The sequence below is a fragment of the Osmerus eperlanus genome, chromosome 11 (genome assembly GCF_963692335.1).
Source record: "Osmerus eperlanus chromosome 11, fOsmEpe2.1, whole genome shotgun sequence".
Taxonomy (NCBI): domain Eukaryota; kingdom Metazoa; phylum Chordata; class Actinopteri; order Osmeriformes; family Osmeridae; genus Osmerus; species Osmerus eperlanus.
The window spans coordinates 8,431,181-8,959,975 of NC_085028.1; the positions used below are offsets into that span (position 1 = coordinate 8,431,181).

The following is a 528,795-nucleotide window of genomic DNA, read 5'->3' on the forward strand; positions in this document are numbered from 1 at the left end:
AATCTGTGAGTCGACGGAAATTAGCTATGTCGGTGAATAGTAAACCTCACTAATCTAATTTGTTCAGTATGGTTGAATCTCGAGCCGGTGTGGGAAAATATTTCTTGGCCGACCTGAAGAGCCTACATACGGCCCCTCATTAAAATACGTTGTGTGCAATTTCACACATACCATGTGTGATTCGCAGACCAACTTTCATGAGAAGACGCCTCGTTTTAAAACAATCTGTTAAAGATTTAAGTAGGCTTTAATCTTCAGAAGGGCAGATCTATACCGTAATGCACAGGTTTGATAGGTTATCAGCGCCGGAGATATTGCCACTGATGAAGGTGAGCTCTCAGTGCACCGGCTCTGCGTCCTCGCTACATGAAGAAAACATGTTGCAATGTTTTAGCAAACATTGCAACAAAATTGCGACCAAATTATTTATTTTTTCAATTAGTAGCCTAGATATTTTATAACCTTCTACGTTTAATAAAAAGCATAGTGATGGTACGTTGTAACTACCATGGCTGTGTGTTTTAATTAGCCTTATAATGTTTAAGAAATTGATAAACACTCAATGTTTTTCTAGTCTTGTGTCGTTTGAATGTTATGGTATAGAGGCTTCACCTAAGCCTGTTCTCTGTCGTTATAGGTTTCTGTTTCTCCGTTGGGCTTGAGAGTCCGTCGAAAAGGAAAGAGGACGTGCGGCTCAAGAGTCAAGATCATCCCCTTCATGGCACTCTGCAAATTTTGTGAGTTGAATGATCGAAATATCAGAAATAAAAGCCTTCTTTTTAGTTATTTGTTTGTCTTTACCACGTATATATTGGATTTGTGTCAATATTTAGGCTGCATTTATTTAAAATATTGTCTAATTCTAGCTTGTATGTGTGCTAAGTAGCCTATGCCTATAGGCTACATATCCTAAATAGCCAATTTTCATTAATGTTTAATTGTATTGAAGCATCTAACTCTGCACGCTAGAGAAATTTTGTCTTGGCTACCTCTGTATGGCCTGTGATATGTAGCCTACCAGGTTGCTCGGAACGCTATCTTGATGGTATACTTTTTTTGTAATTTCCCCCTCATGCTGCTCCAAGATTGGAACGCAGAAGGCCGTTTGAATACATCCTTCCTGACTACTTGTAGGATTTGCACAAATATATATCAGGATTTTAATTAATTGATTGTGTCAATTAAGTCATTTAGCGACTGTTGGTCTAGGTGCCCATGTCTATTCTCACTTCTTGGTTGAACGTTTCATTAAAAAACGAGGTAGCTCATTCCACTACAGGTTTTCTATTTCATTGTATAGAATATTCCCATTAAACCCTCAAGTTCTTCTCAGTAGAATAAACAAGATCCGCATTTGTTGAATTTCTTGATATATTCTCTGGCAGAAAAGAAAGTGATACTTAAAGTTCTCCAGTCAATGTTGATCAAAACACATAGACCTGTTCAGTGTCAATTTTGATTTTAAAGTTGGTCATGAAATAATACTTGCTAATGTGTCTAATAATAATTGATTTGGTTATTTCTATTTCTTCTCTTTTCTGGTGCCTGTGCAGTTCCCGTGGCCATATTGGCTGTAATATGCCTAGTCTACACTGTGAGTGGATCCTTCCAGGACGATCTATTGTATTGTCTCCAGGACTCAGACTACGCAGAGCTGCTGGACATTGTGGAGAATGGGCTGCCCCCCACCAAGACACCTCATAATGTAGCCATTATTGGTGGGGGGATGTCTGGACTAACTGCTGCTAAGTTTCTGGAGGATGCAGGACACAAGGTACAGCAGACTAGATCTGTCCTCAGACGACCTGCATGACACACAACACAGTGATTACAATCCTGTTCTCTCTGATCTTCTGTGCTAGGAAATTGTTGCATTTACACATGTCTGCTGGATTTGTGATAATGTTGAATTTACAACAGTGACCAATTCTAACGCAATAGTTACATGTATAATATGTTTGGTTGTTAACCCACATCAGTGTTTTTGTGTGAACAGGTGACCATTATCGAGGCCAGTAATCGTATTGGTGGCCGGGTGCAGACCTTCAGGAACCAACGGGAAGGCTGGTATGCAGAGCTGGGAGCCATGAGAATCCCCAGCTTCCACAAGTCGGTTCCCTCTCCCTCACTCAATAAACCTGAATACGTATTAGATAATACCCATTTGCCGTGAAAGTACCAAGTCAATGAAGACAATAGTTAAGACAAGTTCAAGCCAAAATCGACGTATTTATTACATATGTAAGGTGCAGGTGTCTGATACACTCAAGTTGAGTATCTCAGAAGACTGGACAATGAATACAGGAAATGAAGGGAATTAATGGTATCACAATATGGGAGGATACAAGAATATTAGCATTTGCAGGCACAGAAAAAGAACACTGCATGATAGATAGCTTCTGTTTAGGTCTTTTGCTAGGGCTCCTAGAAATGGCCTTGTCGCTCCTTCTATTTTCCTCATTCAAAGTTGCATGGCATTATACACTTTGGCAATATTGTGACCTCTGACCTACATTAGTGACAAAGGCCTTTTCCTAGTCGCACCTTACAAAGAACTAACTTATGGCTTATGCAGGCATAAGAAAACAGCATCAAGACAGTTTATCAATGATACAAGAAACAATGAATAAATATGCATATTTCTCTCCTGGACATAACCAAGGGTTATGTGCTCATGAACTTAATATAGTAAGGTATAGATCAAACATTGTTTATTATATTCGGAACATTTCAAACTGTATAAAAGTAATAAAGTAATCATTATCTTTAATTATTGTTAACTGATCAGTGGTTTAAGGACAGACCTCTTCAAACCACACCTCTCTTTTTGACCCAAACCTAACCCACACACAGTTACAGCAGATACTTTCATCTGTAGATTTCGATTTGATAATTTTCATTTTATGTTATGTTTATGTTTACCCTCTCATAAATGAATCATCCCGTTTTAAATATCCATGAAAGTGTACCTTCCTATCGTCATTATCAACAACCTTGCGCTTCATTTTGAACAGGATCCTATTATCCTTTGCCGCTAAAATGGACATCAAACTGAACAAGTTCATCCAGGATGACATCAATACGTACTACTTTGTGAATGGCAAGCTGGCAAGGACCTACAAAGTAAAGGAACAGCCAGATGTGCTCGGTTACAACCTGGAAGGCAAGGAGAAGGGGAAATCTGCAGCTCAGCTTTTTGATGCCGCCCTGGATCAGGTTGGTTGGAGGAGGAGGAGGAGGAAGAAGACTGAGGAGACATGCTCTAGTACACTGTCACATGATTGAGAGGAGCTGGTTTTAAACATACTTTGCACATGTTTTATTTCAGTTGAAGGATTATCTGAAGAAGTTTGGATGTAAAGCCATGTTGGAAAAATATGACTCCTACTCTGTGAAGGTAAGATGAACCAAAACCCACCCTCTGCTGTGTAGTTATTCACATTATGCTTTTTCATAACAGTGGTATTTTCTGTCCTCTATTGAATATCATCCTGCTACAGGTGACCCACTGGTAAAATAAACAAGTATTGTATGAAGTTCATACTAAAGTCTTCATATGAATCTTAACATTGTAATGTAGGCCAGGGTTTCTCTGACAGGAATCGCTAATGAATATGACAGCACATCCTTGTCCACTCCCCCATAATCAGTGAGTAAAATGAAAGCCTGTGCCCCAGGTGTCTGAGCAACTGGTGTGTTTGCTGCAGGAGTACCTGGTGAAGGAGGCCAATGTGTCCAGAGGAGGCCTGAGGATGATCGGAGACATCCTGAACGAAAACAGCTTCTTCTACACATCACTCCTAGAGATGTTGTATATCCAGTCAGACATCAACGACGACACTACGTAAGAGCAGCTGAATGCATCATCATCATGTATTTGGTCATTACAGGAGACCGTTTTTATTCATGGTCAAAGGTATTTCTCATCACATGTGCAATAGCATTTTTCAAGGGGGCAGTTCCTTATCCTGAAAACATTTGAATGGAAAATCGCTTTTTTTTTGTTTTTTGTTTTTTTTGTTTGAGAACCATCCTGATGTGTGATCTGTGCTGTCCAGTTACTACGAGGTGACTGATGGGTTTGAACACCTGCCCCGGGCCTTCTTCAAGTATCTGAATGGCACCATACTGCTCAACTGCAAGGTGAAGCAGGTGTCCCAGACCAGCACCAACGTCACTGTGTCCTTCCAGGACTGGAGACACCCCAACACGCTGACCAACCTGACGGTTGACTACGTCTTGGTCACCGCCACGGCCAAGGCATCCCTCTTCATTGATTTCCAGCCGCCTCTCTCCACACGAAAAATGGAGGCCTTGCGCTCGGTGTGTAGCACAGAGATAAAAAAAATAGATGATTATTAAAGCTTAGGGCTGTAACAGGCCTTGTGTTACACATTCAGTCCTAGATTAGGAAAATATGAGATACCATATGAGAACTTGACTCCATAGAGGTCCAAGAGGTTATTTGACTTTTTAAAATCCTATGCAGCCTGAATTGAGAAGATTATGTTTTAAGAACAGTTGACTATTAAGCTAGAGTGTTGTATCAAAGATACCAAAGATGTCTTAGATGTCAGAGTTATGGTTCTGGTGGTAATTAGAATATTCACAACAGTGCAATATTCAATATGATTTTTGATTGGTTGATAATAATGAGTTTGTGTTCTAGGTGCACTATGCCAGCTCCACCAAGGTCATCCTCAGCTTTAGCCAGAGGTTCTGGGAGAATGACTTCATCAAAGGGGGCAAGAGCATCACAGACCTTCCCTCCCGCTTCATCTACTACCCAAGCCACAGCTTCCCCAACACGGAAGGCGGAGTGGTGCTGGCGTCGTACACCTGCTCAGATGACTCCACGCTGTTCCAGGGGGTGGACAACGAGACGCTGAAGGTGCTGGTTTTGGAAGACTTGGTGAAGATCCATGGGGAGTTCATCCGAAACCTGTGCACTGGGGGCGAGGTGAAGAAGTGGGGACTGGACCCCTACAGCCTTGGGGCCTTTGCCATCTACACCCCCTACCAGCAGACAGACTATGCCGCAGAGCTGTTTGCAAATGAGAATCGGGTCCACTTTGCTGGCGAGCACACTGCCACGCCCCACGCCTGGATAGAGACCGCCATGAAGTCAGCAATCAGGGCCGCCAAGAATATCAACAACCTCACTGACTAGTGGGGGCAGAATCTGCTGTGATGTTTTTCATCTGCTGGGGGAGGATGCTTGAGAGTGTGACTGGGTGTGAGACAGTGTGAAGTTTGGCTCTATGTGTATTGTGGTATGCAAGGTTAGTGACCAAATGGCTTTCTTGACCAGATGACAATCCCAATTTAGCCACATTAAATGCCAAACGAATACTCTGCAATACCCAGGCATGCATAGTCTTATTTAAGTAAGTGGTTAAGATCACAGAAAATAGATGTTTTGTAACATTTACTGACAAAAGTATTTCTGGTTTGTTTTTATGTATGTGGGATAACTTTTTATATAATTGTTTAATCATAGCCAGTTGGTACTCAGTTTGTAACATTGTAATGATCCTACTCAATGTACTATGAACAAGAATGGTTGAATACAATTTTTAATAAAAATGCATCTTTTTATTACCGCAATGACTGCAGACAGAAGTCAGTCATTTATACAGAAACCAGTCCACATATAAAATAAAACGACAGTATCCATCAGACTTTTTAAATCTTCTATATTAGTAAGAGATGTTGGGTATCGTGGATGTCATAGGCTTTTGCTCCAGTCTCAGTAAGTTGTGTGGCTTATTAGATAACGTTACTTCAAGTCCTTTCTTATCAGATGCTCATCAGTGTGCACCCTTTTGAACCATCTGCGTGAAGCGGTTGGTAATGGCCAGAGTCGTGTCAATGAAGCGTTCCACACAGCTCACTAGGCACGTCTCAGTCCGAGAGTCCAGTTTGGAGCTCGGGCTATCCATGCACTTGTCCCAGCAGACATCTGTGAAGTTGTGCACCTGGAAGAAATGGGGGGAACGTGGGTTGTTAAGCACTCTGAAAAAAGCAAACTGCATCCAATTCAAGAAATATGTTATATGCGCCCTTGCTATAAGGCAACTGACAATCCTCGAGACGAAGAGAGCAAGACTGTAGCAACCAAAGATAGCAACGCTAACCTGGGCCTGAAACTGTGCTTTCTGCTGTTCGATAGCAATCATCCTCTGAAGCTCAGATGCCTCTGCCTTTTCAGACGCATTCATATCAAATCCATCCATGGTGTCGGGTTTGCTAGCAAGCTTGTGTTAATCGTGCAGTAAAAGTACTAAATGACCTTCTCCTTCGGCACGCGTGTTTAGACAGGGAGAAATATCCACCAATGTGCCGCAGACCGCGGTGACATACACAATTTCAGTGATCTACAGATCACCTGTCTTGACAATTCCCAGTCTATGTTGTGAATGTTGCGCGTTTGAGTCTATCTGCGCAGTTGCCGCATATTTTGAGACATTTTACGTCACACACTGCTCCGCGTCAAGATTTTTCCACGCATACAAGTACACGACTGTAAAACTTACTGAAAATATAATTTGAATAGACTTTGCAAGGGCTGTATAATATATTGACAGTTTTGGTGTGTTTTACACGTGTGACAGGCAAGTGTAATATAACATAAACCATTCGAAAATCCGACGTAAAAGAAATCAGATTCAACCATCATGTTTGCATCTAAAATCTTGACACATTGGTCAGAGAGGAAGAACTATTTCCGGGTAAACGCTTCGTGACCTTGGTTAGTTGATCGTCATGGCGGCCATCGTCAGGATAAGTTCTGTCTGCCACAGAGGAGTCAAACGTAAGTGTCTTTCTCTGTAGCTAACACTGTTCCTTTTTCGATTGTGCCAATTATTCAGTTTGTTACAGTTGTCCGATTTAGCTCTATATGGAGTTCTTATTTTGGCTGCCTTAATGTCTTTCGGCACTGACTTCGAGTTCATAGCGTTGATTAATAATATGCTCATTAAAGTATGCTGGCTTGTAATGTTGCTGGCCAATCTTTCTATTACAAAAATAATTATCGCTTGCTATATCTGTTAAGCTGAATCAAAGCGTGCGTCTATTAGCTGTGCTTTGTACAGGCCGACTGATTCGACATCACCAAGCGGTGTGACTGTGAGAGGAGTCAATTGAGGTGGGACGTGACGTCACCGCTCGTGTACTTCTAACCCCTAATTAATGCTAGTCTAATGTAATCACAGACAATGACGATGCCAAGGCAAAATTATTTGACTCAACTAGCTCAGCCGTTGATGGACCATAGTTCCTTGGATTGTGTTTGGGGCAAGTAGTAAATTGACAGCTGGGACATCACTCTCATTGACCGAAAGCAACCAAGTGTAAACCACGTTATGACCCAACAAAAAAACGAACGCTGATTTTCACTGATACCACTGATGCTGTCGAGACAGATATACAAGTATTTTCTTTAAGTACCCAAGCATGCAAGCTATCCAGCGTAGAGATAACCTTACTTTATTGCATGTCCGTTGCTGTTGCAAAGCCCGAATACAAGTATTTTACATTCAGTGCAAAAGCTATCAGTATAATGTAGAAGTGATAATGAACTGACCAAAAGTCATTGTCGACGTAATATTATTTGCTAGCAAAGTCTGAACTGTTTACGCTGGAACTAAAACAGACCTAGCTGCGTTACCTTATATGACCTTGTTGGTCATCAAATGAGGCCACAAGGGATTGAAATTAGATACTCTCAACCAAACTCCTTTCATCAACCATCCGAAACTGTCATATAGTCAGATAAACAAGCACATTTTCTCATACTTGAGTAATGGATCGGACATGGCTTAGAGTGGACATGTCCACTCTACATGCTGCCCTGTTGTAGAATAAACGAAACTATCATTTGAATTCGAGTGGTTTTGTTCTCTCCTCAGCTCTGTTCTACCGGAGTTCTCTCCTCACCAGACCCCTGGTGTCTCAGAAGAAGGAGCATGAACATCAGCAGCCCCTGGTTCTCACAGCCAGGCTCCATGCCTCGCCCTCACTTTACGGTCTGTCTGTCTGTATACATTTTGTAGGGTCTCTTTTTGGCTTTATTCGATAGAGATAGTGACAGGAAAGGCATGGGGAGAGAGAGGGGGGAAGATATGTAGGAAAGGGGCCAGGCTGGATTCAAACACAAGCTCCTGTTGTGAGGCTATAGCCTACGTAGTAGCTGTGGCCCAGGGCAATGGTCCGTAAGACCCATAGGGGTAAGGTACTCAGGCCTGCAGAGATGGGTACACTTGTTTATTTACAGTTGGTCCACTGAACTGGGTCATGCCAGTATAGGTCATCAACCAAGTTATGTTGGCTGCTGGCCTTGCCCTGCTTTTAGCTGTAGTGATATGTTGACCCCACTGCTGCTCTGGCATGGCATGCTGTTTGGCCATTTGGGTTACAAATGGTGCCCCTAGTGGGGGGTGGGAAAGGATTCAGCCAGGTTTACTATCAGGCACAAGGCAATAATTTTGCCAGACTTGAAATGACAAATGCAACCTTTTAGACTTTATACAGTCTCATGACAATATGTAGAAGGGTCTCCATCAGTATAACCAGCCAGACACTGACACAGTGACTATGTCCACTTCCCTGGTGACGTAAATTGTGCTTGTTAATGTTCTAAGTTCTTTTTGGTAGTTAGTAATAATGTTTTTGAAGGTCTACTATGGTGTGTTTATGGTCTAATATGTTGTGTTTCTCTCCTCAGCAGGCTCTGGTTCCAAAGCGGCATCTCTTCACTGGACAGGTGAGCGTGTGGTGAGCATCCTATTGCTGGCCATGGGCCCCATGGCCTACTACTATCCTGTCCCCACCATAGACTACTCCCTGGCCGCCGCCCTCACCCTGCACGGACACTGGTGAGACTCACTCTGTACCATCTTCATCTTAATCACACGCTTTGACACAGTTTAAGGGGTGTCCTGGATGAGGCAATCGAGCTGACCTAGCCTGGAGAAATCTGCCCCTGACATCTAGGACACACAAACACACATGCATACACACACACCTCTCTTTTGGGGCTAGGATTGTGGTATGAGTGATTATTTTGATTGGTTAGCAGTAGGAAGAGGTGTCTGTTGATGGTGTAGACCTGCTGCTTCACCAGAAAACCTTGTGTTTGTGGTGAACTGAGGAGTTAAGATTGCTTCATTTAACATAACTGTGTTGGAGCCTGTTCAATTGGCTTCCTGGGTTCCAAGAGGCTCCAGATTGCCCCATGTGCTGGCTGAGTGGGCTGATGTGTTGCTGTGGTGGGGGCTGATGTGGGGGCTTAGTGTCTCGGTGGTGTGTGCTGCTGTCACTCTGTTCCGGTTGAGAAGCTGTGGCAGCGGCGAAGGACCCCGGTCATGTGGGGGTTAACACCCTGTCACTGGGGGGGAGGGCCAGGGCCCACATGGTCCTCTAAACCAGCCATGCCATCACCTGCACTCACCATCAGGGTGTCTGGAGCATGAGAGCGCTAGGGGACAGGAGGTGAAGGGAGGGGGTGGGAGGTGGACTGGGGCATGTGGTAGGGGGGGGGTTAGGGAAGGGGGGGTTGAAGGATTGTCCTCGGAAGGCTTTGACGACGTGGTCACACACCCCTGGTGTGATCTAAGTATCAGCTGAAACTGCTTAGGTTTCACCAAGGTCGGTTAAGCTGATCTGCTGGCTCTGGACTTTGGGGTGTTCAGTTGTGTTGAGTCTTGTACATGCCTCGTTCAGCCTCGTTCAGCCTCGTTCAGCCTCGTTCAGCCTCGCTCAGCCTCGCTCAGCCTCGCTCACCCTCGCTCAGCCTTTCACCTGCTCTGCTGTGTTCTCTCCTGTACAGGGGGATTGGCCAGGTGTTGACAGACTACGTCCACGGAGACACCAAGATCAAGCTTGCCAACACTGGGCTCTTTCTTCTGTCCACCGTCACCTTCGCTGGCCTCTGCTACTTCAACTACAACGACGTGGGCATCTGCAAAGCTATAGCTCTGCTGTGGAGCAAATGAGTACTGGGCTGAGGCTGGGGAGAAGGGAAGGAGCAGGGCTACCCTGACCACTGACAAGGGCAGGAGTCTTGTTTTTGATTGTAAACATTCAAGGGATTTTATGTAAATTCTATAAATATATCATTTTTGACAATATGACAGTGATTCACAAGCGTGTTAATTGTAATTCATGTTGATGGACGATTTGGATTTTGTTTTGAGAGATCCGATTTCTGGTGCTTCAGTTATGGATTGGAGAGTAGTCTGCTTCTTCTCTAAAATGTCACTCATCTTGTTCGTGGAGCTGGACTGTAGACCGAACACGAGTCGGCCAGACCATAACCGCGTTCAACTTTAACCCCCTCTGAGATGTCCCTGTATCTGCTCTGATTACTTCCTGCAGTCTATGTTTGCTATGATGCCAATTATAATGTTGATGATGACGACCTGTAGGAGTCTCCCTCTTCCTATTTAGCGTGACTCCTCCCATCTGCCTGCCTCAGATGTCCACACTTGAATTTAGTAGTCTAAACCTTAATTTATTACCCCAATGTTACCCATGTAGGAGAATCCTGTTGTCATGTGGTTGTGTTCACTTCAGTAACATGTAGATTGAATCCTCATGGTGGTTTGAGACATGATCACGAGTAACTCTCCACAAATCCTCCTGGTCAGATCCTGGTCGTCTGCACTATCCTCTGGTTTCGGTCCGTTGACGACTGACAGTGTTAGTCTGCTAGCACACTTGCTGTTGGGCTTTTTTTTGGCGTTTCCTAGAACATGTTCTTCTGAGCAGATGCTTCTGCTCAGAGACAGTAGAGCTGCTCAGGGTCATTCCTCCAACAGCCACTAGAGGGAGTTGAAAAGCAGGCTGGGGATTGGTCATCCTGATCTAGGCAGAAAGAAGTTCTAAAAATCCAACCTTCCCAACCCTCTCTATACGGAGTAATTGCTGATTAAAAAATTACAGTTGGGAACACCTGTGTACAGAAATGTCCTTCCCCACCCAGTCATGTTGGGTGAGAGCTGACCTGAGAGGAAGGGTTTTTGTTTTGGTTGTTTTCAACAGATCTGGTGGTCCTGGAGGCCCTGTCATGACCCTTTCCCAGACATGTCTTTCTGGTGATGCTCTTCAACTTCCTGTGAGATGACAGCAATATGCTGTACTGTACTGTACTGCACTAATGTCTGATGCCCGATGCTCTTGTGTATTTTTGCCGTTGAACTCTGTTGTTCAGTAACCAAGCTTTTAATCTGCATTTCAGTAATTGTTTCAAAAAGTACAATTGCCATAAATTATTTCCCTGAAACACAATCTACATGCAGGCAGATGTTCATAAGGGCACAGAGCTTTATTTTTGGAAGGAGTGCTTGTTCACAGAAACAAGCTAACTGGTGATCTCTGTTGAAAGTGCCAGAAAAGGGTAACCGGTGTTAGACTAGTGTGCTCGTATTGCTCCAATATATATAAATGTCTGAAAGATCAAACACAGACATCCAGCTCTGAGTCTCATCTGTTTGTTTTTTGTCTCAGTATCTTTGCAATCTTTTCTGAATCTGTTCCAACTGATATCTACGCACAAACAAGTGTTGGCAGAATACTGCACCTTAAAAGCCTACAGAATAAACAAATGATTATGGATTGTGTGATTTATTGTGACACAAGAGTACAATATTAATATGGATGCATAGTCTGACAAGGACGGATGTTTTCAGTATTTCTCCTGGGAGACACTGGCGCTGTAATAAGGTGAAATCTGAAATGTTGGGATTCTAATATGTAAATGCTAACTTAAATTTCGCTTTCAATACTTTGAAACAACATCCAAAAAAGTCTGAAATGTACTGATGTACAGCGGAGGGAGGACTGCAAAGATCCAGTTAGGCATTCACCCTCTCATCCACCCTCTCATTCACCCTCTCATCCACCTCGCGCTCCTTGCAGAAACAAGTTTGCCCCACTGAGGTCCTGCTGTTGCAGGAGTGGCCTGGAACAGATGAAAGCATGATCCAATGACAGACAGACGTGTGCCCAGACTACTCACAGCTAAAAGGGTTTCAGGGATGAAAATATGTCTTATGAGACAGCCTGCCAGTTTTCAACCCCAGCCACCAAGCCATAACGATGTCTCCCTGTAATTCCTCAGACAGGACAACTACATAAACCTGCCTCAAACCACCTCTGCTACACCTGTCCTGACAACTATGAAATCTTACAGTGTGATATAAGAAATGATGATGTGTGAACCTTGCCTTATTCATTATGTAACTTGACTCTGATAGTATAGTAGAACCTGGGAGGGCGGTATTGCATAGGACTAAATCAAATTACTATTTCAGTAATTAATCAGTATATTGTTGTCAATATACTGATTAAACTCCTAATGACCTGAAACAGCCTGCCCACCTATGCTGTATTATATACAATTTACACCTGACCATAATCAGAACACTCCCAACATTACTCCAATCAGAACACTTCACCTGCACATCCCCAATCAGAGCCATCCTTGACCTGCTTTTAACTACAAATCAGACCCTTCATACTTATCAATGTGGCTTGGAAAAACAGATCTTTGCTTCACTGACCACCGAAATACTGTAGAACTCTGCACCAACTCTGCACTTCTGATCTTTCAGAAGGAAGGGAGGTTGTGTGCTCTAGTTAACTCACACATTTTCTGTTGCTAAACCAAAACATTGTATAAATAGAGAAAAATAGAGAAACATTTGTTTTCAAGTGCAATGCATCAGATATTTAATTAGGTCATACATTTTCCCTGTTAATGAATCAGCAAGCACAGAAGGAGCTTTATTCTTTTTAGAGTAAAAATATCTGCTGTTTCATCCCTGTTGGAGCCAGCAAGCACACAAGGAGCTTTATTGTCAAACAAAAACGGCATTTCCTGTGGTGTGTTCTGATATGTGAAATGTTTCCCAAAAAAGGAAAACAAATGACCACGACAACCCTAATGAACCGATGCAAAACCCAAGGGGGTATGATGGCGTATGATGTTTTAAGTTCTGTAGGCTAACACGGCTAAAGTGCTGCACTAGGTGCAACCGCTGTGGGCTGGAAAAAACCTTGTGTGCCACCATTACGTCCTTGCTTTTGAGAGTAAAATCCAGTCAATAAGGTATTGGACAAACTGTTTATACATAAAGTGGGTTTAATAAGTTTAATTTATAGGGACCTCATTATACACTAGAAAAATACATATTTTCTTGGTCTCTAACCCTGTGGTGTCCTAGACATTATCTCATGGAGACAGGTCAGGTGATTTCTGCACTTTCAAACTCAAAGAAAAGTAGTTTCAGTATCAATTTAATTAAAGAATAAATGACAAACTATTATAAAGTAATATTTTTCTAGTCATTGAACTAAAAACCCTAAAACAAACAGGACTTAGACAACATAGAGCTTCTGGGGGATTGGAAACAACAGACTCTTAGTTTTTAGACATATTTGAAAGTATACTTTTATCCTGTGTAATCTTTTATATTGAAAACAACAAATTTGAGGCCATCCATTCTTTTCTTGAGTTTGCCTGTTATAGCACTTTTTCACAACTACGCTAAACTGAACCATTTTTGAACTCTTTTTTTTATTGGGCCTTATCTACTGAACTGACAGTGACCTGTTAACATGGAAACACAAGGTCTGGACTGTGTGATGCCACATGTGTGATTTGTGGCAATCTCTCTGGGTGTGGAAATGTTTACACCAATGGGGTCTGCAGCACACAGTAAATGTACAAATATTTTAAGTATATCTATATGAAGAATGAATGCTTTGTAGGTTTGCACAACAACAGCTTTTGGTGAAACAACTGGACAGAAACTGGACTCTATCAGCCTTTTCTCGATAACACTTCTCAAGCACTAGGTTGGTTGTCCAGCAAACTATGTCCATTACAAAGGTAACATTTTACTTTAATGATACAATAACTACCATATAACTACATTGGAATTGGTAATTAACTTATATTAAATCTGCAATAGGTAACATGATCAAATAAATTGAGAAACAGCACCCCCAATTTTTGTCTGAACTTCCATGCTTTGCACCAGCTCACGTGTGATTGACAATGGATTCACTAAATAAGCCAAGAAAGGAAGGCTCGCCTCGCCAAAGGCGATTGGCTGGAACAGGATGGCTGGAACTGTCACGGCTGTACTGAGGACCCAAACGCACGACACACAAGGTTTAGGACGTGCGCAGACTTTTATTGAGAGAAGGATGGGGAGGACGGTTGAGGGTAACTGGTGGATGGTGGAGCGGGGTACCGGTAGGACTGGAGGACTGGAAGCGGTGATGTGGGGGTCGGTGATTCAACAAACTGGCGAGTAGTGGGTGACAATCCGGGGTTTAAGAGCTGTGGTGGTGATGAGGGAATGAGCCGCAGGTGAGGTGAGTATCCGGGAGGGAGTGAAGAAGCGGGATGGATGACTGGACCTGGAAGAAACGGACTAACACCCGGTCTGGCCTAGGCCGGGGACATGACAGGAACAGAATTGACAGGAAAGAAATAGGTCGCTCAAAACAGGAAAATTGACATTATACAGGCACTGAGCTGTCTTTGTTGCTAAGAGGGCCTATTTAACTTATGCTTCGCTTCAATCTTCTTTTATGTACTGAAATGTTTTTACCTATTGTATCTTTAAGTGTTAGTGGTTTAGCCAGGTTATTATAAAAGTATAGGAAGGAACAGTCTGGTGGAGGGGTGGAGGGAGTAAGTGGATGTTGTAAAGGGCCAGTTTGGGTTATGCTGTTTTGGAGGACAGTCTTGGGGACACGGTTTGGGTTAGGAAGGTGTGAGCCCCCCACCAACATTTCCACAGAAAGGGTCATGTGTTTAAGGCTTCCCTTACCTCATTCACTGTCATGAACTCTTTTATCTCCCGATGGTTTATCTACCTTATCAGTCATGAACAGGTCACTGCCGCCCCATGAAAAGTCTGGCAACAGCAATATCTCAATTGAATGCAACATACAATATATGATAACAGAATGTTCAGGACTGACATGTTAATTTAAGTCTGGATAGTGGACTTAATCAGACAGTGAGAAGGAGGGATAGGTAGATGATAGACCTGCACGGTCTAGATGGGGAGGTACTGTTGCTTTTGTTGATGTTGTTGGGCAACAAGCCTTTCATCTGGGAGTTGCAGGCATCATCTGCTTTGCTTAACGAGATCACCAAAGGATCGGTGCCTGTCTTCAAATAAAAGCATCTTTCTGTTTTATCCTCTGCATGGTTCTACTTATCTTTTCTATTCAGACAGCAAGTGTCAGCAATAATTCCAGAACATGAAATTACTGTAAATGGAACATGAAAAACAGATCTTTGCTTCACTGACCACCGAAATACTGTAGAACTCTGCACCAACTCTGCACTTCTGATCTTTCAGAAGGAAGGGAGGTTGTGTGCTCTAGTTAACTCACAAATTTTCTGTTGCTAAACCAAAACATTGTATAAATAGAGAAAAATAGAGAAACATTTGTTTTCAAGTGCAATGCATCAGATATTTAATTAGGTCATACATTTTCCCTGTTAATGAATCAGCAAGCACAGAAGGAGCTTTATTCTTTTTAGAGTAAAAATATCTGCTGTTTCATCCCTGTTGGAGCCAGCAAGCACACAAGGAGCTTTATTGTCAAACAAAAACGGCATTTCCTGTGGTGTGTTCTGATATGTGAAATGTTTCCCAAAAAAGGAAAACAAATGACCACGACAACCCTAATGAACCGATGCAAAACCCAAGGGGGTATGATGGCGTATGATGTTTTAAGTTCTGTAGGCTAACACGGCTAAAGTGCTGCACTAGGTGCAACCGCTGTGGGCTGGAAAAAACCTTGTGTGCCACCATTACGTCCTTGCTTTTGAGAGTAAAATCCAGTCAATAAGGTATTGGACAAACTGTTTATACATAAAGTGGGTTTAATAAGTTTAATTTATAGGGACCTCATTATACACTAGAAAAATACATATTTTCTTGGTCTCTAACCCTGTGGTGTCCTAGACATTATCTCATGGAGACAGGTCAGGTGATTTCTGCACTTTCAAACTCAAAGAAAAGTAGTTTCAGTATCAATTTAATTAAAGAATAAATGACAAACTATTATAAAGTAATATTTTTCTAGTCATTGAACTAAAAACCCTAAAACAAACAGGACTTAGACAACATAGAGCTTCTGGGGGATTGGAAACAACAGACTCTTAGTTTTTAGACATATTTGAAAGTATACTTTTATCCTGTGTAATCTTTTATATTGAAAACAACAAATTTGAGGCCATCCATTCTTTTCTTGAGTTTGCCCGTTATAGCACTTTTTCACAACTACGCTAAACTGAACCATTTTTGAACTCTTTTTTTTATTGGGCCTTATCTACTGAACTGACAGTGACCTGTTAACATGGAAACACAAGGTCTGGACTGTGTGATGCCACATGTGTGATTTGTGGCAATCTCTCTGGGTGTGGAAATGTTTACACCAATGGGGTCTGCAGCACACAGTAAATGTACAAATATTTTAAGTATATCTATATGAAGAATGAATGCTTTGTAGGTTTGCACAACAACAGCTTTTGGTGAAACAACTGGACAGAAACTGGACTCTATCAGCCTTTTCTCGATAACACTTCTCAAGCACTAGGTTGGTTGTCCAGCAAACTATGTCCATTACAAAGGTAACATTTTACTTTAATGATACAATAACTACCATATAACTACATTGGAATTGGTAATTAACTTATATTAAATCTGCAATAGGTAACATGATCAAATAAATTGAGAAACAGCACCCCCAATTTTTGTCTGAACTTCCATGCTTTGCACCAGCTCACGTGTGATTGACAATGGATTCACTAAATAAGCCAAGAAAGGAAGGCTCGCCTCGCCAAAGGCGATTGGCTGGAACAGGATGGCTGGAACTGTCACGGCTGTACTGAGGACCCAAACGCACGACACACAAGGTTTAGGACGTGCGCAGACTTTTATTGAGAGAAGGATGGGGAGGACGGTTGAGGGTAACTGGTGGATGGTGGAGCGGGGTACCGGTAGGACTGGAGGACTGGAAGCGGTGATGTGGGGGTCGGTGATTCAACAAACTGGCGAGTAGTGGGTGACAATCCGGGGTTTAAGAGCTGTGGTGGTGATGAGGGAATGAGCCGCAGGTGAGGTGAGTATCCGGGAGGGAGTGAAGAAGCGGGATGGATGACTGGACCTGGAAGAAACGGACTAACACCCGGTCTGGCCTAGGCCGGGGACATGACAGGAACAGAATTGACAGGAAAGAAATAGGTCGCTCAAAACAGGAAAATTGACATTATACAGGCACTGAGCTGTCTTTGTTGCTAAGAGGGCCTATTTAACTTATGCTTCGCTTCAATCTTCTTTTATGTACTGAAATGTTTTTACCTATTGTATCTTTAAGTGTTAGTGGTTTAGCCAGGTTATTATAAAAGTATAGGAAGGAACAGTCTGGTGGAGGGGTGGAGGGAGTAAGTGGATGTTGTAAAGGGCCAGTTTGGGTTATGCTGTTTTGGAGGACAGTCTTGGGGACACGGTTTGGGTTAGGAAGGTGTGAGCCCCCCACCAACATTTCCACAGAAAGGGTCATGTGTTTAAGGCTTCCCTTACCTCATTCACTGTCATGAACTCTTTTATCTCCCGATGGTTTATCTACCTTATCAGTCATGAACAGGTCACTGCCGCCCCATGAAAAGTCTGGCAACAGCAATATCTCAATTGAATGCAACATACAATATATGATAACAGAATGTTCAGGACTGACATGTTAATTTAAGTCTGGATAGTGGACTTAATCAGACAGTGAGAAGGAGGGATAGGTAGATGATAGACCTGCACGGTCTAGATGGGGAGGTACTGTTGCTTTTGTTGATGTTGTTGGGCAACAAGCCTTTCATCTGGGAGTTGCAGGCATCATCTGCTTTGCTTAACGAGATCACCAAAGGATCGGTGCCTGTCTTCAAATAAAAGCATCTTTCTGTTTTATCCTCTGCATGGTTCTACTTATCTTTTCTATTCAGACAGCAAGTGTCAGCAATAATTCCAGAACATGAAATTACTGTAAATGGAACATGTGTACTGAACATGTATGTTTTAAACCTGTAGGCCTGTAGATATACAGATAGTCTGAGATAAACTGGATAAATCCCTCCCAAGCATTTGCCCTGTGAATCACCTGTATTAGAAGAGGTACAAGGCCAATCACTGCAAACACAAGTCAGAGGGGGGAACAGACAGGAGAAGATTCCTGTGGTACAGAGTGCGCCAGAATCCCAGGGTTAGGCTTAGGGACAGACCACTGTCAAGAGAGCATTGAAATGTTCCTACCAATAATATGTGGCAGAGTAGGGGTAGTGTCAGCACAGAGGTGATTGGTGATTGGAGAAATAATTGTAATATAATGTTAATAATAATGTTCAAATAAAGGCTAAGCCCTTGGTCATAACCGTTTGGACCTGTAGCAGACATCATATCCTTGATAGTTAATTTCAGTAGTCACAAAAACATTGATTATACCGTATTTTGGTTGTTTATTTCACATTTCAGAAAATAGATTATATAGATTATTATTCATCATTCATTTACCACAAAAATTACTACATCCAGTTCAGTTTACAACATACTGTTTGGACCTTGCAGCCACGTTGTGTGCAGAAGTCACTGTCATTTTATTAATATTTCCAAAAGTAAAGTACAGTCTGTCTGGGAGGCCTACTCAGAACCAGCCTCTCAGCCTACAGTCTGTCTGGGAGGCCTACTCAGAACCAGCCTCTCAGCCTACAGTCTGTCTGGGAGGCCTACTCAGAACCAGCCTCTCAGCCTACAGTCTGTCTGGGAGGCCTACATTCCCAGCAGGCCCAACCCTGGCCCTTTGCCCAAACCTTTGTACTATTCCTTTTTATGAGCCATCAGTACAAGTATGATGACTAACTGCTTTTATAGGAGGACCGACTAGGTCATCTACATTGGTATTATGCAATTGACAGACAGGTATGCTATCAGATTTCCTGACACGTATTAATAATATCTATATTGTCTATATAGGCCTTGGTGGGTAAGGATTCTTTGCTTGTGAGACATGAAAACTTGTCCTTTGGAATGAGAATAAACTCTTAGTCTGGGATTAACGAAAACATTTTGATTATTATTTGCATGAATACAGTGACAGTGCCTGTAAGACACGTGGTTGTAAATTACGTAACTTTTATCTCTCCAAACAACACATTTGCCATTTATTTTTTGAAAGATCACATTTATCCAATGGCATTGCAAGGCAAGACAATAGGACCCACTGGCTATGTAAATGTGGTCTTTCTGAAAAAAAGAGAGCTTTGGAGAGATAAAAGTGTTGTTGTAATTTTACAACCGGGTCTTACATTAATCTGTCTGTTTATTTTATGATGCTGTGTGCGTGTATGATGTGTAGGTCATGGTATAGTGGAGCAAGATACTGTATGCCCTGCAGATTACCTAAAAAGGTGCACCTGGCAGAAATACTTCCTCAGTAGATAAGTAAGGACGGATTGGTAAGGGTTGTAGAAGTGTCAAACTAGTGTTGGAGTGATAAAGCTGGTCACTAGGACTCGGGTTAGGGCTGTAGTGGTTAGGTGATTAGGCTGCACACTAAGGTTGGGGTAAGGGTTCAGAATGGTTAACGTTGTGGACATTAGGGTTGGAGTTGTAAAGTCAACCTCCCCTTCCATACAGGGGAATGAGGACTGTCCCTGCTCTGGAAACCCCTCATGATCCATAAACAGACTTTGTCCAAAGGCTGTTATGACCAAGTTGAGAACTGTGTCAAATGTCATAAATGGTTTGTTTGTTTGTTATGGAATTTCCTAGTCTTCTAACAAGCATATCACACTGCGATCATCTGCCTGACTCTGGAAAAACCAGACCTCTTTCTATCACACAATCATCCAGCGTGGCCCACCTGCTAGTGCCCTCCCTGTCCCTGTATGTTTATTGGCCCTGGCATGTGTCCAGCCCTGGAGTGCAGCCAACCCTGGGTGTCATCGGCTAATCAGGAGGCTGCTGTTCTGACTAGTCTCCTAGTTATACAAGCAGAGCAGGGGAGGGGCGAGGTGGTATAAAGCTTTGCTCCTGACCCCCAGTCAGACACAGATCCTCCTCAGAACGGGACCCAGCAGTAGGACGCAAGCACCTTCATCCTTTGACCCCAGGACACACACAGCTTCATTATGACCAGCACGGAGCCTCAGCAGAACACGTCACCAGGTAAGACACCAGGTGGGGGCTTGTGCACCATCTAAAATGCAAGTCTTTCTCTTTCATGTCCTCCCTTGTCCCCCCGTTCTTTGCAACTACTCTCTCTCTCTTTCCAATCTTCTGTTCTACTCGGTGCGGTGTAGATCCAAGCTACTGATTAACTCAGACCATCCTCCTCTCTCCCAGTGCTGAAGAAGACCAAACCGAAGGGGAAAAACCACCACTACACAGATGTGCATGGCTTGCCCTGCATCGAGAACCTGGTGCGCTCTGTGGAGGAGACCCCTGAGGCTATCAATACCAACATCACAGGAAGTGTGCCCACCTGGATCAATGGCAGCCTCCTCCGGAATGGACCTGGCAAATTTGAGATTGGGAACCAGAAGTGAGTAGCAGATTCTGGTGGGTTGTCTCCATTTGTGCAACTGAGCTCAATATCCACTTCATGGAGATAGCTGGTATAGTTTAGGTTGATATCAAAGTCTGGGTTCCGTAATACTGTGTGTAAGAGCATCTTTATTGATCAAGCCTGGTCTATTAAAAACACATTGTTATTTACAGTCTGAGTGTGGGTTTGACTGATTGATATCAACAAACAGCAAACCTCTCCTCCTCTACTCTCTAGGTTCAACCACTGGTTTGATGGTATGGCCCTTCTTCACAAGTTCAAGATCTCTGGAGGCCAGGTGACCTACAAGAGCCGTTTCCTAGGCAGCGACTGTTACCAGGCCAACAACGAGCACAGCCGTATCGTGGTGTCAGAGTTTGGCACTGTTGCCATGCCTGACCCCTGCAAGAACTTCTTCCAGCGTTTCCTGTCCCGTTTCGAGATGCCCAGTGAGTCCCGGCCTGGTCCCACCTCCTTCTTGCTGGGCATCAGATTCAGTTAGCCAGCCTCACAACAGAGGCCATTATGCAGAGATAGAATAGTGACTTGAACACAGGAAATAACTATATATGTACCATTTTTAAGACTAACATAGCCAGCCATACACTGTTAATCAGGTGTGCAGTAGCAAGCCTGGAACGAACAAACGTTGAAAAAATGTTTTTCCTGCAGAGCCGTCAGATAATGACAACGTGAGCTTCGTGACATATAAAGGCGACTACTACGTCAGCACAGAGACCAACTTCATGCACAGAATCGACCCAGAGACTCTTGAGGCTAAGGAGAAGGTAGGCCCGTGACACACACCTCAACAAAACAAGCACACCCAAGAAAACACACAAACGATCAATCACACACAACCACCAAAAACACACACATCCTAAAACAAACATCAACCGAACACACAGCTTATACAATGTCTGTCCTGATCAGGTGGACTGGAGCAAGTTCATCGCTGTGAATGGAGCCACTGCTCACCCTCACAACGACCCTGATGGCACCACTTACAACATGGGCAACTCCTACACTGGCAAAGGTATGTCAGCAAGATTCCCTTCGTCTTGTGTCATGTGACCTAACCCCAGCTGTCTGTCCAGAGACCCCTCCACCTCCATTTAACTCAAATCTTCTCTCAGGTGCCACCTACAACATCATCCGCGTTCCTCCCACCAAAAATAGCCCAGAGGACACTCTAGAAGGAGCTACAGTGTTGTGCTCCATCCCTTCTGTGGATAAGACCAAGCCGTCCTACTACCACAGCTTTGGTGAGTCGAGGCTGGCTGAAACTGGCAGTGCTTACCTCTACCCAGGCCTGTCTGGGTGATGCACAGAATGAGTGTCTCCAGTAGACTCGGACCTGATGTAGCTTCTGTGTTGTGTGGTTCCAGCCATGTCAGAGAACTACGTGGTGTTCATAGAGCAGCCGATCAAGATGGACCTGCTAAAGATTGTGACAGGCAAGATGAGGGGGAAGGGTATCAGTGACGGCGTCTACTGGGACCCAAAACGAGACACATTTTTCCACCTAATCAACAAACAGACTGGGAAGGTGAGCCTCCACACGTAGTGACCCTAGGACCAGTTTCCTAACAAACTATTCATATCACCTGTATAGCATCGTAATGCAAAAGGTTAGAACACATACATCGATTGCATAGGAAGTCATGCTTCGGTGAGGATGTACCTAACGTCTCTTTCTGTTTCTGTGTCCAGCTGAGCTCGGTCCACTACCATACCAAGGCCCTGTCCACCTTCCACCAGATCAACGCCTTTGAGCAGGACGGCATGCTGGTCATGGACATGTGTGCTTCGGACGATGGCCAAGCCATCAACAACTATATGGTGCAGAACCTGCGCCAGTCTGGAGAGGCTCTGGACGAGGTCAGTACACAGCACACAACTCTAACCCCGTGTGAGGTCAGACACTCTGGATGTGCTCAACCTGTGGCAAAAAAGCTCAGCTCATTAGAAATGATGTGTTTTTGTCCCCAGGTATATAACACCATGTCCAGAGTGTTCCCACGCCGCTTTGTACTGCCCCTCAATGTGGACCATAACACGCCAATAGGAAAGAACCTGAACACTCGGCCTGACAGCACTGCCACCGCTATCAGGATCAGCAAGGAAAAGGTATGAACCAATCAACACCCAGCAATACAGCTGCCAATAATCAACCAATGATGTTTGGAACAATGCCAATCTGGGCCATTTCAATACAAATACAAAATGTTTGTCCTTAAATAATGATGTGTCTGTCTCTCCTGGCAGGTGTTCTGTTCCTATGAGGAGCTTCATGATGAGGAGCTCCACAAATATGGAGGTCTGGAGTTCCCCCAGATCAACTATGCCAAGTACAACACGCATCCCTACCGATACTTCTACGGCTGTGGTTTCCGACACTTGGTGGGAGACACGCTCATCAAAATGGACCTGAAGGACAAATCAATGAAGGTAAGTTGCTATATTAAGTACGTAGGGATAGCATTACCTTGAGAGAGAAATGCTGGGCTTTTGATTTGTTGGCTGACTGTCATGCTGTCACTGTAGGTGTGGGAGCAGCCTGGTTTGTACCCGTCTGAGCCCATCTTTGTCCCTTCTCCCGACTCCACCGAGGAAGATGACGGTGTGATCCTGTCTGTGGTTATCACTCCAAATAAGGTCAGTCAGCTATCCTTCCGTCACTCACCCTGATTCATTAAAAGAGCTGCACTCCAAATGCTTGATGGATGTGAGATACTAACGTGAGTATTCTCTCCCGTCCTGGTCCCTAGGATAAGAGCACCTTCCTCTTGGTTCTGGATGCCAAATCTTTCCAAGAGTTGGCCAGAGCCGACGTCCCTGTCAACATCCCCTACGGCTTCCATGGGACATTCAACAACACAGCATAGATGGACCAAAAGCAAACAACTGGATGAGATTGTGTAAAGACGTGTAAAAGTGATGGAGAGAAGAGTGGTACTGACTCAGAAAGAACACATCACACAGAACCGAATATTCTACACCCTCTGTGTCCTCCTTTCTGTGTACCGTTTGGACAATATTGGAAAACCTATCCATGCACTACATAGTTTCAAGAACTTTGTGAACATTTGTCAAGATTGAATATGACTGATTTACAGATTCCTTATCAAATGCATTGCTTGTCATGTACTTAAATTATTATTTCATGTTTTGTGAATACTAAACTTGTTTAATCTTGTATATAAACAACATAAAAAAAAAACAGACTTGTTGAATATTTGTATTTTACATTTTGAGTAAATGAAATTGATACAGTACTCAAGTGGTGAGGAAAAAAAACTAACAATTTGACACTGCAACAGATACAAGTAAAAGTGTCAGTAACTGTCAGCAACAATTACATAAATAATAAATAAACTTTGTTTCCTCAACTTTTTAACAGTTCGGACATGAATATGTTGTAGTAGGTGAAGCCTATATACAGTGTCTAGCCCTGCAGTTTGTCAGAAATGAGAGCTAGCGTCCGTCTCAAATTGTCTTTTTTCTCCTTCAGATGAGCCTCCAGGCCCCTAGCCTCCATCAGAATGTCCTCCAGCTGTCTGACCTGTGAGGCATCCCCTGCTGCCCTCTCACTGCAGCATACAAACACAAGGCATGGACACTACTGTACAGACTGTTGAAATAGACTCATTGTCAATTAAAAACACTAGTGTGATTGTTTGTTACAAAAAAAGAGAAATGTAATGATCTCATTGTGTACTTTGAACTTTTGCCTGTGCTGTTCTCACCTTAAGGCTTGTGAGTACTGGGAAAACAGCACGTTCATCTCTTTATTGGCACCTGTCATTTAATTGTAACCAAAAAATGGTAAGGGGTTTGAATGAAGAGAAGGAATTGGAGATTATAAAAAGAAAATAGGACAAGAGATTTAAGGGCCCAGGATTGTACGTACTGGCAAGTGCTCCATCAAATAAACCAGAGGAATCTGACGTTGCTGTGTTACTACAAGGTGCTTTTTTCTTCTTAGCTGGAGAATTGTCATGATATGGTATGTGATCAATCTTCAACGTCAGATCAGGAAGGGAAAAAAAGAAAAGAATATTACATTAAGGAAGTGGTTTCTGTTTCTTGCTCAATCCATGCAGTCCACCGTTTCCCAGTGACCAAAATGTTGTCGAAATTATAGTACAGTAGCAGACATCACGTGGATATACTAGGTCATTTGATCTAACTAGCTAACCTTGGCTGGTTTCCTGCTGAGCTCTTGTGGCATGTTTTTCTTGAGACATTTGTTATCCATACTCCTCCCTGTTGGTGAAATCAAACTCCCTGTCATAGGGCTTTCTTTAACGGTAGCAAAGACCAAGCCAGTTAGATACAGCACATACATGCAACCAGAAGAATCAGTCTTAGTTGGTTAACCGTTACAGTAGTAGTAGTTGGCCGAACATACAGTACATGCTGACAGGCGTTAGCCGTTGGCTTTAGTGTACAGTACTGTATAACAACACTGTATTGCAACAAGACAGAGGTATTACATAACGGCTAGTTTGGAGCTAAGTGCTAACTGGTACGGTAGCTAAACCGTTTGGCTAGACTGTCTTCTGATGCTGTACTGTACTGTACAGTACCAGTAGACTAGCTCTAGCTGAATGGTCAGCTGACTATCTTCCGAAAATAAGACTTGTAGGCCAACGTTTTTAGCTAACCACTTACTAACAAATCAGCTGCAGTTACTGAATCACTTTCTAGCTTGCTAAATAGCGGGATGGTCTAGCTAACCTATCTAGCTACAATTAAAAGTTTCCTGGCTTCAATAACGAATTTCACCTGGAGTACTGCGCGAGCTGTAGCCATAGCAACCAGGTGTACCAAGAAGCATATCTACTTCTTCAAACTAACACTAGAACTAGGCTACAGCTACCTATGTAAAAAGCTGACATTATTTCTAGGTTTCTAGAAGATTTTTTATTTTACTTTTTACATAAAGCAATGAATGGACTGTTGGGATTCAAAATAATAATATCTTCAAATATTTTCATTTCCAATGAGTCTACATTAACGGAAACGTAGCTATTTATGTGACAGAAAACATACGCATAGGCTAAACAGTCATTGTCAAAGAAAACAGCTTGCGGCTGGCGATGGTGGCGATTGTGACTCCACAATCGCCCTCGAAACCGCCACTCGAAGGCGCTATTCTTCCAGATACCTAGAACCGAAAATATATACACAAACATGGCGACAAGACAGACAGTGAAGATGCTGTTCCATCTACGGAGGACAATATTCTTGTTATTTATCTTCGCTCCCCGTACAATTTCCTCAACTCTTCGTCTCCATCCAGACCAGCAGTTCATGCTTCCTCATCATAAGGGATTTTCTTTGATTAACGCAAAAGAGGTATTCCTGCAGGGAATAGGCGCGGAGGCTCAACGAAGAGCAGCCCGTAATGCGAAAGAAGACGGAGCGGCCGCTGGCGCTTATCAGCATCGCAGTCGGCGGAGTGCTGTAGAATCACCCGTGCCAAAGGTGTACGGACAGGTAAAATGATTAAACTCCAAAATAAGCATATCGCTGTTCTAAACCGTTGTTTAGATAATGTGCTTTAATAGACATTTCACTTGACTTGGCTAACCTGATACCTTGCGGAACGCATCTTGCAAGCCCAGTGGCTCCATTCTTGTTGAGGTGAGGTAACGAACACATGTCAGTAATGTTCCCAGCCCCCCACAATAGTGTGTGTATATCTATTAGGCCATTGGGACGTTTTTATAGTGGCTTAGGTAAATTGGTAAACGAGCACAATGACTGCATCTGTGGAGTGGAGCTGCATCAAGGGCTCCTTGACTGCCCCAGTTCAATGACGTCATTCTCCATCTTTTGTAAACAAACCCACCTATCTTGTTTTACAAAAACGATAATAAAATACAGCACTTTCCACTCTAACAGGAGCGTGCACACTTGACAGTCAAAGTGGAATATGTTGTAATCCACATTCTCTCTTCAGACCTTGAAATAACTGAGGCAGCAGCCAGCACTGTAGTATTAAATTGAATATTAAGAGAAAGTTAAACTACACGTTCTGAGAAGTTATGTTAATCTACTAAGGTATGAAGCAATAGCTGAAGAACAAGGCTTACTTCCGTAAAATGCGTGTGTTTATGTGGATTGTGAAATCTGGGCTGTGGAGTGTGAGTGGATTCTGTCTAGTCTAGTGCTTCTGCCAGTTGATATTCACACTGAAAACAAACAGGATGGAGGAGAGGGAAGTGAAGGGGAGGAGTGGAGTGGAGAGGGGAATAAGAAGACATGGGGTCTGTTAGCATAGAGATGTGGGGTTAACTGTTAATAGAAGAAAGTGTGACAACCTACTACCTTACACATGGGTCACATGACACACTGTGACTCTCCAGTGTTATGAGTCTTGTGACTGTGTATCTAGTGTCAACATGTTAACCACACACAACAGGATGTGGCTTTGTGCTTGTGAAGGTGTTGCAAGTTGCATGTTCGTGCGTGTAGATGTGCTGAATTTCCGATGCCTGTCTTCAAGGACAGGTGTAGGACGTTCTAAATCACTTGGAGCAGAAGAGTGTTTTTGCTGCACCACTAACCCTTTGAGATCAGCCATTCACACACAAACGCACACTTTCTCTCACACTCAGCAGCGCATAAAACCTAATTACTATATGCTCAATCACAGATCCTACAGCTAAGCACTGCTGATATCCAAACTGTGCGTGCCTCTTTATTTTATATATTGAACAGTCCAGGACAATTTTGTTCAGACAAAGACAGAAATCAGAACAAGAAATGTGCATACTGTATTGGAAGATTACTATTTTAGTCTGCTAAAAGATGGCTGCTTCCTGATATGAGCTATCTGGTCTGTCTTGGGGGACAGCGTGGGCCACTCCAACCCACTCATCATTCAACCTTGAAGAGGAGCTCTCAGTGTGTGAAGGGCTGTAAAGATAACAAAGAGCAGGCAGACGCAGCAGGGCGGTAATGATGAGCATCGCCCCTCCACAGCTGCTATACATCATTCCATCACAAGTTGGTTTTCTGTAGTTAACCATCTTTCCTGTTGTTAACCATCAGTTAATCATCACAGTAGTTAACCATCACATTATTACACTTTTAACCCTAACCCTAACACATTTATCATATATATTTTTCTGTAGATATTTTGTAGTTCTTGTTTGCCTTCTGTTTCCAGATGTGAGGGTTAGGTGGATATGAAAGTGTTAGGAGGGTTAGCATATGAAGGTTAGGGTAAGGAGTTGTATAGTGAGGGTGAGGTGTGGATGTGGAAGTGTGTTGCCGGGCAGTGTGCTGGTGTGGCATAATCAGCTGGTCAATGAGCCAAGTCGTAAAGTAGCCTCCCAGCCTGGCTGGCCTCACACAGTAACACAGGCTTATTGTGCTGCGGCTCCGCCAAAAATACTCTGGTGGCTGATAGGAAATGCAAATGAGTGTGCCGGGTGCCAGTCCTGCAGGGATGAGATCATGCTGTACTCTGCCCCACTGACTGGCTGGCTGACTGGTTGACTGACTGGCTGCCATGTTGACTTGCAGGCTTGTTAACTTGCTGACTGCTGGCTGAGTTGTTGACTGTCTGTTGACAACAAGCTATCGGGTTTGTTGACTGGCTGGTTGGCTGACTGGCTTGTTGACTGGCTGGCTGGTGGGCTTTCATGCTTCACTGCTTGGTTGATTGTCTGGCTGGTCCAGAAGGACCAAGTCTCATTCAGACTCTTGGCTTTGTGCTCTCTCTCTCCTATCTGTCCCTCCCCACTCCCCCCCCCATCCCCCCCTCTCCCCCCCTCTCTCTCTCCCCATCTCCCTCTCCCTCTCCCTCTCCCTCTCTCTCTCTCTCTCTCTCTCTCTCTCTCTCTCTCTCTCTCTCTCTCTCTCTCTGTCTCACACTGTTCCTTTCTGTGATCTGAAGATCTGAAGCTTCTCTGGCTTGGTGTTAAATCATTCCTGTGCTGCTGTCATATGCTATCACAGGTTGGATAAACACTCTAGTGAGAAGGAATGCATTGGGTGTGTGTATTGTGCTTGCATCTTGGTGTATGGGGTAGAGAGAGAAGTCCGTGCATGCCCCTGGTAGTGAAAATGGCTGCTGCTAGGATATAATCAGTCAATACCATCCTGGTGACCACATAAACTGTGTGTTTTCTCTCCCTCTGCCAGGTGTGTGTGTGTCTTTAACATTACTACAAAACTCATCATATCCTTAGACTCTGGAACATAGACCTTCACTCTGCTGTGTCTGTTGTTCTGCAGTTGTTTAACAGGAGTGTATGTGTGTATTTTGCAGGCCAACCTGAACGACTCCCACAACCAGATGGTAGTCCACTGGGCTGGAGAGAAGAGCAACGTGATCGTAGCCCTGGCGCGAGACAGTGCAGGAGCCACCGGGCCCAAAACCAGTTCAGTGAGTACCGACCAGAGACACTGTTCCAGAACAAGCACACACACAGCACAGTGAGTGTGTGTGAGTTTGTGTGTGTGTGTGGTCTTTCTGAGCTTCATGTTAATCCCTCAATCTGTTACTGAACCCAAAATCTCCCTCTCTTCTCACACACACACACACACACACACTCACACACACACACACTCACACACACAAAGCTTTTTCTGACAAAGACATTACCACCCCCAGGTATACGTGTCCTATGACTATGGGAGCAGCTTCACCCTGATCTCAGACCTCTTCCAGCTGGGCGCACCAGCCCAGAAGGACAGCAAGCAGGTCATCTCCCAGTTCTACCACAGCCCCGCGGACAATAAAAGGGTAAGTCTGCGGAGTGTGTGTGTGTGTCCGGAGCTAGTGCACCGCTGGATGCAATGCGGTGTTATGCAAAACAGCTGCAGGCGGGCAGCCAATGAGTCATCATGGCCTTGGTCCCGCCCCCTGGCTATCTGCCTAGGCCCCTCCGAGGTACAGCTCTGCATCATGGGAGATGTTGTTTTTGGGCCATGGACCTGTCTAAGGTGGGCTAGGTGTATGAAATAGGCTAGGAGAGACTCTTCCTCCATCTCACTCTCTTATCGTGCATTTCTCTCAGTCTCATAGATAGAATCATGAGGCAAGGACTATAGACTATATTAGAGTATAGTTTCGCAAATATGAGAGCATCCCAGTGATCACTGCTCTTCTTCTCTCAGAGGTTCTGTCCTTGTTCTGCATGGGGGGTGTTGGGGGAAGGGGGGTGCTCTGATGGGGGGGAGGCTGTTAAACTTTTTAGATCAAAGCAGAGAGGAAGAAAAGAGAGGATAAAAACTGGAGCCTTGCATAATCGGCCTGGTTAATTAGAACAGGGAATCCAAATCTCTGGTAAGACTTAATTGAACATTAATTCCGACTGATGTTACTGTTTCATTTGCTTTTTAAGACGTTTCTCTTTTAAACGCATATTTTATGATTGATCAAAAACTGGGAAACCGAGAACTCAGTTCAATCAAAAAAGGCTAGCTTCACACCGCAAGCCTTAGTGCTCAATTCAGATATATTGGTCAGATACGGTTGTTTTAAGCTTGCTCACATATTCATTTTCATGTAGCCGATATCAGATTCCAAAATTATAAAATCAAAGCTGTCACATGCAACGGCTTGCCATTTGTTTCCTTCTGCTTTCAAACACAGACCGGTACGACACGACCGATACAACCCCTCAAGTTTTTACAGAAACCCCAAATACCTCTGAGGTCTATCACCTCACTCCCCAGACACTGACCACCTCCGTGCAGCTGGCTTCCATGTTGGTTTTCACAGAGTGGCAGTAACTCCCACCAGAGCAGAATTGGACTGAATGTCTACCTACAGTGACGTAAAAGTCCCTTGAAATCTGATTAGACTGTCAGACTAAAGTCGCATTGCAAAAAAGTCCTCTTACCCGTAACTCTCCCTTCCACCACCCCTTTCTCGTTGCCTCCCCCTCCTCCTCCCCACCCCTGCAGTACCTGTTTGCAGACACCATCAACAACTACCTTTGGAGCACGTTTGACTTCTGCCGGAGGGTGCAGGGCTTCCCGGCTCCCTTCAAGCCCTCAGACCTGCTTCTGCACAGCCGGAAACCCAACCTGGTGCTGGGTTATGATGGATCCCACCCCAACAAGCAGGTACGGCCCAGCTGCCTCTCCTGCTGCTTCTCCTGCTGCCTCTCCTGCTGCCTCTCCTGCTGCCTCTCCTGCTGCCTCTCCTGCTGCCTCTCCTGCTGCCTCAGTAGAACCGTCACTCCCAACCACCCTTACTGACACCACCTCTCCATTCACCTCCTCTCTCCCTCTCTCCCCCTTCTCCTCCTCCTCTCTTCTTTCTCTCTCCCCGTCTTCTCCCGCTCCTCACCTGTTCTCTCTCTTCTGTTTTCTGCTCAGCTGTGGAAGTCTCAGGACTTTGGCCAGACATGGATTCTGATTCAGGAGCATGTGAAGGCCTACTTCTGGTAAGTCACCCAACTCAACCTCCACCCTTGGTCGTTGCACTCCAAAGTTTTTGAATCACGTATGTGGAGAAGCTAACATAGTAGCAGCCTGATTTAATCTACTGTTGACTGTTGACTTCCTGTTTGTGTCTCACTTCCTGTATGCAAGTTGGAACTGGCCAGAGATCCGGATATGAGCAGACTGATAACTGTAGTGTTAAGATAGATTACTACCCACTGGGTTATCCAGTAGTCTATGTCGAGCAGAAATTCATCCCCTTTTCCTCTGCATGTGACCCTACTCACTCCATCTCTCCCACCACTCTATCCTCCGCTCCCTTTGTCTCGCACTACATCTCTCTCCTGCGCCCTCCCCTAGGGGCGTGGAGCCGTACGACCCCCCCACCACAGTCCTGGTCCAGAGGCACGAGCCCCAGGGGGGGTCCTCCATCCTCAGCAGCACAGACTTCTTCCAGAGCGAGCAGAACCGACGGATCATCCTGGAGCAGGTGGACAGCTTCCAGCTCCGAGACAAGTACATGTTCGCCACCACCACTAGGGTAAGACAGGCTCACACACACGCACACACATAGACACGCATACAGATAACTTACTCATACACAGACACCAACACACACAGTTAAACAAACACAGACACCCAGCCATATAGTACACATGTACACATGACCTACTCATACACAAACAAACACAAACATACTTGTAGACACACTCAGACCCACGAAGTATCGTCCACCAGTCTTGAGTGTTTTTGCTGCAAAGTCACAGACAGACTGTCAGCAGATGGTGCTGGTTTGATACCCGGTCTTCCTTCTCGGCTGTGATCACACTAGCGCTGTGATGAGCTCCGATTCCTTGTGCTGTGAGAAGCAAGCTTTTAAAGGCCCAGTTAAGCAGGTTATTACGAGGCTACTCAATGTCGACTTCCTGGACTCAGCCCATCTTGGCCAGTAGACGACTGTGTGCGCGTAGCAGGGTGTCTGTTTGTGTGTTTGTGTGTGTGTTTGTGTGTGTGTTTGGGTGTGTGCTTGGGTGTGTGTTTGCGGGTGTGTTTGCGGGTGTGTTTGTGTGTGTGTTTGGGTGTGTGTTTGGGTGTGTGTTTGCGGGTGTGTTTGTGTGTGTGTTTGTCTTGAGCCCCTTTGTGGTTTCTGCCTGTGTAAACTCTGCCTGGCCCTGAATAACCCTATGGTGTCATACAACCACCGTGAACACACACACACACATACAAACACACACATACACAAACACACACAGATACACACGTTTAAATCGGATGTGTTCACCACTCACATATGCAGTTTACAAAGCACACACACATCCAGGCATGGCTTCTAGCCCAGGCACTGCTGACATACAGTACCACAGGGCTCCGGCCAGGGAGCGAGCAGGGAGGAACTGGAGAAGAAGGAGAGCAGTGGTTGGCTGAGTCGGACTGCCAGAATGCTAGAGAGCCAGCTACAGATCTGCTCTGAGACTGTACTGTAGCAAGGAACCAGTTAAGGAACTGTTCTGATTCTGTAGCTGGGAACCAGTTAATGATCTGGTCTTATTCTGTGGCTAGGAACCTGTTAACTGATGTGATTATGTAGCTAGAGAGTCAGCCAAAGATCAAGTCTGAGCAGGGCAGACATGTAAAACGGCTGGGTGTACTCGAGGGATAACTAGAGAACAACCGGCAGTGTGTTTGTAAGAGAGTGTGTGTGTGTGTGTCCGCCCTGTGAACCTCACTGTTACCCAGGCAACAAAAAGCTAGTCAGGCACCAGGGCGCATAGGGAATGGGGGAGGGAGGGAGAGAGGGAGGAAGAGAGAGAGATATAGAAAGAGAGAGCGATAGAGAGGGAGACGGGGGAGAGTAGTAGCAGGCTATTATTTCACTTAGACCATCTGTCTTTTATTCCTGCCTGTTATCATCATGTTATTAAACTGTATTCCAGACGATTATCATCATGTTATCATGTTATTAATCTGTGTTTCAGGAAGCTGCCTATGCCTCTTAACAGCTCCTCTAAGCCTCCATGTCCTGCTGCCTTGCTTGGCACTGTTATACTATTTATTATCTGATGAATGTTAACTAACTGTGTGTATGTGTGTTTACCAGACATTGTTTGGCAGTCATGAATCTTCGTCTGTCCAGCTGTGGGTCTCCTACAACCGCCAGCCAATGAAAGCTGCCCAGTTCATGACCCGTCATCCAATCACAGTAAGTCCTTTGATACTGCAGAGTTGAGATTGGTCTGTCTGCGTTAGTCGACATTGTGAAACCGGCGTGCCATCCCAATGCACCTGACAGTCGTCCTTCTCCTCTCCTGTAGGAGTACTACATAGCAGATGCGTCTGAGGACCAGGTGTTTGTGTGTGTGAACCACCAGAACAACGTGACCCACCTGTACATCTCCGACAGCCAAGGTCTGTCCTTCTCTCTGTCCCTGGAGAACGTTCTCTACTACAGCCCTGAGGGCTCTGGCAGCAACACACTCATCAGGTAACACCCACACCCATACACACGCACACACCGACACCCATACACACGCACGCACACACAGACGCAAAACAACGTCTAGATGCCCACCACAGTGTGTTGAGTGTTTGTTCGTGTGTGTGTGTGTGTGTCAGGTACTTTGCCAGTGAGCCGTTTGCAGACCTGCACCGTGTGGAGGGTCTGAGGGGTGTGTTCATCGCCACGCTGGTCAACGGCTCTCTAAGCGAGGACAACATGCGCTCGGTCATCACCTTCGACAAGGGGGGCACCTGGGAGCTGCTGCCCCCCCCCACCTCAGACAGCCTGGGGGGTACGGTGGACTGCAAGGTAACACACACTCCCACACTTACACGCACACACTCGCTCACACACAAAGACTCACACAGCATGGTCTTGTCCCCTCCAGCTGTCCCGGGGCTGTTCCCTCCACCTGGCCCAGAGGTGGAGTCAGCTGCTCAACCTGCAGCTGCGCCGCATGCCCATCCTCAGCAAGGACTCTGCCCCAGGACTCGTAATGGCCACAGGTACTGACCTCTGCACTCACCCCTGACTTCTGGGCCCAAATTCCTACCGCCTAGCCCTAGTCTCAAGCTAAGTGCAACATTTATGACAATGTGTGTGTGAGGAGGTTTTGAGGAAGATGGGTGTTAGTCTGTGTGTGTGCGTGGGTTTGGGTGTATGTGTGAGTGAGGAGGTTGTGTGGAAGACATATTTTGTCTGCTTTGTGTGTGGAAGGTGACTATTTCTCCTGCTCCCGCTCTCCCTCTGCTTATCTCTATCTCCCTCCCTCAGGCTCTGTGGGCAGTAACCTAGCCAACAAGGCTAATGTTTATGTGTCCAGCAGTGCTGGGGCCCGCTGGAGAGAGGTCAGTATAGCATTCTTTTGGGCCGCCACCCATTGGTATACACTGGTACTCATGTTGTTGTGGACCCAGCGCTTCAGCAGGTGTGTGTGACTGTCTCTTTACTCTGACTCCACCCCCCCCCCCCCCGCCCTCCACCCCCCCTCCAGGCTCTGGCTGGCCCCCACTTCTACACATGGGGCGACCACGGGGGGCTGCTCATGGCCATCGCTCAGGGGGGGTCCACCATGAACCTCAAGTGAGTCTCACCCCCCTACCACCCACCGGAAATCCCCCCCCCCCCCCCCACTCCTCCTCCAAACCTGCTCCAGGCAGAGCTCCTGTCTGCCACTATCTTGTGTGACCCTGGTCCCCCCCCCCCTCCAGGTTCAGCACCAACGAGGGGGAGACCTGGACAGACTTCCAGTTTTCCGACAGGGAGGTGTACGTCTACCAGCTGCTGACGGAGCCCGGCGAGAAGAGCACCATCTTCACCATCTTCGGCTCCTACGCTGACCAGCACCACAGCTGGCTCATCCTGCAGGTCAATGCCAGCGATGTGCTCGGTAAGGTCGCCATGGTAACACAGCGCCACGTAGAGGGTTTGGAGGCCGACAGCGCTGTTCTGTGCTATTTGTTACATTGAGTGTGTGTGTGTGTGTCAGGTGTGCCCTGTGCTGAGGGGGACTACAAGCTGTGGTCTCCGTCAGACGAGCGTGGGAACGACTGCCTGCTGGGGAAGGAGATGGTGTACAAGCGCCGCACGCCACACGCCACCTGCTTCAACGGAGAGGACTTCGACAGGCCCGTCACCGTGACAAACTGCTCCTGCACTCGGCAGGACTACGAGTGGTAAGACTCTCACACACACACACACACACACACACACACAGAGAGTTTATTTAATGAATATGTGCGACAGCTCATGCTGATGCTAACTTGCTGTGGAGACTAACAGTCTGTTTCCTCTCCCTCTCCCGCCTTCTCACCTCCCTCCCATCTTCCCTCTCCTCGGTCCTACACACCCTCTGCCTCCTCTCCTCTCTTTCTCTTCCTTCCCTCTCTCCTCTCCTCCTTCCCTCCACCCCTCCCTCCTCCCATCAGTGACTATGGCTTCAAGCTCAGTGAGGACCTGTCCCTACAGGTGTGTGTACCTGACCCCGAGTTCTCAGGGAACCTGTACGCCCCACCTGTGCCCTGTCCTGTGGGCACCACCTACCGCCGCAGCAAGGGGTAAGAGACACATAGCGTCACACAGGGCTGCTAGCTTGTTTCTGCTAGCATAGCGATGCTAGCGTGGTTCCGCTGATAGTGGGTAAAATAATAGCGTGAGCACAGTGCAGCTAGCTTGCTAGTTTTTCAGAGCTGTAGTGTGCCCAAAGTGTTAATTATGGGATGTGGTCATGTGAAAGAGCATGTGAGAGAGCTCACAAACACTGACAAGGAACTTGTCAGTGTTTTACAGTGAAATACTTCCTTTTTCATGAAAAATGCTTGACTGGTATACAATATAATGAGGATGTAACACTAGCCTTGACTTCAGTGTTTTGCTAAGTCACATGAGTTTTGCAAGTGTGTGTGTGCAAGTAGGTGTAAATCCGGATGAGGAATCAAAGCTGACAGCAGGCAGGTTATATTGGAGAGCAGTGCCACCTAGTGGTAGTGTTAAAGACACAGCGTGATGACCAGTGTGTGTGATCCCCAGGTACAGGAAGGTGCCTGGTGACAGCTGTAGTGGAGGAGATGTGGAGACCAGGCTGGATGGAGAGATGCTACCCTGTCCTGTGGGAGGTCAGTGGATGGCCCACAGACACAAACCGCTGCACTGTGTGTGCGCGTGTCTTTATCTAAGAGTGTGTGTGTCAATAGCGCTAACAGTGTGTGTGAGTGTGTGTGTGCAGTTCTAACAGAGTGTGTGTGTGTGTTCCCCTCCAGAGAGTACTGAGTTCATCCTGTATGCGGTGAGGAACTCCATCCACCGCTACGACCTGCTGACAGGCACCGACCAGCCTCTGCCCCTGACGGGGCTGCGTGAGGCCGTGGCGCTGGACTTTGACTACGACAGGAACTGCCTGTACTGGGCCGACATCTCCCTGGATACCATACAGGTCAGCACCCTGACCCCTGGTCCCTACCCTGACCCCTATAGGTGCCAGTGTATATAACCCCCATCTCTCTGGTCCCTACCCTGACCCCTATAGGTGCCAGTGTATATAACCCCCATCTCTCTGGTCCCTACCCTGACCCCTATAGGTGCCAGTGTATATAACCCCCATCTCTCTGGTCCCTACCCTGACCCCTATAGGTGCCAGTGTATATAACCCCCATCTCTCTGGTCCCTACCCTGACCCCTATAGGTGCCAGTGTATATAACCCCCATCTCTCTGGTCCCTACCCTGACCCCTATACAGTAGATGCCAGTGTATATAACCCCCATCTCTCTGGTCCCTACCCTGACCCTTATAGATGCCAGTGTATATAACCCCCATCTCTCTCCCCTCCCTCCAGCGTCTCTGTCTGAATGGCAGCACAGGACAGGAAGTGGTCATCAGAAAGGACCTGCAGAATGTGGAAGCATTGACCTTTGACCCCATCAGCAGGCTTCTGTACTGGGTGGACGCGGGGGCACAGAAGATCGAGGTACCCCCCCCACACACACACACCCACACACACACACACACACACACACACACACACACACACACACACACACACACACACACACACACACTTACCCAGGGCAACAGGTACATGCTGCTGAGCATTGTAACTCATCTTTCTCTCTCTCTCCCCTGTGTTGTCAGGTGTCCAACCCAGATGGGGACCTGCGCCACACTCTGCTCAACTCCTCTGTCCTGGAACACCCCCGAGCCCTGGTCCTGCTGCCTGGAGAGAGGTGAGAGGCGCACACACACACGCGCACACACACACACACAGACACCCACACACAGAGGAACACAAGTGCACGCACAAAAAGGTAGTCACACTTCCCCGCTCCCCAGTCTGATGTTCTGGACGGACTGGGGCGACCACGCAGCCGGCGTGTACCGCAGCTTCATGGACGGCTCCAACGTGAGCTGCATCGTGTCGGAGGGCGTGCGCTGGCCCAACGGCATCACGGCGGACGAGCGCTGGCTGTACTGGACGGAGGCGTACGGAGACCGCATCGAGCGGGCGGACTTCAGCGGCGGCCAGCGCAGTGTGGTCATGGAGGGGCTGCCGCACCCCTACGCCATCGCCGTCTTCAAGGTGTCCTCACACACACGCACACACACACACACATCCACACCCGTTTGGTCTACATGCACACGCACACCTTATCTATGCCTGCACGTTATATTCATACACACACAGCCTATGTAAACACACCTTGTGTCTCACACACCCAATCTACACCCTCCACCCCACTGCCAACACAAAACCTAGTCTATTAACGCACACAGACTCATACAACCAGAATTATTTAGTCTGTGTGTGTGTGTGTGTCCCAGAACGACCTGTACTGGGATGACTGGTCCAGGATGGGCATCTTCAAGGCTCCCAAGGCCGGCTCCCAGAGCAATGAGCTGATAGTGGGCCGTCTGACCGGGGTCATGGACCTGAAGATCTTCTACAAGGGCAAGGCCCGAGGTGAGAGGGAGGGGAGGGTGTCGGTGGGGGGGGGGGGGGGGGGTATGTTGAAGGTTGTCATTGACACTGGTTTGAGATAACCAGTGTTAATGATTCGAGTGATGACACGCGTCAATCCTTTTTGCTCCCTGCCCACCTGCTTCCCCGCCCCCCCCCTCAGGACATAATGCGTGTGTGGACCTGCCCTGCAGCCTCCTCTGCCTCCCCCAGCCTGGGCACCGCCACACCTGTGTCTGCCCCGACGGAGTCCCCTCCACCCCCCTGCCCAGCGGCCAGCTGCGGTGCCAGTGCCCCCCCAACTACCAGCTGGTCAACAACACCTGCGTCAAGACTGGTGAGAGACACACACACGTGGACACACACACAGATGTTGACAAACATACAGCACAAAGACACTTCTTGCTCCCGGCAAACTCACCTAGACTCACACTCCTGTGTCCGGTGCTTCCTGTTTGGTCTGCCCTCCCCGTTGTCCAATCAGAGCACAGCTGCCAGCCTAACCAATACCAGTGCTCCAACGGCCGCTGCATCAGCAGCATCTGGAAGTGTGACAGCGACAACGACTGCGGAGACATGAGCGACGAGCTGGAGTGTCGTGAGTACAATGTGCACCGTCGCCATGTCAACGTCCTTGACCTCCGTCCCAACAATCTTTCTATGGGTCTCTCTAACCCCCCCCCCCCCCCACTGTGACTGCCTTTCTCCAACCTCTCTCTCTCTCTCTCTCTCTCTCTCTCTCTCTCTCTCTCTCTCTCTCTCTCTCTCTCTCTCTCTCTCTCTGTCTCTCTCTCTCTCTGTCTCTCTCTCTCTGTCTCTCTCTCTCTCTGTCTCTCTCTCTCTCTCTCTCTGTCTCTCTCTCTCTGTCTCTCTCTCTCTCTGTCTCTCTCTCTGTCTCTGTCTCTCTCTCTCTCTCTCTCTCTCCCTCTGTTACCTCTGCCTCCTCCAGCCACCACCACCTGTGACCCGTCCATCCAGTTCCGCTGTGTGGCCTCGGGCTCCTGCATCCCCCTGGCATTCAAATGTGACCACGAGGACGACTGTGGTGACAACAGTGACGAGGAGCACTGTGGTGAGATGGCTGTGTGTGTGCATGTGTGCGTGCGTGTGCATATTCATGTTCTCAAATCAACTTGTGTGTGCATATGTCTCATGCGTGTGTGTGTATGTGTGTGTGTGTCAGATAGCCACCAGTGCGGCCCAGGAGAGTTCACGTGTGACCGGGGCGTCTGCATCCGGGAGGCTTGGCGTTGTGATGGAGACAACGACTGCAGGGACTGGTCAGATGAGGCCAACTGTACAGGTGAGCTGACTAACCGTGCCCACCTGCTCCCACAGGACCATCGTGTGAGTGTGTGTGTGTTCATGGCTCCCTGCCCTCTCCCCCCAGTGGGGCACCACACGTGCGAGGCCAGCAGCTTCCAGTGCCACACAGGTCACTGCATCCCTCAGCGCTGGGTGTGTGACGGAGATGACGACTGCCAGGACGGCTCCGACGAGGAGAGCGTGCACTGTGGTAGGAACCTACACACACACACACTTTCTCAGACACAATATCAAACCACGTCATCAAAAAAGAACCTGTGTCAGTATCCAATAACTAATTGTTCTCACAGGAAGTGTGTGTGTGTGTTGTGTTGATAGAGGGCAAACACTGTAATGGCTTCCTGTGCTCCAACGATACCTGTCTACCTGCCAGCGCCCACTGCAACGGCGTCCAGGACTGCCCAGGGGGCGCCGACGAGCAGCACTGTGGTGAGCAGCGGCCGGACGAGCAGGAAATCAGCAGTCTGTCATGCCGTGATGCTGTCCCCTGTGTAACAGTGTTGCCCCTTCCTCCACAGACCCCCTGTGCACTCGTTACATGGAGTTTGTGTGTCAGAACCGGGCCCAGTGTCTGTTCCAGTCCCTGGTGTGTGACGGGATCAGACACTGCGAGGACGGCTCAGACGAAGACCCGGGTTACGCCGGATGTGGTGGGTCACGCACACGCACTCTCACCCCCCACACACACACACTCAGTCACGCACACGCACTCTCACCCCCCACACACACACACTCAGTCACGCACACGCACTCTCACCCCCCACACACACACACTCAGTCACGCACACGCACTCTCACCCCCACACACTCAGTCACGCACACGCACTCTCACCCCCCACACACACACACTCAGTCACGCACATCCACGCAGCTCCTGATCAGTCTGTGTTCTTGTTTGCCAGCCGCGCCCTCCGAGTTTGGGAAGGTGTGTGACGCGTACATGTTCCAGTGCTCCAACGGAGTGTGTGTGAGTCTCCGCTGGAAGTGTGACGGCACGGACGACTGTGGAGACTACTCTGACGAAGCCAACTGTGGTGGGTTCCCAGAAACACGTACACACACAGACACACACATATACACGCCCACAGACACACACACACATAGACACCCACTGAGCTGTGTCCTGTGTGTGGCCCTGGGTTCCAGACTCCCCTACAGGGCTGCCGGGCTGCATGAGCTCTCAGTATGAGTGTGCTAACGGACGCTGTGTCCCCAACTGGTGGAAATGTGACGGGGAGAACGACTGTGGAGACTGGTCTGATGAAGCCCACTGCACAGGTAGGACTCCCTCTGCCTCTCTCTCTCTCTCTCTCTCTCTCTCTCTCTCTCTCTCTCTCTCTCTCTCTCTCTCTCTCTCTCTCTCTCTCTCTCTCTCTCTCTCTCTCTCTCTGCCTCTCTCTCTCTCTCTCTCTCTCTCTCTCCCTCTTTATCTCTTTACCTCTCTACCTGTCTCTCCTTTCTCAATTTCCGCCTATCACTCTCTCTTTCTTCTCTCTTTTGTCTTTATTGAGAGTCTCCTCCCTCACCCCCCAGGAGAGGAGATCCCCCAGACCCCCGACCCCCGCCCCTCCTCCTGCGCCCCCAACAGGTTCCACTGTGGCTCCGGCGCCTGCATCATCAACACGTGGGTGTGCGATGGCTACGCAGACTGCCCTGATGGCAGTGATGAGCTGGGCTGCCCTACAGGTGAGATAGTTAACTGCCCTACAGGTGAGATAGTTAACTGCCCAACAGGTGAGATAGTTAACTGCCCTACAGGTGAGATAGTTAACTGCCCTATAGGTGAGATAGTTAACTGCTCTACAGGTGAGATAGTTAACTGCCCTACAGGTGAGATAGTTAACTGCCCAACAGGTGAGATAGTTAACTGCCCTACAGGTGAGATAGTTAACTGCCCTACAGGTGAGATAGTTAACTGCCCTACAGGTGAGATAGTTAACTGCTCTACAGGTGAGATAGTTAACTGCTCTACAGGTGAGATAGTTAACTGCCCTACAGGTGAGATAGTTAACTGCCCTACAGGTGAGATAGTTAACTGCTCTACAGGTGAGATAGTTAACTGCCCTACAGGTGAGATAGTTAACTGCCCTACAGGTGAGATAGTTAACTGCCCTACAGGTGAGATAGTTAACTGCCCAACAGGTGAGATAGTTAACTGCCCAACAGGTGAGAGAGCTTCCCTACAGGCTTCCCTAGTGTGTGATGGCTGGGTAGCTCTGTATTATGAAATGTACTTCTTGTTTGTGTTTCCATGGCAGCAGCCAAGGGCACAGTGCCTGCAGCCTCCACCCAAGCCCCGCCCCAACCAGGGCGCTGCAGCCAGGGCCAGTTCCTCTGCCTCAGACCCCCCCACTGCATCCCCGACTGGCAGCGATGCGATGGACACCCCCACTGCCAGGACGGCTCAGACGAGGCCCACTGTCGTACGTCTCTTCTTCTTTGTATCTCTCGTCCTCTCTCTCTGTCTCTCCCTCTCTCTGTCTCTCTCTCTCTCTGCTTCATTCTCTTGTAGCTGGCTGTTGAACTGTGACCCCCTCCTGCTCATACCTGGATGTTGACCTTTTTAACCCCTCCTCCCGTATAGCGACGCGAGGGCCACTGTGGTGCGTGAACGGGACTCGCTGTGCGGACGGCGAGGCGTGTGTGCTGGAGAGCGAGCGCTGTGATGGCTTCATGGACTGCTCTGACCACAGTGACGAGGACAACTGCAGCGGTGAGTCTGCTGATCCAGAGATCTGAGCTGCTACGGACGTCACATGGGGTGCCCTTGGTTTTTACCCCTTGGCATACCTGTGGCGATGCACTTCCAGGTTTTGCTATTTCTAAACCAGCACAGAAATGAGGGCCACGGTGGGCTACTGTACTCCACTCGACAATTCTACAATGACACACTAGCGCAGTGTGGTAATTGTTCCATGCTCTGTTCCAGCCGACTCCCTGGTCTATAAGATTCAGAACCTGCAGTGGACGGCAGACTTCTCTGGTGACGTCACTCTGACCTGGTCACGCCCCAAAAACCTCCCGCCCGCCTCCTGCTACTTCCTCATCTACTTCAGGTGGGTCTGGAGTCTTCCATCTCCCCCGGCACCGAGGGGGACAAACTGAACTGGAGTTCATGGTTTGATACTCTGTTTGTGTGTGTCAGGCTGGTGGGGATCCAGCAGTGGACCATCATGGACACCCACAGCAACAAGAGCAGCGCCCGGCTCAGTCTCCTGAAGCCGGACAGCAGCTACCAGGTGAAGGTTCTGACCCAGTGCCTCAACAAGCTGCACAAGACCAACGAGGTGCTCACACTCAGGACGCCTGAGGGACGTGAGTACACACACACACACACACACACACACACGCACACTCAAGCACACACGTGCACAGAAACCCCAACCCTGATTGGCTGTTCTGTGGTTTGTGTTAGTGCCAGACCCGCCTAGAAACCTGCAGCTGTCATGTGACAGGGGGGAGGAGGGGAGTGTGCTGGTGTCCTGGAGCCCCCCAGACAAGACCCACGGACTGCTGAGGGAGTACATCGTATGTCTCTGACCCCCCCCCCCCCACACACACACACACACACACACACACCTATATACACGGTAGCTACACTTGCATGACCTGGTTCACTGACTGTGTGTGTGTGTCAGGTGGAGTACAGTGATAGGAGCAGTGTGGAGTGGTCATCTCTCAGAAGCACCACCGCCACTGTTGAAGTCAAGAACCTGCAGTCCAACACACTTTACAGCTTCAGGGTGAGACACACTGTGTGTGTGTGTGTTTGTGTGTGTGTGTGTGTGTGTGTGTGGTGTTTGTGTGGGTGGTGTTTGTGTATGTTTGTGTGTGCGTGTAGCCTACTATACTCTTAATTGTGTGCAGGTGTCAGCCGTGACCAGTCGAGGAGTAGGAAACTGGTCCGAGGTCAAGTCCATCACTCCTCAGAAAGGTAAAAACCACAACAAGGCCAACATTACCCAGCTAATAATGACTAACCGTACCCGCAGAGCTGGAGTGACCTTCTGTTAGTCATAGGAATGTACTGTTGTGTGTCGTCACTGGGCGTGTTGCAAATGCACTCTCTCTCTCCTTCTCTCCTTCTCTCTTTCTCTCCCTCTCCCTCTCTCTTTCTCTCCCTCTCCCTCTCTCTCTCTCTCTCTCTCTCTCTCTCTCTCTCTCTCTCTCTCTCTCTCTCTCTCTCTCTCTCAGCCCTCCCTCCTCCCTCTGTCATTGCTGACAGCATCACTAATGACTCCATGAGCTTCTCCTTCAGCTTCAACTCTGAGCACAAGGTTAGTACTGTAGGACCACAGACACTCCACACACACTCCACACACACACCACATATATCACTGAAACACCGCACACACACCGCACACTCCACACACACAATTACAATTCCTTAAGTCCTGCTTTATCCCTTGCAGTGTATTGTATGGTCCATGTTTGTGCTGTGTGTGTAACATGTTTGACATATGTGTAACATGTGCTCCATGTGTGCCAAGTGTATAACACGTGTTCCGTGTGTGTAACGTGTGGAACCCTTTTCCAGGTGAAGCAGTACATGGTGGTTCTCTCCTGGGAGTTCGACGCTCACGTGAAGGAGAGCAGGAACTTCACAGTGATCTCTGTACTGAGAGGTATGGAGAGGGGGGTGACAGGGGGGATGGTGGGAGAAAGGAGAGGTGGAGGGATGGAGGGAGAGAGGGAGGAGAGGGGAATGGGTAGGAGAGAAGTGTGGAGAGCGGCAAGGAGGGACAGCGAGAAGGGGAGAGGGATGCAGAGGGAGACAGGAGGGTTGAAGAGAGGAGTGAGAATGAGAGAGGGATGGGGAAGGGAAGAGGCAAGGAGAGAGGGGTGGGGGGGGGTCACGTGACTGTTCAGATCAGGACGATGACGACCATGCATAGAAGGACGCCAAGATGGCGATGTCATGCTAACCACAAGTGTCTCTGCCCAGCGGGGAGCCTGGCACCGGGGACCGTGTACGAGGTGGCAGTGTGGGCGCACACCAGCGTGGGCGACAGCCCCACAGCTCTGTCCATGCAGCAGACCCTGGGGCCCCGCCCGGAGCCCCCGCTCCTCAAGGCCCGCGCCCTCAACCAGACCTCTGCAGACTGCAGCTGGAGCACCACAGGCCCCCCTGCACAGGTACACACACACACACATACATGTAGGTACACACACACGCGTACGGTACACATCACAGACATGCTCAGACACACTCGTACACGCACGCACACACACAGGTACACACGCATACAGATACAGCACACACTCAGACACACTCGTATAACACTGCCCGTATCTGTGTCCAGGTGTATGGTGTGTTCTTTGCCACCTCCTTCCTGGACCTGTATCGGAGACCACATTGTGTGAACACGTCTGCCTCCAGCATCACCTTGACTGTGGGCGGCAACGAGCAGTACCTCTTCCTGGTAGGATCCTCCTTCATCATCCTCATCCCCATCACCATCCCCATCCTCATCCCCATCCTCATCCCCATCCTCATCCCCATCATCATCCCCATCCTCATCCCCATCATCATCCCCATCCTCATCCCCATCATCATCCCCATCCTCATCCCCATCATCATCCCCATCCTCATCCCCATCATCATCCCCATCCTCATCCCCATCATCATCCCCATCATCATCCCCATCATCATCCCCATCCTCATTCCCATCATCATCCCATCATCATCCTCATCCCCATCATCATCCCATCATCATCCTCATCCCCATCATCATCCCGATCATCATCCCCATCATCAGAGTCCTTCTCCTAACTCAAGAACCTTAACTGTCTGTGTATGTGTCTGCATGCATGCGTGCGTGTGTCCGTGTGTGGTTGTGTGTGTGTGTCTGTCGGGGTGTGTGTTTGTGTGTCAGGTGCGGGCTGTGGCCCCCTACCTGGGCCCCCCCTCAGACTCGGTGGTGGTGCGGATGATCCCCAGCGAGCGCCTGCCCCCCAGGAACCTCCACAGGGTCCATGTGGAGCAGACCCAGGCCCTGCTCAAATGGCAACCCCCCTACGACTCCCCTAGCACCCCTCTGGTACACTCTCTCTCTCTCTCTCTCTCTCTCTCTCTTTCTCTCTCTCTCTCTCTCTCTCTCTCTCTCTATCTCTCTCTCTTTCTCTCTCTCTCTCTCTCTCTCTCTCTCTATCTCTCTCTCTCTCTCTCTCACACACACACACACACACACACACATTGATGTTGGTACACACACATGACCCACTCACACTCTAGTTACTGTCTCTCACTGTGTGTGTGTGTGTGTGTGTGTAGACATATGCGATCAGTGTGAGGGACACCATCCGTAAGACAGAGCACAGCTACAAGCTGGAGACCAAGAATAACTCGGTGGAGTACAGGCTGGCAGGCCTGGAGCCTGGAGGACGCTACAGCGTCACCGTCAGGCTCAGGAACATGAGCAAGGAGGCCAGCTACACTCTCAACACAGGTACACACACTCTCAACACAGGTACACACACTCTCAACACAGGTACACACACTCTCAACACAGGTACACACACTCTCAACACAGGGTACACACACTCTCAACACAGGTACACACACAATCAACACTCTCAACACAGGTACACACACACTCAACACAGGTACAAACACAGACTCAACACACAAAGTATAGCCATATAAATAATAATAATTTTTAATTGACAATATTCTATGTGTGTCTAGTACCTCTGCCTCCCCCTGAGGCTCTGAAGATTCTGACAGAGAAGGACCACGCGTTCCTGTTCTGGAAGAGTCTGGCGGTCAGGGAGAAGGGCTTCAACGACAGCAGGGTGAGTCCCCTCTCAGCTGCCCCCACAGGCGTATCAAACACACCCAGGGTCAGCAGCACACATCAGGATATGATCAAATAGTCCAGCTGTCACCCATGCATGTGTTCAACAGTCTGCGTGTGTGTGTTGCACTGTAGTCTGTAGTCTGTAGCTGGGATGTGCTTACTCTAACAGACTGACTGGATGCTAGAGGGAGGGCTTGGCTCCAGGTAGGTCAAACCTTCTAGGAACTAAGGCCAGGTTTCCAGTTTCTGTCTGGCTTAACGAGCATCTTGAGTTGGATTCCTTCTTCCGAAGCCCACAGGCACAGTGACTTTGCACTGTGCCTGGTAAATACACACCATTCCTTGACTCTGACCACTGAAATATTGTTATGCCTATGCGCTTCTGATCCTGCTGTACTTTTGACATCCACAATTTGTTATGTTGCTTCGGATTAAAGCGTCTGCTAAATGAGCAAAATGGAAATGGAACGTGTGTGTCTCTGCAGGGCTATGAGGTGCACGTGTACGACAGTGTGACCAACTCCAACACGTGTCTGGGGAACACCACAGAGACATACTTCCGTATCGGCAGCCTGCAGGCGGGACACAACTACACCTTCTCCGTCCAGGCCCGCTGTCTGCTGGCTGGCCAGCTGTGTGGGGAGCCAGCCCTGCTCCTGTATGACCAGCTGGGCTCAGGTCAGCCAGACACACATGGATAGACATATATATACAATGGATATATACACACACAGGTGCACAAACACATATATATATGCTGTAACATTTTAAGTCGCTCTGGATAAGAGCGTCTGCTAAATGACTAAATGTGTAAATGTAAGTTAGACACCATAGGGGTGACACAGAACAGCATTGGATGTTCAGCCAGTCAGGATGCTGTGTTTGACCCCTCCCTTCCAGGTCCCAGCGAGGCGTCCCACAGCACGGCCAGGTCAGGTGACATGGCGGCGGTGGTGGTGCCCGTGCTGTTCCTGCTGCTGCTGGCGCTGTGCGGCGGCATGGTGGCGCTCTACCTGCGACACCGGCGCCTCACCAACAGCTTCACCGCCTTCGCCAACAGCCACTACAACTCACGCCTCGGGGCCGCCATCTTCTCCTCTGGGGACGAGCTGGGTGAGACACACACACACCTGGCTCACACACACACACACACCTGGCTCACTCACACACACACACACACCTGGCTCACTCACACACACCTGGCTCACACACACACACACACACACCTGGCTCACACACACACACCTGGCTCACACACGGAAACATGTACGTTGATCTGCATACTGTCGTCTGAAGCTTAACTCTCCATCTCTCTTCTCTCCCTCCTCTTCACTTCTTCTCACTTCCTCTTCCCTCCACTCCCTCCTTTCTTCCCTCTCTTCTCTCTCACCCCCTCTTCCTCTCCCAGGGGATGATGATGAAGATGCTCCGATGATCAGTGGCTTCTCAGATGACGTTCCCATGGTGATTGCATAGCGCTCCACCCCCCCATCCCTCCCACCTCCACCCCCCCACCCCCTACACACCTCCCTCCACCCTGACCAGAGTTAGAGGGCGCTCCTTGACTGTCAACCAAACGTGTGCGGGTTTCAGGAACACAGGACGACAAGTGAAAGAAGATGAAAATGAAAGAGATATTTTTTGAAAATACGATGCACTTTTTTTGGATGCGCAATAACTTATTTTTTTATATATAATATATCTATATATATATATATGGGTCAATATGGACTACGCTGGGAGGGGCGGAGTTCAAAGCAGGAAGTGATTCAGGCGTTAGGGGAGGAGCTTTGCCGTGTGTCCCGCCTGGCTGGGTCATCACTTCAAGCCAAAATAAGAACCTGCCAACTGGAACGTCACCTAGCAACTGGAGCATTCAACGGGGGGAAACATTATCTGTATCCATACACACAAAGTATGAGAACATTGTACACGGTGAAGTGATGATGTCATTTTCCACAAACTAAACAAACGCAGTTTAGTCCATTCAGTCAGGTCAGTCTGATAGTAAAAGTAGCTACCTGAACAGGTACAGCCTCTTGCAGAGAGAGAGGAGGGTGACGAGGGTTGTTGTCGTCGTCATGGTTTTCTGTTTGTCTGTCTGTGTATGTCTGCCTGTTTGTCTGCACGTATCAGATCACTCCAGCTATTGTTGAACACATTGTGATCCTTGTAACTGTTTAATTTTAAACTACTGGCACACCAGAGGGGTGGGTTCTTACTATAGGACCATGTAGGACCATGCAGTACTAGGTAGTACTATGCAGTACCATGTAGTAACATGCAGTACTAGGCAGTACTTGTTGTATGCAGTGCAAGGTAATACCATGCAGTGCTAGGTAGTACTATTCAGTACTATATGACATGCACTATGTCATGTTGAAACGTCATGTTGAGATTTTTCAAGAGCCATGTTTCTTTATGTAATTCATTGCTTTTATTTTTATTTAGATGAATGTATTTTCTATATCTGTGATTCTGAGGCTTTGATAATGTGGAAGCAGCCCAGACACCAGTGGTCTCTGAGCCCTGGGCCTGGACAGCCTCCCTTCTGGAGGCTTCAGCTCCAACCCTAATCTAGCACACCTGATTCTAATAATTACCCGGTTGACGTGTTGAATCATGTTGGGTACAACTGGGCTTGTAGTAAAGACGTACATGGCGGCAGCTGTCCGGGAGCAGGTTTAGAGAGCCTTGTCGCCGGCGTGCTGTTGTCCTAGCCGTGCTCCGGCCCAGCTGTGCCCCGGCGCATGCCGTCCTCAGTGGTGAAGTCCCGTCATTCTGTTTACCACATATGCCTTATTAAACCACTCTGGACCTTGCTGTAGGATGAAACACACGTGCATGCACAAACACTCTCACACACACACGAACACGCATGCATGCAATACAGGCACTACCAGATGTGCACACTCACACACACAACACAGTATACGTTACAAATACACTCACGGTACACAGTGTCCATACACATCATTGTAGACACTTAAGGAGAGAGAGAGAGAGAGAGAGGGAGAGAGAGGGGGGGTGATGGAGAGGAGGTGTGGGAAGAGATGCAGGGTGGAAGTGATAAACAGAGAAGAGAAGACATACTTCTATTTAGTGTAAAGTCCCTAATGCTGAACAGACCAGCTCTGTACAGCAGACACATGCCCACATGACTTTCTCCCTGTCAAGTTTTAACACTTGTCTTGTACAAAATATGATTACTGGGTATTGTGTGACGGTTTTTCCCCTGGTGTCTAATTGTCAATGAATTAATTTGTTGTAAGATAGTATGCTTAAAAATGTTTTTTTGCACAAATAATGTGTAAATGATGAAACTGTTACACATGGTCATACTTGGAGATATTCTTGCTTGCTGATGGAGGGTATGTTGGGTGTGACAGGTACTGAAGCTTGGTTTGAGGTGTTATGCTGAAATAAACTGTCTGAAAATGTGACACTGCCTCGAGTACTACCTGCCTTCAATCTCTCTTTCAGTTACTCTCCTGGTCCTGCCTCTCAGTCTCCTCTCCACTGCTCCTTCTCCCCTGCTCTGAATCTTTAATCAATGTAGTTCAGCTGGGCAGACTGGTAGCTGCTGATTCCTGCCACTAGGGGGACCCTGTGTTCCAGTCCAGCCAAACATCCCTTGTTTCCTAGAAGGTATTGATTTATTTATTTGAAATATAAACAGTGATGCTGATGTTATTCATATAAGTTTACTCATCCAAAGAGAGGAGAGGGAGGGAGAGCGGGAGGGTTGTCAGGAGGACTGACTGAGACGGCAATATGACAGTCCCAACCCCGGCCACCTTGAGGCACTACTGGCTCCTCCCAATGGAGGAGACTTCCTGCTGTTACACAGTGACCTCTGTGAGGTGGCATTTCACTTCCTGTTTACTGATCATGGCACTGGTGGAGACACTGTGGTGTCAGTGGGATGTGATCACACAAGGATCTGGAGCGTGCAGGTACAGCTGTCTTCTGTTTGGGCTCCGGTGTTCTTCTGTTCAGGTTCAATAACTGTGTTTCTGCTCAGGCCCCCAGAGGCCTCGTCCAGCTGAGAGAGGATGAACTGCTCTGTGCTGGCTTTCAGTAATTCCCTGGCTACCTGGATACAGTTACACACGTGTACAAACATCTCACACATTCACACAAATGATGCATACACACACCATGGATGGTCACACAAGACACACAAACACGGACACCAAATGTAGTCTTGCCTGCCATGTTAACTATATTAGATTGGCTATTACTGTCCTGCCAGTGTATGGCCTCTGATTGGACCAACAAGCAGATTCTCCTGGCCAATCGGTGCAATGTGTACTGCTGCACTCCTAGCAACAAGACTACCTGGCTGAACAGAAACTTTAGAAAACAGAAGTTTCTCTCTTGTAATAGATCCCACCAGTCATGTTGTCTGACATCAATACTACCTGGTTAGTTGGCCAAGTTTCAAGATGTGTCACTTTCCTATTTAACTTTCTCTTTCTTTCTTTCTCTCTCTTTTTCTCCATAAATATGTTTCCATTTCTCTATCTACATGTTCTCAGACATGCTTACAGCATTCTTAGTGGTTAATTCATAACCTGGACCATGACCAATAGATGCAGTGTGCATTGACTGGGAAGAGGTGATAGTTTTACTGACAGTAGAACTAAGTCGCATCAGGTTTCCAGTTAAACTGTTGAGAGTACCCAGGGAGGTCACTACCCATTCACAGGTCTGTGTGTGTCTGTGTGTGTGTTTGTGTGTCATGATGGACAGACACTGCGGATATTGTCACTTCCTCTGCCCCCCAGCTCATGACAAAAGCAGGGTTTGTTCTCTAGCCTGTTCCACAGTTCTCGGGCCATTGTTCTAGAACCTTCCGTTAAGATCCGTTACAAATCTGTTCACTGCCAGATTCAGGTTCCCAACAAGGAGCTGCTATTGTTTAGCAGGGAGACAGGGTGCGGAGTAGGAGACCGGTGGCAGGAGTAGGAGACAGGGCAGGAGTAGGAGACAGGTGGCAGGAGTAGGAGACAGGGGGCAGGAGTAGGAGACAGGGCAGGAGTAGGAGACAGGTGGCAGGAGTAGGAGACAGGTGGCAGGAGTAGGAGACAGGGCAGGAGTAGGAGACAGGTGGCAGGAGTAGGAGACAGGGGGCAGGAGTAGGAGACAGGGGGCAGGAGTAGGAGACAGGGGGCAGGAGTAGGAGACAGGTGGCAGGAGTAGGAGACAGGGGGCAGGAGTAGGAGACAGGTGGCAGGAGTAGGAGACAGGTGGCAGGAGTAGGAGACAGGGGGCAGGAGTAGGAGACAGGGGGCAGGAGTAGGAGACAGGGGGCAGGAGTAGGAGACAGGTGGCAGGAGTAGGAGACAGGGGGCAGGAGTAGGAGACAGGGGGCAGGAGTAGGAGACAGGTGGCAGGAGTAGGAGACAGGGGGCAGGAGTCAGGAGGACGGATACCAGACAGGAGACAGGGGGCAGGAGTCAGGAGGACGGATACCAGACAGGAGACAGGGGGCAGGAGTCCAGCAGGAGACAGAGGGCCGGGCTGGAGACAAGGTAGAAGACAGGCTGGAGAGAAGACAGGGGGCATGATAAGAGATTGGGGGGCAGGGTAGGAGACGGGGGGCAGGGTAGGAGATGGGGGGCAGGGTAGGAGACGGGGGGCAGGGTAGGAGATGGGCAGTGCATGAGATAAAGGGCGGGGCAGGAGGCGGGAAAAGATAGAGGGGGTGGGACAGGAGAGGGGGCTGGTCCTGACTCTCCTTCTGACAATACTCTCTCTTTCATTTTCTCTCTCTCACTGTCTCTCTCTCTCTCTCTCTCTCTCTCTCTCTCTCTCTCTACTTCTTAAAGAGATCAGGTTGTTCAAAGAGAAAAGCCAACCCCCCCCCCCACCCACCACCACCATTCTAGGAACTAGCTCCATTTAGTGGAATTCCCCTCCCTACACTTCTCCCCTCCTACCCTTCTTCCACTTCCCCACTTTCCTCCTCCCCTCCTCTCCTCACCTCTCCTCCTCCCTTTTCTTCCTCTTTTCTGGATGGTCAGCGTAGAAAGTCAGAGAGCTGAAGCCAAACAGCAGAGGGCCAGAACGAGAGCTCTCCTCACTCTTCCTCTCCTCTCTTCTCCTCCAGGTGTAGTTGTGTGATTCTCCATGTGTACAGCTCAGGGAGGACAATGGGAGCACTCAGGCTCGGGGGTAGGCTCGGGGTGGAGGAGGGGTGGGGTAGAAGGGGTGGAGATAATCTTACAGAGCAGCCTCTGTTTGTGCCAAAGCCTCCTCTAATACACAACAGATACTGTGTTCTCTTTCTCCACGCCCTGCTTTGTCCTCTCTCCTTCTCTCCCCTCTCCCTGTCTCCCCTCTCCCCATCACCCCTCTCCCTGTCTCCCCTCTCCCCATCTCCCCTCTCCCTGTCTCCCATCTCCCTTCCTCCTCTTCTCTCTCCACCCTCCTCTCCCTCTCTCCTCTCTCCCCCCTCCTCTCCCTCTCTCCTCTCTCCCCATCTCCCCTCTCCCTGTCTCCTCTCTCCCCATCTCCTCTTCTCTCTCCCCCCTCCTCTACCTCTCTCCTCTCTCCCCTGTCCCCTCTCCCTCCGCCCATCTCGCCCGGGGCTGCTGGAGCAGGTAGCGGTGGGGCGGAGATGAGCGATAGGGGAACAGAGCAGGCCATTCTGCTGCTTTCCTCTCTCACAGAGGATGCTGTTGCTGGACATGCAGACAGACACGATGGATGAGAGGATGGACGGATTGTCTATCTCCCTGTCTCTCACCCTCTTTCTGTTTCTCTCTCTCTATCTCTATCACAGGCGTGCGACCTGCCTTCTGGATAAAAACAGAGAAAGATAACACTGAGGTGATAATGAGGCTCCCGATGGAAAGGATGTTCCCTCAACTAGCATAGCATACACACACACACACAAACGTGCACACATACAATATATACGCATTTACACACACACGTAGAAAAAGGGTTCCAGCACCAGTGGTCTTCTCTCCAAAGTGATTCTGGGAGGCAGCAAAGTTCTAGGATTCTTCACTTCCTCAGGGGTTGTGGCGCGGCGCTAACGTGAGCTGACGGGGGATTAGCGGCAGACACCAGGAATGTTGGGTCTTTGTGCTGTGTGGAGCTCAGCCAGGACGGACCTGGGCACAGATACAAGATGGTCCTCCACCTGCCCTCTACCTCCACCTACCCTCAAGCTGCACTCTTCTTCCACCAGTCCTCCACCTCCACTTGATTCCATCTGCCCTCCATCTTCACCCATCCTCCACCGGCCCCCACCTGCCCTTCACCTCCACCTACCCCCATGCTCCCTCCACCTGCCCTCCACCTGCCCTCCACCTGCCCTCCACCTGCCCCCACCTTCCCCCCCGCCGTCCACTCTAGTTCCTGTAGAGTGTTTATATTGGTCAGCCAGTTCCGGAATTTACTCTCCCAATGCTAATTGGCTTCAGATGCCATCAGCTCACTGCACTCAGCAATGTCCCACACACACTGACTTCTTTCTCTCTCTCTCTCTCTCTCTCTCTCTCTCTCTCTCTCTCTCTCTCTCTCTCTCTCTCTCTCTCTCTCTCTCTCTCTCTCTCTCTCTCTCTCTCTCTCTCTCTCTCTCTCTCTCTCTCTCTCTCTTCTCTCTGTCTGTCCTGGCTGTGCTCAGTCTAATGTGAAGAATGTTAGAATGTGACACAAGTACAATTACAGACATATCAGTGTCCTGTGGGGTGGTGGAGCAGCTGTGTGGGGGGCATCTGGAGGGACAACGTCTTTCCTTTATCTACATCCAAGGAAATGTTTATGTTGTCGTTGCGTTCAATCATCACATGGAATAACCAGCTGTAATGAACGCACACTATACACACATCCGACATACAGGCCCGTGCGCACACACACACACACTGAGAGAGGGGAGAGGATGAGAGATCTTGATAGTTTCTGCAATTTCCTCTTTACTGCTGGTATCAGAGCATGGCTTACGTATTACCCTACACACACAAACACACACACACATGCACACTAAAAACCACAAACTCACACAAGCAGAGGGAAGCAGAGAAGAACAGAGTGAAACAGAAAGAAGTGAAGGAGAGCATAGTGAAGCAGAGGACTAGAGAGAATAAGAGAGGGGGAGAGAGGAGCAGAGAGGAGGAGAGGGGCAGAGAGGAGGAGAGGGGCAGAGAGGAGGAGAGAGGAGGAGAGGGGCAGAGAGGAGGAGAGAGGAGCAGAGAGGAGGAGAGGAGGAGAGAGGAGCAGAGAGGAGGAGAGGAGGAGAGAGGAGCAGAGAGGAGGAGAGAGGAGCAGAGAGGATGGAGAGAGGAGCAGAGAGGATGAGAGGGGCAGAGAGGAGGAGAGGGGAGGAGAGGAGGAGAGGGGAGCATGCTCTGGCATGCTGTCAGTCAGCTGTATAAAGACGGCGTAGCTGGCCTGTCTACTGACAGATTAAGACATCTTTTGATGTCTTCTGTACATCCCCAGAAACTCCCCATCACGGCTCAGACACTAATAAGATTAAATCTCCCATACCTTCTCCTCTGCCCCTGCTCCTAATCCCATGGCTTTGGTGCAGGAGCAGGGAGAACACAGGAGGAACACTGATACAATGAAAGTAACAATGTGAAGGAGAGTGCAGGAGAGGAAAGGAGAGAGGAGAGGTTCCTGAAAAATAACTGCTTTCTGGTCTCCATGGCAACACCAGACTACTATCCTGGACTGTCATTTCTCAGAGAAAGAGAGAGATAGGGAGAGAGAGAGCGAGAGAGAAGAGGGGTGGTCTTTTCTGTGCACACTACATGGTCTTAAGCCACACTCCATGTTACTGAACACAGCCTATTCTGGCTCATCATTCTACAGCAGAGGCGGTTGGCCCAGTAATGACCCCGCCCACTGCCACTGTCTCCATGGCAGCCTGCTCGGACTCTGTTGTCGCCAAGGTGCCAGTGATTACTCTGCAGGAAGCTGCCATTCCAATGTGAAATAGATATCTCTGTCTCCTCTTGCTAAATGGAAAATACCCACCCCCCGGTCTCTGTATCCTTTCGCTGCACACACACACACAACACATACACACACACTCACACACTCAACACATGCCCACACACTCAACACATCCACACACATATACAGTTTTTCTCAATTGCTAAAAATTGTATGTGTAAGCCATCCTCACAAAACCATTTTGCCAATTCCCACGTACCCCAGTCTTTAAACACAACTTACGGTAACACTTTATAATAAGTCAACGCTTTTTGGCATTTACAAAGTGTTAACTAATAGTTAGTTAATCCTTTATAAAACATTTTGGAACATTAACAATACATTATTAAATAGTTTATTATTAAACACTATGTTAATCATTAATAAACACTGTTAAAAATTATGTATTTGATTCATAATGCAATTCATAAGGTGTTTGATAACTGCATTACCATACCTTATAGAAAGCTTGTTAATATAGTTGCAAACCAGTAGTTTATAAGCTGGTACATGAGCTGGTATAGAAAGCATTAGCAAATGCTGAACAAACCATTTACATTACCTTTACAAAACACGAGTAAATAACTAACAACATATTTACTTATGTCTTTAATTAATGTACGCCAAGTCGAATACATGATGTACACTAATAGCAATACTAGCAGATATCTAAACAACTATTTTATAAACACTTACTAATGATGCAACTTGTGATTAGTAATGCAAGTTCTAAAGCATTTACTAACTGTTAGACTTTTCACAAGTTGCATCATTAGTAAGTGTTTATAAAATAGTTGTTAAGATATCTGCTAAGTATTAGTGTACATTATGTATTCGACTTGGCATATATTAATTAAAGACATAAGTAAATATGTTGTTAGTTATTTACTCATGTTTTGTAAAGGTAATCTAAATGGTTTGTTCACCATTTGCTAATGCTTTCTAAACCAGCTCATGTACCATCTTACAAACTACTGGTTTGCAACTATATTAACAAGCTGTCTATAAAGTATGGTAATGAAGTTATCAAACAACTTATGAATTGTATTATAAATCAAATACATCATTTTTAACAGTGTTTATTAATGATTAACATAGTGTTTAATAATAAGCTTATTAACTATTTAATAATGATGTTATAAAGGATTAATTAACTATTAGTTAACACTTTGTAAATGCCAAAAAGCGTTGACTTATTATAAAGTGTTACCCAATTGACCCTTCTTGACACATTACTCAGGTTCATTCACACTTCTTTGCAAAAGTCTAAACACACCTCTCACTTTAAGACACAATTGTCACCATTATGTCATTTAGAAAACACTGCCGTTTGATAAGTAAACTCAAACCAGCGCAATTCAAACACCCTTAACAACCAATTATACATGTATAAGCACTCACAAGCAAAAATACTCAACAAGCAGTCAGGGAATTTGGAATGAATACAAAGGTAAGCTCATCTGTACTTTGAAATCATAGATGCAAATATCAGAGAAAGAGGCAGAATTGTCAGAATGAGAGGAGGTGGACAAGGGAGAGGAAGAGGCAGAGGAAAAGTAAGAAGAACAACAATCTCAAATGAGATCCATGCCACACTATGACAGAAATCCCTATGACAGCACAACCTTCTCCAAGCCATGGAAGAAGCTTGTGGGGACATTGCTGTGGAGTCTTGTCAGGGATGGCTCAGGCATTCAAGGGCATTTTCCTTGCTGTTTGGCTTGAGAAAACATTGCCTGTGATGTTGAGGAAAATCTCTGGCCTGACCCTGGTCAGAGACAGGATGCTGACCCAGAATGAACAGTACTGTAGCGTACTCAAGCACTCTTACCCAGGTGAAAACGCTTTGTTTATTTCCTTGTTTTCTTAGCCTTTGTTCCCCAAATTACAATTTACAGTAATGAATTTGTGTTGTCGACTAACAGTACTACTATTTGTATACTGTGACCATTACAGTAAAAAGAGCTAAAAATGCAATTGCTGTATAATGAAAATAGAAAATAAACAGCCTGTAAGAAGGACAATTGCAGTATTTGTGAGTTTTATGATTTACATCATGTCAAACTCATGAGGTGGAACATATCTAAAATTCAGGGACACGTTATAGTCAATGGTTCATGAAAACCTTTTTATAATAGTGTTTTCAATTCCTCCCGGCAGTATGTAAAGGGTATTCAGAAGGTTGATTTTATTTGAGGGCTTTGTGTGAATTTTGAATGCAAAGTTTGTTTTATACGACAGATAATATGGTTTTGACGACAGTGTTTGATTTTGGGTCAAAAGTCAAGGGTTTGGCCAAAACAGTGTACGTATGAAGATGTGTGTTTAGAGTTTGGAGAAAACACAGTACACATTCAATAATGTGTACAGTACACATTTTCTTTCCATCTGCTACTGGCCTCTTCAACAAGGCCAAGGACTCCCATTGACATTCATTCACTTATTTAACTATTACAAGTCCATCTAATGGCAATTACAGTATGCACAAGCCACCTTACCTCAGTATCCGTTTGCACTATGTTGACCACTCTCGCTGCTCATTCTTATTCTTATTTTTATATATATTTTATTTTATATTTAAATTGTTGTATTCTTAGATTGTTTGGTTCTTAGAAATAGTTAAACTTTTGTACTTTTACTTAATTTAAGATTCGTATATGTTTAGTGTTTTGCACCTCCCTGCCACAGTAAATTCCGTGTTTGTATAACATACATGGCGAATAAACCGAATTCTGTTTCTGATTCTGATTCTGATAAATGTGTCTTAGCAATTGAGAAAAACTGTAATATCAACACACACAGACACATACCGTACAGCCATGCAGGGCTTGTTGAAAGGTATTTAAGAGGTGTCTCTGTCCAGAGATACGACTGCTCATCTGGGTCAGAGGATTTGCCGGGGCAGACAGACTGGCACACAGACTGGCTTGTAGTGTGTCTATTTTGAATGTGTGGTTGTGTTAGTTTCTGTGTTGGATTGCAAGGACTGTGTGTGTGTGTGTGTGTCTGTTTAAACATGATCAAGTACATGAGGCCAAGGCTGGATTTACTCATTCTAAAGCTTTTCTTTCTACTCCTCTCTCTGCATCTCTCTCTTTTTCATTCCCTCCACCCATACAGAGCAGGTCTCCCCACCAAAGCAGTGCAGCAGAAAGTAGGCCAAAAGCTATCTGAGGACAGGCAGGGGTGGAAAGAGAGGGAGAGGGAAGAGAAGAGAGGAGAGGGGCTAGGAGGCAAAAAAGGTAGAAGGAGAAAGAGAGGGGAGATGAAGAGAAATTAGATGGAGTGGGTGGGGTGGAGTAGAGTGGAGTGGAGAGGAGAGGAGAGGAAAGGAGAGGAAAGGAGGTACAAATCTAAACAGAAACACAGCCAGCAGGTCTGCTGAAATAGATAGTTGATAGTGTAGTCTGGGGCTGTCAGTTACATTTTCTCACAAACAGACAGACAGACAGACAGACAGACAGAGACAGGGAAACAGACGGATAGAGATACTGGCAGTCTACACACCATCCTCCATGTTACAGAGACGCTAAGTAGAACACATTTATTCTCCATTTTAGTCGACAATACACCCTGAGTTGACCTGCTGTTGTAGTTGAGGTGGACACATGTCCATACAGTACAATGGTTTGTGTGTGAGGGTGGTTGTGTGTTTGTGTGTGAGTATAACATGTGCTGTACCATGGCCAAGTGGCTGAGCCCCACGTGGACAGCGCAGCTCCAGAACCTTGAGAACATTCCAGTGCAGAGAGACGGAACACTGGGGTTCTGTCTGAGAGAGACAATGATAAAGCAGGCTTCTAGAACTACTGTTCTATATTACAGCACCCAATCTGAACACCACACCATAATCCGCATCAATGTTGTTTTATTGTTTGCAAATTAATGACCGGTGCAACTGAAAACTGAAAATGTATTTTATTATATATGTACATACTATCAGCGCATTTGAAAATGTTATATACATTTTACTACACATGAACAGTATTCACAGCCCTTCCATCAATACAATAGCCTGGGAATGATATATATCTAAACAGTTGACACTCCATCTTCCCTAAACCAGAGGCAGAATAACACACACACCCAGCCCCACGTTGACATACTGTGTCAAAATGTTTGATAGAAGTGTATCATTAAGGCAGCCTCTCATGAACCGTAAATTGATACAGATACTTAATAATAATAATGATCGTTATTGTTATTATTATAATTATAATACACGTAACCCCTTTTAGTTCATTCATGTATAACTATTCAGGTTTTAGGAAATCCATAGTAACATAATAATAGCTTTAGTGTCTTATTTGAAGATTATTTATAATAACAGAAGTGATGCCTGACCAACTTGAGTGAGAAGGGTTATTGTTCTGCGACTCAGTTAAATCAGATACACAACACAGTATAGATCAGGAACATTTGTAAACCACAGACATCCCAACCTGCAGAGACTCATTTCAGGGAGGTGGCTTCTCGCCCACCCCCCCCCCCCCCCCCCCCCCCGGGACACAATCCGGACGCATGATGTACCCCCTCAACCAGCACGTATCCCTCTAACCCCCCCCCTCCCCCACTCCCCCCCGGCCCCCCAACACGCAATCAAGACGTGCGCTATGCTCCTGTCTCTACCAGAAATGACCATTGGACAGTCTCTCGCTCGCTCTAAATAGCTCTGAATACAAAATCCCCGATTGGAGATTGTAGAGCATTTGCGGGTGTCAGGGAGCCGATATTGAAATACGGGAGACTCCCGGAACTTCCGTGAGACTTGGGATGTCTGAAACCAGTAGACAGGAAAGACACTTAGAGAAGCTAGAATTTTTCAGAAGGATCCAGAAAGGTTCCAGAGATTTTCCAGAAATGTCCATAGCTCTGGGTATCAACTTGAGCAGATGGTGAGAGAGTTTCAGACCTCAGCCCACCTCATCCAAGCAGGAAAAAGTCTCCAAGTCCACCTTAACTACAGGGTCCTCGTGTGAACCTGTAACCTATCCTCCTTCCCAATACAGCAACTCCCTCAGCAGACAGCTGCAACCCACAGAGGCGACCAGGGACAATAAAGGGGTCTAAGCCAACTCTAGACGGTAGAGCTGAGGGTGGAACAACAACATCATGTTCTGCTGAGAAACGACAACTCGACAACAGTACAAGTAAGTTAAAGGCTTGACGAGGACAAACACATGCGTACTGAGCTTTCATGTTCACGCTCTCCACAGTACTTTGTGTTGCTCTCAAGTTAGAAGGCAGGATGTGCAAACGGCCTTCGGGAGGCCCAGTCAGGGAGGAACCAAGGACGGAAACACAGGTTCAGTGAAGGCGTACTGGAGTACTAGATTTAGAGGTGGCAAAAACCAGACAGCATGTGTTCACCTCTTGTGAACATTAGTGTAGTCCAGGGTGGCTAATATGGACATATGAATAGTATAGCCCAGAGGGGCTAACATAGACACTAATATAGTATAGCCCAGAGGGGCTAACATAGACACTAGCATAGCATAGCATAGCCCAGGGTGATAAACTATGACACTTGCATAGCATAGCCCAGAGTGGCTAACAATGACCCTAGCATGGCATAGCCCAGGGTGGCTAACATGGACACTAGCATAATATAGCCCAGGGTGGCTAAGATGAACACTAGCATAGCTCAGCCCATGGGGGCTAACATGGACACTAGTATAGCAGAGACAGAGTGATTAACTATGACACTAGCATGGCACAACCCAAGAGTTGCTAGCTCCGACCCAATATTTTCCTCTGTAATGTCACACGACCGAGCGTCCGGCCATCTTCTAACCCTCCGACATTGCGTCCCGATAACCCCATTCTCTCACTCTCCCTCCTTCGCTCTCTCCCTCATTCTCTGTCTCTCCTCTCGCTCCTTTCATTTGATCTCTCTTCTCCTGTGCGGTGTTTAAGAGTGTAGGACTGGGACAGAGCGCCCCTCCCTGCTCCCGAGAGCCCAACCCGTGGACATGACAGCGTCACAAGTTAGGGTCTCAGGGACGGAGTGAGGCACAGAGTCTCTATGCTACGTCTGTCTCTCCTTTCTGTCTCTCTGGACATTTCTCGGAACAGCTCTCAGTCTATCTCCCTTCAGTCTTTCTCTAAATACCTGTAAGTTTCCATTTCCTGGCAACGGCGTTTGTGCGGCGAGTCCAGTGTCGAGTGAATCAAAGGGCCCTTCATCTAATCAAAGCTTAATCTCATTGTTGCTTCATAGATCTGAAACCCACTATTACCAAGCACATGAGGATATTGGGGATAACAGGCTCCCTGGGTGGTATGCATCCTCCTCCCTCTCCTCGTCCTCATCTTCCTCTTCTCCTCCTCCGCCTCATTGTCTTCCTCTCCGTCCACTGCTTTTCATCTCCCTTTGATCCTCCCTCAGATTCTCAGGCTTCGAGGGACACGATCGTGACCACAGGCAGGAAGACAGACACATACTTATGGACACAAAGACAGATGCATAGGCAGTAAGACAGGCTGACAGACGGGCAGACACAAGACAAAAAGGCCCGCAGGTAAGCAAACAGACAGACTGACGTACGGACAGTCAACTGGATGGATTCTGACTCCCATGAGGAATATCTTTCGTGTGCAGATACATGCAAGCACACATGTACACTCTTACATGGATGTGCACACACAGACATGACACACCAGTAACCGCGGGACATGGAGGGGACTGGAGCTCCACAGGCTGGTTGGCTGTTGTGCTTTAGGGAGGAAGAAGAGCTTCCATCATCATCATTATCATCATCTCCATCTACTCACCAGGGTCTGGGACACAGCTGAACCACTGGCATTGGCTCACACGCAGCCTGCAGAGAAGGCGGCGGCGGGGGGGGGGGGGCACAGACAGAGACGACGGGGGGGAGTGAGGGCGAGGGCGAGAGAGAAGCTGAGAGACAATCAGACAGAAAAAGAGAGTGACAAAGAGAACGATATAGAAAGAGAGGTAGAAGGAAGGGAAGAGGAAGATAGAGTGAAAGATATCGACAAATATGTATCATTTTGAAGTTTGACAAGAAGGAGATGTAAACATGGGAAAATGTGAGGCGGATAAGAGCCAGACGGACATGAGAGGGGTGGTGGCATGGGGTAGAGGGAACCATGTGCCCTCGCCACACACACACACACACCGACTCACACACCGACACACACATAGAGTCTGACAAGAGGAAAATCTAATCCTTTGGACCCTGAAACAAAGAGAACCATAGTTTACAAACATGTTAGAGGATGATGGATGGATGGATGGATGGGTGGATGGATGGAGTGATGGATGTAGAAAAATAGAAACCGTCCAGAATGGAGGAAAGGAGGGAGTCACTCTAGCCTCTAGCCGCACAAAACACATCGCCAAAGAAGCACACCAGTCTGCCTGACCAAGGAGAGGGACACACTCACATACACACACACGGCCATGCAGCACACACATGCACATGCCCCATACATGGACACACCCCCCACACACACACTCAGTCACTCACTGTGTCTCTGCGCTGTTAACCCATGCAATGACTCCATGTGTGTCAAACCCAGACTTTGCTCCAGTTTAGCCCCGGTGCTGAGGTGGAAAGGTAGAGAAGTGGAGAGGAGAGAAGGAAGGGTGGAGGGGTCGCCGGGTAAAAAGGTGGAAGGGTTGCCGGGCAGAAAGGTATAAATCCCCGTTAGGAAATGACAGAATGAGGCGATGCTCCTTGTTCTGCCGCTTCACTTTCATTTGTGTTCTTCCTCCCTTTCTCCTTCTCTCTGCCTTTCCCCGCTTCTTTCTCTGTCTACTCTCCTTCTCTCTCCCTCTTTTTCTCTGTACTGATCAAAAACATGCGACTGAATGTAGAACCTCCAGCCAGTCAGCCCTCTCCTGACTCTCTCTCTCTTTCTTTCTCGCTCTCTCCTTCTCTCCCTCTCGTTCAATCTCCCTCGTGCGCGCATGCTCCCTGCAGTCCTTTATGCATCCATGTTGATTGGAAGGAGAGAAGAAAAAAAAAAGTTGCCCGAAAAAATAAACCTGAAGAATCTCCTCCGTTAGTAAGCTGTGACACAGCTGTGATCACTTACAGCAAGAGGCCCAGTCTGTGCTGTATCAGCTGGAGATACTGAGAGAGGTGGGGAAGAAGAGGTGGAGAGAGGGAGAAGGAGGAGAGAGAGAGAGAGAGAGAGAGAGAGAGAGAGAGAGAGAGAGAGAGAGAGAGAGGGAGGGAGGGAGGGAGGGAGGGAGGGAGGGAGGGAGGGAGGGAGGGAGGGAGGGAGGGAGGGAGGGAGGGAGGGAGGGAGGGAAAGTCGCTGGTTTCTTTTCCACCTTGCTGGTATTTTATTTCCCCTGTTCTCTCTTTTGGGTGCTTGTCTTCCTCTCAACGTGGGCTGTCTCTCGTTTTCCCTCTCGCTCTCCTTCCCTCACTCCCTCCCTCCCTCTCTCCCTGACACATGCCCGACATCATTAACACTATACTTCAAAAAGAGAACGAACGAGAGAGAGACAGAGAGAGAGAGAGAGCGATTGATAAACAGAGACAGAAAGAGAAAGAAAGAGGGGGGAGAGAGAGAGCAGAGAAACATAGCTACATGATGTGCTTGGCTTATAGAGGCTACATCTAATCTCCTCTGGCTCCCCCAGGCTTTGGTAGGAGTGGGAGAGAGAGGAGGGAGAGAGGAGGGAGAGAGGAGGCAGGGAAGAGGGAGGGAGGAGGGATGAGGGGGGGAGGGTCAGAGGCAGTAGGGAGGGAGAGCGTGAGGTACAACACTCAGTAGACTTGAATCAACGACCAGCAGGATAAATCCCCAACACTACACTGCCCCCTTGCTTTCCCACTTATCACTCTCCGACTTCGCTCTCCCTGTCCCTCTCTCTTTCTATCTTAATTCAATTTAATCTCTTTTTCTCTCCCTCTGTCTCCTGTCCACCGTGCCTGCCTCGCCACATCTCCTGTCCTGTATGTCTGCTTCTGTCTGCAAATTCCTAGTGTCTTACTCCCCCCCCCCCCGACAGACCTGACGGTACCACTTTTATATCTTACCTCTTATTCAGTACACACGTACACACACACAAACACTCAGATCCAGCCAGTCACAAGGAGCTAATATTAGACTCTTTGAAAGAGCCGCCACTGCAAGCAGACACAGCAGTGAGTCTGTGACTCACTATCTCTCTTACACACACACACACTCCACAGCACATACTGTACATATGGTATACTTGTATATCCACACACATAAAGACACATGCTGGACTTAGTAAAGTAGTAAAGGAAGCAGTGCCAAACACCCAGAATGCAATAGTGTAAGACGGAGTGGGTGATGTGTGATTGATATGTGTCACATAAAATGACATGTCCAAAAGAACAGTCGTGTATGGGCTTGGAAACGTCAAAGGGGTATTGCTACAGTGACCAGGCCCTGGCACCACAGTCTACTCTCTTTTACCTCTATCGCATTGTGTTCCTCCTCTTTCCTCTATTTGTCTCTCTCTTGCCAACTCTCTCTCTCTACCTATACCTCTACCTATGTGTCTCTCTCCCTCTATTTCTCAGCCTCTGTCTCTGTGCGTTGGCTGCCTGGTCCCAGGGCAGGGCCACACAGACCCTTTCCTGTAGAAGCTAACTTGTGGCTGGAGGAAGCAGCACAGGTTTGGATCTACGGGTGGGAGTCTGTGAGCAGGAACTGTTGTCCAATCACAGGTGAGGGCAGGAGATACTAGCAAGCATTGAAGCAGGAAGATGGAGACAGACCGCTGTCTTTCCACACATTCTCTTTCTGAACAGTTGAAGGAAAGAATGAGCGATTAACTCAGTAGAAAAGCAAATAGTGTCTCTGAAACTCAAAGAGAGCAGTAAAACATCTGGAATCAACTCTACTGCATTGTACTGTACTGTACTGTACTGTACAGTAATCTACAGGTGAGTCAGCAGCTTAAGGACAAGACAGGGAATATAATAGTGGTAAAGAAGCCAGGATTTTCTTTTACTGACTTGCGCCAACACTCTCTCTTTGTGTGCAGTTGGGTGGGGTAGGTGCAGGGTTAGGTATGGAACAGGAATAGGGTTAGGTGGCTCCACAGCCAGCAAATCGGAGTACAGTAAAACACATTTTAAGTCAAACTGATCTCCATTGGAGTAAGAGTTGAGAGGGATCAGTAGGTCATGCTGTGGTTACTTGCTTCAGGTCACAACACTCACCCCTGACTCACCCTGTCATTCTCTCCGTCTGTCTCTTGTCCTTCTTCTACCTGGGCCTCACTCAGCTGTTTCTCTTTGCCCTCCTGTCTCTCCCTCATGCTCAGTTTCTCTCTTCCTCTGTCTCCCTCATTCTCCTTCTCTCTCCGTCTCTCTGATATTCGCCTCACGTTCAGATGCAGCAGTCCTCCACCAATCGCTGGCATCCATCCACACCTCAGACCCCCCAGGCTCCTCTCCCACAATGCACCTCAGCTCCAAAACTTTACCAGACACACACTGACTTTTCTTTCTTTCTTTTTCTTCATTAGAGGGGAGGAGCTGAATCGAGGGATGGTTTGGCAGCTTGGCATGAGAGACCATAGTGTGTGTGTGTGTGCATGTGTGACAGAGAGAGAGCGACAGAGAGAGAGAAAGAAAGAAAGAAAGAGAGAGAGAGAAAGAGAGAGAGAAAGAGAGATAGAAAGAGAGAGAGAAATAGAGAGAGAAAGAGAGTAGTCATCATGGTGTTAATAATGATGAAGCAGATGAAGCTCTTAGTTCCTGTCTGGGTAACCAGAGAACTACAGGTCCCAGATTGCACTTCTCTCTTGGGGTTGAGAGAACTATAATTTAACATAATATTATCTGGATGTGACCGGTACAGGGGGAAAGATAGATAGAGAGAGGGTTAGATTTAGTCTAGGTTTGAGGATTGTTTTGTCAGTCCATTTTGGGTTCCAACTATTATCCTTATTCTGACTGATTATTCTGTAAATTCAGCGTCATCTATTGTAATTTATTGAGTCAGTTTGTTGTGTCAATCATTTTTAATAACATCTCGTTTTTTTCACATTTTTTAAGGATAAACTGAAATGGAAAGTAAGAGTGGTTGAGGGAAGTTGTGAAAGAAGAGGGGGAAGAGAGAGAAAGGGAGAGATGGAGGGAGAGTGGAAAGAAAAAGCACACATTAAAGATATGCAAATGCAGCTGTCTGGTGTAAGCAGTTTTAACAAGCCCTGGTGGGCTGCTCGGCTCTATTTATAGTGTGTGTGTGTGTGTGTGCTGTGTGTGATGACTTCTTTAAGACGGTTATTCATGTTGTGCCAGAAAGACTGACATGGCAGCAGAAATATCTTCCTTAGCAGAAAAAATCATAGGACATAAATCTATGACATCCCCAGAACAGGGTAAGCTACAAACTGGTTAGCTACAAACTGGTTAGCTACAAACTGGTCAGCTACAAATAGCCCATCAGTAGTTGGACAGCAGATCAGAAAAAATTATACACGTGTGCGTGTATGTGTGGGTGTTAGTGTGTGTGTGCGTGTGTGTGTTGTATGCTACAAGAAGGGCAGATGGTCAGACAGGCAGCTGGTGTGTTTATAGATTGTTGACCATAGAACAGAAACAGCTGCAGCCCTCGATCCTCCCTTCAGCCCCTCTCTCTGTCCCTGCATCTCTCTGTCCCTGCATCTCTCTGTCCCTGCATCTCTCTGTCCCTCAGTCCCTTGGACAATCCCTCCATCCCTCCATCTCTCCTGCTCTGTTCTTTACTCTGAATGGACAGACAAATGGATGGACAGATGGTGTATACTGAGACAGGTCTAGTGATAAGTGCATTTTTGCTAGGTTGTGCAGAGTCATAATGCCCTGCAGTCGTATTCCCCTGCAGTCATAGTGTCCTGCAGTCATACTGCCCTGCAGTAGTACTGCCCTGCAGTCTTACTCCCCTGCAGTCATAGTGTTCTGCAGTCGTACTGCCTTGCAGTTGTACTGGCCTGCAGTCGTGGTGTCCTGCAGTCGTAGTGTCCTGCAGTCGTAGTGTCCTGCAGTCATAGTGTCCTGCAGTCGTACTTTTCTTACTATGCTCTATTTTCTTCTTCCCCATTTCAGTCATTTCAGGGAGACTGAGGCGTTTATATGGAGGTGTGGGGGATGTCATTGAGTTCAGCTTTCACTGAGTGTCCTCAAACAACCTAGTGTCCCACTTCCTCCTCCTTCTCTCCCTCCCTCCATCTTACTCTGCTTCCCTCTTTCTGACTCCCCCCTTATTCTCAGTCTCCTCCAAAATCCCTCCCCCCCTCCTGTTTTCTATTTCTCTCCATCTCTCTCTCTATCTTTCTGCGGCACCTTAATTCGCTCTGAACCTAATCGTTTCTCCTCCTCTACATTATTCCCATTTTTCGGTCCTGTCTATATTCTACTCCCATCGTTCCCATCTCCCTCATCTCTTCATCACGTCCTGCCCATCCTTTAGCCAAGCATCGCCTTCACCGCTCTCCTAAGCTCATGCACTATTTTGCCTTTCTTCCCTCTCCTCAATCTCTCCAGACCTCTCCTCTGTCTCCCACCTTGCCACACCACCCTTGCCATCTCAGATTCTCTCACTCGGCATCCTGCACCCTTTCATCCTCTAGATTTAAACTCTCACTCTCTTTTTATCCCCCCCCCCCCCACTCTCTCTCTCTCTCCCTCTATCTCTTCATTCTCTGTGATGGAAGGAGGGTGGAGTAATCCGTGCTGGTTGCCATGACACTAGACAGCTCTCGCTTGACGAAGGCACGTAGCTTCCTATCTGCTCTATTTCCCCCGAGTCCACGGTGTGTGTGTCAGAGACATACAGATGAAGTAAACGTGTGTTGTCTTGCTACAATAGTATGTGTAGTAGTCTGTGTTGGGTTTAGTGAATCGTGTGCTTGTGGAGTGTGTAGTGTGTGTTGGGTATGTAGTGAACAGTGTTTGTTGTGTTTCTAGTGTGCATGTATGTAGTGTGTAGTAGTGTGTGTAGTCGCGTGTGCAGCCATACAGACATTGCCCCCTGCTGTTGAGAAGGATCAAATGCACACCTCTCTGTCCTCCACTAATAGATGTATATGCAGAATGTGTAAATCCATTTCTTTATCCTTCTATCCATTCCTACAGTCCTCCATCTCTCTTCCCAAGACTCCAGCCCAGATAAATAATTTAAGAGTTTCCAACCATCTGCCGCTCTTTCTGCCTGGTCTCTCCTCCTCCTTCGCTCCTCCCATCCCCCTCCATTCCTGTCTTCGTTTTTCCCTCTTTCTGACATCTTTCTTTTCTCTCTTCCTCCTTTCCTCTTTTACCCTCCTACCTTCTTTTCCTTCCTCTCCTTCATTTCTCCATCATCTCCTTCCCTCACCCCTTCCTCTCTTTCATTCCTTTGTTCCCCCTTTCCTCCTTACACCTTTCAGTTAGTCAACAGGACTCACAGTCAAGGTTAACAGTCACTGCATTAGAACTGTCAATTTCATATTTCATATTTCGTATCTCTTTCAGGCTTCTGTTACCATCTCACAGTGAAATAGCAGATATATAAAAGCATCATCTCTTCGCCACTCCCAAAGCCTGCAGTACCTCCTAGCACCAATAGAAGCATTAACCTAAGATGTCGCCTGCAAACCCCTGCTCACCAGCACCACCACACTATGCACATACACAAGTACACAACACACACACACACACATACATAAACGAAAGGGAAAGGAGAGGATAGCAGAGGAGAGGAGAAGTGAAGAGGATAGAAGAGGAGAGAGGAGAGGGGTCTGGAGGGGAGGGTGTGAGGCAGGAGCACGGTGCGGCCATGCTGAACTGAGTGAACTGTAGCAGAGTGTTTGCTGAGGTCAGAGAGTCCAACATTCCAGCTCTGGTGTTTACACTGCCGGCAAAGAGGAGGGTGGTAGGGGGGGACAGGGGGGCCCACAATTACATACACTTATCATCTCCCAGCCTCTGATTGTGGCTTTATGTATGTATTATCCATATGAAATATCATAGTAGTAACAATGAAACTTTGTCTATCTAAATCATCCTCAGAGGCTAATTGCGGTATAATTATTGTAATATTTCCAGGCATTTGAGCAATTTCTGCATTCGATTATTTATATGACATTTTAAGTGTAGCCATAAAGTCGTCCCATGCTTTTCAAAAAAATACAATTCCAGTTTGTTTCAACCTATGTGATGTTAACATGAAGGTATGATGCTGGATTAAACTCATCACTATCGCATCACAGAGGTGTGACTCCAACAGCTCTTCTTCTCGAGAGCCTCTAGAAGGACATTGGACTCTCCTCTTGAACAAACATGTTTGCCTGCTCCCTCTGCTGGCTGAACAGGAAAACTACATCCTGTCAACAATATATATATATATATATATATATAGAGAGAGAGAGAGAGAGAGAGAGAGAGAGAGAGAGAGAGAGAGAGAGAGAGAGAGAGAGAGAGAGAGAGAGAGAGAGAGAGAGAGAGAGAGAGAGAGAGAGAGAGATGGGGTTCTGGTGTTTGAGCCAAGAGGTACAGCTCTGCTCAATACTTCTAAAGCTTTACTGATTCTGTATATATTATGTATAACCCTGTGTTGTTTTCTGGGAAATTGAAATGTGTTTCACTACAAGCTCTTCTCCTCTATTTTCCTCTTAGTTCCTAGTCCTAATGTGATCTGATCTGGTCCAAGTTCTGGGTTTGCATCTGGTCAGATCTGGTCTTGGTCTCGGTCCACCTTCATGGAGACAAAGTCTTTAGCAGGGTCATATCTACACTTAATTCCGATAAGGACATCTACTGGTAAAATCAGTGACATCTGGATCAATAGGTCCATGCTGTTATATTGATCATGCACTAAAAGCATCATTAACAACAAAAGTGATATTCCCTCCATCAATTTCAATGTGACAGCTATATGTCAATCGAAATAGTGCTTGAAGCTATTCTATCAGCTCCAGATTAAGGAATTGTTCATGGTTAAACTTATCTAGACACATGAAGCCTAAAGTGATCATTTGAGGTAGCGTATTCATAAAAAATTGCATTATTATTTTGACCAATTATTATCAGAGCCCAGAAGGAGCCCCTACACCGGAACCTTTATAGCTACTACTGAGTCATCAAGCATCAACAAATTGAACTATTCAATAAAACACGGGTCTGGGATAATGTCATCGCGTGGTCACTTTTTAGACTGTTACCCTAACCCTGGCCATTGCCTTGACTGATGGATACCCGCTAACCTCTGACCTTGGCACCATCTGCTTATATGTGCATCAACGAAAGAGTGTTTTATACGATTTATAAAATACGTATGAAACACGTTCTTTATAACCTATTCCTTACAGACCTAATTTCACCCGCACAAAATGCAGGCCTACGTGGATCAAATCAGTGGACTATATGATCAGGAATATACCCCGGCAGAGTCGCATTAATAGTATTACATATAGTTCACACATATTGTTTACAAAATGATTAGTTATAGAGACCTCGATGATATAGCATTAGGCTACTTACCGCGCACTCCATAATTTTTGCAGTTTCAAGTTCGGTCTAAAGTTACCGTCCGATTCAAGTTCTCCCCTTTGTCAGGCTGGGCAACTGGTTGGCACCAACTTGCTGCCTCCGGTTTGCCCGCTATCTCCCTGACTGGTCCAAATGTGTACCGAAAAGAAGGGATCCTCTGAAGTGCAGACTGCTCTTATATCCGGATTTTGGAGACAGCGCAACAGAGCCAATAGATTTTTAAGACGGACAAAAGCAGACGAATATTGATCTTACACTGAAAACAAATACAGTGTCATTGACGCCTCATTGTTGCTGCAGGGGGGAAAGTGATTCACATCCAAACAGCCAACATCAATTGCGTGCGGCATATAGAGGCGCTCCTGGCATTACGCACCACGAGGGGGGATAAATCCAATGGTCCTCGATCCATCAGTTGATTCAGGACTGATCCATATTTGGCCCATCGCAATCAACTTTTATTTTACATTTCATTCTGGATTTACTGTGAAGCAGACTCGTCACTGTGTTCCAAGTTGACACCCTGTGTGCTAGGGACACGGTACAGTTATTTTTATTATTGTAATCCTACTGTTCATGATGCTGTCGGTAAACCAGTGCTTTAATTGCAACTTCCCTCATTGGAGCAATGATTATTCAAACGTCTAGAAGACTATTGACTCCAATGAACAAGGAGCAGAGTCGACCGTTTGTAAGTTCTTGCTCCCGTCAAACCGGAAAAAGTAGGGGGTGGGGGGTAGGTGGGGAGTGTTCAGCTGTCTCGAGAGGCTCCGTCACCGATAATTAGCGATCAATCACGAATTACTTTAAAAGCTTGAAAAGAACACTGAGAGCACTATTAGAGGCTCTCCGATAATTACTTGTTTTTTTGTGGATCGGAAACTCCTATAAATCTGAGCCAGCGAGTCTGTTCCATGTCTGCCTGTGTGTGAGTCACAATTTTGTTATTTTCATTTCCAACTGCTTTACTTCTGACCCTGCTGCCACCATACTCCACCAGGTAAGCCTGAGTGGCTGTGACGTCACAGCCAGATTTCAGTATTCCTGTCCCCTGAAAATGGACAAGTCACAAGTGTTCTGAAATTAACACCCTACCATTGGAAAACCAGGGAACTGTTGGAAAAGTTAGATGTGTATATTTATTTAAATGTGGATGTCTGAAAATACACCGTTATCTTATTGCCATATTTCTGCAACATTAACTTATAGCAAGGAGGCTCAACATGAAAGTGAATAATATCATACAGCATAACCTACATCAATGCACAATAAATAAGACAGTAAAGCTCTTCAGTTGAATTGAAGTGGGTCATAGCCCAGAGACTGTCTGCTGGGGCTAAGCACACTCTCACACACACTCACACACTCTCACAAACACACACACTCTCACACACACTCACACACACTCACACACACATATCACCACTCTGAGTTAATAGCTTAAGCTAGCATGATGAGGCACTCAGACATTATCTGTCAAGCAGAACCCCTGAGGCAGTTTTGTCATCCACCAATCAGAATTTGAGGCAGCTTGGTTATCAACCAATCAGCACCTGAGGCAGCTTGGTTTTCAACCAATCAGCACCTGAGACAGCCATTTACATCCACCCACTATGCTACAAATAAATACATTAACTTTATGCTCTTGGCACCTGACCTTGACCTCCTCTAGGTGATCACCACCTCAGTAACGGCTGGCAGATGAGACATTAGGAGGAACAGCTCTTCAGTAGCAATGCAGACCTGCTCACAGTCCAGCTTGAGCCCTGACATAGTCCTGACACAGCCTGAATTAGTCCTCACATAGTCCTGACACAGGCCTGAATTAGTCCTCACATAGATCTGACACAGGCCTGATATGAAAATATCATAACCCTGACATAGTCCTGACATCGCCTGACATAAAAATGTCATAACCCTGACATAATCCTGGAGTAGCCCTGACATAATAACATACTTCTATATTTGCTGGATCCCCCCCAAAAACTCCTGTAACATTCATTTCATAAACTGCACATAGAAACACTGTTAGTTAAAGTCGTTTTAGGCCCTGGTGGCTTTTCAGCAATGTCTCATTCCTGCAGCAGTGCCTCCCTCCAGTCGAAGCTGTGGTTGGGTCCATGAGTGAGAGGTGGGATGGGCGGGGCCACCAACTGCCACACTCCTGTGTCTCCCTGCTCCTCACATGAACACAAGCCTAGGTACGGAACCTGGAGGAGAGGAACACCTGCTGAACGCCTTAGACAACAGCTCGGAATAGCTACAAGATGGAAAGAGGGCATCTGGAAAACTGACAGGCACAGAACAAGAGAGAAAAGAAAGAGGAAGTGACAGAAGAATAAAGAGAGGAAGTTGGGACAAGAGTGGAGAGGGCAGAGGAAAGGTGAGATACATAGGGGAGGGAGACGGCTATATGATGAGGGGGGTAGGGGAAAAGAGAGAAGGTCAGAGGGACAGAAAAGGGGGGAGATTGAGAGAGGGTGGAGGGAGATGGAGGTGTTGAGAAAGATGGAGTTGTCTCAGACACACCTTTCTGACCACTTGTATGAAGTCCTTGGCATTCTGTGGACTCCGCCCCCGCAGCTGGCGCGTACAGGCCTCCAGGGAGGACGCGTGAGCCACCAGCAGAACCCCTCTTCCTGTAGACACAACAAGACATCACCAGTCAGAACACATACATCTCAATCAGACCCAAACGCACACGTCTCAAAGAGACACAGACACACACAGACACACACACACCCACAGACACACACACACAGACACCTGCCTGTGTTCTTGCAGGCTGCCAGGATGTCCTTGGTGACCTGGTAGCTGCGGCTCACATAGCTGTCATAGGACTCAGACACACGGAGCTGGGAGGCTGGGAATAGAGGTCTGGAGACACAAGTTAACATGAGGTCTGGAGATCCACAGATGTGACTGTAAGGCTGTCTAGATCGAGCTGTAGGCTGTCTAGACTGACCTGTAGCCTGTGTCTACACAGTAGTGTGCTGTCAGGTCACTGGGGCTGATCCATTCAGGGAGAGCGCTCCCTGAAACCCACTTGGTCCATTCAAACAGGCCTGGCTCCACCCGGACCCTCAGCCTTCCTTCCTGCTGCAGTCCTGTAGGGGAGACAGAGGACAGGTTACCCAGGCCCAGGAACAAAACACTTCCTGTATTCACGTATGTTAATTTACAGGTACACACTGATGTAGGTATGCGTTTGTGTGTGTGTGTGTATGCATACATGCCTGTGTGTGTGTGAGTTGAACTCACCCTTAATGATGTTGTGAGCTGTCTGCACACAGCGCAGGGAGGGAGAACAGTACACATGGTCGATAACTGTGTTACTCTCCAACAATGCTGCTCCTGCAACACACATACACAAAACCGTTCACCTTTACCACTGGAACGCTGAACATGTTGGAAGCAATAACCTTTTTCAATAACCTGCTGGTATAAAAAAAAAGTGTATGTTGTAGATGGCTAATCCAGGATGGCGTTCTCAAGACTGACCACCAGAGGGCAGCAGCACCCACACTGTAAGGGAACGCGGCACAGCTGACATGCTGATGTTTTGTTTCACAAACCACACTTTGATGTACAGTAAACCTACTCAATAGATGATAACAAATTCAGATCGGAGCAGAAAGGTCCGTACCAACGACAGCCGCCTGTGTGGAACCGAGAACTGTGATGGGAGCATCCATGTTGTAGTCTCTCTGCTCCCCCCAGAGGGGCAGGCTGGGGGGCATATTCAGGTTGGAGCGCACATATCTACCTGTAGCACACATTACACACATGCATGCACACACACAACAGATACACAGATATATATGCCAATGAATAAATAAAGTACAAACAATGTTCCAATAAAGGGACAGTTCACCCCCAAATCTAAAATACATACATACTTAACCTGTTGTGCTATTTTTCCATCTAGAATGTTTTTGGTGCCGTAGAGATATCTGCCTTTAATATAATGGAACTAGATTGGGATAGTCTTGTGGTCTTGTGGCAAAAATGCAATGACTCTTTCCAGAAATCATAACCCGGTTACAAAAGATTATCTACAGACCTTGTTGTGAGAAGTTGTATGTAGGAACTATTTTCTTTCTACCAAACTCCGCCTTCCAACCATCACCACGCAAAGGAAGCGTGCTTCTACTCTTGAACGAGAGGCTTGAGCTTCCTGCTTATGATATGGTTGGCGGATGTAGTTCAGTAGGAACATTTTTTTTTTTAGAAAAGGCTGACATTTCTAAAGCAGATATCTCCAATCTACAAAATCTAGATGGATAAATAGCACTACTGGTGAGAGAATAAATGCATTTTAGATTTTGGGGTGAACCTTCCCTTTAAACACAAACACTTCAGTGTTACCACACACACACTAACACTGAGTGTGTGTGTATGGACCTGCACTGTCAGAGTAGAGAGTGTGTGTGTGGACCTGCACTGTCGGAGCAGAAAGAGAGTGTGTGTGTATGTGTAGACCTTTATTGTCAGAGCAGAGAGAGAGTGTGTGTGTGTGTGTCGCTCTGGATAAGAGTGTCTGCTAAATGACTAAATGTGTGTGTTTGTGTGTGTATGTGTAGACCTGTATTGTCAGAGCAGAGAGAAAGCCAGTGTTTTCCAAACACCACGTCCATCCTCTCGCCGTGGCGACAGACCAGCAGGGTCCTCTTGGCCTGGCGCGAGTGATTACTGCTAATACGCAGTGCCTGACAGAGAGATGGAGGAACAGATAAAAGAGAGAGAGAAGGGAAAGAGAGATGGAGGAAGAGAGAAATAGAGGATGAGAGATTGAGATTGAATAACAGGGATAGAGAGAGACATATGTAGAGCGATGGAGTTAGTAAGAAAGGTGACGACATGTCAGGTGATTACTTCAGGTCAAGTTACTAGGTCAAGTCAATTTACCTGCATGGGATGGCAGATGAGGCTCAGTGTGGGCATTTCCTCGGGGCTGCCATTGTCAAGGCGACGGGTGTCCAGCTGTCCATCAAACGATGCTCTGTCCCTGCTGACTCTGTCAGAGGAGGAGACCTCCCTATCGAAGAAGGAGTAGGACCTGTGGAGGACAAACATTCACTCCTCTCCTCTGCAGGCCTGCTGTCTCTCCCAAAGCTCTGCTGTCAGACACAATGCTGCCTCTCCAATCAGCTTCTACATCATTTGTGTTGCAGTTGCAATCACATTGAATTGTGTCCACTCCAATCCACTTCATTGTACTGCTACGGTGCTCTCACCCGTGTAGTGTCCAGGTGTCACTCTCATCTGCAGGGCTGACATAGTTTTCTGGCAGCAGGCCGGACAGCCCTGAGGCCAGAGAGGATCCCAGGACCCAGCCCTCACTGGCCCCACCCTGCTCCAGGGCAGACGTGAAGATGAAGTCGCCAGGAAGCAACTCCAGCTCATCCTCATTCTGGGGGACGTAGGGGTACATGACCCTCACCGTCTGGGGGGCAGGAGTGGAGAGGGAGTGAGAGGGGAGAGAGGAGAGGAGGGGGAAGAGGAGAGAAGAGAGGAGAGATGTGTTAGTGTAGGCTATAGGGGTAAGAGTACATGTGTGTCAGTGTAACATTCAGATGTTACCTCATGATTGGCAAATCGTATGTCCCGGGAGAGGAGGACAGCTAGCCAATCACAGCCCAACTTAACCTCGATGCCCTTGGCCAGTCTCTCCAGGACTGGAAGCTGATTGGCTGGGAAGTGGTATGCCAGCGTCACATGGAGCTGTTTCCTGTGTGGCTCCACTAGCACATCTAGGGAAGTAGAGAGAGATGGAGGGATGGACAGAGACACAGAGAGATGGAGGGAAAGAGAAAGGAAGGAAAGGAAGAGATGCAGGGATGGAGAACAAGAGAACAGGCGGGGTTTGGGGGGGTGGAAGATGGAGAGAGAAAAACAGAGAGTGTTTGAAGAAGAGGATGTTTCTGCAGTGGACTGTTTTACTGGAAGCGTGTTCTGGTTTTTTGTCAGATGTTAATCTGAATGTGGCGTTGTCAGAGAAACTGGAGAGCTACCAGGGCTTCCGACTACTCTAATCTACTGGGATTAAGCTCCAAACTGATCACTTAGTGTCCAGAAACCATTGCAATCAGACACACACCAGGCAGGCAGTCAGACAGACAACCAGACACACACCAGGCAGTCAGACAGACCACCCGACACACACCAGGCAGTCAGACAGACCACCAGACACACACCAGGCAGTCAGACAGACCACCAGACACGGTAGCTTCTTCTAGCTCTCCTCAACTGGACTCACCTGCCTTCCTGGCAGCCTCTGTAGAGAAGTCAGCGGCAAACTGCCTCATGACGTCAGCAACTGCCTCCTGGACGAAGAGGCCGATGAAGGAGGGGGAGGAGTAGAGTTCCAGGGGTAGGGGGGAGGGGAAACGCCCACGCCACTGGCCCACGGTGGCCTGGAGGGCCTGCCCCAGAGCCTCCACCCTCTGGTCAGCACACTGGAGTGGGTGAGAAGAGCGGAGGAGAGGAAGAAGGGAGGAGAGGAAGAAGGGAGGAGAGGAAAACGGGAAGGGAGGAGAGGGTGAGATGTCAGCACTGACATCCTGAACCCTGGTCAGTTCCTGGGGAGTGTATTTCCTCCTCACCATGAAGAACTGGCAGAGCGTGATGTGGGGGAAGATGTTGTGGGCCTTGTTCCTGCCGCAGGTGACCCGGCTCTGCTCCCAGAAGTGGGACAGCTGGTTCTGGAGCGGTCCGCTGGGCCGCAAGTACAGCACGTACTCCCTGGGAAGTGGCTCATCCAGGAACGGGTCATCCACATGGGAAAACAACCTGAGGGTGGTGGTGGAGGAAGAGCAAAGGGGCAGAGGGCCTTACTTCCTTCAGGAGGCAGTATATCACTACATGCTATAAGTGTGTCAATGCGTGAGTGGCTCTGTTAACTCACCAGTCACATGCTACCTGTACACTCCTGCCTCCTGTTGAAACAAGGGCTTTCAGTCTGTGGAGGAGAGAAGGGCACAAGATTGTTTTGACGTTTGGAGAGCTAGAGGAGGCATTTAGCAGCACCTTGCTGGGCTGTGACTCTACTTTGTTCTCTCCCACCCCCAACATCATTCCAACCTCCAACCTCCATCCCCCAGCCTCCCACCTCCAATCTTCATCCCCCATTCCACCAGCACCAGTCTCCCTCCCATAGCCTCTCAATGCCAGCTCCAGCCTCCCTCTTGGTCTAATAAACAAAACCAGAGATTCTGACAGACAGAAAAAGTAAGAGGTGTAATGTGACACCATGACAAAGAGTGACATGCTTAGCTGTTGGGTAACTGGACACCACCTCCCCCAAGTCTACTTCATGTCTGATACAGTACGACACACATTACAAGGAGACACATGCTGAGATGCTGGCTCACAGCACAGTTGTTTTGACCAGGATACCCTAACCCTGCCTCCCTGGCCCCTCCTCTTCCTCCTCTTTCACACACACACATTGTTTGACAACAGTTGTGCTCTAGTCTCGCCGGCCTGATCATACACACATACTCCAACACACACACACTCTGTCACACATGCTCTGGGAGCTGGGGGTGACTGACAGACAGACAGACAGACACCACAAGAGTATTGCCAAATGGGAATCAGGCTGTGGCCATACTGCTCTATTGTAGAGCCTACTCTGGCAATCTAGAAGCTAGCTGGGTGTAGCCTTAGCAGGACTATTGTAAAGCCTTCTCTGGCTAGCTACTTGCTAGCAGGGTGTAGTCATGGCAGTAACTAGCTACCTGGTTCTATTCCCGGAATCCTGTGTTTGTTCTGGCTGGTGCAGCTAAGGGACACACACACTTCCTGTCTCACTATTATAAGACTGATAAACCACTTCCTGTTCCACTGGACATTGTTTTTGAGCCTCCTTCTGTCTGGGACTGCGTACACACATACACAGGTTAGCATAGGGGAACATACACTAACACAATACGTACACAACAGGCTAGTGCACACAGTGAAACAGTAGGTTCTTTTTGGCTCCCTCAGTGTTCCTTCTAATCACCATCTCCTTCTAGGAGCTTCGAGCAGATTATTAACACTGTCAGACCTCTGGAAACGCTATATGAACAGAAGAGTCTATCCTCCGCTTCTCCAGATAGAGCCAAGGCACTGCTCATCCTCGGCTCTCCTTCTCACTCCTTCATCTATCTCCTCCTCCGCAGGAAACAGACCTCCCAAACGGCCAGATAACAGTTGTTGAGGTCAAATACAATTGTATGTAGCCTAAATACTAAAACATTCAAGGATGGACCCTCACCACAGAAAGGGAGAAAAGAAGGGAAGGGATAAAAGAGAGAAATACAAATATATATAAATAAAAAGAGAAAGAGACATAACAGCGCTGAAAGGACATACAGTAGCTCCTGGCTGGGAATCAGAATAATCTTGGCACAGGTAGCACACACAGATGGCCAGCCACATAAACACACACACGTAAACACACACACACGCAGAGGCACACACCAACAAAATAAAACTAAAAAAGAGTTGATTCATGTGTGTTTGTAGACAAGCTTGCACACAGACATAGATATACTCATGTCTAAAGGTAGAGAAGAGAGGACAGGGAGACAGCCTATGGAAGCCTATGGACGGAGTCAAACAGACTGTTGGAAGGAGGGAAGACAGCTGTCAGTCCCTGAAATATGCAGAGGGTGAGCTTCTTCATAGGCCTGGGAACAACTGTCCCACACACACACACTAGATCTGGACAGTGACCAGCAGAATATACTGCATGGAACCTGACTAGACCAGCCTGACATACTGGAGAGGACCCGAGTGTATCAGAAGCACTCAGGGTGTCTGACAAGGGTACTTTCCCTTTAAGTCAGTGAGGAAATTTAGTGGGTCAATAGTTGTAAGATGGAAGAAATAGAAGAATGAGAAGAGAGGAACAGGGGGTAGGAGAGAGGAAAGGGGAGGGGGGTTAAAACGAGATAGAAGGAGGGAGTTATAGACAGAGGTAGCAGGGGGTTTAGAGAGAGAGAGAGGGAGAGTGAGGTGGAAAGAACGAGAAACACAAGAGGAAGGGAAACAGACTTAGTAGGAGGGAAGGAAGAAGAGGCGATTGATAACTGGCTGTCAGAGCCAAGCAGACATGGTCTGTGAGCAGACAAGCTCGTGGCCTGCCTTAGGGCATCTAGTCTAGCTCTATTCCCCACCTCCTCAACACACACACGTCTCTCTCTTTATACTTCTCTCTCCATCTCCTGGCTGACAAACAGAGCCTGGGGTTGTATCGATGCATGTGTATGTTCGGTCAGTCACCCAGGACCCTGAGACTTTCATTGTCTCTTGGTAAATTCAATAGTTGTGAATTTCTTTTCACACCATTCAAAGAGAAACTGGCCACACAAGTCTACAGTCTTCTGGTAAACACACAAATTCAATGTTTATGGTTGTACAGTAAAAATAAATGTTCCTATATGTTGGCGGATTCACCTTGGTGCTGTTGGGCACACATTATTATGTGTGTGTTCATAGAGCCCCACATACTGAATGTCTAGCAGACAGGACAGTTGTGGCAACACGGCTGAAGAGTTCAGTTCGCACACCAGTCTATCCATTTAGGACACGAGACCGCGTGACCCCGATGACACACTTCTTCTTTCTCTGTCTCTTTTTCTCTATAGCGCTCTCTCTCACACATACACACACACACACACACTTCAGGTCATGTAATTTCAGTTCGCTCATGACTTCAATTTTTACATAATACACTTCGGAATTATTGCGTGACTGTCTATGCAGATCACTCTGCAAAGCTATACTAACATGACCACACCTTGAAGATGTGTAGCTTCGACCACACGGACTGTTATGTACAATTAGCCTACTGATAGTCTGACAAGAAACGCGCGCTGTTAAGAATCGAAGCACATCAGCAGCAGCGAGCTCGGAAGCCAGTCCTGACCGCGATACGAACTCGGCAACTATTTGCGGTGCGCGGGTGCGTAGAAGCGCATGATGATGAGAAACACTGTCAGATATAAAAACTACGTACCTAACTGTAACTTACGAGCATTAACTGTTATGCAAAAATGACTTGTGGTCAGATTCACTGTGTGCCATTTTTACTTGTAGTTTACCACCCTTCTACTTATTAGAAGTGTCTGGCAGGCAGGCTACTTACGCCCTGGCTTTGGGAAAGCCCATCGATAGTAGGACGTCCAAATTTGATCCACATTTCACAGTGCCCTGTCGATTCTGCCGAAGTCTCCGCGGGATAACTTTGGAGTAGAGATCGTCTTTTGCTGCCATTTCTCACGGTTCCATTCAGAATAACCTCTCAGCCGTGGTGCGGCGAGGTCGCGAATAGGTGTACGACTGTTTGGGCTAGATAACTATGTGTGACAACGGTCTCTGGCAGCTCCCCGCCCCCTGAAGAAGCGTTTAATTATGAGATCGAGTGTGAGTGTCTCCAGAGCAGTTTTCAGTAGTGAACCTAGGCTATAAATGAGGACCTCTTTAACGATACAGATTGATACATTGCAAATATATATGTATATATACATATATATATATTTGTTTTTTTACAGATTGTATAGCCTAATTTAAAAACATCACATATGGCAGTATATCTAGAATGCATGATCTTTTCTCCAACATCCGTCCTCACAATTCATTCCTACTCAATTACGGATCACACTGACCCAAATCAATAAAAAAAATATTGCTCTTATTTCATTATTTTACAGATTATACAGTTGATTGATTCAGTTACGAATATAATGCCTGCTCAATCCTGGCAGCTATGTAGGCTAGCAGATGGGTTGTAGGGGACAATGACACAGAACACACAGCCGGCCTCCTGGAACGCCTTCCTCATCTCCACCTGGTGGTCAGACATATACACTACAGTTAATATATTTAGTGCATACTATACTGTAAACACTCACCTCTAACCAGAGTCTGAATTTTAGTGAGGTCCAACCACAGAAAGCATCAGCCCTGGGTCATTTTTTTTAGATAGAATTGGGAATATTATTCTTTTAGAATACAAATTACAAAATGATTTTCTTTTTTTACCAAGGTCTGAACCTTGGGTACATCATATGTAATAGCCTGGCACACAAAGTTTATAAACACACACACACACTCACAAATACTTTACAACATTACACAAAAATTATAACATTATACGAAGCACTACAGTTAAAACACAATGAGAGTCTCATCATAAGAGAAGTAGGTCAATTTTCCGCCAGTTCAATATCCTCTTTTCCCTCAAAGAGTCCAATGTTCCTAGATCCTACCCATTCATAGATAACCCAGAATGATAGAGCCCTGCTGAAACACAGGCCAGCCTCACCAGATGGTCCTGGTCTGGGCACAGACCCACCACTGCTCCTCCACTTCCTGGAAGCTTCACTGCAGAGCCAAACTGTCAACACACACACGTGAAGAAGTCATATGGTGCAACACTGATTCTTGGCTAGATCGGTAGCAAGCAGTTTACCTGTCTAGCCAGCTGCACCATTTTCAGGTTTCCTGGTCCCAGACACTCTTCAGAGTACACTGACCTGTGGACCACACAGATGTACATGTATAATATGACACATATCATATGTTTATGTCTGATATTTGTATATTATATGCAGATGTCTGATATGATGTATACAGTTTTATGTATACTATGATCTGTTTATCTGTATACGTATGGTAGTTGTGGGTCAGCCTCAGGGGCTGGATGGCTGGCAGCCCTTCTTCACCTGCGCAGCTCAAAGTTCTGGTCCATCAGCTGAGCCAGTCGGCTCCAGTCCCTGCCCTGCAATGCTAGCCTGCAAGGAGAGGGAACCCAGTTGTTAGAACACTAGAACCATGAAGAACCCAGTCCTTAAAACACTAACACCATTGAGAACCTATAGCATTTAGAACAGTGGTACCATGGAGAATTCAGACCTTAGGGACAATAGAACTTAAGAATAGTAGAACCATGTTTTAAAACCCCAGAACCCTGTCAGTGTAGCCATGTGACCTGGCCTCGGACTCACCTGGCCTGGTCAGTCAGCTCCGCAAAACCCTTCATGGCCTCAACCACCAGGGGCTCTCCTGGAGAGACGGGGATGGGACACACGAGTTTGGTGCCTGGTCTGCTTGGACCAGGCACCTAAAGTTAAAGTTAAAGTTAATAAGCTACAAGTACAAGGGTAAGTAAACTTGAGGTACTGAGGTAGTAAGATATGTGTATCTGGGATTAGTGAACTAGAAGTACAGGGGTGGTAAGATACCAACACAGTGAGCATACCACTGAGCCAGCGTTGTCTGACGTTGCTATGGATACGGCCAGAGTCGCTGGGGTCACTCAGGTAAGCTAGCCAGAACAGCGGCAAACTGCTCATATCCATGGAAACGTAATCACCTGGGCACAGGAAACACACACACACGTATACACAAGTAGCATCACACTCAAGAGAAAGTCTTACGAGTCTATTTAATGTACCTACCATGGCCCTGATCATCCATTAGCTGTTTGCTGAAGTCCATGTAGACCAAACCTTCATAAACCTGTAATAAAACAGCCTTTGGATGTAACTTTTCAACTCTGTACTATAAATCTAGTCCAGATTACAGGTCTAGTCCAGACTCGATTAAGTGTAATTTGACCTCTGACCTGAACGACTCTATCCTGTAATCCAGCCGTGATGAACAGCTCGTCTGTCTCCACATTCAGGATGAAGTTTGCTCTGGTTGGCTTAGGAAGATCCTGATGAAGCACAGCCACAGCACCACAAACACAACGCACCAGTCATTTATCTCAGCGAGGACAGAGACATACACAGAGACATAATGGGCCCCAGACACGCTGTAGATGTGTGTGAGAACCTTCTTACCCGCTCTGTGATATTGTAGAAGCTCATCAGACACTTCAGGGTGGCAGACACAATGGCACTGCAGACACAACACACCAACGCAGACAAACGTGACAAAAAAGCATGCAGAGGAGTAGACAGTTAAGCGACAGAGAAAAACCATGTTCTGTGTCTTACCTACTGCCAGCCAAGCCCTGAGAGGAGGGGTGAGAGTGAGAGGTAGAAAGAGGAAAAGAAGGTGGGTAAAAGGGGGGGAAGCGAGGGAGCGAAAGCATAAGAGAGAGAATGTAGCATCACCAGCATGACTAAAAATGTTCCCACCTGGTTGGACATCAAACAATCACTCACCACCTGCCGGGGAATGTTGGTGTCGTATTTGAGTGTGAAATTCTGCTTGGTAAGGGCAATCCTGCCACACAGAGACAAAGACAGAGAGCAATGAAATGTGATTACAGCAAAGTGCATCGCGCTTGTCTGTCTCCTGTAAACCCAGACAGAAGGTTGGGCTCGGGTCAATAGACGTAGTCTAACTGTACTGCCTGCAGACTCACCCTTGTTTGGAGCAGAACTGGTAGAACTTCTTACAGGTGGCTTGAAGCAAACGCAGCCCTCCCAGGTAGCTGTGAAGCAACACAATATCACCTCGTTAGTCCACTTTGCCTCAGCCATCTACACACACATTAACCAGTATCATATCCAACATTTCACCCAGCAGTCAGAGTTGATGAGGTACTTGTCCTCCAGACTGACCCCTCCTTGCGGCTGATGCAGAACAGGTCCTGCAGGCTCCCAAACTCTGTGGGGTCGTTGAGGGGATGAGGCATGAGGACCTGAACAAAACACATGCTTAGGAAAGCACCAATAAACACCTGTGGTATGGTTAAGTTCACCCATACCATCCTATGTGCGTGTATGTATGTGCGTGTGGGTGTGTGTGCGCGAGTGTGTGTATGCATGCATTCTCTCACCAGAGTCTGACTCTCCACCAGTGTGACCTCAGCCCAGAAGTTGGAGATCGACATGGCGATTGTCTTCCCATGGAAACCATCAGAGGGGTTTCCTATCAGTCCAACTCTGTCAAACAACATGACACCTTTATATCCTTGGCAAGCCCCGCCCCCATGGGTGGAGTCTGGAGAGGAGGCAGACCTACCTGGCATAGGAGCGACAGATGATTGACTTGGCTGGAGAGTTCTGCTGTTTGGCAGAGTAGAGAGCCAGCCATTTGGTATAGTCTGATAGCCCCTGTTACAAGCACACACACACAGATTGTCACTCTATTATTTTTGTTCCAAAACCAAGTTAGTCGGTGTATATGGTGATGTCACTGACCACTTGGCCAATCAACTGGAAGCCTGTGGGAAGCTTCATCCCGAACACAGGAAGCTGCTCCTCGTTGATGAGCCACTCCTGAAACAGTTGCATCAAAACCTGCTCAGTGACAGTGCATGTACACACACACACACAAACAGGTCAGCTGACTGACCCAAAAGCACCCAAAGCTCCTGTTGGTGACGTGTGGCTGCAGGGACAGGAAGTTGGAGATGAAGGGCAGAGTGGCAGAGCGGAGGCAGTAAAACACCACACTGGCCAGACGGGACTCTGCTACTCCCTCCAGAGGCTTCTCCAGGAACCGAGTTACCCTGAAAACACACACGCGCACAGTAGCAGCATTGTTCCATTTGCTCCATGCAGGTTGACGTGTCTGTCGGGGCGGACGATGGCTCTACCTGTGTGTGTTGGGGCAGACCTCTACGATGCCCCGCGAGCTGCTCTTCTCTCCCTCCTCCAGTTCATAGTAGATGGCCAGCTCCCCTGGCTGAGACAGGCAGACATGCAGACAGACAGACATGCAGACAGACAGACAGACAGACAGACAGACAGACATGCAGAGCTGACTAACCAGCTCTCTATTAAGGGAATGAGTGTTGCAGGACCTCTTTAGACTAACAGTCCTACAGTCCCTGGATTACTGTCCTGTACTTTGACTACGATGCTGGGTTTACTGTACCGGCTTTGACTACGATGCTGGGTTTACTGTACTGTGCTTTGACTATGATGCTGGGTTCACTGTATTGTACTAGGCCTATAGTACCAGGCCTGTATCTAACCTTGGACTTGAAGAACCGGAGCACCTGGGCAATGTCAAAGTTCTGGTCGGCACACAGCATGTCACCTGCGATCTGCAAAAAGAGAAAACACCATGTTTTATTTCCAAGACAGGTGATCTTGCTGCTGATCATCTTCCTGTAACTACTGACCACTATGATTTCATAGTGGAGCTACGGATCACCATTATGTAATCATGGAGCCACTGACCACTATGATGTCATAGTGGAGCTATTTACAACCAGATGTCATAGTGGACCTACAGACCACCATAATGTCATAGTTGAGCTACAAACCACCAGTGTGTCATAGTGAAACGATTGACCACCATGATGCCATCGTGGAACTACTGACCACCATGATGTCATCATGTAGCTTGCGACTACGGATCACCAGCTCCAGGTCGGCCACGGCACCCAGTCGGCCCTCCAGCGTTGTGCTGCCGTCATTCACCACATTCTCCACCGGAAAGTCATTAGCTGTTGCCCAGCGCTCGTAGTGCTTATACCTGGAGAGGAAAGGACCGCAGAAGAGACGAAGGGGAGAGGAGAGGAATGCATCACAGGGTCAGTATCGGAAAATTATCCATGTGAGCCCTCCAAGTTTGAACTGTGTACTTACTTGTCTGCATTGGTAACCAAGAAGACTTCACTGAACAGCTGCCTCCTGAAAGGAGAACCAGGGTTAGAGTTAGGGTACCTTCTTCAGGGCTCCCTGAAGTGCTCGTGGCAAGTGTCTCGGGTTTCAGTGGAGGGGACATCATTCAACTTTGACAGGAAGTGACTCACGTGTTGACCGTCTCCCACCAGAAGTCCAGGATCTTCTTCCCTCCCACTCCAGGAAGCAGGGCCTTGGGAACCCCTGCCAGGTGGCTGTACAGCCCTGTCACATCCATCTGCAGGACACATATACCCTCTCTTCAACTAATGTGCATGAGAGGACACAAATCGGGAGGGTCCTTTCTGGGAGCCCTCGTACTGTACTACAAGCACCACCACCAGAAAGAGCTTGTGTATGTTAGCAAGTTAATCATGTCTACCTTTGCAAGGTTACACAAAGACTTGCCGGAGTATTTCACAGTCAGTCTATTGGACTATGTGTAATATGCATTCTTATACTTAAACTGTCCTAAAGTATTTCCAGAGACCTCTCCAAAATCCAGATGCCTCTATGCCTTTTGACATAGTTATTACACCCAGTAGGCCTATACAAAGTTCAGTTAGAACTTCTCAGAATGTTGTGCTTTAGATTAGAACATGTGTACTGCAAGCTTCAAATAGCTCCACTCTCTGGTAAGAAATACACTCTCAACAACCTCTGTGTTGCCGGGTAAACATTCTTTACAACTACAACGACTGACAGAAATGCAGAATGTAAACGAGCCTAGAGTCCGCCACAACAAGCTCGCGTGTTCCCCGTTAATCAGTTCACCGTCTTCCATAGCACTTTACCTTAATCTGCGTCTCCAAAAAAGTGCCGTGACCAGCTACTAACAGGATACATATCATTGTCACAGGTCTTGATTTTTGTATTTTACTAAAAATTATACCAGAAAAATAGCTTGGTTTTTGTATTCACGAATGCCAATACAACGGTCTGTCTGTGGTTCAGGTTGCCAGGTTTATGATAAACCCCTAGTTTGCAATGTTAGGATTTTTTTGTAATCTGAAGAAGCAGTACTGTGTGGTATGAGTGAAAATGCACACAACTTGATGTGAGGGTTTACTCACGGAACCTGGCAACCCTGCCTAAGATTCAGGTTTATGCCAAGGCAAACGCACTGAACAGGCAGACCTGTGTCTCAAGCTGTGTCCCAACACCCATTTACCTTATTTTCTTTTTTTTAAGCAGAAGAAACATTTATTGATGCACACACACATGTCCAACACACACACAGACACACACACTTGAGTGTGAGTGACTGAGTGAGTGAGTGTGTGGGTGGGTGGATGTTTTTAAACTCCTGGGCTTTCATGCACATCCACAACGTCAACACACACAGCTTTCCTCAGAGCAGCTACACTGTAATTTGCCCTGAGGGTCACACTGGGGACACTGTTTGTGTTGTCTGATCAAACAGAGCAGACAGGCTAAAGTGCAGTCCTAAAGACCTATAGACTACTTGAGTAACAGTATGGTGAAACTGGAAATACACCCACACACATACACACTGATAGTAAAAACTGAAACCTCTGCCTGAAGGTCTTCCTTTTCAAAACGTCATTGCTGACCCATAGGCCCGTACCTGTTATCTAAGCATTAGATACCATGTACCAGGTACTTACATCTATGCACTGCGGAGACACAGAGAAAGAAACTTAAAGATTGCACTGAAACTGTACTGAGCTTGTGTTTCCAACGGTGTATTTAAACCCTAGGATGACACTGATTGGTCATGATGTCAGTTCTAATCATATTCTAGTTCACTTCTGTAGGCTGTGAAGGAAGGAGATCGTCAAAAAGACTACTAAGAACCAATACATTTGACCAGAAGTGGTGGCAAATCCCCCTCTTCAGACCGTGACACTGATACAGCCCTAAAGATGGTCCTGAGGTGGAGCTGTGGAGAGGCAGAATGATCCAGTGAGCCTGAACTCCAGGAAGAAAAGCAGGGCTGCTGCTGACTCATGAATCACTTACAAATATATGTGAACATTGACTCACATTGACAACATTGAAATATAAAAAGTAAAAGAAAAAAACGAATGTATGTCAATATTGATTCTTTTACCCGCAGTATCAGAAACAAACATGCAGCCTTGGAATCTCTCTGTCCCCACTCTGCCGGAGCCAATCAGATGCAGCCCAGGAACCTAACGTATTGTATGCATGACACACAAAATCAAACACACACCCACACACCTACCAACACCCACACAGTAACATTACTGTCATTCAGTCACTCCAGTAGCAGGGGGTGAGGTTAGGGAGATGGGTGAGGGGGTTAGGCAGGTGAGTGCGTGAGAGGAGATGGGTGAGGGTAGGGAGATGAGAGAGTAATTTGAGGTTGAGGTGAGAGTGTGTGTGGTTCTCATTACTGACATTTTAGGTTATCAAGAAATTAAGATTATTGCCACGGTTTTGAAAAGCACTTCAAAGTAGTTTAGAAAATGCCACTTTACACTTCAGCTCTCTATTCACAGAACAAGTTCCTAATCCTACACATGACAGCAGCCTGTGAGCAGCAGTGGGATGTTGTTCTCCTAACATCAAAATGCACATTAAAGAGCTTTGATGCTCTGCATTGCAACTGTACAGGTTTATGGAGTGTGTTTACTAGGGCATCTATTGTGGTCTGTAGGCGTTGGGGACTGTGTTTGAATAAGTTGCCCTGTGCTCACGCCAAACATATTGTATTGTGATTGGTTGTCACAGCATCAACTGTGAGCGAGGTGTGAGAGCTGTAACATTTAGTGGGCTATTGTGTCTTTTCGAAGAGGACAAATCCGAAAAGTAAAACTCCAGTTTTGTCAGTGTCCCCATTATACACAACGCAGTACGAACCACGCTATCTGCACTGATCTCAGAGTACATTATAGTGGTCGATATGACAGTTCAGTTTGCTGCATGTTCCAGGTATTGACGCCAGGCTGTGAATGATTAATTAACAGCTCACATAAATATATGTGCTGGTTCCTTCAAGCTGAGTAGCAGTTGTGGCGTCTCACATGGCTGGTTCAGTTATGGATCTCATCAAGGTTGAAGTGTGGAGGTGGATGCTGCTAGCCTCTCTCCTCAGCATGTGTGTCAGCCAGGAAGCTCCAACGCCGTGAGTATCCCTTCTCTGTAATGCTCAGCATAACATAACCATTTGTCCTACATCTCCATATAGTATTCAACAAACAGAGAGTCATCTACAGTGTGTGTATGTGTGTGTCCTTGTAGGGCTTACATGGTGGCCATCCCTGCCATCCTCCCAGCAAGCTCTGAGGCTAAGCTGTGCACCAGTCTCCTGCAGCCCAATGAGACTCTGGTCATGACCATCTCCCTGCAGTCTCAGGGAGAGAACCTCAAGCTCTTCCAGGAGACTTCGGACAAGGAGTTCCACCGCTGCTTTCAGTTCCAGGTCAGTCCAGCGTGGGAGCATCAGCCCTGCTGCCCTCCCTGGAGCTCAGCCTCTCTGGATCATTCTGCTTCTACAGCTCCACCTCAGGGCCATGTTTAGTATCAGAATCACGGTCTGAAGAAGGCTGTTCCACAGCTCCTGGTGAAATGGAATGGTTCTGAGCAGTTCTCTGTCTTTCTTCTTCCTTCATAGGTTCCTCAAGTGCAGAAAGACATGGTTCAGAATATCAAAGTGGAGGTTCGAGGTGACACCTTTTCCTCAACAGAGCTACGCAAAGTCATGATTAGACCTTCCAGTTCCATGACATTTGTCCAGACGGATAAACCGATTTACAAGCCAGGACAGAAAGGTGATAAGATGTTATTGTGACTCTTACATTACATGTATATACAAAACCAGAAAATCTAACCTGATCTCACAACTAACATAGTAAAACATTGTTGTGTGGTTTCATTAATAAGTGTGATAGGCTGTTCATAGATTCAGTTCATTTAAAATTATTACATGTCATTTTTTCGTGCTTTGGAGTTGAGCACTAGTGGTAGTCTGAGGAGATTGATGAGTCCACAGAAAATGGCCCAGTAGCCAGTGACCCCTGTCCCACCCTTTTGTTGTAATGCTTTTCTTGAAGATGTCCTGTTTTCAAATTGTATCCCTAACCTGACAACTCTGTGTTCATGCTTTATGTATATATTGGTCACAATACCAATATTTCTCCCAAAGCACATGGACATGAAAAACATGCATACGATTTGTGAGGTCATACTACAGACTCAAATGTAAACACTTTGTTTATACACAATAGAATTTGTTCATTGCGGTTAAAGACGGTATGTATCTTTTGAAGATTCTGTGCTTCTCTGCAGTTCATTTCAGAGTTGTCAGCCTGGACACCAGCTTCAGACCTGCCAGCCAACTGGTAAGGATTTAAAAACTTTGACCCCTGTATTTGTATGACCTCTCAATTAGATTTCCTAATCTCTAGCCTAATCTCTAGCCTAGCCTGTCTGATATGTGATCAATATCAATCAGAGGACCCTGTAAGGACTATTGTCAAACACACCTAGTTAGACATTATGACACAGCTAAGACATATGAAGTACCTGCAGTGTCCCACATGCAGCCATGTAGATGTGGCCTCCCTCCATGGCTCCTCTGGATCTACAGAGCTGCCCTTTAGCCGACCTCCTCTGTTTGATCAGGCTACACAAACAATAGAGTTTAAGCTCTTAGTGTGACCCTCAGGGCTAGAGTACAGTGGATCTGCTCTATGGAAACCTGTGTGGGGCTGATGTTGTGAAGAAGCATCATGGACTCTAAGGAGTTTATCGCTCTGTTCTTGACCTTATGACCAGGTCACATGACCCCCTAGATAACCTCCTGAGCTCTTGTCATGTTCAGTGGACATTTAAAAAAATGAGTACTGGGCAGTCATAGAAATAGTCGAGTAGTCAACAGTTAAATATATGAAAATGTGTCAATTTTGATTCTATGGTGATTTAACAACACATGTTGTTTGTGTTTGTCTTTCACAGTATGACATTGTAGAGCTGCAGGTAAGACCTTCATCTGTTGGTCAATCGATATCTTCTTGCATTATAAATATTTTCCATGTATATTATCCATATATTAAATAAACAGAAGAAATGTTGTGTCAAAGTAATGGTTGGTTGTTGGTTAATTTAGAAAATTGTTTAAAAGGTTTAAATAGATTTTTGAAAATTCATATACAATATCCGTATCATCCATCATGTTTAGTAAGCATTGATTTACTCAACAATAGTCATAGTAAACAACATCCCTGTCCAAATAACAGATTGGTCATAACCGTTCTAGGAGCCGCATTTAAGTTCAAAAGTCAATGTTTGTGGGGAAGAAAGCTGACATTGAGTCTGAGTCTGACTCAATGGTTAAAACAATAGGAAATAGGGGTTCAAGGATAAAAAAAATTGCCACTACAACCATTATATATACATGGTTATACCATACACCATATAATAACATATTCACTTTTACTAACTGTTCCAACATTAACGGTTCAACACTCAAACAGGATGTGAACAGCAACAGGATTGGACAGTGGGTCAACACCACATCCAATGGCAAAATACTGCAGCTTTCTCACCCCTTGAGTTCTGAGGCGCCCAAAGGAAGTTACTCCATCGTTGTGTCTACTGGTGAAAATAAAGTCTATCATAGCTTCAAAGTAGAGCATTATGGTAAATAGCTTTTTTTCTAAACACTTGCTTCACTTTAATGCCGGTGCCTTCCTCAGCGGTTATTGATTCGGTTCCAGTACTAAGGTTTCCATAAGTTCTTAAACCAAAATGATGTGGTTGATGTGTGGGTTCAAATGTAGAAGACCCAGGTTTCCTCCCTTCCTGGTCATGTATTTATACCCATTTGTGTCTCTGTTCAGTTTTGCCAAAGTTCGACATTAAACTAACGATGGAAGAGGAGGTCAGCATTGTTCAAGAAGAATTCAAAGTTAAACTATGTGCCATGTAAGTCCTTCTACTTACCAAATATCAATTCTTCCATCAGGGACTGCATAACACACATTTAATTTAACAGTACCAGTGAAAAGAATAGTATTCTTCATGAACACAGTATTCTGATGTCCACCTTTTGGGCCTGGTTGACAAATGTTTTTAACCAGCTGCTGAATGATTTCACCTCAGATGTGTGCAAGTTTCAGTGCAGTGTTTTCTCCCATCAGGTACACCTATGGCCAGCCTGTTCCTGGCACAGCAGAGGTGGAGCTCTGTAGGCCGCTGGAACGACACCACGATACTCCAGACGATCCTGAAGGGGTTCCAGAGTTCACAGCCCCCTGCCACAAAGAGACCGCACAGGTGTGTATACCTTTACCATGTCAGCTGTACAGGTGTGTATACATTTACATTTAGTCATTTAGCAGACACTCTTATCCAGAGCAACTTACAGTAAGTACAGGGACATTCTCCCCGAGGCAAGTAGGGTGAAGTGCCTTGCCCAAGGACACAACATCATTTTGCACGTCCGGGAATCGAACCGGCAACCTTCAGATTAATAGCCGACTCCCTAAACGCTCAGCCATCTGACCCCCCCTGTATACCTGCACCATGTCAGCTGTACAGGTGTGTGTACCTGCACCATGTCAGCTGTACAGGTGTGTGTACCAGTACCAGAGTTGCTGTACAGGCGAATGTACCAGAGTATCTCTGTCGCAACAGAGCTCAAACATCTCAGACATGCTGCAGACACAAACTCTGTGTGTTGGGCTGTTTCCTCTAGTTTGACAAGACCGGCTGTGCCTCTTTGGTCTTCAATATGGCAATCTTTACCAAGGCAGGCGAGAAGCTAGTGGCTCAACACCTCCTGCTCAGCGTCAAGGCAGAGGAGGAGGGAACAGGTAAGAACTGACAACAGCACTGAATATGAAGGGAACATCCCCACCTTTTAAAATATGCAGAGAGCCAGTTGATTTGACTGTGAATGTTGTTTCTATTGTTATTCTACCTGACAGGTGTGTCACAATTCCAAAACAAACGCATAAACCTCTCCAATGTGATAGGAAGGTACTCGTTTATTGAAACACCAAAGATTTATGAGCATGGAACAATTGTGAAGGGGAAGGTAAATTCAAATATTATATTAATAGTGCACACATCCAAGTACATTTCTGGCCTCCCAACCTGAGGTAACATGGTACATTATGTTTCCCCTGCAGGTTAAAGTGGTCCACTTCAACAACACACCAATGGCTGACCAGGTCGTCTACCTTTATGAGGGCGAGGGTTGGTCACCACGACTCCTACACAACTTGACTACTGACAGAGATGGCATCGCCTCGTTCACACTCAACACTACTAACAGTCCCAAAGAGGATATTAGACTGATTGTAAGTGCAAGTCTTCCTAATTTAAAATGCAGCCTTACCTGAAGAGCAAGTACCGTATCAATAATGTTGTTTCTGTTTGACAGGCAAATGCCAAACTACAGGGTGAGTTCTATACATACAGGAGTCCCTATTTTGAGAAAGGACAGCACACATTGTCTGTTATCCGACCCATCCCTGCGGAGAGTAAAACAATCAGCTTTCTGGACATCCAGAAGAAAGACGATCCTCTGCCTTGTGGGGAAGAAGAGCAGATCAAAGTGCAGTACACCGTGGTTGGTGAGACGGTCGCAGGGGGCTCTTTGGATCTCATGTACCTCGTGAGTTTGAGCAGGAAACACATGGGGACCCTGTTAAAATGTCCCTGCCCTGACGTCCCCAACGAGAACTCTCCCTCCCCTTCACTTGAGTCTTCTTCGGGGTGTGTTTTCACAGCGTTTATTTCTCCCTGCTACAGGTTTTAGCCAGGGGGGCTATCGTCCAGCAGGGAGTCATGAAGGCAAAAGTGCAGAACGGTCCTGGTGAGTGAGTGGGAGGTGCAGAACAGTCCTGGTGAGGAGGAGGAATATCTAGTGTTGTGATTGTGATCTACTCTGATGTTGCAGTGTCTGATGGAGAGGTGACCTTCAAGATGGCCGTCTCTCCAGACATGGCTCCCTTGGTCCAGGTGCTAGTCTACGCTGTGCTGCCCAGCGAGTCCGTCATTGCTAACAGCATTGACTTTCCCACCCAGAAATGCTTCAATAACAAGGTGAAGTAGTGAACATACTATATATGTGCATATACATATATTCATACACACATACACATAAAGAGGATATATTGACAAATGTATAGAAGTTGACATAAAGACAAAGTGTATGTGTATGTGTCAGGTGTCGCTCCAGTTCTCTCCGTCCAGAGCAGTCCCAGGAGAGGAGAGCAGCCTTCAGCTGTCAGCCCAGCCAGGCTCCCTGTGTGGCCTCAGTGCTGTGGACCAGAGTGTCCTCATCATGGAGCCTGAAGGGAGGCTGAACGTTGACAAGGTAGAGCAGTAACACTGACAGCAATGAACACATAGGATACATCAACAGATAATATGGCAATTGCTGATCGACGGATTTTGATGAACATAAGCACAGAAATCCCTGATAACCATACAATCAACAACTGTCCAGGTGATGAGTTCCTGGTTGCTTGAGAGTACTTTCTCCTCTGTGCTCCTCACCAGATATTCCAGATGCTGCCTTTCACCAAGGCAGAGGCCGTTTCTTATGAGCTGGAGGACAAGACTGGCTGTCTGCATGTGCGACCCAAGAGATATGTTTACCCCGGCTATAGAGAAGAGGAAGAGGACGCTTATTCTGTGTTTCAGGTACTATGTTCCTTTGAGGTTGCTTCTTTTCAACTTGAAATCCTGCTTCTCTGAGCAACAATACTGGGCACCAGCTTCACTGACAACAAGAACAACAATATTTTCACTTCTAGAAATTGGGGTTGAAGATGGCAACTAATTTGATCATGAGAGTACCGCCCTGCCTTAAATTCAAAGGAAGGGATTATCATCGCGGTTATGGTGAGATTTATCTGTAGTCATTCTGGATTTATTTACATAGAAGTGGGAAATGTGACCGACAGGAATTCCGTGCATGTTCCTATGGACATGACAATGACAGTTGTTTTTTTGTTCCAGTAGTGTCCTACAGACACTCTTCAGACACTCTTCACCATGGCGTGGCTTTGGGAATGGCGGGACCAGGAATGGGTGCTGCTCCTCCCATTCAGACTGTACGCACCTTCTTCCCTGAGACGTGGATCTGGGACCTGGTGGAGGTGGGGTAAGTATCTCCAGGCCTCAACACTGCCCCCATCGCACACTGCAGAACCATGACCACTGGTGTTGTCACATGACAATGACACGGTCTGTCTGTGTTTGTCCAGGGCGTCTGGCTCAGAAGACATAGCCCTCACTGTCCCAGACACCATTACTACATGGGAGACAGAGGTGTTCTGCCTGTCCTCGGAGGGTTTGGGACTGGCTCCCCCGCTGGAGCTCAATGTCTTCCAGCCCTTCTTCCTGGAGCTCAGCCTGCCCTACTCTATCATCCGGGGAGAGCTGTTAGAGCTGACGGCCACTGTCTTCAACTACCTGCCCAGCTGCATCATGGTACTGTGCTGTGCCTTACTGTTCCAGGACGTGTTGTGATGCGATGTTCTACGCTGATGTCAAGCGGTTTAGCTGTTTCTCCAAATGCCCAGATTATTAGAGTCTCTCAGTAGTGTAGATCTGGATCATACAGTCACTGCTGTTTGAGAAGTTTCTTTCTCCACAGTTGAGCCAGTATCAGCTTCCTGTATCTTCCACGTATTGTAACCAGTGCTGTTCTCTGACAGGTCTCTGTGAACCCAGCTCCCTCCCTAGACTACACTCTGACCCCCATCCCTGGTGTCGAGTACTCCTCCTGTTTGTGTGCAAACGGACGCAATACCTTCAGATGGACTATGACCCCCTTAGTCCTGGGTGAGACATGAAGCTCCATCCAACTTCCAAACAGCTTATAAAATACACAACATACTTCTACACAACCTGTATGAATGTATGCTAACATTTGTGCATGCGTATGTGCAGGGGCTTTGAATGTGTCTGTGAGTGCGGAGGCTGTAGCGTCTCACGCTAGCTGCGACAATGAGATTGTGAGTGTACCGGAGAGAGGTCGCATCGATGTGGTGACTCGCAGCCTCCTGGTGAAGGTAGGTCAGAGGACTGTCGTCATTAGACCTCACGCAACGAATCACTGTTTTAACCGGGTAAGGATTAACGCACACTACTGCTCCCTCTGTCTCTTTCTCTCTGACCCCCCCCCCCCCCCCCCATCTGTCTCTCCTAGGCTGAAGGAACTGAGCAGACAAACACCTACAACTGGTTGCTGTGTCCAGCAGGTCAGTGTTGACTGTTGATCTCCATGTCCCTCAGCCCCCAGGTCAGATGTCTCCCACACTGATTCCTGCTGTCTCTTCCCTTCCAGGAGAATCTTTGAAAGAGGAGGTGGACATCAAGCTCCCCGAGGAGGTCATTGATGGATCTGCCAGAGCTTCCCTCTCAGTCTTGGGTAAGACCAGCAGTTGTCTGGAAGCCTCTTTATATTGCTGCCTGGTGGGAGGACCAGTTTACCAGTGACCTGGGCTTTTCCGTGCAGGAGACATTCTGGGCCGTGCCATGCAGAACCTGGATGGACTGCTGAGAATGCCCTATGGCTGTGGGGAGCAAAACATGGCTCTTCTGGCTCCCAACATCTACATCTTGGAGTACCTGAGGAACACCGAGCAGCTCACGACAGCCATCCTGGACAAGGCCAAGGGCTTCCTTACCAGCGGTCAGGACATAACCACTCTCTACCACCATCCCCCTGTCTGTCTACTGACCCTGTCTACTGTCTGCTGGCGTGCATTTTCTGTTGGAAGTGTTTGATAGTGACCTGTTTAGACTCTCCTTCACCTTTAACAGTAGGTCCAATACATCCCTGCATCCTTTTAAACGTCAATGTCTACGAGGCCACTCTGCATTTGTCCTGTACCATATTTTCCTGTACAGAACAGAAATCATCTCACTCTACTAAAGGTTGTGGATCCCCATGATAACTGTTAAGGTTTTTATCCCCACTGTCAGGTTACCAACGACAGCTGAACTACAAGCATTATGACGGAGCGTACAGCACATTTGGGCAAGGTGCTGGGAACACATGGTGAGTACTGCGTGATGCCAGGCCACGTTGAGGACAGTCTCAGTATTTCATCATGACAGAGCAGGTAGAGTGAAGACTGACTCAGTGTCCCTCTGTCTACAGGCTGACAGCTTTTGTCTTGAGAGCCTTTGGCAGGGCCAAGTCTTTCATCTATATTGATCCCCAAGTTATTGAGATATCGAAGCTGTGGTTGGAAAATCGTCAAGAACCCGACGGCAGTTTCATGCAGATGGGAAAACTTTTTAACAACAGAATGAAGGTATTCAGGCTATCCCATCATATGTGAAATCGAATTATATTAAATGTATGTACTGCCAATTATAAAAGTAGGACTTTGTACCAACTAATGAATCCATTGAAGTCAGTTATAATTACTATGTTTGACAGTTTACAAAATTAGAATGTGTCGTAACCATCCTGCTGTATCTACAGGGAGGAGTAAGTGATGAGGTCACTTTCACTGCCTACGTCACTGCTTCATTGCTGGAGCTCAACAACTCAGTGTCGGTGAGTGGGTATTCTAAAGAGCATCCTAAGCCTCCTGTGAATGCAGTGTGCAGTGTGTATTGTACTTGTGTCAGCAGCATCTCCTGATATCACGGCATTGCGATAAGTTCTCAAATGTTTCTGTGCCATGTGGTCCGGTAGGATCCTTTTGTGGCCAAGAGTCTGTCCTACCTGAGGAAGAGAAGCACGGATGTGAGCAACACCTACACTACTGGTCTGCTGGCCTACACCTTCAGTCTGGCTGGAGACATGGAGACAAGGAGTCGGCTTTTGCAGCACCTGGACAAGGTGGCTTCCCACCAAGGTAAGCCCTGCTCTGATGGCTAGCGCCTCGCCAAGCTGCTGCTTCACACTAACAACACTGTGTGTGTTCTTGGTTTCTTTAGGGGGCTTTCTCTACTGGTCCCAGTCCTCCTCCACCACCTCTGCCTCTCTGTCGGTGGAGATCAGCTCCTATGTACTGCTGGCCTCCCTCAGCTCCCCCTCTGTATCTACAGCAGACCTGGGCTATGCCTCACGCATTGTCAGGTGGTTGGTACGCCAGCAGAACCCCTATGGAGGCTTCGCTTCCACACAGGTACACTACATCCCTTTCCTCCACACAGGTACACTACATCCCTTTCCTCCACACAGGTACACTACATCCCTTTCCTCCACACAGGTACACTACATCCCTTTCCTCCACACAGGTACACTACATCCCTTTCCTCCACACAGGTACACTACATCCCTTTCCTCCACACAGGTACACTACATCCCTTTCCTCCACACAGGTACACTACATCCCTTTCCTCCACACAGGTACACCACCTTGCTGGGCTGGTGCCATGATATGATTGACATGTCAGCATATGTGTGTGTGTGTGTGTGTGTGTGTGTGTGTGTGTGTGTGTGTGTGTGTGTGTGTGTGTGTGTGTGTGTGTGTGTGTGTGTGTGTGTGTGTGGGTAGGACACAGTGGTGGCACTGCAGGCCCTGGCTCTCTACTCTACCAAGGTGTTCAGTCCAGAGGGCTCCAGCTCAGTGTCAGTGCAGTCTCCTGGAGGAGAGGTGCAGGTCTTTGACATCAACCAGAACAACAAGCTGCTCTACCAGGAGAAGGCGCTGCCGGCCCTGGCAGGACAGTACAGCATTGAGGTGAAGGGCACTGCTTGTGCTACGGTGCAGGTGAGCAAAGAAGAGCTTTTGGAGCCTTTCCTGGAACATCTCCAGCCTGTTTTCAAGAAGTTACTTGTTGATTCAATGTTTTCCTTCTCTTGCCTGTGACTGAGTACTTGATTGATGGACGGACTTCCGGTTTCCTTTTTCCCAGGTGGCTGTGCACTACAATGTCCCCACCCCCACTGACAACTCGACACTCAAAATCCAGGTGATCCCTGAAATAGACTGCAGCAGCAACGCTCTGAGGCCCCGACTCTCCCTGAAGCTCCAGTCCCTGTAAGCATCAACAGTAGTCTTGCTAGAGAACAGCAGCTTGGCTGTGCAGTATCCATTACTGTCTCTATGCAGTACCATTTATTCAGTACTGAGTGTATGCAGTCAAGTGTGTGCGTGTACTTATATTATAAAACTTCTGGTCTTTGCTTTCTCAGATATAGTGGCAAGGAGCAAACAACAAATATGGTCATAGTGGATCTCAAAATGCTCTCTGGTTTTGTCCCGGATCCACAGTCTTTGACCGAGGTGAATTCTTGTCCGAATGTTTCTTAGATTCCAAAGAAGGTTGTACGTTCATCAAATCTTTTCGGAAACCGCTCCTGTCGTTCTAACCTGAATAACCAGCTGTCTGCTTGTGTTCACAGCTGAAGACGGCTCTTCTGGTGGATCGTGTTGAGACCAAAGATGACCATGTCCTCATGTATCTCAGAGAGGTTCGAATATGTCCCTTTAGAACAGTGTTTAGGTTGCTGTCAATGGAATTAATACACCCAGCACAAATACTCATTCCTTCTTGTCTTGTCTCTCCACCAGTTGATTTCAGGAGCTCCCATTAACCACTCACTGGACATCATCCAGGAACTTCCAGTACAGAAGCTGAAACCAGCTGTGGTCCAGATCTACGATTATTATCAGCCAAGTAACTCTACCGCAACAACTCTCAGATATTACATGATTACTCTGAACTGGTCATCCTTCACTAACCCTAAGTAGTCTATCTACCCTGAACTAGTCTGATCATTTTTCACTAGTCTACTAACTCTCAACTAGCTTAGTAATCTCTGTCTGGTCTAATTCCATCCTCTAACTAACTGGTGTGTTTCTCCTAGGTGACCAGGCTGAGACAGAGTACATCTACCCCTGTGCAGCAGGTTAGTCTTTACATCTGCAACAGCTTCAAGTTGCAACTATAATTTGTCTCATAGAAAACACAGCTATGCTCTTCCTAGATGTAGGTGCTGTTGGTTAAATATGACTGTGTCTGCCTCTACAGATGTGTGAAGAGGAGATTTAGTAAGGACAGTGATCCTTCAGACATGTCTCAATCCCAGTTGGGCTCCAACTGGTACACGGAAGAATGTATTATACAAAAGATAATACTATTATTATATAAAAATATAATAATGTAATAATACCATGCAGTACAATAAATGTGTTATTCCACAGTTTCCAGTGTCTGCTTGCTTAATAGATTAGTAGCTGACACAGAGTTAATGTTATTCAGACAAATATTTTAGATATGGAGGAAGTGAACGGGTAAGTCGTACAATCAATAGTTTTGTGTGCTGCAGAGAGATGTATTTTTTATATATATTATTATTTAGAATTCAATTTACAAATATTCACTCATCACATTTCGTAAACATGAAAATGTAAACAAATAAAATAAAGATAAGTAACAAGTTGACCGGCTTACAAAATTCCTTAAAGATATTGACAGCAGGAGTTCTTAATCAAATCATTTTGAGTAGATATCAGTTATTAAAATACCTTTCTTATTTGTTACCAATTTAAGGGACTCAAAGTACATGTCAGTTTCAATTCGGAATTCAATGGGGTCGATTTGGAAAATGTTTCTTTGTGAATATGGAACTTACCTAATAAGATAAAGAGGTTTACAATATTACACAAATTGCTATCTGTACATTCCAAATAAGTAATAATATTTTTCCCTTCAAGTGAGATTGTATGCGTCGTTTTAGATACCCTATAATTTTAAAAACTTTTCCAGAATGTAATCCAAAATGAACAACCATAAAAAAGATGGGTTTACGATTATTGTTCTGTTTTACAAAAGCTTCAAAAATCATCAACAGGCATGAATATTGAATATATTATGCAATATTTTCAAATGTAATTTTCTAAATTTGTTCGTGATACAATATCTAAAAGGAATAAGAGATGTTTTATTTTTATTTTTTTATTATATTGCAAATATATTAGCAAGAGATGTCTTTAACATTTCCGTGTTTTGATTCGTGGCGTCACTTCCGGAATGCGAGGCCGCGATTTGACACTGACAGCTGGAGCAACAATAACAAGAAACACCAGTAAGCAAGTGAATGTTACTATAAATATATACCAGATTATTAAATTATACCAGAAAAATAGCTCAGTTTTTGTATTCTCGAATGGCAATACAACGGGCTGTGGCTCAGGTTGCCAGGTTTATAGTAAACCCCTAGTTTGCGTTTTTTTGTATTCTGAGGAAACAGTCCTGTACAGTCTGAGTGAATGCACACAACTTGATGTAAGGGTTTACTCAAGGAACTTGGCAACCCTGCCTAAGATTCAGGTTTATGCCAAGGCAAATGCACTGAACTGGCAGACCTGTGTCTCAAGCTGTGTCCCAACACCCATTTACCTTCTTTTGTTTTTAGAAAAAAAGCTTTCCTCAGAACAGCTACACTGAACTTTTGCCCTGAGGGTCACACTGGGGACACTGTGTTGTCTGATCAAACAGAGCAGACAGGCTAACGTGCAGGCTAACGTGCAGTCCTAAAGATTTTACCTATTGACTACTTGAGTAACAGTATGGTGAAACTGGTGATACATACAAACACATACACACTGATAGTAAAAACTAAAACCTCTGCCGGAAGGTCTTCCTCTGGGAGTGCTTACATACCAGGTTCCTACATCAATGCACTGCGGAGAGACAGAGAAAGAAACTTAAAGATGGCACTGAAACTGTACTGAGCTTGTGTTTCCAACGGTGGATTTAAACCCTAGGATGACACTGATTGGTCATGATGTCAGTTCTAATCATATTCTAGTTCACTTCTGTAGGCTGTGAAGGAAGGAGATCGTCAAAAAGACTACTAAGAACCAATACATTTGACCAGAAGTGGTGGCAAATCCCCCTCTTCAGACCGTGACACTGATACAGCCCTAAAGATGGTCCTGAGGTGGAGCTGTGGAGAGGCAGAATGATCCAGTGAGCCTGAACTCCAGGAAGAAAAGCAGGGCTGCTGCTGACTCATGAATCACTTACAAATATATGTGAACATTGACTCACATTGACAACATTGAAATATAAAAAGTAAAAGAAAAAAACGAATGTATGTCAATATTGATTCTTTTACCCGCAGTATCAGAAACAAACATGCAGCCTTGGAATCTCTCTGTCCCCACTCTGCCGGAGCCAATCAGATGCAGCCCAGGAACCTAACGTATTGTATGCATGACACACAAAATCAAACACACACCCACACACCTACCAACACCCACACAGTAACATTACTGTCATTCAGTCACTCCAGTAGCAGGGGGTGAGGTTAGGGAGATGGGTGAGGGGGTTAGGCAGGTGAGTGCGTGAGAGGAGATGGGTGAGGGTAGGGAGATGAGAGAGTAATTTGAGGTTGAGGTGAGAGTGTGTGTGGTTCTCATTACTGACATTTTAGGTTATCAAGAAATTAAGATTATCGCCACGGTTTTGAAAAGCACTTCAAAGTAGTTTAGAAAATGCCACTTTACACTTGAGCTCTCTATTCACAGAACAAGCTCCTAATCCTACACATGACAGCAGCCTGTGAGCAGCAGTGGGATGTTGTTCTCCTAACATCAAAATGCACATTAAAGAGCTTTGATGCTCTGCATTGCAACTGTACAGGTTTATGGAGTGTGTTTACTAGGGCATCTATTGTGGTCTGTAGGCGTTGGGGACTGTGTTTGAATAAGTTGCCCTGTGCTCACGCTAAACATATTGTATTGTCATTGGTTGTCACAGCATCAACTGTGAGCGAGGTGTGAGAGCTGTAACATTTAGTGGGCTATTGTGTCTTTTCGAAGAGGACAAATCCGAAAAGTAAAACTCCAGTTTTGTCAGTGTCCCCATTATACACAACGCAGTACGAACCACGCTATCTGCACTGATCTCAGAGTTCATGATAGTGGTCGATATGACAGTTCAGTTTGCTGCATGTTCCAGGTATTGACGCCAGGCTGTGAATGATTAATTAACAGCTCACATAAATATATGTGCTGGTTCCTTCAAGCTGAGTAGCAGTTGTGGCGTCTCACATGGCTGGTTCAGTTATGGATCTCATCAAGGTTGAAGTGTGGAGGTGGATGCTGCTAGCCTCTCTCCTCAGCATGTGTGTCAGCCAGGAAGCTCCAACGCCGTGAGTATCCCTTCTCTGTAATGCTCAGCATAACATAACCATTTGTCCTACATCTCCATATAGTATTCAACAAACAGTCTACAGTGTGTGTATGTATGTGTGTGTCCTTGTAGGGCTTACATGGTGGCCATCCCTGCCATCCTCCCAGCAGGCTCTGAGGCTAAGCTGTGCACCAGTCTCCTGCAGCCCAATGAGACTCTGGTCATGACCATCTCCCTGCAGTCTCAGGGAGAGAACCTCAAGCTCTTCCAGGAGACTTCGGACAAGGAGTTCCACCGCTGCTTTCAGTTCCAGGTCAGTCCAGCGTGGGAGCATCAGCCCTGCTGCCCTCCCTGGAGCTCAGCCTCTCTGGATCATTCTGCTTCTACAGCTCCACCTCAGGGCCATGTTTAGTATCAGAATCACGGTCTGAAGAAGGCTGTTCCACAGCTCCTGGTGAAATGGAATGGTTCTGAGCAGTTCTCTGTCTTTCTTCTTCCTTCATAGGTTCCTTAAGTGCAGAAAGACATGGTTCAGAATATCGAAGTGGAGGTTCGAGGTGACACCTTTTCCTCAACAGAGCTACGCAAAGTCATGATTAGACCTTCCAGTTCCATGACATTTGTCCAGACGGATAAACCGATTTACAAGCCAGGACAGAAAGGTGATAAGCTCTTATTGTGACTCTTACATCCATGTATAAACAAAACCAGAAAATCTAACCTGATCTCACAAATAACATAGTAAAACATTGTTGTGTGGTTTCATTAATAAAGTGTGATAGGCAGTTCATAGATTCAGTTCATGTAAAATGATTATGTAAAATGTACAAACATGTAATTTTTGAGTGCTTTGGAATTGAGCAATAGTGGTAGACTGGGGATATTCCACAGAAATGGCCCAGGAGCCAGTGACCCCTGTCCCACCCTTTTGTTGTAATGCTTTTCTTATAGATTTCCTATTTTCAAATGGTATCCCTAACCTGACAACTCTGCTTTCATGCTTAAAGTATTTATTGGTCACAATACCAATATTTCTCCCAAAGCACATGGACATGAAAAACATGCATACGATTTGTGAGGTCATACTACAGACTCAAATGTAAACACTTTGTTTATACACAATAGAATTTGTTCATTGCGGTTAAAGATGGTATGTATCTTTTGAAGATTCTGTGCTTCTCTGAAGTTCATTTCAGAGTTGTCAGCCTGGACACCAGCTTCAGACCTGCCAACCAACTGGTAAGGATTTAAAAACTTGACCCCTGTATTTGTATGACCTCTCAATTAGATTTCCTAATCTCTAGCCTAGCATGTCTGATACGTGATCAATATCAATCAGAGGACCCTGTAAGGACTATTGTCAATAGTCCACACCTAATTGGATTGGCAATACTACTTTTGAGTCTTTTATCTAATGCATACACCATATTGTCCCTGGCAAAAAAGTTTGTCCATACTGTTTACACTGGTGATGGCACCACTGCCTGCAGTGTCCCACATGCAGCCATGTAGATGTGGCCTCCCTCCATGGCATGACACAAACAATAGAGAGTTTAAGCTCTTAGTGTGACCCTCAGGGCTAGAGTACAGTGGATCTGCTCTATGGAAACCTGTGTGGGGCTGATGTTGTGAAGAAGCATCATGGACTCTAAGGAGTTTATCGCTCTGTTCTTGACCATATGACCAGGTCACATCACCCCCTAGATAACCTCCTGAGCTCTTGTCATGTTCAGTGGAAATTTAAAAAATGAGTGCAGGGCAGTCATAGAAATAGCTGAGTAGTCAACAGTTAAATATATGAAAATGTGTCCTTTTTGATTCTATGGTGATTAAAAAAAACATGTTGTTTGTGTTTGTCTTTCACAGTATGACATTGTAGAGCTGCAGGTAAGACCATCATCTGTTGTTCAATCGATATTTTCTTGCATTATAAATATTTTCCATGTATATTATCCATATATTAAATAAACAGAAGAAATGTGGTGTCAGGTAATTGTTTGTTGTTGTAATTTAGAAAATTGTTTTAAACAAAGTTTTTTTAAAATGTTTTATCATGTTTAGTAAGCATGTATTCACTCATCAATAGTCATAATAAAGGGCACCCAACATCCATGTCCAAACAACATGTCATTACCGTTGTAAGAGCCGCATTTAAGTTCAAAAGGAAGAAGGTTGACATTGAGTCTGAGTCTGACTCAATGGTTGAAACAATAGTAAATAGGGGTTCAAGGATAAAAAAAATTGCCACTACAACCATTATATAGACATGGTTATACCATTTAACATATCATAACCTATTCACTTTTACTAACTGTTCCAACATTAACTGTTCAACACTCAAACAGGATGTGAATAGCAACAGGATTGGACAGTGGGTCAACACCACATCCAATGGCAAAATACTGCAGCTTTCTCACCCCTTGAGCTCTGAGGCGCCCAAAGGAAGTTACTCCATCGTTGTGTCTACTGGTGAAAATAAAGTCTATCATAGCTTCAAAGTAGAGCATTATGGTAAATAGCTTTTTTTCTACACTTGCGTCACTTTAATGCCGGTGCCTTCCTAAGCGGTTGTTGATTCGGTTCCAGTACTAAGGTTTCCATAAGTTCTTAAACCAAAATGATATGAGGGAAAGTGGCTGATGTGTGGGTTCAAATGTAGAAGACCCAGGTTTCCTCCCTTCCTGGTCATGTATTTATACCCACTTGTGTCTCTGTTCAGTTTTGCCAAAGTTCGACATTAAACTAACGATGGAAGAGGAGGTCAGCATTGTTCAAGAAGAATTCAAAGTTAAACTATGTGCCATGTAAGTCCTTCGACTTACCATTTATCAATTATTCCATCAGGGACTGCATAACACACATTTAATTTAACAGTACCAGTGAATAGAATAGTATTCTTCATGAACACAGTATTCTGATGTCCACCTTTTGGGCCTGGTTGACAAATGTTTTTAACCAGCTGTTAGAATGATTTCACCTCAGATGTGTGCAAGTTTCAGTGCAGTGTTTTCTCCTGTCAGGTACACCTATGGCCAGCCTGTTCCTGGCACAGCAGAGGTGGAGCTCTGTAGGCCACTGGAACGACACCACTATGTCCCCAAGCTCATTACTCCAGACAACCCTGAAGGGGTTCCAGAGTTCACAGCTCCCTGCCACAAAGAGACCCTACAGGTGTGTATACCTGTACCATGTCAGCTGTACAGGTGTGTGTACCTGTACCATGTCAGCTGTACAAGTGTGTATACCTGTACCATGTCAGCTGTACAGGTGTGTGTACCTGTACCATGTCAGCTGTACAGGTGTGTGTACCTGTACCATGTCAGCTGTACAGGTGTGTTTACCAGTACCATGTCAGCTGTAGAGGTGTGTGTACCTGTACCATGTCAGCTGTACAGGTGTGTGTACCTGTATCATGTCAGCTGTACAGGTGTGTATGCCTGTACCATGTCAGCTGTACAGGCGAATGTACCAGAGTAGCTCTGTCGCAACACAGCTCAAACATCTCAGACATGCTGCAGACACAAACTCTGTGTGTTGGGCTGTTTCCTCTAGTTTGACAAGACCGGCTGTGCCTCTTTGGTCTTCAATATGGCAATCTTTACCAAGGCAGGCGAGAAGCTAGTGGCTCAACACCTCCTGCTCAGCGTCAAGGCAGAGGAGGAGGGAACAGGTAAGAACTGACAACAGCACTGAATATGAAGGGAACATCCCCACCTTTTAAAATATGCAGAGAGCCAGTTGATTTGACTGTAAATGTTGTTTCTATTATTCTGCTACCTGACAGGTGTGTCACAATTCCAAAACAAACGCATAAACCTCTCCAATGTGATAGGAAGGTACTCGTTTATTGAAACACCAAAGATTTATGAGCATGGAACAATTGTGAAGGGGAAGGTAAATTCAAATATTATATTAATAGTGCACACATCCAAGTACATTTCTGGCCTCCCAACCTGAAGTAACATGGTACATTATGTTTCCCCTGCAGGTTAAAGTGGTCCACTTCAACAACACACCAATGGCTGACCAGGCCGTCTACCTTTATGAGGGCCAGGGTTGGTCACCAAGACTCCTACACAACTTGACTACTGACAGAGATGGCATCGCGTTGTTCACACTCAACACTACTAACAGTCCCAAAGAGGATATTAGACTGATTGTAAGTGCAAGTCTTCCTAATTTAAAATGCAGCCTTACCTGAAGAGCAAGTACTGTATCAATAATGTTGTTTCTGTTTGACAGGCAAATGCCAAACCACAGGGTGAGTTCAATACATACAGGAGTCCTTATTTTGAGAACGGAGAGCACACATTGTCTGTTATCCGACCCATCCCTGCGGAGAGTAAAACAATCAGCTTTCTGGACATCCAGAAGAAAGACGATCCTCTGCCTTGTGGGGAAGAAGAGCAGATCAAAGTGCAGTACACCGTGGTTGGTGAGACGGTCGCAGGGGGCTCTTTGGATCTCATGTACCTCGTGAGTTTGAGCAGGAAACACATGGGGACCCTGTTAAAATGTCCCTGCCCTGACGTCCCCAACGAGAACTCTCCCTCCCCTTCACTTGAGTCTTCTTCGGGGTGTGTTTTCACAGCGTTTATTTCTCCCTGCTACAGGTTTTAGCAAGGGGGGCTATCATCCAGCAGGGAGTCATGAAGGCAAAAGTGCAGAACGGTCCTGGTGAGTGAGTGGGAGGTGCAGAACAGTCCTGGTGAGGAGGAGGAATATCTAGTGTTGTGATTGTGAGCTACTCTGATGCCGCAGTGTCTGATGGAGAGGTGACCTTCAAGATGGCCGTCTCTCCAGACATGGCTCCCTTGGTCCAGGTGCTAGTCTACGCTGTGCTGCCCAGCGAGTCCGTCATTGCTAACAGCATTGACTTTCCCACCCAGAAGTGCTTCAATAACAAGGTGAAGTAGTAAACATACTGTATATGTGCATGTATATATGCATACACACATACACATAAAGAGGATATATTGACAAATGTATAGAAGTTGACATAAAGACAAGGTGACAAGTTGTAAGGCAGAGTTTCTGGATACATGTACAGCTTGTGTCTCTGTAAGGTCAAGAGGTCATACAGCAAGGCTCCCTCTGAGCAGAATATAGCATGCAGTCCAGACAGTGGGGAGACAGTGAGGAAAATCATGTACAAATAAGGCTTATGTGATTAACGACCACTTCACCTGCTGAACGTTCTAGTGTATCAGTGTACTGACCACTGAAGACCCGTTAAGGAAGCGATTCTGTGCATTCTATGTTTGAACATGTCCAGATACTGTATTTAAGCACTCTTGTAAGAGAGAGTCTTCACTCATGCTAGCCACTCTGTTGTGGATTGGTGGCATGATCCGACGTCGAGCTAATAAAACCGAGTCAACCCTCTTTATAATTGTCGTGACTCCTTCCGGCCTGCCTTCTCCAGAATTTACATCTTATCACAAGTGTATGTGTATGTGTCAGGTGTCGCTCCAGTTCTCTCCGTCCAGAGCAGTCCCAGGAGAGGAGAGCAGCCTTCAGCTGTCAGCCCAGCCAGGCTCCCTGTGTGGCCTCAGTGCTGTGGACCAGAGTGTCCTCATCATGGAGCCTGAAGGGAGGCTGAACGTTGACAAGGTAGAGCAGTAACACTGACAGCAATGAACACATAGGATACATCAACAGATAATATGGCAATTGCTGATCGACGGATTTTGATGAACATAAGCACAGAAATCCCTGATAACCATACAATCAACAACTGTCCAGGTGATGAGTTCCTGGTTGCTTGAGAGTACTTTCTCCTCTGTGCTCCTCACCAGATATTCCAGATGCTGCCTTTCACCAAGGCAGAGGCCGTTTCTTATGAGCTGGAGGACCAGACTGGCTGTCTGCATGTGCGACCCAAGAGATATGTTTACCCCGGCTATAGAGAACGGGAGGAGGACGCTTATTCTGTGTTTCAGGTACTATGTTCCTTTGAGGTTGCTTCTTTTCAACTTGAAATCCTGCTTCTTTGAGCAACAATGCTGGGCACAAGCTTCACTGACAACAAGAATAACAATATTTTCACTTCTAGAAATTGGGGTTGAAGATGGCAACTAATTTGATCATGAGATTACCGCTCTGCCTTAAATTCAAAGGAAGGGATTATCATCGCGGTTATGGTGAGATTTATCTGTAGTCATTCTGGATTTATTTACGTGGAAGTGGGAAATGTGACCGACAGGAATTCCTTGCATGTTTTTCTATGGACATGACAACGACAGTTGTGTTTTTGTTCCAGTGGTGTCCTACAGACAAAACACTCATCTTCAGCGTGGCATGCCTATGGCAAGTCCAGGAAGAAGTGTAGTTGTTCCAATGGGTGCTGCTGCTACACCTCCTCCCATTCAGACTGTACGCACCTTCTTCCCTGAGACGTGGATCTGGGACCTGGTGGAGGTGGGGTAAGTATCTCCAGGCCTCAACACTGCCCCCATCGCACACTGCAGAACCATGACCACTGGTGTTGTCACATGACAATGACACGGTCTGTCTGTGTTTGTCCAGGGCGTCTGGCTCAGAAGACGTAGCCCTCACTGTCCCAGACACCATTACTACATGGGAGACAGAGGTGTTCTGCCTGTCCTCGGAGGGTTTAGGACTGGCTCCCCCGCTGGAGCTCAATGTCTTCCAGCCCTTCTTCCTGGAGCTCAGCCTGCCCTACTCTATCATCCGGGGAGAGCTGTTAGAGCTGACGGCCACTGTCTTCAACTACCTGCCCAGCTGCATCATGGTACTGTGCTGTGCCTTACTGTTCCAGGATGTGTTGTGATGCGATGTTCTACGCTGATGTCAAGCGGTTTAGCTGTTTCTCCAAATGCCCAGATTATTAGAGTCTCTCAGTAGCGTAGATCTGGATCACACAGTCACTGCTGTTTGAGAAGTTTCTTTCTCCACAGTTGAGCCAGTATCAGCTTCCTGTATCTTCCACGTATTGTAACCAGTGCTGTTCTCTGACAGGTCTCTGTGAACCCAGCTCCCTCCCTAGACTACACTCTGACCCCCATCACTGGTGTCGAGTACTCCTCCTGTTTGTGTGCAAACGGACGCAATACCTTCAGATGGACTATGACCCCCTTAGTCCTGGGTGAGACATGAAGCTCCATCCAACTTCCAAATAGCTTATAAAATACACAACATACTTCTACACAACCTGCATGAAGATATGCTAACATTTGTGCATGCGTATGAGCAGGGGCTTTGAACGTGTCTGTGAGTGCGGAGGCTGTAGCGTCTCACGCTAGCTGCGACAATGAGATTGTGAGTGTACCGGAGAGAGGTCGCATCGATGTGGTGACTCGCAGCCTCCTGGTGAAGGTAGGTCAGAGGACTGTCGTCATTAGACCTCACGCAACGAATCACTGTTTTAACCGGGAAAGGATTAACGCACACTACTGCTCCCTCTGTCTCTTTCTCTCTGACCCCCCCCCCCCCCATCTGTCTCTCCTAGGCTGAAGGAACTGAGCAGACAAACACCTACAACTGGTTGCTGTGTCCAGCAGGTCAGTGTTGACTGTTGATCTCCATGTCCCTCAGCCCCCAGGTCAGATGTCTCCCACACTGATTCCTGCTGTCTCTTCCCTTCCAGGAGAATCTTTGAAAGAGGAGGTGGACATCAAGCTCCCCGAGGAGGTCATTGATGGATCTGCCAGAGCTTCCCTCTCAGTCTTGGGTAAGACCATCAGTTGTCTGGAAGCCTCTTTATATTGCTGCCTGGTGGGAGGACCAGTTTACCAGTGACCTGGGCTTTTCCGTGCAGGAGACATTCTGGGCCGTGCCATGCAGAACCTGGATGGACTGCTGAGAATGCCCTATGGCTGTGGGGAGCAGAACATGGCTCTTCTGGCTCCCAACATCTACATCTTGGAGTACCTGAGGAACACCGAGCAGCTCACGACAGCCATCCTGGACAAGGCCAAGGGCTTCCTTACCAGCGGTCAGGACATAACCACTCTCTACCACCATCCCCCTGTCTGTCTACTGACCCTGTCTACTGTCTGCTGGCGTGCATTTTCTGTTGGAAGTGTTTGATAGTGACCTGTTTAGACTCTCCTTCACCTTTAACAGTAGGTCCAATACATCCCTGCATCCTTTTAAACGTCAATGTCTACGAGGCCACTCTGCATTTGTCCTGTACCATATTTTCCTGTACAGAACAGAAATCATCTCACTCTACTAAAGGTTGTGGATCCCCATGATAACTGTTAAGGTTTTTATCCCCACTGTCAGGTTACCAACGACAGCTGAACTACAAGCATTATGACGGAGCGTACAGCACATTTGGGCAAGGTGCTGGGAACACATGGTGAGTACTGCGTGATGCCAGGCCACGTTGAGGACAGTCTCAGTATTTCATCATGACAGAGCAGGTAGAGTGAAGACTGACTCAGTGTCCCTCTGTCTACAGGCTGACAGCTTTTGTCTTGAGAGCCTTTGGCAGGGCCAAGTCTTTCATCTATATTGATCCCCAAGTTATTGAGATATCGAAACTGTGGTTGGAAAATCGTCAAGAACCCGACGGCAGTTTCATGCGGATGGGAAAACTTTTTAACAACAGAATGAAGGTATTCAGGCTATCCCATCATATGTGAAATCGAATTATATTAAATGTATGTACTGCCAATTATAAAAGTAGGACTTTGTACCAACTAATGAATCCATTGAAGTCAGTTATAATTACTATGTTTGACAGTTTACAAAATTAGAATATTTTTTCCCATAGACTGATAATATAGTGGACCATCTTAGGCAGCTAAATAATCTTTGAGTCTATGCTAGGCCACTGCACATGTCGTAACCATCCTGCTGTATCTACAGGGAGGAGTAAGTGATGAGGTCACTTTCACTGCCTACGTCACTGCTTCATTGCTGGAGCTCAACAACTCAGTGTCGGTGAGTGGGTATTCTAAAGAGCATCCTAAGCCTCCTGTGAATGCAGTGTGCAGTGTGTATTGTACTTGTGTCAGCAGCATCTCCTGATATCACGGCATTGCGATAAGTTCTCAAATGTTTCTGTGCCATGTGGTCCGGTAGGATCCTTTTGTGGCCAAGAGTCTGTCCTACCTGAGGAAGAGAAGCACGGATGTGAGCAACACCTACACTACTGCTCTGCTGGCCTACACCTTCAGTCTGGCTGGAGACATGGAGACAAGGAGTCGGCTTTTGCAGCACCTGGACAAGGTGGCTTCCCACCAAGGTAAGCCCTGCTCTGATGGCTAGCGCCTCGCCAAGCTGCTGCTTCACACTAACAACACTGTGTGTGTTCTTGGTTTCTTTAGGGGGCTTTCTCTACTGGTCCCAGTCCTCCTCCACCACCTCTGCCTCTCTGTCGGTGGAGATCAGCTCCTATGTACTGCTGGCCTCCCTCAGCTCCCCCTCTGTATCTACAGCAGACCTGGGCTATGCCTCACGCATTGTCAGGTGGTTGGTACGCCAGCAGAACCCCTATGGAGGCTTCGCTTCCACACAGGTACACTACATCCCTTTCCTCCACACAGGTACACTACATCCCTTTCCTCCACACAGGTACACTACATCCCTTTCCTCCACACAGGTACACTACATCCCTTTCCTCCACACAGGTACACTACATCCCTTTCCTCCACACAGGTACACTACATCCCTTTCCTCCACACAGGTACACTACATCCCTTTCCTCCACACAGGTACACCACCTTGCTGGGCTGGTGCCATGATATGATTGACATGTCAGCATATGTGTGTGTGTGTGTGTGTGTGTGTGTGTGTGTGTGTGTGTGTGTGTGTGTGTGTGTGTGTGTGGGTAGGACACAGTGGTGGCACTGCAGGCCCTGGCTCTCTACTCTACCAAGGTGTTCAGTCCAGAGGGCTCCAGCTCAGTGTCAGTGCAGTCTCCTGGAGGAGAGGTGCAGGTCTTTGACATCAACCAGAACAACAAGCTGCTCTACCAGGAGAAGGCGCTGCCGGCCCTGGCAGGACAGTACAGCATTGAGGTGAAGGGCACTGCTTGTGCTACGGTGCAGGTGAGCAAAGAAGAGCTTTTGGAGCCTTTCCTGGAACATCTCCAGCCTGTTTTCAAGAAGTTACTTGTTGATTCAATGTTTTCCTTCTCTTGCCTGTGACTGAGTACTTGATTGATGGACGGACTTCCGGTTTCCTTTTTCCCAGGTGGCTGTGCACTACAATGTCCCCACCCCCACTGACAACTCGACACTCAAAATCCAGGTGATCCCTGAAATAGACTGCAGCAGCAACGCTCTGAGGCCCCGACTCTCCCTGAAGCTCCAGTCCCTGTAAGCATCAACAGTAGTCTTGCTAGAGAACAGCAGCTTGGCTGTGCAGTATCCATTACTGTCTCTATGCAGTACCATTTATTCAGTACTGAGTGTATGCAGTCAAGTGTGTGCGTGTACTTATATTATAAAACTTCTGGTCTTTGCTTTCTCAGATATAGTGGCAAGGAGCAAACAACAAATATGGTCATAGTGGATCTCAAAATGCTCTCTGGTTTTGTCCCGGATCCACAGTCTTTGACCGAGGTGAATTCTTGTCCGAATGTTTCTTAGATTCCAAAGAAGGTTGTACGTTCATCAAATCTTTTCGGAAACCGCTCCTGTCGTTCTAACCTGAATAACCAGCTGTCTGCTTGTGTTCACAGCTGAAGACGGCTCTTCTGGTGGATCGTGTTGAGACCAAAGATGACCATGTCCTCATGTATCTCAGAGAGGTTCGAATATGTCCCTTTAGAACAGTGTTTAGGTTGCTGTCAATGGAATTAATACACCCAGCACAAATACTCATTCCTTCTTGTCTTGTCTCTCCACCAGTTGATTTCAGGAGCTCCCATTAACCACTCACTGGACATCATCCAGGAACTTCCAGTACAGAAGCTGAAACCAGCTGTGGTCCAGATCTACGATTATTATCAGCCAAGTAACTCTACCGCAACAACTCTCAGATATTACATGATTACTCTGAACTGGTCATCCTTCACTAACCCTAAGTAGTCTATCTACCCTGAACTAGTCTGATCATTTTTCACTAGTCTACTAACTCTCAACTAGCTTAGTAATCTCTGTCTGGTCTAATTCCATCCTCTAACTAACTGGTGTGTTTCTCCTAGGTGACCAGGCTGAGACAGAGTACATCTACCCCTGTGCAGCAGGTTAGTCTTTACATCTGCAACAGCTTCAAGTTGCAACTATAATTTGTCTCATAGAAAACACAGCTATGCTCTTCCTAGATGTAGGTGCTGTTGGTTAAATATGACTGTGTCTGCCTCTACAGATGTGTGAAGAGGAGATTTAGTAAGGACAGTGATCCTTCAGACATGTCTCAATCCCAGTTGGGCTCCAACTGGTACACGGAAGAATGTATTATACAAAAGATAATACTATTATTATATAAAAATATAATAATGTAATAATACCATGCAGTACAATAAATGTGTTATTCCACAGTTTCCAGTGTCTGCTTGCTTAATAGATTAGTAGCTGACACAGAGTTAATGTTATTCAGACAAATATTTTAGATATGGAGGAAGTGAACGGGTAAGTCGTACAATCAATAGTTTTGTGTGCTGCAGAGAGATGTATTTTTTATATATATTATTATTTAGAATTCAATTTACAAATATTCACTCATCACATTTCGTAAACATGAAAATGTAAACAAATAAAATAAAGATAAGTAACAAGTTGACCGGCTTACAAAATTCCTTAAAGATATTGACAGCAGGAGTTCTTAATCAAATCATTTTGAGTAGATATCAGTTATTAAAATACCTTTCTTATTTGTTACCAATTTAAGGGACTCAAAGTACATGTCAGTTTCAATTCGGAATTCAATGGGGTCGATTTGGAAAATGTTTCTTTGTGAATATGGAACTTACCTAATAAGATAAAGAGGTTTACAATATTACACAAATTGCTATCTGTACATTCCAAATAAGTAATAATATTTTTCCCTTCAAGTGAGATTGTATGCGTCGTTTTAGATACCCTATAATTTTAAAAACTTTTCCAGAATGTAATCCAAAATGAACAACCATAAAAAAGATGGGTTTACGATTATTGTTCTGTTTTACAAAAGCTTCAAAAATCATCAACAGGCATGAATATTGAATATATTATGCAATATTTTCAAATGTAATTTTCTAAATTTGTTCGTGATACAATATCTAAAAGGAATAAGAGATGTTTTATTTTTATTTTTTTATTATATTGCAAATATATTAGCAAGAGATGTCTTTAACATTTCCGTGTTTTGATTCGTGGCGTCACTTCCGGAATGCGAGGCCGCGATTTGACACTGACAGCTGGAGCAACAATAACAAGAAACACCAGTAAGCAAGTGAATGTTACTATAAATATATACCAGATTATTAAATTATACCAGAAAAATAGCTCAGTTTTTGTATTCTCGAATGGCAATACAACGGGCTGTGGCTCAGGTTGCCAGGTTTATAGTAAACCCCTAGTTTGCGTTTTTTTGTATTCTGAGGAAACAGTCCTGTACAGTCTGAGTGAATGCACACAACTTGATGTAAGGGTTTACTCAAGGAACTTGGCAACCCTGCCTAAGATTCAGGTTTATGCCAAGGCAAATGCACTGAACTGGCAGACCTGTGTCTCAAGCTGTGTCCCAACACCCATTTACCTTCTTTTGTTTTTAGAAAAAAAGCTTTCCTCAGAACAGCTACACTGAACTTTTGCCCTGAGGGTCACACTGGGGACACTGTGTTGTCTGATCAAACAGAGCAGACAGGCTAACGTGCAGGCTAACGTGCAGTCCTAAAGATTTTACCTATTGACTACTTGAGTAACAGTATGGTGAAACTGGTGATACATACAAACACATACACACTGATAGTAAAAACTAAAACCTCTGCCGGAAGGTCTTCCTCTGGGAGTGCTTACATACCAGGTTCCTACATCAATGCACTGCGGAGAGACAGAGAAAGAAACTTAAAGATGGCACTGAAACTGTACTGAGCTTGTGTTTCCAACGGTGGATTTAAACCCTAGGATGACACTGATTGGTCATGATGTCAGTTCTAATCATATTCTAGTTCACTTCTGTAGGCTGTGAAGGAAGGAGATCGTCAAAAAGACTACTAAGAACCAATACATTTGACCAGAAGTGGTGGCAAATCCCCCTCTTCAGACCGTGACACTGATACAGCCCTAAAGATGGTCCTGAGGTGGAGCTGTGGAGAGGCAGAATGATCCAGTGAGCCTGAACTCCAGGAAGAAAAGCAGGGCTGCTGCTGACTCATGAATCACTTACAAATATATGTGAACATTGACTCACATTGACAACATTGAAATATAAAAAGTAAAAGAAAAAAACGAATGTATGTCAATATTGATTCTTTTACCCGCAGTATCAGAAACAAACATGCAGCCTTGGAATCTCTCTGTCCCCACTCTGCCGGAGCCAATCAGATGCAGCCCAGGAACCTAACGTATTGTATGCATGACACACAAAATCAAACACACACCCACACACCTACCAACACCCACACAGTAACATTACTGTCATTCAGTCACTCCAGTAGCAGGGGGTGAGGTTAGGGAGATGGGTGAGGGGGTTAGGCAGGTGAGTGCGTGAGAGGAGATGGGTGAGGGTAGGGAGATGAGAGAGTAATTTGAGGTTGAGGTGAGAGTGTGTGTGGTTCTCATTACTGACATTTTAGGTTATCAAGAAATTAAGATTATCGCCACGGTTTTGAAAAGCACTTCAAAGTAGTTTAGAAAATGCCACTTTACACTTGAGCTCTCTATTCACAGAACAAGCTCCTAATCCTACACATGACAGCAGCCTGTGAGCAGCAGTGGGATGTTGTTCTCCTAACATCAAAATGCACATTAAAGAGCTTTGATGCTCTGCATTGCAACTGTACAGGTTTATGGAGTGTGTTTACTAGGGCATCTATTGTGGTCTGTAGGCGTTGGGGACTGTGTTTGAATAAGTTGCCCTGTGCTCACGCTAAACATATTGTATTGTCATTGGTTGTCACAGCATCAACTGTGAGCGAGGTGTGAGAGCTGTAACATTTAGTGGGCTATTGTGTCTTTTCGAAGAGGACAAATCCGAAAAGTAAAACTCCAGTTTTGTCAGTGTCCCCATTATACACAACGCAGTACGAACCACGCTATCTGCACTGATCTCAGAGTTCATGATAGTGGTCGATATGACAGTTCAGTTTGCTGCATGTTCCAGGTATTGACGCCAGGCTGTGAATGATTAATTAACAGCTCACATAAATATATGTGCTGGTTCCTTCAAGCTGAGTAGCAGTTGTGGCGTCTCACATGGCTGGTTCAGTTATGGATCTCATCAAGGTTGAAGTGTGGAGGTGGATGCTGCTAGCCTCTCTCCTCAGCATGTGTGTCAGCCAGGAAGCTCCAACGCCGTGAGTATCCCTTCTCTGTAATGCTCAGCATAACATAACCATTTGTCCTACATCTCCATATAGTATTCAACAAACAGTCTACAGTGTGTGTATGTATGTGTGTGTCCTTGTAGGGCTTACATGGTGGCCATCCCTGCCATCCTCCCAGCAGGCTCTGAGGCTAAGCTGTGCACCAGTCTCCTGCAGCCCAATGAGACTCTGGTCATGACCATCTCCCTGCAGTCTCAGGGAGAGAACCTCAAGCTCTTCCAGGAGACTTCGGACAAGGAGTTCCACCGCTGCTTTCAGTTCCAGGTCAGTCCAGCGTGGGAGCATCAGCCCTGCTGCCCTCCCTGGAGCTCAGCCTCTCTGGATCATTCTGCTTCTACAGCTCCACCTCAGGGCCATGTTTAGTATCAGAATCACGGTCTGAAGAAGGCTGTTCCACAGCTCCTGGTGAAATGGAATGGTTCTGAGCAGTTCTCTGTCTTTCTTCTTCCTTCATAGGTTCCTCAAGTGCAGAAAGACATGGTTCAGAATATCAAAGTGGAGGTTCGAGGTGACACCTTTTCCTCAACAGAGCTACGCAAAGTCATGATTAGACCTTCCAGTTCCATGACATTTGTCCAGACGGATAAACCGATTTACAAGCCAGGACAGAAAGGTGATAAGCTCTTATTGTGACTCTTACATCCATGTATAAACAAAACCAGAAAATCTAACCTGATCTCACAAATAACATAGTAAAACATTGTTGTGTGGTTTCATTAATAAAGTGTGATAGGCAGTTCATAGATTCAGTTCATGTAAAATGATTATGTAAAATGTACAAACATGTAATTTTTGAGTGCTTTGGAATTGAGCAATAGTGGTAGACTGGGGATATTCCACAGAAATGGCCCAGGAGCCAGTGACCCCTGTCCCACCCTTTTGTTGTAATGCTTTTCTTATAGATTTCCTATTTTCAAATGGTATCCCTAACCTGACAACTCTGCTTTCATGCTTAAAGTATTTATTGGTCACAATACCAATATTTCTCCCAAAGCACATGGACATGAAAAACATGCATACGATTTGTGAGGTCATACTACAGACTCAAATGTAAACACTTTGTTTATACACAATAGAATTTGTTCATTGCGGTTAAAGATGGTATGTATCTTTTGAAGATTCTGTGCTTCTCTGAAGTTCATTTCAGAGTTGTCAGCCTGGACACCAGCTTCAGACCTGCCAACCAACTGGTAAGGATTTAAAAACTTGACCCCTGTATTTGTATGACCTCTCAATTAGATTTCCTAATCTCTAGCCTAGCATGTCTGATACGTGATCAATATCAATCAGAGGACCCTGTAAGGACTATTGTCAATAGTCCACACCTAATTGGATTGGCAATACTACTTTTGAGTCTTTTATCTAATGCATACACCATATTGTCCCTGGCAAAAAAGTTTGTCCATACTGTTTACACTGGTGATGGCACCACTGCCTGCAGTGTCCCACATGCAGCCATGTAGATGTGGCCTCCCTCCATGGCATGACACAAACAATAGAGAGTTTAAGCTCTTAGTGTGACCCTCAGGGCTAGAGTACAGTGGATCTGCTCTATGGAAACCTGTGTGGGGCTGATGTTGTGAAGAAGCATCATGGACTCTAAGGAGTTTATCGCTCTGTTCTTGACCATATGACCAGGTCACATCACCCCCTAGATAACCTCCTGAGCTCTTGTCATGTTCAGTGGAAATTTAAAAAATGAGTGCAGGGCAGTCATAGAAATAGCTGAGTAGTCAACAGTTAAATATATGAAAATGTGTCCTTTTTGATTCTATGGTGATTAAAAAAAACATGTTGTTTGTGTTTGTCTTTCACAGTATGACATTGTAGAGCTGCAGGTAAGACCATCATCTGTTGTTCAATCGATATTTTCTTGCATTATAAATATTTTCCATGTATATTATCCATATATTAAATAAACAGAAGAAATGTGGTGTCAGGTAATTGTTTGTTGTTGTAATTTAGAAAATTGTTTTAAACAAAGTTTTTTTTAAATGTTTTATCATGTTTAGTAAGCATGTATTCACTCATCAATAGTCATAATAAAGGGCACCCAACATCCATGTCCAAACAACATGTCATTACCGTTGTAAGAGCCGCATTTAAGTTCAAAAGGAAGAAGGTTGACATTGAGTCTGAGTCTGACTCAATGGTTGAAACAATAGTAAATAGGGGTTCAAGGATAAAAAAAATTGCCACTACAACCATTATATAGACATGGTTATACCATTTAACATATCATAACCTATTCACTTTTACTAACTGTTCCAACATTAACTGTTCAACACTCAAACAGGATGTGAATAGCAACAGGATTGGACAGTGGGTCAACACCACATCCAATGGCAAAATACTGCAGCTTTCTCACCCCTTGAGCTCTGAGGCGCCCAAAGGAAGTTACTCCATCGTTGTGTCTACTGGTGAAAATAAAGTCTATCATAGCTTCAAAGTAGAGCATTATGGTAAATAGCTTTTTTTCTACACTTGCGTCACTTTAATGCCGGTGCCTTCCTAAGCGGTTGTTGATTCGGTTCCAGTACTAAGGTTTCCATAAGTTCTTAAACCAAAATGATATGAGGGAAAGTGGCTGATGTGTGGGTTCAAATGTAGAAGACCCAGGTTTCCTCCCTTCCTGGTCATGTATTTATACCCACTTGTGTCTCTGTTCAGTTTTGCCAAAGTTCGACATTAAACTAACGATGGAAGAGGAGGTCAGCATTGTTCAAGAAGAATTCAAAGTTAAACTATGTGCCATGTAAGTCCTTCGACTTACCATTTATCAATTATTCCATCAGGGACTGCATAACACACATTTAATTTAACAGTACCAGTGAATAGAATAGTATTCTTCATGAACACAGTATTCTGATGTCCACCTTTTGGGCCTGGTTGACAAATGTTTTTAACCAGCTGTTAGAATGATTTCACCTCAGATGTGTGCAAGTTTCAGTGCAGTGTTTTCTCCTGTCAGGTACACCTATGGCCAGCCTGTTCCTGGCACAGCAGAGGTGGAGCTCTGTAGGCCACTGGAACGACACCACTATGTCCCCAAGCTCATTACTCCAGACAACCCTGAAGGGGTTCCAGAGTTCACAGCTCCCTGCCACAAAGAGACCCTACAGGTGTGTATACCTGTACCATGTCAGCTGTACAGGTGTGTGTACCTGTACCATGTCAGCTGTACAAGTGTGTATACCTGTACCATGTCAGCTGTACAGGTGTGTGTACCTGTACCATGTCAGCTGTACAGGTGTGTGTACCTGTACCATGTCAGCTGTACAGGTGTGTTTACCAGTACCATGTCAGCTGTAGAGGTGTGTGTACCTGTACCATGTCAGCTGTACAGGTGTGTGTACCTGTATCATGTCAGCTGTACAGGTGTGTATGCCTGTACCATGTCAGCTGTACAGGCGAATGTACCAGAGTAGCTCTGTCGCAACACAGCTCAAACATCTCAGACATGCTGCAGACACAAACTCTGTGTGTTGGGCTGTTTCCTCTAGTTTGACAAGACCGGCTGTGCCTCTTTGGTCTTCAATATGGCAATCTTTACCAAGGCAGGCGAGAAGCTAGTGGCTCAACACCTCCTGCTCAGCGTCAAGGCAGAGGAGGAGGGAACAGGTAAGAACTGACAACAGCACTGAATATGAAGGGAACATCCCCACCTTTTAAAATATGCAGAGAGCCAGTTGATTTGACTGTAAATGTTGTTTCTATTATTCTGCTACCTGACAGGTGTGTCACAATTCCAAAACAAACGCATAAACCTCTCCAATGTGATAGGAAGGTACTCGTTTATTGAAACACCAAAGATTTATGAGCATGGAACAATTGTGAAGGGGAAGGTAAATTCAAATATTATATTAATAGTGCACACATCCAAGTACATTTCTGGCCTCCCAACCTGAAGTAACATGGTACATTATGTTTCCCCTGCAGGTTAAAGTGGTCCACTTCAACAACACACCAATGGCTGACCAGGCCGTCTACCTTTATGAGGGCCAGGGTTGGTCACCAAGACTCCTACACAACTTGACTACTGACAGAGATGGCATCGCGTTGTTCACACTCAACACTACTAACAGTCCCAAAGAGGATATTAGACTGATTGTAAGTGCAAGTCTTCCTAATTTAAAATGCAGCCTTACCTGAAGAGCAAGTACTGTATCAATAATGTTGTTTCTGTTTGACAGGCAAATGCCAAACCACAGGGTGAGTTCAATACATACAGGAGTCCTTATTTTGAGAACGGAGAGCACACATTGTCTGTTATCCGACCCATCCCTGCGGAGAGTAAAACAATCAGCTTTCTGGACATCCAGAAGAAAGACGATCCTCTGCCTTGTGGGGAAGAAGAGCAGATCAAAGTGCAGTACACCGTGGTTGGTGAGACGGTCGCAGGGGGCTCTTTGGATCTCATGTACCTCGTGAGTTTGAGCAGGAAACACATGGGGACCCTGTTAAAATGTCCCTGCCCTGACGTCCCCAACGAGAACTCTCCCTCCCCTTCACTTGAGTCTTCTTCGGGGTGTGTTTTCACAGCGTTTATTTCTCCCTGCTACAGGTTTTAGCAAGGGGGGCTATCATCCAGCAGGGAGTCATGAAGGCAAAAGTGCAGAACGGTCCTGGTGAGTGAGTGGGAGGTGCAGAACAGTCCTGGTGAGGAGGAGGAATATCTAGTGTTGTGATTGTGAGCTACTCTGATGCCGCAGTGTCTGATGGAGAGGTGACCTTCAAGATGGCCGTCTCTCCAGACATGGCTCCCTTGGTCCAGGTGCTAGTCTACGCTGTGCTGCCCAGCGAGTCCGTCATTGCTAACAGCATTGACTTTCCCACCCAGAAGTGCTTCAATAACAAGGTGAAGTAGTAAACATACTGTATATGTGCATGTATATATGCATACACACATACACATAAAGAGGATATATTGACAAATGTATAGAAGTTGACATAAAGACAAGGTGACAAGTTGTAAGGCAGAGTTTCTGGATACATGTACAGCTTGTGTCTCTGTAAGGTCAAGAGGTCATACAGCAAGGCTCCCTCTGAGCAGAATATAGCATGCAGTCCAGACAGTGGGGAGACAGTGAGGAAAATCATGTACAAATAAGGCTTATGTGATTAACGACCACTTCACCTGCTGAACGTTCTAGTGTATCAGTGTACTGACCACTGAAGACCCGTTAAGGAAGCGATTCTGTGCATTCTATGTTTGAACATGTCCAGATACTGTATTTAAGCACTCTTGTAAGAGAGAGTCTTCACTCATGCTAGCCACTCTGTTGTGGATTGGTGGCATGATCCGACGTCGAGCTAATAAAACCGAGTCAACCCTCTTTATAATTGTCGTGACTCCTTCCGGCCTGCCTTCTCCAGAATTTACATCTTATCACAAGTGTATGTGTATGTGTCAGGTGTCGCTCCAGTTCTCTCCGTCCAGAGCAGTCCCAGGAGAGGAGAGCAGCCTTCAGCTGTCAGCCCAGCCAGGCTCCCTGTGTGGCCTCAGTGCTGTGGACCAGAGTGTCCTCATCATGGAGCCTGAAGGGAGGCTGAACGTTGACAAGGTAGAGCAGTAACACTGACAGCAATGAACACATAGGATACATCAACAGATAATATGGCAATTGCTGATCGACGGATTTTGATGAACATAAGCACAGAAATCCCTGATAACCATACAATCAACAACTGTCCAGGTGATGAGTTCCTGGTTGCTTGAGAGTACTTTCTCCTCTGTGCTCCTCACCAGATATTCCAGATGCTGCCTTTCACCAAGGCAGAGGCCGTTTCTTATGAGCTGGAGGACCAGACTGGCTGTCTGCATGTGCGACCCAAGAGATATGTTTACCCCGGCTATAGAGAACGGGAGGAGGACGCTTATTCTGTGTTTCAGGTACTATGTTCCTTTGAGGTTGCTTCTTTTCAACTTGAAATCCTGCTTCTTTGAGCAACAATGCTGGGCACAAGCTTCACTGACAACAAGAATAACAATATTTTCACTTCTAGAAATTGGGGTTGAAGATGGCAACTAATTTGATCATGAGATTACCGCTCTGCCTTAAATTCAAAGGAAGGGATTATCATCGCGGTTATGGTGAGATTTATCTGTAGTCATTCTGGATTTATTTACGTGGAAGTGGGAAATGTGACCGACAGGAATTCCTTGCATGTTTTTCTATGGACATGACAACGACAGTTGTGTTTTTGTTCCAGTGGTGTCCTACAGACAAAACACTCATCTTCAGCGTGGCATGCCTATGGCAAGTCCAGGAAGAAGTGTAGTTGTTCCAATGGGTGCTGCTGCTACACCTCCTCCCATTCAGACTGTACGCACCTTCTTCCCTGAGACGTGGATCTGGGACCTGGTGGAGGTGGGGTAAGTATCTCCAGGCCTCAACACTGCCCCCATCGCACACTGCAGAACCATGACCACTGGTGTTGTCACATGACAATGACACGGTCTGTCTGTGTTTGTCCAGGGCGTCTGGCTCAGAAGACATAGCCCTCACTGTCCCAGACACCATTACTACATGGGAGACAGAGGTGTTCTGCCTGTCCTCGGAGGGTTTGGGACTGGCTCCCCCGCTGGAGCTCAATGTCTTCCAGCCCTTCTTCCTGGAGCTCAGCCTGCCCTACTCTATCATCCGGGGAGAGCTGTTAGAGCTGACGGCCACTGTCTTCAACTACCTGCCCAGCTGCATCATGGTACTGTGCTGTGCCTTACTGTTCCAGGACGTGTTGTGATGCGATGTTCTACGCTGATGTCAAGCGGTTTAGCTGTTTCTCCAAATGCCCAGATTATTAGAGTCTCTCAGTAGTGTAGATCTGGATCATACAGTCACTGCTGTTTGAGAAGTTTCTTTCTCCACAGTTGAGCCAGTATCAGCTTCCTGTATCTTCCACGTATTGTAACCAGTGCTGTTCTCTGACAGGTCTCTGTGAACCCAGCTCCCTCCCTAGACTACACTCTGACCCCCATCCCTGGTGTCGAGTACTCCTCCTGTTTGTGTGCAAACGGACGCAATACCTTCAGATGGACTATGACCCCCTTAGTCCTGGGTGAGACATGAAGCTCCATCCAACTTCCAAACAGCTTATAAAATACACAACATACTTCTACACAACCTGTATGAATGTATGCTAACATTTGTGCATGCGTATGTGCAGGGGCTTTGAATGTGTCTGTGAGTGCGGAGGCTGTAGCGTCTCACGCTAGCTGCGACAATGAGATTGTGAGTGTACCGGAGAGAGGTCGCATCGATGTGGTGACTCGCAGCCTCCTGGTGAAGGTAGGTCAGAGGACTGTCGTCATTAGACCTCACGCAACGAATCACTGTTTTAACCGGGTAAGGATTAACGCACACTACTGCTCCCTCTGTCTCTTTCTCTCTGACCCCCCCCCCCCCCCCCCCCATCTGTCTCTCCTAGGCTGAAGGAACTGAGCAGACAAACACCTACAACTGGTTGCTGTGTCCAGCAGGTCAGTGTTGACTGTTGATCTCCATGTCCCTCAGCCCCCAGGTCAGATGTCTCCCACACTGATTCCTGCTGTCTCTTCCCTTCCAGGAGAATCTTTGAAAGAGGAGGTGGACATCAAGCTCCCCGAGGAGGTCATTGATGGATCTGCCAGAGCTTCCCTCTCAGTCTTGGGTAAGACCAGCAGTTGTCTGGAAGCCTCTTTATATTGCTGCCTGGTGGGAGGACCAGTTTACCAGTGACCTGGGCTTTTCCGTGCAGGAGACATTCTGGGCCGTGCCATGCAGAACCTGGATGGACTGCTGAGAATGCCCTATGGCTGTGGGGAGCAGAACATGGCTCTTCTGGCTCCCAACATCTACATCTTGGAGTACCTGAGGAACACCGAGCAGCTCACGACAGCCATCCTGGACAAGGCCAAGGGCTTCCTTACCAGCGGTCAGGACATAACCACTCTCTACCACCATCCCCCTGTCTGTCTACTGACCCTGTCTACTGTCTGCTGGCGTGCATTTTCTGTTGGAAGTGTTTGATAGTGACCTGTTTAGACTCTCCTTCACCTTTAACAGTAGGTCCAATACATCCCTGCATCCTTTTAAACGTCAATGTCTACGAGGCCACTCTGCATTTGTCCTGTACCATATTTTCCTGTACAGAACAGAAATCATCTCACTCTACTAAAGGTTGTGGATCCCCATGATAACTGTTAAGGTTTTTATCCCCACTGTCAGGTTACCAACGACAGCTGAACTACAAGCATTATGACGGAGCGTACAGCACATTTGGGCAAGGTGCTGGGAACACATGGTGAGTACTGCGTGATGCCAGGCCACGTTGAGGACAGTCTCAGTATTTCATCATGACAGAGCAGGTAGAGTGAAGACTGACTCAGTGTCCCTCTGTCTACAGGCTGACAGCTTTTGTCTTGAGAGCCTTTGGCAGGGCCAAGTCTTTCATCTATATTGATCCCCAAGTTATTGAGATATCGAAGCTGTGGTTGGAAAATCGTCAAGAACCCGACGGCAGTTTCATGCAGATGGGAAAACTTTTTAACAACAGAATGAAGGTATTCAGGCTATCCCATCATATGTGAAATCGAATTATATTAAATGTATGTACTGCCAATTATAAAAGTAGGACTGTGTACCAACTAATGAATCCATTGATGTCAGTTATAATTACTATGTTTGACAGTTTACAAAATTAGAATATTTTTTCCCATAGACTGATAATATAGTGGACCATCTTAGGCAGCTAAATAATCTTTGAGTCTATGCTAGGCCACTGCACATGTCGTAACCATCCTGCTGTATCTACAGGGAGGAGTAAGTGATGAGGTCACTTTCACTGCCTACGTCACTGCTTCATTGCTGGAGCTCAACAACTCAGTGTCGGTGAGTGGGTATTCTAAAGAGCATCCTAAGCCTCCTGTGAATGCAGTGTGCAGTGTGTATTGTACTTGTGTCAGCAGCATCTCCTGATATCTCGGCATAGCGATAAGTTCTCAAATGTTTCTGTGCCATGTGGTCCGGTAGGATCCTTTTGTGGCCAAGAGTCTGTCCTACCTGAGGAAGAGAAGCACGGATGTGAGCAACACCTACACTACTGCTCTGCTGGCCTACACCTTCAGTCTGGCTGGAGACATGGAGACAAGGAGTCGGCTTTTGCAGCACCTGGACAAGGTGGCTTCCCACCAAGGTAAGCCCTGCTCTGATGGCTAGCGCCTCGCCAAGCTGCTGCTTCACACTAACAACACTGTGTGTGTTCTTGGTTTCTTTAGGGGGCTTTCTCTACTGGTCCCAGTCCTCCTCCACCACCTCTGCCTCTCTGTCGGTGGAGATCAGCTCCTATGTACTGCTGGCCTCCCTCAGCTCCCCCTCTGTATCTACAGCAGACCTGGGCTATGCCTCACGCATTGTCAGGTGGTTGGTACGCCAGCAGAACCCCTATGGAGGCTTCGCTTCCACACAGGTACACTACATCCCTTTCCTCCACACAGGTACACTACATCCCTTTCCTCCACACAGGTACACTACATCCCTTTCCTCCACACAGGTACACTACATCCCTTTCCTCCACACAGGTACACTACATCCCTTTCCTCCACACAGGTACACTACATCCCTTTCCTCCACACAGGTACACCACCTTGCTGGGCTGGTGCCATGATATGATTGACATGTCAGCATATGTGTGTGTGTGTGTGTGGGTAGGACACAGTGGTGGCACTGCAGGCCCTGGCTCTCTACTCTACCAAGGTGTTCAGTCCAGAGGGCTCCAGCTCAGTGTCAGTGCAGTCTCCTGGAGGAGAGGTGCAGGTCTTTGACATCAACCAGAACAACAAGCTGCTCTACCAGGAGAAGGCGCTGCCGGCCCTGGCAGGACAGTACAGCATTGAGGTGAAGGGCACTGCTTGTGCTACGGTGCAGGTGAGCAAAGAAGAGCTTTTGGAGCCTTTCCTGGAACATCTCCAGCCTGTTTTCAAGAAGTTACTTGTTGATTCAATGTTTTCCTTCTCTTGCCTGTGACTGAGTACTTGATTGATGGACGGACTTCCGGTTTCCTTTTTCCCAGGTGGCTGTGCACTACAATGTCCCCACCCCCACTGACAACTCGACACTCAAAATCCAGGTGATCCCTGAAATAGACTGCAGCAGCAACGCTCTGAGGCCCCGACTCTCCCTGAAGCTCCAGTCCCTGTAAGCATTAACAGTAGTCTTGCTAGAGAACAGCAGGTTGTGTGTGTGTGTGTGTGTGTGGGGGGGGGGGGGGGGGGTAGTATCCATTACTGTTTCTATGCAGTACCATTTATTCAGTACTGAGTGTATGCAGTCAAGTGTGTGCGTGTACTTATATTATAAAACTTCTGGTCTTTGCTTTCTCAGATATAGTGGCAAGGAGCAAACAACAAATATGGTCATAGTGGATCTCAAAATGCTCTCTGGTTTTGTCCCGGATCCACAGTCTTTGACCGAGGTGAATTCTTGTCCGAATGTTTCTTAGATTCCAACGAAGGTTGTACGTTCATCAAATCTTTTCGGAAACCGCTCCTGTCATTCTAACCTGAATAACCAGCTGTCTGCTTGTGTTCACAGCTGAAGACGGCTCTTCTGGTGGATCGTGTTGAGACCAAAGATGACCATGTGCTCATGTATCTCAGAGAGGTTCGAAAATGTCCCTTTAGAACAGTGTTTAGGTTGCTGTCAATGGAATTAATACAGCCAGCACAAATACTCATTCCTTCTTGTCTCTCCACCAGTTGATTTCAGGAGCTCCCATTAACCACTCACTGGACATCATCCAGGAACTTCCAGTACAGAAGCTGAAACCAGCTGTGGTCCAGATCTATGATTATTATCAGCCAAGTAACTCTGCCACAACAACTCTCAGATATCACATGATTACTCTGAACTGGTCATCCTTCACTAACCCTAAGTAGTCTATCTACCCTGAACTAGTCTGATCATTTTTCACTAGTCTACTAACTCTCAACTAGCTTAGTAATCTCTGTCTGGTCTAATTCCATCCTCTAACTAACTGGTGTGTTTCTCCTAGGTGACCAGGCTGAGACAGAGTACATCTACCCCTGTGCAGCAGGTTAGTCTTTACATCTGCAACAGCTTCAAGTTGCAACTATAATTTGTCTCACAAAAATAGCTGTGTTTGAAAACACAGCTATGCTCTTCCTAGATGTAGGTGCTGTTGGTTAAATATGACCGTGTCTGCCTCTACAGATGTGTGAAGAGGAGATTTAGTAAGGACAGTGATCCTTCAGACATGTCTCAATCCCAGTTGGGCTCGAACTGGTACATGGAAGAATGTATTAAACAAAGGATACAATATTATATAACAAAATGATGTTGTAATAATACCATGCAGTACAATAAATGTGTTATTCTCCAGTTTCCAGTGTCTGCTTGCTTATTAGGTTAGTAGCTGACACATATTTAATTTAATTCAGACAAATATTTTAGATATGGAGGGAGTGAACGGGTAAGTCGTACAATCAATAGTTTTGTGTGCTGCAAAGAGATGACTTTAAAATTTCGGTGTTTTGATTCGTGGCGTCACTTCCTGAATGCGAGGCCGCGATTTGACACTGACAGCTGGAGCAACAATAACAAGGAACACCAGTAAGCAAGTGAATAAAGGTGAGAACATCCACAAATGCAGAACGTTTTTGGGAACCCCAATGTAGACGCATCGTCATTCATCAGATAATTTTCTTGACAGTGCTTTTTAGTGCATCCTTGTGCCATATAAATGAATGCTGGCTCCTGAACATTATCCGCTAAGGTTTGCGGTTCTGTCGTTGTGTCCTACTGTACCCAGCCTGTGTAGCTGTGTAACCATTTTATTAACGCAAATCATCCGCCGGAAGGGTGGTTGTTTTTTTTAATCAAATTCAATCAGGTTACTCGAATAAACGTTTCTCCGCATTCAGCGACCCAAGTAAACAATACATGTTGGAACGATGATCGAGTCCTAAAAATGATTTTATTTGCGCAAATTCTGCTAGCTGACTCACATCCCCAGATCACAGCATCATCAAACGAATTCAAGGCTTAAAATGGATGCACTATATTAGCAATACTGCCAATTTAGTAAATACACAAACAACTTGCAATAACACCAATAAACGCTTTTCCCAACTTCGGTGCGTGGAACAAGCGTGTGAAAACCACCCAATACACTAGTCTTACTGAGTTAAATACTAGTTTAAAAAAAATAGTTTTCTAGTAGGTCTCCCAGATCCATTGTGGCCTACAATTAAGAAACTTTTTCAATATGATTCTCCCATGCTCAATATGAATCTCAATGTAAGACTGAGTCTTAGAGTCTGGAACCAGCCTGAGCTGCAATATTTTCATCCTCATAAACTGCTTTTGCATCACTGGTTATCTAGGCAGTAATTTGTGCATTTGCTAGTGATTAGTGGTAGCAGTATTATTTCTTACAACTTGCTACTGCAACACGTTTTGAGTTACTTAAATTTAAGTTATGTTTTATTTTTTTGTGCATGTGTCCTGCAGTGACCTGCTGCCTTGGTCACTCTGAGAGACTACCCTTGCCTGCCCAGCCTCTGGCTCAGCCCCCTGCCCAAGTCTCTAACCCAGCATTATCACTTTCTGGCCCAGCCTCAAGCTCTCTGTCCCAGCTTTTGGCCCAGTCTCCTTGCCTAAGCCTCTATCCCATCTCCTAGCTCTCTAGCCCAGACCCCAGCTCTGACCCAGCCACCAGCCTAGCCTACAACTTTTTTCAAACTCAACCACATGCCCCCAACCTCTGTCCCACTCCTGATTCTTCTGGCCAAGCCCCCATCCAGTGGCTCAGCCCCTGGCCCACCCCCTAGCCTCAAGTCCTGTAGCCCAGCCCTCAGCCCTCTGATCTAGGCTTCCAGTCCCAGCCTACTTTGATCCGCCCCACCCCCTTTCTCCACCCAGCTCCAGAGGACAGCACACGGAGGAGGAGCCAGTTTCTCTGAAGGAGCTATCTGCTTACAGGGCAACTATGAAGTAAGAGACAACCTCTTATTTACAGTGTAACAAGTACCAGTACCAGTACAGGCGTGAAGTTGTAACCTGAGCTTTTGGATTCTGTGAGTGACAGGTCCTCCGTGCAGAAGCGGAAGCGTACAGTGAGCTGTGGAAGAGGCCTGCAGGTGGAGGAGGCCCCAGCTGCAGGTACGACCCAGCCTAGCCTAGAACTAAGAAACCTCTTTCATAGTAATCTCCATGTATATGTTTATAGTATGTGTGTAGCACGTCTCTCTAGGTTAATCTTTCCTAAATTAAAAAGTTAAAAGTTAATTTACAAGTTGGTACAAGTAGATTGGATATCTTGGTCCTGCTTGCCTCAAACATGTTGTACTGAAAATGTCCTATAAACAAATAAATCCCAATAGGAACTCAACTTTCTTATAAACTGTGAGGTTAGGGAGGCTGAGACCGAGGCACATGCAGGTCTGGCAGCATTTAACAGGCAACACAACAACCCAAAGGGTTGGGCAAAGATCAAAGTTGAGGGTTTAAACAGAATCACAACCTGGTAATCTACAACAGTAAACAGCTTGGTATTGACGGAGACAAAAGCAACTGAGCGTCAAAATACTACATGCAATATATACTAAGCCTACTATTGTTATTTAGGTATCATTTTAATGATAACAATGGCATTAATTGTACAGTGGATGTTCCTGTTCTCAACACTAGCTGTAGCCATGATGCCTGTTGTTTTAAAAACCCTGGGTAACATTGTTATTAGATGACTGTATTCTTTTGACAAACTCCCAGGGTTATTTACATGTAGATCTGTCTGTGTTAGAATGATAAGGTGTTCAAGACACCTCCCTCTGTCCCTCCCATGCCACTATCGCTGTCTGAGTCAGTGGCTCTGTCTATGGTACAACTGGAAGGCTAACTGGCTAAACAGTGGTAGGCTAAATTGCTAAGTGAAAAACTTCTGAGTCGTAGGCTGGCTACAGATTATATGTGGGTGTCGGTGGTACGCTAACTTGTGAACTTTTTATTTGGTTCAGGTTCAACATTAACAATGGCCTGATGGCCCGGAAATGAATGGGAACATGATAGCACATAAAGGACACTTCCAACCCTATTCACCAGTAACTAGTTCTGCATGACTATTGAGCAAATAATACTCACAACTCAACAACACCTTTTGTTTTGTCTGAATATGCACGGCAGCGGAGGACGAGGAGACGTGGAGCGGAGCTATGCAGCTCTCTGAAGAAGATGGCCGGACGTTCATGCAGGTGTTAAGTGAGAAGTACAGCCCAGAGAACTTCCCATACCGACGCGGTCCCGGCATGGGCGTGGTGGTTGTGCCGTCTGGGCTGGGCCCTCAGGGCTCTCCCATGAAAGGTCAGTGCTTCAGCTGCGACCCAGCCTCGGTACAGACTCACACAACATCACTTATATCACTCCCAGTTCTGAAACAGACCAGAGAAAGATATAGATTCCTTTCCGATCTCTTTCTCCACACCAGACCGCCTGAACCTGCCCAGTGTGCTGGTCCTCACTGGCTGTGGCATTACCAGGGCTGGGGAAAGGGCAGATATTGCTGCCTTCTGTGCCCACGTGGTGGAGCTAGACCTGTCCCATAACCAGCTGCAGACCTGGGAACAGGTGGGTCTCTAAGCTGTCTCAGGCTCAAGACCCATTATTATCAGTAAACTAATTTACCAATTTTACAACTTAATTTATAATATAACAAAGAAACTGTCCAGGAAGCATAATAAACCTTTTTATATACACGAGGAGAGATAAGGTGCTAGTTTTATGATTGTCATATGATTGCAACTGAATTATGTAGGTACTCAGTTCTGGATGTGTTCCTGCCTCCTGCCAGGTTAGTGAGATCATCTCCAACATCCCCAACCTGGACTTCCTGAACCTGAGCTCCAATCCCCTGGGAGAGGCGGGGCTAGAGCATCACTGTGCTGAGTCCTTCTCTCGTGTCACACGCCTCGTCCTCAACAACACACGTGTGCCATGGGACTCTGTGCACACACTGACTCGGGAGATGCCAGAGTAAGTGTGTGTGTGTCAGAGCCTTCCTTACCGCTCACTGTTTCAGACCTGTTCCTCTCCTCTGTCCTCTGTCCTGTCCAGGCTGGAGGAGCTGTTTCTTTGCCTTAACGAGTACACAAGTGTGTCGCCCTGCTCAGTGCCCTGTCCCAGTCTACGCTTGCTGCACATCACCGACAACCGGCTGCAGGACTGGGCTGAGGTCCGTAAACTGGGCCTCATGTTCCCAGGCCTGGATACCCTGGTCATGGCCAACAACAACCTGAACTCCATCCAGGACAACAGGGACATGCTGCCTCGCCTATTCCCAAACCTCCGCAGCGTCAACCTTCACAACTCAGGTAGCATTGCCTGTTTCTACCTGAAAGGGCTGTGACTGGGAACAAAGTGTCGGTGTGTTTGCCTCAGTTCCTCAGTATATTTGTGTGTGTGTGTTAGGTCTGGCCACATGGGATGACATAGAGAAGCTAAACTGTTTTCCCAAACTGGAGGAGATTCGTCTGCAGGGGATTCCCTTACTGCAGACCTACACCAATACAGAGCGTCGCAGCCTCATGATAGCACAGTAAGTCTTGCTCTCTTTGTCTCGCTCTCTCTCTATCCCTATCTATCTCCCTCCCTATCTCTCTCCCTATCTATCGTTCTATTTTTGTCTTTTCTCTCTTTTTCTCACATACACCTCACTGTTTTTGGTTGGTGTGTTGTGGGTTAGAGGTTGTTGATATGTGTCTTGTCCCATTCTAATGTATCATAGGTATCATCCGTCAAGTCAGGCCCTCTCCTTCTCTTATCCTTCCTCTTTCTCTTCCTCCTCTTCTCCTCCGGTAGGCTGCCGTCGGTCTCCAGTCTGAATGGCAGTGTGGTGACAGATGGTGAGAGGGAGGACGCTGAAAGGTTTTTTATCCGCTACCACCTGGACTACCCACAGGAAGAGCTGCCCGAGGGGTGACACACACACGCATCCAGTCACCTGTCATTCAGTCACCTGTCATTCAGTCACCTGACAGACTCATCTGGCTTCTCCTTCTCATTCCTCTCCTAACTTTCCCCCTCCTCCCTCTCCTCTTCATCCTCCTTATCCTCCCCCTCCACTTCCCTTTCCATCACCTCAAGGTATCACAGACTGGTCAGTAAGTACGGCCGCTTGGAGCCTCTGGCAGAGGTGGACCTGCGTCCTCGCTGCCAAGCCCAGGTGGAGGTCCAGTGTGAGGAGCGCGTGGAGCAGGTGAGCATCCGGCTGGACCAGACGGTTCTGGAGCTGAAGCGTCAGCTGAGGACGGTGGTGCAGATGTCCACCAACAGCATGAGGCTGTACTACGTGGATAAGGATGAGCACTGCCCTTTCGGGCCCGAGGAGATGAAGTACAGTAGCCGGGGGCTGCACTCATACAGCATCCAGGATGGGGACCAGATCCTGGTGGTGCCCAAGAACAAGTGACCTGCACACACGCAGGGCTGTCTGGCTAGCTTGATGCACCGCTAGCTAGCTGGATGGATAACTGGCTGGCAGACTTGCTGGCTGGTGGACTGGAGGAATGGCTGGCTGGCTGGTTGGTTGATGGAGTCCTGCTTGCTAAGTCCCCCCCCCCCTCCCTTCCGCAGCCAGACATGGGCACTCTTAGTTAGTTAGACATAATAGTGCTTCACGTCACAGCAGCATACTTCATCACACAGTAATGTAACACACTAAGTTAATGCTACCAATGTGTGTTGTATATAGCCCTCTACAGGCTGTACAAGTGTGTGATGGGTCTCTCTGTATTGATGTTTAACCTGGCCTGAGAGCATTCTGCCTATTTAGGAGTGACTGAAAGGGGAAGCCAGAGCAGGCACACACACACACGCACACACACAACTACCCAGACAGTAGGAAGGATGGAGCAGAGTGAACCAATACAGTGATTTGGCCTGGTGTTTTATACAATTGTCTTCGTTTCTGATGATCACCCAGGACCATAAAGTAATGTATGTTCTAGTTTGTCCTCATAATGTAATAATGGCATACTTGCTTGACCATGGGCTAACTGAAAGTATTATTAAGATGTTTAGTACATGTTCTTTACCTGCCCTCTACTTTTGATTTTGATCTACTACTTTGAACTTTTGATTTAAAGACTGCCCATTTTTGATCATATTGATTTGTGACTCTCAATCACACCACACCTGAAACAGAGCAGCATGTTGCCACCTGCTGGTGTGGTACAGGCATGGACACCATCAAACAGTATGATCGTAGTGAATCAACTTCAAGTTCAGTTCTCTTTGATTAATGGTGTGATTGATTTGCAGTCTGCATGTAAATTATTATTGTGTGTGATATCCTGGTGTGTAGTTGTACTGAAGAAAAACATAATGGAGCCTTTATCTTTTCATGATGCAGTGTTCAGGTAGAGTGTGTGTGCGTGTGCTTGCGCGTGTGTGTGCATCCTGAAACCAATAATAATCGTGTGCATTTAGACACTGCTCTAGAATGACCACATCCCTCGATGTTAATCACATTGCACTTTGACTTAATTTCCAATTTTTTATATTTAAATCAGAATTTGTATTTATTCATAGACATGACCCTGACTTTGTGCGTAAAGTTATCCTTAAGTTGTCCTGCTAGGATAATCAGGTTGTATCTGCCCCTTGATGTGGCATTGTCAGTCACAGTTGAATATTCTTCTTAGGCCTTTTCTGTCTGCACAGAGACTCTTGATTTATGTTACAGAAGGGTGAATTTGCTGGCATGAGCATCAGTGAGAGGTCTAGACCTTGGCAGCTAGTCCCTGGCCCCCTCAGCTGCCCTCCTGACCAGGCTGAAGCTGCTTCCTGCCTCCCTTGCTTTACAACTGTGCTATCCAGAAGTGTTGACCCGTTCCACTGCAGTACATGGAACGTGTATAAGGCAAATATATAGGTGTGGCATTGTTCATATGAGTGAAATGTATTAATAGTAGGTTCATGGTATGATATGTGTGGGTTTATATCACAGAATGCAATCCCAATGGCAGATAAAGTGTTCTGTCACGTCTATATTCAATTATATTCACTGGAAAGAGAAAATGTATCATGGAACCAAAAAAAGTAATTTCCTGCTCCTGCGCTACTAAAATTTGATGTGCAAAACGTATTTGTAAGCAGTGATAGTTTCAGATTCTCACATTCCAACAGCACTGCATTACACCACTAATACTGCACTGCTAAAATAAAACTCAACTTTATAGGCCTATTTTTTTCATATTTTAATCAACTGTAAAACATTCTTTGTTTTGTTTTATTTGTGTGTCCGTTCCATTTTCTTTCAATTGTGACAAAATACATTTTGATGCCTGATATAAAAAATACAATTAAAAAACGCCCGCAGTAATGAATAGAAAATGTGTGTGTGCCAGGCCACATGATCAGTTAGAAATACTTCTCCTTGTGTTCTTTAAACATATTTTAATTATGCAAAAATAAATTATTTTACGAAGTATGAACCAGATAGCAAAGGGGAATATATCATGGAAGCAGAGGTCGGAGTATGACATCTGACATTAAACAATACACATTTGAAAATCTTTTTCATTGCTTCGTTTTTTTAGGTTCGTAAAATTTGACATGCTTTTGATGTTATGAATAGCCTAGGCCTACAATGAACTTATCCTCGGATAATTAACATTGATGGATATCATACTTAAATCATTAAATGTGTAACAGCCTATGAACACAGACACATCTAATAGTAGCCAGCACCCAATGGGCGTAGGTTTGTTTTACGTGGGTGGGACGGATTTTTATAAAGATGCGGCATTTAGATATAATGTTCCTAACAAAATGTGGGAGGGACAAATTAGCCGTTTTCAAAAAGTGTGTAATTTCATGTGTGTGTATTCATGTTTAGAGAAACCTACTCCCACCTGTACAGTACACCCTGATCGAGTTGGTTTTAACTCTAACTGTCGTTAATCTTTTGTAGTTGTGGGCACAAACTGAGATCTAGTGAATTACACATCTTCATCCGGTAGCTCTTCTATGTTCTTATAACAATTTAAATACATTGCTGGGGGAAACAATAATGATTACACATGCTGCTGGAGATACATAATCAGCAGTAAATAATAGCTGATAAGTCTTTTAGCACGATTGATTGTCTTTAACCATTACTACAGTTTTTGCTAAAGGAACGTACTTTGGGATGTTTACGTCCGTCACCAAGGTGAACGTGTGGGAGGCGGTCCCCCTGATGACGTTAGAAAACGGATATGGACCAATCCGCTACTGCTTCAAGCTAGACGGACGTCACAGTTAAAGAGAAAGACCCGTTACTTCAGCTAAAAACTCTCGAAATGCAAGGTGCTGATGGATAGAAATCGCGGAATTATTCTTTTAAAATGATATCGATCTACAATGCCAATGGTCACACAAATAGTTTAAGTCACTATTACCAGTCAAAACAAGAGTTTTGAGACGCTCTGCTGAGACGGACTGAGCGCTTCTGGGATGAGCTGATCTGGCACTGAGGTGAGAGAATGCAGTTACACGGGACTACTGTAGTACTAGTAGGATCGTTACTGCAGAAAATCTTTGAGCTAGCTAGCTAGGCTAACGTTGCTAGTGACGCTAAAAGCTTTAGTTTTTCTAAATACATGATAAACTATGCATTTGCAAACTTTGAATGATATAATGCCCTCTTGTGTGACAACAAGTCTCACCTGCTTTTATTATTTCTCCGGGTTTTATATCTTGTCCGCCCCTTCGTTTAACACACCGACGCACACAACTAGTTCACTGTGTGTGCACAGACTCGTCGTTCCCCGCGCCACTGCCTGCAGGAACGTTAGATCAGGCAGCATCAGCTAGCTAACTTGTCTGCCGAGCCGGGCTGGGGTGTTATTAACATATTAACATCATTGGTTTGTGATAAGTTTTAAAACTTTACGTCAGGAATGTAAGAAATGTTAGACCCTATCTGTTAGATTAGCTTGACTTCTGAGAGCTTGTTAAATACCTGGTCATTCTGTTGGTGCTCAATCATTTTTGTTTGATGCCCAAATAGTAAGTGACAGGCCTAGTTAGCTTTATAACACTCACTCACTAAGCTTATGAAATGTCACACCATTTCTGTGATGTAGTCAAAAGAGATGAATTGCATATTAACCCATGGCTCTAGCATATGATATTGGTATTTGCATTTATAATAGAGACATTAAATAACTAGGTGTTTGTGTAGCCTAATTAATGCTGGTTTTTACCCCTTTAAATGTAATACCCTGTTACACATTATCAAAAACAACTCAGCCAATCAACCTTAATGTTGGCTGCTCACCACTCTTGGCCTATAAAAAGCCAGTCCTTTAAGAGCAAACTGGAATGCCACAGTGCTGAGCGACCTGTAGAGAGGTCAGAGGCAACTGCTATATTTACCGGCTGTGTAACCTGATCTCTGGCATTCTGGATGGCTGTGCTCATACAATCCCTTTGCTGCCGCTTGCTCATTCTGCGGCCACAGCCACCATAACAGCACCCTAGCCAGCCTGGACAGTCAATACTATCCTGGTGAGACGCCATACCATTCCACCCCATTTACTAACGGTAATGTTTACTTTGACTATTTTTACCTGTGTGAGTGTATGGTAGTAGCTCTCTCATCATCTGTCTTATGAGTGGTTAGCTGGATGGAAGCCCATTCCATTAGATGTAAACAATTCTAGAGACTTAGAAATCATCCTGGTTATTGTGGTTTCATTAAGGCTGGCTGTCCAGAGTCTGCCTGGGTGTGTTTGTGTCTGGTTAGTTGTTGTTGATCCAGGGGGTTAGGCTTGTGAAAGTGATTGAATATCAGTAAAGAGATGTGCTGGGTTATATAATTTTATACCAGCTAAATGCAGGTTATTATGAGGTCTTATATACTTAGTGTATATAAGAACTATTAAACATGACCAGATCTACTCATGTAAATGTCTCAGTGAACTGTCAGTGGACTCAAAATTACTGTGAACAGCTAGTCTCTTCTTGGGTGATGGAACCCCAGATTCTGATATGGGCCTAATGTCCAGGCCTACTGGCAGATCATAGATGTCAGACAGGCTTGCAAATCCTCCATCTATCTCTGCTCCATGTTGTGTTTCCAGGTGTGACATCAGTGACTGTCTGTGAGACTTTAGGGGTACAGAGGATGAACTGGCCCCACTCTATCGCTGTCTGCCCGCCCTGAGAGACACTGCTCCACAAATAGCAGGTAATCAGAACTTAGCACACATACCTACACACACTCTGTGTGAGCATCCAACTCACAAACAGTGTGATCCAATACTTTTCCCAGTTGATGGTTCTGAACACATGTTTCAAGAATGTGGCTCTGACACAACTCACATGGTTGAAAGGAGACACACCTCTAGTTGAGGTCCAAAGCAAAGCTGTCTGTTAGTGATACAGCACAGATTAATTACTGTTTGAAATAGCAATGATGTCAAACTGAGAAAATGATTAGATCAATATTTAAGGAATTAGTAGATTGTAGCAGCTCAAACACGTCCCTGCTGTCACTTAAAACTCTTCAGTAGAAGACACAATTCATTCTTGGGTTGTCCTAGACTAGCTCTCTGCTAACTCTTGGCAGTTATGACCTAATTGTTGTGATGTCATGTGTGATGTCATGTGTGATGTCATGTGTGCATGTGGGAGAGCTGGGAGGGAAGGTGTGTCTGGCGCTGACTGGACAGGTTGGGATTTGTTGTGATGGTCATACTTCTTGTTCATTACTAGGACAACAGAAAGAGTTGGAGGTGTCTCTATGGAAAGAGGAATACTTGGATGTGTGTGCCACTGGACAGAGGGGTGGTTGGATGTTTGTGCCACTGGACAGAGGGCTGTTTGGATCTTTGTACCACTGGACAGAGGGGTGGTTGGATGTTTGTGCCACTGGACAGAGGGCTGTTTGGATCTTTGTACCACTGGACAGAGGGGTGGTTGGATGTTTGTACCACTGGACAGAGGGGTGGTTGGATGTTTGTACCACTGGACAGAGGGGTGGTTGGATGTTTGTACCACTGGACAGAGGGGTGGTTGGATGTTTGTGCCAGCAGCAGGAGGCCAGGCTGGCGTCAATGCGTACTCATAGACACCAGTCTCTTATCTGCTCACATTTCAGGGTATATATAGCAGCTCCTAAGACCTGCTCCGCCCAGCCCAGTACCCAGGGACAGGGATGTCTAACGAGTCCTATCTACAGCTGGCACAGGACTGGCTGGCTCAGCTGTAGCCATGTGTCACACTTGCATGGTGTTGTTCTCCCACTCTCAAGTCCCTGACGCCATCTGCATTGTTCTGTGCGCCATGTGTTACGATCCAGTAACCAGGTAGAGAACTAGTTGTTCTCCTCGATAGTGACAGCCCATCAGGTAAACAGTGGCCTATTTAAAGTGCTCCTAAAGATAGGAGAACATGGCTGTCGACACAGCGTTCTGAAACATGACTCAAATCTGAACATCCCCACCTGACTCAGCTGCAGAACCCCGTTTACATTAGCACAGCAGTTCTCACCTCTCCAATTTAGAACACACACACACAATCTACATGCAGTGTCACCCCAGGGTAAAGATGCCGTGGCATCTTTACACAGGATCCATAGGCTGATGCTGTTTCTGCAGTGGGGTTCAAACAGGTTAGCTGATGTTGTGCTGTCTCTGTAGTGGGGCTAGAATAGGCTAGCTGATGTTGTTGTAATAGTGTTGTCATAGTGTTATTATGTCTTTATGCCCAACTGTGTTTTTGGCAAACAGTGCTGCTAGTTACCCTGTAGTTATGGTAATGTCCAGCCAGTAGGACTTGAGGAACAGATGCAGAGTAACCAGGAGTGCTGCGTTACCGTGGAGATGTCTGGATGAGTGTAGCGTCCCCTCTGATCCTTACCTCCACGTTCGCAGGATAGGCTGTTAAATAGCCTTGCCTAGCCTAGCTTTGGGCTCTGGGGACCAGCTTGAGCTGGCTCCTAGCCTAGCCTAGCATAGTGCTGAGAATCAAGTGTAGCTACCTAGCCCGCTTAGGTCTGCACAAAGCAGTGTGCCTTGGCACGCCTCCAGTGCTCCCAGTCTCTTACATACTCTGCCTGCCTGCTTGTCGGTCTGTCTGCCGGTTTGTTTGTCTGTCTGTCTGCCCACTTTAGATCCATATAGTGAATTATTAATATCCCTGTTGCCTTTCAAGAGAGAGAGAACGAGTGGGGGGGAGAAGGCATTAGAGAGAGGTCTTGAGTAAGAGAGGGACTAAGAGCAAGAGGGAGGGAGAGAGCAAGAAAGAGGGAGAGAGCTAGAGAGAGGGAGAGTGAGACAGATGAAAGAAATAGGAGCCTTCAACACTGAACCCTACACGGATCAGCCACACCACATAGTGTTATTAATTCAGACGCTACACTGGCAGGTGAACAGGAGCCGGTCTCTACGCAGGCCAGACCAGGCAAGGCAGGAACACACTGTTCTGCTACCTTACCTCCCTGCTGTGTACTGAGCTGTGGCTGCTACGGAAATCTCCCCTTTCACTCCTCTCTCTATCTCCTTCTCTCTCTCTCTCTCTCTCTCTCTCTCTCTCTCTCTCTCTCTCTCTCTCTCTCTCTCTCTCTCTCTCTCTCTCTCTCTCTCTCTCTCTCTCTCTCTCTCTCCTCGCTCTCCTTCTGATTCTATCTCTCTTTCTCTATATATAAAATATATATTTTGTCTACATGGACTGTACCATACAGTAGACAGTATAGCCATGGAGTGAACAGTAAATGTATCGACTGTTCTGATACTAATGTCCTGCTGTTTGTGTGTGTTCTTTCTGTTCCTCATAGTCAATGCGGTCTCCCACTGGGTCCTCTGAGACTGCCCCCCCAGGATGTCTCGCGTGTCGACCACCGCCAAGCGCTACACAGGCTCCTCCTACTCCAACCACTACAGCTCCTATGGCTCCTCCCTGACGCCAGGCCTGAGCTCGTATAAGCCCTCGTCCTCGTCCTCCTCCACGGGCTACTCCTCTTCCTCCTACCTGAGCAGCTCCAGCCGACCACGCAATTATAGCTCCTCCTCCGAGCCCGAGCATGATCGTGGCCGGCCAATCCCCCGCAGCGATCTTCTGGGCAGCAGCAGCAGCCGGCGCAGCGAGAGCCTGAGCAGAGCGCCCGTCAGAACCTATGGAGCGGGGCTGAGCGGGGGGGCGGGCTACTCCAGCTACAACTACTCCTCCACCTCCAGCCAGCCCAGCTACCTCTCCTCCTCGCCCGTCTCCTCCAGCTTCTCCCTCAGCCGACGCAAGTCTGTGTCCCAAAGCGACCTCAGCCGCGACTTGTCCTCCCTGGGCCTCACCTCCACCTCCGCCGCCTCCTCCTCTTCCTCCTCCTCCTCCTCAGCTCTGAGTCGTTACCGGAGCAGGACCAGTGATGTAACAGACTCATACATCCCGCGCTCGAGCTACTCAGGCTTGTCACGCAGTGCTACACAGGAGGTCCTGCCACGCAGCTCCGCCCAGGAGCTCGGCAACAGCAGCAGGGGCTTCACCAGCTCCTGGGAGAGGAACAGCAACGGACGCTCCAGCTCCCCCTCCAGGGACTCCTCCTCGGTAAGACACCCGAGGGAGAACGAGCGAAAGAATCCCCATCAAATCTCCAAACATTCACCATAAGAGAAACATCATAGTATGACATGGGTTCTCTGCAACCATGTGGGGGCACTGTTGGCCAAAACAGTCCTGACCTCAATCTGCTGTGTACACACAGCTCACCCTCCGTCACGTTTATTCCTTCTCACACACACACACACGCACCTCACACGATACACCTCACACACACACGTACCCACTACTTTACTCATTGTCAATTGTATCAGATAATGACAATCGTGTCCTAGTGTTTTGATCATTAGATTACTGAAGGCAGGTAGGGTTAAGGCCTTTGCACACTGAGTCCGAAATTCGTGTCCGAAATGTTCGCACGTTAAAAAACAAATACGACCTCACGTTATGTCAATCACGCTTACACACTGCCTCCAAAACTTTTGTCCGTCAAAAAAAAGTTTGGATCGGGTTCGATTTTTTGCTTTTTTCGCATCCATAGCCAGCATTTTGAGAGTTTTTTTTTTTACAATTCAGAGCCACCGAATTTTGAAGCTGACGATTACGAAAAAACACATAAGAAAATTTCGCACTCAGTGTGCAAGGGCCTTTAGGGTTAGTTAGTTTATTCTCAACAACGGTCTGATTTTTTCTCCTGCTGAGATTACAGGTACACATAACAGCATTAACACATTTTCACTGTTAGTATGCCTGGTGTTGTGTCTAGCCTGGTCAGGTCTGGCCCTGCTTGATATGACCTGTTCTGGCCAGATCTGTCTAGTTGTGGTTTGGCCTACTGTTGGCTGGTCTGGTGGTCTGTTCTGGTCAGACTAAAAGCGAGAAGCCTCCTTTCTTTCACTCTCCCTCCTTTGCTCTCTCTTTCTCTGACTGTCTCTCCCTCCCTTTCACTCTCTCTCCCTAGATGTCTAACATTCCTCTTTCTGAACTTGTGAGTGAAACCTAGTCGCTCACATGCTGTCCTTTCGATGTGCTGTGGCTGAGCTGCAGTGTGTGTTCATACCCAGCTCAGTGCTCCATTATGCCAACGCTGTCTGACGTTTGTACTTGACTAAGCTGGGAGGGGCGTGTCTACGATGCTGTGTAACAAATGGCGAAGCATTATTTCAGCACTTGATTCATCATGATCTCAGGCGCTCGGGACGTCGGCCACATTTACCGGGCCACAGGTCTTATTCCTCGCTGGTAATTCGTTGTGCCCGGCATATTTAGAAGAATGGATGTGTCTTGTCAGCCGCCTGTACGGTAAAACCGTAAAAATCAAGATTATATTTTTCCTTCAGACGTGTTCTTTTTCTTCTTTTAACAACAGTTATTTTAATAAGAATTGTTTTTGAGAGAGTTAGTATCAGTCCTCGTAACTCTGGATCCGTTCGTCCTTTAACACCACCGGTCGCATTCCGCGACAGTATGCCAAGCATGCGACAGTCATACTCCGTCACAGTACCAGAAGATCCTCCGGTCACTGCCTTCCCGTTCCTAAAACAAGAGATGCGGAGGAAAAGCTCAAGCGTGTCGGGGTCGGTACTAGTGTCAACCTTTTTCGGGCTTCTCATCAATCAAGCCAAGGTGAGAATGAACTAACGGATACCTCTCCAGTCGTGACTGCGTATGCGCCGTGGTGTTCTTCAGTAAAGGTTCCCTGGCTTCTTGTATTATTGCAGTGATCGACGTAGTTGCTGCTTTTTTCAGGATACAAATATCAGAGGAAATTTACCATAGCCATTGAGATGGATAGCCTACCGTGAACCCGGTATTGGTGGGTTACAACTAGCAACAGTCATGCCACCAGATAAACCCCTTTAAGCTCTTGTGAAGGATCAGCGTTCTGGCAGGTCATAAATTACATAATCGCACATTAATCTCACCAAGAAGCCGGTAGTTGCTCTTATATTTCGATTAGCCCTACGTAGTTCCGTTTTTAATAGCTGGTCAAATTGATGATAATGCTGTTTATTGCCGTTGTTCAAATATATCCCATTTAATGCTTACACAGCGCCTGGCTGGGGTATCTTCATGAACTAGGCTTAACTTGTCTTCATCTTCCGTCCACTTCCATGGCAGGATTTTACTAGTAATAGTCTAATAGATCTGCTGCGGGCAGGCCGGTTAGACTGACTCTGGGACTGATCTACGGAGAGGAGAGCTGGTCCCTCAGCGCTGTGGTCAGGGTCATCTTGTCAGGGATCTGGAGGGAGCACTGGAGTCAGATTGTGATGAGCATTAGCTTCTTTCAGTTTATTATCAATAGCCACATTTCAGGACACACGATGCTACTCTGACCTAACCCATGCAGTAACTGTTTTGGCCACAGGGGAAACATCGAACAGTTATGCTGTTAGCAGCAAATGTTATTCCTTACTGCTTCCTCATAACAAAGTAATAACGGAAAAAGCACCATGTGCTTGTGATTACAAAAATAGACTGTGGTCTTTCAGGTAAGACACAGTTTCAGGTTAGGGATGTATGGGATGTGCTCTGTCTTGCTCACTCTTGTGTGGTTTCCAAGTGAACTGGCTAAAAAGGCTGGTTAAACATGTGTCCCTCGTCCAATGGTATTATCCGTGGGTTCAGCTGTGATTTGTTGAAATAGCAAACCTTTGCAAAGTATGGATTTAAGTGCTGCTTGGTTTGAGAGGTGATTGGCCAATTGTTGATGGAGAGATCTAGGTTGTTGGCTGAAGAGGAAGTGAGGGAGAAACAAGAAGCAGCTTGTGAAGGAAGTCTGTCCTTCTGCGGGTGCTAATGAAGGGCTTGGTTTCATAGAGGAGGATTTACATAAGCTCCAGTTCAATACTGTTGGAACAGAGGCACAGATGGCAGAGCCTTTACATAACAGCTAAACGCCTTCAACAATTCTGACAACACACAAGAGACGCTAACCACAGCTGTGCATAGACTTGGTTATGTAGATGTGTGGTGTGGGACTGTGTATGATTCTGGTTAATCAAAAATAGTGAAGATGTTATTTGTTTATACAGCTGAGGTGGATTGTAAATGTTTTCCTGTGTGAGCTGTGCTCACTCAAGGCTGTTCACTAGAGGCCACAGTCATCCTCAGGCTTGCTCATGTTGGAGTCAGACTGAGAGTAGGTGTTCTATCACCCTTATAGTTTATGAAGTAAACTCATAAGACCATACTGATGTTCCATCTGCCAAGATGGCTCCTACCCACATTAGTGTATATGATGCATAACAGGTTTTTACATTGATTAGCCTACACAAGTAAAGTAAATGGAAAAGCTGAGAAAGGGATCCCACAGCTGTTAACTGTTCTGTTGTTTTATCCGCAACGCTGTTGTCTTGTGTTCTAGCAGGAAAGCTGTTCTCTCTTGTGTTTGAGCAGTACAGCTGTTACTTCACATGTTCTAACAGTAAAGCGGTTCTCTCATGTTCTAGCAGGAAAGTAGTCCTCTCTCGTGTTCTAGCCATAAAGTTGTTCATTTTGTTATGTTCTCTCCCAGAACTCCAAGAATGCCCAGGGCCTGGTGGGACTGAGGAACCTGGGGAACACAGTGAGTACACAGAACATTAATAAAACACTGGTCTTATCTGACTATGGCATGGTGCTTGTGTGTGTATGTGTTTATTTGCATTTAGAGAATTCAATACAGATTTGGGTAGAATTATATAATAAATACAAATATTCAAATATGTCCGAACCTTGTCTAATCCAGTGTGTGTGTGTCTGTGTGTGTGTGTGTGTCTGTGTGTATGCAGTGCTTCATGAACTCTATCCTCCAGTGTCTAAGCCACACTGACAGCCTGAGGGAGTACTGTCTCCACAACTCCCACCGCCGAGACCTCAGCAGCACCAGCCGTACCAACACCGCTCTCATGGAGGGTGAGACAACATCCCACCACACGTCACATGTCATATCCTCTCCTGGGATGAACCAGTGTATCTGATGTGCTTGAGGTGTGCACTTCGTTTGTTGTGTACAAGGCTCGCCAGCCAGAGCCTTGTAATGTTCCTTGCACAGCAGCCCGGGTGGGTCTGTACCCTGCTGTGCTCATAGAGCACCCAGTGCCCAGTGGTTGGACCACTGCTGTGTTTGTCAAGCTGTCTAGTATTTATCTTGTTGTTGTTGTTGTAGAGTTTGCCAAGCTTCTCCAGACCATGTGGTCATCGTGCAGCAGTGAGGCAGTCAGCCCGTCCGAGTTCAAGACCCAGATCCAGAGATTTGCTCCCCGCTTCGTAGGATACAAGTACGCCCCCAACCTCTCACCCTGACAGAACACTTCACTCCACAGTGCAGAATGTCTCCCTAACTGTGTGTGTGTGTGTGTCGTCTTTAGCCAACAGGACGCCCAGGAATTCCTGCGGTTCCTGCTAGACGGGCTACACAACGAGGTGAACCGGGTGACCGTACGACCTCGTGGCTCCACTGAAGACTTTGACCACCTGCCGTGAGTTCTAGGGCTCAGAGGTCAACTAGACCCACAGAGATCAGCTGGGCTATGTGCGTGTATCAGGTTTGTCAGTCTGTGTGACTTACAACCTATCCGCCTGTCATCCCCTCTGCAGTGATGAGGAAAAAGGCAAGAAGATGTGGAGTAAATACTTGGAGAGAGAGGACAGCAAGATCGTAGGTAAGTACATCTTGAGAGGAACAACAGTAGGATGGGTAGGAAGGTTTATGTAGAGAGAAAGACAGTTAGATTGTAGCTACCATTCAACTAGAGTGGCCAGTTAGATCAGCATAGCTGGTGTTGGGGGACTTCTGTCCAGGTTGTAAACGGCTGTTGTCCCTGATGTCCAGACCTGTTTGTGGGCCAGCTGAAGAGCTCTCTGACCTGCAGCCACTGTGGCTACTGTTCCACTGTCTTCGACCCCTTCTGGGACCTCTCTCTACCCATCGCCAAGGTTCGAACACCTCTCTCTCGCTTTCTGTTCATCTTTGTCTGTCTTGGTAAATGTATTAGTTGCATTTAGTGTGTAGTTATTCGGTGGCTAAACCTTGAACTCACTATCCTTCTGTTTGTGCATTTGTTTTTATATTGTTGTGTTGGAATGTTTGTTTGTGTATGTATGTGTGTGTGTACAATGTACATATGTCTGTATGTGTCTTTGTGTGTGTTTATGTTTGTCTACCTGTGTGTGTGTTTGGGCTCAGAAGGGCTACGGTGAGGTGAGTCTGATGGACTGCATGAGGCTTTTCACCAAAGAAGATGTGCTCGACGGAGATGAGAAACCTGTAAGTAACACTTCTAAGAAGGCGTGTGAATGTTCATACTATGTATGTATAGATGTGTGTGTACGTTCCTTCACACAGTTTGTTTCCTAAAGACATGCTGCAGGTGTAAAGCCAGGAGGAGATGCACTAAGAAGTTCACCATCCAGAAGTTTCCCAAGATCCTGGTTCTTCGTATCCTTCCTTATACTCCCAGACAGCAGATAAACCCGTCTTATCTGATCCAAATAGTAATAATATCTACTATAGTGTGTACTAGTTGAGCAGAGCTACTTTCCTTGATTCCTCTCCCTTGCCCAGATCTGAAACGTTTTTCGGAGGCTCGGGTTCGAACAAGCAAACTCTCCACATTTGTCAACTTCCCTATGAAGGACTTGGACCTGCGAGAATGCGCTTCTGGAAGCAGCAGTGAGTGTTTTCCCTAAGCTTATGGTGTTCGTAATGGCACATTCATCCTCCTGAAGGACATGTCTCTAATGTGTCTTATCTTAATAATTGTTTCTGTCTTTGTTCCAGTCAATGCGGTGTATAACCTGTATGCAGTGTCCAACCACTCAGGAACCACCATGGGAGGGCACTACACAGCCTACTGTCGCAACCCCACCTCAGGAGAGTGGTACACCTTCAACGACTCCAGGTCTGTCTATCCTTCTTGTTCTTCTTTAACTCTCATTGTCTTGTCCCTTTACAATCTTAACCCCTCTCCTCCTGTCTCTGTGTCACAGAGTAACGCCAATGTCGTCCAGCCAAGTGCGCAGCAGCGATGGCTACGTGCTCTTCTACGAGCTGGCCTCTTCCTCACGCATGTGAGCCTCAGCTGACCTGTAGAGGGGTGGAGGGAGTTCAGAGAGGGACGCCTAACCCAACCCCGACCCCACAGTCAAGCAGGAGAGAGGGAGAGAGCTGGACTTGGATCTGGCACACCAGGGACACTACTGATCCGCCCGCTCCTCATTTTTCCCTGCCTCTCTCTCTCTCCTCTCTGGTGGCTGGACGAGTGTGCGTCTGTGTGTGCGTCTGTGTGTGTGCGTGTCTGTGTGCGTGCGTGCGTGAATGAGACTAACACAGAGTAGCACCTTCAGGCAATACTACCAGCCACCCAGCATATTTGTGTCTATGCACACCAACCAAACTCTCATCCCGACTGCGCCTTCTTGTTCAAGATCGACTTAATATTAAAGGACTTGTTTCAATTTAGACTTTGGATTTTTCTTGTTGATTTGTATTTGTTTTCATGACATGACCCATCATGGCAGACTGCTGCCTAGAGCTTCATGAGAGGCTGCCCTCTGGTGGTGCATGATTACAGACTCCCTCACTCGTGGTGTCATGTGAAGCTGTCCCCAGTTCTACATGATGGCGGACTGCCCCCTAGCGGCTCATGCGAGGCCGCTCTCATACCCGTGTTACTCCCGTGTGGCTGCTACTGAAGTGCTATGAGTGAACAGACTGTCCAGTATGGAATGCTGATTATAATGATCAACAGTCCACTTCATTATGGTTCTTCTGTTTCATACCATTAAACAACATGGAAATAATGTTTTGAAAACACTATATCTGTATATTTTTATATTCTGATGCAATATAGAGAATGTACTATACAGTGGTGCTGAAAATGACTTGTTCCTGTTGTCAGTTTTATCAGGAGAATCGTCCTGTGTGAGGAAAGTCACACCTTTTCACGGGTGGCGGTTCAAACACGAGTATATATATACTACATATATATATATATAAATATTAATAAATCAGTGGTTTTACTTTTAACCTTGTGTTGCCTTTTATGTTGCCCTGCTCTCCATCTCCCATCATAATTCCTGTTACTGAACTAGAAGGACCAAGAGACAATCCTGGTTGCTGGACTCACCTTATCACCAGCCTGGTTGGAGTGGATGGCACTAATCAGAGTGTTTCTCCCTGTGGTGTCATTATCTGAAGAGGGCATGCAGATGATAATTCCAAACTAAAGAAACCCAGACTAAATGAATGGAAAGTAGATCCCACTGAAAGGACACAGAACACTGTTGTTAGGTTTGTCTGTTCTTGTAAGTTCCTGGTTGTGTATGTACAGTAGATAATGAGATAGGCAGTAATGTGAATGTGTACCTGCTGTATTCTCTGTACTGTATGTGTCCCTTTACCGATGGCTGTCTCTGATCAGACCAACAGCCTCCTCCACATTGTGGCAGGGTGTGGCTTCTCTGGAACTATCCCAGGGGACTTTGGAGCAGCACTTATGAGTTCTATATTGTGTTTATTGTGACAAGTACTTCCATCTACAGGGTTATTTTGATCCAGTATAGAGCAGCAGATCTGGACGACAGCTCTCAGCCCACAATCCCTTGGTAAGTAACGAGATGACACTGACCATTCTTCCTGTCTCTATACTAAATCATACAGATTAAATTATCCCAAGTGACATAGAGCGACGAACCTGTGACCTCTTGATCTACAGTCAAATGCTTTAGGACTGATGTATACTCATTCAATAAGCTTCATTTCAGTGGTAATGTAACACATGTATTTATTAAATATATTACTTGCTGTGTAGTATATATTATATAATCATATAGTATATCCTATGTGCACTATTCACTGTGTGCTTATGCTATATACTGTGCACGTGTGTGTGTGATGTTTCTGCTAGGCAGAGTGTCACAGCGGCAGCTGCTGCTGCTATAGGGGACAGGCGGAGCGGGAAGAGCTCAGTAGGAAATGTCATCCTGGGGCGTAGGGAGTTCCACACTGGCAGCCCCACCAGCCTCAGCACCAGACAGCAGGGCCATGTAGGGGGCAGAGAGGTGGTCGTGGACACTCCTGGCTGGCCTGGCCAAGGAGCTGCAGCGCGGCCTGGCTCTCTGTCACCCGGGCCCCCATGCCATCCTGCTGGTCATCCCCTCTCCTGCAGCCTTCAGCCTGGAAGCCTGGAGGGCCATGGAGAGTTACCTGAGGCTTCTGGAGGGCCCAATCTGGCCACAAGCCTTGGTCCTCTTCACTCACGCTGCTGAGCTGGGGGAACCCATGCTGGGGAAGGAGAACAGTCTGCTGTGGCTAGTGGAGAGGTGTGGGGGCAGGCACCATGTGGTAAACAGCCAGATAGCTGGGTGGAAAGCCCAGGTCTCACAGCTGTTGGAGAAGGTGGAGAGGATGGTGGAAGCCACCAGGCTTCCATAGAGATCTAAGGAAAGACAGAGAAGAAATTACTCCAGGCGTGAGGGTGAAGAGGCCAGTGATGGTGGAGCCCAGAGGTAGGTTTCCAGCTGGCAGACTATAGTTAGCCAGTCTGAGGCCTTTAGCTGAGGTTCACCTGCTGGACCAGTAACTGTTTCCATCATGCTTTAATGTTAGTTGGATCCCTTATGACTGGTCAGAAAGTTTAGGAAAAAAATAAAAATTTTAAAGAGGAGAGGAGAAAAGGAGAACATTATAAGGTTGCCATGACTACACTGAGGTTGTCTTGTTTTGGCAGGTAGGTCCTGTGTGAAGCCTGTGATTAGGCTTGTGTTGCTTGGAAGGCGGGTGTCTGGTAAGAGCTCGGCTGGAGAGATCATCCTGGACCAGAGGGGCTTCTTAAGCGGCAAGCAGACTAGGCACTGTTTGGTGGGCCAAGGGGAGGTGGCAGGCAGGGTCATGGTGGTGGTGGACACCCCTGGGCGGAGTGGTTTTGGTATGGCCCAGAAAGAGCAGGTCAGACTAGAGATAGCCCGCAGCCCCTCCCTCTGCCCACCTGGCAGCAAGCTGACATTCCTCCTGGCTGTGCCCGTGGACTCTTTTAGTGAGGGGGAGACATGCGGAGGGTGGACAAGTACCTGACTGTGCTGGGGGAGGAGGCGTGGGGGAGCATGGTGGTACTGTTCACCTACGGTTCAGAGCTGAAGAACAGGAGCACAGAGGATCGCACCCAGATCATAGAGCTTCTGGAGATGGTGGAGAAACTGCAGACCAGAGCAGCTGAGTCACATGGTTGGGACCTGTAACTGCTACTGTGAGGCTTGAGCTGTATATCAGGAGTCAATGTACAAAGCAAATATCAAATTACTCAATCTCACCATTCCCATGCTTATTAATTCTGTATATAATTTCCTTAATTACATCTTCCAAATTGTACTTTCATTTAAAATATGTTTCTGGCTGAAAAACCATGTATTTTCTGTGTATAAATGTGTACCGCAACAGTCTCTCGTGCATTAACTGGGTTCTTGCTATTTGTTTTCGAAATCATTTCTGGCAAGTGACAGCACTCTAGTGGTCTCCAAATGTGAGGCGCATGTCGATTATGAAACTAACTTCACCTCGGTAGGATCCAAAGTTATTTTTAATAGAGGAGATGATCTAGCGTAATAGAGCCTGCTGTTGTACAGGCTACAGTTTAGTAACTTCCTGGTCATGTTGATCATCTGGGCGTGCGCATGAGATGATATTGAAAAGCTATTTAGAGTACTCTTCCTACTTCTTACTCCAGTTGAGACAACACTGGAGACCGAGGTTAAACGATGTTGACTTCCATTGCCTGCGGAGCTGTGTTCTTCCCTGGACTCTATGCAATTTGTAGAAAATGGCTAAAATCAACTTTCAGTAAATGGAATGACGCCGACGTGGTCATTGTTAGTGAAAGGTAAGCAGTACCAAGCTACCCCCTTGTAAGTTTTCTCTCCAACATCTGGGGCCTGTTCCATGAAGCGAGTTTAACGAATAAGCAAGGCTTGTGTGAAAACAGGCCCCTAGTTATAACTAACCCGATTGTTTACCAATCAACAAATTATTAGAATCGGGTTAATGGATTGTGAGATGAAAATCAACAGCTCTTATATACTGACGCATACAGAGTAGCTTGTATCCTTGAATGAACTGTAGTTTGGTTGAACTCAGATATCCTGGTTATATAATGGGGGGTCAGGTGAGTTGAGGTCCAGTCCTGGTTGGTTGACTGGTACACAATGTAGTTCCGTAATCTCCTGCCTGCTCTTCCAGACTGCTTTCCTTGGTGCACGCGACAATTGCTTCCACCGCTGGAATTATCGTCGTTACGTCTTGTCATAACGTCATGACCGACAGGTATGGATAATGGCAAAGCTCTTTTATCAATATATTCAAGCTTATTAGAATGGAATACGCACACTAAACACTGACATGTACCTTTTTGTCCTGAAGGGAAGATTAGGGTGCTTTTAAGCATATCACTTTTTGTATTAAACTGCCAGTGATCTCATACTGTCTTTTCAGACATTGGCTGGCGAATGACTTTGTGTGTTTTGGGGCCCCTTACATGGCCTATGATCTGTATGCCATGTACTTGAGCCACTGGCACAGCCTGAGAGTAAGAGGTCAGGAGGTCAGGGGTCACTCACTACACACTGTCTGGAGCTTCCTCCTCAGGGACCGCCTCATGGTCCTTCATCACTTGGCACTGCTCTTCGTCTTCTTGCCCGTCACACTGGTGAGGAAGAGGCCGTCATGGAAGGATAAAGACATTAACACACATCCACACACACAAATGCTTACCCTCACTCTCACACACACTTGACTGGTCTTGGGGATCATGCTAATCTGCAACTATATCTGTGTGTGTGTGTGTTTTGTTTCCAGTTCCTCAGGAGAGGGCTAGGAGACTTCTTCGTTGGCTGTTTGTTAACCACAGAGTTGAGCACTCCTTTTGTGTCCCTGGGAAAGATCCTTATCCAGGTAGTCCAATGCCTCTGACATCACACATGTTACTCAGCCTACATGGCGTTCGGTTTATTTAGAAATGACTATGTATTTTTCCGGGTTCATTGGGCCTTTTGATACTACCGTAACTTCACAATCAGTGCTGTGCATGTGTGTTGAGATCTGCTCAGAGAATTTCTTTGTGCAGCTTGGTCTGCAGGATGGCCATCTCCACCAGGCCAATGGGATGTTGGTGTTGCTGAGCTTCCTGTGCTGCCGCATCTTGCTCTTCCCCTACATGTACCTGGCCTACGGCCGCCAGCACGGCCTGCCCCTGCTCTCCGTGCCCCTTCACCTGCCTCTGCACTGTAACATAGGCAACCTGGCCATCCTGGCGCCACAGATCTACTGGTTCTATCTGCTGTGTCGCAAAGCCCGGAGACTCTACCTGCGCCAGACCAAACCAAGCGATCCCAGTGATCTGACGCATAGGAGCACAACACAGTAGAGGCGATCCAAGAGGACACGTCAGCAGAAGCAGGGGTACTGCTGTGACCAATCACAGATGGGCAGGTGTACTGCTGTGACCAATCGCAGATGGCACTGAACCTTAGAGCATTGTCCTGTTCCTGGCAGTCTGACTCGGTGTGAGCATGGGTGTTAGCATTGTTAGTGCTGCTGGGTTGTATTATTCCACCATGTTAGCGGATGGGGTTGTAAGTCAGGATGGCAGTCTCTGCCCATTTATCCAAGAAACACAAATGCATCTCTATATAAAGAGCAGCTGTCTTTCCCTCACTGTAACTTGGGTTTCTCAGTCACAATTGGACCTCAGCTTTTGGTAAATGAGTGTAGCAGACGGAAGAGGAAAAAACTAAATAATGTGTATGATCTACTACTATGACTGCTAAGTTCACTTATGAAAGCTCTTGAACAGGAAGTTGTCTGCTAAATGACTACAGTTCATAATTGAATTGCTACCTCAGAGTTATAATTTCTAGTTAAGATTATAAACTGTAGCTACTAGGTAGCATGTGTTTGCACTGTGGACAAAGTCTCCTATCATGACTGTTCATTAAATTGAGTTGGCCAAAAGAATGTAATCTTTTAATGTATTTTGCCTGCATGAACATACAATAAATTATTACACTGAAAACATTTCATTAAATGCTTTATTCTAAGACAAAAAACAAGTCAAAATCCATGTTATATTCAAGGTCTCAGCATACAAAAATAAGTTTCTTTACTTTGCAAAAGTACAGGTCAATTAGAAATAAACAACAAACTTCTGCTAGGAGGACAAGACCTGGGAGATCTTCTGATGCAGGACACTCTTCATTTCCTTCTCCTGCAAGTTATCAGTGATGGTGGAGAGAAAGAGGAGGGTGTTGTCCCTCTCCAAGGGTGAGCTGCTGGTAGGGAATGCTGCCAAGACCGCCTCGTACTGGCTCAGGATCTCCAGGGCAACCAGGAACAGCGGCTCACTCGGCCCTTCAGCCGCCTCTGACATCATCACCTGGATGTGCTGGACGTGGCAGAACAACTGCGTCAGCACAAACAGCACCTCCTGGGGCCTGTCTCCTGGCTGGCTCTGGGCGGGGCATGGGGAAGTGGGCTGTACAGGGGAGGGGGGCAAGTCCTTTGGGGAGGTTGCAGGAGAGGAATCTGAGGGCGCAGCAACTTTGGGTGTAGCTGTATGAGTGGAGGTGGGCAGCAGGACCCTCAGCTCCTCAACCAGCTCCCTCATAGCAGACGCATACAGGCGGCCCACGTGGGCCCAACCGTGGGCCGGCAGCCAATCGGAGCAGCTGGATCCACAGAGAAGTTGCAGGACTCGCAGCAGCAGCACAGAGAGGCGCAGCTGACAGGAGAATGGACGCAAGTCCATCAGGGGAAGGAAGTCCACGTACTCCAGACTGTAGGGCACGTGCAGCCGGCCAGACACCAGCAGCTCCCTCAGAGCCCGCAACAGCCTCCTCCACTCCCCTGCTGTGCTCCAGGGAAGCATCTGCACCAGGCCCACCAGCATGCCCTTGCTGAACATGCTGACGTGGTGGGGCTGCTTCTGGTCTAGATCTAGACAAGCAAGCATGGTGTCCTGGAGCGAGTCAGAGAGGGCGCAGCACTCCAGCCAGGCCAGCAACCCAGTGCCCTGGCTGTACTGGGCCAGATCCAGCCCAGCCCAGTCCCTCTCCCCCAGCTCACACACAGCCAGCAGGGAGGACGGAACCTCCATCTTGAAGTGCTCACCCCACACAGGCTTCAGGTAGAGGCGCACAGTCCAGTCCAGGTTTTGAACCTTGTTGTAGAGCCAGGAGAGAGCTCTGGACCAAGTGGCTGGGACAGAGGCCACCTCCCTGCCCAACACTGGCCCCAGAACAACCAGCACACTGACCAGCAGCTCCTTGGCCTCCATGGAGATGCCTGCTGGCTCCTCCCAGCATTGCGTGGCCAGGTTGAGCTGCTGGGAGAGGATGAGGAGAAGGGGGAATGGTGAACAGCCCAGTAGCCAATGAGGAGAAGTGTCCTGGAGAGGCAAAGAGAGGGTGGAGAGGAGCAGACGCAGCCCCAACTCCAGACTGATAGGGCCGCACGAGGAAGAGGAGAGGTGTGGAAGAACAAAGGCACACACCACTTCCTGTGGAGACAGGAAGCTCTGCACGTTCTCGGGGCTCTGGGTCACGCACGGCGTCATCAGCGCAAGCAGGAAGTGGAGGAGCTGCTCCTCTTCCTGCGCCGAGGCCAGGCGACTCCCAACCGCCTTTTCCAGACAGCAGAGCAGCAGGCCCCGCCCACCGTCCCTAGCCCCGCCCTTCAGGCCTGGCAGCTGGCAGAGGATATTGGCGAGGAGGGTGTGGCCTCCACGGTGGCAGAGCGCCATGCGGCAGCAGCGCTCTAGAGTGGCCTCAGGGTTCTGGAACGCCACGCGGGCCACAGCCACCACCGCAGCGCTGACGTTGTCCTGCTCTGAGGCCACACCCCCCTGTGTGAGACAGTTGAAGGCCATGTTGAGCTCCTGGGGGAAGTCCTGGGACAGGGTGGGTGGCAGGACTCCGTGGAGCCCCCGGCTGGAACAGATCAGTATCTCAGCCAGCGCTGTGTTCTTATCAGCCAGGGGCAGCTGGGAGAAGATGTCCAGGATGAGGTTCTTTAATCTCCTGCTGTGGCCGGCATCACTGCTCCTCTGGCAGGTTGCCACCAGGGTGGAGACCAGCTTCATGACCAGCGCCGTCTGCTGGAACGCCATTTTGTTCCTCTCCAGACAGCTGATCCACTCCTCCTCCCCTGGACTCCAGCTCAGCTCTGCAGCCAACATGGCCGCAAGCTCCTCGTTACCCTCCAAACGATGCTCCAGCATCACCAGTGCCACCCTGGCCTGCTCTGCCAGGGTGCTCTCTGGTTTGGGGAGGGACAGGTTCTCCAACACTTCCGTCAACTGCTTCTGAAAGTCCTTCAAGGCCTGTGTGTCTGCCTGGGTCCTGGTGTCGGACTGTGACAGGGACTCCAGGGTCCTCATGAGGCTGGCCTGCAGCTTTAGGGCAGAGGGGCTGGGGCTGCTACTGTCCGTCTTCAGCAGGCTGTCCCATGTAAGCAGCAGCTCTGACACGGCCCCTAGCAGGCGGCCCAGCCCCAGGCCACACTCCTTGAATCGGGAGGGAGAGAAAGCAGCACGCATGTCTGTCTGGGCCTCACGAACCACCTGGACTAGCTCACAGCTCTCCGATCCATCCTGCATCTCTCTGAGGGCCACGGCCCTGGTCAGGTGCTGCAGCCAAATGGGGGCAGGGAGGGGTGCAGATTCCCTCAGGTAGCAGGTGGACAGAGAGTCCAGGAGGATTGACAAGCCAGAGAAACACAGGTCAGAGGTCAGGAAGTAATGTCTCATGTCCTCCATTGCCTGGAGAAGAATAGCCAGCACACTAGTGGCTGATGATGATTGTGCTGGTGGTGGTGGCTTTTCTGGGTCTAACTTGAATCTCTTGGCAGCCTGAGAGGGGAGGTCAGAGGGGGGATTGGGAAGGCGTGCACACTGCTCGGCAAACACTCTGTTCAGGTCATCTTCTGCCCCCTCCCCCCCAGCCCTCCAGAGCTCCCTCCAGACCTGCAGTAGCAGCCAGCCGTCCTCCGGGGTGGGGCAGCAGGTCACGTGTTGGACCAGCCTTTCCAGCTCCAGGGACTGTCGTTCAGGGGCCAGGCCCAGCAGCAGGCCGGCGTAGAGAGGAGCGGCCTTTAGGGCCTTGGTGATCTCCAGAAGCACCACAGAGTTCACCTCTGGAAGACTGCTCTGGACGGGGAACAAGGGGTTCTCTCTCCAGCCTCGCTCCACATCCTCCCCACTCTCACTGGCCAGCAGCTTACTCCAAACCACACACAGCAGCCTCTTCTTCCAGTGTACGGATTCCTGTTGACGACTGCCTCTCTGCTCCTGCCTGCACACCTCGCTGACAGCTTGCAGGATGGGCTGGCCCACCCTTCCCCAGTGCTGCTTCTCCAGGCTGCCCAGGCTGGCTGGCTCACACAGCTTGTTAGCCAGCAGAAAGCCTCCCTGTAGCTGTGCAGTTTTCTCACAGCTCAGCCACGACTCTGCACAAATAAACACACCACATGAGAATCAAGAGAAGGTATTCTATAAGCGAGCAGTAAAGACCGTCTATTGCTGAAAGCTCGCTTTGACTGGTCTTACTCATGAACATACAATTGATGAAAGTGTGCAACTATCTCACGGACCACTTCGAGCTTGTCATTCAAATTACCTTGATCCATTGTTGGGTTTCGATCCATGATTTTTTTTTTTCGGTCACCGGCTAATATCATGGTACGATTTATAACAAGCTAAACACATAATATATCTTAAACTTTTATGAACGTACAGGCTACTCTCCAACACTCATGTTCCGTGTCTTCTTCTTTCACTTTCGCAGATTGCAACCAACGTTCATGCGATGCATTACCGCCACCTACTGTTCGGCAGTGTGTTCTCAAAATAAACTCGAAAAATCTACACAATAAATAAATAATAGAACTGTTCCATGTGAACGAGAATTTTTTAGGAAATACGGATGGTCACACGTGTCTATTATCCAATAGTGTCACTGTCACCGTCTGGGTAACGTGCTTGTTAAGGTGTAGCCTACTTTATTTATTAGGCTACAAATCCACCAGTTATAAAATACACCGTTTTTACATAAAACCGGGAATCAAACCCGTCTCCTATTCATTCAGTCATTCGTAATGTTTTTTTTTACGGAAATTCTGATAGGAAGATAACGTCGTTTAATTGGCTACTTCTTAACTGGATGCAGTCAAACCGCCATGCGCACCTTCGAATGCTGTTACGATAGAAGTTGATACAAGTTCAGAGAAATGAAAGTGAAAGCGATCTGCTGCTTACTCCAAATGGTGCTTGAATGACAAGAAAATATTCTAATGTGTCGTTATGAGTTCAATCTTCAATCGTTTAATCTATTTGTTTATCTGTGCAGGTAGGCGAAATATTTATCTTCTTTCAGACTGGGTGTCAATCTTTCAACATAGCTTACTCATTCGCTGGCCGCTTCCTTTCCGATGATAATTATGACTCCTTAACGATGACTACTCAAAAATATTGTCAAGGAACTAGGCTATAGCTTATGTTTATTTAGACTATGCCATGAATACCAATGATCTATGACGAATAGACCTGTTCCTTCAGACCTCCAGAACCTAGGTTGTCCAGGATTGCACTGTAACATTTCCTTGACTTCTCTCCCCACTAGCGATCACAGTTGGGCGGTCTGGCAAGCAGGTGTTATGGTTGCCGTGTCAGTTGGTGGAGGAGTACGTTGCCTTGAGTAAGGATGGCCACAATGAAACTCACTTCCAGTACAGAGATGCTGGCCTGCAGTTTGGTCACGTTAATGACCCTCCCTTAAACCCCCAGGCCATCACCTTCTTAGTAACAGGTAACTGACTGACTTGACAGACACCTGTCATTCCTGAGGCCAACCCTCTGTTCTGTCCCAAACTGCTGCACCTTGTGTGTCCATGTTCTACCCAGTTCCAAACAGTTCTACCCTGTTTTGTTTTTGGTTGTTTTAAATGGTTCTTCCTTTGTCTGTCCAGGTTCTACTACCATATTATAAACTGTTGTACACTGGTCGGTTTTATTCTACCACCTTCTAAACAGTTTTACCCTGGTCTGTCCAGGTTCTAAGGTGGACCTACGAGTTCACGTGGAAGGGTCAAGTGACCAGGTGCAGTGTGAGCTCCGCAGGTTCATTCCTGAAGTGCCGCAGGTGTGGGCAGGACCAGGGGCCCGAAAGAATGACCTCTGGTTCACCTGCACCCTTCGCCATAACGACGGCCTCTTCACCCTCATCAGCCATCTTAGACACACACCTGTCACGCCCCCCTATTCTTCGACAGACCGCTGGTCACCCATAGGAGACAGAGATACACTCACCACTGCAGGTACCGCACACACACACACACAAACACACATCACTGTAAGTACTACACACACATCTATCTCCCTCCCTCACCCATTACTGTAATAGTCCTTTAAGGTGAAGGTCTACCGCTAACCCCCTCCTCTCTTTATCTGGGTGTGTGCGTGTGGGTGTGTATGCGTGTGTGTGTGTAGTGGCCCTGATGGTGCTGACCCGCTCCCCAGTAATGCATGTGGGTCTGCGTGCTGAGCGCCGGCTGCACTGCCAGTTCTCCGTGGACCACAGGGGGGCGCAGCTGAGCGTAGCCTGGATACTGCAGCGGCGTGGGGAACGCTCCACCCTGTTCAGCTACGCGAGCCAGTCAGGGCTCACACAGGGCAGTGGGGTGGGGATGAAAGACCTGGTGGTAGGGGACGCCTCCCTCTCCCTCCCACTCACCAAAGTGACCAGCGAGGGCACCTATCAGTGCTCTGTGTCTGTGGCCCCCCTGCACGCCAACCTGGACATCACCTTGACCATCAGGGGTGAGGCGGGGGGCTGGACTGGGATGTATAGTGTATATATACATATATATGTATACAAATGCTTTGAAACAGAGATTTCTTTTTTTTATCATATCGGAATTGGAAGGACATCATTTCAACTGTTTGGTTGTGGAATGTATGTCTCCTTTATTTAGGGAAGTGTTTTAAAGTGCATCCAGGAGGTCCTAGAGATGTCCTGTGATATAAACATGCAGGCTATGATCAATGTAACAGTACATAGTGAATATAAGATGCACTCTGGCTCCTAGAGCCCCCCCGCGTGTCCCTGAACCTGGACTCCACCATCTCGCTGGTGGAGGGTGAGGATGTGAAGGCTGTGTGTGAGGCGACGGGCTACTACCCCCTGGATGTGGACATGGAGTGGCTGAGGGAGTCCCAGGAGCAGGGCCTGATCCCTGAGAAGCTGCAGAATGTGCTGTACTCCAGCCACCGCCACCACCAGGAGGGAACGTACTCCCTCTCCGCCTTCTTCCTGCTTAAGGCCCGCCTCCAGGACTCAGGCAGCAAATACTTTTGCAGGGTGTCTCACAGCTCACTGCGCATGCCCGTCCGCAAGAGCTTCACTCTCACCGTTACCGGTGAGTTGGTGATTCACTTATGCATGCATGCACACACACCCACACGCATGAACATGCTGAAATAATAGTTTTACATTCATTTGATTTAAACGGATATATCCAAAACACAAACACACACATTTGCGCGGAAATTACCATTTACTACTTACTCTGACCTACACTTCCAGGTACTAACTTCACCAGTACCCTTTTAAGACCACAAGATGGCAGTTTAGACACAAGACCATTGCTGATGGTTCAGTGTCGTTGGATGATGTGTCATTAGTTGGTGTCGTGTGGTTAGCTGGTGCTTACATACTGTTGTGTATGTGATGGTAGTTTGCTGTTGTTTTTGTTGTGTATGTGATGGTAAGTTGTTGTTGTTACAGAGCCAAGCAGCTGGTGGCCGGTGCTGTGCCTGTGTTTCATCCTGCTAGCGGTGGCGCTGCTGTGTGTGCTGTTACCCCACCTGCAGCTATGTGAGTCACTGTCACTCTGCCTCACTGCACTCCTGCTCCTCTGGTTCGATGTGGTTTCTAACTGGAGTCTAATCTGTTTCTGTTCCAGCTAAAGAGAAACACACGAAGGTAAGACACGGAATGACAGGGCTCTGACACACCTGTATCTGACTTTCTGTGCTTTTCAATGTGTGTGTTTATGTCTGTGTGTAGAAACCCTACTGAGAAAACATGCCAGAGCTGGACCGGAGGAGCACCATGGAGAAGCTTTTCTCTCGCTTATTTGGACTCCTCCTCCTCTAACCCCCCACCTCACCTTCCTTCTACTGACCCCCGCCCCCGAACCGCCTTCCTCCTTGCAAGCCCCATATCCCCAGAGGCTGATATTGAATGTTAAGGGGAAAACACAACTAACAAGTCCAGATCTGTGAACATAAAAATATTTTTTAATTCAAAACTTTGTCTGCATGTTTTTTAATAATTAGTACAGATACAGTGGGGTGAATGACGTGCAGTATAGCTGTTTTTCAGTACTTTTACACTATGGCAAAGTGACAGAGACAAACCAGTAGTCCAGAGCTGAACCACCAGTTGGTGGTTAACTGACTTCTAGTTTTGACTAACTGCTCGTCAGTTCAGACAGACAGGAGCACATGGCTCACACACCCTCCCCCATTTTGCCTCAACACAGCGGGTGAAGTGATCCAGACACGGTTCTCAGGTACTCAGTCAGTCAGTGGTCTGTGTTTAGTGTGTGCGTGACTGTGGGCCGTGCATGCTTGTGTATGTACATGCGTGTGGAACCCCTGTACCCCACTGTGTATGAACTGGACTTGAGCGGATGAGGTCATGCTGAACCAAGGCCTACTTGTCAGAGATTCGGGGGGGCTAAGAGGGTCGGGAGGTTTGGATACCTCACAGAGTAGATTATGGTGTGTGTGTGTGCATGCGTGTGTGTGTCTGATGGATCTGACAGAGCAGAATTTTGGCATGAGAAGCAAAAATGACATCATTGCTGCAGACTTTCTTGGTAATCCATCAACTCTGAGGCCTCAGCTTGTGTGAAGCTGCACGTTTATAACTGACTTTGAGAGTGTTTACCTTTCTATGTTTCACAATCTTTCACAGACACTTTGCTGGCAACGTTTCTTATAACCACGTCAAGAGACATCCTGGAAGCTCCGATGAGTGTGTCTGGTGTTGACATAGCAACCCCCCCCCCCCCACCATGAGCCTCTTTACTGTTCCATTGTCTTTCTGACATCATTTCCTGTGTCTGAGCATATCTTGGAGGGTCTACACGTGCATGAGTATGTGTGTGTGAGAGAGAGAAAGAGAGAGAGAAAAGAGACAGCAGGAAATATGACTAAGCTGTGAGAGTGTGGGAACAGAGGGGGGAGACAGGAGGGAGGGAGACAGGCGTGGTGGGGGGCAGGGGAGAGGGGGAGGCAGTCGGGCTGTAATTATGCGGAGCCAGTGATCTCAGGAAGGTTGGCTGAGGTTTAGGGAATGTGCTTTCCCCCTCCCCCCTTTCCCCTCCTGCATTGGGGGTTTGATTAGTCAGGGGCACAGTGGTGTAAAACCCTACGCAAAGTTCACCTCTGCTAACACTGTTAGTGGGCGTGTCTACATGCACCTAAGAACTGTAATAATAAATAAAAAGCTTGACTCTCATGCCCCCATTTTTCGCTCTATCTTTCTATCAAACTCTCCTTCTTTTCCTCTCCCTTTATCTCTTGCTCATTCTTGGCTACATATGCTGTAAATTAAATTTTCTTTGAAGTGTCGATGACATCATAAATTTAATGTTTGGCTGCTGGGTTCCCATGGAAACGTTGATGTCAGAAAGCGGTGCGGGCCTGTTGGAGCAGCAGCAGTTGAGTGATGAAGGAGAGGCAGTGAGTGTGCGTCCATGCGGGTGTATGTCTGTCTGTGTGAGGGCATACAAGTGGTTAAATGCAAGTTTGAGCAGACATGTCAGTTTCCAGTTTAATAGCGTGGTGACGCAGTCGACTCTGTAGACTGGTGGAGTTTACAACCTCTACCCCCATACAGTGGGGGAGGACGGGGGGGAGGAGGTGGGGATTTAAATTACAGAGGCAGTGGAATGTGGTGGAGCAAGGCAACTTAGCTACAGATTAATCCTGTTGATACCATCAACCAATAACTATCATTACAGAAGCAATGAGTTGTTGCTATATATTTACAACATGATATTACACTTCAGATGCTTCTGTCCATTCTGCCAGATGTGCACAAGAACTCCACTGTGTGACCTGGTGTGAGGTGACAGCTATGGATCATCTCTTCTCTCTCATCTGCTGTTTGGTCGCTTTAATGTTCCTGCCTTGGATATTATTTCCAGCCAACCAGACCCCCTCCATCACCCCACCCTTTTCGCGACCTCTCCTCTTCACAATACAACTAGTATGTTGACCGATCATGTGTCATGTGTCCGTCTGTCCCTGCATGCTGGCACCATTGGCCTGGAAGGCATTGTGCCCCCAATACACACACACACACACCTCTATCTCTCATCTGGAATGTTTGTTCTGAGAGGGTCCTGTTACACAGGGGGGGGGGGGGGGGGGGGGGGTTATGGTTCTGGTCTGCAACAACATCACAGCACTCACAGCACCAAAGAATGGGGAGGGGTGAAGAGGGGGAGGGGAGATGGCAGGACGAGAACATAAAGAAGAAGAGTCCCATAACAGGACGACTGTCTGCCTCTCTCTGTCCCTTTATCCCTCCTTTTCCATCCCTCCATTCCTCCCTCTTCCTATCTCTCCACCTCCCTCTTTTGCACTGTTCACGCCCTCAGTGAGCGTGGGAGACGAGGCGGAGAGCTGTGTGCTGAGCAGAGCAGACACACACTCCTACACACAGCTGGCACATACAGAGGAAACTATTCCAGAGTTTGAGAGGTGAGTTGGGTTAACTTTACTGGGATATGGGTTTCTGCTATTGCACACATACACCATATGCAAACTAACAGAAAGACAGATGCACACAGACACACATTTACACCCAGTAAAGAAAGTTGAAGTGACTCACTGGCAGTTCTTTTGTTAGTTTTGAATATTTTTCTGTCTTCTACTTATGTACTCATTTCTCATGTTAAGAATCTGTCATGCTCAAATCTCATAATATGTTGTGTAGTTGTGTTTGAATTTGTGGATCTTAACCAAACTTGTGTTAAATTCATTTATATAAGTATTTAAATGTTTAAGGTTTCTATCAGATGTCAGAACAATGCTTTTGTCTGAAGAAGTTTTGTAGAAAAGTGATCCACTTCTAGTACATGTTTTGACTCTTCAGATCTGTGTCTTTAGGTCTTTCCTCTCAGATCTGCTTTGTGGAAATCTGGAGGTCAGACATCTGCTCACAGCCTGCCTCTCCCCAGTCCAGTGGGCACCCTAAATCTAAGGCCTACCCTCACCCCCACCCCAACCCAGACTGGGGAAGAGACAGAAGCCAGCAGGGAGCCTGGTGAAGGGAGACAGAGATTACTGCCAGAGGGATAGTTAACAGACCGTGACCCCTGACCCTCAACCCCCAGTCCCTTTACCTCCCTGTGTGCTATCCAGAGCAGGCATGGACAGCAATCAGCTGACAGACGAGGATGTGTCAGGAGAGGAAACAGTGTGTGCCGTGCTGGCCCGCTACGAGGGAACCCTGAGGGACGCTGTCAGGAAGATTCACATGGACGTTAGTACCTTCAAGCAGGGTGTGGAGCTGCGCTTAGAGGAGGCAGGGCTGGGGGGGGCGTTGGGCCAGGCGGTGGCCCAGCTGCAGCAGGAGAACCGGCAGCTCCGGGTTCAATTGGAGACTCTGACCCGACAGGTGGAGCTCCTCACTGGGAAGCTGTGGGATCGCAGTGCAGTGCTGAACAACCACAACCACTGGGATCTTCAGGACACACACGGCCAGAACAGGACCCAGACCCAGTCCCAGACCAAGCCCCAGGTAGCACAGTCAAACATCAGCCAGACAAGTCCCCCATCTCCCCCTTTTTCCCTCATTAGCTCTAGTAATCCCCCTGGTCCTGGTCTGGGAGCTCAAGTGTCCACCCCTTCTGGTCTAGACTCAAGCTGTCTTGGCCCAGTGTCCAGTCTTTTTGACTCAGTCTCCACCACCCCTGGCCCAGTTTCCAGCCCCACTGGCCCAGTCTCCAGCCCGACTGGCCCAGTCTCCAGCCCCACCACGGCCCGCTTCTCCAGCAAAGCCACCTTCACAGTGTCCAGCAAGACTAATGTGAGTAGCCTACAGAATAACACAAGTGTCCTGCAAAATAATCAACCTCCTCTGTGCCCTACTAGTTGCTTGTCATGCTGTCTCTGCTTGGGGTCTCTGTTAGGGGATGTTATCTTGAATTCAAGAGATAACCACCCACAGCATGATGGTTTTTCTTTAAAAGCTTCATGACAAGACTAAATTGTGTGTGTGGCATTATAACTGTGTCTAGTTAATGTGATATCTTTTGGTTACCGCAATATGCTCAGTAGTATTACTACTGTGTCACTGTGGTTAACTGATTTGATAACTGATGACAGGTTAGGCTCATATCATAACTGACTGGTGCAGATCATGAGACCACTTCTTTGCCTTGGTTTTCACTCAAAGCTGCTCTCTGAATAAGCAACAGTCTGCACACAGATGTGACTCTGATAAGCAGCCGTGTAGCCACAGCTAGAGAGCTGCCAGGGGAATGTGTGTAGACCTGCCATCAGCTTCGCAAGTTGTTACTGCACATCCACACCTGTCGAACTCATACACACCCGCACACACCCAGACACCTGACTTTTAGCACTGCTTCTTCGCTGCCATACCTAGTTAGAGTTAACGCCAAATTTAGGATGCGGCTGTCCAGCCTCACCATATGAATCTGGTCATTGACTGACTCCCAGCCAAAACACTGAAGGAGCCGAGCACAGAGTCTGGTGTGACTAACTCAACAGGTCATGTGACTAAGAGATAGATAAGAGGTGTGTGTGTTATCTGAGAGTTCTCTGTGGAAAATCCATCAGACCACACTAACCCTGTCACAGTGACAAAACCCAGACACAGGCATCACGCACATCCTGGAACTTACTCAGTTAAAGACAGTATATTTTCCAGGTTAATGTGTTTCTCCCCATCTCTGACATACAAGAGTATACAGCTCCCTCCTCCGCTCTCCACTCACACACTGTCACGCACACAGAGGGGAAAACACACACCCCGGTCACATTCCTCTGTGATGAGATATCTTAGACTCTATCTCTCACTATTTTGTATATGCTGTATGTCTGTATTTTTATGTGTGTACTGTCTCTTTAAAAGAGAGAGAGGGATGTAGAGTGAAAGAGAGAGCGAGAGAGAAGTTACTGAAAGTGCTTTTTGCCAGATTCTTGTGATATTAGACTGCCTGTTAATAGTGCAGTGTGATGGCATTTCTGTATGTGTGCTTTGCAGAGTATTGAACGTGAGGAACCAGCTCCTCCCTCCTCTGGGCTTGAGAATGGACACTCTATTGCCTCAGACAAACCATTTACAACTCCAGACAAACACTCTTCTCACCCAGGTAAAACTCCCACTCACCCAGGTTCCCCAACATTAACCTTTACCAGAAGAATGTACTCAACCTCAAAGGGGTGCGTCCTAAGAACTTAGAACAGCAGCATATATGTTATATTTGTTCTTGGTAAATGCATGTGCATTCGTTCTTTCAATCAGAACATTCAACCATGCTCTTTGGGAAGAGCCTGCAAGACACTGACGGCCCACACCAACATGCTGCATCTGTTGCCATACCGATGCCACACCTGCCCATAACTGCCACAACCAAGGTGTCTGAAGCCTCAGCAACCTCCCTCATGAACATCCCTGAGTCCTCCAGTAATCCTGTCAGTCCCTTGCATGTCTCAGAGCCCCTGCCCCTTAGTCAATCAACTGGTAACAACAAGCAGCCTCTACAAACCCCAGAGACCCTCTCACAGCCAGGTAAGAGAGAGATCAATCTAATTATTGCTTATCTACATCTTAGCAACCAAGTCCTTCACCTAAAACTGACTCACAAAGAGCTTTCAATTTCAATTGTTAACTGAGGCGAGGTGTGATGAAGGCCTCTTCTGTACACCTCCACATTCCACGTAACTCTCTGACTAATCCATTACTGTGACTCTTCTCCTTCTATTGTAGTTTCCTTAATGAAGACTTTGACTCCATCTCCCATCAGAGCGCTGGGTTCTCCACAACTTCAAGGTAAGAGTGTGAAGCAGCTTCTGTAAATTCACTAAATGCACCTCGAACTAGGAACAGGTATGCATCAAAAGGATTATCAAGAACTAGAACTAGACCTAATACCTTGTGTGGTGCAGTTTTCATCTCTATGGTCAACTCTGCTTGTGTGTCCTTTGCAGACAGGTCCGCAACCCGTCAGTCAGTCAGTTGTGGTCTGCACCAGCTTGATACAGAGAGGCAAGTTCAAATATTTAGTCCAGCTGACTGCATTCAAACAAGACTTTATTGCTGTTCTATCTGTCTGTCTGCCTGACTGTATCTGCATCTGATCTGTCTGTCTGTCTAACATATGTGTCTGTCTCAGGGTCATGGATGTGAGCAGAGGTGTGTCTCTGGGGAGGGGTGTGGAGAGAAGGCGGGAGCTAGTAAGGTCACAGACTCTGCCCCGAAACATCGGTGCGCAGGTGCGCCGACCACTCTTTGAGAAGCTTGATTCTGAAGCAGACAGGTAACTGCTGAATTAAACCTTCATCCGTGATCTCAGCATCTGGCTGGTGTCTGCTTGTTTTTCTGACCTGTCAGTCTCTTACTCTCTCCCTCCCCCTCTTAGTAGGCCTAAAACTGTGGACTCCAAGCCAAAGCTAAAACGTTCTCAGAGTTTTGGAGTTTCCAGTGCCAGCAGCATCAAACAGATCCTCCTGGAGTGGTGTCGCTCCAAAACCATAGGCTACCAGGTAAACATGCTTCAGTCTCAGGCGACCATGTGAACTTTTTATACCAGTGTTTAATTACTATTGTGTTTGCCTGGTAGTGAAGTATAATATTTATTGCTTTCAATGTTTTCACATATCTGGTTTGTTCTCATGTCTTGTTTACTTTGTACACGGACACATTCTTTTAACCTCACCTCACTTCCTCATATTCTACAGAATATCGACATCCAGAACTTTTCATCTACTTGGAGTGACGGCATGGCTTTTTGTGCACTGGTCCATTCCTTCTTCCCAACAGAGTTTGATTACAACCTCCTGACTCCTGCCAACCGCAAACACAACTTTGAGTTGGCCTTCCGTACCGCAGAGTAAGAAGCATATGTGGAAATTGTGTTTTCCCTGAACCGACAACAAATACAAAATGTAAAATGACACAATTACAGCACCAGCTTTATTTATTTAGAACAGAGCAGCTCTGGTTTACAAGAATAGAGCACCTCTGACTGATCATAATAGATAAACCAAATGAGCCTGGTGCCTTCAACTGTTTATCAAACACATGTGCTCTTTTAAAGCGTTTTCCATGGGTAACTTTAGAGGGGCAGAGTGTCCTGCACGCACAACCACAAATAGAAACAAGATTCATAGAATCACTTTCTGACTAGTCACAGTCCATGCTAATCATTAATAGCGCTCATGCATTAAAACACTTGGGATTACATTACAAAATTTCCGTTTGCATCTCTGTCTAGATTGTCTGTCTGGAAGTTCCCCACCCTCCATCCTCTTCTCCATGCCTTCCTTCTCTCTCCTCCCCTTTCCTCCTCTTCACTTCTGTCTTGTTCAGTTAGTTAAGGTCAGCCCCACTGACCAATATTGTTGTTCCAGGGAGAAGGCAAACTGCGACCGTCTGATCGAGGTGGAGGATATGATGGTGATGGGCAGAAAGCCAGACCCCATGTGTGTCTTTACCTACGTCCAGTCCCTCTACAACCACCTGAGGAAGTTTGAGTGATGACCCAGACCCAGTCCCACATCCACTACTACACCCTATCTGGGCCCACAACCATATCCACCACCACACCCATACCCTGGGCCCACAACCATATCCACCACCACACCCTACCCTGGGCCCACAACCATATCCACCACCACACCCTACCCTGGGCCCACAACCATATCCACCACCACACCCTACCCTGGGCTCAGTAACATATCCACTACACTGCAGGCCCAGTCCCATATCCAACACTACACCCTATACTCTGTTCCCAATCCAAGCCTACTCCCAGTCCCAAATTCCCGACTACAGCCTGGATGCTCTCCTTCCTTTGACCCATTCAGACCTGCTGAAGGACAACCCTTCCCTCTTCCATAACTGTCCCAACTCTCTCTCCTGGGGTTAGCAAGAGAGCTGCACAGTTGGACAGATTCTGGACAGACTACACTGACCCCTGATGGTAAAAACAGAACACTTCAGCAGCACTGCAGTCTCATCACCATGAGGTCTCACAAGACTAATAAGAGACACAGATACACCCTGGAGTTAAGCTATGGACAACTGCAAGCCCTGAGACAGTGCAAAACAATAAGCCCTGAAAACAGATACTTGACTATTTCTGTCAAGTATCTGACTGTTTCTCTGACTATGTGTGTGAGTATGTATGCCTCTCTGACTTTCTACAGCGTGTATGTATGAGGTTTTGATTATCTATTGACATAGCAGGAAAAAATTGGGAAATGAAAAATGTCCTCAGATTATTGCACTGGACAGCGCATGGCTTTTGGGATGAGACTGACAAATGCCATAGTATGTGACAACTGTAACAGTCACTTGATCATAGTTCTATTTTTATTCAGTTTCTCAACTGTCATCATTTGGTTCTGTGGGACAACATGAGTTATAAGACAAAGCTTGTCTAAAGGATGCATCTGTTGTTTTTTTTTTATTGTTTAGCCATAAGCCCCTCAACCAGGGCTTAGGCCACCTCACAGAGCTCTTAATGAGGAAGGAAGGACAACAAACACAGTATCAGAAACACAGGTAGACAGTGACCTTTCAATGTGCAGATATGCCATAAATCATACTTTTGTTTTTTACAACATGTAAAACGTATTTGCGCTATGGCAGTCTATACTGAAGTGTCATGGGGATTCACATGTACTCAAAATCCAGTACCATGTAACTGAGGGAACTACACAATGCCTTAACTGTCCCAAGGGTTACTGAAAAGATTGTATCATTTATTTTTTTATAGATCATAATTAACATTAATGAATGCGACACCACAAAGCGGAATTGTTCACTGATTGATCTCAACTACTGTGTAAACATTCGCAAGGTCTAAAATCTTCACAAACACTATATCAACCTATTCTACGTCTGACATGAATTACGCATGAAACGGTTTAGTCGGTCACTACCCTAGTGTCTTAACCGTTTAGATAATTATAGGCTACTTGGTTCCTTCCTACTACACAGGTTGCCTATTCACTTTTAAATCAAAAGAAAGCATAGGTTATATGAACAAATCTAAGAGTCAAAAGTAAATTTACAGACAACAGTTTTTCTAATGCTCTGCCCGGTAGGCCCGGGTTTGTTCAGACCCGACGATTCTACAGAACCTCTGGCCACCTAGTCCCTGGACGTCCTGCTCAGTCCGTGCGCCAAGCAGTCATCTCAACGGGGTTTCCACATGGATGGCCCATCGGACCATCATCTGACAAACAGATCCACGCGGAGTGTCAGAAATCAACAGCAGCGGAAACCGCAGCTTAATATCGTCGCCTTTCTGCCCGGGAAATAGCGATGAGGATTAAAGAGACGGACTCAATATTACAAGCCCCTAACACCTGAACCATGCGCAGATTGATTCGGGGTGAGCGACGGCGTGCGTGGGGTATAAAGGGATCTTCACAACCCAGCACCGGGTGCATATTTACCCATGACATCTGGCCAAGTTGATCATAGACAGAATATGGCTCTTTTTGCCCACCCAGACTTTCCTGAGCGTGCATACACTGACCACAGAGACTTTACTGCGCCTTTTGGAGACCAAGATGACGGTAAAGGTATGGTGGAAATGCTTTTTTAATCTAAAATCAAAAAGTTAGACTAACACTGTTTTCCGTAGTAATGACAACAAAGAACATTAATTAATATAGACCCACCTAAAGTAAAGAACATATTTGATAGAATTTACTATACATTTTCTCAAATCTCAAATGTCATTTTTTCTTATTGATACATGTTAATATCTGTCGAGTTTTATTGAGATGATGTATGATAATAAAAAATGATTCCTTCACCTGTATTTAAGGCTAAAACTTGTCGGCTTTATTTGTAGAGACAGGAAAGCAGGGAGAGAAGGAAGAGGCTAATGGTCCGTGAGGGAATCGAGTATGGGCCCCTGCGTTAAGTCTTTAGCCATTATGTGCTCTTATCCGGTGACCCACCAGGGCACCCCAATAAAACTGTTTCGGATTGAGCTATTGCTCAAACGGAAATTGAGTTTTAACCTCAAATGGGATTTTGTTTGTTACTATACTGAATCATTTGCCATGCAGACATGAGAAGTGATGGGTCTGCCGCTGTCCCGTCGCCTGAACGAGGCGGATATAGTGAAGGTCAGCGGAAACGCAAAAGAACCATCTTCAGCCGTGCGCAATTATCGGAACTTGAGCAAGCGTTCGCCATGACGCCATACCCAGATATTACCCTCCGTGAGCGCTTGGCAGCGCACACTCGTCTTCCCGAAAGCAAAATCCAGGTTGGTAACTAATTAATGACCTCTGATAAGGTCAGTTTGAAAGGCCGCTCTTGACACGGGCGATGGATTTACCCTGATCTTTATGCTTGTGTTATAGGTGTGGTTCCAAAACAGACGTGCCAGGAGCATCAAGAGTGGTAGACTCCTTAAGTCAACCAAGGTTGTTCATGGAGGATGTGCTCCTGCAGCCTGCCAACTCCGGGCCAGAGTTCGCTCTCCTGGGCCCTCCTCCTATTCCTCCACCCCTGCCATGGAGCTGTTCAGGCCGGACCAGAGCCAGTGTGAGGATGGACTGCAGCAGCTGTTCTGTTCTGACTGGCGCAACCTCTGCAACTACCCAACCTCCCGCCAGCCCCCGCCCGTCTCTCCCAACTTGTCAGAGTCTCTCCTCTGGGAGGACGACTGTCGCCTTCCCCTGGGAGCCTTGCCTGCCCCTGCAGCCATGCTCAGACATCCCCACACTTCCCATCCTTATCAGGCCTGTGCCGTGGCCTCAGGGTTCAGGAACTACACGTCCCAGAGTCTGGCTGGTGGTGCCACCAAGTATGGGGCTCACTGTTCAGTGGACCAGGTGGTGCCTTCCAACCCTCAGCAGATGTACTGGGACATGGGCCCTGCCCAGACACAGACCTCCATGGGCTACATTTCTGACCTCATCTACAACGCTGCCATCGTCACCAACTTTCTGGAGTTCTGAACCCTATCGCTCCTGACTGTGACTATGCCTCCCCTGATATCCACACCATAAATTAAAAACTCATTGCATTGTTATATATTGACCATTCTGAAACAGAACAATTACATCAAGACTGGAAATGGATGATGGGAGCATCCCTGCCTTCTCTTCCCCATCTAAAACTCCTTCATGACTCTCCTGTCCATCATGTGTATTTGTTTTTACAGTGACCAAACTGTGGTAACTAAGCAGCAATACTTTTTACATCAAGTAGTGTGTGTGTCGTTTGCCATCTTGTAAGTGTGATATCTAATTAGCAAAATTAAGAATTTAAACAGTTTCCCGTTCAGTTTACATTATGTTCAGTAGTCTGTGGTGTTTAGAAAGACTGTATTGGCTGTGTATGTTGTGACCTGAGAAGCTAGCTGATATGAAAAACATTAAGCCAGTTGTTTAGACAAACTTATCTGGTTGTAGAGACCCACTATCTGACCAGAGATTTGATCCTTGAAATGTTTAGCTCTTTGGGGAGTATTATCTTTCAAAATATCCAGATTAAAATGATTCCTTGTGGAAAGATACCACGACAGATATAATTATTCTCTGTAGATTTTTTTCCCTGTAAGTATGAGATGGACAGAGGGGAAAATGAATAATAAGAAATAAATTAGAACTGGAGCTCAGAATCTATCAGCTTAGCTTTAATTCTGGCTGGATTTAGGTTCTGCACTGAATTGTTATATGTGAGTCTACAGGACAAATATGACAGGAGACTGCTGGACACTGATCTCTGCATATCATAATAATCTTTAATACCAAATCATCTTTCAATAAACCCTTAATCCTGGTGTCAAATCTCAGATCTTAGATACTTTTTTGTATTCCAGATGTAGTTACATGGTTTAATCTTTCAGTTGAGATGAAAGGACAAATGCTTATTTACTGATCAGATATTGGTACAGTGGGGCAGGATCAGATCTTTAGATATAATATTAGAATTGTTTTGCATCCTGACAGATCTCTGTTGTTGTGGAGGATTTAGACTTTTCATACTCCGGCTCACAGAGGGACATTGTAATTGGTTGTTTTTGTTCCCTGGGCCATAGAAGGCCTCTTACCCCTGACAGATCAGCAGTCCAGTACACACCCACCCTCACCCTGTCCTGGACATAGCCTAACCTACGACTGATAGTACCTGCACATCTGACAACTGGTCAGAATTCTACATAGCAGCACAGACTCACAGATACTCGTTTAGCACCAGAACAGAACTCTTAACTATCAAGCTACAATGCATCTGGAAAGTAATCACAGCGCTTCACTTTCTCCACATTTATTCATTCCTTATTCCAAAATTGATACATTTTTCCCCTTTAAATTCTACACCCATAATGACCAGGTGAAAAAATTAAGAACTAAAATAATTCACAGCCTTTGCTCAATACCTTGTTGAAGCACCTTTGTCAGCAATTACAGCCTCAAGTCTTTTTGAGTATGATGCTATAGGCTTGGCACACCTATTGCCGTCATGGCAAAGGCAGTGAATACTTGAATAAGTATTGGTACCATACCAAACACAAAGATAGCAGGGGCAACTGAACACTTTATTAACTCATGGAACCGTTAACTTTCACCCCACATTGTGAGACAGAACAGGATTTTTAGACCACAAAAACAAATTAGGGCAAATAAATATGACAAACACAACAAATTATTTTAAAAACAGTAGTTAGGTACAGTGTACAATGTTGATTGAATCTGACCATTTAAGTGTAATATTTATAGTTTAGTCCATTTATCAGCCTAAACAGCTGGAATGTTAATCTGAACCATGGTTTGAAGGCTTCCAGACTCCTATGGTTGATAGGGTTTCCCTACTCCTTCCACAAATCCTAGGGTTCTCCAAGCTCCCCCTCCATTGTCCTCACTAGAACATAGAGTTCTGCTAGGCCAACCACAGAGGCAGCGATCACAGCAGCTATCACCCTCTGAAACACACAGACAGCAAATATTATTCTCAAGAACACACACAACCCCACATATAACAGATATATACACAAAATAATTTGCATACTGCTGCTGTCTCTGTGAACAGGTACTGGCTGCCCATGTAGGAACAGGCGAACGTAGCTGCTACTGTCACCAGGAAGTTGAAGACTGTTACAACAACTGCCTTGGCGGATCGCACTGAGGAGAGACAGAGATAAGATAATCACACAATAGATGGGGTGAGAGGGTTAGGTTCAGAGTGATAGAGGTTAGGGTTGGAGATATTTATAAGTCAGGTATGCTCAGTGTTGTATGGACACCAACCTTCCCTTCCAAAGTCTGCTAAAGTGCCATGGCGATTGATTTCCTGGAGTACACAAAATCATTCAAAACATCCTGTTATACTTTTATAACTATAACCCCCGCCCAAACGCAAAAATATAGCTGAATGTTTTTTTCTCTTGAAAATCTAAAACTGTATACACCATTTTTCCTCTCTGTGTTCAGTGCTCATAAGTTATTGGACCAGAGTTCCTATCTGGTACCAAATTTATTAGAACCACCACACAGGAGTTAGACTGCTAGGAAACGGTCAAGAGGAGCAGTATAAAGAATTCAAATGTACCTGTCCTTGTGCTTGTTACAAATGGCACATAACAGCGCTTGTATTTACCTGTGCATTGACGTTTCGTGTGATCCTATTGTACTCCTCATTAGCCAGCTTGGCTTTGATCTTCTCCAGACGAGCCACCAGCTCAGGGTTCTGTTTAATCACACAGAAACACTAACACATTTGTAGGCCCCATTGACTCCTGGAGCTATGCAAGTGGTTTGACACTTCCAGCCAGGAGGTCAGACAGACAAAGGAATATAAGAGGTGTAACTCACCCTGGGTGGCATCTCCACCTGTGGCAGGAACAAGATACTGTCCTCCAAGAGATCATGAAGGAAAACTGGATGACCTGGAAGTAAAGCTTATTTAGCCCCAATGGCATATACAGAACCGTATAGTATACAGAACACTACTACTGTTCAGTACCAAGGCAGAGCTAGTGTTGCTTCGGCACACTATAATTCCTGTTTTAACAAAAAGGTACCGACAAAACATATTGTACCACTTTTCTATACGAATGTGATTTATACCTCGAATGACCCAGAACACTGATATGTTTACTACTAGTACCATACTACTATTGCAGGGGCTCAGTAACATCAAACTGTACCGCCAACAGACTCACTACAAACCGTTCTCTTGAAGACACTTGTGAATTGTTCTTGCTGTTCGGAAGGTCAGGGTAGATGGTTCCTCCTTTTCGACGATGTTCCGAAGTTCCTCGCGAAGTTCGGGAGGAACAGCTAGGTTAGACTGTCCAAGTAAATCGTTCAATCTCTCGCGAAATTTGGTACCAATCACAAAAGACGATGCCATCGTTATATCTTAACAAATGGTGAGTTGTTTTAGAATTCGTAGCTCTAACTACCTGAGGTGGCTATAGCTGAGCTAAACGATGAAGTGCGGTTCTCTTCGCAAAATGGCAGATTAACTAGCGGGCATACACAATGAACAAAATTTACCCATGTACGAGATAAAAATTCTTCATATTCCTAATGAAATCATAAAACGAATAAGATTTTAGATGTAAAATCATCTGCCGAGGAAGTCTAAGAACGCAGCCATATTCAATCCATGTCATGTGACTGCTGTTATTTTTCTTTTTTTCTTCCTCCTTTCCGATTTCAGAAATATTGCCCCTGCAGGTTGGACTGGGTGTTGCTCAGCCAGGTCATATTTCCAATAATGCTTCTCCATTTTCCATCTCTTTGTCACTGAAATAGTAGTAGCCTATAATCAGCTTTGAAATAAATGACACTCTATGTCCTGTTTTAATGAGATCCTGTGTCCATTACTGTTTCATAGCATTCCACACTGCAGAGTAGCTAACCCACAAGCCAGTGTTGCACACTTACATTTGAACTAACATCAGCATGCTTATGACACACCTACAGTGCATGCGTATGCACACAAAAAGAAAGATGGCTGCCTGTGCGATACGACAAGGATTTCTGACGACTGTCAGTAAATATAACAAGAAAAATACACAAAGAATGTTGCGTATTATTTACAATAGTACTGGGAGCGAATTAAAAATACCCCGTTTACAGTGTTTAGCGTGCAGACTTCCGAACATTCAACAGACGAGGTTCATGTCGTCACGGTAAGCACTCTCAAGCTAGCCAGCTAGCCACACTACTAGTACTAGCTGTCCTTTTCTTAAGCAGGTTGCCTGGTGGTGCGTAATAACCTATTTGGCAGTCTTTGAGATTACACGGTGAAAAAAATCATGTGAATTTGGCATACATATCTACCCACGGTTCCTGTCATCCATCTAAGGAATTCATAATGAGGCGCACACATGTACAGCAGCCCAGAAAACTACTTGTCAAATGCAGCCTTGTGCTGCTGCTGCTACTAGCTAGCTAGCGAGCTACTGTAATCTCCTCGACGACTTTCTCCACTGCCTTCAGTGTGCACCATGAAGCTTATTAAGCATTAAAACTAATTGACAGTTTGAGTTGAAAGTATAAAAGGAACATATGGACACTACTTAAATACACACTGAGAAGTTTAAACCACAGGCTCATTCCAGATTGCCTGATGTAGGCTACACACAGGTACTAACACAAAATTGCTGCACTTGGGTTGACCTTCGTCAGAAGTATGATTCATACATATGATGTGCTACAATAGTCTGTAGAAAGCAATTAAAACCCAAGGCTAGGCCTAGATGAGGACAGCACTATTTACAATCTCACTGTGGAGCTGGCTCTGAACCATTGCTGAGAGAGCGTCGCATGGCAGTAAGATTGATTTTGTATCAAAAAACATGCTAACCTGTGGATTTCTCACAGATGGGTATACAGGATTTTCAATAGGTCACTGTTACTTGTTGACACTGTTAGGGAGTGTTATTGCTTAATGTAATGTCACAGCTGGTGTTACAGTGCTAATTAATTCTACAGGATTGTGATGAGGTGTTATATTTTTGCTGCAGGATAGGATTTCAGACCACTTTTACAACTGCAATGATATGTAGGCTAGTGTTAAAATTGTAGGATATCAATTGTATTACGTGTTTTTGCTATATTGTTATACTTCCAGTGTCATCATAGTGTAATGTAGGTCCAGTGGTATATGGATGGTGATAAAGAATTGTGATTTAGCTCCAATGTTGAAGAGATGGTGCTATAGGATTGCGATATAGCTCCAGTGTGTCACAGTCTGTGTTTGGTAGGAACAGGCCGGAGGGAAAAGTTCTGGAGACTGTGGGAGTGTTTGAGGCGCCAAAACAGCATGGCAAATATGAAACGGGACAGGTAACATTTTCCTTCTCTCCTTGCAAACATCACAACTTAATTCTCACAAAAACTGGTGGTTGGTTGATTCCATAAAATAACAGTCAGCAGTGATTGTAATGTTTTATGATAGTAGTATTACTGCACATAACCCTATGATAGTACACACTTATTTATTCCCATTGGATTGCATGTTAATTGGAGTGGAGTATCTCCTGACACTGGGACCAGCCCTGGCCTTTCAGTTTACCAGGTAGACCACGGGATGGACACCAGGAATCCCCCACCATTACTGGAGTAACCCAGGTCATGTCTCTTGTCTCCCTAGCTGTTCCTCCACAGTGTGTTTGGCTACAGAGGGATTGTGTTGTTCCCTTGGCACGCCAGGCTCTACGACAGAGATATTACCCCGCCCATGTCTGAAAGGTAGTCCCTCCTACATCAACATAACTCTGTCCGTTGGACATGTAGACTCACCCAAACCCATGGTCAGATTTCCTCACCTGTGTGATTGTTTGTTCCAGTAAGCCCGAGCCTCCTGGGCCACACGGCTCTAAGGAGGTGAAGGGGAAGACTCACACCTACTATCAGGTCCTCATCGACACCAGGGACTGCCCCCACATAGTAAGTACTGCAATGGTTGGATCCACTACCACCGTTAGCTGTGAGGCAATGTTTGTTTTAGCCCTGCTGGCCTCCAAACCGAAAGCCTCATACTGAACTGATCAATACGAATAGGTGTATTGTTAGACCCCTATTAATGATGGTTAAATACTGGTTCACTCCTCTTGCACTCTGCGTAGAAGTTATAATCATATTATATAATCATTAATATCATAATGCAATGCTTCAAGAGTGTCTGGCTTTTAACCTCCAACTCTTAGTCTTAGAACTGAGACCAAGCCTACAACCAACCTTTAGTCAAAGAGAGACTAGGCTCCTGTTAATCCTTTAAAAAAAAAAAAGGTTATTTCTTCCTGGGTTCATGTAGTGCTGCTGCCTACATCAGTCTTATTGTTGTTTCTTGTTGTGTTACCAGTCCCAGAGGTCCCAGACTGAAGCAGTTACATTCCTTGCCAATCATGACGACAGCAGAGCCCTCTACGCCATCCCAGGTAGCAACAGAAGAACAGGTGGAATCGGGACTAGAGGAAGACTTGTATTTTCATGTAGTGAGATGCTCTAACGCTCTCTCTGGCTCCCTCTCTTTTTGTCTCCTTTTCATAGGTCTGGATTATGTGAGCCATGAAGACATATTGCCATACAACTCTGCAGAGCAGGTCCCCATCCAGCACGAGCTGTTTGAGCGCTTCCTCATGTTCAACCCTGCCAAAAGTATTTCCTTCACATGATCTCTTACAACTATGGGATGGGAACAGGTTTAGTCACCAATAATGAATTGATGGCCAGCACTCATGTCATAATCTTGTTCTGATTATTTCAGAGGTCCAAAATTGGTAGATCTCACTCTTGAAAATAAAATAGCCATATCAGGATTCTGTGTGTGTGCTGGTTAGTCATGTGCTATTCATATACAATATACTGTGTGTCTATAGGTTAAATCACCCCAAAGTTCAGTGTGTGAAGAGTTTAAATTACTGTGTGAAAAATGCAGAAGAATGGTCATGCAGTACACCATGGCATATATATACGTAGGTATTTGATCGGGCATGTCAGCCATGTTTGATTAAATGGCTTTCCTGTACGGGTAACTAGCGCCACCATTTACTGAGCGGGACACCTTGAAGGCATGGCAGGAAAAGAACCACCCCTGGTTGGAGCTGTCGGACGTGCACCGTGAGACCACAGAGAACATCAGAGTCACTGTCATCCCCTTCTACATGGGCATGAGGGTACGGGATCCTATCCTTTTCTACAAGGGCATGAAGGTTTAAGGTTTCTATCCTTTTCTGTAAGGGTACCAATGGTATGAAAGACAAGTCCTTCCACATAGGAATATGTACAAAACATAATAATAAATAACCCTTGTTTCTTTCAGGAGGCACAGAACTCTCATGTGTACTGGGTAAGCAGCCATATTATTTTCCTGATTTAATGAGGGACCTTCCTAGCAAGACACACAATCACAATTCCCAGGTCACTGGTACTGAGTATGAACAGGATATGTGAACTTGCTGCTGGTGTGTATACACAGTGGCGGTACTGTATCCGTCTGGAGAACATGGGGGAGGAGGTGGTTCAGCTGAGAGAGAGACACTGGAGGATCTTCAGTCTGTCAGGAACCCTGGAGACCGTCAGAGGACGAGGAGTGGTGGGACGTGTGCGTAGCATCACATACTCTGTCCATCAGAAACACTCCCATTGTATTTTGAAAGTTCTTGAATTTGATGATTGAGGTATGCAACCTCACACCAACTGTGTTCTATGACCCCTGGTGTATGTTTGTGTTCCTCCAGGAGCCAGTGTTGTCCAAGGAGCAGCCAGCCTTTCAGTACAGCAGCCATGTGTCTTTGCAGGCACCCAGTGGACACATGTGGTGAGAAGCAGCCTTCATTGTTCACCCTTGATACACAATCAAAATTTAAAAAGTCTTCTTTTCTTTGTTCCTTCTTTCATTCCTTCCTTCCTGTGTGTAGGGGGACGTTCCGTATTGAGAGAACTGATGGCTCCCACTTTGATGTGCGTATTCCTCCATTCTCCCTGGAGAGCAACAAGGATGACAAGGCCCCCCCTGCTGGCTACACCTTTTAAATCCACCCTGGCGCTGCAACAAAGATGGGACAAGCCATGCTGAGGAACGGATCAAACATACCCATCCTCCTTACATACATTTTGTCGTGAGAGTTTTCAAAAAACATTGTAATTATGAGCATTTTTAGATATGCTCATTTATAAACAGGAATTAATGTTCACCCGACATTGCATCTGGTTGTACCAGCCTAACATTTCTAGAGGGGTCAGTATGAGGCAGCAAAGGAGTGAGCGCAGAGAGAAAGCGTGTGAGTTCAGATTTAGGGAGGTATTTCAAACAGTAAGGGTGTGCTATTGTTATTGGTGTTTTCCACTGTTGATATTAAAGCAATATCATCCACACCCTGAATGTAATGGGGAGACCATGTCTGCATCTTTTTTATCAGGCTGGATCCTGGTGTTGTGCCAGGCCCGAATTGCAACCTAACCCTTCTGGTCTGGCTGAAGCCTTGTTTAGGAGAGGAAGTGCATCTGTGCTGTGCCTTGCTCAGGACTAAGCAGTCTGTGTCTATCTCTGTGAGAAGGACTGATGTGGCTCTTGACAGTTTTTTGAAGAAACTACAGTTGTGGTAACTAGTTGGTCCTCTTACCCTGAGTAGATTTTGAGAAAGGATGAACGAGCTAACTGTGAGACTGTAAATAGAGTTGTAAAGTCCAAACTAATAAAGAAATGTACATTTTGACAATGGTTTGATTTCTTTTGTTTTGATATTGTCAAAGAGGCAGAACAGTTTCACAGGATGGTGCGATAACTTCATATTGTCTTGTCAGCTTTCAGCTCACCTGCTGTTTCAGACAAATGTCTACCTTCCTTGACGTGAAAGTGAATGCCTGGCCAACATGGTCACCACTAGGGGGATACACATCCGTTCAGTCTGCTCTGCCGATGAGGTGCCACCTTTGTGAGCAGCTGGATATTGGCCCCTAAAAATAGCGAGTCTTTGAAGTGTTCACTGTCATCATGTTACACCACTGGAAAGTCGAGCACAATAGAATATTTATGCATTCTTACGCTAAGCTTACGTGCAATGTGTAGGCAAAGTTTGTTCGTCCTTAGAAACCTAGTAGTATGTGGAATAGGCTATAGGAGGCTAATTTGTTTTGCTGGTCTTGGCATCTCTCACGAAGAAAATAGTTGGACGTTTTTTTCAAACCAGCCCCTCCCTGCCCTGTGCGCGGTGAAAGGGGCGCACACGCACTGCGCGCACTGGCGATAATTCAGTCTAGAATCTAGCCACCTTGAGCCAGTCTTCTTGGCGTGACCCAATAGATGTTTAGTTCAGAAGCGCTGGTTTCCGATAGTTTTTAAGTTGCGATAGTTTTTTACGGATATTCATTCGTGAGAATGCTGTAATGTTTTTGGAAAAAGAAAGGCAAAATCCTCCGTGAGACGTAGCCTACATCACATCATGTAGCCTACGAATTATTTGGAAAGCTCGGTCGACAGAGGAACGAACCATTGAGGATGTAAACAATACCATGCCCTGTCTCTATTTTTCTGCTTTTTGGCGTGTTTCTTGTTCTTACGTTTGACGAACGTTGTCTTGCTTGAGCTGCTCTAATTCTTGATTTAACAACAAGGAGTCCGGGAGACAACACCAGCGCGAAAAAATATAGAATTTAAAACACTTAATATTTCCCCGCTGTAATGGGCGGCAAATGCTATTTAGATCCAAGACGGTGTCCAATAGAAATGTGTGCTTAAGGACTTTGCTGAGGAAACGAGTGCGCACTCGTATGTGTTCGGCCATGCGACTTGCAGCATCATTGGAGATCTTCCCGACCTGACGGGATTTTTCTTGGTGTTAGTTCAGCATGAATTGGGGCTTAGGCTAGTAATGATTTAAATGACCGATTATGTGACTGGAATACAAGGCCGAGTGTCGCCATCAATGTCATTGTCAGATATTTAACATAGGCTACTGCAAATATTATTGGATTCATGTGAGGCAACAAATTGCACAACAAAAGTTATGGTCATTGATGGAGAGCCTTTTTTTGGTTAGACTTTCAATTTCGAGGGGCCAACACCACAGGCTCGTCACCAACTGTCCCATTACAAGACCAACTTCAAATAGGAATCTCTGTTGATGCTGTAATTCCAAAGTGGGGTTATGTCTCGCAGGCCAGACTAGTGGAAGTCTTGAACTCTTCACCTGGCATCAGGATGCCGGCTAGTTCTGAACTGAACTTGAACCAGTACTAAACCGGTATTAAAATATGTTTAGCACAACATAGAAGGTTCAAACTCATTTCCCCTCTTTATCAAGTCTTAACTGCAGTTCACATTGAAACCATCAAGAAGATGGGTGCCAGACAGACCAAAGGAGCAGGCCCAGATGCTGGACCTAGCCCACAACATGGCTGGAAACGGACACCAAGCAAAGAAAGAGGTGACATCTTTGCCTCATTCATGTTGAGGTCAGGTGATCGCCTGGGCCGTGGCGGGACGGCACCCCCCTACCAGCGGCGTATTTGCATGATCCAGGACATGCTGCTACTCGCCAGGCAGGGCCGACAGGATGAGGCCACAGAGATGCTGAAGACACTCCGACAGGTAGCTTTCTTCAGTCTCCATCTTTGTGGCACTGCTACATAACAACCCGGCTAGTTCTGAACTGCTACACACAGACCTCTCATTGCTGCCTAACAAAGCTGTTGACCACAGATCTCTCTCAAAATCTGAAATAAACATGGCTACCTAATTGGGGAAAGAGATATACTGTACAGCTTTGACAGATAGACCAGCTAAGGCTGTCAGTTGTTTTGTTGTATTTAACTTTCCCAGAGAAGTCATTCAAAAATAGAGATAGAGAATAGAGAATCATGGCAGAAGATAGAGAGATCCCAAACAAAATTCAAGTGAATGAGATGGAGATTGAGAAGAGGGAAGGCAAAGGAAATTAAATGGCAAGGAAAATAGGACATCATTTGTTTAAACTTGATGTGGTTGATTTGACAAGATAGGCTACACATACATACATTTTTGACTGGTCTCAGATGAGTGATGAGTTATCAGCTGTGTAAACAACTATGCATGATGGGAATATAGTGGATTGTGCTAAAGGTCAACCAATCCCAAGCCTCAAAGGATTGTCCCGCTGTTACGGATCTAAAGAGCAGTGATTAAAACAAGAGGTTGTGATTAGTTGAGGGGGAGGCGAGGAGTAGAAGTGGACAAGAGGTTGAGGGTGGGCCAGAAAGGGAGATGCTCTATAGCATTGAGAAAATCTGTCTCTGCTGTCCAGGTGCATTTTTTTCCGGAAACCGTGGCAATAGTCTGAGGTTTTGAACAAACAAGAGTTCATTAAATGAACAGGAACCTTGTTGAAAGCTAAAATGGCATGCACAGTTATTATCTCTGCCTCAGTTAACATTATCTTTCAGCATCGCTGTCTGAGTTAGCTTGTCCTTCTTAGTTAGCATCTCTGTACCTTCTCTGTTTCAATTAGCATTTCTCTGAGTAAGGATATTAGATTTATTTTACAGTGTCTTTGTTTCAATTAGGATCTACATATTCAAAATTGGTTACTGGGCAAACATAATAATTAATTGCTGCTTAAATACAATTCTTGTTCAGTAATGTGGAATATAAATTGTGAATGATCTATTGAAGTTTCATAGCTTCTCATTATAAAGGAAGAAATAGGTTATCTATGACCTCACACAAGCACAAACCCTTAACCCCCACCTGTGTGTGTGTGTGTAGGACTTGGGGATGGAGTCCACATCGCTGGATGATGTGCTGTACCGCTACGCCAGCTTCAGGAATCTGGTGGACCCCATCACTCACGACCTCATCATCAGCCTGGCCAGATATGTCCACTGCCCCAAGACGGTAGGGCACATCTATTATGTTTTCATATTGTGGTCAGTTACCTTATTTTGTAGAAGCAAGTGCTTGTGTACAACATAAACAGACATGCCGTAATATCAGATGCTATAAGAGTCACATCCTCCTGACTGTCTTGGTCTCACTATTAGATTAGAGACACTCCAACTGTGCATTTGCTGTGAGTATTGAACGATGTGTGTTTTCATTAAAGACATGGAAAGATGTGTGTGAAAGTAACAATCCATTAGGGACATGGAGAAGAGAGAGGAAGAGAGATAGAATGGGTGATATGTAAACCTTTTGTATCTGTGTCGATGATCTACAGAGCTTTTCCTTCTTTATCTGTCTCTCTCTGTGTGCTCTCTTGGTTGGTCCTCTCTCATTTCTAATTCAGCTCACATCCTGTGATTCTCTCGTGTTTCTCTTTGCTCTACACTCCTCTTAGCTCCTCACTTCTCCCTTCTGTCCCTATCTGCTTCTCTCGGTTCATTATGACCTCCTGTCAACAATGATTAACCTGTTTTGTCTGTCCTTCTGCCCTTCTCCCTGACTTTCAGGAGGGGGATTCTCTGGGCGCCATGGAGAAGGTGTGTCGCCAACTGACCTATCACCTGAGTCCTCACTCTCAGTGGAGACGCCGGGGCCTTCTAAAGAGGAAGCCTCAAGCATGGTGAGGATATGCATTGCTGTGTGCATGTGTGTTTATGTATAAAGTGTGTAGCTGTGTAGGCAGTGATCACCTTATTCTCTGTCCAAGCCTGAGTTGATTCAGAGCTTTTTGGCTACATCTTACAATAAGCACACTGTTCTGCCTTGCCTCATCTTATGCTGCATTCAACTTTAATTTAACTAAGTGCTCACCACCTCAACAACTCTCCCTCTATCTAACCACCCCGTCCCCCCACACACACACAGTCTTAAGGTGGTGCTGTCCACTCCTCCCCCCAGCGGAGCGCTGGACCTATCAGGGATTCCCCTTGTAGTGAGGGACATGGAGCGCCTGTGCTGCCACCTGCAGCGTCATGCGGCCACCCTGTGCAGCCTGGAGCTGGGCTTCACCGAGCTCACAGACGAGGCCTTCCTCCTGCTGCTGCCCACCCTGGCAGCTCTGCCACATCTGGAGACCCTGGCGCTGAACGGCAACCGTCTGACGCGTGCTGTGCTCAAGGAGCTGACGGACAGCCTGAAGGACTCGGACAGCTTCCCTAGTGTGACCTGGATCGACCTGGGCAACAACGTGGACATCTTCTCCCTGCCTCAGCCCTTCCTGCTCAGCCTGAGAAAGCGCTGTCCCAAGCAGGGGAACCTGCCTACCATCCTAGAGTTTGGAGAGAGCCAGGTCAGCGAGCCGGAAGGTAGAGGTGACGATGATGATGCTAACAGGACAGAGAGCATGGGGGAGCTGCGCTCTGAAGTGGAAGGGGAGATGGACGGAGAGACGGAGATAGAGGAGATGATGGAGGAGCTGCTGGACTTTGACAGAGAGGTTCAGGGAAAGGAGGACGAGCTGGAGGACAGCATGTGGACCATGGAGGAGAAGGGGAAGGAGAGGAAGAGGGAGGAGTCACAGGGGAGGGTGGTAAGGGCTGAGAGGGAGGAGGACGATACACACAGCAATTCCTCCAATCCGTCTTGCTCCAGCCCATCTCTGAACTCCTCAGGAGCCATCGAGCCAATGAGAGAGGAAGGTGGTGATTATGGGACTGACAAATCGGATCATCTGACTTGATGGAAGTCTGTTTTCTCTCTGCTTGTATTTCCCTTCCATGGCAAAGTATTGTCCAGAGGGAAAGAAGAGTATAAGAGGCGCAAAAAAGACTGAAAGGGTGTATAGAAAAGAAGAGAAGCAAATGTAGAGAAAGAAAAGAAGAGGAAGAAAGAGAGGAGAGATTGCTAGTCACTTCAGACACATTTAAGATAACCTCTGTTGAGATTAGCTTGCTAGACAGGAGTGCATCGTTATGAGAGAAGGTAATATTTGATTCATGTTTTTGGTCATCTTATTTTTCCTTTGGAGCACAGCATAGTAGAGATGTGTTTTCCGTCTTCCAGCATAGGAAACATTTGTATAATAGTTTAAGAACTGCTACATGAACACATGTAGGCTATTTGTTATTCATGTCAACTCTGACACATATTAGGGGGTTCAGATTGTCCTTGCTGAGCCTGTCCTGCGATTGTATATATGCCTATATGTGCCTGGCACTTTCTTCCAGTCTGTTTGTGTCAGACAGACTGGAATACTGACACACAGACAGACAGTGTAGAATGGGTTGAGTAAGACAGGCCTGTTCTCTTCTGTCTCTGTTCACAGTTCTGTTCTCTGATGCTTATTGTATGCCCGAATGAGTAGTCACTCATGTTATGAGTGAGTTATTGGACTGAGCTGCACTTTGGTTGTAAAAGTGTTTTGGACCTCATAGTAGTGAAGTATGCAATGGAGGAATATGCTGCTTTGAGGTGTTTGGTGAAAAAAATGCAATGGTCAACAGGGAATAGTAACTAAATTAGGATTAGGGATCCAAAGAATGTGTAGTTTCCAGCCACATTTTCATCTAACCTTTCTTAAATATAGCTTTTAAATGCTTACAGTGCTGTATTTATTCACTTGGCTAGAACATTATCATCATGCATGTAAACCAGTCTGCATACATTATTAGCATTACGCATGTAAACAAGTTTGCATACTTAACTATAGCCTACAGGTCTGTCCAGAAGTAGGACATCCCCTTAGGCAACACTGTAGCCTGTGTAGCTGTCCACTAGCTAGTGTTTTTCACCACTTGTGGGTCAGTCATCATAAATACATCATTATGCTAATGTGCTTGATATGATGTCAATTTTACCCTTTAAACTCAATGGCTCCTGAATATTCACGGTGATCATGGTTGCCAGCCATGCAGGGAAATGTTCTACATGGATGCAGTTAGCCAACATTCAATGCATTCAAAGCAGAATGAAACAATAACCTTATATATAGGCTCTAGAGCAATGTCACTCTCATGAGGCAGTCTACGTGAGGCACCCCTATACACTTTCTTATTTTTATTTGTTTCCTTGATTCTCAGGTCTTTGAAGACAAACTCTCCCTTCAGAGATAGTCCTATTGAACGGTTGTGTATGTTTTCTGTAACTTCTATGGTCTACTCTTGGTCTAGTGTACATACACAATTGTTCTATTTTCCTGTTAGTGGTAGTGAGTAAACTATGTCCTGGATCAGCGGCTTCACAGCCCATGGGCTTCCCTCACTTCCAGGATCGTCTACAAATCTTTTAGCAATGTGTCACGCTTACACCCTCTGTCTGTGTTTACTCTTGTCTAAATGCAGACATAGTGTTCAAGGAATACATTTTAGAATGAACCCTATATAAACATGACGTTTCAAACCTGATGACTTGATGCCTTGCCATGATTAAATAAAAATAAACAAATTCATTTTTATTGTGTTGTTAGTACAATACTGTATGTCTATGGGTTAAGTTTAAGGTTAGGTAACTATGATTGAGTATAACTACCGGTCTTTAGTCTCTGTGTTCTCTTTCTCCAAAATGTAGGAATGCTGCCCAGGACATCAGCTCCAAATTTCTTCCCAAGCATTTCCCCCCAAAATAACACATTTCCATATATGGGTATCCATCTTTGTTTTATCAATAACAAGAGCTCAGTCAGACTGACTGAGACAGGATGACTGTTGCTCTGAGACTTATTTGAATGATGGAACTGCCCAAACTCTGTCAAGCTGGACAGCAACTGTGACTACAGTCTAGGCAGGCTCTGAGTTGGCCAAGATGAATAGGGTAAAACATTTTCTCCGATTTTTCTACCGATAACACAATTTTATGATGTCAGGATGAACAAATGAATGAACAAAATAATTTTAGCTCAAGGTACAGATTTTTTTTTTACAACGATATGTTTACGCTTACGCTTATTTTTCTTTATGCTCCTGCCTATCCACCGAGGTCCATAGAGTCCTACCCTCGAGATACACTACTGGGACTACACTGACATCAGGTGGCCAGACACCTAACTTGCATGTGAAAAAAGTAGGCTCTTAACTGGAATGGTTGTCAACATTTGTATTTGAAATTCAACACAATACTAAGTAGGCTGTATCCTATGCTAAGGATAGCGTTAACAAAACGTATTATAGTGGGTTCGTTTTAATTACACATTATTTAAATAAAATGTAGGCGTAGGCTACATGTCATGGAGGGTGAAGCCCGCCAGCCAGGAATCAATTAAACTTTAAAAAACAGTCCTAGAAATGATAGAAAGGTACACAGATTACAAAGAAAATTGCACATCTGACGATAAATTACATTTATATATTATAAATTAATATTTCAAATCAATTGCTGTCAATATGGTTGGGTAAAAATATTGATGCAGAGAAAACCCGCTCTTGAGCCCCTCAACATGGATGTGGTATGGGAGTTATTTAACTACAGCCTCCACTGATATTGACTGTGGTATAGTGTATCATATCAAATAAAAAATTTAGTAAGTATATAATTTCATGGTACCGTGTGTGTGTCTCTCTGTGTATTTTACCTTATCATAATGGCGTGTCTTATCGTCCATGTAAAACCCACGTCACGTCCGGCCAAATGGGGTCAGTTTTCTTTTCCCCGGATCCGCCATTTCATTTTTAGAAGTTCCTTGTAACAAGTTAGCTACTGTATTATTCAAAATAGCATTTTCAAGCATTGTTTTGACTGTGATAATTACAATAGAATTTAAATTCAAAGAATTGTCGCGCGTGGTACGACGGTCCTTTTACGTAGTAATATAAATAAACGGGCCGGCGAGTTGCAAATGTCTCCTTTTTCCAAACGTGTTCTACGCGCTAAAGTTTTTGTATGAGTTGAACGTTGGTTGGGGATAAGAGGAGGCAAAGGAAAGGCCTGTGAAGCATCGGCGTAGGAGTGAGTCATGGCTGGACATTTTGATGCAGAGGACCGTGCAAGTTGGTACTGGGGAAGACTCAGTAGGCAGGAGGCTGTTTCTCTCTTGCAAGGACAGAGGCACGGGGTGTTTCTGGTCCGAGACTCGATCACTAGCCCCGGCGACTATGTGCTATCCGTTTCAGAAAATTCTAAAGTCTCGCATTACATAATCAACAGCATCAGCAACAACCGCCAGTCTGGTTCAGGTAAGAAAACATCTGGCATATCTGTGCTGTCGTGAAAATACTGGCCCATAGATTGTATGGGACGCTAGGCTAATACATGCCTTTATTGCTGCCAAGTCATTCAGGTTCCTTTGGAGCAGACGCCATGAACTGCCACCAATATCGCTATTTGAAAGTGATCACTTAACTTATTTTTCCATCAGCATACTCTCACACACAGAAGTAAGCTGAAATAATCAGCCACTCAACCTAATCAGAGTTGGATTAGTGTTATCATGAAGTTGTCAAAGCTGGTCCAGATGTCTCCCCCTCTACCCTTAACCTAACTACTACTAACCTTTACCACACACTGTGACCCTGTCCTCTCCAGGTTTGGCTGCTCCAAGGTTCCGTATTGGGGACCAGGAGTTTGAGGCCCTCCCCGCCCTGCTTGAGTTCTATAAGATCCATTACCTGGACACCACTACGCTGATTGAACCAATCATCAGGTCCAAACATCTCTCCCTGGTTAGCGGCCCTCCTCCTCGGCTAGAGGATGAGTTTGTCCGAGCGCTCTTTGACTTCCCCGGGAACGATGATGAGGACCTCCCTTTCCGGAAGGGTGAAGTGCTGCGTGTGCTGGAGAAGCCTGAGGAGCAGTGGTGGAATGCCCAAAACGGAGAGGGCCGAGCTGGCATGATCCCTGTACCCTACGTGGAGAAGTACCGGCCGGCCTCCCCCACCTCGACAGCAGGGGCATTAACAGGGGGCTCTAGTGTGGCAGGAGGGTCTATAGGAAACACAGACAACCCTGGTACCCCCCAGCCTGGCCTTCCATTGTTGGGGGACCCCAGCCAGTACGCCCAGCCCACATCCCTACCAAACCTTCAGAACGGCCCAGTCTACGCCAGGGCTATTCAGAAGAGAGTGCCCAATGCATATGACAAGACTGCCTTGGCCTTGGAGGTAACAAAACTTGATACAGAATCTAAGTAACCCTTCTCATTCTATAGGAATCTATGGATCTGTTTAAATACAAAAACACATAAAAACAAAGGAATGCCATGTTGATCTAAAAGTGTTATCAATATAATCAACAACAGCCATTTTATAATTGTCTTAGCAATTTCATCAATATTGGGTTTTCTAAAAAGACCTAGCACTGGTTGCAGTTGTAGACTTCATAGACAAGACAGAAATGTCAATGAATATCCTGCCTCCAGAGTCTGTATATGCAAGAACATGTTTACTTTACAGTCAGGCTACATGACTAAGCAGGATTCAGAGGGTTTAATGATTAGCCTGCATTTCCTGACCTCACACTGTCAATGGTGCGACTGGGAGAACAGGGCTGGGCGAGCGGAGATATATCTGACAGAGCAACTAGAACTAGAACTGCTGTCTGAATTGTGTCGTTTAAGACGTGTGTGTGTGTGTGTTCACAGGTGGGAGATATGGTTAAGGTAACCAAGATCAATGTAAACGGCCAGTGGGAGGGGGAGTGTAAAGGCAAGCGTGGTCACTTCCCCTTCACACATGTCAAGCTGCTGGACCAACACCACCCAGAAGAGGAGCTTAGCTGAGACTGACTCCTTTCCTCCCTCACCTCTCCAAGTTACACACCCTTACTCCACCTAGAGACACGCTCCTCCATCAATAAGACCCCTCCTTCTCATGACGTCGCAGCACCACACCTTTGGTTCCCATTTACCTTCTAAGAGCCTCATCATCATTAGCACTGTCACTCAATTCACATGTATTTACACAACTTTAGTTTCTTGGTTAGCTCCCTTAGAGAAGTACAAATACACACTGACAATAATCTGCTGCTTGTGATTGGCTGGTAGAAAACAGCTTTGACCAGAAGAGGAAACTGGTTTAAAGGGAGAGATGGGGGGGACAGGATTGTAATCAGAGATGTGCTAAGGTGAAGTTTACCTAAGGCGTGGGTCCAGGATCAGACCGTCTTCCTTAAATCCTAACCTGAGTGAAAAGTCATAGCTGCCTCCAGGTCAGCCGCTAGACACTGTTGTACTGTCAAGGAGAGGAGATACACTACATGGAAATAAACTCTTAAAACATATTCACTACAACCTGGACCAAGTACACATAGTCTTTTGTAAGAAATAGAACATGTTGTTATGAAATTATGTATTAATATGACTACCATAACATGCTAAAAGGTTTTTACTCTTTGTGGCACATTCTTGTTTTTTTATTTTTTTGTCTTTTGGGAAATGGCAGACAACCTCTACTAGGCTCCATCTCTTCACTGGTGCCTGGCCATGAATGTACCTCTACTGCAAATTGATCTCTGTGATCTTTCAGTATTTCATCTGTTTTCTGGAAGTACTTTACCTTTTAATAAGAATTGTAGGAAATGCATTGTGAAGTAAGATCTAGTCCAATCTGATTTGAATGGTTTCAAGTGGATGTAGTCATGATGACACGCACCTGCTTTTCAGTGCTTTGGTTGGGTCCTGACACATAACTACTACTATTCACTTTAGTCTTTTATTGGACATCTCTAAATATTTGTGTTTTGTTTATGTGCCAATTGCTCACAATGTCTCAACAAGTTTTCCTCATGTTGATTATTGTAAAGGATAGTATACTCCCTATGAAGCTGGGACAGACTCAGATCTGGCACCATGTTCAGATGAATCACGTATGTGTGAATAAGTAATTATAGGACTAACATGCTGTTTTTTACATTATTGACACAAGACAATCATCACCATGGAATAGCATTCCTGGAATTTCTGTTATGCCTTTCAGGACTCTGATTTGTGCTTCTGTCTATGTATCTTACTGCTTACATGAAGGAAAGGGTGACATTGGTAGGTCTTTGTAATCAGAATGCACTTAGTGATATTACTAATTGACACACTATGATGTTTTAAAATCAGTGACAGTTCTCAATATCCTATCAGTTTGTTGGTTTTGCTTTGTTTAGCTTGGTTGTTTCTGCCCCTCAAGTGTGGCTATTAATAGCAGTTTATTGTGGGTGTGTCCGAATGGCAGGATTGTTTTAACTAGTAACTTTGTGAGATCTTGTTAAATCACCCCAATATTCAGTTCTTCAAGTTTCTAGTTTCAGCCTTGATAAATCATGAGCCTTTGCACAGTCACTCAAGTGCTGTCTCCCTATGTAGTTCACCTAAGCTCTTATTGAGACCCACCACCTCAGTATTTCACTACACTTATCACTATATCCTCTTACATATGCCCTTTCAATTTATGTATGTTGATTAGTTTCGTAATGTCCATCATGTCTTTAGGTATCCAAAAGTATTGTATTTTTGTAACTGTAAACATTAATTACTTTAAAACGGGGAAGGTAGCCAACTGCCAATGGAAATCTTGTTAATATTAAAACGTGACATTGTATTATATCACTTCATTTGAAGTGAAGACAATTGAAATGACTTTGTATTTTCTGTAGCATGAAATGTGTTATACATAGTAAATAAAGTAAACCCTTGGCTACAGAATAAAAAGCAACCATGGGTGTCTGGACATTCCTTGTTGGGCACAGTACGACCATGTTAAAGTACGCTTGACCATTTGGCAAGAATGTTTGGACATATTGCCTATTTTAGGAAAGATCTAGTACAGAAAACATGACTGAGACGTGTCTATCACATAATTGCATACTCAAATCTTGTATGTAAAATGGTCGTGATTTGTGTCTGAGCCCTGGAATAAAAAATGTTTTTGGGTAGAGCTCAGAGTCCCACTATAATGCATGCACTCGACCCCACTCTCTGAAGGAGGAGTGATCTATTAGCTTGCTTGTGTACTGTAGCCTACTATGTGCTGCTAGATCCCGGATAGAGATTTTCGCCATCTTTACTACTTGTGCCGGTGGGGTGGAAACGCCACTCAACAAACCGTTGAATATTCTAGGAACCGCCAATAGACTCAAATACCTTCATTACCCAGCTACTCAGATTTGTCAGTGTAACTCCACTAGCTAGAAAGCAAGCCACGTCTCATTACAAAATGGGAGATCGAGAGGATTTAGTTTATCAGGCAAAACTTGCCGAGCAAGCGGAGAGATATGACGGTAAGGTAGTGACAATTGTAGCATTCGACGAAGAACATGATCACCGCTGTTTTTTTTCTTCGTTAGCTAGCTTACCAGTCTAGCTTGTGAGGTAGCTTGCAAGCTAGCTAACAGCCCAGTTATACATCGACGCTTGTGTCCAGCTACTAGGCTAATTAGCTAGCTATCTCGCCCATTCACTCTCCTCCCTCTGACTGTTCTCTGAGACAGCTTCGGCGACTGCTGCATTAACAAGCTAGATATTTAAAAGCCATCCCAATGAATGTCCTCTGCAACGTTAAATATTGACCTATATATTTTAGATTCGAATATAGCCGATGTTTTGATTGTACTATTGAGGCTAACTTAATGTAGCTAAAATTGGGGCTAAATCAAAATGGCGGATTGGTGGATCTAGACCTCACCGCGTTAGAGCTAGCTAGTTCTAGCTAGCACGCCACTGCCGCAAAAGCAAACATTAGCTAGCTCTAGTTCTACTCTGCGGGAATCGACCCTAGTCCACTCCAGCATTATTGCAAAATATGCCAACATCACTGGTAGAGAACATGTGTCCTGGTATTTTACTTTTTTTCAGGTGTGCTACGTTAACCAAGTTATTCTATTGTGAACGCTAAACTAGCACTAGCTAGCTTCTTACACACTTAAGGCTAGATTGATGGCTGATATCCCACGCCACCGTATAGCAAATGTATTGGTGTCTGGGAGTTATTCTAGTGTCCACTAATTTACTTTCCAGATCAGGGTTGGGTTTTTAATTTTGTAATTGCACCTCACTGTTTCATTGTTCCATTAACTCTTATGCTTAAAGCCTTGACCTGTCAGTTTGACATGGGACAGATGCTGTTTTTAGAGGGATGGTTTCCACTGGGGGTTACTATTACAGGGCGTGATATGAGATGATTCATTGAGTCGTTTAGGGTGTCTGGGTCTTGGCAGTGTTGTGGGAAAGTAGAAATTAACATTATAGTGAGCCATGGCATCTCTTTCAGAAATGGTAGAGTCCATGAAGAAAGTGGCTGGCATGGATGTTGAGCTTACTGTAGAGGAGAGGAACCTACTATCAGTGGCCTACAAGAATGTGATTGGAGCCCGGAGAGCATCCTGGAGAATAATCAGCAGTATCGAACAGAGGGAAGAAAGCAAGAGCGGGGAAGATAAACTGAAAATGATCAGGGAGTACAGGCAAACGGTAGGCAAGCCACCTAAAGTCACTGTTTGTGTCTTCAACAGAGATGATCCATACACAATCTCTAGCTAAATTGTAGTAAATGGTCAATGTACAGATATTGTGTGTGGTTGGAATACATTTAATGAAGAAACATACCGTATGAGTCCCTTTTGTGTTTTTGGGTGGTCCCGTGGCTGGTCATTCACAGAGTTTTTATGTGCAGGTTGAGAATGAGCTGAAGTCAATCTGTAACGACATTCTCGATGTACTGGACAAGCACCTAATCCCAGCCTCCAACACAGGAGAGTCCAAGGTCTTCTACTACAAAATGTAAGAACTCCCTCTTTCCTCCATGTTTTATGCATCCTCAAGACTGCCTGTAGGAGGCCAGCCATGCAATCTGGTTATCAGCTGTAACAGGAATTAACAAAATGCTGTGAAGGAGAGGGTTGGGTCTGTCTTGGGCCTGACCCCCACAGATGTGTCCAGTAATGTCAGTTTCAGTATTATTTGTTTTGGTCCTCAGGAAGGGAGATTACCACAGGTACCTGGCAGAGTTTGCCACAGGCAATGACAGGAAGGAGGCTGCTGAGAACAGTCTTGTGGCGTACAAAGCTGCTAGCGACATCGCGATGATTGAACTCCCACCAACGCACCCCATCCGCCTTGGCTTAGCCCTTAATTTCTCTGTGTTTTACTATGAAATCCTCAATTCACCAGACCGCGCATGCAGGTAAAAGGCTTCACTCTTCTCACCTGACATCCAGAAGCTAGGTACACCACTGTAGTGAAGAGAACATTGATCATTTAATGTCAATTACTAAAGCATTTTGTTTTAGATCACTTTGTGAGTCTGTATGGAGATAGATTCTTATGCGACACATAGCTAAATTAAATACCAGTCTGCAAAGAACTTGAAATAATGTAGACAGTGATTTTTCTACTACATTCTAATGCTGTGTTGTTCTGCAGGTTGGCGAAGGCTGCGTTTGACGACGCTATTGCAGAACTGGACACACTGAGTGAAGAGAGCTACAAGGACTCCACACTGATCATGCAGCTGTTACGTGACAACCTGACACTATGGACTTCAGACATGCAGGGGGATGGTAAGAATTCACTGGCTTGTTCTTGTCCAGGATCTTTCAAGAATCACTAAGGAGTAGCTCTCGTTAACCTCCTTGCATCCATCCTTTCTTTCCCTCCTCCTCCTGTGGTACTTTTGAATCCACTGCTGCTGTTCATTCCTCTTTTCTCCCTCCATTTGTTGTAGAGTCCTAAGGAACGAATACGAGTATTAAAATGTAATTAGTAAGTGTTCTCCTCTCCTGATGTACCTGGACTGTAACTACTCACCAGCATCTGTCCTGCTTGGGTCTATGTTCACGCCCCGTTGCATGGAGACTCCTCCTCAGCTGCCACAAGCACACGTTTACCAGAGACACAGATGAATCGTGTAAAAAGGCTTTAGGGCGTTTTTAATATATAAAAGAGAACTGATTTGTCAAATCTTTATTATCAGCACCCACCATTTTCAGTGTTACTGGTTGTTACAATCCCCCTAGTTTAAGTGTTTAATGAGGATATGTAGTTGGGTTTATTGAAACTTGTGTAGTGAAAGCACTTTCAGTTTGAGTCTGGATTATCTTTGACTGAAATAGTTTGCTAAATGGTGTGACCCTCCAGCTGGCTTCATTTGCAATCTTAGAACCAACTGGAAATGAAGTGACAGTTACTGTGTGTTGAGCAGTGTGAACACAATGTCTGTATGCTCATTATTTTCAGTTACACCAGTCAGCAGCATATGTTTTTGGTTTTAGTTAGGTTGGGTGTAGGACTGGGTCGAGTGTAGGATGTCTAAATACTCATGGTTCAGATCAGACCTGTAATGCTATTCAACAGAGCAGAGAACATCCCGCCATTTCCACAATGTTTTCAGATACTTGGCAAAAGGTGACATGGGCACGTCCCTAACCGAAAGATAGAGTTTAGTCTCAAAGCTCAAGTAAATTTGCTGGGATTAGGTTTTCTCCAGTAACGTATGAATATCACCTGTCTGGGAAGAAGCTTGGTTGCATGTTGCACAGTAAAGTTCCTCACTGCTACCACCTGGGGGCTCACTGTGGCTTATTCACCCCTCTACAATGTTGGTGTGGTTTTAGTGAGGCCCTGAATAGAGTTTGCTTTTGGACATGATCCCATTGCCTTAAGGGATATGGTCAATTTGAATGTAGCTTCCTTTAATATATTAAATTGACAATGTTAATTTGATTGATACTAAATGTTAGTTTATACCTCAAGTGCACTGATGTTCAAACTGACCTCTTCTTGGTGGCCTTACACTCGCCCCCCGGCACTGTACTGTCTGTTTGAACTTGATTTAAATACAGCTTGATTTAAATATGTTTACTTCATATAATTATTACCAGAAATTGTATATATTTGAATGTTTAAAATCCTATTGTGTCACCAGGAAGATTAATGACCACTAACAGGGTCATGATAGAATGATGGAGATAATAAGAGTTTGTTTCCTAACAGGTGAAGAACAGAACAAAGAGGCATTGCAGGATGCGGAGGAAGAGACCCAGTGAAACATCACCGCCAACTAGACACCCCTCCTCCCCCTCCCCCCCTCGGTGAGAGTCAGCACCACACCCATCAGGCAGTGCCTCCTCTCCTCTGCCACTCCAGGCCTCAGGGGTCAGCGAGTTTCACCGTTTCTTCCTCTTTTTTTTTTTTTTTTTTTTTGTTTTGTTTTGTTTTTTAGTCCTTTAATTCAATTCAAATATGAATACCACTTAATTGACATAAAAATACAATATTGGAAAGGCAATGAAAAGAAATGTCCCTCGATTATTCTTGTTTTTGTTCCTGGTACAAGCGGTTCTGAAATGTTTATCTTGGTTTTCATTATTGTAATGTTTCTATGTTATGCTTTTCTTCAATATTTTTATCAGTTGCTGGATGTATTTTGAGAATTTTTCTTAATGTAATTACAGAAATTAACTTTTATTACTGATGTCTGCTATTAGTTGTTGGAGCTGTTATATCTGTGTGTTAGTAAAACATTTGATGCAAATCATTTGACCTTTAAGGGCCAGTGAAAACTAAGTGCCCTTTTGTTAATTTTAGTTTTGCAGAGGACGTTGGCAAAATTCTGGATATCCATGTTGAGCAAAGCGTTGAACTATTACACCTTAGTGGTTCTGTTGTCATGTTTCTGTCATGTTCTGGACTGTACTGTGCTGAAATACTGTATTCACACTCACTAATTAGAGATGGTGTCTGCTAGCAAGCAGTTTCACAAATCCTTATTAAAACAAACAGACCAGATGCAATTTGACCTATGTTGATATAAAATGGATCTCTGAAATAGAAGATCCAAATGCCTGCATGAGTTAATGTTTCTTTCTCCCTCTAAGAAGCTCTAGGCTTATGTTCCCTTTTGCTGTTTCTCTATTCCTCCATGATGTGTAACCTCAAGCTAATTTGTACTACTGGATATCTGACTGGAGCCACAGATGGATAATCTGTATTGTTCTTACTGAAACACAGCATGGAATTAACATTAAACAATCTAAATTAAACACCGTCAGTTACTCTTGATTTTAACACTTAACAGATAAATGGTTATTGGTTGAACAGTGGGTGTGTCTGGTTCACTGAGAGCTTCTTTGCTCATTCCCATCTTGTTTCCCACGGTAACTAACTGACCTGTTGGAAATGTGCACTGTGGACTAATGGGAATATCTATTTTTCATTTTGCTCAGCTCAAGGAGGAACTGGTTAAATTGCAGTTTGAAAGAGACTAAATGGAGGGCATGGCAATTAACAGGGTTCCTGCGGGGTCTTAAGTCTTCAATTCTAAAATGTTATGTTGAGTGGAGCTTGTTATGATCCCTGATAGCTAAGTGGTTAAGGATGTGGGCTACTGTGTGAGGGGTCTTGTGTTCAAATCTGGCTGAAGGATCTTCTTACAGCTAAATTTTTGCTCTTGACTTTATAAAAGGTTAATTTCTCTTTAGACTTTTGGTTTAGCTTTTCCTGGTGGGACAGTTGGGAGAGGGGTGACAGTGACGATAAGTACACTTTTCTTGAACAGACTTATTTATTTCTGCAACACGGATAAATATTAAAACAGAAATGTACAGCTTACCGTTTATTAGGGGTGGGAATATTTTGGTACCTCACGATTCGATAAAAAATCGATTCACAATTTTTAGATTTTTACTCAAATTACGATTAAATATATGCTTACATAAAATAAATTCTGAATCGATGTGAATCGCTAGAAGATGCGATTCATATGTTAATCGACCCTAGTACTTAGTGCTGAATTAAATTAGGTTACTAATGTGATTGCTTTATCTGTAAATTAAATTTATGCTTTTTCAATGACTGAATTTATTGAAATTTAGATTTTTAGAATTTCTTTGATTTGAATATTTTTTTTGGTAATGCGAGCAAGGGAGTTATTGAGAAAGAAATGACTGAGTTAAAAATAGAAGAAATGCGCAGGGATGGGCTGCTTGCCACACAAAGTCAGTCACTCTCCAGCTACACTCTATCATCTGTCTCCCTTTCAACTTTGAATGAGACCTGAGAAAGGACAGAATAGGTCAACTATAGGAGAGAGCTAGATTAACTAAAACTGACATCTTGTTAGGGATCTCACTATGGTAACAGTTAACTGGTTTTCTTAGGACCATTGCAGAAAGGGGCCCAAGTCTGCAGGTTGTGAGGCTGGAGGGAGGAAAAAAGTTGATCCTCCAGTATTCCACACTGATTTAATAGTGTCTCCCTGCTTTGACTGTAAATCATTGAGCAGCATCTGTCTACACAGTGGGAAATCTAGTTGGTTATATGCAACATATCAAAGCTTTGGCCTTGAATTGAAAGGGAAACAGGGACCTAAAATTACCAAGGTAAGTGAATGAATGCCCATAGAATTTATTACCAAGAAAACCTGAAGGCAAGTTATGTCAAAACATTTATTAACATACAATTACAATCCTAAAATTAACGTAACCAACTTCCGAATACCATTGCAAGAGCAAAATGCCAAATGCGGTCCACAACAAGAAAGCAACATCAAGAGGCTTAATTAATGCCCTCCCACTATTAAGTCTTGTACACAAGCACACACACCCTCGCTCTCTCACACACACAATATTAGTGCAATTGAATTAGATGGATAGGTTGTGACAAGAGATTTAGCCTGTCTCTCTTAACCCTTGTGTTATCTTCGGGTCATTCTGACCCATCAGTCATTGTGACCCACAGTCGTATTGCGAAAAATTTACCTCATACAAAAACAAAGTGAAGCATTTTCTTTTAACTGTCGGGCTGTCTCAGACCCCCCACATTGGAATGGTTAAAAGAAAATTATTTTTATTTGTTTTTGTATTGGGTAAAATTGGGTAAACACAACAATGGTTCGTTATGAACCTTTGGGTCATGTGACCCGAAGGCAGCACGAGGGTTAATGATGAGAAATGGGCTATGTTTTCCAAGGCTTCCCCAGGGAATTTTAAAGGAGCCCCTTGTCATTCATGACCCTAAGATCAACAGCTCCTGTGAGGTGTGCAAGCGTATGAACTAGCTCAATTTCAACCCACATCTCATTATTGATTACCTTTTATATAATTTGCATATAGTGAAGAAAAGAGGTGTCCAGTGGAAAGGCTTTAGAGACTCAAAATATTTGTTGTTCCCAGGTTAGATTTTCCTCCCTAGCAACTATTTACCCCATCTGCTTGTTCCTGTTTTTAATCTTTGTAAAAAAAAAGATTCAAAACCTGAAAAGCTAATATCATGTAGGTTTTTCCTCCAACCAAAAGGTTTCACACCAGATTCTGATAGGTTCAGAAAGTTAAGTTGGTAAATTACAACTGGTTTGGAAGCAAAAATCTACAGGAGGATAGGCGAATGAACCAGCCAGAGGATCGTTTCAACTCCTACATAGGTGCTCAGGTGGAGCTTCTCTATAATAGTACACTGACAAAACAATAAATGGGAGCAGACATTAAAAACCAAACTGTTGCTGTATAACAGCTGCTCCACAACCAATGGTCAACTTAATGTGTAATATGGATTGTGGTCATTTTAAGTATGCTGTGTTGTAATGCAGGTTTGATTACATCCCAGAAAGTTTAACCCTTCAACCAATAAAACAGAAGACTTCCATACACATGGTCTTTTAGACTTCTTTATTGACTTAAGAGACATTGTCAAATGTATTAAGGCACATTTTTCGCATCTGCACAGAATTGATACTGAGTGAATCAGAGTCAAGGTTGTCAATAACTTAATGATAAAGTGTGTAGCACTTGTAATACATGGAACATTCTGCCCTGTGTGACAAAGTTGCATCAATTAACACATTCATGTAATACATCCCATTCGCTCCAGAGTCACACACAAACATCTCTGAATAAGACGCGACCAACGCTGGCATGTCATAATACTAATTTGTAATCACACATTTGTTGTGTATAATTGTATTTACTGCAACAGTAAACAAACAGGATGTTTATGGGACACACAGACAGCAGGGGGGCAAAAGGTTAATGGTATCTAACATAGCTGTTACATACTGCCAATTTTCTTTGCCCACTAAATCCTGTCCTTTATCGCAAAATGCCTGAGCATCTTTTGTTCAACACGCACAAAAATATGATAAAGATTTTGGACGGCTACGCGATCTTATAACTTTGCTAGCACTGTTGTCCTCATCTGGCAGTTCAGTTATGCACCTTCTTTGTATGGGCACTATGACAAAATGGTGGGCAACCAGATACACAGAGTGAATATCTGACTTAGTTTGGTTTAATTTAAGAAACTGACATGTATATAAATTAGTGGAGAAACATTTACTAGACAAGGATGACATGAGCTGTGATGATCTCAGAGCTTCATTTAGTCTAAGTCACAGTTATCCGACCTGTCAGAAAGGTCAAATAAACCAAAAAGGCAGAACAAAATATTTAAAGCATCTTCTTTGGGATTCCAACTGGACAACAAGTTTTCTGCCTCAAACTGTTGTTGCTTGTTTCAGAATTTCCATATTTGTTCATATACATCATTGTCTACACTTACAAAACTACCTCAGCCCCACACTACCCGGCAAAACGCTTGTGACATCACACATCTATACATTCTATAGACATAGCTTGAAGAAAGGCTGGCCGGATTAACTGGTAAATGCAATTAAAAAGGCTCTCATTGTGTCTTAAAACAAATTGCTCAACAATGAGGTGGTTTATATTAGTCACACAATTTAATTATTTTGACCTTTACGCCTGATTGAACATGTCACCTGGTCAAATTTGGCAAGCTGTGCACTAAGTCCTTTGGTAAACATGAAAAACACAGAAAAACTCAAGACAGCACCATAGCCAATGTGAATCCTACTGACTACTATTATAATCTAAGGGAGATAAAATAATCATGGATGGAAGTTATGCCTGAGAGCCGAATTTGGCCAACTGTGCCACACATCTCCATCCATCTAAAAGGCACCTGTAAAGCCAAGGGCTTCTTCATTCAATTTTGATTGTTTAGCAGCTTGAGTTTTCTTTCACACTGAAAACTGCACTTGGTGGAAGCATTGTTTAAAGACAATCCATTCTAACTGGCAGATGAGCTGTGGACCAAACTACAAAAAAGTGAAAGGGAACAAGGACAGAGGGATGAGTGGTGAGAGATGGGAGAACAGAGGCTGCCCATAGGGTTGAAGACTGTCAGCAGAAGGCTTGGAGGCTCGGGTCATCCTTTGGGTGCAGCAAATTCCCAGTCCAGGCTCATAGTTATTGGTGAAGTGTGCATGTGGCCCCACTGGGTCTCTGGGGTGGAGCCTGTTACTCAATGGCCCCAGGCCTGGTGGCCACATAGACAAAGACCACGATGACAAGCACCACCACAGCCAACGTAGGCAGCACCACGGTGGCCACCTGTTGGCGTGCCTCCTGCATGGCCGCCTTGCGCTCCTTCTTGTCCTTGGACGTCTCCTTCTTGGGCTTGCCTTTCAACTGTCTCATGGCGCCTAGCAGGCTGTCCTCCTTCCCTTGAGCACTGGTGTTCTTAGACCCTCAGCTTGGTCAGACAGTGGGGGAGGTGAGAGTTAGGGAGTGCTGAGTTAGAGTGCACCCCCTGGGTATTGAGTACGGAGGTCCACTCCTACCCCACAGACTGGTGCCTGTGTTCATTAAGAATAAAAAAAGACACATTAAAACATTTTAATTGATGAAAGATACAAGATGTTAACATATGCTTATATAGTTACATGACTAGTGAAAAGCTTCCACAGCACTGGAGCACCTTATAACATCCCCACCTCCACCACTATATCCTCAATTCATTTTTAGCAATGTTTCTGACTAAGGTACAATGCCACCTGTTACCATAGCAACTAAGCACAGGGCAGAGGCTGGCACTACGTTTTCATTCTGTCTTTGTTATAGAAAATATAAAAGGAACTAAAACCTGAGAAGCATCTTGTTAGAATATTGTTTACCTTTTAGCTTGTTGGAGTCAATTGCTGCCAAAAGCAAAAGCAGCACTTTTACAGGTTTCTATTGGCAATTTCTTCCAAATGAGTTAAGATCTACAGTAGTCTAGGTCTTGAGGAAGACATCCACCAACACGTTGAGTCCACGCACTGCAGCCAAATTAACCAAATGAATATTTGAATCGATAACGTCGAAATGTCTGCTTGACAATTTTTTAAATTGTATATGCATGGACATTTTGTACATGCACCACAAGGCCACGTATTAACTGTTAGTTTATTAAGTTTGATACCTGCCTGCTAAATCGAATAGAAATTGCCTGAAATGAAGGAACACTTCATCACCCAACAATATCTTAGCTAAGGAATTCTAAAGAGCTCTGCCCTTCCTTCTCCCAACATGCTAAATTTAGCCTGGTACCATAAGACGTCCCTCCCCTGGAGAGAGGAAGTGGGGTCTCGTATAATTTCAGTCCAAAAGCAGGACTCTTACTGCCCTTCTGCAGGTATTGTAGTGACCCTTAAGCAAGTCAAGTGTCTTGGACCTCACAATAACACACGCACAGCCCGACTGCCATGAGATGGGGTTTAGTTAATTAATTAACTAATGTTAATGATTCAAAAGTCCAGGAGGCCCTTTATTTATGTCTTTAGTCTAACAACGCTGACAGCTAGAGCTACGTTACTTTGAACAGTATCAATATACATGTGAATAGTAGCTAGCTCTACGGTTATTACATATTATTGTGGCATGGTCATGTTGCAAGAATATAAGATGCATGGTTGAAAGTCAAATTTTATTTTATAAAATAATTGAGATATCATCCTCTGGAATCGTTGGTTAAGATCGCTAGAGCTAATGGATTAGAAGACTTACTGTAAGACTTTAATTTAGCTAGCTATAACTCTAAGACAACTTGAACTCTTGGTAACTAGCAAGCTACCCATATCGTATTCAGTTAGACCTAACTAGATGGCTAGATTCCAAGTCCAAACCTAGGTAGCATACTTGCTTCGTAGATTGAACACAAACGTTTTCAAAGACATGACGAGACAGCTCTCTGACAATTCACGTTAGCTACTGTGAGGTGCGATAGTCAGTCTGGCTAGTACTACTAGCTGACCAGTAGCCTACTGTAACGTTGCTTTCAGGCTAGCTCTAGCAGCTAAACAAATCTCTCACCTCAGCCTATGAAATAGAAAGCATAGTATGACCAACATTGCTAGCTAGCCTTGCTTAGTGTTTCGGACCAGCCCTAGAAGAACACCGAAAATAATATTGTGACTTACCTATTCCCTCGATGATGTGAATCAAGGTTTTAAATCGTATCAGGGAATTTCTTGCTCCGTCTTCACTCAGTTTTCTTCGCCCAGTTCCACTCTACTGTTGCTCCTCGGACCGCCCCTTGCCCTGCAGGCTGCGTCTATCTGAACTCTGAGATTACGTGGCAGTATAACATACGCTTTTACTAGGTATCATGGCAAAAAAACGAATGACTAGACATTTTAACTTCTGGGGCAAGAGTGGCGTTAGAGGGGTTTATTCTCCAACCAACAAGTTCGAAGCTGAACTGTAAAATAGTGACAAGCATCGAGGCACAAGGGTTTCTGAAATTGGTGCCAAAGACGAATACGATATTTATTATTAGATTTATTGAGATGTATTATTGTACGGCATTGAAAGAAAATACACGAAACATTATATCAGGTGTCAAGATATTTGTAGTGCAGTTCAGCTAGTTGTTTGCGCAATATTTGTTAGCGAAACATTTCTCCGAGGCTAGAATTAATCTCTGGAATAAATGCAACTATACGATAAAATAGGCCCTAAGAATTTATCTGAGTTAGCTAAAGCCTTGCCGTTACATGCACAATACACAACTGTTAACCCTGACAATTTGTATTGATATATTCAGCAAATAAGTTCCAATAAGACTATATTGCTTGGAGTATGACAATGTTGCTGTTGGTGTACAGCCCAGGTACAGCATGTGGAGCATGAACAAAAGAGAAAAAGGTAGGCAGGGTGATCTTCTCAGAGTCCCAGAGTCTCCTTCTGCACCTTGCAACCCAACAGGGCATTCCCAGCTGCTACACACTCCGGAACAAAGGGCACTGGGGGGGGGGGGGGGGGGGGGGGGGATGATTATATTACTCATGATGATAGCATAATAACACTAGATGGTAAGGGTTTAACATGTCAGGACAGTTGAACAGTACCATTCTGGGCCTGGATCCATGCCACAGCTTTGATAGCCAGAAGTTGCCACTCGTCCTGGTCTTTGATCTTGAACCCATGGAGCCATATGAGGGCCAGAACAGTGGCCCACACTTCCTGGTCCACCTGGTTCCCCAGAATCCAGGGTGAAGGAGCATAGGAAGGAGAGGGGGCAAAAGAGAGAAATCAATTGTATCCATAAACAGGTGCTACACAGACAACATGGGCTGCTGCAGAAGTATAGTAACATTCACAGATCTGATGGTGGATGAATGGATCTCACAGGCTGTCATCAGTGACCCACCTGTTCAGGCTTTGTCTTGTCCACTTCCTCCAGTGTTTTCCCCAGCACAAGGACCAGGGCTGTCTCTAGGACCCAGGAACCAGAAGCTTTCTGAAGGGAGATCAGCTGGAAGAGAGGGTCCCTGGTCAGTTCAGGGACAGTGATGGTGTTTTCAGCCATTTCAAAGCCTGATGGAGAAAATACACAATTTAGTTTACAAGTAAAATATGTACCTGCCAGATTTCATAAAAAATATAGGTGGGTAGAGTACAGAAAACTGCCAAAACCCCCAATATTCAGAAGGGCTGATAGCAAATTCAGGATTTTAGGTTAAAAGACAAGTAACAAGTACCATGTTTGATTGAATGTGTACCTGCATCACAGTAAACTGAGCTCGGTTCACCTGAATAAAAAAAAGTTAGAAAGTAAAAATCATTGTATTTAGCATGTTTGTTAATCAATCACAGTTTTTCTAGCAGGACAAGCTATGACAATCAACCTTACTGATGGTAGTACTACATAGTACATAGCTAGCTTCAAACAGTATCATTCAAATACATTTACGTTTTTTAGGTTTTGCCCTAATACAACATTTGGTATTACTGTTAGCCAATATACAGGCTATATATTTTAAATGAAGGAAAATAAATGTCCAAGAGAAAAAGGCACTCCATGCACAACATGTTTTTTTGGCTTTAAAAATTAAATGTGCTTTTCAAATGCAATTGTCTTATTTGTTCTGTTCTGTGCAGCGACAAGTGACACGGGGCAAGAGATGGAGGCTGTGGTGACAGGGTCCAGTGGAGAGAATTTGACAGGTACACAGTGTGTACACAGTAGACTATATGTTAACTGGGTTATTATATGGAAATTAGTTTGTTGAATTGATTTTCATTATTGACTATAGTTAACTGATTATTGTTCTTTTACAACATTTAAAAGCAGATGCAGAAACAGAGAGAAGCAAGAAAAAAGAAACTAAGGGAGAATTGCCATATTCATTTTTAGATACTGTATTAGATCTAATTTTGTTAACAGTCTTCGCTAGCACTGCATGATACTTTATTATTATATAGCCTATTTGTATTAAGCAACTGTACACAGGTCGCGGGACAGACTGCGTTTACAAGTCCCGAGCTGATTTTCGGTCCCAGTCCGACCTTGGGGGACGGCTGAGTCACACATCATCATTGGGGCTGCACAACGTCTCATCATAGCCATAGGTGCAGCATGATTCACTGTGTGAAAGAAGATAACCAAAAAGATGCACTGAGTATCACTTTCCACAATTTACACAGCAGCACTTTTAAGAACGAAAATGAAACACTTTTCCAAAAATATATACTTTTTGTACTTTTTTTCATCAACCTACATGACATGGCCATAGGCATTGAACAAGCATAGCCTCCTCCAAACAACACTGTGAAAGAAGGAAATACGTCTGTAATATGTTCCGAGTGGATTTTCACACTACCTTTAGTCGCCATTTACTCTATATACAATATTATATTATTATTTTCTGAATACCTACTATAGGAATCTAATTTTGTAACAAATGATTCCCTGGTCTCGTCAAATTTTCCCACTTATTTGTGTTGTTTTCATGGTTTCTTTAGGTTTTTTTACTGTGCATTTCTTCCATTGTACATTAATTCCACATTATATATTTATTACTTCTATCACCTGCTATCAATGTAAAAAAAAAAAACTTTTGTTTAAACTAATTTTAAAAAGTAAGACACTTACTGGGTGTGGGGACATTCCTACGAAGCATCGGGCCCTTCACAGCTTCCCCACTGCCTTTGTGGACAGCAATGAAAGCAGTGAAGACACTGCTCACTCCTGATTGGACACTGAGATTAACCACTCTGTCTTTTAACTCTGTGGCCTTCTTCTCACTACCCCCCCCTCTCTCCTCCACTTCCAGGGAGCGGATCAGGGTTCGAGCCCCAAGTCTATGGACAGTTAGTCTGGACATGAGGAGAAAGGAGGGTATAAGAAAGAGAGAGACAAAGAGATTGAAAGAGAACAAAGGGAGGATTGAAAAATATCAGATTTGATGTGAAGAATGTCTTAACCTTACAATACTGCATGTACTGTGTGCTATGATCTAAGATCATGTGCTGGTTTTGTAACTTTGCCAGGTGAGTCAAAAACTCATTTCTGCATACCCAGTGTCCTCTGCAGGTTTGAGACTAAAGCAAAGCTGGTTCTTGACAGGCTGCTTCGCCAAGCTGTACTTCACTGTCACAGAGCCCTCAGTCTGTTTTGAGCTCTGTACATGAGAGAGGACATCAAGAAAAGAGAAGATGAAGAATACAATAATATAATTAAACTTATGGTTGCATTTTTCGCAGATACCATTTTTTTTTAAATACAGTAGCAATCAGTAATGCACATATTTTACCAGTTGGTGGCGTCATCTTACCTCTCCAGTAAGCTGGGCATAGATAAGTGACCTTTGACCCTGAAAGAGCACACTGATGGGTTGAGACAGAGGGGTGACAGACACACCCTTTGGAACTTTCCAATCAACAGCGATGTCAACAACAGCAGGCTGAAGAGCAAAGCGAAGCGACTGCATCACCTGGAGGAGAGGGAAGGACAGAGGGAGGAGGATAGAGGGGGGGGAGTGGGGATACAGTAGCCATGTTCGACAGGGTCAATTATGAATGCCACCAGGTTTTGGTTTATTTAATATACATTCCTCTTTTGTTCTCTGTCTGTCCACCTCATTGGCCCTCTTACTTTGGGTTGCATTCTATCAGTTCCTGTGATGAACTGGCTGTGTCCCCCTCCCTCCTTGGCGACCCCACTGATGAGGGCAGAGCTGGCTCCTTCTCCGATCCCAAAAGAAAAGCACCTAGAGATTGTGAGGACTTGATGTTACTGAAACATTACTTTGTAAAAATGTTGTGTTAATATAGGTGTCGTACCAAGACCTGAGAGTGGAATGTCTGTTAAGTGTATAGCATACTTTATTTGTAGTTTAAAAAAGACCAACCTATGAGATTTTGCATTCTTCTTGACTAGATCCAGGACTTGCTTGGTGTTTCCCACCTCACCATCAGTGAAGAGAAAGAGCTGAATATGTAAACAGGATGGTGTGTTGAAACATGTTAAGTTATCTTTTGTGCACACCTATGTTTGTATGGTTAGCATGTTGGGAAACACAGGTGGAAACAGTTTTCAGTTGCTAAGGTGCGGTCAATACAGAGCACTCACACTAGCCTGACTGGTTGTGTGTTTAAAATAGCAGCTGGTGACACGTGTAAAGCTGGTGCAACTTCATGAGGTGGTTTTAAGTGTGGGAGAATAATGTACCCTGGGGACGATGTGTCACTTCATCCAATTTATAAAATTGTAAGGCACATTGTAAACATGCATGTGTTTCATGAACGTGTATTACCTGTCTGGGCTGGTTAGGGATGCAGCTCTGACTATAGATATGTTTGAGTGGCTCAAGGATCTCTGTTCCGCCCATGTCAGCCCCCATCGTCTGCACCTTATTTAGAGCATTGTCCATAGTCTGCTGACTGTACTCCACACTCTTGCTGGAGAACAGATATACCAGCAAAACAACAATGATTTCCCCCAAACATATACAGATAGAGAAGCAAAAGTCAACATTACTTGTGGTGAATGTTGCCATTGGGTTCAAATAAGCAAGAGGAGGGTGGAGGAGAAGGGTACTTACGGGAAGAAGGACTCATAGTTAGAGCCAAAGCCAAAGATGTTAAAGTAGCAGCCCATAGGCAGACTCTTCAGCAAAAGCAGCAGAGTGTCCTGTAAGAAAAATGGAAGGCCAGGTGAAATCTGGAACATTTGTATATTTTTTTAACCTAATTTAGAGTATTTTGTGAGACTCTCTAAGAAAATGTGTTTGTCAGCCAGTCACTTTATCAAACGTTCAGTCAGTCGTCAAGGACTACTAAGGGAAAGATCAGTTACAATACCCTGGCACTGCCAATGCGTTCCTGTGCCCCTTCCCCTCTGTGCATGGGGCATGACATGCTACCAGAGCGATCCACCAGGAAAATAAACTCCCCAGACGAGGTCATGGATGACATCACAGACGTGGGGAACTCTGGGTAAAGGCTCAACATGACCACCGTGTCACCCATCAAAGAGCCTGGTCAGAGAGAGAGAGACAGAGAGAGATTAAAATGCTTGACAGTTGTAGGTCTATCTATGGTGTATATAATGTATATTATAGTGTATTACTATAGGCTGTTCTAGAATTTATTTAAACATTATATTCTATACTGTTCTAATTGAATGTTATCTAACTGGGATGGTTCCTCCAGGCCTCACCTGGTTTAGCGGAGGCCTGTCCTGACTCGACCACAGGAGTGGGCTGGTGGGCGTCTTTGTAATAAACCAACAGCTCAACATCCCGGTCAAACTTGTGTCCTGCAGCCAGGCTGATCTACAAACAGTACCAAAACAGCACAGTGTTCATTCATTTCATTTAGCGACACTTCCGTTCAAAGTAACGAACAGGAGGAGATTTGAACCTGTAAGATCTTTATCTACTACCACCGAGCTTTCAGACAATTAATGGGGCCAGTGAGTGGGAAATTAGCAGACATATACACACTCAGACAGATATACCATACCGTGGCTTGGGTTTGCTCCGGGTTGAGATAGTTGAGTGGATCCAAGGGACAGTTAGACTCTACTTTAGAGATGGGCCGAGGGGAGGACACATGAGCTTTGACAGACAAGTTGTAGGGCACAGCACTCGCGGGCACAGAAGTCACCTGGGCACTGCCCCCACCTCCACTGTTCACACCTAAAAGAGAAAAGGTCAGTAGAAATAAGTAAGTAAGTACATTTTATTTATAAAGCACACTAACACAGCAAGGCTGACCGAGGTGCCGAAGACATGGAGACAGACTGGAGCCTTGCCCTGGTGTTGATAGCTGAGGTGTTAGTCTGTGTGTGTGTTGATCTCTCTAACCTTGGGGCTCATAGCGGGGGTTCAGCACGGCAGGCAGGCATATCCTCAGCCCATCGTCCGCCTGCACGGCCAGCTCAGTGACGTACTCCAGCCTGATGGAGGCGCTCTCTCCAGGGGGAAGACTGCCCACGTTCAACTGGAACACATCTGAGCTTTGCTCGCTCTCCTCCAATAGGAAGGCCTGCTGGCCCGAGCTCAACGCATCATCATACTCTTCCCGAGCCTGAGGGACAGTGATGCGTCATTAATATGAGACACAACATGCAGTCAGGTCCATAAATATTTGGACATTGACACAATTTTCATCATTTTGGCTCTGTATACCACCACAATGGATTTGAAATGAAACAATCAAGATGTGCTTTAAGTGCAGACTTTCAGCTTTAATTTCAGGGTATTTACATCCAAATCAGGTGAACGGTGTAGGAATTACAACACATTTTATATGTGCCCCCCCCCCCCTTTTTAAGGGACAAAAAAATAATTGGACAAACTAACATAAATCTAATTGTCACTTTTAATACTCGGTTGCAAATACTTTGCAGTCAATGACAGCCTGAAGTCTGGAACCCATAGAGATCACCAGATGCTGGGTTTCGTCCCTGGTGATGCTCTGCCAGGCCTCTACTGCAACTGTCTTCAGTTCCTGCTTGTTCTTGGGGCATTTTCCCTTCAGTTTTGTCTTTAGCAAGTGAAATGCATGCTCAAATGGATCAGGTGATTGACTTGGCCATTGCAGAACATTCCACTTCTTTGCCTTAAAAAACTCTTTGGTTGCTTTCGCAGTATGCTTCGGGTCATTGTCCATCTGCACTGTGAAGCGCCGTCCTATGAGTTCTGAAGCATTTGTCTGAATCTGAGCAGATAATATTGCCCGAAACACTTCAGAATTCATCCTACTGCTTTTGTCAGCAGTCACATCGATAAATACAAGGGAACCAGTTCCATTGGCAGCCATACATGCCCACGCCTTAACACTACCTCCACCATGCTTCACTGATGAGGTGGTATGCTTTGGATCATGAGCAGTTCCTTCCCTTCTCCATACTCTTCTCTTCCCATCATTCTGGTACAAGTTGATCTTGGTCTCATCTGTCCATAGGATGTTGTTCCAGAACTGTACAGGCTCTTTTAGATGTTTTTTGGCAAACTCTAATCTGGTCTTCCTGTTTTTGAGACTCACCAATGGTTTACATCTTGTGGTGAACCCTCTATATTTACTCTGGTGAAGTCTTCTCTTAATTGTTGACTTTGACACAGATACGCCTACCTCCTGGAGAGTGTTCTTGATCTGGCCAACTGTTGTGAAGGGGTTTTTCTTCACCAGGGAAAGAATTCTTCTGTCATCCACCACAGTTGTTTTCCGTGGTCTTCCGGGTCTTTTGGTGTTGCTGAGCTCACCAGTGCGTTCTTTCTTTTTAAGAATGTACCAAACAGTTGATTTGGCCACACCTAATGTGTTTGCTATCTCTCTGATAGGTTTGTTTTGATTTTTCAGCCTAACGATGGCTTGCTTCACTGATGGTGACAGCTCTTTGGACTTCATATTGAGAGTTGACAGCAACAGATTCCAAACACAAATACCATACTTGAAATGAACTCTAGACCTTTTATCTGCTCCTTGTCAATGAAATAACGAACTCCCTTTATGAGGGAATAACATACACCTGGCCATGGAACAGCTGAGCAGCCAATTGTCCAATTACTTTTGGTCCCTTAAAAAGGGGGGGGCCACATATCAAATGTGTTGTAATTCCTACACCGTTCACCTGATTTGGATGTAAATACCCTGAAATTTAAGCTGAAAGTCTGCACTTAAAGCACATCTTGATTGTTTCATTTCAAATCCATTGTGGTGGTATACAGAGCCAAAATTATGAAAATTGAAAAAAGCACAGATTTCTTACAGACAAAATACAGTATAAGGTGAAGGTAGTAAACTTTTCTCAATAATTCATCACAGTCCTTAAAGTCAGTTTATTGTGCGGTAACAACATTGCTCTCACCTGCTTTTTCTCCTTCACATGGGCCACCACCTCGGTCTCTCCGATCTTGGCACTGAAGTGGCAGACAGCAGCCTCCGCTGGCAGAGGAAACACAAAGATGGCCTCCAGGGGTTGCTCCTCCTTGTTCTCATACTGCAGTGTGGAGCTCACAGTGGCTACATGGTCATTTACCTTGACCTCCACCTCAATACTCTTAAGAGGCACTGGAAAAGACATTGAAGGATGGAGCTTGGAGATTAGCTTTCAATGGACATTAGAGAGCAACTACCTTTGATGACTACAATGAGAATGTCCATAAAATGTGAGAGAAATGTATGAAAGTAACAAGTAAAAAAAGAAGAGGATTAGACAAATCAAGTGAATATTGACCACTGTATACATACCTGGTTCATTTTTTCCAGTCACCAGTCCACAGTGGCACACCATTTTGTTCACCTACAAGGGGGAAGAAAATTGCAGGTCTGTTACAGAGAGCAGTTAGACAGCATACAACAGCACTTCACATACTAACAGATAGAGCAACATAGTATGTAAGCCATTGTGACAAAAACAAACAAGGGGAACTGCAATTCTGTGCAAACAGATGAGTCATTATCATAAAGGGTGAGTCATGGATAAAGGTTAAAGGTCAGGAATGTAGGCAAGCCCTGCAACCATAAAGGGTTGGGGAAGTGTTTCGGCATTTGCAGTTTTGTCTTATCTGAGGTTTCACAGGGTTTCAATTTAAATGATTTTCAATACATCATCATCATCATAAGCTTTATTTCAGACACTTACTAGGTCCATAGATTAAAAGACAACATACAGACAAACCCATGACAGCTGCGCAATTATATATATAGGCTATATATTATATATAAATACTATCAGGGCCGGAGTGGGACCCATTTTCAGCCCGGGAATGTAATGCTCAAAACCAGCCCATCCCCACCATGGGAGGACCTAGGACCTACAGGTTTTGATGTGAGGTGAAATCGAAATCGAGGTGATTTTTTTCATTAATTTCAGTGCAAAATGGTTTCTTGAGATTTATGTAATATAAACATTACGTTGGACTCATTGTCAGAGCTATATTTTCCGTAAATTACAAACCAAATTTTTACCTGAAAGATTCTGTGCTTTTGAGAAAACATATTTTTCCCACCCTTGCAGGAACATCGTTTTATGAAGTGACAGATCTTTCATTTTTTACCTGGCTTTTTCAGTTCCTCCTGGCATCTTTTCCCCATCCATTTTATTATTTTCGCATCAGCTTAATCTTTCTAATTCCCTCCACAACAATAAGAAAGACAGCATGCGCGACAACTGAAAATGGAACTTTTTAATGCACGGTCTGATCATGCGCTTATTTAGATTATAACCTAGTGTAGCCTATTATCTTACTTATCAGTCACAAAGTAACTTAACAAACTCGTTTAATTCGGTGTGTGAAAAAACAAAGAGAAAGCAGCCGATCTGCTGGCCCAATTTATGAGCGGGCAGAGCGGCCCACAGGGAATTCTCCCCTTTTCTCCCGATGGCCACTCCGGGCCTGAATACTGTTAATAAATGAGCAATATTTTGGGGGGTGCTATCGGGGTGCTTTGGTCTTTCTTGGGGGTGCTGAAGCACCTGCTAGCCCCTCCCTAGCGCCGCCCATGCCGCCTGTCGATCTCGCGCTCCATCCTTCCCTCGTGAACAAGACCCCGAGATACTTGAACTCCTCCGCTTACAAACATATACTAAAATCACGAGGTACATAATTTTCTGAGGAGGCTCAGACGCCAGTGAGTCCACATATTAGAAAAGTATCGTACTGAACTTAGTTCCGGATTGGTCAGTACCAGGATACTGTTCATAGAATATACCCAGTGTCCACTTTTCTACGAATAAGATCAAAGTTTTGCAATACATATTTTCTTGTTTTCTTGGGATAATACATTTGTGCAACAAACACTACAGATTCCTTCGACCACACCCATTTTTTTCCGACTGCGTTTAAGGTTCAAAGGGTCATTAACTTCCTGTTTGATTGCAGTTAGTAACCTAGTTAAGAATTGGCAGTTTATATCGAAGTTGTGTATTCATTTAGAATACCCTTTCATCCAATATAATACAATCAATAGAATGACGGTAGGCTATATTTCAAGTCATGATTGGATACGCGGGTTGGTAATCTACATTATTATTTGTCATTCGTCCTTAATCAAATGATTTTGGACAGTCAGTTGCAATATCCACTGAACATAGCCTAATATGTAGGTTTGTTGCTTTACATCTAAACATACAGCCTGGCTAAATTTTTACTAGGTTGGAGCGTAATTGTAATCTATTCAATAGAGTCTATTGTTTCTTAAATCTGAAATGTATTTTTCCAAACCAGGTAGATTTGTCTTGAATATCGGTCAAAACCTGGCCCTTTATATTCCTTTAATATAATTGTACAAGCTGTTTTTTGTTTTAATAAGACTATTCCAGACATTTCAGTCTTTAAATAGTAGCCTACTATAGTTACCTACCGCCGAAGGTTCGTGAAGTGAAAATGCGTTTATTCCTGCTGTAGGTTCTCTTGCATTTGAAACAGAAACCTTTGAGTTACTGGACTCAAAGGGGAGGAGAACGACAGTAAACCACGTGTAGTCGCACTCAATTGGCCAATGCACATACCATTTACGCCCACTGAAAGTTTACGGTCCGTGTACCTTGTGGCCATTGGTTTTTCTATTTTGCAACCCGTGTTGACAAACGCAAAATAGGGCCGTAATATCGTTTTGTCGTTTTAGTAACTCAAACACACATTTAAGTATTACGGCTTGTTTTTGGTTGTTTCGTTTTTTTTTTAATAATGAAATAACCATATAACACAAATGGTATAACGAGCCATTAATCGTTGTTTTGATTATTCCATATCCTTTATGCTGATATCTGCAAAAGATGAGAAATGGGCTCGTAATATCGATTTGTCCATTTCGGATGTCAGAACCAGATGATGGGGAAATGCGTGGTTTCCGTTGTTTTGTTTTATTTTGGAATAACGGAATAACCATATAACACAAATGGTATACTGGCACTAGTGAAAAAGAGAGAGAGGGGGAGAGATGTGTAATGATTGGGGGTGTTATTACTTCCGAACACCAGAGGGAAGCAACGACTAGCTTCTTTTTCTGTGATGTGTAGGCCTACAATCTTTTGGGGACTAACCAGGGACCAAACCAGTACCTTGCGCCCAGTTCCTCTATTACATGTGTTTTCCAACACCAGTTGCAATTAACCCTGGGTTATAGCCCTCCACCATTGCATGGTGCCATTCATTCTTTACAGGTCACACCCATCAAGTCAAAGTGAATAGTAACTGGTCCAACTCCATATCCAAGCCCATGGTATCTGTGGAGGAATACAGTCATCACACTTGTCAAATCCTCCCCACACAAGTCCAATGACTTAACAACTTTCGTGTAAGCCCATACTGCAGTTTGCAGACATACAACACAGATGAGACTCAGGAGAGTGAAATAGAGATAATGGTAATGGGAGGGTGTTGCACTTTTCTGCTTCTCTTTTCTCCACTCACTTTACCTTCTAACGCTTTCCAATTGTTTAAACAAGTCTCTATACTCTATTCTCTCTGTATTCTGCACAAAAGATGACTGTGTACTGTATATAAAACATTCCGGCATATAAATCCACGTATCTCCACACTCAGATCCTGTCACCCTTCCCCAGTCCGCTGCTGTTTTCAACTAACCTATATATATATATATATATGTTATAACATACGCTTTTACTAGGTATCATGGCAAAAAAACGAATGACTAGACATTTTAACTTCTGGGGCAAGAGTGGCGTTACAGGGGTTTCTTCTCCAACCAACAAGTTCGAAGCTGAACTGTAAAATAGTGACAAGCATCGAGGCACAAGGGTTTCTGAAATTGGTGCCAAAGACGAATACGATATTTATTATTAGATTTATTGAGATGTATTATTGTACGGCATTGAAAGAAAATACACGAAACATTATATCAGGTGTCAAGATATTTGTAGTGCAGTTCAGCTAGTTGTTTGCGCAATATTTGTTAGCGAAACATTTCTCAGAGGCTAGAATTAATCTCTGGAATAAATGCAACTATACGATAAAATAGGCCCTATATAAGAACTTCTCTGAGTTAGCTAAAGCCTTGCCGTTACATGCACAATACACAACTGTTAACCGTGACAATTTGTATTGATATATTCAGTAAATAAGTTCCAATAAGACTATATTGCTTGGAGTATGACAATGTTGCTGTTGGTGTACAGCCCAGGTACAGCATGTGGAGCATGAACAAAAGAGAAAAAGGTAGGCAGGGTGATCTTCTCAGAGTCCCAGAGTCTCCTTCTGCACCTTGCAACCCAACAGGGCATTACCAGCTGCCACACACTCCGGAACAAAGGGCACTGGGGGGGGGGGGGGGGGGAGAAATCCACACAGGATGATTATATTACTCATGATGATAGCATAATAACACTAGATGGTAAGGGTTTAACATGTCAGGACAGTTGAACAGTACCATTCTGGGCCTGGATCCATGCCACAGCTTTGATAGCCAGAAGTTGCCACTCGTCCTGGTCTTTGATCTTGAACCCATGGAGCCATATGAGGGCCAGAACAGTGGCCCACACTTCCTGGTCCACCTGGTTCCCCAGAATCCAGGGTGAAGGAGCATAGGAAGGAGAGTGGGCAAAAGAGAGAAATCAATCATCCGTAAGAAATCAAGTATCCATAAACAGGTGCTACACAGACAACATGGGCTGCTGCAGAAGTATAGTAACATTCACAGATCTGATGGTGGATGAACGGATGTCACAGGCTGTCATCAGTGACCCACCTGTTCAGGCTTTGTCTTGTCCACTTCCTCCAGTGTTTTCCCCAGCACAAGGACCAGGGCTGTCTCTAGGACCCAGGAACCAGAAGCTTTCTGAAGGGAGATCAGCTGGAAGAGAGGGTCCCTGGTCAGTTCAGGGACAGTGATGGTGTTTTCAGCCATTTCAAAGTTGTCAGCCATTTCAAAGCCTGATGGAGAAAATACACAATTTAGTTTACAAGTAAAATATGTACCTGCCAGATTTCATTAAAAATATAGGTGGGTAGAGTACAGAAAACTGCCAAAACCCCCAATATTCAGAAGGGCTGATAGCAAATTCAGGATTTTAGGTTAAAAGACAAGTAACAAGTACCATGTTTGATTGAATGTGTACCTGCATCACAGTAAACTGAGCTCGGTTCACCTGAATAAAAAAAAGTTAGAAAGTAAAAATCATTGTATTTAGCATGTTTGTTAATCAATCACAGTTTTTCTAGCAGGACAAGCTATGACAATCAACCTTACTGATGGTAGTACTACATAGTACATAGCTAGCTTCAAACAGTATCATTCAAATACATTTACGTTTTTTAGGTTTTGCCCTAATACAACATTTGGTATTACTGTTAGCCAATATACAGGCTATATATTTTAAATGAAGGAAAATAAATGTCCAAGAGAAAAAGGCACTCCATGCACAACATGTTTTTTTGGCTTTAAAAATTAAATGTGCTTTTCAAATGCAATTGTCTTATTTGTTCTGTTCTGTGCAGCGACAAGTGACACGGGGCAAGAGATGGAGGCTGTGGTGACAGGGTCCAGTGGAGAGAATTTGACAGGTACACAGTGTGTACACAGTAGACTATATGTTAACTGGGTTATTATATGGAAATTAGTTTGTTGAATTGATTTTCATTATTGACTATAGTTAACTGATTATTGTTCTTTTACAACATTTAAAAGCAGATGCAGAAACAGAGAGAAGCAAGAAAAAAGAAACTAAGGGAGAATTGCCATATTCATTTTTAGATACTGTATTAGATCTAATTTTGTTAACAGTCTTCGCTAGCACTGCATGATACTTTATTATTATATAGCCTATTTGTATTAAGCAACTGTACACAGGTCGCGGGACAGACTGCGTTTACAAGTCCCGAGCTGATTTTCGGTCCCAGTCCGACCTCCGGGGAAGGCTGAGTGACACATTATCATTGGGGCTGCACAAAGTCTCATCTTAGCCATAGGTGCAGCATGATACACTGTGTGAAAGAAGATAACCAAAAAGATGCACTGAGTATCACTTTCCACAATTTACACAGCAGCACTTTTAAGATAACGAAAATGAAACACTTTTCCAAAAATATATACTTTTTGTACTTTTTTTCATCAACCTACATGACCTGCCCATACGCATTGAGCCTCCTCCACCTCCTCCACCTCCAATCCCTGTGAAAGAAGGAAATACGTCTGTAATATGTTCCGAGTGGATTTTCACACTACCTTTAGTCGCCATTTACTCTATATACAATATTATATTATTATTTTCTGAATACCTACTATAGGAATCTAATTTTGTAACAAATGATTCCCTGGTCTCGTCAAATTTTCCCACTTATTTGTGTTGTTTTCATGGTTTCTTTAGTTTTTTTTACTGTGCATTTCTTCCATTATACATTAATTCCACATTATATATTTATTACTTCTATCACCTGCTATCAATGTAAAAAAAAAAAAACTTTTGTTTAAACTAATTTTAAAAAGTAAGACACTTACTGGGTGTGGGGACATTCCTACGAAGCATCGGGCCCTTCACAGCTTCCCCACTGCCTTTGTGGACAGCAATGAAAGCAGTGAAGACACTGCTCACTCCTGATTGGACACTGAGATTAACCACTCTGTCTTTTAACTCTGTGGCCTTCTTCTCACTACCCCCCCCTCTCTCCTCCACTTCCAGGGAGCGGATCAGGGTTCGAGCCCCAAGTCTATGGACAGTTAGTCTGGACATGAGGAGAAAGGAGGGTATAAGAAAGAGAGAGACAAAGAGATTGAAAGAGAACAAAGGGAGGATTGAAAAATATCAGATTTGATGTGAAGAATGTCTTAACCTTACAATACTGCATGTACTGTGTGCTATGATCTAAGATCATGTGCTGGTTTTGTAACTTTGCCAGGTGAGTCAAAAACTCATTTCTGCATACCCAGTGTCCTCTGCAGGTTTGAGACTAAAGCAAAGCTGGTTCTTGACAGGCTGCTTCGCCAAGCTGTACTTCACTGTCACAGAGCCCTCAGTCTGTTTTGAGCTCTGTACATGAGAGAGGACATCAAGAAAAGAGAAGATGAAGAATACAATAATATAATTAAACTTATGGTTGCATTTTTCGCAGATACCATTTTTTTTTAAATACAGTAGCAATCAGTAATGCACATATTTTACCAGTTGGTGGCGTCATCTTACCTCTCCAGTAAGCTGGGCATAGATAAGTGACCTTTGACCCTGAAAGAGCACACTGATGGGTTGAGACAGAGGGGTGACAGACACACCCTTTGGAACTTTCCAATCAACAGCGATGTCAACAACAGCAGGCTGAAGAGCAAAGCGAAGCGACTGCATCACCTGGAGGAGAGGGAAGGACAGAGGGAGGAGGATAGAGGGGGGGGAGTGGGGATACAGTAGCCATGTTCGACAGGGTCAATTATGAATGCCACCAGGTTTTGGTTTATTTAATATACATTCCTCTTTTGTTCTCTGTCTGTCCACCTCATTGGCCCTCTTACTTTGGGTTGCATTCTATCAGTTCCTGTGATGAACTGGCTGTGTCCCCCTCCCTCCTTGGCGACCCCACTGATGAGGGCAGAGCTGGCTCCTTCTCCGATCCCAAAAGAAAAGCACCTAGAGATTGTGAGGACTTGATGTTACTGAAACATTACTTTGTAAAAATGTTGTGTTAATATAGGTGTCGTACCAAGACCTGAGAGTGGAATGTCTGTTAAGTGTATAGCATACTTTATTTGTAGTTTAAAAAAGACCAACCTATGAGATTTTGCATTCTTCTTGACTAGATCCAGGACTTGCTTGGTGTTTCCCACCTCACCATCAGTGAAGAGAAAGAGCTGAAGATGTAAACAGGATGGTGTGTTGAAACATGTTAAGTTATCTTTTGTGCACACCTATGTTTGTATGGTTAGCATGTTGGGAAACACAGGTGGAAACAGTTTTCAGTTGCTAAGGTGCGGTCAATACAGAGCACTCACACTAGCCTGACTGGTTGTGTGTTTAAAATAGCAGCTGGTGACACGTGTAAAGCTGGTGCAACTTCATGAGGTGGTTTTAAGTGTGGGAGAATAATGTACCCTGGGGACGATGTGTCACTTCATCCAATTTATAAAATTGTAAGGCACATTGTAAACATGCATGTGTTTCATGAACGTGTATTACCTGTCTGGGCTGGTTAGGGATGCAGCTCTGACTATAGATATGTTTGAGTGGCTCAAGGATCTCTGTTCCGCCCATGTCAGCCCCCATCGTCTGCACCTTATTTAGAGCATCGTCCATAGTCTGCTGACTGTACTCCACACTCTTGCTGGAGAACAGATATACCAGCAAAACAACAATGATTTCCCCCAAACATATACAGATAGAGAAGCAAAAGTCAACATTACTTGTGGTGAATGTTGCCATTGGGTTCAAATAAGCAAGAGGAGGGTGGAGGAGAAGGGTACTTACGGGAAGAAGGACTCATAGTTAGAGCCAAAGCCAAAGATGTTAAAGTAGCAGCCCATAGGCAGACTCTTCAGCAAAAGCAGCAGAGTGTCCTGTAAGAAAAATGGAAGGCCAGGTGAAATCTGGAACATTTGTATATTTTTTTAACCTAATTTAGAGTATTTTGTGAGACTCTCTAAGAAAATGTGTTTGTCAGCCAGTCACTTTATCAAACGTTCAGTCAGTCGTCAAGGACTACTAAGGGAAAGATCAGTTACAATACCCTGGCACTGCCAATGCGTTCCTGTGCCCCTTCCCCTCTGTGCATGGGGCATGACATGCTACCAGAGCGATCCACCAGGAAAATAAACTCCCCAGACGAGGTCATGGATGACATCACAGACGTGGGGAACTCTGGGTAAAGGCTCAACATGACCACCGTGTCACCCATCAAAGAGCCTGGTCAGAGAGAGAGAGACAGAGAGAGAGATTAAAATGCTTGACAGTTGTAGGTCTATCTATGGTGTATATAATGTATATTATAGTGTATTACTATAGGCTGTTCTAGAATTTATTTAAACATTATATTCTATACTGTTCTAATTGAATGTTATCTAACTGGGATGGTTCCTCCAGGCCTCACCTGGTTTAGCGGAGGCCTGTCCTGACTCGACCACAGGAGTGGGCTGGTGGGCGTCTTTGTAATAAACCAACAGCTCAACATCCCGGTCAAACTTGTGTCCTGCAGCCAGGCTGATCTACAAACAGTACCAAAACAGCACAGTGTTCATTCATTTCGTTTAGCGACACTTCCGTTCAAAGTAACGAACAGGAGGAGATTTGAACCTGTAAGATCTTTATCTACTACCACCGAGCTTTCAGACAATTAATGGGTCCAGTGAGTGGGAAATTAGCAGACATATACACACTCAGACAGATATACCATACCGTGGCTTGGGTTTGCTCCGGGTTGAGATAGTTGAGTGGATCCAAGGGACAGTTAGACTCTACTTTAGAGATGGGCCGAGGGGAGGACACATGAGCTTTGACAGACAAGTTGTAGGGCACAGCACTCGCGGGCACAGAAGTCACCTGGGCACTGCCCCCACCTCCACTGTTCACACCTAAAAGAGAAAAGGTCAGTAGAAATAAGTAAGTAAGTACATTTTATTTATAAAGCACACTAACACAGCAAGGCTGACCGAGGTGCCGAAGACATGGAGACAGACTGGAGCCTTGCCCTGGTGTTGATAGCTGAGGTGTTAGTCTGTGTGTGTGTTGATCTCTCTAACCTTGGGGCTCATAGCGGGGGTTCAGCACGGCAGGCAGGCATATCCTCAGCCCATCGTCCGCCTGCACGGCCAGCTCAGTGACGTACTCCAGCCTGATGGAGGCGCTCTCTCCAGGGGGAAGACTGCCCACGTTCAACTGGAACACATCTGAGCTTTGCTCGCTCTCCTCCAATAGGAAGGCCTGCTGGCCCGAGCTCAACGCATCATCATACTCTTCCCGAGCCTGAGGGACAGTGATGCGTCATTAATATGAGACACAACATGCAGTCAGGTCCATAAATATTTGGACATTGACACAATTTTCATCATTTTGGCTCTGTATACCACCACAATGGATTTGAAATGAAACAATCAAGATGTGCTTTAAGTGCAGACTTTCAGCTTTAATTTCAGGGTATTTACATCCAAATCAGGTGAACGGTGTAGGAATTACAACACATTTTATATGTGCCCCCCCCCCCCTTTTTAAGGGACAAAAAAATAATTGGACAAACTAACATAAATCTAATTGTCACTTTTAATACTCGGTTGCAAATACTTTGCAGTCAATGACAGCCTGAAGTCTGGAACCCATAGAGATCACCAGATGCTGGGTTTCGTCCCTGGTGATGCTCTGCCAGGCCTCTACTGCAACTGTCTTCAGTTCCTGCTTGTTCTTGGGGCATTTTCCCTTCAGTTTTGTCTTTAGCAAGTGAAATGCATGCTCAAATGGATCAGGTGATTGACTTGGCCATTGCAGAACATTCCACTTCTTTGCCTTAAAAAACTCTTTGGTTGCTTTCGCAGTATGCTTCGGGTCATTGTCCATCTGCACTGTGAAGCGCCGTCCTATGAGTTCTGAAGCATTTGTCTGAATCTGAGCAGATAATATTGCCCGAAACACTTCAGAATTCATCCTACTGCTTTTGTCAGCAGTCACATCGATAAATACAAGGGAACCAGTTCCATTGGCAGCCATACATGCCCACGCCTTAACACTACCTCCACCATGCTTCACTGATGAGGTGGTATGCTTTGGATCATGAGCAGTTCCTTCCCTTCTCCATACTCTTCTCTTCCCATCATTCTGGTACAAGTTGATCTTGGTCTCATCTGTCCATAGGATGTTGTTCCAGAACTGTACAGGCTCTTTTAGATGTTTTTTGGCAAACTCTAATCTGGTCTTCCTGTTTTTGAGACTCACCAATGGTTTACATCTTGTGGTGAACCCTCTATATTTACTCTGGTGAAGTCTTCTCTTAATTGTTGACTTTGACACAGATACGCCTACCTCCTGGAGAGTGTTCTTGATCTGGCCAACTGTTGTGAAGGGGTTTTTCTTCACCAGGGAAAGAATTCTTCTGTCATCCACCACAGTTGTTTTCCGTGGTCTTCCGGGTCTTTTGGTGTTGCTGAGCTCACCAGTGCGTTCTTTCTTTTTAAGAATGTACCAAACAGTTGATTTGGCCACACCTAATGTTTTTGCTATCTCTCTGATAGGTTTGTTTTGATTTTTCAGCCTAACGATGGCTTGCTTCACTGATGGTGACAGCTCTTTGGACTTCATATTGAGAGTTGACAGCAACAGATTCCAAACACAAATACCATACTTGAAATGAACTCTAGACCTTTTATCTGCTCCTTGTCAATGAAATAACGAACTCCCTTTATGAGGGAATAACATACACCTGGCCATGGAACAGCTGAGCAGCCAATTGTCCAATTACTTTTGGTCCCTTAAAAAGGGGGGGGCCACATATCAAATGTGTTGTAATTCCTACACCGTTCACCTGATTTGGATGTAAATACCCTGAAATTTAAGCTGAAAGTCTGCACTTAAAGCACATCTTGATTGTTTCATTTCAAATCCATTGTGGTGGTATACAGAGCCAAAATGATGAAAATTGAAAAAAGCACAGATTTCTTACAGACAAAATACAGTATAAGGTGAAGGTAGTAAACTTTTCTCAATAATTCATCACAGTCCTTAAAGTCAGTTTATTGTGCGGTAACAACATTGCTCTCACCTGCTTTTTCTCCTTCACATGGGCCACCACCTCGGTCTCTCCGATCTTGGCACTGAAGTGGCAGACAGCAGCCTCCGCTGGCAGAGGAAACACAAAGATGGCCTCCAGGGGTTGCTCCTCCTTGTTCTCATACTGCAGTGTGGAGCTCACAGTGGCTACATGGTCATTTACCTTGACCTCCACCTCAATACTCTTAAGAGGCACTGGAAAAGACATTGAAGGATGGAGCTTGGAGATTAGCTTTCAATGGACTTTAGAGAGCAACTACCTTTGATGACTACAATGAGAATGTCCATAAAATGTGAGAGAAATGTATGAAAGTAACAAGTAAAAAAAGAAGAGGATTAGACAAATCAAGTGAATATTGACCACTGTATACATACCTGGTTCATTTTTTCCAGTCACCAGTCCACAGTGGCACACCATTTTGTTCACCTACAAGGGGGAAGAAAATTGCAGGTCTGTTACAGAGAGCAGTTAGACAGCATACAACAGCACTTCACATACTAACAGATAGAGCAACATAGTATGTAAGCCATTGTGACAAAAACAAACAAGGGGAACTGCAATTCTGTGCAAACAGATGAGTCATTATCATAAAGGGTGAGTCATGGATAAAGGTTAAAGGTCAGGAATGTAGGCAAGCCCTGCAACCATAAAGGGTTGGGGAAGTGTTTCGGCATTTGCAGTTTTGTCTTATCTGAGGTTTCACAGGGTTTCAATTTAAATGATTTTCAATACATCATCATCATCATAAGCTTTATTTCAGACACTTACTAGGTCCATAGATTAAAAGACAACATACAGACAAACCCATGACAGCTGCGCAATTATATATATAGGCTATATATTATATATAAATACTATCAGGGCCGGAGTGGGACCCATTTTCAGCCCGGGAATGTAATGCTCAAAACCAGCCCATCCCCACCATGGGAGGACCTAGGACCTACAGGTTTTGATGTGAGGTGAAATCGAAATCGAGGTGATTTTTTTCATTAATTTCAGTGCAAAATGGTTTCTTGAGATTTATGTAATATAAACATTACGTTGGACTCATTGTCAGAGCTATATTTTCCGGAAATTACAACCCAAATTTTTACCTGAAAGATTCTGTGCTTTTGAGAAAACATATTTTTCCCACCCTTGCAGGAACATCGTTTTATGAAGTGACAGATCTTTCATTTTTTACCTGGCTTTTTCAGTTCCTCCTGGCATCTTTTCCCCATCCATTTTATTATTTTCGCATCAGCTTAATCTTTCTAATTCCCTCCACAACAATAAGAAAGACAGCATGCGCGACAACTGAAAATGGAACTTTTTAATGCACGGTCTGATCATGCGCTTATTTAGATTATAACCTAGTGTAGCCTATTATCTTACTTATCAGTCACAAAGTAACTTAACAAACTCGTTTAATTCGGTGTGTGAAAAAACAAAGAGAAAGCAGCCGATCTGCTGGCCCAATTTATGAGCGGGCAGAGCGGCCCACAGGGAATTCTCCCCTTTTCTCCCGATGGCCACTCCGGGCGTGAATACTGTTAATAAATGAGCAATATTTTGGGGGGTGCTATCGGGGTGCTTTGGTCTTTCTTGGGGGTGCTGAAGCACCTGCTAGCCCCTCCCTAGCGCCGCCCATGCCGCCTGTCGATCTCGCGCTCCATCCTTCCCTCGTGAACAAGACCCCGAGATACTTGAACTCCTCCGCTTACAAACATATACTAAAATCACGAGGTACATAATTTTCTGAGGAGGCTCAGACGCCAGTGAGTCCACATATTAGAAAAGTATCGTACTGAACTTAGTTCCGGATTGGTCAGTACCAGGATACTGTTCATAGAATATACCCAGTGTCCACTTTTCTACGAATAAGATCAAAGTTTTGCAATACATATTTTCTTGTTTTCTTGGGATAATACATTTGTGCAACAAACACTACAGATTCCTTCGACCACACCCATTTTTTTCCGACTGCGTTTAAGGTTCAAAGGGTCATTAACTTCCTGTTTGATTGCAGTTAGTAACCTAGTTAAGAATTGGCAGTTTATATCGAAGTTGTGTATTCATTTAGAATACCCTTTCATCCAATATAATACAATCAATAGAATGACGGTAGGCTATATTTCAAGTCATGATTGGATACGCGGGTTGGTAATCTACATTATTATTTGTCATTCGTCCTTAATCAAATGATTTTGGACAGTCAGTTGCAATATCCACTGAACATAGCCTAATATGTAGGTTTGTTGCTTTACATCTAAACATACAGCCTGGCTAAATTTTTACTAGGTTGGAGCGTAATTGTAATCTATTCAATAGAGTCTATTGTTTCTTAAATCTGAAATGTATTTTTCCAAACCAGGTAGATTTGTCTTGAATATCGGTCAAAACCTGGCCCTTTATATTCCTTTAATATAATTGTACAAGCTGTTTTTTGTTTTAATAAGACTATTCCAGACATTTCAGTCTTTAAATAGTAGCCTACTATAGTTACCTACCGCCGAAGGTTCGTGAAGTGAAAATGCGTTTATTCCTGCTGTAGGTTCTCTTGCATTTGAAACAGAAACCTTTGAGTTACTGGACTCAAAGGGGAGGAGAATGACAGTAAACCACGTGTAGTCGCACTCAATTGGCCAATGCACATACCATTTACGCCCACTGAAAGTTTACGGTCCGTGTACCTTGTGGCCATTGTTTTTTCTATTTTGCAAAATAAGGCCGGAATGTCGTTTTGTCATTTTAGTAACTCAAACACACATTTAAGTATTACGGCTTGTTTTTGGTTGTTTCGTTTTTGTTTTAAATAATGAAATAACCATATAACACAAATGGTATAACGAGCCATTAATCGTTGTTTTGATTATTCCATATCCTTTATGCTGATATCTGCAAAAGATGAGAAATGGGCTCGTAATATCGATTTGTCCAATTCGGATGTCAGAACCAGATGATGGGGAAATGCGTGGTTTCCGTTGTTTTGTTTTATTTTGGAATAACGGAATAACCATATAACACAAACGGTATAACGAGCCACTTACTCATTTGTTTGATCGGCCGTATTATGCATACTGGCACAAGTGAAAAAGAGAGAGAGGGGGAGAGATGTGTAATGATTGGGGGTGTTATTACTTCCGAACACCAGAGGGAAGCAACGACTAGCTTTTTTTTCTTTTTCTGTGATGTGTAGGCCTACAATCTTTTGGGGACTAACCAGGGATCAAACCAGTACCTTGCGCCCAGTTCCTCTATTACATGTGTTTTCCAACACCAGTTGCAATCAACCCTGGGTTATAGCCCTCCACCATTGCATGGTGCCATTCATTCTTTACAGGTCACACCCATCAAGTCAAAGTGAATAGTAACTGGTCCAACTCCATATCCAAGCCCATGGTATCTGTGGAGGAATACAGTCATCACACTTGTCAAATCCTCCCCACACAAGTCCACTGACTTAACAACTTTCGTGTAGGCCCATACTGCAGTTTGCAGACATACAACACAGATGAGACTCAGGAGAGTGAATTAGAGATAATGGTAATGGGAGGGTGTTGCACTTTTCTGCTTCTCTTTTCTCCACTCACTTTACCTTCTAACGCTTTCCAATTGTTTAAACAAGTCTCTATACTCTATTCTCTCTGTATTCTGCACAAAAGATGACTGTGTACTGTATATAAAACATTCCGGCATATAAATCCACATATCTCCACACTCAGATCCTGTCACCCTTCCCCAGTCCGCTGCTGTTTTCAACTAACCTATATACTCCAACAGCATAATACAATTCCTGAAATTCAGTTATGGCTTGTGATTTTGGAAAGCCACCCCAGGATTTCAGTGGCCCCATCTGACCACTCCTATAAAACATTTCTGGGGGTGCCACTGCTTTTGCCTGTTAATGCCTGCACTGCAGTGAAGAAAACTATGGATGTAAGGACAACAAATGTATTGTCACTACAATGGCCTTTTGCAAAATTGAATAGATTTAAATGTAATGTTTTGGGTCAAGTTAACTCTACATTTAATCCAAACTGAATAAAAGTTACTTCTCTTTTTATATATAAATTTATTTCTAATATTTCTCCATGTGTTTCCATTGAGTTTTTAATTATAATAGGAGCCCCATTCTTGCAATATTTCTAGGATTTGGCTACTGCTTTAATTTGGCAATTGAGGATGATAGCTGAGTCTAAGATAATTACAAGGTTTCTGACTTCACACTTCAGGTTGCCAGTGTAAACAAAGTAGGCCCTGCCTTTTAAGTAAGATCTGAGCCTACAGAGTCCAGTCCCTGATAGTCCCACCAATTCCATGTTCCAACAGCATGTCTTCTTACTTCCTTCTCAACCTATCCTTCTATGCATGATTCTCTCTCACTCACTTTGGCCAAAGAATGGAGGGACTGTCATTAACACGAGGCTGGAGGAAGACAACTGAACACTGTCTCCTCTGAGGTCAAAACGCTAAATTACAAAAGAGCTTAAACCCTCTCTAACCATCCCTTCTCATAACAATCAGGCCAACAAACTGAGGTGCAAAGTTGAGCCTAGCGTTGTTGGCTAGCAACTGACCCCCTCCCACCTCTCTGTTCATATACTTATTCGAAAAGGGAGTGAAAGGGATGGGGGGGTCTATTGTAGTGGCCTGGCCTCAACGGGTTTCTTACATGGAGAAAAACTGAGTGAAAGTCTAAGACAGAGGGAGGGGGTGCAGGCCTTAAGTTGAGCACGTTGGCGGGTAATGTATGCAAACTTATTGTGGTGGGTTAATGCACCATGCAATAATGAGGGGCAAGGAGGGGGATGAGGCGGGAGGGAATGGCATGATAGCCCCAACCTATGTCTTCTCAGTAAACCCCGGACTACTAAGCGTCGACCTGAATCTCCTCTAAGTGACCACGGCATGATCATCCAGTTTATAACTTCTTCATGCACTTTAACTTCAAGGAAACTTCGTAAGACAACAGGGCCTACCGACACAAAACATCAAGACCTAATAGTGGTGTGACATAGAAAAGGAAGAGGTAAGTGCAAAGAACATTTGTGGTTTAGAAACAGAAACCTGGATGAAACTGAATGAAAACAAAAGTATAGCACACAGGGAGAATAAAACAGTGAGGTAGGTCACTTATAGGAAGATTTATCAGTAACCCTGGCAATATTACATTGCTATTACTCGAATGTGTTATATTTGAAGTATTGTAATTGCTGTTTAGCATACCAGCCAAAACATGTTTTCCTGATTACTATGACGATGATGATGATGATGTTTTACGTTACCATAGAGTTCTACACAGCCTACCCTCAAAACTTCATCTGCAGGATATCTTGTATGCTTTTTAAATATGCTGTACTAGGAAGAGGAAACTGGGTTAGAAAAAGTAAATAGACTTTGAATAAATCTAGGAAGGGAATTTAAAATGCAGTTAAAGTTTAATTCTCAAAACTATTTCAATTGTAGTTCAGACTTACCAACTTAAAAGGAATAAAATAAATGATGAAACGTGTCAACCCTTAGGGATAGTAATAAGGCAATTATGAATATTGTAATATTTACATACTTTAAATTGCACAAGACATAACAATTAATTAATGTTGACCATCACGGGTAGATGTTTGGTGTCTACGAGAACAAAGCAAAATGGAGACTGTAAGATAACAAATTACAATAGGTTCCTCTGTCACATGACATGGTCTAAAAGAAGGAATATTGATTAATTGATAACTGAATGCTTAATGAATGGGACCTGATGATATTCTTTGCCAAGGCTACAGGCGGGTTAACCCTTGAATTATGAATTCTTATCATTTAATGTGTACAGAACATTCTCCTATTCAGTATAATATACAGTATGAAAGTAAATCTTGCTACTGTAGGTCTTGCTATGTCTATAAAATGCCAGTCTAATCATGTTACATTACATTAGGTTCAACCATAACAGGTGCAGTACCAACCATATATGTGAAGAAACAGTCCAAGACAAGCCAAAACTATGTTTGTTAAGAATTGAGAGCTTGAACTGCTGCAGCTAGTGAGCGGTGGTTGTGGTTGGAACCACTGTTAACAGAACTGAGAGTCTACTGCAAAATTCTCAGGGTGAAAAACAACTTTCCGTGTAAAGGTAAACCTTTGTTTGCCAGCAGTCCATCTTCTGTCCCAGAAACCCACATTCGTAACCCCCCCCCACCCCCAACCCACCGCCTCTTTTGATCCTCTTGTTCTTTTCAGATGTTATGTTTGTTCAGAGAAAATATCTTTGCAGATAACAATACACTACTACATGGTTTATGATTGCTTTCTCGCAAACATGCACAACGTTTCTGTCTTTTTCTTTAACCTCATACCATCCCGTTAAAACAACACAGACAGCAGAGTGGGTGTGCAACTTCATCTGACTGTGCACCATTTGCTTTTTAGCACATCAATTTCATTGGCAGTAGGTTTATAATAGTTATTGTCACCAATATAGTCTAGATTTTCAAGCCTTATTTACCCTAGTGGTAAAGAGAAAACACAACAAACTAATGCTAAATATGTATTTTCCCAGCCATTGACACCCAATATAATGTAGGTGATGTTTATATTGTATATAACAAAGCTCAAATCAGTTTGAACCACTCCTTTCACATTGCAGGTGGGGTGATTTCCAACCAGTCAACTTGTGTGCAGGAAATTATGTCACAAAACTGTGGGGAAAGTGGATTGAAGTTGATTAGGGTGCACATTCTGGTGTACCTGCTGGCTCTACCATTCTGCGAGTCTTTCCTCCCAAACTTCTGGTCCCGTGTGTTAACCCTTTCCTGGAAGTCCAACACACATCAGGAGATGACTGAGCAGGCCATCCTCAACATCACCCTAGAGACGTTGAGCAGCATCAACACACATAAGCATGCCCATACACAGAACCAAATGAAGGTGTGCTTACTCAAACACACACACACATGCATGCACACACTATCCTTAGATCCAGTCTTCGTTGTTCACACGTATAACGTAAGCTGACAAATTTGCTAAATAGTACTGACTGTTAAACATGCACATGCATAAAACGCACACACAATGCATAGGCCCATAGGTAATCATGGAATAGTTGATGATGATGCTCACCTTTCCTCGTCTTAGTCTGACCTGGGTCGGGGGTTCTGGCGAGCTGTGGGGGAGGTGGTCAAGTCAAATGCAGCCATGGACTTCCTGAGCTCCACTCGCTCCAATCCGGTGTACCACTTCGACTCTGAGCGTATTGAGGACGCCATACAGATGCTGCAGTTGCTTCAGTCCCAGACTGTATTATCTGTGCAGGCTAAAGATTACCAGGGGGCCCGTCACAGTCTGGGCCAGCTCTTCCACTCTCTGCAGGTGACCCATTTATAAATTCATGGATGAGTCTTAAAAAAATATATTTTTTTTTTAATGAAAATAAGTGACAGGTTTATTTGACCATTGAGACACCATAACGGCCTCTTGTTGATGCTTGGTACTTGTTCTCAGATTCTTCATTCTGACCATCAGTGAAGCTAACTGCTTTGCCCAATGGACACATATTACAGCTTGTGTAGGGGTTTATATATTGGCCAAACAACCAAAACTATTCCCTTATGTTTGAAGCTTGCATAAATAAATACTGTAATTTTTTGGGGGAGAAATCTATAAGGCATTAGCCCAATTTGCACCAGATGACACCACTTTTTAGTTTTTGATAATCACTGCGTAGGAGTGCTCAACGAGATTTTGACTCCATCATCATGACAATTGTGATTTTGTTTCGGTGGCGCAGGACTTCTACAGTCACAGCAACTGGGTGGAGATGGGCCAGCGTTCTGTCTACCTCCACCTTCTCAACCCAGACGAGCCTGCCCTTCCTGTAGCCACAGGTCCGTTCGAACTCTGCTGATACCCACCACATCCTGATCCCCACCACATCCTGATCCCCACCACATCCTGATACCCACCACATCCTGATACCCACCACATCCTGATACACACCACATCCTGATACACACTACATCCTGATACACACTGACACGTCTCAGCACACCTGCCTAGTTTTTTCAAAACTAAATTTCTTTGATAAATTGTTAGTGTGATAAGATAGTATAATCAGATATGCCACAATCATCAGGTCCCATTCATTAACAGTCACAGATGCACACTGGTCTCATTTTTTGTTTCCTCAGAGGACACTCCTACCTGTATGGAGTGTTTCAGTGCCACCTGCAGAGACAACCTCCTACAGGCTCAGCAGCACCCCCTGATGCTCACTACTGGCTACTTCAGCAGTGATCCTCCCAAACCTCAAGGTAAATGTCAATTTTTTTTCCAAGGTTACACTAAGTAAGACTGATAAGGGCCTAGTCTGTTCCTTTAACTTAAATGAACTGGATTCACATGCATGCCCCATGCATAAGTTCAAATGTTGCTTATTACATTGACCACAATATCTTTGAATATCCCATACAAACTCTGTGTTGTTCAGGAAAGTGCAGTCATGGTGGGATCCTGGACAGCAGTCGCCATCAGGGCGCTAAGGGGGGCATCAACAAGGACAGTACCTCTCCCCTCTTCTCCCCACACCACTACCTCCATGCCCAGGCAGCCAGACTCGCAACCGCGGCAACCATCAATGTGTTGAGAGACCTTCGAGACAATGCTGGCCCCTCAAGCTTCCTCCGGTAGAGTGAATAGTAACCAACTGTAACAGCTTTAGTGAAAAAAAGTTTAAATATAGAGGCAAGAATATGCAGTTGTTGGTGTCATTTTATCTCTTAGAGAGGAAATTGAATATAATAGCACATTGTTCTCAGGCTCTATGTAGCTCTTATGTCACAGTTGTATAGATTAGGTCAAACAAGCAGGCTCAACATGGAGTTTGTGACATTCCTGTGGGCAGGCTCTTCAGTGTGAAGCAGCCACCAGCATTGGTGTTCGTCATGGATACGACAGGCAGTATGTTTGAGGAGATCTCCGCTGCCCGCCAGCGTGCCCTCTCCATCATCCAGGCTCGTGCCGACAGCCTTGAGCAGCGTGGCACCTTCCTGCTGGTGCCCTTCCATGACCCAGGTGGGCATGGCTGAAACCCTCGGTTGTCTTAGTTTTTGTCACCATTGTTTCTTAATGAGGAGTGTCTTAACCACATAGCCTTCATAGGAAGGCTAGGATTTGTCCCTGTTGTGATGTTATATTCTTATTCAACACACTATAGCCAAACAACACGATTGTTTGTACAGTGTTGAAGCATGTGTGTGCGTGCGGGAAGATGGTGAGTGTGTTGGTCTGCTGTTGCAGATGTTGGACCAGTGTTAGAGACAGAGGACCCAGACCAGTTTATGCTCTACATGGAGGATCTGATGGCTCTGGGAGGAGGAGACGAACCAGAGATGTGCCTCACTGCCATCCAGGTATGGATGATTCACAGCCTCGTTTAAGCAATGCACAACAATGTACATGGAGTGGCATGTAAGCATTGCGTTTCAATCTTCATGGCATTCAACAGAAATATTCTAGTACAGTACAGTGTTTCTATACACAGTGATTATATGTGTTATACTATACATTATATGATATATTCTGTTATTTTATACATGTATACATTATCTTGATTTTTATTATGGATCTTAAAAATGAGTTTTTCCTGTATCAGCTGGCCCTCACTCATAGCCCTGCCCTATCCGAGATATTTGTTTTCACTGATGCCTCCCCTAAAGATGCCCATCTGTACAGTGCAGTGAAGGCCCTCACACTAGAGAAACAATGTAAGGTAAGACTCCTTGATTCAAAGTATTAGACTTGATACATGCAGTCATTCTTCAGTCATGACACTCCAATATGTTATTGTGTTTTATTCCTCAAGATGCAGTGCTGATGTATAGCAAGAACCCTTTCTGGACCCTCCTCGTTATAGCTTGTGACTGTCTTCCTGTTCTCCAACCCAGGTGACCTTCCTCCTCACCGAAGACCCCAGTCTGGAGATGGTGAGCCGAGGGAGGAGAGAGACTCTCTCCCCAAACCGCTTCTCCCTCTACACCTCCCTGTCCTCTGTGTCCGGAGGCCTCACTATCTTCACCTCCAACTCAGACATCTACAGAGTCTCTACCATAGTAGAGGACAAAACCTCTGCTGACAAGGTACTGCTCCAAGTTGGCTGACTGTCCCAGAAGCACTTTCTGAATCTTACTGATGTTCAGATACATACAGAAACATACTATGTCACTTGTAGACTCTACACTTTCGGAACATTATTTATGTTCAGATACATAAAGAAACATAGTATGTCACTGGACTAAAGGTATTAGTTAAACATGTTTGTAGAATTGTTATTATTGTACTGTAATACAAAGCTTGTCTCCCTCTGCAGGTCACTCTGGTACATGCAGAGAGTGACAGTGCTTCTGTGTCCATCCACTCCTTCAGAGTGGACAGTGCAGTGAAGAGTGTGACCCTGCATATCACTGGAGACCTCACCGAATATACCCTGACCAGTCCAACAGGTGCAATATCACACAGCATAAACTCACAGAACTCATTCAAAAACATACAAACACACACACAACCTCTCTCCCTCTCTTTGTCTCTCCCCAAGGCCGTAGCCAGTCTCTGTTACAACAGCAGAGTCCCTTGGCAGAGCTGCAGCAGTCCAGGGGTCTGTATCGGATCAGTTTGCTGTCCCCTGTGAAGCCGGGCCAGTGGCAGATGACCTACAGGGCAGAGGGACACACCACTTTCACAGCCATAGGTATCACAATTGTTACACAGTAATCACTGACTCAATGAAAGACCGACGGAAAGACTGTAGATGCTGGGCTAGATACAACTTGTAGAGTAGCTGAACTGAAGCTTTGCATTCACTACAGCCTCATTTGATCCTGCTTGTAGACCACACGAGTACCACTCATTGAAATTCATCATTGGTCTGTAATTGTATACCCATAGGTGACAGCAGTGTAGACTTTCTGTATTACTTTGCTGTGGAAGCCAATGAAACACATCCAGGCCTGGCCAGGGTAGAGGGGAATCCAGTTGCAGGTAAGAAGGAGTGGCTGTTACTGTTATCAACCACAATGTAATATTTGTTACATTTACATAAAGGCATCTTCCATGAGACAACGGCAGTCAGGCCAGTCCTAATATCTTGTTACCTTTTTTCAGGTGTTCCAATGTTTCTAGTCCTGGTTGTAACCGGCATTTTGCCCAATGAAGAGGTGTTTTTCAGTCACGTGACTCTTCTTGGAGCCAATAGGGAGAGCCTGCAATCAATCTCACTTAACTCCTCCTCTGCATTTGCGGAGGAGCTTGTAGGCAGAATGGACTCAGTTCCCAGAGAGCCCTTCTGTGTAAGACTGTCAGGTAGAGACAGGAATGGGAACGAACTACAGAGGATCTCTACAGAGATGATACAGCCAACTCATGTTCAGATACAGGTAATTGAAGACAGTACAGACGGAATCTAAGAGACAGGCTAAGAGATACATATACAAACACTGTACAAACAGTTCAAATACAGCAAAGTTACTGATAAGTTGTAATCATTAAGCATGACTGGCAAGCACAGCTGCTTTGTACAGTTCATGGCACACAAAGCAAAGTTAACAGGTGTCAATATAGTGAATTAATAAAGTATGTCCAACACTCTCTTTCTCTCTTAGGTGCTGTCAGCCCCACGCCTGGTCCCTGGTCACACCATGTCAGTAGATTTTAATGTCCTGAACCATGGGCCCGCCCGCCTCTTTTCTCTGACTGCTGACGACGACCATGGATACCTCTCCCAGAGAGGACCTCAGTTGTGAGTGGGGTCACACAAAAAAGTCTACCTATAACTACTATGGATTGATTTATATATATATAATATATATACACACGTGTATATATAGCACTATATCCATTGCTAAATATGAATCTTTTTATGTGTTAGGTTCCCAGTGGGAGAAATGGGGTCTATTAGAGACAAAGTGAACATCCACATTCCAGGAGAAGCAGAGGCAGGAGCGGCAGTCACACTGACCCTTACAGTGGAAGCTTTGGACTCTGCAGACTCCAACTATGCAGTTCTCCACTTGATTGTTGTCCCCCTGGTGAGACTAAGAACAGAATGCAAGATACAAAACTTTCATGCAAAGCCTGGTTGATGCTAGCAGAGATATTCTATCTATTATTATTTTACCATCGTTAAAAGAGAACGTCCATATTCATCATTAATTTGACACATTTTGTAGTTCCTGCCTTTGCTACTGACATAACTTCCTGGCTCTCTTACTCCACAGGACTTGGACACGTCCCCCCCATCCTGCTCCCCTACACCTGTGAAGCAAACATGTCCATCTCAGTGTACAGGCTCTAGCTGGAGTGTTAATCTTGCTGTCACAGACAAAGGGCGCTCAGGCCTTTCTTCTCTCCAGCTCAGCCTGGGACAGGGCACCCTCACCCTGCTGCATGGCCCCGCAGCTCTGGGAGATGGGTCTGAGGAGGACCAGCCCAGTCTCAGCAAGGATCAGGAGACTGGGGAGCAGGGAAGGCCCAAGTTGGAACAAGGTGACCCGGCCATGAACGTGTCAGAGTGGGTCGGAAGGTCAGGCCACCTGCCCTTGTGGGTGACATACAGCTCCAGCTGCTGCTCCCCACAGGCTGAGCTTCTGGTGTGGGACTGGGCCGGAAATATGAGACGCTGCCATCTGACCTCCAGCCTGCAGAGGGGGTTTGACGAGAGAAGCAAGGAAACAAACGGAAGTGGAAACACAACAACAGGCAATGTTTTGTTGCTTTTGAGTACTCTTTTGACGATTATTTTGTAGTTCTACATGGAGCATGAGCAATTCAGCTGTGCAGATATGGACTGTACATGGAACAGGCCAACAGCAACTCCAGTAGGATTCTCAGGATACTCCCATAAGTAAGATTTGCATACTGACGGGATCATGCAAAGCCTATGACTTCAGTCCACTTGAAAAAGAAAAAAAAATCCTAGATCCAGAATTAATTATATTTCATAGCTGGCGCCTGTTCCAGGAATCAAGTTCAACGTACCGTCTTTTAATTATCTGGCTTCACTAAGACTAACAACCTCAATCGACCTAAGTGGTTCCACAGTGGTAATCAAGTGCTGGTCCAACCTTAATGATTGGTTGTGTTTATTACAGTCCTGCAACGCTCACAGATACCAGATTTATTTAATTTTACTGTCAAACCTTTAGATTTGTTGATTGCTATCAGGATGAAAAGTTTATTTCAGCAAATATGTGCTTCTCAACATTACCTACCCTGGCCTTTAACCCATCTACACAGTACCTTCTAGAAACAATGATTAATTTTTCCAAGAGATTGGTCAATAGGCGGTGCTTTCATACGTGATGATCTGTAATCTGGAACATAACCTGCTCCGGAGCAGGTTAGGTGTGTTGCAAAAGTTACCATGGAGATCTACCCTGGTAAGAAGGGAACTAACGTTGTTGTGACACTGAAAACACAGGGTTAAACCTGAAGTCACCATGCTAACCCCAAATCTTCCTTCGTAGTAGGCCCCTGGTAAATGGAGGACCAAGGTCTGTAGGCCTATGGTTGTAAATGTTTGGTTTTAATTGTTTTGTGGATTGAGAAGCATGCCATACAGTCTTTAAACACATTTATTGTGTAAGCAATTGTCTCAGACAAACAATCCTATTGTAGCCTGGGCCTACATGATTTATGTAGGCTACAATTGGATTGTTCGTCTAAGATGTAAATAACATAACACATAAAATGTGTGTCTATGTTACATTAATGACCTCAGTGTTGGATATATAGGTGGTATTCTGAAAACGTCACCATAAATACAGTACAAGCACTCATTATCAAAAATATACTACAAAATCCCTGCAGTCCCTCCACCCAGCCACATTGTAAACAAATAAACATAATTTGACATCATACGCATGTCAAAACAGAAAACCTTTCTACAGACCCTTGTCTCATTGATATTTGTTAGTTGAAACTGGATGCAATTGACTTATTTAGTATAAGCAAACAACAAGTAACAGTTAAATTGGTTAAGATCACTCCTCAGTTAATTACGGACAAGTAAATAATGCCCATTCCGTACAAAAATGACGCCTACAGCCACCAACCCAGAACAGAGCAGCAGCGGCAAACAGATGGAGATCGAGATGCTCCAAGTATTCCAAATTCTTGAGTGCTTGGGTTCTATAGAGAAATGAATAAAAGGAAATAACTAACTGGATATGGCATAATTAAAAAATTATTACGACTCAAATGTAAATGATGGATATAAAATGTAACATAATCAATATTACTTATTTTGACAATAAACAAAAGTCCATCATTCATATTACATTGACATTTAGCAAACATTTAAATCCAAAGTGACAGACAAATAGTGTACTATTTAAAGAAGAGTTCATGATAAAATAAGGATCAGAAGTGCACAGTTCTAACAGTATTTTGGTGGTTAGTCGAGGAAAGATCTGTTACCCTTACCATGCAACACAAACAACATCTCATTTACAGTAAAGCAATGACATCCGAACTACAATATTACATACTAAAGTAAATCAAATTTGCTTAAGTGTAAATCTTTTTACAGTGCTTCAAGATAATCTAAAATACAAATAAGGACATTTCCACAGATACCACAATAAGTTTATATTCAGTTAAAGTTAGATTTTAATGTCTATATAAAATGTTATTGTAAATAGCAAAGGACTCACCCCAGATCCTGGTGATGTTCCCCTGGACACTGCTGTGGACCACCAGACAGCTGTAGCTCAGGGAGTGCTTGGATCCCAGTGGGACAGCCAGACTGGTCCTCAGTTGGTAGGTAGCGTCTTCATTGGGCAACACCTCTCCTCTCCTCACCCCCTGCACCAGGGGGTGCCCCTCCTCATCCAGCCACTCCACCTGCACCTCCCTGGGGTAGAACCCTGTCACATGACATGTGACCTCCACATCAGAGCTGCTAGATCTTTCAAACAGGCTGACATCAGGAGCTGGGAAGAGATTGGAACTGGTCATCACATACTGTACACTAAGGACTGACATCAAATATTAGGTTAGGTTAGAAATAAATGATAGTTTCAGAAATGGGTTTGATTTGAAAGCTAAAGTCTACTAATCAGGTTAACACCTCCCTGAGGTTAACCAAAATGTGCCAATGACTCCTTCAATACCATGCATATTTACCTTTGGATTTCAGCAATTTAGAACCGAACTGTAACAGTTTCTTGAGCCAAAGGATGCATTCAGATTCGTAATGGTTGGTAATTCGATCAAGATCTTCAGAATTTTGCTCCCTTGATGTTTTGTAAAAGTGAGCTTCAGGAACTACAGCTGTCCATTGTTTAGTCTGCACATCAAAACTGATAAAATCTTTGCCATCATAAGCGTGGCTCATGAGTGCCACCCTGGTTCCGTCTGAATTCCAACCACAGTGACCCTGAGCTTGATACAAATGATCTATGGCAAGGAAAATGACCATGAGTACCAACAAATTCATCAGTAAATTTTGGATAATAGTAATAACAATAATAATTTTATGTTGCCACAGATTTACATATTATCAAGAAGGAATGCTTGTTATATTGCAATTAATTCAGATGAACTCTCAATTCAAACACTGAAAAATATCAGTATTTGGGAAATGTAGGCTATTTGGTACAAATTGTTTGCCTTACCATGTGAATGGTTGAAACGTTCACTTGTTAGCTGGACTGCTTTTTCCATTACATGTCGATTGTATTTCAGGTTCCGAGTAAGTTTCTTCCAGAACTCACTGCCTTCAGAATGGTTCAGCCATTCTGGCATTGGGGTACCAAGGTCAGAGGAACTGTTGTAGTAATAAATTATGTGATCATCCAACATTACAAACTGGATGTGTTTGTGATATGAAACTCCCTGGGAGGCAATACAATGGCGATGAACAGAATGAGGTTCTGTGAATGAAATTGAACATTTGTTTATTTATGGACAATTAGGAATCAACATAGTATATCTCTCAACAATAACGAAACAGCAGATAGCTTTTACCATTTCACAGTATATGTATTTATGTATACATATATTAAGTTACATTAAATATATATATTTTTTTATTGTGTGTGTTTCATTGTACAGCACCTTCTAACATTTGTTTTGAAAGGCATTTTATACATAAAGTTTAGTCACACTAGAAGGGCAGGACTGATTGTGCTTTGAAATGTATTGACCGATATACATTAAATAATAATGTGACTTCAATTGACTTCGGCATAAGGTTGCCTCTGGGAATCTACTTTATCGCCAGTGTGCTAGCTGGGCGTAACCCACCTTAAAGACCTACTAGCCTGCCTTTAGCTTTAACGTCAGCTAAACACAAACGTGTAATCTAAACCATTTTGACTGTATTTTTGAATCCATTAACTCACCTGCGTTCGAAAAAGTAAATAAAAAAATAAAAAAGAAGTGTATCATCTTTGCTGTACAATTTGTAGCGAACAAGAACCTGACCAAGTAGACATGAAAGTGAAAACGAAACTTGTGTGTTTCTACGCAGCCCAGGTCCTTTAAGTAAAACAGCTTCACGTGTTCAGTAATTGATGTGGTCTCCAGAACTGCCTGTTAACAAAAATGTCACAATCTTTTCTTTCTCTGACATCTAGGCAATACAATACAGCCCTACGTGGAAATCTAACATGCTCACTCTTGTCAGACATTTCAAAACACAGACATATCTTGTATATTCAAGTTTTTTCAGTTCTTGCTTATTAACTTACATTTAATGTCGACTCAGATACAAATATTCACTATATTCAGTAGACCTACTTGGTGTTTTATTCACCAACTTATATTGTTTTATAATTAATATATGGGCTATTTTTGTTATATACATAAACATCTCCACCTCAGAGCTGCTGTATCTTTCCAACAGGCTAACATCAGGAGCTGGGAATATTTCAACAGGTAGATGTGGTTCACACTGACAAAATGAAACTTTGGTAACATGCCATTGTATCCCATTCACCAATCTCACTGAGTTTAAAGTGCACCCTGCGATCTGATTAAGATAAATAAGTGTAAGTGTGTATCTTTACCTTTTGGTTCTCTGACTTTTGGTGGAAACCTAACCTAACATGAAAATCAAACACTTGTGCTAGTGGTCACAAAAACTAGTGGTCACAAAATAAATATTGACAGTTCTACTGGTTAGTAGGTTCAAAGCTCTCTTTGCTGGATCTATTGTTTGGAAACTAACAGCTTGAGGCATTACTGTAAAACAATTGGTACCTGGATGTATCTAGAAGTCCAAGTTTTGGAAGGCCATAGTTAGTGTTGTCAGACACAAAGCTGTGAAACAAGTCCATACAGTGGTAGGAATTGGTCACTTGCAGTCAATGAATACAGCTTTAGTTCTCCATTAAGCCACCAGTAGTGGCCTTGGTATAGACACCATCAACAGTACAACTATAGTACGATGGAAAGACAAGCAAACGTGAGCGATAGGAAAGGTGAATATGTCTGGATAAAGGAAGGAAACAGGAATGCTATTAAACACAGAGCCCTGGCTGAGATGTTTGGGATGAGGAAGAAGAGAAAGGCAGATGAGGATTCAGCGGAGGGAAATATTGAGGCAAGGGGCCACTGGGGAAGTAAGGTGGAGTTCCTCCTGGCAGTAGCCGGAAATGTTGTAGGCCTGGGCAATGTATGGAGGTTCCCCTACCTTTGTTATAAAAATGGTGGAGGTGAGTGCCCAAGATAATATGATGTAATACTTCACAAGCAGGGTTAAAGTTAATCAGATGGTTTAAACTTTGGTTTGTTCTCGTTACAGAAAGTACTAAAGGGCTGTTAAATCTACTGTCATCATTCATTGATCTTGTGTAATGTCACCGAGGGTTACGATTAATAAATGTGACAGATATGAGTTAACTGAGTCAAGATTCCACATTTGATTTAATTCTGTTAAAATTCTGTAATCCCATGGAATGAATGGTCGACTTCTGTTTGACTTCTTCTGTGTGGACAGGTGCCTTCCTGGTGCCGTACCTGGTATTTGTGGTGACATGTGGCATGCCCTTGTTCCTGCTGGAGACAGCCATGGGCCAGTATACCCAGCAGGGGGGAATTACCTGCTGGAAGAGGCTATGCCCACTGGCAGAGGGTGAGCACCTTTACATCACTGTCAATGTCCACAATGGAGGACTTACTCCAGACACTCTTTGCTTTACAAATACCTTGTGTCCTAGTTATTACACTGTAGTTTGAAAGACCACATTTCAGACATGAGTTCTAGTTTTATTAGCTTTAACATTGTATTCATTTATTTATATTGTTTCATTAGAAATTATCACATTTAATTTGGATTTCTTTAGAAAATAGATTTTAAATCACAATAGGATATAAGCTAAGCTCAGAGTAAACTGTCACCAGAGCAGGATTCAGAATTCCAATGCACTTGTTGCAAATGACAAATATACTTGGAACTTGAACTTGAAACGTAAAACTTAAACTACAAATACACGCATAGCCAGAGATTTGTATTGAACCATACAGGCATGGGTTGTAACTTGTAACACTTTGCAGCATACAGCTGTATTGGAGAGCGCTTCTGTCTGTGAGTAGGTCAACAACTTCTCAGTCAGACTCCAGTAGAGTTTTTGTTCAGTTATTAAATGTCATATTAAACAGATGCAATGAGTTTCATATTGGCATTACAGTTTAGCTAGAGAAACCTTTCTGCCTGAGAATTTGTTCTCATTCTAGGGACACACGTCAACAAGCAATAGCTTCCAAAGAGTGTGAGGGACAAACAGACTAAAGATTAGGTGGCACAAAGTATGATGACATTGAAGTTTCAACCAGTTGTCAACTGTGATCAAGAGTCTACCACCTGAAGTGGCTTGGCTTCACCTTGGCTCATTTCTTTCCACCAGATTCAGATAAATTCCTTCCCGTTTTATTTTTAACTAAACAAAGCCATAGTTCTATCATTTTTTTGTACACATTGACAAATGTGCTACTGTAGTCTGCTAATCCAGAGATAAATACAGTTAAGATGTTACTACAAGTGAGGTCAATGGGATTCATGTGTGAGCGCATAATGACACATTTATTTCTCAAAGATCTAAACTTCTTATTTTAGTGTGAGAGCTGGTTTATTATTTATCTTGTTTCTTGATGTCAAGCTTGTTTGCTTTGATACTTTCCTTTCCTGTAGTAGGATGTGAAGAAAATAAAATGGTTTTTCCAACATAGGTAGGAAGAAAATAGCCTAACATTGGATATCAGTTAGATTTTTCAGGCACATACATTCACACAGAAAATACATCTTACAAAAATACAAGCTTTTGCTATCTTGCTAATCTTTCCTAGGTATTGGCTATGCTGGCCAGCTGATTCTCTTGTATAGCTGTATGTGCTATATTATCATCCTGGCCTGGGCTCTTCTGTACCTGCTCTTCTCCTTCAGTTCTCAGCTCCCCTGGGCCAGCTGTACTAATTACTGGAACACTGGTAAATGTGACAATGGTCAACCACTTAAACTCCCTGAAATGTCACTGTTTGTGAATGTGAGAACTGTCCGAGAGAAAATATACCTTTATACATTTTTTGCTTGATTAACCTCTCACACCATAATGTGCTGTTCTATAAGTGTGCTGTAGTTTTAAGATTATACATTTTCTACCCAAAAATGTTATGGAAAACTGTCTACAAATCAAAATGGCCCCAATCTAAATGGAGGTTACCTGAAGTATCAATGCATCTGCTTTTATCGAAACAGATGACTGTGTGGATTTACGAAATATGTCCCTCAACTGGACGCATCAGGCCAACTCAACCTCTGCAGCCACAGAATTCTGGGAGTGAGTTGATCTAGAAGCATCTTCAACCAACCCAATATTATAATCTTCCTTTCATCTTAGCCAAATGCAGCAGTAATTTCCCAAAAGTAAGATTTTGTTGTTGTTGTCTTTGTTCAGACGGCGTGTGCTGGCTATCTCTGGGGGGATAGAAGAGGTGGGCAGTATCCGGTGGGATGTGACGCTGTGCCTTGTCATTATGTGGGTTGTCTGCTACTTCTGTGTCTGGAAAGGGGTCAAGTCTACAGGCAAGGTGTGTGTGTATGTGCATCAAACTGGTTAAAAAAAATTGAGTGACAGCATGATCTGTTATAATTAGCTCAATCTGACAAATTCACTACCAGCATGATACCATTCGTAATTTTCATCAGCAGGGATGAATAAACTAATTGGAAAACACTGGCTGGTATGTATTCTCTTGTCCTGTGATTGCATACTAACTCTGTCTCTCCAGGTGGTGTATTTCACAGCAACCTTCCCCTATGTGATGCTGTTGATCTTGCTGGTTCGTGGACTCACTCTGCCTGGTGCTCTACAGGGGGTTGTTTTCTACCTCTACCCCGAGCCCTCCCGGCTATCCGACCCTCAGGTATGTGGCAATCGGTGAACGACTTCCAGGTGCCAGGTCACATGATCAACACCAGGAACACCAACATCATAAAACATCACAGCAGGGAAGGCCTGTAAACAGAAATGTGTTTTATTTGAGATTAAAACAACTTTTACAAACAAAATAATGAAGCTTGCATTGAAGAAAGTAAGGGAGATCATATATTTGTATGCTGTGCCTTAACTATAGGTGTGGATGGAGGCTGCTTCACAGGTCTTCTTCTCCTACAGTGTTGGGGTGGGCTCCTTAACTGTACTGGGCAGCTTCAACTCTTACAACAACAACTGCTACAAGTAAGTCCAAATTATGCTCAAAGTCAAGAGTCATGATGGTGGTAAAAACAAAAAATGGAGGGAAGTTAAAACCAACTGATTGTTTGAGCAATTCAGAAAATATTGTTTGAGATGACTTGTGAGGTGACTTGTTTGAGAGACAACTTGAATGTTGTTTACATGGACATTTTGTATTCAGGTTAAGTGGGAGTAAGTGATAGCTTTTTGTTTTCAGAGACTGCCTGTGGCTTTGCTTGCTGAACAGTTGTACAAGTATTGTGGCTGGCTTCGCGGTCTTCTCTGTCTTGGGCTTCATGGCTCATGAACAGGGTGCCCCTATTGAAAAAGTGGCAGAATCCGGTAAGACAGCAATACTTCGGTAAAGGAACCAATTGAAGGAACTTAAAAACCAAATAACGAGTAGATCAATTAAGTAGATATAAATCAAATGCTGGTAAATAATATTATCTTCTATTCCTTAATATTGGTTTCAGGGCCTGGCCTGGCATTTATAGCATATCCTCAGGCTATAGCCATGATGCCCCTGCCACAGCTATGGGCAGTCTGCTTTTTTATCATGATCATACTTCTTGGTGTGGATACACAGGTATGACTCACAAACATCCAGCACACTTCATTCTAAACAAAATCAAACCATAATATGTTTAACACTGAGCGAGAAAATGCCTTCCCTATACTGTGGCCTAGGTTAGCTACAGCATGGTCATTACTTCCTTCTCCTCTCAGTTTGTTGCCATGGAGGTAGTGATGACGTCAGTCACAGACGTGTTTCCCAAGATTTTGCGCAGGGTTGGACGCAGGGAGCTCTTCCTCCTCCTCTTCTGCCTCACCTGCTTCTTATTACAACTCATCATGGTCACAGAGGTGTGTGTTTGTAGAGAGAGAGAGCGATGGTGCTTTCAAGTTATTTTAAAGGCAACAGTGCGGAGCTTTTATTCAGTTTTTAGCACATATCCTGTAAATAAGGAAATCCCACTTAATAAGAACAAGAGGGATGTTGTTTTACTGTTGTGAGTCTTTAAATACCTTGACCCTTGTTTCAGGGGGGGATGTACGTGTTCCAGCTGTTTGACTACTACGCCTGTAATGGAACATGCCTGCTCTTTCTTTCTGTGTTTGAGTCTCTAGCTTTGGGATGGCTATTTGGTAAGTCTCTGAGGTCAATGCTGCAGAATGAAAAAGGTGGTCATAAGCTTTTGGTCATCTGCTTTGAAAAGATGTGAAGAATGCATTTGGTCTGAGTGGAGTATGCACTAAGTCGCAATGAATTTGGTAAGAATAAGTAAAGTTATGGGATGTATGGATGGGTAAAACTCAGTGTTAAAGCACTTGACCGCATGTTAAAGATGTTGCAATTTCAAATTTCCCCTTGTACTTCACTTCGGATACATAGGCAAAATTAACCATTGTACAGGTTTGCCAAATGACAAGGAAAACAAGGTATCAAATGTCATGACATTGCTGTCTGCCTGTACATTCCACAAATAACTAACTAACTGACGGACTTACCAGGGGCAGAACAGATGTGTGATATTATCAAAAACATGACAGGAGTGAGACCTAACATCATCTTCAAGTTCTGCTGGCTCTATCTCACCCCACTGGTCTCACTAGTAAGTACATTTTGTAGCTTCAATTAGAAATAATGCAAATATTTTATAATTACTGTTCATATAAATAATGAAACATTTAAAGATATTATGTGACATTTATTGGTCTGAACATTTAAAGCTTACTTAAGAAAAATAAAGTTTAACATGCCACCACCAAGTTCACCACAGCCCCACAAGGAGTCAGGAAAGGAATGACATCAGTAGGTGTCAGCAACATGACAGAAAGAACCTGTTGTGTTGGATCAAAGCATACATGCTGACATATCACCTATCTCCCAGGTGTCATTCATCTGCTCTTTGGTGGAGTACCAGCCCCTGACCTTCAACCGCTGGTATGTGTACCCAGCCTGGGTATATGTGACTGGCTGGCTGCTAGCCCTCTCCTCCATCCTACTAGTGCCTGGGTGGGCTCTGTTCCGGCTTGGGACTGGCCCTGGGTCCCTCCGAGAGGTAGGAAACAGGAGGGGCATACTCTGGGGAACTCAAGAGGTTTGTTGCCATGGTCATTTGGTGATTGCTGGTTTACAGGCAAGGTCTATGTAAACATGCTTGTATTTTTGTTTTCAGGAAATAGCAGTACGCAAAAGACAACTTTCCAGAGACAGTTTTTGACTATAGCTGCATGTCGTAGAACCATTCAGTTAGCCTGAATGAAATGTTTTCATAATTATAAGAATAATTATTTTGATAAGAACAATGACAACAATGCAATACATGGTGATCATTCTCGCTTTTACACCCCAGAGTTTCTTTCACCTGTGTCAACCTGACCATGACCTCCCAGTGACCTGGAAGAAAAAGGCTGAACTCGAGAAAATGACTCTCGGAGCTGAGAAGGGCATCTTTATTGGGAGCACGGACATCTGAAGTTCACAAACAATTATCAGAACTGATGATAAAATTATGATTTATCTGGACCGCCTATACTGCAGTTTCTTAATTGATTATATCTGTCTCTCTGTCCACCAAGGCCTACAACACAAATTCTTAGCTCATACTTCACATAATGTTTTCTACTTGGCTCTCTCCCCCTGCAGTTTCCATGGCAGTGACATTGCATGGCAACTAATCAACAGGTGTATAAAATACAATATCATCATCTACATTAATAATGTTTGCACGTAGATAACACATTTTTTGTTTTTATTTGTTTGAGAGAAAAAAAGACTGTAATAGCAAAATAAATACTTGGTTGACCATAGCTGCTTTATTATCTCTTGAAGTCATGTATAATTATGAGCATTGGCAGAGATATACCTAAGACGTAAATCAAAGCTCATAAAAACATGAGAAAGACAAACTCGTAAGATAATACTTGAATCAAATCTACAAACATTATTGTAGTAAAAAAGTATTTTATGCCACTAGGACCTCTCCTCACTCTGAGCTGTGTTTGACTGAGCAGCCAGTAGCCTGTGGATAGTGGTCTTTAAGCATCAACAAGCATCAATGTATTACAATATACAATCAATTTGACATAGTTGAACTGACTCTGTAGAAGTAAACAGTTGTTCTGTTTTGTATTAAGTGAATTTTTAAGATACTGCCTTAAAAGTCATACTTATGAAGTCAGATGGGAAATAGTTATACTTATGAAGTAATGCACATTGTCTCCCAATCTGGCTCTACATTTCCACTCTCACATTTTATGATAAACAATATGGAAAAGTGAAAAATTCTGATGCAGTATTACAGGTCTGGAATTGAGAAAAGGCAACAAGAAACTGCTAAACGTCACCAAATACGTTAAGGCTAGAACTTTTTAGTCTGTTCCCTGACTAAAGCAGAAATATACAGCTTGAAACATGTGCAGTCTATCAGTTTCCAAGTTAAAAAGATTCAAATGCCATCAAACCTTTCCCTTTTTACCTTCCATTTGAGCTTCAAGTTTTTTCAAGCAGACCAAAACAACCCTATAACTTGTTCCATGGAGGTGTGAAGAGGAAGGGGTGGGGATAACAAGCATTTTTAGGACCCTCATGCCAACAGGAGCCTGTTTTAACCTCTAGTCTTTAACAAAGAATATTGAATACAAATTATAGAACATTAATTCAAATATCAGAGCACCGAAAATGAATCTCCTTCCATGGGCTCCTCCTCTAACAGCGACTGGATTAAGAAAAATACTAAGAAAAAGTCATCTATATGTATTATGAAGACAGTATTTTATTTCCAAGGGTCTTATCAACAAAATTGGAGTGAATGCTAAGCAAAAGCCAAGAAATGCATGTGGAACCCTATTCTATTCAAAACAGCAGAGGGGCTCTCAATCTCTTAGCCAGCTTCTGATTGCCCTCTCCCTGTGCGTACCCTAGAGAACATCCCAATGAGTGGAGCTGTCTGGGGGAATGAAGGTGAAGTTCACTGAGGGTGTGGCACTGGGTTTGTACTCATTTCCCTGCTCAGAGTGAGGAAGGGCAGCTGTCCCATTGCGCATACAATTTTGTGACATTGGATAGTTCTGGGATGGCTCTTGCACTGAGACGATAGGAAACGACAATTGTGCATGGGAACCATTGAGGGTCTGTGTGGTGTTGACCCCAACTGTACCTCTAGAGTCAGGATCAATGGCATTTACTGGATAATGAAGTGCTTCCACTGTGTCCAGGCACTTGAGAGTGGGGTAGACACCTGACTCTTCCATCGTCTGGTACAGGCTTTCCAAGGTGACGCCTCGTCTGCTGTCATTGTTGCCGCTGGCAGCCTGACACAGCAGCTGAGTGTGTTGACGCAGCTGGGCGATGTCACGTTCGGTGGCGTTGCTTTGGCTCAGCAGGTCCTTGCTGCGTAGGGTGATGTCCAAAAGGCCTGATTGGCTTAGGATCTCCAGCGTGTTGTGGAAACGGCGATGGTGTGGATTTAAGAGGCCGTTGTGGGGCCCCCTAGTGGCTGAGAGTGGTGAAGAACTGTTGGAGGACGAGGAAATAGTGGAGAGTTCCGAACAGGAGACAGAGGGCCAGCCCCGGCTTGAAGAGACTGTGGAGGGGCTGGAGGGAGGGTAAGCAATAGGTCGTGACTGCAAACTTTGGGCTCTGGAATCAGACTGCTTGTGAGGGTGGTGCTTGGGCATTTGCAAGTCAATGGTGGTGGTGGACACCTCGTCTCCCTTATCATCTGTACATATCCTCTTGCTCAGGCTCTGACCCTCACTATCAGTCACTTTCTCCAGGCCGGTTGGGGGCTTGTCGCGGAGCTTCTTGCTAGGGTGCGGAGCGATGCGAGTGTAAGAGTTCAGTATGGGCAAGAACTCGCCTTTGGTTTTCTTATTGGTCCTGCGAGATGGCGGCTTGCGGAGTTTAGTGGAGGATGGCGAAGGAAAGGACATGCTGGGCGGCTGCAGGAGGATCACATGGGTGGGGCCGGTGGGGCCGGAGGAATTGGCTCCTCCTGTGTTGCTCCATGTCAGCTGACTCTGGATGAGGTGATCACTGCCATGATGAACTGGTTCAGGCTGGGAGTAAAAAGTGATACAGAGGGGAATAGAGAGAAAAAACTATGAAAAATGCAATATGGGAAACAGATTCTATATAAAACTGAGCATGGAAATCTTGAAAATTACACATCAAGACTATTACTGTATCTTATGACCATTTATCTACTTTATTTGAGTAGAGACCCTCCACTGTTCTAACTGTTCAACCTACTACAACTGCCAGGAAAATGTCAACCGGTCGTTCAAAAGATTGTGAGAAACTTCAATGAAATAAAAAGGTCAGGTCCCATGGTGCAGTCTACAACATTCCTCAAAAGCTGTCATTCTGACCTTCTCCTGACGTTTGTCACACATCCCACTCTCATTTTGTGAATAATTCACCATGTGCTTTCTTCTCCCTCCCTCTCACTCCGACTGCTTCTCACCTATCATCTTCAGCCTTACCCTCCACCTTTCCTGCCTCCACTCCACTCCTACTTTCATTTCAACACATCCTTTCTTCCAATTTCCCATGGTTTTTATACATCCTTGTGAGCCTCCGGTTTGTGATTGAATGACCCTCTCCACATCTGTTTTCTTTAACTCTGCTAAATGTCAAGTTGCCCATTCTTAAATTAACTGTACACTGATCACAGGCTCTTCAAGACCACCCTAAGCAAACAAAATGTACACTGAGATAAAAAAAATTGAAAAGTGCTAGTACAGTAATGCATCAATATTTGCAACCAGAACAAATAATAAGGTGTCTACTAACACTTCCAGCAGTTTTTCTCATAGAATTTACCATTTAAATAATACTTTGATGTGATATCCCCTGGGACTCAAGAGTACTGGGATTAAATATATCATTGTGTTCTTGTTTTGTCGGACAATTTAATCTTCCACCCTGTTGCTTACCTTTTTTAACACAACATTCTTAAGGACGTAGACGCTGGTGAGCTCACTGGTCCCCTGGCCCTGCATGGTGCTGCCCTGGTGGAGGGGCTTGACAGTCCCCTGGCCCTGCATGGTGCTGCCCTGGTGGAGGGGCTTGACAGTCCCCTGGCCCTGCATGGTGCTGCCCTGGTGGAGGGGCTTGACAGTCCCCTGGCCCTGCATGGTGCTGCCCTGGTGGAGGGGCTTGACAGTCCCCTGGCCCTGCAGAGTGTCCATGCCCTGAGGTTCACTCACACTGCTGCACTGGTCATCCCCCTCCATTTGCTGCCAGTCAGACCCATTATCTGGGGGTTAAGAGGAACACAGTTTTGACAGCAACTGACTATTGGACGTGTCATATGTACGTGTGAGGTTATTTTAGCAAGGGATTTAACAAACACTTTTAAAATTCTGTGAGTAATGAATGTGCCACAGGGATTGTATGAGTAAGAAGGTGACTGTTGCATATGTATTTCTCCCACTTACCAGAATATCCAGAATCCTTTTCTGAGCTGCAGCGTAATTCTTGTTGGTTGGACCGGTCCGTGTCTGCAGGGCCCTGTGAGGCTAAAGGTTTTGCCTTAGAAGTCTTGCTGGATGAGCGAGGTGCTCTTTCACTCAGGCAAGAATGCTCCTTAGGCATACTGGCTGGTGGGAACAAAGCATAAAGAAGAAATTCAAATTTGAAGAGAATGTTAATGAATCATGACTTATACTTAAAAAATATGAAAAGATACATAGGAATGAATTACTGTGTGTGATTAGTATTCCTGATATTTTCAGATTCTTAAGTGTTGTATTTCAGGTTATTTCATCAATACTACCACTCTGAATGAATTGAAACAGAGATATAAATAGTGTAGAAAACACTTTTACAATAATGCCCTGACTAATTCTTATAAGGTCGAACAACAAAATATTGACTCATTCAGAATTACTTCTCATTGAATATTACACGTCCTATAATGTAATGTGTGCTTATCTAGGAGAGACACAATGAATCGATCTACCGTACATTTTGTTTGACCAAAGGACATGTTATGTAGCTGTTCTGCTGTGGGAGAGTGTGCCTACAGCCTTCGCTCCACCTCTACATGTGCTGTCCACTTAGCTCCTCCTCCAACCATCTTTTCCATGCATCTCTCACAACTCACTCTGACCTCAGTTTTTTTTTACTTCTCCATAACGTCACAGATGTTGTTTGTGAAGTGGTTTTCACAAACAGGAACACACTTTCTACAAACCTTTTCTACTTTCTCTATGCCACAATATAATTCTCAAACACGCACCGTTGGAAATTGAATTAGGCCACCAAACATATTCAAAATGCCAGTGCAATGACTTACTACTGTTAAAGTTTTATTACATTTAGAGATGCTCCATCACACATACTGTATCAGAAACGTTTTTGACTCTCACGTGGTCAGACTGCTGTCTGTCGGGTTGACATGGGTTATTCTCACACCACACTACAAGGTTGTGAGACAGATGTTGACGTTTAGGTTGACGTCAACTCAGTGACTCCTTGGGAGTTTGACTGGCAACCCACCAGTAACACTACGCCTATTTTAGTTTTTTTTATTGGCAACAAAATTTGAGTTAAACATACATTTCCCAGCACACAAATGATTATTTTAATAAGGATAAAAGTGAGAGGACTATCACGCGCTGTAACGAAAGTCCAGCACGACACAAAATACCTTATTGCCATGCGAAATGTATTTCCTAGTTATTTTATAAAGAGTTTGTTTTCAGTCCAACTCATCATACACTGGCAGATACAAGACCGATACAATCTCCATTTGCCTGTTGTCTGACATATTTTAGTACATTAATGCCCCAAATCAAATTGCCCCTCTAGGATTTAAAGTTTGTATTGAATTGTATTGTAAGGAACTGCTGATGTACGTAGTTCAGCTCTTCTGGTTCTACCCATTGCAATTATTTTCTTTCACAATGTATGCTTCATGTTTTGGCTACCCGAAATGTTTTGGGGCTATCTCGATGTTTATGATCATTGACCTATGCACTTTTTGTAAAGCTCTTTCTTGTAAGTCGCTTTAGATAAAAGCGTCTGCTAAATGAATAAATGTAAATGCAATGAGACTTCCGCAGAGACTTGTGGCACGTATTTACATACTCAGTCTACTGTATCAAAACGTTGGAGACAAAAAAAACTGTAGAACAATGAAACATGTTTTGAGCTATTGAGCAGATTTTTATTTATTTTTTACGTTGAGGCTATTTTTGCCTTTAGTTGTTTGTATGTAACCAGAGACGAACGTGCAGCACCAGGCAATTCGTGCGCTGTCAAACCCCTCCCCTAATCTCACTGTTACATAAACGTATCAAGATACTCTTCCTCAGGCTCTGACTGCATGGGCTCGTAAACAAGCTGATAGCCAAAGAAGTAACAAAGAAATAGAATATACGATTTGTCTAGAATGGTACAGAGTTAAGACAAACAGCGGACAAAAGATCAAGGCCACTTTGTAAACAGTATTGATGTAGCCTAACTGACAGCTTACCTTCAATAGCAATTTCACCAACTTTCAAAACAAGTTCTGGTTCAATGGCCGTCAATGGCACAGTGGTCACTCCATGGTCTAATGCATCTAAGATCCCTTTTCCATCTCTCTGGATGTTCACCACTCGATTTCCAAATGTATTCGCATTTTATTGAGTAAAACCTGGCTCAGTTCACTGGGCTATACTAGCAAGGTAACAGCTGCACGAATATGAATCATCCTGATACTGTGCCTCCCTATAAAAGGAATGACATGACTTTGTTTCCGATAAGATCGTGAAATACTCCTTGTCCAGCCCCAAACCGGGAGCACAACGCCAGTTTGTCCAATCCTGAGTGAGGGCACGTGTAGGGGGAGGGACCGCATGGCTTTGGCATGGGAACCGGTTTAAAGGGAGAATAGAATGCAACCAAATAAAGTTAGTAGACAAATAAATTAAAACAAAATCGTAGTAGGCTAGATGTCGTAACGGCATACACAAGACACAATAGTTAGTCACATAAGTCAAATAGTAGCCGGTGCCATTCCTAATAATCCACGAATACGAAATGGGCATAAAGGAGTGAAATATAACTTGTTACATTTCAATCTGTGTTTGGAAGCAATTTGACAATGATACATTACTGCAACCTTTGTCAGTCAGCTGCCAGTCTCCCAACACATGGGAAAATGTTTCCAGTGCATTTCAACCAATCAACGGCGCGAGCGCATGTGAGCGGGCAGACTCAAGGGAGGGGTCTAAGCAAAAGAACACATGTAGCAGCGAAAGAGCTCATGCCGAGAATGAAACCTGGCATGAATTGCTAGTCGTCGATAAGTGTTAAAACTACCTAAACGCTCCAATTACAAGGTGCTCCCAACCATAGAACAGATGGCCATAATGGCACAATGTAATTGTTTTCGTGCAATTTAATAGGCAAGAAACACCACAAAACGTTTAGCAACATACATTAACTTTTTATTTTTACATTAAAAATGTAGATTACTTTTACATAGAGCGCTCACATTTAAATGACAAGGGTAAAAAATGACAACCAACCCCATCCAAAACCATCAACTGCCTAATAAGAACATACTGACAGTTTGCATCTGTATTGCCAGCCAGCCAAGCTCAGGTGCCCAGTCCAGCCAATCACAGTTTGACTGAACAGCCCTCATTTTTTCCTCACTCCCTTCTCTGTGCCTTATGTACTCCTGTGATCCTGCATCAACAGGCCAGGCAAAAGTTCATTATGAACAGATTGAAAGAGTCCTGACACTCAAGTCTTATCCTTCAAACTCAACCTTTCTCCCTTAAAGAACAGCAGGCGTCATGCATGTTCAGAGAGCAGCCCCAGCAGACTGGGGCCACTCTGCAGAGCAGGGTGGCTGCTGACATGCATGGTCTCTGCAGTGGAGAATTTGATGAAGGTGGCACGCGTTTCTCTGCTATGGGCACGGGCTGCAGCCCTCGCCTGGATGTGCATGATCTTCAGGAGGGTGGTCTCACTTGGAAAAAAGAGGGAAGGGTCCAAGTAATTGGACAAAATCATTCAACTCGCAGGATAGGTAAACGTCAACAACAACCTCTGAAGGGGACAAAAACCCACAACGCATCAATGGGGGAAAGAAATTATGTATTGTGTTGAAGTGTTAACTAACCACTAAGCGTTTCTGGATTTTTCTGACAAACTGTCGTCAAGTGTGCTCATTTAAGACTCATCACTCAAACCCTTACACACCTGCCCATGTTTATACTGGAGGCAATGCACCAGGCAGTCTCTCCTTCTGGGGTGGGGGGTTCTTGCAGTACTCTGCGGGCTAGACAGAGGGAAGCACCTGCCAACTGGGCAGGCAGGAACACCACGCACTGGCCCTCCAGCAGAGAGAGCTCCAGCAGGTAACGGGCCATGCAAACCACCTAGGATAACAGAGGTACAGTGTCAAATTCAAGTTCAGATTTATTATTATAATTTGTTTTATCTGCAAGATGACTCACCTTAGTGCAACAGCGGGCAACAGAGGCTGTGAGTAGGAGGAAGTGCAGAGGGGGGCAGTGAGACAGGTCAAACCTGAGCTCACAGAGGACACGACGCTCCATACGCAGCAGCTGTCGCTTGGTGTAGCTGTTCTCCATGAGGTAACACAGCTCTGACACCTGAAGAGGTGAACACCCAACAGCTGGATGAACTGGGACTAGGCTTAGTTGGAGGATACAGCCGACATCTAAATGGTATACAACATCCTTTCGTCACCCACTGTAGCCAATAGCATTTTAGACGAGGGCACAGGGTCAGATCTTAATGATTTAGAAAAAGAGGCTTCAAACAACACTTTCATTCTACCAAGGATAGTTCAAAGAATCATCCTCAAGCTAAGAGAATCTAGACTCATCAGCACCCATCACAATGTAGAAAAAGTATTAAACTAATTCAAATGGTCTTCCATAAAGTACCTCAGGTAGAAGACTCTCCTCCTTCTTGCCTGCTAGGAAGAGGCAGACCAGACCCAAGAGCTGCAGGTTGGAAGTGGATACCTTCATCTGGCGGAGGGCACGGTTGAGGAGGTGTATGGATAGGTAGAGGGTCTCCTCTGAGAAGTGGAACACGTCCTGGACAGACCGGAGAACGAAAACATCCTGACTCTTGTAAGAGCACTGTAACATAAGGCAAGGCAGCCACTCTTGCTTTTTCAAATGTCCTTCTGTCTTCAAACAGGGCAGCTTACTTTTAGTTTCACAAATTAGTGATCTAGTGTAAGACCTCAAGTTGACATATATAGCTGCCTACCACAGTAACGCCACATTTTCCTTTATAAAGCGAAAAGCAGACCACTTACATGCACCTGGATGAGCCAGTCTACCAGGATGGCACGGGTGTTGTCCGTGAAAGGTTGGGGGAGGTCTGCGCTGGGGAATGTGTAGCGCAGTTGACTTCGCTGGAAATGGACAGTAAAGACTTAATGGGAACACTTTTACACACACACACCAAAAATATCCAGCTGGGTCTCCATAAGAAATTCTTGCAATACTCCAAAGTGCACAAACTAGTACATTCTTCTCACCTCTCAATAAAAAGTGGCAATGCTATTGCTTTGAAAATGATGACTAGTGACCTCATCTTTAACCGACTGCAATATAGAGCAGCTTCAAAGGAGCTACTGTGCAGACTTGGCAAGGGTTACAGCTGCTTACCATCATGTCAGAAAAGATGTCCCAGGCATAGGACTTGTCATAGATAAGGCCCAACTTCACCATGGCCTGCTCAATCTCACAGCGCAGCAGCCCAGGAACCAGTGCTCGCAGGCTGTGAAGGCCCTGGAGGCCATGCAGGTACACCAGCACAGCCTCCGCGGCACACCCATCTGGGACAAACAAGGAGGAGCCTTCCATTACCATTTGTATTTTGTGTGTGAAATCTATGCAAATGAGGACCCCACATACCAACAAAATCAATAAGATAAAACTGATAACCAATTTTTCCAACCATGTACTGGAAACACATGCAGGGGATGAGGATTAACCTGAGCGGGTGAGGCTGTCATCCTCATGATAGCCTATGATGATGCCATCGTCTGTCGACACAGGTAACCTTTTTGCCTGAAGACCACACACAAAGCAAATTGATACAACATAAAAAGACTTCAATCAACAGCAAACCAACCGGGACACATGGACTCCATTACACATAAGCATACGTGAGAAGATCAGTATGTAAGCCATCACAGCTTGAATAAACTGACAGTGGAGGAGGAAATGGAAGGGGGAGAAAGCCAGACGGAGGCAGAAGTTGAGGGGGCATACCCATCTGTGCTGTGGCTCACTCTTACAGTAGGACCCCCTGGGCTCCTCTCCTTCCTGCTGCTGGTGCTGCTGGCAGCGTTGTTTGGGTGGACATGCATTGGCCCAAGTTCTCAGTGGGGCACGCCTCTCCTCCGCCTGAAAATAGGACAGTAAACATCGAACCAGACATAACAGAACTCATCCATTCCTAATCAAGCCAAATGGCTCCAGCTTACTTCCTTCAATGTTGTTGGAAATAAGAACATAACTTAGCATCATGTCCAAGCTTAACAAAATGAAATTATATACAGTAACTTTGTCAACAATGATCCTGTTATGCATAGTTGGAACCTATAAGAATACTTTAAATTGACTTAAACAGCGGGCTATTTAAACTGGTGGAAGGCCAACACCTGCAGGCGTTTTCAAGTTCAGGCTTCGAAAACGTATTGGTACACTGCATGCCACCATCAAAACAGCTCACCTTCTTGTGTAAGTCCAACAGAAGCATTGAATCGCAGAATGTTCGAAGCCGGAGATGGCGAGTTTACCAGACAGGCTCTGCAGCTACTTATCCACGAGGAACGACGGCTCGAGAGATTTGAGAAGTCGCCATTAGTGTTTAAATGTCAGCAAATAAACACACGTGGTTGACTAATTGGGGTGTGGGAAAAATGCATTAAAAGTGGCTAACCAAACGGAGGGACAGTAATGAGATACGATATCTCCACCAAAACTTCAGAACGCCCTCTTATTCTTAAAGTTACTTAGCCTTCTGACACCATGGACACCATTTGTGTCCACTCTAGCGTACAATAGTTTAGGGTTGGTAACTTTGGACCAAGCCACTTAAACTTGCTTTCTAATATTAAGAGGTTTGATCAAGCGTGGGGGTATGACCATGTCAACAATTCTCATTTCAAAAGCTCACATTATTTTCTGAAAAAGAAAATACGCATGTCAACGTGTAAATATACTATAATTGTAAGCAGTGGATATGCTGAATGTTTTCAGAGCAGTGTAATGTTTTCCTCATTAATTATTATTATTTTTTGTTTGTTTCTTGTTGTGAACAACGAGAAAGGGTCAACTTTTTGTTTCACCAGCTTTATGCAGTGTACATGGTTCACAGTGAGGCAAAGATTAGTTAAAAACAGAACCATGGAAGAGTCAGGCATTTAAGTACAAGAGGCAACGATTGAGGCAAAATAGCAAATTGACAGCTCAGAGGAAGAGGGCGTCAACCAGTGGCGGAATCGGGCTTTTCGAAGGGCAAGGGCAAAAAAAATTAAAGGGCACCCACTGCACAACATGGGGCCCCACCGGCGTAACAATGCAGATACAAAACAGATCAACAAATAACCACAATAGAGACAAAGTTTAATTCAGTAAAACTCTTTACTGGCGCAAAGTCATTGCAAATATTTTAGGCTACAATACATACTGTAGCAGGCATAACCTGCTACTTAGTAAAGTCTTGCAGGAGGCTGAAACTGTCTACCAGGACATAGCCTTCCCCCCAGAAGCTTTCCTCCACCCGTTCCACCTCTATCTACTCAACAGCAAGTTTTTCTTGGTACATCAGTATTTAGATATGACATTCGTGACTGTTGATCACATTCAAAATATAGAGAAGCAAGTTAATTAGGGTCAAGCTACAAATCAAATTCTACCAAGCAGCTGACTTTTCTACCAATGCTGCATTCATTTTCAAGCCTTATTTGGTATTTACAAGCCTGTGAGTGTGTTTGTGTGTGATATTAAATGTAAATGTCAGCCTAAATTAGAGGTGCAAAGATGCTTGTTTGCATGTAATACTCTAGACAAAAAACAGAAACAGTTACAGCATATAGCTTTACTGCCAACTTTATAAAAGGTCTTCACCCTCCCCAAGTGGCCATCATTAGATTGAAGGCAAAGTGAGACTCAGTCCAACAAAGGGGCGTCTTGAAATCCGGTCCTGCCGTTTCCGAAGGTGAACCCCAGGCCTGAATGTAGGCCTCAGCCAGTGATGAGATGAGTACTGTGAGGGTTGCAGGTGATTGCCGTTCGATCTGACTTCTTTACTCAGGTTAAGGAACAAAAAAGTTGTAAGCCTACGAGGAAACCCTTAGTACTCCGTTTATTTACTAAGTTCTACTGCTATGGGCTCTCTGCAGTGATCCACTCCTAACTTGCTAGCGTCAATCACGTCTTCACTCACTCTTCTCTCACACATACACAATGGCATGGTCTACATGAATAACTAAAGCCAAAGGAAAACAATGTTTTGAAATGTTTTAATATATATTTTTTATATAATATATATACTTAAAAGACATTTAAGTCTTCCGAGGTTTAAGGAATAGGTGGACAAAAAGGGAGCAAAACAAATTAATCAAAAATAAAATGAAAAACAAAAAAACAATAAGGTGGTCGCAAGGTGGTTGCTTAGGTGCAGTATCTATTCAAAAGAAGGCATTTCAGAATTTTGTCCAAACACTTGGCAGTGGAATATGATGGTTGTCTCTGTACAACCATTTCCCTATCTGCCAACTTGAAAGGGCTCACACGCTCAGGTACAAGGGTGGCCTTGGCCTGTATAATCCTCACAAAATACCTTGTAAATGATGTATGCAAATAATTAAGAACAAATAGCATACATACCAAAAGGACCCTAAAACATGATAGTGGAAGAATTTATGTGTTAGTTTTCCAGTCAGTAGAATTGGGCATCATTACAATCACTAATCCATGATTTAACCGTTTTCATTCTTAAAATGCAGGAAACAATCAATTGCTCATAAATCCCATTTCATCAATACATCCCAGAATAATTAATTGCTAACAAATTATTGAATGATTTGACAGCTATTAGGATATTCCTGCTCTGGGAGGGAGTGACAGCTACGGAACTTTGACATTAAAAGCTGCAGCATCTAGACTGGTCTCTAGACAGAAAACTGGTAGCTTCTTGGCCCGTCCCAAATCTAAGCAAAATGATAAATACTGCCTGTTTGCCCTCTGTTTGGCTGGAATTGTTTGTAATTACCACCATGTTGCTTATAACCTGACAAATCCACTTAGCCCTCCGAAGGGAATGCACATAGGGATTTGAAGGGGGTTAAAGTAATTGATATAGAGTGGAGCCTCCTAGTCTTCCTCCTCCCTTCTCAAGTGTTATAACCACTAGGGAAATAAGCCTCGGAAAAAAAACAAGTTGGTCACTTGAGCTACAGGTTTAGCCCTCTTTTCCCTTTAAAACTCATAGACTGCTGTGTAGTGTCCTCTCCTCCTCCACTTTGCCAATATGTGGAATCAAAAACATATATGCATTTGTACAAACAGACATGATAAGATGTTGTAGATTCAAATGGTTGTTCATACATTCTCTGGCACACTTCTACATACAAACATTTACCCTCTTACACACATTCATTCACATACACAGTGCAAGCAGAGAAATGGCTACCCTCCTAGAGGTTTAACACCTTTTCTTATCCCTTCCCTCTCCCCACCTTATCTTCCCTGTATGAACAGTCCAACACGATTTGTAACAGCAAGTTCCAGAAAGAGCACTTGTAAAAATTGCAGAAATATGGCTTTTAAAACCGTAACAATCAAAGGAAATTTTTGTTAAAAATATATATTTTTTCATCCCCCAAATATTATTTTTTTTTTTGTTAAAATCCCCAATGTAAGTCTACATAATTGTTTCTCTACTCAGAACTGTGTTTTTTCTAAGAGAGTACTGATGTATTTGTGTCAGTTTGAGTATATTTGTTGGTGTGGCATGCGGTCAGCTGGTGGTGAGGTGTTTTCTTTGCTGGCATTAACCCGTTTATGGTTACCCCTTCTCCACCAAGGCAGTTTGAGGGCCGGTTCGGAGCCGGTGCCCGATCTAGAACCGGTTCTTTGCATTTAGGACAGCAAAAGAACTGGATCCCGGCCAGGAAAACTGGTTCCAGAATGACACCAACTCTTTAACTTCTTTACTTACGTTAGGGGATGGGGGCAGGATTATCATGACCAACTAAATAAAATAAAATAACAAAAAAACAGGGCTTCAGCAAAGAACTTACATTGATTGTGCTTCTACTTTGGCTTCAGCAACAGCATATTATGATACAAATATCGTAATTGCTGACCATAGCAATTGCGACGAGCAGCACAAATGCGTTGGACCACTCAGGTTTCGATGTCAATGTAGGTTTTAGCAACACTTGTAAAGAAACAATGGAGCCCACCGTTGTTGTGTTTTAAGTTGGCGCTATAGTTGCTGGGAAAGCAGAGACGTATACATTGATGACGTTGACGTGGCTCTCTAGCCCATGGAAAAGCAAACCGGTTCGCAAGCTGAACCATCTGTGAACCGGCACTGGCAACAGCCCAGAACCAGAACTAGGTTTGCATTGGTGGGAAGGGGGTAGGTGAGGTGTTTTCACTGCTTTGACGTGGTGCCCAGTGTAGTGTGGCAGGGGTCCTGCAGGCAAAGCTATGGCCAGCCCCATTGGTAAGACAAGAGAAACCTGCATGGACAAGAGGCTGCCAGTCTGGTCACATAGGACCTGCTGAGGTCAGTCATTCATTGCGTGCTTTCAGAAATGTCATGCTCTAGGATCCATGTTTTCACATGGATCTATCAGCACCTGTATTCGTGTGTATGTAGGTGTTTGTGTGTGTGTGAGAGAGAGAGTGGGTGTATGTGTGTGTGAGAGAGAGAGTGGGTGAATGGGTGAGAGACAAAGGGAATGAGTGTGTCTTGTGCGATTTGTATGCGTGTCATCCCATTCCCTAGCAGTGCAATTGTGTTTTGTGAGCGCATGATAACCTGCCTGCCTGTGTGTGTGTGTGAGAGAGAGAGAGGGGGGGGGTCACTCCCGTATGCTGGCTGAGTAAGAGAATTGAGGGAAGTGCGTGCGCTGGTCTGAGTCTTCTGCATCTAAGCTGTCATCTGGATAACGAGAGACGGAGAAAGGAAGTTCAGTACACAAACGAGCAGATACGATGTATCGATGTATCTGGTCATTACAGGATAGCACAACATCATTCAGAGTCACGGGCTCACACAACATTAAAAGTGTGGAACCGTAACAGTGGAGTGCAGTCATGCATGCCATGACAAGAAACAGCCCTTGTGCGCACACACAAGTTCTAACTCACACTTGTCTGGCGGTGTTACAGTGATGGTCTGTGCTGTGAACTCATCATCAAAGTAGCGCGTGTCCGTCTCTGACGTCACCTGGGGCTTGAAAGGAGGAACCAGCTGTGCAGTGAGAGGGGGGGGGCACACACATGTATTTCTGGGTGAGTATAAACCACCCAAACCTAACAACCGTTACTTTCTAGACGCAGTTGTAAAACGAGTCACCTTTGCAACAACAAAACAACATTCCATGGGTCTCCAAATGGAAAGGTAAATGGATTCTATCACAAGATTTCTACTGAGGAGTGCGCTTAACCAGTTCCAGTAGGTTTACTGAGTGGCACTTTGTACTAGACAGACACCTTGAGTGGATTTAATGTAATAAAAATAATAATAATCACACTGTATTAATTTAGCATGCTTTTACACTCTTGAGTCAAACGCTCTAGCACTGATATATATGTCACTATTTGAGGAAGGAATGCCTCAAGTAGTTGTGTTACTATTGGACTTACTCATTGGCACTGCGCCCTGTCAGCCCTGACTCCTCACCTCAGCCACAGGTGCTCTCAAAGTAGCTACTCACCTTCCGTTCAACCACGTCTTGCCAGTTGATAGAGGTGAAGAATTTGTGGGTCATCACGTCTTTGGCATCGTCTGGCCCGCCTCCAAGCCTGTGAGTATTACATGTTGTCATTGGCTTCACAATTCCCTTCAGTAGGGTTAAGGTTGTGCACATAGACAGCACATTAAAATAGAAGAGCAAAGTCATTTTAAAATAAATTATGTCGGAAACAGCCGGAAAAAAAATCTAATTGGGGGAAGAAAAGAAATTGGGCGTCTATATACCCACAAGAGCTGTTTTCCATAGTAGTAACCCTGCCACTCTTTCACTCAGGAGAACGAACTGTGAGAAACAGAGATTTGTGGGATTTTTTCCAGAAGAACAAAGGTTGGGGATACTATATGTTATAGTATAGTAATATTAAAATGCTTCTAAGAGTCCATGTCTGTGTCTATCACATAGCTAATTGTTTCACTAGCTCAGTAACAATGGGGCATCACCACACAGATACACACACACACTTACGCCTATATCTAGACACACACAGCTATTACCGCCATTCGCAAACACACACACACCTCTGCTTGGGGTCCTTCTTCAGCAGGCCTGCCAGCAGAGCCTTGGCCTCTGGGGCCAGGTTTTTAGGGAAGCGGATCTCTTCCATGAGGATGAGCTCAAACAATCGCTCATGGTCCTGGTTGTAGAAAGGCAGGCGACCGCACATCATCTCGTACATGACCACACCTAGACCCCACCAGTCCACGGCTCGACCATAGTCATTGTCTTCTAGGACCTGGGCAAGAACAGGGGGAGAAAAGAGATGGTTGGACGAAGCTTGGGAAGAAAGAAGCAGCTTAATGGTAGCTATACGGAAGATAAACATTCAAAAGGTGGATATCATTATCTTTCAGCTTCAATTGTTGTTCCTTATCAAAACACTTTTGAAGAAAGGGGAGTTGGGAGGAAAGGTCACCATCAATACCTTTTTGAAAGGATACATGTAAGGAATTTAGGAAAGCAATCAAACCTTGAAATAGAATGACGTTTAGAGATTGAATTAGATGAAAGGCATTGCATAACTGCCTCTGTTGCAATGTAAACAATGTCTGCCTATTCTGGTTGATAATCATTTACTTTCCAGGTGGAAAGTTTTTTTTCCCCCAGTTCATTTCTAGAATAGAGAATTATTGACAAGTGGAGGAGAGTGCACTACCCTCTACTGTGCTTGTGTCTGGATGTTGGTTACCTCGGGGGCCAAGTACTCTGGAGTTCCACAGAAAGTCTTCATCGTGGCACCGTCCGTGATGCCCTCTTTACAAAGTCCAAAATCTGTGATCTTTATGTGTCCGTCTTTGTCCAGCATTAGATTTTCCAGCTAAATCAGACAACATGAGGAAAGAATGACCACACAGAAGAAAACAGCCGGCACAGCAGGACCACACACAGGGCCTAAACCTAACAGAATGCACATTTAACATAAGTCTGTTTCGAAAATTCATCATCGTTTGGCGAAACACTGAGCAATAGTAAAGAAAATATCTGCTTAAGTGTGAAGGCTATTGTGTTGATGTTATATGCAAGCTATGTAATTACTGGGAGTTTGTTCAACTGTTGCACGCAATGGTGGTGCTACCTTGAGATCCCTGTAGACCACGTCTCGTGAGTGCAAGTACTCCAGGGCTGACACAATCTCTGCTCCATAGAAGCGTGCCCTGTCTTCTGTGAACACACGGTCCCGGGATAAGTGGAAAAACAGCTGCAGGAAGAAGGGTGGGGGGTTAATGTGCTAACGTCCATGTACATTATTATACAGACATGATGAGGTGGTGTGTGTGTGCTTACCTCTCCTCCGTTTGCATACTCCATAACAAAGCAGAGCCGGTCATGTGTTTGGAAAGCATATTTCAGTGTCTGTGAGGGACAGAATAAAAAAAAACTTTGTACATTTTGACCCCATGACAACTTCAATGCAAGAGTGGTCACTTTTCATGTCCTGAGGTAGTTCACTTGCTATTTAGGTAACTTACTGTCAGGAAGGGATGTCTGGTGTTCTGTAGAACTCTGCTCTCCGTGACTGTGTGAGCTACCTCATCCTGATGAAACACACAATACAAATCAAGAAAAGGGACTGCCCATGTATACTATAAAACTGATCACGTTAAGTGGGTGACTTTGGCTTCATTACCACACTGCCTGAGAGAAGTACTCAAGCTACATTAGCAATGCTCACCTTGGCTATTATGACTTCCTTGCGGAGGATTTTCATGGCGTAGTACATCCCTGTGGCCTTCTCCTTGACTAGAATAACTTTGCCAAAGGTCCCCTTACCCAGCAGCTTCAGGTAGTCAAAGTCACTCATAGTCTGGAGGGACAGAAACCGTGGAGAATGTGGGAGGGTATGGCTCAGACTAAAGAGTAGAATCAGGACAAAGGCCACAGCTTGCACGGCTTAAAGACCAAGCATAGAGACAACAATACTGACCACTTTGGAACGAGACTTGGAAATGGCAACCTCCATCTCCTCCATGCCGCTGCTGTCACTAGGGAAACCAAACTTGATATCCATTGGCTCCTCCTCCTCCCGTGTCTTTAGTCCATTTGCCACCGCCTGGATCACCCGCATCCATTCTTCCCTGGATGAAGGGGAGGAAACAGCAAGACATTGAGCCACTCAGTTAAAGCAATCAAATTGGATTTTAGGGGATTTCAATTTTAGGTCTCAGTGATGCAGAAGGCGACGCAAGTCTGCATTCTTATTGGATTGAGGCATTTGCAGTTGAGGCAGTTTGCTAATTGTTAGAGCTAGCGCACAGAAATGGGAGCAAAAACTGAGCTGGTGTTAATGTGATTTGCAAGCAGGTCCATTACACACCTCGATACTCCTGATCTGTAACATAGAAATATATGAAGCACCAGAACCAGGCTTTTGTTTTCTATCCTTTATTTTGAAAAAGGATCATGGCTTCCCTAAGAGCACATCGGAATGAAATATTTAAAGGCAAGATGTCATAAGACCTACTCCTAAAAGAGCTTTGAGAAGGAGACATGGAGAACATAACTGTCTGAGGCGTTCTTACCTCTCCTCGTTACTGTCCACGTGGAAGGTCCTCTCAATCACTGTGGTCCATTGGAGGCAGCGGATGACAAATGTGTTGGGCCTGGGCCGCTCGGTCTTCATCAGCTGGCACTCTGCACACGCGGCACAAAAAAAAGCAACTGTTCAAAAAATGGGTTTACAGAGTTATTCTTTGAGATGGAGCTCAAATGTAGAAGGTGGACAGTTGTGAAAGTGATCTCTTCCTTTTATTTGAGAAAAATCAGGTTTTAGGAAAATAACATTCACAGCGCTCCTCTTTTCAAATGGCGTCAAAAACACCTGCACCTCAAAAGCGGCATTCCATTTGAACGAAAACACAGACCTGCGACAGAGAAGTTGTTGAGGGGTGGCAAGCTGTGGTCGGACACCTCAGGCTTCTCTTTGTAGCCAATGAATGACCCGTCGCTCTTCAGGATGAAGTACCGAGGCCTCCATGTCTTAATGTACTCTCCTGTAAACAAATAAGGGGAGGGAGGGGGCAGTTAGGGCAGTGGCAAGAGACGAGGGGAGGAGAGCGATAGAATGTGCATTGGGTTTATGTTTGACCAGTTCTGAGTAAAGCAGACGGACGTGACAGTGCACAAAAAGTAGAGCTCACCTCTCTTTTGGAGCCAGCCCTCTCTCACCACACTGATTTCATTCATGCTGGTCCAGATGCTTGATGGGGTTCAGGGTGGGATTATGGTGGAGGGAGGGGAAACAGAGGGGAGTGGGTGAGAGGTAGGGGAGATGATGCAGTATCGGTTTAGGGCGCCGACTGGGCGTCAACACAATACCTAAAGGCAAACCAGAGATATCAAAACATTAGCAGGTACCACAAAACATCCACTATTCTCTACTTTTCAATGCTGTACATTAGTAATAAGCATGAATAATTCAAAGAGTTATTCTCGTTATTCATTCCATAAGTGGTTTGCTTTGTGAGTTATGATAAACTGGGCCAGGTTATCACTAGTGAGCAGCACGGTCTGACCCTATGCCTTGGCAGTCCACCATGCCATCCCGGGGCAGACCTCCCAGTTCACCATGGGCACCCCACTGGATTACCCTGCTGAAAATCCTCACCTTGTGATGCGCTCACTGCCTGTTACGTAAGGTATGGTTAGGGTTAGGGTGGCCTGGCCAATTACTAGGAGGAACCGTAAGCTTTGGTTGGGTCAATAAAAAATAAATAAAAGGTATTGGTTGATAAAGTAACACACCCAATGACATAATTATTGCTACTACTTATTTCTTGCTACTACTACATGCCTAATGAACATGTAAAATACATAATAGAGACAAAGGAGGAATGTAAGATATCTCCACAAATCATATGGCTGCTTTAAAGTAGCCTAATATCAAATAGCAATTTGTCACCAAGGCCTAATCGTAAACTAGAACAATTAGCCTAAGTCGGGAAGATGTTATTGATATTATATATATATATATATATATATTTTTACAAAAAACAAAGTGGAAAAGTACAAGACTAAGCTGCTATTTGAAGTTTAGACTATTGTTTACAAAGGTGAAAATCAATAGACGTACGCCCCCTCTACTTTGTAAATTACAAATCCCTTGATAGGTTAGGTGTGTGGAAGCTCCGCAGATGCAAAGACGGTTACTTTATTTATTCATGTGAATCAACAAACACCCCAGTGATTTGCATTTTTAAACCTTAACCACCATAGAGCATCCACAAACCAGCATTAGCGACGTCTCAGGTGTTACTGCCTGATAAGTAACACTGGCATATTCATCACCAACAGTCGTTGATTAGAAACTTTGTTTCAAGTTGGACTAATGCTACACCTAAACACTAGCTACCGTTAATTTCGGCAGGGAACTTAATGTGATAACAGTAGCTCTATTTTAGTACTCGCTAAAAACAGTGATCCATAGCCAAGTCCGTCCAATACACCTGCGACGTACCAGCAGCAGTAGGTCATTTTAATTCAGATACACAGCAACAGCGTATTTAGATAAATGGTCAATTTAATTATCAATGAAGGAAATTACCTTCCAGATAGATAAGCTTCTCTAAGATACTCTTACTGCAGTAACGTTAGAGCTAACACCTCAGCAATCGCCCAAGCTACGTGTGTTAATACGTTAACTAGTAGCTAAATAAGTTGAGATGTCATTCATGCCATAAATGAGCCCGCTAGATACAGTACCGTAGTACAGTAGTGCCTAGATAGTTATTTAACTGGCAGTGTTTTTTACTGTAGTTATATGGTTTAAGGTGGGCTACCTTGCGTTTATCAGAAAACGAAAACAGTCATGTTAAACTCTGCTAGCTAGCATTAGATACATAACCTACATTCTACCCTAGCTAGCTAGTCAATTGACATTGGCGTTAAAGCTAGCTAGCATAGCAAGTACTACTAGCTAACGTAATAGCTAGCCACGCATTAGTTGGTGCAGCAAGTTTCTGGGCTTAAACCGAGCTCCTTACCTCGACTACTCCTGATCTTAGCCACGGCAGATACCTTCTTGGGCTGTTGTTTTACAGGCCGAATAAAGTAAGATGAAGATCTTTACTATTTATCCTCGAAGCCGGTGTATTGAGCTCTGCCAATGAACACACAGCTTCTAAAAAAAACAATGCCCGCTTAGCTTGTTTTTCTTCCTACAACGGCGGCGTGTTGTTGCACTAGCTCGCTAACGTTAGTCAAAACGTTAGGTTGGTTAAGTGCACAATAAATGGTCGCCCTTTTGAATGTAAAGAAAATATGTAAAATTCAGATGCACGTTATTTTCTTTTCATGTATAATTATGTTCCTTTCTCCAAACATTAGTCGCCTGCTTAGCTGGAGCTTCTGATATCCCACCAGCACAGGCCCTCTACCTCCAGACAGAACAGTAACCTCACACGCGCACAAACAGGATATGACGTTTACAGGAGGCCTCCGGCACGAAAAGGAACAACTGTACACAGTAGTCAGTTCAGTTTGTCATCTCGGAAGCCAGAGGCCCATTTCTTCCTCTCAATATGAACTCTACTAGGTTCTAAAATTCAGATTTGTAACACTAGTCAACCTGCTATGTCCGTCGTGAAGAAATTAAAAACAGTATAGTATTTTAAAATATCACTCATTTATTTTGGACACAGATGTACAAAATAATCTCAATGTGTTATGGTAAGTGGTTCATGATAGTTGGCCTACATGTTTCTGGTTTTTGAGTAACTTCCCCGACATGGGCATATATTGACACTGTAGGCTAGCTTCTAAAAATATTAAAGCAAAAACAAAATCATATTTTTAACACATACAAAAATTCACATTTCTAATGTTTTCCATACACATGCATTTAGAACCTCCCTGTGCAGTTTTAGAGGTTGTAAACCCTGAGATTTAAATCTACTACTGTTCTTTGATTAGGTCTCATTCCAGCTGAGGGAAGGACAGGGTTTGGGCCTCTTCTTCCTCATGGTGCCTTGCTTTGCTGGCGTTCTTGTTTCCGCTGCAGGTACCGTGCACGGGCGTCGCTTACAGAGCCCTCATCATTACGTCTCTCCAGTTTTTTCAAGGTATCCTCAACAGACACCTCTGACGAGAAGACGGACATGTTCATGTTTAATGAGGCTTGCTACTTATGTATAGAAAGTTACCATTTGTAAACTAAATACACTATCCAAAAAGGTTTAAATGCTAATGTAAATAGAATAAATTAGTAATTTTAGAATATTTTGTCAAGAAAGGATTAAATACTATCTTAAGAGTGTTCTGATTAACCTATAACTAGAGTCTCTCACCAATGTGTCTTTTAGCAGCTTCTTTGGTCTCCCATTTGGCCACCTCCTCTTCAGTCACCTCCTCTCTGGCAACACTGCTCAGCTCGTACACATCTACCTCATGCAGTTTGGGCAGCAGGTCTTTCACCCAATCATAGCGGATGGGGCACACCGTTCTAACGTAGATTCGTGAAGTGACCAAAACATCATGGAAGATGATCCAGTCTAGCATCTCCTCTTGGTCGAAGAGCTGGGACACAAGGTTAGAAGCCACATACAAAATGTTAAAAATTACAGTTAAAATATAAAATACTTTAGTATGGAGTATTTAGTTGGGGACTCTCACAGATCAAAAATGGAAAACCTATCAATAATCCATGAACATAAAAGTTGTATCTGATTCAATTAGAGTTCTGATGATAGAGAAGACTTATAAACAAATTATTTACAGATGACGCAGGATGAATGTGGACCATGGATCCATGACCATCCATGGTGCAGAATACCTTCCCAACAGATCTAGGACGAGGGAAATATTTGAGAAAGTTTCACAGAGGAATATGGTAAAAAATTAGATGTGTATATACACACATTTTTAACAACAGGGCCTTCTCAATCTCAGACTGCCCTGTTGGTAAATATTATATATATACAGTTACATTTATTTGGGTATATATAGTACCTTCTGGCAACATTGGTGAAATAACCAGTGCAGAGGCATCGCCTGAAGAGCTCACTCTTATTACCATCAAACGTCTCCATGGGGAAATCGCTTTTCTGTACAAACAAGCACAATACATTTATCCACACATTCCCCATTTTAGTTTATAGGATTGTTACCATGGATATGCAGTCGTGTAATTACATTTCTATGGTTTCAAGATATGAATCCGGGTCATAAAAAACAACAAGTTCATATGTGAATCCACGTTGGGATACACTTAAGAATACCTGTTGGAGTCGAAGCAGGATCTCCCTGAGCTGGGTCTCTATGCTGAAGGACGACTTGAGCGCCCTCCAGTGGATCCAGTTATCTTTGCACCAGGCTGAGGGGTTGTCACTGCAACACATGATGACATGACAAATTACATTATTAAAATTACATTATTAAGACAAATGCAACAAGCCAGACACTGTTAGCCTGCCAACTCTAGTCCCATGAAAAAAAAACTCATAACCCCACAGCACCTGTGACTTAAAATGTACCTGGATTTACACTTCTCAAACACACTGAGTAGCAGGGTGAAATCGTTACAGCTGCCTGCCTTGGCTGCAAGCCTTCTGTGCTTCTTATCAGCCTCCTTCTGCTTCTCTGGGTGACCTGCAGGGGCACAAAAACAAAGCAACACAGTAAGTTTTGAGACAAGAAAGAAAACAGTGTTGTGAAGTACATGGTTCTGTAACAGATAAAGTTATGACTTAAAACCTGTCCTATAGTACTGCATATCCATATACTGTTGAAGAGTCAAGTTTAGTTTGAAGACTGCATAAATGCTCAGACTTTACAGTTTTTAAAACTGTGGTAAATACCTACCTGGCCGGATGAAGATGTTCTCTACAGACAACATTGCGGCCACAGGAAGTAAGAGGTCCTGGCAGCCAAGAGAGGCTGCTTTTAGCAAGGCACGGGTTAAACCTGGGGGCAGGGGGAACTCAACCATCAACTCCCCCAACCGAGTCACCTTACCTCTCCTACAAACAAGAGAGTGGAGGATGTGACATTGTAGAGAATCAAGTGAACCAATAAAAATGCATAATTACTAAATTGTCACTGTATGAGGCCTTTTTGATTTCCTGCAGTCAAGTCTAGATTAGACTAGATTTCGAGGTAAAAACATTTAGATAAAATAATGTTTAATAGGAGGTTTCTGTTGCTCACCTGTCAATTGCATCACACTGGAAAAGCTGTTTCAGCGCCTCCAGGATAAACCTCTCCTCTGGACGGTCCAAGAAAGGGAACCTATGAGGGACAAATCCAGTCATAACATTATCTTAAGATCGATTCAATTTACAAATAAATAAAGCCAAAGTAGGGACAATATGTCCTTGGATATACCAATGTCTATTGGACAATTTACATTACATTTACATTTAGTTATTTCATTTAGTCATTTGCATGTAGTCAATTTCTGAGGTAGAAAACCTGTATACCTAATAACATCATGGACTCCCAGGCATTTGAGAGTGAGGATGACAGCTGTAAGACTGGTCCTTTGGATCTCTGGAACTGTGTAGTCCAGCATGCACTTGTCCCAGAATTCCTTAGTGTAGATCCGGAAGCATTTCCCGGCAGAGGTCCTCCCGGCTCTTCCTGCTCTCTGTTCAGCTTCACTCCTACACCACAAATAGTAAAAGGTCCAAATGTCAACAACCATGCTAATTTATATGAAATTGGACACAAACTACCATCTGTAACTACCAAACAACAACATGTAAACCAACAATTACTTTTCCAACTTACTTTGAAATTGGCACAACTTCCAAAATATCCATGCCAACCCTGGAGTTGTGATTGAGTTGTTTAACAAACCCGCTGTCAACAATGTACCTGCAGAGAAAATTTACTAATATATGGTAACGGTTCACTATTCATGTACTTGTATATCCCCGATGCAGAGCATTTTGCACAAGATAAAATGGAATATTAAATAAATCAACTAAAGCAGTCCATGTTGCCTCTAAATGTACTCACTTTATTCCATTGATGGTGAGAGACGTTGCTGCAATGTTGGTGGCCACCACACACTTTCTAATACCCGGTGGGGGAGGCTGGAATATCTGTCTTTGTTGATCTTGAACATAGGAACCCACAAGATTACATCATACAGCACAATAGTAAGACATGCCAAGCCCCCCCCCCCCCCCCACACATATATATTCTAGCCCCCCCCCCCCCATATATATTGTAACGTGATGGCCTACATTTTTCTATGTCCTCCGTGGGTTGTAAATAAAATAGTCCTCCAACACTTACCAGTAGGCATGGATCCATAAAGTGGTAGGATGAGCAGGCCCTCCACTGTGCGGTCCTGCACATCGTGACGGTAATTTATAGACTCCGCCTTCTCATACAGTATGTCACAGGCCTTCTCAATCTCAGACTGCCCTGTTGTTAAACAAATAACAAAGATGAGACATCTAGCGCGAGTGTACCATAAGAACCTGATATCGTAATCCACAGCATACCTGTCAAAAACACAAGGATATCCCCAGCCATCTCACTGGTGTGTATATCTAGTGCCACCTTTACAACCTACAAGAGTGAAGATGAGCTTGTTTCAGTCAAATTAAAAAAACAGCAAGGTTGATGGGAAGATCAGTGAATCTAGAACAGGAAAAACTATTTAAGATACTTTTTGACAAAATTCTTTATTTTATGCGAGTCAGCCCCAAAAAAGTGCCTGCCTAAAGCCTACCTCTTTCACATAGACAGAGCTCTCAGAGTCTTTCGGTCCAATGGCACAACCAAACTTGGAGGTGACAGGGAAGGTCCGGCCAGGTATGGTGAAGACAGGACACTGACCCAGGAAGTCAGACAGCTTCTCTGTCTCCAGGGTGGCAGACATAACTACAACCTTCAAGGGGATGGAGCGCCCTCTGGATGCCTTGTCAGGGTGGGAGAGGGTCTTCCTCAAGAGACCTAGCAATATGTCCTGCGGGCACAATACACAACTGCTTGACTGCAGAGCAATACTTGTTTGTTATTCTATTTAAGACTCGGTTAGATGTTATACTTGGAAGACAGCACATTCATTTTTGCTTCCCAGGATAAGGTTGTACCAGTAACTGGTACTGACTGTGTTCAGACTCCTCTCGTGGGCTTCATCCAGTATTACCACGCTGTACTGCGACATACAGGGATTTGCCAAAATCTCCCTCAGCATACAGCCATCCGTCATGTACTTCACCACCGTGTCCTATAACACACAACCACTTTAGAGATACACACAAATGACTCACATTACAAGTCTGATTAGTCTCCATCATCTTCCTACAGTCTCTTACCTGTGATGTGCAGTCGTCAAAGCGCACCTGGTATCCCACTTCTTTACCCAGACTGCACTGCATCTCTTGGGACACCCTCTGTGCCACAGTTATGGCTGCCACTCTCCGCGGCTGAGTTATGCCAATTTTACCATCCCTACAAAATCCTGTACGGTAAAAATCACCAACAAATTTAAACATTTGCGAGTCACTAAGTATCACTTGGATCAAACAATGGTGTTCACCAATATCCATTCCAGTCATGAATTAATTACCTGTATTTGTTATCCAAAATACGCATAAAAATTCGTCTGTTTAATACACGTGTAACCAGCAGGTAAATACACCTTACGTTACCATGCAGTTTTTGAGTTGGAGCTGAACTTACCTGCTTGATACAAATACTGTGGAAGTTGTGTCGTTTTCCCACTACCGGTCTCACCAGTGACAACTAAGAACGAATTGTCCTTGACAGCTTGTATTAGCTTTGACTTATGCTGATAGATGGGCAAGTTCTTCGATTCATTTAATTCTTTCTTGGAGTCCCACCTTGTCCGTTTAGACATGATAGCTCTGAATAGATAGTAAATTCGAATACAATTGCGAGGTACTAACCCCAACTTCTTGATCTAGATAATTAGATACGGCTAAAAGAGGAAGGTTGAACAACTTGTCACAAGCACAAACGACAGCCTGAAACATTACATTTATATTAAATATAAAAACATCCAGCCATGCCAACCATTTGACTCTACCTCACGTTTTGTTCGTCAACAATACGAATCGCGAGCCACTTCCGCAAGAGGGCATTTGGGATTTTCATTGGTCAACACATACGGATCATGTGACCTTACCTAAATACACAAGTCAGACACGTCATTGTTTCATTAGATACTGTTTAATAGCGCAAAATATTACAACATTTAATTAATGCCAACAGTTTTAGAAGATATTGGGGATTACGTAGTACAGATATCGCCAAAGTATGCCATATTAAAGTCAACTATATCGAATAATGTACAGCTCATTGGGAGTTCTTAAATTATAATAGCCTACTATGGAAAGCAATCAAGTCAATTTTGTCCCAAATTCACAATACTAGTTCAAGAGGTCCATAATAGACAGTGGTATACTTCTGAACTGTCTTTCTCTGCCTCTCCAAGCGCTGCCTGCCTACAGGGAAAAAACTACTTGATATTTTGGCAACATCTAGACTATTTGAAAATTCTGAGATATTAAAAAATGTAACTGAAACTTGTATATTAATTGTTTAGGAGTCCACTCTACCCAAAAGTTCACTTACTTCTGTTGCAGGGTTTTGAGCAGTCATGTTCTTTGCAGACCTCTACATCACAATGGAAGTATACCTGATACACAAATGATTATGCATTAAAATGTCAATTTAATGTTAAGACAGCTCTGTACCATTGACATCTACTCTGATAAATCGGCATCATATGTCACCTACCAATTGTTGGAACTGACTGGGTTTCACAAAAGCGAACTGCTTGACTATAAACCACTTGTGATGAGAGGGATACTTTATGATCTTACTAGGGACTACTGGTAGGACCACTGTTCTGTGGGTGTCACCGCTAAAGGGACACCTGCCATTGAATACAGAGGGAAATGTAGTTACTCAGAGCTTTGTAAAATGTATATTAAATGTGCTGATGAGAGCAAATATACAGTAACATCAAACTCTATTCTGCAGACGTACCCTTTAACCAGAAGGTTCCATCTACGTTGGTCAAGTGGGTCTTCACTGGTTGTGGCCCAGCAATCTTCTAATCGGAGCTTTAGCTCCTTGTCTTCACATTTTAGAAGAAACACCTCCACATACACTGGCTTCCCGAGCTTGAGCTTCACTGGGAGGTCTTTGTTTGAGTAGAAGGAACTGTAGGAGGAGTCTAAAGACAGCACATGATGATCTACTGATACAAGTTTATTACTTCTGGACTATACAAAATGGGATATAGTGCTCTAATATATTCTGAACTCACACCATGTTAATTGACAGATCTTTATGTAAAACTAAACACCTTTAGCAAACCTAATTTCAGCCCGAAGAATTCCTTCACTTTTCAGTGCTGAGGATTGTTCGGCCCTCTCCCTGTAGACCTCCATCCCAATTTGGGACACTCTGGTCAAGGCATAGCTGCAACGCACTGTCAATCTATGGAAAAGGGATGTTAGAAGCAACAGAAGCAATGGCTTTGTCTGCCATTTGACCATGGTCTTATAACTGCTGAAGCATCAGATGTTGTGGACTTCTCACCTACCTTGTTTTTCTAGTCATAACTTAAAACAACCATCCAATTCATACCTGAAAGGGGCATTGCGAAATGTAGATTCTTGTTTATGCATCAAAAGTCGCTGTGCTTCTACTTTCACCCAATAAATAACTTTTTCGTGATCCATCTGAAAAAGATAGAATACATCCCACAAGGAAAAGTCACTGCAGAAACTGAATTGTGAGATTTTGGCCATTTATGTTGGGCAACTGTACCATTTGCAGGACTATACTTACCAAGAATTGAGTGCCACAGGAAGTGAATGGGAAACGGAAGGTGACAGAGTCAGAAGTCTTGGTTTGGGGCTTGCAACTGGGACTTTGGTGAGACACAATGTGCACTGTGTCCAGGTTCAGAGGTGGGACAGTGGCATTCTGGTTGATGGTAATGGTAAAGCCATCCTTGTCGCAATGTTTTGGATAATGTCTATGAGGTGCATTTCCGACTGTGTTGATTTTTTCTGAAGATAACAGTAACAAGCTCCTGATAACTCATAGAACTAAATGTAAACAAAAATGAAATGTACTAAAGCTAAATATATTACTTGCTGCAACTTCTGTAAAACATGAGTGAAATTGATACCTTTAATGGTAACAGTTGTCAAGGTGCAGATAAGAGGCACTGTCTTGTTGATCTCTACCTGTCCCCCTTTTGCCAAAGCTTTGATGACAACGGTCATACTTGCAATACTGCCCTAAACATTTCAAATAAATGAATAAATACATTTCAGTCAAAACAATACCTGAGACATGGGCACAAAAAGCAGGGATGGAGAGTTAAGGAGGAATCAAGGGAAGTATGTTTCTTAACTTACTTGTCTTTTGACGAGACAGCCATAATAAGGTACAGCTAATAGTAGGAAGCTGCTTGTTTCATCAATGAAGTAGTGGCAAGGGAAAGCAATATCTGTTGCTTTGAAGTGCCTGCCTTGCTCATCTGAATTACAAACCATTTAGCGTGGGTAGCCACATCTCAATTTTTTTTTGTAAAAAATACATATTTCGTGATTTACTTACTTGCAACCTACCTTTGACATAAATAGTGAATTGCAAATTTTTAAATGGTTCTTTTGCAATGTGAATGACCATGTAGTTTTCATGACAACTTGCTGTGTCATTTATGTCTTCTGTTGCAGTTTTAAATATTCCTTTTGAGGTATGACCACAGTGTAAAACTGATAGTGATAGAATAACAATAGACACCACAGCATTGCAATACTTCATCATTGTCTGTCAAGACTGTCAGTGAGTGCGATGTTTCAATGACCATCCACAACAACAGGTGATTATCATTTGCTTTAATTGCCTTGATTATCATATTCACAATTTCCCTCTCATTAGACTTTGGCAGACAAACTACATTTCACTACAGCATACAGCATACAAACATTCAATACAAGTTAAACTCTTGGTGAGATTTATAGAATATACAAGACACATATTGTCTTGCTCTGCATGTTATATACTTACACAAAAGAAGATTAAGCTAAATCTGCAACATCTATTTAAGATTACTTTAATCTACATTAACAAACTGGAAATTCTCTCAAATTGACTGATGGCATAATTTTGACAAAACATTACTAAATATTTTATGTTGAACTCAACTAGTTCTTAAAAAATAAATAAAAACTGGATGGCAAACTATTTGAAAAGTTTAATAATAATTGTATGTACTATATGGTCAGGAGCATTTTGGTGAGTGTGTACAGCTAAATCGAGTGCACATTAATAAATGCATACATTTTTATTCATGTAGAAAACCACAAAGCTATGACTGTGCAGTTGCATGTAAGCATTCATGAGTTTTACATGAATACCTTAAAATACACATAAATTCAAAGTTGTCTGATATTTTACCCAACCATCCTTTATAACTTGAGCTGATCCATGCTGTTATTGTAGAGAGGGTTTTCATATTCACATTCTGGAATGAAAACACACACACACACACACAAATATATACAGTGCCTGAAAAGTATTCAGACCCTGGACCAATTCACCTATATTATTTAACTTCAAATGCTACATTAAAATCATTATGGGATTAACTTAATTTTAATAATTTATTATGGAATTGTAATTGCTCAACCTCAATAATTGTGTTAAAAATGTGAATCCCATAATTCTTTTAGTTTTTATTTTCTCTGAAACTGTATTTGATCCTCACTGTTTTTAATCCTCAAAATGTAACCCCATTTAAATTCAGTTCTTGTGATTTTTAAGTTGGTAAACATTTGCTTTTGAATTGGTCAGAGGTCTGAATACTTTTGTAAGAAACAATATATTTCTGTGTAACAAAAAAATACTACAAACAGTATGACCATGATAAGCAATAAGAGAAATATAACTTACTGTGTTTGGCTCTCTTTCTCCAAAAACTTGCTGCAATGGAGACATTATATAAAAATACAATCTTACAGCTATGACCTCTGATTTGAAAACCATAAATAAATAAACAAACAAACACCTCTTTGACCGTTTCCCATTGGAGATCTTGCTTGTTGGTTGAGCTCTGCTTGATTTACTGGGTTTGCATTAAAGGGTTTGCATAAACATGAACAATTGTATTGTATCATCATTGAAGGTGAAATGCTGTGTAACATTTTGACAGTGATTGAAAGTTGACTTACCATAGGAATGTCGTCCAAGACTTGCTTGACGTAATCTACTAAAGAGTTCTGTATAGGGAGAAGTTACAGTAGGAGTTACAAAAACATATGTACTGTTTTGAGACATGCTTTCAATGTGTGTGTTCCTAGGCATGTTCTTTAATCACCTCTATGAAATGTGACACAGTGTCTTCTCTGACTTTCATTTGTGGATTGATTATCTTGAGAGTTTGGGACATTTCTGGTAATATCTTGTTGTTGATTAATAGTTGGATCATGCTCATTGTTTTCTGTTAAAATAAACAAGTAACGGTTCAATATTGATCCAAAACAAATTAATTCAACTCAATTGAATTTTTCTAATGACATTAAACATGGTTTAAATCTGAAGCACTGTGTTTTATGAAGAGGACAAACCACCACTCACCATAAATGATCCCGCCATTGGCGTCTACAAATGTAGGGTGAAATGGTTGAAATAATAATGAAACAAACAGTTTATCTTAGCTTCAGCTTGTGTGTGTATGTGTGTTATACCTTGTGTGTGTATGTGTGTTATACCTTGTGTGTGTATGTGTGTTATACCTTGTGTGTGTATGTGTGTTATACCTCTCTGTTGTTGCTCTTCCCCTTGTCCTATATTTTCGTCACATGCAATGACCTCAGGGGGAGGGGCTCTGGCCGTTGTGCCTGTGATATTAATATGAATGTATGTATGAATGTATTCATCATACTGTGAATTGTGATTAGTGTGATGTTGACTTGGTTTGATGGATGTTATATCCAAGGCTAAATTTACGGTTTTCATAATTCAATAGAAGCATAGAGTTCAGACCTGTGTGGAAGTCCTCATTTTCATAGTCAGGTTGGCTCTTTTTGCAATGCCCTAAAACAGTAACAAAAATGCAGTCAATTTCTTAAAGGGGACAACCTATATCTAAACATTGTGTAAATGTATACATTTCTGTCAGAATTGAAGTTACTTGCTTAAATGTACAGTGATGTGTGTAACAAACCATTATGGATTCACATTACTGTTACTCGAGTGAGATACAGTATAATGCATGGTCTCACCTGTAAATTTCCAATGAAAGATGCAGCATGTCTTCAGAAGTAGAATGAAGATGACCACTCCAGTGGAAATGTAAAACAAATGCATTATATTTTTGTTCCAAGCCCCTAGGGTTAGATAAAAGGTTTTATTCACATGCGTCTACAGGAAATGCTACCGAGAGATCTACAACCCACACTAGAAACAATGCTAGTGACAGAAAGTGGTTGTGAAAAGGAAAATTGACCACACAGAATGCTTTTTGCAGTCTGTTTCACAGGTCTCATTGTGTTGCATGTGACTTCCTCCTTCAACTGAAGCTCCCTTTAACTTTTACCATTAACAGTTTTTAAGCCAGTTACTCCACCTAAGATTGAAAGTCTCAATGGTGCAGATAGGTGGTATTTAGGATTTGAGCAGTGACAGTACACCGTTTTGATTCAACTTAGTTGGTGGCCAAGCTGCGAAGCAGATCATGTTTTTTTTGATTTTCTACACTTTTGACTGGAACAGCCAATCAAAGTCGTCAACCAAGCCACCATAAAATAAGTGAGGTCATATCTCAGCACCTCTTTACTGCATTGACACCACATTTGGTGTCAATGCCATCAAGCCTCACCATCAAGCCATCAAGCCTCTGATCAAGCCTCACAAACCTTTTCACATTCCGGTAAAGCTGATCAAAGTCGGCGATGAAGATCATATCTCAGGAAATATTCGCTGAATTGACAACAAACTTGGTATAGGTGCTCGGGCCCTATTTCAAAGTCCACAAAAGGTTGGGTCATCTAACTTCTAGGGGGCTATCCCGTGTCTGACACATATTAAATTGTGATACCAGCTGAATTGATGTGGCTGCCATTTTGAATGAATGAATAAAACGTTTTGGTGAATACCAAATATTCACCTAATTTGGCACAGATTATCTTCAGACCACAATCACCTTGACATGTCAAAATAGAACTGAATTACAGCTGTTTAAACTTGGGACAAATCTGACAACCGCTTGCCACAGGAAAAATTCCTTATATTTTTACGCAATCACTGAAATCTGATTTCCAGCACTGAGAATAGCTCACTAGGATAAATTGGTGTCCGGCAACGTCAGAGGTTCAAATCCAGCCAAAGCTGACAAGCTTGTCATGTCTCAGATTCTCTGTTTAGCGAGACTATAAGCCACTGCAAAGGAAGCCAGGTACACCGCAGTCACTCGATGTTGAAAGTTTCTTCTGGTTTATCTGACCTGCTTGGCCACCACATTGCTGCTTGCAGCTATATTTACACTTGAATTGCTTGTTTTAGCATCAAATCACAAGACTTGTTTTCCCCTAAAAATCCCTCCTTTTTATAATTTGCCAATTAATTTCCCCATTATAAAATTATCAGGTGAGATAATGACGACAGTATAGAGGCTACATGACCTACCTGTTGCACACAGGCTGCAACACAACTCAACACTGTAATACTAGAAACACTCACAGAACTAAATTACTTACCCGCTTCAGCTTTGGTGAGCTCCACTCTACGGCACTCATCTCCCCACTCACAGCAGTACCAGCCAAGGTCAGTGTCCTGAAGGACATCGATGCGGATAGAGTAGTTACCAAGTTTGCCCTGGTTAGGAAAGGCTTTCACTCTACCATCTCTTGGGTCCTTGAAGTCAGTCTGGCCTTTGGCTGTGATACTGACTAGTCTAGAACCAGGAGGTCTGCTCCAGAACACCCATTTCTGATGGGAGCTGTTTCCAAGCCAAGTATCTTTGAAGCTGCAGTTGAGGAGCACTGTGGAGCCCAGTGAAGCCTCCAGAGTGGTCCTATCACAGGAATCCAGACAATTGTTCTTTCCTAGAGATGGGTGGTACAGGAAATGCTTCAAATGAAAAAGCACAACATCACATTTTGTGACACCTTGGATGAAGTGGCTATTGATCTACCGAGATTCTCTCCGGGGAACCTAAACATAGTGGACATAGAGAGGACATGCTCCAAGGGTGATATTTAGTCAGTTCAGTCACAGACAGGGACACCCATCACACAAATGGCAATCTATGCTGCATTACAATAACATCAGTTATGTATATAGTATCTGATCTGAAGGTACTCAATTAACCATCCCCTAACACTAACCTTGCTACTTTTTGTATACAAATATAATAGCGGTTGATAAGTTGAGTACAATAACTCATCTTAGCTTAAATAAAGGTAACTTATATCTGCAAGATACCATTTGAAATTTTTTGTTGCATAGGTTTTATTGTTTTTGTTTATATACTTTTTTCTCTCACATAACCATAAGACTAAAGACAAGTTTATTCTTTCAATAAAGGAAAAAGATTCTGTGACAACTAAAGCCGAAGAACTGACTTGAAGTCAGGTAAGAAGTAATCAACCTTAATTTAAAAATGACAATTTTCATAAAGAAAATTAAGTAAGCACTTACCATTTGCAGGAACACACACATAGCACAGGACTATACAGATAATACAATGGTTAATATTGAAAAACAAGAACATTCTCTAACGTTGTGTAGAACAACTCTGTGCACTGGGTGAGTGAGCAATGGAGTCAGTAAGAAACAGAGAGGGTGAAACCATTGCAGTGGAGAATGTAGGTGTTCCTTAACTGCACATCCTTCCTCTCCCCCGCCCCGTCAAGCCTTTACAACAAATATCTCATAATAAAACAATTTATTGGAGTGTAAAAATATAGATATGCACGGAAATGTTGCATCCTTTAATGTGCTATCTGCATCTATTTACTGTATCAATTTACTGCTATATATTTACTGCTTGATTTATGCATTCTTTTTAAACCTACAACACCCAGAGGTTGCCATGACAAGGAAGGGCACGCTATAAATAAACTGCATTGCATTGTTATTGTTCTTTCTTGAGTTCAAATGTCACATCCAAAAGTTGTGTTTTGTTTCACTTGAAGGAAAAACAAGAATGAATGTTTTAAGTGAGTTAGCAAAAGTAATCCAGGCAGAGTATGTGGCAAATGAGTCCTCTGGTTTCGGGCTTCTCAGAGCTTGGCCAATCCCCCTCAAGTGGAAAGCTGAAGACTAGATGAGGAGATGTGGAGATGTTGGGATGCAAAAGTAAAGACTTGTGAGTGGCTGGTGTAGCAAGGTATGTATAGTAGGCTACAGACTAGCTTGAGTTATACATTGGAATAATTGATGAGTGTCTGCTAAATGCATACATGTAAATGTGTCAGGCCTGTATTTTATGTAATCAGGTGCGCAGATGAGGTGTCAGATGGAAATTGTGGTTTATCTTCTTCTCTTATACCTCAGTTGCTTCTAACTCATCTAACTCTTAACTTCATTTTATTTTAGGTACCAGTATGAACTGTAGCAAACGCAACAAAGTAGTGGTGAGCTGACATTTCTGAAGACCACAGTAGCTTCCTGTTGCAACTACGTGACAGTTAACAGTTAAACTCGCAGGTAGTGAAACACTTGGGGGAATTAACACATCTACCTTTAGTCTCTGTGATGTACTTTGAAGTCTCTCTTGGGGGAATTTATTTCCATGTATGGCTATGATATAATTTCAAATGTAGTATTTTGTGAGTGAATGAGTCATATAATTCGAAGGAAAAGAAGGTGTCCCTATTCAATTGACAACCTCTATCTCGTCTTAACATCGTAAAATCAACAATGTTCAATAATTGGAGATAATGTACTTTGAAATACTACAGTACATTCCTGCTACAACAAAAACAACAAAAAGATCAACAACATACTCAACGTACATAAAATTGTTTTACTGTATTGTAGGGGGTTAAATATTTGGCCAAACAATCAAAACTATTCCCCTATGGTTTAAAGGGAAACTGAACAGTGTATTAACATTAACCAAATTATGCAAATACCAAATGGAATTGCAGTTATTTGGCTATATGGGTTAATTCATAGCAAGAATGGTCAAAGTAAGGTTAAATGAAATATTTAATAACATTGCAAATGAATAAAATCAGTTACAAGGCGAATATGTTACAAAAGGAAAGTTTTAAATCTTACATACTCTACCTTGATTATTGTAAATCAGAAAGAGAAAAAAAGCAAGAGGTGAGCAAGGAGAAGGAGTAGGACAAGCCAAAGCAGTAATACCACACAGATGCTCTCAGGAGATGAAGAATCCACAAAACAATGATTCATAATTCCCTTTATACACAATTATTACCTGCAGAACAACCAATCAGACCACATCTTGACCCTTCCTTATCAACATATAACTAGCAATGTGACAGTAGGTTACACAATGAGGTTTGAGACAAGTAAAGAGTCCGTCCAGAAACTCCAGATTTTAGCATATGAGTGGTGGGGGGGGGGGGGGGGGGGCAGGGTAAACCCAGCCTTACAGTATCACCAGGGAAATGTGATGTTGCAGTAAAAAAAACAAATGACAAATGGGAAACTGTCGACATTACTTCCTAATACAACCATATGTAACTTTGACTCACACAGATGGTTTGCATTCAGAACACCCATGGATGTCTCTATCTGCTTGTCCAAGTCCACCATTTCTAAACTGGGCAGGGCAAGACTATGTGAACTGAACAAACTGAATATTTTGTTTTGGAATTTCGCTTAACACATATGTTCAAAACATTTATATACTAAAACTGGTCTCTCATTGCAGACCCTGGACTAATTACTGTAGTTGTGTCCAGTCAAGTGTAAGAGAACTTCTGCAAACATGTAGAATATTTTCAGTTACATGACAGTTGTGAAATTTACATACATACAGACAGAAGTGTGAGACTTACTCATTATATTTGGTCACAGTAGTGTACAGGAAGCACCCACTTTGAAATGCTTTGATGTCATACCATACCCTGTCTAACTTCATGTGAACCACTTCCACAATCTGTAGACTGAACTGAGCAACAGGTATTTTAAACTTTATCAAAAGTCCAGGAAGTGCTAAGAGTTTCTCTAAACTGTCAGAACTCATAAGAAGAAACATGATTTTGGGAGTCTTATTTCTGGCAGGTATGTAGGAACAGTGGTCCCTCATTATAGGACACCTAAAATGTTTTTACAGAACACTACGGAGTGTGGTTCTTAACAATTTTTGATTAGTTCACTATTTCCTTTGTTGGGTTTTTCAAAAAGTGAATATGGGACAAACCGATGCCACTTTGAGCATCTAGAATAAAAAAAAAATAGGTAACACTTTATAATAAGTCAACGATTTTTGGCATTTACAAAGTGTTAATAGTTAGTTAATCCTTTATAAAACATTTTGAAACATTAACAATACATTATTAAATAGTTAATAAGCTTATCATTAAACACTATGTTGATCATTAATAAACACTGTTAAAAACTATGCATTTTATTCATAATACAATTCATAAGGTGTTTGATAACTGCATTATCATACTTTATACACAGCTTGTTAATATAGTTGCAAACCAGTAGTTTAAAAGGTGTTAATGGTACATAAGCAGGTATAGAAAGCATTAGCAAATGGTGAACAAACCATTTACATTACCTTTATAAAGCATGAGTAAATAACTAACAACATATTTACTTATGTCTTTAATTAATGTATGCCAAGTCGAATACAGGATGTACACTATGCTTTGCAGATAACAACTATTTTATAAAGACTTACTAATGATGCAACTTCTGATTAGTAATGCAAGTTATAAAGCATTTACTAACTGTTAGTTAAGGCTTTTGCGTGACCTAATCTAAAGTGTGAACTATTTATGCCTTATTAAGCATTTATAGAAAGACTATAGGCCTATAGATGTTGTGTTTTTGTTTTTTTAGAAGAAATAGCTGTTAATTTATTTACCTGGGTAATAAAATAGTATTTTATTTCCATTAAGAAGCAATACAGTAGAATTGGTATAAAAGTTGGTTACCCGAAGCTGTATTTTATTTTCCAAAAATGGCTGTAATAAACTGCAAATGTTTAGCTACTCCTCGACAGGTCTGCAAACGCCTTTGAAAGCATAGATTTGTTAAAACGTTTGTTAACTGAGATCGTAGGTCGAGGTTTACAAACAAATCGTTTTAACAAATTGAGGCGACAAAGCGTTTGCTGACCTGTCGAAGAGTAAACATTTGGTTTCTTATATACTACAACAATACGTGGGAAGATCCCAAATCAAACACGGCGAATCTGGAGCAGACGCCATCTTGTCAGAGCAATCAGCTGCACTTGTACTGGTGACGTCACTACATCTCCAAGGCAACATATCAACAACTCTTTTGAGAACGTCTTCTGAACCAATAAGAACAGCATATTGGTTCAATTGCAACAACAGTACGAGCGTTCTGATTGGCTAATGGGTAGTCATGCCAGCCGCATATTAAATCTATATATATCTATGCGCGTATTGACCTCATCTGCGGTCTGATATGTATTCTTATTGCCCTCCGCTGATGTCATCTTCAAAATGAGCGAGATCGAGGAGTTTTATGGAAGCAAATCGTTACCAAAATTCAAATGCAAATGCATTTCCAGAAATGCATTTGCATTTTAAGAATGTGGCTGCGTTATTTGACTCATAAATGAAATTAGTAATCAATCATCCTATTTGCATTTTAATTTTCTTCTTCAAGAGTGCTCAATCTTTCACTTAATTAAAATGAAAAAGAAATAGACATTTGAGATTTAATTTTCAAAACATGCCCCAGCAAATAGATACCAAAATTCAATTTGAAATGTAAAATTTGAAAATTAAAATGCATTTCCAGAAATGCATTTTCATTTTAAGAACGTGGCTGCAAAATCGTGACCACAATTCAAATTCAAATGCATTTCCAGAAATGCATTTTCATTTTCAAGAACGTGGCTGCAAAATCGTGACCACAATTCAAATTCAAATGCATTTCCAGAAATGCATTTTCATTTACATTTACATTTATTCATTTAGCAGATCACAGGTCATTTTCATTTTAAGAACGTGGCTGCAAAATCGTGACCACAATTCAAATTCAAATGCATTTCCAGAAATGCATTTTCATTTTAAGAACGTGGCTGTAAAATCGTGACCACAATTCAAATTCAAATGCATTTGCAGAAATGCAAAATGAACGAAAAAGCATTCTGAGCGGCGCAGCAGAGTGACGTCAGTAGCCGCTCTTCTTCAGCTCCCTGCTGACCGAGCTATCCATCTTGTTCGGTAGGGGGCGGTGTGCACATCAGGTCATTTTTCAGAATAAAACGTCTTTAAGACTCTGATAATCAATTAAAAGGAAATAATGTTATTAATTCTTTTTTGTGCGGCCCAGTACGAAATGACCCACGGACCGGTACCGGTCCGCGGACCGGTGGGCACCGGTTGGGGAACGCTGCTCTAAAGACCCGGCAATTCAATCAATTTCCCGGCACATTTGCAATGTAATGCAATGCAGATGTGCACACCGCTCCCTACCGAACAAGATGGGTAGCTCGGTCAGCAGGGAGCTGAAGAAGAGCGGCTACTGACGTCACTCTGCTGCGCCGCTCAGAATGCTTTTTCGTTCATTTTGCATTTCTGCAAATGCATTTGAATTTGAATTGTGGTCACGATTTTACAGCCACGTTCTTAAAATGAAAATGCATTTCTGGAAATGCATTTGAATTTGAATTGTGGTCAAGATTTTGCAGCCACGTTCTTAAAATGAAAATGCATTTCTGGAAATGCATTTGAATTTGAATTGTGGTCACGATTTTGCAGCCACGTTCTTGAAAATGAAAATGCATTTCTGGAAATGCATTTGAATTTGAATTGTGGTCACGATTTTGCAGCCACGTTCTTAAAATGAAAATGCATTTCTGGAAATGCATTTTAATTTTCAAATTTTACATTTCAAATTGAATTTTGGTATCTATTTGCTGGGGCATGTTTTGAAAATTAAATCTCAAATGTCTATTTCTTTTTCATTTTAATTAAGTGAAAGATTGAGCACTCTTGAAGAAGAAAATTAAAATGCAAATAGGATGATTGATTACTAATTTCATTTATGAGTCAAATAATGCAGCCACATTCTTAAAATGCAAATGCATTTCTGGAAATGCATTTTCATTTGAATTTTGGTAACAATTTGCTTCCATAGAGTTTTACTATCCAGATGACAATGAAGACATCAACAGCGACGAGGAAATTCTTAACTTTCTAAAAGAGCAGAAAAGTGTGAACACAGAGAGATAAACGACAAGAGCTAGGCAGATTGCTAGTTTTGGTTGCTCAGATTTCAGATTGGTTGCTAACGCTAGGTGCTAACACCTGAAACACACCGTGAGAAGACGAGTAGAGCTGAACAAAACAACATGTTTTAAATGAAAAGAGCTAAAAATGCCATATAATAAACAACTTACTAACCTCGACCGTTCAGTCATGCCGGGAAATATCAAACTGAGGTTTTAACGTATCGACCGCTGTCACTCTCGGCTAGTAGAGCTAAGTAGTAAGACACATGCCTGTCATTACTTCAATAAAATAGTAATTTTGTGTATCACATTGTGTTGTTTCTGTTTCCTTTTGAGAAACGTATGTTCAGCCTTTGTGAATGTGAGGTTCGAGAATGGACAACAATACCTTAATAAATAACTTATAAATGTTTAATAAGGCATACATAGTTCACACTTTAGATTAGGTCACGCAAAAGCCTTAACTAACAGTTAGTAAATGCTTTATAACTTGCATTACTAATCACAAGTTGCATCATTAGTAAGTGTTTATAAAATAGTTGTTAGGATACCTTTGTGAATGTGAGGTTTGAGAATGGACAAGAATACCTTAATAAATAACACAAAAGCCTTAACTAACAGTTAGTAAATGCTTTATAACTTGCATTACTAATCACAAGTTGCATCATTAGTAAGTGTTTATAAAATAGTTGTTAAGACATCTGCTAAGTATTAGTGTACATCATGTATTCGACTTGGCGTACATTAATTAAAGACATAAGTTAATATGTTGTTAGTTATTTACTCATGTTTTATAAAGGTAATGTAAATGGTTTGTTCACCATTTGCTAATGCTTTCTATACCTGCTCATGTACCATTAACACCTTTTAAACTACTGGTTTGCAACTATATTAACAAGCTGTGTATAAAGTATGATAATGCAGTTATCAAACACCTTATGAATTGTATTATGAATAAAATGCATAATTTTTAACAGTGTTTATTAATGATCAACATACTGTTTAATAATAAGCTTATTAACTATTTAATAATGTATTGTTAATGTTTCAAAATGTTTTATAAAGGATTAACTAACTATTAGTTAACACTTTGTAAATGCCAAAAAGCGTTGACTTATTATAAAGTGTTACCAAAAATACTACATGAATGTAGTGCATTATTTATCATAATTATTCTAATACTTGTCTTATTCTAATATCACGTATTCTAAATCTGGATATTCATTCACATAAAATGGCAATGTGAAATTTGTGAGTGATATTAAATGGTAATTTGCCATTATTGACTTTGATATTTTTTTAAATAGGATACAGTATTCTCTTTGTGTTGATTAGTTATAATATCATGTTCAGACAACAGATATGTTTTGTGTTACAGTTATCCACTCAGCAGCTGGGTTCAACATTTTAACAAATCCTGTAAGGACTTTTCAGGAAAAAGATGATTTATTTGGACAAACCACTGTTCAGTCCAAAAAAGGGTACATTTCAATCGGTTCAACCATAATCGTACTTCAATATACATAATGTACACATTACAGCTAGTTGTTTTACATTACAGTGTAACATTTAATCCTCTACAGAGCCTTGGTCACATCCCCAAATTCAAGACCCCCAGCAGTGTTGAATTGTACAATTGAGGGCATGTGTTCCAAAGTTGAGATCTCAGGTAAAGAAAGTAAAACACATACTTCTTAAAGCTCAAATATCTGAGTGTCCAGTCAACATACGTTCATTTTAGGTAAAGGGTAGTTTTAAGTTTCTACTGTAATTGTAAATTTTTTTAACAGCTCCTGCAAAGAAAGGGCTCAGGCCTATTGTGTCAGCTGACAACCGTTTGACAGAGGACATTGAGCAACATATGGTAAGTGAACCGATTCCATAGATAACACATTTGAATTTAAATACTATTAAAACCTGTGACAATGCATGACTTACTGCATCCTTTTACATTGATAAACACGTTAATAAAGTTTCATAACATATTGTGTGAATGCAAGACAAGGTGTTTTAATGTGATCTACTATAGCTTCAGTATTATCTCTGAGAAAAGAGCTGTCTGCTCAACAGTCTGCTGACAAACCACAGGTTCCTGTTTTTGGAGGTGTTAGACAAGGCTTTCGGCATCATGTAGAGGGCCGTAGGGAGGGGAGCCGGAAGTGGCCTGCGTGCCAGTAGTTTGAGATGGCAGTGTTAGAATGTCCTGATTGTTATCTTTTACTCAACACAACCCTCTTACACGTAAGAGGAAATGTGAATTCAAGATTGTAATTTAAATAATCTTGTTCACAGCAACTCCTCCTAAAGTTTCTTCTTTGAATCCATAGGTCAGGGAGGAGTTGAATTAGTTATTCTGTTCATTTGTTTCAGTATCCTAATATAAGTCAGACTCATGAGCAGTATGGCCAACACTGTAGTTATACTTAGAAACAAGAACAATGTGTCTCTACATCTTCTTTTAGTGTAAACTGAACATGAACCACATATTGTTGCACACATTGTCTACACTTTGTAACTGAAAATATGCAGTATATGATATAGAATACGATATTGAGTATATAGGCTACTGCTATCAACTAGTACAACTAGTAGTGATTGATGGTACTGCTATCAAAATTAGATTGATTCTTCTTTGAGATGTTGGATGTTTTTTGAACATATATTTAATGATGGCTATTGCTTTGTCTGCTGTCATTCACAATGCAGTGTTTGATGTTGTTTGTACCTGTTTGTACATTGTATTTCACTTAGTTGTTAAATCAACTGAATCTTCTGTTAGCAGTGACTACATCTTAAACCTTTTTTTAATCACAATGATCATGAACCGGGACATGATCATTGTCCTGATCATCCTCAACTCTTCTCCCACCAGTTCTGTCAGCAGGCGAGGAATAAAGTGACCATGAATGAGGACTTCAATGGAAACTGTGCCATCCTTATTGCTTCAAGGATGGAAGGAGAATACATCAACCCTGCTGCACTGGGTAGGCAGTGGCATCACAATAGTAACAATAGTAGTAATTGTAACATATTTGAACAGCATGCCCTTGTGTCACACTGTGAACATTATGAATACATTACTTTTACTTTAAATACAACTGATGATGATTTATGCATCGTATGTACAAAACAAACGCATAATGCATGATCCCCTATGGTGTACAATTTTGTACAAACTTAATAGTAAGGGAAAAATGCGGCCTGTTACCTTTTTTTCTTATAGTCGTTGAACAACTAGGAAGAAACATCACCACCACCAACAACAACAACAACAAAAACAAAAACAATAACAACAACAACAGTGAAGATGATGAGGATGAGGATGGTATGATTTTTTATGAACTAGTTTATTTATGAATGAATCCAGTCTGATGTTTCTGCTGTATAGAAACATGGTGTTTTCTATGGTGACAGAGACATGTCAATGCTTTGCAAAAGCCACAACACAAATGCAAAAGCTGCAACACAAATTTCAGCCTTTGCATTTGTGTTGCAGCTTTTGCAAAGTGTTGACACTTCTCGGCCACTTTGTGAACTTTCCAAGCTTTTACCTTTTTAACTCCTTCACCTCCTCAATAACTATGATGTTAGCTTTTGGTGGGAGTCAGGTGGCTGAGCGGTTAATGAATCGGGCTAGTAATCAGAAGGCCGCTGGTTCGATTCCCGGCCGTGCCTAAAAAATGACTTTGTGTCCTTGGGCAAGGCACTTCACCCTACTTTCCTCGGGGGAATGTCCCTGTACTGACTTTAAGTCGCTCTGGATAAGAGCGTCTGCTAAATTATTAAATGTAAATGTAATGGAAATAACTTTTTTCCACTAGATCCTGGGACTGAGATTGCATTTGTACTTGATGGTTCTGCAAGTCTCAGCCAATCTGACTTTGAGAAAGCAAAGGAGTTTATATCCACTGTTATGAAAAATGTTTGGGAAAAGTGCCTCAATGTAAGTACTGTGTGTACTATGCAACTTTACTGTACACATCAACAAAAACATTTCAAGACTAGTAACAATTATTAACCAGTTCAGACCTTCATGTCGTTGAAATCCAAATTGGTTTGAATGTATAGTGTCACCTTCACATTTATTTATATACAGAAAATGCTGTGTTTGTATATATTATGAGAAGAAAACTTTATTTAAGATTTATCAAAAGGGATTCTTTTTCAGTGTGACTTTGCTGTACTTCAGTATGGGACAAATATCATAGCTGAACTCTTGCTAAAAGACAGTATCAGCAATAGCAGCAAAGCTCTTCAGACAGTCTCAGACATCAAACATCTCGAGGAAGAAACAATGACTGCTTCAGCCATAATCCATTTGTGGTAAAGATTACATTAATACAAATAATGGTATTAAGTAGAATTCAATTCCAAATTGTTACAGATATATGCATTTGATGTTAAAATCTTTGTTAATATTAGTTTCAATGTTTCTCTTTTCAGTGAACATGTTTTTGTTGCCGAGAATGGGTCAAGAGAAGACTCAAAGAAAATAATGATTTTGTTGTCAGATGGGGAAATCAGCTATCGGGATACATTTAATCTACCAAAAGCTCTGGATTTACTCAAAAAACAAAACATTTCAAGATATGCTATTGGGGTAAATCTTAGCCTGAATAATCCCTGAATCATTGTTCAGTTCAAGTTTATATTTGCACCTATTGACATAATAATAATACCAAATTATAAATAATTATTAGTTATAAACTGGTATGAATGCATTACAAATAAGATCATTTAATTTAATGAAGGAAATAAATTACAGGTTGGAAATGCAACTAAAACAATTGCTGACATGAAGACAATTGCTCCAGATAACCATTTTATGGTTGGGGACTACAAAGTTTTGGACAAACTTCTCTCTCTGTTACAGACCAGTATCATTAAAGGAATTGAAGGTACTATAATATTGTGGGAAAAGCTAGTATTGAGTTTATATCGAGTAATTATCTTAATTATGTACACATGAAGTAAGTCACAACATGTGTGTATGTGCATGCACTTGATTGTAAATTGCTGTCTAACCAAGTGGCTGTGTTGGATTTATAAATAAGGATTAAAGCAAGGGGCCGGATTTACGTTTCAACTTGCTGAGGCTGGATTCAGCAATCACATGGCACCTGATGTAAGATTCATGGACAAATCCTGTTTTGAAGCCCATTGTTTCAAGGGCAACAACTTCCTAATTTTGGTGTATTACTGATTCTTCCAATTTCTCCAATTAGTCATTACAGCAGCAACATTTATGTTTCTAGGGGTTCCTTCTGTTTGGAGCTGTGGGGGCTTATGACTGGAGCGGGGGAGTTATACTGAAGCACCGTGAGCAGAACACTGTGACCTTCTTAAATGGGTCCTCTAGAGAATCATGGTTTTCCTATTTAGGTATGAACCTTGGAAAGTTTGTGTATCGTGGTGTTTGTTTCACCTCATATTCCCATTCTAATGTATTAATACATGTGTGTGTGTGTGTGTGTGTGTGTGTGTGTGTGTGTGTGTGTGTGTGTGTGTGTGTGTGTGTGTGTGTGTGTGTGTGTGAGACAGGTTACAGTGTGATATCAGCGGTGGATTCCTTTGAGACTTCATACATCTCGGGGGCTCCTCGTTATAACCTGACAGGTGGGGTATTTGTCTTCAGTGCTAAATCACATGAGCTGATGTCAATACTTCAAGGGGATCAGGTTAGTCAATGAATGTATCTGATGGATTTTTAAAACCATTTTGGTTTTAAGTCTATTGAGTCTATTGGCTGTGAGCATTTATAATACTATATCTTGAATTCCAAATTCCTTTTAAACTTTTGTAGGTTGGCTCCTACTTTGGATCAGTCCTATGCGCCCTGGATACAGACAAGGACAGTAAGACAGACTACCTGCTCATTGGTGCTCCACACTTCCACAGAAGGGGCGAGGAGGGTAAAGTGTATGTGTACAGGCTTCACCAGGTAAGTGAGTGTCGAGTTGTTTCAATTTGTATTCATCCTACTTTACCATACACTACCGTTCAAAAGTTTGGGGTCACCCAGACAATTCAGACAGTTTTCCATGAAAACTCACACTTATCAAATAAGTTGCAAAATGAATAGAAAATATAGTCAAGACATTTACAAGGTTAGAAATAATTATTTTTATTTGAAATATTAATTTTGTTCTTCAAACTTTGCTTTCGTCAAAGAATGCTCCATTTGCAGCAATTACAGCATTGGAGACCTTTGGCATTGTAATTCTAATTCTTCTAATCATCCATTAGTCTTCTAAGGTAATTAGCAAACACAATGTACCATTTGAACACTGTAGTGAGAGTTGCTTGAAATGGGCCTCTATACACCTATGTAGATATTTCATTAAAAAACAGACGTTTCCACCTAGAATAGTCATTTACCACATTAACAATGTATAGTTTTTTTGTTATCTTCATTGAAAAAAGTGCTTTTCTTTGAAAAATAAGGACATTTCTAAGTGACCCCAAACTTTTGAACGGTAGTGTATATCCACTGTTAACCCTCGTGCTGCCTTCGGGTCACATGACCCAAAGGTTCATAACGAACCATCGTTGTGTTTACCCAATTTTACCCAATACAAAAACAAATTAAAATAATTTTCTTTTAACCTTTGCAATGTGGGGGGTCTGAGACAGCCTAGCTGTTAAAAGAAAATGCTTCACTTTGTCTTTGTATGCGGTAAATTTGTCGCAATACGACGGTGGGTCACAATGACTGATGGGTCAGAATGACCCGAAGATAACACAAGGGTTAAAAAGCCATTGCGTATTATTATTTTGCACAGCAAATGTGGTGTCAAACATCTTCAAGAAATGTCTCCTAACAGTTGTTTTTTGAGGGTGATTATGATTATGTTGTGTGCTCAGGGAGTATTTTTGAAGGAAGATTGGGAGTGGCAGGGTTTGGACAATTACGAGTTTGCCAGGTTTGGGTCAGCCATTGCCACAGTGGGCGACCTAGATGGGAACAGATACAATGATGTGGCTATTGGGGCTCCTCTAGAGGAAGATTCTGAGTCAGGGCGTTCTGGAAGTATCTACATCTACAACGGAATCCCTGGAGGGATAATGCATGAATTCACACAGGTGAGTCTTTGGAGATAGGGCAGCTACTTTGTTACTTTGAAAGAGTGAAAACTAAATATAAAAAAGTTGGCTGTGAAACTAAAATTGAAATTGATAAAGAGTACACATATGGTGTTGACATCATATATCATTTGAAATCTTGTCCTACTGTCATGCAGAGAATCTCAGCTGGAGATTTTGACATGAAACTTCGCCATTTTGGTCAGTCTGTCAGCGCCTTCTCTGATCAAAAAGACAACCAGAGACAAAAGTACATTAGTGTTGGAAGCCAAGGCAAGGTCACTGTACTGGAGTGAGTCCAATATTATGTTAAATTGTTTCACGTGAACAGCATAAAGAGATTCATTTAAAAATTGCTAGAGAAAATGTATTGTTCTTTGTCAACAATATTTGGTATTGGACGGTTCTATATCCTGCCTGTCATCTCTAACAGATCTGTGGACACTTTAGCATTATTCTGCACATTGCCACTAAAGCAGCTTATTTTAGTTGAGGATGGTACAAATATTAATTAACTTTCTATTTATTCCAGAACTCTGCCTGTCATTGCCTTTGAACCTAAGTTAATCTTGAAACCTAACACAATACTTATCCATGCGCAAACAAACACTGTCCCCACCATTTTGATCAACTTACACATCTGCTTCAACTCCAAGAAGGAAACAATTAAGTGTATGTACTATACAGTATACTGCTTTGGAATGTACACTTTAGGTTGATTTTAAATGAAAAGTTTTTGATTAACTGTTCTTTTTTTTATTTTATTTACCAGCTGGTGAAAATCTTACAATTTCCTACATCATTCATCTGGATGCAGGACAAAACCAAAAGCGCCTATTTTTTAAAGAGCCAGAAACAGCCAGAGAGTCCAATTTCACATTGCTACCTGATACTGAATGCCTCGGAAGTCCAATCGAACTGCACTTTCAAGTAAGTTCTAAAGGTGTCAATTCATCCTTGAAAATGTTATAGTCGTTATTGAATTAACAAATAATTCAATCGTTTTAATAATTTATAATGAACTATTGGCTATTGCTGCTTATTTAACACCTGGCAACATCAACTTGTCTTTCCCCTTCACCCAGGGCTGTTATGACTGTTTCTCACCCATAGAGGTCAGGTTAAAATTTAATTTACCCTCCAAGACAACTTCAAAACCTGTTCGAATTTTGGATGCACTTGATTCTACAGATGTGGCTGAAAAGGTTAACACATGTTTTAGAATCAGAGCAAGTTATTGCCAAGTCAACCAGGAAGACAAAATACCCTTCAGTAATTCTCTTTGTGTAGAAACATAACTTATTTTAAACTAATAAAACCATCCATTTATGCATTTTCAATCTTCAGATTGAATTTCTGAAGGACTGCAACAGCACATGTGTCAGAAACATGAGCCTGTCTGATTCAAAACTCAGGTAAGTCCAATAAACATTTAAAATAGAAAATGGTAGTCTTAGACATTTTCAACCTACCAAGTAAAGCTGTGTATAAACATGCCTTCTTTTTTAACTATTCTGTTTCCCACTCTTTTATCTTGCTTATTAGCCATGACAAGGTTGTTATTGGTTCCAACCAGAATGTGTTGATTTCGTTCAACTTAACCAACCATGAGGATGGGACTTTCATGACAACACTTTTTCTGACATACCCCAACATTCTCCTCTACAACATGTTTATAGTGGTAATGTCATCTATAAAAAACTCAGATCCTAACCTCTATAGAGGAAATGTAGAATGCTGCCTAATAACTTTGATGCGTTTCTCAGAATTCACAAAAACCGGGGGGTTCTGTTGTTTGTGAGGTCCAAGACACATCCCAGTTGAAGTGTCGTCTCTTACATCCAGTCTTCAGGAGAAATGATCAGGTAATTGGGCATCTGGGAGGCCAATATTGTAGTGGAGATTGATGTGGCACTGTCTGGTAAAAATACAGACTGCTCCTTGGCACTAACCATTGAAATACTGTTAGAACTGTGTGCTTCTGGTTGTTTGTTATTTGCTGCACTCACTATATGTATTATTCAAATAATGCTTTGGAGAAAAGCATCTGCTAAATGAATGAATACATCTTAAGTCTTACTTGTCTAACTCTTAACCCTTGTGTTATCTTCGGGTCATTCTGACCCATCAGTCATTGTGACCCACCGTTGTATTGCGACAACTTTACCGCATTTAAAAACAAAGTGAAGCATTTTCTTTTAACCGGTGGGCTGTCTCAGACCCCCCACATTGCGAAGGTTAAAAGAAAATTATTTTAATTTGTTTTTGTATTGGGTAAAATTGAGTAAACACAACGATGGTTCGTTATGAACCTTTGGGTCATGTGACCCGAAGGCAGCACAAGGGTTAAGTGACACAGTCCTTTCGCTTTAATTCAAATGTCTCAAGACTAACCTGGATTTCCATTACTAGGCCTACTGTATTTAAAGTTGGTTTATATGGTTTCTCCAGGTCAAATTCGACATCATTTGGCAACTGGCTGACAAGAAATCACAAACACGAGAGGCTTACATCATTGCTAACTTAACCTGGTTTGAAATATTTGGTTCCACATAAATCTAGTAAAAACTTTGTCTCAAACACACTGAGACTTAAAAACATGTAATAGTCTCATACTTTTGACTTTTACTGTTGAATTATTCTGTCAAGCTGTTACATCAAGTGGTTATCTACAATGAGGGACCTGTCCATTCTATTGCTCGTATAAATGGGTTTCAAATGACATTGCAAACTGCTACTTATGAAACTGCACATCCGTCTTGTGTTTTAGTGAGAATGGAGGCACCCAAGTGTTGGATGACAAGAAGTATCACTTTGGGATAAAGAATGCTTTAAGGGTCCAACTGACTGGGTGAGTAATACTAAAACTAATAACAACTGAAGTACAAAATGAAAGTGGAGGGTTTTCAAGAAACATGAGAACATTATTATACATTTACATGATTTTTAAACAAGTTTATGCTACAATCCTGTTCCAGAGAAGTTTCACCAAACTCGCTGACAATCACTGACACTGAAGAGACAAAACAGCTGACTTTCACATTTCAGGTATGTTTGTAATGTAATCGACTTGAACACCACTCTGTAATCTTGCATCCCTATTCAACCTTCTTATGTCGTTCCAGCTCCACGGCAAGAACGATCACAACGCCGCTCTGAACGTTTCCATCGTCATAACAGTGAAGGCTGATCACACTGACTTCAAGATCAGCCATATCAAACCCAAGGTATGTCAAAAACAAAAACTGAGCAAAAAAAATAGACAACCTAAGACAGCAATGTTTTCTGTATAATCTTGATGAAACTCAATTACTGTGTTTACAGGACAAATGTAACAGGAGCACCCCTGCAAATACAGGAGTTAAAGTTAGTACTTTTACTTTCATAGTTTTTCAACATTGGTTTGTATGGGATATTTATATGTTCTTTTTTTTCAGAAATTTGAAAAGTATCTCATCCACTGTGTCATGACAGACCTGAAGGACATTGTGATTACAGCTGAGGCTACGATCAAAGATGTGCAGGTGGGTGTACATTTACTGGATTCATGCGCATTCTTTTAAAGGGGTGTAAAGATATACATCTGTCATTAATTTTGTCGAATAAAGACAAATCTGTGAAATGAACAGTACCATGCAAGGTCTATTGAACTCATATGGTTGCTCTCTGCTTTCCTTCTTTCAGAGTGCATCTGAGAAGATTACAGCTGAAGCCACTGTGACATTTGATGAGGATCTATATGAAGCACTGGAAGTTAAATACAAAGAAATGGTATATTTCTTTAAAATTACGTTAAGTTTGAAAAGAGTTACTTCCTAAAAAACATCAACAGAAAACTTTTTTCATATGAGGACTTTTTGGAACCTTTCAACTATACCTGCGTTGGTCTTCAGGTTCAAGTGACAATTAGGAAGCTGGTAATAGAGAAGTCCATGGCTGCCATCATTGGGGGCTCTATAGGAGGCTTTCTGTTCCTGGCTCTCATCATGTTCCTACTGATCAAGGTATGGTTGAGGTCTCATATAGTTCATGTATCAGATCACCAGGTAACCAATAACTATAAATGTTCAAAATATTCTTTACAGTGTGGCTTTTTCAAGCGGCGCCATGAGAATGTAGTGCAATCCAATACCGGCTAGATGAGACATCCACTTCGAACTTCTTATCCAGCAGTGCTGATGTTCCTTCATTTTAATTCATAGTATTTACATGGTTGCCTCGGAAGATACATATGTGTTGTTATACAGTTTGACAGTTTTTGATATCTTTAAGCAATAAATGGCATGCTATTTTCATATCTAAGGATTCAGTTTAGGTTTAAAAAATGTAGGCCTACAGTAATGTTAGCAATGTTTTGTACCTGATCATTTTCTTATTACTTATTATGTTTCATATTATAAAAATGTTTTGCATTTGTCAATTAACTGTTTAAAATTATAAAACAAAAAGGCTATACAGGAGGCTCCTCCCGTGTTTCATTCTTTCAAACTTGTAGCACAACAGTAGTTTAAGTAGCCTATAAAATTACGCCAAAAACAAACATGTTTCCCTAATGAACTGTCGCACAAAATATGGACAGACATTGAAGATATTTTGATGTATGCTGTTTGTATCACCATTCCATAGCCTACCTATTAATAAGGAATTACACGTCCAGGTTGCTATTCCTACTTCAGACACCGCAGTGCCATGCATCATGGCCCAGTGAAGCGTACGTTCCAATGGAATTTGAATAAGAGTTTGAATAGGGTGTGTGATAATAATCAATGGTCAATGCATTCGTAAGCCTTTTAGTTTGCTTATTGGTACAATCAAGCAGCGCAATTCCTAAAAGGATGGCTATTCGATGTAACTTTGATGACACCGGACTGCGACGACTGCAGCTTTTAGTTTCGCTGTGTCTGCAGATGGGCTAGACGACTACCGTCACTGCATAGAGTTCGTTTGCTTGCTGTCGACAAAACGCTAAAATGTCCGGGAATTACTGGAAAACACAATTTTTTTCCTTGTTTGACTATAAGACTGAAAAATATATAATTGCCAAGAACAAGACAGTCGGCGTTTTATACAGACTTGTACAATTATTCATCATTGGATACATTATTGGGTAAGTGACTCGGCATGTTCTGTCTACTTACTTGACCTGCTTAAGTCTAAATGACAGAAAAAGATAAATAATAGGCTACTCATCGGGAGCCTACACATAGCTGAACTGACATATAACATTTCAAATTGAAAGAAAGATTAGGCTACATATAGGCTACTGCTGGATCGCCTGTCGTGTCACCAGAATACTTGATACAGATGAATGATTCATGAATCATTGACTGACTTGGCCACTTGTGCACAAGCACACTTTTTGCATGATCAGAAAACAATAAGTTACTTGTTTTGTTACCTAATGCTTAGACGTCAGTCTGGTAGATTACTGTCTTGGCTCAATGTTAAAGTCCTAGTATCCTGCAGAAGTCCATTTACTACACTTTTGGATTAATTTGAATCTAGCTTTTTGAACCCCCCAATTGTCGTCTCCTGAAAAGGTGGGTTTTCCTGACCAAGAAGGGCTATCAAGAAACAGAAGAATCCATCCAGAGTTCTGTGATTACTAAACTGAAGGGTGTGACTGTCACTAACACGACAGAGTCTGGGCTACTGGTTTGGGGGCCTGAAGACTATGTCATTCCTCCTTATGTGAGACCAACCTTTCCATGTACACTGTTCAACAAAGCTATAGCCAAATATAGACACAATTTGCTTAATCAGCAACAAATGGCAACTTTTGCTTTACGAGGTCAAATTATTCACACATCTGTCTATTTTTCCAGGGTGATGCAGCACTATTCATTGTAACTAACTTTATAGAAACACCAAACCAGAAGCTGGACTTCTGTGCTGAGGTAAGAACCTTTCCTTTAGAGCTGTGGTTCAATATACTTAAGATACTCTTAACCTTCACCCAATCAGGTGACAGGGGTGAGATTAGCCACAATCTCACAATGTGGATCGCAATATTTTAATCTCCACATCTTTCATCACCCACTGGAGCAAAGGATGGTGAGTCCCCAAACTGGAGATACAGGTCCAAGAACAGAAACTCTTTAGCTGCTTCTCCATGTCCTCCAAGTACAGATGTCTTAATTAGATTAGCAATGAAATCTCTTATTTATGAACACTGTAAAAAGTAATATGCCTTTAGCTATCTGAGGCACTGTCTTCAGCTGAGAGAAAGACATGTGTTGTGTAAACACTCCCACGTTCTCTGTCCATCAGAGAGAACATTGCTGTCACATTGCCGCCAACGTCCTTAATACACTTAGTAATTATTTGGGCAACATTGCCTCCGATGGTTGCTAGATTTTTGGGTGAAACTGCAGTTTTATATTAATAATGGCCAACATTGTGGTATCCGTGGAAATTTGATTGGTTTCATCACATCTTGGGAAGTTTTGGGCAATTTATTTAAAAAACAGTATCTGTTCTCTGCTCCTAGTCCTGGCCCAACCAACTAACAACCATACAACCCTACAAAGACCAAAGTCCCAATAATTATCTACACTGGGAGTACCCACACCTCGCTGCATTTACATCTAAAGCTTCTCTTTACTACCTTGTAACAGAGATAAGGTTCTGTTTACATTAACGTAAATCTAGCCTACTAACATGATGAAAGTCTTTGTATTTGTTCAACCAGATGGTGTCTGTTTTCAGAGCTTCAAGGTGTTGGACGGCCTCTGCAGGGCAAATGAGGACTGTGTGGAGGGAGAAACGGTTGTTGCCGGTAACGGTAGGAGGCCAAACAAACTCCTGAGTGGGATTACTGTGAAGCTTTAGATTGAAATGGACTTACCTTCCATTTAATTTGACTGAACAAAATGTTATGTAGTTAATTAAAGTCCATTACTTGTAAAGACCATCACCTTGGTCCTGCTGAGTTCATTCTATTTTCTACCAGAGGTGGGACTGGAAGTTGTACCTTCAAACTTTTTTATGATGCTGCAGGTGTTATGAGTGGTCGCTGTTTAAAAAGGGATAGGAACTCTACTGGTACCTGTGAAATATATGGCTGGTGTCCTGTAGAGAGAAAGACCCAACCACAGTAAGGAAACACACAAGCACACTCATAAAACACACAGTCTCTCACTCAATAGTAGTACTATTAGTATAAGTAAATGTCTCATTTCCTGTCTTGTTGGTATATTTATTACCAACTCATTTTCATTTAATTTTATTACAGGGGCCCTATATTAAGAAAAGCAGAGAACTTCACTATTTACATAAAGAATTTCATCAGATTTCCAAAATTTTCTTTCTCAAAGTAAGTCGTCTTAAGTGAAGTAATTGTTATTCACACAATATGACAAATCAGTAGTCTCCACTATGTTGTTCTAACACTGTAATTTTTAGATCCAATGTTCTGGACACATCTAACGATTCATATCTAAAAACATGTCTGTATGACGAGGTCCTCCACCCCTACTGCCCTATATTCCGCCTGGGAGACATTACAAACCGAACGGGACACAGCTTCCAAGACATGGCCTTGAGAGTGAGTTTCACGGGATGTTGAGAGTTCAGAGATTAACACACGTTTACCAGAAATAAGTGCTAAACCACTAGTGAGCAATGTAACAGAAAATATTGTGTGAGTGGCACAGACGGAATTGTTATCTCCCTTCCTTTCTCACTGATCCGGGACTGATCTGGTCTGCAGAGTCACGCATGCAGCGACCACCGTTTATTTAAAAAGAAATGCTTCAGCCACCTACTCCACGGAAAATCTAGCAATTTGATTACACATTACTTAATTTCAACTCTGTTACATGGGTGCTGATTTTCTGCCCCACTCAGGGTGGTTCAGTAGGCATTCTGATAGAGTGGAATTGTGACCTTGACAAGAGCTCCTCTAAATGCCATCCACGCTATCGTTTCACTCGCCTGGACATCAGTGCTTCCAGTGACTCCATTACATCAGGTTTCAACTTCAGGTAACCTGTCGTGCCAAAGGTAGAAGTACACAACCGTACATACCCAATAATAGATTGAAAAAAAATTCTTAGGAAAGGATAAATATTATGAATACATAACACAATGTAATGCTGCTAAACAACACCGTTAAATCCTTTCATTGGACCTATCCTTGTTTTGACTTCATAGACATGCTCGCTATTACAAAAATGCTGCAGGGGAAAGCTACCGAACTCTATTTAAAGTGTACGGTGTCCGCCTAGATATTATGGTGAATGGAAAGGTATGAACTAGAAAACGTAAGGAATTTTTATTTAAAGCTGCTCTTATATAAAATGCTGGCCTTGTTTCATGGTGTGGTCGCTTTAATACATTGTACATAGTCATTTTACTCTTCTATTTTCTCTAGGCTGGGAAGTTCAGCATAATTCCTACGGTTATCAATATAGGCTCAGGAGTCGCTTTGATGGGTGCTGTAAGTGTTACATTACCCAAGTTTCGATTATAAACGTCCAAACCCACAGGAAGTCATAATCTAAGTTCAGTGTTGTGTTCAGTTATAGCATGAACAGTTATAATTCCACACCATATGGGTAGGTACATAATACACAGAGTGAATATTTTGACATTATTATGTTGCAGGGAGTGTTCCTCTGTGACATGGTCCTGCTTTACCTCATGAAGAAGAGTGAGTTCTACCGAGAGAGGAAGTTTGAAGTGCCTAGGTAAGTTATGATGTTATGTGTAAAGATGTTTTGAAATAATTACTTGTATTAAGTTATTTACCCTGTCTTTCCAAAGGAAAAATAAGAGTCTAAAAAACCATAACAAAATAGAGGACACAAAACGGCTGGAACAGCAACAGCTCACTGACCTATCACCAGAGACATAGTAGCCATGATGGCTCAACGTCTCCTATCACCAAAGGCTTAGTTGTCATGGTAGCAACTCAGCGAAGAATCAACAGTGGCTACTTAAATGTAGCTGCAACTATATCACTATCTTAACACCTCAGACAAAGTTATTTGTCTGATACTTGAGACAAATAATGCTTGTACACACTGGTATCAGACCACTGACCTGGAGCAGGCCAAAATGCTAAAACAGGACTGGAAAGGAAACATTTGAAAATACATTGGATTGAAGTGATGATGGATACTTTTATGGATGGATACTAGTATTTTTCCATTGTGGATAAGCTTTCAACATGCTGACCTCACCATTTTAAGCAGCTGCATTCTTGAGTTATTTGTTTTTCTCTGGATTTTCAATTATTTTTGTTTCTGTGCTGTCTCCGCTAGTCTTAAACTCTATGCTCTTCTGATTGATCACTTTAATTGTGAGACACCTTATCATTTTGGACAAGTACTGTATTGATAAATACAAATTATTACAAAAATCATTTTTGAAATATTTGACCATTTTATAATGTTCTTACAAAGTTGATGAAAGGTAGCCTTGTAGGCAGGTACTCTGTTGAAGTTTAAAACTATTGGATCTGCCCAGAGCCACTCTGATCTGCTATAACCAATCGCTAGCGTTCGCCTTAGCCAATTCCTTCACCACTACTGTAACAGAGCTAGCTGCCGTAGCTGGAAAATCAAACTGTTCCCGAACCCCGTGGGGAGGAGGGCCACAACATCATGGCCACCAACAAAACTCTAGCCTGGCTGCCAGCCCAACTTCGTCCCGCCCACAAAAAAATTTGGTCGGGAAGTTGGGTCTGGAGGGTCTCGTATTGGGGACAACTACAGAAAACCAGAATCTGGGCGGACCAATGAAATTGCCAGGGCGGGCTTTATACGATGATGGACAGATGATCAACAGTAACGTAATCACCCACGTCACAAAAGAGCGCTTAAGTTGAATTCGTTTTGAACAAACATGGCTACCGCTAAAGGCAATCAAGGCATTTGTCGATGGAAAATATGTTCTTGCCGTCCTTCCTACGGGATTCGGTCAAAGTTAACATACTATGTTGCTCTGATTGGTTGTAGATCTATCCAATTGAGCGAAGAGGCATTTGTTTTCCAGGTTCGTTTGAAACACGCCCCATAGTCACAGCCCAACGGAGAGTTCTCAGACTCATATTCTGACTAGAATTATGAGTATGACAACGCCAGGCTAACAAAACTCAACAAAACTTGTTCTTGCTCTTGCTTATTATTATTTTGCTTATTATAGATATTCGGCAGTGTTGCCACAACGGGCCGAATGGCTTCGCTCGCATCTTTCTCCGCCGCCATTACGGAACTACAACACAAACTAGCGCACGACAGCCACTCCCTCTGTTCGCTGATTGGCCGGTAGAAAATCAACCGGAGACATCTGACTTACTTACCTCATGGCCAGACCTAGTACAGAAGCAAAATCAAAATTGAGCGTAAGTACGTAGGAGGGCAGAGCCAGACTAGATGAAAGGGGCTCCTCAACTGTGAAAGGCATTTCCTTCACTAGTTACCTGTTAAACAGGTACTGTACCTGAGCATTTAACACACACCCATTAGCCAATCGTCCATTTTACTCTTAAAATATTAGTAATGCCAACGTTTCATAAGGCCAAAATGTAATGTTTTTTTTTGTTTAGTTAGTTTAGTTAAGTTTAGTTAAGTCTTAAATCCAATAACCAACTAAATCCAGCTGTTACAAAGATCACTAGATAAGTTAGTCTTGTCAGACTTTATAAAGGGTATAAAACATTACTGTCATAGCCAGTTCCTGCCTTGAATGTAGCTTTTTAAATGCTATTTTAAGCCATTAACAAATTGTCAGTTGAGTGTGTGTATTCAGTTCACAACATTGTATTATGTAACAATACGCTTTTGCATAGTAGATCATATTAATGGAAGATGATCAGTTTTCAGTCCTATCAGGTATTACTGTAAAATGTGTGTAGTACCATGTTTCCTTACATTTAGAAGGTATGTTTTACTACTGGAAAATCTTGATCCTCTATAGAATACCCTGTGGTAAGTGGGAGGAGCATAACCAAGGTAACATCCATCCCGAGTGAATTACCAGTTCCTACTTTATCACCCAACAACAGCAGCAAACCTTTAAAACTCAGTTGACAATTGGTTAACAATTAGACATTTGAATAGAGCAACACGGTAGAAGAAGCTGGATTTCTGTTCAAGACTTCAACATCATGCACCTAAACCCCACTCAAGACTGTCTTGGCAAAAAGAGAGATATTACAAATGACACAGAAGACATAGAGGATACAGAGGATGATGATGTGGATAACAATGGCAGTAAGCTGCTTGATGTTGTGGGGGGTGATGCAAGTCATCCCCCAATGGATTCTCCCATTCCTGTTCCGAGCAGGTAAGCTCGAACTTGATCTTGAACCAGTTTTTCCCTGGTGGTGCGATGGTATGTTTGACATATAATTATCTCTGATCAATGTTTAACTGTTGGATCTCTATAACAAATATAGCAATGGCACAATGTATTAAGGTATATGGACTGGTTAGACAAGTTCAACTGTTTAAACATAAAAACAAAAACTTATCAAACATGGTGTCATGTTACAGTGAAAAAAGATGACCCTCGTTGTCATGACACCCATGTCCCCACCCTTTACTTTGCATTATTCACAGTGTGAGTACACGGTGTATCCCATTGTGTATTTTGTAAAACATAAGAACATGTCGGTCTCTACATTGCAGAGACAAACACAACACATTAAATATGGAACGTTTGTTTGGGGCAGCATCAAAAGGAGATGTCTGTCTTTTAAATGGATTCCTGGAGTACTTTCAACTTACAGGGAAACATCTTACAGACAGAGAGTTTAAAGGTGAGACAGTCTTGCCTCTAGGAAACTATTGCCTATGGGCATATCACACTAAGGTGTATGATATTTGAATAAGATACCTGCCATCTAACCATCTAAAATGCCATGCATGAGTTTAGATCCAACAAATGGGAAAACAGCTCTTCTGAAGGCCCTCTTGAATCTGAAAGATGGCAAGAATGACACTATAGAAACTCTTCTGGAGATTGCAGAGATAACTGGGGGTTCACAAGTTTTAAAAAACTTTGTAAATGCTCCCTACACAGACATTTATTACAAAGGTAGGTAAATCTATGAAATCTGCAAGGTCTGCATGAAAGGGTATTTTGACGCAGGTTTTGCATTCTCTTAGTCAAATGTAATTGGTTATTTGATATGTCTATTCATCTATGAGTGGGACTATTACATTATGTACATGTATATTTTGTCTGACCATGCCTGAGCACACTCATTCCTATTTTGCAGGTCAGACAGCTCTTCATGTTGCTATTGAGAGACGAAGCTTTCACTTAGTGAAACTTCTGGTTGAGAAAGGCGCCGATGTCCAGGTCAAAGCCTCTGGCAAGTTCTTCCAGCAATATGCAAAGCCTGGTTTTTATTTTGGTGAGTGCTATTAATGTTATGTATTATTAGTAAGTAAACCAAAAATTGTGTACTGTATAAAGGGCTGTCTTGATACTGATGTGCTAATCAGTCAAGTTTGTTTTAAGACAAAAAAGATGAGATGAAGCTACAATTTAGTTTGTATCATAATTACCTTAATACTTCTCATGTTCGGGCCCTTACGTCCAATAGGTGAGCTTCCTCTGTCTTTGGCAGCCTGCACCAATCAGCTGGACATTGTGTCCTATCTCATGGAGAACCCACAGTCTTGCATGCACTGGTCGCCATAGCAGACAACACCCCGGAAAATACTGACTTTGTCACAAGAATATATGATGAGATTCTTATACGGGATGCTAAACTGGGAAAGGAAAGGGACAGCAAAACAAATGACAAAATCAAACTAGAGGATATTGAAAACAACCATGGGATGACTCCTTTAAAGTTAGCCGCCAAGACAGGAAAGATTGGGGTATGTGTGCCAACACCCAAATATTTTAGGTGTATAACATTTAACTGTGTGCAGCTGTTTAATGTCAAAAATGTAAACTTGTTAGTCCACACTCCACATAGCTGTCGCTGTGGATCATCAAGTTAATATGATGATGAGGAATTTACAACCCACATCAACTTGTTGCAGAATGCCATCTTGTCACATACTGTATCCATCAAAAGACAATTATTATAGACATTTTTAATGAATGGTACAAAGTTCACATACCTGTGCTGTGTTTAAGGTTAATGCAGTCTTGCTTACCTGTTGTTGGCCAGATTTTCAGACACATGGTGCAGCGTGAGTTCACAGAGGAAGAGACCAGAGACCTTTCCAGGAAGTTTACCGAGTGGGCCTACGGACCCATCCACTCATCCCTGTATGACTTGGAGTCCCTCGACACCTATGAGTCAAACTCGGTGTTGGAGATTATTGTCTACGGCAGTGGGATTCCGGTACAAACACATTACAGTCACATCTGTAATAAGTGAAAGATGTTGAACAAATGTGTAAATTGGAGACCAAGGTTATAGAAGTAGACTTTTTAATGCCAGAATGTCTGATTTAGCTGAGTTGAAAGAATGGGATAGAATAGGCTTATGCTCCATAAATCTATCTGTGGAACGTCACAGTTGATTTGTTTACATATTTCCAACAGACAATTTTAAGTTATTGGTGACAGTTGTATACTACTTCAACATTTCAACATACCTGTTTTGTTTTAAAATGTTTTAATCTCAGAATCGCCACGATATGCTGGAAACAGAGCCTCTACACAGACTTCTTGAGGAGAAATGGGATATATTTGCCAGTAAGATGTTTTTCGTCAATTTTATAGTTTACATGGTATACCTGGGTATCTTCACAGCTGTGGCCTTTTACAGAAAGGAAGGACAGGTAACTCAAAAATACATTAAGCCACATCAATAGTACTAGCAGTAGAAACATTATCATTTGATTATCTGAAACTTGCCTTTGTTAATTGCAGCCACCATTTCCTGTAGAAGACACACCACTTGACTGCCTTCGTACTGTTGGCGAGTTTATTAGTGTAATAGGTGCAATATACTTCCTCTGTAAAGGGGTGAGTATATTCTATATTACTATAGCCTATATGTGGCTTCAAATTTAAAACAAAATCTTATATTTCTAATCGATATCAATTATCCACAGATAATTAATCTAAAAAGAAAACCCCCAAACTGCCAGGCTTTGTATCTTGACGGATTTTGCGATATTCTATTGTGAGTATCCCCCCAAAATCAAGCAAGTGATATGTATATGCAGTCCCTCATTAGTAATATCCTGACCTCTTCCTTAGTCTCCTGCAGGCTGTGCTCCTTCTGGTCTGTGTGGTTTTATATGTCTGTGGTCAGACGGAATATGTCGGACCTCTGGTGCTTTCACTTGCCTTCTCCTGGATCAATCTCCTTTACTTCACCAGAGGGTCTAGACACATGGGAATCTACAGTGTCATGATGCAAAGGGTAAGTTAGAAAAAGTAAAATAATTTTACATTTACGTAAAATTACTTTTTAGTGACAACACTGGGAATACAATTACAATGTTGTGAAATTACATGTTTGTATTGTGCCTGTGCTGTTTCTCTTTCAGATGATCATGGGGGACATTGTACGATTTCTCTTTGTCTATATCGTCTTTCTTTTAGGTTTTTCTATAGGTAATCACAATCTTCCAAACAATTTGTGTAAAACTCTCTGGATACCAAGATATGCATTGCTATGTTTCTGTTCTGTTATAATCTGTTCCCAGCTATTGTGGTGCTAATTGAGGAGAATCCACCTCTCAGATCTCTGTCAAGGAAAGTGGGACTTCGAACTGAAATCTGCATGAGGCCAACCTATAACAACATAGGCTTTACCACCCTGGAGCTGTTTAAGTTTACCATCGGTATGGGTGACCTGGAGTTTACTGACCAGGTCCAGTATAAGGAGGTGTTCTACATTCTTCTAATCTCCTACATTATCCTCACCTACATACTGCTGCTCAACATGCTCATAGCCCTCATGAGTGAGACTGTCGAGAAGATCTCCAGAGACAGCGAAAGCATCTGGAAATTACAGGTAAAGGTACCAAGTCAACATTAAAGTGATTCTTTTGATATTTTCTTGTGAATATTTTTCAGTGGAAAAATGGAAGAACGTGTGCCTCTTTACCTGCTAATAATCTCTGTATTGTGATTTGCATTCACAGAGGGCACATACCATCTTAGACTTAGAGAGAAGCCTTCCCAAGTGCCTCAGGAAAAAACTGAGGTCGGGAGTGGTGAAGAAGCTTGGAGACGTCCATCGCAGGTTTTTCCGGTAAAGTGTCCTGTACAATCAAAGATGGAGTGGGTGTGGTTACAGTTAAGTAGACTAACATGTAAAATTGACTTGTTAAAAACCAGGGTAGAAGAAGTCAATTGGAAGAAATGGCGGACAAACCTGGGAATCATAAATGAGGAAGATCCTGGGAGTTGTGAAATTACCAAATTACACTCCCATGAAAACACTGAGCAGCAAGGTGATCTTTGACTCTAATTCTCTAAATATCTGTACATACTAAGAAATATGTAACTTAAAATTACTCAATTGAATGCATTTACAGGGAATCAACTGCGACTAAGTCCTTTACTGAAGAGGTTCAGCTTCAGGCAGAATCAAGGACAAAATAGACAAGGCTACATTACTGCCAATGTTTGAGGTCACCCAGTCAAATATTAGACCGTTTTGGGCCCCACAATTTATTTTAAATGTAATTAAACTTTTTTCCTTGTGTGTTTTATGCAATTATCTAAAAGCATCTCGTTTAAAACAAGTTTTATATTACTACAGTTTATTATCTTAGTTTTGTATCTGCATGAGTTGCCAACAAGATACCGTTGTCTCAAGTTGACTCCATATCAAAATGAAAAGTATAACAAACGTACTGCATTTGCTTCAGACTTCACTCAGTTGTAAAAAATAAAGAGTCTTGGACAAAATACCTTTTGAAACTGCAAACTTTATTTTGGTAAGGGGGAGAATGTTTTTGTGCAAGACGTTTCCTTAAGGATAGGCAACTGGAATAACATCTTTAAGTACAGAAAGTGAGCTCCCCCACTGTCATTCAGGTCACATCTAGACCACTGAGGAGATAAATGACAACCCTATAATGTTTTGCTTTACCTATAAACTGTCCAAAGAACGGTACCAGTCCCATTTTTCCACCCATACAATATGTGAGTCTGGGCTTTGGACCAGGGTTGTGGGAGTGGTGGCCTGGTCCCTTCGGTCAGTAATTTCAGCAGCAACAGTTTCAGACTCTCTAAAGTGTCTGGAAATAGTGGCACACTTCATTCCATGACACAGTTTCAGTAGTTAGAGTAAGTAGCTTGGTCTTAACAGTGGATAGTCCACTACTATGTAGGTTTACACACCTGTATGCAAGTACCTTGGCCTCACACATCCTGGCACAAACACACCAATTCTGTGCCCAGTTTTGAGCCCTTTGGAGGCACTTCATATGAAACAAATGATAGAACCTGACTGTCTTGGGCTGTAACATGGCAGTAGAAACAAAACAGGTATATCATGTAAATTGCTTGGTTCACTGCAACAACAGTCAGCCTCTTCCACCATAAATATTCTCACATTTCAAAAAGGTAAGAGACTCAACCCATCAATAGGAACTTTTATTCCACTAGTACAACTCACACATCATTACTAAACACACACACACAAATCACACTAGTGTGTGTTTAGAATGGAATTCAATAGCAGCTTCAAGGGCCAGGCACATCAAAGACAACAAGAAAGTCACAACATCTATGGCCATCAAGGAAGACAGCCCAACCCATAAGGTTAGAGTTGCAAGCCATTCAATTTGCATTTCTTGCTGAGTGCAGCCAGTTTTGAGACCTCAGATTGCATTGTCCTTGTGTCTGATATGCTTTATGTATGGCACCTATGAGGAAATAAAACATATGGCTTCAGGATGCAGTGGTCCAGAAAATAAATTAAGGAACTAAAATCTGGCTATATGTCAAGTAAAACAACTGAAGTAAGGTAGTCTGGGGACCAGTATTACAGCTCAGTGCTACACATCTATAAAACTCTGCTAAATACTATTCATATTTAACCCTTTAAAAACACTAGTTTTATGTTGCAAATCAACAGTGACTTAAAATAAAGAAATTTGCATTAACAATCACTAATATTATGACTACTTTCCATATCAAGCTCTGCACCACACTTGATTTCAAGTTCAGCGTAGAGAGTAAATTAACATATCCGGTATAGAGAGGGCAAGTAAAATGTAAGGCTATTTTCAAGAGCTAAAGGACGAGAAAGCAAACGGGCTGAACAACAATGAGGTTCCAGGCAAGGTAGACTTGGGAACAGAGGAAATCCACCAAGCATGGCGTAGTTACCTGCATGAAGGGACTGACTACGCTTCCTTTTTTTATAGGTAGAAGGTAGACAGACAGGAATAGTGCTTCTGGAGAAATGCCTTAATACAACACACAGGCAGGTGACCTACTCTGGGATTTGTAGGCTTTTCTCAAATGGAAAACCTTTCTGCTCCTGCATGAACTGTTGTACTTGCATGCTTGCAAGTAATACACCTGGTCGTCTCACGCACACACACACACACACACACACATCCAGTGGTGAGAAAGGCTACGCATCTCATCTATTTCACATGATTCTTAGACATTGAATGCCAACAATTTAGTAAGTAGTGTTTTCCTTTAGCTAATGTTGATCATAACATTTCCATCCAGTCGACACGTTCACTATACCAGAAATTCAAGTAAAAATGTTGAACTGAAGAATTAAAACAGTCTTGCAAAAACATACATAGGCTTACCATTTCCAAAGCGATTTTGACTTAAGGTTTATCAACACACAAGACACTATGGCTCTAGCACATTAATCTAAATTATGAGGTTGAGGGAATTGTTTATCAGTTGCTCTTTAAATAAAGAGAGCATCTGGAAAATTAGCGTGATTGACGTTCAAAAATGCCCCATTGACAAGGTAGCTCCAATAGGTGCATAAAATTATATACTCTCCAACATGTTTATGTCTACTATGAAAATCTTATAGATTATTATGAATGTAAACATAGGGAAAGGAAAACATACCAAGATCCTGTCAGTGGGAAGTTGTAGTTGAAGGCCACACATATTGTAAAAGGTAGATCTATGTCACCCATGGAATATTTCTACTGACCATTGTAAGGGATTACAAGGTTTAATCTGGATTCGGGAATTTGCCATAACTCCCAGGATATACAAAGGATGTCCACCCTCCTTGTAATAGTGGGAATCTCATAATTGGAGTAACAATCTAAACCCATAATCTAATACCACGGTTCACATACCTTAAGACCTGAGGACTATTTTATCAAACAAAACCTGGCAGCTGTCAATCAAGAGGTGGGCAGAATAATCAATTGATTTGTTGCAAGATGGAGAGCAAACATAGGTACACCTAAATGGAGCTTTGGGAGGAAGGCAGCTAAAACAGTAGAAGAGTTGACTTCAAGCTTTATCTATAGCCTGTGTGATGAGCATGGACGTTTCTACCATTGCTAGGCTCAGCAGCCCTACCCATCGGAGGCCTATGCATCTTGCCCGTCACACCCAGGTTCTGCTCACGGAAGCAGGGGGCCTGGAACTCCCCACCAAGGTACTCCACATTTTGCATCAGCTTGATCTGGGCAGGGGGGGCACCCCTGAATTGTGGCCCAGGTGTGCAGTCCAAGGCAGGTGCTCCTTGTGCTCCCTGGAAAGCATGGGGGAGGTCTTGAGGACCTGAACCATTGTTGTTCGGGCCCGGCAGGACCCCACTCCAGGGTGGCTGCATGTAGTGCCCGTTGGTGAAGGGCATGTCAGGGAGCTTGACAGGGGGCGAGGATGTTGGTTTGTCTGTACTGTGTCTTAGAGGGAACGACTGAGACGCACACAGCTTGTGCGGGTAGCTGAGGTTCTTGGTTGGGAAACCAGGCCCTGTGGGAGCCTCCATCCTAGGGTTCTTGCAAGGGTGAGCCCCCTCTGGAGCGCGTTGCATGTGAGCCAGTTGGTGTTGATTCCAGGAGCGCTGTTGTTGCTGCTGCTGAAGCTGTAACTGCTGTTTTTGTTGTAGCTGCTGCTGCTGTTGCTGCAACTGCTGATGCTGCTGCAACTGATGATGGTGCTGCTGTTGTAACTGCTGCTGCTGTTGTTGTAACCGCTGCTGTTGTTGTTGTTGTAACTGCTGTTGCTGCAGTTGCTGTTGTAACTGCTGCTGTAGTTGTTTATGTTCAATGTCTGAGTGGAAAGCAGGCATCCTGTTCATAGCGGCCATGTTAGGCTGTGGTGGGACAACAGTGGCAGGGGCGGTGTCTGGGAGACCACCCAACAGGCAGGAAGGTAAGGGGCCCAGTGCGGGATTGTGCGTGGACACCCTGGAGCTGGCGCTGATGAGCAGGTTACGGCTGATAGGGCTTGGGTTTGCAATCTGGCCCTCGCACACCGAAGTGCCGCCCACACTGGCCCGTGCCTGACAAAACTGATTAATCTGGAGCACAATGCTGCTCAAATCACTAGGCCTGTTCTGGTGCAGACTGGCTGCCATGGACAGTGGTATGGTGGAGGTAGATACGGTAACGTTTGGTGGGGCGTCAGCATCCGGCAGCTTCCTGGGTCCGTAGGGGCCAGGCAGGGGCTGCTGCTGAGGCGGGGCATTAGGGGCAGGTCCTGCGCCGGCAGCCTGAGGGAGGGACTGTGACGGCGGAAGGACCTGGGAGTTTGGCAGGCTAGGCTGCTGGGCTGCGTCAGACATATGCCTCATGCCCGGGGCCACTCCTTGTTGCTGCAGCAGAGCTAGCTGATCAGGAAGTGTCTGATTCTGTTGCAAGGTCTGTGGATGAGTGATATGCTGCTGCTGCAGGGTCTGTGGCCGAGGCTGACTTTGCTGTTTCTGTAGAGTCTGGGTGTGGGGCAAGCTCTGTTGCCGTTGTATGCTTTGTGGATGGGCCAGGCTTTGCTGTTGCTGTAAGGTTTGTGGATGGGCCAGGATTTGCTGTTGCTGTAAGGTTTGTGGATGGGCCAGGCTTTGCTGTTGCTGTAAGGTTTGCAGCTGGGACAAGCTCTGTTGCCGCTGTAAAACTTGTGGGTGAGCCATGTTCCTCTGCTGTAGAGTTGGATGGTGGGACATAGTTTGCGGCTGCTGTAAAGTCATGGGGCGAGCCATCCTCTGTTGCTGCTGGAAAGCCTGCGGGTGAGGGAGTCCTGGTTTCTGAGCAGCCATGACCTGAGGTTGAGACAGACCCTGCAAATGGGGGACAGGCTGTGGGAGGTTTAAAGTGCTCTGAGTGACATACTGCCCACTGTGAGGGTTCATGGTGGATTTGGAGAGCAGACGGGCACGGCTACCGTCCACTTCTTTGACAATGCTTTTGGCGGGCACTCGGAGAACGGCCAGGAGGCCCGCTTTGGCGCCGACCTGAGACTGGTAAGGGCTGTGGCGCTGGCTACTGGTGGAGGTGTCAAGCCCGTTAACTGTGCGGCGAATGTGCTTCCTCTGAGGTACTTTGACGCTGTTTGGGAAGATCTTGATGGTCAGTGGATTGTTAGCAACTTTCTTAGCATAGGCATCCAATTCCGCTGGGGTAGGATACTTGACAGATCTCATCTTCTGTGTAGTTTCCCCTAAAGAATTTGTGAAGAAACAATAAGAATGTTGAGCAAATGCAGGGCTCATCAGGAAATTACATTCAATAGAAACTGAACCACAACTGAGACTTATCTATTTATGCAAAAATTGTAGCTTTCTGAGGATGAGAATTTCTGTGAATGGCAAGCATAGCATAACCAAAAGAAAGGAAAAATTGCTTACATTTTTGAAGTCCAGTGTTCATCTGCGTGTGGGAGAGAAGTCGGTTGACAGGATAACCTGATGCTGGCAGACAGGCCAGCATGTCACACTTCCACTACTGCAACATGGGATACACGCTCCTCACCATGCTGAGAAAAGGACAGTAAAAGGAGGGACAGCGCTGCAGGGATTAATGACTGTTAAATGACTCAGCACTTACTTCTGCCATGTGCATTACTGTGACACTTTAAAAAAAATGGCAGCCAGTAATCACTTGGCATCAGAGCTCTGTGCTCCAGTCTGCAATAAACAGCCCGAAGCCACTGTGACTGTAGAGATATAAACGCCTTGCTTTCAAACCCAGCAGGGCATAGACTGCATAATGGCAGGCTACAGGCCAACCAGCTGGCTTGTTCAATCTTGCAGTTTCAAAGAGGACCAAGTCAATAGTTAATCACAACAATTCAGACAAGACTTCCCATGAGCACAAAGGGCTAAGCAATTCTTGTGTTTAATGCGTTTAACTAACTAGTTGTCATTGAAAGCAGTTCAGTGGATAGCTAAGCTATGCGCCTAAATTATAGAGGAAAAAAATACACAAAATGGCCAACCATAGGGCACAAGCCCTGGCATATGGTGAAAAGGTTGTCGGCTGTTAATGTATAGTTTACAACTATTTGTTTAAATGGAATAACGCAATAACAAATGCAGCAACAGACTGATATGAAAGATCTCGCTTTAATATGGTTTAAGGGCTTCTTACCTTAATAAACTGACGACTAATCAAGACCAAGATAAGACGACTTTACAAAATATTTTACGGATATAATTCAGAGGAAACTAGTCGTTGCCTCGGTAAGATGTTCTAAAGATATGCGTCACGTCAGCAGACCAGCAAATATACGCTAAATTCGACAGGACGAACGAATTGCACGAAGGAGTTTGGTACTGGCTACTAATGTTATCTTAGTGGCTAGCTCACTAATGACGTTAGTTAATATGATATACGTGATATTGGAATCAGCTAGCAACAGTCAATGGTAACGTAGCTAGCTAGCCAACTAGCTACACACCTCGAGTCACACAGCACTACAAAGCTTCAGACACTTCTTTGTGCCACTGCTATTGCTAACGTTAGCAAGCCACCCGGCTCCAGGAAGCTTGCCATCCATAACTGTCAGGAAATTATGTTAAGTAAATTATCGTAAGACACAATACTTACTCCGCAGGTATTCAACATAGAGGGAATTCAAGAAAACATCATTTTGGCGAAGTGATAAACCACCGGTATTTTGATTATTTTGGAGGGGTCCCCCGATGCTTTTCGTGTTGCTTTCTGCGGCAGCAACTTTTGTAGCGCATGCGCAACAATACTGGACTTGAGGACCTGTTTTCTACATAATTTGCATTTAGCACTACCGACCGTTTGCCTGTCTGTAAATCTGTAAATCATCAATGACGTTAGTATCAAAAATTGCATTTAATGCAGTAAAGAAATGTTCAGTTGATTTAGGAAAAAGCATGCAGGTATGCCAAACTTGGCTTTTACCTTTCAACCCATTGTTGAAAAAAAACTTAACAAGTATTTGCTCCAATTTTATTAAAATAACAGACAAAAGACTGATATATAGTCATATGTAATATGAAGTTAACTACACATGAATAACATGCACAAACATGCAGGATCAGTCTTCGAATGCTCACAATAACCCAAATGACCATAATAAAGTTAGTGAGGTAATATTTTACACTTAACAGGTAAATGGTAATTTTCACACACTTAAAGTTTAAGGGTATTTCAACAGATGCTATCCTTGAAAAAAAAACGAATAATTTGTTCTTGATTGCAAAAAGTGCTGTTACTTTAAATCAAAGAGTCCAGACACACTGGGGGGGAAAATCACGGTATTCGTTTAACCCTTGTGTTATCTTCGGGTCATTCTGACCCATCAGTCATTGTGACCCACCGTCGTATTGTGACAAATTTACCTCATACAAAAACAAAGTGAAGCATTTTCTTTTAACTGTCGGGCTGTCTCAGACCCCCCACATTGGAATGGTTAAAAGAAAATTATTTGTATTTGTTTTTGTATGGGGTAAAATTGGGTAAACACAACGATGGTTCGTTATGAACCTTTGGGTCATGTGACCCGAAGGCAGCACGAGGGTTAAGTAGCAGCAACAAATCATATTTAGACATTGAATTATCAGTTTAGGACTAGCTAAATTCCAATGCATGATTTAACAGTCTTTTACAGATTTTCCATTGATAAAATTAATCCCAGATGTCAAGAGTTCTCTGTAGTTTAGCAAATTTGTATTATTTAACATTTTAATAAGATGTCAAATTGGTGATGACAGCATACAAAGAGAAAACATAATAAACCTGCTACTGATTTTGGCTTTTTTTTCAATGTACTACTCCCTGGTTAATCCTTCAAAAACCATATTCAACTGTATATTCAAAAGAATTCAAATTAAATCAATGCAGGTAACAATGTAACAGCATACATATTTTACTGTGGTACTTCCTTTAAAAGAACATAAACCACATATCTCACAGCCTTGTCTAAACAGAAGTATCTTATAAGTGTAAGATATGAGAGTAAAAAGTATATTTTGAAAAGAGTACTTTACAAACAAACAGTAATTTACAGACAGACCTAAAAGGAATGTCAAACATGGCGTAAATTATTTAAAAATATTACTATATAAATTGTACAAATAAAATAAAAGACAATATTATAACTGTGTTACATAATATCAAATCAAACAATGTTACAAAGACAGAATCAACATAGTGATTTCTGCCAGGCTCATCATTTTCTACAACAATCTCAACTTCGTTACCAGTAAAATTGATGACTGTTGGTCAATAGTTTGATGGACAATTTATGAATTCCTTAACTAAAGATGCTTTTAGAGCACGTCAACCATTCTTGACTAACATCATCTCCCAAAAATGTTGTCCTTACTCTTCTGGGAATCTAGGCCATGAGTTAAACTGAACTGAGGCCTTTCAACAACTCTCCAGAACAACATACTGCTACTCCAGAAAGCAGAAAATATGAGATTAACTCTCTCTTGTAACTCTAATTCATATTATTGGAAATCTTAATAATCAAGTCTGGAAATCAATTACATGGAGACAAATTATCCACTCTAGTAGAGATATGTGAACTTTTCCCAAAAGTGTGTCATGTTTGAGAATGTTGTTTAAGATGATTAATTCTAACGCTAAGACAAAACAGAGTTAAATGTAATCAAATTATTAACAGATATGTACAGTGAGTGAGAATTGCCATAAACCCCAAAATAGATACCATGAGAATGAGACAGATGGCTAGGACAGGGCAACTATATTAGAAACTGGAGATGAGGTATACATAAACAAAAAATATTACCATGCTTATGAAGAGGTACAAATAGATATCCATGTAATTACATGGTTTTTAGTGGCTTCTATGTTTTATAAAAAAAATGATTGAACTCAAAGATATATATATATAGAGGTACATGCAGATATTCTGGTCCTGTAGAAATTAAGGCACCAGAGGTTTCAAAATATCCACTTGTTCATGAACATATAAAAGAACAAAAATAATTTTCAAGTGTACTGAAGGCAGTCAATGAGAATGCATAAAACATCTTTGAGTAAGGTGGATTGTTTTCAGGCTTGAGCACCAGTCATCTTCTGCAGTAAAGGAATCTGTTGAATAGGAACAGAAAGTTGTATTCATGCCAATGGATAACAGGTGAACGGTCAACATCAACAAATTTGCAGAATAACAAAAATCCTGTGAAATGACAAGGCTCGTTAAAACAGTTTTTCTTAGTTATGAGACCATTAATCTGTCTGGGAACTGCTTTGGGGACTCCACACATTCTTACCTTTGTTAGGTCAACTCCAGTCAGGGCGTTAACAGACACAGGAAGTTCAGCCAGGAGGCGATTCACTTCCCCAGTCACACGGTTTCCCTCCCCGCTCAGGATGACGATTTCATTAGTCCTGGACAACGGGGCTGCCACCTTGCCAGCAATCTGTGTGAATGTAGTAAGGCCAGGATTAAAATTACATGCAAGGTGTGTATGGCATTGCATACACACCTTGTTCATCTTGTCACATGATGTGGATGACCTCTGACTTACTGCCACAAATAATGCTGTAAATCTAACAATGGACCTGCCATGAAAGATTTCTGTACTTGGCTTAGTCTCATAATCATGATATTAGGTGTTTTACCTTGGGCAGGGCCTCCAGGACCAGGGCAATCTTGGCTGCTTCTCCATACTGCAGGTAGGCCTCAGCCTTCAGCCTCATCTTCTCAGCCTCTGCCTTCCCCACTGCCTCTATGGAAAGAGCCTCAGCCTCACCTATCTTCCTGATCTTCTCTGCCTCTGCCTGGGCTGTCAGCACCCTCTTTACTCTGAAATGGATAAGATAATGATTAAAGAGAAAGATCCATTCAAGAGTCATTATCTCTTGAATAACCCATTGGACTGACTTAAATGGATTCCAATGGAGCCTTGGAACAATGGAACAACAAAAGAAGACTTCTGACATAAGTGGAGGTGCATGGGACTAATCACTCACTTCTGTCCCTCGGCCAGCTGCTGCATCTTGTAGGCTTCAGCCTCGGCGGGCCTCTTCACCATGGCGATAAGCTCCTTCTCCGTACGTTGGATCTCCTTCTCTTCAATGATGATCAGCTTCTTTCTCTGGACCACTTCAATCTCAATCTCTTCCAAACGGATCTTCTGCTGCTCCTTGGCTGCCTGTAGTTCGTAGGCCAGCTGGGCCTCTGCTTTCTGTCCCCCAGAGAGAAAGAGAAGACAGAGAGAGCTGATCGTCTGTGTTGGGCGATGGGGTCAATGTCAGAGACATATGGATGTGGTCCACAGTGGGAAGGATAATGACCTAACAAATTAGTATCTTCCAAAAACTGCCTTAAATGAACTGATATTGCTTATTCACTACAGGTATTATTAGGAACTATGACATTAGAAGTCAAAGACAGCTAACTTGTCTTCAATTGAATCAAACCGCAGATGCAGGCATATGCATCAACTTTACTGCCTATGTTAGTGTTATTACGGCAAGAATAACAGCCAGAAAAAAACACTTAAGTTAACATTCAAGGAAGTTTAATTAATTTAATGGATGTTGGGCTTCTGTGTGTTGGAGATGCAAACCTTGGTGTTGACTTCTTGATTGAAAGAAGCCTTTTGCAGTTCCAGTTCTCGTTTTGAGTCTGCCATTTTAGTGTCTGCCTGGAACTTGATATCCATCATTTCCTTCTTGCACTCAGCTTCCTGGATATCCAGGGAGGAAGAAACCCCATAATGAACAGATGAAGAGCATCAATACAAGTTACAGAGTAAAAAATCACACAAATCAAGAATGACACAACAAAATGAGGATGACCAAAAGATTGAAAATGCAAACAGACTAACCCGTATCCCAGCATCTCTTTCTGCCTCAGCCACACCGATGTCTGCATCCCTTTGGACAGAGGCCGTCTGTGTCTTTCCCAGAGAGCTAAGGTAGTCCAGTTTATCATACACATCCTGCAAAGCACACGTCACAAAAAAAGCCTTTTCAATCAACGTCTGGGGCACTGATTACTGAAACATCAAGAAGTCTTTCCCATTCAAAAGTGATAACATCTTATTGATTATCACGTGTAGATTAAGAACTGATGGGACAAGCATGATCTCATTAACAAGTAAAGTTGACAGTGCACAGCATTACTACAAGCTACAAAAATTAACTAAACTAAAAATATATATGCTGAAGTAACAAACATGCAGGCATGTGCGATTTAGCCTATCCATAAGCTTAGCACAATCCTTTTACCATTGTCTTTTTGGAAGTGATTTAATGGCTATATTCTGTATATAGATATAATATCTGTATAACCCAAGAGACACTCTGTCTAGCACTAATGTTCCATCTAATGAACTGAACTTATACAACAGTCAAGGAGAGTCTCCTGCCATTTTTTCAAAATCCTTATTTAGGCCTTTAATGCCATTCAGTCCCGTACACAACCCATGAGGGCGGACTGTGCGCTCCCGTCCCTATTAATACCAAATGAACAACAAAGGACATATTCTATCATAAATAGCTATTTATGATAGAATAGTATCATAAAAAGTATCATAAATATTATGTATCTTACAGACAGAACTAGTGTCCTGTATGTGTGACAGGTATGTAACAGACGTGGCCACGCTCCGTCACCAAAGTGGTTCGCCACTCGCTGGGCTCGAACGCACAACCTCTGACTTGCCAAGCGCGACCACAACCAACTACGCCAAAGAAAAGCTAGCTCTTCGTTGACGCGGGTGGCCTGTTACATACCTGAGGAGTGAGTTTCACCGATTCACACCGGTTACATATGCATGGCACACATTTATTTACATGTTTGTACTGGAACCCATATGTTACACGCAATATGGAACTACTATTCATTTCTACATACCGTTTAATTTTAAATATACAAATTGAAGGTCTAGCGGGTGTGGAACTTGAACTTCAATACAATGTGTGTACTGTGCAGCATTACAGAATGGAACTTCACCTCATTGTGCTGAGTGGGATTCAGACCCACGATGTAGGGTGCACAAGTGAGCCAAGAGCTCTGATGTTTGACTTTATTTGACTTGGCAAGATGTATCCGACTAACCTTGATGGTGAAGCTGAGGATCTCTATGCCCATCCTGCCCACATCAGGCGCTGCCACCTCCCGTACCAGTTGGGCAAACTGGTCCCTGTCCTGGTAGATCTGTTCCACTGTCAGTGTGCCTGCATGAGACAAACTGAGTCAAAGCCTCTGTATCTCTTCATGTTTCATATGTGCTTCCAAATGTTACTTTCAATATTTTTCTACTTATACTTGGCTCATTTTTTTTTTAAATCCTAGGATGTATGACTTTCAGTAAAGTGTCACTATATCAGATCACAACTTGCTGAAAGCAGACAGACACACAACATCTCTTACCAAGAATTGATCGCAAATGTCCCTCCAATGTTTGCAAAACCACTGCCTTAATTTCTGAGACGGATTTACCCAAAAACTGCTCACAGGCAACTGCAAGCAAGTCATGGTCAGTCATGACTTTGACCTGGGGAGGAGATCGAGCAGGAAGTTAAAGATTAACTGTGCCCTGGTAGTGCAAAACATCACTGCGCTTCTAATGTATGTAGACGTGAGTAATTTGAATAAAATGAATACTGAAGACTACTGAGACTAAATGAGCTGATTGGCATTAGAACTGCAACATCAGCAGATCATAACATTGACTGCAACAGAAAATAAATGATGACAGTGTCATTACTTATTTTTCCAAACATCATATATATTTCTTATGTTTTTCTAGAGGATTCTTTTATCCAACGTATTGTTTAGAGGTGGAATTTCACCTGGGACTTCTGGATCTGCAATCAAATGCTCTACCATTGAGCAATACCCATCCCCAGAGTATCCCCTTATTTACCAACATAATTAACGAGTTATACCTGTGCCACTCCAGTCACAGTGATGGCAACCCCCTCAGCAGTTTCAACATCCTCACACTTTGGTTGGAGAGTCATAATCTCCAGAGTTATCCTGCATAGGAAGGGGGGTTAAATCAATGAGAGGCAGGTCTTTATTGCAAAACAACTGAGACCGACCTGAGAGGAATTTTGTGAAAAGGTCAGGATTAGAGCTTGTTTTCTTCTTAGAGCACACCTACTGTACACATCTGTTCTGGGGGGTATTCCAGAAAGCTGGTTATGCGACATAACCGGGTAAGTTAACTCTCCAGCTGACACACAATGTTGCAGCAACTTACTGGTAATGTTGCTACAACGCTGGCTGTCATATGAGGAGTTAACTTACCCGGGTATGTTGCATAACCTGCTTTCTGGAATACCCCCATGGAATCTTAAGGATTTATGTTATGTCAACCCCACTGATAATTTAGGCAGGTGAGTACTTAAAGATGCTGTAATGAAATGCTGAAATGTGGAGTTAGACCGTTGAACAGTTTCTCTCCCGTTTTCAGCTCAGGTTTTGTATAGGCGGGGCAAAAACCCAACCTATGTACGTCACAGCGACCAATCTACGTCAGATCACAGATGGTTGCATTCTGTTACTCAGCTGATGGTAAACGGTAAGATGCAAAAACAAAGTAATTAACACATAAAACACTCAGAGACTGCAGGTAGGTCTGTTCTGATATCTGCAATTGATTTAGCTAGTGTTGCTGTTGTTGCTAAATTCAATAAATTTGAGGGGGCGGAGCTTCAGCTCCTTTAGGCGACACGCCCCCCCAGTCTCAAGCAGAGAAGACTGCTGATTTTATCACGATTTCAAAGCCTAATTTAACATACTTGTCAGTGTTTAGTTTTTTTTGGATGGGTAGTTAACAACACATTCTTCTGTGCTGTGATGAACTTAAAACTAATTTTCAATTTCACTTTACAGAATCTTTAACTATGCAAACAGACCTGCCATGGAAAGCTTCCAAACTGTCCCGGGGATTGTTAGCCTAATACTACTGTTCAAAACATGTTTTGCGTGCGTCATCAACTGTTGAGAAATGGTGCATACAATAACTTCAAAAAGACCAAACCAAACTTTCTTGAATGGAACTTGATAGTATCTTATGACACATTGTTAACGAGCCAGTGGAAGCAAGCAACCTATCTCAGCTGCTCAGAATTAGAGTAAAAAGGATGTGTTGTGTACAGTGTGGGACATTTGACCTTTGCAATTTTTCCATCATAAACCTGTAGGAAAATACACTTCACTAATTTCCTATATATTATATTGCCAAGAGCAGTATTGTTTCAAGAGCTGAGCTTTATCTATTATGCATAGCGACAAACCTCAGACCGAAATTATGCGTGTGGGCTTGCCTTAATGGAATATTTGAATGAGGAAAAAAAACTACATATTAAATTACTATTTAAAAAAATAACAAAGATTATAGACCATCATCGACAGCCTCACCTTTGAGTGTTAGAGACCAGGCACCATGCCCAGGCCCAGCCCCCTACCATGTAGGCTTTGTTATCTGAACCACAACATCCACCTGAGGAGAGAAGCATACACAACATGAGTGTCACCAAAACAGCCGACTAATAAGATTTCTTGAATTGTGATAGTAGCCTAATACTGCATTACATTAACTGTCTTGCATAAAAAAAGGAGTTACGTGAATTATTTGCTTGATAGTGCTGACTACGCGCAAGACCCGGGAGTGAACCCTCAAAAAGAACCCCACTGTTCTATGCTTGGAAGTTACCAAGTGAGCCAACTGTACTCTGTAGTTACATTCAACCCGCCTATCCTAGGCAACACCACCATTAGCTACATGGCCGTACTCACTTTAAACAGTCATTGGGCTTAACCTTTGATTAAATGAACAACAATGTAGGATACACATACTTGTGTGCAAGGGGTTCAACTTGTTTGTTGGCTTGTTTCAATCACAAGCATACAGCCCTAACCAATTGGTTTGCTAACTAGCTAGTAACTAGTAGCAACATGGAGGCCAACACTAACTTACATAAGAAAATACACACTTAGCTAGTGAATGGGACTCGTGAAGAGCACTGTACTGGCCTATTAAGAATTGGTAACTACAGATACACATAGTTGTGGCTACCATACTGTAAAATTGTCTGTGCTAGCTATACGTGCTATATATGAGGGCGTATCCAGACCAAATGCTAGAATTAATAGTCTGAAGCATATGCTAGCTAGCTCTACAGTAAGGGGAACACCTACCAGAAACAACAAGAGCTTCATTTGGTCCGACTGTAAGACAGGCACCCATCTTCTTTTGAGATATTTCCACACGAATTTACAAGAAAATGTTGTGTCGTGTAGAGTTAGTCTATAAATTAGGTAACTCTATCGCAAAATGCTGGAAAAAAAGATAGCTTTACAAGGCGTATTTGTTTTTGGCTAGTCTAGAGACCTCCTGCTTCCGCACAAGACCGTCGAAGTCCCCGCCCTACAACCAGACAATGACGTAACGTTTGTCACTAATAGTAACAGGGGTCTCAAACTCAATTTGTTTTGGGGCCACTGCTGGTACTGTCGTTTCTTAGGAGGGTCACTTCAACATTCAGGTAGCCTACTAAAAGAAAGCGCAATAATAACAATAGTAATAAGAAAATTAACTTTCTTATTTCCATTTGCCTAGCCTATACATTTTTCTTCATGGGCCTACTTAACAAGAAAATCTACCCAGCAGTTTCAAGTTCAAGTCTTTTATTGTCAGATACACAGAACAACACAAGGTCAGACTGGGCACTGAAATTCTTAGGACAAGACAACGCAAAGCAACCTGGCATAACATAGGCACAGAAGTACACAGAACATAGATTACATATATGATAAGCTAACATATAGTAAACCTCCTAATATACAAATAATATACAATATTCAATACAGTATACTAAACCTCTAAATACACATAATACACATAATAACCTATACTAACCTTATAAACCTAACCTAAGACAAGTGAAGTACAATAGCGCAATATTGCTGATAGTGCAACCAGCAGCCGAAATAACCTATACTAACCTTATAAACCTATGCTAACCTAAGACAAGTGAAGTAGCCTACAATAGTGCAATATTGCTGATAGTGCACAGTAGCTACATACATTTTTACATTCGTTTTAACAGTGCAAATATGTTTCCTTAGAGTGAATTGGCTCTCTCGTTAGGCCTTCCTTGACACATTGCAGTAACTAGGACAGGTTGAATGAGAGGGAAGTGTAGCAGAGATTAACTAGAGAGGGTACAATTTCTGGGGAAATTGTAGGGTGTGTTCCAAGGGCCCCTGACTGACAGGGCCCCCCAAAATGGGTAAAAACTCATATAAAAATGATATTATATTTTTTAATTCGAGTTACGTAAAGCTTTGGATGGGACAGTTAGGTCCTAGAGATGTGGTGCCAACAGCTGCGCAGAGCAATTAGATTTGTTTGTCATGGGGCCCAAAATTCTGAGCTATAGTATACCATGTGTGTGCGTGTGTCACAACTATGAGTGTGCATGTTAAAAGATCTCAGAGCATAGCACCTCACAAAGGATTCCAGTGTTGTGTGTTCTCATGAGATAATTGTTTAACATGCATCGCCACCCATCCACCAGTAGCCTATTGACGCTATAAATGCAAAAAAGTTTTGGGTCTGGGAATTATCCACTCTGTGAATACTGGTAATTAATAAACAATAAGAAAAGTTTACTTTTGATTTACCAAAAGCTCAGGGATTCTCATTTTTATCCCAACAGATTCAGAATACTAATCTCTTAGATTCAAGATGTTGACTTCCTTGCATAGAAAGATAGACTCTGCTGGGACTGATACACATATCATCATGACATTAAATAATCAAGCATTTGGTAAGATATGGATGTGTATTTATTTTTTGGGGATCAGACTGCGTAGTATTTAGGGGCAGGTTTTTTAGACGTAGTATTAACTATGTTTTTAATACAAAATTCAAGCAACTTGTTGTAGCGTAAATTCATAACTTTGTCATTACAACGGGACCTATACCAATTCAGAGCTCTAATGTCTGACGCATTAAGGGGAAAAGGCCACAAGTTCTATTGCATTTTAAATGAGAAGATTTACATAAATCCGATTACTCGTTTTATACTATAGGCTATTGACAATATTGACAACAAAAGTAATGTCTAACAAGGGTTGAATGCAATGTTTTAATTAACTTTTTAGTGAACCTTTGTCTTGTTTGTTTGTGTGGTCCGTAACAGAAACTCCATTCCGTGTTTTTCCACGTGCCATTCTTCAGCGTTATCTGGCACATAAGGAGAGTTAAAAGAAATAGTGCCACACAATGAACAAGCAAACCGCGGGAATATCAGAGGTGTTATCAGCGCGTTTCTGTGATTTTGAAAGGAGTAACCTATAACAACGCGTTCTCATGATTTAATTCGCATGCCAGCCTATGCTGTACTGTGTAAGGATTGGATAGGTTGCATCTGTGTATTATTTTTTAAAACCGGCTCTGGTGCAGTCTTATGCAATGCAAACGTTAAACAATCTAACAACCATTGATCATGCGTGATACGGCACGGCAACTGCTCAGGTATGGGAAATGCGCTCGATGTGATTATTTGTTTTCTATATGATTTTCAAGATCCGCGGACATCGGCGCAGTGCTTGTGTAATAAACCCTTACTACCAGTAGGGGTGGAAAGGAACTGCATGGAACAATGCGGGTAGCTAGCTGTCACAACCTTTTTCCCAGTATGGTGCGGTAGAGACTGTTATTTTGCGCATGTGTAAGGCAGACAACGTGAAAGAAAAATACAATAATTGTTTTCAATAAATGCATAAATACAGTCCTCACAGGGTTTCCGAGGCCCACTAATTATATAGTCAAGGTGCTCTGCAGAGCCCCATTGAAATGCCCACCGGTGCCCAACCAGTGCCCAACCAGCACTGAATCAAACTCCATCAGTCTCTTGCTGTCCTTCATCCTCTTTTCAAATGGGTCCCACAGGTAGCTTATCTTTCCTTGGTTAAAAAGGAATCCCATTTGGGGGTATCCACATGGCCAATGACAAGTGCGCTAGGCGCGCTCACTAGCTCACATGTAAATGACACCAAATAGCAGACTCCCTACCGCAATCGAAAAGAAGACAGACATTACCTTCCGACTCTTTAAATATCAAAAACATTGGCTCATCAAATTATATCAGACCAATATTCGGCAGGCTATTTGTGCTGATGATCTTATAACAAGACACGAGCCGGAGACACGCATGAAAACCCATGACTAAGCTCCCCAAATTTCCCAGAAAGGGGACGCAACCTAATAACCCCTCCAATGCGAAATGGTAAGTACCTCAATATGACTTAGGCTACTCTTACAATGACTGAAGATGACTGATTTAAATGTTTTTTTAATTGTATTTGTTTGTTACTTGTGTATGGTCAATCACTGGGAATGTTTCATTAAAATACTGTACAATCCAAAATCCTCAGTCCAAAGGCCACACCAATGACTGAATATTTTAGTATAGTTTAGAAGGAATAACATGAATGAATGAAGTTCAAGACAGTTGTGTGTGAGTCTTTGGGTCTCAGTTGGATGTCTCGGCGCTTAGCAGATCCCCACAAGGTACCCAGATAGCAGAAGGAGGAGAGTAGATGATGAAATATTTTTTGGTCATTGATGGTCTGCCAGAACAAAGCCATTTAACATGAAAGTAAATAACGGTGCACATTACTCTATTTTCAGCTTATTACGCATCGAAATATATATAAATACGGGGACTCCTGCAACATCTCTTCAAGGATTGTGCTCCTTGGATCCCGGGCGCTGGCGACTTTAATGGCTTCTGTGTTCAGAAGATGGAGAGTGTTCTTGGTGCTCAACGTGATTGTGGTCGCAGGGTTCATGGCCTTTTGGGCCAGGTGCAACACAAGCAGTGTCAAAGGCACCGGTCAGGACCTGTTAGGTGAAGGGAAGAGGCAGTCACGAACCAACAGCACAGCTCAAGGCTCCATCACCCATGAGGTGCTGCTGAAGAGACTGGGGTCATTGGAGGACGTGGTCTACAGACAGCTCAATGGCATGGCTATATTTACACTTTAAAGCTTTAACACTCCTGTCAGACGCTTTCTGTCCAATCAGGGCACTGCCTTTAATAATTGAAAGCAATATATTTATGTTTAGTTTATCTGTTTTGTGAAGCTAGATGTGTGGTATCAGATGGACCATTCTATTTATTGTTTCTATTCATTGTTAGTTTCTTTGTATAGTGGAATGTCCATATGTCCATATGGCATGTGGTTGTCCGACTATTCTAGATTTATTTTCATCAATATCAAGGGATGATAAATGGCACACAAGTAATAACTTGGATGTTGTACTGGACCATGTTTCACAGGTCTGTCTAAGTCACTAGGCCTCACCGAGGGCTTTGGGGGGCGAGGGAAGGCAGGCCTACCTGCCACCCTGTCGCCAGAGGAGCAGAGCAATGCCAAAGTCTTGAGAGAAAAGTATGGCTACAACGCCTACCTGAGTGATAAAATCTCCCTGGACAGGAGCATTCCCGACTACCGCCCCAACAAGTGAGTGCTGGCTCAGAGGACTGCATGTGTTGTCATAAATGGGCCACCATTTCAACACCCCTAGCCTAGGCTTAAGTTGTCGTAACACAACAAGTGATGCCCTAAGCTGTATGTTTAGTACCGGCTAAAGCATTAGAACAAATTTGACTTTAAACTTTTACTGCAGAATTGTAGTCATACAAACACAATTTGTCTTCTAAAACCAGATAATGTGTAATAGTAATCCCTCACTGTCTTTCCTGGTTTGATAAAGTTGCAACATTCACAGCCCATCACAGCCCATCCGCTCCTATATGCCAATGTCTTCATAAACAATCATCCTTGAGCTCCCCTCAGGGAACATTAACTCACACACTTCTAAGGTATATTTCAAAACGAGGCATGACACAATGTTGGTAACACAGCATTGTCTTTCAGCTCTGAGAAAGCTGCTTTTCCTCTGGGTTATGTACAGTATCTAGATGCCCTGCATGAAGCTTTAAGCAAAAAAGTTGAGAGTTCTGAAACAGAACTTAACTAATGTGTCTCTTCTGATGGTCTTCTTAGTCCAATCTGATCTTGTACTGCCAGTTGACTGTCTGGCAACTAAGTACAGAAGAGATGAAAGGCAAGGAAACGGAAGGGAACCTGTGTGAACTGCCGGGACACAACTTCTTCACCCTTTCTTGTCATTAACTCTAACTTTAACAACAAAGGCTACAGTAAAAATAGACCTTTTATCTCTTGCTACTTTCCGCACTGTGATTGGGCAATAACTGTGAAAAAAAAGTGTGTGATTATGTTGAGCAAGAAAAGGCGCATGATTGCATTCAAATTCTATGAACATATTGCCAGCCACTCAGAGAAACACCATCTGTAGAGAAACACCATCTGTAGAGGAATAGAACAACCTGGCAACATAAAGTTAGGCACAGCTGACTTGGAATCATTTTTAATTGACGTAATGTAATGTTAGGACTTTTTATTTCATATCATAGAACTGGGCAACACTTTACATTAAGGTAACATTAACTGCCATGTAACTATAGCATTACCTATACTAAAACATTAGTCGCTATGTAATAATTACAATGCAATGAAATTGTATGACATAAGTGTTATAGGAAAATAGTATTACTAAAGTGTAAGTACAGTAAGGGGGGCAGGTGGTGTAAGGGTGTTTTGTAAAGGGGTAGTTGAAGGTTGTGTCACCAAACCAAGATCAATGTTAACATCCACTTACCCCTGGAAAACCCAACCTCCCCTATAGAAGAGTTTCATTTGTGGAATAACTTGTACCACTTAACTGTAAAGATGTCTAAATAACAGTTCGTATGTAAGTATAATATTGTTACTCGAGGTATTGCTATGTAGTTACATGCTAGTTAATGTAGCCTTAATGTAAAGTGCCCAAAACTGTTATGTCAGCCTCAAGTTTCTCCATTGTGTCCATAATTGCTATTTGACAGGCAATTGAATGTGTACACGTGTGTGACATAGGTGTAAGAGGGCAGTCTACCCAAGGGACCTCCCCACAATCTCCCTCGTTTTCATCTTCATCAATGAGGCCCTGTCAGTGATCCTGCGCTCTGTCCACTCAGCGGTCAATCACACACCAGCCCACCTGCTTAAGGAGATCATCCTTGTCGACGACAACAGTGATGATGGTGAGTAAAAACACCTCTATACACACACACACACAAATGTATACATTTTAATTCATATGTATACATTTTAATTAAGACAGTAAACTAAAACATAAGCATTCATTTTGAGGCCTCCTGTCTCACAAAGAGCACATCAATATATTGACAGACACAGCAGATATGCTGTCTTTACATCTTGCACGCATGTTGGTTTGGTACTCTCTTTTTAGCCTCATCACATTGGTTTTCTATCATAACAATATCAGCGAAAAAATGATTTGCCCATGCAGCTGTAACAGAGGGCACACCCATAGCATCGGCCACAACTGAGCTATAGTGACGTGGTGACAGTTTGACGGGTAGCCAGCTGGAGTCAATGTCTCCTTGACAAAATCCATCTTGGTGTTATTGGTGCTCTGTGTTTGTCCTGGTGACGGTGACGGATGGTGTCGGCTCTGAGACAGTTAGAGGCGGAAAACCGCAATAGGGTGTCAAGGGGGATCTCTGTGTTTTATTTATTGGGTCTGTTTTGTGTAGGGGATGAGGAGGGAACAAATCAGAAGAGGGAGAGTGAGGAGTGGGAGAGATAGAGGGATGGAGAGAGGGAGGGATGGAAAGTAAATGAGGGACAGCAAAAGGCAAAAGAGGACAGGCCATGGGTGAAGAGAGTAATAGGCATAGACGAGATGGAAGGGGAGAGAGAAAGAGGGAGAGAGAGAGAGCAAGAGAGAGAGACCTAGAGAAAAAAGGTAGAGACAGAGGAAATTAAGGAGGCGAGAATGGATGGGTAGAGAAATCGGAGGGAGGGAGGAGCAAAACAGAGACAGGGCTAGATTGTGGTAGGGTTGGGGGAGAGAGAAAAGAGAGACTGAAAAAAGAAAGAAGGATGAAGAGGTGGAACGAGGAAAAAGGTGGTGGAGACAGTTCAATTCCCCCTCTGCTCTTGGCACGGTTGGATGGCGCAGAGCCAACCATCTATCAACGAGGGGGAAAGGGAAGAGATTGCAGTGGCGGACAGGGAGCAGCATGTAAGCAAATAACACATACTCTACTGTCCACATATCTCTCGTCTGTTCCCGCAGTCACGCATTGTGCCATGGGACCAGGGGGTACATGTACGAGAGACATTGTGTCATGGGACCAAGGGTGTGTGTGTATGAAAGACAGAGGAAGAGGAGGAAGGAAAGGGAGGGTGTGTGTGTGGGAAATGAGTAAAAGGAAGGGGGATGCTAACAGTGTGTCAGAGAGGCCGATCATTTCAGTGAGTGATCAAGGGGTAGAGCTCAGTAAGCCCCACATTCCCTCTGGTGTTGTATTGAGACTGTTAGCAAGCACAGAATCTCTCTCGGGCAGTAAGAAATGTAATCTCTTCCTGTGTGTGTGCATTTGTGTTTCTATTTGCTCAAATGGGGATGTCTTTGGATTTATATGTGTGTAAATGTGTGCATGCCCATCATGTGTCATCACAGAGCAACTGAAAGGCCCACTGGAAGACTACGTGAACAAGCGTTACCCAGGCCTTGTGAAAATCGTGAGGAACCAGAGGAGGGAGGGGCTTATCCGTGCACGTATCGAGGGCTGGAAGGTTGCCAGTGGCGAGGTGGTTGGGTTTTTTGATGCTCACGTTGAGTTTACACCCACCTGGTGAGTTTACTGCTGCCTTTGAGACACAAGTTGTCTTCACGTACTATATAGATTTGTACGTTTTAATAAATAGTTTGGAGGGAGTTAATTCAGGAAATAAGGAATAAATTGTAGGTGCCTGTTTACAACTGACATGCTCATTACTGTATAAAGTAGTGTACTCTAGGTCTAAACTGCAGCATTCTATAAGAAAGGTAACACTCTTCACATGTTACAGACCAGGGTTGACTTGGCCCCACAGCAGACTCTCGAGCACTTCTCTCAATGGAATAACCCTCTGAGTCAATTCAAAAATTCAAAAAGAATATCGAAGAAGTCCAACTTCTTAGAGAGAGATCATAAAAGAAACCCCATACCATCTGTCGGTCTCTCTCTGCCAGGGTTGAGCCGGTTTTGACCAGAATCAAAGACGACCACAGGAGGATAATTCTGCCCTCCATCGATAACATCAAGCATGAAACGTTTGAGCTGGAACGCTATGAGAACTCTGGCCACGGTTATAACTGGGAGCTGTGGTGCATGTACATCTCCCCACCCAGGAAGTGGTGGGACGATGGGGACACCTCTGCTCCAATTAGGTGGGTAGACATGGAGGCAAGGCACACACACGGTTTGTTCTAGGTTATATCTTAAGGAAGGGTTTTGATTCCAGCAAACTGTCCTATTTTCAAATGTTCTTGTTAAAAATGAAAAGTTCAAAAAAGTAGAAGAGAAAGAGCTCTCAAACCCAGAACTCATTTTCTCCCACCCCTAGGACTCCTGCAATGATTGGCTGTTCCTTCGTGGCCAACCGGGAGTACTTTGGGGAGCTGGGGCTGCTGGACTCTGGCATGGACGTCTACGGAGGGGAGAATATAGAACTGGGGATCAGGGTTTGTGTGTCACCCATTTTCTCTCCCACTTCTCCCTTCTGTTCTAAATGGAGCGTGGACTTTGCAGTGTGGCACAACTGACTAATGAAACACCGTCGGGAGACCTGGGGCAGAGGGGAAGTGTGTGTGTCTGTGTATGTGTGGGGGGACTGGTCGGGGAATGAAGATAGATGCATGTATATAAAAAGGAAGGCTGAATGCTGTTGTGTGCTTGGCCAAGGATTGGAGGATAGAAGGTGTACGGTGTATTATTTATGCAACACATTGTGCATTAGGTTGATATGCGTTTGCAAGCATTTGTTATTGATAATCGAAATGCCCTTCTAAGTGTGTGGGCTTGGATGAGTCACTGTAGAGTGTAAACAGTGTATTACTGCTCTTCACCCTCGTGGATCTCAAGGTGTGGCTTTGTGGGGGCAGCATGGAGGTGCTTCCCTGCTCCAGAGTGGCTCACATTGCCAGGACCAAGAAGCCCTACGTCACCAACCTCGCCCTCCACACACGCCGCAATGCCCTACGTGTGGCCGAGGTCTGGATGGATGACTTCAAGTCCAATGTCTACATGGCCTGGAACATACCTATGGAGGTGAGTGGGGAGGTTTCCACTTGAATGGTGTGACTATCAGTTTAGGTTCTGGGTATATAAGTATTAGACAACCAGCTGATTGGAGAGAGAGTTAACATACACCTCGACAAAGAAAATGACCAGTTAAGACACACAGTGGTTGTAGCAAAGTCTCTCTGAGGCATGAAAGTCAGAGTATAGTGTTTTTAGAGAATAAGGAAAACAAAGAGAACGTACAGCCAACAGATGTTTGTTGTATGCTCAGGCAGATACTACATCATAGACCTGTGACTGTTATCAGTAAACAATATAGGTTACAATAGGATTGAATTTGAATGAATAGTAAGATAATAAGGCAATAGCTAATCAATTGATTGTTTTTAACATATTAAGCACATAGTATGAGGCTGAATGAACCATCAGAATGTCAGTACAAACCTACCCACTACTTGGTAAAATACAAATGACAAAATACTTTATACAGAGATAGCTTCGCCTGGAGTGTAAACTGAAACCAAAACAAAATAGTTGTTGGCAGTGTAGCTTAATTTCCTTAATCATGTTATAACTTTGCCTTTATGACCTGTACATTATCTTGTCAAACTACCTTACATTATGGCCCTGTTGTATGTTGAGACTCAATGCCTGTACATTTTCTTTTAGAATCATGGGATTGACATTGGAGACATCTCAGAGAGGGTAGAGTTAAGGAACAGGCTGCATTGTAAAACATTTAAGTGGTACCTGGACAATGTCTACCCAGAGATGAGGAGGTACAACAACACTCTCTACTACGGTGTGGTGAGTTGGCCATGTTATTTACCTGATTCATGAGTTGTGTCACGTTCGTAAATTGGCCAATCTACATCTCTAGGTCCCTGTAGGTGATCCACATTGGCACGATTTCAGAACAAACTAGCCAGACAGCAATTGTAATGTTTGTTCACAGTTAAGTCAGGTAACATTCTAACACTTTTTTTTCTTCTCTGTTTCTCTCTCCCTTTCCTCCTTCCCCTCCCCCCACCTGTATTTTTAGATTCGTAATGTCAATGTGACTCATCTGTGTTTGGACCAGGGAGAGAAAGAGAATCACACAGCCATTCTGCATCCCTGTCATGGACAGGGGCCTCAGGTAAGTAACTACCACAGGCACACAACGCATGCCGTAGATCTACAAATGTATCTGAAGTGAAGTTCTTTAAGAAACAAGAAAAATATAGTTTAACTTTTTGTATATTCTTTGAGATTGCAATTCTCATCTGGTATGGTGTGATGTGGGAGTTGTTTTAGGAGTTACGACATCTACTGTGAATGTCTTATCAATGAATAGTCACGTCAACAATTGCACAGCTAAGTGTGTTTGTCTCTGTTCTGTGCTAGTTGGGGCGTTACACTAAGACTGGTGAGTTCTACCTGGGTGCCTTGGGCAGCACAGGAGAGGAGACACGCTGTCTGATGGATGATAAGGTCAGCAGTTTCCCTCAACTCGTCAAATGTGAAAGCGTCTTTGACTCCAAGCAGACTACCTGGCTCTTTACTCAGGTGAGACTCCAAGGAGGTGATCAACACGATGGTTGTGGACTTGAAACACATCATAATGTATTTTGTTTTCCTTTGCAGAGATTAGCATCAAAGACATTATCTGGGATTTATTCACCATTTAGCTTTGTATAAAAAAAAGACACTTAAGACAATAAATTGAATTACCGAACAATGTTCTCCATTCATCTCTTAGTGCTGTGTTTCAAAGCTGGGTGTAAGACGTGAATATCTCTGGGGGACTACTAATGGCTTAACGATGATCTCCTGTTCTGTTATTAAGAATGAGCCAATCAGGAACAGAGCCACTGGTCGTTGTCTGGAGGTAGTGAAGGCGAAAGTCTACTTTGGGTACCTGCTGGTTCTTCAGACCTGCTCCGGCCAGAAGTGGACCATAAAGAACACAGTGAAACACAGCCACACCTGACTAACTCACCTGTCATTTGAGACCAATAAAACATTAGATAGTGAAATAACTTGCAATAAATAACATTATTGAATAATTGCAATATAATTTTTTAAATTTAATTTAATTAATTAATAATCGGCGATCTTGGGGTCACATGGGGCTTGGTGTTTGGTGTACATGATAGACATACACACCAACACCCAGGAGACCTTGTGCATGTGTTCACCCATCATCAAAGATGGGCAAACACTGATCAATACAGCCTCTCGGGCCCACTCAGAACTCCTTTAAAAAACCCTATTATAGTAAATGGTTTGGTTTGAAACCTGATGAAGTGGCTGGAGGATTGTCATTAGTTATTATTGTTACTATTTATTATTATTCATTATTATTATTTGTTACACTCTTTTTTTTCTCACTTGTTTTTTAAGGCATATCTGATACTGACTACATTGTCAGATTTTATTGCATTCTTAGTATAAAACAATTGCATTATTATGACGTTATAACATTTTCAAGTGTCATCTTCGGCTGAAAGTTGTCATCTATACACTGTCTAGCTTTTTTGATGGGATGTCCATTGACATATGATGTCACCTCCATACTGTAAGGAGACGCTGCACTGCCTACTGTACATCCCTACTGTAGGCACTGGGAGTAATGTAAATGTTACAACTAAGCTCTCAGTTGCTTTAGGTTACAAGCATTGTATGAAATTATTTAAATTCCAAAATGTGCCATTTGCCTGCTGCTACTGTGTGTAAGTGGCCAACCTCTTCAATAATGCCCTGGGTATTGAGGAAGCTAATGAAATTGAGACTTGAAATCACAAACTTAATATAATTTAATTTAAGTGGAAATGTATTTTATTAATTTATAGATGATTAATGAAATAGAATTACAGGTTGGCATAGTTTCATAAGAAGTCGACTGCATTTTTATTTGTGGTGAATTTGTATGGTTTGTACTTTTTTATTTATGTTTTAAACAAGGGTAAATAATTTGAAGCATCCTTAAAAGTATTTATGTAGCACCAGACCCAAGTTTAGTAGCATGACCTGAAATGTAACAACTTTTCAGGGTTTTAAATGTTTAGACATGTATTTTTCCTCAACTGATTTACAATGATAAAATGTTAACATACTGTTAATAATAACATAAACTAACAGCACAGCAAACTTGAAGCACTTTTTACACATTCATACGGAATTGCAGGCCATGTATGTGGATGGAAAACGCACAAATGTATGGGTCAATGCTTTTTGTATTGAATTGTATCAGATCATATATTCATATTTATCTGTTGTCATTTGGATTTTTTCAGATGGTCTTCCAATAAACTGCTGGACTAAAACTGTGTTTTAGAATTTAATTAAATTATTAACTCTTTGATGCATAAGACCAGACCAATGTGATTAAGCAAGTATTTGCAATTGTCATGTTGTTTATGCAGTCATTTTAGCTTTTGTTTAAGGGTTAAGGGAGGAGTTTTTATCAGGCTTCATTTGTAGGTTACCTGTGCAAAATATAAACTTGAATGTGAAGGGTTTTTTAAATTACAGTTTAAAAACTGTAACAGCATTACATCAGAACCGGATATGAACATTTATTTTCTGCATCCTGCCTGAATGTATATTTGTTTATTGGATTTATTAGTTACAAACAAGTAACCATCTGTCACACTCAGTGACACACTGTCACACCTTAATGCTCCCACCCCATTTTTCAAAAATAGATCCAACCTCAAAAAAACTATTCCAAATGAGAATTGTTATCCCTTCATTCTGCTTCATTATAGCTGGCTAACATCTTGGGCTGCGAAAAACTCTCTTGGATTAGGTCTGTCTGAGTAGTATTGTCACATATTCAGCAAATGTAGTTAGGTGAAGAGGAAGGCATCCATTGGCACAAGAAGTCAGCTAAGCTGACACACACAAGGCCTTTTACTAAGAAGGACTAAGATGAGCTAGCTTGAGAAGGCAAGGACTGCATGCTAACACTGAACGCTAAGCAGTCACATAAACAGGGCACTGGGTTGTGGCTTGATGGCTCAAGGCTTTCCTTGTCACCGTCTGCTGATTGTAAACTACTGTTATCATTACACTATAGAGGAGCTAGTGTGCATAGTTTATTTTAGTAGACTTTTAGTAAAATGTACTCTGTCAAACTGTTTAAAGATTTGATGATTACTTTGCTTTAGAATAAGGATTTATTTTGCTGTGGTAATTCTGAGGTGATGTTATGGCCCTATTAACATAATTCAAATCATATTGTGTAAAATTTTTAGTTTAACAACCATTAATGTTAAGTAATCAGGCAAAGGGATGAGGGTTGAATGTTAACATTGCTTGACTTGTTAATAACAGCTGTTTACAAGGAGCCTAGGAGAGAGTATATCACTTTTGAGATTTAACTAATTTCATACTACATGCCATAACAAAACAGTACAGTAGGTTACAGTATGATGGAAGAGGCACACAAGATAAAACAAAATACACAAAGTCAAAGAAAGCAAACAATCAACAATGCAGTTTACAAAAACATGTTTTATTGCATAAATGCTTTCCAATTTACCTTTGTACAGATTTGTATATTTACATACAATTTTTAAGTCTGTCATTAATATTACAACTTAAAATCTTGGCTACTTGTCTACATGTTTTAAATGTTGTGCATGCAGAGTTTACGTATGTGTGTGTGTGTGTGTATATCCATGTGTTTTGTTTACATACTAGCTATGTACAATGTTATACAGCACAACCCTGGCTGACTCAACCGTCATGCTACTTCAGTGAGGCCGCAGAGGTTTACACCCTAAATGGACTCAAATTCAATCATCTCAGTCATTTCAAGACATGCATTGAGGATAGCTACAGTGTCATTACTTAGAATTGTGTATCCAGGTTTTACAGTGCGCATTGGGAGTCCTGACAGATTTGGGAGCTTAACAAAACACTCTCACATTGCTTTTCCAGTTCCATTACAATTGTGAATGACTGCAAATTAAGTCTTCTTTTCCCTCAGACTAAAGTGGGTATCATTAGTCCTCCAGTGTACCCTACAATATTTTGAACATAATATTGCACAAGATGCTCTTATTTTAACATTATAGATCAACAAAATGTCAAGTAGGTGCTATTAAAAAATGGCACTGGATAAACATTGTTTTGAATATAACCTCTTCAAGGACAGAGGGAGCTTTCCTGCCATTGGCAAATCATAATAATTTCTAATAAATACATTTTTATTTTATTTTAAATGTTTTCACAAACAGTTCCACCAGTCCTTTTGGTAGAATGTAATAAACCTTTATACAGATAAGATAGATAATAATCTTACTATAGTTAAACATTGAATGGTTAGTCATTGTGAAAAGAATGTAGTGACATTTTACTGACATATCATAACTCCTCATACTAAGACACAATGAGTCAAATATTACAGGTGCATACATTGTGGGTCTATAAGAAAACAGACCAGATTTCACAATCTATCCCCTAGGTGGCACTCTTACACAAGCCTGAGCATTTGTTCTCCCCTGCAGTTCATCTGTATGTACGGAAAGTACAAACGGAAGCCGAAAGACACATTTATGGGCTGTTCCTGCCGAAAAAATACATGTGTTCTCATTCAATGGTGTGACAGACGAAAAGCATCCATTTTGTGTTCACCAGTGCATCTCTGCAGAGTTTTATGGCTGTGGCCAGATGGAGGGTGACACAGTCAGAGAGCAGTGTCCTGTGTATTATCGTGTGGCAGCTGCCTCTGGTTTGCAGCACTCCCTCCCTGTATCTCTGGACTTGTCTGAGCAGAGTGTACTGACAATCATGCATATACATTCATACATTATTACCCCGATAACACAGACAAACGTGTGGGTTACGTTATTTACAGACGTTGACTTGATTGCATGCAAGTACATATTACAAGTCATTCTCCAAAAATAAATAAGCAGAGGTGGTTTTCAATCATTTACCCAAGAGTCAACACAGAAATACCTTGATGGATCATGGGTCATTTAAGATCATGAAGGGTCACGGGTAAGGCTTGTTTACAAGTTTTAACACTTGTCCCAATTAAAACCAATGAGGTGAAAATCTTTATTTCCTACAGTACAATAATGTATGTGCCTTAATGGGCTCTATCATTCTCATTTGAACCCTTACTGGTTTTGGCAAGACAGTGCAAGTGCACATGACATTCAGAGAAGCATGTCTGTGTCTACATGATAAAATGATATATTTTTTATTAACACTGTTTTTCTGTCATTTATTTGAAATGATCTCTCAAATGATTCTGTTTAATATTACAGTTTCCAGTCATTTCTTCTGTATCAGAATCACTGTCCAAGTCGGCGGGAAAATATAGCTCAAAAACATAAACGCACATTACTTCCAAGCCACTACTACAGCTTGAACCCAAGAACTGACCAAGTACTGACACCATTGTCTACTCTTCCCATTCAGTGGTGTGTTCTGACTTCTCTCTGGGAACTTAAATAAGAGGCCAATTATTTCCCCCTCTCCGTCCTTCGGCTCAGGACAGACTGCATCCCTGGCTAGCTCATCAGACTCTCTGCGGGAGACAGGACTGCAGATACACTAGACTGTAGGTTTGTAAAGAGACGAGGTCTGAACTCCTGTACTTGGTGGTGTTATTGCATGTAGGCGACAGAGACAGCAGAATTATGCAAAAGTCAGCCCTTGAATGTCCCTGCCAAAGTAAAGGGGAGGAGTCTTCCGTGGACTCCTCTTGCTTGCTTCTCAGTCTCATTGGACACCTGGAGTGTCACTCACTCAAAAATTAAAACTATAAAGAACTGTTTGTCCATCAGTTTTTTTTTTTTTTACCGTAAGTGAGGCATTTATTTTCCTTTTTTAATCTAAGAAATAGGAAATGACCTCACCCACTGGCATGCACATGCAGGTATGTTTTTCCTCCGCTCACAGTGGGCGTGGCTACTCCATGCCGTTTCGTAGCATCTGGTTGGCTGCGATGAGCATGACGCTGATGATGAAGGCCATGGCAAAGGCGCAAATCAGACTCTTCCTCACGCAAGTCTGACGGTTCTTCTTTGAAGAATGGACTGAAAGAGGAAAAGAACAAAAAGAGAAAGATGAAATTGTTTCTCCCTCTATCTGATAAAAAATTTGCTCTGTTGCAGCCTTGAGTGGTTGTTGTCTGTGTTGCTAGAGAGAAATTAATGGCTTCTGATCGTGAATGATAGTTGAATGCTGATTTGAAATGGAAAGATACAAGCTCTCTGTTGTTGGGCAGTGAGTGGCTGAGTAAAACTCAAAGAGTTTTTTCCCAGCAACTGTGGCTCCACTCGGGTCCAGTAAGGACAGGGGGTCAGGGGCAGTAATCAAGTGGGGGGGCATCTGAATGTACTCCATAGGGTATATTGAGAATACAGTACAAATTGAAAGCTGTGCCTGTTTGCATGATGACAAACACACAAATACGCACACAGACACTATAAAATAAAATAATATAAAACCTCTAACATTCATCTCTCACCCCCCCCCCCCTCCTCCTCCTACATTCCCACACAAAGACTCTGACACACATACAGGCAAGCAGACATGCACACAGAGAGCTTGCCAGCCAGCTTCTCGCCATAATATAATTTTCTGGTTTAGTTAACCTCTGGCGTAAAGCAGTAAGTCAGCAAGTCTCATACCCTTCTGGCAATGGAAACAGTGGTGGGCTATAGAGATGTGGTAATTATGGGAACAGGTTGAATAACCTGCAGGTACAGAGGCATAGTACTGCTGACTCCTCTCAAGTCTCACTCACTCTATCTATTTTTATCTTTCAATTCAGTCAGCACTGGTATCATCATTTTCTGAATACAGAACATTTCCTCTCTTTTTTCCTTCGTTTTTCCAAAAAAGAAAAAGTCGAAAGTAGGACAGGAATAAGCCTTTTTCAAACTTTTTTTTGAAGATGAACAAAATGAACACTTCCATATCTGTAAAGCAACTGTAAAAGAAAAAGTGGACCTTGAGCTTTGGTTACTGACTTCCGGTTCAGTACACAGCCAATAACAGTATACACAGCCGCTGTCAGATTCAGTGTTACAGAATTCCTGCCCTGCTATTGGGAGTCGGAGCATGGCGTCAGCGTCTGTGACATCTGTTCTGCCTCTGTTGCTGAGGTGGAGTGTAAAAAGAGGAGGCACAGGGCACGGCTCTATGCCCAGAGGGTCACCGCCTGCCTAGCAGGGTTACACCACAAAACACCGCTGGCATGCCCGTTACACATGTATTCCATGTATTCAGACACACAGTGAGAAACACAAGCGCATGAAGAAGAGGTAGGGCAAACCACACACAAACGCACACATTCTCACATGCACACAGACACACGAGCACACACATGCACACATACACACACGTGCACACACACACATATGGGTGCACACATACACACATAACCCTATCGGCCAATATACAGCTTAGAGCCAGGTACTATGTGGCACCCGATATCTCAAGCATACATTTTATATTCATCGCTCAAAGCTACAGGTGATAAACGTGCATTTCTGGAAGAGGCCACATCTGCTGCAGAAGGCTTAAATCACACTCAAACTGGCAGCTAGCTGCCAAATGTTAAGTAGTGGCATCTTCAAAGTAGGTACATTAATCTTCTGTTCTGTAAAAAGTGACATGTGCAAGTTAATTGCAACAGTACAGTTTGTACTCACAACAACACACCAAGTATTGTATCGTACAGATTAGTATTGTATATTTCAGGTGAATCAAGTATTAGCATCTACAGCCAACCTTTGTCACAAGGCAACATCATTTCTAACTTTGTTTTTCACAGTGCATTTGTCAGGACGACAAATCGACAAACACTCCAACATGATCTACCACGTTGGTTTGAGTTAGTAAGTACAGCAACACGATGGATGGTGTTTCATTATGGATGGGGTTTATTTCCACACAAACGGACACACTCTTTGTTGCACATGCCTTTCACAGACCTTGGAGATGATAGGAAGAGAAGCCCCCAAGCCACAAGCCAACTCACAGTCATAAAAAGGTAGTTGAAACCTTCTTCCACACAGAGGACACGTCCTAATCTCTCAGTCCATCCTTCTTATTTTTATATCCCAATAAAATCCATGCCCAACCCTGGAGTCACCACTCCTATTGTTGTAAATCTCATTGTGACAGGCCATTTTGGCTCAGTGTCAAGACAGCTAGAGCAAGTTTCACAAGGCAGGTCTGCTACTGCAGATGCTTGAAATAAATTACATCTATATTTATTTACCCAAACTTGTTACACTTTTAAAATGAAATATTTTCATTTTGCTCATGAGCTAAAAAAAGGCTACCAAAAGAAACTCCTCAAACACATCACAAATGATTCAAGGGTTTAACAACTAATATCGAATAAAAGTAGCCTGTACAAGCAAATGATCTAAAACGAATCAAAACAAAAACTAATTATATGACACCCTCAGCTACCACGATATTCATAAATCTTTGTGGACATTTGATCATTTGGAGTCAGGCTTTTACATATTTCATCTGTGCATCTTAGGTGACCAGACAACATGGTCATAATCCCCAGGCAACACACATCAAGGCAGCAGGTGCACTAGTTGAAAGTAATGGAAGTCTAAAGTCGGTCAGCGTCTGCCCTATTCCACTCACCTCCCTCAAACTCCGTCTGACATCTCCCTGAGTTCTCGTTCAGGCTCTCTTCCTCATTGATGATGATGTTCTCAATATCTTTCATCGTCAAGTGGTCCCGAAAGGCATGGAACAGGATGTGCTTCAGTTCCTCTAGAGTGATGCGCTGCATGTCGAACTGAAGAAAGAGAATGGGAGAGTCGGAGGATGGGGGGATGGGGAGGGGGACAAATCGGCCGGCAGACAACAAACTTTTGAATCTTCCAAAATGGAATTATAGTACACGCAGACAAAAATAATCTTCACATTTTGGTATGGGGAAAGATTTCTCTGAAGAAATGTCTTCTTGGTTGCTTGTACATACATAGCACACACATTTTACTTTAAGTGTACTGGTTTATACAAAACATTCATTTTGGACGGTTTGCTCCATAAACAATAACAGAAACAACAACAGTAACACAAATATCAATACAAATCCTCAGTTCTCAATGAGTTTTTCTGGTTGTTATTCAACTCTTAATTTTCAGTGCTTTGCTACCTTGAGCATTCACACTAATGAAAGTAGCACAAGTGGACAGAGTTATGGCCTGAAAGTAACAGGTTTTACTTCAGGTGTTGATGAATGTCTGGAGCTATTTCATTATCATACAAAGCAATCCAATACCATAGCACAACACATGCCAGGGCCTCAGGCCAAAGCAAAGAAGATTTGAAAATGTCAAAAACTTCAATAAATCCTTAGAACTTTCTTCAGAGGCTATGCTTACTATATTGAAGCAACCAACATTTTACAGTAAAATGAAATCAATCTGATTTCTGTGGGCGTCGCAGGACGGTAATATACACGACCAATCATTAAGGTCGGAGCGGCACTAATGATTGGACGGAGGGTTGGGATATTATGGATTGAATCCATTCAAACTCCAGCTAAGATAGCGCTGTTTGCTAAATGTACCTACCCTGCCTTTAACATTTACTCAAAGGCTATTTAATGTCTTGGTCTGTCTGATGTCTAATGTCTAACTAATAGCAACACCACATTGGCCTTCACATGAGAAGCATATTCATGTTACAGTAAATGTAGTCTTTTAAAAGTTATTTTACCCCTAGAGAGGCTTACTGCTTAACTTAGCATACACACATTGAATATTAAGCAATCGTGGAATTGCAGGGTAAGTTGTATCAATTGCTTTAAGACATGACTTGTCTTAGAGAGGACAGCTTGTTTGTGATTTCTTGAGTGTTGCTTTTATTGCTTCCAGTACAGGGCAATCAAACAACAGAAATCAGCCCTCTTGAATGGGTTCAACATAATTATAGTAGACCTAACATACACAGAGACTCACAAAGACTAACTACAAAGCTTATACAAAATATGATATTATATTTGTATCTATTCCCCTCCATGTAAATGAAATGTAATGTTATTGTGATTTGTTCACAGTCTGGTGTCACTCTGCTGCCTTTTGTTTGTTAAGCTGTTAATTAAAGAAAAGGGTTTGCACTGGGTTGTGTTGGGTGGGAAAGAAAGATAAATGACAGTACAAGACAATTGAGCAATAAATCCCTTTGACCTTTTATGAACTGTAAATTCAGTACCAAAGCAAGGTATAGTACTGTTTGACAGCTCTAATTCCATTTTCCAGCAACCGAATCTAATGAATCTAATGAATGTGATACATGCAACTAAGATAGGTGAAAATTTGTGGTGACATGTTTTTGAGTTGACAAAAGTATACTTAGCTGAATAGCTCTAAGTCATTAAGTTGAGATGGACCTGAGAGTCCATACTGTGTGCAGCAAGGTAGGACATTTTTACACAGCCTTTGAGTACACCTGTTCCTGTGTAGTTTGTTACTACATGGAAAAGTCTTGTTCATGTGTTTTATTGTTTACATGTTTCTATTGTTGTTGTTAATATGTTTACATTGTTGGTGTGTTAATATTGTATATAGTAAACATTATTTAGTTTTATCAAAATCTTTCGCCGGTCTCTCTGCTGCTGCAAATTTCCCCACCTTGGGATTAATAAAGTTTTACTTGGCTCATCTTAGTTTGGAATATAAAAAATAATTGCCAAATCAAACCCGTGTTTATGACCAACAGTCTGAAACAGTTATGCAAAAATGAGAGCTATTTGTTTCTTTTCATCTATTATCCTTTCTTTGGGCTATTCATCAGCATCTGCTACCCAAACAGAGAACAACACACGCTTTGTTTTCTCTCTTTCTCAGGGCTCTCAGGGGTCATGTAAACACACAGGGGTGTCCCTTCATGTCACTTCCCTGTTCTCTTCAGAGCCATGTCATCACCAGGGGACATTAAGATAGTGTCTCTGTCATTTGTGAGCGAATGAGGAATGTACCAGAGGATAAATTCATTCATCTCTCCCCTGGCAGAAAGATTTATTTTATTTTATTTTCTCCGCTTACTGCCTCCGTCATCTTATCGGCACAGTTAGTGACATTCATGGGTGAGTGAGTATAGGAATAACACAAAGGGGGCTGGACCCAGTTCACACAGATTGGCCCTGTGGGAATGTTCCCTGTGAACATTCTAACACGCCATGCTCTGCGTGCTGTGTGGGGAACAACCTGGATAGACAGTGAAGATCTTAGACCCTTACAGATCCAGATCAAAGAAGATGAAAGCACCCCTGGAAGGAACTACTTGTCTTCATCATGATTTTGATATGATATGCTGACATACTGAAACCCTCCAAGACCTCTACTGTGAACCCTGATCATCTTGCTGTACCCCATCTCCTCCCCTATCATTGAACAGCAAATCCCTTAAGAGCGGAGTGTGGTGTGTGACGCAATTGCAGGCAGTCAAGATTTCCAAGTGTTGACAGACTTTCAGATTCCTGGCCTGAGCACTCACAGACAATCATTTGAAGATGAGAAAGTTTGCTTCCTTCCAGATGTTGCGCAAAAAACTTTTAAACAAGTCTGAATTTAAATATCTATGCTCTTGTCACTCTATTTATATTTAGCAGACGCTCTTATCCAGAGCGACTTACAGTAAGTACAGGGACATTCCCCCCGAGGCAAGTAGGGTGAAGTGCCTTTCCCAAGGACACAACGTCATCTGGCACGGCCGGGAATCGAACTAGCAACCTTCTGATTACAAGCCTGCTTCCCTAACCGCTCAGCCACCTGACTTTGATACACTGAGAGTCCTAGTCAATCCATATCAGTAAAAGCAGCTAAGATTGCTGTCCTGCTGATAACCCATCAGCCTCCTGTCAGCCTCAAACAACAGAATGACATATAATCATAATAGGACCTCTATGCTATGTCTATGTGAATATGTGTGTACCAATTGCCATGGTCTAGCCAGGTTTGTAGTGGACTGTGGGGCTGCCTGAGTATCTGTTGGTACTTTACTCAGGTGACAGCTGCGACACCCAGCTGGGAGACTTTGACAAAACAAACCATTACTGTGTGGGTAACTGAGGAACTTGCACTCTCGGTCAATAAAGGTGTTGCATAAGCTTAGTCTGTAGTCAATAGGGCACCTGTCAGCAACATGAATATATCATCAAGAGTTGAACAAAAATTATTACGCCACTATGAACTTGTTGATGCATCATTGATTCAATATTCGCTAAATAAACTACAGTAAGCAACAGGTTCTCACAAGCGTATAAAAAGTCAATTTTTTCAGTCATTAGAAAGGCATCAAGCAGCATCTTTGAGAACAAAAACACTTAATTTCAAAAGCCCATTAAAGCAGAGAAGTCAGGATTACAGTTGCACCATTACAATGGCTTCTAATCAACACTGGAACACTTTCATGTTGTTAGTGTTGGTGAAGCGGAAGAAAAGTACCATGCTATGAGAGGAGCCTGAGACGGATCCTCAAATCTGTGTGGCTGTGCTAATGTTTATAGAATTATGTCGTTGTCACTCAAAATGTTTTAACTATTATGTTTCCCGAGCCAACCAAAGAAGGGTTCATTCAGTGCTTTTCTGCTCATAGGGTTGTAAAATGGCCGTCCAAAAGCAGTGTTGATCCCAGCCTAAACAACATCACAGCCAGGCCTGAACCAATCATTGGAGCTGAGACTGTTGACAGAGTCAGAGTTCTGTAAAAGTAATCGGACAGTGGACCCTCCAGCAGGGGACATCCAGTGGGACATCCAGTGGGACTTCCAGTGGGACATCCAGTGGCGATGTGAAGCTGATGACACACAACACGGATGCCAGCAGCACAGAGGAATCAATACTAGGCCATTAGGATCTCCACCTCAAACTACTCAGGCAACCAGGGGTGAAGTGAGGTGCCTGCCGGTAGCAGTGGCATCCAGCTAAGCTAACCATGTACCAGATGAGGACAGAGAGGAAGATGTGTGCTAATGGGCAGAACTGGACTCCTGCTCTGATTCCGCTGTTCCAGCTATTAGGAAGGACAATGTCCACTGTGCCATTGAGAGAACTGTCTATGAGTACATCAGGCTGAGCAAACACAGAGCTCAAACGATGCTCAGATTTATCTTTTCTTCCTTTATGTCTCCAATATGTAAAAGAGTCTACATTTTTACCAAACTATTAAAGACGTTTCTCCGGACAGACTCCATTTAATGCTGACCAGACAGATAACAGATATCCTGTTCTTGTTCCCATGTAGTACATCAGCACTTGTCAAAGGGCCAAAGGGTGACTGATTACAGGAACCTTACGTTCAAACTAAAATTTGGTCAAATAAAGCAGCTGAGAGAAATGTTGTTTAATGAGCAGGAAGTAGCAGGAAAGGACAAACCCAAAAGGAAAAAACTAAATTTACCATCAAGGCCCCCAAATCAGTGCCTTAAATCGGACCAGTTAGGTAGTTAATGTCAGTTAAGCAACAAGTTCCTATAAAAAACTAGACAAAAAAACAAAAACAAATACAAAGTAAATTGGGGTTTATGTGCTATGAAATTCCTGTACTAATACAGCTCCCATCAAACAGCATCAGATAAAGAGCTGAAAAGCAGTGAAGAAGCATTTTAGAAACCACAGACTACTCAACACCATTCCCTCCTGCTGCAAAAATGATTGTTGCACTGATTCACTTGCAGACAGAAATGTTTGACAAAAGGAACATGAAAACAAAGTGAATGTGAGAAACTCTGTCAGAGGCAAAGTGAATACATCAATATGTGCACACAACCCAAGTAGTATAAACCGTCTGCCAACCACTTCCTGCCATGAGAGAAGAGGACTATCCAACAACTCATTTGATCCAATGGGAAAGGACTACTTGTTGCTCGTCATCAATAGGCAATTACTGGTAGTCTGATTAATGATTAAGCAAGGAGAAAATCCTCCCATTATGTCCTCTTGGGGAGCAGGGTGTGGGGGTAGGGAGGTGAACAGTAGGGTTCCGGACCCTCATTAGAGGAACTCACTGAATCTTTACATTCTGTCTCCTATAATTAATTCCAGTCCCTAGGAAAGAGAAGTAGTAGTAGAGGTAGAAGGAGAGGGGCAGAGAGATACGGAGAAAAAGGATGAAAAGACGATAAGAGGAAGGAGAAGACAACAAAGGGACAGCATGTGGTCCCGCTGATTCCTGTGCAAAGTGTGTAGATGTAAAGTCTGTATGTATTACATGTACTACAGGTACATAACCTTCAAAGGACAAAACACGTGAGATGAAAGCAAAAACGAATGATAAGAAGCCTCTTTTCTTGCCTCTCTCTGGGTCTTGTTATTGTGGTTACACAACCACCTTCTGCTGGTTAGACCTAATGCAAAAAGACCCTTGTTAGCACTGCCACCATAGCTCACATTAAAATGTGTCTTTACTTTGTGCTAAGCATTTTTGTTTTTACATTTCCCAGGACTCCCACAGCAAACTGTCAAATTCTGAGCATGCAAGGTGTGTGTGTATGTTTGTGTGTCGGGGGTGTGTGTAAGTATGAGTGTGAAGGTTGTGTGTGTAAGTGTGAGTGTGCATGAAAGATGCAGTAATTATCTGACACTTCCCATAGTTGATACAGCATGTGGGAAAGTGCTGTGATAAAATTAAATGCTTAAAAGGTAGTCAAGGTGACTCACATGTAATTAAAGCTATGGAACACCAGGGAGAGAGTGAGGATGAGAGGGAGGGGGCACAAGTAAGAAGGAGGAAGAAAGATGGAGAGATGGAGCAAAGAGGCTAAGCTTTGAAAGAGATGTTGCCTCGCTAAATTGGATGTTGTTGAGAGATTGGAGGGAAACTGCTACAGTAAAACAGATAACAGGGTTCTTTTAGAGAAAAAGAGACAGAGAGAGAGACAGAGAAACAAACACACTCAAAGTGAGACAGAGAGAGAGACAAAGAGAGAGAGAGAGAGAGAGAGAGAGAGAGAGAGAGAGAGAGAGAGAGAGAGAGAGAGAGAGAGAGAGAGAGAGAGAGAGAGAGAGAGCGAGCCCTGAAGGTTTTCTTTGTTCTTTGTCTATGTGAGGAAACATTGCATCTCAAGCTGAGTGTCTATACAGTATGCGATAGTGGTACTTCTAAAGAATGCTGAACTTCAAGTCTACAATGAATCATGTAGTGAGAGGGTATAGATCACTATAGCAACACCTACAGTAAAAACACTGTAGGTACATAGGAAATTCTGGGTAATTAAATGGTATTAAGTGTTATAGGATGAGTGGTATGAGTTATTACAAAAGTGTAAGAAGGCACAGTATGAGGGAGGATGTAAGGGGTAAGTGGATGTTGTAAAAGGGCAGTTGAAGGTTGAATTACTGAAACAAACACCTTCCTAACCCAGCTCACGGCTCCTGCGCTGGGATGGAGCACATTAGACACACGGAGCTCTTTGTGAGTTTAAACATTTGATGGAGGGTCATTAGTACAACGGAGCGGGAGGGTTGTGCCACCTCCATTGGTATTCATGGCCACGTTTGACAGCAGCAATATTGCTATGATTCTTCTCCTTTTTTACACATCGTGGGCAGGCAGGCAGGCGGGCAGACCCCTTCTCCACATGTTTACATACTCCACAGGGGCCTTGAATCCATCAGGCACACATAAATGGCCTGTGTCATTAACTGTCGCAGTGTGTCAGCAGTGTAGTGTGGTCCCAGACGGCTGGAAGCAGAAACAAGACCAAGAGAGTGAGGGGAACGAGCGCAAGACAGAGAGAGAGAGAGGGTTGGGGGGTTCCTATCATATCCAAATGATTTTGTAAAAAGTGCAGGATCAGGGGATATTTATTCCTAAATGTTGCCCCAAATGTGCTTTAAACCCATACTTTTAAGACATTCAAGGTCTAAAGCATTGTTTCCTCAAACAACAATATAAGAAATAGGCCTATTGATGTTGAATGATTTATACATCTGTCCTTTCTGCCTCAAGAAAATATCTATATAAGACTCTTACATGCCATTCCACATGAAAACACTGGGTGAAAAAAACTATTCAACAATCAACAGTTATGCAAAAGCATGTTATTACAGTATAACCTCAGCTGACGGCTTCCGTTAAGTTCTTTAGAAAAAAGAACATAAAAGCCATCAAAATTGCTTACATCATTAGTTCCCTGCCATTTCCTGTCTGCGTGTCACTGTTACTGGTGGGAGGGAAAGCTTTAGATGATGTTCCATATGTCCTGTCATTCCACAGTCAATTAGACAGTGCATAATTAACTTGTTCAGTTAAAAGCATTTCACTGTAATTGACAAGGCAGAGAGAGAGAGAGAGAGAGAGAGAGAGAGAGAGAGAGAGAGAGAGAGAGAGAGAGAGAGAGAGAGAGAGAGAGAGAGAGAGAGAGAGAGAGAGAGAGAGAGAGAGAGAGAGAGGTTATTCTCCATTTGATGCCATCAATCAACAGCCAATACTAAATACTAGGCAATGTGATTAATGACAAAAGTCTGGCCGGCACAGATCCCTGACCTAAACACCACGAGACACATTTTGGATCAATTCTAACGCCATCTGCAAGCCAGGTCTAATCACCCGACACCAGTGCCCAACCTCACTACTGCTCTTGTGGCTGAATGGAAGCAAATCCAGCATCGATGTTCACACATCTATTGGAAAGCCTTCCCAGAAAAGTTATAGAAACCAAGTGAGAACCATCTCACTATTTATGCCCCTGATTTTGAAATCAGGAAGTTCAACAAGGAGGTGTCAGTATACAGTACTAAACGATGTCCATACACTATTGGCTATTTAATATGGTTTCACAAGACAAGTCATAATTACATGAACATTATTAGATGGCTGCAGCTTACAGTCCATAACGCTAAACAATTAAATCACCCAGTCATAACAACAGGCGCATGTTTGAGATAAAAAAAGAAAATCATATTGGACAGTATTTCAGGGTGAATGTCAATGAATACAGTGAACCCCATTTTGGTGAAAATGAAAATCTGTGAAAATGTAGAACAGATGGACTGGCATTCATTTTCTAAACAAAACTGGAATTCTACATGTTGTACACATATTAGATGTCATGCTATTTAACCAAGGCTTCAGAGTTCACACAATCCTTCCAAAGTGTGAGCGCAGGACAACTGAGGAGGCCTGACTAACAGTCTCACTTACTCTGCTCTGTCTAAGCTCTATGTGGCACATTATAATCTGTCATGCAGTACACCCAGCTGTCAATTACCTACAAAAGGAAGTTTACGTGAGACACAGGCTTGCCAACATCACATTAGTCCTTTTCAAAGGAAGAAATCTGAAATAGTCCTTTCCACTTCTTGTTGTGTGATTTGAATGTGAAGGAGACGCCACAAAGACAGGCATCTTGCACTTTGTTTTGCAGGTGATAGGCTAGGAGCCCCAAAAAAGTATAGACAGAGAGAAAAACATATTTATAAATACGAACAAGGTCATTTGGCTGAAAGTCCACCTGCTTGACACTTTTTAGGAACTATTTAGTAAAAAAAACAAAAAACATCCATGGTTTTGTTGAAATTGTATAACAAGTAAACAGCAAATTGATGGCATTCCCTTCACGACCTCTGGAAGCTGTCTGAAGCTAGGGTTTGTTAATATTCTAAGCATACTGTTTATATTTGTGTGAAAGAACAACATGTTAAATGTTTAATGAGAATCAAATGAGTCTAGATGCATCAGTTCAGCTCAGCTCCCGTCAAAGCCCCGGCTCTGACTTCCTCAATCAAACATTGCTCCACATGTTATTCCCTCTCTCATTTCCTAGCTCTACATATCAGAAAAAAACGTATCGAGTAACATACAAATGCCCCAGGTTACAAACTGAATTTGATTGCTTAAATATTTCTTAACACTCAGCAAAACTTGTCAGAAGCGTGTTTATTAAGAAACATGGGAAGATAGGTACAAAATACAGGCATGTGATAGGTGATTTATTATTTTATACGGAAAAGCAGAAGTGTTGGGATTAAAATAATGTGTGTACAGGCAAGAGGTTTGCTTTGGGGTCATTGGGGCTACCTCTGCATGAGACTTTGGCAGGATGTGAGCCAAAGAGAAAATCATTATGTGAGTCTGAGAACCTCATCAATAAGTCTAGATAAAGAATAATAAAGGATAATGATGGTTGTAATTACTGTACTATAGATTGGTAAAATGATGTCTCCACATTATCATATCTACACTCTAGGAAGTTGGTGCTAGGTAAGCAAAACCGTAGATGACTAAAACGTCCCGTGCTACACTTTGAAACACGTTCATCAACATTGCAAATTAATTCTTGTAGCCACTGTTACATAGTGAGATGTTTGACTCTGAGACACGAGAAGCCTTAGAGTTGGACTGTTTCTTGCCTGTCATATTCTTGGTCAGAAACACTGAGATGTGGATCACAACAACCAATTTTATTTATTTATTCAGCAGACATTTTAAAGAAGTTTTTAAGGCAGGAATTTGAACCGACAGTGACCCCTCTTGACCTAAAGTCAAATGTTCTTCGATCCCTGAGCTATACCCACCCCCAACTCTTAATGTACATTTGTATATCATTTAGATTCTAATTCTTCATTATTTGAAGACACAGTATCCGTGCATCACTGCTCATGCAGAGAGTCTGCTTTCATACCCAGGGACAAATTAGTAAAAGGGACATGGAATTTGAACAAAAAAAGGCTTCATCCTTTCAACATTCTACACCATAAGAGCAAGCTTTGTAAACTATGGAGGGGAAAAGAGAGCTAGACTATCCTTTATTTATGTATTGTGACATAATGAACAACAAAACCCCTTAAAGGAACAATAACAAAGGGACAGCAGGAGTTCCCTTTGGCGCTTCCCTAACTAATCATTGATCTCTGTGCTAGTCAGAGGAGAAAACAGAAGGAGAGAAGGAGAAATCCTACAACGTGATATCAGTGACACATGGAAATTTAGAGCTTCAATCGAAAAACCTTGTGTGTTTGCAAGGAGAATTACAAGTGAAAATGAATGTGAAATGCGTTCATTGACAAATAACATGCTTGTGTCTATCCAGAAGAGGTAATTAGGAACATTATCAACCTTCAAAAATAAATACTGTAGATAGCTGAGTGTGTGGCAGAAAGGGAGTAAGTCAGGGTTTGAAAGTCATTTTATGCTAGTTAGGGGAACATGGTCCTCTATGGTCGATGCTCCATGAGAAGAGTGGTACCACAACTCCTTCTGAGGCTATAGCCAGGCCTCGGAAGTCCTCTCAAGTGTAATTAATAAGCTAGCGAAGGGCTGCCTGACAGTGCCTCAAGCATGCTTGTGCCTCCAGCCTGGCGGCGTAAGAGAAACCTGTGCTCAGGGACACAGCCCTGAGACTGATCCTGACACAAAGTGCAAAGGAGAATAAATACTGAATGGCAGAATCCTCTGAACCCCAGCCAGCCCGCATTTAGACCCAGAGTTATGAACTGCAACCAAATGTATTGACAGCGCAAGGAAGGTTTAGAAGGTAAACTATCCTGCATGGCTAATACTTTCAGTGTCATACTGCTGTTGTTCTGTGCCTGTTGTGATTCATGTTTTATGGAACAGGTTGGCTATTTAAATGTATAAAATGTCGTCCTGGCTGCAAGTGATTTATCAGTCATAAAGCTCTGAGAGTATCGCAGTCGTCTTGTAGGGCCTCAAGCACTTTGTTTCTTGATGTCTCAGGTGTCTTTCATTTAGGTGAATTGTTAGGTAAAGTCTTGACACAAGTGACAACAAATGTATCACAACAACCGACCTGCCACGTAGATACATTTTCTCATAGTTATACTTAGGATAAATACTACAGGAAATGTTGGTGTAGTCTTTTTTCCAACTTATTTAAAATAATATAATAAATAATTTCAAATAATTTCTATTTTTACAGTACTTCAGTGACATCTCTGCATCCAGTAAAAAAGATGCTACCTAACTCATCTATGTAAATGGCAGCACAGATCTCTTAACTCATTGGAATAAACTACACATCTAGGCTTTCTGACTCAGAAACAAACTACTTCCACCTCATGCTTTAGAAAGTCAAAAGTACATAAAGAAATCATAGAACAGACTAACTCTGACTACAAAAAAGGCGTGGGGAGCGCCATTTTTAAAGGCCCCTATTTAATTCGCCCACTGGTGACGAGACTCCTAAAAGGGTTGAAACCCCACAGACAAAATTTCACCTTCAGTGCCAATTGCCTTTGACAGGAGTACATCAAACAAGAAAAGGGTGGTAAAGCAATTGAGTCGCACAAACTGGTGAGTCACACATTGCTGCACCTAAAAAGAAAACCAAGCTTCCCTGTGAGCTACAAATCACCCATGTCAATTTCAGGGTGATAATCAAAATGAAATAACTGTGATATATATTTGCTGGTACAAAGCAGAGAGAGATATGGATCATAAATAATATTAAGTTAGCTTGTCACATTTTCTCTAAGTGCCTATGGGTATTCATTTATTCCGAGATGATGAATGTGCAGCGCAATTCCTCCTGTGACATTATTCCTAAAATATAGCAGATGATTCCCCCCCCTCGCTTTAACCAGACGGAAGAATTTCCAGACAACCACCTGCTCTGCATCCGCTCTCCACGGTGAGCCAAGGTTCTGCTGCCTGACATGAGTGAAACGGAAGTGGCACTGAGTTCACTGAGTGTGAACACATATCATCAGAGAGCATGTCCTCACTGTAAACCAACAGCTCCTTCTCCCCAGTGAGAGTGCCCAGGTCACAGTGCTGATGGCATTAAAGAGCCGCGTCTCCTTGCCAAGTGTCCTCGTCAGCGCCAAACGTAACTCTGTCTTTCTTTCTTACACTCACTCGTTCAGTGTCATTCTCTTTTCCACACTCTCCCTCTAGATGTCTAACTCGTCTTCACACACTCTCCCTCTTTCTCTTTCTCACTCACGCCACGCTCACTGTCATATTTCCCTCCTCACTGGTTTCTGTGACATCTCAGACATTCTCCATTTCTAGACCTTTCTGTACAGTATCTGCCTGGGAATGTCTCAGGGAATCTACATTTGGTCAATTATGCAACTTTATACTGGTGATGCATCGGCACACCAATAACATCAAACAAGAACACACTCACACAGTTTTCCCTAGTCTTGGCTGCTTGCTCCATTCAATTAATATTCAGTTTCATAGATTAAACCCTACAACGTGGTCGACCAAATTGGGCCATATGTAAATGCCTTACCTGCCAGAATATGCTGTCTATTGTACTTCCCAGGAAGCCTTCCCTTGTTTCAGATGAAAGGAGTTTGGGTCCAAGGATTGTCATGAACTCATCGAAATCCACCTGTCCATCACCTGGAACCAGATGAAGATACGGTAACCATCTGATGACATGGTATATAAGACAATCAGAAGAGCTAAGATTACAAAAGGAATAGTTCTTAAGCAGACTATCCTAAATGGTAATGTCAATGAAGAACAAAATAATAATGAATGGTACAGTGTCTGTATGTCAAATCAACTGAAATGAAGCAAATCTTTGGCACAGCAACCATATGAAGGTTGCCGGTTCGATTCACGGCCGTGCCGAATGACGTTGTGTCCTTGGCAAGGCAAGGCACGTCACCCTACTTGCTTCGGGGGGAATGTCCCTGTACTTACTGTAAGTTGCTCAGGATAAGAGTGTCTGCTAAATGACTAAGTGTAAATGTAATGTCAGAGCTTTCATAAAGCATTTTGGGTGCATGGTTGAAATGAGTCCCAACACTGTAGTCATGCAGCTGACCAACCTGCAGAGCGCCAAAGTCTCTGTAGAAACCCCCGTGGACAGAAGGGCCTCAGACAATATAATCCTTCATCTCCATCTCCGCATACTCTAAAACCCCTTTTTCCACTAGGTCCTCTTTCTTCCTTCGTTTCTCTTTAATTTTCCCCCTTCATTTCTGCCTATCGTTCAACCACCTCTCCTTCTATCCTTGCGTGACCTTGTCAACACAGTGCTGCCCATGCAGGGTGGCGCAACCTGCCCTGCCTTAGCTCCTCTCCCTCCCGCTGGCGGGGTTGTCCCTGGGGGAGATGGCGCTGTCAGGTTTGATGGCATTGATTGTCCCTGTGCCCATGTGGGAGTTCATATGCATGCAGGGACGTGACCCCCTTCTCTGGGGACACCGTGAGCTGTCATGCAGGATGGATGGAGGAATGGAGGGAAGGATGGGGACTGACAGGGTGAGGAGGTCAAGGTGCTAGAAAAAAGGGTGTAGGAAGGGGGAGTCAGCATTTTTTAGGAACTTGTAACCACGGTTACCATCGCTTACATAAAAAAACGAATACATATAATATTCTCATATAAACTGCATATATACACTTTGCGCCCAAATGGACTTTAGCTCTATCAAAATTTACTTTATCCTAGTTCCACTCCCTGTGTAAATAAAGGAGTAAAGAAATTGAGCTGTTGCAGTAGCGTGATCTTACAACAATAACAAACTTGCAGGCATTCCATGAAGGAGATCCTACGCTACAGTAGATAAACATCAAGATGGATTGGTTTGCCTGGCAAAGCAAACCAGATGGCCCCATCCGTATCAGATAGGAATCATCTGGACGTTGCAATGTCTGTGTGAAATCAATGCATGCACACGTGCGACATGTCTCCAATTCACACAGCTGCTCGCTTGGCGAAGACACAGTCAGAGTGCTCCTGTGCTGTTCCTCCAGCGAGGCTTCTGGTCTTTGATGTTTTTAGTCCTTTTGATCACCAGAGTAATTTGTGTGGCGTCTATGCACGTAAAAATGAAACACCAATTACATTAATTGTGTTATGAAAACATCTCCGCTCCTGTCCTTTCTCCGTTCGAGCAGTGTGGGATCAATCAATACTTTCTAACGTTCCTCAGATGAGGAATGCTCCTCCTCCCTCGATCAATTCAACAGCAGGCTAAACGTTCCGGAAACTGATTCTCCTTCAAACTTTTTTATTAGAACTATAACTTTGTGACTTGAAGTCACAGATTTTATACAAAGTTTTAATACTATGTTCCTGAGGTCAGAGGTTGTGTATGGGTTGGAGATGGTTGTGGAGGTAGCAGATTTCAACTGCTCTCTGGCAAGGCACAACAAGGAAAAGGGTTGGAATCAAAGCCGCTACTATGCAACCTCAAAATGATGAATTTCACTTTAGAAACACGGAAATAGTTTCACATTACCTGAACCCTAACTGTCTTAACGTTATGATGTAAAAGGAACTTGGGACTGCAGCAAACATGGATCTGCTCTTAGGCAGACATATGAGTCTAGACAAGTGAGTTTAGATGTGTGAGTCATGTGGTGCTTTATGCTCTGGGGCTTGATGTATGTTTGCAAAGCAAAATCATCCATGCTTATCCAAGCTAAGGTGTTCAGTGAAAATCATGATCATGCAAAAGTAATGTTCACGGGTGCATCCAATTGCTTGTAAGAAAAGAAGACACCAGCATTCTACACATTATGTCCTGTACATTTAAAAGGACAAGTCAAGTGTGTCTCATTGGTTATGTATGTGATGACAGTATAGTGTAGTGTAACTGTGTTTGAAGACTGAGTGTACCAACAGAGGAAGATAATTCATGTACAAGACTGCACACGGTGTGTGTGTGTTTTGGCACTTGCCTGTGTGTCTACGTGTGCATCAGTGTGTTTGCGCGCATGTGTGTGTCCAGCATCTGTGTGTGTTAGTGTGTGTGTACAGTATGCTCATGACTCACCATCCATGTCTAGTCTCTGCATGATGATGGCCAACTCCACTTCACTGGGCATGTACCCCAGAGAACGCATGGCCATGCCCAGCTCCTGCTTGGAGATGAACCCGTTGCCATCGCGATCCAGCACCCTGAACGCTTCCCGGATTTCTGCCAAAACAAACAGACGCACACTCAACTCGTCGTCGGCAATCTCCTTTCTCTTATTCACTCTCTCTCTCTGTTTCTCTCTCTCACCCACATACACACACACAATTCCTGGTCATCCAAACTGTCTGTTCATCCATCCCCTTCCTTGTCTATTCTCCTTCCTTGAACTGTATCTGTCCAGTATGTTTCAAACTGTTTCTTGCTACCATATGTGATTATCTCTCCATTCAATTTACAATTTGATTCTCTCAACACTCTCTCTCTCTCTGTCCTGCCGCTCCCTTCGTCTTTGATCTTGTCTTCTTCATATGATCGGTTGCACTCCACCGCCTCCAGTTAACAACATCAATTTCTCCTTTTTTTCTCCACCTGCTGTCATCGTTTTCTCGCCCTACTGCAGACATTAGCCTGGCCTATTCCTCCTTCTTCTCCTTTCCCCTAAACAGACAGAGGAAGAAAGGGAAGTTGAAAGACAAGTGAAGAAGCCTTAGAAGAGTTTGTCTCCCATGCACTGTAGGTATTACCATGTACTATGTCGCATTACCAGTAGGCAGTATTCAATAACAGCTACCAAAACAGGAAACACAGCTCTATGGTAATGGATAAGCTTCCTGGTTGTTGATATGTTTTGTAGGACACCACTGACTGACTCCACTGATTGTTCAGACAGATTTTTCAGACAAGTTTTCCATGTCGAAAAGTCAGCAAATCTGTCGAAAAGTCAGCAAATCTTTCTGGACTTGCAAAGAATACTATGATTGCATGGTATTCTTGAGCACACCGCTGAGCTCTGAATAATAGGAAGCAGTGGACTGGCATACAGGAACATGCAGCTTTAGCTGGCATCCTGGTGAATTCAGCCATCTTTAACTATAATAGAAACAAGACATTCATCGTGACAATGATGTTGGGAGGTAAATATTTGCCAGGATGCTGATGTATTTACACAAATGTTTTCTGGAGTCAATGCCACACAGATTCAAAGCACATTTCTACGTAGATCTGAGTGTATCAAAGTTTCCTAGTTAACTTTGCTACAGTGCAAACTCATTAAGAAAACATGGTCTTTCCACCAGTAATTGTAGACCAGGGTCATCCAGGTGTTTGAGGAGAAGTCATGCTTGACCAGATCTTTGTGGTCTTGCTGTGGAGAATGTCACTCGTCCTCTGATGTGCTCTTCATTGGTGAAGAGCAATTCTGTGCACTAGGCAACAGTACAAGAACACTGAGATGTTACACTTCTCTGTATTTCTCCATGGTCTCTGACCGTAGTCTGATTGCATCGCCTCACATTTTGGAATGTATAAAGATCCAGATATGACTGGAATTCACCCTTCAAACAGTCAAGACACAGTTCTTTATCAGTCCATGCGTTCCAAAACATCTGGTCCCCGAGCAAACAGCGTCCGCCATTATCATTCATAACACGGTACACAAGCTTGTTCCAGGGATGCTCATTTGTCAGTGTGTGTGCACTCATACAAACACACATGCATGCATCCAACACAGACACACACCCTCACGCACACACACACACACACAAACATGTACTCCCACAAACACAAACACAATGAACAAACAGAAACACAGCCTCATAAAAGCTGTATGGATTTATTTTCATACACTGAAATGAGCGTTTCATGAATAAATCCATCAGGAGAAAGCATGAGTGATTCAGGCCTTTGTAGAGTAGTTCCCCATGTCTGGGACTTGTTTGATAGACATTCTGGACACATTTTCATATTCATATGGTTCCTGATATTTCACACATAAATTACTGTGTCCTCAAGGCTTTAGTTATTTTTTCCAATCACACGGCCAAAGCAGTGACTCAAGGTTTAGCTTTCTGTATTCAATTCAATGAGAGCATACCATGAGAAAAAGCTGAACTATGATTTAATACTTGACCTAAGGCTAAAATCCAGTCCATTCTTTGAAATATTATCTAAATTTAAATCTTCAAAACTATTATTCAGTCATGGATCTCATGGGGTTTTTTTTCCCATGAACCTGCCGTGACATACATTACAAGCTTTCCTTGGTTTATGTGTGTGTGCTGTGTGGTTTTGTGTATGCCTTTGTGTGTGTGTGTGTGTGTGTGCATGCATGCGTGTGTCATGCAATCACCTCGCACTTCCTGCCTGACCTTTCAGACCCAGCAGCACAGATTGGTCTCAGCGGAGGCATGGCTGGCACAAACGGAGCTGCCCCCTCCGCAACCATACGCACATGCAGCACTGAGACACCAGATCTCTTTCAAGTACTGCATTTTTGCCTCAGCATACAGCTACTTTACCCCTTAGTCTGATTTCGCTGATGTACTGTACTGACTGCATTTGTACAGTATACATTTGTATAGTATTGGTACTTCCATTTATCATTACTTGTGAGACTTAGTCCGTTATTGTTAAAGATTCATTGTGATGTTTGTAATAAAGCCTGTCTTTCCAAGCCACATTTGGTTTTCCCAATGTGAGGTACTGCATTACGTTTCACTTTGGAAACAACTGCCTTGTAATCAAATGAGAAATTCATCGGTACGACTCAGCATTTTGAACCTCTTCAACTATTATGGTGCTCTCTCCAGCCAGGTCCTTGGCTATACCATAATGTGGCATTATTAGATTAATATGTGGGAGCCTTAAGATCGTTTAGCTGGTTCCATGTCAATGGTGTTTGGTGTACGGCAGACAGTATTGTCCATAAGCAAGGGTGATAACTTACAGACTAGTATCTGAATGCAGCTGAAGAGATAACAGAACCATTCGAGTTCATGAAGCACCCTCTTGCCTCACAACAGCCCTGGTTTCTCCTTGGTGATGCTTCACCAAGTTTCCGGTTTACTCCAGTATGCCTTCTTTAATTTGTAAGGTGAGCATTGTTCTTATAGGAGGAGTTGCCGCCACCACAAGGCATTAGTGATTCATATTTCTACTAGGAGTGCAATCTACAGTATATCCACAGTTTTGCTAAAGGCAAGAAACCCCGGCCTTCCTACTGGAATGCTCTTCTCACCCAGCACCACTGGAACCCATCCTGTATCTTGTTTGTCCTTTAAGCTGCTATCACAACTACCCTACCAACCTAAACATAAAACACACTTTAAATGACCAGTAAACCTTATCTGTAATCCAAGCCTGATGTGCCTCACCGTCTAGCTCCTCCACAGAGATGCTGGCCAGCTGGTCACTGTCTGTGTTGGAGATGGAACGACTTAGGTAGTTCCCCTTGTACAGCAGACCAGCCGTCACATGGTGGAACGGCATCTTCTCCCTGAGAAAAAGACAGAAAGAAGGTGAGATAAAAGGTAATTGAAAAAATTAACATGAAGGCAGAGATGCTTGTACAAAGATTTGAACAACATCGTAAAGAGGGAAAGGATACAGACACACATGTTTTATCCAAAGCTGTTTGAATTCAGCTTCTGACTGGCACAGTGCCCTAACACAGGCAGCAACCCAAATAGTGATGATCCTCAATTGTTAGCCAAGATCCCATGTGGTGCACTATCTAAGGGAGACGGAACATTTGCACTGTCAGTTCACCCGAGTCCCTATAATTAGGGCAGGGCAGGGGGCGTGAAGGATTACCTCACGGCCTCCATCACACAGACTGAGAGCGGAGCTGAAAGCCAGAGACACTCAAATAGTACCAACAATTGACTAATCTGGAATAGTGAGTTATACAGATGGTGTATGCTGCTCTTGAATGATCACCTAGAAAAATATGGACAATGTTAAAAGCATCAGGAAAATAATTCCCGTGACATGACTTCCGTTTAGGGAGATGCATAAAGTAAATACACAAAACATGAATAGTCCCACTTGGCAACCAAGAGTTCTCCTCTGTCAAACTATATTTAATAAACAAAAAATATAGTTTATTTTCACAGAGCGCAAGAGTAACAAGATCTATAAATGAAAGAAAAACTCATTCCCTAAACTGGAATGTCATCCTGTGAGACCGGTATACCATGGGGTGTGTGTGGCATTTCATTATTTAGTCAATGATTTTCTCTAAAATATTACAACACGGAAACTAGGAGATTTGCGGCAATGCTTTTTCAAATTATATGTTGTTGTGATGAGAGCTGAAAGTTCTCATTGACACAGCACAAGAAAAAGGTTGTCTGTCCAGAAAATCTTAGAATACCTCCCTGTTTCCAGAATTATTAGAACATTAGATATTGATGGCATGAAGAAAACGTTTTATGGATAGTCACCAACATAAAATCTTACGCATAACACGCTCCTACGCTAATCCTAAACTCTATGCAGCCCAAGAGAGCCTAGCTAAACACAAAATGAATGTTGCCAAATTAAACTTAACTGCCATTGTAAATGTGCCATCCGTTTTGGGGAAACAATATTCTGAATGAGATCAGAATGATGAATGAATCACGTTCAGGACGTAACACAATGTGAAAGAACTAACAGCTGCTCTTGACACTTTGAATTTTAAATAAAGTATCTATGGAGTGATTAATCAAATTTACTGAGGCGGTAAAGTTTTATGTACTGCCAATTTAAATGGTCTCACAGTCACAGGTAGGTGAAGTAAAACATTATAATGACAGGTCTACAAAACGGACCCAGCAGCATTCGGTTTGATTTCATCCCATTGAATGTTCGTTACCAGTAATTTTAGCTGGCTTTGAGATCCTATAAAACTTCCTGAGTTGACATCAAGCCTGGCAAACAAGTCAAAGCTCACATCCATTTAGTTCAGTCTTTCAGATATTTTCTTTCTTGTTTGATTAAACTTTCCAGCCTCATTTGTTATAGCTGTATTTTTATAAGCTTGCAAATTGTTACGTTACGATTAATTCTTTTTCAGACATCTATTATTTAGACGTTTCTCAGTTGTAATTTCTAATAGTACAACCATCTGTCTTGACTAGTCTCTTAAGAACATTGTTGTACTGCAGCTCATCACATCTTGTGCCAAACACTCACAGTAGGGGGATCACCACTGAGCATTTTAGATAGATAAAAGACAGATTTTAGACAGATAAAACTCAACATAAGAGGATTGATTGACTATTAACACTATAGCTGTGCCAGTCCACTACCCTATCATACTCCACGGATGTGATTTTTCATCTTGATCTTTGTAGGAAACAACAACAAACTAAATCTTCTGTATTCACCTGGTTTTCCGGAACTACAATGAAGATGAGAGAGAACTTTGCCTGGAGGACTGGATCTAACACAAAGAATGAAGGTCTAGCTCTTAGGATTACAGTCACGTTTCTAACACCTCTAGCCCTGCTCTGAAGTAACACGATTATCTAACCGAAAACTCTGTCAACCACTGATTGAATACAGAGTAGGCATGATACTGTAGGATGAAGACACCCACTAAAGGAGGAGGAACATACTGCTAAGTAAGAAGTGGAATGTGAGAGCCCAGAGAAGCAACATGCTGTCGAATACGACAGGTCTGACCGTGTACTGACTGCTATGCTAAACACTGCCTTGGTGTGTTGGACACTGCCTTGGTGTGCTCAGTTGGAGACAAAAACGTATCGACGCCGACTGGGGTGCTCAAGTCAAAACATAATCTCATCAAGGACAGGGAAGAAATCCATGTCAGGCTAATGGTTTGTTGTGGTTTTTGTGTCACTTGTGTGTAAATATGTTAAGAACATGTTTATAAAACAGATTCTTTTTCCTCTCTTTTGGAATGTATTTTTGATCATAATTCCCAATATCAGTAAATTAAACAACTGATAATTAAAATAAGTTGATTTGAAATACAGTTCAAATGCATTACTCATGATTCTCTTCACTTATGTAGTGAGCCAGTTGTACAGAATATCGCACGTTAAGTCCAGATTTGACCAGGGAACACAGGTGGGACTGAAATTGGGACGTGAATGCAGCTGCAGCCCAGTGACTTTCCACTGATCTTCCATGGGTATCACCACAAAATCGAAACAGCTGCCTCCTGGTTGCACGCTGAACATCTTAAACACTGTGCTGCATTCACAGTAGCGGCTTGTCAATGCATCCGATTTCACTGGTAATGTTTTCACCTTAACCAATTCGTGCTACTCTCTCTCGCAGGGCAAACTAATTAGCTGAATCAGATAGCAAGGTGGCTGAACGCACAGCAACGTTCAAGCAACTGTGGCCCAGGGTTGTAAACACCTACAGTCTGCAAGAGAAAGATAATTGTATAGTTTTTTCCTTCAATTGTATTGTCAATTGATTTCAGCCTTATATTCATCACTCCTCTAATGATTGTAATGGCCAGTGCACACATACCAAAGACCAGGGCGGATATTCTCACTCAGATTTACAGGCTGATAAAACAAGATGTGGATTATAGAGGTATAATAATTGGACCAAGCATCAATATTTAAGAGGGTGCTGCTACAGTATTCACCACTTGCATCTCTAAATCGTTAAAATTGCAAGAGCATTCTTTATGGCCACTCTTTTATTTACAGAAATCCTGTAATTATTCAACACCTTAAAGTTGCATTATTAATTTTTAAGAAGGTCATCTAATGGACCTTTAACCACTGACACTGGCAGACAGCTGGTACTCTTTGTGCTAATATATTATAGTGCAAAACCTGTCACCAGTTGTCATCTGTTTGATTAAAGTAAAATTGAGATGGAACTCTTTAAAACTATAAAAGTACTTCTTGGACCTAACAGTAGATACAAAAACACACACAAATGAACTGAACCTCTTAGTGAGAGGACACCATCCTAGCATTGACATGTTTTGCTGTTTATATCTCAGTTAACTGTTGTTAAATCTTATTGTGAGTTAAGTCACAGTAAGTGTAGCTGCAGTTTGTGTTGGTGTCTATACCCAGTCAACATATTGACATTAGACAGCCTGACCTTAGTGAGTGAGAAAGGGATACATGACTAATCAGTATGTTGCTGCCAACCAAATTTCATTTTCCAAAGTACAGTACAAGCATATGAGAGGGATTTGACCCCTGTTATTGGGGAATTAGATGTGAGAATGGCATGAGTAATCAACCTGCTGCACTGTTAAAAAAGACCCGCCCTGTATCCTAAAGAAAGATGTGACTAATCAACTTGCCACATCACTGAAGACCACAGCGTCATGTGCTGGCTTTCTGGGTGGCGGGGAGACCAGATGGCTATTTGTCAGTCAAATCTTGCCACTCAACTCAGCCCCTGGATGTGCATAGATACAGAACATTATGCACACACCCACTGAACACTTACTCAAAGAAAGAAAGCAATCTTATGAAGTGCTTGTAGTCACTCTTGTGCGCGTCCATCGTACAAAAACTGTGGCTGTAGTAATTATTCAAATCACTTTAGTGATGACATACAGACCTAACATACTGAGTACATTTGACATCGATGTATTAGTTACAGCATCATTACACCATGTATTCAGTCACTATACAGTATTGAAATACATACCCAGTCAGACAACAAACAAATGATCCTTGATCATTAAAAGCTATAGAGACTTGGAAGTGAAATATGAATTTTTGTGATACTTAAGATGGTGCACTCTTATGTTCCTTCCTATCAAATTTCACCAACACAACAGATTTCTTCAGCAGACATTCAAAACTAATATCTAAAACTAGATTCACAATCAAGGACACTCAATCGTCGGGCAACAACCATGGAAAACACATATTAAACACGTGTCCAATGGCAACTCTTGAAACAGGCTGGCCACGTTTTTCATAAAGACATCAAGTGAAGTCAGTCCCATACATTATGAAACCAATGTCACAGACTGAGTGAGGGTAGTGGAGGCACTGTACTACAAGTGAATATGAAACGGGATTGCAACATGGCAGGGAGACAAACAGCAATGAGAGGAATAAACATCCACCAGCCCTCCAAGCAGGCACACGTTCATGTACGAGTAAACAATCTGGATCCCCACCAACAGTCTCTCCCACTGTATGCTGTTGCTTACCCATACTGATTGTGCTCTGTGGGATACTGCAGCACCACTGGCTCCATGGGACACTCCATCACCTCCCTCAGGCAGGGGGTGCCCGGCAAGTCTCCATTTACCTCTGTCCTAGTCCCTCTCCCTGCCTCAGCCCTTGCCCCTCTCCCTGCCTCGCCCCCTCCGGTCAGAAGATCCGGTTCTGTGACCTCCTCCTCCATCAGACGCCTCCTAAACACAGCAGCAGAAGGGTGCCTGTCCCCAGATGCCTGAGCCTGACTGCCTCCCAAATTTGAGTTTCTTCCAAAGCAGCAGCATCGGTGCTCGGAAATCCGTTGTAAATATTTGAGTGGTGAGAGGAGCAGGTAGTGGTTCTCACTCTCTCTCCCTCTGTCCAAGACTCTCTCTCCCTCTTTTGCTCACTCACTCACCACAGTACAAACATTCCTCCACATGGGGACACAGGTTCGGAAGACTCATTAGCGAACCTCAATGACTGCCTCTGCGGCTGCGCCAACACACCCCAAAGCGCGCACAGCCCAAAGCGATAGGTTCTGAGTTGCGGTATAGGTGCAGCAACAATAAGTCACAGAGAGCTGTTGAGGAGCGACATGTAGAGAAGTGCAACCAAACACAACACGTAATTAAAGCCTATGTGATTACTTTCTGCGAAAAAAAGCAAGCGTCACCGTGCGGCATTGCAGCGCGGGAGGGACACTCGAGGAGGCAAGGTGCCTTAATGAAATGTGTAAAAGCAGTCCTTCACACCTCCAGTACATCACAGCTCTCCAAAACCACTTCCTGTAAATTGTTAGCACAATCGTCAGTATGATAGAGCTGTGGTACTCAAAACATTTTGACCTATAATTATCAGTCACCATCAATCAATGCATAATTTCAATTTCATAAATTTTTTCGAGGATCTATTCCTGTTAAAACTCAGATGTGCACAATCTTTCCTTGGGGGTGAAATAATTCAAGAGGCTATCGTTCTAGTCATTACACAAATATTTTCTGAGTTTTTTTCTCCTTCAAATCCACCTTTTAAGTCTATTTTGTAAATTAGACATACGATCACAGTGTTCGCATAAAACAGTTTCGTTTTAATATTGTCTGTTTTCAGACTAAAATAGCGTTCTTCGGTACAATATCCAAACAAAATTTATAACAAGTAAAGACAACATTCAGGTGTCAATTACATTAAATTAGACAAAGCTTCAAAAGAAGAATGTAGGCTAGCATATCTGAAAAACAACAGGTGCAAGGACAACCACCTGTTCCAGAGCCAGGCAATGAAAATGTGCAATAATTTGATGTGAAACATTTTCATATATGAAAATGTAATTTGCAAGATTGTATCTCAGACTTACCTATTAGGGTTTGTCTTTTAAAGTAAAGTAATTTATCAAATCCTTTGTCAACACCCAAGGTCGCGCAATAAGATCCAGTTTAAACTTGTTTCACAAAATCTTCTCAGACAACCATGCCATAGAGTGAAAAAAATGTATTTGAATAATATGCTTCCTTCCAACTGTGACAATTTTTCCACCACAGAGAGGTGGAAAGGTTCTGTTGGATGGTCCTCTTTCTAATAGTCCATGCTTATTGGGATCATTCAATGCCCCACATCTAATGGATAGGCTAAAATCGAACTGTTGCACTTTTCGCCCAACTCCTGTCAATTTTAAAAGCCCTATGGTTTCACATTTCTATTTGCTATGGTAAAATATGTCCATAGAATGATTCGAAAGCTAAGTAAGCAAGCCCAAGTAATTTACCTCAAATTACTGTCCTTGGTTGGCAGATTTATTGACGCCAAATGCCTGGAAGGATTGATGAGACAACCTAACGACAGAGGCTTCTAAAATTAATCAATTCAGTAGGCTACGCATTCGAGATCAGTAATTGTTGTTTACTCGAATTTCCATTTTGTGTCAATTCCTTTGAAAAAAAACACGCATCCACTAAACACCACACGGACGCATCCTTTAGATAGTTCATATTTCCTGAAATTCCTTCCCACGACAGGCTATTAACCCATGCGCGGTTGAGGAAGACACAAGACTGCCCAGGCAATTCATACTATACAGGAAAAGCTTACCATTTGCTACGTCTGCGCTCCTCATTGACAAGCGACAGGATCTTATATTCCAAGGTGACGAGACCCACATTTCATTGTATGTTGTGACACTCATATACAGAGCAAACAGTATCAGAACTACAATATGTAATTTGTACTTATGGATAAGATATTAACTAGCCGCAATACACATCAATGGAGAGAAAGAAAGACAAAAAGGGAAACGAGTTGATTCTGAAGAATGTATAAATGGATTGAGATTGGGGTGGATTAACAGGAAAGGGAAAGATGAAGGATAACTATGTATAACCACGAACAAGCCTAACTATGACTGGCTTCAGAGCTTTATTGTTTAAATTATAGGAATTTAGAGTCATTGATTTAAAGTAAGAGAGTAATGGATGGATAAGTGGATAGATGAAGAGATATGGGAAAGAAGGCAAGTAGAGAATAGTATGTACTGTAGACATTGGAAGCCACAGAAAGCACTCAGAAGTCCTGCCATGTGATGTCCAAGAGTCAGAACAGGTCAGATATTTACGCTAGACAGCTTTAGTAATGATAAATATGAATACCTATAAGTATTCATTGTTGACATGAATATGTAGGGTTAAAGCACAAGAATAAATGGACAGATAAAAAGTACCATGGATAATTTGTTCCAGAAATATCCACAATTAGGATGGTAATTATCCCAGCTGTAACGACAACCCCATACCTTTACCATTAATGAGTAAAACAATTATCTGAAGGAAGTAAAGACAACAAATTACAGTAAGAATTTGGCAACAAACAGAACATTTTATTTTTCAGTCGGCTAATGGTCATTATGTCCCTAAGGATCCGCATTCCCACCTTCTCCACATGCAGGATTAAACTCATTTGAATAATGGAGATGACATCCTCTTATGAAGGTATTCCTTTAAAGCCGACCTTCAATGGGTCTCTTCTGTCATCACCTTTTCAGTATCATATTTATTGATGTGCCAACCTCTGAGGCTCCAGAAAAATGCTGAATGGAACCAACTGGCCAACTCATCAGTTTCATGAAAATTATTTACGATATTTCATCATTGTTAATACCACTGAGGCAATGTGGATATAGGCCAATGTGTCCCATGAGACTACAAGAGCACCAAAATGTCATTCAAAACATTCTGGCATAATTACCTTCAGTTATCAGCCCCTAGAAGTTCAACATGAGTAGAAAGGTAAACACAAATATACAAAATTATACACTGCATTGCAACAGCCAGCAGATCAATAGATCATAATAATCCCTACAGCTTTTTGTTTTGGAACTCACCAAGCTAGATCACTTCTCAGACTGGAGAAAAAGCTCAGCAGGGAGGTATATTTCACAGCATCCCAGTTATAACTCTGGAGCTTTTGAAACATCCACACATAATGGATCACACCTGACCTCAATGTTCTTAACGACTCATCTGAGGGGAACTATAAACAACATCTCCCATCATTCAAGTGATGTGTAACAGTTCCAATAACATGACCATCCTTCTCGGTGTATCAGCATCAATTTACAAAACATGTTAGTGAGTTATGTATTCTATTTGTGCTGTGTGTTGTTCTCAGCTGAGGGCAAATATTTGGAAAAGGAAAACAACCAAAGCACTTTCTCATTATTCAAATTAATTAGCCGTGCAGCACTGGAAAATTAAGCAGAATGTTAACAACAGTACATGTAGATTTTTCAAGACACAGTATACTAGTTTCTTTACTTATGAGGGACATGTCCTGAGTTCTTGCATGCACAAACATCCGTAAACATGCACAATGCACAAAAACACACGCACACACACACGCACACAAATGAGAAACCCCTTCATTTCTCACACCCTCAGTCTAAGCTCCTTACACCAGTTTACTCACATTTGTGGTTGTGCGTGAGGGTGTGTGTGTGTATGTGTGTGAGAGAGTGTGTACAGTATTTGGGTGTGTATATCTTTGTCCCTGCTGTTGTTTTACCATGGGATTTAGCAATAGGAGAAGTTGTGAGTCATACTATAAGGTCTACTCTGGATTAGCTGACACCAAGATTTTTAATCCTCTCCATAACATCTAGTAGCCGTTGAGGATCTTATGAGAGTTATGAGAGTTGGCATCTAGAAAATCTCTTAGGGACAAATAAAGGATTTTCCTGTCAAGTAGAGGGTGCCGTGAAGTATGGCTCGTCTGGATTCACCGTGACAGGTTTCCTGTTAGGAGGCTCATTCCATTTCGGTTGAGTCTACATCAACAAGGAACCAGAATCGAGAAATCAACAGTTCTAAAGACGATTGATCTTACCTTTGATACAGATGTTCAAACGATGCAGGTTAAAACAAGGGAACAGAAACTTACAATTTTCAGTGAGTGTGAATTTCTGTAGAGACAATCTACAAAATTGTCTTCAGACTGTCTTAACATCACCAATACAGAATGGTAGCACGAATACAGAGACCCAACACATGTTCGTACACTCTGGGCTCTGGTTCACAGACTGTGGTTATTTAAGGGTTAAAAGCCCGGGGGTGTTTGGCACATTATCACTCCCAACTCGAAGCAATCCATGCAGCCGTTTCAGAGAGAAGCTGTTACTCAACAGTCCCTCAGCCATTCCAGACAGACACATTCATAAACTGGCAAAACATGCCTGTCTGAATTTGTATGGGGTAACAAAATCATTTTTGAAAGACTAGAATGCTTAATAAAGTGCATTATTTGCATTGTGATTAAGTTAGATAGAGCATGATACAGTGTAACATCACAACTGATTTACAGTTTTTGATGGTCAGTTTAGAACTGGTATTACAGATGGATCACTAACCGGACTAATACCAGATCAGACTGTAATGGTCTAACAGGGAATCAATAGAAACATATTGGAAATCTCCTCAAATATTAACTATCCATAGTTGCAGTTTAAAAAGAATGTTAACCCTTAATAAAAAGATTCACCCAACTATTTTCCTGTTTATCCTGGTGTGTAAGACAGGTTATAGGACTATTAAGCTAGTTGATTACCTCGTTGTGGAGTGCAGTAACCAAAAAAAAGAATGTTTCCTGTTTCCTGCTGAAGGACACCACCTGGCATGGTGCTTTATCCCATTAGTGTCGTGGTTTTGTGGCTACAAGTATCCTGTAGTACTTGCTGTTAAAAAGAGGCACTTTCCAAATTCAATTGCTGATACGTTTTCATTGGTCTCTGTTTTTTGATGTGTGTGTAACACTTGGATACATAGGTGACCTACCCTAGAAAACCTTTGATCATCTTTTCCCACTTATATGTAGTCTAGGACACATAAATCTGAACACTTCATTCACTCTTATTCTCTCCCACACAAATAGTACTGTACATTATCAAATTGTGACACAACACAAGCATTCTCAGAAGTCTTATTCTCATTTTCTCTTCTGAGAAACCCTGAAAACCTTTATAGGACTTTGGGTCTCAACACAAAAACACACACAATTGTATCTACCATTAAAATCTCAGCTCATTCTCGCATTGCAGAGAGGATGGTTGAGTGGCCTCAGGGCATGGTCCATTTCCATCTCTCTATTGCCACATCCATTCTGTTTTCTGGCACACTATTCAATCTTACCATTCTATTATTGCTATTCCACTCCTCCAATATTCCTCATATTTTTGGAGCACAAGTGAAGTAGGAGTGGACAAAGAACTTGAGTAGAAGAGTTATAATGAGACATGATATAAAGGACACTGAAGTAGTAATATACGTTACTACAGGTTTCCTTGCTGCTTTCCAATTTTCACGTGAAATTTGAAATTGTGGAGATGCTCCAGAAAAGAATAAATATTTAAAAGTTCAAGTAAATCAGTAAATAAATTATGCAATAGACTTAAGCAGAGACAGAACAAAACAAAAGTATAGCCAAAGAGGTTCCACAGGTGTGCAAATCAAATTTCTTAGGAAAGGAAGTCAATGGATGTGGCATCTTCTATTATTGTAGAACCTCTGTGTGTCTGGCTGTAACTCAATTATCTTGAGAACCGCACTGTATTAAGTTACAAATCGGTAGGTGTCTTGCTCAGGACTTAAGGACATGCAGGGTGACATTGTTTGGATGAGATGTTAGCGTTTGCGAAAAATAAATAGGCCAATTAATATATAAAATCGTTGCACTTTTATATACAGTATTTCTGCCATAATGAACAAAACAGTAGTTATAAACAGGTTTATATATATTTAAACAACCCCCCCGTAATAGTTAACGGAAAACATAGTTGCTGTTGGCACTACAGACCAGTATCAGTATCAGTAGAGTCACTAAAGGAGCAAATGTAGAAAAATGATAAAACCTTCACTGAGGATCTTAGTTTGCACCCCAGTATGGGCAGATCAGGAACCTACTGATGAAAACACAATGACACCTGTTACCCTACATGTAGTGATGCTCAAGGGAAAATATGATACCAGGTGCTGCACTCTTTCACTTTGTCCAAGTCACACTTGGACCAAAATTATTAGAGTAGAACATCAAAATAACAGCATCCTCTGGGAGGGGTTATCAGTGATTTATAGCGCTCCATTGTGAATCATTGTGAGCCGTTGCATCTGTTGAGTCCATTACACCGTTAACATGCAAATCCTCCCATGAAAAAGAAAACATCACATGCCAGACGAGGCGCTCGTTTGGTACTCATTTGGTTAATTGACTCCCCTCAGTTAACGAGCAGATTATAATTAGTGCTAATCAAGGCCTTTGGCCTCGAGCGAGAGGCAAGCAAGTGTCTGTGATCTGAGTCCAAACAGCATACACTGCTCCGTCATTACGCAGGTCAAAGTTCAACCCCCCCAACTGACAAAAAATTCCCTATTTTCTACCATTTACAGAAACTGATCTGCGCAACTCGTGTCACATTCAGGTGTCTCCATTTGTGTCAATTTTCTAATTTGTTTTGGGATTTTGCTTGTCATTTCTAGCATATCCCTCTTTGACAAAAGCCAGGTCTGAATTTGGCTCTGTCTCCCTTCAAATCTGCTTGCTTGATAGAATACCCAAAGTTCTTCCACTCTCATGTGAGCATGCTAACATTCACATTTGCGCTCACACACAATTATGGACAGGTTTGCATATGGAAAAGAGAACCACACACAAATACATACTCAAACACCAGGCGTGCACGCACACACACACGCACGCACACACACACACACACACACGCACATACACACACACACACAGTAAGCTCATAAAAGATGACATGGATATTGAGGTCTCAGAGGATGTCCAAAAATGCTGGAATGTGATTAACAATTTATTATTGGAGTTATTTAATACCCCGTATTAAAAAACACCATGACACAAACCCCAAAGGGATTTAAAAAACACGGGTAATAGGGCACACTTAGTACATAAAATCAGGGCAATGGAGAAATGCTGAACGAGCTGTGCAGCTGTAAAGTACACACACATGCAAATACACAAAAAACACCCACAAATATGCAAGGGCCATCTGTTTGGATCATTAACACATCCCCTGGAAACGCTTTGCCCAGTGTCAATAATATTAGCCATGCAGTCACACACTTATTACAGTCATCAGAAGTCACACACATAAACACCCAAGCCCTCATCTATATCCAGACGTTAATTTATCCTACACTCAAACTATAGGCATCACAAACACACACACACACACACACACACACACACACACACACACACACACACACACACACACACACACACACACACACACACACACACACACACACACACACACACACACGCACGCACACACACACACACACACACACACACACACTGATAAGCTCACACAAACATGCAGGCACATTCATTTGAATTTGAACAGTGTTGGAAGCAGCAATGCCAAAGGATGTGAAAAACCATCACAGGTCACTATTTTTCAATAGACTCTCTGGAGAGGCCACAGTTTTTCAGCCCTTGAGCTAGACCTACTTCAGTAAATACATGACCCTGCTGTTAGAACAAAGATCCCACTCCACTAGACACTCTGTTTTTGAACAATTTAGTAAATAATAAGATTAGTACACAAACAGTACCCTTGCTGTTCCGAGCAGAGAAAAAAGCACATTTGTAAAATTCTCAATAATTGAGATCTACCGCTTCTTCTTAGCTCTCGATCTCCGCTTTATAGTCTCTCAAATTTGCCAAGTGGTTTGAATAAATCCAAGCTCATTTACTTTCCATCTGTCTGTATAAAGACCTGGCTAAGAATCGGTTTAGAGAACAGCCCATATGTTTGGTGCTATGTCAGGGGTCTCAGGGTTAGTTTCTGACGGTTGATTTGGACAGCACTGACGGCTTGAATTAGTTAGGTCTGCTTTTTTTTTAATCAAATCAAAATGTATTTGTATAGCCCTTTTTACAAGCAATGTCACAGAGGGCTTCACATACACCCATAGAACTGCCCCTCAACCAACCTAAACCCTCAAGGAAGACAAGGAAAAACTCCCAGAAAAACTTGATAGAGGAGAAAAAATGGAAGAAACCTTGGGAGGAGCAATTCAGTGAGACCCCCTCCTCCAGAGAGGAAGCACGTAATCAACCATATACTTTTGCAGAGTACTGTAGTACAGTCAGTCTAGCGCTGCTCAGCTTGGGACTGGAACTAAGATGCAAAGTGTTGTTCCACAATGTGCTTGTATGCTGTATCTGTGTCTAGGGGATGTGTTTGTGTGCATGTGTGATTGAGAGCATGCATGTGTGAGTTTGTATTATTGATTCATACCTAGCTGTTGTCATAGTAACCCCTTTCTTCCTCACCACTAATGTACAGTCTTTCCTAAACAAAGGGCTTATCTGATCTAAAATCAACCACATGCAGAGTTCAAGGCAGGGTTACGACGAGATGGAGACACCCAAATCTTGGGATGAACGTTTTGTTACAACACACGCTTGGCCTGGCCATTTGCATTTATTTGAAGGTTGAAGGACTTTTCATCCCTTGTAGGCTCACTCTGATCAACACAATGTGCTTTCAGCTTTACTCGTTGATGACTAACATACATACAATGAAGTGTTATTGCACACTGAGTCAAGGTAACCTCCTAACCTATCCCTGTTCCATCTACCTGATGCAGACTCAGGTACACACAGTGCACACATATCTAAATATTTTCAACCTTGTGCTGAATGGATTCCAAAAATAGTTTCCCATTATTTTCAAGAGGCAAAACATCTAGCTGGATCAACCTGTGGAAGACAGTGGGAAAGCCAGCTTAATGTTCCATATACCTCTGTATGGCTCACACCTCCTTACTCCAATCACAGTGGACCTTTGGTGTACAGCAGAAGCTTCATTTCACTTCTTACACAGCTTCTCGTCAGAACCAGCTCTGGCAGATAGTACAGTATCTATGACTGCTGGCACAATGGTCTGTGGTGGGTACATGGGATAAGGTGTATAGTGTCCATTATTTTGTATAATATTATTAGTGATTTTCCCCATGGATCTTAGACAGTGTGCGAATTACGGGGGGGTTTGGGGGGGTCTGACCCCCCCGATTAAGGCTCGGACCCACCCAAAAGAGGTAAAAACCACAGGTCGGCGGGGTCGATACATTTATATATCGTTCTTACCTGTAATCATAAATATTACAATATATTTACCATATTCATTCAGTAACAGTTTGGTGATACACAGAAATGTTGACTTGATGGCAGGGAATATCACACACAGTATTACACTGACTGCCATCTAGTCAAAATTCACTCAGTAAACACAGTGCGAGTGACAAGTGCCCAATACAACTCAAGAAACAGTGCGAGTGACCAGGCAGTGTGCTGGTTCAATCACCTCAGTGTAGCTACATAGCGGTACGTTCTGCGTCGTGAGAAAGTTCAAGAAAGGCAAGTTAGCTATCTAATACCCCCAAAAAATCTGTCACAAATGTATTTGTAATGGCAATTAGCTGTAGAATATTCACAAGAATGTTAATGATACAAACATGATTAACCACCCACCAACTTAAAAGATAGGGGCAGGGGGGCACTGAGTTGACCCCCCCAATTGTCATTGTACAATTCGCACACTGATCTTAGACGGCTTTTACCTCCACCACACACACACACACAATAGCTACTTGACACCACTAGCACAGGTCACACACACATTTTTACTTATCTTAAATATGACTATGAATTTTGTGTGAATCAATACAGCTAAATATCAGCATCAGTCAGCGTGATAGCATAAGAGTTTACCAACTATTAATTACAATAAAAGATTAAATAAGTCATTATTTTAAAATACATGCTTTTGGGGGGGATCATTTTAATATTTAAATGAAAATACAAAAGGTAGCGGAAGTTGAGCTGCATGCAGAACTGCACACACTGTTGAATCTCTTTTGTTCGAAATGTCATTATAATTTTTCAACATCAATCTAGACACTGTAAAAAATAAGCAAACAGGTGGACTGACTGACTGGTCAAAGACCTACTAAACTGACCAATACACAAAAGCAGTGAAGACACCGAAGCCCGTCTCCTGGTCTTACAAGAGCCTGTAAATGTCAGGTTCTAGGGGACAATAAAAATGGTGAAAGTGAAAGGTGTGGGCAGATGCAGACTGCAGCACACTGTGCTAGTCCATTATGACACGGCTTTCAACAAGCCTCACCATACCAGTCTATTGATTCACTGAACAGAGAACAAGGAATTTTGTTGTCGTATATACATTTATTGCAGTGATACAGTAAACATCAGCCGTTACGTACCCTATTTGCCAGGCATTGCAGAAACATGAATAGAACACAGAACGAGTGTTAAACAAAAATACGACAAGGAAAAACAGGGGATATTTTCAAAGAACATTTTGATGAGATAAAGATAATTCAGTAGACACTTGGTAGTGGCAGTCCAGCTTGAGTTGTGCACATGAGGGGTGATTGGAGCCGAGAGCAAGTCTAGTGATACACTGAGTACTTCAGCCCTCCTCCTTAACAGGATCCTCATGACTCCCTCTCTCCTCCTCAAACGTGGGGGGGACAGACGACATACACACACCAGCTACACACCAGCTACCAAACGTAAATAGTGCAATCATCTAGTGCTAGTTAGCAAAAAAATTAATCAAGTTAACGTCATAATGACGTTAAAAAGAATAAACATTTGAAGTACTGTAAGCATGGAAACAACAGTAAAAAAATTTGAAAAGACAAAAAAAGAACAGGCTGGTTTGGAGATTGAACCTTGCAGTTTCTGGTTGAAAAACACCAAAGAAAAGAAACATTTTTATTTCATTGTAAAACAAAAAAATAAAGACAGGTAAGATATCGACACCTTACAACTGATTATGACAATTAAAAGTCAAAGGTAATGTGAAACTGAACTGCTCCCTCCCACTTACTATCTCTCCATCACCATCTACTCTCGTTCCCTCTTGCTAGATCAACATCCAGAAATGTCTTTGGTTTTGTTCCTCCTTTGGAAGCGCGTGTCCGCCGGGTCAAAGCCTTGATCCCAGGCCCCAAACAGGGCCCAGTGAGGGGTTTTGGACATGTAGTCCTGGGCTGAGAAGACCTGCCGGCCGCCGCTCTTCTCGTAGGCCTGCACGAGCTCCTGGAAGCCGTCATAGTCAATCCATGTCCACCACTCCCCTTTTACCTTGAACTGTGAAGAACCGCCACAGGCAGACAGTGAGCTCGTTCATTTGTGTAGACACACACACACACGCACAAACACAGAAGGGTAGATGGTATTTGTGGATTGAAATGATCAATCACGCTCCCGAGATCAGAGTGCAATCTCCTGTGTGCTCAATGGCTGACAGGAGCTTTCATTAACCAATGGTGTAGAGGTGTAGAACCTCCACCTCTCAACCGTGGACACTCACTCCTCTGTGACACAGCCCAGTGAAAGGGGCTGGGTGGAGAGGGGAAGAGGGTTGGGGACAAAATGTCAAAACAAGACGGGAGAGGAGAAAGTAAAAAATATCCAATGGAGTGAAAAACTGGAAAGAGAGGAAGATTTGGAGTTGGAGACAATGTGTGCAGTGAATGTGGCCAGACACATTCGGTGCTGCATAGAGATCAGAAAATATCTTTCTTCAGGATATATTCCTCTCTAGCTGAATCACACAGTAACAAGACGATTCAGACTAAACAATTAAGTAACAAACAAATAATATATTTAAAGCATCACTTCAAAACTTGAGTTTATTAAGTGATTGTTTATTTCCAATTCAGACGCCCCAGCAGGCATCACCGGTCCAGATTCACACCTCCTTACAGTTATGTCTCCATCAAACATTTCTAGTTTTTACCCACACACTTTCCAGCTGAGAGAGCATGATGAGAGTAGCGGTAGATAAACTGATGGAGAGAAAGAGAGAGAGAGATAGAAAGTAAGAGATGGGGGGCACAGGAGAAGATAAGGTAAGAAAGTAAGAATACAGTATGTACAGTACACATGTATGTTTGAGTGTGTGTGTGCTGAGCCACACTGCTCAACTGGGAGATTGCAATGTTGACACATCAGAAAAACTCGTTTTTGTTGTCCCAGAAATACAATTGTCTGGTGCCAACTTTTGCCAATATTGTGCCATATTTCTTTTGAGAAATCAATTAAATGGCATCCATCCGTCTTTAGTTGGAAACAAGCCACAGCAGTTGTCTAAACAGTTTTTAAAGTAATTGACATGAAACAAAATGGCGGTTAGGCCTAGATTTTCCAGGGGAGGATTTGTCAGTTTTTAGCATTCAATATTTGGGCAGTTCAGGGCAGTAAGATCCTTCAACTGACAAAGCTCTTGGACTAGTCCACATTGTAGATCTGGAAGACTTTCAAAATGTCAAGATCTTAAAAAATAAAACAATGAATTAAATCCCAATTAAGGCCTTAACACTGATGATACCAGCCCATTGAGAGAGCGAAAAGTACACATTAGCACATTGGCCATTAGGAGTGCAGTGACTGCAGATGCAAACTAACTGTTAAGTCACTAATGAAGCCTTAAAAAAAATTAGGAGGGGAATCATTTCAACAAGCATGGGAGCAAACAGGATGAAAAATTGCCAAATCAATTCCCGCTCACTAAGCAATACCCTTCTGAAACTTCAGAAGCAAATTACCCATGTTGTTACACTCCAAATACCCTCATTGCTAAGGACAGCTGCAACTCATTGCACAAAAAACAGGAGGTTTCCCTCAATGTAATACACTACTACCGTTTCCTATCTAGGTGCAGTTTCCACCGTTTGGCCGCTTCACCGTAGTACCTGCAATCTGTCTCAAACAGCCCCAGTAACCAGGAGCTCTCCCTGGGGAGCCCTGTGTGCTAAGCCTGCGCTTTTCATTACACTGTTATCTTCTAGAGGGAACCACAGGTCTGGGGCCTCCCCACAAAGAGAGCCAGGACCTGGGCAGCCTGTCGATAGGGGGTTGGTGGTGGGGGGGGGGGGGGGGGGGCTTGGGAGAGCATGGACAGATGGATGATGGAGTTGGTGTTGGTTAAAGATCCATCACAAGCCTCTCCAGTGATTTGTCTTACACAAACCTTTATGGACTGCAAAAGCTAAGTGCCCACACATGCCTGTGCCCCCCCCCCCCCCCCCCACACACACACATACCGTTTTTGAAAGTTCACCCAGATATTATGCAGAACCACTTTACCAAAATAACAGTTGGGGGTGAGTAATCTACATAGAATATTTTATTGCACATTTGCTTGACAGTCATTAAAATAACTATGGATCCATTCTGGTGTGCTGCATACAGTTAGGTCCATAAATATTTGGACATTGACACAATTTTCATCATTTTGGCTCTGTATACCACCACAATGGATTTGAAATGAAACAATCAAGATGTGCTTTAAGTGCAGACTTTCAGCTTTAATTTCATGGTATTTACATCCAAATCAGGTGAACGGTGTAGGAATTACAACACATTTTATATGTGCCCCCCCCCCCCTTTTTAAGGGACCAAAAATAATTGGACAAACTAACATAATCATAAATCTAATTGTCACTTTTAATACTTGGTTGCAAATCATTTGCAGTCAATGACAGCCTGAAGTCTGGAACCCATAGACATCACCAGACGCTGGGTTTCGTCCCTGGTGATGCTCTGCCAGGCCTCTACTGCAACTGTCTTCAGTTCCTGCTTGTTCTTGGGGCATTTTCCCTTCTGTTTTGTCTTTAGCAAGTGAAATGCATGCTCAATTGGATTTAGGTCAGGTGATTGACTTGGCCATTGCAGAACATTCCACTTCTTTGCCTTAAAAAACTCTTTGGTTGCTTTCGCAGTATGCTTTGGGTCATTGTCCATCTGCACTGTGAAGCGCCGTCCTATGAGTTCTGAAGCATTTGGCTGAATCTGAGCAGATAATATTGCCAGAAACACTTCAGAATTCATCCTACTGCTTTTGTCAGCAGTCACATCATCGATAAATACAAGGGAACCAGTTCCATTGGCAGCCATATATGCCCACGCCATAACACTACCTCCACCATGCTTCACTGATGAGGTGGTATGCTTTGGATCATGAGCAGTTCCTTCCCTTCTCCATACTCTTCTCTTCCCATCATTCTGGTACAAGTTGATCTTGGTCTCATCTGTCCATAGGATGTTGTTCCAGAACTGTACAGGCTCTTTTAGATGTTTTTTGGCAAACTCTAATCTGGTCTTCCTGTTTTTGAGACTGACCAATGGTTTACATCTTGTGGTGAACCCTCTGTATTTACTCTGGTGAAGTCTTCTCTTAATTTTTGACTTTGACACAGATACGCCTACCTCCTGGAGAGTGTTCTTGATCTGGCCAACTGTTGTGAAGGGGTTTTTCTTCACCAGGGAATGAATTCTTCTGTCATCCACCACAGTTTTTTTCCGTGGTCTTCCGGGTCTTTTGGTGTTGCTGAGCTCACCAGTGCGTTCTTTCTTTTTAAGAATGTACCAAACAGTTGATTTGGCCACACCTAATGTTTTTGCTATCTCTCTGATAGGTTTGTTTTGATTTTTCAGCCTAACGATGGCTTGCTTCACTGATGGTGACAGCTCTTTGGACTTCATATTGAGAGTTGACAGCAACAGATTCCAAACACAAATACCATACTTGAAATGAACTCTAGACCTTTTATCTGCTCCTTGTCAATGAAATAACGAACTCCCATGAGGGAATAACATACACCTGGCCATGGAACAGCTGAACAGCGAATTGTCCAATTACTTTTGGTCCCTTAAAAAGGGACCAAAAATGTATTGTAATTCCTACACCGTTCACCTGATTTGGATGTAAATACCCTGAAATTAAAGCTGAAAGTCTGCACTTAAAGCACATCTTGATTGTTTCATTTCAAATCCATTGTGGTGGTATACAGAGCCAAAATGATGAAAATTGTGTCAATGTCCAAATATTTATGGACCTGACTGTATGTGGACTTCCTTGCTCCAACTTCAGGACACAGTGTGTGAGAGGCACACGAGGATACCGAGACAGAGGAAATTACAGCTCCTGTGAAGAGGTTGACGGAGTCATCTACAACAGTATCATGGAATGCGCCGGTTAAAGACCGAGGCAACGAGGAAAAAGGGCGTAAGAGAGCGAGAGGAGGACAGGAGGCGGGGGAAATCAATGCAGTGAAGTATTGACTGTGGCCTTTCAGGCTGGCTTTTGAAAAATTGAGTTGAATTTAAAAGGAACAATTGGCTTTTTTTGGTCCCCATTTGTGTGTTGGGGACCAGTCCACTCAAGTCCCACGGTGCCAACGCTTGACTACCCACTCAGTCTTCATCAGGGGGACATGGCCAAGGAGACGGATGCGTCACCTGTCGTCTATGGAAGGCCCCATCATATCACATCATAATAATCACCATCCTCACCACCATCATCATCACCCAGGGTCACAGAATTAGATCCTTCTGGTGGGCAGCGATAGACCTGGGAATTGTGTGTGTCTGCATACTATTGTTGTGTATTGATGAACTTTATCCCTTTGTTTTCATTTAAAATAGAGGGACAAAACCAACCCCTTGTTTCAGTCAGGAAGGTAAATGGAGACCTCCACCCATTGGTGGAGGTATACAGTTAGGTCCATAAATATTTGGACATTGACACAATTTTCATCATTTTGGCTCTGTATACCACCACAATGGATTTGAAATGAAACAATCAAGATGTGCTTTAAGTGCAGACTTTCAGCTTTAATTTCAGGGTATTTACATCCAAATCAGGTGAACGGTGTAGGAATTACAACACATTTGATATGTGGCCCCCGCCCTTTTTTAAGGGACCAAAAGTAATTGGACAATTGGCTGCTCAGCTGTTCCATGGCCAGGTGTATGTTATTCCCTCATAAAGGGAGTTCGTTATTTCATTGACAAGGAGCAGATAAAAGGTCTAGAGTTCATTTCAAGTATGGTATTTGTGTTTGGAATCTGTTGCTGTCAACTCTCAATATGAAGTCCAAAGAGCTGTCACCATCAGTGAAGCAAGCCATCGTTAGGCTGAAAAATCAAAACAAACCTATCAGAGAGATAGCAAAAACATTAGGTGTGGCCAAATCAACTGTTTGGTACATTCTTAAAAAGAAAGAACGCACTGGTGAGCTCAGCAACACCAAAAGACCCGGAAGACCACGGAAAAAAACTGTGGTGGATGACAGAAGAATTCTTTCCCTGGTGAAGAAAAACCCCTTCACAACAGTTGGCCAGATCAAGAACACTCTCCAGGAGGTAGGCGTATCTCTGTCAAAGTCAAAAATTAAGAGAAGACTTCACCAGAGTAAATACAGAGGGTTCACCACAAGATGTAAACCATTGGTGAGTCTCAAAAACAGGAAGACCAGATTAGAGTTTGCCAAAAAACATCTAAAAGACCCTGTACAGTTCTGGAACAACATCCTATGGACAGATGAGACCAAGATCAACTTGTACCAGAATGATGGGAAGAGAAGAGTATGGAGAAGGGAAGGAACTGCTCATGATCCAAAGCATACCACCTCATCAGTGAAGCATGGTGGAGGTAGTGTTATGGCGTGGGCATATATGGCTGCCAATGGAACTGGTTCCCTTGTATTTATCGATGATGTGACTGCTGACAAAAGCAGTAGGATGAATTCTGAAGTGTTTCTGGCAATATTATCTGCTCAGATTCAGCCAAATGCTTCAGAACTCATAGGACGGCGCTTCACAGTGCAGATGGACAATGACCCGAAGCATACTGCGAAAGCAACCAAAGAGTTTTTTAAGGCAAAGAAGTGGAATGTTCTGCAATGGCCAAGTCAATCACTTGACCTAAATCCAATTGAGCATGCATTTCACTTGCTAAAGACAAAACAGAAGGGAAAATGCCCCAAGAACAAGCAGGAACTGAAGACAGTTGCAGTAGAGGCCTGGCAGAGCATCACCAGGGACGAAACCCAGCGTCTGGTGATGTCTATGGGTTCCAGACTTCAGGCTGTCATTGACTGCAAAGGATTTGCAACCAAGTATTAAAAGTGACAATTAGATTTATGATTGTTAGTTTGTCCAATTATTTTTGGTCCCTTAAAAAGGGGGGGGCCACATATAAAATGTGTTGTAATTCCTACACCGTTCACCTGATTTGGATGTAAATACCCTGAAATTAAAGCTGAAAGTCTGCACTTAAAGCACATCTTGATTGTTTCATTTCAAATCCATTGTGGTGGTATACAGAGCCAAAATGATGAAAATTGTGTCAATGTCCAAATATTTATGGACCTAACTATGTCAATCAAAGATCAGGACACTGTTAGGGACGTAGACTTACTGTACATGATCCTTTTAGGAGTTGAACCCAAAGCCTCGTCACAAGCACCATGAAAACCCTAGTGCCTCATTGCCTTTATAAGTCCCATCACGGGCGCAACAAATACTGTATTAGTTATTCACGTTGCCTGGCTCCAAGACACAGCGCGTCTAGTAACTTAACATCTCACAGTGACTCATACCCCAAACTCAGATGCAATTACAATCAAATGCTGGCACTCTCTCTTTCTCCCGCTTTCTCTCCCTGCCCCTGTCAACTCGGTCTCTCTGCAAGTCAGTTCCCAGGAAAAATTAGGGGAGGATAGAGGCAAACATAGCTGGTATTCAGATAATGACTAGTCGAGACATATCAGACAAACGTGGGTACAGAACAAAGGCGAGAAGTTTTCTTCAGGGTTAGAGGAGCCTGATTAGGCGAGTTTGAGTATTGTTTTATTAATTGTTCTCTAAAAACAATAAAGGGAATCCTTTGATCCCAAACCAAACAGTGAATCAATGAATGATTCTCTGTGAGAGTTGTGGCCCCATCGTCTTCGCTGCCCAGAAGGAGAGAGAGGGTGATAAATCATAATTCATTCATTATTGATTCATATCTGTCTCTGCTTCACTGCTAGCGGCTGCATAAGACGAGGGACGAAAAGGGAGAGATCCGCTGCCAAAAAGGAACAATGTTTTCTTCAAAGGTTGGCATCATTAACGTGCATTTGTTTAGGGCCAGCAATAAGACAACAAAAACAAGAGAGATGTGTGTAAAGTCTTGTTTTTCTGGGTGGAAAGGGGCCGGTAACGTGTTGTGGGAGGTTGTGGGTGGAGGCATCAAGGTGAACAGGAATTTAGGCATGGATGTTGAGGGAGACGTTTGTGCCATTTCTACGATGCAGGGAGACAACAAACATTATCTCTCACACATACACAACTAGGTGTTTTAAGAGGAAATGGTGGCAGGAAGAGAAGGAGGGGGAAAGTGAGGGGAAAACACGGAAAGAGAGGGAAAGAGGGGGAAAAAGAGAGAAAGACAGTAGGAACGAGGGGGAAAGAGAGGGAAAGGGGACTCCTACAGAATACCGCACCGTGCCCAGAGGTGCAGCACTTACCTTCTTGTGGGCTATCAGCAGACAGTTGGAGTGCTCATGCTCGCAGGCGATCTCGTACTGTGGCAGCATGTCAGCCAGCTGCTGGACAAAGTGGACCACCTCCTCGTGCCAGGGCACGTTAGCCATGGTCAGGCTACTGGCCGAGCTCTCCCCGCAGTACGTCACCCCCTGGGAAAGAGAGGGGGGGATGGAGAGAGATCAATGTAAATCCTTCCTCAGCCACATGAAGGAGGGAGTCTCATACAACATGTGCCACAGACTATAAGGCGGATTCAGCAGGCCGGCAGGGAGATAGAAGCGGATGACTGGAGAGGAACAGAGATGTGGAAGCGCCGGAGATAAGAAATGTGGGCCGTGGGAGGTTTTGCTTGCTCGCTATTTGCCGTTATCTGCATCTGTATTCTAGAGTTTTCCTTCACTAGGACATTCCACTGCTCTTCCCACCACCATACAGACAAAGAGATAGAAACTAGGAAAGTACACTTAATATACAGTGACTGGATAAGATGCAGTGCTACGCAGAGGTATGCGGTTGAAAAAAACAAATGTTATACACTTTACCTCAAAAACACTTCTATTATCTCAAATTCCGGGGGTTGTCTCTGAGATTTAAAGCCACTCTAATTGAATGGAGAAAATAAAATGGGATGTGACAGGCTTTTGTGTGAGTGACTGCTCAAGTCTTTTAGCACCCTCTCAGGATGCTGGCTGTATTGTGTCTTTGATTTGAGGTGGAAGGGGGAGGAGATTTGGAACATTCTTTCTATTTTAAGGATAACTCCCATGAAAACAAAAACCCTAATGATTCTCGAACTTTCCTCTGATTCTTAAATCGTTAAAAGTTACATTCTGTTTTTGCTATGAGTTCTGGAAAGACAGTGACTTGAGAACAATAATCAATTGGAGCCTGGACATCGCCAAGTACTGGAGTGACAAGCGCAGTACGTGAAGTTTACCTCAAGCACTGACTCGCACGGTCTCCCAAGGCCAGAACCGGAGGGAGGAAAAAATGAGAAAAGAAGAAAAGGGAAGAAAGACTGTGTACAAGTATCAAGGAAGTAAGACAACATGCAGCACAAATCAACAAATTGTCAAATTGTGTAAATGAAGACCAACACACACATTCACACATGCAAACACACCGCCAGCCTGTATGGCCTCACGGTTTCCTGAGGACCAGGCCAGGACCCAGACCACCGACAGCGTTTGTTAAAACCTAAATAATTCATAATTATGATTATTAATATTGTGCTGTCAAACACATTTTGGTCAACCAAACTCATTAATCACTCCATTCATGCTGGGTCTTCAAGTGTTCACTATGGTTGTTATGCACAGCTTGTATGTATTATCGTTTTACATTTATTGACAGTCTGTCAGACACAGCAATATTACATTTCTTTCACTTTTCAGAGACTGGTCTACTTTCAGAGACTGGTTTATCCCACTGCTCATAAAGAGCCCAGTACAGAGGTCCATTCAGAGCCTCATGCTTCTCCGCAGAGGAAGATTCAGAGGCGTCTTCCTAACCAGGAAACAGAGAAACGCGACACACACAAAGAAATACTCAAATACACAGATGCACAAACACACTCTTTTGTCTTTTGGGTTGGAAGCCAATCTCCCAAGGACGATAAGGCATGGTAAGGCACTGGGTGTTGTACAGAATTGATGAGGAGTCTTGTTCTTATCAGACTGGCCTGTAGCCTTTCAGAATAATGATCACCTTCACAAGCTGAGGTATAAATCACCAAGAAAGGGAGAGAGGGACCGAGGGAAGGAGGGAGAGAAAGAGGGAAAAGGAATGATGGGGCAGGGGATTAGAAAGAGAGGGAGGAGAAGTGAAGAGTGAGAAACAAGAGACAGCGAGTGGATTTTAGTGCGGGAGACAAAAAAGTGAAAAACAAAAACAGGTGAACATCAGCGAGACGCTAAGGGGGGTGGGTCCTGTTCGTAGACTTCCTGCCTACTTGCAAATAGCACAGCTCTTTACGCCCGTAATGAGACACCAGTGTTTCTCTTCGTACTGGCAGGCATCAAAGCAGTCTGCGGCTATGTTTTAGGCCAATTCTCACTTGTGCTAGTGTAAACCAGTGAGAAGGAAGAAATATTGATGCCGTTTTCAGATGATCAACAGTCTGAACACAAAAGGGCCATAAAAAATCTAAATATGGAGGCAGTACATTTACCTTCCCCCACTTAAGAGTGTGTGATAGATTACTAACTTGTGCGGCAGTGATGAAGTCTGTGCTTCTCACAGAATCCCAAACAATCACACCATGAGGACACATACAACATGAAACAAGCTTTACCCTTTTGCTTCAATAGTTTCACTGAAATACCACCCACACACTTCACCAACATCACTATGCGGACAACCCCCCTCCTTCACACACGCCCACCCACACCATGTAGTACGCCCCAACAGGGAGGTCACTGTCATGAAGCAGTGATGTGGGCTAATGTGAGACTGGGTGCAAGGTGTTCCATCACTGTCCCAGTCCATGTCCTGTGTGATATACTAATTGTAAGGATATAAGGCTTTAGTCAATCCCATAGCCGAAGGAATATAGCCTGGAGCCTCAATGTTACTGAGGGTCAAGACGGACTAGAAGAAAAAAAGGTGAAACTAAGAACAGGGACACATAACATGAGTGACCTGTGAGAGCATGGTTAAGTGTGAGTCAAAATTGCTCATTGTAACACTGTTATAGTTAAGTGTGTGTCTTGGATGTGCTGTACAGATGAAGTAAGCCCTGTCAAGTGAAGCACACCGATGCAGAAAGGCCAGAAGCGATATTCTACAGTAATACTACATTCACACCGCAAGCCTTGGTGCTAAATTCAAATTTTTTGCTCACATCAGATTGTTTTTGTATGGTTGTCCATATTCTTATTTATTTATTTTTGGTGGCCAATATCAGATTCCTGATAGGGTGAAAGGGTGAATTGGTCATTCTCACTAACTCACAGTTCAGCAAAAACATCAGAATCAGGCCCCTTTTGCCTGTGGGGTGAATGCAGCTTTAAGTGGTCCCACAGTGAGCCTGTTAGAGCGGGAGGGGCGGGGGGGGGGGGGTTCGTAGTTCAGAAGACTACCACTGGCCTTCGTCCTGTTGGCCTTTAGAAGGGTTTCCTACTGAGCGTGAGTGTGTATAGATAACAGTTTGATGTGTCTCAAATAACATCCCAATCTCAGATCTCTCTGGCTGGTTGTTGCAGGCTTCATAACATAACTTCCGGATTTTATAGACCCCGTAGAAGGTAGTTTTGTGCATCTTGTATAAAAGACACAATGTACAGTCAGGTAGAGAGGACGAGTTCAGTGTGTGTGGTTGTGTTCTCTTGGCTGAAGTTTGCCTTTGGGGAGTGTGTGTATTCTGTATGCCTGTGTGTATTCCTGTGTGTGTGTGCTTGTGTGTGTGTGTGTGTATTCTCATGTGTGAGTTTCTGTGTGTGTCTTGTAATGACAGGAGCTGATGCTGTGTGACTGATGAGATAAGGAGCACCAGGCTATTTCGGTGAGTGTGGCTCCTGGCTGCTTCTTCCCTAGCAGGAGGCGAGCAGCCCAGGCTCAAGGAGGAGAGCAGATTCTGAGTCTCGCTGCAACTGCTGAGAGTGAATAAAAGGAGGGTGTGCTGTATGTCTGTTTGTGTTCATGATCAGAAGGACATGGGTGATAAGGACAGCAAGGCTCCCCTGATTGTACATCGCCACCAGAGCCTCCAGTCCACCTAGACACAAACAGGACATGTTTCTGCACAGCCCCATGGTACAGTAAACAACAGCCCTCTCACTACCAGCAGCTCCTAACGGCACCACCCTGGCTGCAAGCACGCCATCTTATAATAGATTCGCTGATTCACTGAGAGCACCCAGCACTGCTTGCGTGGGCCAATGGTTTGGTTGACTGAAAGGAAATAACTGATTAAATTGTGTGTCAAATATATATATACAGTATATATATTTTATAAACCTCTGTTATTTTGTACACAGTTGTAACATCATTTCACACGTTACATTCCAGTCTTATTTCTCTGGCTCTTCTGACCTCCTCCTGAGCACATCCACAGTGACGCTGAAGTGGCTCTTAAGTAACGCCCATCCTGTCTCTGCTGAGCCCGCTTGGAAGGATTGCTGAGTGCTCCGATGACTCACACACTTCTCAGTCCTCGACCTTCTGCGGCTAATACAGCTTGACGACAGTGATGTAAAGACTTCTGTGACAAGGACAGTATCTTGAGAAAGACAACTTTTTTTAAACCAACAACTTATTAACAAGTGTGTGTGTGTGAGTACAAGTATCTAAAAGTGTAAAGTGCATTATGGACAGTGCAAGCATGGTGAGGGTGTTTGTGTGTGTATGTGTGTGTGTGCTTGCACACTTGTGTACAATCCATGAGAAACTGTGTTGGGAGTGCATGTGTGTGTTTCAGGAGAATATAAGGCAGCTTTATTTGGCACCATTTCTTCACTCTGATTCGCCCTGAGACCTAAGAGAGGTGGGCCCTCAACCTTCTGCACAGCGTTGGGTCCAAGTGGGTCATCACTGTTGCTAAGCAACCCAGGCTGTGCTCCTGCCTCCAAATTAAGGTGTGTGTATTTTTGGAGAGTGTGTGTGGTGGTGGTGGGGGGGGGGGGTCTTTATGTAGCTAAGGTGTTCTATGATAGTGTGTCTTTCCAAGTATTTACAATGCAGGCAATATCAGTCATCTTGCTTTGCAACTCTCACCTCTTTCAGAGGAGAGGATATGATAACACAATAGGGTCTGGAGAGATTTGGAGACATTTCAAATCTTAAATTTGACTTTCAAGTTATACTTCACAAAAAACACATTTATTACAAATGTGTTCATCACAGGAAGATCAATAACATAAAACACTTGCAAACTGGATCTATTTTTCCCCAACTAGGTTCCTTTCAGGTTTGAATGAAAACCTTGCTGTTTGACTTCAATCTCTTCAATCCGTCATTTGAATAATCCTTGTGAATAAATCAATCATAAAACACAGCATTTAATTAAATGATCCACTGTATCACTATGACAACTCTAGATCAGATTCCTCCCCTCTCATTCATACTGTATCACACCAATTACCATAGCTGGGTCAATGGGGTGTTCTCCACTAACTGACACAAGTGAATTGCACATCAGGTCAGGGGGACATCAAGAGAGACTAATAGGCAGTATATAAATCTTAGGGACATATCGATTTAACAGTGCGGCCTGAGATACACATCGTCTCAAGATGACTTGGAGGTCTCATTTAAAAGCCATCTGGATCATCCATTCAGATAATTCTCTTTTATGAATGTTGGCCATAATCTTGCACATCAAACCAGAACCAGTCTTTGCTTTTTGTGTTTGAATCGACTCATCATTTAGTGATGTGATCCAGTTAATGGTAAAAGTCAACGAATAAGAGGATGAAAGTGCGTAGCGTAATATGTGTTGTCAATTATTAGATTTGGATAACTGTATACATTTTTACACAATACAATTCACATCATTAATATGTTACTCTTCACAGCATCTATCCCACATACAAATGTATGATTCTTTATTCCAGAATAGGAAGTGACAGGGTTATGGATATTTTTTAAGTACTTTAAGCATATTTTTGAAGGGTTTTACTACAGTCTGGGACTTTGCAAATAATTTAATTGAAGATCACAAATTCATTAGCTACGTGTCCTTGACCACCAATTAATGATGGCAGAAGCTAAAGCGCTGTAAGCCTGCTGTGAGGACATCAAAACAGTGGACCAGTGAAGCTATGGAGGATCTGCGGGCGTGCTTGGACTGCACTGACTGGGACATGTTCACAACTGCTACCAATAGTCTGGATGAGCTCACAGAGGCTGTGACATCATACATCAGCTTCTGTGAGGACTGCTGTATACCAACACGCACCAGGGTAAGCTACAACAACGACAAACCCTGGTTTACAGCTAAACTCAGAAGGTTGAGGTCAGAGAAAGAGGCCGCGTTTAGGAGTGGGGACAAAGACAGTTTCAAGGAGTCAAAAAACAGGTTTAGCAAGGCGGTGAGGGAGGCTAAACGACTGTACTCAGAGAGACTAAAACACCAATTCTCTGCAAACGACTCTGCTTTTGTCTGGAGAGGGCTCAGGCAGATTACCAACTACAAGCCCAGAGCCCCCCACTCCACTAACGACTCCAGCCTGGCCAACGACCTGAATGAGTTCTACTGCAGATTTGAAAGACAATTGGACAGTCCTGAACTACCCCTTCCCACCCAGGAGGCCTCCCACCTCCCCCCCTCTACAGTGACGACTCTCTCCATTCAGGAGGGTGAAGTTAACAGACTTTTCAAGAGGCAGAATCCCCGCAAAGCAGCTGGGCCGGACCCTGTCTCTCCAGCCACCCTCAAGCACTGCGCTGACCAGCTGTCTCTGGTGTTTACCTACATCTTTAACACCTCCCTTGAGACATGCCATGTGCCAGCCTGTCTCAAGTCCTCCACCATCATCCCTGTGCCCAAAAAGCCAAGGCCAACAGGACATAATGACTACAGACCCGTCGCCCTGACCTCTGTGGTAATGAAGTCTTTCGAGCGCCTGGTGCTGGCACACCTTAAATCCATCACTGACCCTCTACTGGACCCCCTGCAGTTTGCCTACAGAGCCAACAGGTCTGTGGACGATGCAGTTAACATGGCCCTCCACTTCACCCTACAGCACCTGGACTCCCCAGCATCCTATGCCAGGATCCTGTTTGTGGACTTCAGCTCTGCCTTCAATACCATCATCCCCGCCCTGCTTCAGGACAAGCTCTCCCAGCTGAACGTGCCTGATTCCACCTGCAGGTGGATCACAGACTTCCTGTCTGACAGGAAGCAGTGCGTTAAGCTGGGAACACAAGTCTCTGACTCCCGGTCCATCAGCACCGGATCTCCTCAGGGCTGCGTCCTTTCTCCTCTGCTCTTCTCCCTGTACACCAACAGTTGCACCTCCAGTCATCCGTCCGTCAAACTCCTGAAGTTTGCGGACGACACCACCCTTATTGGGCTCATCTCTGGTGGAGACGAGTCTGATTATAGGTGGGAAGCGGCCAACCTGGTGACCTGGTGCAGCCAGAACAACTTAGAGCTCAATGCTCTTAAGACAGTGGAGATGGTTGTGCACTTCAGGAGGAACACAGCCCCACTCACCCCCATCACCCTGTGTGACTCCCCAGTCAACACTGTGGAGTCCTTCCGCTTCCTGGGCACTATCCTCTCCCAGGACCTCAAGTGGGAACTGAACATCAGCTCCCTCATCAAGAAAGCACAACAGAGGATGTACTTCCTTCGGCAGCTGAAGAAGTTCAACCTGCCAAAGACAATGATGGTGCACTTCTACTCAGCCATCATTGAGTCCATCCTCACCTCCTCCATCACCGTCTGGTACGCTGCTGCCACTGCCAAGGAAAAGAGCAGACTGCAGCGTATCATCCGCACTGCTGAGAAGGTGATTGGCTGCAATCTGCCTACCCTCGAGGACCTGCACACCTCAAGGACCCTGAGGCGAGCGAGGAAGATTGTGGCCGACTCCTCCCACCCTGGACACTCCCTGTTTCAGTCACTCCCCTCCGGCAGAAGGCTGCGGTCCATCAGGATCAATACCTCACGCCACAAAAACAGTTTCTTCCCTTCCGCTGTTGGCCTCTTCAACAAGGCCAAGGGACCACACTGACTCTAATGACTTCTTGCTTAAAACACACTGCTTTTTGCACTGCATTACAAAATGGTATCTTGTACATTTGTATTTTTTGTAATATTTGTATTTTTGTATTGTTATATTGTAATTTACGGCAACTTATATTTTATTTTATTGTATATTTAATTCTATTCTAATCCCACTTAGTACTGCTAGTTTATGTACCCTTAGTATAGATAGTCCACATATTTAAATTTTAGGTATATGTTTATTGTATGCACCTTCCTGCCAAAGCAAATTCCTTGTCTGTGCAAACTTTCATGGCGAATAAATCCCATTCTGATTCTGATGATATGGTTTAACACGATTACTTTGGTCATTAAGAGGTGAGAGTCTCTTCACTGTCACAGAAATGAAGGGATAATATAAAGGAGGGCTCATGGAGAGTGACAGTATAGAGGCAGGAAGACAAAGAAAAGTGCCAAAGAAAATGAGGGCCAATTCCCTGTATACTTTCCATTTTCCTTTCACTGAAGATATGTGTGCCTACCTTGACCTCGATGAAGTCTGGCTGTCCCAAGGCAATGAGCTCTGAGTAGGCCTCCAGCTCCACCACGTTCCAGGCCTTCACCAGCGTTAGTCTGTACACGGTCCTCTGTCTCTGAACACACAGAGCGAGGGAACATCATGAGAGGGAAGAAAAGTTGACTCAAAAAGTTGAGTGACACTCAAATCACTCAAATTCTCACTTATTTCCTTGTATTGGATAAACTGAGGAAGGCCTTGACAACGCAAATGACTTTAATAAAGAACAAGATCCAATGTCTTCCTTTATGCTGCGGACAAAGAGAAGTGTGGCAATGATGGACAAGTAAGTGTTGCATAAGTCCTGAGCATAGCAATAAGTGTTTTTGGAGTTATTCATCATCTCTGAGATGTCATTTGGTTGTTGTTGGGCTGTAATTACTGTGGATTAAAATACAGACAATTAGCACAGGAGATGGCATGCTTAATTGAGAGTGCCAATATTGTGTGTTAAGAATAATTCATAAATGGCATTCTTGTCTCTTTCCAGATTGCCATGATGCCGATGCCTCAACCCCCATCTGTCTGTCGTGACAGAGATGGAGAGAGAGCGAGCGAGCCAGGGAGAAAATGAGTGAGAGCAGGAGAGAGGAAGAACAAGAGGAGGCTGCATCTGTTCCTTTTGAATGTACGGGGAGCAGCCTGACGGAGAATTCAGAGCCAAGGTTGAGAATACAACAGACAACCGTGATATTACATCACAACGACAAGCACGCCTGGACTATGATGAAGAGGCTCTAGAGCACTAATCTCACAGAGCTGTCGAGCCATAAGACACTACAGCACATATTCAACCCTCTATGTATTTGTTTTCTCCAAAATGGAGCACACACTTTTGAGAAGGCCACATCGTTCTCATTCTATGGCCCTCTGAGGCCATCAAACTCTCTCAGCAGGAGGAGCTATCACTCATCGTTATTGCAACCGAGTTTATCATAAACACCTCCAGCATGTTCATACATTAACAAGTTACTGAAAACTGAAGAGAGAACATGGAGAGTGAGTGTCTGAACGGGAGGACGGGAGAGAAAAGGAAAGAACAGAAGAGGAGAGAACAAAAGAGAAGAGAGCTCGGCCTTGCAGGGGAGTGGAGTATGACTAAGAACACCCAGCCTGATCTCTGGTGTTCTCCCCGTTGGTGCAGGATGATCCCCGGGCATGGCCCCTCCACTAGCACAGGGGGGAAGGGATCATTGGACAGTGGTGACTGTTTCTCTTCAAGAAACCTGACAACGAGGCATGGCTCCATCACTTCCACAGCACCAGGAGAAGGTCAGGATGGAGAGGAGGGGTGAGGGAACAGTTGATAGGGGAGTAAGACACTAATTGAGAATCAAGATATAGCCCTTCATAAGAGGAGGCCGTGGCAGACACACACACACGCACACACAAACAGACAGAGACAGAGAGAGCGAGAGATTCTTTCTTAAATACCAAACACATCAGTATTTCCCTAGTTGGAGATTAAACATCAAAAGCCAATGCAGGACATTGCAGGCTTTACAATGTACAATGGCTGGATTCTGCATACACATTTTTCAACAAGCTTGCACATGGTTGGGTTATGGTTAAATCTGTGTGTTTCCTGAGACTGACGACCCATCCTTACTGGAGGAGTAAAACTGTCATTCTGTGGAGATAAACAGAATATTGCTTTAGGGCACTGGTGTCAAATATCAGTCCACCGGGACGTCAATCACTGTCCCGTGGTCTTAATCAGGAGTCCTCCCTGGTATACTGGGATCTGGGGCACTGGGTGGTGAAGTGGAATCTCACTCAGTGAAATAATATGTGTGTAATAACAAGGGAAGGAAAGTGAATCAGCAGAAAAAGGTTGTCCTAATTGCCAGCAGTTTGACATCCTCTCGAAACAAGCAATAGCTTGTTTCGAGGTATTTGATGTCCTCATCGGAACATTTGAAGTATTTCCACATTGCTGACATTACCCCCCTTTGCTAGGTAACACCGTGATAATGGCTGGATCGATTGAGAGTGAAATCTGAGCACTGAGCACCTTCGGCCGTTTTTCTCTTTCGAAAATTTCATTTTCGAGGCAATATGAGGTGGTAAGGATCCCGTCTTGTCCATAGTCCGAGCTCTTCCTCAAACAGTTTACAACCCACATGTTTCTAGAGGCTGTTACACCAGACCCGCCTGAGCTGTGTTTTTCATTCATATTGGCATCGACAGGAATAGAGTCTTCACCCACACCGGTAAAAGAGGATTAAAAATGCACAGGGAATAGAAGCAGGAGGTGCTCATGCACATTCTTGATGCTAACGCACAAATAAACGGCCTCACTAGGCAATTGGACGCGTTTTCTGTCAATCATTGCCTGAATCCATGTTGCAGATCACAACCTGGGTTTAGAGTTGATGCAAAAAGAGCGCAAAGCTCTTAATCACCGTGTTCTTACAATGTGGTAAAAAAGATTTCAAGATTACATTTATACTCTTTCAAATGCCACTTCCAACGGACCAGGCACTTCAACTCATTATACAGTTCTGCAGTTCTTCTGGCGGTGTTCTGGGAATTCAATCACTGGCTGATGCTGCCTCAGCCCAGAAACTATGAGAAACAAGAAGAAGAGCAGGGAAGTGGAGCAGGAGAGATTTGGGAATCTGGTCCAATCACTGCAGTTCGATCCTGTGTCAGTCAAATATAATAACAGGGAAAGAAACCTTGCAAGTAAAACCGGTGTTTGTGAACTTTGTAGTACAACTCTTGTGGTCACAAATCGCTAATTCTTCAGCAATCAAAAAAACGGGACATGCCCACTCTACGAAAAGCTCTGGGCAGATTAAACTAACTCTAAAGAAGGAGGTGTCACATTGGACCCAAATGACTGAGTTTCCCCAACACAAAATATTTGCAAACTTCAGTCATATCAGGAGGGAGGGGGGTCTTCTCCATCAACTTCCATACAAATGATCAGGGTCTTTTGTGTGAGGTTACTATATGCAAGTCCACTGTAAAGTCGACCTATTTTGGGAAGCCATAAGAGTGACCATAAAAGCCTTGAAATAAAATGAACAAGAAAGAAATATTTAATGAGCGAATTGTTAATCAAAGCTCTCAAATGCCTCTCGTATCTTGAGGCTGCAATTCGATCGCATCATTATTATAGAAATAACAACTAAAACATTTCCATTATAACTTATCTATATTTCTCCACCCAGGGGTTTGCAACGGTAGTGAGATTGAGGTAATATCACAATGTAGAATATTTGTTGTCTACACAGTGACATCAAACCAGTGAGACATCTGTCAGAATGACAAAGAGAATAGTATTCCCTTTGACTTTGGTAAAAATCTCCAAAGATGCACTCAGGCTCCTTGAGAATAGAGAGATGAGATAAGCCATCAAAAGGTGTATCACCATCGCCACCTTTTTGTTTGTACCCAAGTTTGTACTTTATGCATTCATGCTTTTGAATAGAGGGAATTCACAAATAACAAATTATTTAACAGATTTTCAACCAAATGTGGAAAAGCAACATTTTCAGTATTTAAGGCAAGGATACTAACGTAAACTAAGGCAAGGATACTAACCTAAACTAACTAAAAAGAGAGGAAGAAAAAATTATAAAGAATTATGTTTTATATCTTTCTGAATCTAAATCTTCTCCACAGAGCTCTTGGCCTCACCTTGTCACCCAGGGCTTTAAGGCTGTCTAGGAAGCGAGGCCAGAAGTCCGTGAAGAGCGGCCGGTCGATCTTCTTAAGACTCTCCTTAGTGCTGGCATCCACACTGACATACAGCTGTGTGACTGGCACCAGATTCCTGGAGAGGAGATGAGGAATGTGATATTAAGACAAAAAAGAGGGGTCAAAAGAAAAAAAAGGATACCAGAACCAACTGAATGATGTCAGTGAGCCATCTCTTCCCAGAGTATGGGTAAAGTAAAAGGACTAGTCTAAGGCCTGGTGCTGTTTAAGAGATTTGCGGTCTTTGAGGAGAGATACAAAGCACTCTTATTTCAGAAAGGGAGGACAAAGACTGAGAATGAGAGAGGAGGAGCAAATGGGAAAAGTGAGGCCTTCATCAAAACTGACTGAAGCTTCGGGGTCTTTTCTCCCACAATGTGGAGGCAAATGGGTTTAACTAAGAGAGAAGGCTTAAGTACTGTAGTTATAACTAAACTACAAAAGAAATCTGTGGGAATAAATATTATAGACTGAATCAGTATGTGAAGTTACAAAACGTATTTGAGCAAAGGCATTCCTAAGACATTTCAATAGGACTTTTAATTTCCACAGGACTGTAGAGTTCTTCATTCAGGCAGAAGTTTGAGAATTATGGAATACTACTTCATTTGGCTATCCTCTCATCTCCTCCTCTTGTTGGCCAACACTTGTTTGCAATCACAATAATGGGGGTTGGGGTCCAACCTCGATAAATTCCAACAGCTTGTCCAAGACTAGACAATCCTGACGGTGATGATCGATGCCGTCCTCCCTGCCTGCTCTGGTTCAGGGAATGATAAGTCAGTGTGTGACAGACACGGCAGGGCCGAGGCTAACAACACAGCAAGGAATGCAGACCCAGACACGCTGTAGGGCGACCAGAGTGAGATTGATCTTTTGAACATGAAAGCAAAGGGCAAAAGTTCTGGTGAATTAAGGAACCTTTAGCGGAGCAGGGTCAATGTTGACTTACAGGAGATCAAGGTTTAGCAAATAAGAGAGTGGTTGTTGAGCTGACGTGATTGTATTATACATCTTATTCAATCATCAAGAGTGTCCTCGTAGTCCTTGTATTGGCAGACTTCTGTGTCGAGAAAGTACATTTTTGAAATGGGGAAAAAAACCATCTTAAAAAGTCAACACAACTGCCCATATCAATATCAATCCCTTCAACGGTGCTTGAAATGACAAAAATGGCTGCTAACAACTCTTCAACTACAGCACAATTAACTACAAACAGCTTGCAGGTCTTTCAGGTTCCCTTGTGGCAACTTAACCTTAGAATCTGATGCCAACATAACTAAAACATGGGCACAGTGCTGACTATGCAACGTATAATGTTCTCTCTGTGGCTGCTTGCTTCTAACACGCTCAATTTAATAACAATTTTGTTGAATAAATATTACAGAAAGGAGGGATGTCACATGCAGAGACTTGAGCTTGCAAGACAGACACATTCAACAGCATATGAATGTTTCTATTGTGTTGCCAGCGAATGCAGTTCTCGGATGAATAAGGCGCTACCGCACTGCAAATAGAGACACTGTGAACTGACAACAGTGTTCCCTCGACTCCGACACTAAACCCTCTTTTCTCATTGTGCTCCTCACCGCGCCCTCCTGCCACTGCTGATAAGAAGGGAATAAGGGTTTGCACGTGTATGAGTGTGTGCAGAGGCATGTGAGGTGAGGATGTATTTTTCATGAGGCCAGAGGAGCTGGCGAAGATGCTTTAATGCACCATGCCCGATATAAAGTGACTGACACCCAGACAGATGGACACAGGTGACAGGCGGAGCAAGGCTGTGATTTGTAATTCTGCTCCCAGAGTACTTCTTATCAGGCCTTCCCCAGGCGTGACCCAACCCCGCCTGTGGAACCTTGGAGTGGCACTGTGTAGGCTTCAAAAGCCATGGGGTAAGGGTCGGGGAGAAAGGGTGTCATTCGCGCATGAATGAAATGGTGCTGGCAGAGAATAAGGAAAGCCAGGATGACCTTTATGTAGCGATGAGTCAAGTCATTTGGCATTGGGACTTGAATTGAGAGACAGCTTCAATTGCCACAGGCTGTCTCCACCCACTTCCGGACACGAGTGGCAGCTCACATAAGGACGGACCTAGGAGCCTCCTCAATCACTTGAACGAAAATGTACACAGGAGAAAACAAGCGGAGCTGGTTCATGAAGGAGGACGTGAGACATAGCGCGCCACTAGCAACGCGTCATTTTATGCGCAGGGCACACCCTCCTAATAGGGCGGGGTATATAAGGGGTTCCCGGCATATGCATCGCCAGTGCGACATAGACTTCAGTCTTCCTGCTGTTGTCGAGTGAGGGTGTCTACATGTCGTGTCTTTCCGGGTCTGAATTGGAGGAGTTCCATGGGGATTCATTGGTCGACGGTGGACCTTGTGAGGAAGCGGGAATCCCTCCAGCCGGAGGGTCCAAACCCCGTCGGAGTTCTCGTCTGGCGGTGAGGCAGCCGGTCCCGATCGAGGAATGGCCCGTTCCTCGACTTCTGTGTGGATACTACGAGAAGGGCCTTAGTCCACCAGTCGGTATGTCACATGAGGAGTTATACCTTCATTTCATGGACGTGTGTGAGGAGGATGCCGGGGTTCCCATTCCCCGCAAAGCACTGGGGAAGAGCAAGCGGGGTTCCGCTGCGGGTGCTGGCCTGGCCAAGAAACACAGAGCGGGGTCCGCAGGAGGCTCGGTCGTACCGGCGCCCGACCCCGTGCAGCTTCCTGCTCCCGTGCTGCGGCCTGATTCCGTCGGAGTCGTTTTCTCTGTATTACACTACCATCGATCACGCGATTCGGTTAATCAAACAGGCAGGCGTGGGCGCCTGGCTCGGGAAGGCCGATATCACCGACGCGTTCAAGGTGATGCCCCTTCACCCGTCGCAGTGGCACCTGTTCGGCGTTAAATGGCGGTCGCAGATGTATTTTTACGCTCGCCTGGCTTTTGGCTGCCGCAGCATCCCGCGCATTTTTGACACTCTGGCCGAGGCTCTGTGTTGGGTTTTGCTGAACGTGCACAGGTTGCCGTTTGTCCTGCACCTGCTGGACGACTTCTTGGTGGTGGATTTTCCCTCCTCACCGCCGGCTCGGTGCATCTCGGTGGTGAAGGCCACATTCGAGCATTTGGGCGTGCCGCTCTCGGAGGAGAAGACGCAGGGGCCTCTCACGTCCATCGAGTTTTTGGGCGTCCAGCTGGACAGCCTGTTAATGCGTGCGTCGCTCCCGGCGGAGAAGCTTGAGCGGGTGCGCGCTGTTCTGGCGGCAGCGGCTGCGTCGGTTTCGTTGACTAAGCGGGATCTTTTGTCGTTGCTCGGGCACCTGAATTTTGCTATGCGCATCATTCCCCACGGTCGGTCGTTTGTCTCCCGTCTGCTCGTCGTGGCTAAGTCTGTTCCGGCGCTGCACAACGTTGTGCGTTTGGATGAGGGTTGCCAGTCCGATTTGCGTTTTTGGGCCGTGCTTTGCGAGCATTGGAACGGTTTGTCGTTTTTTACAACGACGAGGTGGAGACCTCCAGCGCCATGGCGTTCTACACCGATGCGGCGTTGTGTTTGGGTTTTTTTTCGCGAACGAGTGGTTCAGCGAGTCGTGGCCCGTTGAACTGGAGTTTCTGGCGCGCGATTGCAAATCCACAACATTGTACGAACTGTATCCTATTGTTGTAGCGTGTCTTTTGTGGGGTAAACACTAGTGTAGGAAGAGGATTGTGGTGTTCTGTGATAACGAGGGCACGGTGAACATCATCAACAAGGGTAGATCTTCCGTGGCATTGATTAACAAATTAGTGAGGCGTCTGACCTGGACATGCATCACAGACAACTTCGTGTTGCGGGCCGCATACATTCCTGGGTTACTCAACAATGTGGCTGATGCTCTGTCACGTTTTCAATTTCAGGAGTTCCGGGCACTATGTCCGGAGGCAGAGCCGGGCGGCCTGGTGTGCCCAGCGTTTCAGGAGACACTGTTAGATTAGACAGGTCGCTAGAAGGCTACATGACGGTCGCTGCTCGATACATGCGAGCAGGCTTAGGCAAGGGCACATTAAAATCCTATGATTGTGCTTGGTTGTATTACTGTTCCTTCTGCCGCGCACTCTATACACCCCCTCACCCGGTGAGCCTGCTCGTCGTATGCGCATACATCGTTCACTGCTTCACCTCCCGGAAGCTCCAGCCGTCGACAATCAAGGCAGCGGTGGCCGGCATTCAGTTTCATCTCAGATGTCTGGACCCGTCTGTGCAGAGCCTGTTGGGGAACCCGTCGGTTTGGCTACTATTCAACGGGCTGCGGAAAGAGCGACCGCAAGGCAATGACAGGCGACTTCCCATAACCCTTCCTATACTTCATCACTTGGTGTCAGCGTTGCGGGCGGGTTGTTTTAACGTTCCCACTGATGTCATGCTAGAAGCTGTGTGTCTCATGGCTTTTTATGGGTTCATGCGGTGCGACGAATTCACTTGTCAGTCAAGCACATTTCAAACTATGCACGATCTCACCCTTGGCGATTTAACCATGGATACGGGTATGTACACAGTGGTGTTGAAACACAGCAAGGGTGTGAAGGCCGGCGTGAGTACTCCTGTTGTCGTATCGCGGAATAACTGAGCTTTCTTCCGGTTTCAGGGGGAATGCGTCGCTGCTCTCTGCTCGGAGGTCGAGACGGTGTCTCGTTGGATGCGGCAGGGAGCCGATGCGAGCAGAACCACAATGCCAAATCAAATGTACAATCGTGTTTTGTATAGTGTGGAATAAAGTATTTGTAAAGTCATACTGAGTCCTCCTGCCTGAACCTCCTCAAGAGAAAGCTCTACAGCATGCTGTTCCAACTAAAGGCTATTTTAGTTTACCTGATTTCGTTTACCTGATTTCCTCTGGGAACTGTGCATTGGTGACCAGAAAGCTGGAGATGTGGTGGGTGTGAAGGAGACAAAGGAAGGCATTGATTTCGGGGTACATAATTGGCTCGCCAACCAGGGAGAGTGCGCAGTGTTTCACAGACAGGCCCTCTTCGTAGCGGTCTGGCCGCACCCCCGGCACACCTGGACAGAAGAGAGATGGTAAAAGTTCAAAAGGTCATCCTGAAGCAGGAGGAGAAAGCTAGGCGTTATACTATACATTACCTCTGGTCTGTATTTGTGTCGATCTGAAGGATGAAAAGGATTAAATAAGCAACATTGCTACCTTACCTCAGTGAGGCAGGAATCTAAGTTGACATTAAATATTTAACCGTAACATTTTAGAACACAGCCAGTTCATTTCTGTATGTCAACCGTAGCTGTGACTGTAGTTTGTCTTAAAGGTTGTCTTCCTTGACAGAACAAATAGTGCCAATAATCTTCATTAGCATGTTTTTGGCAGGTTGTTGTTTTTGTGATACAGTGCATCTTAACCAGAATGAATTACCTAAAATAATCGTCAAAAATAGAAATGTTTATTTTGGTAGGTCTTCCGTAAGTTAATAGGTTATAATAATAATGTTTGTAAACAACAGTTAAATATCTGAAAAAAGGTATACATTTGTGATGAAAGTTTCTGCGGGTGTAAAAAAAATAAAATAAAAAGCAGCAAATCTAAACCTATCCTGTATGTGACTTACTATTCTTCAAACAAAGCACAAAAAGGTGAAACTTTCAAACATTAACTATTGGTGTATAACAAAGCCAGGGTGTGATTGATTTCCTATGCCTTACATAAGACTAGGAGAACAACAAGACTCAACAATGAAATCATAACACACTTTCCATTGACGAGGCCAGGCGGCTAGCAGGAGCTCCGCTACATTTCGATGTAAAACTCAATTTAATGAAACAGCTTCATAGTGAAAGAGGCCAAACTAAAAAGCAATCTAAGCATTCCCATGGCACTCAATCAGGCCTTCGGAGAAATCACACTTTCATTGCATTCATAAAACACAACAGCTAGAACGGACAATACAAATGTGCCAATGTGGGCCCCTGAAACCTCATTACGATATCTCATTGATATTAAGAAAAAGAAAGAAATCCCATTCAACTCCCACACGTATAGGTAACAGTCCCACTGTGGGGAAATGGGGCCAAGCATCAAGTACGCAAAATTCTCTGGCCCATTGCAATGAGTCAAGTTTGGGAGTGCTGGTGTAGACTGAATTGGAACTGGGTCCTGCTTTAAAGGACACATGCACATGATTAAAGCCCTCTAATGTCCTCAAGAACTTCCCCAAATCAAACCCAAGGAACAACTGCTGGCCAAATAATCTCAGTGTGCTGCATCCAGCTTGACACGACGTGCACCAGTCCTCAATCGACATGAGGTTTAGATTCTCACTAATGGCATTAACTCATAATATCTAATTGGAGAAAAGTCAGACTTAACTACAAACCGTCCTTATTCCCTGGCGACTCAACAGCTTTACAAATAAGAAACAGACACTGTGGTTGGCTGCCGTCGAGTACAGCCCAGCGGCTAGGAGCAAATCCTGATCATTATGAAGGATTAATGATTCTGTCACTTCAGTGCCCAACTGGATAGACTCTCTGGCTCAGTTCCCTTTTGGTCCCAATGCAGGCTTTTAATCAGATGCGCTCCCCAAGATGCATAAACGTATTTGAAAGGCAGTGATTTTGTTAACTAGTCAGATACAGATGCTTATCAAAGGGTTGAGTATGGGAAAATAATTGGAGTGACCATCTTTTTAAACTAAGGAATTGGCACTTCAGGACAATCAGTCCTTCTTAACTAAGCTGACTCACTGCTGTTGCAGCTGAAGAAGAAGGGAGATAATAATAATAATAATGATTTCCTTCATTGCGTTTGATGGGGTTCAGCAATGTTTTTAGATGTCTTGGCTTGAATCATTAACGTGCACTGCTACTGTCATCTTGTATTGTCATCACATTTGTTTGATATAAAGATGGATGAACAATCTTATTTTGGCAAGATAAGTGCAGGAGCAGCAACGTGTAAAACTACTAAGCAACAAAAATATGAAATAATAATCTGTCTATGGAAACAACCTGTCAGACTGCTATCCATGCCAGCCTAAAATAAAAACTTTCATGACTAACTTCAAATGAAGACTGACGTAGAACCTGCACCATCAGGAAATTCAGCCTGTGCTTTTCAGAACCTCTAAATCCTGCAGTCAGGAAGAGGTCATCTTGTGGTGACAAGTGCGTCCCAATCCAGACAGAGGTGTGTGACAGCCGCAGGTCAGTCAGGCAGACAGGGTGATGATGACTAAGTGAGCCCAGAGACAGTGCAGCCGGAATGCTGAACCATATCACTGTAAGGTGAGGACTGAGGCAAACTGTCCTTCAAGACATCATCTTAAAATCTACATCTGGTATCTTTCATACGATGAGACAGAAAAATACACTTTGGCAGCACTTTACATTAAGGTTACCTTAACCATCATGTAACTCCATACAGTAGTTGTAGTAATACCTACAATAACATATGAATTGCTTTGTAATTAAATAGTATTATGTTTTTGCGGATAGGCTATTACATACGTGGAATATCTTATTACAAGGGCATAAATCAAATCAAATGTATTTGTATAGCCCTTTTTACACGCAAGCATTTCACAGAGGGCTTCACATATGCCCATAGAACTGCCCCTCAACCAACCTAAACCCTCAAGGAAGACAAGGAAAAACTCCCAAAAAACTCTCAACAGGAGAAAAAAATGGAAGAAACCTTGGGAGGAGCAATTCAGAGAGGGATCCCCTCCTCCAGAGACGGTTAATAAGTTTAATAGTATTGGGAGGGGATGTAAGGAGGTAAATGGATGTTACAAAGGGGCATATGAAGGTTGTGTTACCAAAACAAAACACATGATAACATCCACTTACCCTTGGAGAGCCCAACCTCCCCCATACCAAGTTTCACTTGTGTAATAACTTGTACCGCTAAACCATAATTAAGTGGAACTACAAAGCAATACAGCACTATGCAGTAGCACATATTGGTAACAGTCAAAGTTAACTCAATGATTATGTCATTCATTAATAATGTCCCAATTCCAAAAGACAAATGACCCAAGAGAGATGGGAGAATATGATAGAATGAGCTGGTAGAAAGTCTGTTAAGTACAGACACATCAGGATGCAGGGAATGAAGTTCAGGCAAGTGGATGCCACAGCCTTGAGGATGATTGATGACACCGTTGAATGGGATGTGTGTGTGTGTGTGTGTGAGCATGTATTAGCACACACGTGGTGTGCACACTGACCTTTGAACTGGCGTATCATATTCTGATGGTTTTCCATGGCTTCCAGCAAGATCTTCTCTGGAGGGTCCATTTTCCAGCGCCACTCCATTCCCACTGGGTTAGTGTGGTGTCTGCCAGGACACACAGAGACGATGAGAGGGGACAGCTCTGGTCACCCCGACCCCAGACACCGGCTCACGTCAGCAGGCCCAGGCTGGCATATCTATGCCCACAGTGGGGTGCCTTGGTAACAATCCAACTGGCGTCCACTTCTAATGCCCTGTCCTGAACCTTTCAGGTCACCTCACATCACCAAAAGGGCATGGTGGACAGCAGGATAGCTGTTTGCACTCATTCACAATAATTCTCTGTAAAATTATAACCCGTAGATATAAAGAAAGGGCATCCAGTGTTTCTTGATTCCAGACCTGACTCCACAACCTATGATCGAGCTCTTGATTAGCTGTACCAGGTGATCCTGCAGTAAGTGCAGGGTTATCATGAAAATGTGCCAACGCTTACAGAATTCAAATGCGGTTTCACACTCCCCAACATCTTTGGTGCCCCCTGGTGCTTGACCATGGACCAAATACATCTGTGCCCTAAAGAATGCCTAATACCTGTTGCCCCAGATTGGGCACCTCAAGTGAAACTGGCATATCTTCCCTGACAGACTCCTCATTCAGCAGTCACACACAGAGCAGAGACATTTCACCAGAGGTTTTAAAATTCACCCTCTCTGCAGTAGCATAACGTGAGGAGAAAGGTTCTCGCCCTCTCTCTCTCGCCCAATGTCACGATGCATCAGCTTCTACCTTTCCATCTCCCATTAGCCCGGCCATTAATCAGACCCTCGTTAGTCACTAACTCATTAAGCTGACGGGTCGGCGATGACGTCAGTCCATGACAGGGATCGCTGATTGTTCTCGGATTGAGTTAACAACGTGTCGCGGTTGAGAGGAGAATACGCCTGAGTAAACGAGGGTAAATGAGAGATCGCCGACACTCGACCTTCACAGGGCTATAAGCAGTGCTTACAACATGCCTTTGCGTTCTGATAAGCGGAAGGGGAGACAAAATCAGAGAGTAAACATCCGTACAAGGCAGAAGTGGTTCCAAAAGGCACATGATTGAAATCCCTCCAAATAATGGATGAACGTACCTCCAGCAGAAGACACACTTGTTAGCACAGGCCAGGCTAGGGGTCGTCTCCATACACCTGTGAGACTCAATGCCATAGAAAGTGTGTTTGTAGCAGCCACCTCTTCCCCTCAGCATGGACTAGATGGGGGGGGGGGGGGGGGGGGGGGAGTTAGTCACCCACGTGCCTCACAAAAGATGTACTGTGGCATGAGGATAGTGTAGGATATGAAGTTTGACATTAAAGATTCTGGATTCTAAATTACCTTGGTCCAACGACACAGCTTTACCCCTGAGTGAGTTCCAATCAGTTTGTATCCTGTATGGAAAAGAAGAATCAAGTTTATTAGTGTGATACACTAACCCCAATTACCAACTATTCCAGATGACCTGCTGAAAAACTGGAGAACAAGTTCACTTTCTTCGCATTGCAACTACCTTTTATGTAACTTATTACAAGTGTACCGCAGTATGCGGTCAGTGGTCCACTGTAATAAGTGGTCACTGAAATATCTTGGCGGTATGAATAAAATAAGATTCCAATGAAGCTCAATCATTCAAATGAGGTATGCAACTTCAAAAAAAGTGTCAGATGTGATGATGTGTGTGTGATCAAGGAATTATGGCTCCCTCCCCCCTCCCCTACCTCTGAAGTCAGCCCATCAAACAGAATACTTTTATTTGCCTCCTTTATAGAATCCAGATACATTCCAGTGCCTGGGCTCTTCAGATCCCCTCTGGAGGCTCAAGGAGGGCCCTCCATGGCATTTCAAGAGTGCAACATTTAAATTGAGTTTCTATTTTGGTCCCTGGTGAAGAGGTAAGAAGCAATTTGTGGAGGATTGGAAAATGTTAGACATTCTGGGTGCATAGAGTTTAGAATGGACACATTCAAGTTGAACCTTTCATCTGTTGGTCATTGTGAGCGTCAGTTTCTGTTGGCGGCAACAGAAACTGGGGGGCTGATGTCAGTATATTGAATGACTCCAATGGACACCAATTCTATCTGTAAGCATCAAAGCTGCATTTACCACTGACCTCAATGCGCAGGGGGATGACTATTGTTTGAGGAAGCTTTATTCAATGCAAACGCATTGACACAAACAAAAGAGAGAGAGAGAGAGAGACAGAGAGAAAGAGACAGAGAGATGCAGTGTGTGTGAAGGGTGGGGTTCCAGGTTATTTGACAAGCCATGCAAGTCTCTGGGCAAACTCATGTTGACCCTCTACCTACACTACTACTATCAAACCTCCAGACACTATCTAAGCTTTAGACATACAGGCTACAGCTACAGTTCACACTGATACTCTTACAGGGTTCTGAAGGGCATCAGGCAATACTGTCTACTGCCACTGTCTATAAAATGACGGTCTCAACACTTGTCATATTGTATTAGCGTATGCACTGTCAAATGATCTGTTAGCTAATAGAACCAGCAACACCAAAAACATTGCACACATTGTCTGCAGTCGAGTGTGTGCGCTTGGTAGGAATATTCTCTTACTACTGGCTTGAGCCTCCGAGTTCATAACGCAGAATCAGATAGACCATCATCAAACCAGGTCTCATTGTACCCGAGTTGTATAAAGTTACGTTTAGGGTCTCTTCAGGTCTGTCGATACAGAATTCAAAAGAGTCTCCCTGAATATACAGCAGAAAACACCACAGTTCCTAAAAGGAAACAAGGGCCAGGTTTGAGAAAGTGTGTCCAAACACATACCAAGTTATTTCATCTCAAATCGAACCTTGGCAAGCCTACAGGGACTTTGTGCAGTCGACAATAAACAGTGGACTAGGGTCGATAGTTGGTCCTTGGGGAAGGCTATTACACGGTTACAGGGCATTTTTATATGTTATATAATCTCACAGTGGAGGGTTGTTGCCGACCACAAGTGAGCTGAGCGATAGTTCTCACGGGAGGGCTAAATCAAGGCTATGTGTTCATAATACTCTGTGCTTGAGCCTGGGCAATCTCTAAGGCATTGCTATGCTGACAAAGCACTACCTTGGGGAATTTGCAGTATTGTATTTTAATCTGTAATATATTGTATATACAGCAAGTATAATGCATACATATATATTATATGTCACACACCCTAGTGGCTTTGGAGTAGTACTGCAGAAATCAATGTAAACACTTTATGGAACCAAGGCAAATGCCTGGTAACACTCTTTACAGTAGCCGATAGTTCTGCAGGGTTCATAATTTCCTAGTGTCTTTCTCCTCATCAGCAAAAAACACAAGATGTGTATGTGTGGGGACAAATATTGTCATATCAGTGAATACACAGAACAGGGACTGGTCCCTCATGGAGGGGTAGGCAGAGGGGGGTAATTAGATGGAGTCGAGTCATTAAGAGCCATTAGGACACACAGACTCCCCAGCACCACTCTCTTCTGCACGCTGAGGATGGGATGATTTCAGATGTTTGCGACAGAAGGGAGAGAGAAAGACTGCAGTGCGGGTTGCGACTTCATTTAAAAAGCTGCCTGGGTAAACAAGTCTGTAGCTGGCAGGAAACAGAGAATGATTGCCTAAATAAATATAATCGAATGTAAGGTGCAGACTTTCTGGTGTTTCACTGGTACAGAATGGCACAGTAATTAGCTTCAAAGACCAGCAAGCTGAAAGGTTGGACAGCTTATCAAAAAAAGCTTCAGAGAATTGCGCTCAATAGAAAGTAGAAAAAACTGACCTGCCAATCATTTTGAAAATTATACATTTCAGCAAAACAAAAAGTCTAATTGGCTTTCCTCCTCCTCTTTCTCCACCAAATGTACAAGCGTGTGGTGGTTTTACTCTTGAAAAATATGTGACATGACTTAACCCTCGTGCTGCCTTCGGGTCACATGACCCAAAGGTTCATAACGAACCATCATTGTGTTTACCCAATTTTACCCAATACAAAAACAAATAAAAATACTTTTCTTTTAACCTTCGCAATGTGGGGGGTCTGAGACAGCCCGACGGTTAAAAGAAAATGCTTCACTTTGTTTTTGTATGCGGTAAAGTTGTCGCAATACGACGGTGGGTCACAATGACTGATGGGTCAGAACGACCCGAGGAGAACACAAGGGTTAATGACATGATTCTTTTTGATACCTTCATAGGACAGTAAGCTTAAGAAGGTGTTTTTAAGCTTTTGGAACCGCCAATGTTGTAAGAGTAGTTTTCATAGAAGAAGAAAATATGCTTTAATATATTGCATAGGTTTTTCAGAGACACCTAACAGAATTTATATCATCATTGATACAGTATGTTGGTATTTGCGGAACATATTGCACACCTTGATGTGAAGTGTGAAGTGAAAATGCCAGCTTGGTTCTTGCCAGGCCAACCTTGGTCGCTTCTCTCGTCATGAAGGTGTGGACTCGCATCCTTACCTTGCTTGGTCAGCGCTTCCCTCAGGGCTGGGGTGATCATCTCTCTCCTTTCCTCTTCCTCTCCCTTTCTCACTTGTTTCAGCTTCACCATCCAGGGTTCCCCATCACCTTCCTCTTTGCTCTGGGGCAGACAAAAATGGGTCAGTTTCCTTGTTTTAACAGGAAACACATGCCAAAAGAAAATACACAAATTCCCATTCATCCAAGTACAGCAATGCTCAGAAATTGTACATAATATTCTTGGCAAAAATAAGAAGGCCTGAAAGTTGAAAGCCCATACCATGCATTCTCAATGGGATATTTATACTGAATGTGTCAAGTTATTCTGAGGCTTGGGATATCTTTTTGAGTCAAAAAGACAAGCAGTACCAATTTCACATCCTGTTCTCTCACCCATGAAAATGGTTTGATGCAGTCCAAACAAAATGTTCAACACAGAAACAGACCATTAAACAGAACACTTCCCATCATCATAACCATGCATATTGTTTTGTAAAAATAAAAAAAAGCCTACACAAACCCGCTTTTAAATTAGATATATTTATAGAGGAAGCGACATCTGATGCAATGTCAGTGTGACCATATGGACTTCTCTGAATAGGCACCGATCTGAGGAGATCTGGAGCTTGGTCTTGGCAAGCGGGTGGCAGAGCCCTTGACTCTGGCCAAGCTGACTGCTCTACGCCCGGGAGGGTTTGCGATGACTCACTGAGCAGCAGGGATAGGGTGGCTGTACATTTCCCTCCAGAACAATGCTGAGAATAGGGAACCTGCAGCGGGAGAGCACTTGACCAAAATGTCATGAATCATCATGTAACACAGTGAAAGTATTGGGAATGTCGATAGTGGCCTGATTCATGCACTGTATACTGAACTCCAGCAGGGCCACTACCAAAGCCTGCAGCAATGGAAATGTAACAGAAATAATTCTTTTGTCAGGAAAAAAGGGGGAATAAGTTAAGTAGTAAAAGTCTATTAAAATAAGAGGTAGAAATGGCTATATAATGTGTCTAAACTGACGTTTGATTTTGAGCTAAGCCATTTGTTCCACAGTAAGCCACGAAAATATCTTTATGGAATTAGGTTGGGACCATACCTCCACATTGGAACCCTCACAGGCTCATGCATGCTTCATCCGTCAGTCATTCTAATCACATCAGAGGCGTTTACTATGGAGATCCATAGCTCCAAGGCATCTGCTATTTACAGTCATAACCAAAGATTGATGAACTCCTGCCAGAAGGTTTACCAGATTTATAATTAGGTACTGTGTTAGCAATTTGAGCGATGGCCTTGTTCAGCGATAGCGTCATACATCCCAATTACTGTGTTAAGGCACACAGCTTGGACTTCTCCACAGGGATCTCCAGAATATGCCATCCAAGTGTAGCAGGGCTCTTCAGGTGCTAGTTATGAGTGGGCTGACACCCTGTACGCATTCATGTGTGTTTGTTTGTGCACATGTACATATTTGACTCTGTTCTCTGAGTGGTGGCATGTCACACCAGAGATCTGCAAGTCCAACTCCACGACTAACTACTATCTTTGTTCAGCTGATTCCAAATGTGAGCTTTGAAAAAGGCTGTAGACAAATATGACACAAATTACTACCAACAACTGTATGCAAGCTCAGACTATTTACTCTTTCCACAGTAATTTATCATCAGCTTTTCCATTTATTTATTTTATACTACTGCTTATTGCAGAAGATCAGTGGAACAGCATCATAATGATTCCAGGCTATGTTATGATTTTTTAGGAGAGCAACTGAATTTAATTCAAAATGTTACACACAGTTACACCAGTGACCTACATGGACAGAGAAAACTCCTTCATCTGTTCAGCACCTCTTTACAAACCTGGAACTGAATTGCACTGTTTCTCCTCTGAATAAAGTCAATGACCCAGACATCACACCCATACACAATAGTACATATCCACATTGTTTGTTTGTTTGTTTGTTTGTGTGTGTGTGTGTGTGTGTGTGTGTGTGTGTGTGTGTGTGTGTGTGTGTGTGTGTGGGGGGGGGGTTCTGTACAAAAACACGTGTGCTCTAAGTGTGACCTCAGGTGATCTTTTGAGACTTGTAGACAGTCTATGGTCACTTATCAACCAGACACTGTAGTGTTTGAACGCCCACAAGAATAGGGCTGAGCACGCGCTGAGACTATGAACAGCACTGTCTGGCTTCTGCACCTGGGCTTTCAATAGGATGGTGGAGTACTCCAACCAAATACCCAGGAATCCCACCGCTCTAATGCATTTTGTTGTAGGATGGGTGACAGCGTGAATAAGTAAGCCACAGCACTGTGTCAGGCTCAGACAGAATCCTCCTGCCTCCCCTGCATACAGAAATAGGATTACCAATCCGGGGTGACATTAAGTCTGAAAACCCTTATTTTTCTCCAGCATTTTGGCTGTACTTTACTCTAAGATGGCACTCTTCTGTTCTTCATCTGAGTATGTGTACAGATACTATATGGCAAGTAATTATGTTATTACATTTGTGTATTCAGAGAGGGTAAAGCATATACTCAGCACCCACAAGAAGAGCTTGCAGATTCCAAGTCATGAATAAACCTGTAAGGAGTGACAGAACAGGGTCATCTCTCAGTAGAGGGCTGCGCTCTGTATCCCAAGCGTGAGACAGGCCTGACACAGGCGGTCAGCGGGAGGGAGGGACCGAGAAAGTTTGGGTACTGAAACAAACAGGCTGCGACATTCCACCAAGGCCTGGCAGGTCTGGGTAAGGCTGACACACATCCATGATGACGGGCAGACACAACAAAGCTGTACATCTCCAGCTGTGACTACCACTGACCCCCTTACGTTTAAACTGTTCTACTTCACTAGACACATAAAAGGCTCCATAGCAACACCTTACCGTAGTAGATGGATTATCTACACTAGAGTTACTACAGTATTTCCAATGGACAGGTTATCTACAAAAGAGCTATGATACATGTACCAGAAAAACAGCTGAGCATTGAGGCTGACGATCCATTCTGTACTCACTATCTGGCACAGGTCCCAGCAAAAGCCGACAACAGCACTTCTAAAGCAAATCTGTCAGTAGCAGAAAGCCTCAAAGGACTTTGTGTTTCAAATGATGAACATGCGTGAGAGGCTGTTTTCTGAAGTGATCCATCATGTGAATCAATGCAGGGCTCTAATGGAAATGATGCAAGTAACAAGCAGAATCAATGTACATTAGAATTAACTGCCAGGGTCAATACATCAACAGTATTTGACACCCAAGGACTACAATTGTCAACAATCTCTGAGTTTATGTTTTGGGTGAACTACCTCAGTTTCTGGAGGGTATCAACTACAATGTGGCATTTTGGAATAAAGACACACAGCAAGTAACCCAGTTAACGGTAGTTCAAGGTTGGCTACACAATAATAATTGTGCCAATCATTAACTTCTGCATTCAGAGCTTGTTTTGTAGCCATACAGTAGATCAATTAATTTCTTATAGCACACAATACCAACAAACAATTGCATTTTAGGATAAACTGTTTTTTTGAGCAATACATTAAAAAATGACAAGCCCACGGTCTTGTCAGTTGTCTGCTTGACACATTTAGCTACCTGAAAAACACTGCTTCTGACAACACCAAGTAGTAGAACTGGCAAATGCGTAAACAACCCTGACATTAAAACCCTGTGTTCCCCTCTCAGTTTCTACTTCTCATTAAACTTTGGATGATTGAGTGAATTAAAAAGTTGCAGAGGAATAACTGATGGCTTGGATGGAGCACAGAGATAAGATACTAAATATAGAACAAAACTGAAATCTGAATGTTCACTGGCACTGAAGGCTGTAGCTAGCAAATCTTTCTTTACATTTTTTGAAAAGGTAAACATACTATATTAATTTACATGTAAACTATCATCATGATCTGAGCACACACGTATACACACAAACACACACCATTCCCTGACGATCTAGAACTTTCACACCTGTGACAAGCAAACTCACTAATTCGCCTCAGGAAAACACGACAGCTGAAATTGAGGGAAAATAACTTCTTGCTCCAAAAGTCATTTTTGAAGTTGTAAGGTGACATGGAGAGAGAGACATCATGGTCAAGAACATGGGTCAAAACTAGTCTTGAGTGATGGCTGTCCCTGCAGACTTGACAATTGCATTTCGGTCCTGTCTGTCAGTGTCAAACAGCAAGGATGGTGCCCAGGAGATATCCCTGTAGGTTTGGATAAACGGAAGGGCAAAGTGATGGGCATCGTTGAGTTTTGGGGCTTTTTAGTTTATTCATAGAGCATTTCTGTCCATTAGGGGTACTATGTAGTAAATCAATCAGCCATCAAAACTGTTAGTCCAGCAGTACACATGCCATGCAAGTCAGGAAAGTGACTGTCAGATGCAAACAGTCCAAACACTTTCCTGTTTGTCTGACAAATGCTGTATGGCACACAATGAATTTCCAAAATGACTAATAAACATGTCTATCTACACCTACATGCCTAAAGCAGCATGCAATTAAAACACATCCCCTAATCTTAAACCAAAAATGTTGTTCCATCTAGGCCCGTCTTTCAGAGGTGGTATGAGTCTGTTGATAAAGAAACTCGTATGCACTCATTTGCAAGGGGTGACTTGTGTGTTTGAATGGAGATATTTTGTGGATATTTAGATCTTTACCATTCCAAAATAAAAAGAACATGTCAATAAGATAAACAGGAAGAGCAAAGACACACTTGCATCTCTTACACCTTCTTTTTTCCCCTTCTTTCTCCAGCAGTCACTACATGAGAATCATTATGGTTGCCTCTGCTCTCTTTTGAGTCACTCGTTCCCACAAGTCTGCAGAGTGGGCGTCCTCGTTCACAGCTCACTCTTACGCAAGTTCCCGCTTCGCCCGTTGGTCCTGGTGTCTATCAAACCATCTGGTGCTCCTGTTTTTCCTTCAATGAAATCACGTTCTCTTTTTCCCTCTACTTGACACAGTCATGTATTATACTCCCGACTATGACCACGCTGGTGTTCCCTTTGAGGCCTTAACACACATTGTGAAGAATCCAGATAAGGTGCAACTCTGTTAATGAAGCTTATTTTCACTCCTCTCCTTTTACCCCTGTTGCTACATTTCCAAAACACTTGATTGCAAATCGGAGGATTAGGTGACCTTTGACTGCATTGCGCAAAAGTGTATATTCTATGTTTGAACATGATAACAGACTGAATGAGGTTTGAATGACAGAAAGGAATTGTAGAATACTCTCGTCAGCACTGAAGCAAAGAGAGTATGTAAAATGCCACATGGTGCTATGTCTCTCCAACTGTACATTAGCCAGCGTGTGGTTGCTGTCTGACCTTGACTTTCTTGAAGCTGTTCATGATGTCCCCTAAGTCCTCCACATCTATAACCGTGCCTGGTCTCTTCTCCTGTCCAGCTGATTCATCACTACTGGAGTCCAGTAACTTCTCCTGCAGAGAGAGAGAGATAAAGATGAAGGAGGAGGGGTAAAAAAGACAGATCAGGGAAAAGGTGAACAGAGTCAAAGGAGGCAGAACAGCTCATCATGGATGGATGGAGGGGGGGGGTGAAACACAGAGGGGGGGTTTGGAGGAGTATATGTGTGTTGGTGGGGGGGGGGGTGGTGGATAGAGAGAGAGTTGATAAGAGGCTCCTCTCGCTTCACAAGGATTTTGTGAAGAGCATAAATCCATAACTAACTAAAATCACTTCCGTAGTTAAACACAGGGGCCCATAAGGGACACATTTATTACACATCATTAATCCATCTTTTGTTGGGGCGCATGATTAAATAAAAGAAAAGCATATGCATATTTATGCCTTTCAAGCATTAATCACAGTACGTGTCTGATTAAAAAAGATTTTCCCCCACATGGTCTCCAGGAAGATTAAAGACTGGCTAAATGGATGTGCTCTTGATAAATCAGAATGATTAACCTCCACGGTAGTGACCTACTCTCTTCTTCAGTTGAATGTCACTCCTGCTGAGTATAGTGCCTTAGTCAAAGACAGGAAAGAGAGTTTCAGAGGCACGTTACCATGACAATGTGTGCAAGGAGGGGGTGTGAGTGTGTTTGTGTATTGTAGTGGTGAGGAAGATGGTGTTTGTGTTTGTGTGTGTGTGTGTGTGTTGCAATGATATCTTTAGGTGCCAAACATCTGTCAATACAAAAATGAACATTTGGTAACTCTGCAATGCTGTATTGCTTATTAAATCCTACCATAACATGTCCATGACACCCACTATAACAATAACAAGAGGAAATTACAAGTAATTAATTAAACCCTGTAAACCAGTCAAATATTTCTGGATTAGTTGAAGAAGCAGTTGACAGGAGGGCAACTGCCCACAGAAAACGATGTGATTTCAAGAACTTTGTGCTCCTTTTAGCAGTTGTAGCACTATGACATAATCAAACACACACAACGGCACTACTAGTGCACTTGCTAATAAGGTCGACGGATTACAGACCCTTGCTGAGGCCAGTCTCATAGACAGACGGGCATTCTGGTTATGTTGCAGACTGCTGTCTCCCTGAGGTATTTAATGTTGCACTTTAGAAAAATTTTAGAGAAAAAGAGCATGAGTCACAACTTCATAATACCTCCAAGGTGGGCGCTCCTGGAGGAGCCTGCTCCTCCTTTGGCGGCTGCTGGTTCTTCTTCTTCCTTTTGGTCTTACAGGTACAGTTCCCCAAGCAGCTCTTCTTCTCTCCCTTGGACAGGGCCTGGAGCCGCCCCAAGAACTTTGCTTTCCACACCAGGAAGTCAGCCTTGATGCTGCCGTGGCGACTATTCACTACGTTGCAGTCCCCCTCTCCTCTGGCGAGGACACGGACGCTGCTCAGCATCCACAGCCACTTGTCCACATTTTTACAGACCTGAGGAAGGGAGAGGGGCAAAAATATTTGCACCCTACTGTTATGAGGAGCTGAGACAAGAAGACAAAGACTTGATGGTAAATTGTTTGACTGAGTATTGATTGATTGATTGATTGATTGATTGATTGAGAAAGTGATCAACTCGGAGTATGAACTGAGAACATGCCATTAACAATAAACACATCAGGGGCCATATTCACAAAACATTTGATCTTACCACTAAGAGCAGTAAAGTTTATAAGAGTTTCTCCTAAATCAACAAGTTGAGAGTTACCTTTAGCCGCAAGATGTTTAGTGAATACGGCTCTAGAAGGCATTACAGGAACTCCATTGGTTGAAACATTGGCACACAAAGCAGAGTCACACAACTATCAATGATGCTACTTCATCTCGTATAACAGTCTCCTACCGTGTTGTAATGGCTGACATAAACAGAGTTTCCAAGCCCAAACACTGAATATCTCAGGCCCTTCAGATATGTTTTCCCATATCTGAAGTCAGTGGATGCCTCCTCCAGCCACTTATAGAACCACTTTGCATTCTCTGTAGGCTGTCCATCAGTGTAGGTGGCCAATAGGAACACGCAGACAAACTTGTTGGTGCACTGAAAGGAGATAACACTTAAATCGTTCAATGCAGCAAACCGTTGTAAAAGACAAATTAAATGGAATATGTCGTTTATAAAGAAAAGGTTGAGAGGGGTTAAATTATTCAGAGTCAGGAAAGGAATATATGCATATACTTCGTCATGCCGAGTAAAAGTAAGATTTGATCAGTGAAAAAGTAACACCATATAGACCTGTGTACCATGATGCAATGAGATCCACTCTCATGCTGAGCCAACATTAAAAGAACAGAGCCCCAGAGGTCAGGCAGGGGTCTCTCTCTCTCTCTGCTGCTTGCCCACAGCTCCTTAGTTTTCTAAGGAGAAAGGCTCTTTGACATACATGCTAGTCAAGGCAGAGGGGCTAAAGACTGATGGTTTATCAGTGGGCCTGAATGACTTGGCATCTGTAACTGAATCTAAAGCCTGATACTGGACGGCTACGCTCATTTCTCTTCAGGTGGATTTTCCTCTCAGGAATTACGACACGGTTCCCTTTGAATAAATTGCAATTTCCTCTTTCTCATCACACCTCTTCTACTCATTTTTCAGATACTGCCAAGTGCCCACAAAAAAAGGAATACGGATGAAAATAATCAATCTTTCCCCGGTGGGACAATATTCTATAACCTATTTCTCCCCCTGTGCCAGCCATTTGATGGATTGAAGAACTAGCCAATTTAGGGGGAAGCTTCATGATAGGCATTAAATTCAGACAATCATTTTTTGTGGTTGGTTCTTGATACAGAATATTGAATATCACCTAAGTAGGTAGGTAGAATATCGTGTGAAATGGGTTGGTCAATGGTCTGAAGGAAATTTTACATAAAAAAGTGTAACCAAACTTACCTCATCAGCAAGTCTATCATCTGGATCGTAATCTTTCAGGTTGATCACCTCAGCTGGCAAGCCCAATGCTTTCACCTCATCTGCCAGTTCCTTAGCAAACCCCTTTGAGAAAGCACATTGATTTTTGTTCTGTTTAGACATCTGCCAACAGATAATTTTCTCCACAATAATTACACATCTCAAAGAGTTTATTGATGAACGTTTTTTCTTTTACTGATTTGTGCTTAAGGGTGTTTGAAGTTCAGGGCACTATTATATACAATCAATACTACAGTAGAGAATTGACATATTTTGGTTAGGTGTTGATAGTATCACTCATACACTTGATACAAACTGCCATATTAGGTTAATGTGTTTATTTAATTTTTACTTTGTCTATTGAAATACATGTGGTATTGCTATGCTCTTTGCTATGCTGCCAGGCACAGGGCTCTCAAGTTTTGAAGACAGGCAAGAGTGACATTTCCCCTCCCCCAGCCCCCCCTCAAAAGTAATTAATTAATTGCTTTTTACCTGACATCTTTGAAAGGCAGCAATGATTAATGCATCCATGGCCAGGATATAATGATAAAGTATGACATGATTTTAAAAGTGTAAAAACATTGACTATGCAAAACACTTAAATGTATTTATTGCTAATAAAATTATTAAACCTATTTTGAAAAATATGTTTATAATGTGACAATATGTCAGTCATCGTGTGATAATGAAAATATGACTAGGCCTAGACTCAGGGGCAATTCTAGGATCAGACCTTTAGGGGTGCTCAGCCCCCAATGACAACGTGACATGAATACAGTGCCTTGCAAAAGTGCAAAAACCCCTTGCTAATAACAGGCATGCAAACAGGTCAAGGGTGAAAAAGGTGAGAAGGATACGGCGAACCCCCGACCCTCTAGGGGAGTCCGGGGGCATGCTCCCCTGGAAGAAAATTTATTAAATTTTAAAGTTAAACGCATGAATCTGGTGCACTTCGAGAGCAAAATTAAGAGGCTCGATCTATGTAGAATCTGTGCTCTTGTAAACAATGTCATGTTCTTTTAACCATAAAGACATTTTTTGTATAGCATTGGTTCCATAGCCAGTTATAAAGTTGGGAAGCACGGGTAAAATGCTGTGTTGGCCACGGCCACGAACGTAGGTTATTTTGGTTTCAAAAAGGTGAGGAGTTTGCATGCCTATAAATCCCTAATTTCACTGGATAACAATTCATACATTTATGTATTATTATGCAAAATATTGAATGAATTAAAAAACTAAAGATGTCCCTTTCTTCATGAACTTTTTAATTATTATTATTTTTAGGGGTGCTGAGATTAAATTTAGGGCTGCTTGAGCAATAGTGCTATTTTCTGATAAGCTATTGTGTAGACCTTTTCTTTTTTTTGATTGGGTGATAAGTGGCAGGCTCGACTAAGAACTCCAGGGGAGACGCGCTTGATTCCTGCCGGTTCCATAGTGAGAGAGGCGCGGCCAGAGAAATTTCGATTGGGCGCTGCGGCATATTAAATATAAATAGTTTTTCCCTGTGAGAAATACAATGTGTGGCGGGAGTGCGTGACAAAAGACCGAAATGAGTGAGTGTCACGCATAATGAGTGACACTTGAGCCCTACAGGCACATGACCACACCTGGGGACTTCTGGCCTGTGACAACAAATTAAATGCATTTCTCACAAGCAGTGAGTAAAACCCTTTTTCAAACAATGCATTAGAGCTGTCTGATACTACTTGTTAACTTATAACCACGTCAGTGATTGAACATACCTTGGCTGTTCCGGTCTGTGATCCAAAAAAGATCTTCACCCCAGAGATATGAATGACAGTCCCCTTCTCCACGTTGTTGCTGTTCTTTTTCACTGCTTTGGATAGCCAAGGCCGCACTTGGTCTGAAATACTTCTCTGATGAGATAAAGAGATGCAAGACTCTCAACTCCTAATGCTGCCACAGCTGAATATATGGAGCAGAATCCCAATTGATTACAAAACAAGAGAAAGGGAAGCTATGTTTCCAGTTTTAATTCAGTAGGTTGTCTGCTTGTCATGCTAGTATCTAGACAAATTGAATGTTTTTATTTAGCAACCAACTTCACAGACAGACCTATATGCAGAAACGGATAGTGAAATTAGATGGCACAGTGCACAGCAAAGGCAGACATGACAGGGGACATGTCTAACCTGTTTCAAGGCCATCTTCAGAGAAAACCATATTCCAAAGATGATGGCAGCCGCAGAGTACAAATACAACCTGTTCTGCCATACTGAAATAAAGTAGCCCACACTGGTACTGCGTGCTTTGCTGGAAGCTGAAATACAGGAAGTTTAGAATTTTAGCTGCATGAGTAGCTACTGTCAACAGACTTATATGCGCAATGTTCGTATGCGTAATTCCGCTCTCAAACTTCCAAGCTCAAGAGGGCCTTTCAATTACACAAAAAAAGTCTAGATACGGCAAGGTAGCCTACTGGATAGCAAGTGAGCTAGCTAGCTATCTAGTGCTGTAGATAAGAGCAGCAGTATCCTCTCTCACCTTTGAGATAACAAGTTGTTTCTGCTTACTTACCATCATTATCAGTTCCAAAAACATGGGTGACAAGACTCAAAACTATTACTGTCAAAGTCAGCAACATTGTCGACTGAATGTCTATCTTTTGAGGTAAATAAGGCACACAATACTACTAGCAAACGTTTTATATCAAAGATCTTCAGCCAGACGATGCCATACTTATATCATTCATTGTGAGAAATGCATTTTGGGATTTGCAGTTTGTACCGCACTTGTTATTTAATGTTTTGTAGCTTGTGATAAGAAGACCCCATAAATTGAGTGTAATACACAATTCACCTATCTAACCACACTTTATAGCTCTATAGCTAAACAAATGAAAACAACTCTATTTTTGTAACTAAGTGTGGTGGTTGTTATGGCTCCGTAATTGTTTGAATATTTAAAAAAAAAACATTTTTTAAAGTGCTGAAGCCGTAAACTCGGAATATTATTATCCTGTTCGTTGTTTCAGTCCGGAACTTGAATGAGAACTCATAGCAGACGAGAGCAGCAACAGTAACGCACGCTTTTTTATTTCAAGACAGAGAATTCTGTCGTTACAAGGGAAAATATGTCCATATTTACGCCAACAAACCAAATTCGACTTACTAACGTGGCGGTGGTGAGGATGAAAAAAGGGGGGAAGCGATTTGAAATTGCCTGCTATAAGAATAAAGTGATGAGTTGGAGATCAGGAGCGTAAGTGATGTTATTTGGCCAGTCAGCTAGCTAGCTACTGTAGAGGTAGCTAGCCTAGGATTTTGATGTTCAGTGTTACAGTAGCTAGAGCTTGTGCTTTCGCGGCAAGATTATTACTAGTAACTACAGTAGCCTACTGTAGCCACATTTTGTTTTCCAGCCTAAGAACAAAAACTTTTCTAACGTTTGCTAGACATACTTTGTAAGGAAAAAAATGTATTAATAGCTACGCACCTTGATTGTACTAATCCATGTTCAGCCATGGAAACATGAATGTACTGTTCATTTACAGTCTATGGTGCAGTTGTTATACATGTATTGATATGTCATATTTTGACCACGTTCCAATAGAGAGAAGGACCTGGATGAGGTATTGCAGACCAATTCTGTTTTCATCAACGTTTCCAAAGGTCAGGTTGCTAAGAAAGATGACTTGTCGAACGCCTTTGGAACAGAAGACTTGAACGAAATTTGTAAACAAGTAAGTGCAATGGATTGTACAACTGGAGTAACCACTCCTTTAATATCACTTTCACAACAATCACAGGTTATTATTGTGGAAATGCAGTGAGCTGCAACTAGCAGTAGTATTTGTTGTTTCTCATCTTGCAGATTTTAGCTAAAGGGGAACTCCAGGTGTCAGATAAGGAGCGTCAAAGCCAGTTGGAGACTAGTTTTAGAGACATAGCGACCATCGTGGCCGAGAAATGTGTGAACCCAGAGACCAAACGTCCATACACAGTGAACCTCATAGAACGGGCCATGAAGGACATTCACTATTCTGTCAAAGCCAACAAGAGCACTAAGCAACAGGTAGGATCGTTACCTGCGGTAACATCTTCTAGTCTTACTCTTAGAATGCTCTTTCACTTGACATCATAGACACATAGCACAATTGAAAACAGTTGTGTGTGCAAGTAGCAATCTGTCTTTTATTTTCCTTACAATTCTGTTAAGTTTGCTTTAGGAAGGTATCATCCTGCTAACAATAGCATTCCTTTGTCCAGGCTCTGGAAGTGATCAGACAGTTGAAGGAGTCCATTCAAATTCAGAGGGCCCACATGAGACTGCGTTTGCTTCTGCCAGTTAAGGAGGGCAAGAGGCTAAAGGAGAAACTGAAGCCCCTCCTTAAGGTGGTGGAGAGCGAGGACTTTGACGAGCAGCTGGAGATGGTGAGAGATGGGCCATGCTGGAGCAGCATTAACTGTGACATTGTTTAGAGGGGTCAACAATCAGAACCATAGCTTAAAAACATTATGTTAAAGTTATATTCAAGTGATTCAAGTCTCCCAGAAGCAGCATGCAACATTGGAATGTATTATAAGGAATAATGCAACTATTCTCCTTGTCACTCTCATAAACTTGCATCTCTTCATTTGTCGTCCTTCCTCAGGTGTGTCTTGTAGACCCTGGCTGCTTCAGGGAGATCGATGAGATGATTCGCTGTGAGACCAAAGGCAGGGGGTCCCTGGAGGTGCTCAGCCTGAAAGATGTGGAGGAGGGAGAGGAGAGGCTGGAGTAGGCGGCCTGTAACATAACCTTACCAGGACTGTGTATCCATACTAAAGTACAGTCCTCTTCCACCGAAAACTGCTAAGTCATTAAGAGACTGGTATTTTGGATCCATTTGAAACCACTGGTGCCCTTCTTGTGTTCGGCCCCTGTATATTTGAAGATTATTTAAATAGATATATCTGAAATAAATATTTTTCTTCTTTCCCTGGATCATTTCCATAGCATCTGGGTGTTTTGCTGCCTAGACAAGGCATTTGAATGCATCAGAAAGACTTCTGATATGTACTTATTAACACAGCTTGAGACATGAAGAGTATTGGCCGGTTTTGCCCATTGTGTTGACCATCACTCAAGAACTTTTTCCTAAATGCACTGATTGTTGACTACTAGTTTATAATATAGCTTTGACCCTTTCATTTGACCTGGTGTGCCATTTAAGTCATATTTTGCCAAAGTTCCATATTTTCAAACAATAAACGTGCTCCTTAATAAATTAAAAATAGACACCAATGTATTGTAGAATTCTTATTTATTATTTTAGTGATCAAAATATAAATTAAAATTATGTCAATGTCACTATTTCTGAATGCCAAACAATGTGATAGAAAGGATATAAGGTATCTCACAGTACATTACTAAGACATCCTTCCAACTATTTGACGATTTAACTGCAATTAGGTAGATACCACCTCTTAAATGATGTGATTCATTTGAATGCTATTAGACAACAAATAATGCATACAGTATATATTTGCTTAGAACAAACCCAAATATAGGGCAGTTTTTGTTTTGTGTAGTCTTACACCTGCAGATCTTTCCAATTGCCCAAATTATTCATTGACATGGTACAATGTTAAAAGTTCACATGTTCTTTATAAAAACACACCATGCTTAACTAAACAAGAGGTGCTACAGGCTTCCTATTGGATAGCCATGTGTTCATGGCTTGACTCAAAGTCTATCTATTATACTAATTGGTGTAGTAAAATGATTTCCTTTTCCAAACAAGACAAACTTCAAGTCAAAGTAAAAGCAGAAAACAGTCAATCCTAAAATAATGTATATCCCATTAAGCTGAACGTGTACCCCAAAATCCTCACACACACCCACTATACACACATCTCAAGTGCTAGTTGGTATTTTACAATGCAATCATTCACACCACAGTAATGGACATATCGATATATGATATCAATAGTAAACTTCAGTTATTGTCATAAAGATAGTTATGGGCAGTGATCTCATACTGGCTGTGTGTGAAAGCAGTTCGGTGAATTGTATAAAGAGGAGACTGGACTTCCTGCTCTCTCTCCCCTTCAGCCTGTGGTTCATATGTGGGGCATCTGGTAATAAGAAACCCTCCTCCTGTTACCAGTAGAGCAGAAGAGATCCACCCCAAGTACAGAGCAGCGCCCCAGTCCCTCTGTAGAGCCACAACTCCCTCCAGTGGTTGACTTGTATGATGACATGTCCAGGCTAAAGGAATCATCAGCAGTATACCAGCAAGAACAAAGACCCCACCAGATACTACCTTCACCTGGGCTCTTTTGGGGAACCAGACCGCTCCAACCAATCCCATGACAACAGCAAAAGCCCCAGCTCCAATCGCCGCCATGATAAGGGCTCTCCAAGTGCGGAAGCTTCCAGAAAGAGACATGAGAGACTGGTAAAAGGAGCAGTGCAGGCTGCCATCATGCTGTAGATCCCAGTGGTCCCATTCTAGCCACACCCCATCCCAATAGGCGGGCAGCGTGGCTGTGGTGTTATCCAGGGTGCCACTCACTCTCCACAGGGACAGACAGCGGGTGAGGATGGCACAGATCCAGCCTGTCATTCCGAGACCCTGTGCAGCGATCTCTAGCTGTCTCTGCATTCCCGAGCCCCTTGGTCTTTGTGGATCTACCAACTGAGACAACTGTAGCAGAACAGTATGGGTGTTTATGAGGAGTGTGTTAACTGTGTATGTGTGTGTCTGTCTTTGTTTTGCATGTCTGTTCTAAGTGAAACTTGTCTACCCACATTCCTGAAGAGGAGGGCGTGGAGCAGCTCCGCAGCTGGGAATGAAAGGGAACTCCCTGTTTTTCCACACAGTTTCATAACAACCCATTTTTCAGGTTTGCTGCTCAGCAACTCAAACAAAGATGTGACTGTGCTTCAGACAGCGGCTACCGGCTTTGTGGCCTATGAAACTGAATTGTTACAATGATTTTATTGAACAGTTTTTATGTGGGCCACGATAAGTCAGTGCCTTCTTATTATTCTATCTTCAGCTGTTACAGACTTTTTAAGAGCGAAAAGGGCAAGGATAAGGTGGTGCTGTATTTGATGTAGTACTGGTATTTTATTGTATTATCTTGCAGGGTTTTAAAATGAAAAACTAATTTCCATCTTTATTTATAGTTTATAAAAAAACCCTTAAAGAGTTAACTAAGATCAAGGTTTCCTACTCCCTACCGTTTAAGATTACTGTATGTACATTTGTAGGACTACAGTGTTTACTATCATAACTGGAAGAGATGAAAACACATTAAAAACAGGCTGTACTTTTAGACAAAACTACAATCTGCAATTAATACATTCAGATTCAACACAAGAAAAAAACATTAAATAATTATGTGGTTAACTCAGTGAAAGTAGTGCCTGCAATAATATACTGTTGACTTAAATGTTATTTCTCCAACTAACCCCTTGGTCATGGATAACAAACAATTTAGATGTTTATCGTAAAAAAGAACCTTGTTTTTTATGAAACTTTTCATACCTTTGTATTATTGATGACCTGAACTTGCCACGCTGCTAATTCAACCTAAACTGAATCATGGAATTTGGGTGAGACTACACATTATGCCAAACAAGCTTGCAAGTCACATGTCTTTCCAGTTCACTTCACAAATTCTCTTCACACATAGTTCTTGATGGCATAGCCACTGGAAGTTGGCGTTTTGGCACGTGTATATCCGCTGGAAGAGTATCTGACCCTCTCAGGGGGGCAGCTGGAACTCAACAGCGCCCCTCCACAGAACAGAAGGCCAGAGCTCACCCAGCCCACATAGATAGCTGCCCCCAGCTCCTTCTTCAGAACCTCTGGGACCCGTGGGTTGTGGAAGTCCCTGATGATGGAGTTTGCCGTCCAAGACACAGCCACCACGGTGGTGAGGCCCGCAAGGGAGAAGGTGAGCCCTGAGGACAGCACCACGCGAGCCTTCACTCGGGGATGACTCAAGCAGTTGGTACAACGGGCACCCAGGAGGAAGATGAGGAAGGCCAGGCAGCCCAGTACCAGGCTGATGCAGATGAGGCCACGGGCAGCCTGGAGGTCAGGAGACAGGTCCAGCAAGGCGTCGTAGATCTTACACTGCATCTGTCCCGTGTGCTCATAAACACATGTCATCCACAGGCCTTCCCAGAAGACCTGCATGACCACCAGGTGTTGGCCTATGAATGCGGTCACCTTCCACATGGGCAGGGCACAGATCAGTATGGTCCCTGCTAATCCAATCATGGACAGGCTAATGCCCAGCACCTGGAGAGCCATAGGTTGGTATATCCACAGTCTGAAACCTGGGGTACAATAAGAAGAAGGGAGATTGTGTCATTCACAATAGTAGGGTTTAAGTCCATAATTAGCATTATACATGAATGTTCTAAAACTTTCTGTAGACCATGGTGATTCATGATTCATTATGTCAGTTCCATGAAAGTAAGTGGCTCTTCCCATAACTGCAACACTCAGTTAACGTCACAAAATTGCTGATGTTGTTATGACGTATGTCATTTTTTTTCACAGTTTCTGTTGAGAGATCAGCACACTGAACGACTGTGTGTCAGTATCGTCAACCACTAGAGGGCCCCCTACATTTGGACTATTTGAGTACAATTTGAGCAAATATTTGTATTATACAGTATAGCTCTTGTATTTGCCAGTTGCACTCAAAACTTTGTAAAGTAGTATTTCATATATGATCTAGAGTGACTCTTTATTGTGGGCATTGCCTGAGTTGGATAAATGTCCTGAATCTCTGTGTTGAGATTGGCCTTCCATAGACTTAAAAGCAATAATACGTAAGCTAAGTTGAGAACTATGAAAGTAGAAACTGTTAATCACATGATGTGATTTTGGACCATTAGGCAATAAAGGTAGCATTTACTTCCTGCTCATGTTCAAGTTGGTGAAAAACATGAAAATGACTAGGTGAGGTCTCTGAACTTTGGACAACACCCTATTTTTTGGTAATGGTAAACACATAGAAATATCAATCTAGGTCATTGGTGAAACATCTTAATAACACATATATTTATGTTTTTGAATGATTCATGTTTATATATTCAAATCAAATTTGTTTTATATAAAATGCAAGTACAGTTTAAACTTGAGGTTTTTTACATACTCAGCAGCAAGCAGCAGACAAATCCTTTCTGCAACAGATTGCTTTTCTTGAATTTGTCATCATTGACATTCACCTGTAATTTAAACTCCTATTTAAGTCTTTGTTGGGGTCGAGTCCGAGCCCACAGAGCCCTGTTTAGAATATCCTCCTGAAGATTTGGCCAGCAGGTATTTCACAGAAGGTGCTTTGTCTTCATTGTGGGGCAGGAGCCCCCCACCCACAACCAGCATGATCCCGGCCGCCCAGCCCATATAGAGTGAGGCTCCAAGTTCCCTGCGCTGGGCATCAATAAGCATTGGTTTGTAGAAGTCCCTGATGATGATACTGGCCATCCAAGACACAGGAATGAAACACAAGATCCCGCTGATAACAAGTGCCACCCTGGCCATTACCATAGCCTTGGTTTTTGCCGCCTCCTCCACAATGAAGTTGGTGCACATGCTGCTGACAAATGCCATAAGAAGGCCGACAAAGCCTGTAAGAATGGATACCACCACCAGGGATTGGAGCTCAGAGCCAACATGGAGTCGTAGACCTTACACTGCATCTGTCCAGTGCTCTGGACCACGCAGCTCATCCAAATGCCCTCCCAGATAGTCTGAGCTGTCACAATGTTGTTGCCGATGAAAGCGGTGACCTTCCACAAAGTATCACCCCTATCCAGCCGAACAAGCCCAGGACACTGCCCAGCATCTGCAATCCAATTGAGGCCATTCTGAACAGAACCTCTGTCGTTCACTGCCTGGTTGTTTGAGGGCATTTCAGAAGCCGATTAGGTGTTATGTCCATTTAATTAATACAATTGAAAGGAGTGGGGGGTTATAGTTTTCTATACATAGAATACCAGGCCAGAAGGGTTCTTTGTGACTGAGAACAATGAATGTGGGGGTTTCCTTTCTTCTCCTGACTGGAGATGGCGATCATCTTACAGAAACTTTGTTAACACCAACAAAGGAAAAGGTGTATTCTTATGTGAAAGTAAACAGGACAACAAGAAAACAGCATGTGAACATATCTATTTGCATATAGAAGCCCTCTTTGTCTTTGTCAAATTGTCTAAACCAACCCTCTGACAGGACCCAAACAGATTCTGAGAATAAAACCAAGAATTTGGTTTGTTTAACAGATACTTTGCTTTACAGACACACCTTAGTCACCAAACCTCCAAAACCAGCACAAGAGATGTTGTCACCAAAGTCACGGTATGCTTCACTCCCCAACCGGTTTGAGGACATTCCATTTTAATTGGACCAAATGAAAGAAAGTAGAGATTGAAGAGAATCTACTATGGTGTGTGGGGACTTGACCACCAGTGAAGTGTACAATTCACAAAATTATATGGGAGTTGTTCCCAAAATTATATGAGAACAACGAACGCGTAAAGGCCTCCCTCACAAGGCGTCAAGATAGCTCAAAGAGGTTCTGTTACACAGATGATGCTGGAGAAATCCAACAGTCAAATATGTATAGTTTGTCAGCTGAGTTTCATGTTGACTATGTAGAAGGAATACAAATTTGATTAAAGTTAATTGTTTTATTTTTATATCATTCTAAACCAATTCTGGTTTACATGTATTTGGCTAACAGATTCAAGACTTCTTTATATCCATGTTGTAATTGGCAACTGTCTGACCCAATCAATTTAAATTAAGTGTCTCATACCAGGGTCAGAAGGCCTTCTCTGCGTTCTAGGAATAAAAAAAAACTTTCAGTTTGCTTCAGTTGAGCATTTAAGTTTCACTAAAACTGAAAATTCACTGTTCTGCTTACTGTACCTAAACTACTTCAGTGACATTTAGACAACGGATAAAATGGGTTTACCAGACAATGAAACATTTCTTTAAAACTTAAATCATTGATTTACATTTAATCAAATAGCTCTTTACAAAACATTTAATGACATACTGTACAAAACCTACAATCTGAACAATTATGTTGAAGGTACATTTAACTTTCAATTAACAATATTTTAAAAGATTCATTGGGTGTGAGTTAAAGTTAAGAATAGTATTCCTTTCAGTTCATTCAGCAGCATCCTATGTGTGAGACAATTCTTCCAAGTTACGTAATACAGTAGATCTCAGTGCAGTTATTTAATCAATGTTCTGCTATATCTGGAAAGGTTATGAAGCGGTGGGGAAGTACCAAAAATCACACAAATATAGAACATTGTTTCCTAACCAGTCCTTAGTTTAGACATAGGCTCTGCTGGTGGCTGTGGATCTTGCCTGTGAGTACTTCACTGGGTAGGGCTTGTCCTCTTTGGGTGGACAGGAACTGGCGAGAAGGGCTCCTCCAAGGATAAGAAGTCCGGCTGTGCCCCAGCCGATGTAGAGTGAAGCCCCCAGCTCTCTCCTCTGGGCATCGATCAGCAGGGGGTTGTAGAAGTCCCGGATGATGGTGTTGGTTGACCAGCAAATTGGGATGAGGATGAGGACACCAGCCAAGATGAAAAGGATGCCACTGCTGATGGCCACTTTGGCCTTGGACACTTCATCCTCTACAAAGTTGCTGCATTTCCCCCCAGCAATGCCTAGGAGGATGCCGAAGATACACGCGATAATGGAGATCACCACCAAAGCTCTGGCAGCCTGCAGGTCCTGAGGCAGCTGCAGGAGAGAATCGTAGATCTTGCACTGCATCTGGCCGGTACTCTGAATCACACAGTTCATCCATAGGCCTTCCCAGATGGTCTGAGCAGTCACAATATTGGATCCGATGAAGGCTGTGACTTTCCACATGGGGAGGGCGCACACAATGATTGTTCCAAGAAAGCCGACCACAGACAGGGCAAAGCCCAGCATTTGCCTTCCCATTGATACCATTTTGACGTTTCTCTGTCTCTTTTTGTAGATCGAAAAATAGGCAGAGGTTGAAGAGTAGGTCAGCTCACTTGGACTGGAATGGTTGACAATGAGCCTGTGGTTCCTGTGATTATATAGATAGATCCTTTCAGGGGTGGAGTCAACTTTGTTCCCCCTGACCTGAAACCAATTGACAGCTTTCCAGTCTAACCAGATGCTTTGGTATATCTGTATGTGAACGGCAACCAGTTTCGATGAGATGTGCATCTCTCTTCAGGCATGCTGCGGAATGCAAGGCCCAAAAAAATAATGTTTACAGCCCTAGTCAAACAATGCCTGTCCAATGACCAAGTGTTAGGTTTGTTATACCTGGGGAAACCAGTCTGCCGAGTCTGGTTTCAGGGTACTGAGATAAGCCATCTTCATCGTATCACAAATCTAGTTGACAATCACCGGAAATTGCCTTGTCTTGCATGGTGTCTTACTGTATATCTCTTAGCTTCACAGTTAGAAGTTGTGATTAACATGTATATACTGATGTATATATACTCATTGTTATTAAGTTGGTTAAGTTACATTGTTTGTGTTAAGTTTATTCATAGCTTGAAACAAAGATATGTTTAAATATGTTTAAAAGCTATTTACAAGCTATGGACTGAAATGTAAACGTAGTTAGAGATTTATATTTGACTAGCTATGGTAGTCTTGGCTATGTTTTGGCTGGATTACCATACACCACTATACCGATCCTAAATCAGAATAAAAAAGGATTTGAACATTCAAAACAATACAATTAGTTGTATTTTGTTGGATACAGTTTAATATATTTTCACATCATCAGATCCTATAGATGACAGGGTTGGAAGTGAACGTGAATATAAAATACATCCTTTTACATCTAAGGAATACTAGATCTTAAAAAATAGGCTTGTTTTTAACTCTTTGTAGAACTAGTGCACAGTGCCCGTGATGCAGTCGGTTATTAAGATGTCGGTGAGACATACACACACACAGATTTGTGGAACTACAGATAGGGCACAGTGCCTGTGGTGCACTAAGATGTCGGTGACTGTAGTGGAATGCTGTTATACTAATATTTTGCCGTGCCAAGTTTGTGACTGGAAACTGTTTTGCAATTCAGTCTTGGAGAAACGTACATCTGTGGTAAGAGTTTCGACAACACTACAATATCAGCATACTATATTAGCTTGACCACCCTGCCCACAGGGCTCAACTGACATTTAGATCACAGAGGAAATAGGTCCCGGTTTGGTGCTGGTCAGCGTTACGAACATCCTGCAGCATTTAATCTCTGTACCTTCTCTGTCTGAGCTGAACCGTGCGAGTATGCATGTCTCAGACAGACTCAGGGTCCTTCCCCAGGGTTGGAAGCTTGCTATTAGTTGAATCTAAAACTTAATTTGATTCATTTTGGGGCTTCCTGGAACGCTCAAAGTGATACAGTACATGAGCATGGCCAATTATCATACACAGCCCCTCCATGTGAAGATGAAACGCTACCCTAAGGGCACTTCTAAATCACAATTTTCTCCTAATATTTTTGCCACAAGGGACAAAAAAAACTAACCACTAAATCCAAAAGACCCATATGTAAAGAATTATCAGAATCAAGACCTACATTGATTTGTTGGATTAATATTGAACATGGAGTTCAACATTTGCTTACTCTTTAAGAACAGTAACTACTAAGTCCTGTGAATAACCACATTGTAGAAGGAGCTTAATTTGTAGTTTTTATTGTAAATCATTAATCACACCAAGATATAGCAAGTCTTCACAATATATATATTGTTTTATATTGTGTATATAATTTGTTTTTACAAAAGAGAAATTGATGTTTTAGATTCCATACAATAGCAACCAGAAATACTGACTTTTTACAATAGCTATGTACTGTATATGTCTGAATAATTTGTTTCTCAATCTTAAAGCAATGGTACACAGATTTACTCCAGATTTTCCAAAATCACACAAAAAGTACATATCTACGACAATGATGATCTTGAATTAAGATGTAAGTACATGAGTAAATAAAGGGGTGCAATGGTTACACTCTGCGAGGCAAAGTCAGGCAAAACAGTTGTTTGAAACATAAAGGCAAAAGAATGTCACAGTTCCTTTGAGTTTTTCAGAGGTACCTTCCAGCAGAGTATGGTCCCGACGCTGCATACTGTTTGCTGGGCATGTAGCTCGGTGCGACAGAGTATGTGGGTGGGGGGCCGTATACTTTGCCATAGTTTCCTGGGTTCATCATGGGCCCAGCGTAAGGGTACATAGGAGCTTGAGCGTAGGTAGGTCCGTACCCATACATTGGCTGCTGAGGTGGGCAGGAGGTGCAGAGGATGATGCCTCCAAAAAAAAGCAGCCCTGCAGAACCCCAACCAATGTAGATAGAGGCTCCAAGCTCCCTTCTCTGGGTCTCGATTGTCAGAGGGTTCGAAAAGTCTGTGATGGTGGTCGCTGCTGACCAGCAGACAGGAATGAGGACAAGGACTCCCCCGATTATCAGTAAGATGCCTCCGAGGATCATCACCTTAGCTTTGGAGGAGTCTTTGTCGAGGCAGCTGGTGCACTTGGCTCCAATAAAGGTGACGGCCAGGCCGATGAAGCAAAATAAGACGGAGATTATGACCAGGGCACGAGCGGACTGCAAGTCCTGTGTCAGCCTCATCACAGACTCGTTCATCTTGCACTGCATCTGTCCTGTGGACTGCATGACGCAGTTCATCCACAGTCCGTCCCAGATAATCTGCCCAGTCACAATGTTGGCGCCGATGTAAGTGGTTACCCTCCACATGGGGATGCCGCAGGTCACACATACCCCCACAAAGCCGATGATGGACAGCACCTGGCCCGACACCTCCTTGCCAATCCTCCCCATGACAAGAGGCTGCTTCTGAGCGGGTGAGAGAAGAAGTGTGTCCGTCTAGGTCTGGATCTCTGGAGCTCTACTCTACCTGACTGACTCAACCCTCACTACTGCAGTCTGCTCAAGGAGAAAGAATGTTCCATGCCACCGGGTCAGTTGTTCCTGTTGAACAAGATTCCATTTGATGTCAGACGAAACTAAAACAGATGACTGCCCATCCTGAAATGGCTTGCCTTTACAAAAGCTTTCTTTCACATGCAATCTGTTGTAAACGCTATAAACCTACTCTTTACATAAACTCTCAGAAGTTTCAAAACAGTGAAATCAACACTGCTATGAATGAGGATCAACACAGTAAGCTATACACCAACAATGTGTAAAGAGATCTCAATTAAGAAAGGGAAGCCCTCCAGTCATGAAGAAGAATCAACTACGATCTACTCGGTTACAATGATTATTCAGGCAGCCTGGTCCTAGATGAATCATGGCTGGTTTATTATTAGAGTTTAAGTGACAACTTGTAATTACAGTAAAATGGTAGCAAGATCATTCCAGTCTGACCTGATTGTTGAAACCCCTTTAATACATGTTTTGATGATCGTCAAGTTACCTCCTAACTGCTGCAGTGTCTTCACTGAATGCTGCTGTGTTGTAAGCTATATATGTAATATTAGTTTTTTGCAATGCATGTTTCTTAAATGTTTTGTTTGTGTTAATGCTGTTGAGTTCTGGGTTAATGTTATAATGTTGTAAATTTGAGCTGCTTCCTATCTCATTATTAATGCCTGGTCATAGACTATTGAAAGGCTCTCCAGGAAAGGCTTTCTTTTTTGTCATGCAGATGGCCTGAAACAGATCCGCCCAGTTTCTTTCCAAACACACCTACATCTGGTGAAAAACATTGTGCATCAATAAAACCCCTGACAATAAACCAAAAGTGACAACCACTAAATGTCAAATGTAATGTTGGCCCATAAATCTTTTCACAGAAACTTTTTTTCACATTTTAATCTATAGAATGAGTTTATTTGAAACGGAATGAAGTTAGGGTTTGGCAGCGTAACCTATGAAATTGCCCCACACTTTAGTTGCTGTTGGCTTGGATATCTAAGTTTTTTTTGCAAGCACAGATAATAGCATTCGCTGACTACCATAATAATGTACATGAGATGGGAAAGATGGGAAAGATATACCCAATTCTATGGTAGTTCTGGATTCAACCAGTTCAACCTGTTTCCTCGTTGGCCCTCCAGAAATGACTGGAGAAACTTCAAATTAACCAAAAGTATTTTTTAAGTAATACCCATTTTCACAATAGAACCAGTAATGCACACAAAGCAGACCATCCAACTGAATATCTAATTTCACCACAAAACAAAAGTCACCCCAAAGGTCAACATCTACAACAAGCAAAGCACGTGGGCACCTGCACGGAACATTCGTTTATACAGCAACAAATGAAAACTGCTGAACTGACAGGTTTTTCAACCCTATATGGTAAAACCTCACCAGAACGTTGTAGCAGTTATAATATTATGTTTAGATGGCTTAGATGTTTGCACATAAATACTGCATTTACATTCATAGCCAAGATTGCTAAAACATGCATTATAGAAACGGAAATAAAACAGTATATGAAAGGATCCAGAATCTTGTACAGTGTACATAAGTGTACTTATGTATGGTACATGTACAGTAAATACTGTACGTACTGAATATTCTCTAGTAACAGTAAATAACTGTTTAAGTAAAATATTAACAGTATATACCAACAAACCATTTAGATAGAAATGTGTTCTACAAAATGTTAAATGCTATCTGAGAGTTGTCTAAAGTGTCCTTCAGCACCGTTTAAGGTGGACAGACATCTCAGACATATTCCCTGGGTGTGGAGGTGGACCTCATAGGGAAAAACTTGGCTGGGTATCGGTGATCCTCCTTCGGGGGGCAGTTCCAACACAGAAGCCCTCCCCCCATTAACAGCAGCGTGGCAGCGCCCCAGCCAATATACAGGGCTGCCCCCAGCTCCCTTCTCTGGGCCTCAATCAGCATGGGGTTGTAGAAGTCCCTGATGATGGTGTTGGCTGACCAGGACACAGGGATGAGACAGAGAGCACCGGACACAATGTAAAGGACTCCAGACGCAATACACGCTTTAGCCTTGGAGCTCTCCTCTTCAATGCAGTTGGTGCACTTCCCACCGGCAATAGACAGAAATATACCAAATATACCCGTGATAATGGAGATGATGATCATGGCCCGGGCAGCCTGGAGGTCCTGGGGTAGAGCCAGCATGGAGTCGTACACCTTACACTGCATCTGTCCTGTGCTCTGGACCACGCAGTTCATCCACATGCCCTCCCAGATGTTCTGAGCTGTGACGATGTTGGCACCAATGAAGGCCGTAACCCTCCACATAGGCAGAGCACACACTACTAGGACCAAGAGCCATCCAAGTAACGCCATAATCATGCCCATCAACTGTATGCCCTGAGAAGCCATCTTGTCCAGATAAAGCACACTTCAACCTAGCTCCAAGGGTTCTTGTCCCAAAGTCAAAAGATGAATGAGACAAAGGAGACTAGTACTTATAGACTGTGTTGTTGTAGGTGGGGTTTCTGAAACTTTTTGGGATATGCAGGTATTCTACAGTCCCATGGATGTTTATACACAAACAGTGTCCAAACTAGTGACCTCCCAGACAGCTGACATACCAGTAAAACAATACCTTCAAGGTCACAAACGTAAACAGACTCGCTATATTCACTCGTTTAGCTACCAAACTTGCATATCAAATATTTAAATTAAGTGGCTATTTCACTAAAGGTGGAATTGATCAGATCACATGTGTATGAGACTGGGCGTTTCACCAGCATGTCCTATTCTTGAATTTCAAGCTGGCTGTCTAGTTAACTGTTTTATGTTTCCAAGTACACATTGCCAAGGGTATGCCACTAGATTAACATACACCACGATATTGATTTAGGGAGTCAGATGGCTGAGCGGTGAGGGAGTCGGGCTAGTAACCTGAAGGTTGCCAGTTCGATTCCTGGCTGTGCCAAATGACGTTGTGTCCCTGGGCAAGGCACTTCACCCTACTTGCCTCAGGGGGAATGTCCCTGTACTTACTGTAAGTCGCTCTGGATAAGAGCGTCTGCTCAATGACTAAATGTAGTGTTTAGATTATTTGGTTATGGGTGCTAATCTGTTGGCAACTGTGAAGCCCCTCGTTATGTTGCCCGTAATAAGGAGCTATACAAATAACATTGGGTTGGATTTTATAAAAATGATGGAAAAGGTTAATAAAACAAGAAACAATTTATTCTCCTTTGCATATATTTTGTATCTTTATGTACAGTACATTTTTATCACCATGAACCTTTACACATACAAAAAACACGAAGCATAACAAAAGCATCATTTGTAAGGTGTATTGTGTACATATAAAATAAATTAAGATACAATTTCTAATTCTGTTTCAGTATTAGTTTGTATATAGTTTGTCAGCATCCATGCATTTGGAATACTGCAGTGTTAGCTAATGCAGTCCAATCATGCTCAACTTGGTGTGGTGCCAGTCAGCCCCTCAACAATCAGAAGGAATGCCTAATTTTCCTGAAGTACTGTTTGTCTAGAGCTCAAGATAAATATATTGAACCAAAACCTTGAGTAACAGTGAAGTTCATACTTAACATTGAGAATAAACATTCCTTTTCAGTCTCTTGTTTTTTGTCCTTGAAATCTCAAATTGTCCAACTCAAACAAAATTTTTGGGAGCTGCAGATCTGGCAGCAGAGTACTTGGCATTGTAGGTGTCATCTTTATTGGGGCAGTTGGCGCACAGGAGACCCCCTCCCAGGATCATTAGAGCTGAAGCCCCCCAACCGATGTATAGCGATGCGCCGAGCTCCATTTTCTGAGAACTGTTCAACATGGGATTGTAGAAGTCCTTGATGATGCTGTTAGCCGTCCAGCAGACAGGAACGAGGCACAGAACACCGGCAATGATAAAGACCACACCTGAAACCATGCCTATCTTGGCTTTGGCTCTCTCATCTTCCACACAGTTGGTGCACTTGCCCCCTACCATGGCCAGGAAGATCCCAACCATGCCAACCATGATGGAGATGATGGTGAGGGCACGAGCAGCCTGGAGTTCCTGGGGAAGAGCCAACATGGAGTCGTAGACCTTACACTGCATCTGTCCAGTGCTCTGGACCACGCAGCTCATCCAGATGCCCTCCCAGATGGTTTGGGCAGTGACAATGTTATCTCCAATATAGGCAGTGACCTTCCACTGGGGCAGGACACAGACCACGATGGCAGCGATCCATCCAATGAGGCCGAGGCAAGTGCCCAGCATCTGAAAGCCAGCAGATGTCATTTTCTTGATTTCCTTTATATTTCTGCAGTCGTGAAAAGGAAGTTCAAAAGTAAATGCGCCTTAGAAATCAGCCGCTATGTCTTGCTTGAGAGATCTCCAAGAATAAGAGTGACAACACATCTGGGACAGGTGCTTATATACTCCTGTCTTAGGAAGGGCCTGGCAGTATTCCACAGTTGCTATGACAGCCCCCTCCCACCCATATCACGTGTTGTCAGGACGTGTTGTGTCTCATCTTGTCGTAGGTGGAACCAATATTTGGTTATCAAATATTGCTGGGAAACCCAAACACAATGTTCGGCAACACCCTTTAAAGTGCAGTGTCTAATTTCTTTACTTCCTTTCATTTCAACTCAATCTGTAAGGAAATGATATTTCTACATTCATCAACTGCCAATACATCCAAAACAAATACATCCATCTATGCACATGGGCATAACACATGGGCAAATAGTCACATACAGTTGCTTCTATAGTCATACTGTATCACATACTTGACATAGATCACATAGATCTTTAAGATCAATAATGTTATTGAAGAATTAAACAATAATTGTTATCACTTTAATGTAAAATATCAATCTACACTGTCTGTTCACTCTATCACTGTATCTATCTATTTAACTGTATATATTAGTGAAAAGGTTTGTAATGACATCCAGACATCAACAAGATTACAGCATAATTGAAAGTCAGAACTTTTGATTTCCATTTCAAATGCCCATTCACAGACACACAAATGTTTAAATACTTGAGCAGATGACATTTTTTACCAGTAAAGCAATAGATGAAAAACCATTCCAAGACAAAAATGTAACAGCAATAAAGAAGAAACTCGGATGATGCTCTGGCAAGTAAATTATAGGCCTGAATGCACATTACTCCAAAAAGACTTCAACAAAACGCTGTTTTCATCCATACTTATCATCCAAGTATTAATCAATTGATTCAGAACTAGACATCCCATCAGATTCCCACCAGAGCCATCACTGCTGTTCACTGCTGTTTCAGCTATGGGCTGAGACATAGGCTTACTTTGACGATGGGACACCTTGAAAGCAAGCATTAGGAAAAACACAGGTAAGGCTGACCTTGCAGTGTGGTGAATGGCAGTCCTTGGTAGGGCTGTCGCTGTCCCTCGCTCTTCGTCTGGAGGATGTGTTTGCTCTGGCGGGGGTCTTGCTTGTTCTCTGGTCGGGGGTGTGCAGTATAGAGGAGACATGAGAGGAAGACGTTACAGAAATGACAAAACATAAAGCAAGGTGATCGCAGTAGTTGGACAGACCCCCCCCCTTCACACACACACACACACACATGGTTGAATGGATGGGAGAGCGAGAGAGAGAGATAAGGGTTGAGTCACACATGAAAGAAAGCACTGTTTTAGGGCCAAATCCGCTGTTAGGACAATAAAGTCTCTATTTTACTCAGCTAGTTAATTAAAGGTACTCTGGCTTGAGGCTTGAGATTGAGTTCCACACACAGGTAAGCACAGAGGAATTCCACAATTAAGGCTTCGTGGAGAGATGGTTTGGGGCATATCACCTTCTCACTGAGATTGCTCTTAGTGCTGGATATCAGATAAGCCTTAGAGGGGTTTACTGTTTGAAGATCATACACCCGACATAAGATCACATAGTAAACATGTAATCAGACTCTCAGGCAAAAACTGTTCTGCTCTGCTGAAATGCGTCAAAAACAAATTTGAATACATACTGTTTTCTTGTACAACCGTAATAAGTAATTTCCTTTTTTCATAAATAAGGAACAAGATGTAGGCCTATGGTGTCTATTAAATAGCTGACACAATCAAATCTGGCCAAAACAAAATTCCTTACTAACTTTTATATAGGTCTAAAAGTTCCAGTCCAACTTCCTTCCAAGGACACACTCGCTGTGGTTATCACATGCCCAGATACACAAAAACAGAATCTTATTCTATGTCCTGCCATACCCTTTCAGAGTTAAAATGTGTGTACTTCTACATAATTATCACAGCTCACTACAATTGATTTGTTTTAAAATTACATTTCAAAATAATATTATTTCAAAGGGCATTTGGAAGTAAACAAACAGTAAAAAAAATGACAGATAACCGTGATTTGTTTGCTATTTGTGCTAATCATTCACCCTTGTGAATTTAATACACTTTCACTTTGGAAATAAAAACTGAATAAAACACACTATACACACAAACTGAGACAAAGAACAATTGTTTTTGTAGTCTTTGGGTTGTGTTTCTTAACTCTCCCGTGAGAACATTCTGCAGGGAAATAGGAGACATGTATTAGCAGGCACAGAGGGCAGGTCTGAGATATACACTGACGGCTGCTAGTTCTGGACTAATTAAAGCAATCAAACAAACTTCCCAAAACCTGCTCGGTGACTTTGGATTTTGTTTACATATAATACTTGTGTAAAGGCCAATGAGTTGTATTTGCAAACAATATTGTGTTGTAAAAAAAAATTAAAAATAGAACCTAAAACCTTTTACAACCTATTACTAGTGTTTACATATTGGCAGGATAGTATTGAAGTCATTTTGAAGGGACAGAGTTTCATTGAGTAATCCAAATGACATGCGTGTCATGATGATCTCAAGTTACTTGAGTAGCATGAGACATTCAGTGACTCACGCATGTTTGGAAGTGACATCACAACCTCACAAGCATCAACAAAATAATTATTTTGAGTGTTTGGCAAAGTTGGTCAAATACATCGGAATCACTCAAATCCTTTAATATGGGTTTTTGGTTTACTGCCTTGAAAACATACAGACATTAACTAGTTCCTTTAAACTGTAATTATACGGGCTGAATATATTTCAAGTTATATATGGGAGTCAGATGGCTGAGCGGAGAGGGAGTCAGGCTAGTAATCTGAAATTTGCCAGTTCGATTCCCAGCCGTGCAAAATGACGTTGTGTCAAGGCACTTCACCCTACTTGCTTCTGGGGGAATGTCCCTGTACTTACTGTAAGTCGCTCTGGATAAGAGCGTCTGCTAAATGTAAATATATCTAAAAGGAGGTTGTGTAATAAGGGTTAAAGAAATAAATGGTGTTATGCCATAAGTGACTGGGAAAGATGTTGGGTGAGAAAAAAACAGATTTTCCCTCAGGGGTTTTCTGTTACTCATTTGCATAGACTTAACTCCAAAGGGCAATGTTGCACGATGGCAGTATGATCGTTAATACATTTTAAGGAAAGGCAGTCACTTGACATGTTAAAGTATATAATTGTAACGCTATGAGGAAGAAATGTTTGTTGTTTGTTAGTCGGTCTGTCTGTCTTTCTCTGTCTCACACTTACTCACTTAGTAAGTGTCTTAGTTCTCAAAAGAAGGTAAGTCTCTACATAGAATGGTAATTCGTGGAAAGAGGTTCTAAGTGTACATGGGTAGGAGTGACAAGGCAGGCCAGCCACTTATTGTTACAAGTAGAAATTGGTTTAACCTGTTTCCACTCCCATGGCAGGTTTCATGAGGAAGTGTTCAAGTGTGCATGTGAGCTTTTCAGGAAAAGGTAAATCTACATACAGTGTCAGCTTTAATTCGAGGCATTAATTGAAGGGTCCCAACAAACTGTTTCTGTATTACTGTAAAAATATCCGTCCAGCATCTTGTGAATATCGATGGGGGGGAAATTTGCTAACACTTAGTTTGATGGTAAAAGTAAATACACAAATCCTAACCTACCTTTTTATGTGACAATTAACTTGAACATTACATGCTTTGGTTACACTTTCAACCAATTTTTGAAGAACATTTGAGAACATTTCCCTCCTTTGCCACAGGGTGGTGACTTGTAACAGGGCCCATGAGTCAGGCATGCACAGCTCCACCAATCATCTCCACTGTTGTTATTCAAACTGTCATGGAGGTATTCTGGGGAATGTGGAGGGTTAACAGACAAGAGTATTGATGCAATGTTCTCAGATTTCTGAAAGAGACATAGCGGTGTTGACAAGAAGTGACACTGTTGAGATACAGTAATACTGTACAACCTGTATAAACTGAATGTAATTTACAGTTGGAGGCACAACAGTGTGACAGTTTCAACTCAAAAACCAGAAAGCCATGTCAAGACATGCAGAGTTGGAGACAACATAGAGAAGGCTACACTGGCCCCCTCTGGCTGCATGTCTTGCAGACAGTAACAGAGGTACAGTATGTGATTGTCGTTCCCAAATTCAAGAGTAACCTTCAGTTCACACAGACTCTGGCTTGAAACACAGTAATGGGTTTCACTGTACATAAAGAATGTTATATATATATATATATGTCATTACGTGAGAATGTTGACTGTTGTTGTCATAGCCACCTGTGCATTGTATCCACTGCATTGTATCCACTTGTAGAACACAATTGTACTGAACTAATTTCTGCCTTGGCAGAGGAAACTAAACAAGCAAAATGGCACGTTTCAGGTGTGGATTTCACATCTGAGAAGAGTTTGAGATTACTGTGACCCCAAGCTAACAGGTGACCCTAGAAATGACCTTGGTTCATTTAAAGAGGCCTTATTAATAACACAGACCTGGTTAGCCATCCTTAACCAGCAAGATAGTGAGTCTGTAGTGTCTCAAAGAACATGAATAGACAGACTTTTCTGATTTTCAAAGTATCAGTATGATTTGGATCAAATTAAATTGAGTCTCTCTTTGAGTAGCTAACAGTATCTATTGCAACAAGTTGCACCCTATGCTTATACATTTATTCCTTGAAAGTTCAAGGAATCAATATGAATCAATCAATATTGTGTAATGCTGTGAGTGTTGTGGTGCCATGCAATATAGCTGCATAGCAACATAAGGCACCATGAATTGAAAGAAAGGGGCAAAGTATATAGAATGTTTTTCTTTCAATACTTAATGTTTTAAGATACTTTTATTACATGTTTGATAATGCCAAACATATAAAAGATTATAATGAAGGCTATAATCGAATCCAATGTATTTGAGCTATTTAGCCCCAAACACTCAGTCAGTGGTGTTCCTAGTCCCCTCTATGAGGGCTTATGCATCTCACTGACTGTGAACAAAGCCTCTTATTGTCTTTAACTCCACGGCAGATCTCATTGAGAGAATGATACAGCATTTTGTTTTAATCAAGGTTAATAGAATAAAAGTGATACACACTCAAGGTCTTTCTCAAAGAGAATAGTGGGTTCTTTTTGCTGTGTTCCAATCTCTTTCATGGAAACAGTGAGCAACTTTTGCAAAGCAACACTAAACTATCTAACACATAATAATTTGGTCCTGTATTATTCCCGGAATATAGTTTTTGCGTGGAAACTACGTTTTTTTAAGGATATCTCCCCCAGACAAAAACTAGCTGCTCATCGAGAATGTAGTTTGAACATGTAAAAACAATTTCCCAAACATTGCTACTTGAACATAAATACAATTCCACCTTGAACTGACTCCACCTTCCATCTTCTAAGCAGTATAAAGAAGCTAGAATTGTTTCCCCCCTCTCTCCTTGTTCCCTCTCTCACGTAAAGCCTTATCCAGGATTCTGAGCCAGCGAGATCTGATATCGCCTTCATCTTAAGAGGGCTGAGCCTGAGACAGAGCTCCTTCTATCCCGAGCACCCAGGGAGCACCCAGTGTCCAACCCTGCCCAAACGATGTATTCGGCCGGCATTGAGATCCTGGGGATGATCCTGTCAGTGGCGGGCTGGTTAGGGGTCATGGTGGCCTGCGGTCTGCCCATGTGGAGGGTAGCCGCCTACATCGGTCAGAACATCGTCATCTCGCAAGTGATCTGGGAGGGCCTGTGGATGAACTGCTCGGTGCAAAGCACAGGTCAGATGCATTGCAAGGTGCACGACTCCATGCTGGGGCTGCCAGTGGACCTGCAGGCAGCCCGCGCCCTCGTCATCGTCTCCATGGTAATGGGCGTCGTGGGCATCGGCCTCTCGGTGGCCGGAGCCAAGTGTACCAACTGCAGTTCGGACGCAGGGAGTAAGCCTCGAATTGTGCTGGCAGCTGGGGTGACCTTCATCGTGGCAGGGCTGCTCCTGCTGGTCGCTGTGTCCTGGACTGCGAACGCCATCGTCCTGGACTTCTACGACCCGCTACTGGAGGAGACGGGGAAGAGGGAATTTGGGAACTCGCTGTACTTTGGCTGGGCTTCCTCCTGCCTGCTGATCATAGGGGGAGCTCTCCTGTGCTGTTCTTGTCCCCCTAAAGCACAGCGCAGTGGGAATGTGTCCGTGCCCCCCAGGGTGGACTACACTGCAGTCAAGTCCATGTCTGTCAACGGATATACAAGGAGGGACTATGTGTAAACCTGTGTTCTATAGAATCAAAGACTCCCCTTTCTCCTTTTGGGCTTCTGGGAAATTAGTGTAAAGTGAGCCCCATCATTTGGCTGGAAGGGGTGAGACATACAGTCGGAGTAGAACATATTTGTGGGACCAACAATATGAAGAATGAAGCAAGCAAAAGTACTTTCATTTTTGTTTAGCTATAAATACTAGGGCAAAGCATACATGAGTACAATATTAATGCTAAACTAGCGAATACAAATTTTGCGTTTTTAGATTTTGATTGACTTGTAGTAGATTTGCACTAGGTCTTTTTTCCACTTAATGCTTTTGTACTGTTTGCAAATTAATTTTCATTTTACATGATGCCTACTCAATGACGAAATTATTAAAGAAGTATTTCTGTGGTTCATGTAAATGTATCGCTCTTTATTATATATAAAAGAAAGAAGTTAATTTAATTGTGAGGAAAAACGGAGTCAGGTGGCTGAGCGGTGAGGGAATTGGGCTAGTAATCCGAAAGTTGCCAGTTCGATTCCCGGTCATGCAAACTGACGTTGTGTCCTTGGGCAAGGCACTTCACCCTACTTGCCTCGGGGGAATGTCCCTGTACTTACTGTAAGTCGCTCTGGATAAGAGCGTCTGCTAAATGACTAAATGTAAACTGTCATCCCTTTGAATTCTCTATTTAATATTTCTGAGAACAAATTTCTTGCATGAGGCTTCAGCACCAGAATGTTGTGCATTCCTTGTTCTAAGCATGTGGGTTAACTAGGTCTGAAACTAACATTAGGGAAAGAAACCCTATTGGAGACTCAAGTCTCAAAAATAGACCAAAGTAGAGTGCAGGAATTCCTGTTGCAAAGCTCAACTCCATATCACCTGAAATCTAGCCGAGCCAGGCCTACTTTCCATACAATTTTTTTTATTATTCCAATGCAAATGTGAGCAGCAACAATGTCCTGCTTGTTGTGCAAGAGTGCCATCTGCTACTTTCTATTGTGTCCTCTGTTCCATTTGGAAGAGTGAGATCGAGTCCTAGATAAAAGCTTATTTTTCAGTGTGGAGCCAAATTACACTGTGATAACGGGGTTCTCGACTTCCACAAAGCATCTTATGACTTTGTTTACATTGTATCTACATTTAAGAGAAACCGTTTTTTTTTAACTAATCTCAAAACCAAGTGAGAAATATCTCAAACTAAAATGTTAACCAAATTGTATCTCACACGCCAAAGCCTGCCATGCACAGGCAATACATTGTCATTAGCTGGAAATTTAAAGTTAAATTTACTTCAACATGCCTGTCAACCTTTTACGTCTTTCTGCTGTGACTTACAATAGCAACTGCATTCAGTCGTGAGGCACATTGGAGGCTCGTGTGAATAGGCCTTAATAGCACTTCCATGAAATTGAAACAAGGCTTAATTAAAGACAGATCACACTGGCTGTGTTGTGTTACTACTCGTCTACCTGTGTGGCTCAAAAGGCAGCTAGCCATCTGCAAACAGTGTACAGACCAGTAGAGACTACCTGATACAGCGGGTGTCAGGTGCTTTGTAATAGGGAGTACTGTACTATATTGAGTACTGTGCTGTGCTATGATAGCCCAGAGATGTAATGTCTCCACAGCAGGATGTAGCATTATTACCATTCAGATTAAGAATCAAACAGGTTGTTTGATCAAAATTAAGACAGTAAATTAAGATAGAAATGCTACTGTGCCGAGACATTTCAGGAAAATCGGAAAATGGTTCTGCGCATGATCTCTTTTGTTTTAGGAAAACCAGAAAATGTTTTTGCACATGCTTTGCCGTCCAGGCAGCTGTGGACTAAACAGCTTAGGTCCTAGGTTGATGATTGCAAAGGCACTGTTTGGAACAAAGCACTGCTTTTGGTAAACAAATGTAGGAAGTGGGATAGTTAAACAATCATGACAGTGAGCGTATTACAAGAAGTAGCCAGAGTTGGAAAATATATTTGTTTGTGTCAAAAGGCAATATAGGTAAAAGCTAAGGAGGTTGATTAAATCAGAGTAAGTGCTGCTCCAAAATTAAGCCTAGAACCATTGGAAACGGTTGCATCTGTTCCCAGCTCCAGGAAGCTGAATTTGTGGTAGAATCCCATTTGAAATGTGTGGCCTTGTGGACAAGGACGAAGATAAGACCACCCCCACACTAAAACATTTGCAGACACAATGGTTGACTCACTGTGTGTTTGTCTATGGGACAGTCATTTAGGAAACCTGTTTACTTCATGAACTAATTACCAACAAGGACAGAAGATAAGTCTGCTCACATAATTCTTCTTCTACCTTCAGTGACCAGTAACTTAACGTAACTGGATCTGACATTATTCAATATCATGACATCATATTTTACTAAAGATAAAAATTAGTAAAGTTACACAAAAAGTACCTACAAAAACTTTCTATGAAGAACAAAAAAAACTCTGGCTCTGTTATGTTACGTAAAAGGATAGTTTCCACCTGAAAGACACTCGTGAGCTCATCAGCTGCCCAAAAGGATTTCTGAGGAAGACTGAACATTCTGCACATTTGTTTCTTGAAAACAGCTAAATGGGGTTAAGACAAACGAGATAGGGAGGCTGGGACTTGATCTGAGAACAACTGAACCAAGGCTGCCATCTGACCTGTGAAATGGACATGACGGAAAGTTCAAGTAGTGGTCTCCACTTTCAATCATTACGTCCACATTTCACCTGTCTGTTATCGTTAACTATTAAGTTAACTATTTAACTTATTTACCCTCCTCATAGCCAAACAGTCAGGGGAGTGACTACTGGCCGAAAAGTTCAATCATTAACCATTTACATGCCAGGCATGGCTTCCCTCAAAAACGACAGGAAAAAAACTAAATGTTTGAAAGCCCTTGGCCAATCCCCACAAGACTCCACCTTCTGCTGTGTAGACAGCACTGGGTATATGTGCTGTGAGAATTTCAGAGCAGGCTCAGAGAATCTCCTTTGTGTAACTGAGACAGCAAAGACACCTGGGCATTTACACCTGGACATTTACAAAAGAGAATCAAAGTTTCTTTTTTAGGGGTCAAATGGCTGCTGCGGGATTAGAGATTCTCGGGGTGACTCTGGCTGCCCTGGGGTGGATTTCAGGAATCATGTCCTGTGCTCTGCCTATGTGGAGGGTCACAGCTTTCATCGGCAACAACATTGTGACAGCTCAGACTATCTGGGAGGGCATTTGGATGAGCTGCGTGGTACAGAGCACTGGACAGATGCAGTGTAAGGTCTACGACTCCATGCTGGCTCTGAGCTCTGACCTGCAGGCCGCTCGGGCCCTCACCATCATCTCCATCCTGGTGGGCATAATGGGAGTCCTGGTGGCCGTGGTGGGGGCAAAGTGCACCAATTGTGTGGAGGAGGAGACGGCCAAAGCGCGAGTCATGATCACTGCTGGAGTGGCCTTCATCGTGGCCTCCCTGACCCAACTGATCCCTGTGTCCTGGTCAGCCCACACTATCGTCATTGAGTTCTACAACCCCATTATTCCTGAGCCACAGAAGAGAGAGATTGGAGGAGCCCTTTATCTGGGTTGGGCGGCAGCCGCATTCCTGCTCATAGGGGGCTGCATCCTTTGCTGCAGCTGCCCTCCACAAACAGAAAAGAGGTATGCCCCCCCCTCAAGGATTGTGTACTCCCCAAACCGGTCTGTAGCACCCAGTGGCTACGACAAGAGAGATTATGTCTGACCTGGCACCTGGCATCTTCTCATGCTTTACAAGACGAGGAAACACTTGATGCCACACTGAACTCAAGATAAATTGTGTGATACAATAACTACAATAACTATGTTTAGGTTTTATGAAGGCAAAAGACTGACAGCAGACTAAACCCATTTTTATGATGTTCTCATGTACATGTAAATCTCCAAATTTGATCTACTGCAATAGATTTTTCTATAACGTGAGTATTTGTAAAAAATGATGTACTTAAAGTATACTTCAATCTGAACATGTGGTGTACATACAAAAGGTTTGGGAGGAGAAATAGTTGACATTGTTAAAATCTTCTTGGTAACATAATGCATTTCTGACAAATTTGGTGTGTAAATGTTGTATGACCATTATGTCAGGGCAGCTTTTGTTGAGAGTACAAATATTACAGTCAAAAAAGCATACAAAATGCCCATTGTTTTGATGTGATGTTTGTATGTGTGAAAATCAATAATTAAAAAAAAAATTATAAAAGGAATAAGACATTATATTACAAACTGACTTCAGTAGAGAATCATTTGAAGATGTTTTCTTTTCTGGGATTACATTATAACATTCCAGGCAAACCTCAGAGTTTGACCCATGGACCATGAAAAGTACAGACCTATTTTAATAGAATAGTTACAATTACTGGCGATGAAGCAACGTTTTTGTATTTGAGAAGCAAGTGGACTCCAGGAAACTGACACACTGACAATTGTGAAAACATGAAAAGAAATGTTCTCCAAACATTTCAGAAGCAAGTAAAACACACTCCCACAAAGGTATTGTATGCTCATAGTCCAATGTTTTCTTTAGATGTGCTGTAAAAGACTGACATTGGTCACTGATATTTCCAAGACACCTGCAATTTATTTGTGCCCTAATGTACTTTAGCTAAGTTTTTTTTATAAAAAGCTTTTCGCTTTCTAGTTGTCTAGTTGTTTCTAGTCTAACATGGTGGCTGCTCTAATATAGTCTCAGTGTCATTCCAGAGGACGCAAGATGCAGTGAATAAGATTTGGGTTTAACCCAATGATAAGATGTTGAGTATTTCACTCTTTCATTGTAGCCATCTACCTGGCTGTCTCCCAGATGTCTGTTGGCTCTCTGTAACAAGAATCCTTGCTTTGTCAGGCCTCCACTTTCAACCATACCAGAAGCCCCACAACAATGGATCCGTTTCATAGTAATGTGGAGGCCAGGCTGTCATGTCAACACTGGGGTACGGAATTTGGGAGGAAAGACTATTATTCCGGTTTTTGGAGCATGTCAAGGGAGACCATCTCAGCCCTAAAGAACTCAAAGCAATTTTAGTGATAGACAAACATGGCCGTTATAGCACTTCAAACAAGGCAACAGGGATCGTTACTGAGGAACAAGTCAGTTATTCTTTTTTCATGTGGAGTAAGAAAATGTTATGAGACCTGTGAGTAGCTAAAATGGCAGATAACTTGTTCACGGCAGGGATTGAGATGTATTGGGCACAAATAGTTGACCGTTTCTTTGAATTAATGAATGATTATCAACTCCATCTCCAAATCTAACTTGTCACAGTTGCTATCACAGTTCCTATTTGGTAAACTTGATATGATGCAAGCTGCAGTGTTTATGTTATACTGAACAAGCTAGGATTTACATTGTCATCTATTTTGGAGAGAATAATACTTTTTTTTACGCAGCAAAGAATCTTTGCGTAAAAATGGATCCTAGATATTTTCGGGATTTCAAATAATAGTTTGACGACTCTAAAACGCTGTCAGGTAGCAACAACACTCGTGTGTCTGTTCGTCTGTGAATCCTTTGTAGCTTGAGTCATTGTGGAGTTAGTCATGTAAGTTGATAGCATTCTCAGTCCACAAGAGCTCCGGTCCATCCTCCACTTGATTATGTCAGCTCCCTCTCTGACTCCTCCTTCCACCTGATCTGGGATATAAAGGGTACTTTTTTAGAGGCAGCCCCAGAACAACACACTTGTTCAGGTGCAAGTGTTAGGTTCATGAGGTTCATTGGTGTTGTGTCTTTGTCTCTTTGTTTCCCATAGAACCTCGTTCAGATCTTCTATCTGCTGTGAAAGACACAGTAGGAGTTCAAGAGAGACAATCAGCATTATGTCCGCAGGGTTGGAATTGGTGGGAATTGCTTTGTGCATCTTGGGATGGATCATTGCCATCGTAGCCTGTGCCCTGCCCATGTGGAGGGTTACGGCCTTCATCGGGAGCAACATTGTGACAGCCCAGATCATCTGGGAGGGCCTGTGGATGACCTGCGTAGTGCAGAGCACTGGACAGATGCAGTGTAAGGTGTACGACTCCATGTTGGCCCTCTCCCAGGACCTCCAAGCGGCCCGTGCTCTTACTGTGATCTCCATCCTGCTGGCCATATTGGCTGTGCTCATAGCCATAGCGGGGGCCAAGTGTACCAACTGCATTGAGGACGAGGCATCCAAGGCCAAGGTAATGATCATCTCTGGGGTCTTCTTCATTGTGTCAGGGGTCATGCAGCTCATCCCGGTGTCCTGGTCAGCCAACACCATCATCAGGGACTTCTACAACCCCCTGCTGACCGACGCACAGAGGAGGGAGCTGGGGGCAGCCTTGTACATTGGCTGGGCGGCTGCTGCTCTCATGATCTTAGGCGGAGGGCTACTCTGCTGTTCCTGTCCACCCAATGAAAAGAGGTACAACCCATCAAGGATGGCGTACTCTGCTCCACGCTCCGCAGGTGGGCCCGGGTTTGAGAGGAAAGACTATGTGTGAAAAATGGAGAAAAAACTATGTTGACAATCCAAACTGTTGTGTACACCTTTCTAATAGTTGTGTGCCTCAGAAAGGGCTGAGCGAAACTGCCCATGGAGACTCCATCATGAAGGATGTATTTGGTGATGACTTTTATGGATGTTTTGTTGGATTTGGTTTGGACTTTCGTTTTTGTGTCTGTGATAATATCTCTGCTGTCAGAGTAGTTTCAGATGCTGGGACAGATTGAGAAAGATGAGGAAAAGATCCTTCCATTTGTCTTTAGTGAGGATGTATGAAACATAAAAGATCAATGGTTTTTAAACAATCCATACAATTCAGCTTTGGAGGATTTCAGTACCACTGATTCATGTAAATTGATGGTACAAAATGTTAGAAATAATTGTCTGGCCAATATAGTCATGTTAGTTTGGATATTGTATCAGGTTATTCCTCTAGCTTCAATATGACCACATTGTAATATGCATAACAGACTCTTTAAATCAGTAAATCATTTTAATCAATCAATTCAGAAACTAAAGATAAAGTTGGCTTTTTGGCATTTTATATAGATCTGTATTTCTTTCTATTACATGTCCATTTGTGAACTGTTGTTTTTTAATTATTTTTTTTCACAAATTTTAAGATTTGATACTGATCCTATATCATCAGTGTTATGAGTGAGATTGTGTGACATACATTTTGTACATGATTTACTGTTCTAGTGCACTATCAGTTTGACAAAGATAATGAGTACTATTTAACACAGTGTCAACAGTGCACAGGGTACCATAGAGGCCAGGGAGACACATGATGCATATCTCAGTGTCTGTGTGATAAGGTTAAATAGGTACACCATGTGTCTAGCCACAACAGTGCTTCTGTGCTGGTTCTGCAGTGCTAAAAGCTTAACTTACTTTAAAGAAAATAAAGATGTTTGTTTTTAAAGGTGTGACGTCTCTGCTTCCTGTCAGAGAACAATAGATGAAAGTCTGAAAGAAGTCCATCCTCAATGTTTGTCCTCTGTTTCATTCATCTACCACAGCTTCTCACAAGGAGAGACATGGCATTGTGTCATGCTTCTGTTATACACAATGCAATGGTGACGGTAATGATGGGATAAGGATCAGTACATGTGCCATTGTAAGGATAGCCTGATATGCAATCCCAGAGGCTGAGTTACAGCCAACCGGCAACTTAACCACTCACACGGAGAACAATTAGTCCCAAGATTACCTCACAGAATGAGGTGACAAATGCAGGCACAAAGAACAGGTATAACACTGAATCAGTATTTAATGGAATCTTCTGAACTTATCACTGATATATTAATTAAAACACACATATTTTCCCTACACCTATTTTCAGTGGCAGCATAAAGACTCAGAACACTGTTCTCTGTTAGCCCTGGGAAAACTGTTCTTTTTGAAACATATCTTGTAAAGCGTTATAAAACCAACATAAAATATTAATTTGTATCTTATGGTAAATATGGGAGAGGCCCATTGAGACTGGGTTGTATCACGTTACAGCCTAACTGTCTTTTTCCATATATCAATTTCTCTCACAAAGGTTCTCAACCTTTGAGAGACTATTCAAAGTAAATACAGTTGAAAAATTGGATCATTCAAATGTTTTTGCCATCACAAAAATGTCTTCTAGCCAACGCAGCATTGTACAATACCACTGCTGAAGCTACTGTATGGCTATTTAATATGCTTTCATTAATATTTCAACTGAAACGTAAACCAAGAATCTAGAAGAATGTGCATTTGTTATTATTGTCCCTCTATGGGCAATTCAAGTAGGTGTGTCAGCATGAATATAGAGTATATATTCATCAGCAAGGTTTCAACTTCTAAGGCTTCTATCCTCCAGTGACAGAGAGCTTTGCCAGTTTACTATAAGTGTAAAAGCAATAAGCCAGAGTGTGTTGAACAAATGAGTGAAACAAATGTGGTCCAAATATACATTTACTATGGCAGCAACAGCAGTGTTTGAGGTTGTTAATCATTCATCAGCACCACAGGTTTACTTTGATGGAGATTGGACATGCCTCATGAAGCCCAAGCATTAGTGCTTGCACGCAAAAGTATTGACTAACCAGAGATCCATTCCTCTAAACCTAGACTTCACAATTAAAAATTGTTTTGTTATATATAAATAAATTATTGTATATTATTTGTGAGAAACTAGGGGACCAAGTAGGGTTATTATTTGTGAGTAAGTAGTAGTATGCTATTGTTTGGAGGTAGGTTACTTTCACTAACACTTGAGAGTGTGTGCCTCTGCGCTATTTACGATCAATACAACTGTGAGCATAATTTGATGTAATATTTTAATTATTGTGCAGGGTATTCCAAATTTAATTTTAGAAAGGCCTAAATTGCAACATCTTGAGACAGCTCTGCTGTACACAAGGGAGTCATGAACTGGTCATCAAGTTAATAACATACACATGGTAATATTTCCAAAAGCCATAAAAAAAAGATTATACTAAAGCCATATCAAAAACCTCAAGTGCTTCTAACAGACTTTCAGTGACTGTCCTAGACTGTCGGCACACAGCTTCAGTGAAACCATGGTCACATGACCGATACTGGCGTGCTTGAAGGACAGAGAGGTTGCTAGGCACCTGGAGTCATCAGGGAAAAGGCTTTCCCTTGTACCTTCTTGAGCGGAGAACACTGGTCTCTCTCTCTGTGCTCACTGGATGGGAACAGAAACTAACTCCCACAGTTTACTGAATGTGTAATCAGAGAAAAAAGAAAACCACGCAAAATTGCATGTATTTTGCATCTAGATGTATAATGTTGTCACTTTTAATATGAGGTAGCCTAGTATATCTGGACAGTACTGCTCAACACAGTGAAGAAATTTCGCTAGACAAACAAAAGGTTAAGTTCATGGTAGCCTAACTCATGAAGCATGTTTTAGCAACTACCAAAGTAAGCATTGATTTTGCAAGATGTTGACCTACTTATTGATATTATTTTATCTGAAGCATGACATGACAGCCTTGTTCATCTTAAGTTTTTCCTTACAGTAGAACTGGATTACAATAGCCTACTAGTAGGCCTATCTTAAGAGAGCGCTGGTATTTCAATGTGTCGTTTGCCAAACACCTTACATTAAGAAAGACAGATGGGACAACCCTCTGACCCAAACCTTCTGATCTGGGTCAGGTTGTCCTTGGAAACAGACCCTCTGTGTTTATCTGGAATGTGGTGGGGAAGACATAGGTCTAATATGCTTTCCTGGCTCATAGGAAAGGTGAGAAACTCATTAAAATATCCCAATATTAACCGAGTTACTCCCTACATTCCTGGATCTTGTGTGCCAGGCTTAACCAAAAAATGTGGTGCTTTCATCATGGATTAGTATGATGGGCATGGCTTTACTTTATTTTACTCTGATAGCTACAAATACTGCTTGTGTAAGAACAGAACAATACAACTTGCAAACAGTATTGCTCCAGGTGAATGCCAGGTGCACATTTGACCAGGAAAAACATTGCTCTTCAGACAGGTTAATTGATTAAGTCATGCTGTAGCCTTCCTGGAAAGGTCTGACTTGATTGCAGTGCAAACACAGAATCTGTGTGTGAACCACAAACATTTGCTTTTCTGATTTAATAAAGAAAAATTTAACGAACACAAAGAATACTACTTAAATTCATAGTAAAATGGGTTACAAAAAACAAAAATAGAGTACATATATGATCAAAGTGAAACAAATGTACAGTAACAACATACAGCTAGGTGAGCCAAGACAAGCCTGCTACAAGACCATCTTAAATCCAAAATGCACAGTAGACCCAACACCTTAGTGACAGTGAAAGAGATTATTCTTATATAACGTCATATCTCTGACCTGTACCCTAACTGGTAAACACCAGTAGTCTAACTGGTAAACACCAGTAGTCTAACTGGTAAACACCTGTACCCTAACTGGTAAACACCAGTAGTCTAACTGGTAAACACCACCATGAGGTTGTGGAAACATGTAATAGCTGAAAGGATTCAGCGACCCCTATAGGTAAAGAAGTGGGAGTTTGAAGTTAAAGAAATAGTCAAACTCAAACAACCAATATCCTTAGATGGGAAATCTCTCGTTCCAAATATATACTATGTTACTCGAAACATGGTCTAAGTGATCAAAGAGAAACTATCATTTGTCTAGTTTATCACATCGGTACGGGATGTATCACAAGGCCGTAGCCATGGAGTCAACATTGGGGGGGACAAATTCAATTTGATAATTTTGGTTGCCTGTCGTAGCGTAGCTCATTTATATTTTTATATCAATATATTGGGGGGGACATTTGGACCAGATTTGAATATTGGGGGGGGGGATGTGTGTCCCCCAATATGTATTATGATTACGGCCTTGATGTATCACATGGAAGGACTGAATAAAAACTGGAATGCGTAGGGGCCCAACTGACCAAATGCTCTGGAATGCCTCCTGAAAGTGAAAGTTTGGCTTAGAAAAAACTACACTCAAAGTACACTACTACAATCAAATTAGTTGTAAGTAACCTGGTGAGTTGGGACAATCAGAGTGAGATAAATTCATACAGACACACATGAGCACAGTGCCATTGAAATGGTCAAGACTCATGACACATATGTAAGTGATTGGCCTGCAAAACATACAGTCTCTTAATTGACTTTTTGGACAGTAAATATGCCTATTGTGTACTTTACGTGAATACATGTTCAACACCAAGTACAGTATCCATCATAATACAGAGATATATATTTAGCAGATATTAAAATGTTACATTTGTGTCCTTCTAAGGCTTTTTTGTTGTTGCATATTGTCAAAGTCAACTACCTGTATATATATATATGTGCAAGTACATTGTATGCATACTTGAATGCTGTCTTGTGTCCAAATAGCTATGACCTTGCTCCATGGAATGAATTGCCTTGTTCATCCAAAAGCTTCCAGTGATAAGTCAATATAAATACAGTACATCAAGCATTTAGTAAAATCTACATTTTCTCCATCTTTCAAATAGCGTATGACAATCAATTCAGCCATTACAATTGCAAAAAGAACAGTTTCTATGTATAGAATACAATATCTTACATGCATTTCATTAAAGGGTTGTCAAATAGTGTCTCTCCCTAACATTAATATTGAGAAATTAGCCATATAGAATTATTTATGTTCATTTTGTTTCTGAATACATGATAGCTACATTCGCAAATCTTTTCACATCTTGACAGAATTCATAGTCATATGTCAATTAGAGGTATTATGTGATAGTTTAGATTTCTGCTGTGTATCTGGTCAGTTGAAATACAATGCAATTACATTTACATTTAGTCATTTAGCAGACACTCTTATCCAGAGCGACTTACAGTAGGTACAGGGACATTCCCCCGAGGCAAGTAGGGTGAAGTGCCTTGCCCAAGGACACAACGTCATTTGGCTTGGCCAGGAATCGAACTGGCAACCTTCAGATTACTAGCCCGCTTCCCTAACCGCTCAGCCACCTGACTCCCATACAAATGTATGGTACATTTACAGTCTCAGGCACAAATGACTTTACAAATGAAACAAAATTATTATCATGAAACAAAAGGCACAACCTCCAAAATTATTTCTTAGTGATTCTCTGACCATGGTCATGTTTATTTAAACAGTTCCCCCATGCCAGTACTTGGAAGGATGTCATTGACACATGGCAACCAAACCTTGAATCATCCAGCCCACTACAGTGAATTTAATGAATTATCTAGTGAAATAGAACAGAAGATGGGGTTGCCTGACGAGGTGAGTTACAAATAATTTGTAGCTCAATTGATTTGTTGAATACAACTGAATTGTTGAAATGAACAGAATACAATAAGATGCCAGACTTCACTAGTGTTGTCCTTAATGGCTCAACTTTTTTTACAATGACCATGTGGAATCCTCTGAACTCAAGGACCACTACTGAGTCCTGGAACTGCTTGGCACTGTATCTACCACAACATCTAACTCCAGCAACCTCAAGCTGTAGTCCTTTCAGATCTAGACCTGCCAGCTGGTGTAAGTGGCTCCATGTGCCAGTCCTTTATGGAGAAGCACCAGCCTGGATTATTTGCCATGCTGTGCCACCTTGCCCCGTCTGAGCCAGTCCATCCAGGGGGATTGGGGCTTGTCCTGTCCAGCCTCTGAGGTCCACGATGGGGAGGAGGAGGGCTGACGGACCCTGGTGGAGGCCATGCTGGGCCTATGGAAGAAGGACATGGAGTTGGAGGGCTTCTTCTGGACCTGCTCTGACTGCTGCTGGGTCCTCAGCTGTTGGTTGATAATGATCTGGATGTCATCCTGAAAGAAACAACAACTTTTGACAAAAAGCCACTGGACCTCTGAGACATTTCAAGATATGGCCATTAAATATGATACTAAATCTATTAGACTTTCTTATTAGGTTATCTATTTCATAGTCTGGCTTGAGGTTGAAAATGTAAGGCAATCCTAGTAAATGTATGGGACAATCTGGTAAATGTGTTGCACTATCTGCACATGGCCACTAGACGGCAGTAAGCCACCCAGCAGATGTCTTAGCTGGAACCATGACTCAGCAGTAGCAGGGTGCCCGGCCCCAGCCACACAGGCCACCTGTCAGTTATATTCCTCCAAACTGACAGGACTTTAAAAGGTTGTCCAAGTGTAGTCCCTGACCTCCAAGTAAAGACACTATGTGAGGGTAGCAATCTCTCTACAATGGTATGTGTCACTGAGAGCAAAACAAGGGAGAGAGAAACACACACAGAGAGAGAGAGAGAGAGAGAGAGAGAGAGAGAGAGAGAGAGAGAGAGAGAGAGAGAGAGAGAGAGAGAGAGAGAGAGAGAGAGAGACTCTTTAGGGACCTACCTGCCAATCCTCCAGCTCCTGAGACAGCTCCAATTTGCGTTGGATGGCCTCCAGGAGCTGGTTGTTCAGACACATCATGTCACTCTTACTTCGAATTAGCTCTGCCTCCATCAAGTTCTTCCTACAGAACCCAAACAAAGGACAAAATGCAGGGAGTCAGGTGGCTGAGCGGTGAGGGAGTCGGACTAGTAATCCGAAGGTTGCCAGTTCGATTCCCGGTCATGCAAACTGACGTTGTGTCCTTGGGCAAGGCACTTCACCCTACTTGCCTCGGGGGAATGTCCCTGTACTTACTGTAAGTCGCTCTGGATAAGAGCATCTACTAAATGTAAATGTAAGTTCAAACAACAGCACTCAACAAGACAGAGATGTTAATTCCTAACATCTCCTCAACCTAAACTGTACACATAATTCAGATTTTGGAGCAGAATGTACATGTAAACGATTTGAATTGGTTAAACTCACTCCTCACTATAAATACAGATCACCCGTGCAATTTAAGAGCTAGCTTTTTGGTGGCTTAGCTGGTTAAAGCAACGTTTATAAAGTTGGTAGTCAGAGGACCTGAGTTCAAACCCCAGTAAGGGCAAGATTGGGAGGAAGTGACACTGACGAGCTATGTGACAACATCTGTTACACACACAATTGAATGAGTTTGACAGTTGAACTGAAGGCAGTGAAATAAATCCCACTAGGAGTACTATCACTCTATATCTAGTATATGTATAAAAATTCCAAGACTTTTCTAAATGAAGAGGACACTGACTTTGTTATGGCTTCATCTCTGTCTCTGATGGCTTGCTGAACAACTCCTTCCTCTTGTCTGTTCCCAAGCTGGAGTCTCATTTTTGCGTTCTCCTCTTGCAGTTGTGAATTCTGTTTGAAGGAAGAAGGAGACAATCTAATACCATAGTAGCTTGGCTGTTCCAAAATATATCAGTTCTATATCAGTTTCTATAAAATATAGAAATGTGTGTAAAACATAAGGTGTGCAATGTATTAATACGTTTCGTTAAATACTGTAATGATGGGTTAAAACTGTACAGATGGCTGTCGCAGTCCTTCTTGGCCATTATAACCACAAGGTGGGGCACAAAGCATGATCACTAACATCAACTAACTTGTGTTGCAGTGGCTTTGGTGTCTGCTTTGTTAAGACTGAAATATACTATACACCCCAAATCAAGTGTGAATAGGATATCAAAGTGAAATGTCAGTCTCTGCTGTTTTTCAAGTACGTTTACCTAGCTCATACACTTGTATTATGGTATTTAGTATATACCTATATTAAGAGAAGATTCAGTAATCAAGACAAGTGGTTAAATTGATGAGGTACACCCGAAGAGAAAAATGTGGCTAAAAATCCTCAAACTAGCCTCGATCCAGAACTGAACTAGAGGTAGGGTGAACACAGAGACAACCAGGGCCTGATCACCCAGTCCGCCCCTGCAGGAGTCACGTGTTGGTTTAGCAGGGCCGTGCTGTTACCTGATCCCTCAGCTCCTGCACCATGCTTGGCTTCCCACACGGATCGCTCCCTCCGCTCACAAAGGCCGAATTCAGCTCCTGGGAGACACAAATGTTAGTGGAGAGATCCAGTGTCATCTGTTAGTTCTGTTGAGGTTTACACCTTTAAAAGAGTTTCTGTGTTGTTGCCTAGTTCTGTACTGGCCTCCAGGAAGGACGGGCAGTTGTTCAGTACAATGATAAGCTCAAATTACTGGTCGAAATGACAGATAAATACCATGAGCTACTGTTGTACAATACCCGTCTGTTTTTGTTCACTCACTGACTTGTGGAGGTTTCACCTTTGGTATAACCTTTGATTTACCAAGACATACTAGTTACAATCAGGAAATAACTAGTAGGATATAGTATAATTTGACTTCATTTCAATATCAACATCTGTCATCAGCTTAGTTACATGTAAATACTGAATTGGGAAAAACAATAGTTTTTAGACAGTAAAGTTGATTCTGTCCTAGTAAACCGGGTAAATTTGTGGTAAAACAATGAATTATAAATCGTTCTGCTTCCTAAGGATGATCTTTAGCCTTGACTTTACACAGTCACTGTATACCAGCCTAAAGCACTGCACAATCTGAAACTACAGATCTCAAACAAAAGCCTACATAAAAGCCTGCAAATATGCTACTGTGTTCCATTACACAAGCTGTGTGCTGATTAAAATAAAATATTTTAGATATATGGAAATATGGTGAATAGAACAAGGTCAGCCTTTTGTTGGCGTAGCCAGGTAGCATGGTTTCCGTGACACCATACACTATACCTCACCTGGAGGCTGTGGGTGTGTGCCAGGTATTGAGCTACATCCTTCAGCTGGAGTAGCATAGCCTGCGGTTCTTCCCCCTGACGTAAGACCCGTAACCCCTCTGGGTTCATCACTTCCTGGGTCAGAGGCAGTAGCAGCTCCAGGATGGTAGACAAGTCCTGGGCCATCTAGGAGAAGAGCATGATATAATTTGATTCAGATTTTTAAGACGTTACACAATGATGAGACAATAAAGACACAGTATCTCTATCCAACCATGACATTCCATTCAGAGAATGTTATTAATTTTCCAGGGAGTCCTGTTTTCTTCGGTTTAGGCTACATCACAAACATAAGGCAAGGTCATGATGGGCCACAGGTCATTGGGTTCAGGTGTACTGTCAGATAACAGTATGCACAGCTGAGATACCATTTCTTCCGTGTTGCCTAAATTTGTCTACTACCCTTTCATGTGTCAAGTTACTTTTAGAAAAAGAAATTTATGGAAAAAAGTGGGTTAAGGATATGAAAAACTAGGTTTTGTACTGTCAGATAACAGTATGCACAGCTGAGATACAATTTCTTCCGTGTTGCCTAAATTTGTCTACTACCCTTTCATGTGTCAAGTTACTTTTATAAAAAGAAATTTATGGAAAAAAGGGGGTTAAGGATATGAAAAACTAGGTTGTTTCTTTTTTTCTTAAATGTAATCCATTTTATCAAGGCACTTGAAACTAGACTTGAGAGCAACATGACATACATGTATAGGGTTCTTGCATGCACACACAAACACACACACACTGCTCACTTTCCTATCTCTCCATTTATCAGTCAAGGATGACAATATTAATCTAAAGATAATGAGGGGCCTGTATTTGCATTCCAAACTATATGTGTATTACTATAACGCAGATGAGCATGTGTGATTGTAATAGTCACTATAGTGACTGCAATATAGTGACTGTAATAGTTAAATACAGTTTGTTTTTCTTTATCAACTGTAAATGTCGGGAGTCAGATGGCTGAGTGGTTAGGGAGTCAGATGGCTGAGTGGTTAGGGAATCGGGCTAGTAATCTGAAGGTTGCAAGTTCGATTCCCGGCCGTGCCAAATGACGTTGTGTCCTTGGGCAAGGCACTTCACCCTACTTGCCTCTGGGGAATGTCCCTGTACTTACTGTAAGTCGCTCTGGATAAGAGCGTCTGCTAAATGACTAAATGTAAATGTATATTATTTTTGTTAATGTGTTCATTTAGTCAGCCAGGAACATTCCACTAACATAGTTTCAACAAACAGGAAATGTAATAAATGACTCATGGGAGCAATATAATTTTTTCCCCTGGAACAAAACAAGCAGAAAAAAGGGAAAGGAAATATGTGGTATTTTCCTTCTAACTATTTCATTGTCTTATACTTATTGTTTAACAACATTCTCTAAATGAGTTGTTGACCCAACTCAGTACCATGCTCCATTGTGGTTTGGTGTCTTTGAAGTTTTCCTGTGCAGAGGTGCTATTTCACCTTGTCATGGAGAACTTGAACAGGATGTTTTATTGCTTTGGTAACAGCAGCTACAAAGATTACTATTTATTGTGGCACGGCTCAGATTAAAATTAATGTGTAACTTTGACATAGATACTTTTGTTTTGTTGTTTATGGTAAACTAAAAAACTAACTAACTGTGTTCTAAATCCTCTTCATGCAAAAGGCCCTGGCCAATATTTTTCACATTCCTTGAACTGAATGACTCACTGTAAACAAGAACCAAAACATAAATTGCCAGAGATGGATATCATTGCACCTGTCAGCCACAGTGACAAAGAAAGTAAATACGTCCTACATTAATCAATTCTGATGTTATTGTTTGTTCAACTAATCTGGTTCAATATCACATGCCCTTACATTTAATGCTAGGTAAGCAAAGGGAAAGTACAGACAGCATTCATACTGTGTTTCCTGACCTACCTACAGTACTTTTATATTTAACTTTATACCTTTTTCCTGACCTGTGTTTCACAATGTTCTTACCTGCTCTCTACTGAGGCAATGGCCAATGGTCTCCAGACTAGTCTCTAGTTCAGACAGTAGGGAAGTGTCTCCACGGTTACAGCTCTCCTGAAGGGACACCTCCTCCTGCAGCTCTTCCACCTGGGCCTGCAGCTCCTGGGAGCGATCCCTGGCTGCCTCCACCTCCCTCCATGCCTCCGTCAGCTTAACGGACAGATGGACAACAGGGAGATGAACAGGTAGCCAGGTAGACAGACAGGCAGACAGATGGGCAGCAGACAGACAGACAGACAGACAGACAGATGTACAGACAAACACACCCGCACAAACAAGACATACACAGTTTCAGGTCAGTATATTGTACCTATCAATTGGATCCTTTGAAAATAATACAAAATGTACCTTCACAAGGGCATCTATCAAATCACTTATAATATATGTATTTATGGAGCTATCCATGTACATGTGTAGTGTAATGTATTATGTCATAAAAGCATATAATATATCTTAAATGTTACACCAAGCAATACATAAACAAATAGGGCTCGAGAGAGAGAAATCCTGACATGCCAGATTCCAGCCTCCAGTCTCACATGAAACTCTACGACAAGTGTGGAATCCTGCCTTGTTGGTTGTAGATACAATGAGAGGGATGAGGTGATTGTTCACTGCTTTCCACCACAGAACTGACCCCTGTTGTTCAGGCTGACAGTAAAATTCCTCTGTAAGAGAGGCGTATTACCTCTCAGACCCTCTGTTTCCAGACAGCCATGTTAAGTGCTGTTAGTTTGTGTACATTGGTTCTAAGGTAAGCTTTCGGGTTACTAGCTGCATGTTGTTTGGCAACATGTAGGTGACCTAGTGTGTGTGTGTCTGCACCTGTTGGCTCTGGTGTTGGTTGTGTTGGTCCTGCAGTGCAAGCCGGGTGTGTAGGGAGGCAAGGCTATCACGCAGGTCTGCGTTCTCCTGACACACACTGTTCAGACGCTCCTCCAGGGCCTGCTCTCTCTGTGTGAGACGAACAACCTGGACACACACAGGGAAACAGAGACAGATCCATCAGCACGCACACAGAAAACGTTCACATAATGGGATTTGTTTTGGCTCCGTAGCGTGTGGATGCGGGAAGCGAAACTCGGGATGTGTGTGTGTGGATGTGTCTTTGAGCAGGTGCATGTCCGTCTGATACCGTGTGTGAGAGTTTGCGCTGTGCTTTCACGTGTGAGTGGATGCACACGTGCCCACCTGCTCCCTCATGGCGCTCAGCAGCTCCTCGTCCTGAGGCCTGCTCTGGCTCCCTTGCCTGAGCTCATGTTTCAGGACCTGGAGCTCACCGGTCATTGCTCTCTCCACCTCCATTGCCTGGCCAGCGAGAGACAGAAATAACATAAATGATGGAGGGACCCCAAGTGAAAGACGTGAGACATGCAGAGAAGGACAGGTGAGCTTAGGGACAGAGGGCTCAAGGCTCAAGACTAGATGAAATACCCAAGACCACCACTGCCAGTGTAAGCTTCTACTTATTAGGTACATTGTTTCTGAGATAGACATCTGAGAGAGGTATGAGACATGAATCAATGTTACTGTATTATGCGATTTCATGGAGAAAGACATTATTATCCTGGAAATAAATATCCTGAGAGTGTAAGATTCTAATGCTGCAAGCCATGTGGAAAATGAAAAGAAGATCACATTCTGCAGTGGAATCAGAGGAATTGCCTTTGCCTCAAGCACATGAATGCATGTTCTCATACAAAAATAACAAGAAATGTCTTCTGGCTGGACATTTTGAACTGTGAACTGCAAGATGGGATTTGAGCAATTATTGACTTCCCAATACAGACACATGCCTTTGTGAAAGTTTTGAGCGTACTAAACACTACAAGCGAGACAGGAATCTGTGAGGGCTGTGCCAGTTCTTCAGCAACTCAGCTCTCCCTGGAGCCCTGGTCCTGACTCAGCAGTTGGCCGGGCGCTGTCAGGTCCCATCACACACACACAATACAGGATGAAAGAACCAGGGCAGATGAAGCGGGGCATCTTGGTATTGGCAATGACATCATCATGCCACATTAGGCAAATATGCATGAACAAAACTTGGGGGATAAGGGCAGTGTGGTTATCCGTGTGTGTGTTTTTGTCTTTGTTGGTGTGTGTATGGCGTGGGGAGGAGGGGGGGGGGGGCGCTAATGAACACCCATAGAATGAAACAGAACAAAGCACATAGACACTGTAGGAGGTGTGGCAGGGACGCACGCTTGCGTCAATCGGTTGCCCCCCAACTCCGCCCCCTACTTGCCAATATGAATCCTACCCACAATAGAATAAGCCACCCACTGGGAATCCACAGAGTCAGAGTAGGGACGCTACGTTTGTTAGGGACACAAAGCCAAGCACAACACCCCCCTTAAAGAGGCCCAATCCCTGACCTATCACCACTCAAACAGTGATGAGCACAGCAGCTGACTCCCCCAGCAGTAATCGGACCTTCAGGGACCCCTCTCAGAGAGTGACCAAGCATAGTGCTCCCCTGGGATGAAGGGATCACACATGTGAGGAACAGCCTCAAAGAGAGAAAGATTCTTATCTCTCCGTTTTTTTGGGCTTGATTTATCTCTCCATTGCTTCCCTCTTTAAATTGAATGACGCGCTCTGGGTCAAAAGTGAAATAAGGGCCCCCAAATGGGGGTCTTGTTTTACATAAACGGAAAGCAGTTTGACAGGTGTTAATTTTAGGAAAATACATCCTGTTGAATGTGATAGTGTTTGAAGCCAAGGTGAAGAAGTGGACACACAGTTGGTTAGAATTAACACAGCTAGACAGCATATTCTTCATACACAGATGTTAACAAATTATATATATTTTTAAACCGTATTTGGATCGGAAACAATATTTGACTTGAAGTACACTGGCCAAATAGTTGATTAACGATTATCACATAATTTAAGAAAATGTTCTATAACAATACTCATGTTCACTTTCCTTATATTGCAATATATCATTAACCAAATAATCCCTTGCAATGTCCTTGTCTGTGGGAAGGATCGTCCAAGAAAATGACTTGTGAGGAATGGAACGTGATGTTTGATGCAAGCCCAGATGTTGCTTACATTTCTGGCTTATCAGTTACCACCCAACTCCCTTTCTGGTTAACGCTGCATAAGCAATAGAGTATTTACTTGAAATTAGCAACTGTGTGTACAGAATAAACAATATCCGTGTCTTTTAATTTTTGGTTAAACACTGACTGCATCATTCTCTACTGTACTAATCTTCTGTTCCTGTTCCACAATATTTATAATTAGATTGCACTTTTCAGTTCCCAGGAAAGTCCTCATAAAATCTTTTGCAACACGTAAATGAATGAAGTTAATACTGGAAAATTCACAGTGGCAGAAAGAAATGTCAGCAACTCTTTTGCATCATTGTAATCATTAAAGAAAAACTCATCATCCAAGTCATAATCAACCGAAACATTGAAAGTACCTGGCATGCAAAATGTTATGTTTCTTTTACCTCAAGAACTGTTTTAATGACATTCACAGTCAGTTGGAAAGCCCATAACAGACTGGCAGATCAACATTGATTTTGCAGATACATCCCTTTTCAACAGCCACTGTAAGAATATTATAGGTCTAAAAATATATAACTATAACAAGACTCATCTTGTTTGTTAACTGTTCATTTGAAATTTGGTGGTAAAAATTATGAATCATCGCTCTCACATTACAGCTGAAATATTTATACGTTTCCCTGTCATGCTCTGACTAAATCTACCCACCCAACCCTAAACAAGAACAAGTCAGCTAACCCCTTTACACAATTCCATCCATATACGACAATACAGACATACGCTTTTATGGATGTACAGTATGTGTTGGATACTCTGTGGTACAGCCCAAAATAAACATTATATGCATATACTGTATTTATCCAGATCAAGAATTTCCACGAGGACCATCTCTCTCATAAAAACAAAGAATAGTTATTCATATACACTCCTCCTTATCTCCCACACGTACGCCCACACACCGATACACAACACATGCGCTCACACACACACCTGGTAAGATGGGCACGACCACTCACGTCGCCTGGGCTGGTACTGAGGAACACGCCATTGCTCTTCAATTCAGGGAAATCTCAGACTGTTGTGTGACTTTTACAGTTAAACAGAGTCCAGAGTCAACCATGGTGGCAGCCTGCCAGCCAAGTAAACCCAAATCTCTGCTTCCGCCTTTCTTCAGAGCTTAGTGAGATAGCTCCAGTAAATTGACTTTTTCCTGCATGACAAAATGAACTCACGGGGGACCGTCAGTAATTCCACAGAAACTCACATCATCAGACCACACGGATCTGGAATTAAAATGTTGCTTCCCCTATCTGAAGGTGACTTGAGTCATAGAGGGTTGTACAACCTTTCTCTAAGACATGTAAGTGAGCTCAAGTTAGCCATTTAACTTTCATACTTAGGAAAATATAAGATGCCAAGCAACAAAGGTGGTCAGTCATGTGTTTCGTTCACCCAAGTTTACGTCACAACCCTAAAGTTAAGGAAAACAACCTCCTCTTGGCAGACTGATACTAGCAGCCCACTCAGGGCTATCTAACCAAGTGCAATATAACTTTCAGGCAATCATTTTTTTCTTGCTGAAATGATAAGTTGAAACAGATTTCAAGTTGTGGTTTGCACTTAAAAACACAGCTACTATGCAGTGTACCTAAGTTTAATTTAGTTGAACACATACCTTAAGTGTTCTCAGAAGAGTGGAATTAACAAAAATGAGGCATTTAAAAGAATTAACCAGATTGAATAATTAAAAACCACCTGACAGCTGTGTCCTCTGTACTGTATGACTGCCACAGCCACATGGGTCACACGGTACACAGACTTGCAGTCAAAATGTCTTGGTTGAAGTCAGCTCTATATTTTAGTAGCTGAAGAACAGTTTGAACTCAAAAGGGAGATGAGTCAGATTCATAAAAATATTATAGCACTTAGCATTTCTTAATTTTGAATTGATATCCTTAATTTTCCTCAGAAACCACACTGTCAACTATCTGCCCCAGATCTGTATTCAAATTGAGCCACTGTCCATATTTACTGAGTCTTTTTACTTGTTTGCATGAATGTTTACAGTCTCAGTCTCTAAATCTATTATTTTCCTAAAGCATACTACTTTGGTCTACTTACTTATGTAATAACCAAGTGATGTATTTAATTGTCACTGGTCCTTTTAATCTAAGGACCAGTGCTAAAGCAGATATGCACATGCTTCTTATCTGCCTGTTATTGATTATATTCTGTACACAGTGTTTTCTGACAGGCCTTGGACTGAGTCACATCTGGTTTTGGCCTTGCTATATACCAAGGTTGCTTGTTCAGTACATTTGGTTTCAGTGAATGGATTGGGTAACACACCCATCTTATCAGGTCTGGCTCAAGACCAGAGTATCATAGACAAGACTTGAGTGTTTCTTTCAACAAGGCTCATGTGCTGCTGCGTGAGTACCTTACCTTTACCTTCACCTTATTCCATTGTGTCTTTTATAAGCAAACTTTTAATGTGTTACCTGAGAAATATCCCCAATAACAAAAGAGTCTGGCCACAAAACACATAATTCCTTGAGGAATCTCAAACCATTTCTAATTCCCATTTCAAAGTGACTCACAGTGTTCAGCTGCTCTCTAAGGCGTTGCATATGTTCTTGGTGCTCCTGCTGGGCCCTGGTCATGTCTCTCTCTGATGTGCTCAGGGCCTGGGTCAGCTGCTCCACCTGGACACTCAGCTCCCTCACGTCCCTCTCCAGGTCCCCCACCTGGCTCTCCCACAGGGACTGACAGCCCTCCAGCTTCAACCTCAGATCATGTTTGCCCTGCTCCAGCTCCTGAAGGGCAACACATACACATACTGTATATGTACAGCATTAAACCACTGATTACCACTGAATTGACATACAGGCTACTATTAGTATGTCTACTATTAGTACAAGAAAACCCTTTTTATTTTATTTGGGTATAACAGGGAAACATTGTAACATTGAATCAATAGTCGGTTTGCCAAACTTTACAGAATTTGATTGATGAGATGAATAAAGATGAAAATCTTGTGTACCAAGAACCGACAGTGTTGATAGTTGGCCATAATGATAATGACATAACCTCACGTGGGTGTGATCAACTTTAAAATAAGAGTGCACAATGGTTCTCATTTTAATGATCAGCTTAGAAACTCCATCTTTGTCTTACCGCTCTGTGGCCCTCACTCAAGCAATACAGTAGATCACTTCACACATCAGTATTTATGTCTTTATAAGATCTCCTGTGGATTTGTCTGTGAGAGTATGGCCATGCTAGTTAGATCAATTATGAGCTACAGACAAATAAGCTTCACCACACAGGGCCACATAAAGTGAGGAGTTTCAATAATATTGAACATAACATAATGTGAGCAGTGAAAAGCAAATATAAGGTTAGTAAATCTTAATGATAATAACTGCAGCCAATAAATTGGCTTGGTGAACACAGAGCAGAAGAAATGTGTTTCTGTCAGAAAATCAATTATGGTTTAAAAAAAATCATCATACATAAAAGACTACTTTAGCATCTTGAGTTATATTATCTAATGTATTTGCAACATGCTCAAGGCCCATGAGGATACTATACACGAGGAATGTGATATTGGCATACATTTCCCCAAAAGCTTCAACTGTGCTGACAAAATAACAGAAAATACGAGTGGTTTAGGCAACTGTAATGTTTATCCTGAAATACAGGGTGGCACTAATGGAAAACTTCAACCCAAGAATTTTTTTGGTGGATAATACAACGTTTCTAGTTAAATTTAAACTCTTGACCTGTAAACCTGTATTTGATAAGCCAGTAGCCTTTGTTTATCTGCTTTGCTATTGATACGTTATTCATAGCCTACTGTTTGTAACAACTGTAACAACACATAAACAGTCAAGCACACAAACCGGCTCAGTGTTTATCTGAGACGTCATCCTGACATCGATCTAATTTGATGGTTACATTTTTTATAAAATGTTACTGTACAAATACGTTACATACGTCTGGATTTATCTTACCTCAAACTTGTCTGCGTATTGTTCATGAATAGTTTGGCTCTCTTCTTTTAACTGACGATTTTCCAAAAGCAATGCGTTTCCCAGCTGCGCTGCCAAAATAACCTCTTCCTCCTTTTGTTTCAAAGCAGCTAAAAGTTCACTGGGGTCTTGATAATTTGTTATTTCCTCTGTATCATAATCGAAATAGAAATCATCTTCCAATTCCATTTTCTTCGATTTAAACCCCCAGTCACCAAGCCGATTCATATTTGTTTTTATATTGAACAATACAACGTTCCCTTTGATGAAGTAAAATAGATTTAAACTCTTAACATTATCCCTACTTCGGCTAAACCTAGCTGATCGAAAATTAAATCCGTATTCATCTGTTGCCAAAACCACCTGCTTGCATTTCCGCCGTCTTTGAACGAATGAACCTGTGAAGTGATAACCCTAATGATAGTGATAAGCCTCTCGAGCATGAGTGAAAGTAGGCTGGTCCCTTGTCCCTTGCAGGTGACGGGCTCCCAGAGGATTCTGTGGACAATAAACCATTGCGTCGTCCATCAGTTGCCTCCCTAAGTTTGACATTCATGACTGACAAGGCGCATGCTCTATAACACACAAATTGTTTTGCAATCAGGCTTTTATGGGTTAAAAATATGTATAATATAGTAGGCTACATACTATATGTACATGTATTCAAAAACGTTGTAAAATATAGCTGCAAGCAGCAATGAGGTGGCCAAGCAATCGAATGACCCATAAAACATGTTGTACATCCTCAGAAGAGGGTTACGAGTACACGCAACAAGTTTGGTGCGAATCCATCAAAGATTTGCTGAGATACGACCCAACTTTCTGTTTTCTGGCTTAACGGCACATTTTGAAAATCCAAAAAACATATGATGGCTTTTGTGAGGCTTGGTCTGAAGATGATCTCTGCCAAATTTGGTGAAGATTGGAAAACATTTGTAGGAGGAGTACAGAAAAAACGTTTTTTCAGTAATTCAAAATGGCGGCTGCATCAATTCGGCTGTTATCACAAGTTATCATGTGTCACACACGGGATGTCCCAAGATATCATGAGACAAAGGAATCACTTAATAAAGGCAAACGAATCAACAGTTATTGGCCAAAACACATTTTTGCATCCTGCGGCCACGCCCAGTGATCACATGACACCAAATTGTTTGGACATCCTCAGATGAGGGTTCCGAGTCATGATACCAAGTTTGGTGTTGATTTCTCAAGGATTGGCTGAGATATGACCCAACTTCCTGTTTGGTGTCTTTGCTGCCGATTTTGATTGGCTGTACCGGACAAACGGTTTTGAAAATAAAAAATCTTTGGATAAATTCTGTGAGGGTTGCTCTGACGATGATGTGTGCCATATCTGGGGAAGATTAAAGAAGAATTGTAGGAGGAGTAGGCTTTCAAAGGTTTTCGATAAAACCGGAAATGGCGGAAAATCTATATAACCGGAAATTGACGTCATAGGGTGTGTTGAACTCGTCTTGACCCAGGGAATCCAATGGTACCTCATTTTTGAAAATCGGTCATACGGTTCAAAAGTTACGTGTGTAAACACAAGTACAACTTTGACCCGTTGGTGGCGCTAGAGTGCTCCAATGGGAGACATGAAACTTGGTGAATATAAAGAGGGGACTGTGCTTAATGAGTGTGCCAAATTTCACAACTTTTACCATACGGTTCTAGGAGCTGCCATAGACTCCAATGGCAGAAGAAGTGTAATAATAAATATAGCTGCAAGCAGCAATGAGGTCGCCAAGCAGTCGAATGACCCATAAAACATGTTGTACATCCTCAGAAGAGGGTTACGAGTACACGCAACAAGTTTGGTGTGAATCCATCAAAGATTTGCTGAGATACGACCCAACTTCCTGTTTGCTGTCTTAACAGCACATTTTGATTGGCCGTACCGGGCAAACGGTTTTGAAAATCCAAAAAACATATGATGGCTTTTGTGAGGCCTGGTCTGAAGATGATCTCTGCCAAATTTGGTGAAGATTGGAAAACATTTGTAGGAGGAGTACAGAAAAAACGTTTTTTCAGTAATTCAAAATGGCGGCTGCATCAATTCGGCTGTTATCACAAGTTATCATGTGTCACACACGGGATGTCCCAAGATATCATGAGACAAAGGAATCACTTAATAAAGGCAAACGAATCAACAGTTATTGGCCAAAACACATTTTTGCATCCTGCGGCCACGCCCAGTGATCACATGACACCAAATTGTTTGGACATCCTCAGATGAGGGTTCCGAGTCATCATACCAAGTTTGGTGTTGATTTCTCAAGGATTGGCTGAGATATGACCCAACTTCCTGTTTGGTGTCTTTGCTGCCGATTTTGATTGGCTGTACCGGACAAACGGTTTTGAAAATCAAAAATCTTTGGATAACTTCTGTGACGGTTGCTCTGACGATGATGTGTGCCAATTCTGGGGAAGATTAAAGAAAAATTGTAGGAGGAGTAGGCTTTCAAAGGTTTTCGATAAAACCGGAAATGGCGGAAAATCTATATAACCGGAAATTGACGTCATAGGGTGTGTTGAACTCGTCTTGACCCAGGGAATCCAATGGTACCTCATTTTTGAAAATCGGTCATACGGTTCAAAAGTTACGTGTGTAAACACAAGTACAACTTTGACCCGTTGGTGGCGCTAGAGTGCTCCAATGGGAGACATGAAACTTGGTGAATATAAAGAGGGGACTGTGCTTAATGAGTGTGCCAAATTTCACAACTTTTTACCATACGGTTCTAGGGGCTGCCATAGACTCCAATGGCAGAAGAAGTGTAATAATAATAAGAAAAGGTAGAAACACTTAAGTGGCTTCGCCGCTTCGCGGCTTGGCCACCAATTAATTCATGGTCTCTTTCCTGCCAAGTACAGCTTCTGTGAATGGCACTCTGCTGGATATAGTCTGGGGCTGCAGCCAGTGTCCACATGAACTAAGTATCTCTCTCTATTGTGTTGAACCACCAGGGGTCAAAGGTCAGCCCCCATTAGGCTCTAAGGAGCAGGGGGCAGCGGCACTAGAATAAAAGACACAGCATCTTGACACATGGCATGCACATTGTTTTCTAGGAAGGCCATGGCATCTGTACATATGGCTATGGGGGTGAACCCTAACACAGAGAGACTGTATATCAAGGCTTGTCCGCCTGCATTAACCATTGTACCCATTGTCTCTGTTCAATGTGTAGGCTTGTGGTGATTAAAGGGAGTGTGCCTTAAGCATGACAGGATGCCACACTTGTGGCCTGAGTAGCAAACAAGGACAGGAGGTCAGAGCAGTTTACAGCGTCTCAGTATAGCTGAAGCCACATGAATCATCTAACTAACAATCATTATAGTAATTGGTTGGTTCAGCAAACTTTGAAACAAGCTGGTTGTGATTTATAAAATTCATAGATGTACTGTATAGTGTATGTGTCTCATAAATTATCAATTCATTAAAATACATTCCAACACCCTGAACTACCCTGCACCAAATGTCTACTACCCCCAAACCTTGATGCAATGGTCATATTATATTTTAGGTATAATGTTTGTCTATTATTTAAGATCAGTTTACAGTTTTTTCTAGACTGAATTGAACAAAATGCTATTTCAAGTTCAAATGGTCACTAGATCTAAACTATTATGCAGTTATAGCATCTACAGTAAATAAGGAAAGGTTCAAGGAGGACCTCTAGTGGCGATTTTTGTAAATGTTTCCTTATAAAAACTCTACATATTAGTATTCCTTAGATTTGACGTAATGATTAGCCTTTTAACTCAGTTTAACCAGAACCAGAGAAGAGATGTATTTTATTTTCTACTCTCTCCAAATGCTGAAGGATTGCCACACAATTATGCATAGCCTAAAAATACAAGTATTTTCTTGTTTTGGCAACCTGGAACGTCTACAGTCCTCGAAAATTCGAAGCTAGCTATTTAAAGTAAAACGTGACTGTCTTAACTGTCTTAACTGTAATTGTCTTTACAAATGATGTAATTCTCGTGTAATTCTGGTATTGATGAGTTTTACCATTTTAGTAACTCTAGAATGTTCTTAGCTGTGCCGGAAGTTGTACGTGAAACAAATGATGTAACACAAGTCCAGATTTAACGTCACAGTAAACTCCGAAGGTCGCTCATACGCATTTGAAACTATTCAGAGTCAATTTCTCTACTTTATAGGAGAAATCTATCTTAATTTTTACGTATCTTCATAGCTCTAACAATGCCAAGAGGAAGCCGAAGCCGAACATCTAGGATGGCACCGCCTGCAAGGTATGAATGATCCCTGTGTGTGTGAAAGGTTAGCTAGCTAGAAGTTAGCTAGCCGAGTATACAGTAAGTAAACCAGGATTATAACGACTGACGAGCTGGCCATCGTTCTGTTAGGTATCCAGATAACAGTAATGGGCATTAACATCTCATTTCGGCGGGGTTAGCCTGACGTATGTTTATATTGAAGTATTTGCTCATTGTTCAATTGTACATATATATATATATATATATATATTCTTCAATATCAATAACACCGTTTAATAAAGCTATCTCTATGTTAACTATCCAGTCTGCTACTGACCAGTTTGATAGATGTATCGAAGTAGAAGGTAGCTACTGTCAATTGCTTGGTGTTTGTTTCAACTATAAAACTTTACTGGTAAAAAGTAACAATTTTCTGTTTTGTTAAACTAGCCGGGCGCCACCGCCACCCCCCATGGCCAGGGCTGCACCTCCGTCCTACGCCCCAGCTCCTACCCATGCCCCTCCATCTGCCATGGCAGCACCTGCCGCGGCCCCCAGGCAGCCTGGCATGTTTGCCCAGATGGCAACTACCGCTGCGGGAGTAGCCGTGGGCTCAGCTGTAGGGCACACCATTGGCCATGCAATGACCGGGGGCTTTGGTGGTGGCGGAGGTAACTCAGAAGCTGCCAAGCCTGACGTCACATATCAGGTACTCAGATCTTAGTCATAAGTGGCTTTAAGGCCCTGTCTAATGTGGAGATTACACAAAACAACTAATGACAAGTTTGAGCAAAACAAAGGAATAGTAATTCAAGATGTGTATATTGTCACATCTTATCTTCAAGTATCTTCATGCCGACTGAGTAGCACACTTGGGGATGGAAATATAGTGGGGTGTTTGGTTGATAGTAAGTGAGTGACAAAATAAAACCTTTTCTTCTCAGGAGCCCTACCAGGCCCAACCTATGTACCAGCAGCCTCCCCCTATGTATCAGCAACCGCCCCAGTCCATGTACACACAGGAGCCCCAAGCCCCACAGAGCTCTTGTGCATATGAGCTCAAGCAGTTCATTGAGTGTGCCCAGACCCAGAGTGACCTCAAGATGTGTGAGGGCTTCAGTGAGGTGCTGAAACAGTGTAAATCCAATGGTAAGTTTGTATGAGTGTATTTGAGTGCATGCTTAGTGTGTATGTGATATTATGCCCCATTTATGGGTCAGGATAAAGATAAACTAGGCTATACCTTACATTCCTCAATGCTGCGTAGTAAAATGAGCTTAGGCTTAATAGTTGTTGATTCGAGAGTCTAAGGCAGCCAAGTTAGAATTTGATTTGGGCCTCAGGAATTACATATTATTGTCAAAGGTCATGGACTGAACAAGGTAAATAGGCTGTGGCTGTAGCTGTGGTTTGTTTTTAATTCAGAGAAGAATCAGTGGAACGCCGTGTTTTTTTAGTTAAAGTGCAGATGTCATTGGCCATAGGATATCTATCAAAACTTTATAAAACACATGTATGACTTAATATATATATATATATATTCTGGATCATTAAGTAAGGAGAATACTACTTAACTTCTTTAATCTTTCTCCACAGGTTTCTCATGAGTGTGATAATCCTTGACACTGCTGAATGCACATGAACATGTGCATGTACAGATGGTGACATTTTCAAAAGCTCAATAGACTTAATATGGTATTTAATCAAAGGCTTATTAATAATTATCAATCTTACATAATAAAGCAGTCTGTCAGACTTGTAAAGGTGGTATTGTGTATAATGTTTATTTTTGGTTTGGTGCATGTGTTAAGATGACGTTCCTTGTTCCAAATGTTCAGTATTTCATAGGCATCAGTGCTTTGGCTTGTGATGAATGCAGTTCTTGAATACTTAAACACAGACTTTTTACCATCACAATGTACTCAAATGACCTCTACACGTTCCTTCCAGTGGATTATGGTTGTAAAATCACAATGTGCTTGTAACAAGCAACCAGGTTATAATAAAGCACCTGGGCCTTGAGTCCATTGGACCAAGTGTGGAGTTGTTTTTATCAGGTGTTATTTCTCTCAGCCCTGCTGCCCTACTGTATTGCACTGTATGTCCATACTTCAGTACTAGCTCAAGTCTTGCATAGTGTATGCAAATCCAAAACTGGTTGTTATAGTATTGTCATGTATTTCCCCTGTTGCAATCTTGTCACCAAATGTAACAAAATATTTGTTCCCATAAACCTGTTTTGCGTTCATCCAACCACATGCCCAGAAGGAGACTAGACATTTGCAGCAAGTAGAACAAAGCTCCTGACCCAAGAAACATTAGAAGGAAAATACTTATATCTGTGATAATAAACATGTAAGTAATTACTATGAATCATGATTAATTCTGGAGACATCCAACTCAGATCACTTGTATTTTGTATCATTGTAACATTTCAAAATGTCGTACTTCGAAACTCTTGATTCATAATCTATAATCTACATACTAGCCTATGATAGGCTGTGGTGTAAGATTTTCTAAAGACAATGTGGTAATAGTAGCAGAGATGAACAAACCTTTCACCAAAATATGAAACGGAGGCTAACAAACCGTAGACTAGCAGCCGGGGATTCGTTTATTGATACAGAAGTAGTTGTCAGCAATGTACTGCATGTAATGTCATGAATAAGATGACATGCGTAGCCTACACGAGCAGCTTTCAACCAAAGATTTATTTTTGGCATCTGACATTAGCGTTCACCCTTTTTCAAAGCGGTCCACACGAAGACGGGCTGGATTTACATCGCATGCTAAGAAACTTGTTTTCTCATTTGTATGCCGCAATAGGCCAATATTTATTGTGCGAATAGGAATGAATTACCGTCATAAAATGGATTAACCACGCATTTATTCCGTGAGTAGGAAGAATGTATAATTTATTGTGAGCTATTTGCACTTGCATGGCAGCACTGTAAAAGGTCATGATAATGGCCAACAACACGATGTTGGCCTATGTCAAGTGTGGCATTTTAGGCATATGCTCATAGAAACCGAGGGTGGTCTTCCATTTTTCTATACAACGAGAATCAAATGGATTACGCACATTACTGTGGGGTTCCGAACAATTATACAATGTATTCGTACAATAATTTCGCATAAACTACCACACATTAATGTTATATATTATAGCCTAAATACTGAATCTGTCTATGGTGTACCATTTCATATGATTTCCAGGGCACTCTGTCCCGACTCCCCAGCCTTGGCACTCAACAGCAAAGGGCGGAGCATCTGTCATTGTGCAGTTTATTGAGTTTAACCATATACTGATATTAACACACCATGGCCGTAGTTTACACATCCAACTATCTAAATTGCCCCGTGCACATTTCTATTACGCATAGGCTAGCTCATCAGTTAGGTCGTCGTGACCATATATCTATGGTCGTGACAACCGGTAATGTGAAATTGCTGGATTTTTTTATCGCCACAACGTAAGGCAATTTTGTATTTTGGAAACCGGACGTCGTGGCCACGTGATTAATTCGAGTTCGCGGGTTTGTAAATGAGGCCCAACCTTCTATGAGCATTTAACAACTAGTTGCAACCATCATTTGCCCAAAAACAAGCCTTCTGTCACCCTGAGACAGAAATGAATGGCACACATGTAGCATGTAGTCATTATTAAAAATAATGATAGACTATTCTTATATTCACTTAATTAGGGGGCCAGGGCTGGTCTACTCTTTGTCCCCCAGCCCTGCCTATAGGCTGCTTTGATCCTCGTGGTTGCTTATGCAATTAATGGCATATAAATCACAGCTATGATGCAATTCAATGATAGTTGGTAGTATCAGTGGGCTATATGCAGTTGTCCCATTAACCCTATTTGTTGTATTGTAGCCTGTCAACAACGCACCTATATTGTTGCCTTGGATACCCTGCCAACCCAACATGACCAAAGAAGACGAGATCCCTGATTGGGTCGGAGCGCTGGAGTTCTACGATAAATATGACCCCAAGGAAATTCTGGGAAGGTAGGTTACAGTTAGCTTGTATTAGCCTATTTATAACATAGCCTACCCTATACTTTCAGAAAATAAGATCTAGGTGGTTGTCTTTGGGAACAAAAAAATATTAAGATCTACTAGGGGTGAATCATTCTTAATCAGAGTTTCCATACCTACTCTTGTGACCAGCGTGTATTCAAGTGAATGTGTTTGGGGTCAAAGGCAGTGGCGGCTGGGAAGCCCCCGTGAGGCGGGGGGCCGCCCACGTCCTAAGGGCTCCGCCCTGCATATCAAAAAACAGACTAGGCCTATATAAAAAACGTAACAGATCTAAATAGGCTTAATAGTCTCAATCCCTGAATCTGGCAACAATGGCTTTTACGTATCTTACGTGCCTTTTGTGCCATCTTGCCATCAGACAAAGTATCTTTGTCTGGGGTGTGTGAATAAATGAGTCATTCACCACTATGACTATGCTATTGTTGTGAATAATCTGTTGTACAGGTTTCGAGTTTATTATTATGTGTAACAGCTAACATAGTTAAACCCAGACGATTGTGGATTCTAAATTCTTGTCCAGATATTTTGGGCAATTAGTATTCAATTTTTTAGATATTCCAGAAACCCCTTTTATATCCGATTATGTTTTTCTGTCTCTGACTGTTCAGGGGAGTGAGCAGTGTGGTGCGACGTTGCGTTGATAAACGTACTTCTCAGGATTATGCTGTAAAAGTCATTGACATCACTCCCTCTGACAAGATGACGCCCCAGGAGATTGAAGAGATCCGAGATTCTACTGTGAAAGAAATAGATATTCTCAAGAAGGTCTATGGACAGGAGAATATCAGTAAGTAAATTGATAACACTATAACACATACTGGACAAGTGCACATTCCACGATACATCACACACTTTAGCACTTTAGAACAGATGATGGAGCATCCAGAAACACTGTGAGCTGATGTACTCCACTATGTTGCCTTTAAGAAGTGACAACAATCATAGAACATAAGGAAATATTTGCACATTTGGATCTCACATGGGAGAAATTGCTCAAATCCAAGTTCCATTGATTTATCTACTCAAGGTACATGGTTATGTATACACATCCTATGGATGAACAGCTTTGATCCTTGACGTAAAACAGTTTGACCTGGAATCCAACTGAAAAAGATAACATTGATAACACACACACACACTCATACACTGATGTTGAATCCGTTTACTTTCCACAGTTCAGCTGAAGGACTGCTATGAGTCCAAAGCCTTCTTCTTCCTAGTCTTTGACTTGTAAGTGTCCAACATACACTATGTTAAATAGGATGCTAACAAGGTTTAACAACATTAAATTGCTTTAAAACAATAATCAACCCAACTCCCATTTATCATTCTTAGTCTGAAACTAAGAAAGCACTTAAATAATGTAATCTTTCATAGGATGAAGAGGGGTGAGCTTTTTGACTACCTTACAGAAAAGGTTACCCTGAGTGAGAAGGAAACCAGGTTTGTGCTTTATTATATTGCAACTAAATGTTGCATATCCAAGGTACATATAGGTATATAGTATTAGGTTTGTGGGTAACTCATGACTCTCTCTGGGCCCTGTAGGAAGATTATGCGAGCTTTGCTGGAGGTGGTTCAATTCCTCCACTCCCAGAACATTGTCCACAGGGACCTGAAGCCAGAGAACATTCTCCTGGATGATGACATGAACATCAAGCTCACAGACTTTGGCTTCTCTGTGCAGATCCAGCCTGGCCAGACACTGAATGGTTAGTAACATTTCCAACATGGCTACAGGGAAAACTGGGTGGGAAACGTTAACCTGTTTGTACAGTACATAGGACACAACAAACACAAATATACTTACAATGATATTTTGGTGGGAGTGAGCAAGGAAGGGATAACACTACCCCCATCTACACACACACTTATGTCAGCTGATAAATGTTAAGATGCAACTGGACCCTGTGGAGCTATTTGTTGCCTTCGTTTGGTCACATTGACTTTTCTAGTGTTCCCCTGTCACTTTTTGGGGTGCACATGACCTGCAGAGGCAGTTGTCAGAGGCAAATAGTAAAATAATGCAACATTTAGCATTGATATGGCAGGCTTTTCATTACCCACAATTAGGCCTACTTGCATGGACTTAGAAGAACTGTGAGCACAAAAGGGTTTTGCCACACTTTACATAAAAATTACATAAACCTATAGTAAAAACATTGTGTTACCAAAACAAGATCAATGTTAACATCCATTTAGCCCTGGATATCCCAATCTCTCCCATACCAAGTTTTTCTCTAACTTTTAATGCTAGACTGTAATGAAATGTCACTATATAGCAGTTTCTATGTAACTGCATTGCTGTTACTAGCATTGCTATGTAGTTTCATAGATAGTTATTGAAACCTTATTGTTGCCTGTTTACATGGAAAAATGTAAAAACATTATATATTCAAAACATCATCAATGGCCTCTGTCTTTTCCAGAGGTGTGTGGGACCCCAGGGTATTTGGCTCCGGAGATCATTGAGTGCTCAATGGACCCCAACCACGCAGGATATGGCACTGCTGTCGACCTGTGAGTTGCAAAACTGTCCCTGTATTCCATTACCTGCAAAGATTCAGGAGTTACACATTATCACCCACTTTTGAATTAATGTTGTATTTTATACATACATATGTCACAGACACAGCAACAAAATACTATAAACCTTAATCATCTGTATTTTCTTTCTTAAAAACAGATGCCCGTTAACACAGTTTTTGCTGTGATTCCAGGTGGAGTTCGGGGGTGATCATGTACACTCTTCTGGCCGGATCCCCTCCCTTCTGGCACAGGAAACAGATGCTGATGCTGCGTATGATCCTGGCTGGCAAATACGAGTTCTCCTCCCCTGAATGGGACGACCGCTCTGACACTGTCAAAGACCTGGTAGGTTAGAAGACGGACAACAGAGGTCACACGATCATACCAGGCACATACACATGCAGTCACACATGGAGTACATAGTCATCTCATTACCCACTAACTAGCCTAGGCACAAATATGATTATGCCCTTCCTGAACCAGGACAGCATAAATTATTTGTATTAGAATATAGTATGCCTATAGTTTTCATGCTGTGAGTAGTACAAAGCTCCATGTTAATATGACCCCTTTCCTGTTGTCAGATCTCTAGGATGTTGGTCGTGGACCCTCAGAAGCGGTACACTGCCTTGGATGCCCTGAACCACCCCTTCTTCCAGCAATACGTGGTCGCTGAAGTTCGACACTTCAGCCCCTACAGAAAGTTCAAGGTAATGGGGGAGCTGCTGCAGCCAATTAAAATGTGGGTAGATATTTAAACTATGAACCTGGGATAAAACAGCAATTATTAAAATCATCGGTGCCTGTGACAACTACATTCAGAAGAGTTGTTAGTCTGTTGAAAATTACAAACTCCAAATATTTATGAATTGATGTGTGGGCTGGTTGATAAACATTCACATCCAACCCAATACCTATTTCCAGGTCATCTGTATGACAGTACTCGCCACAATGCGTATTTATTGCAACTACCGCCGGGCCAAGCCTGTTACCAAGGAGGTGATCAAGAGTGACCCGTACGCTGTCAAGCCCATCCGTAAGCTGATTGACGCCTGCGCCTTCAAAATCTACGGACACTGGGTGAAAAAGGGCCAGACCCAGAACAGAGCTGCCCTGTTCGAGAACACTCCAAAGGCCATCCTGCTGTCTCTAGCAGCTGAGCAGGAGGAGTCGCCCCTCCACACGTGGTAATGCTGCTGCAGTTTCCCCACCGCCTGATTGTAGAAGGGCAGGAGGGCCTGTTGCTGAATGCTGCCTGTCCCTTTAATCCTCTTGTCTAAGTGTGTACTTATGTTCTTCACTGGGAAGAAAGACAGGGAAAACATGAGGCAGCAACCGATAGAATATTCTTGCATTCGTTTTCAGATGTGTGTGTGTGTATGAGTGCACATAACTTGAATTTCCACTTCAGAAGAATAGTTATGAATTGATTCAGTGGATGCTGTAGTGTGAGGTTGCACCTTGATGATTCTGTTGGATACCGCTGTTGGAATGTTGGGGAACTCAACATAGGTCCATGCCTTGGGTCATTTTCATTTTGGAGGTCCTTATTTCACTCAAGCAGATCCCTGAGTGACAACTAAAGTAATAGCATGGTATTGTATGTTAAATTAGGATAGCGCTGAAGGGTACTGCAGTATAGCACTTTTGATTGCATTATTATCCATTTGTTTGTTTCCTTTCTCCTGAAAGGAGTTGGATTGAATAAGAGGTTGTGAGTAGTCTTCTGCAGCCAAATTTAAGTAGTTATCTGTTATGGATGAATTCAGCTGCAGTGAAGACAAATGGCCTGTTCAGAATAACACAAGCGTAATGTAAGGTAATGTGCCATTGCAAATAACATAATGTGTGGCATACAGAGTAATGTATGCATGCTAGAGGATAGAGAATGAAGGAAGACAGTAGTACCAAAGCATGTCTTTAATCAAGTAACTAAGCACATCTTGTCATCTAAGACTCCACACTCCAAAAGGTACTACTGTAACTAGATAATGCTATGCATTGGTTTGCTTGAAAAGCTTCCTAGTGCCATTAAGTGTTTCCCTCTCCCAGTTTAAGGCAGTGCAATGAACCTTCATACTTGAAACGGCATGTACAAAATAAGTGCATCGTCTTATTTTTGCATTATGTAGGTTGTACTGTACTTATTCATTTACAGGTAACTGTTTGAAGGGAGTCTGTGAACCAAGTGTTGGTTATACTTTCAAATGTATGCTAAGTATTTATTTAAAAATAAACTTAATGATGTTGAAATGGTGTTTTCTAATCATAAATTTTGCAAAAAAAAAAGGAGACAATTCTATGAGGGAAAAGATTGTGTGTAGTATAACTTCATCAACATGGTTTTAACTAAATGCAAAAATATATCTCAGAGCCATGCAAGCAGTTTATTCCAAAGAGTGAGGTAACATTCTTGGTATGATCTACAATTTAACACAAATTCATTGAGGCTTCATGGAAACATTGACATGGCAAGACATACTGCATTATAAAACATTGGTGGGAATACATGCACATAAGAGGCCTGCCCGCGTCTCTCGCTATGTAGGATGTCTAACCTCCTAGAATGAGTTCAGCATACACACTTCACTGGCTCCTCAATTAACTAATATCCCAAGTGCTGAAGATCCTGTTGCTCATTTTGGTTTTTGACTTTAGCCCTTTAGGGATGACATGCCAGCTCTCATGATCTCATCCACAAGAAGAATGTTGCTTGCTATTACCGTGCTGTTGATAGAAGCAATACATTAGAAAGTGAATTGAAAAAGGCAAAGTGAATTATGATAACAAAGGCATCAGAACTGTGCCTTCTTTTGAATAGCTGGGCATTATTACCATGAGTGAAGAAGCTGTTTCTTAACACTGTAGTTGTCCCAGATGCCTGCCTCGGCGGCATGGATTGGTTCTCCTGCAGAACACAGTAACACAGTAAGTGGGAGAAATTAGGATTTGAAATTTCCTTAGGAAATGTGTATCTTAAATCACTAACCCTTAAAAACAGATATTATGCACAACGCAACAGCTACAAATTCACCGGTCCTTTAAAATTAATGTAAATCAAACACTTGGGGTCATACCAGAGCTCAGGTCCACTCCTAAATGCTGGCTGCTCTCTTTGTACTCAGTCTGGAGTTTGACCAGAGTCTCCTGAGCATCGTAGCCAGAGTTCTGGGCCAGGACCTACACAGAGAAAAGAGGTCAAATGGTATACCAAAACACAATAAGCAAAAAAAGACAACACTGGATTAAATGGTAGCATACCCTACTGCATGAGTTACTGTTCTGCAACTTCATAAGGACTTTGAAAATACAATAGAAACACACTGCACGTAACACACATTTGACTCAGCTCTTTCATAGATAGGACAGCAGTGTAACAGACTTGACAGGTACCTTGGGGATGATGAGAAGGGCATCAGCGAAAGCCTGCACCCCCAGCTGAGCCCTGCCTTTCACAGAGGACTTATGTTTCACCAGAGCATCTGCCACAGCAACCTCAAACGCCCCTGCCCCTGCCACGACGCAACCTGCAGAACACAATCAGCCAGCTCAATATCAGGACAGCAAGCTCCTAACTGGTTTGAAATGTGTAATCTCAAAATGTGACTTTTCAGAGCCGTCACTGGACAAGGGGGTGTCCAATTAGACCAATAAGGCAAAAGTTGGAGCTTTAATCAAACTTTTAGGCTCAATAGTGGAGTTTAATCACTGAAGAATGTGGCTTTGGATGGTTGGTAACAACTGGTCAGGTGAGAGGGATATTTATGTGTACAGGTGCCAAGTAGTGAAGTCAGGACAAATACAGAGACATCTTGTGATCAAAAATCAAAGTCTCAACTATTCGACATGGTCCAGCACTTATCATAGATTATAAGGGAATGGTTTATTTAGCATAGTCTGCCTACTGAATGGCATATTTCAAAAGCCACACCCAACTTTCAATAACGGCATTCAATTAAGAGAATCGTTTTGCAGACTCGTTTCAGTGTCATATGAAGTCGAGTTGTTTTTTACAGCATACTAACCATCTTCAATGGCATTCTTAACCGCCCTCAGCCCGTCACGCACAGCGTCTTTGATCTGGGTGAGGGTGTGTTTGTTGGGTCCCTTCACTAGCAGGGTCACTGAGCGAGGGTTCCCACACTTCTCAATGAATGTGAACTTCTCTTCGCCCTAGAACAGAAAAAAAAATAATCCTAAAATGTGTCAAGTGTGTATTTTCATAGTATCACCACCAGCCTACACATGCAATCTATAACTTTTAGGTGATTTGAGTGATTCAAAAACAGCAGGCTACGATTAGTGTACAGGTAAAACACTATATGGATCCGAACTGGTTGATAAGGTAATGTACATGTAGAGCTTGCAAACATACCAGGGTATGTTCATAAATCAGACCGGCGTGGCCCAGGCAGTCTGGTGTAAGGTCATCCACAGAGTTCATGGCCATCCCTCCGCAGGCTAGGGTGAGTCTAGGAGTAGAGAAGGGCATGAGTGTGTGTACAACGGATGCAAACGACACACACACGACTTGAGCGTTGTTGTATTCACCCTCATATCTCAGACAAGACAGTTCAGAAGTCTTCCATTAATCAAGTTGAAGTGTCAAAGGTTGCTTTAGCATGGTGTCTGACTGGGTTTACTACTGACAGAGTGACACAGAATTCGCCCATGCATTTATCTATATGGTTGAATACTATTTAGAAATTGATTCACAAAAATACAGGTCACCTCTCCATGTTCCTTCTCTTTGCCCTACGCAGAGCAACAATTCCTTCTTTGGCCAGCGCATCCAGGGAATGGGGATCGATGCCCTGTCAGGACGGGGAAAAAAAACAGAATTAATCACAATAAACGCAGTCCTTCTGTTACATAGCAGAGATACAGACCATACATTCCTACACCATCACTGACCCCTACACTTAATGATTTCTGTAGCTCTTGTATACATAATATTTAACTTTATGTCAGACACATTAGTCCATAGACATATTCATGGTCATACCTTCTGGTTGATGACCACAAAGCCTTTGGACCCATCAGCGCACACAGCATTCTTGAGCTCAATAATTTTCTTGACACGATCCTCGATGAACTTCCTCTCTGCGGAGACCAGCTTCTCACGCTCATCAGCGCTCTTATAGAAGAAGCCAGAGTTCACTTCTCTGAAACGAAGTTACAAAAGAAGGCTCAACATCTAGGGTCCATTGCTTGTATTCATGCTTGCCTATATACTTTTTAACCTACGTTTTCTCATACTCCAAAGACGCATTGCATGTGAGCACATATGCGTCCTCCACTCTCTTCTTCATGTCGGGATGACGGGCACCATGGTCCAACACCAAGCCTCGGATCAGCCTACAACAGCACAACAAAAACTGTTACACCTCGGCAAAGATGCACAAAGCTTGTTGTGACGCACACAAGTCTCTGTATCTATGTAAAGCGATTGGTGTGAGAGGAGGGTGAGCACTCACACTGTGTCGCTGTCTGTCTTGTGTCTCATCTCCATGATCTCCACCATGTAAAGGTCGATGGGCTCATTGGGTTTATGGATGGTGAGAACAGCATCAACAACAGCCTGTGGACAGTCAGTCACTTAATTTGTTGCTAGTAAACTTAAGAAAAACACCCAAATGATACCATTATTTTAATATGGACTGCAGGAAAAATGGGTCAGGCCACATATCCATAATCACTTACTTCGGTCAGCAGATCCGCCAGTTCAGTATGAACCTTGGTTCTGAGGGAGGTTCGGGCAACATGGATGAGAGTCTCTCTGTCCATCTCTTTAGTCACCTTCACCTGCTCTAGGACCTCAAGGGCTTTCTCTTTGGCTGCCTCGAAGCCTTCTACTATTATCCGTGGATGAAGACCCTGTGAGAAACACACACACAAAGGAACGATGTTGCTAATGCTCTGACTAGAACAAATCTTAACCCTAATTTGATATAAGAGTTTATGGGCCTGCCGTAAGCTTAAAACCCATCAAGTTTGACCAAAAAATAAAGATGTCTTACCTCTGATACATACAGGTCAGCTTGTTTCAGGAGCTCTCCTATGATGAGTACGTTGGATGTTGTTCCGTCTCCAGTGATATCATCCTGTGCTGTAGCCACTTTAGCAATCAGAGATGCCGTCGGATGCTGAATTTGCTAAATACACAGAAAAGGCATCAAACCCGGAACAAGACTAAAATCACTAAAGTATTGCTACATCATAAAATGCAAAACATGTGAAAGAGATGCACTCTCTTGTAGAGTTAACTGCAGTAAAGTAAACAGTAACGGTCTAAAGAAATTAGCTTGTGTGCAATGGAGCATTATGGTTCACGGTCAAAATGAAATCAAACCAGATACCGACATACCATTTCATGCAGCAAAACATTTCCATCTTTGGTCAGCTTTATGTCACCAGCCCCAGATACAAGCCTGCAAATGATAACGATTATTATAACGATTAGTCTATAATATTAGATTTATATACAACAAACTCAAGCTTGCATCATGTGCAATAATCTTTGGCCAAGATTTTGAGATTGCCACCCGTGTTTCTGAAGTTCCAGTCTACAGCCCCACGGCCTGCCCGTTTGTGTAATTCAAACCATAGCATGTAACGTTACGGCATATAGCAAACACATTTAAATCAGACGAGATCCGCTAGCTAGCCCACTTTACCACACACTGACAGGCAGCTTTGTCATGTTTAGCTACAACAACTCAACTTACCTAAACAACCCCTCCCTTTCTCGTGCAAATGTTAGCTTGGTGTTTGCTATGATCTGAACATGCAATATGATCGATTGTTCAATATTTCTTAATAAGGTCAATAAGGTCAGTTTTTATTGATAGTATTTAACGATGTGAAACTTTCTTAACAACTTTTGACCAAGCTAACTAGTGGTAGCGCAATTAGCAGCTTCTCTATCGTTGGCTAGCTTAGCTAACAAAGTGTACGCCATAGCTACGCACGTAGCTAGCGTCAAGCTAAACACTCACATTTTCATTGTTCCTTTAGGCCCCAAATTACTCTTTAACACATCTTGAAGACCACGAGCAGCACTTATGTTAACAGCAAGAGCAGCCTGAGCTCGAGCCACCTCAGCTTTTGGATTTAATGACTTTATAGCAGACATGACGACGTTTCTCTTTACGCTAAATCAAAAATGCTAACAAATTCTGGAACTCTCTTTTCACGTGGAGACATTCAAAAGCTCCACCCCGATGTCAAATAATTGTCCAATCGGATGGCTTTTATGATTTGCGAAAAGTGTTGTCACTGTATTCAGGTCGATATATATGCGCAGTCACCCTCTTACAACATTCACAAGGGTTAGATTTACCTAAATCTACCGCTTTTACAATTTATTTTTTCGAAAACATTGATAGCAGACCAAAGTCAGTCATTTATTTATCTGTAGACTACAGCATGTGCGTCATAGCCTTTGGTTGCCAGACCAATTCGCAAATTAGTTCGCTGATTCGTCGTTCATGCAGGCTCATCAAATTCAAGTTTATTGTCTTAATAACTGATTTACATGAATGAAATTATCATACAGACTATAAATATTAATAGTAATGTGAATGTTATACTCTTAGTAAGAGTAATGGTAACGTAGGCTATGAGAGAGAGAGTGAGCATGCATTCTAGAGCGCTTATTAATACAAGTAGCCTACTTTACAAGTGGTAAAGTAAAAGTTCAAAGAAAAGTGCTTTACCATTTATTGGAGCTGATTTATTCAGATGACAATATCGATAACTAAAATAAAGATTTTTTTATACATCCATACACGTTTAATTTAACGTTACGCAATACCCCTTGCTTTGGCCCCCACTCAAAACTCAGCAGTGGGCGGTCTCACGTACCCGGCTTTCTTTTGAGATTTAGCTGTTCTCTTCCTCACCAGTGAATCCATTGAATGCATTGCATTTTGGGGTTGGCGTAACAGTAGCAGTACCAACGCTTTAGAGTCCAGTAAGTATTTAGATATTTTTTTCCCAAAACCTTGCAGTGCCGTTATAATCCATAATGTTAGTTGACATAACACAGAAGAGTGACATTCAGGAAGAAAAGGCGCCGGGCATATTTTCGCATGTAATGCAAATACATGTTAATTTATTATTAACATGGTATTGCCTAGTATGTGCACTTAATAATTCGCCGTTAATGCTGTAACTTGATGATGTAAACCGTTGAAAGTAAGTCGCAGCGTCTCACACATGTTGGCATAGCCTTGTCTTTTGAACGCTTGCCATTTTTTTCCCAACAAGCAGGGTGACGCAACATGGACAGGATCTAACGATCAAAACGATCAAAACATGTAGCTACATGTTTTGATCGTTAGTAACGTTAGTTCGTTAGTTCCTGTAGGCTAACAAATTAATTGTGCACTACGCATATAATCTCATAGGCAATGCTGTAAGGTCAACTGTCAACCGAGAATACGATAGCTTCATTGTTACAATATGCTGCTTTTGCATTGGTCGATTCGCTGCTCTTCGTTTGCATATAACGGTATTTGTTTATTGTAGCTCCTCCTCCATTTAACCCTTGTGCTGCCTTCGGGTCACATGACCCAAAGATTCATAACGAACCATCGTTGTGTTTACCCAATTTTACCCAATACAAAAACAAATAAAAATAATTTTCTTTTAACCTTTGCAATGTGGGGGGTCTGAGACAGCCCAACGGTTAAAAGAAAATGCTTCACTTTTTTTTGTATGAGGTAAATTTGTCGCAATACGACGGTGGGTCACAATGACTGATGGGTCAGAATGACCCGAAGATAAAACAAGGGTTAAAATACTTGTACGATCTAAGTTATTGCATTTTCCCATGTCTTCATCGATTAACAGTCCTGAGCCGAACGAATCACTAACTACAGTGGAAATCGTCTTATCACTGTCTTGATATGTACTTTAACCCAGATTGACCAAGTGCAAAATTGTCTTTTTGTCTCACACTTTCTTGCATCTTTAGTTTCAGCATAATGACAACTTTATCACAGACAAAGGAAATCTTCCGGAGAGCAGATGCTGTCTGTTTCGACGTGGATAGCACTGTTATTAGAGAGGAGGGCATTGATGAGCTTGCCAAATTCTGCGGAGTTGGAGATGCAGTTACAGAAATGTGAGTATAGGATTTGTATGTCAACTGAATATTGTCTATCCACGTGATTGGAATTGGTTGAACGTAAACTCGCAACAGTGTCAGTTTTTGTTTCATGAGTTGCAAACATTGTAGGGCATATCAATAACTTTGTTACATTACAGGACTCGCAAGGCCATGGGTGGATCAGTGACTTTTCAAAAGGCTCTTATGGATCGTCTCTCAATCATTCGATGCTCAAGGGAACAAGTAAACAAACTGATAACAGACCACCCCCCACAACTGACCACAGGTATCAAGTAAGTGTGGGTGTAACTATGTTTCAACTTTTTATTTCCCTCTTCAAACCAAGATCTATCACTGCCATAATGGACGTTATCAGGGCATGCCTTTATACCGTTTATGAAATGAGAAGTGACAGAAGGCAATTTCATTATTCAGGGAGCTTGTCGACAATTTGCACCAGCGCAATGTCAACGTTTTCCTCATCTCCGGTGGTTTCCGCTGCATTGTGGAGCATGTTGCCTCTCAGCTCAGTATTCCCCTTCATCATGTCTACGCCAACCGGCTCAAGTTCTATTTTAACGGTGAGTCACCAGGTCCCCCTTTCCAACTTCGGAGTTCGATATTTTTAAATACATTGGTTCATCCTATTTTGTTGGATGGGAAAACATTGTCCTTTCTATATATATATTTTTTATTGCATTGCAAGCATTCCTAATACTGCTGGCCACAGAGCACCCTAAAAACCAATTCGGCAAATGTATTTGTTGAGCTCATCCTTTGAGTGGAATGCCTACACCCACTTTAAATTATAGTAAATGAGAAGAAGCATAAGCCATTCCTAAGCTTGTGTTTTCACTCTCAAAGTTTAGTATCCATGTACTTGATACATCTTCCTAATGAACGACTCTTCATCCCCCCCTCCGTCCAAGGTGAGTATGCAGGATTTGATGAGAGCCAGCCCACTGCTGAGAGTGGCGGAAAGGGCAGGGTGATCAACATGCTCAAGGAGCAGTACGGCTTCAAAGACGTGGTGATGATTGGTGATGGTGCTACAGACCTGGAGGCCTGTCCCCCTGCAGTAAGTATCTACACACTCTGGCATATTTGTAGGTGTGATAATGTACTTCAATTGCTTCAATTACTTTATGCTGTAAATAACTGTACTGGTAATGTAACAATGTCTTGTTTTTCAGAGTGCCTTCATTGGTTTTGGTGGAAATGTGGTGAGACCACAGGTGAAAGAGAGGTGCTCTTGGTATGTCTCAAGTTTTGGAGAGCTGCTAAAAGAACTTGAGAAGATCTAACAAGGGATATCAGGGCTTTTTGAGAATTCACTAATGTAACTAATGCTAAGTTTAAATATTTTTTAACTCATCCAGTCAATAGATTTTTTTATAATGAATGGAAATGTTTACACTATAATAGTGGGACTTTAGGGGGAGGTGTTGTCCTTGAATATTTTATACTTGTATAGAACACTAAAAAGTTAACCAAATGTCTATTTGGAAAGATTGTGTTTTTTTAAACAGCACTTTCCATGTTAAAGCTTCAGTCAGATTGATAACAAAACTGCAAAAAATGTGTGCCATGTGGAATACAGATTACTACTGACACAATAAAGTGTATAGTGCAGTTTGGGATATCTGCCTTTTTTGTTTTAATTGTACATCTTTAACAACACTATCCCAGATGTTCTTTAAATATTTTTATTCATGTATGACATTCTTGCCACCTGTCAATTTACCCTTACATCGGGGGGAAACTGGACATGCTACTATAACACTAAAACCCTCTTAGAAATCACAATTAGCAGTAGCATGACTGCACAATTACAGCATCAGAGTAGTGGTTTACACAATACATGAGATGTTATGCCCAACTGAACATCAAACTGATAAAACTTGTTAAAGAAAAAATGGGCATGCAATCATTTTCTCATCGATAAAACAAAAGCCATGTTTACCAGCACAGTACGATAAACACACATCAAGCTTATTGCGTATAGTGAAAAGGAGAGACATGAGGGAATGCCCACAAAAGTATATTTTGGGGAAAAGCAGACATTTGGATTTCCATGTACTTCTGTGACAACTAAGGGCCTGGGGTTCATTATACAACTTGGTATTCATAATCTTTTGCATACCTTGTGTGCTGATGATGTCAATGACCATTCAAGAGATTCTCCCATTTACAAAGGACGGTTTATGACACATTGTCCTTTTGGCCTGTCGCCAACCAATTGTTCCTTTCAGTGACAGCATTGCTTACCCTAGACTTTGCAAAAAGTGCCATTTGCAATTAGTGATAGAGCATGTAATAGAGGTATTCAATATTTACATTAAATAAATAACTATATCGCTTATTGAGCATAACACTTTTTGTTAAGTCTTGCCATACCTGCCCATTGAATTAGCTATATTCTTATTTGCTGCAAAAAATACAGCTGCCGCAGCTCTCCTTCACAGTAGCACTTTGGTTCATTTCTAAGAATAGAGAAGAGCCGTGGTCTACTGATCAGTCTTAATGTGACACAGCATGTGGTACAGAGGGTATCCACCTAAAACAGATCAGGAGGTTTACATACGCTGATGTTGCCCATCCTACCAAAGAACAAATAGACGTTTGTGTGCACGCCACTGCCCTTCATCTCATTTAGGAAAGAGTGTTTCAGCCACAGAAAGAAAAACGCTGTTAACTTTGCCTTGAACTTTGTCTTTGAAATGCATTTTTTAAGTACTAACTATAGTTTGCTGGTGCAAAGTCATAATATGGTTATGTGAAATAAATCCAAAACAGTGGGTTCGTTGGCAACATTGACAGGAGGATGAAACCATGGCAGTGAAATATTTATAGACATTTGTTACGCTAAAAAGGTTTGAGGTTCAATGTCTGATTTCTTTTCCTTTACTGCAACGGTGAAGCCTTCATTGGGATCATAATCCTTGAATCCATGTGCTGAATGAGAGGAACTGAAAATAAACATCAGACATCGAGTCAGCTTGCTTTTAGAGGAAATTCTCTAGCAAACGGTTCTTACAATGTCAAAAAAAGCCGTGGGGAGGTGGGGCACCCCCCTAATATAATGGTAGGGGAAACACTGTTGTTGCTATCTGAACATTACTCACCTGTATAATACACAACCTCATCCCAGCCCTCGTGTTGCCAAGCTGCATTTCTTGTGTCTTCTCTGGACTGGAGGTCTTTGTAGGCTGAAATCAATCACAGTATGTTTCAGCGAGTGGTGTGAGGAATTACCAACTCCCAAGCATTGTGCAAAAGCTTGTCTCCTACAGCACCTGTGCCTACACAGGTCGCAAGTCCCCGGAGGTCTGAAATGCGAGATGACAAAACATTTCACTTCTGTCAAATGTTTGGATGAAGCTACTCCTGCTCACCCCAGAGATGGTGCACCATGTACAGGTTGCCGATTTGGGAGAAGAACCCTCCTACTGCCTCACGGTTGTGCTGCCGGTAGCCAATGGCTCTGGCCCTGTACAACGTAGAGCAGTTACACTCAACCCAGACCAAGGACACAGGCTATTACTTCCTCCGACAATTCACGTGAGACAATCAAGACTGAGATTCTTCTTTTCAAGGACTAATGAGCCAAGCTAATGCTTCGGAATGTATCATTGAAAGCATAGAGAAGCATATAAATATATTTTTTAATGGGGTTGGCATTATTTCATTAAATAAGCAATTCCCAATTTATATTTAATTATGATCACAGGCAACAATTTTGATTCCAGCCCAAACCATACAGTATGCATTTCATTTGTCAGCATTTAATGTTGATGTAATGTTGTTGCATACCTTATAACTTGATTATCTGCCAATTACTCATGAGCATTTCAAGGAATTCCATAATCAGAGCGCCCATGTTCAACCACAAATTACACTGAGCAGGTTTGATACGTTTAAACAATGTGAAACAATGATTATTATCATGCCACAATTTTCCATGTAAGAATGAAGAACTATGTTTGAACATAAACCTGATTAAGTGCAACTGTCCGCTTTCAAATGCTTCTGTTGGAAAGCAAAAAATAAACTTGATGCACATTCTTTCAACATTGAAACTAGGAGGAAAAAGGTAAAAAGGCTGTGGAAGAGTTTGGTCCTGTGCTGCAGGGATTAAAATCTTGTATGAAAATAGTGTCTCTCATGGGATATGACTATTATTGAGAAAATTACAAAATAGTTTTTTTATTTTTTTTATTTTTACTACATATGAGTGAATTAAATGTAACAGGCCTTACCAGTAATTACCCCACTCAATCATAGTTCCAGGCTGGAAAAAAAGAAAATGAATAATATTGTATTTAAATAATGTAATTCATAGGCTTCTATTTCTGCACAAATTACATGATTCCGTCAATGACTACTCTCCTTTGCTTATAACCATAAAAACACATTTCTCTTCCCAGTCTGGGGTAGGCTCTATCTGATTCTGACCCTGTAAGGTGAGTTACAGCCATGTCAGTACGTACTCTGAGCTGGTAGGACCTCAACTCATAGATGTTGGGTCCTTGTCTAGGGGCAGGCTCGTTCCAGAAGCTGAACTCCAACAGGAGCTGGTTCCTACGAGACAGAAGCATCTTCCCTCTCTCCTTTCTGTACTCCATAAATTCCTGCCAAAGGAGATCAATACCAATCATTCTCCTGCAGGCTTTGCAACATAAAAAAAAAAAAAACATTACAACGGGGTAGGGTCCTGACTGAAACAGTTTGAGAACCTCTGCTCAAGAGTGAAGTGACACTACATCACAAACAACACAGACACGCCATGCAGACGAGCAGTAGAAAGAGGCTACATTGTGTAAAGATGTCTCTCTCCCTGAGAGCCTCACACAGACACAGTAAAAGCCAGTAGAGTTTTTCAGGGAGAGACTTCCTTTCCGCACCAGCTACCAAATCCTGGCCTACTGCACAGAGGCCAAGACCTGTTAAGATGCTCGTTCAAAGTATCTTTCATTGTGTTGTTATAATCCATTAAAAAATTTAACTACCTGTTTATCAGCATTGTCACATGCACAACAACAAAGGAGCAGAATGTCTAAGAATATCTAAGATGAAAACATAGTTTTACCTTGTTCTGCTTGAGTTTATTCATTGAATCAGTAAGAGCTGGGTAGCCTCCTCTATACCGCCACATATGGACTGCAAAACACACACACACACACACACACACACACACACACACACACACACACACACACACACACACACACACACACACACACACACACACACACACACACACACACACACACACACACACACACACACACACACACACACACACAATCAATTATGAATTGTTTAGATGTGAAATATAGCATATCAAGGGGGTAACAAAAACACTACTATACCTATAGTGAATGACAAATAATTTGAAAGGCTAACATTAAATACCGTAGGTGGATAAGGCAACCTTAACTTGTTTAGTCAAGTGTAAGTGTAGAGCTAGCTGATTACATGTAGTGTGGCTTTCATTGCTCTTTTTCAGTGAAGGGGAGTATGACTACTTCTACAGGTAGAACAAGTTTTGCCTTTCCCCTTGCCAGCACTCCTACCAGCCTGGTCTTGCTCTCCATACCAGGTGTTCCAGGTGCCCACCAGTTCACAGGGGTAGTACTTATCAGCATGGATGGATGGAAAGACATCCTCACTATAATAAATAAAACAAAACTTTATAAACACATCTGTTGTGTGAAATACCTCATATGTCCTACTCCATGCTTAATAACCATAAACAATCATTAAATAAAACACAGGCCTCCATGCAGGAACAATGACTGTGTATTTGCATGACGAATTGGGGCAATGAAAAGGATTTACAACTGCTCTTTCCCACAGAATGTCAACAAAACATTAAACTGCAATACCCATCTGGAATGATTTTGTCTGTGTCAAAATCAGTTATGTGTGCTCCAATACTAGTAAAGGCCATTGTGAGTCATCTTAAGTACGGCTAGCCTATAGACATTCATCAAGGCACTTTTGCCATTCCACTGTGTCAATCACATCCCAGAAATAGAACTAAAGACATTTTGTATGAACTCTTCAGGCTACTTGTTAAGTCATATAATATCACCACAATTACAACTTTTCTATAAAGAATACAAAATATAAAACCATACACACCAACTTAAACAATAACAGGGACACTCACCAAAGTTGGTTGTATGCATCCAGGCACTCTGGTTTGACATTGTGGACTGTAAACAGAAACAGAAGAAGGGTATTTAGCCCTCTCACTTTGGGAAGAGTCTACAGTCATATACACTTTGAAATGTATCTTGAACATGTAATAACATACTTACACTGAATTTTGTAAAGGTTGCTCTCCTCATTCTTGGTTAGCAAATGAGCGTGTGCATCTTTTCGGGGATCTACTTTCCTCACAAACAGTGATTTAAACCAGCTGTCTTCTCGGTTTCTGTTACTTGATGCTGCCAAACCCCTACAGATTAATGTCTGTTAGTGACACTAAATATTGTGAGTATGGTTGCTAACATCTATTAAACAACAGTTATATTCAACCAAACAAAACCTGTGATGTCTCCAGATGTTTCTCTACATCCATCTCTCATTTCATATTATGAATAACGATACACCAAACAAACAAGACTAGGGAAATAACAGGTTGTGAGGCCTTTCCTAAACAAATACCCCTCATGCTGAATAAATCTGAGACCATTTCTTGCACTTTTATTTTGGACGTCCCTGTCAACAAGTTGTGTAAGATTGCCATCAAGTTCTCAACTGGTCCTGCAATAAGCAAGCATAATTTATAAATGGAGTCCCATGAGAACAACATGAGGGTGTCGCTGACTTGACCTTGGTGGGAAAAGCAATGCACGTGTCTATAAATATTTGTAAAATAATGTTGAAAATAGCAGGTTAGCTAGCATAAACCAAATCTGACCTTGAGCATTGCAGTAGTGAGAATTGTTGTTAGATACAAGTAGCTAGCTAGCTTGCTAGCTTGGCTACAGTAATATGTTAAGAGTATATCAATTCAATGAAATCAATTTACAGCTCAGTCTTTCACGGTTTTGCAGTGAACAATACGGTAAATCACACCAATCTCCCATTTGCACAGCAGTGTTCTGTAACGCAAAAGCAAAGGTATCAAAGCTAGTTAGCGTGCTAGCCAGTCACTTGCTAGCAATAAAGCAAGGTCCACTAGGCTAGCAGCAATTGCATGAAGCATGATAGTACCTGACGAAGAGGACTTAGCTAGCTGTGTAGCTACATGGTCCAAACTACAGACCCTGGCCAATCGCACAACTAATACCTGGGTAAAATAAAAAAATTCACAATAACAGCCATACCTGCTTGAAATGACTATCTGTCCCGCCGACCGGGCCCTGTTTTTTGCCCGATCCAGGCCACTTCCAAATCTCTGAAGGACTCTGGTCGCCATCTTCCATTGGTAGTGCTGTACTACGTTGAAAATGTTTGTGGAAGTTTACCACCGGGTGGTAGTAGAATACAACCCACGATTAATTCGGTCAGGACTAGCTGCGCCATTAGCAGGTGAAAACATTTATTGTTTTAAGCATTTTCATTGTGAGGAGTGAACCACGCGAAACTTTAAACTTGTAAGTAATGTAATTTTGGTGGATAAAATATCAATTCCTTTGCTCTTATTTAGAATTTGCATGTTGACTGGAGACAACCTGTAGACAACGTGCTGAAGGAAAATAAGAAATGTAGTAAGCAGCAAACACTCTTTTTGTGACAGGTCATCTAAATTAGAAAAGTGGCTACTCCTTATGGATATGGCAGTTGAGTTGAGTTAGAAGGTGACTTTTTGTTGTTGATCAGACTCATGAACAGGCCTCATCCTTTAATGGTCATTTGGTGTAATTAAGTGTGGAGGGAGTTATGGGGGTTTGAGTCCAGGCATTTTCGTGGTTGTCATTCTTGGCCCTTGAGTCTTTAGGCCTCAATCAGAGACCTGGCAAGAGCTGATGGTAACGCAGCTGGGCATAAGGGCCTTCCCAAAACATTGAAGACCATTTTTTGTCTGGGAAAATAATTGATCCCCCTTCTCCATGAGTGGAACAAATCTAGCCCCACCATATTCTCAAAGCCTTTACCTCCAACAAGGTATACTCAGACAGACCTAGAAGCCAATTCCACAAATGTATGACCAACCAACCTTTGACCAAAGTTATGGACACTGATTACCTAGTTTGTTTGGGTGACATGATCCATCATTTCATTTGTTAAGACTAGACCTCTAGTTGCAAGTGATGAAGACAACTGGATTGGTGAACACAGAGCTACCTTTTGGTAGTTTGAAGGAACTGCACCAAGGCATATGAAAGTTGACTCTAATTTCTTGCTGATTGTGTTTCAAACACAACTAATGGATTAAAGTCCATGAAAAAGTGGGAAACAAAGGCAAAGCAGATGGCTTGGCACTGAGAGAATGCTACATTTTGCTGTTTGTGTAGTGAAGGCTCTCTGTTAACCCTTGTGCTGCCTTCGGGTCACATGACCCAAACGTTCATAACGAACCATCGCTGTTTTTACCCAATGTGGGGGGTCTGAGACAGCCCAACGGTTAAAAGAAAATTCCTCACTTTGTTTTTGTATGTGGTAAAGTTGTCGCAATACGACGGTGGGTCACAATGACTGATGGGTCAGAATGACCCGAAGATAACACAAGGGTTAAAATCGGTCATCTACCATGATTGATGTAAAATTGCCCCATAACTAAATGGTAGCTACCACAGTCATGTGGTCAGGGGTACAGTATCTTATCAGCTTATCAGTGCTTCTCTGGGGATATATTTGTAGAATTTGTTCACTTCTTAGACTCAAACTAAACTAGTCCTGAAGTCCTAAGCCTCAGCTTTAAAAAAGAAAGAAAGATGCTTTCTTCACGCAGCCTGTTTTTTTTGGTAGACCTGCTGCAAGTTTGGCCCAGAGAACCCGGTCTGTGCATAGTTATAACCAGATCTGATGCCAGAGTATCTGATTCCAGAGGTGCACCTCATCTCTCCACACTTCACATAGGATGAGTCTTTTCTCTCTGGCACTGGTCTTTGGTTTAAACAGTGACAACACGGCATACTTACCCATGTTTGAGACTTTGTTTGAATGAGTCTGATTTATTTTCATTTATTTCTCCTCCAACCAATTTTGACAGAAGCCACTGATAGCATGCCAGGGTCTGATAGATGGGAGGCCTGAGAAAGATCCTTTGTAGCAGCGAAGGAATTTCACACCGTTCAAATATGTCTACTTTCCCTATCTGAGCGGCCGAATCATTGCACGCTTTCTCCGCAATGGTTAGACAACAGGTCAGAGGTGCGAATGAAAAATTATCAGACACTGCTGAAGGCCAAAAATAAGACAATGCAGAGGAATGACGACAAGCCTGTCAGCTAACCCAGCCCTGCGTCCAGGATCCGTTTTCCTGGGACACTTTTAACTTTTAGATCATGTCTCCTGGCAGACGGAAAATTATCCACAGCGGTGTGTTTCTCTCAACAGAGCCAAGCATGACATGGGGAGAAGGTGATGAGGAAGTCATTCAAGTCTTTCAATTCTTCAATGAAATGGCAGACACCTTGCATATGTAACCTGGCTCTTGTGTCCATATTCCACTTAATGCACTGGATGATGAACATGCTGACTTTTGATGGATGAATGGTGCATATTTTCTCTCTGATGTACTAATTCATCTTACTTTCTGATATGTCAAGGCAAATGTTTTCCTAATAACGTTTTGGGGGTGCAGTGCAGGTTGATTTTCCATCTAAAAAAAAACTTAGATTTTTGAAGATCTTTGATGTTCTGTTGTACTTTCTGTGAGCACTATTTATACGTCGCTTTGAATTAAAAGCATCTGCTAAGTAAATACATTTTTTTTTTTAAATCAAGTCAATGTTGGCTCACAAGAAATACTAAATGGGGGGATAGTGTGCTCCATGGTTTCTGTGTGGTTGTAGGGTTCTATTGATGTTTGGGTAGATTGGGGATGTGCTTGGACATGTTGTGGAAAAACACTGGCCCTGGTCTCTGACTGTCAATAGATTGCTTACTGAAAACACAGTGGCATTGTTACTTGATGGTGGATAAATCCTAACTATTACTCCTGTTAGATGAAATTGACTTGGGTAATCTGTGTTAGACAATGCTAATAATATATTGTCATAATTTTCTGACACAATGGTGCTTTGTTCCCTCATGAAGTATGGTTGTTATTGACGAGGTGCATTACAGAGAAATTCAGTATAACTTCACTTTTTTACCTCTTTTTTCCATGTTCTGTCAGGGTACAATGTCTCCCCTCACATGCCCTCTGGACCATCATAAATCTGCCTAAAGTAAAGAAGTCAGAGTCGTGGAATTTTAGGGAATAGTTTCAGTTGCTCTTGCCAGGGGAAAGCTGCAATGATGCATGTTAAAGGCTTTCTTCCCCGAGAGGTTATGAACATTTGGTCCAGTGGTTGCCTCATCTTACTTAACTTCGATCATGAACATTTTAGAAATGGTTAAGGCAAGTCAAGGGTGAAATCGAACATGTGTGTGACAATTCCTGCGTTACAAATACAAAAGTTACACCTGCACAAGTGTAGGTCATGAGAGGTCAGCTAAATCATAAGAGTGGCTAAATACCACCAGCCATTTATGGTATAGGATTGGTCTCCACTCTCCAAGTATATTAGCAAGTATTGAACACAAAAGCATATGAAGTTGTCTTGTCAGTAGGTTTATCACCAGAGTTGTATTTATTTAGTTTACTGTACCACAAAGAAATATGCACATCGTTAATGGACAAGAGAAAGTCTCAAGTATCTCCAACATCTCCTCCTTGCGTTATTGAGCAACGGAAATTACATTAATGTTGGCAGCAGCACTATTTTAATATGTGGAAGAGGACCGTGGAGTCGCGCAGCGTTGCGTACCAATGTACCATCGCGCGCACGCATTAAGTGTGGAATTCCTTTCTAGCACATCAAACCCAGAATACGTTGTTGGTTTGGGCTAAGCCCCGAATGTTTACAACGTATGGCTCCGCGCCTGATTAACACTCAGATCGATAAGCAGTCTAAAAAATGGTAGCAATATAAAAAATAATACGATCCCTTTCCGTAATCATGATACCCCCCAAGAAATGTTCGATGCACCCCTTGTCAAAGCAGGCTGCATCCGTGCCAGCTAACATCACAAACCTCACCAAAGAGAAGCAGTTCCAGCCATCACATTATGGGTGAGTTAATCAAATGTTTGACCAAATATAGCAGGCACATTCTTAAGTTGATAATACTGTACGGCCCCCGAATGATTTTATAAATATCCAAATGGCCCTTGGCAGAAAAAAGGTTCCCCACCCCTGCCCTAGACCAGTGGTTTTCAACCCTGATCCTTATGGGCCACTGTCCTGTATGTTTGAGATGTTTCTCTGCTCCAACAACTGATTCAAATGAATGATCGTTATCGAGCTCTGAAGAAGCCTTTTTATTGCCTTTTGGTTGAAAAGTACCAGAAACCACATTAATATGCCTTGACATTTGTTTGTTACTTCAAGTAGACTTGTCTTTGAAGTTTTACCAGAGCTATTTTGTAAAGCACCAGAAACTAGACAGCCTACCATCAATAGTGCAGTGGAAGTCCATGTACATTAGTTGCAAATAACCTTAGTACTGCTATACTACTGTATAGCCTGCACCTGTTGAATAGATTGCTGACAATAACTTATCAATTACCGTTTTGGCTAGTGCAAGTCTGAGCCACCACAGCCAAATTACACAATTATTCAATTATTCTACCCGGTGGACCGGTGTTGTGCTCCCAGATGCACCCGCGCCCTGAAAAGCACCCCCATGTGGGAGCACGTGCACAAACCAATGAGTTATTTACACAAATAACCAAGGTAATTCTCTTCTATTCTCTTAACAAAATATTTCAACGTGAGACAGTTGTCTCCCCTCCGTTTGGTTGCAATATCAAGACGAAATCGTTTGCGCGAGCTCTCCCGCGAGGGGGCGCAATCAGGATGGGGGTGCATCTGGGGGCACAATACCAGTGTCAACGAATTACAGGTAAACTGCATGAGCAAAAAAACACATAATCTTTAGGATGTCTTAATCTCTAGGATGTTTTAATTTAGTAAACAGCGTAATGATAGATTTGTCGTCTGAGATCGAGTGCTTCACATTATTCGTTAGGCTAATTATAGCCAGTTAGCCATACTACTCATTTTGACAGTAGGCCTACCTAATGTAAACCTTTTTACAGTAAAAGCACAGTAGCTTTCTCCATACACCTGCCCGCTACCATTGTTATGAACTTTAACTGTAGGGCTGGACAGGATCTGACTTTACTGCTTTACAGTCACTGAGTTCTTATTCAGTATTCCAACAAGAACTTACAGGTTCATCCATCATTTTATAATTCAGGTGGACCTGCTTCCCTAAAGACCCTTTTCAATGTTATACAGACACTTTATAAGAAATATTACTTTGACATGACCCAAATGTTTAAAATATTACGTCGTGTAGAGTGCATGCAGCCCCACCACTTAAAGCATGGACATCTGAAAATCATTACTTGCAAACACTGTCTTGAGTGAAATGTTTGTGAAGGCCAATTGGGGGAAAAGGTAATCCTTCTACAGTACAATGCATTCTCAAGTACATTGTGGAGTTTGATGTGTAAATGCATTAAAGTACAGAACTAAAGTACAGAACTAACCAAGGGAGTCAGGTGGCTGAGTGGTTAGGGAATCGGGCTAGTAATCTGAAGGTTGATTCCCAGTTCGATTCCCGGCCATGCAAAATGACGTTGTGTCCTTGGGAAAGGCACTTCACCTACTTGCCTCGGGGAGAATGTCCCTGTACTTACTGTAAGTCGTTCTGGATAAGGGCGTCTGCTAAATGACTAAATGTAAAATGTAAATGTAAATTTCCAAACATGTAGTCAAAATATTGTTAGTAAAGTGATATTACCCATTAGAGTAAAATTATTTAGAGGATGAAGAAGGATTTCCTTCTTAGTTTGTCATGAGTATCTAATTTGGAGTTATGTTAAATTTAATAGATTGATTGATGAGAACGGTTAACATACAAATGAATGACTGAGCAGTTCTCTCTGACACTGCCACCATATGAGAGTCATTAGTGCAATATCAACAAATTGTTTTGAGGCCTAAAAAATCCCCCAAAAGAGTAATTGAATCAAATGATTACATTTGTTTTGGAACAAAATGTTTGGAGAAACAGCAAATCATACACCAGTTTAAAAGTATTAACGTTCATATGATGCAAATTCACTTTCTAACACAAAACACAATTGACACACAATAGCAAGAAATGACAGCTGACGATGATTTAGTAAATTACCATTAATTGAAGTGAAGACTAGGTTAGTTCATCACAGTTGGAAGTGAATCACACAATGTACTGACTACTTTTATACGTAGATGTATCCAATAGTATTTCTGCTCCGCAGAAGGGTCCTATCTCTCTTTAAGGCTCTGGGAATGTAGCTCCAAAACAGAGATGGCATGGAATTGTCAGTCAACGGCTTACTGGCAAAAAGTATGGATACTGTTACTGTATATAAAATTATAGATATAAATATATGCATCTAATGATTTGTATGCATGCAAATTATACTTTGTATATACACTGGGCTTCTCTTTGAGATAGGTGTATGTGTCGATCAAAACCACACACATAGATCCTGATATAAGGATAATCTGTTGTTCAGTTGAACATAAAGCATTCAACTGACTGAAACACCACCGCTGCGTTGTATCACATTCTATCTTTATTAGCTTCCATCTAGCCAGCTTTGATTTTCAATCATTTTCAATGCAAGGTGAACATCTGTGAAGCAAAGCATTGAAACCACAGATGTTATAGTGTTATGGCATGACCTTAGAATTTTAGGTGGTTGATTCATAGTCATGATTTATGATGCTACCCAGCTGTGAATATTTGTCATGTTTGCAACAATAGTGTATAGCACCATATTTTGTCAGACATGCATTTTTTTATTGCAGACATGATCAGCATTTTGTGATAAGTCAATTATATAATCATAATTGTTAATTATATCCAAGTAGTTTTGTATATATTTGGATCAATATCTGCATATTTTTGTAAATACAGTTTTTCTTACACTCATTTCAGATCAATGCCTTTCCTTCTGTGCTGTAGATTGATTGCATATTCAGTTCACATTCGGTTCTAGAACATTGTCCTTGTGTGTGCTGCACAAAGAGCTAACATTTGGCGCATTATTTTAATATGGAGCTATTTAGGCACCAATGACTTTTGACTAAACTAAATGTCACTGGGGCCAAGTTTGTTTTGTGACATCTAGTCTCCAGCAAATGACGCTGATGTACTCGTATTGGCTCAGCAAATTGTGTTTTATTGACTAACGAAGAGTGGATTATGCTTGTTGAATTTGGCACAAATGAGGCTCCAATAGTCCTGACCAGCCCAGTTTTGCCCCGGCAGACTGGACACCAACATGGCTGAGGTTCCAGCTGTTTTACTCAGACAATCACGTCGGTGTGTCTGGGCCTTTACAGTTGCAGTACTTTACATGGAATGGCAACTGGATGGTCAACTGCTGACACTCCCTGTAATTGAAATGTACACTCCTCATTTATCATGGCTTCATGGCCATAGATCCCTGAAGAGCCTCTCACTGCTCAGCACAACAGCTGAACTAATAGCCAGAGCCTGAATACGTTAGGATATTTATTATTTTAGTGGAAAAACAATGATTAATAACTGCAACTATTGAATATGATTGAATGTTGGCCTATATTTAATTAATGACACCTTATCATCAGGTAGCTCTTTGAAATCATCTATCTCATGTGTGTCATGATATTATTACTGATTGCCTCACTTGTGTTGTTGACAAGAGCCTTTATTCCTTATTAACACTATGATCTATTTTAATGACTTCTTGAAAGATTTCTTAAATATTTGAGATAACCAAGAATGAACATAATGTCATCGCAGTGAGTTCCCACAAGTATCAGACTATCCCAAAAAATGAAAAAGTCAATCTCGCTCACAGCTCTTGTATGTACTTGGGATTTGGATCAAAGTTCTTATGTCACTCATGCACTCTTTATCTGTAAGACATTTCAGTGGAAATATTTTATTTAGTCTCAAAGATTAGAAGTACAGTAGATCCTGTCATATAGCCAAATTGAATACACTAGAAATCAAACTGAAAACACTCCAACGTTAACTTGATGATTTTCATTTGCTTTGTTCTGTACCGTTCACGGGAACACTAGTTTTGAGAAAATTGATTGATTTCCTACTTCATCCAAGGTCATGTGAAAATTCTCCAGCAGTCACATTGTACTTCCTGTTTCATTCATTTACACCTAATTAGAAAGCAGCAAGGGAACAAAAACGTTTTGCAATTGGCTTTTTCACAGTGCCTAGAATACAGTATGAAATTGTGTAAGGGGTCAACTGGTTATCTTTATAATCCCTTCCTCCTTTTCACTCTGTCCGCATACACACAAACTTTCATTCAACCAATCGTCATCCAACCAAGTGATTTTATTTAGGTTCCTTTGTTTATTTTGTCAGGAAGTGACTGACACATCTCATACGTTCCAGGTGCCTGTCTCTCTCAAGGTTTTTGCTCCTTAGAAATATTAGGTCATGGTATTTTAAGTAAAACAACTGGAAAAGAACTTCACATTGGAAATGTTTGCGATGTGTTCGAGAGAAAACTGTGGTGACTGGAATGGTTTTAATTAGGTGGCAACATGGAAAAATCCTTGTGACAAGCACTGAAATGACAGTTTATTGGATATTTTATAGATTCACATCTGTAATCCCCTTTATATTTGAGGGGAAATTGATTATACTGTGTTTGTTATTTGTGAAATAAATTGGTTCCATAGTGAAAATGATTGCATTCTCATTTTCTTAGCTTCAAGCCAGTTTCTTCTTTGTGACCACAAAATACCCTTACACCATTCCAAAAAGTACTCATGCTTGCACTTGTCATGGCACTGTCAAAATAATTTGTTCATTTTAGAGCTGTTGCAGCTACATTTTCAGGGAAATATTTTCCCAACCTTTGATTTTGAGGAGTTGAGGTCAATAAAGTGCTACAAAGTTCGGGGGAATTGGTGAAAGTCAAAGTACCTGACTGGTAAGCATCAAGTCCTTTTATAGACATATTCTATCAATCCTGTAGATTACCAGTTGGCAGTTCATTTTGACGTTGGTCTGATGCACGGAAACATTTTATTTCACTTTTGACATTAGAAAACTAGACTGAAATTTAAATACTATTCAGTTGCACAAGTTTCACTTATCATGCATCAACTCAGAGTCCTTACATTAATGTCTGCCTAGTTTGATTGCTCATCCAAAGTTTAAGTCTTTTATTGTCATATGCACAGAACAACACAGGGTCAGACTGGGCACTGAAATTCTTAGGACAAGACAACGCAAAGCAACCTGGCATAACATAACATATAAGTACACAGAACATAGATTACATCTATGATAAGCTCAAATATAGTAAACCTCCTAATATACAAATAATATACAAAAGAGTTGAGGGCCATGCTTTACATTGAGTACATTAATAAACATGAATCAATGCATGAACTAAAACAATTTAAGAACAACTGTTTATTACTAATTCATGTTTATAAATGTATTAATTTAGTAATGAGTTACCGACCTTGAACTGACTTTCATCTGAATGACAACACTCAAACATGCACACGATAAAAAGACACATGTTGACGTCCAAGTGATTACATTTAGCCAAGATTGCATTTCAGGAGAAATCAAAAGTCTAGTCTTTGCTAAAAAAAAGCATGACACTGAAAACAAATCATGTCTGCTCCATGGCCGCACTATGAGTCAACAGTAATATGTCATCATTGCCTCACATTCTCAGCCTCTTTGTATTTGTCTGAGAACAACTTTGGCATGTTTTGCCTATCCATTTTCACTTAACATTACCCTTTTGAATTTAATAGTCTTCTTAACAGAAGTTCGTAGTGGCATGTTTTCCCCAAAAAGAAGAACCTATGAAATCTGCAAAGATACTCCCTATAATACAAGGTCCAAGTTGGTCCCTTCAGGTATTGTAATACTCAGGCTAGAGGGCCAAGCACCTTAAATACAGTTGTAAACATGTTACACTGTAAGGCTGGGTCTCCCATCTTCCTTCAAACATATGGGAATTCGTTTTGGTATATTAAACCCCCTACAACACCATGAAACGTTATTGTTCTTTTCATAACTTTACTCCAGGAACGTCTGGAAATAAGTTTGATTATTTTATCTCACTGTATAATATATATCTATTGTTATTCAACTGAAGATGTATTCACCTGAAATGCAGTACAGCATTATTCCTCATTTTGACTGAGGACCTCTAAAGACATGAAGCTTTAAGCTGAACACGGTTTAGTTCCTGACCCCAGATGAATTGCTAATTAAGCAACACTGGCCTTTTATTCATATTCATAAACTAGTTTCCAGCTATTTTGTACATTTTCTTTGGAGAAAAAGTTCCTAATTGATATGGTCAAAGAACATGTCTTGGAGTAAGGATTTGGGCAGTGTATAGTGCATGGCTGCCCAAGTGAGAGTTCATTAACCAGACCGACTGTATTTGTTAGGATTGAGTTTCAACAAAAAATTCAAATAGAGAGGGAATCAAGCCCAGGAGACACCTAAATCAGAATTACTCTTTATTTTGGCACATTAGCAGTCTCTGGAGTTTGTAATGCAAATACTGATACTATAACATTATTAGTGCATTTTCAAGGTCCATGCATTTTCATGACTTCTCTATGGGTGGCTATACTACCATAGTTCACATTCCTACTGTATGACTACATTTAACTACATTGAAATGGCTCACTGAATCTAGGTCCAATATAAAGAGCATAAACACTGTACATGTTGACCACTCAGTAATATATAATTGCAGCTGAGTTGTAGGTCATCCACACCCTGTTTGCATAGGCTTTGGCTGTCCACTTTACAACTGCATACTACAGTACCAGTCTTTTAGATCACCCACGTGTTACATCTCCAGTGACACTGTTAATGGGTGTAAATGACCCAAATCTTTGTGTAGTTTATGGTCCTAATGTCATGTAGTTGACTTTCAGTTTTATATAGCTTGCATAGCTCAGATTTCCTTGAAGACTACAGTTTGTGGCCTTCATAGACGCCTCTGTAATAGTCAGGATGTCAAGCAAACAAGGCAAGCATTTTTTTTTTACCTTATTATAATATGTTATGATCCCAACTGTATGAATGTGCTGGGAATGTATGAAAATGTAAACATATCCCTGATAAAATTACAAATGTGTTGTCCCAACAGTGAAAGCACCACTGGAAGATACTAAACAGAAATGACCTAGAAAAGGGATTTAGACAGCATCCAAATGAATCATCTGGATAAACACTTTGCCTACAAAGTTCCACCAGGCCTCTACAATTACCACTCAATTAGAGATTATACTTAAAACTGGTTGATATAGACTGTATATTTAAGTAGTTACCTTTACTCAGGAGTTCACCTTGTTAATTTGAGTGGTTAGTTAACTTTAGTTAATGGGTTGCATAAGTTCAGTTAAATTAGAAAGAAAGAAAATGACAAAATTACCTGTTACTTAGGCATGCTCAAATATAGCCTTATGTCTCATCATCAAGAGCACCATTAAAATGGCAGGTTAGTCCAATTCTTCTGAAGATTACATTTTTCATACAACTGCAGGCTATAGGCCAACCATTCTGTTTATCTTAAGCCAAAACAGTATTTGTTTTACACTGGAATCTTTTGATTGTACGTATAGCTATCACAAAGAAAATAACAGCATTTTACAAAGACACTCCACAACCACATGAGGGAGAGCACTCCACAAGACATGGGATCAAGAGTCTGAAGGGCTCTGGAATGCAAAGACCCATCACATCCCTCCCCTCCATGCCAACAGTTTGATCTCGTCTGTCTGAGTATGAAGGCTACACACATGCCTTGTTTCACACTAATTATTTTTATGTTGTTTTCCTGGCCGGGTCTGTGGAATAAGATTAAGGCTCTGTGCCTACTATTTCTTTGAATAACAAATAGGTTTGAAGACCAAGGCTCTCGCTTTGATAATGGAAAAACTACTAACCTACAAATCTCTGCATGGATTGGCACCACTGTACCTCTCCGGTCTCCTTGCACCCTATTGCCCCGCAAGGACACTTAGATCTCAAGATGCCGGCTATCTGGTGGTTCCCAAAATTAAGAAAAAAACAGCTGGAGGTAGGGCGTTCTCATATAGAGCGCCTCTTCTCTGGAATAAACTACCCGTCTCAATTAGGGAGTCTGATACTGTTTCGACGTTTAAAATTAGGTTAAAAACGTTATTGTTTAGTCAATTCTACGACTGTTAAAGGTAAGTATGTTACTAGTTGGAGGCAACGAGGGACGGGTTGTTTCCATCCTTATTCTTTAAGTATAACTTATTTTAGAGTTCTCTTCCCCTGGAACAGATTTCATGTTCCAAATGAGGGGGGCTGTCGCTGTCTTGGTGTGTGGGGTTGCATCAAATTCCCCTTTTTTGCTCTGTTAAATTGCTGCACCAGTCCACACTTGACCGGTGGGGATCTCATTCTATTATGACTGTAACTGTTAGCTGCTCCTGGCATTCTCTAATCCCTGCTCTCCTCTCTCTGTCCCCCCCCACACACATCCCTTGTGGTGTGGGGGGTTTGAGTTTTTAGCACCTGCCTGGTCGTCGGTCAGCCAACGCTGGACCTGGTCGCGAGTCTCCCGGTCCTGTCCTACATCTATAAAGTTGAATAATGGATTTTGGTGTTTTAAAAACCCATCGACACTGTATGACTATGTTTAGCCTGTGTTCTGCTCCTCTCTCCCACCAACCGTCTCTGGAGGAGGGGATCCCTCTCTGAATTGCTCCTCCCAAGGTTTCTTCCATTTTTTTTTCTCCTGTTGAGAGTTTTTTGGGAGTTTTTCCTTGTCTTCCTTGAAGGTTTAGGTTGGTTGAGGGGCAGTTCTATGGGCATATGTGAAGCCCTCTGTGACATGCTTGCGTGTAAAAAGGGCTATACAAATAAATTTGATTTGATTTGAATCATTCTTTAGTATTAGTCATTAGTAAATATGTAAATGATGTCCGTGCTACTAAACTGCCTTTCAGCAGACCCACCTGTACTGTCAAGGTTAGGACTGGGTTTGACTCAAGCTGGAGAAGTGCAGAAGCTGTGAAATAGAGCCCCTTTGTGGTGTAGATTGAGTAGTGCATGTGAGCTTTTTTACATTCACATTGACTGTTTGGATGGACACACTTTTCAAATTAATATTTACTAAAAGTAAGACTTGACATAATGGCTTTATAATTAACTCTGGTAACTTTTGAAAGGATGACAAAGCAGAACAGTGCAAGCAAAATACGAAAGTAACTGTATGACTGTGCTTGTCTGTGGGGAGCTTGTGTATGTCATTCGGGCCTGGCAGGCCATGTTTAGGTTCTAACCCAAAGCCGACTGTAGCAGCCGTCTGCCAACAGCCCTTCTCCCTGTATCAGCCCTTCTCTTCTCTCTCTTAAAGCTCAGCACTCTTGGCAGATCAGGGTTTAGAAGTTGAGGGCACTGATTAAGCCAGACGAAAAGCAGGCGTCCAGCACATCTATAACAGCATGAGTAAGGGAGAAGGCATGGTGAGAGCAGTGGCCCAAGCCAAAGGAATTATGTCAACGAGCAAGACAAAGTGGGCCTTATCGGGGGGAGGCCTGGTGGATAGCTTGTGTGAGGGGGGTTGTGTCCAAAAGTGACAGCCACAAGGGCATGTTTGTGTTCCCCATGAGTAAAAGGCACCTTGAGGTGTCACTGGAGACCTGCCTGGCGTGTAGCCCTGTTCCTTCTGCCCTGTACACCTCACTCATTTTTTATGGGTTATCGGCCATGCGCCATGTAGCAAGGCGATAACAGTATATGATTGGCTGGGCAGGGCCTGCTAACACACACCCAGCCATGAGCTACGTATGTGTGAACTCTGTATTATGGATTCCTCTTAGGAATCACTAACACTTCATTTTGCTGGGACATACACAAGATTCACATAATCACCATGGCCATTAGAGAACATACACTTAAATTCCTCTTACATAAACTTGCGTGAAAGAGAATTTTAATAGAAAAGCCATTTAGGTTATTTATACATCAAACATTTATATCATACGATTTGAATGTCCATAATCAACCAACCAACTATCACTATCAAATTCCACTTCAGTAACTGAATCTTCTTTCAAGTACATGCTGTCAAAATCATTTAAAATACCTTACTGACATTTTGGGTTGAGCTCAGGCAAAGCAGATAGGTGCCTTGTGGCTGAAAACTTTCACCCTCTCACCTTTGTCACTGCAGATGCCATTGCTGAAAGTCAGACTGGCAAAAAAGTGAACAGTGATACTCTGTTTAGCTTTGTAATGCTTCTTAAACTCTTGGGTACAACATTTAGATAATCTCCCTAAACCATATCTTAATTTGGATTTCCTGATGCGGTTAACAAAATGTCAGGAATTAAGACATTTTACACATTTTCTCTTTATCTCTTTTCTTTGAGACTTTCCACTGCTCCTCTTGCCGTGTACTTTAACAGATGAGTGCCTTTTTACAACGAGCTCCTTTACATCTGCCAACAATTACTGACATCCATGTAATTTCTCATGTATGGTTTGTTGTCAATCCAAATGAGTCCACTTTCCATTGTTTATGATTTGCCATGGTTTGAGAATTCATGAGACGCATGACACATGACAGAGATGAAGACTTGTCTGTCTGCTCAGGATCCAATCATTTTTCTCAAGAACTTATGTGTTTGACCAAGCCAAGTTTTTCCATTGTGATTAATTTGTTCTAGATTATGTATTCATTGAATCAAGCCATGGTTAATATTGTTACAAGGTTGCACAAGCTTGGATAATTTCTCAGTCTCTAGTTCCTCCCTTTTAAGGTCACTGCACAGTGTGACCAGTAAGTATATAAATTTATTGTACTCATTTAGGGTATCACTACTTTGTAGTGAATCGATATTCCATTGGGAAACTTGCGGTTATTTCAGTAAATGTGTCCTCTTAATGACATCTCTGGCTTTATTTGGTGGAGTATCAATCTATTTTGATGAAGGACAAGGGAGTGTAGTCTTTAATACTTGAGTAACAGCTTAAATGAATCATCAGCAATTAATAAAGAAGAAGGATGGGAATGTCAACATTTCGAAAATGGAGACAGTCCACATAGCTCAAAGTAGTGTCTAAGTTCAACTACTCATGCATCATTTGTAATGGCTGTGCTTCTTTGTGAATTGAGTTCTTGACTTGGCCAGTTCAACATAATCTAGTGTTGAAAAAAATAAACCCAGGGGCATCTTATTGATACCCAAATTTGGCTTCACAGCAAACCCCTGAAATGGGTTGTCTTCTATCAGTGAACTCATAGATACTGTACGCAAACCTACCAAAATACATTTGAAATCAATTGTGTAGCCCTTAATGTCTTGTACAAGACATTAAGGGCGCCAAAGGGCGCCACTATGCTGCCGCTCTTTGGTCATGCGCCCGCCTAAACGGCCAACGCTAAGGGCATTTGATATTTATGTCACCTCAGGTGAGGTTTGCTGAGATTCCACAAAGTTTGCCACAGACAAGTTACTGAGTGCAAATGTGCTCATGTCTCCCATAGGCAATTATCCTGGCTCAGCACATGATGCTTTTATTTTCCAGAATTCTTAACTTACTGAATTCCAGAGTGAAACTGGATTGTGATTATCCATTAAAGAACTGGCTCATCAAGCCAAACTATACATAGTCCCCACCACTCTTAGACAATTCGCAATCAATCAATGCTGTCAACGTCCCGAGTTGTAATAGAAAGAATAGTTGGATGCGCTACAATACAGTCATCAAAAATCTAGTGCTTGCTTTGTGGAATATCATGTTCTGCACAATATTGGCATGTGTAACGAATGGTACTTGGCTACAACAAAGGAGACATTGCAGGGATTTATTTATTAAAAAGAAAAAAAAAGAATCCATCCAAATTATGCTTATTTTTACACGTTAAGTTTTGGTGCAGTACCCTTATCTTAACAAGCTGTTTCACATGTATACCGACATTGAGTTGCTAAGGACTACAGTAGCCAGACCAATGTGTACAACATTTTGTCACAGGATGGATTCTAGCGATGAAGAGTCCATTCATACCAACACAATGGAGGGCTTACTGCTTTAAGCAATCAGACTGTGCTCTTAAAAGTCAGTCTTATATACCCTGATCTTATATACCCTGATCTGACTCAGCAGTCAAACAGACAAAAAAAGACAAACAGAACAGGAGCACTTCTTTTTTGGGAAGTGTAGTGCACTCTAGATCAATAATTAGAGATTGAAGAAAAAACGGATTTATGCCTTAATCAAACCATAATCTCACACGAAAATGCGTCACATTCTCTGAAAGAGTGGGGTAGATTATTGTCAAAAGCCATGCAGTTGGCTGTTCAGTACTATAAATGATAGTTCTCCCCACAGGGCTGCTCGGACAACGTGGTGCAAAAGAAATCAGAAGGAATCAGATTGCTCTGCCAGGCCCAGAATTATGTCAAAAGGAATCTAGACAGTTATCAAAATCATAGTCATAAATTACATCCAGCTGGAAAGAGACACTTGTGTTATGGTGTTGACAATAATGATCACATCTTTAGTAATAATAGATCCATGTGCATTTCTGGGAATTACTTTTAAAATGACTTCATATTGTGTGATCTAACTCATATTCTGTCCTTCAACTTATCCCCAAATACTTGTTTGTATTAACAGTTTTTTAGTAGTTTCTGTAAATGTATTGATTTAATCCAGAGACGGAAAGGATGAAAAAATCTTTCATGTTTTTTCTCAGGATCTTTGCATTGAGGCTGGCATAAGTGGAACTTGCTTTTTTGGAAGAGGTAGACCGTGTGTGACAGGAAACAATGTATAACCATCTAGCTCATGAGATTGGATCTTTTGTTTTTCAACTGATATTTTCACTTGTGTCAAAATAACATGCAAGCAGAATGCCAAATCTTCATGGATGCCTACCAAGGCTTGAGAAAAGTAAGTGTTCCCTTTCTGAAGCTAATCCCTAAAATATTGTGGATTTATCACTCAGGCATGGGGGCTAACTTTACCTTAGGGTCCGATGAAGGGGTGGGACCCTGTGCCGAAACACAACCTGCAAGAGCAGCCAAACAACTCCTCTGGCGAGCCTCCCCGTTAACAAGTCTGTGAGGAGACACATGATCCAGGTCTCAATGGTGCTCTTTAACAAGACGGTACACAGGAGGATGACCTTGCTTTAGTCAATTACATTTTATTAAAAAGAAGACTGGTGCAGTACAATCAAATGCAATTTCTCTCCTCTATTTTTGGGGGAACGCACGCAAACAATAGTAAAAGGAATGTTGGCTTTGCAGACACAAACACACTTTCTGCTGAAGAAGTCGGCAGAAATGCCAGTTCTCCTGGATAACTCAAACATTCTGCTTTTACTTGTTGGAATGGTGTTGAGCAGGTAGTGCCCACCACATTCTGTAAATTAACTTAATAGTTTAAACGAACCTTGTTAGTGAATCAGCATTCTTGGAACTAGATATCTGACAATATGGTTAAGTTTCTTAAAATGTGATCTTCAACTTCTATTCTACTATAGTAGAAAATAACACTACTACAATACTACAGAACTGCAATTATGTTGTGTTTCAGATGTGCACGGTGGAGTAGATACAGCTTCACCATTTTAGATAATTATGCCCTAGGCCACTGGGACCATATTTGTATTTGGAGCTGTGATTGGAAAAACATGGCAAATGTTTTCTGGTGAAAAGTTTCTGAAATGTCCCTCTTTCCCACCCCTCTTCCATTTACATGTATTCATTTAGCAGATGCTTTTATCCAAAGCGACTTCCAAGAGAGAGCTTTACAAAGTGCATAGGTCACTGATAAGAACAACAAGATAGCCCCAAAAACATTGCGGGCAGCCAAAACATGAAGCACATATTGTGAACAACCAAAACAAGTGCCAAAGGGAAGAACCATAAGAGCATGTAGTTAAACTCTTACACATTCTCACCTATTTAACCTGGGAGTCAGGTGGCTGAGCGGTTAGGGAATCGGGCTAGTAATCTGAAGGTTGCCAGTTCGATTTCCGGCCGTGCCAAATGACGTTGTGTCCTTGGGCAAGGCACTTCACCCTACTTGCCTCAGGGGAATGTCCCTGTACTTACTGTAAGTCGCTCTGGATAAGAGCGTCTGCTAAATGTAAATGTAGAAGGACATACGGTCCAGTTATCAGGAAGGGGAGTCAGGTGGCTGAGCGGTTAGGGAATCGGGCTAGTAATCTGAAGGTTGTTGGTTCGATTACCGGCCGTGCCAAATTACGTTGTGTCCTTGGGCAAGGCACTTCACCCTACTTGCCTCGGGGAAAATGTCCCTGTACTTACTGTAAGTCGTTCTGGATAAGGGCGTCTGCTAAATGACTAAATGTAAATGTAAATTTAACCTGGTATGTAAGCTTAGAAAACAAGACGTGTGATGCAAGGACAGGTCATCATGGTCTCCTAAGATGGTATGACTGAAGATATCTTATTCATTCAGCCAGAACATTGCACAATATATATGACCCCTGCAAAACCTCAGAAGGTGGATAACTGGTTTCTTTCTTACTGAATGGTGCTCTGGATAAGGTGAACTGCTAAATGACAAAGTTCTGATTTGGATATAATTTGAAAATGGCACAACTTTCAGAATTAATCATGGATAAAGCTTTGCTATACTAGTCCTCTGTTGTGACATATCCAACACCTAGGTTTGACAGTTAACACTTGGCATGTTCAGGGCACCAGAATGGGTTCCCATTTCCCCCCAATCCCTTCCCTGTAAGCCACAGCTGCTACAACAGGAGGTGCTCCACAAGGACTAGGACAAAAGAAACAGGGCATGTTTTTCTTTCCTTGGCACTCCATCATGAAGCTGCCACTGCATACGTTCTCTCACTGAACAATAGTGGCAACGCATTCTCAAACAGGTTTGCTGGATGTGTCACAGACGTTACGCACTATATTTGCACAATAAAATAACCAGAACATTGTGCCAAGAGCTAGTGCCAGCAATTAACAACCCCTTGATCCCAAACCAGGGCCTCTTATATCTCTGTAAATGCCAGCTCTGTAGTGAAGTCACACTATTGCAATGTGGGATTCTCAGAAGCAGGAAAAACATTTGAAATCTTACATGGCTGAGTGCCGTGTCTGTTTTGGACGAAATCCTCTCTTAAACCCATATTTCCTGTTTTCTTTGAGCCCCTTTGTGCAGAACTAGGGCTTGGCAGGTGGACGCGTTGGACACGACAGGTGTTTAGATTTCTATAAAGGTTTCAGTAAGTCCAGTTGGTTGATGGCATCATGTTGCAGGTTGGAATTTCTGTTAACATGAGATGATTTGAGTTTTATTACAACAGTCCTGTAATCATTCATGTTGCTCTGATCAACTTTATATTACATCATTGTACATCCCATTTCCCTTGACGGCATTTACTTTTGTGTGTCTGAAAAAGTGAAAGTGCCTTTTAACTGAACATTGTTTTAATTCAAATGTGATTGGTCTTATTTACAAACAATGTGTTGTGGAGTACTTCTTAGCTCTTAGCCAGAATCTGGTTGTGGTTAGACTCTAGTATGTTAATCTAGTCACTGAGCATGCTACATGATGCACAGTGTACAATTATTCATAGGCATGGTGTAAATCAGACCCAGGCCTCTAGGGGACGCGTCGGAACAGAGGTCTTAATTGATAACAGCTCTGGAAAAGGAGCGCTGCATTTTTCTAAACACTGAGCGTTGCAAATTGGAAACCAAAGCTCATATGAAATATCAAATGAAGCCTTTGAGACGCAATGATGATAATCATTGTTTTTCGCATGATTTGTCCAATGTCCATGACTTCATAGAGTTTGGATGAACAAAAGTTTTGAACTGTAATACCACGTCTGTTCCTGACTTTTGCATGTTGAATGAAATTAATCTGGAGAATTGTACATCCACTACTGTAACTAGCTTGGTGAGTTTCTTGCTTGATGCACCGACTCAATCAGAAATAGGAACGTACTATCATGGATCACAGAGCCCCTCAAGGTTGAATTCATGAACTGACTTGGTGTGAATTACTCTAACATTGCACCTGTGTAAGATGCTATTGTTTTTAGTCTTCTTCAAGCTGTCGTCTGGTTTATACACAGCCAAACTGGATCAACCATTGCAATGGTTATTCGCCTGATCACTCATTAGACTGACTACCCTGATACTTAGAGACATGGATTTAAGCAAGCTGCAAGATGGTTAAAGTGATCCAAAGTTATCATCCAACTACAATAAACTGAAGTCTCCCTATCCGTATCAGCTGGTTGGTGTCGGATGGTATTATACATGGTGGTTTGGTGTTGTTTGTCTGATGAAAGACTACCCCCTTGACTCATTTCAGGAGGGAAAGTTATAGTTCAAACTCTGATAATGAAATTAAACCAACTGTAAAGTATGACATCTTTCTCCAGATAAGCAAATATGAGGATCTTGTTTACACAGAAAACGCTGTAGTAGACTGGCAAGGACCTTGAACAGCATCTCATTCATTTCTGTGCTCTTGCCCTGGAGTGCGGCATCTTTGAGGGGCAAGCTGTGGGAAGTTGGAGCTGAAACAAAGCAGGCTGGGACCGCAACAGGAACCAGGGGGGTCAGCGATTTGGGCCTGTGGAATTTTTACGAAAGTCTGACATGTATGTTAATGTCAACCCAGGGGAGAGTCTCCATTTAACCCTTGTGTTATCTTCGGGTCATTCTGACCCATCAGTCATTGTGACCCACCGTCGTATTGCGACAAATTTACCTCATACAAAAACAAAGTGAAGCATTTTCTTTTAACTGTCGGGCTGTCTCAGACCCCCCACATTGGAATGGTTAAAAGAAAATTATTTTTATTTGTTTTTGTATTGGGTAAAATTGGGTAAACACAACAATGGTTCGTTATGAACCTTTGGGTCATGTGACCCGAAGGCAGCACGAGGGTTAAAATACTTTTGCTTTGCATCCTCAAGGAGAGGAAGGCCGCGCTGTTTGAGCGAAATACTGTTCGAGACTGCGGCACTTGGAGCACCAGTGTTTAATCTGAAGTGAAGTCAGTCTTGGTAAACATCCAACCTGGCGTGAGACTTTTAGCAGCTGCCCAGGGAATGTTCTTCCCTGTGGAGGGAAGAGAGACAATGGGCACAGGGCAGGGGCTGGTTTGGGTTTACTACAGTATCAGAGCACCATCATGCTCTTTATGTGGATAAAATACTAGAGATGTGAAAAGGGTGTGGGAATGAATAGAAAGACAAATAAAATGACATGTTAGTATAACATGGGGAAAAATTTACTTTGCAACATTGCAACATCTTCCTTTGACTAATCCACTTCCTGCTGGTGGACTTATTTATCTGCATTTATCCGCAGGGAGTCAGGTGGCTGAGCGGTGAGGGAATTGGGCTAGTAATCCGACATTTGCCAGTTCGATTCCCGGTCATGCCAACTGACGTTGTGTCCTTGGGCAAGACACTTCACCCTACTTGCCTCGGGGGAATGTCCCTGTACTTACTGTAAGTCGCTCTGGATAAGAGCGTCTGCTAAATGACTAAATGTAAATGTAATGCATTTTTCAGTCCTGTTACTCTCCAATGTCTCTAGTTTGGTGTACTTTTACTAATGGTGATTCACTCTATCCGATTGACTTAATGCTCTGTAGGTTAGAGTGTGCGTATTCTGTAGGGTCAGGATTGTGTGTGCATGCATGTTTGTTTTTCCTGTAAGAAACGTCTGCCTGTATTAGCCTTTAGTTACGTGAGAAGAAATGTCTAATTTCTTCTTTGACACGTGTAATGTGTGAACGGCTGTGGGATGTTAATGATAAAAAGTCCAGTACGATAAACTGTTTGTTCACCTGTGTGGTCAAAATGTGCAGAGCAAAACAGCTGCTCCAATTGTTCATGTGCTCTGCACATTGCATGTTCCCTCATCCTAGTATGTTTTTTTTACATTTACCTTGTCTGATCTCTCCTGGAAATAATTACTCTTTGACCCAAGGCCATTACTGACCTGAAGCCTGGTGTAAGACAATAATGCAGACAATATGTGGCATGTAATATTGTTTGTCTATAGTGCCTGAAAAGAGGAAGACAACAAAGGTAGACATCCCTGTACAATGAGAACCGCTTGTGATACTGTCAACAAAACCAATTCTACTTTTTTCATTCAATGGGAGTATACATACCAAACAAGTCTTGCCAAGCATCTGTTAAGCTGTGTCCCTCTAGTATATGAAGAAAGTTGCACGAAATGTAACATACATCTTGAGAGCCTGACAAAGCCTTGTCTAATGGGTTCTGCAGATCTTGAAGGTATGCTAAGAGCAATAAAGAAGCTCCTCTAGTGGAATCACCCTCTCACACAGCATTACACAAGCTGCCAAAGACTTTTCATTACCTCCTAACTTGTAATACATGTTTGAATGGTTCTCAATGGCCAGACTGATGTACCATTTGCAGGTGTTTTCCAGTGTAGCAAAATGACACATGCATAAAGTCAGTGAGTTTCTTTGCGTAATTAGGCCTATCCAATCCTATCGGTGACAAAAGTCTGCTACGGTAAATGGTATATACCCAATTTTTCTGGTGTAAAACAATGAGCACAGTCACACATAACTGACATAACTACATAGAACAGAGGCAAAGGAAAAGTCTAAAATATAGTTTGAAAAAGCATGCCGTGCTTTCCTCCTCCACTGATTCCATTCTGAACTGGATTGTGGTGTGAAATTCATTTGACAGCTGTTGGACAAATGAATCAGGTCTTTCTAGAGTGTTTATGTGCAATTGGACGGTTTTGGGAACTAACAGAAACACAATAGACTATCTGTAGGCCACTAAAGGAGGATGTGTCATTAAAAGAAACATACAGAATACGTTACGGCTTGCTTCTACTCTCAGTAAAGGACTCTGGGGATGAAGTTGTCTGCACAGCTGTCTAAACTGACCATGAGGTTTGGCCCCCAAGAAATATAAGGGCTGTGTGATCATTTTTCTAATCACATATTCAAAACTTATGTAAACAAAGTTCATATGAGAATCCCCTCACCAGTTAGAGTTTCAAATGAAATGACTTGAGAGCAAAATATAACCAGATGAGGCCCATCCCTCCCCATTCCGCTTGTTATGAATATGCTCTATTAGTCAAGGTTTGATTAACATTTCATCATACCATGAGGCCTCCAGCATTGTAAGCTTTTCAATTTGACTGAAATGGACAGCAGTGAAAGATTGATTCCTTTATAGAGAACCTTGAAAAGCTGTAAAACTTGTCCCACTGTATAAAGATAGGATATTTATTATCACAGTACTACTGTTCAGCACCATCCCTCTCCATCAGAGCCTGTTAAGAAAGCATAATTTATAACCACCTTTGCCTGGCTTGACCCTGGGTTAAGTGCAATCCCAATTTATGTTTGTGGGCTGCTTTCAAGCCACTGTGAGGGGTCTAGTAAGTTTACAGCATCATAGATGGTATTCACCATGTATCAGTAAAGTATACTCTGTCAAATGATACGTAGCACTTTAAAATGGCCTCCAAACTTGGCATGGTTTTATTGGCAGTTGCTGAGGTCACTTTATTGTGCATGGGAATTCTGTATTTAGCCAACATTTTCCAACTTTTTTGAAGACGATCAACTATTTCATAGTTTTAATTCTTTCTTTCCATAGGTTTGCCAACTATAACATTGCCTTGATGAAACAGTCATTGGACATCATTGTCTTGTCAGCCTAGATAGAATTTTTTTTTTGGGATTGTAGTAGGACCCACTCTGGAATACTGTCTTACATTCTGTGAACTACACTATGCTTGCAATTGGTACAGTATGAGATTATAATAATGTCATGCCTGTCATTTAATGTTTTCTTCTTATACTATAGATTAAGTACCGGTATATGCCAGGAGGAAAAGTCTTTGGCCTGTTTAAATTTCCAACTGTTGTTTTTTTTATGAGATGTTTTAGAATGCCCTAGTTAAAATATTTATCTCCTGACAGAATGAAAGCCCACAAAATTGGTCAGAGGAAAGTGCAGAAATTCAGGAAATTGATGGACGGCAAGAGTTATCAAATGTATGTTTGACATTACAAAGATGCATGTTCCCCATCAAAATGTAAAGTTATTAAGATATTTGAAATCCCCCTACCGTATGTTCCAAGTTGTTGGCGACAATTCCGTTTTTAGATTTTAGAATACTTTTCAATTGTGGATCCATGATGTCCCACCTGACAACGTTTCCTTCAGTAACAACTACAGTAACAACAATTGCAAAGTTCACTTCATCTTTTTCATGTTTCATGAAAAATGCATTTTGTACCAAAATTCTGTAGGGGGAATTCGGAGAGAAAGAGAGAGAATTAGAGAAAAGGGCAAAATGTGGCTCTGTGAGTAGAGCGTGTCAGAGGAAGGAGGCCCATTTCATGGTGATTGATTAGGGCCTTAATTGGTTCCCAAGGTGGATGTGGCAGTTCCTCTCAATTGTTTCAGCAAGGCAGAATGTTGGCAAGTATCTCCTCTGAGGGGGTGACCCACCCAGACTTGGCGTGGGCCTAGTGTGAGAACATACCAGCTTATCTTGGGATATGGTCAGTTCGTCCATTTTCCCCCATTGGTCTTAATGAAAGAAAGCCATTGATACATGGTCACACACTCAAAGCAGACATGAGGTAAACTAAAAGCACACTAAAAGCTATAACTTCCCTCTATTGCTCAGGGAGTTGGCACCTGGGGACTTTTAATGGAGACCATAGGAAAGTGGTAACAATGTACAGGAAGTATAGTATAGTTCATCAAGAACTGAAAGGCCCAGTACTCTTAATGGAACTCTGAGAAATGGGCCAAACCCTGAGGAGTTCAGCTTAGTGTGTGCTGTACAACAAAAGCAAATTGGAACTTTTGTAACAGGAATTCTCAGCTTTATTTTCTGTCTGTTGGTAATTTTTCTTTTGTAAGGCAACATTCAAAAGCAGCGAGTGAAGTATTTTGAGGGCATATTGGTGTAAGATGCATTGGTTCTGTAGAACCACATACATTTGAACCTTTCACTTAAGGTCGTGGTATCTCCGACACGCCTGTTTCTGCATGGTGAGTTGTTGAAAGGAGCTTTCATCAGCATATAGTAACTTGTATTACATGTGAAGCTCTTTCTCTGTCCCCTCCCTCTGTGGCAGCACCATACAGGGCCCACATGCATCTGTCTCTCTAACAGGCCCTGAGAAATCTGCTGATAAGTCCCAGCTCGAACATTCCCCAAACATTCTAATTATATCAGTATTAGTATTATGACTCTGATGTCATTGCTTCAGTTTGCCAAAGGTTTTCTTTTTGTTGGAAAAGGGATAAAATACGAGGCTAGACTTTGGGTGGGGCAATGTCGTGTACAGTGGGCAAAATATGGCATGGAAAAAACTGTGGACTTTATAGACAGAGAAAGTTATAGATCAAGTGGGACTATAGGGATAATTGGGATAATATGAGCTCTGAAGTAAATGTAATTGATTTACAGTAACACATGTGGGCTTATACAAGTCCGTTATTCTGTGATTTCAAACAATGTAAAGGCGTACAGTTCTCCCTCTGGCCCCAAACAAAATCTCTGCCAAATTGGGCTTTTATACTGATACGCTTATTAAGATCCCATGACCCAACTAGAGTTTGAATGCCATTGACTAGTGATCTAGAAAAGGATTCCATTCAGAGGGAAAGTAAGTGACCATCTGTGGTAGTCATTCATCTTCCATAGTTTAGTTTACTCTCGGTGTATTGTTTATTTAAAATCTGCTCCATTCTTTAATCAATAAAAAATACTTGATGTTCTACATCAAACCACAGGACACCATTTCATTGACTCATATAGGAAGAGCACATTAAAGCTATCCAGCACTGAACTGATTTACAAAATCACAAAATAAAGGGAAAGATCTCCCAATAAGTCCACATAGTTTGCGGTTGAACACAATGCACCCGTTCTACAGCCTCTGGGTCTGACAGCACAGTCAACGCTGTAGTCTTGGAGCCCAAGACTGGATAAAACACACATCATACCCTGCATCATGGAGGTGGTAATGTCATCACAGAGCACCAACATCTGGAGGGTGGTCTGGGCGCCTGGAGACTCTGGAGGCTAGCCAGTGGGCCCTGTTCAGTTCTGCCCTGCTATGCTCAATGGTGACAGAGGGGCCTTTTATGTTGACAATCCAATCCATGAAACACCATTTGCACAGTGCAATGACACTCTGGAGCTCTGTACCAGTACTACAGTACTACTGGTACTTGTGGGGGTCAGATAGCTAAGCGGTTAGAGAATCGGGCTATTAAAAAAAGAAGGTTGCCAGTTAGATTCCGGCCGTGCCAAATGACGTTGTGTCCTTGGGCAAGGCACTTCACCCTACTTGCCTCGGGGGTAATTTCCCTGTACTTACTGTAAGTCGCTCTGGATAAGAGCGTCTGCTAAATGACTACATGTAAATGTAAATGTACTCTAGGTGGATCCCTTTCAAGTCTGATCTATAGCATCCAGGAGGCGAGATGTGTGATAACTTCTGAGATGAATGTGTTTAACGAAGTTCATATCAGCCTGCATAGGTTCATAGGACCTGAAGACCACTGAAAACACATTCCATGTTGAGTTGCAACGTGTGGGTTCCTCCACAGCTCCGGCCAACTTCAATCTGTGATTTTTGGACGAGAACTATCTCATTGTCAAGCCATTGCAGTACCTCACAGTAAAGACGTAAATACTTGTGAAGTGAACAAAAGATCTTTGTACCAGTCTGCAGCAAAAAGTGTTTAGCCGTAATTTCCTCTCATGCTTCAAGAAACATGCAGGAAAATGACCCCATCTGTATCAGTGTTTCATCTCTTTGAACCTGAGACCCTTCGAAGCAGCCACCTTTCTTTGCAGGGCAAGCCAATGTGTTTCTGATAGGGAAACATACTGGATTTATAACTTCTGCATGATATGATCGTGTCTGTGACAATGAATGTATGAGTTTTGTCATTCAGAACTGGACTGTGGTCTTCATCAAAAGCGCCAACTACATAGCACGATTATTCTCCAAAACACATTTACATTTACATTTATTCATTTAGCAGACACTTTTATCCAAAGCGACTTCCAAGAGAGAGCTTTACAAAGTGCATAGGTCACTGATCATAACAACGAGATAGCCACAAAACATTGCGAATAGCCAAAACATGAAGCACACATTGTGAACAACCAAAATAAGTGCCAAAGGGAAGAACCATAAGAGCATGTAGTTAAACAAGTTACAATTAAACAACATGAACTGCTATAAGTGCAAGTGTACCTGTGAAAAAAAAAAAAAGCAAGCAACAATAATAAAACAATATATCACAGCGAGTACAAAAAATTTAAGTCAGTTACCACTAACCACAAGAGCAACAAGTCTCTAAGCAAGAGTCATTGTGATCCTTGAGGAAACTAACATCGGGTCAAGCGAACCATTCCTAAGTACCGTTGTACTCCCGGAACAAGTGCGTCTTGAGCCTTTTCTTGAAGGTGGAGAGACAGTCAGTGTCTCTGATGGAAGTGGGGAGTTGATTCCACCACTGGGGGGCCAGACAGGAGAAGAGCTTGTGTTGGGACCGGGCGGTCTTGAGCGGTGGGACCACCAGGCGGTTGTCTGAAGAAGACCGTAGGTGACGGGTGGGGGTGTAGGGCTGCAGGAGAGACTTGATGTAGACGGGTGCAGTCCCGTTCACTGCTCGGAAGGTCAATACCAGGGTCTTGAATCTGATACGGGCCATGATAGGTAGCCAGTGGAGAGAGATGAGGAGCGGGGTAACATGGGAGCGTCTGGGTAGATTGTAGACCAGGCGGGCCGCTGCGTTCTGAATCCTCTGAAGAGGGCGGGTTGCACATGCTGGGAGACCAGCGAGCAGCGAGTTGCAATAGTCCAACTTGGAGAGGACAAGTGCTTGGACTAGCAGCTGGGTGGAGTGCTCAGACAGGTATCTCCTGATCTTCCGGATGTTGTAGAGGGTGAATCTACACGACCGGGAGACCGCAGCAATGTGGGCCGTGAGGGAGAGCTCGTCGTCCATGGTAACCCCAAGGTTCCTGGCAGAGGATGAAGGGGTCACCGTCGCAGATCCCAGGGTGATTGAGAGATCGTGGGAGATGGAGGGTTTAGCCGGGGTGATGAGAAGTTCTGTTTTGGCGAGGTTCAGCTGGAGGTGGTGCTCGGTCATCCAGGCGGAGATGTCTGTGAGGCAGGCCTCAATCCTAGCTGAGATCCCCGGATCTGTCGGGGGGAACGACAGGTACAGCTGCGTGTCGTCAGCGTAGCAGTGGTAGGAGAAGCCATGGGAGGTGATGATTGGTCCAAGTGAGGTGGTGTACAGAGAGAAGAGGAGGGGTCCAAGGACGGAGCCCTGTGGGACACCAGTGGAGAGCTGGCGAGGGCCTGACAGTTTGCCTCCCCAGGAAACCTGGTAGGATCTTCCCGACAGGTAGGATGAGATCCACTGGAGTGCAGTGCCAGTGATGCCCATCTCAGAAAGTCTGGCGAGCAGGACATCTAATCTGGAAACTATTTGGACACAGAGCTGGCATGTCTAGGGTCTTCTGTACTAATTGGTTTGGGTTTTGATTGGATGTCACCTATATGAGGACATAAGGGCTGAATTATCTGAACTTTAAGCTTCATCGTGGAACAGCACCAATCCAAGTTGTCCCAACCAGAACCTTTTGACAATGAAATTAAAATTTGTTTTAATTTGGTAATTTGGTAATTTGGTTTGCCTTAAAGAATCCATTACTATTTTAAATCCAGGGGCTTTATAAATATTGGTCATAGCAAATCTATAGCTCAGCTATTAGCCTAGAACAACACGTCCTGCTGCCTTTACAGTTGTGAGTCCCCATCCAAATAGGCTGTACTGTTCATACTCTGTTGAAAGCCTGCTGCAACTGATTGCTCACAGGCTTGGCTGTATTGACACTTGACTGAAATTACTGCTTTGTTGTTTATGTAATTACTCACATTGCTGCCTTGATTGTGCAGCTATAGATGCCAAACATGTTTTACTAATCCTGGACCAAAATTATGTTATTTTAGTGACTGCAGTGAGTGGCAACCAATGACTAGGCACACATTAATCATACCAATACCCTCATTGTATGATTGTCATTTTTATTACACCCCAGACTTGCATTTTCTCTAAGATGAGATGTTATACCTTCTGTTGTTCCTCCTAGGGTTGTCTGAAATGTTGCATTATTTATTAAATATGTTTTATCTGCACATCATCCTGACATGCCAAAAAATGTAACCACAAGTGAGGAGGAGGGAGGTCTGGTCAATCCAGCGCTCTTGTGTCCACACATTAACCTGGAACCAACATGGATCAAAGCTTTTGGATGTGTTTTACAAGGTCTGCATCACTATGGATTTGGGGTTCGTCAGCCAGTATCATGTTCATAGAAAGAGATGACTTTATCATATGTTTAGATAAACCCACAAAATATGCCAAAGAAAACCAATGACAGCCCAAACTAATTTATTTTGTAGCCAGGGCAAAAAAGCTGTGGTGTTTCTGGAATTGTATTATGTAGAGCATTATACCAAAATGCATGCCAGATTTTTAGATAACGTCTAGGTTAGTATCAGACAATTTTACAAATTGGGCTATATGCTTTTAGATTTTGATTTCCAATCAAATAATAATCTCCAACAGTTTAGACAGTATCACTGCACTTGTGCCAAGTGCACAAGAATATATAGTCTTAATTGACCTATTTTGTCATTCTAAATATCAGTGACATAATGGAGCACACACTGGTCGAGAAACACATTATCTGTAATTACTAGGTGAAAGATTCATTAAATATCTATTGATCCTTAAAGCTTAATGTACTCAAGATGTGAGTACACAATCTAAAACAGGATGAGTTTCTTCAGTGTCTACAATTCACATGTGTACCCCATCCACTTTACATTTTGCATTGCAATATACATTTATTTTTGCTTCCTCAAATTTCGGATATGTCAAATAAAATTATAGAATACAGTAATGTTTTCAATATATTCAGTAATCTCATGAAGTACACTCTAACAATGTATTTGGCTCTCAGGTCTGTGTGACCCCTAGCTGCCCTCCCTCAATGTCTACATACAGTACAACTTCAGCATTTTGGCAAAAACACTATTCAGTCTACCCCAAAGGAGGATCATCAGACATGAGCTAAAATAGAGATTTAGACAGGGGGAAAAAAGGAGAAACAGTCCATCCTTCCAAAACACACTCCTGCTTCCCAAACAGGCTAGTCAGCTGGGGTCATTAGTCTTAAAGTTAAACATTGGAAGAATGATGTTGTGCAGGATGCTGCATGAGGTCAGATGTCCACATAGTGCTTTGGGTGGTAACTAAGATTTACTGTAGCCATGACAGAACGGAACCCTTCAACTGTTTCTTTGTTTGAATTATTGTAAGAGGGGTTTGTAGATTTATTGACTATGACCAATTTCCTTGTGTCATTGCAAAACAGCATTTTTTGTCTTTTTTTGTGGTCACTATCATCACTTAGCAATTTGCTTTGTAGATTCATTCTTACAAGACTTATTGTATTGAGACAGTATTGTACTCGTCATGTGTGCATTCATAGTCATATGCTCAGTATACAGAGATCCTGTAATCTGACCCCATCCACGGAGACTGACCTACCATTACGTCATGTTGTCCTACGCTTTAGTGAGGCTCATGTGCAAGAAGCTAAATTAATTAATACACATAAAACTGTGCATTTTATTTGAAGGCATGTTAGATATACCTGGGAATTACTTCAACAAAGTCCTTTCCTGTTTATTTATGAAGGGTAACAAGTGGAGTAACAGTAGAAGCTGCATTGAGTTATCAGGCATGAGGGAATATTGATCATCAATGAAGGATGTTGCTTCTATGGAAAATAATATCTTGGACCACAAGTTCTATTTGAATGTGTGCGTAGGCTGTCAGTATTGTCAGGAGTCAGAATGAAAAATGAGTTTGGCTGTGAGTCTTGCCAGTATAAGTAACCCCGCTCATTCCCTCTCCCTCAAATCTCAAAAATATGTCTGTGACAAGTGAAAGATGAACTGACAAGCCTGTCAGCAGCAACGTTTTTGGAAAGAAATGACTGCACTTGCCGAGATGCCGAAGTGAAGCCGCTCACAGGTGTTTGGAGAGGATCTCTCGTGTCAGTGATGTGCTGCATCTTTCAATTATCTACACAAACCTTTAACTGACGCAATGTGTCTAAAATGATGTTGATGTTCTTCAAAAAAGGTTGTTAATCATTTTTTAAACCTCGAAATTGACTTAATTTGTTAAATACCACAGGGAATACCACATTGTCCATAGGTAGAATGTTTGGTTCGGATTAACACTTTTTCCAGAGTTATTAAGGGACTTTGTCTTGGAATTGGTGCATGAAAGGTCAAGAGAGATGACTCACCCATACACCATTAAAATGATGCGCGATTGTGAAGGTATTAAAGCCACGTCTATACTACCTAAAACACGGTAGCTTGATTCACTATTCTTAATGCCTGTACAATATGGTGCGCTCTGACCTTGGAAATTCTCATAAAAGAGGAATCCTGGCCATGAGAAAAATGCTCTCTGAGATCCAGGGCAAGGAGGAGGGAGTGATCTTTGCCCAGAGGTCTCTCTGCTCTGCCGAGTCCCCACAGGTAGCGCTGGTCGTGAATATGTCGGCACGATGCCTTCCTGGCTGATGGATGGTGTCGAAGTTTGTCCCTATCCTGGCAAGCGACTACAGGACAGTAGGCGATTGTCAAGCTATGCCAAGGTTGAGAATGAGATGGTCCACACCTTGCTTTCTTACTTACCCGAGCTGGTGAATTCACAGTGGTAGGTGACAATATTTCTTTCTTTCTGTTTAAATATTTATCCTGTTAGATGTCAAACCGAAAACTGTCTGTTGTTTATTAAAGTGGTTTCTTTGTGATACTGATTTATTTCTCACTACTCTAGAAACACTGTGGTTTTACACATCCAATACACCAGACAGGTATCTTAAGGCTGTGTCTCTGATTTAATCTCATCTGAGATATTTTTTCAGCATGCTTTT

The 528,795-nt window shown here is 43.1% G+C and overlaps 56 protein-coding genes, 2 long non-coding RNA genes, 1 other non-coding gene and 1 pseudogene across 95 annotated transcripts; 30 read left to right on the forward strand and 30 right to left on the reverse strand.

Moving 5' to 3' along the window:
- Positions 1–209: 209 nt before the first annotated feature.
- il4i1 (interleukin 4 induced 1) lies at positions 210–5,588 on the forward strand. The gene is made up of 9 exons (XM_062472461.1): positions 210–329; positions 638–737; positions 1,554–1,774; positions 1,997–2,109; positions 3,015–3,216; positions 3,329–3,397; positions 3,708–3,844; positions 4,059–4,323; positions 4,670–5,588. The coding sequence occupies exons 1-9, from the start codon at positions 279–281 to the stop codon at positions 5,168–5,170; spliced, it is 1,659 nt and encodes a 552-aa protein (XP_062328445.1). The 5' UTR covers positions 210–278; the 3' UTR covers positions 5,171–5,588.
- On the reverse strand, positions 5,561–6,423 carry timm8b (translocase of inner mitochondrial membrane 8 homolog B (yeast)). The gene is made up of 2 exons (XM_062472463.1): positions 6,138–6,423; positions 5,561–5,978 (listed from the first exon to the last, which is right to left on the reverse strand). Exons 1-2 carry the CDS (start codon positions 6,234–6,236, stop codon positions 5,811–5,813), a joined length of 267 nt encoding a protein of 88 aa, XP_062328447.1. The 5' UTR covers positions 6,237–6,423; the 3' UTR covers positions 5,561–5,810.
- A 257-nt stretch (positions 6,424–6,680) lies between these two features.
- Positions 6,681–11,619, forward strand: sdhdb (succinate dehydrogenase complex, subunit D, integral membrane protein b). The gene is made up of 4 exons (XM_062472462.1): positions 6,681–6,814; positions 7,914–8,030; positions 8,729–8,879; positions 9,833–11,619. Exons 1-4 carry the CDS (start codon positions 6,766–6,768, stop codon positions 9,996–9,998), a joined length of 483 nt encoding a protein of 160 aa, XP_062328446.1. The 5' UTR covers positions 6,681–6,765; the 3' UTR covers positions 9,999–11,619.
- An 8,522-nt stretch (positions 11,620–20,141) lies between these two features.
- Positions 20,142–23,772, forward strand: bco2b (beta-carotene oxygenase 2b). Its single transcript, XM_062472264.1, has 12 exons — positions 20,142–20,249; positions 20,427–20,625; positions 20,866–21,077; positions 21,301–21,416; positions 21,562–21,664; positions 21,765–21,893; positions 22,017–22,177; positions 22,342–22,509; positions 22,621–22,758; positions 22,897–23,079; positions 23,176–23,286; positions 23,400–23,772. The coding sequence occupies exons 1-12, from the start codon at positions 20,213–20,215 to the stop codon at positions 23,514–23,516; spliced, it is 1,674 nt and encodes a 557-aa protein (XP_062328248.1). The 5' UTR covers positions 20,142–20,212; the 3' UTR covers positions 23,517–23,772.
- Positions 23,773–25,805: 2,033 nt separating this feature from the next.
- On the forward strand, positions 25,806–49,561 carry sorl1 (sortilin-related receptor, L(DLR class) A repeats containing). Of its 2 annotated transcripts, none has more exons than XM_062472262.1 (48): positions 25,806–26,133; positions 28,919–29,035; positions 29,264–29,395; positions 30,562–30,723; positions 30,979–31,046; positions 31,405–31,585; positions 33,143–33,244; positions 33,357–33,526; positions 33,658–33,850; positions 33,930–34,047; positions 34,316–34,389; positions 34,536–34,624; positions 34,753–34,931; positions 35,031–35,217; positions 35,470–35,598; positions 36,071–36,156; positions 36,301–36,473; positions 36,874–37,005; positions 37,170–37,261; positions 37,368–37,614; positions 37,857–37,995; positions 38,156–38,329; positions 38,477–38,590; positions 38,942–39,064; positions 39,176–39,295; positions 39,383–39,508; positions 39,637–39,747; positions 39,837–39,968; positions 40,221–40,352; positions 40,465–40,596; positions 40,852–41,004; positions 41,577–41,741; positions 41,903–42,031; positions 42,248–42,374; positions 42,464–42,633; positions 42,734–42,846; positions 42,957–43,061; positions 43,186–43,252; positions 43,513–43,595; positions 43,856–43,943; positions 44,264–44,454; positions 44,622–44,741; positions 45,195–45,359; positions 45,593–45,767; positions 46,007–46,113; positions 46,604–46,796; positions 47,019–47,231; positions 47,527–49,561. In XM_062472262.1, the coding sequence occupies exons 1-48, from the start codon at positions 25,828–25,830 to the stop codon at positions 47,592–47,594; spliced, it is 6,672 nt and encodes a 2,223-aa protein (XP_062328246.1). In that variant the 5' UTR covers positions 25,806–25,827; the 3' UTR covers positions 47,595–49,561. The 2 variants fall into 2 exon arrangements, with proteins under 2 accessions (XP_062328246.1, XP_062328247.1); XM_062472263.1 differs by having other exon boundaries at positions 41,580–41,741.
- Positions 49,562–59,853: 10,292 nt separating this feature from the next.
- LOC134028936 (uncharacterized) lies at positions 59,854–61,907 on the reverse strand. Of its 2 annotated transcripts, none has more exons than XR_009931594.1 (2): positions 61,313–61,907; positions 59,854–60,163 (listed from the first exon to the last, which is right to left on the reverse strand). It is a non-coding gene; the product is annotated as an uncharacterized LOC134028936 (long non-coding RNA). The 2 variants fall into 2 exon arrangements; XR_009931593.1 differs by lacking the exon at positions 61,313–61,907 and adding an exon at positions 60,262–61,304.
- A 9,757-nt stretch (positions 61,908–71,664) lies between these two features.
- Positions 71,665–80,958, reverse strand: LOC134028835 (ubiquitin-associated and SH3 domain-containing protein B-like). The gene is made up of 14 exons (XM_062472679.1): positions 80,682–80,958; positions 77,451–77,504; positions 77,149–77,335; positions 76,803–77,001; positions 76,127–76,296; positions 75,781–75,989; positions 75,452–75,602; positions 75,129–75,252; positions 74,190–74,309; positions 73,805–73,897; positions 73,509–73,650; positions 73,310–73,420; positions 73,073–73,178; positions 71,665–72,753 (listed from the first exon to the last, which is right to left on the reverse strand). Exons 1-14 carry the CDS (start codon positions 80,807–80,809, stop codon positions 72,616–72,618), a joined length of 1,932 nt encoding a protein of 643 aa, XP_062328663.1. The 5' UTR covers positions 80,810–80,958; the 3' UTR covers positions 71,665–72,615.
- A 130-nt stretch (positions 80,959–81,088) lies between these two features.
- gkup (glucuronokinase with putative uridyl pyrophosphorylase) lies at positions 81,089–87,078 on the reverse strand. Of its 4 annotated transcripts, none has more exons than XM_062472680.1 (23): positions 86,922–87,078; positions 86,259–86,365; positions 86,092–86,136; positions 85,825–85,978; positions 85,473–85,544; positions 85,092–85,180; positions 84,848–85,004; positions 84,694–84,771; positions 84,515–84,606; positions 84,330–84,435; positions 84,112–84,191; positions 83,913–83,981; positions 83,683–83,770; positions 83,539–83,555; positions 83,383–83,440; positions 83,163–83,255; positions 82,996–83,056; positions 82,797–82,910; positions 82,543–82,600; positions 82,261–82,329; positions 82,008–82,071; positions 81,861–81,932; positions 81,089–81,383 (listed from the first exon to the last, which is right to left on the reverse strand). In XM_062472680.1, the coding sequence occupies exons 1-23, from the start codon at positions 86,976–86,978 to the stop codon at positions 81,288–81,290; spliced, it is 1,896 nt and encodes a 631-aa protein (XP_062328664.1). In that variant the 5' UTR covers positions 86,979–87,078; the 3' UTR covers positions 81,089–81,287. The 4 variants fall into 4 exon arrangements, with proteins under 4 accessions (XP_062328664.1, XP_062328667.1, XP_062328665.1 ...); XM_062472681.1 differs by having other exon boundaries at positions 81,090–81,383; positions 83,710–83,770; XM_062472683.1 differs by lacking the exon at positions 86,092–86,136.
- A 2,035-nt stretch (positions 87,079–89,113) lies between these two features.
- Positions 89,114–100,213, forward strand: LOC134028972 (alpha-2-macroglobulin-like). 2 transcript variants are annotated; one of them, XM_062472905.1, is made up of 36 exons: positions 89,114–89,239; positions 89,356–89,536; positions 89,729–89,885; positions 90,403–90,455; positions 91,072–91,092; positions 91,590–91,755; positions 91,956–92,040; positions 92,256–92,391; positions 92,813–92,930; positions 93,045–93,154; positions 93,249–93,419; positions 93,503–93,736; positions 93,874–93,937; positions 94,022–94,167; positions 94,292–94,441; positions 94,627–94,770; positions 94,884–94,971; positions 95,089–95,233; positions 95,337–95,562; positions 95,790–95,916; positions 96,025–96,146; positions 96,284–96,335; positions 96,422–96,505; positions 96,593–96,769; positions 97,063–97,138; positions 97,241–97,397; positions 97,571–97,645; positions 97,787–97,949; positions 98,032–98,222; positions 98,595–98,810; positions 98,956–99,080; positions 99,236–99,326; positions 99,446–99,514; positions 99,615–99,720; positions 99,911–99,952; positions 100,075–100,213. In XM_062472905.1, exons 1-36 carry the CDS (start codon positions 89,139–89,141, stop codon positions 100,080–100,082), a joined length of 4,377 nt encoding a protein of 1,458 aa, XP_062328889.1. In that variant the 5' UTR covers positions 89,114–89,138; the 3' UTR covers positions 100,083–100,213. The 2 variants fall into 2 exon arrangements, with proteins under 2 accessions (XP_062328889.1, XP_062328890.1); XM_062472906.1 differs by having other exon boundaries at positions 95,092–95,233.
- A 2,854-nt stretch (positions 100,214–103,067) lies between these two features.
- On the forward strand, positions 103,068–114,613 carry LOC134028897 (alpha-2-macroglobulin-like). Its single transcript, XM_062472788.1, has 36 exons — positions 103,068–103,204; positions 103,318–103,498; positions 103,691–103,847; positions 104,372–104,424; positions 105,052–105,072; positions 105,531–105,696; positions 105,905–105,989; positions 106,206–106,356; positions 106,738–106,855; positions 106,970–107,079; positions 107,174–107,344; positions 107,428–107,661; positions 107,799–107,862; positions 107,947–108,092; positions 108,649–108,798; positions 108,984–109,127; positions 109,241–109,328; positions 109,448–109,610; positions 109,714–109,939; positions 110,167–110,293; positions 110,402–110,523; positions 110,657–110,708; positions 110,795–110,878; positions 110,966–111,142; positions 111,436–111,511; positions 111,614–111,770; positions 112,024–112,098; positions 112,240–112,402; positions 112,485–112,675; positions 112,992–113,207; positions 113,353–113,477; positions 113,633–113,723; positions 113,843–113,911; positions 114,012–114,117; positions 114,308–114,349; positions 114,472–114,613. Exons 3-36 carry the CDS (start codon positions 103,712–103,714, stop codon positions 114,477–114,479), a joined length of 4,107 nt encoding a protein of 1,368 aa, XP_062328772.1. The 5' UTR covers positions 103,068–103,204; positions 103,318–103,498; positions 103,691–103,711; the 3' UTR covers positions 114,480–114,613.
- A 2,845-nt stretch (positions 114,614–117,458) lies between these two features.
- Positions 117,459–129,012, forward strand: LOC134028877 (alpha-2-macroglobulin-like). 2 transcript variants are annotated; one of them, XM_062472760.1, is made up of 36 exons: positions 117,459–117,601; positions 117,715–117,895; positions 118,088–118,244; positions 118,769–118,821; positions 119,449–119,469; positions 119,928–120,093; positions 120,302–120,386; positions 120,603–120,753; positions 121,135–121,252; positions 121,367–121,476; positions 121,571–121,741; positions 121,825–122,058; positions 122,196–122,259; positions 122,344–122,489; positions 123,046–123,195; positions 123,381–123,524; positions 123,638–123,725; positions 123,845–124,007; positions 124,111–124,336; positions 124,564–124,690; positions 124,799–124,920; positions 125,060–125,111; positions 125,198–125,281; positions 125,369–125,545; positions 125,839–125,914; positions 126,017–126,173; positions 126,427–126,501; positions 126,643–126,805; positions 126,888–127,078; positions 127,321–127,536; positions 127,682–127,806; positions 127,993–128,083; positions 128,203–128,271; positions 128,367–128,472; positions 128,663–128,704; positions 128,842–129,012. In XM_062472760.1, exons 1-36 carry the CDS (start codon positions 117,501–117,503, stop codon positions 128,847–128,849), a joined length of 4,410 nt encoding a protein of 1,469 aa, XP_062328744.1. In that variant the 5' UTR covers positions 117,459–117,500; the 3' UTR covers positions 128,850–129,012. The 2 variants fall into 2 exon arrangements, with proteins under 2 accessions (XP_062328744.1, XP_062328743.1); XM_062472759.1 differs by lacking the exons at positions 128,663–128,704; positions 128,842–129,012 and having other exon boundaries at positions 128,367–128,624.
- A 155-nt stretch (positions 129,013–129,167) lies between these two features.
- LOC134029029 (tubulin-specific chaperone cofactor E-like protein) lies at positions 129,168–135,865 on the forward strand. Of its 2 annotated transcripts, none has more exons than XM_062472994.1 (10): positions 129,168–129,258; positions 130,552–130,623; positions 130,718–130,791; positions 131,812–131,988; positions 132,113–132,252; positions 132,476–132,657; positions 132,739–132,995; positions 133,093–133,219; positions 133,483–133,599; positions 133,768–135,865. In XM_062472994.1, the coding sequence occupies exons 2-10, from the start codon at positions 130,619–130,621 to the stop codon at positions 134,090–134,092; spliced, it is 1,404 nt and encodes a 467-aa protein (XP_062328978.1). In that variant the 5' UTR covers positions 129,168–129,258; positions 130,552–130,618; the 3' UTR covers positions 134,093–135,865. The 2 variants fall into 2 exon arrangements, with proteins under 2 accessions (XP_062328978.1, XP_062328977.1); XM_062472993.1 differs by having other exon boundaries at positions 129,179–129,258; positions 130,712–130,791.
- A 1,084-nt stretch (positions 135,866–136,949) lies between these two features.
- Positions 136,950–148,612, forward strand: usp2a (ubiquitin specific peptidase 2a). 6 transcript variants are annotated; one of them, XM_062472720.1, is made up of 14 exons: positions 136,950–137,142; positions 138,753–138,859; positions 141,449–142,212; positions 145,685–145,735; positions 145,941–146,064; positions 146,318–146,429; positions 146,520–146,630; positions 146,749–146,813; positions 146,984–147,087; positions 147,338–147,418; positions 147,511–147,589; positions 147,716–147,823; positions 147,932–148,052; positions 148,141–148,612. In XM_062472720.1, exons 3-14 carry the CDS (start codon positions 141,493–141,495, stop codon positions 148,223–148,225), a joined length of 1,761 nt encoding a protein of 586 aa, XP_062328704.1. In that variant the 5' UTR covers positions 136,950–137,142; positions 138,753–138,859; positions 141,449–141,492; the 3' UTR covers positions 148,226–148,612. The 6 variants fall into 6 exon arrangements, with proteins under 6 accessions (XP_062328704.1, XP_062328705.1, XP_062328703.1 ...); XM_062472721.1 differs by lacking the exon at positions 136,950–137,142 and adding an exon at positions 138,083–138,177; XM_062472719.1 differs by lacking the exon at positions 136,950–137,142 and adding an exon at positions 138,087–138,213.
- Positions 148,613–151,785: 3,173 nt separating this feature from the next.
- On the forward strand, positions 151,786–154,224 carry LOC134028881 (TLC domain-containing protein 3A-like). Its single transcript, XM_062472765.1, has 5 exons — positions 151,786–152,027; positions 152,384–152,467; positions 152,636–152,849; positions 152,999–153,094; positions 153,267–154,224. Exons 1-5 carry the CDS (start codon positions 151,906–151,908, stop codon positions 153,564–153,566), a joined length of 816 nt encoding a protein of 271 aa, XP_062328749.1. The 5' UTR covers positions 151,786–151,905; the 3' UTR covers positions 153,567–154,224.
- Positions 154,149–158,026, reverse strand: gemin4 (gem (nuclear organelle) associated protein 4). Its single transcript, XM_062472764.1, has 2 exons — positions 157,813–158,026; positions 154,149–157,642 (listed from the first exon to the last, which is right to left on the reverse strand). The coding sequence occupies exons 1-2, from the start codon at positions 157,871–157,873 to the stop codon at positions 154,350–154,352; spliced, it is 3,354 nt and encodes a 1,117-aa protein (XP_062328748.1). The 5' UTR covers positions 157,874–158,026; the 3' UTR covers positions 154,149–154,349.
- Positions 158,027–158,376: 350 nt separating this feature from the next.
- dhrs13b.2 (dehydrogenase/reductase (SDR family) member 13b.2) lies at positions 158,377–161,503 on the forward strand. 2 transcript variants are annotated; one of them, XM_062473706.1, is made up of 8 exons: positions 158,377–158,541; positions 158,815–159,000; positions 159,245–159,508; positions 159,681–160,010; positions 160,280–160,609; positions 160,978–161,067; positions 161,156–161,175; positions 161,260–161,503. In XM_062473706.1, exons 1-8 carry the CDS (start codon positions 158,496–158,498, stop codon positions 161,269–161,271), a joined length of 1,278 nt encoding a protein of 425 aa, XP_062329690.1. In that variant the 5' UTR covers positions 158,377–158,495; the 3' UTR covers positions 161,272–161,503. The 2 variants fall into 2 exon arrangements, with proteins under 2 accessions (XP_062329690.1, XP_062329688.1); XM_062473704.1 differs by having other exon boundaries at positions 161,156–161,503.
- Positions 161,504–163,728: 2,225 nt separating this feature from the next.
- On the forward strand, positions 163,729–169,202 carry smtnl (smoothelin, like). 2 transcript variants are annotated; one of them, XM_062472218.1, is made up of 10 exons: positions 163,729–163,970; positions 164,379–165,300; positions 166,501–166,609; positions 166,762–167,028; positions 167,227–167,289; positions 167,448–167,505; positions 167,633–167,776; positions 167,882–168,002; positions 168,198–168,349; positions 168,870–169,202. In XM_062472218.1, the coding sequence occupies exons 2-10, from the start codon at positions 164,641–164,643 to the stop codon at positions 168,994–168,996; spliced, it is 1,701 nt and encodes a 566-aa protein (XP_062328202.1). In that variant the 5' UTR covers positions 163,729–163,970; positions 164,379–164,640; the 3' UTR covers positions 168,997–169,202. The 2 variants fall into 2 exon arrangements, with proteins under 2 accessions (XP_062328202.1, XP_062328201.1); XM_062472217.1 differs by having other exon boundaries at positions 163,731–163,970; positions 167,879–168,002.
- An 849-nt stretch (positions 169,203–170,051) lies between these two features.
- On the forward strand, positions 170,052–173,281 carry sebox (SEBOX homeobox). The gene is made up of 3 exons (XM_062472221.1): positions 170,052–171,053; positions 171,549–171,751; positions 171,849–173,281. Exons 1-3 carry the CDS (start codon positions 170,927–170,929, stop codon positions 172,446–172,448), a joined length of 930 nt encoding a protein of 309 aa, XP_062328205.1. The 5' UTR covers positions 170,052–170,926; the 3' UTR covers positions 172,449–173,281.
- A 731-nt stretch (positions 173,282–174,012) lies between these two features.
- Positions 174,013–176,814, reverse strand: tmem199 (transmembrane protein 199). 2 transcript variants are annotated; one of them, XM_062472223.1, is made up of 7 exons: positions 176,776–176,814; positions 175,662–175,782; positions 175,305–175,378; positions 175,090–175,179; positions 174,741–174,783; positions 174,502–174,614; positions 174,013–174,415 (listed from the first exon to the last, which is right to left on the reverse strand). In XM_062472223.1, exons 1-7 carry the CDS (start codon positions 176,797–176,799, stop codon positions 174,320–174,322), a joined length of 561 nt encoding a protein of 186 aa, XP_062328207.1. In that variant the 5' UTR covers positions 176,800–176,814; the 3' UTR covers positions 174,013–174,319. The 2 variants fall into 2 exon arrangements, with proteins under 2 accessions (XP_062328207.1, XP_062328206.1); XM_062472222.1 differs by lacking the exon at positions 176,776–176,814 and having other exon boundaries at positions 175,662–176,364.
- Positions 176,409–181,160, forward strand: poldip2 (polymerase (DNA-directed), delta interacting protein 2). 2 transcript variants are annotated; one of them, XM_062472219.1, is made up of 11 exons: positions 176,409–176,632; positions 177,710–177,791; positions 178,099–178,196; positions 178,295–178,394; positions 178,810–178,885; positions 178,998–179,105; positions 179,487–179,623; positions 179,770–179,796; positions 179,926–180,051; positions 180,188–180,267; positions 180,368–181,160. In XM_062472219.1, the coding sequence occupies exons 1-11, from the start codon at positions 176,409–176,411 to the stop codon at positions 180,480–180,482; spliced, it is 1,173 nt and encodes a 390-aa protein (XP_062328203.1). In that variant the 3' UTR covers positions 180,483–181,160. The 2 variants fall into 2 exon arrangements, with proteins under 2 accessions (XP_062328203.1, XP_062328204.1); XM_062472220.1 differs by having other exon boundaries at positions 176,411–176,632; positions 177,716–177,791; positions 180,368–181,159.
- A 539-nt stretch (positions 181,161–181,699) lies between these two features.
- Positions 181,700–187,749, forward strand: lrrc75a (leucine rich repeat containing 75A). Its single transcript, XM_062473347.1, has 4 exons — positions 181,700–183,039; positions 184,192–184,320; positions 184,875–184,987; positions 185,233–187,749. Exons 1-4 carry the CDS (start codon positions 182,788–182,790, stop codon positions 186,044–186,046), a joined length of 1,308 nt encoding a protein of 435 aa, XP_062329331.1. The 5' UTR covers positions 181,700–182,787; the 3' UTR covers positions 186,047–187,749.
- Positions 187,750–188,943: 1,194 nt separating this feature from the next.
- Positions 188,944–191,831, forward strand: crk (v-crk avian sarcoma virus CT10 oncogene homolog). Its single transcript, XM_062473071.1, has 3 exons — positions 188,944–189,473; positions 189,823–190,397; positions 190,877–191,831. Exons 1-3 carry the CDS (start codon positions 189,254–189,256, stop codon positions 191,012–191,014), a joined length of 933 nt encoding a protein of 310 aa, XP_062329055.1. The 5' UTR covers positions 188,944–189,253; the 3' UTR covers positions 191,015–191,831.
- Positions 191,832–193,289: 1,458 nt separating this feature from the next.
- ywhae1 (tyrosine 3-monooxygenase/tryptophan 5-monooxygenase activation protein, epsilon polypeptide 1) lies at positions 193,290–198,258 on the forward strand. Of its 2 annotated transcripts, XM_062473073.1 has the most exons (7): positions 193,290–193,500; positions 194,490–194,689; positions 194,892–194,998; positions 195,195–195,401; positions 195,641–195,777; positions 195,942–195,979; positions 197,210–198,258. In XM_062473073.1, the coding sequence occupies exons 1-6, from the start codon at positions 193,437–193,439 to the stop codon at positions 195,947–195,949; spliced, it is 723 nt and encodes a 240-aa protein (XP_062329057.1). In that variant the 5' UTR covers positions 193,290–193,436; the 3' UTR covers positions 195,950–195,979; positions 197,210–198,258. The 2 variants fall into 2 exon arrangements, with proteins under 2 accessions (XP_062329057.1, XP_062329056.1); XM_062473072.1 differs by lacking the exon at positions 195,942–195,979 and having other exon boundaries at positions 193,292–193,500.
- Positions 198,259–200,857: 2,599 nt separating this feature from the next.
- On the reverse strand, positions 200,858–204,679 carry smco4 (single-pass membrane protein with coiled-coil domains 4). The gene is made up of 2 exons (XM_062473074.1): positions 204,471–204,679; positions 200,858–202,868 (listed from the first exon to the last, which is right to left on the reverse strand). The coding sequence occupies exon 2, from the start codon at positions 202,708–202,710 to the stop codon at positions 202,531–202,533; it is 180 nt and encodes a 59-aa protein (XP_062329058.1). The 5' UTR covers positions 202,711–202,868; positions 204,471–204,679; the 3' UTR covers positions 200,858–202,530.
- Positions 204,680–204,813: 134 nt separating this feature from the next.
- On the reverse strand, positions 204,814–215,280 carry LOC134029088 (von Willebrand factor A domain-containing protein 5A-like). Of its 2 annotated transcripts, XM_062473070.1 has the most exons (21): positions 215,149–215,280; positions 213,034–213,085; positions 212,651–212,853; positions 210,645–210,867; positions 210,301–210,476; positions 209,996–210,110; positions 209,638–209,813; positions 209,379–209,467; positions 209,091–209,235; positions 208,686–208,765; positions 208,430–208,544; positions 208,110–208,268; positions 207,853–207,956; positions 207,428–207,651; positions 207,054–207,101; positions 206,842–206,919; positions 206,055–206,084; positions 205,703–205,869; positions 205,401–205,524; positions 205,150–205,295; positions 204,814–205,080 (listed from the first exon to the last, which is right to left on the reverse strand). In XM_062473070.1, the coding sequence occupies exons 2-20, from the start codon at positions 213,074–213,076 to the stop codon at positions 205,216–205,218; spliced, it is 2,379 nt and encodes a 792-aa protein (XP_062329054.1). In that variant the 5' UTR covers positions 213,077–213,085; positions 215,149–215,280; the 3' UTR covers positions 204,814–205,080; positions 205,150–205,215. The 2 variants fall into 2 exon arrangements, with proteins under 2 accessions (XP_062329054.1, XP_062329053.1); XM_062473069.1 differs by lacking the exon at positions 204,814–205,080 and having other exon boundaries at positions 205,089–205,295; positions 206,034–206,084; positions 206,782–206,919; positions 207,027–207,101.
- A 1,415-nt stretch (positions 215,281–216,695) lies between these two features.
- On the reverse strand, positions 216,696–227,067 carry LOC134029107 (von Willebrand factor A domain-containing protein 5A-like). Of its 4 annotated transcripts, none has more exons than XM_062473096.1 (20): positions 226,967–227,067; positions 224,852–224,903; positions 224,469–224,671; positions 222,463–222,685; positions 222,119–222,294; positions 221,814–221,928; positions 221,454–221,629; positions 221,195–221,283; positions 220,907–221,051; positions 220,502–220,581; positions 220,246–220,360; positions 219,926–220,084; positions 219,669–219,772; positions 219,244–219,467; positions 218,839–218,916; positions 218,592–218,729; positions 217,844–217,894; positions 217,495–217,679; positions 217,177–217,300; positions 216,696–217,063 (listed from the first exon to the last, which is right to left on the reverse strand). In XM_062473096.1, the coding sequence occupies exons 2-20, from the start codon at positions 224,892–224,894 to the stop codon at positions 216,984–216,986; spliced, it is 2,508 nt and encodes an 835-aa protein (XP_062329080.1). In that variant the 5' UTR covers positions 224,895–224,903; positions 226,967–227,067; the 3' UTR covers positions 216,696–216,983. The 4 variants fall into 4 exon arrangements, with proteins under 4 accessions (XP_062329080.1, XP_062329083.1, XP_062329081.1 ...); XM_062473099.1 differs by having other exon boundaries at positions 218,866–218,916; positions 226,967–227,051; XM_062473097.1 differs by having other exon boundaries at positions 218,848–218,916; positions 226,967–227,051.
- Positions 227,068–231,110: 4,043 nt separating this feature from the next.
- Positions 231,111–237,665, forward strand: vwa7 (von Willebrand factor A domain containing 7). The gene is made up of 16 exons (XM_062473609.1): positions 231,111–231,380; positions 231,588–231,821; positions 232,240–232,336; positions 232,640–232,762; positions 232,939–233,134; positions 233,353–233,522; positions 233,748–233,860; positions 234,103–234,219; positions 234,395–234,586; positions 234,817–234,949; positions 235,042–235,194; positions 235,392–235,484; positions 235,608–235,879; positions 236,105–236,241; positions 236,371–236,530; positions 236,720–237,665. The coding sequence occupies exons 1-16, from the start codon at positions 231,141–231,143 to the stop codon at positions 237,245–237,247; spliced, it is 2,958 nt and encodes a 985-aa protein (XP_062329593.1). The 5' UTR covers positions 231,111–231,140; the 3' UTR covers positions 237,248–237,665.
- A 391-nt stretch (positions 237,666–238,056) lies between these two features.
- Positions 238,057–240,965, reverse strand: LOC134029490 (major histocompatibility complex class I-related gene protein-like). The gene is made up of 5 exons (XM_062473608.1): positions 240,848–240,965; positions 240,119–240,376; positions 239,628–239,900; positions 239,156–239,434; positions 238,057–238,631 (listed from the first exon to the last, which is right to left on the reverse strand). Exons 1-5 carry the CDS (start codon positions 240,891–240,893, stop codon positions 238,495–238,497), a joined length of 993 nt encoding a protein of 330 aa, XP_062329592.1. The 5' UTR covers positions 240,894–240,965; the 3' UTR covers positions 238,057–238,494.
- Positions 240,966–241,893: 928 nt separating this feature from the next.
- On the forward strand, positions 241,894–247,662 carry LOC134029358 (sodium- and chloride-dependent GABA transporter 2-like). Its single transcript, XM_062473450.1, has 14 exons — positions 241,894–242,161; positions 242,446–242,580; positions 243,792–243,997; positions 244,248–244,282; positions 244,400–244,532; positions 244,734–244,868; positions 245,079–245,182; positions 245,397–245,521; positions 245,656–245,768; positions 245,909–246,046; positions 246,226–246,328; positions 246,695–246,795; positions 247,075–247,245; positions 247,540–247,662. The coding sequence occupies exons 1-14, from the start codon at positions 241,894–241,896 to the stop codon at positions 247,660–247,662; spliced, it is 1,890 nt and encodes a 629-aa protein (XP_062329434.1).
- Positions 247,626–253,959, reverse strand: si:ch211-132b12.7 (uncharacterized protein LOC564531 homolog). Of its 2 annotated transcripts, none has more exons than XM_062472883.1 (4): positions 253,672–253,959; positions 251,630–251,787; positions 251,126–251,448; positions 247,626–250,246 (listed from the first exon to the last, which is right to left on the reverse strand). In XM_062472883.1, exons 2-4 carry the CDS (start codon positions 251,784–251,786, stop codon positions 249,107–249,109), a joined length of 1,620 nt encoding a protein of 539 aa, XP_062328867.1. In that variant the 5' UTR covers position 251,787; positions 253,672–253,959; the 3' UTR covers positions 247,626–249,106. The 2 variants fall into 2 exon arrangements, with proteins under 2 accessions (XP_062328867.1, XP_062328866.1); XM_062472882.1 differs by having other exon boundaries at positions 251,630–251,791.
- A 654-nt stretch (positions 253,960–254,613) lies between these two features.
- Positions 254,614–258,069, reverse strand: ccnp (cyclin P). Of its 2 annotated transcripts, none has more exons than XM_062473048.1 (9): positions 257,916–258,069; positions 257,453–257,587; positions 257,173–257,248; positions 256,844–257,013; positions 256,489–256,587; positions 256,106–256,261; positions 255,650–255,808; positions 255,393–255,571; positions 254,614–255,159 (listed from the first exon to the last, which is right to left on the reverse strand). In XM_062473048.1, exons 1-9 carry the CDS (start codon positions 257,940–257,942, stop codon positions 254,982–254,984), a joined length of 1,179 nt encoding a protein of 392 aa, XP_062329032.1. In that variant the 5' UTR covers positions 257,943–258,069; the 3' UTR covers positions 254,614–254,981. The 2 variants fall into 2 exon arrangements, with proteins under 2 accessions (XP_062329032.1, XP_062329031.1); XM_062473047.1 differs by having other exon boundaries at positions 256,106–256,306.
- Positions 258,070–259,694: 1,625 nt separating this feature from the next.
- On the reverse strand, positions 259,695–269,119 carry akt2 (v-akt murine thymoma viral oncogene homolog 2). 2 transcript variants are annotated; one of them, XM_062473905.1, is made up of 14 exons: positions 268,659–269,119; positions 266,817–266,875; positions 266,541–266,669; positions 266,199–266,310; positions 265,604–265,754; positions 265,352–265,483; positions 265,149–265,214; positions 264,964–265,032; positions 264,755–264,877; positions 264,368–264,496; positions 263,700–263,914; positions 263,143–263,230; positions 262,574–262,676; positions 259,695–262,364 (listed from the first exon to the last, which is right to left on the reverse strand). In XM_062473905.1, exons 2-14 carry the CDS (start codon positions 266,860–266,862, stop codon positions 262,285–262,287), a joined length of 1,443 nt encoding a protein of 480 aa, XP_062329889.1. In that variant the 5' UTR covers positions 266,863–266,875; positions 268,659–269,119; the 3' UTR covers positions 259,695–262,284. The 2 variants fall into 2 exon arrangements, with proteins under 2 accessions (XP_062329889.1, XP_062329890.1); XM_062473906.1 differs by lacking the exon at positions 268,659–269,119 and having other exon boundaries at positions 266,817–266,988.
- A 158-nt stretch (positions 269,120–269,277) lies between these two features.
- dhx40 (DEAH (Asp-Glu-Ala-His) box polypeptide 40) lies at positions 269,278–274,730 on the reverse strand. 2 transcript variants are annotated; one of them, XM_062473902.1, is made up of 17 exons: positions 274,312–274,730; positions 273,945–274,090; positions 273,674–273,856; positions 273,356–273,592; positions 273,126–273,192; positions 272,914–273,045; positions 272,632–272,731; positions 272,401–272,487; positions 272,091–272,273; positions 271,819–271,899; positions 271,474–271,631; positions 271,146–271,260; positions 270,891–270,999; positions 270,622–270,716; positions 270,389–270,458; positions 269,961–270,189; positions 269,278–269,754 (listed from the first exon to the last, which is right to left on the reverse strand). In XM_062473902.1, the coding sequence occupies exons 1-17, from the start codon at positions 274,487–274,489 to the stop codon at positions 269,633–269,635; spliced, it is 2,292 nt and encodes a 763-aa protein (XP_062329886.1). In that variant the 5' UTR covers positions 274,490–274,730; the 3' UTR covers positions 269,278–269,632. The 2 variants fall into 2 exon arrangements, with proteins under 2 accessions (XP_062329886.1, XP_062329887.1); XM_062473903.1 differs by having other exon boundaries at positions 273,737–273,856; positions 274,312–274,728.
- Positions 270,062–271,024, forward strand: LOC134029646 (uncharacterized). Its single transcript, XR_009931660.1, has 3 exons — positions 270,062–270,201; positions 270,391–270,502; positions 270,822–271,024. It is a non-coding gene; the product is annotated as an uncharacterized LOC134029646 (long non-coding RNA).
- An 83-nt stretch (positions 274,731–274,813) lies between the features above and the next one.
- On the reverse strand, positions 274,814–277,462 carry LOC134029181 (zona pellucida sperm-binding protein 4-like). Of its 2 annotated transcripts, none has more exons than XM_062473204.1 (10): positions 277,245–277,462; positions 277,032–277,153; positions 276,800–276,911; positions 276,454–276,677; positions 276,250–276,344; positions 275,966–276,099; positions 275,644–275,833; positions 275,392–275,530; positions 275,227–275,290; positions 274,814–275,096 (listed from the first exon to the last, which is right to left on the reverse strand). In XM_062473204.1, the coding sequence occupies exons 1-10, from the start codon at positions 277,441–277,443 to the stop codon at positions 275,014–275,016; spliced, it is 1,362 nt and encodes a 453-aa protein (XP_062329188.1). In that variant the 5' UTR covers positions 277,444–277,462; the 3' UTR covers positions 274,814–275,013. The 2 variants fall into 2 exon arrangements, with proteins under 2 accessions (XP_062329188.1, XP_062329189.1); XM_062473205.1 differs by having other exon boundaries at positions 277,234–277,462.
- Positions 277,463–277,499: 37 nt separating this feature from the next.
- Positions 277,500–282,437, reverse strand: LOC134029610 (uncharacterized). 2 transcript variants are annotated; one of them, XM_062473841.1, is made up of 11 exons: positions 282,319–282,437; positions 281,376–281,723; positions 279,903–280,007; positions 279,664–279,714; positions 279,438–279,518; positions 279,256–279,279; positions 278,996–279,118; positions 278,850–278,897; positions 278,687–278,743; positions 278,572–278,601; positions 277,500–278,143 (listed from the first exon to the last, which is right to left on the reverse strand). In XM_062473841.1, the coding sequence occupies exons 1-11, from the start codon at positions 282,389–282,391 to the stop codon at positions 278,088–278,090; spliced, it is 996 nt and encodes a 331-aa protein (XP_062329825.1). In that variant the 5' UTR covers positions 282,392–282,437; the 3' UTR covers positions 277,500–278,087. The 2 variants fall into 2 exon arrangements, with proteins under 2 accessions (XP_062329825.1, XP_062329826.1); XM_062473842.1 differs by having other exon boundaries at positions 281,376–281,748; positions 282,319–282,436.
- A 2,302-nt stretch (positions 282,438–284,739) lies between these two features.
- Positions 284,740–299,578, forward strand: LOC134029550 (integrin alpha-E-like). Its single transcript, XM_062473701.1, has 31 exons — positions 284,740–284,880; positions 289,419–289,521; positions 289,624–289,709; positions 289,831–289,904; positions 290,913–291,024; positions 291,264–291,365; positions 291,862–291,983; positions 292,209–292,363; positions 292,484–292,640; positions 292,806–292,938; positions 293,095–293,165; positions 293,296–293,422; positions 293,582–293,718; positions 293,844–293,981; positions 294,905–295,123; positions 295,282–295,415; positions 295,656–295,795; positions 295,896–296,053; positions 296,209–296,328; positions 296,471–296,538; positions 296,669–296,804; positions 296,890–296,988; positions 297,575–297,654; positions 297,894–297,974; positions 298,102–298,171; positions 298,249–298,350; positions 298,448–298,489; positions 298,561–298,647; positions 298,808–298,894; positions 299,017–299,127; positions 299,209–299,578. Exons 1-31 carry the CDS (start codon positions 284,853–284,855, stop codon positions 299,260–299,262), a joined length of 3,333 nt encoding a protein of 1,110 aa, XP_062329685.1. The 5' UTR covers positions 284,740–284,852; the 3' UTR covers positions 299,263–299,578.
- Positions 299,579–299,830: 252 nt separating this feature from the next.
- Positions 299,831–304,734, forward strand: p2rx8 (purinergic receptor P2X, ligand-gated ion channel, 8). 3 transcript variants are annotated; one of them, XM_062473640.1, is made up of 13 exons: positions 299,831–300,230; positions 300,664–300,814; positions 300,949–301,020; positions 301,832–301,907; positions 302,123–302,219; positions 302,358–302,438; positions 302,528–302,669; positions 302,972–303,108; positions 303,278–303,371; positions 303,498–303,563; positions 303,731–303,813; positions 303,890–304,072; positions 304,106–304,734. In XM_062473640.1, exons 1-12 carry the CDS (start codon positions 300,094–300,096, stop codon positions 303,978–303,980), a joined length of 1,227 nt encoding a protein of 408 aa, XP_062329624.1. In that variant the 5' UTR covers positions 299,831–300,093; the 3' UTR covers positions 303,981–304,072; positions 304,106–304,734. The 3 variants fall into 3 exon arrangements, with proteins under 3 accessions (XP_062329624.1, XP_062329625.1, XP_062329626.1); XM_062473641.1 differs by having other exon boundaries at positions 303,890–304,081; positions 304,115–304,523; XM_062473642.1 differs by lacking the exons at positions 303,890–304,072; positions 304,106–304,734 and having other exon boundaries at positions 299,832–300,230; positions 303,278–303,387.
- A 1,282-nt stretch (positions 304,735–306,016) lies between these two features.
- LOC134028766 (transient receptor potential cation channel subfamily V member 1-like) lies at positions 306,017–310,965 on the forward strand. Its single transcript, XM_062472556.1, is given in 16 exon segments — positions 306,017–306,415; positions 306,760–306,890; positions 307,007–307,168; positions 307,353–307,490; positions 307,683–307,751; positions 307,754–307,962; positions 308,262–308,438; positions 308,725–308,880; positions 308,972–309,067; positions 309,157–309,227; positions 309,305–309,470; positions 309,598–309,664; positions 309,757–310,067; positions 310,198–310,307; positions 310,394–310,509; positions 310,594–310,965. Coding segments are annotated over 16 exon segments (2,253 nt in total). The 5' UTR covers positions 306,017–306,236; the 3' UTR covers positions 310,689–310,965.
- A 6-nt stretch (positions 310,966–310,971) lies between these two features.
- On the reverse strand, positions 310,972–317,187 carry fam222bb (family with sequence similarity 222 member Bb). 2 transcript variants are annotated; one of them, XM_062472558.1, is made up of 3 exons: positions 317,053–317,187; positions 315,852–315,979; positions 310,972–315,664 (listed from the first exon to the last, which is right to left on the reverse strand). In XM_062472558.1, exons 2-3 carry the CDS (start codon positions 315,931–315,933, stop codon positions 313,521–313,523), a joined length of 2,226 nt encoding a protein of 741 aa, XP_062328542.1. In that variant the 5' UTR covers positions 315,934–315,979; positions 317,053–317,187; the 3' UTR covers positions 310,972–313,520. The 2 variants fall into 2 exon arrangements, with proteins under 2 accessions (XP_062328542.1, XP_062328541.1); XM_062472557.1 differs by lacking the exon at positions 317,053–317,187 and adding an exon at positions 316,594–316,990.
- An 809-nt stretch (positions 317,188–317,996) lies between these two features.
- flot2b (flotillin 2b) lies at positions 317,997–325,837 on the reverse strand. Its single transcript, XM_062473046.1, has 11 exons — positions 325,613–325,837; positions 324,833–324,914; positions 323,353–323,443; positions 322,835–322,958; positions 322,520–322,638; positions 321,285–321,398; positions 321,024–321,143; positions 320,425–320,639; positions 320,074–320,257; positions 319,722–319,871; positions 317,997–319,539 (listed from the first exon to the last, which is right to left on the reverse strand). The coding sequence occupies exons 1-11, from the start codon at positions 325,659–325,661 to the stop codon at positions 319,501–319,503; spliced, it is 1,287 nt and encodes a 428-aa protein (XP_062329030.1). The 5' UTR covers positions 325,662–325,837; the 3' UTR covers positions 317,997–319,500.
- A 1,828-nt stretch (positions 325,838–327,665) lies between these two features.
- On the forward strand, positions 327,666–337,952 carry galnt17 (polypeptide N-acetylgalactosaminyltransferase 17). The gene is made up of 12 exons (XM_062473612.1): positions 327,666–328,710; positions 329,115–329,448; positions 329,767–329,950; positions 331,430–331,596; positions 333,045–333,219; positions 333,600–333,797; positions 333,974–334,091; positions 334,492–334,677; positions 335,320–335,457; positions 335,693–335,788; positions 336,037–336,198; positions 336,479–337,952. The coding sequence occupies exons 1-12, from the start codon at positions 328,708–328,710 to the stop codon at positions 336,620–336,622; spliced, it is 1,905 nt and encodes a 634-aa protein (XP_062329596.1). The 5' UTR covers positions 327,666–328,707; the 3' UTR covers positions 336,623–337,952.
- A 1,180-nt stretch (positions 337,953–339,132) lies between these two features.
- On the reverse strand, positions 339,133–370,887 carry caln1 (calneuron 1). Of its 4 annotated transcripts, none has more exons than XM_062473548.1 (6): positions 370,785–370,887; positions 362,639–362,760; positions 359,343–359,486; positions 356,843–356,955; positions 344,272–344,428; positions 339,133–341,690 (listed from the first exon to the last, which is right to left on the reverse strand). In XM_062473548.1, the coding sequence occupies exons 1-6, from the start codon at positions 370,874–370,876 to the stop codon at positions 341,563–341,565; spliced, it is 756 nt and encodes a 251-aa protein (XP_062329532.1). In that variant the 5' UTR covers positions 370,877–370,887; the 3' UTR covers positions 339,133–341,562. The 4 variants fall into 4 exon arrangements, with proteins under 4 accessions (XP_062329532.1, XP_062329534.1, XP_062329533.1 ...); XM_062473550.1 differs by lacking the exon at positions 370,785–370,887 and adding an exon at positions 369,177–369,396; XM_062473549.1 differs by lacking the exon at positions 370,785–370,887 and adding an exon at positions 368,769–369,136.
- Positions 370,888–378,165: 7,278 nt separating this feature from the next.
- Positions 378,166–422,054, reverse strand: tyw1 (tRNA-yW synthesizing protein 1 homolog (S. cerevisiae)). The gene is made up of 16 exons (XM_062473054.1): positions 421,889–422,054; positions 421,504–421,631; positions 421,093–421,227; positions 419,327–419,428; positions 418,283–418,477; positions 417,598–417,873; positions 416,329–416,442; positions 410,990–411,110; positions 407,871–407,923; positions 407,627–407,745; positions 406,486–406,595; positions 403,132–403,309; positions 398,212–398,347; positions 394,529–394,639; positions 386,317–386,484; positions 378,166–379,105 (listed from the first exon to the last, which is right to left on the reverse strand). The coding sequence occupies exons 1-16, from the start codon at positions 421,953–421,955 to the stop codon at positions 378,884–378,886; spliced, it is 2,235 nt and encodes a 744-aa protein (XP_062329038.1). The 5' UTR covers positions 421,956–422,054; the 3' UTR covers positions 378,166–378,883.
- A 303-nt stretch (positions 422,055–422,357) lies between these two features.
- Positions 422,358–424,297, forward strand: sbds (SBDS ribosome maturation factor). Its single transcript, XM_062472754.1, has 5 exons — positions 422,358–422,572; positions 422,924–423,053; positions 423,185–423,385; positions 423,580–423,744; positions 423,966–424,297. Exons 1-5 carry the CDS (start codon positions 422,445–422,447, stop codon positions 424,092–424,094), a joined length of 753 nt encoding a protein of 250 aa, XP_062328738.1. The 5' UTR covers positions 422,358–422,444; the 3' UTR covers positions 424,095–424,297.
- Positions 424,298–425,067: 770 nt separating this feature from the next.
- On the reverse strand, positions 425,068–426,078 carry LOC134028874 (claudin-4-like). Its single transcript, XM_062472755.1, has one exon. It carries the CDS (start codon positions 425,958–425,960, stop codon positions 425,292–425,294), a length of 669 nt encoding a protein of 222 aa, XP_062328739.1. The 5' UTR covers positions 425,961–426,078; the 3' UTR covers positions 425,068–425,291.
- A 155-nt stretch (positions 426,079–426,233) lies between these two features.
- On the reverse strand, positions 426,234–439,797 carry LOC134028875 (claudin-4-like). Its single transcript, XM_062472756.1, has 2 exons — positions 439,645–439,797; positions 426,234–427,648 (listed from the first exon to the last, which is right to left on the reverse strand). The coding sequence occupies exon 2, from the start codon at positions 427,620–427,622 to the stop codon at positions 426,987–426,989; it is 636 nt and encodes a 211-aa protein (XP_062328740.1). The 5' UTR covers positions 427,623–427,648; positions 439,645–439,797; the 3' UTR covers positions 426,234–426,986.
- On the reverse strand, positions 428,556–430,162 carry LOC134029323 (claudin-like protein ZF-A89; annotated as a pseudogene).
- On the reverse strand, positions 430,311–434,293 carry LOC134029359 (uncharacterized). The gene is made up of 2 exons (XM_062473451.1): positions 433,432–434,293; positions 430,311–431,459 (listed from the first exon to the last, which is right to left on the reverse strand). The coding sequence occupies exons 1-2, from the start codon at positions 434,179–434,181 to the stop codon at positions 430,668–430,670; spliced, it is 1,542 nt and encodes a 513-aa protein (XP_062329435.1). The 5' UTR covers positions 434,182–434,293; the 3' UTR covers positions 430,311–430,667.
- On the reverse strand, positions 435,163–436,752 carry LOC134029321 (claudin-4-like). Its single transcript, XM_062473410.1, has one exon. The coding sequence runs from the start codon at positions 436,669–436,671 to the stop codon at positions 436,039–436,041; it is 633 nt and encodes a 210-aa protein (XP_062329394.1). The 5' UTR covers positions 436,672–436,752; the 3' UTR covers positions 435,163–436,038.
- LOC134029322 (claudin-4-like) lies at positions 437,469–438,648 on the reverse strand. The gene has a single exon (XM_062473411.1). It carries the CDS (start codon positions 438,551–438,553, stop codon positions 437,927–437,929), a length of 627 nt encoding a protein of 208 aa, XP_062329395.1. The 5' UTR covers positions 438,554–438,648; the 3' UTR covers positions 437,469–437,926.
- Positions 439,798–444,050: 4,253 nt separating the features above from the next.
- Positions 444,051–449,065, forward strand: LOC134028947 (claudin-3-like). The gene is made up of 2 exons (XM_062472869.1): positions 444,051–444,672; positions 447,887–449,065. Exons 1-2 carry the CDS (start codon positions 444,182–444,184, stop codon positions 448,548–448,550), a joined length of 1,155 nt encoding a protein of 384 aa, XP_062328853.1. The 5' UTR covers positions 444,051–444,181; the 3' UTR covers positions 448,551–449,065.
- A 1,437-nt stretch (positions 449,066–450,502) lies between these two features.
- On the forward strand, positions 450,503–452,243 carry LOC134028758 (claudin-3-like). The gene has a single exon (XM_062472541.1). It carries the CDS (start codon positions 450,665–450,667, stop codon positions 451,310–451,312), a length of 648 nt encoding a protein of 215 aa, XP_062328525.1. The 5' UTR covers positions 450,503–450,664; the 3' UTR covers positions 451,313–452,243.
- A 2,560-nt stretch (positions 452,244–454,803) lies between these two features.
- On the reverse strand, positions 454,804–469,955 carry si:ch211-235m3.5 (BICD family-like cargo adapter 1). The gene is made up of 10 exons (XM_062472540.1): positions 469,536–469,955; positions 468,120–468,335; positions 463,691–463,807; positions 463,325–463,471; positions 462,467–462,649; positions 460,463–460,627; positions 459,656–459,733; positions 458,934–459,043; positions 458,168–458,288; positions 454,804–457,618 (listed from the first exon to the last, which is right to left on the reverse strand). Exons 1-10 carry the CDS (start codon positions 469,779–469,781, stop codon positions 457,385–457,387), a joined length of 1,617 nt encoding a protein of 538 aa, XP_062328524.1. The 5' UTR covers positions 469,782–469,955; the 3' UTR covers positions 454,804–457,384.
- A 3,669-nt stretch (positions 469,956–473,624) lies between these two features.
- Positions 473,625–476,149, forward strand: chchd2 (coiled-coil-helix-coiled-coil-helix domain containing 2). Of its 2 annotated transcripts, XM_062473371.1 has the most exons (4): positions 473,626–473,819; positions 474,234–474,492; positions 474,728–474,932; positions 475,380–476,149. In XM_062473371.1, exons 1-4 carry the CDS (start codon positions 473,770–473,772, stop codon positions 475,388–475,390), a joined length of 525 nt encoding a protein of 174 aa, XP_062329355.1. In that variant the 5' UTR covers positions 473,626–473,769; the 3' UTR covers positions 475,391–476,149. The 2 variants fall into 2 exon arrangements, with proteins under 2 accessions (XP_062329354.1, XP_062329355.1); XM_062473370.1 differs by lacking the exon at positions 475,380–476,149 and having other exon boundaries at positions 473,625–473,819; positions 474,728–474,961.
- A 195-nt stretch (positions 476,150–476,344) lies between these two features.
- Positions 476,345–482,614, forward strand: phkg1a (phosphorylase kinase, gamma 1a (muscle)). The gene is made up of 10 exons (XM_062472549.1): positions 476,345–476,676; positions 477,666–477,799; positions 478,441–478,619; positions 479,008–479,062; positions 479,210–479,275; positions 479,381–479,544; positions 480,262–480,352; positions 480,553–480,706; positions 480,946–481,071; positions 481,286–482,614. The coding sequence occupies exons 2-10, from the start codon at positions 477,717–477,719 to the stop codon at positions 481,550–481,552; spliced, it is 1,185 nt and encodes a 394-aa protein (XP_062328533.1). The 5' UTR covers positions 476,345–476,676; positions 477,666–477,716; the 3' UTR covers positions 481,553–482,614.
- A 115-nt stretch (positions 482,615–482,729) lies between these two features.
- On the reverse strand, positions 482,730–487,576 carry LOC134028761 (T-complex protein 1 subunit zeta). The gene is made up of 14 exons (XM_062472548.1): positions 487,360–487,576; positions 486,729–486,792; positions 486,382–486,516; positions 486,065–486,238; positions 485,839–485,942; positions 485,609–485,719; positions 485,367–485,526; positions 485,093–485,175; positions 484,737–484,833; positions 484,387–484,534; positions 483,755–483,888; positions 483,439–483,541; positions 483,197–483,269; positions 482,730–483,088 (listed from the first exon to the last, which is right to left on the reverse strand). The coding sequence occupies exons 1-14, from the start codon at positions 487,494–487,496 to the stop codon at positions 483,016–483,018; spliced, it is 1,596 nt and encodes a 531-aa protein (XP_062328532.1). The 5' UTR covers positions 487,497–487,576; the 3' UTR covers positions 482,730–483,015.
- LOC134029713 (small nucleolar RNA SNORA15) lies at positions 484,901–485,036 on the reverse strand. Its single transcript, XR_009931681.1, has one exon. It is a non-coding gene; the product is annotated as a small nucleolar RNA SNORA15 (small nucleolar RNA).
- A 615-nt stretch (positions 487,577–488,191) lies between the features above and the next one.
- Positions 488,192–491,745, forward strand: psph (phosphoserine phosphatase). Of its 2 annotated transcripts, none has more exons than XM_062472565.1 (6): positions 488,192–488,336; positions 489,348–489,491; positions 489,635–489,769; positions 489,912–490,057; positions 490,406–490,554; positions 490,670–491,745. In XM_062472565.1, exons 2-6 carry the CDS (start codon positions 489,352–489,354, stop codon positions 490,778–490,780), a joined length of 681 nt encoding a protein of 226 aa, XP_062328549.1. In that variant the 5' UTR covers positions 488,192–488,336; positions 489,348–489,351; the 3' UTR covers positions 490,781–491,745. The 2 variants fall into 2 exon arrangements, with proteins under 2 accessions (XP_062328549.1, XP_062328550.1); XM_062472566.1 differs by having other exon boundaries at positions 488,233–488,336; positions 489,342–489,491.
- nipsnap2 (nipsnap homolog 2) lies at positions 491,167–497,107 on the reverse strand. Its single transcript, XM_062472564.1, has 10 exons — positions 496,817–497,107; positions 495,803–495,942; positions 495,652–495,697; positions 495,053–495,147; positions 494,566–494,636; positions 493,967–494,107; positions 493,736–493,767; positions 492,872–492,966; positions 492,602–492,685; positions 491,167–492,445 (listed from the first exon to the last, which is right to left on the reverse strand). Exons 1-10 carry the CDS (start codon positions 496,906–496,908, stop codon positions 492,381–492,383), a joined length of 861 nt encoding a protein of 286 aa, XP_062328548.1. The 5' UTR covers positions 496,909–497,107; the 3' UTR covers positions 491,167–492,380.
- Between the last annotated feature and the right edge of the window lie 31,688 nt (positions 497,108–528,795).

Bases quoted from the DNA above. Each gene is read 5' to 3' on its own strand.
- il4i1 (XM_062472461.1), top strand. From the start codon at position 279: ATGCACAGGTTTGATAGGTTATCAGCGCCGGAGATATTGCCACTGATG. The intron at 3,217-3,328 runs GTTGGTTGGAGG...GTTTTATTTCAG, and splicing joins TTGATGCCGCCCTGGATCAG to TTGAAGGATTATCTGAAGAA. The intron at 3,845-4,058 runs GTAAGAGCAGCT...TGTGCTGTCCAG, and splicing joins GACATCAACGACGACACTAC to TTACTACGAGGTGACTGATG.
- timm8b (XM_062472463.1), bottom strand. From the start codon at position 6,236: ATGGATGGATTTGATATGAATGCGTCTGAAAAGGCAGAGGCATCTGAG. The intron at 5,979-6,137 runs GTTAGCGTTGCT...CATTTCTTCCAG, and splicing joins AAGCACAGTTTCAGGCCCAG to GTGCACAACTTCACAGATGT.
- sdhdb (XM_062472462.1), top strand. From the start codon at position 6,766: ATGGCGGCCATCGTCAGGATAAGTTCTGTCTGCCACAGAGGAGTCAAA. The intron at 6,815-7,913 runs GTAAGTGTCTTT...TTCTCTCCTCAG, and splicing joins CTGCCACAGAGGAGTCAAAC to CTCTGTTCTACCGGAGTTCT. The intron at 8,880-9,832 runs GTGAGACTCACT...TCTCCTGTACAG, and splicing joins CTCACCCTGCACGGACACTG to GGGGATTGGCCAGGTGTTGA.
- bco2b (XM_062472264.1), top strand. From the start codon at position 20,213: ATGACCAGCACGGAGCCTCAGCAGAACACGTCACCAG. The intron at 21,417-21,561 runs GTAGGCCCGTGA...TGTCCTGATCAG, and splicing joins CTCTTGAGGCTAAGGAGAAG to GTGGACTGGAGCAAGTTCAT. The intron at 21,894-22,016 runs GTGAGTCGAGGC...GTGTGGTTCCAG, and splicing joins GTCCTACTACCACAGCTTTG to CCATGTCAGAGAACTACGTG.
- sorl1 (XM_062472262.1), top strand. From the start codon at position 25,828: ATGGCGACAAGACAGACAGTGAAGATGCTGTTCCATCTACGGAGGACA. The intron at 31,586-33,142 runs GTAAGACAGGCT...TGTGTTTACCAG, and splicing joins TGTTCGCCACCACCACTAGG to ACATTGTTTGGCAGTCATGA. The intron at 43,596-43,855 runs GTTAGTACTGTA...ACCCTTTTCCAG, and splicing joins GCTTCAACTCTGAGCACAAG to GTGAAGCAGTACATGGTGGT.
- LOC134028835 (XM_062472679.1), bottom strand. From the start codon at position 80,809: ATGGCAGCAAAAGACGATCTCTACTCCAAAGTTATCCCGCGGAGACTT. The intron at 75,603-75,780 runs GTGAGAGCACCG...TGTCCTCCACAG, and splicing joins GACACCTGGACACTACACGG to GTCCTACTCCTTCTTCGATA. The intron at 72,754-73,072 runs GTGTGTCTGAGA...CCTCTCCTCCAG, and splicing joins TCATACAAGTGGTCAGAAAG to GTTCCGTACCTAGGCTTGTG.
- gkup (XM_062472680.1), bottom strand. From the start codon at position 86,978: ATGATATGTATCCTGTTAGTAGCTGGTCACGGCACTTTTTTGGAGACG. The intron at 84,607-84,693 runs GTCAGTGACATC...TGCTTGTAACAG, and splicing joins TCCAGTTGATTGGCCAAGTG to GGGCTATCAGACTATACCAA. The intron at 83,256-83,382 runs GTAAGAAGGTTC...GTGCTTCATCAG, and splicing joins TCTACAATATCACAGAGCGG to GATCTTCCTAAGCCAACCAG.
- LOC134028972 (XM_062472905.1), top strand. From the start codon at position 89,139: ATGGCTGGTTCAGTTATGGATCTCATCAAGGTTGAAGTGTGGAGGTGG. The intron at 95,917-96,024 runs GTGAGACATGAA...GCGTATGTGCAG, and splicing joins TATGACCCCCTTAGTCCTGG to GGGCTTTGAATGTGTCTGTG. The intron at 97,139-97,240 runs GTGAGTACTGCG...CTCTGTCTACAG, and splicing joins CAAGGTGCTGGGAACACATG to GCTGACAGCTTTTGTCTTGA.
- LOC134028897 (XM_062472788.1), top strand. From the start codon at position 103,712: ATGGTTCAGAATATCGAAGTGGAGGTTCGAGGTGACACCTTTTCCTCA. The intron at 108,799-108,983 runs GTAGAGCAGTAA...GCTCCTCACCAG, and splicing joins GGAGGCTGAACGTTGACAAG to ATATTCCAGATGCTGCCTTT. The intron at 113,208-113,352 runs GTGAGCAAAGAA...CCTTTTTCCCAG, and splicing joins CTGCTTGTGCTACGGTGCAG to GTGGCTGTGCACTACAATGT.
- LOC134028877 (XM_062472759.1), top strand. From the start codon at position 117,501: ATGGCTGGTTCAGTTATGGATCTCATCAAGGTTGAAGTGTGGAGGTGG. The intron at 122,059-122,195 runs GTGAGTTTGAGC...TCCCTGCTACAG, and splicing joins CTTTGGATCTCATGTACCTC to GTTTTAGCAAGGGGGGCTAT. The intron at 127,537-127,681 runs GTGAGCAAAGAA...CCTTTTTCCCAG, and splicing joins CTGCTTGTGCTACGGTGCAG to GTGGCTGTGCACTACAATGT.
- LOC134029029 (XM_062472993.1), top strand. The intron at 130,792-131,811 runs GTACGACCCAGC...TATGCACGGCAG, and splicing joins GGAGGAGGCCCCAGCTGCAG to CGGAGGACGAGGAGACGTGG. The intron at 132,253-132,475 runs GTGGGTCTCTAA...GCCTCCTGCCAG, and splicing joins AGCTGCAGACCTGGGAACAG to GTTAGTGAGATCATCTCCAA.
- usp2a (XM_062472720.1), top strand. From the start codon at position 141,493: ATGTCTCGCGTGTCGACCACCGCCAAGCGCTACACAGGCTCCTCCTAC. The intron at 146,430-146,519 runs GTACGCCCCCAA...TGTCGTCTTTAG, and splicing joins CCCCGCTTCGTAGGATACAA to CCAACAGGACGCCCAGGAAT. The intron at 148,053-148,140 runs GTCTGTCTATCC...TCTGTGTCACAG, and splicing joins TACACCTTCAACGACTCCAG to AGTAACGCCAATGTCGTCCA.
- LOC134028881 (XM_062472765.1), top strand. From the start codon at position 151,906: ATGTTGACTTCCATTGCCTGCGGAGCTGTGTTCTTCCCTGGACTCTAT. The intron at 152,468-152,635 runs GTATGGATAATG...CTGTCTTTTCAG, and splicing joins CATAACGTCATGACCGACAG to ACATTGGCTGGCGAATGACT. The intron at 153,095-153,266 runs GTAGTCCAATGC...TTCTTTGTGCAG, and splicing joins TGGGAAAGATCCTTATCCAG to CTTGGTCTGCAGGATGGCCA.
- gemin4 (XM_062472764.1), bottom strand. From the start codon at position 157,873: ATGATATTAGCCGGTGACCGAAAAAAAAAAATCATGGATCGAAACCCA. The intron at 157,643-157,812 runs GTAATTTGAATG...TTATTTGTGCAG, and splicing joins AAACCCAACAATGGATCAAG to AGTCGTGGCTGAGCTGTGAG.
- dhrs13b.2 (XM_062473704.1), top strand. From the start codon at position 158,496: ATGAGTTCAATCTTCAATCGTTTAATCTATTTGTTTATCTGTGCAG. The intron at 159,001-159,244 runs GTAACTGACTGA...TGGTCTGTCCAG, and splicing joins CATCACCTTCTTAGTAACAG to GTTCTAAGGTGGACCTACGA. The intron at 160,011-160,279 runs GTGAGGCGGGGG...TCTGGCTCCTAG, and splicing joins CATCACCTTGACCATCAGGG to AGCCCCCCCGCGTGTCCCTG.
- smtnl (XM_062472217.1), top strand. From the start codon at position 164,641: ATGGACAGCAATCAGCTGACAGACGAGGATGTGTCAGGAGAGGAAACA. The intron at 168,003-168,197 runs GTAAACATGCTT...CATATTCTACAG, and splicing joins CCAAAACCATAGGCTACCAG to AATATCGACATCCAGAACTT. The intron at 168,350-168,869 runs GTAAGAAGCATA...TTGTTGTTCCAG, and splicing joins TTGGCCTTCCGTACCGCAGA to GGAGAAGGCAAACTGCGACC.
- sebox (XM_062472221.1), top strand. From the start codon at position 170,927: ATGACATCTGGCCAAGTTGATCATAGACAGAATATGGCTCTTTTTGCC. The intron at 171,054-171,548 runs GTATGGTGGAAA...TTTGCCATGCAG, and splicing joins AGACCAAGATGACGGTAAAG to ACATGAGAAGTGATGGGTCT. The intron at 171,752-171,848 runs GTTGGTAACTAA...CTTGTGTTATAG, and splicing joins TTCCCGAAAGCAAAATCCAG to GTGTGGTTCCAAAACAGACG.
- tmem199 (XM_062472222.1), bottom strand. From the start codon at position 175,845: ATGGCATCGTCTTTTGTGATTGGTACCAAATTTCGCGAGAGATTGAAC. The intron at 174,784-175,089 runs GTAAATACAAGC...TGTGTACTCCAG, and splicing joins CACGAAACGTCAATGCACAG to GAAATCAATCGCCATGGCAC. The intron at 174,615-174,740 runs GTTGGTGTCCAT...GTCTCTCCTCAG, and splicing joins AGCAGACTTTGGAAGGGAAG to TGCGATCCGCCAAGGCAGTT.
- poldip2 (XM_062472219.1), top strand. From the start codon at position 176,409: ATGACACACCTACAGTGCATGCGTATGCACACAAAAAGAAAGATGGCT. The intron at 177,792-178,098 runs GTAACATTTTCC...TTGTCTCCCTAG, and splicing joins GCAAATATGAAACGGGACAG to CTGTTCCTCCACAGTGTGTT. The intron at 179,106-179,486 runs GTATTTCCTTCA...ACGGGTAACTAG, and splicing joins CATGTTCAACCCTGCCAAAA to CGCCACCATTTACTGAGCGG.
- lrrc75a (XM_062473347.1), top strand. From the start codon at position 182,788: ATGGGTGCCAGACAGACCAAAGGAGCAGGCCCAGATGCTGGACCTAGC. The intron at 183,040-184,191 runs GTAGCTTTCTTC...GTGTGTGTGTAG, and splicing joins TGCTGAAGACACTCCGACAG to GACTTGGGGATGGAGTCCAC. The intron at 184,321-184,874 runs GTAGGGCACATC...CCTGACTTTCAG, and splicing joins ATGTCCACTGCCCCAAGACG to GAGGGGGATTCTCTGGGCGC.
- crk (XM_062473071.1), top strand. From the start codon at position 189,254: ATGGCTGGACATTTTGATGCAGAGGACCGTGCAAGTTGGTACTGGGGA. The intron at 189,474-189,822 runs GTAAGAAAACAT...TGTCCTCTCCAG, and splicing joins CAACCGCCAGTCTGGTTCAG to GTTTGGCTGCTCCAAGGTTC. The intron at 190,398-190,876 runs GTAACAAAACTT...GTGTGTTCACAG, and splicing joins AGACTGCCTTGGCCTTGGAG to GTGGGAGATATGGTTAAGGT.
- ywhae1 (XM_062473072.1), top strand. From the start codon at position 193,437: ATGGGAGATCGAGAGGATTTAGTTTATCAGGCAAAACTTGCCGAGCAA. The intron at 195,402-195,640 runs GTAAAAGGCTTC...GTTGTTCTGCAG, and splicing joins TCACCAGACCGCGCATGCAG to GTTGGCGAAGGCTGCGTTTG. The intron at 195,778-197,209 runs GTAAGAATTCAC...GTTTCCTAACAG, and splicing joins TTCAGACATGCAGGGGGATG to GTGAAGAACAGAACAAAGAG.
- smco4 (XM_062473074.1), bottom strand. From the start codon at position 202,710: ATGAGACAGTTGAAAGGCAAGCCCAAGAAGGAGACGTCCAAGGACAAG.
- LOC134029088 (XM_062473069.1), bottom strand. From the start codon at position 213,076: ATGGTGTGCCACTGTGGACTGGTGACTGGAAAAAATGAACCAG. The intron at 207,652-207,852 runs GTATGCAGAAAT...CCTCATGTCCAG, and splicing joins AAACCTGCAGAGGACACTGG to ACTAACTGTCCATAGACTTG. The intron at 206,920-207,026 runs GTATATATTTTT...TCTTTCACACAG, and splicing joins GATGAAAAAAAGTACAAAAA to TGAATCATGCTGCACCTATG.
- LOC134029107 (XM_062473096.1), bottom strand. From the start codon at position 224,894: ATGGTGTGCCACTGTGGACTGGTGACTGGAAAAAATGAACCAG. The intron at 221,630-221,813 runs GTGAGGCCTGGA...CTCTCTGACCAG, and splicing joins ACAGGCCTCCGCTAAACCAG to GCTCTTTGATGGGTGACACG. The intron at 217,895-218,591 runs GTACAGTTGCTT...TTTTTTATTCAG, and splicing joins CAGTCTGTCCCGCGACCTGT to GTGAACCGAGCTCAGTTTAC.
- vwa7 (XM_062473609.1), top strand. From the start codon at position 231,141: ATGTCACAAAACTGTGGGGAAAGTGGATTGAAGTTGATTAGGGTGCAC. The intron at 233,861-234,102 runs GTATGGATGATT...TTCCTGTATCAG, and splicing joins TGTGCCTCACTGCCATCCAG to CTGGCCCTCACTCATAGCCC. The intron at 235,485-235,607 runs GTAAGAAGGAGT...ACCTTTTTTCAG, and splicing joins AGAGGGGAATCCAGTTGCAG to GTGTTCCAATGTTTCTAGTC.
- LOC134029490 (XM_062473608.1), bottom strand. From the start codon at position 240,893: ATGATACACTTCTTTTTTATTTTTTTATTTACTTTTTCGAACGCAG. The intron at 240,377-240,847 runs GTGAGTTAATGG...TTTCATTCACAG, and splicing joins ATTTACTTTTTCGAACGCAG to AACCTCATTCTGTTCATCGC. The intron at 239,435-239,627 runs GTAAATATGCAT...ATCTCTTCCCAG, and splicing joins TAAATTGCTGAAATCCAAAG to CTCCTGATGTCAGCCTGTTT.
- LOC134029358 (XM_062473450.1), top strand. From the start codon at position 241,894: ATGGAAAGACAAGCAAACGTGAGCGATAGGAAAGGTGAATATGTCTGG. The intron at 244,533-244,733 runs GTGTGTGTGTAT...CTGTCTCTCCAG, and splicing joins GGGTCAAGTCTACAGGCAAG to GTGGTGTATTTCACAGCAAC. The intron at 246,047-246,225 runs GTGTGTGTTTGT...CCCTTGTTTCAG, and splicing joins AACTCATCATGGTCACAGAG to GGGGGGATGTACGTGTTCCA.
- si:ch211-132b12.7 (XM_062472883.1), bottom strand. From the start codon at position 251,786: ATGCCTAAGGAGCATTCTTGCCTGAGTGAAAGAGCACCTCGCTCATCC. The intron at 251,449-251,629 runs GTAAGTGGGAGA...CTTAACCCCCAG, and splicing joins AAAGGATTCTGGATATTCTG to ATAATGGGTCTGACTGGCAG. The intron at 250,247-251,125 runs GTAAGCAACAGG...TTTTACTCCCAG, and splicing joins AGAATGTTGTGTTAAAAAAG to CCTGAACCAGTTCATCATGG.
- ccnp (XM_062473047.1), bottom strand. From the start codon at position 257,942: ATGCTTCTGTTGGACTTACACAAGAAG. The intron at 256,307-256,488 runs GTAAGTGGTCTG...CTTATGTTACAG, and splicing joins ACTGGCTCATCCAGGTGCAT to TGCTCTTACAAGAGTCAGGA. The intron at 255,160-255,392 runs GTGTGTAAGGGT...CTTTTTTCCAAG, and splicing joins TCCAGTATAAACATGGGCAG to TGAGACCACCCTCCTGAAGA.
- akt2 (XM_062473905.1), bottom strand. From the start codon at position 266,862: ATGAATGAAATCAGTGTGGTGAGAGAGGGCTGGCTCCAAAAGAGAG. The intron at 263,915-264,367 runs GTAACCAACATC...GTTCTTGCCCAG, and splicing joins CAGAGTACTTGGCCCCCGAG to GTCCTAGAAGACAATGACTA. The intron at 263,231-263,699 runs GTGTGTGTGTGT...TAATACTCACAG, and splicing joins AAGAAGGACCCCAAGCAGAG to GCTTGGAGGCGGGCCAGACG.
- dhx40 (XM_062473902.1), bottom strand. From the start codon at position 274,489: ATGTCTAAACGGACAAGGTGGGACTCCAAGAAAGAATTAAATGAATCG. The intron at 273,857-273,944 runs GTAAGAGACTGT...TGTGTGTTATAG, and splicing joins TTGACGACTGCACATCACAG to GACACGGTGGTGAAGTACAT. The intron at 272,488-272,631 runs GTGAGTACATTT...TTTTCTCTGCAG, and splicing joins CTCACCATCAATGGAATAAA to GTACATTGTTGACAGCGGGT.
- LOC134029181 (XM_062473204.1), bottom strand. From the start codon at position 277,443: ATGATGAAGTATTGCAATGCTGTGGTGTCTATTGTTATTCTATCACTA. The intron at 276,345-276,453 runs GTAAGTATAGTC...TATCTTTTTCAG, and splicing joins CCTGTGGCACTCAATTCTTG to ATGGATCACGAAAAAGTTAT. The intron at 275,291-275,391 runs GTAGGTGACATA...TTTGTGTATCAG, and splicing joins CCAGTCAGTTCCAACAATTG to GTATACTTCCATTGTGATGT.
- LOC134029610 (XM_062473841.1), bottom strand. From the start codon at position 282,391: ATGTTCTTGTTTTTCAATATTAACCATTGTATTATCTGTATAGTCCTG. The intron at 279,519-279,663 runs GTCTGAACTCTA...TTAATATCACAG, and splicing joins AAATGAGGACTTCCACACAG to GCACAACGGCCAGAGCCCCT. The intron at 279,119-279,255 runs GTGAGTGGTGGT...TTATTTTAACAG, and splicing joins CAATGGCGGGATCATTTATG to AAAACAATGAGCATGATCCA.
- LOC134029550 (XM_062473701.1), top strand. From the start codon at position 284,853: ATGATTTTGGGAGTCTTATTTCTGGCAG. The intron at 289,522-289,623 runs GTACATTTCAAT...AATCCTCTACAG, and splicing joins ACTGTTCAGTCCAAAAAAGG to AGCCTTGGTCACATCCCCAA. The intron at 295,796-295,895 runs GTATGTACTATA...TTTATTTACCAG, and splicing joins CAAGAAGGAAACAATTAAGT to CTGGTGAAAATCTTACAATT.
- p2rx8 (XM_062473640.1), top strand. From the start codon at position 300,094: ATGTCCGGGAATTACTGGAAAACACAATTTTTTTCCTTGTTTGACTAT. The intron at 301,908-302,122 runs GTAGGAGGCCAA...ATGATGCTGCAG, and splicing joins AACGGTTGTTGCCGGTAACG to GTGTTATGAGTGGTCGCTGT. The intron at 303,564-303,730 runs GTAAGTGTTACA...ATTATGTTGCAG, and splicing joins GAGTCGCTTTGATGGGTGCT to GGAGTGTTCCTCTGTGACAT.
- fam222bb (XM_062472558.1), bottom strand. From the start codon at position 315,933: ATGCTGGCCTGTCTGCCAGCATCAGGTTATCCTGTCAACCGACTTCTC. The intron at 315,665-315,851 runs GTAAGCAATTTT...CAAATTCTTTAG, and splicing joins GAACACTGGACTTCAAAAAT to GGGAAACTACACAGAAGATG.
- flot2b (XM_062473046.1), bottom strand. From the start codon at position 325,661: ATGGGTGCCTGTCTTACAGTCGGACCAAATGAAGCTCTTGTTGTTTCT. The intron at 323,444-324,832 runs GTGAGGCTGTCG...CTTCCTATGCAG, and splicing joins CTGGTCTCTAACACTCAAAG to GATAACTCTGGAGATTATGA. The intron at 320,640-321,023 runs GTTTGCATCTCC...TCTGGGGGACAG, and splicing joins ATCAAGAAGTCAACACCAAG to AAAGCAGAGGCCCAGCTGGC.
- galnt17 (XM_062473612.1), top strand. The intron at 334,092-334,491 runs GTTTGTGTGTCA...GTGGATCTCAAG, and splicing joins ATATAGAACTGGGGATCAGG to GTGTGGCTTTGTGGGGGCAG. The intron at 335,458-335,692 runs GTGAGTTGGCCA...CTGTATTTTTAG, and splicing joins ACACTCTCTACTACGGTGTG to ATTCGTAATGTCAATGTGAC.
- caln1 (XM_062473547.1), bottom strand. From the start codon at position 367,619: ATGGAGGAGGAGGTCACAGAACCGGATCTTCTGACCGGAGGGGGCGAG. The intron at 362,761-367,422 runs GTAAGCAACAGC...TCTTTTTCTCAG, and splicing joins ACAGAGCACAATCAGTATGG to GGAGAAGATGCCGTTCCACC. The intron at 344,429-356,842 runs GTAAGGCATTTA...CTCTTTCTTCAG, and splicing joins TAGACAGCATATTCTGGCAG to TTCGACATGCAGCGCATCAC.
- tyw1 (XM_062473054.1), bottom strand. From the start codon at position 421,955: ATGTTGCTGACTTTGACAGTAATAGTTTTGAGTCTTGTCACCCATGTT. The intron at 386,485-394,528 runs GTAGGCACACAT...TCTCTTTCCCAG, and splicing joins CAGACTTCATCGAGGTCAAG to GGGGTGACGTACTGCGGGGA. The intron at 379,106-386,316 runs GTAAGTGCTGCA...GGTTCTTCACAG, and splicing joins TGCTGATAGCCCACAAGAAG to TTCAAGGTAAAAGGGGAGTG.
- sbds (XM_062472754.1), top strand. From the start codon at position 422,445: ATGTCCATATTTACGCCAACAAACCAAATTCGACTTACTAACGTGGCG. The intron at 423,386-423,579 runs GTAGGATCGTTA...TCCTTTGTCCAG, and splicing joins ACAAGAGCACTAAGCAACAG to GCTCTGGAAGTGATCAGACA. The intron at 423,745-423,965 runs GTGAGAGATGGG...GTCCTTCCTCAG, and splicing joins TTGACGAGCAGCTGGAGATG to GTGTGTCTTGTAGACCCTGG.
- LOC134028874 (XM_062472755.1), bottom strand. From the start codon at position 425,960: ATGCAGAGACAGCTAGAGATCGCTGCACAGGGTCTCGGAATGACAGGC.
- LOC134028875 (XM_062472756.1), bottom strand. From the start codon at position 427,622: ATGGCTCTCCAGGTGCTGGGCATTAGCCTGTCCATGATTGGATTAGCA.
- LOC134029359 (XM_062473451.1), bottom strand. From the start codon at position 434,181: ATGGGGAGGATTGGCAAGGAGGTGTCGGGCCAGGTGCTGTCCATCATC. The intron at 431,460-433,431 runs TGAAAAACTCAA...AATTGGTTTCAG, and splicing joins ACTCTGCTGGAAGGTACCTC to GTCAGGGGGAACAAAGTTGA.
- LOC134029321 (XM_062473410.1), bottom strand. From the start codon at position 436,671: ATGGCTTCTCAGGGCATACAGTTGATGGGCATGATTATGGCGTTACTT.
- LOC134029322 (XM_062473411.1), bottom strand. From the start codon at position 438,553: ATGACATCTGCTGGCTTTCAGATGCTGGGCACTTGCCTCGGCCTCATT.
- LOC134028947 (XM_062472869.1), top strand. From the start codon at position 444,182: ATGTATTCGGCCGGCATTGAGATCCTGGGGATGATCCTGTCAGTGGCG. The intron at 444,673-447,886 runs GTACTTTGGCTG...TTTCTTTTTTAG, and splicing joins AGGGAATTTGGGAACTCGCT to GGGTCAAATGGCTGCTGCGG.
- LOC134028758 (XM_062472541.1), top strand. From the start codon at position 450,665: ATGTCCGCAGGGTTGGAATTGGTGGGAATTGCTTTGTGCATCTTGGGA.
- si:ch211-235m3.5 (XM_062472540.1), bottom strand. From the start codon at position 469,781: ATGAATCGGCTTGGTGACTGGGGGTTTAAATCGAAGAAAATGGAATTG. The intron at 459,044-459,655 runs GTAACAGCACGG...TCCTTCAAACAG, and splicing joins TGCAGGAGCTGAGGGATCAG to AATTCACAACTGCAAGAGGA. The intron at 458,289-458,933 runs GTCAGTGTCCTC...TGGGTTCTGTAG, and splicing joins AGAGATGAAGCCATAACAAA to GAAGAACTTGATGGAGGCAG.
- chchd2 (XM_062473370.1), top strand. From the start codon at position 473,770: ATGCCAAGAGGAAGCCGAAGCCGAACATCTAGGATGGCACCGCCTGCA. The intron at 473,820-474,233 runs GTATGAATGATC...TTGTTAAACTAG, and splicing joins AGGATGGCACCGCCTGCAAG to CCGGGCGCCACCGCCACCCC. The intron at 474,493-474,727 runs GTACTCAGATCT...TTTTCTTCTCAG, and splicing joins AGCCTGACGTCACATATCAG to GAGCCCTACCAGGCCCAACC.
- phkg1a (XM_062472549.1), top strand. From the start codon at position 477,717: ATGACCAAAGAAGACGAGATCCCTGATTGGGTCGGAGCGCTGGAGTTC. The intron at 480,353-480,552 runs GTGAGTTGCAAA...CTGTGATTCCAG, and splicing joins TATGGCACTGCTGTCGACCT to GTGGAGTTCGGGGGTGATCA. The intron at 481,072-481,285 runs GTAATGGGGGAG...ACCTATTTCCAG, and splicing joins GCCCCTACAGAAAGTTCAAG to GTCATCTGTATGACAGTACT.
- LOC134028761 (XM_062472548.1), bottom strand. From the start codon at position 487,496: ATGTCTGCTATAAAGTCATTAAATCCAAAAGCTGAGGTGGCTCGAGCT. The intron at 485,176-485,366 runs GTATGACCATGA...CCGTCCTGACAG, and splicing joins TTGTGGTCATCAACCAGAAG to GGCATCGATCCCCATTCCCT. The intron at 484,535-484,736 runs GTATGTTTGCAA...TTTCTGTTCTAG, and splicing joins TGATTTATGAACATACCCTG to GGCGAAGAGAAGTTCACATT.
- psph (XM_062472565.1), top strand. From the start codon at position 489,352: ATGACAACTTTATCACAGACAAAGGAAATCTTCCGGAGAGCAGATGCT. The intron at 489,770-489,911 runs GTAAGTGTGGGT...TTCATTATTCAG, and splicing joins CAACTGACCACAGGTATCAA to GGAGCTTGTCGACAATTTGC. The intron at 490,555-490,669 runs GTAAGTATCTAC...CTTGTTTTTCAG, and splicing joins TGGAGGCCTGTCCCCCTGCA to AGTGCCTTCATTGGTTTTGG.
- nipsnap2 (XM_062472564.1), bottom strand. From the start codon at position 496,908: ATGGCGACCAGAGTCCTTCAGAGATTTGGAAGTGGCCTGGATCGGGCA. The intron at 495,943-496,816 runs GTATGGCTGTTA...ATTAATCTGTAG, and splicing joins CAGATAGTCATTTCAAGCAG to GGGTTTGGCAGCATCAAGTA. The intron at 494,108-494,565 runs GTAAAACTATGT...CTCCTTTGGCAG, and splicing joins ATAAACTCAAGCAGAACAAG to GAATTTATGGAGTACAGAAA.